Source organism: Schistocerca gregaria, chromosome X (assembly GCF_023897955.1).
Source record: "Schistocerca gregaria isolate iqSchGreg1 chromosome X, iqSchGreg1.2, whole genome shotgun sequence".
Classification (NCBI taxonomy): Eukaryota; Metazoa; Arthropoda; class Insecta; order Orthoptera; family Acrididae; genus Schistocerca; species Schistocerca gregaria.
In genome coordinates this window covers 40781459-41273937 of record NC_064931.1, presented here as the reverse complement: position 1 = coordinate 41273937, position 492479 = coordinate 40781459, and the positions used below count along the sequence as shown (strand labels likewise).

Sequence of the window (492479 nt, the reverse complement as noted above, 5' to 3'; positions counted from 1 at the left end):
CGACGAACTCTTGTCATGTTACAAAAAGTTCAACTTACACCACAGCTCCCTGGTGACATATTTCGAAACATGAGCACTCTTTCACAGATTCCCCGCGTTCCAAGACACAGTTGTCTCGAATGATCATCAGTTCGCCGAGCAGCGAAAGCTGATTGAGCTTCTCATGGAGAATACATAAACACCGACACACGTACCACACCCACAAGCGTCTGCCGCAAATACATTAGACATCCCCTCGCTATCACATCTGGTGGCTCAGGCACCGACATAGCCGGAGCCAAAGCTGACAGAAGACACAGTCAACACTGAAGACGGATCGTCGCAGCAGGTCGGTCCACGACACAAACCCCGTGAAAACACACTAACAAGTGAGCCCACAAACTCACGAGGCAACAGAAGAGTGCTGCTGCCAGCTCCGACAACGCAAAATAGCAACACCAGCAACACAGGGAACAACACAAAGAACCCCACGACTTCAGCACACTCAAGTATACAAGCAGCTACGCAGAAACCATCAAGTCCTCGGCTGGCTTTCCACAAGTCACCATACATGACTATGGAGACCTTAGTCTCAATGAAATTGTGTAATAACAAGCACAACCCCATGACATACTACTCTAACCTCACTGGGGACCATGCCGCACTGTACATGGTGAATAAGTCAGATTATATCAATCTGCTGAGCTTTCGAGAAGTAAGAAAGGTAGGAAACTTCACGTACAGTACAGTCTCGGAAAAGACCCAGCAGTACGCAATCAAGGGGATAGATTCTCTAACCCTGACAGAGACAGCACACAAGGAACTCACCGCCCTTGGGTGGGAATGCATTCCTGTAAACCGAATGCTTCAGTTTGGCTCACTGAGACCATCGCATAACTACTTGGTGGAGTTGGCCAACAAGGCAATATATGGGCTTACGACATACCGCACATCCCCAACAATGCCAGAACTGCTTTGCACATGTGGGTATCTGATGAGGTCTGCCGGCCGTTGTGGCCGAGCGCTTCTAGGCGCTTCAGTCCGTAACCACACTGCTGCTACGGTCACAGGTTCGAATCCTGCCTCGGGCATGGATGTGTGTGATGTCCTTAGGTTAGTTAGGTTTAAGTAGTTCTAAGTTCTAGGGTACTGATGACCTCTGATGTTAAGTCAGATAGTGCTTAGAGCCATTTGAAGAATTTTTTTCCAATGCGGTCTCACTCACTGCTGCCACAAATGCGCAATGCGCTGGTGATCACATGACCCAACAGTGTAAACTCCCCAATGCTGCCATCTACAGGGGGTGCATTGCATATATGAAGGCTCTGAGGCGCAAAAAGACCAAGCACGCAAATACCACCGCCATCACAGCTCCAAAACCGCCCCTGCGCCCAATAAGGAGTGGAATATCCTTTGCTGGAGTGGTAACTGGCGCACCCAGCAGCGCAGGGCGGTCAGAGGAACCTCAGAGCGGTGCACGCGCACAACAAGCATCCCCAGCAACATACATACAGCAAAGACATACAATACCCAACACAACACCTAACACCTGCATCGGCTACACCACAAAACACAAATAACAACACCGGACTACCCCTGAGACCAAGGACTGTAGCCCACCACAGACCACAAAAGACGCACCTATACATGGACAGCGACAACGCCGGAGAAGGAGAAGGAGAAACAACTGGAACAGAGGACTCGACCACACCACAGCAATGTCACAGACAACAAGACATCAATACACATGAACACAACTTGGACACTAACTCAACGACTCACACAACACACCCACTCACCACAGAGATCACACAGGCGCCCATAACTACGACTCAAACAGCTAAAACACAAGCAACCCACACCAGACGTCAACATAAGCACCAGCGACCGCCAACACAACCAATAACCCACAGGCCGAGACTCCCAACATTTACCCAACACACCGAAGAATAATGGAGACATTATTCTCCGGACTCACGACCACCAAAGTAGTCACGAAGATTATGGGGTGTATCTCACAACTCTTTACACAGTTCATGTCAGACTCGCTCAACTGGACTAGCGTACAAAGTATTATCATACTACTGTTCACACCAACACATGGACAACACGCCACACATCCCCAAAACGCAAACGCGAAAACAAATCCACAAATCCTGTTTTGCAATGGCAATGAGATCGCAAACAAAAGATCCGATATGGTTGCGATAATGGAGCGAAAGGATATCCGAATCTCACTGCTTACGCCTCAGAAACAGCTAAACATCCCAGGTTATTGAGTTTATCGTTCCTACCTAGCGGACGGCAGGAAGGGGAGCGGCACTACAACCACCGTACACAAAGACATAGAACACACGAACATCGACCTCCCTCCACTTGAGAGACTAGAGGCCACAGCTGTCAGGGTCACGTCCAACAGAACCAACACTGCACGGGTACAACCCTCCTAAAAACATAGTAACACGCGATATCAGCATAGTTCTCAACATAGCACTGCGGATAATCGCAACTGGAAATCTAAGTGCAAAACACCTTGATTGGCAATCACGAATACGTACCTCCAACGGCAAGGAACTATATGAACATGTACTAGGCAGAAACTACATTATTCTCGGACGTTCCCATGTAGTGCCTGCACAGGTCCGACACAGGCCATACGTGTTAGACATAGCCCTCATCGAGGGCGTCACGTGCACAATCAACCTTATGGTTGAAAACGACCTGGACTCTGACCACATGCCTGTAATACTACACACGGAAGAAACACCGCAGGACACAGAACCACGCAGAATACTGAACTACAAGCGAGCGAATTGGATCCTGTTTAAGGAAACGCTTGATAGTAGTATTCCGGACACCCACGAAATTAACAACATGCAGCAAATTGATGAGACGGTGGAGGCTCTTACTACTGCTGTCCAAGACGCGATGACTGACGCCATTTCTCGTTCAACACCAAAGTAACACTCGACGGTTCTGCCCCAGGAAATACTGGGCCATTTCTCAATGAGGAACCACAACAGGAGATACTGGCAGTGTAGCAGGCACCCATTCTATAAACTTCACGTCAACAAACTCCAGGGTTAATACTGGAAAAAATACAAATATTTCGAAACGAACAATGGAGGCAGAAACTCGCAGGGCTAGAGACTACATGTCCTGGCGTGTGGATGGTAGCCAGACACTTCACCAGGGAGAAACATTACATTCCCACTCTACCAGGACCAGACAGCCCAGCTTACTCCATGACAGAGAAGGCAGAGCTTTTCGCCATAACACTTGCAGCGTCTTTCATGGCGAATTTGGCTCCATCAGATCTAGTATTCACATTTGAAACAGACCAGATGCACTAGTACAAACGAAATTACTTGGGCTATCAAGCATACCAGTGATATGAAAGTTCCTGGACCCTATGGCATTCAAAACTGTGTCCTCCAGGAGTTCACAGATAGAGCCATAGAATACCTTGCACACATAGTGAATGCCATTTTAAAACACTAACACTTCCCTGACTTTTGGAAGGTGCCCAAGGTCCTGATGTTCAGGAAGCCAGGGAAATACCACTCAATCCCACAAAATTACTGACCCATCAGTCTACTGTGCTCGCTCAGCAAGATTGTTATGAAGGTAATAGTAAAACACATCACTAGGCACTGCACCACCAATGACACCCTAAGACTGGAGTAATTCGGCATTAGGAATCACCACTCAACAGCACAGCTCCTCCGTGTAGTCGAACATATAATACACTTCTAAAACGCGACTAAAGCCACAAGGGCCATGTTCCTGGACACCGAAAACGCTTTCGACCATCTCTGGCACAAAGGCCTTATATGCAAACTAAGCCATGCAGGTTTCCTAGACGGACTTGTACGTCTCATACACTCATTTCTCACAAATAGATGTTTTAACACTGATGTACACAACATGGTATCCAAATTGGGTACCCCAGGGAAGTATACTGGGGCCCATCTTGTTCAACCTGTACATTAATGACTGTACAGCAATGACTTTCCAGCAACACAAAACACGACGTTAGCCCTCCATACGGATGACACAGCCATCCTTGTGCAAGAATGGGAACCGTCGAACATAAATTCACGAATACAGACAGCACTCAGAAACTGCTAAGCCTTGGTTGGAACGATGGCGTATTAAAGTAAACGTCGAAAAGTGCGAAGCAGTTCTGTTCCAATGCATACCGAAACTACTGCGCAAACATCAACACTGTCAATACCACATACACACCCAATACGTTTCCGAGAGAAAGTCAGATATCTCGATGCTTCGTTGGAATGGAAACTTACATGGGGGACCACATTGAATTCGTTGCCAACAGAGAGCACGCGAGGCTGAAACAACTCTACCCAGTGCTCAACAGAGGAAGTACACTGAATAGGAGGGTGCTGAGGTCCATATACATGACTCTAATTAGATCTCTGATGACGTACGCAGGTCCCATCTTGGGATACATAGCTCCTGCATGCCTGCACAGCCTGCAGATCATATAGAACAAATTGCTATGCATCATTAGCAATGCTCCATGTTACACACACACGACGGAACTTCCCAATGAATACTGCCTTGTAACCCGCAAGGAAGTATTCAAAAAAAAAAAAAAAAAAAAAAGCCACATAACTATACAGGAACTCGATACACTCGAACAGTCCTTTCATCCTTACTCTGGGAAACTATGATCACAACCATAGGTGGAAGCATAAGCGGTCAAAGACTCTACTAACTAGGACATAACCACCTATGGCAAGCTAACACACACTTGCCGTGCTCTATGCCTAAGAACAAGTGCCCAAAAAGTGCCTCATCAGTAATGAGTCCATTGCACCTACACAAGGACTTCCCATGCAAATTTCGAAAACTGTAAATAAATATAAGTGGAGAAGTCCAAAACACAGTGAAAAGAAAATGAGGTGTCACAGGAATGAAGAACAAAAGAAAAGAAATTGAATTCCCCGTTACAGGCGTTTCCTTGCTCAAAACTGTAGAAGTGCCAAATAGCATAATAGACAGGGATCCCGACAAATCAGTGGAACAAACACTTCAATAACATAATAAGTTAACAGAATGGATTAGCAGACAACTAGCAAGAAATACAAAAGAGTCTTCAATCATATAGATACGATATCTCTTTGATGTAGTAGTGAAGTGGAAATTGTTAGTGAAATAAAAGGCTTAATTCGATCCACCAGTAGCTTCTACAAAGTATCTAGAATGAACTGTGATATAAACAAAAACTGTAGCTGTGCTAGGATTCACAATTTTTTGTGAAATGTTTGCTGACACGTGTAAAATTATAAAGGATAGGGATAGGCGTAATAACCAATCTTTAGAAACGGAAGTGGTAAGAACGAAACACTGCCTGAGAAAAACTGTGCTTCAATCTATAAATAAGAAAGAAACTCCATATATTTTGCACTTTCATATTAATAGTCTAAGTGCTGACCTTTCAGACAAAACTTATAAATAATGTCAGTGAACTACAGATTATTCTCTCTGAATCTAAAACTACTAAAAATATTTGCTTGAGTGAATACAGGCCTATGGGTCATAATATCAAAATTCTTAATAACATCCAGAATTTCGAAGTAGCCAAAGGCTTTTGTAGACAAGAGAAATCATGTGGAGGCCCATGTACACTTATTTATTCCAATATAAAATATGAAATAAGAAATTACCTCCATTATTTGAATGAAGAGTATATATTTGAGAGCCGCAGTGTCGATTTAATGAATCTAAATATCATAGTAGTTCATATTGAAAGAGTACCAGATTAAGTGAAAATTTCTGGTTCTATTTTCTGTGCCCTCGAACAGACGTGCCTATGATAATAAAGTGAGCCAAACACAAATAAAATTATTTTGTACGATTCCATTGTTCTTTCACAATGGAGAGCCCACACCTGTTGCTTTGTTATTGCTTCAGGTAACACAGTGATAAATTGAGGTCTCATATGTCAAAATGAGCAGCAGCAACATAAAATAAAAAGCGAGCTAAATCAGAAAAAATTACGATCTGTGCAGGGAAATGACTCATATTACGAGCTAGCAGTACAATCCCACAATGAAGCAGTTGCCTATGAAATAATGAGCAGTCGAATAAGCAGTTTGCTGAGATCTGGTGCAACTGCGATGTTTAATGCTTCGAGTGGGTCATAACTGTGGCAACAGAACGATATAATCAAAGTTAATTTCATTATTTTTAATTAAACATTGCTTTAGTGCATATTATGTAAATTTATTTTATTGTTCTTTAATTAAACTAAGATTAATCTATGATTTTGCTCTTACATGTTTATCTTGGTATTTTTTATGTGTGTACAAAGTGCGCCATGCACCCACTTGTGTTTCGGAAATCGGCGCGCCTGGCTGAGGGTTAATAAAGAAAAGGCGGAAAACACTGTAAGAACTGTTGACTTCAGTGTTAATATCAAAGTTGAAAGCAGTGGTAAGTCCAAATTCACTGACATAATAAAAAAAACTATGATTTCAATTTATGCTTTACTCAAACCATAAAAATGCACAATCAGCATCTTGTATCGATAATATTTTAATTAATTATGGGTTTGGAGATGTTAATAAATTTTTCATAGATTTAGGAACGTCTGACCCCCCTGCATTACTTAGTGAACTACTGAAAATTAACAGAAAAATTTACTGTAACAAAATCCATATGGAAAGACACTTCAATGAAAAAAATGACCATTCTCAGTATTAACTTAACTGTGTTTCATGTAGTAATAACTTTGAGAAATTTCATAGTAGGGCCCTGCTTTTATTGACATGGTCAATGTACCCTTCTCACTTAGTATTATGTGTAAGAAAATGAACAGCAGATTTTAATGGATAACTCAAGGTATAAAAATTCCTATTGTCAGAAATGGGCGATTCCACAATTACCTGAAACATAAAAAAGTAGTAATTGTACTAAGTATGTTAGAAGTAATAAAGCTTTATGTAAAAAGTTGAAAAGGCAGTCAAAAAATGGTAAAAAATTATTTAATATATAACAGAAAAGTAAGGCAAAGGCTGTCTGGTCATCTGTCAAATCAGAGTTACGTCAGAGGAAGATATGGGAAACTATCATTTTCTTTGTGTTCTCCCACTCCCGATCTTACTTCTATTCTCCTAGTCCCATAAGAAGGGCTTGAGAAAATAGCTGCAATCCAGATTTAAATTGTTTGGTAAAGAATGATATTACTCTAAGTATACAAACATTTTGGATGCAGTGAACAACTTTATTGAAAATACAATCAATGCGCTAGTTCAAAAGGGTAAAGTTACAGGTATCTTCTGTGAACTTACAAAAGCCTTAGACTCAGTAAAACTCATCTAAAAATTAGATAAATATGAGATCAAGGGATAATGCTCTACAACTGCTTACCTATTATCTTTAGAACAGAAAACAAAGGCTAACGTTTACTTCAAATGAGGTGCATTTTCATTCTAAATGAGTTATAGTATCACAAGGTGTTCTTCAGGATCTCATTCTAGGCCCAATGTTGTTACCATTCTATGTAATTGACACACCTGTAAATATAAATTCAATATCACTTCTTTTTACAGGTAAAGCTTCTGTTTTAATGCAAACTCATAAGTCAGAAAAAAAATTCTGAGCTCCAGTGTGGGCGCATTCAGTACCCTAGAAAACTGGATCCAATTAAATGGGCTGAAGGTTAACACTGTAAAAATCCAAATGACACATTTCAAAACCTGTACAGCTTAAAAGACAGCCTAACGACCAACTTATTAAAGAAGTCGATAAATCAAATGCCTTGGATTAAATGTGGAAATGAACTTACTTGAAATTTGCATGTTTACTTTCAATAAAATAAATTAAATAATTTTGCATTTTCTATCCAAATACTAGCAAATGAGTACACAAAAATAGCATATCCTAGTTATTTTGAATCTGTCATTAGTTATGGTATAGTTTTTTGGGCAAGTTTAAGTAACATATCTCAGATACTGAAGAGGAAAACCGTTAGATATAAGTCTACTGCACAGCACATACTATTTTGTCATTGATTATCGCAGCAACTAAAAATCGATATGTTCTCTCTGTATACATTGACGAAATTATAATCTTCTTGTACAGCAGAGAAAAATTATTTGACATGCAACATTGTAGCTACATTCATATCACATTATATATATATATATATATATATATATATATATATATATATATATATATATATATATATATTAATTTGGACAGCTATGGTGGACCGTATACAACTTAAGACTTATGGTGTTTCTTTTTCTTCCATTCTTCCCAGTACTTCTTCATTTTCTCGCCAACTGCTTGTCTCTGCTCATCTGTCCACACTCTCTTGAGTCAAGGTTTTGGCTCAACTTCTTCACAGTTTGCGTTTTCTACCAGTAGCCTGAAGTGATACTGTCACGTATTATTTCTTTAACACCTATTTTGTTGGCGTCTTTCTTTACTGCTTCTATCCAGCCAACAGTTTTTTTCAGCTTAGAAACGTTATTAAAAATTTTCTTTGTAATCTGTGTTTCTTACATTCATTTTCAATGTCCATAAAATCTTAGCCATCTCTTCCTCATTGTGTCTGTTATCTTTTCTGTATTTTTGTGTAAGCCTTCATTTCTCCTTTTAATCCACATATTTTCTTTGTATTTCTCAGGACCTAGACTTTTTCTTAGTATTTTTCTCCCTCTTTTTTTTCTAGTTCTCTTAATTCGCCTTTCTTGTTCAATGTTAGGCACTCTGATTCATACATTACTTGTGTCCTAATAACTGAATTATAATGTTTCATGTTCACTTGTATGGATATTGATTTCTTATTGTAGTAGTTTTGTGTTAATTTATATGCAAATTCTAACTTTTTATTCTTTCTTTATTTGTTGTGTTATCTAGTCCATTGGCTTGGAACCACTCCCCCTGGTATTTGAATCTAACAACTCTTTTAATTTTTCCATACTTCGTTTTTATAAACTTTTCTGTATTATGTTTGTGTTCTATATACTCAGTTTTTTTCATAGGATACTTTTAGCCTAGTCTTTTCAGCAGTCCCACGTACCATATCAATCACAACTGTTGCGTCTGTTCGGTTTTCAGTTATCAATGCTATATCATCCAAAATGGCTAAACATTTCACTTCAAATTTTTTCTTTCCTTGGCCCATGCTTATACCCTTTGTGCCTCTGTTTTTTAATGTGCTTTCCCATATTTTTACTATTTTATCTAAAACCAAGTTAAAGAGAATTGGGGACAGTCCGTCTCCTTGTCGAACTCCCATTTTGATTTTGAATGGTTTAGAAATTTTGTATTGAAACTTAATTCTTGATTTTGTATCTGTAAGTGTTTGTTCAACAAGTCTTCTGGTGTTTTCATGTGTCCCTGATTCATAAAGTATCTGGAATAATGTTTGTTTGTCAACTGAGTCGTAGGCCTTCTTGAAGTCTACGAAAGTAACTACTGTATTTTTATTTTGTATAGCTCTCACTCTCAAAAGTGTTTTTAAATTAAGAATCTGTTCTGCACATGATCTATATTTTCTAAATCCTGCTTGATAATCTCCTATATTAGGTCCTGCTTGTTCCTCTATTTTATTTAAAAGTGCTTTAGAAAGTATTTTTATGTCACTGGTAACAAGGATAGGCCCCTGTAGTTATTGGTATCTAATTTATCTCCTTTTTTATGGAGAGGATGGATCAATGCTTATTCCAGTCACTGGGTATGATTCCTTTTGTCGAAAAGTTTTAAATTACTTTGTGAATTTTCTGCTATACAGATAAGCCCTACAGTTTCCACATTTCTGCTACTATTCCATTATCATCTGGTGCTTTGTTATTCTTCAATACTTTGATAAACTTTTCTATTTCTTCTACTGTAGGTGGTTCCGATGGTGGATTTTCATGTTGTGGTTTTTGAAATTGTAATCTGTCAATAGGTTTTTCACAATTTAATAGATTTTCAAAGTATTCAGCTAAAATTTGGCAGTTCTCTTTATTGCTTGGAACCATTTTTCCATTTTTATCTTTAAAATGTAAACTTAGTGACTGGAATCCTGTTAATAATGCTCTGAAAGTCTTATAGAAGTCTCTAGTGTTGTTCCTTTTAAAGTCTGAATCCATTTCTTCTAATCTGTCTTTGTCATATATTCTTTTCACTGATTTGATGATTTTTGCTGTCTTTTTCCTTTGTTCTTTAAACTCTTCCCAGTATTCATGTTTCTTATTACTGTTCCATTTTCTCCATGCCCTTAGTCGATTGTCAGTTGCTTCATCACACAGCTCATTCCACCATCTGTATTTTGGTATTCTTCATGGTTGTCCCATTTCTTTAATTGAGTCTAGCATTGTTTCTTTAATTTCTTCCCAATCATCCATTTTTCTTGTGTTTAGTATATCACAGAATTTGTCTTGATTTTGCATGAGAAATTTAGTGTTTACTCTTGGAAATCTTCTTGGTTTTGGTTTATGTTTGTTCGGTTGGAACAGGGTCTTTATTTCAGTCAGATAATGGTCTGAGTCTATGTTTAGGACCTTCCTCACTCTGACATCCAAGATTTCCTTGTAGTTGCAAGTCGTTATTGCCACATGGCCCAACCTTGATTTGGATTAGATGATACCCACGTTTTTTCTTTCTTTGCAAGTTTCCTGAAACATGGCAACATTAGTTTCAGATTAAATTGTTTGCAAAAATCTATGAGTCTTTCCTCATTTCTGTTGGTTCTTGCATGTGCTGGATAATCTGCAACTAGTGATTTAAATTTTATTTCTTTGCCAACTTGTGCATTAAAGTCACCCATTAAAATTTTTATATGTTCTTTTGGTAATATGGATGTTTTGTGTTCTAGCAGTTCCCAAAAATCTTCCACTTTGTCAACATTTGTTCTGTTATGTTGGTTGATAGATGCATGCGCATTTATAATAGTGTAACATTTATTGCCTGACTTGAAAATCAGAAATGAAATTCGTTCTGATGGGGAGCTAAAATTAGTCATTGATTCCATATGTTGATGTTTGAACATAAATGCGGCCCCTAATATAGTTGTATTATTGGAACTTTTAATGGCTGGTATTCCTTTTTAGATCCTGTATCCACCTTACTCAAATGCAATTTCATCCAGATACCTTGTTTCTTGGAGTGCTAATGTAAGTATGTTGCATTGATTGAGAGTGTCTGTTAGTTGTTTTAGTTTTCCAACTTTCATAAGTGTGTTGATGTTCAGTCCCCAGTAGATGTTTTTCTTGGGTCTTATCTTTGAAGAAGTACTAGGAAGAACTGACTCTTCCTTACATGATGTTCTAGGCTCTCCAGAATTCAAAGGCCTAGTTGCACCACCATGAATAGCTGTTACTTCCTGGAGTAGTTTTCCTTTTGAAATTCACCGTAACGTCTTAGGTTAAAGTGTGGTTTGGGGAAAGGTAGTTGAACCTTTTGATGATAAAAATTCAAACATTTAATTTAGAATTATTAGTGAGGCCGCCACTAACATGTGGGACAGATGCCTTTTGTAGCCACCCACTGTGGGAACAGACTCTACAGTCTGGTGCTTTTATACAAAAACCTGCCTCTTCTGCCACTTACACTGTTCTGAAGATCTTCATCGCCGCCTTCACTGCTGTTGAGGTACTATCGCCTGGGCCAGGGAACCAAAGTTTTTTAACGATGTGCTACTCCTCCCCCTACTCCTTTTTCAACCGAGCTTGAGACCGGCTTTGGCTGAGTTATATATATATATATATATATATATATCACAGAGGAAAACATTCCACGTGGGAAAAATATATCTAAAAACAAAGATGATGTGACTTACCAACCGAAAGCGCTGGCAGATCGATAGACACACAAACAAACACAAACATACACACAAAATTCAAGCTTTCGCAACCAATGGTTGCTTCGTCAGGAAAGAGGGAAGGAGAGGCTAAGACGAAAGGATGTGGGTTTTAAGGGAGAGGGTAAGGAGTCATTCCAATCCCGGGAGCGGAAAGACTTACCTTAGGGGGGAAAAAAAGGATGGGTATACACTCGCACACACACACACACACACAAATCCATCCACATATATACAGACACAAGCAGACATATTTAAAGTGTCATTCGTGCAACCAGGTTCGTCGTTGAGTACACCATCGCAGGCGCTCCTGTCTGTGATGCAGCGTCAAGGGTTACCGCAGCGATGGTCTCCGAGCTGATAGTCCGTGCTGCCGCAAACGTCGTCGAACTGTTCGTGCAGATGGTTGTTCTCTTGCAAACGTCCCCATGTGTTGACTCAGGGATCGAGACATGGCTGCACGATCCGTTACAGCCATGCAGATAAGATGCCTGTCATCTCGACTGCTAGTGATATGAGGCCGTTGTGATCCAGCACGGCGTTCCGTATTACCCTCCTGAACCCACCGATTCCATATTCTGCTAACAGTCATTGGATCTCGACTAACGCGAACAGCAATGTCGCGATATGATAAACCGAAATCGCGATAGGTTACAATCGGACCTCTATCAAAGTCGGAAACGTGATGGTACGCATTTCTCCTCCTTACACGAGGCATCAGAACAACGTTTCACCAGGCAACGCCGGTCAACTGCTGTTTGTGTATGAGAAATCGGTTGGAAACGTTCCACATGTCAGCACGTTGTAAGTGTCGCCACCGGCGCCAACCTTGTGTGAATGCTGTGAAAATCTAAACATTTGCTTCCTGTCGGTTAAACTTCGCGTCTGTAGCACGTCATCTTTGTGGTGTAGCAATTTTAATGGCCAGTAGTGTGTATAGGATCGTTTAGCATTGTGTTGCTTGCTGTAGTTCACGCCAACTACAACTATTTATATGCTGACGTTTGCTGCCAAGGGAGGATTTCTGAAAGAGGTGTTTTCAAGAATGCCTTCATAAGTGAACTAATTCACAAAAACAAACTGAACTTTCCACGTCACGAATGTTTACCTGGGGGGACAAAGCCACTACCATAGGTATTCACGGCAGATGATGCTTTTCCATCACAGGAAAACATGAAGTCGTATGTAGGTAGGCACAACAGAGGCTCGAAAGAGAGAGTCTATAACTACAGATTGCCAAAGACAAGGATGAGTGTGGAAAACACATTTGGTATTTCCTGTCTTCGGCAAACTGATGCTGTTACAACCACAGGAGGTACAAACCATCACAATGACAACAGTGTGTCTGCACAATTTTTTAAGAAGAAATTCGGAGTCAAGAAGTTATTACAGCCCACCAGGAAGCTTCGATTCTTTTTGTCCACAAACAGGAGAAGTCATTCCAGGTGCATGGAGACAAAATGCTAATGCACCCTCTATTACTGCACTCCCAAATATACCGCGGAGAACTTCCCAAACATTCAAGGAAATTTGCGACGAATTTGCCAACTACTTTGTGAGCCCACATGGAACTGTTCCATGGCAAAATATTTACAGGTAAAACTGTTGTACAAGAGAATAAAATTAATCATACGCAAGTATACCCTTGTTTACCTCTTCAATTGTGTCCCGGGTCTCCTTTGGTTCCTGGATATCATCCAGGAAACGTAGATATTTAAATCCAAACCACTTCATTTCGTAGAGTATGCCAGTATCACATCCAGAGTTTTCACTTTCCTCTATTTTTCTTTTCTCTCGTCGGTACTGAGACAAGAGAGATTTAATTTTTTTGTCCACGTCACTGCTGCTGGTGCCAAGCACTGTAGCAACTTTTTTGTAATGAATCATGTTTGATTTTAGTATTTTTGTAACCTGCGCAACGTACATTCCACAGGCACTCCTCTGCTCCTAGAGCGATATCAATTGGAAAAAATTGTCTCGTGACTACTCCATTTCAAATAAAAATTGACATAAAATAAGCCGGCCGTTGTGGCCGAGCGGTTCTAGGCGCTACAGTCTGCAACCGCGCGACCGCTACGGTCGCAGGTTAGAATCCTGCCGTGGGCATGGATATGTATTATGTCCTTAGGTTAGTTAGGTTTAAGTAGCTCTAAGTTCTAGGGGACTGCTGAACTCAGAAGTTAAGTCCCATAGTGCTCAGAGCTATTTACACCATTTTTGCTCATAAAATAAACACACCACTACACTCCAGCAAAACAAACAACAAAACACTCACTCGTACTCACTGCGTAGCGGAATTTAGTGGTAGCAGGCCACGAACAATGTTTCTTTGATCTCTAGTGACGCAGCCGTGGAACATTGATTTTGTGTTGCGAACATCGGTAGTCCATTACTAGACACGAACAATGTTGCGAACTCAGTGTAAACGAGCCTTTAAGGGCTTCAAGTGCGCAGGAAAGACTACCATAAAAACAGTGATAGAATTTCTAACAGTGTGGGCAGTGGCTCCATCCTCGCAAAAGCACAGTAATCCCAAATCCGTACCGAGCGAGGTGGCGCAGTGGTTAAGCACTGGACTCGCATTCGGGAAGACGACGGTTCAATCCCACGTCCGGCTATCCTGATTTAGGTTTTCCGTGTTTTCCCTAAATCGCTCCAGGCAAATGTCGGGATGGTTCCTTTCAAAGGGCACGGCCGACTTCCTTCGCTAATCCGATGAGACCGATGACCTCGCTGTCTGGTCTCCTTCCCCAAAACAACCCAACCCAAATCACTTTTTTGAAGGTGTGGTTCAGAAATGGCCATTCTCCATAAAATAATTAGGGACCAATGATGCCTTCACTACTGACTGCACCCCGAACTGTCACTTCTTCACTGGGTAATGGCCTCTCGTGAATTACCCTTGGGTTCTCACCACTCCAATAACACCTAGTTTGTTTTTTAACATACCCAGACATGTGGAAGTGTGCCTTGTAACTAAACAAAACACGTGCAACTTGGCGTAATTTTTGAATCAACATTTCGCACTCATGTAGCCGATTCTGCAAGTCCAGTTCTGACAGTTCTTGAACGATGATTATCTTGTGTGGATGGAAGTGAAGGTCTTCATGGACAATTCGAGGCATTATGCAGTTCCACAGCGCTATGGTGGAAGCATGCTTGCAAACAGAATGATTAGTAGACTGCAAAATCCATCTTCCCAATCACTAGATGTTTTCTGGAATTCGACTCGTCCTCTGTACTTTAGCTGTCTTTCGCACAACACTACGATACCCACGAACGTTCTCCACTCATAACAAAATCGAACTCTAGTCAGGAAGAGCGGTTCGTGGAGGATCTTGTACTAGTACGCACCGCACACTACACGGCAACGACTGGCCGATTTTGGAAAAAAAACACGTTTCTAAAGCAAAAATACGTTGCTCGTTCGACCAAGACATGTTTACAGCTGACAGTGGCACTAATGGAAACATCCACTGGCACTAGAGCTCATCCTCAATCATCCAACACCTCACCTCCCCTCACAACGTTGTCTTCAAAGTAGGGGTACTTCCCTGCTCCACCCTGTATTAAACTCTCCGTAGACTAGGATACTATAAGATTTTATTTTTGACATTTTTTATTGGTGAGGCCAGATTCTTGTACAAAGTGCTCATGCTGCCTGATGGTGATCTATAAACTGATTTAAAAACACTGGAGTCCATGAGTACTTTATAGATAATTCTTCATCTTTTTCTTGGAAAGTGATGCATTAGTCTATACTGCAGCAACACAACACATTATATTTCAGAAGATCTCATGTAGTGTTCAGTAAGACATAACATTGTTCATGTAGCAATTCACTGTTACTGTTAATTAAGATCTCTGTTTCACTAAGTTTTTTCTTGAGCCCTTATAAATTATGAAAATAATTCTTTTGGTCACAGCTATTAGAAAGAAATGCAGATTGGTAATAGATTTTTGATACTGCCTTAGTTGCTCATATGCTTTTTCTAGGAATGCTGCAGTGGGTCTGTCCTCCTCCTTCGGCGTATTATGCCTTGGGCTTAATTGCAGTGGTGATTGCTGAAAGTAACTGCACCATATTTTTGACATTTCACAATTTAACCATGAAGAAAGGAACTAAGTCTGGGCAGTATTTAAGCATTTTTGGACGAACAGAATAGTAGGTCGAGTGATGAAAGGCGTTAAGTTAATCACTTGGTACCCTTCAGCACTAAGTGGGGGAATACTGTTGTGTACTCCGTTGCATAGGTTACACATGTTGTATTTTGTTTACGGCTTTCTATTTTGTTTTTGCCCCATGAAATGTGCAAAGTAAATGTGTGTATCATCCTTGAAGTGTTTTGAGATGCCGTGAAATCAAAATGACTAAAGAAGAAATGGTTGCAGTAAAAGGAAGAAAACGTAGAAGAATTAAAACTTTGTGCAAGAGAAATATTATTAAGACTTCAATTATTATAGGAGAGAGACACACTAATTCTGGTGGCAACTCCATAAAAGCAAAATCTGTCTGAGAAAACTTTGTGTAGGAAGTTTTGGACGACATTTACGATAAAAGTAAATTTGCTTTATTTAATAAGTAGTTATTGATTTTTGGTAGTTACTTAAATGTTAATGTCGAGTTGTTGAAGATAAAAAATTTCCGATTTTCCAAATATTCCATGATTTATCTAGCAAAAACGAGCAAGAACTTCATTGTGTAGTTGTGCGACCACACACTCGAGATCTCCGCAAAGAACAATTTATTAAGCCTCTTTTAGATACTTTGTGCGTAATGGAAGTACTCGAACCAACATCTATAGAAAGGTTTTTATGCAAATGCATGCTGTCACACAGGAACGTGGTTATAGACTCACCTCTTTGTTAACCAGAGGAGAAACGTCTGTGGATAAAACAGGCTTCCGTTCGAAAATACACGCTGTTATTGAGTGTATACAAAGTTTAAGCAATCAACACATAGATCAGCCCCTAATTAAAAATATTATAGAGGAAAACTCATAAAATGTTAAAATAATACAGAAAGTTTAAGCAATCAACACATAGATCAGCTCCTAATTAAAAATATTATAGAGTAAAACTCATAAAATGTTAAAATAATACACCTACTTTTTAATAAACACCACCATAAGAATAATGATAAATATGTGATGTTTAAAGCTTTCCCTGCCTACTGACTGTTCCATAAAAACACGAGAGAACTGCTGGATATCAGTAACTTCCTGCCACGAGTCTTCTGGCCATCTTCGGGTGAGTGCCACTGTAATAGTACTGGTGAGTACGCTTTTTCTTTATTGTATTTCAATTCCCCATCGGGGCGGGCTGGTAGCAGCATATGCGCTGCTCTTCAGCCGAAAGACATAGAACAAACAATAGAAGACATTTAAAAATAACAAAGGACAGAATATGGTGAACATAGATATAAAAAATGGGGAACATCATGGAAGGCAATAGACAAAAAACGGGGTGACTGTAAAATGGAGATAAAAAAACTGTTTAAAAGTAGCACACACAAAAAACCACACACTGCGATGATTAAAAGAACACAAGGCACCGTATGACTGGAGCATAAAAGTATCAACGGATGGTGTAGCACATAACGTAACACTGATGGCGAACCTCAAGGCAGTACACAATTAAAATCACACCACTTGACGCACAGGAGAAACAGTACTAAACACAACACTGATGTGGCACACTGACAACGATCAAAACAGAGGAGATGAGAGAGACCTGAAGAAGGGAGGGAGGGGAAGAGATAGGGGAGATGAGTGGGGGGCGCGCTGAAGAGGGCTAGGTAGGGAGGGATGTGGGAAGGAAAGAGGAAAGTATGGGGTGCAGGGTCTCAGGGGAGGGGGGAGGAAGGACGAAAATCCGCTCTGGGAGAAGAAGGGAAGAGGACAAAAGGGGGCCCTGGGGAGGGGGGGGGGGAACAAGGCTAGGTCATAGTTGGAAGGAAGGGTAGAAGTCACGGCGAAGCTCGTCATCCGGGAGGGGGAGGCATTGGAAATTGCCCTTATGAAGGAGATGGAGGGTGTGGGGGTGGAGAGAGGGAGGGACACTGTGATAGAGGCGCGGCAACGGGCGGGGGGTGGAGAGGAAGGAGGAAACCAGAATGTGGGGGATCAAGCCTGCGGACAATGTAAGGGATGCGGAGATGTTGGAGGAACAGGAGGAGCTGGGGGAAGGGGATAAGTTCATACAGGAGCCATGTGGGGGAAGGAAGGCGGATATGGAAGGCAAGGAGGAGCGCATGGCGTTCAAGGATTTGGAGGGCCTTGTAAAAGCGGGTGGGGGTGGAGATCCAGGCAATGCTGTCATAACAGAGGATAGGATGGATGAGGGATTTGTAGGTGTGAAGGATGGTAGAAGGATGCAATCCCCATGTCCGGCCAGACAGGCGTTTGAGAAGGCAGAGGCAGGAATGGGCTTTCTGCTGGACGGTCTGGAGATGAGGGGTCCAGGTGAGGTGTCAGTCGAGGATTAGGCCAAGGTATTTCAGGGTGGGGTGAGCTGGATGGGACGACCGTTAAGGGACGAGTATGCGCTGAGCTCCGCTACTTAAAGCCGTACTGAGGTGACTTTGCGCATGCGCTGCTCAGTGTTCGCATTCATAACGGCTCCGTGCGCTGCACCTAGCGCCCTCCATGGTGAAGGCCTGGTGTATCGTTATCAGGTCGATTTCCATCTTTATGCAGATAACTACGTCGACTAAGAAGTTTCTCTATAACAGGATTCCAAGCAGAGTTTAGCTGATAACCGTTATCTCGATTGATGAGAGTCTCATTGTCAGACAATCTTATTTCCACAGATTCAATGATAATCGAGCTCCAAAAGTTTGATGTATGAGTCAAAATTTTTGTGTCGTTGTTATTCATGGAATGGTCTGTGGAAATACAATGTTCGGCGATTGCGGACTTGGTGGGTTGGAGAAGGAGAGTATGCCGTTGGTGTTCCAAAATGCGCTCCTGCACATTTCGTGTTGTTTGCCCTGTATGTGATTTGCCGCATTCACACGGAATTTTGTAAACACCTGATTTACTCAGGCCCAGGTCGTCTTTAACAGATCCCACCAGTGATGAAATTTTGTAAGGAGGGCGAAAGATGAGTCTCACTTGATACTTTCTCAATATTCCGCCTATCTGTGAAGAAATATTCCCAATAAATGATAGATAAACAGTCGACCTGAAGGCCTCCTCCTCTTCCTTGTTCTGTCGTTTGTAGGTCTTCATCACTCTGTTCACTTGCCTGTGTGAAAAGCCATTCTTGAAAAATATTTTTTGCAGGTGTTCCAGTTCCGCTCCTATCAGCCTCCAGTCTCCAAAAAAACCCAAACGCGTGTCATTACCGATTCTGCTCCCGCCACTTCCCACAAAAAGTCAACACCACCCCCCTCCTCCTTCCGTCTCCATGGACAACACCCCTCCTCCTGCCCCCCATACCTCGGCCCCCACCCTCCACACCTTTGTCCTGTCAACTCCCGATCCTAAGTTCTTCGACGCTCGTACCCCCACCGTGGAGATACGAAAGTTCTTACCTTTAACTCCCATCTCCCAACTCATTCGCCCAGGGACTCAGTCCTTATCGAGTCCCCGTCCCCATCCTTTCACAAAGACCTCCTTCGAAAACTCCCACGAGTTATGTTTGGCCCCCACACCTCTCTGACACCCTTCCTTTCTGCTTCCACTCCTTGTCAGTCCTAGCCTCCCTGTCGCCCCCCCCCCCCACCTACACCGCTGTGATCACTGAGCTCAGCCCGGTGACCACGGAGGATCAAGTGTTGGCAGAACTGAACTCCCACCCGGAGTTGGAAATCCGCTCTGCCTGCCGTATCCACAATGCCTCTGGTCCCACCTACCTTGTTAAGGTATTCTCCGAGTCCGCCCCATCCGTTGACCATCTCCTCACCCAGGGTGCCCTGATACACCACCGTCGCCACCCTGTCGGATCCTCCAAATCCCCTCCCCAATCCTACCGTTGCCAGCAGTGCCTGATGTCCTATGACCACCTGACTCCCAACTGCAAAAACCCCCTCACCTGTCCCCATTGCAAGGCCTCCCACTCTCTTAAGAACTGCCCCAACCTCGCTGCTCCTCCTTCCTGTAATACCTGCAATGGCTCCCATCCCACCAACTCCCACAAGTGTAAAGCTAAACCCCCTCCAGCCACCCCTGAGCTTACAGTCCAAGTTCCTCCCGTTGATCCCCCTGTCCATCCAAAAAATTCTCTCCGTCCACCCCCCACAGCCGAGAGCATCATCTGGTACCTTACAGCTGTACTCCAAAACATTCACCCTTTTCAGCGCCACCACACCTTCCGACAATTCTCCCTTGCAGCTCGCTCCGTTTTCCACGTGAACACCTTCGCTACTTACTCCCACAACCAAGCCCACTTCACCTTCATCCGCCTCGACACCCTAGTTTAAGTCTCTTCCCTTCCCTCTCTTCCCCCCTCCTTCCCCTCCATGGCGCGGCACGAGTATCACATCCTCTTCCAGAACATTCGCTCCTTCTGCTCCAACAAATACCTCCTCATGCACACCCTCTGCCACCACCAGGTCGACACCTTCCTCTTGAACGAAACTTTTCTCCAGCCCCACCATTCTATCCGCACCTCTCCCTATATCCTCCACCGCATTGACGCTCCTGGTCCTCGTGCGCAGGGTGGAGTCTCGATTGGCCACCTTAAGCATATCCCCGTCCGCTCACAACCTCTCCTTGTTGACCCCACTGAACACCTTATCCTTAGCGTCTTCTTCCCCTCCCTCACCATTAACTGTGCCACCATCTATGTCCGCTCCACTGCTCCTCTTCCTTATGACTTCATCTCGCACATTGAACGCACCTTCTCCACCTATGTGATTGCCGCCGACCTCAACGTCCATAGCCGCACTCCTGCTGCCCTTCATCAGTTCCTCTCCACGATCCAAGGTGACCTTGTTCCCCTTCCCCAGCATGCCCGACCCGAAAGTGACACCATCCCCGATGTTGTCAGTGCCTCTGCCAACCTCCTTGGGCGTATCGCTGTCGCCGTCCTTGACCCCACAGGTAGCGATCACCTCCCTGTCCTTCTCACCATAAGGCCTGCTCACCGCCCCCTTCGGCTCCGCACCCTGCACCCCCTCCCAAGGTCGTCCATGACTATCACCGTGCCAACTGGGATGCCTACCGGCACTCCATCTCCACCCAGATCGAAAGCCACCCTCTCAACTATCGCCATTCTGACGACATCACCCACGCCTCGTCCTTCCTTCAGAAGGTAATTACTGACGCCATGGAGGCCCATGTTCCTACTAAAACCATCCACCCACACCGTCCCACTCTCCCTCCATGGGCTGTCCTCCTCCTCCATGAATCCCACCGCCTCTATCGCTCCTTCCTGTGCACTCATGATGGGGATACACTCCAACGCCACCGGCAAATACAGGGACATGTACGGAACCTTATTACAGCAACAAAACGCCGAGACTGGCGCCAGACCTGCACACGACTCAACGCCACCCTCCCTATCAACTCCTCCAAGTACTGGTCCGCCTTCCATCGCCTTACTGGTTCCCTTTCCGCTCCCCACTACCCCCTTCTGCATAACGATCGCCCCCTTCCTGACAACCTCAATAAGGCCAACTACTTCGCTTTCCACCTTTACGAGGTCTTCTCCATCCCCGATGACCACCACTTTGATTATTCTCTTTTCCCCACCGTCATGGAATGTGCCGATACCTCGATTGCTCCACTTGCTCCTAGTCTCCAGTACTATGGGCAGTTGCCCCCCTCTCACATAAACGCTCCCATTGCAGCACAAGACATTAAACTTATCCTCCGGTCCAAACGCAACACGGCCCCTGGTCACAACTGTGTCACCTACCGTCACCTTCGAGAAAACCCCTATTCCTTCCTGACTGTCCTCGCCCATCTCTATAATGTCATCCTCTCTACTGGCTTCTACCCTGACCTGTGGAAGACCTCCTGCTTCCTCTTATTCCTCAAACCCAACAAACCCCCTTCTGCCGCCTCTTCCTATCGTCCCATCTGCCTCACCTCCATCTTCAGTAAGGTCTTTGAATCCATCCTCTCCCACCGTAACCATCAGCACCTTGCTCAACACCACCTCCTCCCCCTTATCCAGTGTGGCTTCCGACCCTCCTTCTCTGCTGAAGACTAACTCCTCAACCTCGTTCACCTTCTGTCCCTCCAGCTCAACTCCCATCGCTCCGCCATTTTTGTTTCCCATGACCTCCAAAACGCCTATGACCATGTATGGCATCCCAGTCTCCTCTTTAAACTCCAAACCTACGCCCTGCCTATCAATTTTGTCTGTCTGGTCGCTTCCTTCCTCTCGCACCGTCCTTCCTATGTCACCCTCCACAACACCAACTACCGTATCATTTATGCCACGGCTGGCGTCCCTCAGGGTTCTGTCCTCTCCCTTCTCCTTTACATCTTGTATATGGCTGATATGCCCAAGCCACCCCCACCAGTCCACCTTCTCTAGTATGCTGATGACACCGCCTTCCTAGCTCTCTACCCTACCCTTCAACGGTCTCAACGTACCCTCCAAACCCACCTTAACCAGTTCACCACTTTGTGTAACCAGTGGTTCCTCCGTCTCAACCCCTCCAAAACCCAGGCAATTATCACAGGCCGCACCACTCACTCCTTTGGCCTCACCCTCGACCGACACCTCACCTGGACCCCTCATCTCCAGACCGTCCAGCAGAAAGCCCATTCCCGCCTCTGCCTTCTCAAACGCCTGTCTGGCCGGACATGGGGATTGCATCCTTCTACCATCCTCCACACCTACAAATCCCTCATCCATCCTATCCTCTGTTATGACAGCATTGCCTGGATCTCCACCTCCACCCGCTTTTACAAGGCCCTCCAAATCCTTGAACGCCATTCGCTCCTCCTTGCCTTCCATATCCGCCTTCCTTCCCCCACATGGCTCCTGTATGAACTTATCCCCTTCCCCCACCTCCTCCTGTTCCTCCAACATCTCCGCATCCCTTACATTGTCTGCAGGCTTGATTCCCCCACCTTCTGGTTTCCTCCTTCCTCTCCACCCCCCGCCCGTTGCCCCGCCTCTATCACAGTGTCCCTCTCTCTCTCCACCTCCACACCCTCCATCTCCTTCATAAGGGCAATTTCCAATGCCTCCCCCTCCCGGACGACGAACGTCGCCATGACATCTACCCTTCCTTCCAACTATGACCTAGCCTTGTTCCCACCCCCCTCCCCAGGGCCCCCATTTTCCTCTTCCCTTCTTCTCCCAGAGCGGATTTTCCTCCTTCCTCCCCCCTCCCCTGAGACCCTGCACCTCACACTTGCCTCTTTCCTTCCCACATCCTTCCCTACCTAGCCCTCTTCAGCGCGCCCCCCACTCATCTCGCCCATCTCTTCCCCTCCCTCCCGGCCTCCTTGCGCCTGGCAGATCCTGTGTTTCGATCATCGTCAGTGTGCCACATCAGTGTTGTGTTTAGCGCTGCTTCTCCTGTGCGTCAAGTGGTATGATTTTAATTGTGTACTGCCTTGAGGTTCGCCGTCAGTGTTTGTTATGTGCTACGCCATCCATCGATACTTTTTATGCTCCGGTCATACTGTGCCTTGTGTTCTTTTAATCATCGCAGTTTGTGGCTCTAAGTTCTAGGGGACTGATGACCACAGATGTTAAGTCCCATAGCGCTCAGAGCCATTTGAGCCAAACACACGTTAATCCACCATTCCACGGAAGACTGAAACCACACGACTCAGTGCTTAGCAGGCAACAGCTGTGATCCTCAGGTGACGGCCACAGGATCTGCATGATTTTGGCGAACATTTTCGGGAACAGGAATATCAGCACATACAGTTTATGTTCTTATTTATGCACATAGTAGATTTTTTCTTTATCCACGTATTGTGAAACGTAAATAATTTTTTGGCTTTCAGATATCTGGCCTCTATTGTGAGAGAACGCTCGTGGGAAAGATATCCAGGTCGTCATTGAACAATTTGCAATGTGTCACAAAAACAAAGCAAACAAGAAAAACACAAAATCGACGAATGTAACATGAGTGACTGCGGCGAGAGTATATGTAAATTCGGCAGCTAGAACCCCATTTCCATGACCGATATTGATGTCCTTACATAACCAACCAGAAGCAGTAATGGGAAATGGATTTAGAAAATCTGGTTTTGAGAGACCCACGAAAACATAGTGAGAGAATTGACTTTTCAATTTCTCTTGGCGTATTTTTTGATCTAATAGTCCACAGGTATACCGCCAGTTCACAGCGTCTAACGGGCACAATATTTCGGCGATGAGAAATGTCATCGTCAGATATGTTGACGAAGTCGACTTATGAGGCTTCTTTTTTATATACATTTTCATTCCCAACTCTGAGGGAGATGGGTGGGCCACTGAGAGTACCCCTCCACTGAGCAGTAGGTAAAGTATTCTGTTTTGTCACTATTTATTATTTGACTGGGTGGGGGATAGGGGGAGGGGACTTACATCTCGTAATTAGCAGTTTATTTGAAGAAACTTGTTGGGACAGTTCTGACATTAGCCTTACAGCTGAAGAGAAACGTCCAAAACCCCTGGATAAACACGTGTGATGAAACCTTAGGTTTTCTTGAATTCAACCCATACTGGCAAGTGTCCTCTCATTTCTCCATATCCTGTTTTCCCTGCTCTTTCGGCAGCTTCTCTCTTTCCGAGGTTAATTGGTTCCTGTTTCTCTTTTTCTTCACAAATCATCTGCAAGCATAGCCTCGGTGGTCTCCGTGTTGTTCGTCTCAGGCTGGGTCGATTGCCTCGGTTCCATTTTCCACTCCTTCTGTGTGGCCTTTAGTGGTATTTGCACCATCTGGGTGGCGCCATTGGGTCGGATCCTCGGCCTGCAAAATCTAATTGACTTTCTTTCTGTGTGGTCCACAGTTTGTGTGGACGCTGTTGCACCCTCATGTTCGCCAGTCTGCATTGCATCTCGGCGTGGAGCCCCATATGAAACCACGTTTTTTCTTGCTGCAAGGAATCGTCAAAGATGGTGCTCCAGACACCTTCAGCTGGTTGTTACATCGATTTCTGCTATAGCACCTCGGTCTTCACAGCTGGCCGGAGTCGACTGGTTCCATTCTGGTGCACGCTGTCGGCCACCCTCCCCACCACTCTCACTTGTGGGGTGGACGGCTGGCCATTTGGGAGGGGAAGACGCTACCATCTCGCCTCTCGTCTGCTCTGGTGGCGTCGCCGATGTTTTGCCGCATCGTCGTCATCTTCGGTGGCATCTCCTCATGGGAAGCTAACAAAAAATAGTTCAAATGGCTCTGAGCACTATGGGACTCAACTGCTGTGGTCATTAGTCCCCTAGAACTTAGAACTACTTAAACCTAACTAACCTAAGGACATCACACACATCCATGGCCGAGGCAGGATTCGAACCTGCGACTGTAGCAGTCGCACGGTTCCGGACTGCGCGCCTAGAACCGCGAGACCACCGCGGCCGGCGGGAAGCTAACATCTGATGAACTCGACAAGTTCGTGTCACTCTTCTTCTTGCTTATACTGCTGCAGCCAGCGGAGGCTTCGCAGCTGCGCCAGTTTGCTCTGTGTGGCATGCTGCAATGGGCACATGTCTGCTGGTCTCCCCTGGCTACTGTACACACGCGACTAGCACGTTTCCAGCACACTTGACACACTTCACCACGTTGTGGCAATATTTCACTACAAAGTCTTCTACTTTTCACTGAAAGCACTGTGGCTCGGTGTCTAGTCCCACTGGTAAAGACCCAACCTGCACAGTAAATCCCAGAAGCTTTTTCGCCTCGAATATTTTGTTGGCATTTATCTGCTGCCACTGGAACGTGGCTGTTCCCATATCCGGGATCAAAAGCAACAGCTTCTTCTTATTTGTCCTGTTGCGCAGTCTTGCAGCTATATCACAGAACTCAGCTGTGTGTAGTCCTTTGTGGACCATCTAGTTATTGCTCAACAAAGGCACTCTTCTCATAAGCGTTTTGGCTGTCGTCGCCTTCGTCTTCTTTAGCATTTTCTCCAGCGCTGGAACAATGTGCTTATCCAATAGAGGAGAGAGAGCCTCATAGCCGGACCAGCTGTCTACTTGAAGGTCCATGAGAGTGTCACTGTCGGCACCGCTAACGCTGATTTCGCCTTTTGCTGTGTCCTCGAACAGGCTGAGGAACTCCAACCATTCCCCGGCTCGCCTGGGGGTCGGCTGCTCGGTCTCAAGATCTTGGAGTCAGAAGAAATCTACAGTTCTTCTTCTTCTGGGTGGCATGAGGCATCGATCACGTCAGCGAATCCTCCCCGGCAGGGCTGCCCAGTTCGTCTTCCAAGTTTTTACACTCAGCTGACTTAGAAAGCACCCCCACCAATTCACGATCGATATTCTTCTGCTTCCAGATGTGTGTACCTTTGCCCGTGGTGCGTGCAAGCAAACTTGCCAATTTTACAGTAGCTGTTAGAGCAGTGACATGGCAATTCGCTACGATCGTGCCCTCATTGAACACTTGCTCTTCTCAACCTAGCAGTAGCAGAGCTCTCAGTGTCACCGATCTGCTCGTTATGGCTGCCCAAACGGAACTAGGAGAAAGGCAGAACACCTGACCGAGCCGATATGGCCGAGCAGTTCTAGGCGCTTCGGTCTGGAACCGCGCGACCGCTACGGTCGCAGGTTCGAATCCTGCCTCGAGCGTGGATGTGGAGAGAGAGAGGAGAGATTAGAGTTGAACGTCCAGTCGACAACGAGGTCATTAGAGATGGAGCGCAAACTTGGGTGAGGGAAGGATGGGGAAGGAAATCGGCCGTGCCGTTTCAAAGGAACCATCCCGGCATGTGCCTGGAGCGATTTAGGGAAATCACGGAAAACCTAAATCAGGATGGCCGGAGACGGGATTGAACCGTCGTCCTCCCGAATGCGAGTCCAGTGTGCTAACCACTGCGCCACCTCGCTGGGTATGTGTGTGATGTCCTTAGGTTAGATAGGTTTAAGTAGTTCTAAGTTCTAGGGGACTGATGACCTCAGATGTTAAGTCCTATAGTACTCATAGCCATTTGAACCATTTGCAGAGCACCTGCGGGCAAGCAGTCAACATATATCCCCTCTCACAACGAGCCATTCCCTCCACCGTCCATACCTCAGAGGAATAGTAGGGTACTGAGGGTGCTTGTGGAATTTTGGTATCAAAGTGATATCAAATTCATATACAAATTAATTAAATTGATCAATTAATTAGACCCCCAATCACACCCACCCCCACTCCCTGATGACATCACGTCTTTCTGTTAGCCCGCAACCTCAACCCTCCCCATCCATCCTACTCCCCCGCCCTATTGGCGGGAATTTCGAATTTCGACGGCAATTTCGAATTATGGCGACAATTTCGAATTTTTGTTGTACAATTCATTTGTTAATTAAAAGATGTAATATTAATGGAAATTGTTGATGGAAATTGTTTATAAAATGGGAATAGTTGGTTGAAATCGAAAAAAAAATTCAGAGGACGGGAAATGGGTGAATTATTCTCTGAGAATGACATAATTTGCATTTTGTAGGACAGGGGTAATCTTGCTTATCTTCCGATCGCTGTTCGCTTTGTATAGTGCGATTGCAAAGTCATTAAGACGTTCCGCAGTGTGGTGACAGGCGCGAGTGCAATACTGGTGTGCGTGGCTCCGTGGAGCCAACCTCCCTCCCCTCCTCACATCGAGTAGCAGACCCCTCGCATCACCTCGGAGGCTAGGCCCCTTCCCAGCCGGACCGCATTCGTGATGGCTGCCGAACCCACCGACCCCTGCGTCCTGGCCTGCTGCGGGGTTCTGAGGTCACAGTGTGCTACGCCACACGCGCTTGTAGCTCTCAGGTGGGCTTAGATGTCACAACTGTGCTACGTGCGCCGCTCGGCTAGGTGCCTGGCGGTCTACGGGTGACCACTCGTCTGCCTCCCTGACAGGTTCCCAGCCCTCGACTACCGTGGCACAGGGGGGTGGCAGTTGGAAATCGGCACGTGATTGTAATGTACGAGGCCACTCTCGAGGAGCGCTTTAGTGGGCATTTACCGCGATTGGTATATTTGTTTTCGAAGGTTAGCGTCTTCCCCCACAACTCTGTCCCTATGAAAACAGTAGCATATATTTCGAGGGTTGCAGCTGGCATTGAGGATGCCAGACTATCAATTGGTCTCAGAATGAACAAAGGGTGTTTTCCTAAAGATAGCAGATGTGTCCAGTGTTCCATCCACTTGCTGGCAAGCAAAGGATGTTTCCAGAAGGGGCCTCTACCTGTTTCACAGAATTTTTTGTCTAGCAACCACCTGCACCGAGCCTGCTCGAAGAAGGAAAAGAAGGCGAGGTTAGCGTCCTCACTCCACAGCTACACCCTGACTAACAACAACACGTATTTTGAAGGATGCAGCTGACTTCAGAAGTACCAATCTATCTGTTTGCTTTGCTCCCCCACAGACGCGTCATTTTCCTCAAACTCCTGCACCCAGCCTGCTCGAAGAAGAAAGAAGGCAGCTTATAACTTGCTGGTACGGCATTCTGAGTTCCTACTGATGCCCTGCAAAATAGAGGGTGGAGTCTGAAGGTATAGAAAGCCTAACCCCCATCACAATCGTCGTCAGTCTTTAACAGTGCCTGGTTGTCAGTGTGATCCCTGCAATATGAAGCGGTCAGCCAGTAGTGATGCCGGAGGTAGTGGTGGTAATAAACGGTCAGTCTCAGGGTAACTGCCACGTAAGTGTTAATAAAAAAAATTATGAGTTCAAATTGCGACGGTTATAAAATTTTGTAGCAAAGTATTCAAATTTTTCGAGATTGTCATACATTTTCGTAACAAGAGGTTGTAAAAGTTCTTTTTTCTTGCTATTAAAGCATTCATTCCCGGAATGTTGCCAGAACTAGAACGCCAGCTGGAAGCTGAGAGTCGCCAGCAAGAGGAAGAGCTCGTGCTGTCATCACGTCAGTACATCTGTGTGATACCGTACGTGTTCACAAAACATTTCTCGATGTACTAATATCGTAACATTTTTGATCTCGCTCTTGCAGCATTAGAGCAGCAGCTTATGGACATTGAGCTGCCGCTGGAGGCCGAAATGCAGCAAGAATATAAGTACAGTTGTAATATAGAGCCATTAGACTTTTTTCTATTTTTTCATTATATACAACCTATTGGTTGATAGGACATGTTCTGACGCATCAAGGGATAACCAATTTAGTATTAGAGGGAAGCATGGGGGGGGGGGGGGGAGGGGGGGAAATAGTAGAGGGACACACAGAGACGAATACACTAAGCAGATTCAGAAGGATGTAGGTTGCAGTAGGTACTCAGAGATAAAGAGGCTTTGCTGCACTAGTGTCAGTCCTAATCGAGGGAAAGGGAAATTTTATCAACATTCAACGAAGGTGCGGTTGGTCAGTGAAATCTGGGGCCGCTGGCAGAGTGCGGTAACAGTCGACAGCCAGCGGGCCAGGTCAGGTAAACGTGGCACTAGCGGGCGCAGAGCTGCGACGGCGGTATTGCACGCACAATTTGCTTCGAGTGGAGCAACAGTGAGGCAGGAAACTGCAGCGTTGCTTTAAGTTATTGCAATGTATGAGGCGGGGCACTAGGCCAGAGCCGAGAGTGGTTATTTGTAAGTGGCTGATATGTGGTAATTTATCCCTGCCATAGTTTCTGTCTCTCTCTGACACTACATCAGAAGCGAGGGAGAAGCCAATATAAATAGACGGGCAATTTTAGCTCGGGAAAGAGTTGGCCAGGTCAGTCGAACGTCGGGACGGACTTGTCCTGATCTTCGCTTATAGGGGCCAGTCTGTCAGCAATGTTATAAGTATTCTGTTTTCTACGTACTCGTTCGAACTATATTCCGCCTCCGGGGACACGACACTGGGGTGGGACGGAACGGCAGCCCGGAACTTTGAGATCGCACGGGCTGCCCGGAAGAGGGCAGTGACAGCGGTCTGCAGCTGGTCCAGGAGGGGCTCGGTTCCACTCGAGTCTACGGGGAAATAGGGGACACGATAACAGCACCTAAGCGGTGTAATTTTTGTAACCTGTCAGGCCACGGATTACTGTGTACAAAGTAGGCGCCAAAGAATTGTTTTTATTTGTAAGAGTTGGCGCGCAATTGTTCAGAATGTAGATGGGCGATGATTCGCCGCAAGAACTAAGTTTGAGGAGTAGCAGAGTGAAATGAATGGCAACAGTGGAGCTATAAGCAAGAATGGTGGAAACACGGCAAGCAGCGGAGGCTGCGGCAGTGACTACAGCGGAAGCTGTAGTCGCTCTACCAGAGCAAATTCGGGTATTGTCAGAGGCGAGGGTAAGTGACAAAGAAAAATATGTAGAATAAGCAGCGAAATTTGAGGCATTGCGAGTAGGGGAAGGAACGTCGGGTGGAAATAAATTACAGGTCGTGGAGTGTCATAGAGCGTTTGACCCGGCAATCGCGGCATTGATTAACATCTCTTTTCAGGTAAAGCGACGGAGGATGTGTCGATATTCCTTAACGACATTATCGCAATGGCTGAGGCCAATTGGTGGTCGGTTGTTGTAATGTCGAGAGTGGCGAAGTTACGCTTAATAGGGGAGGCCAAGTCGTACATCTTGTACCGTGAAACGTTGAACAACGGGGGTACGTTTTCAGAGCTTGAGGCTGGGTTACGCCAGAGTACCAAAAACAGAACAGTACCAGGTTTTTTCGGGAAAAATTAAGTGCGTTAGTTATGAGGAGAAATGAGACTGTGTAGGTTATCTCAGACAGGATTCGAAAACTGAATGTACAAACGTTCGAACATCACACAATGGGGAAACTAACAGAGTGCTGTTACAAGAGGCCTAGAACAGTGCGTTAGATGTGTCTTTGCAGGGAGTACCGCCGGAAATGTCGCGCCAGGTGAGAATGGAGAATCCCAGTGATCTAAGGATTGCCACGTACTTACAGGAGGTAGATCATGCAACGAAGCAAAGGGAGGAGCATAGAGTCCTGGCAGCGGAAATTAAGTGTTTTGGTTGTGGCCAGGTAGGACATATTAGGAGGCAGTGTCAGCGTCAGTGAACTGCAGCAGTAAAAGTAGGGGGGAACCTCGGCCGCAGCGGAAACAGGATTGCTTCAACTGTCGAAGAGCAGTCCCAGTGAAATTAGGTAATGCGCTTGTAGGTGCACAGATGGAATGCTGCTTATAAGGCTCGGTGAACGGAAGGGAACAGGGGTTTCTGGTTGACATGGGGGCACACGTGTCTGTCATTTGTCTGGACCTGGTTAGCAGGAGAAGGCTTGAGCCGGCACGTTATACGTTACGTGGGATGGGAGATAATAAAGTGGAGTCATTGAGTATGACGGTACTTCAATCGCGAGTAAGCAGGCAGAGGTGTTACCATGTGTGGGTGAGGGGTATTCGGTGATTCTCGGACTGGACTTCCTTGGACAACATCGTGTGAGGAAAGATCTTTGGCAACAAACAGTGGAACTCGGTGGAACAATGTTTCGCATGGGGGAAACGGTTGCAAATGGACGAATGTCGCAAGGCGCACTTAACATGAAGGTGACGCCAGCTAAACTGCGAACGGATTCATTAAAGGCCGATCAGCAGGATAACATACCGGCAGGTACAGGGAAGGTAGTGTGGGTTTCGATAAATACGTACTTACCAAAGGAGACGTTGTACGTGGTGGAGCCACTCTCGAGTAACGAGGGGTTGGATAATGCGCACTGTTTTGTGTGGAGGAGTTTAGCTCACGCAAGTTATGTGGAAGGAGATTATAAAGTTCCTGTAAGTATAGATAACTTAGGCAGAGTGGGTTTTAGCTTGTAGAAAGGGTTGTTATTGGCCACGTTGGGGTTTTTTGATGAAGATGACCTCGATAGAGAGGATTTAGAGGAGAGCCATAAGCAAAACGTCGATGCAGCGCAATTAAGGGAAAAATTATAGCATTTGCAGGGAGACGACAGGTTTGCGTTGGAGAAATTATTATTGACATTTAGCGATTTATTCGAACGGAGGGTAGGTTACCGGCAACACCGATTACGAAGCATCACATACCAACGGAGGACAATACACCAGTGTTTAGGAAACCACGTAGAATAGCACGTCCTATGCAAGCGCTATTAGATGAGTTTACAGAACAACTACGGGATGGAATCATAGAGCATAGCAATAGTCCGTATTCCAGCACTGTAGTTCTCGTACCTCAGAAATCGGTGGATGGTACAAGGAAATATAGGTTTTGTTGTGATTATAGGTTTCTGAATGCGAAAACCTTTTCGGACGCATATCCGATTCCGAATATCACGGACACACTGGACAATCTGGGACAATGTAAGCATTTTACGACGATGGATTTACAGACTGGATACCATCAGTTGGAAGTAGCGCCAGAGGATAGGGCAAAGACAGCTTTTACCGTTCCTGGGGGACAATATCAGTATGTACGGGTTGAAGAATGTACCGGCAAATTTTCAGCGATTATTAGATGGGATTTTAAGGGGTGTAAGTAGGCTGTTTAGGTTTTCTTATTGGTAACGCCACATAGCGCTCGGTATGAAAAATCACTGGCTGTGCTGTGCGCAGTCTGTGCTTAGTTTGCATTTTTGTCTGCCATTGTAGTGTTGGGCAGCGGCAGTTGGATGCTAACAGCGCGTAGCGTTGCGCAGTTGGAGGTGAACCGCCAGCAGTGGTGGACGTGGGTAGAGAGATGGCGGAGTTTTGAAATTTGTAAGAATTGGTGTCACGAACTGATTTATATACACTCCTGGAAAATGAAATAAGAACACCGTGAATTCATTGTCCCAGGAAGGGGAAACTTTATTGACACATTCCTGGGGTCAGATACATCACATGATCACACTGACAGAACCACAGGCACATAGACACAGGCAACAGAGCATGCACAATGTCGGCACTAGTACAGTGTATATCCACCTTTCGCAGCAATGCAGGCTGCTATTCTCCCATGGAGACGATCGTAGAGATGCTGCATGTAGTCCTGTGGAACGGCTTGCCATGCCATTTCCACCTGGCGCCTCAGTTGGACCAGCGTTCGTGCTGGACGTGCAGACCGCGTGAGACGACGCTTCATCCAGTCCCAAACATGCTCAATGGGGGACAGATCCGGAGATCTTGCTGGCCAGGGTAGTTGACTTACACCTTCTAGAGCACGTTGGGTGGCATGGGATACATGCGGACGAGCATTGTTCTGTTGGAACAGTAAGTTCCCTTGCCGGTCTAGGAATGGTAGAACGATGGGTTCGATGACGGTTTGGATGTACCGTGCACTATTCAGTGTCACCTCGACGATCACCAGAGGTGTACGGCCAGTGTAGGAGATCGCTCCCCACACCATGATGCCGGGTGTTGGCTCTGTGTGCCTCGGTCGTATGCAGTCCTGATTGTGGCGCTCACCTGCACGGTGCCAAACACGCATACGACCATCATTGGCACCAAGGCAGAAGCGACTCTCATCGCTGAAGACGACACGTCTCCATTCGTCCCTCCATTCACGCCTGTCGCGACACCACTGGAGGCGGGCTGCACGATGTTGGGGCGTGAGCGGAAGACGGCCTAACGGTGTGCGGGACCGTAGCCCAGCTTCATGGAGACGGTTGCGAATGGTCCTCGCCGATACCCCAGGAGCAACAGTGTCCCTAATTTGCTGGGAAGTGGCGGTGCGGTCCCCTACGGCACTGCGTAGGATCCTACGGTCTTGGCGTGCATCCGTGCGTCGCTGCGGTCCGGTCCCAGGTCGACGGGCACGTGCACCTTCCGCCGACCACTGGCGACAACATCGATGTACTGTGGAGACCTCACGCCCCACGTGTTGAGCAATTCGGCGGTACGTCCACCCGGCCTCCCGCATGCCCACTATACGCCCTCGCTCAAAGTCCGTCAACTGCACATACGGTTCACGTCCACGCTGTCGCGGCATGCTACCAGTGTTAAAGACTGCGATGGAGCTCCGTATGCCACGGCAAACTGTCTGACACTGACGGCGGCGGTGCACAAATCCGGTGCACAAATGCAGCTAGCGCCATTCGACGGCCAACGCCGCGGTTCCTGGTGTGTCCGCTGTGCCGTGCGTGTGATCATTGCTTGTACAGCCCTCTCGCAGTGTCCGGAGCAAGTATGGTGGGTCTGACACACCGGTGTCAATGTGTTCTTTTTTCCATTTCCAGGAGTGTATTATGACTATTAAGGTAAATACATTGTCTGTTCTGTATTAAAATCTTTCATTTGCTAACTATGCCTGTCAGTAGTTAGTGCCTTCAGTAGTTTGAATATTTTATTTAGCTGGCAGTAGTGGTGCTCGCTGTATTGCAGTAGCTTGAGTAGCGAAGATTTTTGTGAGGTAAGTGATTTGTGAAACGTATAGGTTAATGTTAGTCAGGGCCATTCTTTCGTAGGGATTTTTGAAAGTCAGATTGCGTTGCGCTAAAAATATTGTGTGTCAGTTTAAGCACAGTTATGTATAATTTTTCAAAGGGGACGTTTCAGGGGATTAAAACCAAAGACATGTATGGTTTACCCAGATGACATTATAGTTTCCAACAAGAAGTGTCTACTAACCACAGTTTAGTCAGCCAGTCGCCTTTAGTGAATTAGCAGTCTAGTTAAAAGTTGATTACTTAACTCTCTACAGAATATGTATCGCGTTTAAGAGAAGTCTTTAGAAGATTGCGGTCATCACAGTTAACATTAAGTTCAGAAGAATGTAATTTTGCGCAGACGCGGGTCAAATATTTAGGTCATGTAATCAGTGAACAAGGGGTTCAAACCGATTCTCGGTTAACAGAGGCAGTTCAAAATTTTCCGACACCACGTACAACGATGCAGTTACAGTCGTCTATTCAGTTATGTTCATATTATCGCAAATTTGTAAAAGATTTTGCAAAAATAGCCAAGCCATTAACAAAGCTTTTAAGGAAAGGGGTTAAATTTCAATGGACAGGAAAATATCAGGAAGCTTTCGATGAATTAAAGATGAGATTAGTTTCTGGGCCGGTGTTGGTGTTTCCGAATTTTGAAGAATACTTTATCTTATCATGTGACACTTCAAATGGCGCAGTAGGATATGTTTTGGGACAAATGGTGAATGGACAGGAGCATCCGGTGGCGTATGCTTCTAGACAGTTAAATAGGGCAGAGCGGAATTGTTCCACAACGGAAAAGGAGATGTAGGCTGTAATACACGTAGTAACGCATTTTTGTGCTTACCTTTATGGTAGGAAGTTTGAGGCCGTGACGGATCATGCAGCGTTGAGATGGTTACTGGGATTTAAGGATCCTTCTGGTCGGTTAACACGGTGGGATCTAAAATTAAGTGAATTTGACTTTGAAGCAATTCATAAGCCAGGGAAGAAACACGTGAATGCAGATGCATTAAGTCGCAAATTAGGTTCATTAGAAGTAACGGGTAAGAGTGTCGCGGGATGGCAAAGGGCACAAACAGCGGATGAGGAGTGCCAGAGTTTTAGAACTCAACCACATTTCATTGTGGAGAGAAATTTGTTGTGTAGAGTTACCAGGTGCCTACCACGGGTAAGAGTTTGAGAGAGAAAGTCTTAAAGTAGGCCCATGATCATGTGCTCTCGGGGCATGGTGGTCGTCGAGCAACGGGAAGACGAGTAGCAGAACGATTCTGGTGGCGCAATCGGAAAAGGGATGTGGAATAATACGCAGCAAATTGTGTGCCGTCATCGTCGTAACTGCCGTCTGCTTCACATCTCCTGTGCAGCAAACTACGTAAATTTAAGTATTAAATGTGTTTTTCTTACTGGTCGCTTCTTTCACCGTGTGTTTTTGTTTTTAGGAAGCTTTAATTCTCGAGTACTAGTAATAGTGTTCCATAGATTTCGTGTTTGTATTGAATATAGCCCAGAGACAGTTCGTGCTTATTTTCATTGTTTCCAACAAGAAGTGTCTAGTAGCCACAGTTTAGTCAGCCAGTCGCCTTTAGTGAATTAGCAGTCTAGTTAAAAGTTGATTACTTAACTCTCTACAGTAGATTGTTGATTTCTTAGGATGGATAGGATGTGTGACTGCTGCGTACGGACGCAGGAGGAGCTGGCCACTGTTCGCGAACAGCTGAACGTGCTGATGGCCGCGGTCAGCCGTCTTCAGGCTGCTGCCTCGGAGTGTAGCGGCAGTGGGGAGTCTGGTGCGTCGAAAGGTGTTAGATGCTTCACCCACTGTCCCTGCTGTCGAGACATCTTCGCGGGTACCGGGCGCGGTTGGGCCACCCTCTCCCCAAGGGGAGTGGCGGGTTCAGCGGCGTTCGCGTCGCACGAGGCGGAGGATCAATGTGGAGGCTGGCCGTGCGGCATCGCTCGCTTTGCCTGTGAGTGGACTTGTGGCTGCTACTTCAGCAAGGTCCGAGCAGGCACACGGGGGAAGGGGTTTATTAGTGATTGGGAGCTCCAATGTTACGCGGGTGATGGAGCCCCTTAGGGAAATAGCGGAAAGGGCGGGGAAGAAGGCCAGTGTTCACCGGCTTGCGGGGGGGGGGGGGGGGGGAGGTCTCATCCGAGATGTGGAGAAGGCCCTGCCGGCGGAGATAGAGAGCACTGGGTGCACCCGACTGCAAATTGTTGCTCATGTCGGCACCAATGACTTCTGCCGTCTGGGTTCAGAGGTCATCCTCTTGTTCGAACAGGCGGTTGGCGGAGTTGGTGAAAGCAGAAAGCCTCGCTCGCGGGGTGGAATCTGAGCTAACTATTTGTAGTATCGTTCCCAGAACCGATCGCGTTTCTCTGGTTTGGAGCCGAGTGGAAGGCTTAAACCAGAGGCTCAGACGATTCTGCGGAGATCTGGGGTGCAAATTTTTCGACCTCTGCTATCGGATGGAGAAATGTAAGGTCCCCCTGAATAAGTGAGGCGTGCACTACACGCAGGAAGCGGCTACAAGGGTAGCGGAGTACGTGTGGAGTGCACATGTGAGTTTTTTAGGTTAGAGAATTCTCTCCCTAGGCCAGACAAGATGGCTCCTGAGACGCAACAAAGTAGCAGTAGGCAAAACGCAACAGGGAATGACAATACTAACGTGGAAATAGTAAGCTGCAGGAGCGTCTATAGAAAGGTCCCAGAACTGCTCTCATTAATAAACGGTCACAATGCCCACATAGTACTAGGGACAGAAAGTTGGCTGACACCAGATGTAAACAGTAATGAAATTCTAAACTTAGATTGGAGTTTATACTGCAGAGACAGGCTGGACAGTGAAGGGGGAGGCGTGTTTATAGCGATAAAAAGTGCAATAGTATTGAAGGAAATTGACTGAGATACGAAATGTGAAATAGTTTGGGTGAAGGTCACGGTTTCCGGGTTCCCGGGTTCGATTCCCGTCAGGGATTTTCTCTACCTCGTGATGACTGGGTGTTGTGTGGTGTCCTTAGGTTAGTTAGGTTTAAGTAGTTCTAAGTTCTACGGGACTGATGACCATCGCTGTTAAGTCCCACAGTGCTCAGAGCCATTTGAACCATAAGGTCACGGTTCGTGCAGCTGGTCCCGACAGAGGTTCGAGTCCTCCCTCGGGCTCGGATGTGTGTGTTTGTCCTTAGGATAATTTAGGCTAAGTAGTGTGTAAGCTTAGGGACTCATGACTTTAGCAGTTAAGTCCCATAAGATTTCACACACATTTGAACATTTTTTGAAGGTAACGGTTAAAGCAGGCTCAAACATGGTAACTGGATGTCTCTATAGCCCCCCCCCGGCTCAACAGCTGTTGTGGCAGAACACCTGAAGGAAAATTTGGAAAATATTTCGAATAGGTTTGCCGACCATGTTATAGTTGTGGGTGGAGAGTTTAATTTACCAGATATAGACTGGGAGACTCAAACGTTTATAACGGGTGGCAAGTACTCGTTCGGACTATATTCCACAACCAGGGACGCAACATCGGGGCGGGACGTAACGGCAGCCCGGAACTTGGAGATCGCACGGTCTGCCTGAAAGAGGGCAGTGACAGCAGTCTGCAGCGGGTCCAGGAGGGGCTCGGTTCCACTCGGGTCTCCAGGCCACGTTTGCTTCCCACCTGGCATACCGGGGTCCGGGTGAGCCGTGCGCTGTGGGAGGCGCAGCAGCGCTGCGACAGCGCCAGAGACGGCGGCGGGTGTCGTCGTCCGGCAAGCACCACTAGCGGCAAGTTGCGGCACAGCATCCGAGAGGGTGCAGTTTCGAGTCAGGTCCTGTCGCGGGAGCAGCGGCGGCCCGAGGGCCACGGGTGACCAGTACACACACCGCGGGACAGAGCAGGCGAAACTGGGTGGAGGGTGACGAGGGCCGGGGACTGTAGCAGTCTCCGGAATTGCGGGCAGCAGTGTGGCGCAAGTCGCGACGCATCGGCGGGTGGCGACCGAGAAAGTGCGGCCGACTTCGAGCGGGGCGGCCTCGATGACGGCAGCAGCAGCATCGGCATCCCAGGAGTCTGCTGAGCTGGCTGCACTCGTGGGACAGCGTGCAGACAGCACATTCACACTACGCTTCACCCATCGAGTACTGTAATGCTTAATTTTTTCTGTTATTCGTATGTTACAGAGGTGCCACCAACACTACCGTGACAACAATTTGCTATGGCCCGTGCACCTAGAGTGGTGGTCGCGGGGGCAGGTACCAAACACGCACCCGAACAGCGTGCACCGGCATGCGAAGTGCCGCTCGTTGCCACACGAGAGGAGGCCGTGGCTGCTGCAGTGCTGGCCCCCGTACCACAGCGTACCCTCTGGAGTCTGTGGGTGTTCAGTCAGAGCAACGATCTAACCCCTCTAGACTACTTGGCACTTGCCTTTGAGAATCCGGCTGGGGGAGGGGGGGGGGGGGGGTACCGCGACCCAGTCAGGTTTCTAGAAGCTTGCATCTAGTGCTGGAGGCAGGGCTGCTCAAAGCTGTAGGTGATCCAAGATATGTATACTGCCATTAAATGTAACGGAGTACTCTGCAACGAGTTGCCTCGCCCTCCCAAGCAGCAGAGTGCCGCTGAGAAGAAAACACTACATCTGTGGTGGTAAAAGTCATCAAATAGTATCGTGAATCCACCTTGGGTGCTATACTGGCCCAGTTTTCCGAGATGGAAGTAAGAGGGTCAGCTGAAGCACTCAGCTAAATACCATGCCTCGACATCCTTATTCATGTTTATGATCTGTTAAATGGAGGGTTCAGTTTTATCAAGCTCCCTGAGGATATTAAGAACAAGCATGCCTGTATTAATGTTCAAAATGCTTTGCATGGTCAATCCAGCTTTGCAAAAGAAATTACACAAAAGATCCACAGCGCACTTCTCGATACGGAATAGATGTTATAATTTCTGAAGGTATCAAGTTCCCCATAAAGATTCAGGACATACAAGGGTCATTCAATAATTAAAGAGGCAAATTAGTCTCGGGAAAAACTGTTAGCAGTGCAAGTTTGGTACTTTTATGGCTTTAAGGTGGCATTACTGGGATGATCACTGATCAGCTGATGTATCAACACTGTATTGTTTATAACCTCAAAAATACATTTCAAGATGGCGAGTCCGCTTGAAACGTCCACATTAGTTGAACAACGTTCTGTTATTCGTTTTTTACTTCCTGACGGCGAGGAATCAGTGAATATATACTGTAGAATGTCTAAAGTTTATGGTGAAGGTTATATGAACCGTGCAAATTTTTACTAGTGGGTAGAGCAGTTCAAAAATGGATGCGACTCAGTGACTGACGAACACCGTTCTGGCCGACCAGTTGCAGTTTCAACTCCATCACTTGAAAGTCGAATTGATGACATTATTCGTGCCGACTGCTGTGTGACTGTGGAAATTATAATTGATAAGATTCAAGTCAGTACTGGTGCAGTTCATAGCATTATCTGTAACAAGCTGAAGTACCGCAAAACATGTGCAAGATGGGTATAAAAGGAGTTGACGCAGCTACACAAGGAAACAAGGTTGAGAGTGTGCACAGAGCTACAGGAACATTATGAAAGAGAAGGTGAGCACTTCCTCAACAAAACTTTAACTTGTGATGAAACTTGTGTTCACTATTATGAACCAGAATCAAAAAGACAAAGCATGGAGTGGAAGCACACCAACTCACCTGACAAAAAAAAAAAAAAAAAAAATCAATATCGAAGCATCAGCAGGAAAAGTCATGTTGACTGTGTTTTGGGATGCTGAAGGTCCAGTTTCTTTTTTATGATTATCTCGAAGCGCAGGGTACAACCAGTACTACTCGGATTTGCTTTTAAACAATGTGAAGCCAGCCGTGAGAGAGACACGTCGTGGATCTCAGAGGAGAGGTGTGATTCTCCAGCACCGCAAGGCACGTCCTCATCAACAAAATAGACTGGGAAATACTGCCTCGTCCCCCTTACGGTTCAGTCCCGCGTCCGGCAACCCTGATTTAGGTTTTCCGTGATTTCCCTAAATCACTGCAGGCAAATGCCGGGATGGCTCCTCTGAAAGGGCACGGCCGACTTCCTTCCCCATCCTACCGTACACCGATGAGACCGATGACCACGCTGTCTGGTCTCCTTCCCCAAACAACCAACCAACCGACCAACCTTACATTCCTGATTTAGCACCTAGTGATTTCCATTTGTCTTGTGCACTGAAGGAGGTATTACGTGGGAAGAGGTTCTCGGTCAACAAGGACGTGAAAATGTTTCCGGGAAATTGGTTCAAACATCAAGATACAGAGTTCTTTGCAGTCTGAATAAAACAGATGCAACAAGTGCATAAATGTTCAAGGGGATTATGTTGAAAATCAGAAAAAGTACTGTTTTGTAAAAATAAACGCTTTTCTCTCCAGACCAATTTCTCTCTTTAATTATTGAATGACCCTCGTACCAAAATTTGAGACAGATCATCCCGGAACATCGTTTCACGTTTATGGCCTGAGGAAGAAGCAGAAAATGAAGCCAGTGAGCAGCACAAGCACACTATAGTTGGAGCTCTCCTTTTTCAAAACTTGCAGGTGAGCGTGATCTTCATGCTGCTCTTCTCTGAAGGTTATATTCAGAATGACATATGGATCAAAGACATGTCCCACCTCCTTTACAGCCAGTTCTAAAGCATAAAGATAAGAAACACATTTGCTTCCGGTGTCTAAATACGTTTTCAGAAGAAAGTTATTTAAAAAGGCATTTCGAGGACTGTGAATCCAAAGAACCAGTACGTGTTGTTATGCCTACAGAAGAAAACAAGTTCATTAAATGCAAGAATGCTCACCACAGGAACGATGTACATTTGTTGTACACGCAGACTTTGAATGTCTCCTTACCCTATCACCCACTGTAAAGGTAACCCCTTAGCCTCACATACAACCTTCACCCAGTAACACATACCGTATGTGGCGGAGTATCAACTTGCATGTTCAAGTTTTAACCATTATGAATTTTATATTGGGGACAATCCTGTGGTTTGCCTGCTCACTGAGCTAGAAAACCTTTCATGGGAGGTTGATAAGCTTTACAGCTACATTACCAAATCGAAGGAGAATGAAGATTTGTAGACTAATGCAGTTTATTGTCATATTTGTGGGCTGCCGTTAGACAGAAAAACGGAAAATCCTCAAAGGGACCACAGTCATCTTACGGGGAAATTCCGTGGAGGAGCTCATAATTTGTGTAATTAGAAGTATCAGTTATCACGACACATGCCCGTTTTTTCCATGATTTGAATGGGTAAGATGCTCACTTCCTTTTTGAGCAACTGTTTAATTTCGATTGGGAGAAAAATCAGGTTAGCATCCTGCCTGAGAGTGTTGAGAAATATTATTTCATTCTCCAAACGGATGACACCAAAAATAAGCTCTGCTTCCTTGACACGCTACGTTTTACGCAGGCGCCACTCATTGAAACTCTACCTTGGGTGGATATGCATTTCACCCGATCTGCATACCCTGCTGAGGAAAAGTTTAAGCTTGTGACGAGGAAAGGAGTTTTCCCTTATGAGTATCTGGATAGTAAGGCGAAATTCGATGAAACTGGGCTGATTGATATATCTAGCTTTATGAGTACTCTCACAGGTGATGCCATAACTAGTGTAGATTACGAGCGTGCCTTGAATTCCTAGCGGGAATTCAACATTCCAAATTTGGGTGAATACCCAAGACTATACATGGACACTGAAGTGTGCTCGCCTGCGGATGTTTTTGAAAAGTTCTGGAGTGTATGCATAGCCATGTACTCTCTGGAATCGATGTTTTATTACATAGTACTAGGGACGCAGTGCTCAAGAAAACGAAGCGCAGCATCAAATTTTTCACTGATATTAAGATGCTTCTTTTCTTTGATCGTGATATCCGCGGATAACTTTGCCAGTGTGTCCATAGGCAAGCCAAGGCATGTACGAGTGCCGGGTCCAATGCATCCCTCGAGTCAAGTTATATACTATGTTTGGATGTGAATAACATACACAGGCACGACACGATGCAGACACTGCTGGATTTCAATTGGTGCCCGAAAACGAATTAGAGGGACTAGGTGGAAAAATATTGGGTCTAGTGGCTGATTCTGATGGAGGGTATGTGGTCGAGGCAGATCTCATATACCGTGTTAACTTGCATGAAATGACAAGCGACTTACCGTTATGTCCAGAGCAACAGGTTCCATGAGGAAGGACTACCCCTTACCTGATGACCACTGTTGGACACATCAGAGTTATGTAATTCATTATCATAATCTATAGCAGTGTCTCAGCTTAGGGATGGAGCTAGACAGTATCACCCAGGCTATCTCCTTCAATCAGTCCCCATGGCTGAAGGAGTATATTGAATTAAATACCGGTTAGACCGTCAGTGAGAGCGCAAAGTGAGTTCCTGCTACTAATAAGGTGAGTACACCTTTCGCTTGTTACATATTTTTACGAGATTCAAACAGGAGCGACTTATTTTCAGTTATCTGTGTAGTTACTAGTTTATTTTTGTAACTTCTTGCATGTTTGAGTGCTTACTAGGCACAACCTTTTATTTCAATCACAGTCTAGTGTACAGTACCGCCGGTGCTATCGACCCTCGTATCGTACAGGCTTTTGTTTGTTTGGTTAGAAGAGCTCATGTCGGTTAGACCGTCAGCGAGAGTGCACCGCGAGTTCCTGCTACTAATAAGGTGAGTACACCGTTCACTTGTTACATATTTTTACGAGCTTCAAACAGGAGCGATTGCAGTAGTGGATCAGAACTGTTATTGTCGTGTACAGATGCGAGCTGAGTTGGCGACCCTTCGCTCACAGATCCAGGCTGCATTGGCTTCCGTCACACAGCTTGAGGCTGCTGCCGCGGGGCGTCACTGTGGGGGATCGAACGCGGGGATGAGAGGGACGTCGAGCACGTCCCACGTGTCCTCCGATCGGTCCACTGCTGTGACGTGTCAGGGTACTGCCTGCACTGAGGTTGACCCCTCACCCGTGGTCGAGTGGGAGATCATTCCGAAGTCTGGCAGGCAGAGAAAAACTTCCCAAGGAGCCGATCGTACGCCCCCCCCTCCCAGTTCATTTGATGAACAGGTTTCGGTCATTATCTGTGGCTGACAATGTCTCTCAGCTGGATGCAGTCATCCATTCTGTTCCAGAGGAAGCTTCTCAACCCGCAAGGTCTGGGCATTCTCAGAGTGTAAGTTTGCTGGTAGTTGGGAGCTCCAATGTTAGTCACATAATGGGGCCCCTTAGGAACATGGCTGCCAAGGAGGGGAAGGAAGTCAAAGTGCACTCCGTGTGCACTCTGTATGCATTCCAGGGGGAGTCATTCCAAATGTGGAAAGGGATGCCATTAAGAGTACAGCGTGCAGCCTACTGCAAGTGGTGACTCATGTCCGTACCAATGACGTGTGTCACTTTGGATCGGAGCACATTCTGTCTGGTTTCGGGCGGCTAGTGGAAATGGTAAAGACTGCCAGTCTTGCTTCTGAGCTCGCCATCTGCAGCATCGTCGATAGAACCGATTGTGGTCCTTTGGTGCAGAGCCGGCAGACCTCATCAGATACCCACATGTGCAAAGCCCTGGCAGTTCTGGCATTGTTGGGGATGTGCGGTATGTCGTAAGCCCATATATTGCCTTGTTGACCAACTCCACCAAGTAGTTATGCGATGGTCTCAGTGAGCCAAACTCAATCATTCGGTTTACAGGAATGCATTCCCACCCAAGGGCGGTGAGTTCCTTGTGTGCTGTCTCTGTCAGGGTTAGAGAATCTATCCCCTTGATTGCGTACTGCTGGGTCTTTTCCGAGACTGTACTGTACGTGAAGTTTCCTACCTTTCTTACTTCTTGAAAGCTCAGCAGATTGATATAATCTGACTTATTCACCATGTACAGTGCGGCATGGTCCCCAGTGAGGTTAGAGTAGTATGTCGTGGGGTTGTGCTTGTTATTACACAATTTCATTGAGACTAAGGTCTCCATAGTCACGTATGGTGACTTTTGGAAAGCCAGCCGAGGACTTGATGGTTTCTGCGTAGCTGCTTGTATACTTGAGTGTGCTGAAGTCGTGGGGTTCTTTGTGTTGTTCCCTGTGCAGAGCCGAGTGGAGGGTCTGAATCAGAGGCTCAGGCAGTTCTGTGACCATATAGGCTGCAGATTCCTTGACTTGCGCCATCGGGTGGTGGGTTTCCGGGCTCTGCTTAATAGGTCAGGTGCTAGATTTGTTACCAATCTGCATGCAAGTATCACAGATATGCTTTGGGAACTCAAATGGGAATTCCTGGAGGGAAGGAGACGTTCTTTTCCAGGTCAATATTGAGAAAATTTAGAGAACTGGCATTTGAAGCTGGCTACTGAGCAATTCTGCTGTCACCAACTTACATTTTGCATAAGGACCACAATGATAAGACAAATTAGGGCTCATATGGAGGCATATAAACAGTTCTTTTTTGCTCGCTCTATTTGTGAGTAGAACAGGAAATGACTAGTAGTAGTATGAGGTACCCACTGCCACGCACTGTAAGGTGGTTTGCAGAGTATATATGTAGCTGTAGATGTAGAAGTTATGTTTACTGCAGTAGCATTCAATTACCATCTTACACAAGCTTAGATTGAGTGGGAAGCTACATCGGGCTGATGATACAACAGAGGGAGTACTGTATAAGGCACTTGTGACAGCTATTCATGAAGCTGCCTTTGAAAGTCTCAGAGTAGTCGAGAACACTTCTGGCAAATTTGAAAGTGATGGTGAAGGAGAAAATGGAGGCCTGTAACAGATGGCTTAAGAGCAATAAGATTGATGACAGAAGTAGGTATATAAGACTGAGTGGAGAGGCTAAGAAAACAGTAATTAGAGCAAATAGTACTATGTGGGACTTTAAATGTGAAGAAATTAATAATTGCTTGGCAAGTTCAAAGTTCAAAGAAGCATGGAAGGTGAGAAATCAGCTAAGAACAAATGACAGAAGTAGTACAAACTTGCAGCTGATAAGTCTAGATAGATGGTGGAAATACTATGAAGAACTGTTTAAAGAAGATAGATCCCAGTTTCAAGATATATTCTTCTTTGCAGGCAATGAACATAACACAGAAATCCAGGAGCTAACAATATTGGAAGTAAAGGATACAGTTAAACAATTCAAAAATGGTGAAGCATCAGGACCTGGAGCTGTATATATGGAGTTGTTGAAGGGTGGGCTAAATGTGTAATTTGAACATCTCGCAAAGCTATTTAATCTCTGTATGAGTGGAGAGGAAAGCCCTGTTAAGTTTAAAGAAGGGTGCACCACAAACATACTTAAATAGGGAATCAAGGATGACAGCACAAATTGTGGAGGTGTCACAGTTGTCAGTCTTATATTGAGATTACATGTCACGCCCATTCAAGGGACTGCTCTATGCGCAGCGTGAGTCCGCTCTTTGCTCTGGCTCCATAGGAGTTCTGCAAGTGGGAGTGCTTGCGTGCTCACTTAACAGTAACAGCCATGTGGCAATTTGCAAAGCTGGCTTATTCTTCTTTTGTGGAAGACTGTGGTGTCTAAACAGAAGACAACATTTGAAATTGTTGAGTCGCAAATAAATCAATACTCTAGTGAGTAATTGGGGTATGCAAACTACAGGAACCTTAAAAAGGAACTATGGTTCTAATTAAACAGTTGAACATTTAATGAGAGGCTTATTATGATAGTCTTATATCAAACAGATTTCTGAACTCAAGAAAACATCACCAGTAAATAAAGAAAGACAAAATGAATTTAAATATGTACTAAATATGAAAGCTAATGGATTACGGCAAACTGGAAGACAACACTAGGGCACCAAATAACAAAGAAAATTTACAAAATTAATCCACTGCATTTTTCTATTGCTGCTTTTTACATTTATTTACTTTTCTTTGCGTAAGAGCTTCAATGTTGGGAATAACTGATTCAGCACAGCTCAGTCTCAAAACACATTTCAGATGATAATCTAATATGCAACATCTCAGTCATGTTTTAGACAGATCACTAGTGAAAAAAACTGCTCACAATTTTACATTGATACGAACAGACTAAGCATCCATGCTGCATGTCTATGAAGCTTCAGGTAATGATTCTGTGACAAATGCTTGTAAAAGTCACTTGAAGTGTTTGTGCTCTGATATCTACCTGTCAGTTCTGAATCACACAGAAGATCTACGATTTCCATTTGGAGTGGGTGGTTTATGCAGTCGATGTCCACAGACTACGGAGTAACAAAAATTCCTAAATCTGTTTCCATGTACAAAATATCAATGAATCTTGTTTCAAATTCAGTACACAATTTCCTTAAAAGATCTGAATACTCTCCACAATCTGCAGCAATGGCAACGTTTGTTAATGCTGGCAGTTTCAGAAACTAAGAGATGTTTCTAGCCTCCAAGTGCCTTTCCCTGATCGACAGTTTCATCTTGAATGCCTTTATTTTGTCACAGAAATGGATAATGAGAATATCCCTCTGACAAAGTGACACACACAAGTCACGGAGATGCCCTTTCACATCAGCTTAAAAGGCTAAATCACAAATCCATCTATCATCCGACAGTTCAGGAACAGTTTCTCCCTTCATTTCCATGAACAATGATATTTCTTGATGCATTTTCATGAAACGCTCCAGAACTTTAGCATGACTGAGACAGTGAACCTCACAGTGGTAATGTAAATCTCCATATTCATAATGGACATCGTCCAGAAATGCTTTGAACAAGCAATGAGTAAATCCTTTTGCTCGAATAAAATAGAGTTAGTGATTTTCACAACTAAGCTCATTACATTATTCAGTTTTATGCTTTTGGAACACAAATGTTGTTGATGAATCAAGCAATGTATAGGGACAACCAGGAAATCATAATTCGTCATTTATCTCTGGACACACCCTACTGAGCCGCTGATTTCACCAGTCATAGTTGGAGCATCGTCTGTTCTTACAGAAGTTAGTAATTCCCAAGGAAGACCAAGTGTCTCCGTAACTGCTTCAAGCGCATCAAACATGTCTAGACCTGTTGTCGAGTCCTCCAACAGGATTTGTTTGCTGTCCTAATGAAAATTACCAGCTGTCCTGTGTCTGACAAGTTAAGAGAGTCATCTAAATTGGATTGATTTGGGTGGAAGAGACCAAACAGAGAGGTGCCCTGTCAAAGGAACCTGTGCCAGAAGCAATTTAGGGAAATCATGGAAAACCTAACTCAATATGGCCGGATGCGGGATTGAACCTTTGTTCTGAATGCGAGTCCAGTGCCACCTCACTTGGTAATCACCTACGGACAAATAAAATGTAACACTGTCTTTAATATTCATTGTCAGCTGAACCTCCAAAGCTTCTGACAATTCCTCAATTCGTTGCATTACAGTGGGTCCAGAAAGTGACATGGATTGCGTAACTGTGAAACGAGTTGTGGGCACAGCTCTTCCCCCACTATTACAAGGCATTCTTTAATAAATTCCCCGTTCAGCAAATGGCTTCAGGTGCAGAGGTATCTGATGAGAAATTCTATAGCTAATTATCACAGAAGAGTCTCTTCCAGGATGATCAATGCTCTGCAAATACGAGGTAAGTCAATTATTATCCACAATTTAGTTATATTTTTGTTTATTTTGGTAGTACTGTCATTTTATGTTGATGACGCATGCTTTGTTTATTTCTAGTTATTTCTTTGCAATTTTCAAGTTGCTAGGTTAGTTTCGTTTTCACTGCCGTGCTGTTAATCGTGGCTGCTCCGCTGTCTCTTTGAACAAAAGAAGAGAAACGTTCAGTGATCCATTTTTTTGTGGTCAGAAGGCGTATCAGAGGCCAAAATTCATCGAAGACTTTCAGTACAGTACGGAGTGTCTACGAATGGATTGAAAAATTCTGAAATCGTCCTACAAGCGTTATGCGCGATAAAGGAGCTGGACGACCATTTACACAAATGAGGAATCCATTGAGCGTTCACGTCAAATGAGTCTCTTGGACAGACAATTAACTACTGATGAAGTGGCAAATCGTCTGCAAATTATTCATGGTTCTGCCTATGAAATCATCCAAAACAGACTTGGGTTTCATGAAGTTTGTGCAAGATGGATCCCAAAACAACACACACAGTTGCGTAAACAAACACACTTTGACATCTGCAAAAAACATTTGGATCACTATGGTAATGAAGGAGACAACTTCTTAGACAGGATCATTACTGGTGATTAAAGATGTATCCATCATTAAGAGCCGGAGAGCAAATTGCAGAGCATTGGATGGAAACATCCAAATTCACCATGCAAGAAAAAGTTCAAGACCCGACTGTCCGCAGGAAAACTGATGCTTATGGTTTTTTGGGATGTACAAGGTCCAGTACTGGAACATTATGGGGAAAGGTGCAGAACAATAAAAAGTGTACATTACAGTGAGAGGCTAAAGCCTGAAATTTGAAGCAAATGCCAAGGATTGCTGTCAAAAAATGTTGTGTTGTTGCACGACAATGCCCGTCTGCATACTGCTACCCACACTGCTGAAACGCTACAGAAACTCAAATTTGAAGTACTGGATCATCCTCCATATAGTCCTGATCTTGATCCTTCTGACTATCACTGGTTTGGTCCACTCAAATAGGCATTAAGGTCTGTTGATTTGCCTTGGAAAGAGTGAAAGAAGCGGTGCATCCCTGGCTCACAGCTCATCCCAGAACCTTCTTTTATGAGGGCATCAAGAAGCTTGTACAATGATGGAACAAGTGCATTGAAATGCAAGGAGACTATGCCAAAAAATGATGTTCTTCTAAGTTTCCTATTTGATTACCATAAAATTTTATAACTACTTTGTGGATAATAACTGACTTACCCTTGTAATATGAAATATTTTTACCAAATAATATCAATAGCAAGAGCTCTCAGAACTGACATACTGAAAGCTTTGCATCAAGGCAACCAGGTAAATGCAGTATTTCTTGATTTCCGGAAACCACTTGACTCAGTACTGTACCTACATTTATTGTCAAAAGTGCAATCATTTTGTGACTGGATTGAGGACTTTTTGGTAGGGATGACACAGCATGTTATCTTGGATTGAGAGTCGTCATCAGATGGAGAAGCAACTTTGGGTGTGCCCCAGGGAAGTGTGTTGGGACCCTTGCTGCTCATATTTTAGATTAATGACAACATTAACAGTACAACCAGGGTTGTTTCAGTTATCCATAATTAGGTACTACCTGAAAGAAGCTGTAAAAATATTCGTCAGATCTTGATAAAATTTCAAAGTGGTGCAGAGGTTTGCAACTTGCTCTAAATGTTCAGAAATGTAAAATACTGCACTTCACAAGATGAAAAAGCATAGTATCCTATGACTACAGTATCAATGAGTCACTGTTGGAATCAGCCAACTCATACAAATACCTGGGTGTAACACTTTGTACAGATGTGAAATGGGATGATCACATAGGTTCAGTCATGGGTAAAGCACATGGTAGACTTCAGTATATTGGTAGAATACTGGGGAACTGGAATCAATCTACAAAGGAGATTGCTTACAAATTACTCATGCAGCTGGTTCTAGAATACTGCTCAAGTATGTGGGATCCATACCAAATAGAACTAGCAAGGGATACTGAATGTATACAGAGAATGGCAGCACAAATGTTCACAGGTTTGTTTATCCTGATGTACCTAGGAGACATGACCATTGTGATAAGAGGCATCAGTTCTTGCACAGTAAGGTTTAGTTGTTCATTATTTCTATGCGCTTTTTGAGAATGAAACAGCACAGAAATAACATATCTGTGGTTCGAAGAACCTTCTGCCAAGCACTTACTTGTGAATTGCAGAGTATTCATGTAGATGCGGTTGCAAATGTCAAGGGAGGGGCAGCAGGAAGGAGGGAGGGATCCAGAAATGGATTGGAGTGCAGAAGTACAAAATAAAAGAATGAAAAGCTTCTAAAGCACTCCTTACTTTGACATATGTCAGAGTTCATTTTATCTTAGGACAGAGATAAAAGGAAGGATTTGTTTCAGGATGAAAAATGGACTATAGATAAGAGGATATAAAAGAATATGGTTTCAATTAATCATGTGAACTGTGGGAAGTCTCCAGACTCAATGAAGCGAAATTAAAGGCAATGGAAATGGAGTTTTGGAGATGAAGTTGTGAAGTAAGAAGAAGAGAAAAAATAAGAAATGAAGCACTATGAGAATAGATGGGAGCTATAAACAAGATTTTAGACACTACTGAAAATAAATGGCTACCACGGTATGGACATCTTGGAAGAATGCCAGAGGAGAGAGGGCCTTCTAAAATATGGCACTGGAGACCTCCATGACACAGAAATTGAGGAAGACTCTGGCTACATTGGAATGCTGGGGCAAGGTGTGCGATGCAGCACAGAGCCATGCAAGAAGAAGAATGGCAAGATAGGAGGAGATGGTAACTTGGATGTGAGAGATGCAGCATGGGGTAGAAAACTCACAGAAAGAAGAGAGAAGAATTTAACACTGTCAACCTCTTCTATCTTTTTGTCATGGGCAAAAAATCTATTACAAATTCTGAACTGCAAACAGTGTGACTTTTTAAATTTCATTGAGAAAGTGTTGGCTAGAAATTATTTATTAACGACCATGACGGTCATTAATAAAGTTATAGTTTATTTTTTGACCATTGATCAGTTTTACAATGATTTTAGACATGTTACATTGCAAATTTACACAGAAATAAACAAATTTCTTGGAAATTTGACATTCGATACATGGAATAATTCTGTAGTCATGTTTACTAATAATATTTTTACTTGGTGAGATATGATAGCTTGCCCTGATTTATGCAACAGTAAAACTAATTTTTTTAGTTCATCTATGTTAAACCCACTGCATAGAAATATTAGGACATTTATATATTGTTGTAATGCTACATTTTTGCCTGATGTATGTTTTCTCCTGTAATTGCACCAGTACACTTTGTTTTCCTTTTCCTTCTTTCAGGGAAATTTGACATTCCAACTTACATTTGTCCTATGGATTTGCCAACAAGTACTGTTTCACCTTATACCAGCACCTAGAGATAAGGTGTTCCTCGAGTTTTCTTTTGAAGGTGGTCAAGTTCCTTTATATTCTTGATGCTAGATGGGAGTCTGTTATAATATAAGGGGTCCCTGTCTGTCATTTTCAATCTTCTGCCACTGATGTGGTAATTTTCTCTGGTTCTTGTGTTGTGGTCATGAAAGTCTCTGTTTAGAGGTGCTGTACAATTTACCATTGAAATGAAATGTCATGTGACGAGGGCCTCCCGTCGGGTAGACCGTTCGCCTGGTGCAAGTCTTTCGATTTGACGCCACTTCGGTGACTTACGCGTCGATGGGGATGAAATGATGATGATTAGGACAACACAACACCCAGTCCCTGAGCGGAGAAAATCTCCGACCCAACCGGGAATCGAACCCGAGCCCTTTGGATTGAGTCTGTCGCGCTGACCACTCAGCTACCGGGGGCGGACAATTTACCATTAGAAGTAGTATTTGTCAAATATGTGCAAACTTGGTATAGTTAATATTTTAAATTTCTTGAATTTGTTGTTGCAGGATTCCCAAAGCATTAGATTAATGGCTTTCTTTTGAAGTTTTAAGATTCTTTGTACATGTACATCTGCTGCACCACCACATACTGGGATACAGTACAATATATGAGGGAACGTATACAAACAAGAAGGAGCGAGGTCCTAAATAGTCCAGTCAGTGAAGAAAAATTAGGGGAAAGTTTGTGTAGTTGCAAATTTATCTACTGTGGCATGAGGGAGTGTCATGAACAACATACTAAATATCCCCACAGCTGTGTGTGTGTATGATTTTCTTGAAAAACTTGAAAATTGCTGCTTCTGGTCAAACTTTCCCAGTAAAAACCGACCTACATTACATCTCCAACAAAGAAGTCCTTTCCTTTTCCTTGTAGAACTAACTGCTTCCATGTTGCAAGGGGTGGAAAAACCACAAATTTAAAAAAAATTGTATTTCAGTGGTATAAAATTAATGTTTAATGTTAAATGAAGTATGTTGAGAACAAGTTTTAAAAGTGAGTACCACATCTAAGTGCAGTAGAGCTCTATTACGGGATAAATTGTGTTATGAGGTTGTAACATGATCGGTGAGGTGGTGGTGGCTGGTAGAAGTGCAAGGGAAGGTAGGGTACAGGATTGTGGTCAGGCAATTCCTCTTTCATAGAGCTGCTAACTGAAGAGTGAACAGACGATTTTCCACTCTGTCTACTCCACTACATCACAAGAAGTAAATACAGGTTGTTTCATAAAGTTATACTGACACTCCGCAATGCGCCTTACGAATTACTGGTATGCAGTGCACAGATGTGCCAGAGGTTTTTATTTTCCACAAAATGTGTTAATATTATATGGGGGTACAGATATCAGTTACTAATAATACTAATGTAAGAAATACACAGGCACAGAATTTATGTAAATATCTGTGCTCTCTTCTACACTGCTAGAGGAGAAGCTGATTCTTAGTCATCCTGTGTGGCAACTGTACTGTTCTTCCAAGAAAGGTAACTTCCCCCACCAAGAATGGTGCTCACTTTTCAGTTTACAGGCAGACTATACTATCCGAGCATTTACTGACAGTTGTCAGTGATCTGTGTAGTGTTGCTGGGAAAGGGACTGGATTGGTAAATGGGACACCTTGCTGCTGTCTAATGTTGGCAGTACTGTAGAACTACCTAACCTCATTGCAGTCACTTGCTAGTAAATTAATGAATGCCCAGGCAGTTACTGCACTTCTCTTGCCATTAATTGTGTTATTAGTAGACTGTATAAATGTTTTTCATCCAGAAATCGTTGGTGCTTATAGATTGTGCTGCACTGAAAGAAGCCATTTATCACACATCCACAGTATATCTATCGAGATGGGTGTGACTATGTCTGATGATACAGGACTGATTGTGTTCAAGCCTAGAGCAGTAATCTGTTGTACTGTATTTCTTGACTTTTGTCGAAATATCTGAAGTTTCATAGCACCTAGGTGACCTAATTCTATTGCATTTGGAGACAATTTAAGCTTCTGGTCTCTTTAGGTGTTGGGATAGCTGAGGCTCGATACCCCACATACTGTGTAAAATATTCCAGCCAGCAATATTGAAGCCAATGAAATTGACTTGGTCGAATACATTTTGACAGCTTGTTATACTTGGGACAGGCTCTTCAGTGAGGGAGACAGTTGACAGCTCCAGCTGTTAAGCTTTGTTACATAATAGCTCACTTAACAATTGCAAGTGAGTACGCATTTAATAAACTGAAAATAACTCCACTATATGAATTCAAACTCAGTTATGTTGTTTTGTCTACTTAACACAAGAGATTTGGACAGCCAGTGCTGAGGAGGTATAGTCTGTCTACAAAATGCAAAGCGAGCAGCACTCGTGGTGAGTGAAGTTACCTTTCCTGAAAGAATGCTCCAGTTGCCATATAGGATGACTAAGAATCAGTGTCCCGTTAAGCAATGTAGAATAATGATCATAGACTTATGTAGAGTCTGTTGATATGTGATTCTTGTGTTATTATTATTAGTCCTCATATCCGTATTTCAGGCAGTGTTGCACTTTGTAGAAAATAAAACACTCCCCTGGACACATCTATATACTGCATCGTTAGTGATTGGTAAGGCACACTGAGAAGGGGCAGTATAACTGTGTGAAATGACCTGTAGTTGCTTTCTCTGACATAGTGGGGTTGGTAGAGTGGGAAACCACCTGCTCACTCTTCACTCTGTGACCTATGCAGGAGGAAAGTGCATGACCTCAAGTGACCTACCTTACCTTGCATTTCAACCACCCACCTCACCCCCCCCCCCCCCCTCTCACCCTCCATCCCACCCCATCAGCCATGTTAGATGCCCCACAACACAATTTATACCACAATATGGCTCTGCTGCACTTAGATGTGGGACACAGAGTTGATATTTGTTCTTAACCCACTTCATTTAAGAGTAAAGAGTAATTTTACACCACTGAAACACTATTTTTAATGATTTGCAATTTTTCTATCCCCTGCAATGTGAAAACATTAGTCCTAGAGTAAAAAAGGAACAGGACCCTTTTTTTTGTAGGAAATTTAATTTAGTTTAGTTTCATTCAGGGATAACTTTTCACTAAAAGCCATGGATGTTGAGTTATTCAATAAAAACGTAAACAAGTGACCCCTGACACCTTCCCCCAAACCCAATTCTCACACCAGCAACAGTGTAGAATTTTAGTTTGTTATTCATGACACTCCCTGCTACCACTGTACAAAAACTTGTAACTACATGAATTTTTTCTCCTATTTGACCTTTCTTAGCCTTTGTTGACTGGGCTACATGATGAGACCTTGCGGAACACAGTATGTAATTAGTTACCATCTGTATGATAACTAACAAACGAGTCCTGCATTAACATGGTGAAGCTGCGAAAGTGGCACTCACTCCTGAAGATTTGTTTTATCAACCTCCTCCACCCAAGTGCACACAAACAAGTAAAGAGTACATCTCAGCCACTCATCTACAGTTCTCTAACAACAGACAGCTTGATACAGGGCTCTTTCCCACTTAACTCTTTGTTTCCTTTGACAGAGATACGATTTCAACCATTTTATGACATTTCCATAATATTTTAATTTACTTAAAAAGATATTCTAATCTACACAGCCAAACGCCTTTCTGAGATCACAAGATATGCCATAACATGTAAATTGACATCCAATGAATGGTATATTTAGTTAACGTATAGCAAGCTCCCTATTATACTGATTAATGTGTACACAGGAGTGCACAGATAACCAAAAAGACATGGACAATCCAAAATACACATTTTATCAGGATGGTTTGGCTGTCAGTTTCAGTTGCTAAATTTAACAGCTTCTCTTCATTTTTCTTGAGCCTCCCATTCTGTGCCTGTCCCCTAAACCCGAAAAAGTTTTTTCATATTCACCCTTTCCTAACTAATCTATCACTTGTATTTTGTTCTTTTTCAGTCATTAGAACATGCTTGTTGTTTATCTGTAATTTTCCTTCCACATGTACATCATCTGTAACTTCAGGAACAACAAGCAATGTGGTATTTTGGTTATTACACCATGCTAGAAACTGCTCCACTTTAAAAGTTTGCGTATTTTGAGGTTCTGTCAGCAGCTTGAAAAGCATGATCAAAAATGGATTAATACCAGCTCAGACCATGCGTTCTATAAATAACTATCCCAGAAGAAAACTAAATCACTTTCTTTTCCTATTGGCTTTAACGAGTGGAAAATCATAAAATTACAAACCTTTAACTCCGGGGCAAAAGGATAGCAAGCATATAGACATGAAGTCAGCTGCAGACATGTTACAAGGATGAAAATGAAACGACAAACAACAGAAAAATATTTCAGGGGTGTCCGATGGTGGATTTTGGGCCTCTATTGTCTTCTGGCAGTAAAACATGTATCACATGTTTATGAACTTCCAGCATGCTGGAGTAGCTTGGGTCAGCAACTTCAATTAATCAGTAGAACAAAAAACTAGCCCAAGTTGCAAATTTTTACTTTTTATTCATTCGATGACTAGTTTTGGGCTGAGACCCATTTTCAAATCATAACTAAGTCAAAAATGGCGTTTCTGAAGATGTCACAAATGTGCAGTAAACAATTTCAGTGCATACAACTGCCTGAAACTAGTCATTGAATGAATAAAAAATAAAATTGTGCAACTGGGAATGGTTTTTCGTTCTACTGATGTATCACATGCATAGTAGTGTATTCTAAGCAAAAATATTCATTCTGATTACAACAGAATATATCACAGTTCATTTTTTGTCAAATTTTTGATTAATTTAATTAAGAAAAACCACCCGAGCATGACCCATCCTCACTACTGTACTTCCACCAGTACCTCATCTTGGTGGAACACCTTGCCTGCGAAGGCAGAGGACCCACGCTCGAGGCCTGGTCAGGCATACAGTTTTAATATGTCAGGAAGTTTCACACTAGTACACACTCTGCTGCAGAGTGAAAATTCATTCTGGGAGCAATCCCTGAGGCTGTGGCTAAGCAATCTCTTCACAATATCATTTCTTGCAGAAGTCCTAGTCTCTCAAGTTATGCAGAAGTAGTTCTGTGAAGTTTGGAAGGTGGGAGATGAGATACTGATGGAAATAAAGCTGTGACTGGATTGTACGTCATGCTCGGGTATGTACATCATGCTCAGGTAGCTCCGTTGGTTAAATATATTGCACATAAAAAGTTGCATTGGTGTGATGTTTAACTGAAGTGCTAAAAAGATCATCTCTTCAAGGCTTACTGATTTTTTATTTTTTAAATGCCCTTGTTCCAATCAATTACTTAATTTAGGACCTACGAAGAACAGCAAATGCTTTAAAGGCAAATGAAGTGTCAAAGAATAATTCTTTTCAAGATCTAGCTATTTTGCACATAAAAAGTTACATTGTTATGATATTTAATTATATAAATATCTTCCCTTGAACTGAGTACTAAATTAAAAATAATTTGAAAACTGAATATGCTACTAAAGCAAATGAAGTGTCAAAAATAAAATATATTTCAAGCTTTCTGAACAAAAAATTGAGGACTCTTTTCACGTCTAATGTTTTGTGGCATGACTATTTTAAAAGTAAGAAATAAAACAGATTTGAGAAACATTTGAGAATGCTTAATATCACGTACAACAAATGAGCAAGAATTTAAAGATCAATGTTGAACTTAGAATTTCAAAAAGGGATAGAGGACAACCGCTATACATGATTTCAAGCAGCATTCAAAGGCACATAAACCATTTCTCTATTCTATTTTATTTCTTACTTTTAGACAAATTGTTTTAAAAAAATATTCTTTTTTTCAAAATCTTTTATGTTTTCAAAAATTGTCTAACTATGCACGGATAACCCACAAATTGAGTAATCTGCACCATGATAGTTTGGAATCTGCTGCAGTTTTCAATAATTCTATGAATGTGTGTAAATATACTTCCAATATATTCCAGAATTATTGAAATTCTGTAATAATGTTGACAAAATGCCATACTGATAATGGTTGCTCTTATTCATTTCCGGGCTGATGCAGTATTACAGATGCAATTTTCCTTATACATTTATCCATTGTAGATGGCAGAAGGGTACATTGTTCATTTAATACACTGCTTAAAAACTGTCCAACAATTATATTTATTGAGAATTTTGTAAGAGCTATGATGATTTACATTTTACTAAACCATACTACAAAATATCAACTGTGGACATATATTACCTGGAAATACATATATTTCATTGCCAAATGTGTTATAAAATTCACACCCCCAAATTATCGATGAGAAATGGCATGCAATATAAATAATGGGAGGGGGGCAGGGTCGAATTAAGGTAGTATTCTTTATATTAACAGATTTTTGCTTATTGACAGGAAAAAAAATCTTACGTCCTACTTTTTTATTTACACATGTGTGAGGTTTCTCAGTAATTAATTACTTTGTATTTTCAGGCAAACTGTAAATGATCATGTCAAATGCTACAGCAGTTTTGTATTCACAGTGTTCTGCAGATTGTATGAAGTTAATGAATGGCACTGTTTGTATATACATAGACAAGGATGCTTCTTTTATTGCTTATTTTTATTTTGTCTGGACCAGTATTTGGCTACATTCTCATCTTCAGCAACTGTATAATTTATGGTTGTATGCCACAGAAACGTCCTATGGAATCCTTCACATGGGGAATGCTGGTGGTCATGTATAGTATCATGAGATTTCCAGCTACACCAATACTCATTAATTAACTTTGTTACCTTGAGTACGGAGATCTAACAACCAAACAACCTTATTACAGAATTACATTAGAGCAGAATTTCATTAATGAGAAATGCTTCTGCAACATCTGAACAATTGCGTGTGCTGCTGCACAATGTCTGAAGTATTCTATTGTCACCCTGACAGTCTTAGAGCAGCAAGGAAAGGAGGGAGGTATTCAGCCATAAATGTCTTTGACTGTCTGCCCAGTTATGTAAAGATTTTAGTAGATAAACAAATTAACTTAAAACACAGACTGAAATCATATTTCCTTCACAATTCCTCCTATTGCCCAGAAACATTTTTGAAAATGTTGTACCTTAAAAAAGTGTCAAAAATGTTAGCTAAAATATATCCAAGGTGACATACTGTGGAAGGATAAAGATAAAGAAAGAAAGAAAGAAAGAAAGAAAGAAAGAAAGAAAAGGCACAGCAAATCAACTCAATAACTACAGTATTTCATTTATTTACTTAAACCATATTTATTTAAGGAAATATATTACAACTACAAAGCTACTCCTTGTATCATAACAATTAAGAAATTATTTACAAATAAAATGAGATTCTCAAACATGTAAAATACACTACAGAAAAAATGAGCTTCATTTATTTACTGATACTCCAGAAATATAAATATTTTAAATTCACATTAAAAATTTACACACCACAGGAAAAATAAAGCATCAGTCACGGAAAAATAAAGCATCAGTCACTGCTAAACACTGACAACGGTTTTCTGTGATATGTGTTATTTAGTTATAAGACTGTAATATATTATTTTGGAATGTCCAAAAAGACAACATGGAGAAGTGAAAAGTGGTTTCATGTGAACAAACAGCAACGGTTATGAAAGTATTCTTTGCAAAATTAAAATAGTACATAATTGAACCATCCACAAATGTCAAAAGGTACAACTGTGAACAATATATCTGTAGTGAAGCTGGTGTGTCATATTCTCTGCCTAAAAATGTACACAAAGATGATCAGGTACCTTACAGAATGCTCTGTCTTCCAATTTGTCTGAGATAAAATGTTTAGAAACTTTAGTGTATTGTATATCTGTTTGTTCCAGTAGAAAATGTTCATAAGGCACATTTCACAATAAACATTTCATATAAATCTGTAAACCTATGAGATGGACAGTGTACTGGAACCAAGCAGTTATTACGAAATATTTACATAATACATTCAAAACTAAAATCAATGAAGAAGTTACTGTGCAGAGAAAACCAAGTTGTTAAAAAATAATGATTGGAAGATAAAAAAAGCCTGTCACCATGAATCTGAAGAAGCAAAACAAACTACAGGTTTTGTTTAACTGTTCAACAGATTGAAAGATAAAAATTTACTTTGTGATCTTCAGAATTAAAATAAGAAAGGCACTGAAATCTGTCATGACTCGAACATGAATGACAATAATGCACCTTTCAAAATGAAATAAATCTGTCTGTTCTGCTAGCACTTTCTCGCAACACAATACTTCTCTGTAATGTGCTGTTCAAATTTTATTCCCTGAGATTTTAAATTGGTAGATATACTGTGTGCATTAAGAAAGAGTTCCTCATAAATACTGAACTGACATTTAAAGAAATGTTTGTCTAAAATACTGTACAGGGAGGAAACAACACCCAAAATTTTGTAGTTAAGATAGTCCATAAAATCCCTTTCCATACACTACAAAGTGGTATAGAGTAATACACTGATCACTAAGTCATTGTTCTGTTCAATATTTCACAAGGATAACAATACAATCAAAACTCCTCTCCACTCATCACAGCAGAGAAACGAGTAGTCAGCAATTGACAAGTAGCTACTGAAGTATTTAGCATGAGGAAAACGTTATCAAGTGCATGTTTCGAGAAATATTGACATAAATGGCCAAAATGCCCAAAGCAGACACTGTTGCTTCTCTACACATTAAAAAATTGTCATGAGTGATGGTGCAAATATGGACTTATTCTGTATAAGAATAGTAGTGAAATGTGTAAATGAATCGTTGCAATTGTTGTATCATCATTATTATTATACACTAATAAACTATCTAATGGCCTTGTAACAAATATACTAAAAATTAAAACACTGACAGTCTTCAGAAATTGTAAGTCAATTCAAAGAACAACTTTCAGGTGTCATGGAAATTTTACTGTCAAATCTAAAAAAAATCAAAAGATAGCAAAACTTTCTTATACGTTGGGAACTTCAATACGCAGGTCAACATACTTTACATATCTATCTTTCACAACCCTACAGGACCTGCATACACTTTAATATCATTAATTACAACAATGGAAATGAAAGAGTAATAGATCACTGAAGATCTTAGTTATGGGTACATGGTTACCAATAATTATTATTCTGATGTTTTAAATTGCTGTTGACAGTTATGTTCACATGGTCTCTCTCAAAATGACCTGCATTTTCTAAAAGCCATTTCTCCTGGTGTGTTGAACTCTGAATGTGAACACTAAGAATCAGGAAACCAATCCTAGGCTACGTGAAAGAACTGAGGGATATTAAGACACAACAGAATTAAATGCCACAGTGAAACAGAACATATTTTAAAAGCCAGTAAGCCTTTTAGGAAAAGTGATGATTAATTCAAAATGAACCTATGAAAGGAAATCATGTACCACATGCATCTGTAGCAATTTGTAAGGTGGTTTCATTCAATCTAAAACCTATTAGAAGTGGACCAAGGCATCATCGTAACAAATTATAACACAAGGAACTTGCACCATAAACTGGATGAGCACTTCCTTGCAATCAGTTCAGCATTCTGTTCCATATCGTAAACAACTCTCATCACATAATAAATTCTGCCACAAAAATTGTAGGGAAATGGAATGTTATGATTTCACAGAGTAATGACATTGTATACCAAATGGATACAGACATAAATTATTTAACATCCATCAAGAATAAATGTTTTTATTAACCAAATTACAATAGCAAATACCACTTCCTAAATTCATTTGCTACCACAGGGTCATGAAGCTAACGACAAAGGCAAAAAGAGCCACTTTTTAATGTATTTTAGTGAAAGTCTGTGGAATTCTGCATGTATACAGGATATCATCCAGTGATTCACAGCAAATACCATACTATGCACCCACTGATGGAATATGAATAGTTTAATGTTTCAAACTGTTGTATTTGAGGAAAAAACAACCTCCTCGTGTTATCTTCTAAAATTTTTAATATTAATGTGAAATGACATAATACTGTAGCGTTGAACACAATTTAAAATACTGGCAATTGCTTTCAAAACAAGTAACACCTTTGTCATATATTTCAGCATCCATTTAAGAGTGCTTTGGTCCCTGGTGTTTAGCATGTCACTTAAAAATTTAAAAATTTTAGAAAAAAGAGGAGAAACATCAGGTGTAGCATCAAATTATAATTATAATCTGCAGTGTGAAACAGCTGACTTCCTAAGATTCTAAACAGGAGCGCAGTAATTTCCATTCACAAGAGGAATGTTTTCAATATAAACATAGTTCACTCTGACCAACTCTCAGTTTTACTCTATCAGATGCTCTCAAATATGTTTACAAATGAAATTTGGAAATGGAATTACTGCATACTAAGGCACATTATTACACACCATTTCAAGAAATTGCAACATTGCAATACACTCCTTTTGTGTTCAAGGCACTTAGAATCTTTCAGCATAAAGTGTTGATCAATCATAGAAATCTAAGTCTTAGTCTACAACACTAATATCTGAACCACTCTCAGGCCATCTGTCTTAACATATAATACACATACCAACCCAGAATACAATTAAGTACTCAACTGCCTACTGTATTCTGGCAATTTGTTCACTAATTCTTTCATCAGTAGCTTTGTACATAACAAACACATTATTTACAACATACATTAAAAACAATTATAAAATTAAATATATTCAGCCTATTTTACATTACTATAAAACATGTCAGACAGTCACCAACTAAAATTTTCGCATCATTATAATCACAAACTCTCAACAATCAAGACATGCTTAGGAAACTATAAAAATATATCTTTATAAAAGACCAAGTACTTTATGTGCTACAAATTTTCATACACATATAAAGCTGTAGAAAAATAATGATGGAATGAAAGACATTTTACATCTGGATGCACCACTGCATGGCAAGGTAAAAGGCATTTGTCATCCTTTATGAGCAAGATTTTCTGTTAGCAAATGAGAGAAAAACAAGTACATATAAAAAAATGAGGAGGAATAGATACTGCTCCAATTGAACTGATTGAAGAACTTCCTCTTCTTAACCAGTGTAAAATATTAAATAGAGTACACTATGTCAATTTAATAAAATAAGCACAAAAAAGGGACATCATTTTTGTACAAAGTTGAGTCAATAAAATAAGCCCAAAATAGGGGAAATCACTTTTTGTACAACACTTAGTACGTCCTAATTGCCAGGTATTTTTTACCCTCATAACTGTTCTCTTTTCTGTTTCTTGAGAGAAAAAATATCAAAAAAATAATTGTCCCCAGCAACATCAGTCAGCAAGTCTTTTGGCATCAAACAATTTTCTCACAAGGGCATCAACAACACTTTTTCCATTTGAAACAGGTTCAGTGTTACCAGAAGTGTAATATCAAACACAGTTTCCTTTCTCCTTGTCTGTTTCAAATAGCTGGCTCCAACTGTCAATGTTTAGAAAGCTGAAATTCACAGTGGTACTTCCCACTTTCATAACAGAGCTCCTTCAGTCAAGAGCACTCTTACTGTGAGTGGGCAACAGTTCCATTGTTAAAATGTGGCCCATAGGTGGGTAAAAGTTGATGCTAATAGGCACATCCACAATAGCAATTACTGACTGTTAACTTCACACCGAGAGCTATTGCGCACACGTATTGTAAACCAAATGACGATCAAAAACAAACTCTCATTTACCTTCACGATAAACTTTTTGTGCTCGAGGCCGATACACATACTTTAACTTGCTCAGTCACGATGCACTAACTTCATTTCTTACAGGTAATATGTTACTGTTCAGCACAAGAAATGCAATGGACATTAAAAACCATGTTCCAATTTATTTTTCTGAAGACCACCTACACAACTTAGTTTTTCTCTGTTCACAAATCTTCAGATTTCTACACTCCAGTAACAGGAAGTGCATTTCATAGAACACTACACTTCATTCAATGGAGGTCTCTACCAACTATATGTAGATTGCCTCAGCCTGTTTCTGATGTTGCGCTCCTGTAGCATAGGCGGGACTCCTCGTGCCCTCCGACCAGTCAGACGCAGAGCGCGGTGACGAAGACGACCAGTGGCCCGGAGACTCTGGGGACGGAGTGGGGAAATTATCCGGGGCCTGAACATAATGCTGAGGTGTCGCCTCCGAGTGCTGTGATGGGGGCGTCAAGTAGTGGTAGTACTGCTGCTGGAGACCGAAAGCTGCACCCGGTCCAGCTCCTGCGGCACCCACAGCCGCACCTGCCAAATCGGGAAAGTCGAAGCCCACAGCCTGCGCCTGTTGCTGGCCAGTAAGTCCGTGTTTCTGTTGAGTCGCCGCACGCAGCGCAGCCATGTGTGTCGGCGAGGTAGGTAGCGACGGCCTCGATTTTGCCGGCGAAGGTGAACCGCCGTAGCTCGCCGCGGGTGAGCTCACACTGTGCGGTGGCGACTGCTGGTTGCTGTACGGTGGTGAAAGGGCCTGCGCTTGGGCGTGGACCTGCAGAGTCGCCAGCTGCAGCTGCTGCTGGCTGGCACCTGTGGGGTCGAATAGCCCTCCGTAGCACCCGTACTGCTCCAGCCCGAGAGCGCGCAGACTCTGTAGAGGTCCTCCGGCTGTGCCCTTCACGCAGTCCTCGTAGGCCGGAGGCTGCTTCGGTAACGAGAGACCGCCGTTGCTGTAGACCGAGCCGTCGTAGGGACTGGGAACACTACCGTCGGCGGCGCCTGCCGGTCCGCCCACCGTGCGAGGGGACTCCAGCGACGTGACTGGGGAAAGCGAAGATGCCGCACTTTCCACACTCTGAGGCTGAGTGCCTACTGGCGGTTTCTTTCCCCCAGATTTCTTGACACTCGGTTTTCGGCGTACTCCTGCCACTCCGTCTGTATCGGGGCTGGTCGGTGAACTGCCACCTGCCGCATTCTGGCCGTTTGCGTTGGCTCCTGGCTTGGGACGTTTCTTAGATTTGGACGGTTTCGTACCGGCCCCTATTACTGTAGGGTGAGTAATCAGATGATGATGGTGATTTGGTGAACCTAGAACACAAAATTGATATATTTAATAATTTTATAATACTGAACAAAATAAAAACTTTAAAGCTATAAAAACTATGAAAGGAAAGAGAGATGCAATGCTAGACTTCAGTTTCTTAGAGGTAGTGTGTTAGTTCAGTTGTAGAAAAAGGGGTAAGGAATTGGTTGTAGCTTTAATGAAGCAATCCTGTGGAATCTGACTTATTTGTGTTATAAAAACCTCAAAGAAAGGCAAAAGTGTCACAGCATAAAGACTTAAACAAAACAAAAAATTAATATGTGCAGAACACAGCAAAAGATTAACAGAACACTATAACCAACACAAATGGAGCAATCACATGCTTTGTATATTTTATTTAAAAAATATAGCAGAAACTAGAGCATTTATGTTTAGCATAATAATAATGAATAATAAAGCAGACCATCATCTACCTCAAACACCAGGTATGCACACTGTGTATCAGGAGTTTTTACAAAGTACGTAGTAGACTTTTTTCAATTTGATGCAATTTGCACTATCTTAACACAAAAGGAGAGTCAGCCCAAACTTATTGCCAACTCATTAAACAACACAACCCCAATTATTTCCTTCAATAACAGATATAAAACACCTACTATGATATAGTGAGACAGACAGACAGACAATTCTCCCAGATTAAAAGACTTGCAGAAAACAGCATTAGCCACAATGTGTACTGCAGAGGAGAATGTGTTTTACGTAACAACACTAAGAAAAACAACATTTTTGCCCCTTTCATAAATACTTTCAGATGGTTAAGAACTGTTGTATCACAGCATATCTGCAAGTAAAAGTTATGAAATAGAAAAAAGGGAGTATTACACTTTGCAGTTAAATGATGCTTACTTTGAAATAGAGGTTTTTTGCATATCTGTAATTTTGTTCATTCTCTTTACTCACTAGAAATTAAAACAACAACAGGCTCCAAACCATTTTCCTTCATACAGCAATAATAGTGATTTTGATGTCTCTCTATTTACTATAAATGATTAATTTTAATTGCATATTATTTTGGGTTCAAATTAAAATAATTTTATTGTAAATACATAGCTAACTCTGCTTTTTACCTATGATAGGCCCATTCGGTATGACAGTAACCATCTGTGGGCTGCGTGGAACGTGCTCATCAAGTAATCTCACAATATCATGGTGCAACCTCTCTCCTGCTACATCTCTTGGCAACCTGTCCATATGATCCGTGATTTCTCTGTTAGCAAAGTTGTCCAGTAGGGCTTTACAAGCTTCGTAACTTCCTTCACGAGCAGCAAGGAACAGTGGTGTCTCATCCTGAAAGAAATACAAGGCATCCATTTAGAATAGTAAGTTTCACTTGCATTTCTTGAGGAAAAGTTGTATCTCTGGGATTGTATTTTATTACATGTATGCACTCACATAAATAAACTGATAAACCAAATTAGAATAACAGCTAAGTGAATACTCAGTATGATCATGAATCTAATTATATATAGCACATTGCACAACTGTTAGGCCAATTTCAACTTGCCTTGTCATCTTGAGCATCCCTGTTAGCACCATGTGCTAACAGTATATTTACTGCTTCCGTATTGTTAACAGCAGCAGCCCAATGAAGGGCAGTTTTTCCAGAGTTATCTGCAGCATTTATATCAGCATCGGCATTTATGAGATCCTCCACCATGCCCTCAATCGCTAGACGAGCAGCCAGAATTAGTGGAGTAGTACCGTCATGCATTCGAGCATTTAGATTGGTTGCTCGATTACGTAGCAATATCTACAAATCAGAATTATCAAAAATTAAGACTTGCACTAATAATTTCCCTGCTGTATTACAGTTGTAGAACTGAATAATGACCTGTTTTAAAGTTACAATAGTTAAAATTACAAGCAAAACTGCATGTAACTCTGTACGTAACATTAACAAACTGAATTATTGTTAGCATGAAAATCAGATGGAAGAAATAGGCATTAGTACCATCCAATATCAAAACTATATCATCACCTTTCTACAACGACACACATCTTTAACAGATTAAATAGCAGCAGTGTGCACAAAATGAATCAAACTTCCTATATAACATGTAGTATTGTAAGTACCTGGAAAACTCCCATGGCATCTGCAGCAACAGCAGCATGTAGTGGGGTACGACCAGTATTATCTTGTAGGTTTGCATCTGCACCAGCATCCAAAAGACGTTTTGCAGCATCAGCTCTAGCATATCGGGCTGCTAAATGAAGAGAAGTCTCTCCTGTTTTGTCCATTGTGGCGTTAAGTTCAGCTCCTTGAGCCACGAGATCGGTAATGACAGCTGCTGCACTTCCATCATCGTCCTCATCCTCGCCAGTGTCTATGCCTCCACCACGAACTGCTGCTACCATTAATGGAGTCATTCCACACGGACCCCGTACATCCACATCTTGGCCACCCTCCTGTGGTGAAGAAGACAGATTTACTCTATCTGTGTTTTATGGCCATGAAAGAGCACTCAAGTGCCACAGAACTTCTATATTAAATAATCTTCATCTTAACAATTATTATCTGCAATGTAAATTACTTCCCAACTTCTAGTCAAATAATTTAAATAAAAGTTTTAAATCCCACTAACAATGACTTTCTCTGACAATACAATAGTTTATGCAACTATGAAAACCAGGTGCAAAACATATTTGAGCACGATTAAAAAAATTATGGCAACCAAATAATAACAAGCGCTCTTCATGCTGCGATACTTCATTTAATGAAGGATCCGAGATTAACTGAATTAAAGTCTTTAATCGTCACACAAGCTGAAAACTCGTACTTTAAGTTTTTAAATGTGAGGAAACTCCGAATACCTACGATGTAGCATAATATTCTTGTGTACATACACTATTTCATAGAAGAAGCAGTGACATTGTTCGAGTACAAATAATAATCATAAATAGTAACTGATCACCCACTCGACAAAGTTAACATATGTGATTATACAAAAGAGAATACTAGGTAACAAACTTGCTTCTTTTTGTTAGGAATTTAATGACACTCACCAAACTAGGAGGTGTCAGTATGGCTGGATCTGGCCTGTGTCTCATGTCTGCCACCTCAAGGTGTTGTTGTGTCCACGTCCGTGCTTCGCCCTCCTCATATTCTGTGACAGCAGTGTGATCTGATGCGTAACCGGCCTCACAGGTCCCAACACGTAATCTTTTGGGTGGGTGTAGGTCCACTTCATCGTCAGACCACTGTGTTGCCTGCCCAGGACCTGCTCCTACACCCACCGGTGCCCCAGGCACAGCTCCAGTGGTGACATCGACACAGCCTCCGGATGGTTGTTTGTGCAGATTTCTCATTTCCTGACCGTCGGGGCCCCTGCGGCGGGAACGCCGCCGCTGACCGCTGTCAAATGACATTTTACTGTGGATCGTGGTTTGACCATTACCGTTACTAATAACTAAAATACATATCTAATAAAAAGTACAATATCAATAAATGTGCATATATATCTGATTAAATTTTCATTATATCTGATTAAATAGTATTTCACAGTTTTATAGCTTTTATTTTCACTCAGTTGTAAATTCTGTCATTTTCTAAAGCTGATGTTGTAGCTATACACGGGTATGTATCACATAGAGTTTTGTAACTCTGTGCAAGTATTCATCACAAAAACGAGCTCGAAAAGAGCTAGGCTCTTCAAATTAATAACCTTTCCTGTGGAGAATGTAGTGATATTGTGTATTTTAGATATTGTATGCAATAGATACTAAATTTTATGTGAACTAATGAAAAGCTATAAATTCAAGTGTTATACCTGCTGCTTCGTAAGAATCCTTCTGGGAACCAAGTAATGCCTTGGGCACGTTTCCGTTGAGCAGTAACGAGAACCCCTATGAGCAACCCAGCGAGCAACACTATCACTACCCCGATGAACACGTACTTCACATTTGTGCTTGGTTCGTCACCAGGAATTGGACCCTCGACACCCCGAACTTGATAAATTGGAAATGTTTTAGAAATTGAGTGCCTAGCTGCAGTTCCAGCTAAGAAATGTGCAGCCTGAAATATGGACGGACAATTCATTAACATAATGCATCACTTACTGAAAAGAAATATATGTATGTAAAACTGAATTTGTAACTCTTACTCTAAAAATAAATGACAGATATGTACCTCATTTGCCGAGCGGAAGCATTCTGCACTCTCCAAAGCACATTTTCGATTGTCCATTTCCAAATATGCTATCACTCCAGAGCTTCCACGACCAAACATAATGCTCGAACCTGAATCACTTTCTAGTTTCCACGGATATATCATATCATTTCCTGCTTCATCCTTCTTCACCCTAAGAGTTGTGCGCAGCTGATTGCCAATCTACAGAAAAGACAATGGGTTTCCGCAGTTACAGTAAGTACATCATAAAGCAATTATTAATGTGTACACTAGGAGTTCTAGTTAACTTTTTGTAGCATCAAACAATCAAAACAACACAATACAAATGAATATGTTCATGGTTTAAGATTCTCCATTCCCATAACCAACAGTCAGCAAATATTAATAAGGAATCTTAGCTAATAATGCAGAAATAGAATAATATTTGTATTTACTTACCTCTCTCAAAAAAGCAACAATATTTGAGCGGAACACCTGCATATCCATGAGGACCACAATGGAAATAAGACCATCAGCCAATAATGGTTGCTCATTTTCACAATCTAGGCCATCCCAGTTGCACTCTTCATTGTTGCACCCATAATCGCAATGACCATTTGCATAGTGCTTCTGACAATAAGCATCATAAATGGGGCTGAAAATAAGAAATTGACATTAAACAACATCATAAAATCTGAGAACTTTACAAATGTAGTTCATTGACAAAATAACTTAAAAAAATAGTCTGACAATAATCTTTGTACTTGTATATTATACTGAAGTATCATGAACTCACTTGCAAGGATTAAGTGATTTCTGGCAGTCTCTTCCATCAAATAAGCACATTGGATTATTGCAAACGGCATCACAGACTCCATTCATAAAGACTCTGCGACAGTCGATAGGTGCTGTGCAATTCTTCCAAGGATCTATTCCAAGAGAGCAATCATTGCCATCATAGTTGCATGCAGCTACATTGCACTCTTCATCACAATGGTGGTTTCCAGCTTTTTCCCTGCAACCGTTCTCAAGGCATTTCTGCCTCTGCCTATCCATATCGAGATCCTGAACACTGTAAATGCCAATTGTGCTGACAGTGGGCTCTGCTGGAGGAGGGCGTCCAATGCCTCCAGGAAACGATGGATCATACAGTTCACAATTCTTCCCAGTCCACGTGCGCAGACAATAGCATGCATAGTCACCTATACGATTCTGACAAGTTCCACCGTGTTGGCAGGGGCTACTTGCACACTCGTCTCTCGTGTCAAGTTCACAGTGCGCACCAGCTGTTCCAGAAGGGCAGTCACAGTGATACCCTACACCATCAATCACTCTGCATGCACCACCATTCTGACAAGGGTCCGACTCACAACCATAGCCAGCAAAACGGCAGTCTGGACCGTAGTAGCCCTCGGGACAAATACACGTATGGCCTGCTTCCAGGGCTTCACAAATACCACCGTTGGCACATGGTGCACTGGCACAAAAATCAACACGCACTTCACAGTGCCGTCCCATGTAGCCCGGCTTGCAATTGCAATGGTAATTATTGACAAGCTGGACACAGTCTTGTGTTCCTGGTGAGGAGCATGGGTCTGACAGACATTCATTGATATCACCTTCGCAGCGTGGACCTACAAATCCTGGAGGGCAACGGCATTCGAAGCCACCGACACGATCCACACAAGTACCATTGTTGTGGCAAGCTCCTGGCACACAGTCTTCTACGTTAATCTCACATATGATGCCAAGTGTTCCTGGTGGACAAGAACAGCTGAACCTGGCAACCAGGTCATGGCAGGTTCCACCATTCTGGCAAGGATTAGGTCTACAATCATCCACATTGAGCTCACAGTTCTGTCCTTGGAATCCTTGTGCACACTGGCATGCATAGGAACCAACTAGATTTTTGCATGTAGCACCATTCTGGCAAGGAGCTGATTCACACTCATCAATTTCCTGTTGGCAATAACTGCCACTGTACCCTTCCATACAGTGGCACCGATGACTGTTTCCTATATCTTCACAGGTACCATTATTACACAAGTCCTCACGATTTACTCCTGTTGGAAAATATTAAACAAACATTATAACAACAGAAATTTGATGTAGTAATTACAAAAAAATCAAACACAGCTGCAATCCAAATGACATCAACCAATAATGCTGTTACTTACCCTTCCGTAATGCTGCATCGCTACACGATACCATTTCAACATCACAGACTTTGCCAGTCCACCCTGGAGCACAAATGCATTGATAAGTATTCTTTGTTTGTAAACATGTAGCTTCATTCATACACGGCTCAGTGCTACACCAATCTACATAGCTGTCACAGTATTTTCCGGTGTAACCGTATGGGCAGTGGCAGGTGAAGTACTTCACATGGTCTTGACAGGTTCCACCATTAGAGCATGGGTGACTGTCACATTCGTTGATGCGATATTGGCAGTTTGAACCAGTGTACCTGCAGCATCATTACCCATGAAGGTCATCATATAAGAGCTTGAGGTACAGCACAGTTGGTAAACAAAATTCAAAATAGTGCTTAACGTGGTTAAACTACAAGGCAAATATAATAAGGTACTGGCAAGTAACGAGCTGTTTATGTTTTAAAAGCAAACTATAACATATATGAAATGTTTAAAAAGCATCATAACAGAATCAATTATCTATATGACATCACTCGCGGAGGATGTCTCACAGTAAGTAAAGAAACAATCTCTCTGTCAAGCAATGAATTACTACACCTATACATGAAAGACTATGCGACTAGTACTTATTTACCATAATACAAATGAAACTTAGGAAAGCCATAATTTTTAAGGCAAGCAAAGCTATTACTGATTAAAATCCAAATTAAATGGATGCAACTATTAATGTTTAACTCACAGAGATTTCACTCACTTGCACTACACTATTAATGGAGGTAAGTTTTAGTGAAGACTTACCCTGGCTGACATATGCAAGTGTAATTATTAATGCCATCAACGCATTTCCCTCCATTCATGCAGCTACTGTCGGTACAGTCCTCGTCATTTGTTTGGCAGTTCATTCCAGAGAAACCAAGTGGGCAAGTGCAAGTATATGAATTAACGTACTGATTGCAAGTGGCACCATTGTGGCAAGGAGATGATTGACATTCATCAATATCTATTTCACAGTGCTTTCCACCAAATCCATCAACACACAAGCAGGTATAATCGCCAATTGCATCAAGGCAGGTACCACCATTCTGACAGGGGACTAAAATCAGAGAAAACAATCAGAAATACCAGTGATATTCAGAATGCAATTTAAGTTGTATATTCAGAATACAAACATTCCTAGCACAGTAGTGAACTGTTATTTTTTACTGATTAACTTACATGAAGCACAATCATCTGTGTTTGTGATGCAGTCACGTCCTTCATAACCTAGTGCACAAATGCAGTGGTAAGAGCCATTAGTGTTTCTGCAGGTTGCTCCATTGCGGCATGGTGAAGATAACACACACTCATCAACATCTTCATCACAAAGGCGACCAGTGTACCCCAGACCACATGAACAAGAGAAATCCATGAAGTTGCTAGATGGTGAACAACGTGCTCCATTCCGACACCTGCAAATATGGATGTATATGTCTAGTAAGGAATTGAATATTAATTAAACTTATTTTACACCACAGACAAAAATAGACACGCAAATTCTATATGACAGTAATATTTCACCTTGTCGCTAAAAAGCCTACTAAAAAATACCGTACCTGTTGGGTGAACAGGGATCAAGTTTGTCCTGGCAATCTCTACCAGTATACGGAAGCTCACAGACACAGCTGTAGTCATTGACAAGATCTATACATGAACCACCATTATTGCAAGGGTTTATTGCACAGTCATCGATATTAGTTTCACAGTTGATTCCTGTGAAACCAGGTACACACTTGCAGGAGTACGCATTGAGCTTATCTGAGCATGTTCCACCATGCTGACAAGGATTTGATCCACATTCATCCAGATCCAGCTCACAGCGTTTTCCTGTAACAAAAATAGTTTGATCCATGATATACCTTTCTAGTCAAGTGATATAATTTTTTTAAAAATATGAGTTCATACACAATAACTAAAGTATAATCTCAAGTACCTCCATAACCAGGTATGCAATGACATATGAACTGATTGACTCCATCTTCACACCTGCCTCCATTCATGCAGGGATTGCTAGCACATTCATCAACATCACTCAAACAACGTGCATCGTAATAGCCCCGAGGGCATTCGCAGCGGAATCCGTCAACTAAATCCATACAGCGACCCCCATTTGCACAAGGGTTGCTTGCACATTCATTTATATTGGTTTCACAATGCTGCCCAGCATAACCAGGAAGGCATTCACATGTGTATCTGCAAAAAATTACAGGTCATTTACTTTACAAACAATTCAATGACGATCACTAAAAGCTGAAAATTAAATGGTGTACCTCAGATAATCATATAAACATGAGTAAAATACATGCAAGAGATTGATAATTTCTTTAAATTTGGGTAATGATTTGAAAAACTTCCAAAAAACATACTACGGAACTGTCACTGGTTAATTTTTCCCCTTCAACACTTTTAAGCTTCTTTTTAATTGAACAAAGCAAATTTGAGGGAGAGCTCAAAATGTGCAGCTACTAAGGAATATAATTCCATCCTGCTGCTGAATGACTCATGTAAAATGTCACCTGCTTCAGGTGATCATATCAGTGAAATTTATTTTACTAAAAAAGCTGACAGGTAGTCATTTATTGCAACAAATTCTTCTGTGCTGTTTATGTTTATTTCCTAGAACAGTTATTTTTTGATTTCAAATGTAAACTTACTTGCTGATTCCATCAACACAATTTGCCCTGTTACGACAAGGATTGCTGAAGCACTCATTGACATTAATTTCACAGTTAGGACCAGACGTCCCAGGCTTGCAGCGACATTGGTAACCGGCAATTAGATCTTCACAGTGGCCTCCAAACTGACATGGATTGCTTTCACATTCATCTATTTGATTTTGGCACAAATAACCTGTATACCCTGGATGGCAGTTGCACGTAAAAGAGTTCTCACCGTCCACACATTCACCCCGGTGACAAGGAGAACTCTGGCAATCATTTATGTTTGTTTCACAGTTTATTCCTGTAAAAGAATCACAGCTAATAAATACATGGTACGTGTCTCTGCCTAAGCCTGATTGTCCAAATTTGAACAAATAAAATAAATAACAATTATGCAGAGACATTAGCACAGCTTTCCTCATCCATCTGATACTCATTATTTTAAGAGTAGGGACCAACATACCACAACTAAAACTTACCAGTGAATCCAGGTGGGCAATCACAAGTGTAGCCAGCTACAGAGTCTCTGCAGATTCCTCCATTGCGACAAGGATTACTGATACAGTCATCAATATTTGTCTGGCACCTATTTCCAGTGAATCCAAAAGCACAAGCACAGCTAAATGTATTTATCAAATCATTGCAGATTCCTCCATTCAGGCAAGGGCTGGATTGACATTCATCTATGTCCGTTTCACACTGTGTTCCAGTGAAACCTGCAAATACAAATTGTGTTATCAGAAACAGAATTATGTTTAGGGCAGTATCACACTAAAATCATGCCCTGCAAATTGAAATGAATCACAAAATATGGTTATAGACAAAGAACTGAATATATCTAAAAATGCCAGAACACTAAGGTTACCAACTGCAAACGAGACTGATGCATCTGAATACTGCCATCACAAAAAAGTTATAGTAATAAGAATTATTGCTTAAGTATTCAAAAAATGAGTATAAGACAATGCATAACAACAACCACCACCCTGAGTCCTATGTATTCTTTATTTCCTTGACGGATTATGTTTTTTACATACAGTATCATGAAAGGAACTTTGAGTATGTTTTTTTCCCCCAACTAAACATTATTCTAGTTGGTACCACCAACCAAAAAGCCATCATAGAACAAGTAATGTGCTCTCATATGAGGATATAAAGTTGCACTCTAATAACTACAATTAACAGACTTATCTGAATCTAAAGCACAACCAATCATATTTCTAATCACCAAATAACCCCACTTTAGACACAGTTGTGTTTCAAAAATATCACACATATTAACAGAAATAATACAGAGAGATGTTAAATTTAATTGTGAATATTCTTGGGAAATTACTGTGAAGCAACATGAAGTGAGCAATGTTTGCTCAGCTGCCACAACCACATAAATGCTGGTGCATGAACATGGAACCACATTTGGACAAATTGTAAATATTAAATTAATCTTGAGACACACACAATGCATTTCAGCACTGTGAATCAACTATGGGCAACTATGATTTCTATTCTCTTTAGTGACCATTTCAAGGGAAAAAAGAATTGTACAACCACACATATGTATGCAGAATTTGATGGTCTGGCAGTGATGTGAAACACAGACCTTAATTCCCCTATTAGAGTGTGTCATACTCCTCGAAGTACTGGTTGATGAGTTCTGTTGTTCTTGCCCAGGTGTGCAGAGCAAAAGAATTACGGAGATGAGACCTATTCCAGCAGAATGGAAGGTAATGTTCACACGATACAACCATTTTCATTTATAAACACAAAGTCAAATTATCTGGTCTTAATAAATTCACGAAAGAAGAGAAATCTGGCAAAGGTGTTCATACCACAGTTTGTGGAGGAGGGGCAACAAGACCAAATGATATGGAGTATTTTTAATACTGTGAAAGATGAATGATGACTTCTAAGTATCCATGACTCAAGATTTTGAATGTTTGTGGGGATGATGGGAGTACATGTCCATGTAGGCTTATGCACCTCCAAGCAATTTTGTTAGTGCCACAGTTTATACACGGACAAGGAGAAAAAAATTCCTGGATCTCCTGGTTAAAAATACATTTTCTTCTGGGTGAAAATACGCTTTTGCCATATTAAGTGACAGTATACTTTCCCTCGGAACGGTAAAACTTATCCTTTGATAGGATATGGTTTTATACAGCACTGTAAAATTTCCCCGCATGTTTTGGAAAGATCTTTGATGTGCAGCAACATGTACGCTACATATTTTCATATTATGAAAGTATAAATTCGAATTCCACCAACAGGATGCATATAATATTTGTCTCAAAGATTAAAAAGCTACAGGAAAAGCTAAACTTTCACTTATAATATTAATCTGTTTAGCGCATGTTACACTTTAAGATACATCACACAAATACGCTAGCAAAATTTTTAATACCAACATAAATATCTGATCTTCTGGGCTCGAAATTCTTCTAAATGGCTCATCAACAAAGAGTTGATTTTTAAAAGAGACCAAACACACTGTGATTTTTCAACTTGCGTAAAAGGAAATTTGATTTGAAAATAACACTTTCCGAACAACAATTCGCAATATTTTCCCGTGACCTGTTAGAAATAGATTCATTTCACCAGTTGACAGAAAGTGCCAGATAAGAGGAGTCACCGCGCTTGAGCAGTTATGTTGAAGCAGGAAGCCCATATGATTGTACGTGTAAAATATTAAAAGATCTTACATTATGTCATAAAAGAAACAACACATTAGAAGATACTCCAAGAGCGTCAGAATTTTGTGAACCATACTAAAATGCATAATTCACCTTACAGCGCACATTCGTATCTCCAGATTCTCAATGACGTAGGCCTTGACCAGATATGAAGCTTTTCAGTGTGGTTTTTGAGATGTAAATTTTCTTGGAGTACCAGTACTGCATTATCTCATGTTTGGTTCTTCATTATGGCATACTGTCATACGTGCTAGAAGATGAAAACGAGCATTTGAAATGCAGCGAACAGTTGAAACTAGCCAATGGTGTGGAATAATAAAAGCCAAATTTATTTATCAAACCAACAAAAATAACTTCATTGTTCTACTTGGCGATTAATCCTTGACTATCAGAAAGATGGAAATAAAACAAAAATAACATAGTTTAACCTTCGGCAATTATGTGAATGTATTTTAATTCACTTGATAGCTCCCAGCCACAGAAATCCATCTTGTTTCCATTTGACGTGAGAGCAGTAAATGTAAAAACGGGTCACGTGGAGACTAACCCCCCCCCCAACTATAACTGAGACTGCTCTGCGCATCAGAATGTCAATTAAAAAAAAAAAACACTTTTCAAAAATAAGTTTATTTTGTAGCGCACATCTTTCTGAAAAGTCCGATTCATAAAACATATATCTTCGAAGGAATGTAAGACATTATTTGGTCTTTAGTGTGCAGTGATGAGATGCCACCCATCTTCAAACAACATTGTTATACCGCACGTCATTGTATTTTGCTCTGTGGAACTCAAACGTGTATATTTTGTAAGGGACGCCATCGAACTATTTCAGGACAGTGGAAATTAAAATGTCCTGTGTAGCCCCTCTCCTGATCCCAGTCAGCTGGTTTGACATCCTGCTCTCTTTTTCTTTTCTTTTTTTTAACAAAAAAACACCTCTCAATTAATACTGGATAGCATTATTTGTAACCAGGAGAACAAGAACTCTTCAGAAAAACTGGACTCTTTATTGCCTATTAGCTAATAACTTGCTCTTCTGTGTGACATAAAACTAAATATAGGACACCTAAAACTAGTAAAGACAAGAGACAGGCAAGACAGTACAGATTTCTTCAATCCTTAGGTCCTAGCGATTTTTTTCTCTAATCTCGCTACAGCTTTACACAGCGTGCTTTCCTCTCTGCGAAAGGACTATTACCTTATCAAAGTTTGTCAAACGTTTTGCTACATGAAAAATAGAAATGTCGTCGTGTAATACTGAAAAAAGCTGTTAATACAAATAGTACCCAAGACTGGTGTGGTTTCTCGATCAGATTACGACTATTTTGTCACTGTGTGCTGGAGAAAACAAAATAGGCCTTTCTAATATTTCGGCAATTGTAACACACACCAAATAAGCCAGACTGTTTTGCCAAAAATGATCAGTTTTATAATATGTCAGAATATAATTCACAAAGTACCGATACAAAATACCTATTTGGCCTACTACAAGCAAAACGCTTTATGTTAGGAAACAGTTGCACATTTCATTCATACGCTCCAGTTTCTCATACACGAGACTGAAAAGTAGTAGAACGAAATTTTTGTACGAATTTGGAATCGTCATATTCTTCCATAATTTGTGTGATGTCCCCGTTTCTTCTCCTTCCTCGTTCTAACAAGCTGTCTTGTCATCACTAAGTCTGTAACTATTCCTACCACTGTCAAAACTCCTTCTCCGGTTAACTTCACTAACCCTGCTACAATCATCGGTTTAGCTATCCAGCGAGTATTCTCCGGTGAGGCGTTATTACGTGTTTGTCCAATGCGTTTTCCGCGAAACTCCCAGAATGGAACTTGAGCGGCTGCGAGCCGGGGACTACAACTGGCACTGCCTCATGTAGCGATCTTGCCAAAAGATTTGTCAGAATTTCACTTTCTTGGATACACCGAGAAGATAATACATAATCTTTCTTATCTGTTATTCCTGTTAGTCATTTATTTCCACTCTGGTAGTCTGAATCTATGGATTTTGCTAGTAATTATAACAACGCTAAACATTTGCAAACCGAATCAACCACAGAAACAAGCAGCACTTGGCATTCACTGGTTCGGCTTTTCGGCTTTATTCCACTCTACAGCCCCGTCCTGTTTTGTCTGCAGGAAAGTTTATTTCTAGATGTGATGAGGATTCGCCTGGCAGAGACATCACGTACACTATGCACGCATTCAAAAATCAACTTAGAATGTGTTCAAAACCAGCAAGGGGGTCATTTCAAAATCATATGAATAATCGATAGACCGACGTGCGCTGGATGCTAGGTGCTTTGTGAAAGAAGGCCCCCCCACCCCTCAAGAAAATGAATTTGCCCAATGCCCCGAAACTGGCGGCCAGTTCAAATACCCCAGTTTGCTGCACTCCCCACTACATCCAGGCCTGCTGCACACGCGTGAATCTGGCAGCTTGGGTGCACCATCAAAATTTTTCCAGGTACCCCATGTGGCTGGTTGCTGCTACTGCTGCTTACACAGCCAACAGCCACATTTCTGTAGCAAGAAGCGGGAAAAGCTACTATTCGTATGCGACTCAACTGCACGTGTGCACGAGCCCATTTGTAACTGATTAAATGAGTCTAATGTAAACAGTTGTGATGTCACGCTCATCGAAGGCAGTTTGTTGTTATGAAGCATTGCACAGTCTTCCAAAAGCCTTTGATACATTTTGCTGTTGGCAGACGCTTGTACGAGCACTGTGTTATTTTATATGGCTCATTTCCTTTGCAATTTAAGTTTTATTTTCGTTTTTTTTCTCTCATTCATGTTTTAATGCTGCAGTATTATTCAACAGTAGCAAGATACAGTAATATTCTCACCAGTCAAAATTACAAAAATTTAACTGGAAACCAAAACAATGAAAAATTCCTGGATTCTTCCCGGTTTTCTCCCGGATGAAAAGCAGATTTCAAGGGGTGAAGGTGGCTGCACAATTTGATGCAAGACATCTGAATGGAGCCAAAGATCTACAACTTTGAGTCACCGCCACCTTTCAGTCATCAAAGGATGATTTAATTGAAATTGAAATTTGCATGCCTGTATGTGAACAATTTCTTCTGGGTGGATTGCTCTGAAACACCCAATACAATAGCACGGTGAATGCAAAGGGGGAGGGGGGAAACAGTGTGTGCAAAGCTTACTGAAACAATCAGTTATTATAAACTTTAATGACCTCAATCACAATATAATGTAAAAAGAACTTAGTGATAACTGATTTTGATTGACTAGCAACCATAATCACATCTACAGTGGAAAAAAAAACAACAGAAAATTTGCCTAATTGAAGTTAATGTAAAAACCTTCAAATAAATTTTTAAAAAGTATCAGGACACTGAAAACATTAAAAGTTCTACAAGCTCACACTATAATCGATATCTATATATGGTATAATGTTAACCACCAAAACATAGTCACTAAGCATAACTTGTCAATATCCAAAGCAGGTGATAGCACAACTTGTTGGCATTAGCAGTTGCCAGCCTTTGGGTATTGACAAGTTACACTTAATAACGATGCTTTGGTGGTTAACACTGTATTCAGATACGAATTATAGTACAAGCATGGTAGGTTTGTTACCATTTTTAATGTTTTGATACTTTTATTAAAAAATAGGTTTTTATACATTTTAGGGATGTTTGCACATTAAATCTAAACACAATTTTGTTGTTTCTTTCCGAAACTGGTTACCATCTAAGCATTATTACATTACATTGCGACTGAGACCATTAAAATTTAAAATAAGTAATATATATCACTGTGTGTTCCCCACATGACGATTCCAGGCCATAGAAACAATTGGTGACAATGTAATTAATATGTATAGGCGATATAACCAATTGACTTAAGCCAAGGAATATGCCGAAAAGTGCTACAACAGACACTCGGGTACGCTTAGTCAGTTAGGAAAGAAATGGAAAAACGCACCACAGCAAATTGTTTTAGACATCTGTGAATTTGTAAGTGGTGAATAATCTTGAGGAGGGTGGTGAATAATCTCGAGAAGAAATGTAAGAATCCACTTTTGGGAAATACTGCTACATCACTGTGTAACCAGTCTGTATACAGAAATTTATATAAATATTCTAAAACAAAAAAGGTAATGTGACTGCCATCCAGGCTGGATTAAACTAAATGTGTCTACAGAAAGAAGTCAGAAAAAAGCTGCATTAAAATAAGGTGTATTAAGTGCAATTTCATTTTTGCAATAAGTACAGTGTGTAACAGTCTAGCACAAATTTATAATCACTTTCTTAATTTGAAAACTGCTAGATATTACAGTAATAAACAAGTAACTGTGAATGTATAGCATTGTTCGAATTACATTTTATCAATAATACAAAAACTATAAAAGTTCAAAACATTAACTCGCATCAACGAAACCTATACTTAGTATTGCTTTGTCTGTACACTGTAGTGAGGTTGACAACTCGGCTAACAACTGCACTCAATCTCTACTCATTTCAGTCGCTGGCACAGTGTTTATTGCAACACTGAAGCATAAAGAAAAGTCTGTATTGCTTAGAAAAGCCTCCTCCATTATAGTGAAGTTGAAATACTTTGCCGATGTCAGCTAAGCTGCATCAGCATTTCGAGTAATACTCTCAACTGTTTATATTTCATAGTTACGTCGTCATTCTCGTGTACGCGTATTCTGGAGAGCTGGGAATGCACGCGAGCACAGCTGTAGTACGCTTTGTTGGGCGTTTTAATTCAACCTAATGGTACATTTTAATGGCATAATGAAGCACGTTTTGGAATATTAGTTAATTGCGAGTAAATTTCCTTTAATCGACACGGATTTTAGAACTTTCCCACAACCGAGGAAAAGAAATCCTGAAAAATGACACAGTTCTGGACCCCAGCTATACGTTATCAAAAAGGCGGCGGAGGTAGATTGGCAACACTACACCTGCTCCCACCGCCTATCGACGAAACGAAAAACTGAGGCTGTTGCCGTGTGGGACGGTGCCTGCAGCTGCTTCATTCGGACGACAACATACAGAAACAACAGGATAAACAATTATATAACAACTTCTGGTATGTCTCTTCCCGCTATTCGAAATCATAAAAAATTCGTTACTTTTGGCGTTCCTGAGTAAGCAGAGAACGGGCGCTAGGACGAGAAGGCAACCGCGGTGAGAGCGGTGGGAACCTGCGCTGGGTGGAGTTGCCTGACCGCCGCGGCTCAGGTCACGGCAGCCCACGCGCCTCTCACCCGCGCAGACGCCGCCGCCCCGCCCGTACAACACACACCCAACACTTCACTCCCATTATCGTCTCTTCTGCATTTGATTTCAGCTCAGTCTAGTCCTAGCACGGAATCGACGCGTTAGGGACTCGGGGTTCTGTCTTTGAGGCGAGGGGGCTAGGGATAGAAACAACCGATCGGTTAAAACCGATACCATACCGGTATTTTTCAGTATTTGTTTTGTCTCAGTTATAACCGGTGTTTTTTAGTTCTTACTAATAACCAAGAAAAAACCTGAATATCAGTCAGTCATCACAGCAGTGCTAAAATTTTTTGTTTTTAAATTATGTCTCCTTTTTAAAGAAAGAGTAATTTTTATTCGTAAAATCTGCATTGGTTGAAATATTGGATTATCAATGAAAATGGGAGAAGCGAGTAAGAAACGCGTAGCAACAACGTCGCCTCTGCTTGCACCGCTTCAAGTGAAGTCCTCGTGGGCATTCTTTAAAGTTTGCAAAGAGATGGAGGACGATGGACCCAGGCTACTGCGGCACGGCCCATGTGGAGTCGGGCATTTGCCATGCTCCGTGTGTCGCCCACCTCGATTACAGCATGCCGATTCTCTCGCACCGACCGTCATGTTACACGTTACAGTTCGGGAGTCATCTAGCGGCCGAGGGAAGCAAACACGTACGCACGAAGAATAAGGACGTAGCATATTAATAATATTTTATTTAAAAAGCTTTAAAAGTTTTCGCATAAAAAATTCCGAGGTATTTCCGGTACTTTACGGTACGCCCTCGTAATATAGGTTATATTCTTCCTTCACCGCTGATTTTCACCATTTTCAGATGGGTTGATGTTTCATCTACGATGAACCCGAACGTTTATTCTCTGCGCTCACTCGCCGAATAGCGTTCTCCTCATTCTACATACGTTGTATTCACAGCATACTCTACTATCATGTCGGCCTTTATTAAGAGTTTTGATTTCTACGTGCACAACTTTAATTAGCTTCCCTCGTCTCCCCATACACGTGTATAAGCATCAACTAAACTAGCGTGCAGCGTTTGGGCGTCTGTACTCTTGACTGGGTACATTCCAACCCTCTAACAACCGCCGGCTCAATATTTCAGTTTACGCAAAAGACATTCTTTCTCGAACGCTGTGACCACTTCTAGCGCCAATACAATATTTATTATTCGGCAGGAGCACTAGCACAGATTCTGATGACGTTCTTTCGACGCACAATATTTCCGAAACTTGCTTCCGAGCTACATACAATCTACAGTTACTTCGGTTTGTCTAAATATAGCAAAGCCACGATGGGACTAGGTCACTGTCAAACTCCAGTTCGTGCGCCATTTACAATAATCTCATTGGCAACGGAATGTAAGACTCACACGAGCCGTAATTCGTCCACATCCAATGTACATGACGTTTCACTCCTCCTCTACGCGCAGAATGATCGATCACCCATTCAGTCAACTTCCATGCATCGTAATTGACAACACTTATACATTGCCCGATGCCCGATGCAAAAACTCGAGTGTTTTCCGTCGATGTAGCTCTACTCATTGGGTGAGGACTGGCTCCAGAATCCACATAGACAGAGTTACTATTTCTGTCTACATTTGGCGAAGTCTGTAAAAGCTCGGAACGCTTAATTTAAAGAGGAAGAAAAGAAATAACGAAAAAAGAGCAAGTGTGACAGCAGTATTCTGTGTATGGCACCTCACTTAAGCAAATACGAAGATGACGCTGTGAGGGGCTTCGGACAAAGAAGTGCTCCTTAGCTGCAGCCCACTAACCCATTTGGTGTCATTACACAGTCCGTCGCGTGACCTTCAAAACTGCGGTGGGAACCTCGTCACGGCGCTAACTCCGTTTCTCTTTCTTTTTAGTGAGTGTCGGGCGACCTGTCAACCGTAAGGTCACGACAGGCATAGGTTCGTGCCCAGTGCCGTCCGCATGACGAATCGCCGCGGCCAGAATCTGCCTGTTATTGTTTAAGGGCAACTTAAATCACAGTGACAATTGCAGCAACACAATCTTACGGTTCTGGTTCGTAATCGATCGCACACACCCACTCGGACGCGTAAAATAATGGCCATTCTCATTATAAAGGTACACAGCCTTTTTAGGAGCTGTACTCCATCAATCAGAGTGTGCTAATTAGCGCGTCACGAGCATTAACACACAATACGTATGTTGCGGCGCCGTGAGCCACTGATCACCGGCCAGACACTTCCGTAACACTCTGCACAGCCACGCGCCACAAGCTAGTCCGCGGTGTCAATGCGTTACTCGTCCTTCTGCACGGTTTGCACGCGAATACTGAATACTTATTCAATAATGGTGACGATACGCAATTCCTTCCCGCTTTATTTTAGTAGTTCTGGAAACGGCATAACAAAGAATTATCACGATACTGACGTGGAAGCTGTGTTCACACGGTTACATTTCGTGTCGATACACACCTTTTTTTAAGACCGTAAAGCGGAGTGGAGTGGCGTACAGAATTAACCTACCGCACCTTGTTTCTTCTGGACTGGGGCGATGGTACGAATACATTCGTACACAGTAAGCTATAATTTATCTATAGGATGTTCCGTTGGAGAGCTAACGCTTCGTGTTTCTTCGACACGACGTGGTGCCTACATATACCGCTCACTCATTGTTCATTTACTTCTAAACCACGTATTCCGAGACGAATGGCTCAGACAACACCTTCCAATTAGCTAGCTCGGATGCTTACTCGCTGTCTACACCATCTTATCTTGAGCACCTTTACATGAGTTTCTGTGGGAGATGTCATTTCTGGGCAGGAATCCCCCGAGCAGTACAAATCAACTAGAAGAACCCTTATCCGTGGAATTCAGAAAAGTTTCTATGGAAACGGGTTAATTTATTGCGCAGACAGTTAGTAACAGGAGTGGACAAATTTATAAAAAGAGTAGCAGTGATAGCACTACAATAATTTACGTTCCGTAGCAACGCCCAAACGCATCGAATTTCTTTAATAAATGCGTCATCGAAACATAATAACCGACACTAAGGATCAGCCTATGAATCTAAAAATTAATTTAATCGATAGTTCTGAAAGCCAGACAATTTCCAATGGTTTTATATGTTACCACTTCTGATGACAGACCTGCAGTGGTTCTTCAGAAATATAAAGAATCTGATCTTCACGGAAGTTATCGAGTGCTGGTTCATTATCGCAGTCACGCTGGTATCAGTGTGTCTTGTTTGTTAACTATACGTGAACACCGACTCATAGGGCTCACTCTTGACAATGAAGTACCGTGGCCGTTATTCATCTACGTTCTCGAGCCCGAGTATTGTGGAAGGCCTGTGACACATTCGGAATAGTCTTGCGTGGCACGATAAACACCCATATGCTTGTGGGTCGAAGCTAGCAACAGACTTTTCGAGTTTTTCACAAGTTTTCACATGATCCCTGAACAGAGATGTCTACAAAACATACTCTGAGTACGCCCTCCCAAGAAGTGCCGCTATACTTTCAAAACGACGGGGCAGCGTTCAACTAGCAGGCTACATCGACGACATACAGATTACACAAAGATGCAATCACGGCAGTGATCGTGACTGATGTATAACGAAGGCTTGAAGAAAATGAATCCCAGCGCGGAAGCAGAGCTCCGACGAGGTTTCCTGAGTCGTCCTCGGATAGCTCAGATGATAGAGAACTTGTCCGACAAGATCAAAGGTCCCACGTTCGAGATCCGGTCCACCACAGTTCTCATCTTCCAGCAAGTTTCAAATCAGCGCACACTACGCTGCAGAGTGAAAATTCATTCTGGGTGAAAATAAAGCCTCTGGACCGACGCCCGTGAAACATTTTCTTCTTCTGTGTGCGAAGAATCTGTTCTGGAAGTTTGACTTACCTTTTTGTTACACGTTGTACACCGTCTTACCTGGATGCAGGATCGCTGTGGCTGTTGCATTAGCTTGTAGAAAATGGTACGAGGTTATCTCAGGAGGAAATGAAGACAGTAATGTATTTCAAGAGAATGGACTTAGCAGAAAACATACACGACTTGCTCGTGGCCAAACATGGTTAATCCAATTCTAACCACTCCTATTCGCTATATGGTCATTCAGCTATATGGTAAAGTGTAAACAGATGAAGGGAAAAAAATTAATGCAACATTGTGGAGCTGCACTTCCGATGAGGGTGATCAACATAAGAATGGTTACATGCTCTTAAGTGCTCTAAGGATTACTCCAGCGCCGTTAAGATCATCAAGTCTTCAATAGAAATCTAACTGTAGCGTGTATAAGTGTTTCACAGGGCAGCTGCGACTGTTTCAGACTCTGATGAAATATGCTTCCGGCGATGGAACTATTTAAATGTGTAATACAAGACTAGTTATTACATGTATACACGATTATGCCGCCAACGATTACTCTGATAACACTACTACACTGTGACACATCGAATATGGGGAATGTTTACTGTACTTGGAGGCCACGAAAAATTGGTTATGCGAGTTACACTTGGCAATAAAAAAATTGTCAGTGGCGAGTATAATGGGAGAAATGAGAGTTAGGAATACGATACCTCACACACTCTTGTGAAGTAAACAGTTTGAGGAGTTCCAAATTGTTAGCAAGCGTTATGACAGCATATAATTATTTTTACTACGAAAATAGAACTATCGTCGACCCCGAGACTTAATATGCCGACACACCAGTACGAAATTGCTCGATAACATGCCCTTGGAGATGATGGGTTCTCTATACAAAAGTACCCGTCTATACCTTGCTGAACAACGTGTAAAAGTGTGTCGGTATGGTTTATATGAATCCTGTAGAAGGAAAGATTCCAGTTTGAGCATAAAATCTACATACTGTGAGAAGAAAGAAGATAAGTGGAGTGTGTTACCAGGCATGCAGACGCAGCGGAAGGTCCCCGGGTCGTCGAGGCAGGAGCCGTCGTTCTTGCAGGGATGAGACTCGCACTCGTTCACGTTAGTCTCGCAGCGCGGGCCCGTGAAGCCCTGCGTGCAGTTGCACGCGAACGAGCCCGGCGTGTTCACGCACAGCCCATCGTGCTCGCACGGTGATCCTGAACACCAGCAACAACACACAACTTCACTACTCAGTTATAATTCATGTCATACAGCAGCTCGCACGTACAAGACAGAGAACTGGGGTGCATTTTTGTGAAGGCCGTCTCCATTCCTCCATTGTTGACACACACACACACACACACACACACACACACACACACACACACACACACAGAGAGAGAGAGAGAGAGAGAGAGAGAGAGAGAGAGAGAGAGAGAGAGAGAGAGAGACAAAAAATGGTTCAAATGGCTCTGAGCACCATGAGACTGAACTGCTGTGGTCACCAGTCCCCTAGAACTTAGAACTAGTTAAACCTAACTAACCTAAGGACATCGCACACATCCATGTCCGAGGCAGGATTCGGAACCGCGACCGTAGCGGTCGCGCGGGTTCAGACTGTAGTGCCTAGAACCGCTCGGCCACTCAGGCCGGCCATACACAGACATTGCATAGCGACGTAGTAATAACTGTTCGTTCCGATTTCACTAGCTCCAATTATTTCAACGAGTACACGAGCAATAAAGTACGTCACCCAAATTAATAGTGAGAAACCGTGCTAAATAGCTACATTACACTTATGCGAAAAAAGAAACTTGCAGCGTAATTTAAAAGTTGAACTGTGGTGAGAATACAGCAACTCGACGTAAGACAAGCGGGCAGAGCGTCCGTAAGTAGCCACTGAAAACAACCTAAGAGCGAAGCAGACACGGAGCTTAAGATTTGTGTGCTCGGTTGGCAGCGGCTTGCCTTCGCCGCCCCCCCGCTATAGAACCGGCTCAACCGAGCCAGCCACTTATGAGAGGCGAAGCTTTAGTGTATAGTGGAATCCCAACTACTGTGCGACGGTCCGATGCTGAAGGTGAAGGTTAGGTCGAGAGCACAGAAAAATTCTTCGACCAACACAGTTCGAACTTCTCTGATTATTACCGCGTCGCTCGATCACTGGAGCTCCTAAAATCACAGGGCCTATAGAACTAACAGCTGGGAATCCCGCATAAAAGCCTTTCGACCGATTAAAAGGTTTGGACGCACACTTACATATCTGGCACATTCTTACGAGTGAGAAAAGGTAAGTGTTGCGAACTGTCGATTACAGGTTGCAGATGCGTGCGACGACGTGTAGTTTTCCTTATCAATGCTTGTGAAGAAACTGGAAGGAAAGGAAGCAGATGTTTTCTATTTTTTGCAAAGTGCAACAATGAGGGCTCGCTTACTGGAAGGATCATCAATTACAATATCCTTCGTCAAATATTAAGAAGACGTTTGACATTTAACCGACAATTCTTGCGCACTATCTGTCGATAGTCATCTACAAACGGTATGAAATTCTGGTCACTACCAAGCTAGCCGGCCGCGGTGGTCTCGCGGTTCTAGGCACGCAGTCCGCAACCGTGCGACTGCTACGGTCGCAGGTTCGAATTCTGCCTCGGGCATGGATGTGTGTGATGTTCTTCGGTTAGTTAGGTTTAAGTACTTCTAAGTTCTAGGGGACTAATGACCACAGCAGTTGAGTCCCATAGTGCTCAGAGCCATTTGAACCACTACCAAGCTACCGATAGGATAAAGGGTGAAACGCTTCTGCAGTCTAGAAATATCAGAAATGAAACACAAATTCAGAAATGACATGCGTCTTCCACACAAAAGCCGAGGTCCAAACGGTTTAGAGAGAGAAGTTGAGACTATCATTTCTGCTACAAACACTACACTTACAGCGCGTAGTCCTTCAGCGTGAACTGAAAAATACAATGCTAAACAAGAAATCTTTTTACTGAGCTATTCATTCTAAAATGAGAGATGAAATTAATATAAGTAAGTGCTCTTATTTTTCAGTCTTACTGTTAGTGAATAAATAGTCTCGTTTCTTCTGCAAACTCTTGGGCCTATGTTTATTCAGCAGCTTCATATGTTTGACGCTTTAAAACAATCGCCTATAGAAAGAGAGCGAAATGACAACATAAATCGTTCTTATATCTCATTTGAGAGCCAAAGATATTATTGGGAACTGCAAAGAATTACCCGAGAATAGGTAACTGCATCTATTCTCAAAGGCTTTGTGTAGACTCTTTCAGAGCGTGTGTAACAAATAAACATTACGAGCTCCTTCAGTTTTAAATTTCGCCTGGACGAAGTTTGGAACCACTTACAGAAAAAAAGAAGTTCGGTATGTACCTGCTCAAATTTTCAGTTTCTATACCCGGATTCAAGCCTCGTTATTTTTAGTAGCAGTACGTGGTCATATTCTCTAAATCAGTCTCCAGTCTCAAAGCGTAAATTTCACTAAAAATAATTAACGAAAGTGAAACTTTAATCCCCCATCCGTATGCAACGACACTGAAGGGTCAAGTTGCAATGTCGCGCTGTGGCTGCTTCTTGCAGTGTGCTGCCGGAGGCTGTTAACTGCTTCCCGAGATAACGACCTGACATTGATAGCACCCGCACAAGCTTCCGAGTCCGGTTGCGTGGGCTCCCACACCTCTCACCAACACTTCCCTCTGCAGCAATTATAGAGTTGCCAGCTTTGCTGTACGCGAAGGGAGTATAAAACACACATATTTTTAATTTATTTATCGTGTCGTTTTAAAAAGTACACAAAAGTGTCTACAGCCAAATGGAAATGTCCGAATGTGACAACCAGTCGAGAGCACTTTGAGTAACTTGATGTAAGGTCCCCAGATCAGCGTCAAATGCTCCAAGTGGGCACTCCTTAACAACGACCTATTGTTTGCTCCTCCGCTCAGCATTTGGCCAGTCCTAATGCAGCTCTGCCTCTACCAGATATGGCGTGGTACTTCGAATTCCTCGACCTTCTTTCTCGAATCTCGAATAATGTGTGCGTTGTTGGGTGGATGTTCGTTCCAGTGCTCTCACCATTTGGAGATCGCATCAAAAGAACCGATATTGTCTAAATCAACCTCGGATTGTTTGAGTGATTTCAGAAGGGTTAGTGGTGTATCTTGTAGGGCATCATACAAGCGAGAATTCTGACGAGAAGTAATCTGTTTTCCCCACACAGGAGCGCAATATCCTCCAGCAGAATATACAAGAGCGAGTGCAACACAGCGTAGAGCACTGGAGTCCACACACCAGCCGAAGTAAGACTATGGATAAACGGAGCGCTCTCTGCTCTCCAAACCAACGACCGGCTTGTCAGATAAATTTCGATCACTCGAACTGGGAAACAAATTCGTTTTCGAGAATGATTACAGGTAAAAAAAAAAAAAACAAGGATTTCCGTGGAACGACCTGTTTCGCCTGGGTCACGCAAACTACTCCGTCCACGTTGGAGAAGTTGGCAGATGTAAGCTCTGGCAAGCACATGGTACAACCGCTTAGCTGGCAAGGAGCACATAAAACAGAGGGAAAACATCAGTCTCCTAGCCCAACTCCAGAAACCCACGTCAAACAGCTTCCTTCCCGAAAATAAAATTAGTAAGTTAAAATCCACTGCCAAGCGCTCCGTCACTTATGTGGTTCAACGTCATCGCGACAATTTACTGAACCTAGTGGAGTGCCAGAGCATCAACTTTAACGCATCGGTTCCAGTGGTTATGTGCAGAAATGATAATGCGTTCACGGCATACATTTGAGACTCACCAGAATACATGATTTTATGTAACTCGGATATGTACCACACTTATAAGACAGCTCTCATACGCCGAAAATACATCTTTTACTTTATGGAAGAGAGAATAGGGTGGAAAGTATAAGATACAGCTCGTTGATTAAATTAACAATATAGTAAGCCTGATATCTTTTGAACTGCAGATTGCCAAAATAAAGAAAGGCTTGGATCCCGATAATATGTAGGAAATGAAGAATTCAACGATTTGACATAATCGAGGTTGTTACATACGGAACGTTCCAGGTGTTGTCTAGAACTAATTCCTCTTAACCAACACGCTACCTTTCTCAGTGATCAGTACATACGATCTGTGCACCGTGCTCACGGTGTACGCATGCCTTCACATAATTTGATTACGTACCATATTATTCGGACAGTAGGTACAGTTTCAGTAGTTAATGTTGGAGTTTTCTCTTATGTCGGAAAGGAACAAGTTTGTACTACCTTCTGCGTCAGTACCATGCTCCAGCCTTTTGCTCCACGAATTCTGTTGCCGTGCAACAGAACAGTGGCGAAAGCACCTAACGTGCATGAATCTTCTGGCGAGGTGACGCTACCTGCTGCAGAAGTTCGACACCAAAGAACTTGTCCCACTAGCCAGGAGGACGTCGATAGCGAGCTGGCTTTACAAACCTGCTTTTTATATGGCAAGACGTTCCGTAGTTCGCACAAACAAAAGGATGAGTAAACTCCGAAATGGACGGCTGGAAAGATAAGGAATTTTAAAATATTCTGTCCACTGATGATCAAGTGAAATGGATAGTAGCAACCACCAAATACTGTCCTTACAGCCGCCATTACACTTACTTCGGACAATAGCAGGGAACTGTATTTGTTCTTTGGGAAGGGAATGATGGCCGAACGTGGTTACGTGTATGAAAAGGGTCGACTCTACACTCATAACTAGGTCGTACCAGATATCGGTTCCTCCAGATTCAGAAAGCTAGCGCGAGATGGAGACACTGGAACACTGGACCTAAAATTTACGTGCGAGAGATTCAAAGCCCCGTCTAGCCATCCAGAATAACATTTTTCCGCATTTTCTCTCAATCAGTTAACACGTAAGGTTGGGTGGTTCTTCAAAAAGACACCTCCGACTGAGGTAGCGACCTCGATGGCGACGAGGCGTGCAAGCGATGAATAAATGTTTGCAGACAATGATGGACTCAGTTTTACAGAAGAAACTTCTTCACTTCATAAATGTGGAATTGATTCGTTGCAAGTCGCAGCTACAAGAGGAAACTGTGTACTTTGTTTAATCACTTCTCCCTGAGGTGGTATGTAGTCACAATTCTTCCACAAAAGTTCGGAAATAAACGAAATAATTTGGCGGCACGGAGATTGAAAGGATACACTTTCTACGGAATGTAATCAAACTGTATTAGAAACGGTGGTTATTCTTCGGGGAGTATCTGCGCTGTTACGATCAACTGAAGGACTAGCGAGTTGGTTACATGTTCCACACATCATTTAAACGATTCTTTTATCGAAATGATGTAGAACGAGTCAGTTTACAGGAGATTATATATATATGATTAGTGTTACATAAGATTAGTTTTAGTTCTACTCATGCTACTACACTCAAAACTACGTCCTTTTTTAGGGTACCAGTTTTTAAATAGAAATTCGCCCATGGAATAGGAGTTGTCCAGGAGAAATGATTTTAGGTTAGTTTTAAATCTTGCTTTGGTAACTGTCAGACATTTTATATTATTGGGCAAACGATCAAAAATTTTTGTTGCTGCACACTGAGCTCCTTTATGAGCGACTGAGTTTTAATAATGCGTAATGAAAGTCTTTTTTTTTCCTCTAGTGTCGTACGTGTTGGAATGGATTATGTAGGAAGAGCTGTCGCCCGAGTTTCGGATTTCTGAGCAGATTAATCTGGCACATAATGTTTAATGGGATTGTGGTCGGTACTTCGATCAGGTCCAATCCTGAAATCAACCTGAATTTCCTCGAACCACAGCAAGGTCTTTACTTTTTGGAAAAGATAGAGAGAGGTCCGATTCCAAACTGCTGACGTATCATAGGAATCACGATACTATCTAAAATGTTTCACTGACACCTGCATTTAGTCCACCGTCGATCAAAGTTAGTAGTCTGGTCTACACCAAGGAACAATGCTTTAGACCACCGTCACTGAATTTCATTATCGCCAGAATGCAATCGAGTCATTACCGTTCACCTGGCATTATCGTCAGAATTTAATTAGGTAAATATCGGTCTCTGGACTTTCGCTAGTTCTACATGCGCTGGAAGTACCATACGCGCAAACTGCGACCCATCGCTCCACAAAATATCTCAAGCAATGGCGTCGTTGTTTCCACCACTCTAAGCCACATCACTCACTCACTCCCGTCATCGATGGCTCCTGTGCAGCAGCGGTGGCGTAAGAAACGAGCCTTATCGCTTCTAGATGGACCGTTCAATTACTGGCCCTCTGAGAGACTCCAGGTGGTTTTTACTCTATAACAAGGAAGCACGATGGTTGGCTTTCGCAGTATGTTTTGGTGGATACAACACCGATGGTTGGGTTTAGTGCTTCCCTGAAGTCTCCACTACGAAAAAGCACTGTTACCAGCTTACCTGGGTACGTGCAGTTCCCGTGCAACTTAACTAAATAGTTGTTACCCTGTGCCTCAATCGAGCTCCATTGTCACCGTCGATTTTCTGATAGAAGACACGTCTTCGTTCCTGACTTACGCGAGGAGAAGGGAGGGGAGGGGAGGGGATGGGATGGGAGGGGAGGGGAGGTAGTGCCAATTCCTTTCCGCAGTGCTGGCACCATTTCCCGTGTTTTGTGCTTATACGAAAGCAGAGGTGGCACACTAGCTAACGCTGGCAGCGATCTGACAAGGAAACATCACCAACTGGTCCTCATGTTTTAGGGGGAAAAGAAGCAATATATCAGCCACAGCAATGGTATGAAAATTTGGACTATAATTCTGATAGTATGTAGTTATGACCTTCTGAAAGTACAGCTTTTAAACTTGCGCACACACCGTTTTGTCACTCGTTCCACCACAATGCAGCCGCTTAATGCCGAAGATCCGAGTATTGTACACTGGAGTGAGTAAGACGTTTGTGAGTATGCAGTAAATAAACAGCGATGCATTATTTAGCCATTAACATTTATATCGTACGTTATTTTGTATCAATTTTAAATTTGGTACTACTCAAGTGAAGTACAGGGTGAGCCAAAAATCCGTTAACATGTGAAAATTCAGTTCTTTCCGGAATGCTAAAGGTGAAGGTAAAAATTGACACACGTGCTTGAAACGACATCCGGTTTTATTGAAACCAAAAGAAGTGCACAAAATTATGCACAGATGGCGTTTCATATGACACAAAAGCAATAATTAGCATCACACCTGATTTTCAGCGAAGACGTATAATGAATGCTCAACGTGTCAGCAGTCGTTCAGCAGCAATACCTATAATCGAGTGCCATCATTGTGAACAGCACGGTACAGCATGTCAGTAGATATGATGAGAAATTGCCGTCGGATGTTGTCTTTCAGCTCCGTGAATGAGATCGGACAATCTCAGTAGACTTGCGACTTCAGGTAATCTCTCAATCAATAATGACACGCATTGAAGAGGCCAAGCATGATGGGCGTGGCGCGATCCTCAGCAAGCCATGTGCGCAACACGTGGTGGAGCGCCCTCCAGTAGCTAGCTATGAGCCACGCTCTCCTCCTCGCTACAGTTCATTTTATACGAGATTCTCGTGCGGCATCACTTACATGTTGCCGTCCAGCGTCATTCCTTGGCCAGTTTTTGCTCTCGTTCTTTGTTTCAATAAAATCCGCGCCATTCCAAGCAGGTGGGTCAATTTTTATCTCTCTGCCTATATTATTCTGTGAAACAGTGCATTTTCCAATGTTAACGGGACTTTTGGGTCACCCCGTACATTTGTACGATCACGTTCTTCGAAGTGACTGGCGTGGTGAAATTGCGAAACGAAAATCATTAGGTTCATTTCATAATAATTCTTCAGTTGCTTAGGTTTCTCTGTTTTGATTCTGTGGTGAGTGTATAACCTCAGCAGAATACCAATATGAGAATGTTTGTAAAATAATACTGAACACGGAAGGGTGACAATTATTGAACTATATGAAAAAAACGTAAACTAGTTACAAAGTACTCTGTGCACACACTTTATTCAGTAAGTAAACGTCACCGCAGATATCCGGATTTGGGTTACGAATGTTCGATACGCCTGCCACCATTGCCGACGGTGTGGCGCAGACGAACAGCAACATTGTGCACGACCCGCCGAAGTGTCAGAACATCGATGCTGTCGTTGACCTCCTGAATAGCTGTTTTCAGCTCAACAGTGACCCTGTCTTTAACACAGTTCCACAAAAAGGAGTCGCACGTGTTCTGATCCGGAGAATATGGCGGCCAATCGAGGACCATGCCAGTGTCCTCTGGGCACCCAGAATGCGTTGAGGGTGAAAAGACTTCTCGATCGGGAAACGCAGGTTCTCAGTCCCCCAAATGCGCCAATTCTGCTTACTGACGAACCCATCCAAATGAAAGTGGGCTTCGTCGCTAAACGAAACCGTACAAATTCCCATCGTGGCCCGCGGCCAACCGTGTCAAACAGTTTAGAAGTTATGACGATTTAATTTAATATAGTTCAATAACGATCACCCTGTATATGCGTATGAGGGTCACATATCACGTACTCATTTTCGCGTAGAGTAACGTATGCTCTCTAAAATCAGTCCAAAACGTGTTGCGCAGATGTGTCCAACTCCACTCTCGTCTTCCCTCGCCTTCAACATCCCGCTCTGTCTGTCACTCCCCTGTACAGTGGTTTGTGCTTGTGAAGTAGGCTGCTCCAATGGGGCGGAGCTAGTGACAATCGACTGGTTCACACCAAAGTTTAAAAGCAGTAACTTCACACTCAGAATCGTGGCCCAAATTTTCGCGCGGGGTCGATTGTTGGTGATGGTATCTTTTAAGTGTGCTTTTTTTCTTTACGCTGGTTATTCTTTGTTGGCTGACGAATATTTTACAGAGCTAGCACGAGTAAAAACGATCTTCCTACGGTGGACAAGCAGTAGCTCTACGTCACATTGTGCGTTGGCGTTTGGCCACATACTTCACAGTCGAGGACGGAGCAACGGGCAGGCTCACGGTGCGATGTAGCCCGCGTCACGCACAGAATCCTGCGGCGCGTGCAAAATGAACAAATTGTGCAGCGTTGGGAGTTGGAAGCCGTGTCGGCAGAATAGTGCCGCATCACTGGGTAATGAAATGCTTCATTAGCACGCGGCCAGACAGGCGTGTTTTGTCTGCGGCGTCAGCGGAGGGCGCTCCTGTACCACGCCAGCTTATCTACGCGGCCGGCCTGCCATCGGTAAATACTACATCGTCGCAGGTGTACTTCACAAGATAACTGAGCTCACCGGAAAAAATATTTGTCGCCTGGTGTGTCCGACCTAATAACAACTTAAGGTGTCAGCAGGTGGCTCGAACAGCTGAAGTGGAGGGGTACACTGTTTGAGATAGCCAGGCCAGCGTTCACAAGAGTCTAAAACAATGCAGTTGCTCATCTCCTTCTCTGTTAACATGAGACTGGCTTCAAGAAGGTGGTGGTTTACGGTTTAACTTCTCGGAGACGTCATCAGAGGCGGAGAAACGTAGCGGCAGGAACCGGCACCGTCCTTTCCAAAAGAATCATCCCTACATTCGCCTTATAGATTTAGGGAGATTACAGGAGACCTACATACGGATGGCCAGACGGCGATTTGAACCCCACTATTCCCTAATGCGAGTATAGTGTCTGAAATAATGTGTGATTATCTTTAGGCGAAACGAAAGTAATTGTGTGACAGACTGGAGATTTGAGAAACACGCGGTGGTCAGAAACAGTCTGGAAAGCTTGTGTGTGTGTGTGTGTGTGTGTGTGTGTGTGTGTGTGTGTGTGTGTGTGTGTTTTGTTCTTCTCGTAAGGTAGTTTAAGTAGTATGTAGGTCTAGGGACTGATTGCCTCAGCAGTTTGGTCCCTTAGGAATTCACACATATTTGAACTTTTTTCCGTCGCTTTCCGATTTAATTAACATTAAATTAGCCAATCAGGTCGCTGCGCGCGTAAAAGAAACCAGCCTCCCAGATACAGTTACTGTCAGTTGTAGATCGCACACGAGACTGCTCAGCCGTTGGTTCGGGTTCGATCCTTGCTACCGCCCCGAGTCCAATTTTTGTATCGCTCTCTTGTTTGGTTTTAGGAAACCAGATGAACAGTATGCCTCCGTAGCTGAGTGGTTTGCGCAAATGACTGCCATGCGCCGATCCTGGGGTCGATTCCCAGTACTGCAAAGGACTTTTCCTCAGTGCGAGGACTGGTACGGAGTTCACTGAGCCTCGTGACGAGCTACTTGGCAGAGTAGTCCACTATTTGGAAAGTCTGCAAAACGATCGAAAGTGGTGTGCTGACCACATACCCTTCCCTCCATACCGCATCCACACGACGCCGCAAGGCAGAAGATGTCTACTGGCCGGTAGACATCCCTTACGCCAAGGATTTCGTGTCAGAACTGCGTTACTGTACTCAACTCGCGCCGTGCGGTTAGAGGCGCCATGTCACGGATTGCGCGGTTCGAGCCCTCCCTCGTGCGCGTGCGTGTGTGTGTGTGTGTGTGTGTGTGTGTGTGTGTGTGTGTGTGTAAGTCTAGGGACCGATGACCTCAGCCGTTTGGTCCCTTATGAATTCATACACACATTAGGCTGCCCTCACATTACATAAAGCAAGTGCAGTGACAGTTCCCTGAACACCCATCTCTAGTGTCACGTTTCCTTTCTTCCTCTCTCCTGGTCACACTTGTTTCAGACCGATACGCACTTCCACTGTTCCTCACGGCATTTCGTTGCCAATTACGACGACTGTCGTAACCGGTGGTAGGTCACAACGAACACGTCACACTAGTGACAGGCAGAATCTAACACTTCAAGTAATCGAGGACTGTTCTGAAAGGCCAAAACGAATCGAATACACAGCTGAAAACTAAAAACGGAGAAAGGACACACTCTTCCAGCTGCACACACTGGTATCTCGGATGTGTATACAGGATGTTTATAAATTATACAAAAGTAACTCCTTAGTCTGAAACGTAACTTACAGAAATGTTTGATACAGTACTGAATGCAGTATATTTCATGTTTTATTCCATGCGCGAATAGGTTTTTCCAACAATCGTGGAGTCATATAACGGTGCTGAGCGTGCTCAGTGTTTATGATGTCACGAATCCAAATTGGGTATTACAGTTCAGAAGCAAATCAGGACTAAATTTCGCAAGCCAACACCTCAAAGACAAACCTTAATTAACTGGCACAATCGTTTCACCGCAGTAATTGAACGAGTTCGGCAGTCTTACATTCGTAGTCCGGGTAAATCAAAGAGACGCAACTGAGTATGCCTAGCGTTACAGTGTGGAAGGTATTGCGGAAACGCCTATCGTTCAAACTCTACAATCGCAAGCTTTAAGAGAAAGTGACATGGAAAATTGGGCTGAGTTTTGCGTAGAAATGTTTAACAGAATGCACAATAAAGATTATTTGCCTCATAAAATTGTGTTCAGTGACGAAGCCACCTTTCATACCTGCATAAAGTGAATCGGTATAATGTTCGGATATGGGCTGTGCAGGAACTACGTCACGTATTCGAACACTTACGGGGCTCGCCTGCGGTAAATGGTTCCTGCGCTTTAAACTCTAACGAGATTTACGGTCCATTCTTTTTTGCCAAGTCAACTGTAAGTGGCATATCGTACCTGATCATCATCTATTGCCTCAATTACAACAGGATATGGGCACAGAATTTATTTTACAGCAAGATGGCACGCCACCTCATTATGATCGTGAAGTTCTCGCGTTATCTCCATAGGAATGTGCCGATTTGGACTGGACATGGTGGAACAATATCTTGACCACTGAGATCACCTCACTTCTGTGTATGGAATTACATTAAAGACACAGTATTTGCTCCGACGCTTCCGGGAAACGTAGACGAGCTGCGACAACGGAAAACACAAGCATTTGTCACCATACACCGATACTTGCTTCATAGGATTTTACAGGAACTTGATTCCAGCTGGGACATTTGTTGTGTTACACAAGGTAGCTACAATACACATTTGAGAACAAAACTTGAAGATATACTGCATTCAGACAGTTCTGTAAGTTATTTACCTTTTCCACAATTAAAGGTTGCTTTGGTATGACTAATTTACAAACACCATTCATTTCTACCTGATGATCTGAAGATTGACGATTATAGCCGAAACCGCTCACTTCGTAAGAAATAAATCTGATAGTGCCGGATAATAAATTATTTTCAATACAATCACTGTGTTCTCCAGCTCGCAGAAATGTCTTTCTTTCCTAAACTCTCTCTGAAGTAGTGTATTTTCTTTGCAATGCCATCTCTACCACGCGTTTCTAAGGAAATTATTTGTTAAAAAAGTATTCTTTCGCACACCATAGCCTCCCAAATTCGCCTGATAAAAAACTGGCTATTCTCGCCAAAGTCTACGGATCTAGGTTAACGCAAGTATGCTACCCTCAGTCCAAAAAGCTTCGATACTGGCTTAGCAAAAAAACAGAGAGACGTTAAGATGCTGGCTTTATGGCTTCAGGTGTTTTACACAGTCTCACCCCACTTGAATACAACGAACAGAACGTTCACACAACCATTCGAAACTGTCAGAAAGGTCCTTATTTGGGATGTTGTTCAAACCTGGCGCCACGTTGCTTTGAACGTCAAAGCGTCGACTACTCTTGAGAATTTAGACACCTTTTCGTTCTGTGGTACCCGCGATTATTCTTTCCAGAAAAGAATTGCCCGCGTTTTGCATTTCAATCGAGTCGCGGCAGTCGTCCACGCGTCTTTTGTTCGGATGTCAATGGGTGTGGGACAAACTTCACATATTCTTCTCTTCTTCAAAAGATTCTGGAAACTGCCTGGAACCGTCGATTTAGAGCTGTTGCTCGAGTGCAATTTGTGACATAAAAACGCTGACAAGCTGCGACCGCGCGTCCACTACTTAACACTGCCTGCTCAAAACAAACTGGTGGAACGCACTTCTGTTGTCCGTTCAAGCTGCCACAATTGTTACTACGCTGGCGTCGGTTATGCGCCACGAATAAATTCTGTCTCCTAACTTTCTGAACGGGCAGGGTATATAACATGGAACTTTTCCGAGACCAATGAACAAATGTTCTCATTCTGTTCTCGAGTGCTGTCATCACGAGTCTATCCGCAATGCGAAGCGAGAGATCTGTGTCACATGTAGCATTCTAAAACACGCTGTCCGATCTCGAGTACACCTAAAACACGTCGAAGTCGACACCTTAGTCGAGAACATCACTCGCAGCGTCTAGTACAGACGACCGAGTCAAATCGTCGCAACTACGTGCACAAAACGAACTCGTCTTTTAGTTTGCAAACTTGTCAATATACCTTTTACGATCTTCGCCGTTCGTTCAGCTTTACACCGCTATGTTCATTTCACGGTTCAGGATGAGTGCGCAAGATAATCAACAGTGCCGCAGTTGTTGCACGATTATGTTCATTGTGTTGCGTTTATTGACAAAGTGACGGAAAAAATTGCAACACCAACGGGGAGTTGTGCGCCGTGAGCGAATGTCGGTCGGCGTGTTTCTGCATCTGAAAGATAACGTCCGTCCACATTTCCAGGGAGTCGCGTACGAGTGGCGCTAGTAGCATCTCTGTGAGAGTGCAAATCAGATCAGCTTTAACGGTCGTGAGTGTTTTGAGACTGGACACGGTGAGCTGAGACATCGAAGCAAACCAGAGGTGGGCTGCTAGGTTTCTATCAACACGTTAAGTGTTACGGGGATGCTTCGGGAATCCCTGCAAGAACGGCGATGTTCGTTTCGAGAAACCCTACTGAGAAAATTTAGAGAACAGGCATTTGAAGCTGGCTGCCGAACGATTCTGCTGCCGGCAACATACATTGAGCGTAGAGACCACGAAGATACGATACGAGAAATAAGGGCTCATAGGGAGCCATATATACAACAGTTTTTCCCCCGCTCTATTTGCGAGTGGAACAGGAAAGGAAATGACTGGTAGTGGTACAGGGTACCCTCCTTTACGTACCGTACGATGGTTTGCGGAGTATCTACGTAGATGTTAGTAAAGAATGCCATTAAGGCGACAAATCGCCATTATAGACACCTCACTGGGATTGAACGAGGTCGTATAAAAATGTTCCTTCCTCGATCTGCAGGAATGTAGCCACTACACACGATTACTGGCAGTGGTGGTCACGAGAATGTACGGTCGCGAGAAGACCGGGCTCCGGACGGCCACGTGGCACGGCTGAGAGGGAAGACCGTCGTGTTCAACATACGGCAGCAGAAAAAGCAGTTGCATACGACAAACAAGTAGGTTACTGTAAGGACATCTCAGAGCCCCACGCCGTGTAGCGTGCGTTTCACGGACCCCAAACCACCGCCATCTGCGACTTCAGTGGTGCTAAGCGAGAGCTCATTGGAGGCCAGGATTGAGTCTGTTGTGTTTCCTGATGAAAGCTGGTTCTGCCACGATGCCAGTGTTGCTTAGCTTGATGTCAGTTGAGGACCGGTGGCATTCCTGTCTGCGTACTAGAACAGTGGGCCTACAACAGGAACTACGGCGTGAGGTGCGATTTCGTACGACAGCAGAACAACTCTCGTGGTTATCCCACACACCCTGACTGCAAATTTGTACGTCAATCTGATCATTCGACCAGCTGTGCGGACACTCGTGAACATCATTCCGGGGAATGTTTTCCAACAGGATAAGGCTCGCCCACATACCGCTGTCGAAACCCAAGATGCTCTGCAGGGTGTCGACACGTTGCCTCGGTCTGTTTGATCAGCAGATTTGTCTCCAATCGAGCACACGGGGCATCACCGGACGAAATCTCCAGCGTCATCCACAACCCGCTTTAACCGCCCCTGTATCGAACGACCGACTGCGACAGGCTTTGAACTCCGCCCCACAAACTGATATCCGGCACCAATACAACACAGTGCACGCTTGCACCGACATCGTGGAGGTTACATCGGTTATTAACGTACCAGCATTTCACACTTGCAATGGCGAATCTCGTGCTTACAATAAACTGTGATCTTGCAATGTTGATCGGTTAAATACGTTACCTAGAGAAACGTATTCCCGAAATTTCATTACTCTAATTCAGTTATTTTTTGGTGTCGCTATTTTTTTCTTCGTCGGTGTATTAAAGGAGTGCTCCCACCAGTTACTTATGTCTTTGCCGCTCTTAAACAGATCATTTCTTTGCTTTGAGATGTTAGACAGGACGAGGCGGCATCGGAATGCAGCTGATAGGCGCGCCGCGAGGAACAAAGAAGGTCTGTGAGCGGCATATAGGAGTAGCAGGGACGAAGGCAGCGGAGGTGGCCACGTACATTTCACACCTCATTCAGCCGGCTGCCGGTTCTTACAGCGCGCGCATGCCGGCCCGGCAGAAACAAACAGCGAGGGGAATTTACAGGCCGCAGCTAACCGAAACGGTGGCTTTTTATTTGTGCAGGGGACCGGTCTTTGTACTCTGCGAAGCGCGCGCGGGGGCGAGCACAGCGCCCACAAAGGCTTCTTCTTACTTGTTTTCTCGCTGCAGTTATTTCGTCCGTTTTTGTTTCGCCACGTGAGCGACTGCAGGCAGTCGGAGACACTTTTCTGCGGCCTAACTAGTGTATCGCGGCAAAAATTGTGCACTGTCCAGCGGCAGATCCATTAAAGTGCTCTAGTGCACTTCCGTGTTCTTTTTGCGCTACCGGTTCGGAGAGCACAATGGCAAAAAGAGTCCTCCTCTGTGACGATCGAGCATCGCGACAGCAGTGTCATTATTTTAACGATCTCGATAACACATTACACCGAGTCGAAGCTTTGAAGAGACTAAACTAGAAGGTTATTTGGGGACGTGGGCTGAGCTCTAACCCGGAACTATACAGTGATGTGACCAAAGCGTGGGATACTTCCTAATATCGTGTCTGATCATCTCCTGTTCGCCATTGTGCAGCAACTCGACGTTAACCCTGCAAAAATATTGAGCCACGCTGCCTCTATAGGCAATATAGGTGTCCATATCATTCGCTCGAATTGTCTAAAATGTTCTTCAAACGAGTCGCGAATCGTGACACGGCACATTGTCATCCACAAAAATCCCATCGTTGTTTGGAAACACGAAGTCCATTAATGGCTGCAAATGGTCTCCGAGTAGTCTAATATAACCATTTCCAGTCAATTATTGGTTCAGTTGGACCAGCTGACCCAGTTCTGTCCATATAAAAGCAGTCCACACCGTTACGGAGCGACCACCAGCTTGCACAGCGCCTTGTTGACGCCTCGGGTCCCACGGCTTCGTGAGATCTGCGCCGCACCCGAACCCTACCGCCAACTCTTCCCAACTGAAAGCGGGACTCGTCTGATCAGGCCACGGTTTTCCAGTCGTCTAGGGTCCAACGAGCCCAGGAGAGGTGCAGCACGCGACGTCGCGCTGTTAGCAAAGGCACTCGTATCGGTCACCTGCTACCGTGGCCCACTAACGCCACATTTCGGCGCACTGTCCCAGCGGGTAGGTTCGTCGTACGCCTCACATTAATTTCTACGTTTAGTTCACGCATTGTTGCTCGTCTGTTAGCACTGACTCCTCTGAGCTAACGCCGCTGTTCCCGGTCGTTAAAGTGAAGGCCGTCGGCAGTTGCGTTGTCAGTGGTGAAAGGCAATGGTTTCCTCGGCACACTCTTGACACTGGATCTCGGAATATTGAATTCCCTAACGATTGCCGGAATGGAATGTCCCAGGCGTCTAGCTCAAACTACCATCCTGCTTTTAAAGTCTGTTAATTCCCGTGGTGCGACTATAATCACATCGGACAACTTTTCATATGAATCACCTGAGTACAAATGACGGCTCCACCAATGCACTGCCACCACGTGCACGCCATCTGTGTATGTGCAATATCATTAGCCCATCACTTTTGTCATCTCAGTCTACATTTTCATATTATCAAACCATTGTCAGAAGTGAAAGGCACGATAATAGACAGAAAGTAATCCCATTCCTAGTTTTGGACAGGGCCCCGAAACCTAGGATTTCTACTCTGGCACTTACCTACTGAGGCACCGAATCACATATTTTTCAGCTGTTATGCTTTTTATCAGTAAATTTAAACACTAAAGTGCAATAACAACCACCCCTTTGTATGACAGCGAACACTTAATCTGTAAAATCAGCATTCGGTTTGAAATACTGCTACTGCTGCCAGCTAAAAACCAGCACGTCCTCCCGTATCATAAATCACCTTCTGAAACGAATCTACCGTTAAGTCGTGGCTCAGGGAAAGTGGTACAAAGGATCGACAGGTTCATTGTACCTACTCATCACATCAGAGAATATTGTGAGTCCGTTATGACTGGAAGCACACGATCTTCACGGAGAGATTGCATCCCGTGGATATCGTCGCGTTACTGAAGAAAAGAACAGAAAGAAGATAAAGTAATGTCTTATCGACTTTCAGTTCATTAACAGAAGAAGAAGAAGACTGAAGAAAATTAACTTTTGCTGTATGGATTAGTAGTTGTCCTTGTGCATGTTCAAGTGGTAGAAGCAGAAGAAAAGCTGCTGTGTCATCTCAATAAAGTAGCAGCAGAATCACATGAGACTGTTGCCACTACATGATTAAACCACAGTTCCCTTTTCTGTGCTCCTTGGAGAGAGGGCAGACGAGTCTGATGTTTATCTGGCCATCAAGTAATGATGTTAAGCTTAGTGAGTCACTTTATGACTTATGAGAGTGGTGGGGAGTTTGACAGAAGTAAATTTCATTCGCCTATTATCTTTCTGTTCTTTGCTCTTCCAGAGAAAGAAAACCCAATAACGAATCATCTTACCAAAGTGTTCACGATTGCTATACCATTAAGCGACTTTCATACACCATATCGACAATCCTTAGTACTCTTTCCTCAGTTTCGGTATTGAAGGCTGTGACTAAATGATCCTTTGCAACTGGCATCACAGTTTTCTGTCCCATCCTCGCCCAACTGAGTTGTTGCTACGGCTTTAGCCATCTAGATGTCGACAGTACAATAGACTACAATCCATTTTTTTTCGTCGTACACATAGGTTAGACAGTGGCAATGAAAAATAACGTATACAGGAACTTATGTGAGCAGTGATGGGAAACGTGGATTGTCGCTAAGATCAGCCACTGATAATTTAGACATCGACTCTATCTTCTATAATGAAGGCGGAAATATATTAACACCCCATATTTCTTGATTTACCTATTTATGTGGTTGTTAAAAGGTGGAAAGGTTATGCTTTCGAGATATAAATATATTGTGTGTGTGTGTGTGTGTGTGTGTGTGTGTGTGTGTGTGAGAGAGAGAGAGAGAGAGAGAGAGAGAGAGAGAGAGAGAGAGAGAGAGAGAGAGATAAAAGACAAGAACGTGAGAGTCAGTCATGGAAATTTGGCGTCATGCATAGGAAGAGGAAGTTGCAGTTCCTCCAACGTCCACTATCGCGTGCAAAATAGGGATGTCGATAAATAGCGAGACATGAGCATGAGTACTGAAAATATGATTTATTAACTGCAAGTAAACTTCAAACGTGTACTACTTAAGAGATTAACACATTTACAGTGAAATTGGAATGCTTACGCGAATGAACGTTACAAAAACTATTTCGTGGAACTCAAATTCGCCTAAGTATGTGAAGAAAGCGCACTCGTATTTGAAAGGGAAGGAAGGATAGTTGCAGCTCTGATGTCCCGCCGATGACGAGGTCATTAGAGACGGAGCACAAATTCGGATTGGGGAAGGAAATCTCCTGTTTCCCGTTCATAGGAGCCATTCCAGTACTTGTCTTGCGTGATTTTGGGGAAACAATCGAGAACCTAAATACGGTTGGCGGCACTGGGATTCGAACAACCGTCCTCCCGAATGCGAGTCCAGTGTTAACCAGCGCGCCAGTTCGCTCGGTCCGTATCTGATGACTTACTGGACGGCGATAAATGTGCGACTGAAGAATGAAACGAAATGTCATTTCATGTAGGTCACGATATTAGTGTCTTTGATAGCGAGACAGCGATACTGTAGTTACATCTTCTGCGTTGTATTTATTTACTTATTTCTTTATTTATCACAGTCGATCCGGCAGAAAACTACGTTCTGTCGGACATGACAACATAAATCGTCCTGTAATTGACGTTACCGTATGCCTCGTAAATTCGTAGACGTGTCAAGGTGGCTCGCGTTGCACGGCGAGTTTTACGAGCGCGGCGCCTGCCTATTGGCAAGCTCTCGTTCCACGCCCCTCTCTAATCGACACTCCTTTGTCTGAAAGCCGGAATGCCCGCTGCGTGTACGCTCGAAACTGATACGGCAAACGGCCGGGTAACTGAAGAACCCGGATGCGGGGCTGTGCCGGCACGCCGGCCTCAACACTTCGTCCCCCTACCTCGCTCCATTACTGAGCCACACTACACACAGCTGCAAATTTCCAACCGGACTATGTCGAAAACGAAAACGCACGCTACATCTTCCTAGGCAACTTGCACAAGCGCTGCAAAAGTGCCGATCGTCTCTGAGAACATGTTACCCGGAAAGACATTTAATTGGCACGTTTAAAACATAAATATCTAAGTTTATTTTTATTTTTGTACGTTAATTTGTTGTTCGGTTACTGATACTACAATGGCAGGTTATCGAGATTTAAGTGAGTTTGAACGTGGTGTTATAGTCTGCGCACGAGCCATGAAACACAGCATCTCAGAGGAGGCAATTTTCCCGTACGACCATTTCACGAGTGTACCATGAATATCAGGAATCCGGTAATACATTAAATCTCTCACATCGCTGCGCCCGGAAAAAGATCCTGCACGGCAACGGCAACTCAAGCGAATCGTTCAACGTGACGTAAGTGCGATACTTCCGCAAATTGCTGCCGATTTCAGTGCTGGGCCATCAATAAGTGTCAGCGTGCGAATCATTGAACGAAACATCATCGATATGGGCTTTGGGAGCCGAAAGACCACTCGTGTACTCTCGATGATTGCACGACACAAAGCTTTACGCCTGGCCTGGGCCCGTCAAAACCGACATTGGACTGCTGATGACTGGAAACGTGTTGCGTGGTCGGACGAGTCTCGTTCCAAATTGCATCGAGCGGATGGACGTGTACGGGTATGGAGACAACCTCACGAATCCGTGGACCCTGCACGTCAGCAGGGGACTGTTCAAGCTTGTGGAGGCATGTGCATCCTTTCTGATCACCTGCTCCATTCGTGTCCACTGTGCATTCCGAAGGAGTTGTGCAATTCCAGCAGGACAGTGCGATACATCACCCGTCCAGAATCGCTACACAGAGGCTCCAGGAACACTCTCCGCTGGCCACTGGGGAGTTTGGTGGCCAGCGGAATTGTTTAAAGGGAGAAGAGTGAACATCATTGAGCATATATGGTATGCTTTGCATAAATCACTCCAAGACCGCTTTAAGACAACGACTGAACTGTTTTCCATGCCCCCCGAAACGCTTCATACATCCTTCTCTGCTTGTTCTGTCACCTGATGTACGCTGACGTTGACCACAGGCGTTGGTTACTGGACCGCGTATGCTCTTACTGCATACGACTGATCGCAAATCTTAGGATACGTTCATCATTTTTTACGGGTCAAGAATGCCTTTTCAAACAGATCGAGTGACGCCCGAGAAGTAGGTGACGGCCCTTTCAGATTATGCCATTGTGGGAAAACAACAAGCAAGTACGTGTAACAGGACATCCGCACTGGTCGTCATTGAATCCGAAAATGAGATAACGGAAATGATCACGGTTTAACTCAAGACATGCCTCGATACTACACTACTATCACGCTTTCGGCTTTCGCCCTTAAAGAGTGCTCTGTCCTTGCAAGATGCTTCCTGAAAAGCGGCCAACTGAAAAATCGGAACAAGCCGCCAGTAGCGCGCTGTAAAACACGGCCCACACCACCTCATTCCACGCTCACGACTTTACTCCGGTAAGCTGAATGTCAGAGCTCACACGCTATCTCACAGATGGCCGCGTCCGCATCTACAACGCTTGCCAATTGACGCTAGAATTAACGACGGCCATCAACATTCATAAACCGCTGTGGCAGAGCCAATAGCCGGGAATAGCAGCACACAATATGAGAGAAGAGAGAAGACGAGATCCCATAGTCACGAATTACGAATGACTGTGATACCTAACCTTTAGCGTCGGATTAAAGCAATGAGCCGGAGTTGAAACCGGATCTGTAAGCTACATTATTACGCGCTCTGTCACTGTCCAATTCTTCCCTAACGAAGTATTGCTGAACTCGCTAAGATTTTATCTAATAAGGGGAATGACACTACGGCTGCAGCCGGCCGGTGAGGCCGAGCAGGCGCTTCAGCCCGGAACCGCGCGACCGCTACGGTCGCAGGTTCGAATCCTACCTCGGGCATGGATGTGTATGATGACCTTAGGTTAGTTAGGTTTAAGTAGTTCTAAGTTCTAGGGGACTGATGACCTCATATGTTAAGTTCCATAGTGCTCAGAAACATTTGAACCAACCCTATTTATCTCTTAAGTCCTTCAGACTCTAGCAAAACCAAATGGAACACAGACATCTGAACGATGAGGAAATTAGGTGTCACGTGGATACAAGAGTCATTGGCCAACGTTTGACGTTATCACAATGACACTCGAGATGCGATGAGAATGTGTTATACATAACGCAACCCTATTCCTTAAAGTCAGGATATCAAATGACCCCTTAGTTCATTATAGTGTCCTAGCCCACTTTTATGTACAGAGTATTCCGAATGCGTCTGAATTGCAGCGAGATGAAGGATTACCAGAGAGAACCAGCGCTAGAAGAAAGTATCACATCGCTCTCAAACAGATGAAAAGACTCAATGCTGTTTGATTATCAATTGTTGGAAACAATCATTGTCAGAAGATATTTATAAATATGTGATCGAAGTGACGAACGGGACCGACTTAATAAAACGAGTTGCAGTAAAGGAAGATGCCAAAGAGGTTCATTGGAATAAGAAATGTGATTCACCGAACGAAGGTTTTAACTTACAAACCCTCGTTCGACCGATTCTTGAGTACTGCTTGTCAATCTGGGATCCTTGCTGAGTAGTATTAAGAGAAGAGATACGAGAGATCTAAAAAGAAACAGCGCCTATAGTCACAGAAATGTTCACCCAAGTCCAGTGCAGACGCTTCAGGTAGGGCGATACGCGCGTCAACAAGTAATTTACTCTTGAAATTCCGTGAACTTACGTTCAAAATCGAGCAATGTATTACCTCCCCTCACACACATAGCGCGAAATAATCATGACGGTAAAATCGAAGTAATTCGAGCTCATACGGAGGCTTCCGACATTTTTGTTCTTCCCTCGAGGCATCAGTGAAAACGGGAAAGGAGAAAGGAGAGTGAAATACGTAACGGGAGGAATACTGATGCAGATGTACAACTGCTCCCTATTGTCGTCAGAAAACGATTTAGTCGAGCTGTAACAACACTACGCGTGAACTCTCCAAACCAGCGTCCTATGTGTGGTTGAGGGTACACATTGTAAATTTCATTATAGCCCATTTCTCTTCCATTCGTGGTTATTGTGACCGAATTAAAATTATCGCTGTGCATCTTCGTATATCTGAATTTCTCTTAAATTTTACAGGTGTTGTAATTACGCTAAATGTATGAGGTGTGAAGTGGTGAGCTGTTTTCCCACCTTGGAACGAATGATCTCAAAATTTTAACAGCCAGTTTCCATCGGAATTTTAACACATAGCTTTTACGCAACATGTATTTTCTAGCGCTTTCTATCAAGCATTTCTGTGATGCCCTCGTGGTAACCAGACGAACTGATGAAAAATCTTATTGTTCTTTTCTGAAACTTCTCTGTCCCTCGTGTAATCTCACCTTTGGAAAGAACCTCGACCTCTCACTAATTAGTAGGACGAAGGTTTTTTAAGAGGGCGTTTGTGGAAGAATTGCTCTTCCTTACTTTCCTTGACGGTTGTGACTAATTTCAGTGATTCATCAAAAATGGTGCAATCAGTCAATATAGGGCTCGCCACCTACTTATGTGCGTAGAACTGCATTTATGTTACTGGTCAGCTGTCAATCTGTTCCGTTTATCACCGACTACTGTGGAAATTACAATGTATCATTTATTTAAAGAATAATGCGACTAAGCCAATTAGGCTGCATAAGGAATTCAGATACATAAAGTATCTGAAAAAAAAAACAGTCAAACTCCAGCGATAAATTCCAATATAACTACTTCAGCAATAAGGTGAAAACTAGGGTGGAAAGATAGTCTCAAAAAGAGAAATATAAGAACAGGAGAAAAGAGTGAAAATATACTCTCTCTGTTTCTACTGTAGCTGAAAAACGGGTATCAGTCAGTGCTTAGAACAGTCGCCCTACCGCTCGGGAAAGAGGCTCGCAGAATTATTGAAGTCTTTGCACCGGACACTGATTTGCAAATGTTCCTGTACTGCGCGGCAATTTTCTACCGATGCAACCTCCATTTGCACAACTGAGTGGGCATTCTTATCTACCCCTCTGCTGCGGATAGTGTGCTGTGTTCGGCGCATTTGGAAGTTATCTTCTCACTGTTTACTCGAGCGCCATGTAGGGCAACGTCCGACAGACTTGTCTAAGAAATCCTGTCACTCCAGTCGAGAGGACATACAGTAGATGTGCGAGGTTCAAAGGAACTTTGCCTTTTCCCAGGAGTTATACGACTCTATTCTCATCCAATGGCAAATCTCGTGCCCATATATTCAGTACCGTGAGCAACTACTGACGTATCACAGGGGTTTTTGCAGGCAGAGAACATAACGATTACAATTAGTATTCGTGTCTTCTGCGAAGGAACTGTAAGAACAGGAGTGAACGATGCCCAATGAAGAAAATGCCAAGTGGAAAAAGTAAACGACGGATTGGGTAAACGGTGACTCACCTTGCTCACACTCGTCGATGTCTTCGCTGCAGTCGACGCCCTTGTAGCCGCTGGCGCAGGAACACGTGTAGGAGCCATTGATGGGGCTCGTGTCGCAGATGGCGTCTGCGTGGCACGGGTTCGACGTGCACGCGTCGTCCAGGTGGCACAGCAGCCCTGCGCAAAACACACGCCTCGCCGATTATTTAACTAAAAACGTTGCACCGTTCCTTCATAGTACAGTACCCATTACAGTTGAGACAAGTCTGATTACTTCAAAATGGTTCAGATGGCTCGGAGCACTATGGGACTTAAATTCTGAGGTCATCAGCCCCCTAGGCTTTGAACTACTTAAACCTAACTAACCTAAGGACATCACACACATCCATACCCAAAGCAGGATTCGAAACTGCGATCGTAACAGTCGCGCGGTTCCGGACTGAAGCGCCTAGAACTACTCGGCCACATCGACCGGCTTTGATTACTCGCCTTCCCCTAATATGCCGATCGATAATATCTGAGGGGCTATTTACATATGCTACGTACAAGAACACGAATGTGAAAAACATGTATCGAGAGGTTCGGATATAAACATATGTTCACGCTTAATCACAACTTCATACATAGACATTATAATTGTAATGTTACGCTTCCTTTTGGCCTCCTAAGGCTCTTATATGGCTCCTTGCTGCCTGTACCTGTGAGTTTTTAGAATTTATTTTCGTAATATCGAACAATTTGGCCTTTGGCCCATCTTCGAGGAGGATTCGTTGGCTGTTTGCCCATACGAAAGTATACGATGACATAATATTGCCATACTAGTGTGATGTACGTGTTGTATTTGAAGCACGCCACAGCCCACCATTTATAAGTGCAGATGTCATCCCATCTAACACCACTGGCAGGGTACTTTGGTCTTACAGACGATCAGACTCGATGAACAGACTGAGAATTAAGAAATTCGTGGTAATCATTTGCGTTAGTTTCGATTACATCGTTCGCATCGAGTGATGATATGATCAAGCGTAAGTCGACGAAACTGTTCGTAACAGAGACGTTTACGAAAAATTGCATCTTCTAATGTTATCTCTTCACTTGCGTGCATATGTAACGTCTGTAGTTCGCGTCTTTGAGACATTTGGAGAATGCAAGCTAGCCAATTACATTATTAAATCAGCGCTGCAGCGTACAGGCATAGCACTACCCCGAATGTAAACATCTACTTTCTTTTCGTAAATGACTGGGATACACTCCAAAATTTCTAAACAATCTCGCGGAAATTTCAGTTTAGTTTAACAAATTTTAGACCCGCAGATCATCGCAAGCAAATTTCTTATTATTTGTCAAGGACTGAGTTACTTTTCAGAGCACACACTGAGAACGCCAGAATTCTAGGAATACTGCTACGTCGGTTGGTGGATTGGTTGATTTGAGGTAGGGGGCCAAACAGCGAGGTCATCGGTTCCATCTGATTTGGATGGAAGTTGGTCGTGCCCTTTCAGAGGAACCGTACCGGCATTTGTCTGAAGCGGTTTAGGGAAATCACGGAAAACCTAAATCAGGATGGTCGGACACGGGTTTGAACCGTCGTCCTCCCGAATGCGAGTCCAGTGTGCTAACCGCTACGTCCAGCAAACAGGGATGCGCGAAGAGCTCCTGGCAGTGTGGCGTCGTGCTCGACGCAGGGGCCAATTACCACATTACAGCGACTTAGCAAACAAGGATGACGGCTGCGACCCCACGATGATGATTTCCTCTGCCCGGCACCACTTGCCATGCGACTCGCCTGGCCTGATTCAGAGTGACCCCTTGACTCCAATTGACACATCGTTAGAAGCAATACTTTTATTAGCCGTTACAGGTTTATTGGCCAAGACAAGCACAAAGAGATTGCTAATTACCGCGCCAATTGCAGAAGGGTCAGCGCCGTAAGGACCTCGTCCGCTCTCGCTCCCTCCCTCACACACACACACACACACACACACACACACACACACACACACACACACAAACTCGAGAGCGACTACCGTGCCAACATCATCTTCTCCTTCCCCATTACTACCGCAGAAAAAAAAAATAATCCAAAGTTATATTCCTATGGGTGCAGTCTACATGTATGTAGCTTTACAAATCATTCAATAATACGCTTTCCGAGTCATTTGGATGTGGAAGAAGAGACTTAGGTAACGCCGCACAATCGGAAAAAGAAACAATGAGCAACCAAAAACATATCCAGCTGATCTGCGCTGTGTGGCTACGAGTTACAGAACTGTGATATGCTGCAGATTCAGCCTACTCTGACAGGACGATAAAATGTTGGGAACTTTGACCTGAACAACACACGCATGCGACCAGGACAATCCACAAGAGGGTGTGTACAATGTAGTGATATAGAGATTTTCAGATATATTTCCGAATCCTTTCAAATTAAAACAAGCGTTAGGCAAAAGATTGTTTCACTGTTTCTTTTTAATGTTACTATTAAAAAAGCGAGCAGAAACCACAACAAAGAGTGTTTGATGTGTCAAAAAATGATTCAGTCTTGTTTCTGCAGATGATTCGTCGATACCCGTGAACACTATTTAAAGACCAACTAAAGGAATTAAATACTCTAAGGCAGTGGCTATGAAGATTATTTTAAAGGTATTATCTGAAAAAATTAAACTTATGACGACCATCTCAGCCAGAATACCTTTAGGAAGAAAGTATACAACTGGAAGTTTCGAATATCTTTGAGACGGTCCAGCATAGGTTCTCCGAAAAGAAAACAAAGGAAGTGACAAATGGATTTAACAGAAAGCGTGTATAATGTGAACTAGCTGAAAGGTCAAAACGAAACTAAGGTACTGTCACAGGAAGTAACGTGGGGAGCACAGCATCCTGCCTCGGCCTAACAATGCTGCATTAAGAATGTTTAAAGTGTAAAGCAAGGTTTTCTGCTTTATTTATGTTCACTATAAATTGAGACATGCACGGAATTGCATACGAAAATCTAAAGTATTGTCATATCGATGAAGAATTTGTTTCATACTTCTACCTTCGGCAGAATATCTGAAAGTCTTTGTTATCAGGTGGGCCACGAAAGACTCTTACTAAAATGAAGATTATGAGAACGGTACACGTCAAAATACCTAATTTCAGTCTGACAATATCAGACAAAGATTGGTGATAGAACGTGCGCAGAGCTTTAAAAGACGTTCGCCAGGCCTTATACACCGGAATGATACAACTGTTAGTATAAACCAATACTAGCTAAGCTCTAAAGCGACCGCCAAACATACAGGTTCGCCAGCGAAATATGTGACTCGAGATGAACGCACAATTGTGTAGCTAAGAGAGGTAGCCAATCTGATTCTCAGTACAACTTGACAATGGAAGAGTCTGTATTATTCTCCTCTGCGAAGAAAGAAAATAAATGTATAAAAAGAAAAACTTCGTGGAATTATTGAAGACTGCGAAGAAAATAATCTCGGTATCTATAATAATGATAAAACTGTCAACCCGTCGTGTTTGTCTGTGTGAACGCGCTAATCTTAAAAACTACTACACGAATTTTCATGGTGTTTACAACTTGCGCGTAGCTTGGGACAACGTGTAAGCTTTATTTCATCAAAATCGGATCACGGAAAACAAAAGATATTGTGATTTAAAATTTTACCCATAATTATATCAAGGCGAAAGTAACTCTCTCATGTTTTCACAACTGAACCGCTGAACCGATTTCGACGTTTGATATAGAGAGCTTGAAATCTGAGAAGGAACACAGCCTACTAGGGAAAGTAAAAATCGATCAGTAAGAGGGTGAAGTAAGGAACGGACAAAAACTGTGTTAAGGAATTATTAAATTTGTAGCATAATGTGCACGCCATATGATGTATAGCTAGTTTAATAGCACGACACACAGATTTGCGCTTCTGTCGTTTCTGCGCAGGGTTTGGGGTAGTCGGAGGAGGGCGGCGTATCAAAGGCAATGCTACCCGAAAATGCAGACACGTGAGGGCAGCTGACGTTACTTACAAGGAGAGGACGCCTACTCGCCAAGTTGACGGTACACGTAGGGCGTGGCTAGACATCAAAGTACCTCCAGTGGGAACTTCAGATGGCCAAGCGTTTAGGAAATAAAAATAATTTTGATTCGAATCCATCGCCATGTGTATCTTATCAATTGTTTCTGTGACAATGTGTTTAGGAAGCAGCGTTTGTCTCAGCAGCGAAAGGACGGTTTCGTATTGAAAATGTTGCGGCAAGTACTTTTGTACTCCTCCTTCAAAGTCCGGTAAACCGACAACAGACTTGTACAAAAAATATTTAACTGATGTGATGAAACCATAAGTGCAAGAGAATAAATGTTTTCTGCTGACTGATGAGTGGGGAGGACAAACAAATCCACAAATACGACGAACTGTTTCAAGAAAAAAATGGTTCAAATGGCTCTGAGCACTATGGGACTCAACTGCTGTGGTCATCAGTCCCCTAGAACTTAGAACTACTTAAACCTAACTAACCTAAGGACATCACACACATCCATGCCCGAGGCAGGATTCGAACCTGCGACCGTAGCAGTCGCACGGTTCCGGACTGCGCGCCTAGAACCGCGAGACCACCGCAGCCGGCGAACTGTTTCAAGAGCACGACGGAATGCCAACGTGCAGTATCAAAAGTAATTCCCCCCAAATTTACGCCACTACAGCAACCCTGCGAAGTATATTTTTTATAGGGAGATAAAAATCTAATAAAAATGTCAAAATTGCACTTATCGATAAAGAAGACGAAATCACTCCCCGAGGAGCATGCAAAAACCTACATTCCATTATACATCACCAGCTATTCTCGCGGCCAGCTGATGTGGCCGAGAGGTTCTAGGCGCTTCAGTCTGGAACCGCGAAATCGCTACGGTCGCAGGTTCGAACCCTGCCTCGGGCATGGATGTGTATGATGTCCTTGGGTTAGTTAGGTTTAAGTAGTTCTAAGCTCTAGGGGACTGATGACCTCAGATGTTAAGTCCCATTGTGCTCACAGCCATTTGAACCATTTTACATACACGAAGTTGCCGTGTACGCGTTAACCCGCATTTCATCCTATGCCTATACTTTTTGTGCTTATATAAATTAATAAAATAACCTGTACGATGTCAGTAGTTTACGCATTGCCAAGGAACACACAAATATTTGCCAATTTGCGGAGTCTACTCTGCGACCCTTTCCAATGCGAATCCGATCTCTTACCGCTGAGCCAAACACCGCTTGCCAGACAAATTCTCACAGGGACAATTGATAAGGTGCACATGGTGATAGATCCGTATCAAAATTTCTTTTATTTCCTAAACTTTTGGCGATCGGCACTTTGTCTCACCATGCCCTACACGTACCATAAATTTGGACGAATTCGGCGATGACGAGTAGGCGTCCTCTCCGCGCTAGTCACCATCACTATGGATATGAGAGCGCAGCCACAGGTAACACCTAGTGGAAAGTAAAAGTAATACTAAAATGGACGACTTCGGTCTTATTACTTCACGCATTATTCTGTTGCATCCACAAGGGTTTTATCTGATCAGCACAACTTTGGTCCGGACGCCACTGTGTGTCTAGGCCCCACACCACGCTTGGTCGCATACTGAAGCTGTTACTTTGCAGTCCATAGTGAGCCAAATCGAACAGACCATAAAGAATGATACAGGATTACCTCACGGATGATGCAGAAGTAAATGGCTATATCACGCGAGAACACACTAATGAACACTCGCTGGAGCGTGGAGATAAAGAAGAACACTGGGGTTAAAATCATTACTTCTTTCTCCTCCTCCCCGCCCTGTTTCCCTATGTTCATTACAAACTGATCTGCAACGGCTGAATGTTGTTCTGGGTTTTCCGAAAAGCTGTAAATTAGCGATTTGTATCAACTGTGTTCGGCCTCGTTACAGTGCGCTTGTGATATGTCGAAGAAAGGTGAACGTTCGAAAGGACGTGGTTAGCTGGAGCTAATAACGGCGTGACTCGCACACAAGATAATAAGCAAAGCGGCGTAACGGCTCCGCCGATACGGACACGAGACAAGGGCCGCGCAGTCCGGGGTTTGTAATGGGGCCAGCCAGAGCCGTGTAGCCGGGACGTGCAACGACTCGCTCCTCACCTTTGGCCAGGAACCGCCACAGCATTCGCGTGGCTACATCAAAGCAGCCGTATCCTCGCACCATCCTCGTCTGCCCCCTCAACGCTATTTACTATCTACTCCGCACGGGTTTGTGTGTGGCAGTGCCCGCAACTCTCCAGTCCTCGTTGTGGTGACAGCGAACCCCGACATCTACGTTCGTCTTTGACAACTTCATACTTAACACACATTGTATCTTATGAACCATGCTGTGTAATTGGGCTAGCCAAATTTAACCTCTGTACGATTTGTCCTAGTCAACATTCCCTCCATGTTTACCGCACGTTTCTTCAAAAATAATCAAAATCGTGAGGTTAATTCAGGAATGCTGCACTGCATAAAACACAAATCACCGAAGAGTATTTTGATGCATGTTGATCGCGTGGTTTGGGGCGCCGTGTCACGCATTGCGCTGCCCCTCCCGCCGGAGGTTCGAGTCAACCCGTGTGTGTGTGTGTGTGTGTGTGTGTGTGTGTGTGGTGTTCTTAGCACAAGTTAGTTTAAGTAGTGTGTAAGCCTATGGACCGATGACTTCAGCAGTATGGTCCCATAGGAACTTACCATCACCATTGGTGCAACATCTATCGCAATGTTAACTTGTTTAGCACGCCTTCTTTCTTCCCAATACCTCTTCAGTCGGTCGCTTCTCCTTGTTCTCTCGGTGCCCGTGATCTCGATTTTGATTTTGGTATGAGCCTACATACGATCTTCCACCAATCCATCACTGTAGATTTCCTACCCTTTGTTCCAATTGCTTTCCAATTCTCCGTCACTTGTTTCATCCAGTTTTTTTGCGTCAGGCATGTTGTGTTCCATTTTTTCGAGGTCATCGTGTTTACGCCCGTTCTCGTCACGAGCCAGCAAATCTGTCTGCTCTTCTGTGTCATTGCTCCGTGCATCCAAAGTTCAGCTTGTTTTTTAACGCAACTGACCCTCGAACCGTTTGTTCCTCCTCCTCCAGTCGGATGTAAACTCTCTTGCCCAGGGTTTTCGTCTCAGTTGCATGTAATGGCATGTATCTCACTGTCGACGTATAATGTTCCTCGATAGGTTACACTTTCAATGGGTTGTCTTTGCAACACATCAATAATTTTTTCAGTAGCTCCGACTTGTCAATTATGCTATTACTCGTCTGTAGGTTCCTTGTTCTATTCTCCTCCAGATACCGTAGGCTGTGCACATGCTCCACACAGCTTGACCTTCAATTTTTCAGTCGGGTACTGCATTTAATACTTTACCTATCTTGAGGCCGTATTTCCCCAAATTTCAGCAAGATGTTTTTCATCTTCTTCATTCTCGTGTGACTTTCGCTGGCAACATCTTTATTGAGTGAGGCACCCCTCACGGCTTGACTTATAACTTGCAACTAACTCCTTCGTATTTCCCAAACTACGTGGAAAATCTCTAGCACTCTCGCGAGAAAGGATACGGTCGGAATGGCATCAGTTTTCTTTTGAATCCGTTCATCGGATGTGAACGTCAATTTCCGCCGGCTTCTTGCCGCTTTTCAAGCGGAGCGTAGTGCGTGCTGGCACCAGGCTTCACCAACAAGAAAAGAACTCGACACACTCATCTCAGATGCCCATGCTGGACGCATACAGATAAACTACAAAACCCACAGTTCGAGAAGTAAAGGTGACGTTCGCAACGAGGTACAGCCTCTGCAGTCAGGTGGTTCAACCATCATTCGAGCGTCCACCAACGAAGCCACGCCCCCCTCCCCCCTCCGCCATATGTTCGGGATTGTACTAGATACAATGGAAATTTTTTAGTACGAAAACGCTTTCTTAATATTATTCAAAGTCAAGTGAAGGGAGTTTCAGATACAAAGAAGTCGATAAAAAACAGCATAGAAAGATTTACGAAACTATATGAGGCGCCAGCTTAAAAGAAAGCAACACATCGATTCTTGTGCGCCTGTTTGATCCATTAAAAGGTCTGTATTTATAATGTAAAATGTCGCACTAGGTAAAATTAGCTTTCCGGTATGGCCTCTCCCTCCTAAAAATAATCCTGTCTGCGGCCATACCCCAACCCTTTTTTATTTTTTTAAATTTCTGTGGTATTTAACTCGTCCCAGTTTGGATAGGGGCGTGGATGCAGGGTCCTGGAGGCGACCACGTCGCCGCTCTTCAGCCCACGAATAACATAAGAAATACAGTGACACGATTAAACAGTATGCGTGGTGTGTGGGATGACGGTACCGTAGGCTCTCGGTAACACTTCTTAGGAGAGGGATTTGGAGGCATAGAAACTGGCGAAAAAGTGAAATGAGAAACGAATACCGGAAAGGGTGAAGAGACGAGATTAAGTGGTAGGAAGTTGGAACGGAAGAGGAGTTGTGCTGACCTGTCTTGCCCGGCGTGCACTGGCAGTAAAAGCTGCCGACGCGGTCGATGCAGGTGGCGCCGTTGAAGCAGGCGGCGCCGGCGCAGTCGTCGATGTTTAGGGAGCAGTCGGCGCCGGTCCAGCCGTTGACGCAGATGCAGGAGAAGCCGCCCACCGAGTTGGTGCAGGTGGCGCCGTTCTGACAGACGGACGGCCGCAGCGAGCACTCGTCCACGTCCCGCTGGCAGTGCTCGCCCGTGTAGCTGGCCGGGCACTGGCACGTGTACGAGTTCACGCCGTCCACGCACGTCGCGCCGTTCTGGCACAGGTTGCCCGGGCAGTCGTCGATGTTCTCCTCGCAGTTCTTGCCTCGGTATCCTGCACACAGGCAACAAAACGTACGTCAAACAGAGGCGACCGCGCAAACTCATCACTCCTAACCTAATGTTTGTAAATAGAGAGAAAGGAACTGTCGATGTCAGCTGCATCGGGATTTTATGCGGAATCGGCGTGAAGACTGAAAATGTGTGCTGGACCAGGATACCGACCCGGGATCTCCTGCAGTCGTTAATCGATGCGCCATCTGGACGCTTCCCGACCGACCCACACTCCCACATATCCAAAGTCCCAGTCAAGTGCTCCACTCTGGCTACTTTGAGATTCTCGCAGTAGGTCGAAAATAATTGTGCATCGCTACTAACTTTGCCCGTCGAGGCGAATCAATTATACGAATACGTGGTGTCACTTCTTTCGGACACGATCGAAAGAACAGACACCGGCGTTCGTCCTAACGCAATGACGACATACGTGCGCGAAACGACGCCCACGAGACAGACAGGCCGTGGTGCGTACATCACAGGTCTTACGAGCGGCGGGGAGCGAGTAACTATTTCAGACGAATTTAGTAATTTCGACTGTGTTTAAATGCTCGGAAGTTCTCGAAAGTACACAACTAAATTAAGACCTCGATTAGGCACCTTTTCAATGAAATACTGAATTACCGTGGGCCCTGCACGAGGCCGAGCGTTCACCGAGTGTGGCGGACGGGCCGACTAGTGTGACGTCACGTGTTCGTTGCATAAGTGCGCCAACAGTCTCTGCCGCCCCTCCACACCACTTCACTACAACGCACAGAACGCACGAAACTTTCAGGAAAACGTTTCTTTGGGATTTCAACCCGCGCGTCACATTAGCACCTTCTTCGGTCTTCGCAGACAACCAGAGAACCATTCTGCACTTTGTCGTTCTGTGATAGGTTCGTACTCGTAACACTAAGTCTCGTCAACCGTGTTAATTAGACAGAAATAATACCCGTGTTTTTCTTTTCAATCAACTTGAAGCAGGCGTCCACAAGTCGTCGTTTCTGTTCGTGTGTCTATGTGTACGGGACAATCTTTGCACGCACTTCTCTCGTGTTCAAAACGTTCTGTAGAATACCTCCAACACCTATTTTAGAGATGCTGCTCCACTGCGATTTGTGACAGTACAACAACGCACACACACTACGGCCGCACCTCAACTACTTAATACTGTCTGTTCACTGACTGGTAGAATGCACATGTTTTTTATAGTTTTTAGTACAAGCCTCCACCGTACTTACTACGCTGACATGGCTTATATATCGGGAATATAATTAGCCTCGGAACTTTCTGAGCGGACAGTGTATTTTTGAGGAAGTAGCTTATGATGCCAGGCTTATCTAAATTAGGCTGGAAGGTGACAGTGAGTCAGACCTGTCGACACCAATGAATTTGATAACGAGAGAATGGCCATAATTCGTGCCCGTATCGCGTATTTTATGGCAATCGGATTTCTGCAAGTGGTTTACGTCGTCAGGGGTCACAGCGGACGGATGGTATCGGTGGGTTCAATATTTCCAAAGATGCTATGGCAGTGTTTCCCAATCTGGGATAATTACCCCTGAGGAGTAAATTGAAACTTTTGAGGGGTAAAAACTGAACGATTCGGTTGTTTCAGTCACGAAACTAAATTATTTTCTAAAGATCATTAGCATTGCCCAAATTTTGTAAGACTATAATACTGATTGCATTTTTCTCAATTAGTAGCATTAATGCGGCGAATGTTACAGTTTCCTCACACAATCCACCCACTACACACGTATGTTGTGCTTTGTGCCGTACATCGCTGATGATGAAAGTGTGACATATACGTAATATTTCAAGAATATGTCTTTTCCAAATTCTTGCTAAATAGATAAATGAATTAATTAGCAGCACGAAACCGCAGTAACTCCATAAGGGCTACTATAGTGCTGTAGACAGTTTTATTATTATTACAATATCAGTGGCTATGAACAGACACAAAGTATTAACAGCCTGAAGTCTTCCGGTTTCTACCAATTCAGAAAGGACTGCAGCAATCAAGTGATTTATTAACAGGAAGTATAGCGCACATGATTTAACTTGGTCGATTTTAAATGGGGTTGCAGTATGGAGGTTAAGCAAGAGCTGGAGTGGACAGGAGTAATGAAAGGGAAGTAGGTTTTGTACCCTCACTGCCGACAGTTGGCTTTCTTGTCAGGTAGCACTTGTGATGCACCACGAATTCCTTCCTCATTCTTTCTAACACCCCACATACACACAAAGTAAACATCAGTCATCATTTTAAAAATAAAAGTATTCCAAGAAATGTCTCTCAATCTACAGTTTAGTAAGGTGTTGAAGTTCGTGATAATCTGTGTGTGTGTGGGGGGGGGGGGGGTTTACTACGTGATGTCTGATTGCAGTCAGGGTTGGGAACGATTGTACTATGGTGTTTGACTAGGCTCCAGCCGGACGCCGCTTGAGCAAAGCAGACTAGGCAGTTTGCTTACAATACTACTAGCGTTAAATTAGATTTATGTTCTGCATTACGAATACAATGGCATCGAGCCTACGTACCTGTCCAAGAAAGAGAAAGCGCAGAAGCCACATCGTTCATATTCGCATTGCCTTACTTTTCGTATGGTTTAAAAGTCATGCAAAATCCTTAATGTGCCAGCGCACTATTATGAACTGGAAAACCATTTACTGGAACATCATTACAACGTCAGTCACAAAGACGTTATGATGCACTGGTTTTCTGACGAACAACACTGAATGCTAGCTGAACTGAAGGCGATCGTTAGGATAAAAATTGAGTTAAGGGAAAGTAGAGTGGTGACAAAATCTTTTATGGTCGACATCACCCTTTATTTGAATTCGTGCAACGTGATGATCATTTGGTAACAAGATAGATGCTTTCAAACTAGAATTAATCCTATGGGAAAGTCTGCTTCTAGTTTATGATATGGAACATTTCCCAGACAGGTTACATCTCAGTGATTGAAACATTTCATCACGAGTTCCAAGACACTGCACGACTGAAGAGGGATTCCGGTTTATTTGTCACACCATTCTCACTTTTCGCTGTTAATGTACTTCATTATTTACAACTTGAGCTGACAGACGTACAATTTGGCACTCAGCTCTGCGACCTGCTTGTCCAATTCAGGAATTTACAGGACTCTTATTATAAAATGTTACCCCTAGAGCAATATCCACGACTGCACAGGCAAGCTGCTAACGTTATTTCAATGTTTGGTTTAAAACGTGTGCGAACTTTTTTTATGTTATAAAATTGACCAAGTCCCGCCCACGTTCAGACGTAACAGATTTTAATCTGCGTAACTCCATGCGTTTGTATCAGGAACCACAGTTCCCGGTTCAATACATATTTTAAAATCGAAATGTACGTAAATTTGTAAACGTCAGAAATTACAGGCCAGTAGTTCTCTTCGCCGAATTCGCACTATCCAAAGTACTTATTGAATCAAATAATAAATGTTATTGGTCTGGAAGAAAGTAAAGAGAGCTGAAAATAAACACTACTGATAAAATCGTGCTTATATCCGCGTCTTAGAAGTAGTTACACTGAGTTGCAAAAACGTGTTCCTACGTTTGAAGCGCGTGCAGAGCTGTCTCGCACCTGCTGGGAATAGCAGAGTACTGGGGAAGCCGGCGCGCTGGCCGGGCCTCGTCAAGGCAATCGCTGATCCCTCTCTGCTATCTGCCACAGCCGTATCAGCCCGGAGCGATGTACGGTGGAAAGACACCGCGGAGAAGGCAGATGCAATCCAGAGTCACTCACGAGCAAGGTTAACTCAAAAAACGTTCTATCGATCAGTTCTTTAATATTGTTACGCGGTCTGGGACAGTTACCAGACTGAGTTAACGGAGTAGACAGAAAATTCGAACTACAAACCCGCGATGATTAGTCACAGATTTATTGAATCGGCGAGGAAGCGCCACAGAATTACAACGGTGTGGGACGCTAAAAGTAAGGCACTGTGCATCGTAAAGACCTTTCTCTCAAAGTTCTGACAGCTCAGCTTCCGAAACGAGTCAAGAAACGTGTTATTCCTTGCAATATACATCTCGTATAATGACGACGAGGGAAAAATAAATAGATCTCAGCTTCCCGCATACCATCTGCGAATAGAACAGGTAAGGGAGAGGAGGGATTGTTCTGTAACATTACGTAATTTCTCCCAAATATTTTCAGTGGTGTGTAAATACGTGCAGAACTTAATCAGAATATAGAATTTCTTCAGGCGAGAGTGTGTTCTTACAACTACAAACACATTACAATTTTCAGTGGCTCTCAGGATGGTAAAAAGTCCAAGATCTGTGGAACGCGTAAAGAATTTACCTAATCTGTCTGCAGCCTAAAGCAAGTATATGAGTATGACTTATTGGAAATCAGCGCAAATCGTGATCCGCCATAAACGCGACGTCGATTAAGGAAGTTAGGTAACAGGAGAACGTGCCTGATATGTTACCTACATCAGTGGGGTACCCCTGGGATAGCTGCACTAAATTAAACCGAATGTTTTCTCCGCAGGCCTCATGGCTTGCAATACATATGGAACATGCAGCAGGACGTTTAGTTTTAGGGTGTAATAAGATCTAAAACGATTCACACGTGTTTATTTTTAAATGTCTACTCATTTCCAATTTTGTATTCGAATATGTCTTTCAGGATACTTAGAAACATCACTGAAAGCATCGTATTTTTTGGCCTGCTGGAACAGCTTAATTCGAAGCGTGCGGCTGGCAGGTGGGCCGGACGCTGATAGAATTTGCGCGACGGATTAACGACCGCTGGTCTAATATACGGGCCATCACCACTGTAGGTTTTAGGCGGTTTTCCACTCTCGTTTTAGCAAATACTGTAGTGTTCCCCAGTCAACAGGGTAAACAATCATTTGAAACACGATAAAGCAGAGAACAAAGTTAACACGATTCGCCTTAGGTTAACTGAAGACTGTGGTGACACGAAGGGCATCAGACCACAACATTACAATAAAATAAATTTGCCAAATTGTGAAAATCACGAATCCTGTTCAACGCGATAGGACAGAGAGACGGTTCAAATGGCTCTGAGCACTATGCGACCTAACTTCTGAGGTCATCAGTCGCCTAGAACTTAGAACTAATTAAACCTAACTAACCGAAGGACATCACACACATCCGTGCCCGAGGCAGGATTCGAACCTGCGACCGGAGCAGTCGCTCGGCTCCAGACTGTAGCGCCTAGAACCGCACGGCCACTCCGGCCGACAGGACAGAGAGAGGTTGAAAGTGTGGTCAAACGAACATTCTCATTAGTGACTGTATTTGTTATACGTGCTTTTCATATTGTCGATGTGGACGGTACGTTGGTCTCGCATATTTATAGGCCGCAGATGAATCTTAACTGTCCGGTAATGAGGCTGGTGACCTGCGGGGGCGGTGCTGACGTGCACAGCCGTGTCATCTCTCGTGTCCCGCTCAGCAGGAACTTCAGAGGCGCGCCGCGGTGGGAAACGTAGCCGGAACGAATGGAAGGAGGCGCAAAAAGAGTGGCAGGCGTCGGCCTTGCTGGGACATTCAACCGCGCCGCGCCGCGCAGCGCCACAGTCGCCCGCTGAATGAATAAGCGCGTAATGCAAGCTGGAAGCCCGCCAGACACAGACAGCGCAGATACGGCTTCCCAGCCCTCATGTGCCTCGTCGAGCCCCATATTGGTGCTGTTTAATGTCCCGTCAACACAGAAGCCTCTCAACGCTTGCTGCACAGCCGCTACTCGACCCCACGTCGACATACAGCACGGGCCACTCGCCGTACTTGCTGCGTACTTCCAGTGACAGGCTTTTTATTTCATCCGAAGCTTCTTCAGCTGAGGTGTGTAAAAGAAAGTTCTTATGGCATGATTGGCGGGAATGGATGTTTATTCGAGACTCCGCTTCGACCACTGGACCATCAAGCCCGACGTTGTTTGCGACGTTTCTGCGTGGTTATACAAACAATCCCGAAGGTTCGGTGAAGCTGTGATATCACAGGGTCTATCATACGGACCACCAACTACGCGGACGGAATCGTTTCCCGCACCGTGAGGAAGGAGGGGGGGGGGGGGGGGGGGCATGGGCTACAAAGCAGATGGATTGTAGAAAGTTGTGTAACTGGCCAAATACGTATCTCAGACATAGAGCATGATAAACCGGGACAATATTTCAGTGCTAACGAGTGAGAATCATTAGAAAACTAACAATATTTGATTGCATTCCCGAAATGTCTAGTACCGAGGTGAGATGTTCTTCCGTGAATTTGTATTCGGGAAGCGCAGTGTTCATGGGTCGTTAAACTCTTTAAGCAATTTTTGAGTCAATTTCCACCTTAGGCAAAACACAATTACTTTTTTTTTCCTACACATGTTTCAGTACTCATGTGCTCCCTTCAGTAATATTTTAAGTCATTATTGAAGAAAACCTTACAAGCCAGAATCACTAAAAAAGCATTTTATTGGATGAGCAGTTTTGACAGAGCTATGCCCTCATCATCGGTTAAAATTTTTACAACGGATTATCCATCAGTGTTACAAGTGGCTTCACACTGCATATGAACTTCCCACTCTGAAGCGACTTGCAACACTGATTGATGATGACACCATACCTCTGTCGAAACTGGTCGTCCAATAAAATGCTTTTTTCGCGATCCTGGCTTCTCAAGTTCTCTTCAGTTTCACCAGTTGCACATCGTCCCCAGACTGGTAATATGAGGAATATGAAACTTCTTTTTTAATTATTCAGACGTACATAACGCTATCAGTTTTTTAAACCGATAAGTATTAAAAAAACCAATGACAGCACAAAGTATTAAAACATGTATGTGTAAAACAATGGATTTTCTATTACATAAGGCGGAAATTCTCCATTTCTGTGTACACACTAAAATTAAAGGGGCTATAATATTCGAAACATAATAATCTTACGCTACCTACTTTCCTTCCTCCCAGACTTCTTAATGCTCCTAATAGCAAAAGGAAAAAGGGGGCGGGGGGTTGCTTTATGTCCACCTCTTCAAAATTTGTATTCTTGTCAATTATTTTATATTTTAAAATTCTGAAAAAATATTTATTGTTTTTAATGCACTCTTCTATCTGATTTCATAAATATTAAATTTTTCGGTTAAACTTAACCCAAAAATTTAAGTGTTAATGGTAGATGTCACTCTCCCCAGTAAATGTCATATTCTATATTTTCATGTTTAGGTCCTTCTTTACGTCTTTTTAAAGGGCGTTGTCAGCAAAAGTAAATAACAAAGATATTTGCATTTTTTAATTTTTTTTGGGTGGGCATACAGAGAAGAAATGACGCGTCCACGGAAAGCACTTTGGAAGTCTTCGGAAGCGTTGCAATGCGCGATGCGGTGACACCGCCTAACTGCAGAGACATCGCATGATACTTGTTCTGTATTCCATACACAGAGTGACCGAATAAAATTCACCCGAAAAATGTTTTAGGATTGTGGAGCCAATGGAATTTGTTCAATCAATTTCTTAATAAGCTGACAGAAGATGAAAGGTAGGTTGGGTGATTTGGGGGAGGAGACCAAACGAGGTCACCAGTCCCACCGGATTAGGGAAGGAAGTCGGCCGTGACCTTTCAAAGGAACCATTCTGGCATTTGCCTGAAGCGATTTACTGAAATCACGGAAAACTCAACTCAGGATGGCCGGACGCGGGTTTGAATCGTCGTCCTCCAGAATGCGAGTCTAGTGTGCTAATCACCGCGCCACCTCGCTCGGTGAAAGTTTGAATGGATTTTTAAGCGAGACAATACAACAGCGCATAAATGACACGCAAACTTGGCACGCGTTCACGATATATTCAGCGAAGGCAGCATAATCAGCAAGGCAATAAAATACCCTAGTCTCCGAGAGCTGAAGAGTCGTATGCGTTCAAAAAATCCCCACGCACTGGATGAGTTACAGGGAAGCAGGGAAAACGCTATTACTGCCATCTTTCAGGCAGAGCTATACACAGTATAGGGAAAAAAATTATCGTGCATTCCCGTTTGAGGAAGGAACATCTCGCCCTATAGTCTTACTTCAATTCATCCACGTGACCAATACCGCGCACTTTACTCTCTCGTGTAAATAAAGGCATTATCTGCGATAACTTCTGGCGTATATACATTTACCGACTCGAGCGTTTGTACTTGCTACATAGTTTAAAAAGTCCGCCAGCGAAGACACACGCATTCTGAGCAACATTTATGTATCTTCAAGTTATGGTGCTACGTTCATTCTCCACTATACACGACAAAGAGCGTACTGTATGTACTATTCCGGAAGGCGTCCTAATCGATATTTCTGTACTAGACTCACTATACGTTGCACTGCAAAATGAACTGCATTTCTCCACGTTGATTATCGCTCTTTGAGCTCCAGAACGCAGCCTGCTGAGAAATGTCAACGTTCCTTATTTGTCGCAGTTTCTCAGATGGTTCGAGGCATCGTGAAACTAATCATCTGTTTTATGGGCAGTCCAAGACAACATCTCGTGAATAGAGAACGAACCCGGACCAGAGATTCCATAAGAAACGAGTGGTGTATCACATAACAGTAGTTAGTAAATATCAAATAGTGTATCTTAAATGTATACTAAAAAAGTTGACTTTTCGTAGCAACACAACAATCATTCCACGTAAAAGGAGTGCTACAATCCAGATTTGCATCCACTCCCTGGACAGCTGTCAGATAAACTGCAGGTGTAGCCATTAAATCGAGAGTAACTTAACTGGCACACAAGCACGCATATAAAATTATATATTGTTGCGCAGCTTCGTAGCTTCTGCGAGGCGAATTTCGTAACCGGCGACAGAAAAACCAGTCACTGTTATGCTCGAATTGACAAACGAACTAGCTACAGCCACTTGTTCCTTTTACGAAAAACGCGACTACAGGTAGCTTGCTTGGAGAAAATTTCCCGCCGATCTTGGACATTTATTAAAACGAAGCATGGAAATCGTACGATATTCATCGTTATCTGTCAGAAGGCTGCGGACAGATAGTTTGTTGAAAGAAATTATTCCGAAGGGTGGATGAACAAATGGGTTCAATTTACAAGATTTATCGGCTACAGAATACGCGAGACTGGTCAAAAGCGACGAACGTGACTGCAGCCTGCGTCACAAACCAGTTTGAATCGTCAAGTGCCACAATTAGCCGACGGCGGGCGGTTCGTAGGCCTGACACTGCTGAAGCAACTCACCACTCCACGACATCATTTCATTTCAGGCCAAAAACTATGGAAATTAGACGTGCCATACTTCACGAGGAAACTGATTTTGTGAATTAATGAGAGAAAGGTAACGCGAAAGGGACTCCTACCTCAATACGCACATTCTCCTCTTTCAGCATACAGGGTGCGGTGCTTAAATCCGGACAAATGTATCATTTTTAAAAGCAAATCTATTAAACCAAAATACAAATGGAAGTTGTGGTATGTTTCAAGAGTAAAATTACCAGTTGTAACCCCCTTCAGCAGCAATGACCGCCTCCTATCTTGTCCTGAAGCAATCGCTCACACTCTAAAACGACGCTGTCCCTATTCGCGGAGCGTAGAAGCGTGACATTAGGGTGCCCCGTCTCACTGATAACTAATTCGACTACGCTCCAAATATGCTAGTCTAGGGGGTTCTAACCCGGGCTATTCGGGGCACAGAACTACTCTGACCAAAACATGTCAACGTTATCCTTATCCGAGAGCCAGTTTTGGACTAAATAACTCTTATGAGGTACTCATCTGCCATCCGACCCATTGTTCGCTCGCCGACATTAAAGACTGACTCCATTTCCTCAGCGACTGCCCAGAGTCCTCCGTAATCAGCGCCTGAGCATTTTCGATGGCTGCCACAGTTCGTGACACGTGTTTTCTCGAATGTGGTTTCCTCACCGGGTTAGCAGAACCTTCCCCAGACTTCTCCGAAGAATTTACTTGGCCACAATACCGTAAACAGTTGCTCTCGGGTACCCGAAAAATCTAACTATTTCAGTGGGCGAGCGATAATCGCGGCTCTTCGCTTGTACTCCGCACTTGTCCGTAACATCGCGGGAATTTTGATGTTCTGAGAGTTTACTCGATGCCTGTGGCTTTCAAGAACGCCAATCGTGACCTTCAGCGGAACTACGATATGGCGGAAAATTCAAACTGAAATTTGTCCAGATTAAACCCTGTACATATCTGTAACGCTAAATGTAGAGTCGTCAACCAGAAGACATGCTTGAATAGTGACTGTAGTGAGAATTGCCCAAAATGTGACATTTAAACAGGTTTAACCAGCCCGGCGTGCGATAGACAACAGTATTTCAACGCATACTAATCACGGCACAGAAATAATTCTTCCCATCTCGTCTGCACACGCACCCAAGAGACACTTGATACACTAAAAACATTTTCATGTGCACAAAATCTTTCTAGTAGTGAAAATCACCTACATACCGGAAAAAGATCTATAATCTACGTGGGATCGAACCACGGATTATTGGATTTTGCAGCAGCCACCAGCATAGTTCAAGATGAGCTTCACTCATCTGCATGTAGCACTGCTATTTGAACGTCGCCAGTCTCCAAATCATGTACATCTTTTAGCGATGAGAAAGGTCTTTGGCCACACAGAACTTAAGACGTTTCGTGACTTCCCACGTATCAGAGAGACGAAAGGAAAGGAGAACGTTATTTAAGAGCCAAGTCGGGCACTTGGATACGTACAGAGATCTAGTGCAGGCTGGAATTCGCTGAATCGGACGGTGAAAGTGTTCACTCAAGCGCGGGAGCTTATACTGCCTCTACAGTTTTTCCTTACCTAGTCTTTCACCTACCGCGCTGTTGGCTCGCGAGTAGACCACAAGACCGATATTTTTCTATTTAGTGATACATTTTACGATTTATCAATGAATTCTGTTGCTTCAGCACCCTACGAAATCCGAAATAAACCTCAGAAGATACGTACACAAATACTTGTACTTTGCACACAAAGGCTTCTTCTAGTCCTGAGCGACTTATTCGCGGTTTGCCTCCAGGATTAAAATGAATTTCCCTTGTCATCAAGCAAGCAGGAGTAAATATACAAGAAGTTTTATTTCGTCTATATCTTACTCAAGAAACTTCTATTCCATAATGAACGCAAAGCACTTGGACCGCACTGGGTCTTCGTTATTTGTAAACAGTATCATTCACTTACTTCACTTAAAGAAAACTTTTGACAGTCTTGCCTGGAATAGTTTCTTTGAAATTCTCAAGGCAGCAGGGGTGAAATTAATCACTTCTCCAGCAGAAGGAGGTTCTTACTTATTGGTCTGAAGATGACCGCAGTAGTGGTAGAAACCGGTCACCATAATAAATAAATTGTGATCAAGACTGTTTTTGATAGTAAAGATTTGCAACACACTGATCACTGTCACTCGCATAATGTATTCAAAAGTAAGAAACAGAATCGCTCAAGGGTTTCCAAGATTTGAAAAAGTGCTGGCACAAGTGTATTGTATGTGAGCAGGTGATAAATAAATAAGGATACTTTGCTTTTTGATCACACGTCACACGTACCTTGGGGGCAGACGCACTCGTAGCTGAGCTGGTCCACCTCGCGGCAGGTGCCGCCGTTGAGACAGGGTGAGGGGCTGCACGGGATGTACTCGCTCTCACAGTTCTGCCCCGTGTACCGAGAGTCGCACAGGCACCTGCAACACATGTCACTCTCAAGCTGCCGCTAGCAAACTAATGCACCATGCGATCACTAACTTAACAACTAAGTGTTTTTGTCCGCCAGTGTACAGTTTCACCATAAGGGCTGTAGTGACCTCCAACACGATCGATCGAGTGCCACTGTGAGGAGACATTGTGCACCGACAAAGTGCTACCACTACAGAGCCTTACAATCACATTAAACTGAATCATGTTCTCTGAAATACGAAAAATGAAACTTTTCATCGGAGTTTAATCCAAGCTGAAAAGTACTTACAGTAGAAACAATGTTCGCAAAAGAGGACTGCAAAACTACGGTGCACCACTATTACAATTCATGCTGTTCTGACAAATGAATGAGTTTTGTTTATAAATACTTTTTTTAAAAAAATTACGGGCATTTATTTTTTTATGAAAATAATATTTGGGAGTAACATATTGCGAAATATTGCAATAATGGTCTAGACTTTCCATGAATGAAGGTCAATATTCTGTATGCAAGCAGGTGGAAACTTCATCCGTATCATGCTAGGAATCTACAGGGTGGAACAAAATTGGGTGTTAGAAAGTTTTTGTCTACTACGACTTAATACGGGGTGATATATTCTTGTAAGCCGGCCGCTGTGGCCGAGTGGTAGATAACGTTTCCAACGTTGTTTCCTTCTGCAGCAATGAGTGTGTAGAACCTTTAACTGAATTCCGTGATGACTTTCTGAAGAATTATCATTTTCGGCTGCACAAGGCATTTGGCGGCGTCGTGCAATCGGAACAAATTCGTGTTCCCGGACTTGTCTGTATTGATCTTGTGTGACAGGTTCCTCGATGAAAATGGACTCAATAATGCATTGTGCATAGACTGTGCATCAAACAATGACTCTTTGTAGATGAAGTGTAGCAACAGCTCGAACTTGTGGGTCCACAGTACCGCTGTTCCAGTGTTAATTCTCCCTTTCTGAAATGTCAACTGAGACAAAAGTGTGCGAGCTATAGAAATTTCAGAGCAAAAATACAGCGGTATCACAAGGAGAATCATTTACAGCGTACGATTAAAGCACAGTATACAAACGCTTTCTAACACGCATTTTGCGCCACTCTGCATTCCTACTTCAGCTGGGGTAAGTGGCACAGTAGAGAGAGCCCTGTTCTACAGATGGGGTCCTCAGAAGATATGATCATACGTAAAGAAACAGTTTTGAGAACACACCATTGCCAATTACTTTCTCGACAAACAAAACAAGCACAACTCGTTTGAACTCTGTGATGAAACATATTCATCGAGCCGGAGACGAATTCAGGTTCCACCTAGACGTTATCTGCGCTGCCGAAGGGGGGCACACTGCAGATTTGTAAAACTTCGAATCTGAGCGAACTCTAAATAATTTGCATAATATTCGTCATTAGCTCCAGTTTTGAAATATCACCTTACAAAACTAAACCCACCACCTTGTATTTCAAACAAATTTTCTCGTTGCTTATTCAAATGTACAGATTATTGTTCACAGGCCTCATTACGGAAAATTTCACAGCACCCGCGAATAAATCTACATTTTATTTAATTTTCTCGTAATGATATGTACTTTTTAATCAATATCTCCGAAAGGAAATATTGGAAACAATAACTATTACTTCAAACGAAGGCGATCAGTCACGATTTACGTTTTATTACAAGAAATTAGCAAATTTATGTCCATAATACCTACTCCCCTCGTCATGGAAAATAAGATCTAAACAAAATCCTAGGTAAAACGGAAAATTTTATCAGTTCTCAGGAAAGTGATATCATCAATAATAGAAAAAAACTAGTGATTCCTTTAAGAATGATGAAAATCCCTTTACGAATGACGACAGATAAAAGAGAAATAATTAACTGAATGAGATTGCTAGAAATAACATAAGTAAGATTATTAAGCTAAATAATCTAGCAATACAATAGGGAAGATGTTTTGTAAGTCTGAATGAAAAGAAAAAAAAATTGTCGAACAGATTTGGCTCTGAGCACTATGGGACTTAACATGTGAGGTGATCAGTCCCCTAGAACTCAGAACTACTTAAACCTAACTAACCTAAGGACATCACACACATCCATGCCCGAGGCAGGATTCGAACCTGCGACCGTAGCGGTCGCGCGGTTCCAGACTGAAGCGCCTAGAACCGCTCGGCCACTCTGGCCGGCGTCAAACAGGTTTGATTTAGGGTACAGTTCTCATACTGACAATTCCGGCGCATAAGTTTGAAATTTGGCTCAAAGGTGTGTACAACCTTCCTCCGTAATGGTGCAAAAGTGTGGTGCCCTGGGTCGTCACCCTCGGGCTCAGCGACGCTTCAAACAGCCGACGCATGGAAAAAAAGGACCACAGGTGAGAAATTCATGTGAGCTGGAAGGTGGGTTAATGGTGTCACATTGGCACCACAGTTCTATCGAACACCAACCGTGCAGGCGTCATACGATGACAAGGCGTCACACCGTCTCTAACCCCTTTCTTTTGACGCCTTTGCGATGGAAGTCAGAAACACAGCATTAAAATCACGCGGTTTTCTTCCGGTGGGCCAGTGAAATATTTAATATACACCGCTGCTCAGAATCGACACAAAAACGCCTCAAGAGTGAACGAAATCACCCAGGCGTCGATTCTCACATATTCCGCGATCGGAAACTACAGTTCGCAGTGCGATAGGCGACAGGACGACTTTCTCGACAACGTTCGACAATGCCACTCGCACATACGTATATACCTAGCAGAATCTTTGAAAGATATTCTTCCTTGCGGCTGCCTTAGCGCCTGAACGCGAGAGAATACCACCCTGAAGAGAGGTGGGAGTCAAAGGTGCTGCCTAACCCTCCGGCGCTAGAGCTGCCGTGAGGACGAAGTTTCTGACTGGTACATTTGTAACATGCTCAACTACGGTACGTAGATGGCACCGAAGGTGTTGCCGAAATAGGGGCTCTCAGAAGAACTCTTTGCTATTTTATTCGCGCACTTCTTAATGTCGTCATATCACTGGCTATCCTGGATTACACAGTGGGAGATCGTCCAACTTGTACGTTTTGTGATGAGACGTGGTCGTCCAATACCATACGGCCTACTCGTTAATTCGCCATCCTTCGACCAATTTCCACAGGTGCTCACGACATTAGTACGCCAGCCACAGCGCCCTTCGTCAAAACCGCTTATATCAGTGTATTTCAGCATTTGCGACTATAATGACTGCCCTTTCGTCCCTCTTCCGCTTACATTCCTCCCCTGCCGCGTCACCTTCCCTACCACCGACAGGAGGCCTTCGACCTCACGGTGGGCAGTGGTCATAACGTTTTGGCTTATCAGTGTATATTGACAATAGTATTGAACGTGTGAGGACTCCTTTATATTTTTATCGATGTGAATGTGTTACGAATGACGTGCTGAGCTATATGTCCCACAAATTCTGTTCTGAATCCGGTCGCAAAATTCTGATCAGATAATTCCTTCGTATTCTGTGTTGTGAATGTCTTCCGGGAGTCGAGGAGCACTAAAGCTACCCCAACGTCGTTGCGTATAGCACTCTGAATCTTACGGACCGGCAGCGCGTACTGGCAACTGGTGCCGAAGTCATCGAGAAGAAGAAATGCTCGAATGCGAGAGGCAGTTGCAGCCGAGTAAGAGTGGGGCCGCGCCCGACCGGTTTGCTTCCTGGTCGCGATACGCATCTGCAGCGCTGCGCTGCGCTCATTTGGCGCTCGCGCACTGCTCCGCTCCGTTCAGAATGCCACCTTCTCCACTGAGACGCCCTGGCCCTTATGCCACCCGTCCGACCCTCCGGAAACAATACTGACCAGTCACACACGCTAGTCACCTGACCGATAGCTCGGCGACATCTAGCGCTCTTCGAGAATACGAGACGAGAATGACAATTACCGCGACACCTTTCTCGGAGAAACTGCTCCGACTCGTTTTGTCTCAGAACAATAGGAATGAAGACATTCCGTCGGTGGCTAGAAAATAAGTCACGAATTCCTTTGGGTTTTACGGCATTCTCTCCAGATTCCGCATAGTAGTTTTTCCTTCGTTCGAAGTTTTTGGACGATCGTTAGAAAATGCGACATTCTTCTTTGAGATAACTACCTCCCATTTAAATGCTCGTACAAAATATTATGCACATCGCAACCACATATTCTTAATTCTCGCTTATTCCTAAACGTGTTTTCACTCATTTACCAATATCTCACAGCGGCACAACGTTCACAAAAATCCTACATCGACACTAATATTTTTGCACGCTACATCACCGTGAAAGATACAAGTGACAAACGAATATTATTCAGAACGACTGCGGAGGATTACCGTACATATGAGAACGATGATTGAAGTAAGTACGATTTCTGACTCGCTGTGAAGCCTCCACAAGCTGCAGGCCGAGGCTCTTCTGAGACAACAGACTCGCATTAGGGAAGACGGCCATTTAAATCCCCCCTCTGGCCGTCCAGATTCCCCCAAACTGGCAAACACCGGAATGTTTCCTTTGAAAATAAGGCAAAGTTCCTTCCCCAGTCCGACCACACGGTCGTTCTCCGCTGACCTAGTCGTTAAACCCTAATCTTCTTTTTTCAAAAGCTCTAAACGCCATGGCAAGGCACAAAACTGTGTTTGGGTATGTTTATGGGAATTACCCTGTAAGCTGTTTGCACGGGAGACCACGATGTGTCAGCAGATGTTCAGAGCATTTGGAGTCACTATCAAATGTACACAACGCTTCCCCAATCTATCATTCCCCTACGAAACATGATAGTGAACTGCAATCTTACATGTATAAGTGTATCACTGAAGGAAAATTTGAGAACGAACTCTTTCGAAAACTTATTTTTCCATTAAGCACTCCAGCGGCGGCGTTCACGTGTTCAGTGCAGTGTGAAGCGTTCGTAGTCTACACCCATTTTGGAGTTCCAGTTTCGAATAGGTTAGTTATGCTGTCCGTTACGACCTTGCTGTTATCACCGAGTGCCAGTGACACTTTTCGACCAACATGTCCCGTACGAGTCGAAATGCCACGCCCTTTCACAGAGCCCGATCATTCTCACATACAAATACCGCACCGTTACGTACGGAAGTGACATACTGGCGCTTTCTTCACTAAGGCAAGGGTGACACTGACCTTTGCCCCCACAAAGGAAGGAGCGCTGCTTGGGGCTGAGTGAACGATATCCAATATGACTGAGGTGCAGTTTTGTTACATCCACACTGTATGTGTAACCGGCTGTCTATCAGAGATCATTTACGAGTGAATATACTTTAGGCGGCATTTACTCAGATAACATTCCACAACTGACTGAGTATGTTAAAAGATATACTTTTCTCGTGTCACAAAAAAAACTGTCACACGCAGCGTAATTCGCCTGCTGAAACACGTACTGGCTGGACTTAAAACTCCCCGTCTGCGCACTCACCGCCGCCACGAAAAAAATATCGTAAACTATTCCTCGTGAACGTCATTTAGTCTCGTGACTTCTGTTCGTCCACATTAGTAAAGCTTCATCTGTCATGGAACTGCTGACATTCTGAGCGTGTTACACTAACATGAATATAGATATATCATCTGTGGATTTTTGTGCACGGATGTTTCACTAATGGCTGTAAAATGCCACGCATTATCTCCCAAAACAATTTTAGCAGCAACTTGAAGCTTCACTTACTGGCATGCAAATGTGTAATTACATCTGTAAGAGATTTTTGTCATATGAAAATAGTGTACACTTTTATTTCCCTTAAAACTCTACAATGTCGTAGCAGAATTATTTTGATATCTAGTATACGTATTAAACAGCAGCACTTCCCCTCCCCCCTTTTTTAATTCCCTTACGTACGCCAGTTTTATCAGGAAACACTTATGCGTCTAGAAACAAATACTGTATCCTATACGATAAGAAATGGTTCAAATGGCTCTGAGCACTATAGGCCTTAACATCTGAGGTCATCAGTCCCCTAGAACTTAGAACTACTTAAACCTAACTAACCGAAGGACAAGACACATCGATGCCCGAAGCAGGATTCGAACCTGCGACCGTAGCAGTCGCACGAAATCGTTTATATAACAGTAGAATATAGGATAAATATCTTTCTGGTTGAGCTGCAGAGTGGAATCTTCATAAAGTGAACGTGACGTTTCTGTTCACTCGCTCGCATAGAAAGGACTGAACCACTTGTAAACGACTTCAGTCGGAGGCTCCTACACAGTTTATTGCTTCTGTAGTTTCGATGTCATAACAGAAGGTCTTATTTAATCAAAGAACGAGATTGATTTTGTTCCACACTGCACACGGTGACAGAAGTTGGCCGGAGTAGATGACCGCCACACGCAGACTTAAGTGACACGCCTGGTTTAAAATCAAGCACGTAACTGCAGGACACGTGAGATGCGAACAAAAAACCGATGACGACCCCACGAATTATCTTAGAAACCAGGTTAAAGAAAGTCAAACCTACGTTTACAGCACTTTTAGACTTGGAGAAAGCTTTTGACAATGTTGACTGGAATATAATCTTTCCAAGTCCACAGGTAGTAGTAGTAGTAGTAGTAGTAGTAGTAGTAGTAGTGGTAGTGGTAGTAGTAAAACACAGGGAGCGAAAGTTTATTTACGGTTTGTACAGAAACCGGACTGCAAGACTTTGTCCTGAAAGGACTCTCTCTCTCTCTCTCTATCTATCTTTCCCCTTGGCAAGTTATAGTACCTGGCTGTGAGCTCGCTACTAAAGCACGTCGTCGCAGAAAGAATTTTTCTAGACTGTACATACGAAAAGTACTGTATGAAGTAACGAGGTCAGTTCTATTAGCGTGTAAACGAGTTACCTGGAATCATTGCACGACCTTTGGACATCGTTTAAATACAACACCGCATATCCTGCCGTGCTGTAATACACAATGATTCCGACAGAATTACAAAATGCTTCGGTGGCCATTGCTTTGTTGCCGGCAGGCTGTGTTATTTAGCCCGTACTTGGGGACATCGAACCGGCACGTGAGTTGCGCTCAAGCAGCGCCGACACCTTTTTGCCGACACTTTCTCCCCGCTTTCATTTATTTAAGAGCAAAGTTTCTTATTGTTGTCTCTCATCTCAATAGGGCTTTTCTTACACTAGGACTCCAAATGGGAATTGGTCTTCCGGAGAAAATTTCACCTGCAGTTAATTTCCGGCGCAGCGCAGATTGAATCGCTCGTTTTCACCGTAATCCCTCCCTCACACACACACACACACACACACACACACACACTTTCTGGAAGGAACAAAACTATTAAGTGAAAAGAAACAGAATGGTTCTGGCACCGTTACAGATTTCAATAAAGATCTCCCAGATAGTAAGGCGCAAAGCGAAACTCGTTTTGTCTCGAGAATCGATCACGTAGTCGATTTGGCTCGCCCATTATAGTCTATATCGAAACGTGATGAGGAAAATAAAGGCCGACGGCAGCTAGTTAAGCGCATTTTAGAGTGTTATTTACGAACATTAATCGGACATTTAAAAGCACGATAGCTACAGGTAGAGCACGGTGCTCGGTGGCGGCTGCATCTGCCCTACTTTAAGGTACAGAACGCCTCTTTCGTGTTTTCCGACCACTTTCCTCCGATCTACCGTCCCAGCGTAATTCCATCTTCAATTTGCAATTCTTTTGCAGTAGATATTTTCGGCGACAACAGGAGCTACATTCGACATACCTATAGTCCTGTAGGAAATTCAGTTTCACATAATAACCGTCTTTTTCGCCAGTGCTCACAACCAAATCAGAAATATTTTCCTCTTTCGACGGTAGATTCCTCTGAAGAATAACAGTGTTTTCCAGGACTAGCATTTCCGCGCCAATGAAATTCCGTAACTTTAATTCTACATTCACGTACACACCCAGGTACCGGTAACGAATATTTCGTGGCACTGTTACGCTTATCCGACATGTTTCATGAATAGGCCGCGCGGGATTAGCCGAGCGGTCTCCGGCGCTGCAATCATGGGCCGCGCGGCTGGTCCCGGCGGAATACCGGTGATACCCTCCCTCGGGCATGGGGGTGTGTTTTTGTCCTTAGGATAATTTAGGTTAAGTAGTGTGTAAGCTTAGGGACTGATGATCTTAGCAGATAAGTCTCATAAGATTTCACACAATTTTTTTTTTTTTTTCATGAATGGAAGAAGGGGAAAACGATGTCGAATGTCTCGCATACGTACTGCAATCTTCCTCATCTTTTTGGTATTATTTCAGTGGTCCAGAAACGTGAACTGTTGTCTGTTGCTGCCTGCTCACGGTCGCCGCAGCACTGACGCAATCATCGACGTGGCGTGGAAACGAAGCCCATCGGGGCACTGCACTCGAAATATTCCGATATTTACCAAGTAGCTCCTCAAAAAAGGAAGACTGCACATTACCAGAGATGTACGTCGTACGTCTTCAGTTCGAACTACATCCAAGCGAGATGCCAGAAATTTGTTTACATACGATAGCTAGCGAATATAGCCTTCGTTTTTCTAAACCGGTCCGCTTTGGTAGCTGTGTGATCGACGTGGACAACAGGGATCCGGGTACTGCACGGTACTTTTCCTTGGTGGGTGGACTAGAAAGTGAACTCAGCTCTGAGCGCAGCAGACCTGCTAACCCGGGGATTCGCACACCTCGATACCACATTCACACGATGGATGACACGGAGGTCGGTCGGACTCGATTGCTTTTTCTATACAGAATAAACTCCTTTTAATGAAATTCAGTCCGCCTCCTTGGCTGAGTGGTCAGTGCTTCTGATTGCCATGCAGCGGGTCCAGGTTTGAATCCCGGCCGGGCGGAAAATATTCTTCGCTTGGGGACTGGGTGTTGTGTTGTCATCATCATCGTAATATCATTATCGTAGACACGCAAGTCGCCCAGTGTGGCGTCAACCGAAAAGACTCTGCAAGTCGGCAGCCGAACTTCCTTAGGTGGGGACTTCCATTTCCAGTAAAGTTCAGAGAAAACTGGGGAGTGCTTAGATTTAAAAACAGTGCACGAAAAGTAGAGTGCACAGTGAAAATTACCTACCAGCTGAACCCAAGAACAGGAAGGGAAAAAAAACAGCGAGGAATAAAAACGTAAGAAAGATAACTGGTTGAAGTTGGGTACCGAAGCTTCAGTTTTATGCATACCGTGGCAGTCTGAGTAACATCCGCTCACACAAATGGAGTCCGTGGTGCGTTGAATGAATAAGCTACAATGATCAGTTTCTGTATAGAAGAAGAAGCAGATGTGAGGCACCCCCCCCCCCCCCTCCAAAACATCTCCCTCCCTCCCTGGGGTCAATGACTAGCACTATGTTCGCAAAACAAACTTCCACACTCATCGCCAAGCCTGAAGAACGCAGTAATGTGCTACTGAGGCAGTCAAAAATCACACATTAAGTGAACGAAGCTGTGGCTGCCAGCCAAGAGCTACCATACCATCCTTGAATCAGCTAGGGACAGGAGGCAACGCCGTAAAACTGATCTACGAAGATAATTTACGCGAAAGTGGAGGAGGTCAAATGAAAGAAAACTTAAAGAATTTACTTATGAGAACGACTGTGTATCTCAAGTCGACGAACACTACATTAGTATTGTTTAGGATCACACACGAGCGATGCGACATCTGCAAAAATCCGACGCCTTGGGTTCACTGTCATTGATCATCCTCTATTCAGTCCGGACTTGGAGCCATCCGATTTTCATCTGTTTCCAAACTTTAAAGAACGCCTTCGAGGACTTCCCTTTGATAGTGATGAATCGGTGCAGGCAGAGATGAGGTTGTGGTTCCCTCAACAAAATCAAACATTCTACAATTACGGTATCAACAAACTGGTCTCTCGTTGGGATGACTATGTTGAGAAAGAAATATGTATACATGAAGAATAAAGATGTAGAATGTATGTTTTATTTAAAAAGCTTTACGAGGTTTCACATAAAAATCTAGCGACGTAAGTTTTCAGCAAGCCCTCGTAGAATAGTTTCCAGTAATTTTTGTGTATCGTTTCTACTTTAAATGCGAACATGTATCATTCCTTTACAATTACTTTTACCGTGACTATTCTTGATATGAAAATGAAACAACAAGTTTAAAGTCATTCTCAAAAATTCCAGGAAATTATTGGGAAAAAGATCGTAAATCCACTCTCTTCACACAAGAAAATAAGCCCTTCCACATAACAAAGACTTAATTAAATACAAATAATGCAAAAAATGTAAAAGCTGACATGAGCAATAGAATTCTAAATCATCGACAGAGTAACATACAGAAAAATGTTTTAATAGTTCTTCCAAGCCAACAATATAATACACAAACATAAATACCCAACAGCCAGAATCCAAAAGGTCAGTAAACACATTTCAAATAAAATAAACTTCCTGCTCACAATTCCAGACACGACACAGGAAACACTGTGGCAATGAGTGCCCAAGTAACCTCCCTCAGGTCACAACCAAAAACCCACAAAATCTGAAGTCTTATCAGGCCTGTAGTGAACTGTAAGAACCGTTCAATATTGACACTCAACAAAAGGCTCTTCAAAATCCTAAACAAAATAAAAGACACAGAAACACAACAGAAATTACATAAGATGTCAAAAACATAAAAATTTCAGATGGAGCCATACTTGCCTCATTTGACATATCGTACCTATTCCTCTGTATCAATAGAGCCTACACTACCGATAGAAAACGGCAAACTACAAAAAAGAGAAACAAACAAAGAAACACACACACACACACACACACACACAACGAAACTAATTGACCGTCTAGGACACACACACTCACAAAACTAATTCAAATTCGACAATAATCTCCACATGTGGACCGATGGCGTGGCAAAATGATCAAATCTGCCAGGAATACTACCTGTAATCTAAAAAAAAAAACAACAACAACAAAGAAGACAGTTCTCAATTCCGAGCAGCACACCCTCAAAAACATTACTACGCCGAGCGGAGTGGGCGAGCGGTTTGAGGCGCCATGTCACGGATTGAGCGGCCCCTCTCGCCGGAGGTTAGAGTCCTCCCTTGGGCATGGGTGTGTGTATTGTTCTCGTTACTTATGTGTATGTCTCGGTACCGATGACCTCAGCAGTTTGGTCCCTTTGGAATTCACACACATTTGAACATTTATTACTACAGATACGTAGACGATACAACCATTTGAATCAGTGGCACAAAAGATGACATCAGTGAAGTAAACCAATTGTTCAACAGCTTCCATGAAACTATATAATTCATAACTGAACACAAAGTAATTTTCTAGAAATGAGCATCATGGTAACAACTAATACACACTACTCAGTAATTTATCAGAAGCTTATTACAATACACACTACAATTCACACCACCACTTGTCATCCTACAGCCCACAGAATGACAGTATTGTGGTATATGCTCAATAGAGCAGCCCAGCTATCACTCTCAAACGTCAAGTACAGTCTGCCAGTGTCTTCAAATGCAAAGGCAAAACTAAACTATCTTTCACCATTGACAACATCATTTGGCAGAAAAACGTCGTAACAGAAACATAAGAAACCCTTACGCCACATTGCCATATACAAGTTTCATGTATGGGCTGTGACTGTTTCTGCGTAGGTCAGACAGACAGATCATTTGATATCAGATTCAAGGAACCGATGGCAGCAATTAAGAAACAAAATATACATCAGCAGCAGCCACCCACCTGCAGGAAAATAAGTAAAAAAGATCTAAACATATATGAAGATAGTAACTGTTCTCGAAAGACCAGATACCATTGGTGACTGTGCAGCTTCTCTAGAATAAATGATAATTAATTGAAACCCTCAGGTGCCGACAGCTGTTGTTAATATACCGCGATGGGGACAGTTGAAAATGTGTGTCTCGTCCGGGACTCGAACCCGGGATCTCCTGCTTACATGGCAGACGCTCTATCCATCTGAGCCAGAGAGGACACAGACGATTAGCGTGACTGCAGGGACTTGTCCCTTGGACGCTCCCCGTGAGACCCACACTCCCAACTGTCCACAATCTACATAAGTAATGTACCTAATAGATATTTGCCCATCCACTCATTACTCGCGCCCTCGAAGGTGACGATTCCTGTAGAAGTTCGGGCAACCCGTGCGCACTCGCACAAACGAAGGTCAATGGCCGGGTAGCGTTTAATGGTATCTGGTCTTTCGAGAACAGTTACTACAGGGTGTTTCAAAAATGACCGGTATATTTGAAACGGCAATACAAACTGAACGAGCAGCGATAGAAATACACCGTTTATTGCAATATGCTTGGGACAACAGTACATTTTCAGGCAGACAAACTTTCGAAATTACAGTAGTTACAATTGTCAACAACAGATGGCGCTGCGGTCTGGGAAACTCTATAGTACGATATTTTCCACATATCCACCATGCGTAGCAATAAAATGGCGTAGTCTCTGAATGAGATTACCCGCAACCTTTGACAACGTGTCTGGCGGAATGGCTTCACATGCAGATGAGGTGTACTGCTTCAGCTGTTCAATTGTTTCTGGATTCTGGCGGTACACCTGGTCTTTCAAGTGTCCCCACAGAAAGAAGTCACAGGGGTTCATGTCTGGCGAATAGGGAGGCCAATCCACGCTCCCTCCTGTATGTTTCGGATAGCCCAAAGCAATCACACGATCATCGAAACATTCATTCAGGAAATTAAAGACGTCGGCCGTGCGATGTGGCCGGGCACCATCTTGCATAAACCACGAGGTGTTCGCAGTGTCATCTAAGGCAGTTTGTACCGCCACAAATTCACGAAGAATGTCCAGATAGCGTGATGCAGTAAAAGTTTCGGATCTTAAAAATGGGCCAATGATTCCTTTGGAAGAAATGGCGGCCCAGACCAGTACTTTTTGAGGATGCAGGGACGATGGAACTGCAACATGGGGCTTTTCGGTTCCCCATATGCACCAGTTCTGTTTATTGACGAAGCCGTCCAGGTAAAAATAAGCTTCGTCAGTAAACCAAATGCTGCCCACATGCATATCGCCGTCATCAATCCTGTGCACTATATCGTTAGCGAATGTCTCTCGTGCAGCAATGGTAGTGGTGCTGAGGGGTTGCCGCGTTTGAATTTTTGATGGATAGAGGTGTAAACTCTGGCGCATGAGACGATATGTGCACGTTGGCGTCATTTGGACCGCAGCTGCAACACGGCGAACGGAAACCCGAGGCCACTGTCGGATCACCTGCTGCACTAGCTGCGCGTTGTCCTCTGTGGTTGCCGTACGCGGTCGCCCTACCTTTCCAGGACGTTCATCCGTCACATTCCCAGTCAGTTGAAAATTTTCAAACAGATCCTTTATTGTATCGCTTTTCGGTCCTTTGGTTACATTAAACCTCCGTTGAAAACTTCGTCTTGTTGCAACAACACTGTGTTTTAGGCGGTGGAATTCCAACACCAGAAAAATCCTCTGTTCTAAGGAATAAACCATGTTGTCCACAGCACACTTGCACGTTGTGAACAGCACACGCTTACAGCAGAAAGAAGACGTACAGAATGGCGCACCCACAGACTGCGTTGTCTTCTATATCTTTCACATCACTTGCAGCGCCATCTGTTGTTGAAAATTGTAACTACTGTAATTTCGAAAGTTTGCCCGCTTGAAAATGTACGGTTGTCCCAAGCATATTGCAATAAACGGTGTATTTCTATCGCTGCTCGTTTAGTTTTTATTGCCGTTTCAAATATACCGGTCATTTTTGAAACACCCTGCAAGTCTAACCGGCCACTGACCTTCGTCTGTGCGAATGCGCACGGGTTGCCCGAACTCTTGTGGGAATCGTCACCTTAGTGGGCGCGAGTAATGAGCGTATGGGCAAACATCTGTTAGCAACATTACGAATGTAGATTGTGGACAGTTGGGAATGTGGGTCTCATGGCTCTCACGGGGAGCGTGCAAGGGACAAGTCCCTGCAGTCACGCTATTCGTCTGTGTCCTCGGTGGCTCAGATCAATAGAGCGTCTGTCATGCAAGCAGGAGATCCCGGGTTCGAATCCCGGTCGGGACACACATTTTCAACTGTCCCCATCGAAGTATATCAACAACATCTGTCGGCACCTGAGGGTTTCAATTAATTATCATTTAAGATCTAAACATCCTCGAAGTGTTTCAAAACTCAGACATCAAAGAAAAATAACCCGAGTCATTCGGAAAAGGCAAAAATAATGTTTACACAAAAACACACTGGGTCTATTTCAAATGACAACATTTACAACAGTCTCATCTCTGCTTTTAATAGTAGCATCTATTATTATCAAATTTACTTACTTACGAGAGAGAGAGAGAGAGAGAGAGAGAGAGAGAGAGAGAGAGAGAGAGAGAGAAAGAGAGTGTCTCCACCTCCCACTTCATATTTACCATGAATTGTAACTATCATTTATTATTGTTAATTGTTTCCAAAGTCATTATGCTCTTTCCACAAGGCAAATTTAGGGAACCGGCATTTGAAGCCTACTGCAAAACTATTCTACTGCCACCAAACTACGTTTCGCGTAAGGGCCACGAAGATAAGGTGCAAGAAATTAGGGATCATACGGAGGCTTTCAGATAGTCGTTTTCCAACGCTCTCTTTGCGAGTGGAACAGGAAAGGAAAAAACTAGTAGTGGTACAAGGTACTCTCTATAATGCACCGTACGGTGGTTTTAGGGAGTATGTATGTAGATGTAGAATATACTTGTATTCACGAAGGACATCTAGTATATTTCTCGTTATTTTAATGTTACAGTAAGAATCTAAAATATATCTATCTTAACGGAGTGGTCATGGTGCAATGTTTCTTTAAAAAAAAACTGTTCACATTAGTCGGGAAGGTGAGAAATTGACCTCAATGCGCAAAACAAATCTGTGAGGTTATTATTACATTGTGAGAAGTAAAATATTGCATTAAATGAGCCACTTCAACAGAGAAGAGAATATCGTCGGTTACACCAACTGTTTTCGGAATAAGAGGTTAAACATGATGTGATACCAAGAATCGATAACAGATGTTACTGATAGGGCTTACAATGTTATAAACTTAGGAATAAGCTTTTTCAACGGGAATTATATTCGTAATCGCTAATTAATAACTAAAACGCAGTATTTTCTGTTTGCTTGCGTCTACAATGTGCCTTGTTGTAGAAATGGTAACATTTTTCTCCTGTACTGTCAATAGAAGTATTTATTCACAAAGGAATAAACACTTTATAACGGTCCAGGTGGAGAACTTAATATCTGAAATGCGCAGCACTTACACAGCGATGTAATTCAATCCCCTAAAACTGCGTTTCTGAAACGGTTCTAAATTCTTTCCGACGTTACCACACGACTTAGTGCCGCCGCATTCCGAATCTGCGAACTAGATTTAACCTAGAATTGTGTCCATGTCGCCCAGGACGATCTAGTGGGCGTTCGTTCGCTGCAGACCACCACTCCCTGATTCACCGCATCCCGTATCCGTGGATGTACTTCCGCTCACCCCGTTCCCAATATTTCTTGATGTTAGCTGCTGTGTCTTTCGTCTTCCGGCGTCAGTAATAACTAAAGAATCCAAAACGCTCAAATGGTTAGTGATAGATGTTTGACAGCTCGTACACCGTGGGTGTCACAACTATGGGGAAGAGACGCGACCGTGGCCTGTTTGGAACATCGTTCTGGTATTCGCCTTCACTGATTTCGGGACATCGCGGAATACCAAAATTAGGACGGCCGGACAAGGACTTGAGCCCTACTCCTGTAGTAGTCGCGGTTTCCAGTCGTACGGTGGCAGCGTGCAAGATTAGCATCCGCTATAGTTCTTACACTCCGATTAAAACAAGTTTTTGTTTTACGTTCGTCACGCGCCGCTACGGTGTTGCCAAATCGGCTGTTTGCGGCGCCTCGGGCAAACATGTTCCGACGCATTTTTGTTCGCTGCGACCGGCAGTAACTAAATGGGCCATCGGAAGTGCCCTATAGCAGAGTAGTCGTGTACACAGGCGTACCATCTTGCAAGTTAACTGACGGTTCCTTGTCGCCCAACGCTAAAGGCGGACAATAGGCCTGTATGATTTGAGGAACTAAGAAGGTGTAGGGAGTGAAGTGTCAACTATCGGACTAAACAGAATAGCAGCATTAAAGTTCCGCCAACGAGACCATTCCTGCGTTACTCGGACTATATATTTATTCGCAATTCTCATCGAACTATAAAAACACTAGCTTCTGAGATGCGCACTTATTGATGCTGCAAGTTCGACTCAATTTACACGTCTTCGGACCCTGACCGCTGTTGTGTGTCCTTTATGACATACTATAGTATGGACATCAGCTACGTCATTATTTTAACCCTTTTAGGAATCAACGGTCTTTTTTTTTTATCGCCGATCTCTGTTTCGCATATAACTGATTCAAATTTAAGATTTTATTAGTCAAATTTTGTAGAGACGAGAAAATAAAATTACCATTATCTGTGTGATGTTCAAACCGCACCGTTTCACGTCACTTCGGACGGACTGTCGATTAAAGCACGATTTTTATCCGGTTTACAATGAGGTGACAAAAAGCACACATACAGGTGGCAGTAGTATCACGTACACAAGCTACAAAAGGGCAGTGCATTGCGGAGCTACCATTTTTACTTAGGTGATTGATAGGAAAGGGGGTCCGGCGTGATTATGGCCGCGTGACGGGAACTAACAGATTTTCAACGCGGAATGGTAGTTGGAGCTAGACGCATCGGACATTCCATTTCGGACATCGTTACGGAATTCGGTATTCCGAGAACCACAGTGTCAAGGGTATGCCGAGAATGCCAAATTTCAGGTATTAACTCTCACCACGGACAACGTAGTGGCCGACGGCCTTCACTTAACGACCGAGAGCAGCGGCGTTTGCGTAGAGTTGTCAGTGCTAACAAACAAGCAGCACTGCGTGAAATAACCGCAGAAATCGATGTGGGACCTGTCAGTTACGGCAGTGCGGCGAAATTAGACCGACCGACGCGAGTGCTTTTGTTAACAGCACGACAGTGTCTTTCCTGGGCTCGTGACCGTATCGGTTAACACTAGACGTCTGGAAAACCGTGGCCTGATCAGATGAATCCCGATTTCAGCTGATAAGAGCTGATGGTAGGGACCGAGTGTGGTGCACGCCCGACGAAGCCACGGACCCAGGTTGTCCACAAGAGGGGGCCGTGTTTGCATGGAATGAACCCAGTCAAAGTGAACCAATCATTGACTGGAAATGACTATGTTCGGCTACTCTCAGACAATTTGCAGCCATTCGTGGACTTTATGTTCCCAAACAACGATGTCATGTCACCGGCGATTCATTTAAAGAACGTTCTGGACAGTTCGAGCGAATTATTTGGCCACCCAGATCGCCCGACACGAGTACCATCGAACATTCAGTTCGTGCACAAAATGCTCCACCGGCAACACTTTCGCAACTATGAGCGGCTACGAGGCAGCACGGCTCAGTATCTCTGCAGGGGACTTCCAACGACTTGTCTACTCCCCTGCACTACGCCAGGCAACCATATGAAGTACCCCGTCACTTTAATAAACAAACCACATTTTCAGTATACCTAGTTCCGAGCAGTATATCGAACTGATTATTTGCTAGTGGGCAGACCGCGGCAGGCGGAGGAGAGCGTGGCCGCCGATGCGGCACGGCGATGTAAATTGCACGGTGGACCCAGAGAGAACGACGTGGGCCGTACCGGCAATCTGCAGGCAGGGGCCTCTTCTGTGTATCATATCTCTCGTTCTAGCACATTATAAGAGGCCTGTCGTAAAGAAATGTGGACTTGTCCAAAGCTGGTATGCAGCCTCTGTGGCTTCTCAGCAAAAGTGTTTAGCTGCTATGAAGGTCTAAATTGTCTTATGACACTAGTTGGGCCCCCTAATTTGTTTCAAATTTTCCACGTCACGCTCAGTCACAAGTGTACAGACGAATTGTGAACTTTGGGGCAGTATGCACTACGTATTCAATCACTAGTTAAGACCACCAGAAAAGGACTGTTTACAGGTTTCGCGTGCAGTCCAGTTACACGGCGGTCACTCTTGGGTTATAAACAAAGGAACAGGTAGACCATTTGTATCTCTATATCTCTTTGTGGTTACGGTTCGAAATGGAAACAGATTTTCGCTACCTTGTTTAACGTAAAACGTTCAAAGTAAAACAAAATTAATTTTAAACTTTTTCTTGCAAAATCACCATTTGGTGTCATAGTAGGCAAACAATAAGAATACAAGAAGAAACTGGCAAAAGTAAACAATGAACTGTTCCAAGGTTATGGTTTCAATTTGGAACATACAGTTTTCAGTCACTAATTATTTCATGAGATCTATTTGAAATCACGAAACTTCCAGAACTCATAAAGCCTACTGCAAATTTTAGTCCTAAATAAGAAGCAAAATCGGGTTTAAAATTTAAATCAGAAGTACATTCTCGTTCTGTGGTTTTATTTCGAAGTCGCTCATAACTTCAGTAGTATTGATTCATTTACGTTGCAATAAGTTACGATAATTTTACTTTCACCCTCGATGACATCCTCAGTATGGTGACTATAAAACAAACAGGTGTCAATCTCCTACAATCAAGCCGTACGGAGTGGCCGCGCGGTAGGAGGCGGCATTTCACGGATTGCGCGGCCCCTCCCGTCGGAGGTTTGAAACTTCACAAGTTTGGTCACTCAGGGATACACACGCATTTTAACATTTTGCTACAATCAAATAGCACAATCTGTACAACGAGTTTTGCTTTGAAGGTGGCGGCCGGTGTGACCGAGCGGTTCTAGGCGCTTCAGTCTGGAACTGCGCGACCGCTACGGTCGCAGGTTCGAATCCTGCCTCGGGCATGGATGTGTGTGATGTCCTTAGGCTAGTTAGGTTTAAGTAGTTCTAAGTTCTAGGGGACTGTTGACGTCAGCTGTTAAGTCCCATAGTTCAGAGCCTTTTGAACCTTTGAAGACTGGAAGTCACTGCTGCAATGCATTAAAAGTAGCTCCGTGTAATACTAGACTTGGGTCTTTTGCAATAGAACCAGTGGTTTCACGCGAAAAGCACTGGCACTTAAAAAATCGTGGTTTAAGGCACAAACCACTCGTATTTAAAGGGTTAATGCTAAGCCTGACACAATTGTTATAGCTGATCGTGTATCGGATGTCCGAGCATCAGTTGTTTTACACAAATTGATCTCTCTAAGGCAAATTATTTCGATATCGCCAGCATGAGGAAGCGAGGCTATCAGTATCTCCGTAATATTTTTATTATAGATACAGCAGCATTTCCTTTTGGTATTCGGTGGACTCTAAATAAGAAAAGTGTTCGAGAAGAGTTGATTAAAAACCTTATCTACGATAAACAACGCATATGTTTTACTAGGTTCCCTAGACTGTGCAGAACCAGCGAATTTCTTGTCACTAATAACTGATTGTGAGTGATAGCCTTTACCGCAACAAAAGAGAGAGAGAGAGAGAGAGAGAGAGAGAGAGAGAGAGAGAGAGAGAGAGAGAGAGAGAGAGAGTACAGCAATTAGTAAATTAGTTAGCTGTAGAGAATGTGGGGCTTTTGCCAGTCTGTACGAATTTTCCAACTCAGCAAGTTTATCAGCTTTTGCACCTCTCTCTCCGTATAATAAAGACAAAATATAGTCGAATTAAATAAAGGGAACCTGATGTTAGTCAAATGTTCTTATTTTTTCTTCTGTCTACACCAAAGAAGTCTATCAACGTTGACCAGCGAACCAAAATGTAATAAGCAACCTGATAACGTACTGAAGGCAGGAAATCGGTGGCGTGTTTACGCGGGTCCGAGTACCGATTGTGGGAGATAAATCTGGCTGTGATAGCCACAATTTCCAAAGTACGTAATGGAATGAGCACGTGAGCAACCAGAAACGGTACTCAAAAATCGCTTTATTGAAAACTGGATTTGGGAGACCACAAACTAAGCCTGGGTGTGTTACAGCTTCAATTGACGTGTAGACAAGAGCACGTAAGACGATGAGAGGGCTGTTAGCGAAGTCACGGGTGGTACGGAAGAAGAAGAACCTGTAAATGTGTACCGAAACACAATGGTATCATCATCGATTGGCACCGTGCGAGGTGCCGCAGTGGTTAGCACACTGGAATCGCATACGGCAGGACGACGGTTCAAACGCACGTTCGACAATCCCGATTTGGGTTTTCCGTGATTTCCCTAAATTGTTCGAGGCTAATACCGGGACGGTTCCTTTAAAAGGGCACGGCCGACTTCCTTACCTAGTCCGATGACCTCGCTGTTTGGCCCCCCTCCCCCAAAACATCGATTGGGGGAACCCGGAGAGGTGACGAGCAGATAAACAAGAGAGCGAGACTGTAGATCCCGGACATTTGGTGTGCATATCGTTTCCTTCCGGCGGCCGGCTGTACGTGCTGTGTGAATGGCTGGCGGCGGGAGGCGTTGTCCTTGAACGGTGCCGGTGCCGGATCTGGCTGCGAGCGCGCCTTTCTCACAGCGGCGCGCACCACGTGGCCCAACTGTCCACACTCTGCCCCGTCACTTCGACTCGCCGCCTAATCACGAAATGGCTTTCGTAGAAAATCTAGTCGGCAAATCCACGAATGTGGAAAAATAAACACCTCGTGCAGTGACTGGCAATAAATGGGGATCTGTAGACGTAATGCTGTGATATCTTTAACATATAAACGCTAATAATGGGTCTTAGGAGCTATACGGGGTGATTTCGTGCTGACAAACTTTCAGTTTTGATGTATCAATTTGAGATACCCTAGCCCGGAAACGACGGAGTCGAAAATTAAGCCGAAAATTGTTCCGGTACCTCTGGAGTGAACATTTGCTACTGCAAGCACTTTGTTTTCCATATTACGGTAGGAGGTAATATGTACTAAAACCTGAACAAAATGTCTTCTGACCGTAGGCTCTAAAGTGCATACCTTAGGTGCTATGAGCACTTTTTCATCTGGGCTACTGCGAAACACCTCTCTTCCACGGAAGAAATGCACACAGCTCTTAAGGTATCCATTTTAGAGCCCATGATTATTTGAAAATTTTTTTCCTGTTTTGGTCCATAAGACATTTTCCGCCATAGCCGTGTATTATGAACAGGTGCTCGATCGTATTGAAAGAGGCAATCGCCATCCCCGGATTGCTCTTCAACAGTGGGTGCAAGAAGGTGCTTAAAACATCAAAGTAGGAATGTGCTGTGATACTGCCACGCGGAACAACAAGGGGTGCAAGCCCCCTCCACGAAAAACACGACTACACCGTAACACCAACGCCTCCGAATTTTACTGTTGGCACTACACACTCTGGTAGACGTCGTTCATCGGACATTCGCCGTACCCACACCCCGCCATCGGATCGCCACACTGTGTACAATGATTCGTCACTCCACACAACGTTTTTCCACTGTTCAGTCGTCCAATGTTTACGCTCCTTACACCAAGCGAGGCGTCGTTTGGCATTTACCGGCAGCCGCTCGACCATGAAATCCAACTTTTCTCACCTCCCGCCTAACTGTCACAGTACATGCAGTGGATCCTGATGCAGTTTGGAATTCCTGTGTGATGATCTGGATAGATGTCTGCCTATTACACATTACGACGCTCTTCAACTGTCGGCGGTCTGTGTCAGTCATCAGACGAGGTCGGCATGTACGCTTTTGTGCTGTACGTGTACCTTCACGTTTCCACTTCACTATCACATTGGAAACAGTGGACATAGGGATGTTTAGGAGTGTGGAAATTTCGCGTACAGTCGTATGACACGAGTGACGCCCAATCACCTGCCTGACAACGTTCGAATTCTGCGAGTTCCGCCGAGCGCCCTATTCTGCTCTCTCACGATGTCTAATGACTACTGAGGTCGCTGATACGGAGTACCTGGCAGTAGGTGGCAGAACAATGCATCTAATATGAAACACGTATGTTTTTGGGGGTGTCCGGATACTTTTGATCACACAGTTTAGATATATTTGTACGTGTAGTGAGTACGCCCACACACTCTACTTAAGTGTTAATACCTGTTACATCCAAATGACAAGAATACGCAAATCATATCCTTAAAGAAATATCCTTTACCGCAATGGACGCAATGCACGTGTTTTGCACCAGTTTTCCTTTGTTTTTAGTTTGTTTCTTTCTTCCGTTTACCTGTGTGTCTATGAACTACTGTTCATAAAACTTTGAAAACTGTAGCAGCTATGATTGTGAGTTGTCGCTGAATGTACGCCAGTATAACAGTTTTTCTTTAAGTATGTTGCATACAACAGATCAGAAAAATGGTACTAGATCACGCAAGAACGGATCCAAGTTCATCAGGTTCCCTCTTTTCATCACCGTACCGCACTGCTGTTATGCCAGCAAATCTTTGTGGCTGAGTTATCAATTTCTTTCCTCTTTTAGTAACACCACTACATTGCTAGACGTTCAGCATCTCTGTGAGATAAGCACCTCTTTCCTCACTTATATTGACTTCTTCATGCCCGAAAATCAACTCTTTACGCGAATCCCGCGCCAACGACAATTAGTGAAACCTATAGTACATACTCCTTGGCCACATTACGCATTTAATGCATCGTTATCGTATACTAGAGGGCATCGGAAAATTAATTCCAAATTACTGTTCGTTAAATGTGCTTCACTACACGATATTTTTTTCTCCGCATGGGTAAACAGCATCAAAATCACACAGATGAAAGGAAAAACTAAACGAGAAGCTTTTACCGCCTCGTTGGCAATGTAATCGCTAGAAACGATCTCAACTTACGCAAGTACGGGGGAATAATAAACGAAGTCTTACTGGAAGCACCATCCCGAAATCGTTTAGAGAAACCGTCGTATTCCGTAAGTGTGGCTGGCCAAATTCACGGTGGTGAGGAGGGGCTCGTGGACTCGACGCAAGCTGTGTGCGGGCTCCCATAAAACTGCGAGAAGAAAAAAATCGCGACTGCTGGACGCTTCAGCTTCTCTGCCAAACACGTTACTTGTATTCCTGCAACGAGCACAACAATATGGAACGCCTACGAGGAAATGATTTTGATGTCCAGCCGATGAATGGACATGAAAATAACCAGTAAAAGTTCCGCGGGGGGGGGGGGGGGGGCGGCATTTTCTGAGGTATCTGCTCTTCAGTCACCCATTCGGCCGCATTTAGAGCAGTGAGTCGACAATTTCTCTACCTTGCACGAATATTAAGAGTGGAGGAAGCGGCCGTGAAGTATCAGACTGAATGTCCATCGTGGACTGACTCGTTTTTACGTTCTCGAGTCATATCATTAAGGCTGCCTCCTACACATGACACCAGCAGAGCGTACGGCACATGTTGAAATGACATGACGAGCATAAATCGTGGGCAATATGCCGTCCACAAATATACGATTCGTTTGTGCCATGTGTAACAAACTACAATTTACTGAAGTGTAATTCTTACGACAACGGTATTTCGTGTCAGGGGCGATGGCATTTCCGTACTTGTGATGTTTGAGAAATGGGATGTAACGGTGAAAGTGGGCGAAAAACGTTTCTACTCAAATTAACTGGGAACTGAGATCGGCAACAAAGAATTACGACGGTCGATTCACTGGTTGCAACGGAATCAGTCTTTTCGGGCACAATGCATCAAATTTATGTTCGTAATCCTCTGCCATTCCTTGCATTTCGTTAGAGCCTCATACAACTTAATATATTATCAACAAAGCCATATATCGTGGTCAGTAGCGGCTCTGTCGCACTACTTCGAGTTACACTGGAGGCTCGCTAACGTAGCTCGTGATAGAGTCTCCGCGTTATGAACGACTCGGTTCTGCTTAGTAGGAAGTCTTCAGCGCGAGCATGCACTCAAAACACCTGAAGCACCCAAAGGGGGATGAGGAGACGAAATTAAACTTCACGGATTGCACGGGTATACGATCTTATTCAAGCGATTACAAAATAAGTGTCCAATTTGCACGAAACTTGGGCAGTACGAGCCCACTCATCGATGAGGCGTTGCGCCTCCTCTAGTCGCGATGCACGCGCTGATTCGGTTGGCAAAGGTGTCCGAGACACTGTGTCCTCGCTCGAGGCACGCTGACCGACAGCTGCTGCAACTGGTCCTTCGTATCCCGGATACTGCCACTAAGGAGGAGTTGACGTACCAACTGGTCCCCCTACATATAACCGCGAACAAGGCTGGCCACAGGAGTACCGCAGACACACGCCTCAAGTGTGGGCGAGGAGTATTCTCCTCCTAACACGACGCGCCTCTCCGACACGAGAAAAAGGGGAGCTGTCGCAAGTAATTGCCATACATCCGGAGTAGTGCTGATCCGGTATTTTTCGCTGAACACAACGCGGAGCCATCGATTAGCAGTCCACGCTTCCCCGTGCTGTTAACGGCAGCTCCTCAGTCTGGCTGCTGGCGGTGCGGAATGACGGAGACCATTACTTGTTCTCGGATGGTGTGCGCAATTGTGAAGCAGTTACTATCCGCTCGGTGCACATTACTCTCGCAGTGGTCAGCGGTGGTCGAGTATGCCTGCCCTCACGTTCTTAGGCAGTCCAACATCTGAATGCCCCACAAATCCGGTTATTGAGCGACTTGACGAGCCGGCCAAATGAAATCCGACAATGTGGCCCTTTTAAACTCTGCCAGTTGCTGATAAAACTGTCTGACACGTGTACGTGACATCTGTGGGATCTTCACGCTGTTCGCGACCCTAGTATATCCCACCGCGCTCGATAATAACACTGATGCACTCTGGTGGCCGTGATCTGTGACAGACAATTGCAGCTCTAATCATTACATACCCGGCGATGGCGTGTACGTACACGAAATTACATTGACGTCCGACTATGTATTCTGGGTGCTTAAACTTTTTTGTCAGGCAGTATGTTTAGTTTACTTGAACACGGTGCTAGACTGCATCGAATGTATTGTGGAAATCTAGAAACAAGTAATCCCTATCTGCCACCCTATGGAAGTAAGCTGACTTGCAGACGATTCCTCCACAGAAATTGTCTGGTCTCCACAAAATACGTCATACGCGAGCACAACGTAGTTCCACTGTCCTCCCTAAGCTTCCTGACTCGAATCAATCGAGGCGTCTCTGGGATGATGTCGCACCTCGAGAAGTCGCACCTGGCTTATGTTAGTTAAACCTTTTCTGATTCAATTCAATTTTCCCTATATTTCAAAACTAAAATGTCAAATACTGTCTTTCTTTTTGATAAATAATACACTTTCACAACCAGAAGGGATTTAGAGTGACCGATTTGGAAAATCTAGATCGCTGTTTTCATGTGAACTTTAGATTTTCGACTTAAATTTTTAACTGTAGAATGATTTTATCAGGATGGCAATTATGGAAAAAATTGTAACACATCAATACCACAACACATTTAACCTTTATGCGAGCATTTTAGGTCACACTTTACCGTGACTGTTATCGACATCAAACGAAACAACTAGTTTACTGATACCAATGACTGTTTATCTCCACGACGCGTTTCAAACGCTAAAAACTCCGTCATCGAGTGGTTTTCCATCTTTCATGTATGTATGCGTTGTGTTACGATTTTTGGAGGAACTTACGGCACTGTCTATTGAAGAAACAAAACACTATTTCAAAACATGGTTCACTGTTTTTTCACAAACTAAACGTATATCTAACGGTAAAAATAAAATAAGCACAAGAGTACCTACAGTAGTCACAGGTTCCTTTCATTGTCATAACACAACACATGTATACTGTCATATTTTGAAAACAAACATGGCGCCTGGAAACTATTCGGTACTAAGATCATACAGCAGAAAAGAAGCCTTAAAAGTACAAAGAATATACACCATAACAACATTATTACAGAATGAGTTTTAAAGGATTTTGGAGATCTTTTTTCTGAGGCGTTGAATACATGCATTGGAATAAATACTTCAGGTGCTGTATGAATTCGATTTTGTCGAGTTTATATACAATGAAGCGCCAAAGAAACTGGTATAGGTATGCGTATTCAAATACGGAGATTTGTAAACAGGCAGAATACGGCACTGCGTCTAGATAAGACAACAAGTGTCTGCCGCAGTTGTTAGATCGGTTATTGCTTCTACAATGGCAGCTTATCAAGATTTGAGAGAGTTTGCACGTGATGTTCTATTCGGCGCACGAGCGATGGAATATAACTTCTCAGAGGTAGCGATGAAGTGGGGATTTTCCCATACGACCATTTCGCGAGTGTACCGTGAATATCACGAATCAGGTAAATCATCAAGTCTCCGACATCGCTGCGACAGGAAAAAGATCCTCCAAGAAGGGCTCGAATGACGACTGAAGAGAATCGTTCAAAGTGCCAGAAGTGCAACCCTTCCGCACACTCCTGCAGATCTCAGTACTGGGTCATCAACAAGTGTCAGCGTGCAAACCATTCAACGAAACATCGCCGATATGGGCTTTCGGAGCCGAAGGCTCACTTATGTATTATTGATGCCTGCACGACAAAGCTTTACGCCTTGACTGGGTCCATCAACACCGACATTCGACTACTGATAACTGGAAACATGTTGACTGGTCGGACGAGTCTCGTTTCAAATTATATCGAGTATGGACACAGCCTCATGAATCTATGGACCCTGCATGTCAGCAGGGGGCTGTTCCAGTTGGTAGAGGCTCCGTAATGGCGTGGAGCGTGTGCACCTGGAATATATCGAACCCCTGATAGTCTAGATACGACTTTGACAGGTGACACGTATGTAAGCATTCTGTATGATCACCAGCATCCATCCACGTCCATTGTGCATTCCGACGGAGTTGGGCAATTCCAGCAGGACCATGCGACACTCCACAGGTACAGAATTGCTACAGAGTGGCTCCAGGAACACAGTTCTGAGTTTAAACACTTACGCTGGCCACCAAACTCCTCAAACACGGATATTATTGAGCATATCTGGGATGCCTTGCAACGTGCTGTTCAGAAGAGAACTCCACCCCCTCGTACTGTTACGGATTTATGGACAGCCCTGCAGGGTTCATGGTGTCAGTTCCCTCCAGCACTACTTCAGCCATTAGTCGAGTCCCTGCCACGTCGTGTTGCGGCATTTCAGCGTGCTCGCGGCGAGGGAAGGGGGGAGCTACACGATATTAGGCAGGTGTACCACTTTTTTGGCTCTTCATAATCAGTAACGTAAGGGTCAGTACATCTCTCTGCACGTTTAGGGAGGTCAGCCGGTCCAAGCTAGCAAGCTAGAGTACGTGTTCTCTCCCGGGCGGTCTGCAAGGATGGCGCGTGATAAGAGATAGAGGGGGTGGGGGGAAAGCACCGTGGGAACCTAGCTTATCTCCCGCGCAGCCGCTGCAGTCCCCACGCCGTGCAGCCAATAAATAACAAGCTGCACATGGATTTCCACACGCAGTCTGCCATTACAACACCTGACAATCAGCTGAGACAGATGCACAAATAAAAGTTTGTGAGCTAACGCCTGCTTCGAAAAACTGAATTTACCAACAAAGTTTAATTTCGACGTATCAAAATTCTGTCCTAGCCCGTTATTCCTATGCCCACTAAAATAAGCGCCACGTTCAGGAAACAATGCTTTTACAGGGTCTCAATAACGAATTCGTAAGTCTCGAAGCACTAGCTCATTTCAGGAAAGATGTAATGGTCAAGGCGTAGTTAATGGAATCGTCCCGATACTCACCTGAAGCAATGCAGGAAACCAAGGAAAAGCTTGTAGGAAGCCCAGACCTTTAGTTCGTTGTTTTTCTTTTCTGATATCATTATATCATATTGTGCGTTGAATTTCAACTATAACGCCGATAGGAGAATCGTAATAACAGGTACGATGATTGATTTTTATGAAGAGACAGAATGAGCTTACCTGTAATTTTAACTTCTTAGTGTAACAAGCCCGAAGCCTTGAACGGGCAGTGAAATGTTTGGTCACATAGCACGTTAAATGTTTGCAGATACCTTCTCGAGTTTAATGAAAAGGAAATACAGACATAACAGAAACATTCGAAAATTGTCAAATCTGCTTGGCTGTCATGGAATATGGGTTACAGACCCCTGGCGACGAAAGAACTTACGATCCGATGAAAATCTGAACAAAGTCCACTAAGGCATAGACATTTATTGGCGTGAGAAATACTAAGTGCTCGAAGCTTTGCTCCTTCCCGACACGAAGTGGACTGCTGTGTTACGTGAATTGTAAGCTCAGCGGAAATGACAGCGTTGCTGTTCGCTTTGAGAACAATGGACACGCATACAGCGACCCTAACGTTTTCTGCAAGGAAAGGGAAGACTCGTCAGCGTCTTCTGCAGTTTCTCAGAAACAGGTGCCTTGTCATCCAATATACTAACGTGGGGTCATGGGCACGCAAAAAACCAGTTATTGTGAAATGCAGCTATTTTTTTGGTTCCTGGAAACTGTGAACTTTAAGCACACAACTATTATCAAGGTTCTCGTGAGACCCTGTTTTCAAAATCTGGAAATGTACAATATGCATTCCTGCTTTAAATAAGATAACAACTAAGAAAGAAAGACCGGCGTCCACTGTCTCAAAAAAACATGCAATGACATAAATGCAGTGCGGCAAACGCTGCCTCACTCTTAGATACAATGCAACGGGATGACATACCTCCAAAGTTCTTGACAGCACTGTTGACTTAACGGAACTACGAAGTGTGTTATGAAGAACTGCGCTGTAATTGTCCTTAGATTATCTTAATGAACGCAATGAACTGAAAGTCGTCTGGCTTTGTCACAGAAAAGAAGTACTGATGGGTAGTGTGGTTTTCTTCTAGAACTTAGACTGATTCAACTACATCTTCAGAACAGGGAGGGTGCAGAAATTCTAGCCAGCATACAAGAATGTGGTCGAAGTTCATGAGGGCGAAGACAACACTTTTGCTGCAGACACTTAATAGTAGTGTAAACAACTGCTAATGAGACTCTTAGTTGCGCTATAACCCAACTGAAAACGGAGACGTTATATCTAGATAAGTGACAAAGGTATACCCGTTTTTCGCATTCGCATCCTCCATGGCATTTAGCTGTAGTGGAGACCGTCAGAAATGATCAGTCCTTAGAACAATTCCTACACCTACTGCTTGAATTTTGGAGTTCCCCATACCAAGCTACACCGAAATATATATGCAGTAGCTTTCCCGCTTTGGGACTCAATACATCAATACTAGTGACAATTTTTTTGAACAGTTTCTAATTATTTTCTTCTGTGTAACCTAGTCTCTGCTTGCTTACAGTAGGTAATACGAGGGACTTAAAGTTGCACATGTCGTCCCAAACGCATCGAGTGTGGCGCGTTGTCAGAAGGGAGTACACGCTCCGAGTTTTGTGCAGAGACAGTTCTGCTGCGGTACGGATACAAGTACATCAAAGTGTGGGAGTTACATGGCGTGACAAGTGGAAACGAACTCGAAAGTTGAAGTACGCCAGACAGCGCGATTCCTGTGAGCAAACTGTCTAAATTGTAGACAGATTTACCGTGAAATTCAGGCAGTGTGTGAACCAAATGAAAGGTCGCGTCCAGTCATAGTGTAATACTGCCAACAATTTGAACAACCCGGCACAGACGTGGGTTAAGCTGATCAAGAAGGAAGACTATCAACATCGATCCCATACGACGATGTCTAAGCAATCGAGGAACTGGTTAGCGAAAATAGCTGATTTTCCGATTGGTTGATTCGGAGGATGAAACAGCGAGGTCATCGGCCCCTTCGGTCGAGGGAAAGATGGAGAAGGAAATTGGCCGTGACCTTGCAAAGGAACCATCCCGGCATTTGCCTGAAGCGATTTTGGGAAACCGCGGAGAACCTAAATGTGGATGGCCGAAAGAGGGTATGAACCGTCGTCCTCCCAAATGCGAGTCCAGTGTGCTAACCACTGCGCCACCTCACTCGGTAGATTTTCGGATGACGAGGACGTTCACACAGTTTCTAGCACGGCTCCGTGACCGAGGGGCGGATTTCTGTCGTCGAGGAATTGAACGATTAGTAGAACGTCCCATCCCTTGTTTACAGATACTTTGTGACAGTGTGGGAGAAAACAGTGTCACTTTGAGGCATAGTGCAGCATTCAACAAGTTATTAACGACTTCTTGTAGGTAACTTTTTACGGCTATCAAGTATTTGAAGAAATGCGTTTTAAGCCCCCAGGTATACGTATACGCCTTTATTCTCAACCGGTTTCAGTTCTAGCACTCATCATTACGTGGGGAAAGCTGTACATCGACATACACTATGCGAACAAAAGTAGCGGGACACCTGGCTGAAAATATCTTAAAAGTTCGTGGTGCCGTCCATCGGTAACGCTGGAATTCCAATATGGTGTTGGCCCACCCTTAGCCTTGATGACAGCTTCCACTCTCGCAGGCATTCGTTTAGTCAGGTGCTGGAAGGTTTCTTGGGGAATGGCAGTGCTGCACTGAGGAGAGGTATCGATGTCAGTTGGTGAGGCCTGGCAAGAATTCGGCGCTTCAAAACATCCCAACGGTGTTCTATAGGATTCAGGTCAGGACTCTGTGCAGGCCAGTCCATTACAGGGATGTTACTGTCGTGTAATTATTCCGCCTTAGCCGTGCATTACGAACAGGTGCTCGATCGTGTTGAAAGAGGAAATCGCCATCCCCGAATTGCTCTTCAACAGTGGGAAGCAAGAAGGTGCTTAAAACAACAGTGTAGGAATGTGCTGTGATTGTACCACGCGAAACAACAAGGAGTGCATGCCCCCTCCGAATTTAATTGTTGGCACTACATACACTGGCAGATGACGTTTACTGGGCAGTCGCCATACCCACAGTCTGCCATCGGATCGTCACACTATGTCCAATGTTTACGCTCCTTACACCAAGCGAGGCGTCGTTTGGCATTTACCGCGATGATATGTGGTTTATGAGCAGCCGCTCGACAATGAAATCCACGTTTTCTCACCTCCCGCCTGTCATAATACTTGCAGTGGATCTTGATGTAGTGTGGAGTTCATGTGTGATGGTGTGGATAGATGTCTGCCTATTACACATTATGACGCTCTTCAACTGTCGGCGGTCTGTGTCAGTCAACAGACGAGGTCGGCCTCTACGCTTTCGTGCTGTAAGTGTCCCTTCACGTTTCAACTTCACAATCACATCGGAAACAGTGGACCTAGGGATGTTTAGGAGTGTGGAAACCTCGCGTACAGACGTATGAGACAAGTGGCACGCCATCACCTGACCAAGTTAGAAGTCCGTGAGTTCCGCGGTGCGCCCCATTCTGCTCTCTCGCGATGTCTAATGACTACTGAGGTCGCTGATATGGACTACCTGGCAGTAGGTGGCAGCACAATGCACGTTATATGAAAAAGTATGTTTTTGGGGGTGTCCGGATACTTTTGATCACACAGTGTGTGAGGGATACATGAAATTCAAACAGAACAAACAATACGAAATTGCTCTATAATAGTACACACATACTTGATAACTTTACAAACACTATGAACCGTAACAATACATTACTGTATACTATTCGATTCTTAGCTGTTAAAAACTAAGAATCATGGTATACACTATTCCACTTTTATGATTCATCGTGTTTTGAAGGTCATTATGGAGCAAGTCTGTACTGGGTATACCGCTATATCTTGTTTGAATTTAATGTATTTTGATCTATCGATGTAAAGGTGGCTGCTAAAACAGAAACTGGTTGAGAATACAGGTGTATACGTAAAGTTACTTAGCCGGTCATGATAATATATTACTGACTTTTTAAAATCTGCTCGTACATAATTACACGATAGTTTTTTTTTTTTTTTTTTATAGAGGCTACAGAGTACAGTAGTAATGATATGGTCGGCAAAAACATATCTGTAGAAAACGTACTATTATTCGTAGAAGTATCATCACCCAGAAGGAATCAACATATCTACTATCTATAGTTATGGATCTGATTAACTGCACAGGACAATATTACATGCCCAAGATAGGACAGCTTCCTTTAGAGCGTCTACATCTTATGGCATAGCGCCAAACAGCCTACGAATGTACTGATAGAGAAGAACAATCATTCGAGCTGTGTCAGCTGCGCGAGCAGCTTTGTGGCCGATGAAGTGCCGGACATGTTAAACTGATGCCATGTCAGCTGGAAGAGCAGTCAAGGAAGAACCTGAACCTGGCATCCAGAGAAGAGGACAAGAAAACGATGGAAGGATACCACTTCGGCGTCTACAACTTTCCCCGCCTACCGGTCGTTGTGGAGATTGCCCCACAATAAGAATAATCCAGAATCGACCATGGAGCCGAGTGGCGCCTCAGATCATCACGATATGATACTGTACAAACCGCTCTGCGATTCTGAATTCGCCACTACAGCGTCTCCCGCATACGCAGTCAACACTGTAGTCCAAATTTCGCGACGCCACTGTCTTTACTCCAAGCCCGTTGTAGCCAGAGATGGCTCTGGCTCGGCTTCGGGATAGGCAGTGCAAAGAAAATGCAGCAGCACACGTCGGCCAAATTTCGAAACTGTAGTAACGATATAACACTCTTTTGCTATACGACGAACCGCATTCTCGAAGATCGGACACTAGTCTGCAGCTCAAACTAAGTAAGTCTGTTGTATGATGTCCTCTTGCGTCAAAGGGGCACATACAGGGTGTTCGGACATGGCGGTTACAAAATTCTAGGTCTTGTAGAGGGCAGTGAGTGCATAATATTTTGAACTGGAACCCATACGCAGAAACGTACCATTTTCGTTGTACGACGGTTTCAGTTCACATGTTTAACTCATCTTTCTGCTTGAGGAGTTTAATTAAGGGTGACGCAGTACAGTTATTAGGTGACAACTGGAAAGGAAATGTGGCGAAACATCCAATTATCACTTAAACACATTTGTTTTTATTATCAAGTAAACATTACGTGTTTAGATTATTCACGAACAAGAGAGAACCCAGCATACTGTACGTACAGAACAGCAGTGATGCATTACAACAGCGGCTCGACGTGACGACCACCAACACTGTTACAGACATTGTACCCACGAAGCATTTTCTGGTACACGCTCTCCATCCCACCTAGTATCTCTTCAGTTCCTACTGCAAGGGTCAGAACTCGTGCCAGCAGATCTTCCTCTGTCTCTACGAGACTCTCGTAAATCAAACTTGGCAAACGACCCCACAAGTAGTAGTCCATAGATGTTAAATCCGGCGATCACGGCAGCCACGCGTTTGGACCACCTCGGCCTATCCATCTTCCACCATAACGTCTGTTGAGACGTCTCAGAATCGCACGTGAGAAGTGAGGTGGTTCACCATCGTGCTGAAACCACATCTAATGACGCATATTCAAAACACAGCCTCCAGGAATGGGTCCAGTATATTTTGAAGAAAGACCAAGCATGATGCACCAGTTAGCTCGAGCGAAAGGAGGCATGGCCCAATAACACGACCTTCCAGAATACCAGCCCGCACGTCGATACCAAACCGGTGCTGAAATTCCTGAACACGCCTACACATCGTCCTTCGTGCCAGGACAAGCACCTCTTCCCCTCAGCAAACGTGGACGTGTTAGAAATCTGAACGGAACCGGTGCGCGGATGATGCTGTAGTATACAGAGAAGTTGCAGCATTAGAACATTGTAGCGAAATGCAGGAAGATCTGCAGCGGATAGGCAATTGGTGCAGGGAGTGGAAACTGACCCTCAACATAGGCAAATGTAATGTATTGCGAATACATAGAAAGAAGGATCATTTATTGTATGATTATATGATAGCGGAACAAACACTGGTAGCAGTTACTTCTGTTAAATATCTGGGAGTATGCGTGCGGAACGATTTGAAGTGCAATGATCATATAAAATTAATTGTTGGTAAGGCGGGTACCAGGTTGAGATTCATTGGCAGAGTCCTTAGAAAATGTAGTCCATCAACAAAGGTGGCGGCTTACAAAACACTCGTTCGACCTATACTTGAGTATTGCTCAACAGTGTGGGATCCGTACCAGATCGGGTTGACGGAGGAGATAGAGAAGATCCAAAGAAGAGCGGCGCGTTTCGTCACAGTAACGGTGATAGCGTTACGGAGATGTTTAGCAAACTCGAGTGGCAGACTCTGCAAGAGAGGCGTTCTGCATCGCGGTGTAGCTTGCTCGCCAGGTTTCGAGAGGGTGCGTTTCTGGATGAGTTATCGAATATATTGCTTCCCCCTACTTATACCTCCCGGAGGATCACAAATGTAAAATTAGAGAGATTAGAGCGCGCACGGAGCCTTTCAGACAGTCGTTCTTCCCGCGAACCATACGCGACTGGAACAGAAGAGGGAGGTAATGACAGTGGCACGTAAAGTGTCCTCCGCCACACACCGTTGGGTGGCTTGCGGAGTGTAGATGTAGATGTTTCTCGACGTGGGTTCTCGATCAAAATATTATGTACTCACTCCCCTCTAGAAGTTTGTAACGGGGATTTCCGAACACCCGTATGAGGCCCTCTGGCGTCTAAGAGGCACGTATATAGCTGGAAAACAACGATCCAGGAATGGACACGACTGTGGGATAACGTTAAGGCCTCTGTAGTGGCGAAATTGTTCGGCGTATAACATCTCTGAAGGCACGATTTTGGAGGCCCCGTGAGTGGCGAACGCTGCGTCGCTCTATTGGGGCGACAGCGGAACGAGGAGCCGATAGGGCAACGAACGGTCAGTCGCTCGGTACGAACAAATAGTCCCGAAACGCGAAAAAATAATAGCTAGCGTGGGAGCGACGACACGTCAGCAGTTGTGCTCATTGTTCTCCGCGAGATGCTGACTGCGGGTCCGCGACGCCGACGCCGCCGCTGCGGCCGGAACAACGGCACACATTCCAGCTCTCCACTCACTGGCCGAGTGGAACACCACCACAAAGATGGACTGACACTAAAAGTTCATCTCGTTCCGCGAAATCGGACAATGTGACAATTTATGACCACTGCCGATTCTTCCCAGTCCGTTATTTACGAGAAACGACAAACGGTCTGGTACTTTCCACTGTGGTGCACATCTCTAATGGCTGAAGAAGAACACGAAGAATTGGTAACGCGTTATCGAGTAATGTGGCGCGATATCTGAGACTCGAGGCCAAATCGGAGGACATTTAAAGTGTTAAATGCCCAGTTTATAACGAAGACCACCTCTGCTGAATAAGGAAAGAAAGAAAGGAACCAGTCGTTCGGACGGCGATTAACGGTGAAACAACCGGTCATCGGTTATAACGGTTCTTTACGTCTCCAGTTTAACCCTACAGTTAAAACCACTCAAAATAAGTGGTTTATAAAATAACCGATTTCGGGTTTTTATTGCTATTACTTTGCGTAAAAACGCAGACTTAGGACAAATATTTAAAAAATTACGATTAAGGTGATGGACTGAACTATAAGATTACGATCGATATGGGGATGAGAGTGTGGCAGAAATGAGTGTTGGACAAGTCTGGCCAAAGTGAAGGAAAGGGGCGCGGCGGCGAGAGCGGAACGTCACAAGCTGGTTACGTTCCTGCATCGCCACAATTTAAGATTTCACTTGTTATCCCAAGTTTATAGCGCGCCAACAAAGTTATAGCTACATCAATCAAATTTACCTTCTCTCACAAGGGACACTGTGACCGTTTCCTCCATATATGACACGTCGCAAGTATTTTGTGGCTCGTCCCGCGTTTAATCTTGTAAACCAATGGAGGACTATGTTTAGTTGCTGGCGCACTTCCAAACTAGGGATGGCGCCATTCTATAATACGAGGACGACAGCTGAGGGCCACGCCACACGGCGTCTCTCTGCAATGCTGTCCAATTCTTACCTCTTGTGTTTCTTGCTGCTTTCTAACTGCAGGCGTTTTTGTTAAGTAGTGCTGGTCGTTTTTCCCAATTTCTATAATAACCCAATATTTCAAAGCAGTGGAAACATTGGTAATAAACATTACTCGTTTAAAAAAAGTTTCATTTAAAAAAAAATTATGCACTGCTCGTATGGCAAACTGAAACGTCTGTTTTTTACCCGATCATTGCTAAAAGAAATGAAAAAAAAAGTCTTATAATCGAGAGGAGTCCGCTTGCTTAGTCGAGTTGTAACGTGCTTGACCATCATTCAGCGGGTCCGAGATCGATTCTCGGCCGGACTGGCGATTTTCTCCTCCAGTGGACTGGGTGTTGTGTTGTCGTTATCATCATCTCCGACGCGCAGGTCGCCCAATGTCTCGTCACCTGAAATAAGACTTGCACCCGGCGGCCGAAGTTCCCCGGACGAGGCCTCCCGGCCACCAATGCCTAACGATCATGGCAGTTTTTCATCGAGAGGAAACAAATACCGAAAATAGCGATTATTAGGAACTAAAATATCGGTATCAGTTTTTGCCATCCCTAGCAGTCGTGGCATTGATGAAGTAACCAATCCGGTTTCATGCAGTGCAACCAGGGAACTGATTCAGCTGTACTCTCCACTACTGGTATATGATTTCTATTCTGCCAAACCAACAAATAATGCCCCTACTGAAGTTTTTTTTTCTTTTTGGAATATATTCTAAGATTTCAACACTTTGACACGATTAAAGGTTCCGGTCCCCTTTCACAAAATATTATTGTTGCCTTTAGTCACGAAGATCTTTAGTTTGCGTCCTTGAGCTCACAGATAAAGAATAACAGTCGTGAACCATTCAATACTTTCCTCCCCCATTGTATAAATGCATGCCACGCAGTATGCAAGCTGCAGTATCTTTCAGCTGTGTGGCAGGTTCGGGCGCATCCAATCTGCAAATTGATCTGTCCCCGGAATTGTCAGTCTGAGCTTCAGGTGTGACGGACAACATGTCTAGCAATAGCCAACGATTAAATTTGTTATTACCCATATGTGTTCCTCATCTAGCAGCACGTGCTTATTGGTGTGGAACCTCACAGCCCGCAATCCCTTGCTGGCGTTGAGCTAAACTGAGAGACGAACGAACTATCACTGATTAACATCAGTCCCTCGTTGCGGCATGGGTCTTCCATCCCAAACTCAAAAAACACATTAGTCTTGTGGCCGATGGGCAGATCCTCCCCTCCTCCCCCCCCCCCCCCTCCAGGAAAGTTTAAATTTGTTAGTGACCTTATTAGAAGAAAATTATCACCGCCGGAAACGTTCACATTCGATGGCACCTGATTATCTTATACTCAAAACACGCGGCGCTCTTCAAGGACACAAGCCACAAACACAGGCAGACTACTGTCCCCTAGCACACAGAAACTCCTACCTCTGTGCTGGTACCTTAATTGAAGTGCATCGGGCAAATTGATGTTCCACAAAGAAACGTACCACCCCTGATGACGTTTCAGCTTTCAAGCGTGATTATGCCGTACCGCACTAACAACTATGCTGTTACTGTTGCAGAACGATTTCTCATAAGGATATGCACTTCATTATAGGTCTACCTATTATCGTCAATCCTTAATTTATCTATCCCAGTTTTATGTAACTTACGAAGAAAAGCACATAATGGAGCAGCGCTTGTAAATTTTCTATTGGAACCTTTCTTACGCTAGTAAGCAGAAACTGTTATGGAAATTACAGCGTCGAACATACACGTCAAAGCTCGTACCGTCTCGCAACATTATGACACTGACTACCAATTTTACGTTGCCCGATCACATCAGTCTTTGAAAGTATCTAACTACGCATCCAGATTTGTAACAACAGGAACAGCACATAGAAACTGTAACTGTATTTTTACAGATTAAATTACGTAAGAATCAAACTGATGGATGGTGGTTAGTAACCTTTTTTCTTCAAATTAAAGGCGACTACAAGTTCATCGCTGGTTCAGAAACCGCAACAGAGAAAGCAGCAGAAATCCTGTCGGGCATCAAAACTGACACTGAATCAAATGCCCTTCTGGTCATTCGGACGAAGCTTTTCCACGTATTCACTAAACCGCTTAACCCCCAAGGGAAAAGCTGTGGCGGCTCCTTTAAAAATGACAAGACAGATTTCCTCCCCTATACTTTCCTGTCCCGTGTCCCTCGATGAGCACGTGGTAACGGTTGGCTAAACAATCTTCCTTTCTTCCTTCCGCCCTCCCTCAAAACTTGCATTTACTTTAAATGCAGTAACTGAGAAAATATGGCGAAGAAAACAACACGATTTTACCGACTGTAATGGAAGTCGCAAGCAAAGAAAGTTTCACGACTATTACGAATTACAGCAGCAGAAAGAAAAATAGAAAATATTTCTGGGAAAGAGAAAACGACGGGAGGAAGCTCTGAATAGCAGGGTGGTTTACATCTGTGGGTGACACAGGGATAGCAAGCTGGCGACCCACGGCTGTGAAACGTCACACCTTGCCCCTGAACAGCAGCCAGGCCTGCAACTCACAGGTAGCGAAATGACGCTTTTATAATTTACACGTTTTTGCAATACGATAAGTACTTCAATTTCTCCAAACTTTCGAACACGAAGGGTACAAGACGTACTAACATTACAATGCGGACTACACAAACAAGGAAACATAATGGGGGAAGACTGGCTAATTATAATCGCTTGTTCAATACGTTACCGCAAATAATGACAACAGAAACACACAGCTTACGTGATCAATTTTTTTGAGTCTTTCGTGGATACTTTTTGACGAAATTGGATTTTTCAGCAATATTCCTGACGTTTCGAGAGCACGAGTGGCTGGTACTGTCAAAGGTTCATCCTACAGTGCTGGTGGCGGACAGGACTGGAGCTCGCATCCAGAGAGACGCCTGAGCGCTTTTCCCTGGTCGTCGTTCTCCCCTTGCTGCTTGCGACAATGCTTCGATGTTGTTTCTTTGTTTCCCCAGGCGCCACTCAGTGACTCACTGGAGCATATCAGTTCCATTTTTCCGCAGTACATCACCGAGCTCTTGCATACATGTTCTCCACTAGCTATTTTATGTGGAACGGCGATTTTTAAGAAGAGCTACCACGTGCGCTTGTTCAAGGAAGCCACAGAAATCCACAAACATGACAATAGCTCCGACACGAAGGAGGAAAGCCTTAAGTGAACGGACCCTGAATTAACATGCTGGAGCAACCGTCACAAGTAGCAAGGGGGAGAACCTCGGCGATAATGACGAGGGAAATGCCCTCGGACATTTGCACGAAATGCAGATGTATACACGTATAATCTCCGGTCGCGAGCTCGATTCCAGGCCGCAATAAGCAATGGAGGGTGAACCTCTGGTAATTCCAGCTGCTCATGCTGGCGAAACGTCAGGACGACAGGAAATACTTCAGACTACGGAATATTTATAGGAGCTACTTCTTTTATTGTCTTGTCTGCAAATAACTTGAGCTGAAGTCAGTCAGAGGAACGCCTGTGCAGCTTGTGCGCGTCGGAGCTGGCGTAACAAGGAGCTGTCGTCTATCTCGGTTTGTATGGCCTAGACGAAAATCTGTCACATGCATAAGGAACAAGGAACGCCCAAACATGTGTTCGGGACACGAATGTTCTCTTCCTCGTCTGAAATGTACAACAAACTTTGCAAATCATGGTTCAGTAGGTAATAGAGTGCCTCAAAACAGTATTATTCTCTCCGTTTAGTGTAATTTTTTGCGAAAACGAGTACAATAAATTCCTGTTGCGCCTTGATTTCCGCGGCATTATGACCTTTTGCGCATAAGTTGGATGCGATAGAATTTTTTTAGAGTCTTTTGTAGCGTTAGCTCTAAATATTTGGGCAGTTGTTTTTGCACGCGCTAGATAAATTGGCCACACCCATCTAGCAGCGCAGCCGAGGGAGGTGGAGAAGTTATTATGCGGCTGAGCTAGAGTCCTGTTTTTAATGACCTCGAAACTGACGAAAGGGTAAATTGACCATCTCTCTTTGTTTTTTTCATTCATTCGTTTTAACTCTGCATATCCCTTTCGCAGTGAGTCCTAACAACTGAAAAGTTGCAAGGATAAATTGCGATTTTCCCCTTGCATGAATCAGCGGCTCACTTTCCGAAGAAACTGGTTCATAATTTGAATTGTTAGATCATGAACAAATGAATCAAGTTATTCAATAAGTAGAGATTACTGTTGCCTTATGCAAGACACTCTTTGTTTCATTCCTACCCAAGCATGTTTCTGAACGTCCTGTTTTATTTTCAAAAACATAACATGGTTACTCACTAAATTAAATTTTCCTACCTGTTATCCATACTACCCACTCTACCTGCATCCCTCCCTCCCTCCCCCCCTCTCTCTCTCACCCCTCTACCTCCCTCCCTCCTCCCCTCTCTCTCCTGCACCCCCCCTCTCTCACCCCCTCCATCCCCTCTCTCTCACCACCATCCCCTCCCTCCCCTCTCTCTCTCACCACCCTCCCCCTCCCTCTCTCACCACCCTTCCCCTCCCTCCTTCCACCCTCTCTCTCTCTCTCTCTCTCTCTCTCTCTCTCTCTCTCTCTCTCTCTCACACCCTCCCCCTCTCTCACGCCCTCCCCCTGTCTCTCACCACCCTCCCTCCCCCTCTCTCTCACTCCCCTCCCTCACTCCTTTCACCACTCTCTCTCACACCCTTCAAACCCGCTCTCTCTCTCTCTCTCTCTCTCTCTCAGTCCCTTCACCCCCCCCTCTCTCACTCCCTATCCCTGGCTCCCTCCTAACGAAACAAAGGAACAACACATAGCTAGAACAAGTGAAACGGCAGCAGAAACCTTGTGCTTTGCTGACTGACAACAGAAAAATAACCATTGCTACAACGCGCCACTAACAAGGAAAGCAATACCACAACATAATAAACCATAAGTACCACACTAGATAGCATGACACATAGCAATCCCCAGTCTGGAAGAAAAAGAGGAAACGTTTCACTGTTTGCAGAAGCTGTGGAATATGTGGTGGATACAAAACTAACAGCAGGCACAACTAATAACGTCACGTGAGATACGTGAACAAATATATATCTCTAATATTTCCAAATTCAGTATCCTAGTCCTAAATCTTGAAGCACTTTTAGTGAACAACAAATAAAGTCTCAACTCGTGTTAACTGTATGTAAACTAATATACAATATTCGGTAGCTAATATAGCTCCTTTGCAGTGGTAATTATTTTTGGGCCAAAAATTTGTATAACCTATAGAAGAGGATAATATGTAAGTCATTTTTTTATAACAGAAATTAAAGAAAAATCTTACTGAAGACAGCACACAACGTGCTGAAACATTTCAGGCAATAACAAAACTATAAAACGATGCCTTACATACGATCTAATTCGTTGCCATTTCTTCGTAACAATTACGTAAAATAAGAGTTACGACGTGCAAAGGATGATCGTGTTATGGAAGTTTGTTAGGTCGAAACAAAAAGAGAGCAGTACTTACTTGTAGGAGCCGTGGGTGTTGACACACTTGCCGTGCACGCAGGGGTCGTCGCGACACTCCTCCACGTCCTCGCTGCACGACGGCCCCACGAAGCCGGGCGCGCACCGGCACTTGTACGTGTCGCCCATCGACGTGCAGTCGGCGCCGTTGCGGCACGGCATCGACGCGCAGTGATCCTGCAGCTCGCAGTGCTGCCCTGAAACACCACCCACCACAGCGTCACAAGGCGTAAGTAGCACACGCGCTCTAAGGTTTCTGTGCAAAATCGTTTTTAATTACAAATACTCATATCGGCCAGAACATTATGACCACCGACCTACTATCGGTATAAATCGACCAGGCTTTAGCAGCGTAACCTGAGGAATGACTACTGGTAGTATCACTGAGCGTGCTCTCCGTGTGTCGAATGAGGAAGGTCCACGATCTGTTCGAGGTTGACCTACGGCAGATTGTGATTGCCCGGAGGCTCAGCACGAGCATTTCGGAAATTACGCGTCGTGTCGGCTGTTAGAGGAATGCTGTGGCGAGTGTCTTCGACACGAGGTGAAACCGCGTCCAGACATCGTGCGGTTGGGCGGCCCCGTCTCACTGCAGATGTCTGACATCGTAGGATGGCCAGACTGGTCAAACAGGACATACGAACAACTGTGGCGGAAGTAACATCACACTTTAATGCTGTGTCAGAACACTCAGTGCACCGAACACTCCTAACGATGGGCCTCCGCTGCCGACGGCCCGTGCGTGCGCCGATATTAACACCACGACATCGAAATGAGAACACCGGCCTACAATCTGATATAAGACATGTGTTGTCATGCTGACAAAAGGCTCCGAAAAGGCAGAGAGAAAAACGTTAGGCCGTTACAAACGAAAACCTCCGTGAAACACTTGCTCTCTTATATGCTGTGCATATAGGCAATGTTCTGTTAACGTAAAAAATTCCAAGTTGTACCGTGGTTCCGTGTACACGTCTATAGGTCCCTCTATAACTCGATGGGTCAGCCACTTCAAGGGCTTACCACCTCCAAAAGGATCATTCGCGGTAAAGCACGGTGGTGTTTCAATCAACCTTCGCGTTGACGTCAACTTTACATATCGCCACAATGTCACCACCGTTTTGTGACACAATTGTTGTAACTGTGACTCGAGAGCAGCTAAAGTAAGAAAAACTAAGATATTACAAACAGACATCGTCATTATGGTCGGTTCTTCAACGATAGCAAATACTAAGACCCAAAAAGAGGGAATTAGTAAGGCAAGTTGTGCTTTCTTTTACTGAACTTAGTGACACCGAGTCGGGTACGAATATCGGACGGTGGTAGCAAAAACACTTGGCTTGTGATAATTTAGAATCAAAATAGGGGAAATAAAAATAGAAACAGAGGTAGAACTTACGTGTGAGCCGGGAAAGTGCTTCAAAACTACGTAAGTTACATCAACGCCACAGTGCTTAAACCCGCTTTTATCAGTGGCCCTACGAGATACCATTTTGTAAAACTGATAATTGTTTTTCCCAAATAAACTTAAAACATAATAAATAACTCCCAGAGTCCATAAACACAACATTGCTAGCCTCGAATTAAGGGCGGAACTGCAGGGAGATTATTGTATTGTCTGGAATAAGGCGAACACAATTAATAATTGCGAGTCAGTATAGATCATACACAGCAGAAACGTTGTGTCAGTCGAGATCAGAACAGTGGTCTTTGTAGTTATGTCGACGCTAAGTGAATTCGAACGATGTGTTTGGTGTTTCATGAGTTACCGTATGGAACATTTCTATACGAAAAGCGGAAAAACGTCGCCTACCAAGCCACAGCGTGGACGACACTGTGTGTCGAGTGATCGTGACAGACGGCGAGTGAAGAGAATTGTGACGAAAATTGAGAGGACGATAGGTGGAAAAGTAACTATATGTCGCACGCAAAACCCTTCTCGGCCTCAAAACAACACTAATGGAGTCCCATAAGTTAGGAATTGCAGGGCAAACCGGAATTCAAAATTCACTCAACAGTGATGAGTCTTCTTCCACACTGTTTCCAACTTCTGGCCTAGTTTACGTCGCAAGAGTGAAACATGCCGAGTGTTTTGTTACGATTCGCGCAGCCATGTCGCGGTATTCCATGGGCCCCAGGGTCGCATCAAGTGACATCCCACGGTACAATATTTGTTCCCAAATGGCGACAGGGCCGCTGTTTACACAGCCTCTCTGCTGGCGACCACAGTCATCACACCTCAATATTATTGAGCCTTTGGAGATCGCTGTCCACCTCCGCCATCGTTATTTGAATTGGCCACTATTTTACAGGAAGAGTAGTACGAGCTTCGCTTTGAAACCACGCAGGACCCGTATTTAGCTATTCCGAGACGACTGGAAGCTGTTGTGATTGCCAGTTGTTTACTACAACGTATTAGGCGTGATAATGTGTTGTTTCACATTTTTGTATATAGGCGACATCAGTCCGATTTGGAAGTTACTGGTATCTTGTCGGATGTCATTCGTAGCGCAGTAGTGAATTTAGGCTTTGCTTTCAGTTCCTCCTACGTCGGTACCCCGAGGAACATCATGTACAACTACTTTCCTTGTGGAGTTAATTAAACGACGGTCTCATTTCTTTAGCTTTTCAGTTAGGACAGACGGTGTAACCTTTTTCCTCCACACGCGAAGCCGCGCAAGTAAACACACGCACACGGAGCGCAGCGCTTTTTCTCCGGCAGTGGCTGGCGTGCGTGTGTGTTGTGTAAGATCATTGTCTGTTTACACGCGGAGCCACCTGCTGCAGCCTGTTGAACAGCCAGCCACCTGGTTCTGGTGCTCCCGGACGTACAGCATAAATACGACTGTCACTTTACGTTGCTCCTTGCGATCTCTCGTGATTTCTAGTATTATATATTCCGTTTCTGGTTCACTATCTTGCTTTTGGAAACCATTATTCTTTCTCGGAGTTATTGTATTACTGCAAAAAGTGGTGAACATTTGTACACTCGTCGGATGGAGAGGAGAAATCGAAGCCATTGCCAGTTCGTGGCCTTCTAATATAAACCGTGGCGACGCGTTAACAAGTTGCTTTATTGGACTACGAGCAGTAAGAGCCTTTAAGTGTACTGTTAGATCAACTAATGGCGCACAGACCCGAGAACATCTCTCTGCGTATCGTGCACTTAACATTGATTCTGTCGTATCGAAGGTTATGTACCACCGAGCCAAACTTATTTAAATGACAAAATTACTTCAGAACAGATCTGACACGTCATGGTGACTCTGTACAGTATTAATCGTAACTTAGCCTCACTTCTTGACGAGACACGCGCAAGCATACAGAACTTTGTAGCAAACTGACGGAAGGACCTCCAGAGAATCAATGATTGGATCTGGGACCCAGAACGTAAATAAATGTAGCGCTTTGCACATTAAAAGGAGAAACTATACAATACTGCCCGATAACGCTGCCGGTGATCTATCACTGGAGACAGCAACAAACGTTAAATAACTACAACTAATCGTTCGGAAGGACGTGACATAGAATGGCCACAAAATTAATTTTAGGAGAAGCCAATGTGTGGTTAAGGTCCATAGGAAAATGCGTAAGTACATAGTGATTTCAGAAAGTTATATATGTCGTCCCATGCTAAGGCCATTGCCGAACTAGAGTGGCGGACTGTCAAGAGAGACTACACATTCCGGGTTTCCTGCAGAGACAGTTATGCTGCGATAGAGATAGCAGAGGCATTGCAGTGTGCGAGTGAAATGGAGCAGCAACTGCAAATGTACTTGACAGCCGAAGTGCGACGGACAGTACAGGATGTTTCAAAAAGGACTTTACAACTTTGAAAATTCATATAAATTAATTCATAGTACATACAGAGGTGACTGTAGTGTCAATTTGTAAGGAAATCAAGTTTTGTCTAGCGTAGTTCGGCAGTGCCGAATCGCACGGTAAGGAGCGCTAGCGGCAGTTGCGTTAACGATGGCTGTCGTCACTGGACCTGAGCGCAGTAGCTGGGTGTTTTGGTTTGAAGAATGGAGGTCGGCGACAACAGCTCAGCGTAATTTCCGCACCAGGTACGCTAAAGCTCATCATGAATGACATAAATATTTGGTAGAAAGAGAGTGCTCGATAAGGTATGGGAACTCATCAGGTCGTCCGAGCGGCGTCGTTGTCAACAGCCCAAGGAAGTCGACCCGGCGTGCATCTCGCGAACTGCAGATCCCACATACGACTGTTTTGCGTGTGTTGACAAACGGTTTGCATTTGAAACCGTACAGACTGTGACGATCATACAAGTAATAAAAGACACTGATAAAATTGCTCGCAAGATCGTCTGTGTGGATGTTAAATCGATTGCTCGAGGATGAACATTTCTTGGACAAAATCATCTTTTCTGACGAGTCGACTTTTCACTGAAGTGGAAAGGTTAACACACACAATTGTAGGGTGTGGAGCAGTGAAAATCCACATCAAACATTGCAACATGTTCGTGGTAGCCCTAAACTGAACGCTTTTTGTGCATTGAGCAAGAACATTGAGAGAACCATAAACGGGATAGAGTACCTGGAAATGTTACAACAATTGTTGATATTATAGATAGATGAGGATGACCAAGAACGAAATGTTTACTTCATGGAAGAAGGCGCACCACCCCAGTGCCTGGCTAGCGTCGGCGATTTTCTCAGTGACTGCTTTGAGGTCAATGGATTGGCCATGATGCGCCAATTGCATCCTCCTCCTCCCCCCCCCCCCCTCCACCCTCACGTTCCCGAGACCTGACACCACCCTTTATTGGGATTTATCTAGGATATCGTGTTTGCACCTTCTTCGCCGGCTTCTCTACCTGAACTTTGAGCCCGAATTTGCGCTGCTACTGAGCAAGTTACAACTGCAATGCTACAACAAGTTTGGGAAGAAATTGACTTCCAATGGGATGTGCGCAGGATAACGAACTGAAGCCGCATACAACATCTTTAGTTTAAGGTAAAATAATTTTTATGTGATCGCTACAAAATAACACTAAACCCAGCTCTATATCTTCTTGCAATATATTTATTTGAATTTTTAAAGTTGTTAAGTCCTTTTTAAAACACACTGTATGATTCTTGTGGGCACAACGTCTAAATTGCACACAGATTCGGAGTGAAATGTTGGCGGTATATAGGCCACACGCAATTTCGCCAACAGCCCTAATGAAATGTGCCATTAATTTGATCAAGGCTGCATAAGCCCGCATAACTCTGAACGGGAAGAATGTGGAACACAGACAGCAATGTGGAAGGAATCGAGGTTTAGATAACGCAACAGTAACACACTTCCCAACGATGAGGGCGTTCACACAGCGTTCCTTTCAATGGTTTTGTGGCCAACAGGGGGACTTCGATCGTCGAGGAATTCAATGATTCGTAGACCGATCCGACTCACATGACGAGAAATAGAATTGTGTATCTGTCTCGCTCTGAAGTGCATTTCAGCATTATTTGGCCTGCCACAGTAATGTGTAACTTACTTTTTGAAGTACCCTCGTAATTTACCCACGAAAGAAGTGTTTTTATAAAACACTTGTACAACCAATTCTTGAGTATCGCTCGGGAGTCTGCGATCGTTTCCGTATCTGATTTATAGAAGCGACAGAGAAAATCAAATGAGAAGCTGTTTTGTCTCGGGTTGTTGAGCTTCTCCGTTACGCACTCCTGCTTACTGAACAAGCTCCAGTGGCAAACACTAGGAGAGGCGTTGTGCATCACGGAGAAGCTGACTACTGGAATTGCGAGAGTGTACGTTCCAAGAAGAGACGGAAAATATATTACTTCCTCTCACATACGTCTGGCGAATGACCACAATGCGACAAATCAGAGAAATTACATCTCCATCAGAAGGTTTCTCGATATTCGTTCTTCCCACTCACCAGTCGCGAGTGGAACAGGGAAGGGGAGGAAATTATAATGCTACCTGCAGTATATCCTCCACCACATACCATAAGGGGCTTGCGGAGTAGATGTATAAGCACAATTCCTTTATCAGTCTTTCCTTACGCGTGAAAGGCGTCCGAGAGTTTATTACAGCACAATCAATGGGAGTTACGTTTACGTGAGCATTTTTCCTTCTCCTGGTCGTTGGGGCACCCACTCAGTATATTTTTCGTGACAGACGACGCTATGGTCCAGTTAAAATTACTTGATAGTTGACGTACAACTCTTGCCGCTACTATGTCGCCACATCCGCTACCGGCTACCGATCGGTTACAGGCTACATACAAACATGGAGGGTCACCTCACAAATGCTATTAATGTTTAACGCGGAGCAATGCCAAAAGCAGCCGCCGCAAGGTATGACGGAAATGGGAGATGCTCTTTCGATAACTGATTTTAAGCGACCAATGACTGAACTGTGGTAAACGATTGGGTTTGTAGCCCTGAATTAAATTTCATGTCCTAACCTAACCACTACCTCGTGATGTGCATGTACCTCATAAAAAGGCAATAAATCAACAATCTGCGACAGGACTACAATCACGATCACTTTGTTCACGGCGTTTACGACTAAGTTCTATGAATAAACTCGAGACAGAAAAATTTCGTAATATCTTTGTTTGCATAGCCATTTTCCGCAGAAGAATTTCAGTTTCAGTGGTAAGAGCAAACTGTAATTTCACGCTGTCACTGGTTACCTGAAAGTACCCTCACACCGACTACACGGGATTCCGCGTTATCAACCGATGAGCAATCCTGCTTGGCACTCGATTTCAAATTATGGACTACACAGGCAGATTCCTAATGAAAAACGAATGTAAGAAGAAAAACAATAGCAAATAAAAAACGCAATACGATGATGAAAATGACACGGCAAAGTATTAGTAATTAAAAATACATTTAAACCAATTAACTGGATAAAAATAAGTCTTTTGATTAGATTTAAAAAAATAAAAAATTTCGCTGCACTTGATGAGATTCGAACCTTTGATCTTCTACGCGTCTGGTTTATATACGCTAACCATTTCGTTACGCAATTACACTGCATAAAGCTATTGTACTAATGACTGGTGTCCCAGTCGCAACGATTAATTGACATTCTACAGAAATTCGGCCTCACGCAATGTCGCGCAGCTTGTGTGATGTAAGCCGAATTATGTGATTATAATAACTGTATAAATGACGCTAAATCGCGTCTTGTGCGTTAGGATCCAGCCGTGTAGTGGTTAGTGCTGCTAACGAAACCTATGTATTTCGTTAGTGTCGTCGTGTGTCGTTTTTGGTGTGGTTATCACGCATGATGAAATACGAAAAACTGGGGGCTGACACAGGATTGAAGATCCGAACACATCACGGAAGGAAGTCCCACAAGGAACTTGAAGTGAACTAATTGCTCTGACAGTACGGTAACAGTGACCGGTTCGGGCGTGACGTTCAGCGCTCTGATTGGAGGAAACTAGTTACAACGCATTAAGTGTCAACTATCCAATAATTGTAATCGGACTACAGATAGTCTCTGTCCATAATAAATGTCAGTTCTAGAGGGACATTTGTATCAGACTTTCGTGGCATCCGATCGTTATTATCAACGGCAACATCGTCGAGCACGTACAGCTGTAGCTGTTTTAAATACTCGAACGAATATCGGTTACGATAATAATCATTCTGCCCAGTCACTTAAGGTGTGACGATTCTACGTAAAAAGCACGCGTTCTCGGAGTCCTCCATTAGCGCCTGTGACTGGCGGTAACACCCTGTTTGTACGCCGAATACCAGTGACAACACAGCAAATAAGGACTCGTGTGACGAGCGTGTGTGCCCCCGTACGGTATCGCGTCCGCAAGAGCAAACAGGGAGGGAACGAGCGCCACAGGTAATGGAGCCGCAGTAATTGGTAATTGCAGCAGGTGGCGCGTGCCCAGGCAAGCGGACGCTATCTCAGGTAATTAACTGCATTATCGATCCCCCGCCCCCACCCAGAGCGCGGCTTTATCTGCTTTCGCTGAAGCGGGGCTGCGTCGACGGGGGCAATGGTCGGCGATGGGATCTTCAGGAAATCCCGTTGCGGGGCAACATGGAGCTACGCAACGAGCGCCCGCTGCTGATCCACACGTGCGCTGGACCGCTTCCTCATACGTACATCTGCACTCCCGACGTGGCTGCCAAACTAGCGCTAACCTAACTCACATCCCTGTCAAACTAAATTAATTAACCGGCGTTAAAAAGCACACATGTTTCACAATTAAATCGTAGTTACCGTTCCACAGACCAACTGACCGATCCTTCTACGTGAAATGACGTGAAGCGAGTTGGTTTACAAGGTATATGATTATTTTTAACATTAATGAAGTTTTTTCGCTCCTATTAACGCAAATATTCTTAAAAAACAATTTTTTTTTTGCAGGTACCAGTTTTTAAAAGTAAATTCGTCCGTGTAGTAGGTGTTGCCCAGAAGAAATGTGCACGTCAGAGTTAAAACTTATTTTGCTACCTGTCAGACATATTACTCAGCAAATTAACAAAATTTCTTTGTTGCTTTATATTGAACTCCTTTCCGAGCCACTGACAGTCTTAATAATGGGTAAAAAAGATATTTTTGGTTCCGCGACCAAGTCGGTTAAAACGGAACCCTTACAGGATCGCTCTGTCTGTGTGTCCGACTCTAAAGAACCTTTTCCTCAGGAACGGGTAGGCGTATGAAGTCGAAATTTACGTCACATACTAAGATCTATGGTCCCTTGGCGATGTAAAAAAATTGAAGCTTCTACGCCAATGCAATGAAAAGATACCTCCAAACTCACTCATCAAACCTATAGGGTACTTCCCGTTGACCTGGAACGATAAAATTTGGCAAAAAGGGAAGTATCACACTGCTACCAAAGGGAATTTTTTTTTTTTCATTTGTTACCAGACAGAATGAACGTCCGTCTGTTATGATCACTTTTTCTTAAGAATGGGAGGACATATGAAGTTGAAATGTATGTTACACACTAAGGACTATGGTCCCTTCGCGGTATAATAAACGTTAGCATCTAAGTCAATGTACTCAAAAGATACGATTTTTATATCACATGTTTTGATACTCTAAACTCACTAGTTAAAATCTACAAGATAGGCTTATTTCCCGTTGATCTACAACGACGATATTTAAGAAGCAACGTTTCACACTATAAGGGGGGAAAATCAGAAAACTTAATTTGCAATTATATCACATGAAAAAACATTGCTTTTGTCTTTTTTATCCTACGTCAAACTTGAAATTAAAACAATCGGAAGTTCTGCATCCAGGATGAGTGGGTGTGGAAATGTTTGTTTCACATGCAACTTGAAACGCCATATCTACGTGCAGTAATCGCTCCTGCATATCTGATGAATGATAAATTCCGAAACGCTTCATATTAGCAATTAAGACATTCCTTTCCTGCTGTTCGACTTTACCCAGTCAGCCTCGATGGAGAGCTACTGATTACTATAACTGTCGCCTGCATCCTGCACGCTAATACATTTATATTATTGAAATTAAAACATTCTCGATAATCTTGGACTACCTCGGACCGATGTGTTGCCAGTATCACTGTCGATAAAACGTAAAAATTGTCGGGATTTTCGATTCCCGGAATCGATGAACTGTCAACAAACGTAGTTCAGTTTGCAGGGAACCCTCGGTGCGCGAGCCCAACTAGCTCCTGACCAATTTCTTCCCTCTAGTGTCGTAGCTACCGGCATCACTACACTTCTCAAATTGTGATGCATTATTTACGACGAATTTCATTAGCATACATATGCAGGGGACTAGTTTAGGCAAAACTAGGATAAAATTTCCTATAATTATACACTATGTCATCAAAAGTATCCGGATACCCCCAAAAACATACTTTTTCATATTAGGTGCATTGTGCTGTCACCTACTGCCAGGTACTCCGTATCAGCGACCTCAGTAGTCATTAGACATCGTGAGAGAGCAAAATGGGGCGCTACGCGGAGCTCACGGACTTCGAACGTGGTCAGGTGACTTGGTGTCACTTTGTCATACGTCTGCACACGAGATTTCCACACTCCCAAACATCCCTAGGTCCACTGTTTCCGATGTGATAGTGAAGTGAAAACGTGAAGGGACACTTACAGCACAAAAGCGTACAGGCCGATCTCGTCTGTTGACTGACGAAGACCGCCGACAGTTGAAAAGGGTCGTAATGTGTAATAGGCAGATATCTATCGAGATCATCACACAGGAATTCCAAACTGCATCAGGATCCACTGCAAGTACTGTGACAGCCGGGAGGTGAGAGAACTTTGATGTCACGGTCGAGCGGCTGCTCATAAGCCACACATCACGCCGGTAAATGCCAAACAACGCCTCGCTTGTTGTAAGGAGCGTGAACACTGGACGATTGAGCAATGGAAAAACGTCGTGGGGAGCAGGCAATACGGCGATCCGATGGCACGGTGTGGGTATGTGGATTAAATTCGGAGGCGTTTTTCATGGAGGGGGCTTGCACCCCTTGTTGTTTTGCCGTGGCACTATCACAGCACATTCCTACACTGATGTTATAAGCACCTTCTTGTTCCCACTGTTGAAGAGCAATTCGGGGATGGCGATTTCCTCTTTCAACACGATCGAGCACCGTTCGTAATGCACGGCTAAGGCGGAATGATTACACGACCGTAACATCCCTGTAATGGACTGGCCTGCACAGAATCCTGACCTGAATCATATAGAACACCTTTGGGATGTTTTGAAACGCCGAATTCTTGCCAGGCCTCACCAACTGACATCAATACCTCTCCTCAGTGCAGCACTGCCATTCCCCAAGAAACCTTCCAGCACCTGACTGAACGTATGCCTGCGAGGGTGGCAGCTGTCATCAAGGCCAAGGGTGGACCAACACGAGACTGAATTCCAGTATTACCGATGGAGGGCGCCACTAAATTTAAAGTCATTTTCAGCCAGGTATTCGCATACTTTTGATCATATAGTGTATGTCCAGGAACCTATACTTGTTAAGATATTGGATAATCTGTCCTCTCATTCCCATCTGCCTGTTACGGTTATTACGCATCAGCCCTTCTTCGCAGGAAATCACTCTGTTTCAAATACACCTGTCTCCATCGATTGCGTCACGTGCACCGCTCACAAGCTCCTGTAATATCTGGACACTGTGGGTTGCGTGAACACCAATGGCTTTAGATGTCCTCACAGCTTGAAATTGTCGCCAACAATTCGCGCTCACACACAGATACTCGAGTGATCCTCATACCTCACCTCCATGACTACTCGATCATTTGCATCTGCCCACAAATGCGTATTCTGTTAATTTAGTACGCAATATCTCGTGAATCCTGCCCACCTGTAAATAAAACGAGGGCTGTAAACTGGATCTTCAACGGCCCTTATCGCAATAGTTATTAGTTTGCGGACATTCCATTACACGAACTATTCTTCGAGTCTAAGTCAACACTACCTCCTGCATGAATAGGAAACACTATTTTCTTTTATCACCTAGTATGTTATGATGGTGATGTTAAAATGCTTCTCTTTGAAAGAGGTACCTGAAAGTTCACTGAGGGTAAAAACATAAAATTCCTACTTCTCGTTTTCGTACTAAAAATGGCTCTGAGCACTATGGGACTTAACATCTGAGGTCATCAGTCCCCTAGAACTTAGAACTACTTAAACCTAACTAACCTAACGACATCACACACATCCATACCCGAGGCAGGATTCGAAACTGCGATCGTAGCGGTCGCGCGGTTCCAAACTGTAGCGCCTAGAACCGCTCGGCCATTCCGGCCGGAGGCACTCTATTGGCGGAGCTGTCATTTATATTCAGGTGATTCACGTGGAAAGGTTTCCGACGTGGTTATGATAGCGCGACTGGAATTAACTGACTTTGAGCGCAGAACGGTTGGAGCTAGACGTATGGGGCATTCGTTTGGGATTCCAATGTTTCGATATTAACAGTGTGAAGAGTGTTGCGAGAATATCAAATTTCAGGCATTCACTCTCATCACGGACAACGCAGCGGCCGACAGCCCTCACTTAAGGATCGACGGCAGCGGGCTTTTGCGTAGGATTGTCAGTGCTAATAAACAACCAACACCGCGTCAGATAACGGCAGAAATCATTATGTGACGAACGACAAACGTATCTGTTTGGACAGTGCGGCGAAATTCGGCGTTAATGTGCTACGGCAGCAAGCGACCAAAGAGATTGAGTTTGCTAACAGCACGAAATCGCCTGCAGCGTCTCTCCTGGGCTCGTGACCATATCTATTGGACTCTACATAACTGAAAAACCGTGGCCTGCTCAGACGAATCCGGTTTTGAGATGGTAAGAACTGATGGTAGGGTTCAGGTGTGGAGCAGACCCTACGAAGCTATGGACCCAAGTTGTGAACAAGGCACTGTGCAAGCTGGTGGTCGTTCCATGAAGGCGTGGGCTGTATTTACACGGAATGGACTAGGTCTTCTGGTCCAACTAAACCGATCATAGACTGGAAATAGTTACGATCGGTTACTTTGAGACCATATGCAGTAATTCAAGACGTTCAAAAAACAACGATGGAATTTTTATGGATGACAGTGCAACTCACCGGGTCACTATTGTCCGCAATTGGCTTTCAGAACATTCTTGACAATTCAAGCGAATGATTTGGCCACCCAAATTGCCCGATACTAATTCCACCGAACATTTATTGACCCGAATCGAGACGTTCCAGCACAAATTCCTGTACCGGTAGCAGTTTCACGCTGTAGAGGCAGCATGTCTGCAGGGGACTTCCAGCCACTTGTCGAGTCCATGCCAGGTCGGGTTACTGCACCATGCCGGGCAAAGGGTGGTCAGACACGATATTAGAAGACTGCTGTCACCTCAGTGCAGTTGCCTAGTTATTGCTTCTTTCATATGATAGATTCTATTGAGGTTTCTCTTTTCCTGGAATACTTAATGTAAATAAACGTGAGGTGTGAGGTCAAATATATCGGAAATGTAGCTGGTAGATATATATTCATATCCAACATAACACTGTAAAATTATGAAGTAAGACAAAAGTTAAAAACAGGCTGTAGTAATACCGTAACTGCCAGAACGTAATACCAAAATTAGTTATAAAATAAACAATTTTTCCCTTTCTTAGCCAATAGCGAGCGCTAGTCATGGTAAATAAATTAATGGGGCGTGGAACCGTTCGGCTTTGTGTAAGCTCGGCGGCCGTCGGGGGGAGCGGCCATCACACGTGTGCGCCCGCGTTTTTTACGTGACCGGAGTCATTCCTGAGGAAGCTCTCCAGGCGCCCTCCGCAGGCAAAAACTGCCGCCGCAGGCCGCGTTCGCGACGCTTCTTGCACTGCCGCCACGCATCTGGCCTCTCAATGCCGCGCCCGTCATACGCAATTCGCGCTTTCAACTGTAAGACGAGCCACGTTCATCTGCCATCCCGAGCGTGAAACTTATTTAGCATCAGATTTCGTGTGTGCGCCGACACTGTGGCGCTTGCAGGGAAAGTGATGTACCGCAGTTTAACTCCGTAGCAAAAGAAGTATGTACTACTGATATAAGCTAAAGCGGGTGGGAATCAGTAACATGCAGTATGTTATCAACTGCATCTGCAACAGCGCTACAACAAATTTAATTAGCGGCTATTGCAGGGCGCAGAAGGACCCAGAGAAGATACAACGGTGAAGGTGGCCCTAAATACACTGCCGGTAAAATACAGGAGATCCTTTTAGAGGGTTCCAATTCAATCGAGATCTATTGTTGCAAAAGTGCATACGGAGTACGTGAAATACTTTAACAGAGCAACACCACACGCGGTTCTCAGGTACCAGGCCGTGCTGAAACACCCGTATTAATACGTGGTGTAGCCTCCACGGACGGCAATGTAGGCGCCGACGCCGGCATCCAGTCAATCGTGAAGATGGCGAATATTGCCTGGGATGCGTTATGTCGCGCCTGTTTTAGTTTTGTAACATGCTGCCTGCAGAAGCGCACGAGTCACTTCTCGTCCCATCGTACCATAAATGCTCGATTGTAGACAAGTCTGGAGATCGTGCTGGGCAGGGAACTTGCTGCACGTCTGGCAGAGCACGTCGAGTTTTACGAGCAGTATGTGGGCGAGCATTATCTTGTCGGAACAACACATCACGGCAGAAGAAAGGGTGTGACAACATTTTGCACGCAGCGAGTTGAAAAACCGAAGGACTGTAAGGCCAATGTGTCATTGAATGCACTGCACGAGACATCGCTCACCAGGTCCACGTTGTACGCCCAAACGATCATCACTTGCGTACAGGCAGGCTCTGCTTTCATCGCCGAATGCCACGACGCACTATTCCTTTTTACAAGAAATCCTACGACGGCACCACTCGAGCCGTCGACGTCGATGATGTGGCGTGAGCGCGTGACGGGCAAGAGGTTTGCGTGCCTCAAGTCCCACAGGTAATAACCGGTACGCAATACTTCACTTTCACAGTTCTGGGTTCACAAACCCTCTTATCTGTGCTGTGGTACCTGTACGATCTGCCATTGCTGCCCTTACAATACGACGATCCTGGTGGGCGTCTGTGCTGCGTGGCCGTCCAGAATATTGTCTACGTGTGTGAGAATGTTTAAGTGATCACTGATATCAGCATATTTGCACAACTGACGCAGTACCTCCGACGTCAGTTGCATTTCTCCGAAAGAACCACCTCGGCACGCGTAAGGCCACAATTTGATCCCTTTGAAATTCTCTCATTTGACTGTAGGAAGCACGAGTGCGTCTCCGTGGAATAGTTGCCTGCTAGCTTCATACGTCTGCCCCACACTGATCCTTCTGGCTCTAAGCATTCCCCATTAAATGGTAGACACAGATGGTGCACTGGTAACTACACCACTACGCTATCTATTAGCGGAGGAAGATGGAACCATTGTCAGTACATCTACTATTACACAGGTGGCATATGCCGTCATCGGATCAAAATTTACGTCGTCTTTTCAGGTATAACAATTTTTTTCCGGCAGCGTATAAAGAGATCAATCTTTAAGAACTGAGGGAAATAAACTTCGATATTAACACCTCTTCAGAGGTTACGTGGAATCTGTCACGATGTTATCAAATAACAGTCGCGGCATTCGACTGACGTTGATAAGGGAAACCACCAAAAACCTAAATAAAGGCAGACAGGAGGGTATTTTGTCGTAACGTAATCGGTAATACTGAAATGAGTTCTCTTGCAACTACGTAACGACCCTTGGATCCAGTGAAAATTCAACACTGTGGGAAGATAACAGCACTGCTATGACTGCGTTGACTTTATTAGACATGTAGCGTACGTTTGACAGGACGCGCACGTGTCCAGAATGTTTCACAAATGCTCACCGTACCACACAGCTCCCGCCATCAACTCCTATCCCTCCAAAAATGGTTGAAGAGGTTTCATTTGTCAGTGATTGCCAGTTGACAGGACACCGTCCATCCATTCGATGACACAGGCCTCGTGGTAATCAGCAGCCATACAGTCATCTAAAAACAGACTGTGGCACAAGCCCGTGACCGGCCTATTGAGCTGACTGCAGGTAGAACAAGGAAAGGAGATTAGTGTGTAACGTCCTGTCGACAACGAAGTCATCAGCGACGGGACACTAGCTCGGTTTAGGGAAGGATGGGGAAGAAAATCGGCCGCCCCTTTTCAAAAGAACAATCCCGGCATTTGCCTTAATATATTTAGAGAAATCACGGGAAACCTAAATCTGAGTGACAGCGCGGGGATTTGAACCGTCGTCCTCCAGAACGCGATTCCAGTGTCAAAGTGAGGGCGGGGAGCCCATCGTCCCGTTCTCGTTTTGCCACCACAAAAGAACTCCAGTACTCATTGTATAGCAGGCTGAGTGGGTCGCCAATGAGGAAAAATGCCCGCTGCTACCGGAGATTGAACCTAGAACCTCCGTGGAAGGAGCCTAGCTCCCTAGCCGCTGGACAATCACTGCAACCACTGAACAAATTTAGATCTTGACCCAGCGAAACAGATTTTCTTAGTAATTCTGCGTTAAGCATTTCCACGGAGTCCCATACGCCACTGGACTCCCGAACTTCAGACTCGAGCAGAAATCTGGCAGCCACTTGGTTCAATTAGCAGATGAAATGATCCGCAATATCCCAGCTTTTGCAGCTCAGCTCACTAAGCCTTCCTAGCCAATATTCTCCTGACGTATCAGTAGCGCGTAAAACGGTAAGTTTAATATCGATTAATAGTGGCGATACATTTCCCCATTTTCGACACACCATCTCCGGGGAAACACATGTTACGCGTCGTTCGAAAGTTACCGAGTATCTTTTTTGCTAATCAGATAAATCCACGACGGTAACATATGACGCACGTACAGACAACCTATCGCAGACATTTTTCAACCAAACTACTCAAGCGAAGAATATCTATCGCTCGCTCACTGTATCAGAAGTTATCACTGTCGACTGAACTGTCTCATTATACTATCGAAAAATGACATAAAATTGTTTACATATTGAACACAATCAACTTACAGCTACACTGGAATCCACTGGTTTATTAACAGTAGTATGTTAGCCCTGTGCACTTACCTAACCAACATATGTGTTTAGCTTTTTTTTCTTCTTCTTTGCTGCCGGCCGTGGTGGCCAAGCGGTTAAGGGCGCTACAGTCTGGAACCGCGCGACCGCTACGGTCGCAGGTTCGAATCCTGCCTCGGGCATGGATGTGTATTATGTCCTTAGGTTAGTTAGGTTTAAGTAGTTCCAAGTTATAGGGGACTGATGACCTTAAAAGTTAAGTCCCATAGTACTCAGAGCCATTTGAACCATTTCTTCTTTGATGTCCTGTCTTGTGGCATGTTTCAACATGAGGTACTCCATCACTTCCTGTTCTGAACATCTTCCTTCATCTGCTTGTATGTTCGTCCTCCCAATCCAACTCTTCTCCTACCTCTTCTTCTCATTCCTCCTGCTTTGTCCTCTACATTTCTTTGTTGCAGACAGTTTCTACGCAATATATGTCAAAGCCAAGATTTTTTTCCTGTTTCTGATCACTTTCACCAATCTTCCGTCTTCCCCTACTTTCTTCATTACTCCTGTATTTTTAAGTCTGTCAGTCCACTTCAGCTCGCGCATCATCTCCACAGCCACATTTCAAAACTTTCTAAATTTCATTCTTTGTAACTGTCCATGATTCAATGCTATACAACACTGCACTCCACAACTAACGTTTAGTAAAGCTTTTCCTCAGCTCCATGGCATTCTGCTAAATATTAGTTATTGCTACACCTTTTCAAAGGCTCTCTTTACCATACATTACTTCCTCCTAATTTCTTCTGTACAGATTCCGTTCGAAGTCATTGGACTCCTCAGACACAAAACGGATTTTACTTTTTCTGTCTTTTTTCCGCCTAGGTATATGTTAGCTGGCGCTTCAGCTTCCTCCTTCCTTATTCTCACCACTTATGTCTTACATTTACTTTCATTCTGTACTCCTCGCCCCTTCTTGCAACACTCCTCAACATCATCTGTTCAACTGAAGAATAATTAATATTTTTTGTAAAACGGAAATTGAAACTACTGCTGCAAATTACTAGCACTCTATTACTAAGGTACAGATGCGAAACAAAATAATTAGAGTTATGTATTAGGCTACGGCATATGTACAAAGGCTGAGTCTACGAGTTTCGAGGCAGTAACGACGTACGACTGGTGTTCTGTAAGTAATGCAACACTTTTTTTTAGGCTGGAAAAATGCGGAATTTGTTGTGGGTCGTCGTGAGGAATATTCGCGCTTCAGCCTTTGTAGTTTCATGAAGTTCGCATGCGTGGCGGCACTTTAGGTAGCCTCCAATTGGCAACTGTAACAGAGAAGCGTATCAAGCAGAGAGCTGTCATTGATTTCTTTTGGCAGCAAATCAAAGCATCGCAGATATTCGTAGGTCCTTGCAGTGTGTCTATGGAGACCTGGCAGTGAACAAAAGCACGGTGAGTAACTGGGCGAGGCGTCTATCATCATCCCAGCAAGGTGGCGCAAACCACCTCATCTCCAGCGTGCCGGCGGACAGCATTCACCTGCGCTATCCTCAACAAATTGAAGAAACTACTTCAGCGTATTATTCGACACAAAAATGCAAACGAAATTCTCCTTATCCGTGACAATGCAACGCCTCAGACAAGACTGCGCACCCGAAAGGCGCTCAGAAAACTCAGTTGCACTATTCTTCCTCGTGCTCCCTACGGCCCAATGAAGGATGCACTCCGCGGGAAGCAGTAGGTGGGTGATGGGCAGGTTATTGATGCAGCAAGGCGTTCTGTCCGGCGTCGAGCAATAGAGTGGTACCGTGCAAACATCGTGTCCTCTCAGTAAGGTGGTGTAAGGTCGTCGCATTTAACGGCGACTATGTTGAAAAACAGTGTTTTGTAGCCAAAAGAGTAGAGAATAATATAGGTCATACGAATCCTGGATAAAGCCAAACTGCCTTCAGAAAAAAGTGTTGAATTGCTTATTGAACGCCCATTGTACAAAGAGATAGGAAGTCAGGTATTGATAACTTATTAATTCGTATTACTACAGAAGATAATATCACTAGTGGTGAGTGTTTCGCCATTTTGTTTATCGTTACGTTCTCTGTGCAGTAGTTACTGTTGTTCAGAGTGGTGATAGCACTCTACTACTTTAATCGAACTCGGTGAAGGTCTTCAGCTGATTGGCAGAGTACCCTTCCGAGAAGGACGCGCATAACGCCAGATATTGTGAACATCGCCGCGCACACAGCGCGCGGTCACTCTGGCCTCGTTTCCTCAACCGAAGTTCGGTTGTTGTCCCTAATTCCCTGGCGCCTGTGTCGCGTGGCTGCTCTCACAACTGCATCCACAACTACATTCTCGACGCACGAGAGCTGACACCCCCAAAATATTGCGCCATTTCAGCCACGAGACGGGGGTACGTCAGCTTTTCTTACTTGTCCATGTTCGCACGGCACACACAATCAAAACACACGGTTCCAGCACAAGCGGCGTGCCTCCGTGACTGTTTCCCGATTAATATAGAAAACGTCGCTGTTAAGATGTTGTTCAGGGATATTTTCTCAGTATTTTGGTGTAAAGCACCCATGATCTCCGGTGGCTTGTTACAGTGTAATCGCATTTCTCTTGATGTCTTCCGTGCCTCAAAACTTTCTTCTAGGGGACAGGTATACGCATCATGTTGAAAAATATGTCACACGCTAAGGAGAGTGGTCCCTTGGCGGTATAATAGACGTCAACTTCTAAGTCAACGCAGTATATGGTACGGCCATTTATGTCACATATTTTGATAAAAACTCACTCATCAAAACGTGCTGGGTACTTCCCGTTGGTCTTCAATGATGAAATTTGGCAAAAAGGAAGGTTTCACAGCACAACCACAGGAAAAACTTCGAAAATTGTTAATTTGTACTCACATGAAAAAAAAAGTTTCTTTTGTCCTCTGTTATTCGACGTCAAACTTGAAATTTAAACAATCAATAGTTCTGTATTCAGACTGACTGGATAAAAGTAAAACATCGAGTAAGGGATGACTTTATTGCCCATATGACACGTTTTGGAATTTATCCGTCATCATGTTGAAATTCAGGAGCCATTACTGTGCGTAGATATGGCGTTTTAAGCTGAATGCGAATGTTTGTTTCGCACACAACTTGAAACGCCGTATCTACGTTGACAGCCTCCTGCATGGTTTTCTGTCACATTTGTATTACTGAAATTACATCATTCTCGAAAATCTTGGAATCCCTGGACTGATATCTTGCCAGTATCAATGTCATTAACAGGCAAAAAGGGTCAAGATGGCCGATTCCCAGAATGGGGTGATCTGTATAAAGGTCTACACACAAGCTTGTACGACACCGACAGTGTGCAACTTCTACTCGTACCTGGACAATTTGTCTTTGTATCTGCATTGCACTGAAGTGCAAATGTCGACGGTATAAGTAGTGTATTTCGTTTGGAAACGAACGTGTTCTGCTCGTTCCCAGTGCTTGGTCCAGGCAACAGTACTGAACATCCCGTCGACAGGCTGGTCATTAGAGATGAAGCCGAAGCTCGGATTAGAAACGGATATGCAATGAAATCGGCCGTGCTCTTTTCAAAGGAACCACGCGTGCATTTGCATGGAGCGATTTAGGAAAATCGGATGTAGATGGCCGGACGAGGGTTTCAACCGTCGTCCTCCAAAATGCGAATCTAGTGTGCTATCCATTGCGCCACCTCGCTCGGTACCACATCACAGTACTTCAGGGTTACTGAATTGCAATATGTTGTGTGTTTTACGTTTTGTTTTTGCATTTTATAGGTGTTTTTGGTATTGTAAAGCTATTTTCACAGAAACGAAGGCCATCGGGACAATAAAACGAATAAATCGAAAACTATACCGGGTCGTTATAAACCGAAGTGTACCTACTCTCACAAAGTACCAGTGTGGGCTGTAATTATCGTACGTCAGAGAAACTTGTAGGACGCGCTAATGCAAAAGCAATTTATGCTGCAAAAATTTAGTTCCAATTTTGGCCACCTGGTGTAAATCTGATGCTGTACAGCATCTCGTCGACGTCTCCTGTGGTCGTATTGAACACACTGTTGAAGCGGCGGTTAATAATAAATTCGACATTATGCCTCTCTCACTTGTTTAAACTTTTATGCCGGCGCCCTGTTCCTAATCAGTTATATTATGTAAACATTTCTATACGTCTTTCTTGCATTCACTGTGCCAGATTTGCACCTTGGGGCCAAAGCTGGAACTAATTTTTTTTTCAGCGTAAATCGGTTTCGCATTAACGCATTAGAATGTCTACCAAATTTCATTGCCATTACAGCCACACTGGACATCCGTGAGCAGCTGCACTTTCATTAGAACCACCCACATTATTAGTCTGCAACAAGCCACCGCGGACCGTGGGTCCTTTGTACCACAATATCCACATAAGTTTCTCAAACATTTCCCTCAGTCTTCCATCGACTCGCTTACGTTTGTTAGCTAATACAGCAATCCTAGGGATGGGATCAGGAGCGGAAATAAAAATTTTATCTGTTGGTGAGTGTGGATCTTCTGTGACTGTCACTCATAAGGCCACGTTTCAAGCTAGTGAGAAGTGCCAGTAAGCTACCGTCCCGTCGTCAGCCAAGAACACAACAAACCCGTATTCTCTCGTTATCTTCCTTGGAAGGCGTTAAGAAAAGAGAGATGCCTATTCTGAGCGGCGCGTGCAGCAGTTCCAAGCAGGGTTCCCTACCTTGGCCCGCGGTCACAGCTTTCACGTGTGATTAGCGCCCCAGACCCAACGCGCCTTGCGCTCTCTCCAAGCTCTCGGCTCTTCTTGTTCAACATGAGAGCAACAACCCTTTTCCTACCCGTTTCACTCTATTAACATTAACAATACGTATCTTCCACAGTCTCTTCTCACTCACTCACTCACTCAAGCACTTACGATAGTAGTTTTAATTATAATCTCGTTATAACCTCGATAACATGTTACATGATTTTATTTTTGTCGTAATTACAATTTCATGACTACCACTGGTAATCCCGTTTTTGGGACTCGCGTCTTGGATTTGCGGTTATAAAATTTCTGCTGCCGTATGCTTTTTATGTAGCTGCGCCGTCATTTTATCAAAGATGAGAAGAGAATGTGTGTTCCCGTGTTTTACTTGTGTGTCTACTGTCTTGGTGAATGGAACCACTGAATCAGAACAGCGTTTGGTTACTCTTGTAACGGAAAGGGTCTCAAAACCGTGCGCATATTCACCGGCATGCCAAACTGGAGGTTGTGAAACGGGAACGACGATTCTTTCGCGGTGAGACGTATTTTCCTGGGCTAAAATCCAACCTACTACGCGTCTAGGCTACGGTAACGTTGCTGAATAAAAAATTGTGAGGTCCTCCACACGAGTACAAAAAAATCCATCAAATTTGGGTTACACGATAAATCACGAAAATTTTAAGGTTATCTATTCACCTAAATAGATGGGTATTGCACTAACGAAAAATTAAGATTGGAACCACCACACAGAAAGTGTTAGGGGGTGGAGGGGTGGGGGGGAAGACGAACAAAATGACTGCGCTTTACTGGCTGAACGCTTCGAATCTGCAACAAATCTACTAAACGAGAGTAGCTACACGCTCCTGGAGTGTTGCTGCGCGGTGTGGGATGTTTACCAGTTACGAGAGGAGAACATCGAAAAAAAAAAAATCGAAGGAGGCCAGCATGTATTTATTGTATCATCGCCGAAGAGCGGAGACAGTGTAAAAGATACGATACACTAATTGGTGTGTAAATTTCATTTGCTCATGTGCTATTGGAGAATGGAACTGTCGAAAAACAGTTGGACGTGGTCTTGCCAAGCACTTACGTGAGAATTGCCGAATACTAATGTATAATATGAATAATGTTGCTGCGCTCAACTCGGAGGTTGCCAGGTGAGGAGATTTCCCTGTGTATGGGACTACTTTGGAGGAGAGGTGACAGCGTAATATTTTCTTATCACCGGACTTTTTGCCACTGCCCTGCGTTAGATATTAAATGAGTCCACTTTGTCTTAAGGGATGTGGGGGCAAGACGACATCGTTGGCGCCTCGTCGATGGGTACTTCAGTTGCCTTCCGAAAGAAGACCACGCTTTCACTCCATGCCCATCCATACCGAAACAAGTATGCAATTGCCTACACGCGTACACACTTTGTCACAGCCGGTTTAAGTTCCAAGCGACACAAGCCGCAGCTTAGGGTGTCCCAAACCGGGAAGGGAGACAGAGGCAGAATGTATCACAATTAGTAGCGGCCGCTTCGAGTGTCACGCTGAGAGGGGTATCAAGGAGTCCAAGTGGAAGATTTGTACAGACTGCGTATCACAAATTGACACAGGTGAAAGTGTACGAGGAAAAATGGTTGGAGGGGATGGGTGCCGAACGATAACTCGCTTCTGTTGGAAAATGTTATAGAACCGGCCTCGCTTTCTGTTCGCCATTATTCCCACTGACAGGTTGGAGTACTACCACCACTTCGTTACTACGAAATTAATAAAATAAAAACAAATTTCTCAGTTGTGGATGTTCGCATCGTCAAATTCACTGACGAAAGAAACCCGCAGCACCAAAACCTAATTAATGTAAACGAAATTTCGGGAATACATTGGTGTAGCTAACACATTTAAGTGATTAACATTGCAAGAGGGCAGATACATGTAAGCGCGAGATAAGCCATTGCAAATGTGAAACGCCGGTACATTAATAACCGATGTAACCGCCAGAATATTGAACGTAAGAATACAAACGAGCATATATTGTGTCGTACTGGTGCCGGATGTCAGTTTGTGGGACGGAGATCCACGCCTGCTGCACTTGGTTGATCACAATATAGGAACTGTTAATGCTGGTTGTGGATGACGCTTGAGGAGTAGTTCGATGATGTCGCGTATGTGCTCGATTGGAGACAGATTTGGTGATCTAGCAAGCCAAGGTAGCACGTCGACAGTCTATAGAGCACGTTGGGTTACGTGGGCGAGCATTGTCCTGCTGGAAAACGCCCCTTGGGCACTGTTCAGGAATGTCCAGACCATAATTCCAGGTGTGGGTCCAGTGTGTGTAGCACGCACACAGGTTGGTTGCAGGCCGTCGGCTGGCCTATTCCTAATCAACACACGGTCATCACTGACACCGCGGCAGAACCAGAAAATACGACAGACCTCCAACTTACCCTCCAACGAGTTCACGCTCGAAATCAATGAAGCCGCAAAATACGATGGTTTTGGGTCAATGTAATGAACTCTACTCGGCGTCTGGCCCGGAGCTGTCAAAGTAACCGATCTGAAACAGTTGGTTGCGCGGCCGCGGTGGTCTCGCGGTTCTAGGCGCGCAGTCCGGAACCGTGCGACTGCTACGGTCGCAGGTTCGAATCCTGCCTCGGGCATGTATGTGTGTGATGTCCTTAGGTTAGTTAGGTTTAAGTAGTTCTAAGTTCTAGGGGACTAATGATCACAGTAGTTGAGTCCCATAGTGCTCAGAGCCATTCGAACAGTTGGTGGTGCCAACTGCTCGTCAGTTTGCTGATGCAGATGCAGTACGATGCACCACAGCCATACGCCGAACACTGTCTCTCCTCTGGGTGTTGCCACGTGGCCGTGATGAGTCTTACATTCTCGTGAGCACCGCTACCAGGTATCCTGTACAGTGGCTCATTCCTGCCAAGTGTTTGTGCAATGTCGCAGAAGGAACATCCGGCTCCTCGTAGCCATATTACATGACCTCGCTCAAACTCAGTGAGATGACGATAATAGTGTCTTTGTCGCCTTAAAGGCACTCTTGACTAACATCGACTGACCACGACCAATCTAAAAGGTAACTGAAGCTCGTGACCGTTACAGTGTCTATTTAAAAAAAAAAAAAAAAAAGCACACCTGATTTGCATCCTCACAGTGGTGCTACTAGCGCGAAATCTGACTAGGTATAATCTTTCCGATGTACAAACACGTCTACCAATTTCAACTTATGTCGCACCATTCCTTCTTGGTGCTGCAATTTTTTTTCCGTCAGTGTATTTCTTTACTAATAAAGTATAACACAACAACCGGAAAAACTGCTTTATGCGCTAGCTGGCGCAAGAGAACAATGACGGAGCTGCAGTGAGCCTTGGATAATCTGCGGCGGCGGCTTCCGCATAGCCAGCTTTGCAGCACGGGCCGACGGCTGCCGCCTCGGCCTCAATTTGTTGAAGGCACGCCACTCCCTGGCCACAAGTTCACAGGCGCTTAACCTCCGACCCGGTCACTTAACGGGTGCTGTTTAAGCCCATCGGTCATATCGGTAATGTGTGTGGGAAGCGCCAGCACTCCGCTATCCCTTCTTCCGAGCACACCTGCCACCGCTCCGTAATCGGAATTCCACAATCTTAGAAATCCAGTCTCGAGCATTACGTTCACTTCCAATACTTACGAAAACGATTAGCGGTGTAACTATTCTGTGTAGCGCACTACGGAGACTCGGGCAATGGATTTAAATAATGACGATTTTGCAGTTCACGGCATATCTTCGGATTTGAGAGCGTAGTTCATCGCGGCGACATTTTTCCATAAACGTTTCTCGGTTTCCTTGCAGCGTCAGAATCGTTTGTATACTCAAGCTTTCGACAACTTGTTCTACCGTTGTCGTCAGGAGTTGTCTGTTGTAATCAGAGGCAGTGCGGTACTTTCATTAGTGTATTTGGTCGAATTATATCTCGAGCACGTGACGAGGTCAAGGAACTTCCATCTGCTAGCAGAGATAACGTCGAGCCTGTGATGGAGGAACATCACTAGTGATGTTGATTACATTACGTGGTGCGTAACTCAGCTTATTTCTCTGTAGCCTTTCAGCTTCTAGTGAGCGTTACCACGCACCACTAATTGAGTAATTGCTGTACCGATTAAGCTCGCTGCACTTTCTGATCTCAACGAATTATCTGATGATAGAATTCCAATCGGATATGACTTTCGTTTCGTGTTCGTTTTTGAGGACATGTTCCGCAACTGAAGATTTGTCGGTACCGCTATCTTTTATGTGGCGTCGATGTTCTGTGCAGGGTTCTGAAATAGTAAGTATGGAATGACCGATCTAACAGCAACTGTATTCACTGGGCGCAGTATCTCTAATTTTCTCGGGCAATGTACAAAACTACGTGGTTTAACATCAGTACAGGCCGTCTTTCTGGTCGCACGATCGAATACAGCTTTTAATTTTGTGTGTCTCGTTAGAAAAACCCATGTGGGTGTGGAAGAACATTGGTTGGGCGCTAGTACTGCACGTCACTGGCATTACTTGTGGTGCCTCAATGAGACACTGCGCACAATCAAAATATGTTGGCCAGTACAGCGGCGCGCCCGGCTCTTACGCACATTCACAAAGCGCGGTGTACTGCGACTTGCGTCGAATCCTTATGCAGCTGCGGCCGAGCCCAACATACTGATTCACCGGGCAGACTTTTATAGTGTTGTCACTTACAGGCAGCTTTCTGCCTTGTCCCCTTTAAGGACTGATGCACAGGTTACGATTTGTGCAACCACCAATTGCGACACTTCCAACATACTTTGTGATTTCAGTTCCGAAACTGTCCCTTCGATTTTCTTTGCGTGGCTATTTGTATACGGTCCTATTTAGCTCCCGCCCGTGACCACGCCGTATTACACTGGCTGTAGAGTCGTCTACTATTGTGTCGACTTACGAACAGTGAAGTGTTACGGAAAATCGACTAGGAAGGATTTAGTCATAAAAGGCAACTTAACTTGAATGTCTTTTCGGGATTAAAACGTTATTATCGCTGTATACAACAGTACCCCACAGGTTTACCAATGATTTGTGCCTTCTTGCAGAGTGTGTGTGTGTGTGTGTGTGTGTGTGTGTGTGTGTGTGTGTGTGTGTGTGTGTGAATTCCTTTTGGTCAGTTTATAGCCGTTATCAGTGAATGTTCTTTGGCAGGCCTCAGTATACTCCAACACCGTGGCTAGAGTCAGTCGACATATATGTTTTCTGGGTATGGTACCGCGTCATATTGTATAAAACTACCGCTGCCGGAGAAAAACCAACGTTTAGGCCACGGTTGCAGAGGCTTTCTTCTGGGTATACTGGTAGACCCAGAAAACTTTTATGTCGATGTAGTACTTCGTTTCTTCACTTGACATCGTCTATTACTTCGATCACATCAATCCAATTCGTGGACCGCTGGCCAATTTCTCTTCAGTACTGTACGGTCAATATTACTAATCGGACTTTCTTCGGCAACTCTTGTATACGCTCCTTAGTGTATCTAGTGCAGTATTTCTCTAACATCACGTATGGAAGTTATTTTTTTCTTTCTTTCGAAGGACAGCCGTTAAAAGCAGAACTCGTTAGCAAACCTGCATCTCTAGTCGGCAATGGTAGCGCCTCACTGCTTGGCTTTGTCCGTCCGCGATGCGATTCACTTAATGCTACAGACTTGCTCATTGTTGAGGCGCTGCACAGTTTCGGGCGGCTTTATATTCAGCAGTGGTTTAACTAGGGTAAGTGGCATCCAAAACAAATTTCCGTTTTTGTACCCTCCCCGCTATGAAGACACCACCCAATTTAGTGTTTAATCCAAATCGCAGCTTAGCCTCTTCATTCATTTATAGGCTCAACATCAAGCGGGCAGTGAAATAAAACGTGCACATTTCGCCATTTGATGTTTTTTTTATGATACAATTCAATAAGGGAAAAAAATAGCACTATTTCTTTTCTGCTCTTTCATTGCCTATCAAATGGAAGGCCGTTACTAACGAAAAAACAAAAAAAAACTATATCCTTTACATTTTCATTCCGTTGCACGAGAGTGACTGAATGTAGTAGCTGAAAACAAGAAACGAGCAGACAGAGAGAGTTCTTAGGGACTCGTTGCTCAACCCAATCCACATCTCTTCATAATTTCCTTTAATACATACTGATCCCCTGATTCCATTCACGTCCATTGTGCATTCCGACAACTTGGGCAACTCCAGCAGGACAATGCGACACTCCACACGTCAAGAATTGCCTCCAGGAACACTCTTCTGAGTTTAAACACGTCCGCGGGCTACCAAACTCCGCAGACATGAACATTATTGAGCATATCTGGGGTGCCTTGCAACGTGCTGTTCAGAAGATATCTCCACCCCCTCAGGATTCATGGTGTCAATTCCCTCCAGCACTACTTCAGACATTAATCGAGTGTATGTTCTCGCGGGGGCCCTACACGATATTAGGCAGGTGTACCAGTCTGTTTGGCCCTTCAGAGTATTTGCTTGTCCCTGTGCCCCAGCGTACGCAGCCCCGGAGTCACCGCGGTGACGCCACGATCTGTCTACGCACACGAATTGTGATGGCGCGGACATGTGGCAGAGTCGCTATACTCACCCCCATGGCAATAAATTTAGCAACCAACACAGCGGCGACACGCCCTTTCGTCGCCCGTGCCAGCTGCGATTTGCAGTCACGAGTGGCGCTCCGGAGCGATTCCACTCTCGTGTCAAATGTCGTACCGTACGGTTTGACCGATAATGAAACTGAATGTAATGACAGCTATTACTTATGAGAGTTTTTAACTTCCAGACGTAGCTGAAAGCATTAAACAAGTTTATCTGATAAAGCCAGTTCTTATCCAAAACTTTACATTTCAGCTCTCGTCATAAGTAAAGCACCTAACCGTCATCTGGAACAACGTTGCAAAGTACAATTTTATACGTACGAATTTTTAGTGAATTCAGTTACTATTCTGAAAGAAGACGGAAGTGTGTTTCACGAATTAACTGGAAAGACGATTGTTAATAAACCTTGGAGATGATTGTTGTGATTGTAATCAACTGTTTGTTCTATTTCCTATTACTGTATTGGCGCATAAACGCCTGGAAAATGTTCCGTCACAAATCGGAATAAACTTATTATTAGTACCTAAATTTATATGTTAACACAGCAAATGCGCACTGTGCCGATTTTCGTCCCCTTAAAAACCTGCTGTAGAGTATTCTTCGCTCATTTGTAACCACAGCCCGTGACTCCGACTTAATTACATGTGTGTGTAAGCTGGACGGATCGTCTGTCACGAAACACAAAGGGTCGTTACACCCGGAAATGGAACAGATTAAGATGATGGCGTTCTTGTTGCAAAGCTCCTCCAGTGCTACGAAATGCTTGTCTACTGACGACGAGTCCATATTCACCCATCTCCACTAGTACAAATATTTTCATCTGCGAGTGTTAACATCTAAAATAAATACCATAAAATAAAAGGGCGTATTTTGCTAAGGCATCCTGAACCTACAAATGCCATTATTTTTTGTGTGTTTACCGTCCAATCAACCAATGTAGTTTTTTGGGTTACACAGTGCCTAGAGAAGTATTTGGTCTTATTATACAGTGTGTTCGTTTTTTTTTTTCTGAATGGATATCCTTCACTTCGCCAAACACAATATAAAAATATTTTTTTGACAGCCTGCAAATATTCTTGAAATGGTCGGAATACGTGATTAATATGTTATATTTCTTCTCCGTCTGCAATTACAATGAGACGTTCCAGTACCTCCTTCACTACTGAACATCTAAGAGTTAAAAAATATGAAGTGCATCGCAGTTTGAGCCTGCGCCTCCTGGCAACAGCACGCCATTTCGACATGCACTGCGCCTCAGAGCGACCCAAGTTGAGATGTAACAGGCGTAGCCAAGTCCATCAGGTAGCCGCCTCACTGAACTAGATGGACGGCCGTATACAGCAGCGCACGGTCCACTAATCTCCAACACATGTACAAGTATTTCCACGCGATCAAGTCGGTGCACGGTCGACTGACTGACGGATCCCAGTGAATGACACTGGTCAGACTTCATCGGTACGAACAAGCGCTTGTTGCTGCTTATGTTTTGTACTTAAGTACCAACTCCGACCGTAGAGAAGCTTAGAAGTGTTGTGAATGAGAACAGGCCACTACACTGACGCAAATGAAACGACCCCTATGCCGACGGCGGTCCTCTACCTGCCAAATTTCGCAGACAACAGTACAGATTCGTAAAAGAAATGCTTCATCTGTTCAGTTAACAACATATGCAAGTAATACAGCGAGCTCTCCTATATTACACACTTTTAGCAAACTCTTTTCTAATACAGCTCAGGAATATTATTGTTAAGAGCAACACTGTGTGGTTTTCTTCTTTCGAGACCGTGAAATGTGAGTGCAGCTTACATCAATGTTACAACCAGACGTTCTTCATGTTGTACAGTTTCCCTAAAATTCTGCCATTTTGTAATTGCGTGCTGCGTATCTGTTAGGGTATACGGAAACGTTTCCATGTTCATCCTGTAGTACTTGAAAAATTTTCCTGTGTATTTCTTCAGTTATTTGTTGTTGTTGTTTTGGTCTTCAGCCCTGAGACTGGTTTGATGCAGCTCTCCATGCTACTCTATCCTGTGTAAGCTTCTTCATCTCACAGTACCTACTGCAGCCTACATCCTTCTGAATCTGCTCAGTAAGTGATGAAATTCTCCTAGTTTGCTTCATTCGCTAACAATGGGAACTCTCCATCGTACCCACCGCCCCCTCCCCCCCCCCCCCCCCGTCAGATTTAATTAACGGTAAAATGGCCCAATGTATTTCCCGTCAAAAACTGAACACAGTTCTGGCATCAAAACAGAAAGAAAGCGTACCGAACTGTGAAAAAAGAAGCAAAATAGAAATTGTGAGCGGCCTAAGATAACACGGCGTCGTAGTTGTGTGGTCGTAGTGTTAGACTGCAAAGCAGGAGATCCGTGTTCAAATCTCCTTCGTGTCCCATTTGTTTCACAAATTATGAACTTTACGTTCGATCATTGACGTGTCTGTTATCCTTCTGTAGTCTTGCCAATCATTTGTAGAATATCAGTCATCTGGTAATAACATATTACCGTCGCGAGTAAATGTGATGAATAGCGAAAGCAGGAAAAAGCCGCATAGACCTCTCACACAAATGAAAACAACAAATAAATATTTGTGAACTACGTTACAACAAAGGAACTCATGAGGCAAAACTTCCAAAACGGAACGGAACGGTCATAACATGTGGTACTTGTGTGAACAAAGAGGAGGTACGTACGACTGGAGGTCCTTACACCTCGCTGTGGCAAACAACCGTTACACCACGATGTAGACACAAATTTTAATATAGCGAACAGACACGTCAATGACCGCACCGACAGTTCATAATTTTGTGGAAAAAATGGGGTACGATAATCGAACCCGGACCTTTCCATTCGCACGCCAACACCGTGACCACATAACTACAACCCTGTCGATGATCAAATCCGCTCGTGTTGTACGTCTCGGGCTCTGAGCGTTCGCTGTTTCGACTGTTTCTTTTTTCGCAGCTCATTACACCTTCTTCCTGCTTTCGTGATCGATCCACGTCCAATTTTTCACGCGCTATCCACTGAGTCATCTTACCACTAAATCTGAGAAGGGTGGGGGCGGTGGGGAGTTTCCTCGTTACAGGACTGATCCAGAACTCCCTTCGCCTTAGTCTGGTTCTTTGCCTGGTCAGGCACGCATTCGCTAGAAAGTACAAATTACTTGGTTCAAAAAAGCACTTCAGTTGCTTAACCATTGACTGACTGCGGACGACATTAGAGCTGTGGGTACTCACCAGTGTAGCCGGGCGCGCACGTGCAGGAGTAGGACTCGAGGCTCCGCAGGCTGCAGGTGCCGCCGTTGAGGCAGGGGTCGGAGTCGCACGAGTTGGCCACCGGGATCTCGCACAGCGACGCCGAGTAGCCGATGGGGCACGTGCACGTGAACGTGGGCGACGCGGACGGCGACGTGCGCACGTGGCACGAGCCGCCGTTCTGGCAGCGCGGCCCGGGGCCCGTGTGGCACGGGTTCGCGTGCTGGCAGTACTCGCCCACGTACATCGACGTGCAGCTGCGCACACAAAGTTCACCATCACACGCTGCAGGGGGCAAGGCGGGGCATAAAGAAGGAGGACAATGAGGCCTTACTAATGTTTTATGTTGGTTGTGTTCCACAGCTTTCACAAACTTTAGATATGACATCATGTAACACCGTAGACTACTGATAAAAGTCGTCTTTTAAACACCAGTTTCGAGCACAGTTTAGGTTAGCAGCAAGAGTTGCATTGGACTATAAATAATTTTGCGGCGCTTTTTTCAGGTCGTGTTATTAGAATCTAGCTCTTCCTCTTAATCCAAACTGAGCTGGAGAATTGTCGTTGGCCGAAATAGGTCCCTTATTAAAGAATACTTTTGACAGCAGTTTATGGTGTTACATAAAGACATTTCTTGAGGCCTTGATGGTTTAACAAGCCGACTCTGTTCGAAGTAAGAGTAACTGCTCACTTGGAGGACGGTATAGGACAAGACTCGGGCTTCTTCGAGGGTGTGGACATGAGGTGAAGCACAGCAGTAACACAATGCTGACAACGACAGACTAGGGTCGGCGCCGAACTTTTCACGCATACTCATTTATTTTACACTACCAAACACTAAGTCACCAGAATGACAACCAACACAAACATAAACGCGACTAAGAATCATCGCGTAACATAAAAATTATCAACAAAATAATTAAAGCTCTAAATATCTATACTACTTGGAACCAAAATAAGTCACAAGACTGATCGCGTGTTTTATATCGTGCACAACGATAAATGTATGAAAATAAAGATACATCAGCCCCGATGAAATGTTTAGGTGTCATTAGTTATCACTGAGGGCACTCACGTTTCTTCTTTCACAAACGAACTGCTCTGGATTCGACGGTACACAGCCCTACCCGGAAGAGAACATTTTCTCGACCACATTATTGATCGATCAGGGGCAAATGCGGAAATCTTTAAGATGAGTTGCGCCCTAACAACGCGTGCAAGGGTTCAATCGTGACTTAACTGTGCGTTGTTTGTGCCTTAACTCTTGCCTCAGCAGTCCACTGGTGGCAGTCTCACACGTGTGACAACGCTCCACACATTACGACGCAGCCTTAGGTAAGGGCTCATTCCACAGGGAACGACGATGACTCATTTGCATGGCCGACGAGCTTTATTTTTTTAAAAAGTGGGCTCGCTACCGCTCTTTCACGAACATGATAAACAACAGACACTGCTTCGTCAGTACACAAAACATATTTTCGTAAAAGAGTAGGAACGATGAGACATTTTTATTTACTATTTATTTTTTATCGTGCACTTGATTACCCAGAAGCAAAAGCAAACCGTAGAACTGCTGCTACAACCACATAAAATAAGAGCAGAAAAATTACGTAATTATTTAACAAAATCATTTACGACAAAAACTGATTTTACGAAAGTCTTAGATTAAATCTAATTCTAAATGAAAACTATCTGAATCCAGGTATCAGCTGGCAGTATAATAAATTTACCAATGCATAATAGTCTCATGTTCTGGTTATCCGTGATGCATGCTGCCGATTCCTAGACGCGCTGCTTGTCATTATGTACCACATAAATTTTTGTTTCTATTCTTGCTCTCTAATAGTGATAAATGTTTATAGCAAAGGCGGATGATTACGCCGTCTGTAAACTGCTTGTAAATGTGTTAAGACGCCGACAGAAGTGGCGGAATGGTACAGGGCGAAGCACGGGCAAGAGGACGTACGAGCAGATAGGGTTCAGTGGCTCGCTACAGAGGTCAGAAACAGCATAAGCCACAGAGCTGCGAGCCTACCATTACGGTGGGGGCCACCGCAAGATGGCGGCCATTACGCAGCTAATTGAGTTTAAGGCCTGGCCACCATCTTGTCATTATCCCGCGCTGTGCTGTAATTTCAAAACGAACCGCTAATGGAATCCTGAATACGGCGACTCTTCCTGACTTGCACAAATCGTCAAGGATCCCAAGGCAGCACTCCCCCGATTCCATTATTGCCTAATGGGTCGGGGCGGACCAAAGATACCATTCCACTCTCCCCGTTCCGCTCCACAGCGGCGCACTTTACCTTAACCTGCATCTGGATGCCAAACATGAAGCCAAATTTCTCAAAACCTGCACTAATCGTGGAATAATTACGCTCTTACTAAAATGAATCACCTTTGACCATTTCATATTTAATGCTCAAAGCCAAATAAATTATTTTCTTACGTATAACTTATACCTTTCTCGTAAATTACATATTAACGAAACTACGAATGGCTAAAAATGCGAACTACTGCTACTGTCGCTGCTACAAATAACTTTGTCCAGAAACAGAATAAAACATGTATCAAGCAAATGTTCTCTAGCTATCTCGTCCACAGACCGTCCGACTGCCTAAACAAAGCGCAGTTTCAGACACGCCGTGTCGTCCAAAGATAGCGCACAGAAACTTCATACGATGCGAATGAGGTGGGATGGAGCAGGCGAACCAATGACGAAGGGAAACATTACAGAACGACATAGGGAAACATAGACCGATACAGTCTTTTGATCCCGTCAACGCACTCGTATATGAAGAACATGGCGTAGAGATATTTTTAAGCAACCACTGAACGAATGGAACTAAATCGCGGTCGTTTTAAAACACATTTACATCGCCTGGGACTCACCGACAATTCTCTTTACACTTGTGGAGAAGAATATAATATTAGGATGTCCGGAAAGAGACATGATAGATCGTACACTACATCAACTGAGTGCGTTACCCCTCTTTTGGGAACAACAGGGTTAGGGTGTATATACTAATACACATAGGTCTCATGGAATTAGAGGTGTCCGTATAATCAGTAACAAAGAATCCCGCTACCTAGAGGACGAACCCCAACTGCCCAGCACATTAGATGACTTATCGAACACATGAAGTGTATTTAGACACATTTATTTAGTTACAAATAACACACCTTTTGCTGTAACTATAATTTAAATTTTGTATATAGACAAGGGTTTGCATACACGCCAATATAAAAATTATAGTTCTTTCTATATAAACGGATTCAAATTTCCACATACAGGGTGTTTCACAGACAATATGACACACTTCTAGAGGTTGTAGAGGGGACATAGTAGATAGGAACCCGTGTCCGTAAACGTCATCCAATGACGCGACATAGCGTCAAAGTTTTAGGCGCTGGAGCCTGTAAATGGTTGTGTAAACATGTTAATTCTGTGATGCTGTTAAAACTTTCTAGGATGATGGTGAAGGATAAATGTGTCAATTTGAGGTAAGAGCCCCTCTATCAGAAACGAACGCGTCGAAAGTTACAAGTGAAAATCATTCTGACACCTCTGACAGTGGAACACGTGCATCGGTACTGCTGTGCATATTGGCTACGTAATATTCAGAGGTGGTATTATGGACCAACACAAGAAAACATATCAGTAAACATAGGCACTAAACTGCATGCCTGAGGAGCTATGAGCACTTGTTGATCTGCGCTAGAGTGAAACACATCTCCTGTATTGAGCAAGTGTGGTCATAGCTCTTGAGGTGTTCTTAAGGTGTGCGTTTCAGAACCCATGCTTACTAGACATTTTTCCTTGTTTTGGTCCATACTACCATCCCTGAAAGTTGTATACTTTACAATTTTAGCAACAACAGTATTGGTACATGAATTCCACTGTCAGAGGTATCAGAACGGTTTACGATTATTAACTTTTGACTCGTTCGTTTCCGGTACTGGGATCCTTACCTCTTATCCTTCTCCATGATCCTAGAAAGATGGTAACATCATCACGGAATCAGCCTGTAAGTATGTACACACACACACACACACACACACACACACACACACACACACACACACACACACACACACACACAACCATGCGGCGGGGCCTGTAAATTTGATGCTTCATAGCGTCGTTGATTGAAGTTTCCGGACATGGGTTCCTATGTAAAACTTTATCTACTAAGTCCCCTCTACAACCTCTAGAAGTGTGTAACATGAATTGGGAAACGCCCTGTAGATAAGTCAAAACTGACAGTTGTTACTAATACATACAAACTATGGTTGGTTGCATGGTCATGAAACAAAAACCTAATAAATAAATAAAATAAAAGCAGGCGGATATTAACCGACACGATTGCCTTTCACGTAATTTTGTTCCTTACGAAAACATATACAGGAGTAGACTAAGTCTTTTTTTAAAGAACACCTTGTATTTTTTATTCGGTAATCCATTTCCTCTCCTCAAAACCTGGTCGAAAACGTATCACAGTGTACAGTTCACGTAATCACGAGGTTACTAAATCGTAATACAAAACTAGTTTTCAATCTCTGGGTACAGTGCAGATACTCTAGGTGCTACAGTTGTGCTGTACTACTCGCATTGTAAATAAGAAAAAAATATTTCAATTACTCTTCTGTTTTCCGTATATGAGTAGCATTTCTATTTTGTCTTAGTTCGTGTACACTGTACTCTCATAAAAAATCTTCATCTGAGGACGGCTGATTGAATGTCACATGCGCATTTTTCTTGCGTTTCCATTTGTTAACCGTCAACTACAGCAAGAGGACGAGTTTCGGTGTTCTAGTACAGGAGAGTCAAAATTAATTCGGACGGTCCAGGTAAATACGACACGTTGAATAATACACCCACTTCTGTGCAGTAAATGGACGAGGGTACCACTGTCTGCCTCCTTTATGCAGCACGGAACGACGGAAAAATTACCGACTGTGTGCCTCCATACGTGTATCTCTCATGGTCCCTACACGAGATACACGACGGAGAAGCAGAGCCATAAAAGTTTTGCCAGACGCCTCCCCACTTTTTCGCCAAGCATTTCCATGTAAGTCCCTCAGCTACGCTTCAGAGGCCGCAGCCTTCACTTAAAAACCGACGGCAGTTGCGTTTGCGTGAAATTCTCAGTGTTAAAGAGAGAATTAACACTGCGTGAAATAATCGCAAAAATCAACCTGGCATGTGCGACGAATGTATCCGTTAGGACAGTGTGGTGAAATTTGGCGTTAATGGGCTATGGCATCAGATGACCGACGCGAGTACCTTTACTAAGCACGACATCGCCTGGGCTGGTCACCGTATCGATTGGACCCAAGACGATTGGAAAGCCGTGGCCTGGTCAGACGAGACACGATTTCAGTTGGGAAGAGCTGATGGTATGGCTGAAGAGTGGCGCAGTCCCCACGAAGCCAGAGGAAGACCGCACTGCAGTTCCTTCTCTAAATCCTCGCACAAATGAAAAAATGGCTGACATCGAAATAAGTGTCCAAGGAATAGAAAAGTAACTGAAATCACTCAAAGAGGAAAGTCCACTGGTCCTGACGGAATACCAATTCGATTCTACACAGAGCACGCGAAAGAACTTGCCCCCCTTCTAACAGCCGTGCACCGCAAGTCTCTAGAGGAACGGAGGGTTCCAAATGATTGGAAAAGAGCACAGGTAGTCCCAGTCTTCAAAACGGGTCGTCGAGCAGATGCGCAAAACTATAGACCTATATCTCTAACGTCGATCTGTTTTAGAGTTTTAGGACATGTTTTTTGCTCGAGTATCATGTCGTTTTTGGAAACCCAGAATCTACTCTGTAGGAATTAACATGGATTCCGGAAACAGCGATCGTGTGAGACACAACTCGCTTTATTTGTTCATGAGTCCCAGAAATTATTAGATACAGGCTCCCAGGTAGATGCTATTTTCCTAGACTTCCGGAAGGCGTTCGATACTGTTCCACACTGTCGCCTGATAAACAAACTAAGAGCCTACGGAATATCAGACCAGCTGTGTGGCTGGATTGAAGAGTTTTTAGCAAACAGAACACAGCATGTTGTTATCAATGGAGAGACGTCTACAGACGTTAAAGTAACCTCTGGCGTGCCACAGGGGAGTGTTATGAGACCATTGCCTTTCACAATATATATAAATGACCTAGTAGATGGTGTCGGAAGATCCATGCGGCTTTTCGCGGATGATGCTGTGTATACAGAGAAGTTGCAGCATTAGAACATTGTAGCGAAATGCAGGAAGATCTGCAGCGGATAGGCACTTGGTGCAGGGAGTGGCAACTGACCCTCAACATAGGCAAATGTAATTTGTATTGCGAATACATAGAAAGAAGTATCGTTTATTGTATGATTATACGATAGCGGAACAAACACTGGTAGCAGTTACTTCTGTAAAATATCTGGGAGTATGCAATGCGGAACGATTTGAAGTGGAATGCTCATATAAAATTAATTGTTGGTAAGGCAGGTACCAGGTTGAGATACATTGGGGGAGTCCTTAGAAAATGTAGTCCATCAACAAAGGAGGTGGCTTACAGTGTGGGATCCGTACCAGATCGGGTTGACGGAGGAGATAGAGAAGATCCAAAGAAGAGCGGCGCGTTTCGTCACAGGGTTATTTGGTAACGGTGATAGCGTTACGGATATGTTTAGCAAACTCGAGTGGCAGAGTCTGCAAGAGAGACGCTCTGCATCGCGGTGTAGCTTGCTCGCCAGGTTTCGAGAGGGTGCGTTTCTGGATGAGTTATCGAATATATTGCTTCCCCCTACTTATACCTCCCGTGGAGATCACGAATGTAAAATTAGAGAGATTAGAGCGCGCACGGAGCCTTTCAGACAATCGTTCTTCCCGCGAACCATACGCGACTGGAACAGAAAAGGGAGGTAATGACAGTGGCACGTAAAGTGCCCTCCGCCACACACCGTTGGGTGGCTTGCGGAGTATGAATGTAGATGTAGAAGCCACGGACCCAAGTTGTCAACAAGGCACTGCGCAAGCTGGTGGTGGCTCCATAGTGGTGTGGGCTGTGTTTACATGAAATGGACTCCGCCTCTTGTCCAACTGAACCGATTACTGAGTGGAGGTTATTTTCAGCTACTTTTGAGACCGTTTGCAGTCATTCACGGATTTCATTTTCCCAAACAACGATGGATTTTTTACTGATGACATTGCGCAATGCTACAGGGTCACAATTGTATGCGACTCGTCTGAAGAACATTTTCGACAATTCGAGCGAATAGTTCGGTCAGCCACTGAACATTTATGGGACACAATCTGGAGGTGAGATGGTGCACAAAATCATACACCGGCATCACTTAAAAATACGGTTCAAATGGCTCTGAGCACTATGGGACTTCTGAGGTCATCAGTCCCCTAGAACTTAGAACTACTTAAACCTAACTAACCTAAGGACATCACTCACATCCATGCCCGAGGCAGGATTCGAACCTGCGACCGTAGCTGTTGCGCGGTTCCAGACTGTAGCGCCCGGAACCCCGGAAGGCGCATCACTTTCACAATTCTGGCTTAATATTTTCTGCAGGCGACTTCCAACGATTTGTGGAGTCCACGCCACGACAAGCTGCTGCACTACGGGAGGTTCGACACGATAACCAGGAGGTATCCCACGACTGTCATGTCAGTGTAGGATTCCTGAGGTTGGCGAGCATTGAAAACAAGTCAACGCACATTTTAATCTTTCTTTGTGCAATTCCAAAACTGATAGTCTCCCGAAAAGCTGAAAATGATTTGCAACAAACTGGATCGAAACATTTCTTTCGATCAAGGAAGAGATCAACTACCAATAATATCCTGGATCTTTCTGAACTTGCCGACTTTTCCCTGAGAATTCCCAATGTTCCGAGCTTTCCTGACAAGTGACCACCGGAGTGGTGTATCGAGACCAAAGTTTGCAGAGAGAGTGCGAGGACTCGGCGTTAGTTGTTGACGACGAGATTGTGCGAGGCTGCAGATTTGGGCGATTATCCAATAAGGGAGGCGCTGCGACTGAGCGGACGCCGGCGCAGCACGCCAAGGCCGTGCCCGCTGGCCGCCCAATTACGGGCAATTGAACGCGCAAATTCTGCTCCCGAACTCACGCTGCGTCGCTGTTGGAGCTCTCCTTAGCACGACGCCACAACATCCGCGGTACACACAGTCACATTTTCTTCGCTACTCAAAGGCCGCGGTAGTCTCGTACAGCGCACACTACTGGACAAAGTGAACTCTGGCCCAGCCGCAGCTGTCACTAATTTGGACACGTCACCAGCTGCTATCCAGTTAAAAGTAGTGACAAATGTGAGATGGAAAATGGGTTTTCTCTGTCGATTCAAAACGGGAACACACGAGTAAGTCGACGGTGTACGAAATTCAGAAGGAAGGAAAGAGTCTAGCCTCCCGTCGACATAGAGGTCGCGAACGGATCACACTGTCAAACTGGGAAAACACAGGGAAGGAAATGAACTGTGTACTCCTCGAAGAAACCATGCCTTGACCCATGTTTTAGAGTAACCACGAAGAAGCTTAAGTCAGCTGTCCAGAATGCTACTCGGTTTGGTGCTGAGGAGTGGAATACAAGTATCTAACCCAGAAAATACGCACAATAGTGCTACTACTTACGAATGTCAGCAAGTAATTGTACTTCAAACTTGGCGAAGAAACAGCCGGAAAAAATTATTCTATTTAGGGGATCCGTGTTTAGAAAGTCCCAGACTGAACGGTGATCATTTGTGAAAGACAAAATATAGGTGCTAAGAAGGCACCCGTCGTAATATATTTAGACAGTATGATAAATTATACGACCAGAGGTTTGTTTATACCAGATCCGTGCAATGACTACATTGCGTTATAAATGCCTGAAAACTGTCAGTTCACGAAAGTATCATCAAAAAATAGGATGATCAACGTATAATCGTTTTTAAACGTATAGCGCTCTGAAAGCTCTCCACTTTCTTCTTTTATTTACATTCCACCACACTTCCATACAGGGAACTTTTAAGTTTTTTTGTGTGTGTAAACAGAGATTATAGGAGAGTATATCGAAAAGTAATAATGCCTCGTAATTAATGAAAACTTTGAAAATGAACATATAACGGCGGATTTACTACCGTTTATAGCCTCAATTGTCCTCTGTACAACTTAACCGTTCGACGTGGTCACCAGCATTTGTGCACATTTGCCGTCGTTGAATCCAGGCATCAAAACAAGGTTGGAAAAATTCACGGTTTTGCTTCTTGACCGATTTTTATGAAAATGATTTTGAAGCTGCTATTTGTGGACTGCTAACGCGTCTGGCTCCTCGAATCAGTTCATCGGCACATTGTCCGCCCCCGGTAGCAGAATGGTCGCCGGCACGGTAGCTCAGCGTGTTCGGTCAGAGGGTTAGCAGCCCTCTGTATTAAAAAGACTCAGTTAATCGATCAACAACGAACTTAAACGGATGTCTTACGACGTCGGCCATGGCAAATGCGACGAACGAAAACTAACAAAATGCGATTGGAAAAAAAGAAAATGTCGGCGTGACGGATTGTCAATCCTCTGGGCCAGGGCTCGATTCCCGGCTGGGCCGGGGAATTTTTTTCCGCCCGGGGACTGGGTGTTGTGCTGTCATCATCATCATCATCATCATCATCCTATCATCATCGTCGACTGCAGGTCGCCGAAGGGGAGTCGAATTGAAAGACCGGCACCGGCGGACGGTCTGCTCGACGGGGGGCCGGCCCTAGCCATACGATTAAATAAATAAAATCAGAACGTTCTAGACCAGGGGTCTCCAACTATTTAGTCCGCGGGCCACTAGGTAGAGCCAAGATCTACCTAGTGGAATTAAAGCACCCTAGCACTCCATGATCACCGTAATGTAAGGCTACAGAAAAGATGAAATCGCAAAAATCTAATGTTGTGGGAATAGCTAGCACTGAAACGAACTACGATTTTTATTTAATTACATGATTTTTGTTGGTGGACGCACCTGATCGAAATTCTGGCGTATTTTATTCTGGCGAATTTCACCGACAAAAAAGTATGTCACTGCACATTCTTCACGAAAGCGTCCTGCAAAGTTAACGAAATCTCAAAATCATTTTTAGCAACACTATTACTGCAAGACGTATTTTACAACGTAATCAAAAGAAAGTGAAACCTCGCTTAAGAAGTATCTTCCGTAATGACTGATTACTAAGGCTAGTCCATTTGAAAGACTTGCACCAGACTGGTGAGTAGAATAAAATGCAAAGAATTTTTTTACTTTAAATGTTTACGCCAAACTAGTCTGTTAAGCGTTCTTTTTTTCACTATCGCACGTCTGTTCATTGTGGATAGCCACAAGTTTAACCATGACATTCCGATTTGTAAAGATAGAGCTCCGACAATGTAGCGTTGTATTGGTCGCGATAGGCCTCGAAACTCAATTGTTGGCAGTATAGGTACCACCTCAAATATTTGGCGGGTATGTCGGGGCAGCTAACGCGGGCCGGTTTGCCGGCCCTCGCGGGTCGGTTTCGGCCCGCGGGCCGTAGTTTGGAGACCCCTGCTCTAGGCTGCCACCTGTGGCACGTTGTCGGCGGATCGCTGAGCGGTTTCTTTGTTTCCAAACTATTTCACCAAACGCCGCACATAGATAATCTCGATTATAGCGCCCCTGCACACTTTCCTCATGGATGAGGTTAAAACAACTTGACAATCATGGGCCCAACAGCAAAACCTGAATTTTTCCAGACTGGTCTTGATGTCTGGGTTCAACAACGATGCAAATGTGTACAGATTCATGGTGGCTATGTTGAACGTTTGTGTCGTGTAAAGGACTGTTCAGGACTGTACTAGTTTCACACACTGAGGGAGGGAGGGAGGGAAGGTTTCGAACAAAATGTTATGCCCCAATACTATAAATGGCAATGGCAGATCTGTAATTGTTTGGGCTGCAGTGCAATGGAACCCCAATAGTACCGCTAGCCAGTAGGTGAATGTAACAGCTTTCTAACACGACTATGGACACACATGATCGTCTTCTGCCGTGAAGGCGACCGCTGAGCCTCAGAGCGAGACGAAAGTACGAATTGTGCATTGTGTGCACTAACCCCTTTATCCCTTTCTTTCACCCCGTATGTTAGTGGTGGGATATCTTGTCCAGTAGTTCAGGTGCCGTCCGTATCCACGCGATGGTACTTCGCTTCGCCGTAGTTCTACTACTACCTTTAATATATATATAGTAAGCGTATGGCATTGTCGGCCGGGAGGCCCAATTCGGCGAACTTCGGCCGCCATGTGCAAGTCTTATTTCAGTAGACGCCACATTGGGTGATTGCGTGCAGGTGATGAGGATGAAATGGAAATGATGATGACACCGCAACACCCAGGCCACGAACGGAGAAAATCTCCAACTCGAGCACTCTAGACACACTACAGTCATCTACCCTAACAGTTCAAGGATAATCTCACACACATCTCTCGAAGTAACGGAGTATAGCTGAACTAAATACTATCGATTTCGTCGGCTGCAGCATCACTACCGGATTTTCATATAAAGTTATCACAATATCATGAATCTTTCATTCAGCACCGAAGTGACTGTTTTTACACATACTGGCAGATTACAACTGTGTACCATACCGGGAACCAAACTATCTCGCCTGTTATGAGGACAGATCGTAAATCGGCCCTGTCTAGCTTCTACTGTCAGTAAAAAGCAAGGTTCCGGAGTAGGATCTCGGTCAGACAACAAAGTTTCATGCAGCATCACGTTTAGGGACAGCGTGATAGAATTATTTGTGGGCACGTCACGAAGGCCTTTAGCAGCCAGCATCGCGTTTAGGTTTAACAGGGGACCAGATGCTCCACGCCCTGTTTTGTATGTATTACGCAAATTGAACTCACAATTTTAGACTGAAGCAGTACAAAAGCTCAAAAAGAGTTCGCCCAGATAGCGTTGATGGCGATTACAGCTGGCTGCCACGCTTCGTTGCAAGCCCGACACGCGACGCCTCACAGATAAGCCAATTGATGGAACTCATTTTATTGCTACAAGTGCATCATAAAGTGGATCCCGGGAGGGAGGGAGGGAGGGAGGGAGGGAGGGAGGGAGGGAGGGAGGGAGGGAGGGAGGGAGGGAGGGAGGGAGAGAGAGAGAGAGAGAGAGAGAGAGAGAGACAGACATATTGTCGGCTCGTGATTTTGATAAGGTGCACTGATGGAGATATGCACAAACTTTGTCTCAATAGCTGTTACTCTTCAGAAAGGAGATGTAACTCAGCTATCATTTAGCAGCGTCACTAATTCGTAACTGACGAGGTAAAATTATAGATATATGATGCCTATTCTAGAATTCTGTTATCCACAAGCGCCAACTAAAAGCACAGCAAATACAAAGCACATACATTTGACGAAGCACCACGACATACAAACAGGTAACATGCACTGTCTCCCAGAACTGCCGTCGAGTGCATTATATTCAGTTCACGTGCAGCAACTGATTGCGAACCACCTCAGCAGTTTAACCCTATGACCCGGACTGCATTATTCTCACAACACTTTCCAGAGGGACACGTGTCACAGACGTTCGCAGAAGAGCCCTAGGGGCACAACAAGGAGATTCGTGGGTAGTATCCTTTCGAACGAAAAGTTTCTAGGTGGTTCGGACAACAAGGAAATTTGACAGTGCAGCGTTCAAGATCGTCAGACTGCGTTCAAATAACATTCGAAAACTTAAGTGTCCAGCGAGGTGAGGCTAATGGCAAACCTTCAGTAAGATAAAGTTAGTTTCGATTGTCCCCAGTCGCTCCTTATAGGAGAGTAAGACTTAGTACTGGTAGCCTGCTGTTTCCACCTCCTTCCTTTCAGTACCATATCTAACCCTACAAACTCAACCACGAGGCTCAGGTAGCACATCTACAGGTCTTCGAAGCGTCATATACGCGACAAGACTTAGGGACCCTGCAATGAGAGCAATACGGTCTGGTTTGGTATGTTATTTATCTCTGACACCAACAGAAAGGACGAACTTTCGTGTGTTTAGATTTACTTATCTACATTTTATAAGGAAACCACTGAAAGCATTCGTTCCGATTATTTCGGTGAAACCTGCGCCACGACTGCTTGACCTAAAAACCTTAACAAACCCGATTTCTTAATTATAGATACACTTCATTAACTCGACGGGTGTTTTTTTGGTGAGCGAAGGACTTTCTACTAATAACAATACGATAGTGGTGATAGTGATAATAATTTACTCAAACGTATTAGTCGTTATTGCGTGTTGTGACAAACCAACCGATATTGTTTACTTTGCAAACTCCTCGAGGAAATGCTTTGCTATTTCCTTTCTCTTATGATGGACGACCTTTCGGATCAGTCTGGATCGTATTGGTGAATGTGGTGATGTGGTTCTGCACTGTACTGTAACCGAAAGCGTGGGTTTAAAAAGTCATCAGCAGAGAGGTTAGCGAAGACTGACGAGATGGTTTGTCATTTCAACCAGTTCTTTGGACCGCAGTCTGGTGATCACGAACTGCACATAGCCTCTCTTCCTATTGCCTGCCAAATATAGCCAACAAAAATGTTTCCATCACCAGGAGTCCAAGCATCTTCCTCTGGTGAGCGACAAAGCGAGAGCGTGCGTCAGTTAGCCCCGGCTGTTGGTTTCAGTCTGAAGACTGGTTTGATGCATCTATCCTCGTTAGTATTATCCTGGGCATGTCTGCATTCTGCATAGTTTCTGTAACCCACATCCACTTGAACCTGTCGACTATATTAAAGCCTCGGTCTCACACTCCAATTTTTACCCTCTGCACTTCCATCCATTACGTAATTAACTATTACTCGATGCCTCAGAATGTGTACTGCCAGCATATACCATCGTTTCGTCGAGATGTGCTAAGAAGCTCTTTGCTGCACGGACCTATTCTGTGTACCTTTTCATCCATTATCCGATCTTCGACACTGTTGTGGGGCACCACCTTTTATTTCTTCGCCTAGACCATTAAACTATTTTTAAAATTTCTGATGTTACCTTTACTGATTCTCTATGCACAGAGAGAACAAAATGGGTGATAAGCTGCAACCCAATTTGAGTCTCTGTTCGACAACTGCCTCCTCTAGTGTTCTTTGATTCTAATTACAGCAGCCTCGTTTCTGTACAAATTGGACATAGCCTTTTGCTCCCTGTATTTTATCCCCGAAAACTTCGAGATTTCACGGAGTGTACAAGAGGTCATAAAAGTTTAAACTATCAGCACGAGAAATTTAAGTTACCTAATTATTTTTGTTTGTTTGTTTGTTTATTTATTTATTGGTACCGGTCTACAACCATCGTGAGCACTGAAATTCCCATGTCACTGCACCGTAGCATGATACTAGGGGAAGCCAAAACATCATAACGTAATTCGTTTCCGCTGTGTGAGGCCAACCTAGGAGACTTTCAGCCGTCTCCATTGCCCTGACCCAGCTATAATATATCCGCTATAGTTGAAAACGAACTGTCGCACGATGCTCATTTTTATCTATGGGCTTTGACACATTCTTTTGGCTCCCCTAACGGTGTGTTACGTTGCTGTGTCGCGGGGATTTGAATGTGTAACGGGTCTGCAGACACATACCCGCAAACAAATAAAATTTGAATTAATTTTATTTTTGAGGTGGTAATTAAAACGTTTTCGGAAAAGCATGTGAACAATAGACGGCATATTCTGTATCAAGATTATCAATGAAAAAATATAGGACTACAATAAGACCATCCATTACCTGTTCACAGACTTCCGAAAGACCTACGATTCGGTGCACACAGAAACGGTATGGGAAATCAAGGCAGAATACGGAATTCCTCCAAGAAACTTGTCAGTTAGGTCAAAGTACGTGCGGAGAAGCCAGTAAGTTAGGTGACGTACTGTGGCTCGGTATGACACTGTTTTGAGAACAAAACTGGATTGAAGCAAGGTGATGCGCTATCCTCACTTATCTTCAACATTGTCATGCAGAAAGTGGTAAGTGAAACCTAACGGGCAACAAATGGAAAGATCACAGATAAACAACCAATATACTGGCCTATGCAGATGACATAGGTTTAATAGGAAATAACAGTAGTTAAATTGAAATGCTGTTCAAGAAACTAAATGAAACCGCCATGAAATTAGGTTTACACATTAATCAAGAAAAAACATGGTTCATCATGAAACGCAGGGAAAATATGACTACAGTACAAAGTGATAACCTTCTCACAGAAAACTACAATTTCGAAAGACTCCGAACTTCAAGTACCTTGGTTTAAATATAAATGACTGCAATAGAAGACGAGTCGAATACCTAACTGACTACGGAAAGCAAACAGTTTTCCCTCCAAAAACTTCTATCCTGTAAACTCTTGACCACGAAAACCAAGCTGAAAGTCTACAACACAATCGTGAGGCCAGTACTGCTATACGGAGCCGAAGCATGGAGCATGAGCAAAAATGAAGAGCGTCAACTATTAGTCTTCGAAAATAAAGTTTGCTGAAACATCTTTAGGTCACAATTTGAGTAAGCAACACAGAAGTGGGTTTGGAGAGCCAACTAAGAACTAGTTAAGTTAGTCGACCATCGCCAAAGCGAGACGTTTGCAGGCCATGTTGACAGAATGGACCAGTTAGATGTATGACAAGAAGACGGAAGGCACAAGACCCCAGGGAGACAGAGACGCAGATGGTAAAACGAGGTGGCCTCAAACTGCAGAGTTCTCGGTATCACTGAATGGGAGGAAGAGGCACAAGACGAGAAGACCTGGAGGCAGGCCGAGCGAGATGGCGCAGAGGTTAGCACACTGGACTCGCACTCGCGAGGACGACGGTTCAATCGCGCATCCGGCCATACTCATTTAGGTTTTCCGTGATTTCACTAAATGCTCGGACGGTTCCTCGGAAAGAGCACGGCCGATTTCCTTCCTCATCTTTCCTTAAACCGTTGAAGCCCGTGACCTCGCTGTGTGGTCTCGCAAATCAGCAAACCAACTGGAGGTAGATTAGTGAAACGGCGTGGGATCGCCAACGGCGTGTGTGTAAGTATGACTTGCCTTCATATGGGCAGGTGGAATTTCCATGCGTAAGCAAGTGGCCCTCCGACTGTAGACCACGCTCGACAGTTTCTTTCTGGACCACGAATTGAGTGTTTGGCGGCAAGGCGAGCGAGGTGCTCTGGTAAGCAGGAGGCGGTGGCGGCGGCGGAGCCGTGATTGGACGGGCTGCCCGCCGCGGCTGGGATGACTTTGTGCTGCGCGAAGGGTGTAGGCGGGCGTGGGCGGAAGAGCGCCAAGACGGAGGGCGCGCGCGCGGGCCGCTAAGCGGGCACATCCTGCCCCCATCCATCACGCAATCACCACAAGTGGCTCTATCCGCAGCCGGCCGCCTCAAGGGCCCGAGCCAGCGCCCCGGCGGATCGCCTGCACTTCGCGCCTCTCCTTCAAGAACCTCGCACGCTAATAGCTATCAATTCGCCACTCTAGATCCTCGTCTAGCACAGCACTCTTCGTCAGGCGCGAGCATTGGTGATCAAATGGAACCGTGTCGCCTTAGCGCAGTTCCGCCCCTCCTCCGCCGTCACATCAACTTGCACACAGTGGAGCGGACGCCAAGCTCGCCCCAGCCCTCGACAACTTGTCGGTGTCATCTCGAATCTAGACCGCCGAGAGACTGCTCTGAAATGAGGAACAGCTCTATGCAGAGTACCCCAAAATCGACTGTGGACAATACCAGGAGTAGAAACGGCCCGATATACAGTTCTAGTCTGCTGACGGCTTTCGCTGAAGCACACAGTCATCTGCAGGATGAAAGATGCAGTCTGGAAACGGTCCTCTCGGCTAGGGCTAAAGTTCTCAGCGATATCAATTCTTCCAGGAGAGCTAGTCCATTAGGAGAGATGTACGTGGATGTTCAGACGGTAACACCAAGAGTACGCAAGGTAAGGTTTAGGATTCGAGTTCCGATCCGACACGTTGTTTTAACCATTACAGTACCACTGGGATGTATATGTCCCACGGTAGTATATCAGAGAACCAGAGGGAATTTGCTGCACGTAACTGATACGTACAATGTGTCAACCTGCTTCTTCAGAAACTGTTTCACGCGGTATCACAAGTATGATGAATGATGTGGCTGTTACATGGGGCATATGAATTTGCATGTAATGAAGAGCCAGTCATTTAGAATAATCTACCAAAATTTCTAATATTTGTAATTACAAATAACATCAAGAGATCTTTCTAAATACGCTCCAAGAAAAAAAAAGTCATTACGATTTCATAATATATGGGTGGTTTATTCAAGAGGAAAGTAGATACAGCGGTGAGATACTAGCTTGCCATACTGCCCGATAACCAGGGGTAATGGTCTGGGGTGCCGTTTGTTTTCACAGCGGGATCCCTTTGGTTGTCATCCGGGGCACCCTTACAGCACAGCGATAACTGACGTCCCGTTTTGCTGCTCTTCGTTGCAAGCCATCCTGAGCTTACAATTTCAACAGGAAAATGCCAGACCGCACACGAAGAAACTTCCTACTGCACGTCCTCGTGCTTGCCGAACTCGAACTTAGCTAGCAAGGTCGCCGGATCTCTCCCCAGTGGACAACGTTTGGGGCATTATGGGCAGCTAGCTCGCCATTTTGACGATCTAACGCGCCCTTTGGACAGAATTTGGCACGGTAGCCCTCAGGACGGCAGCCGACAACTATATCAGTCACTGTTTGCATAAGGATCAGAGGTGGACCAATGCATTACTAATTTGTTCAACTTGTGAAGCTCTTTCACTTTAAAGGATCATCCAAATTTTTTGAAATTATGATCATTTGTGTGGGTGTACATGTTTATCGCATTTACCGATTTTCGTCCTATTAGGGTAATTCCTTTTGGTGCGTCGTTGTTTTTTGTTTTGGAATGCACATGTATCATTAATGAAAACACAGGATTATGACTTATATCATCAGAACTTGGACATATAAGGTTCCAGGTTATAATACCAGTGGGACATACATGTTCCACCTCTCCTCGCATTGAAAATAGAAACTGTGAGAAATATTTTTGTCCTTTTATTATTTCTGACTGCGACATTGATTTAAAAAAAACCACACATGACTGTCTTCCACTCGGGGAAAAATGCGTGGTGATTTGAAATATGTATTCTGGATACCAGCAGTAGGTTCTCCAGCCCGGGATGTGTTAAATGTGTCCCATTGCACATAAAATGAATCACGTGTCCTCGAAAATCAGTAACTATAGCACCTGAAACGGTTACCAACCAAAAGGTGGTTCGAACACAACTGTGCTCCGTCCTAATGGGCGACGTTATTTCCACACCAGGCATCGGCTTACCTGATCAGATATAAGGGAAGCTACAGACTATAGTGGCATCTGAACCGAGGTGACACGACTGTCTTGTCACATGCACCAACGGTCTCTACACCTAAAATTCGCATTAACTGATGGAAAACTATCACATACAGAACTTTCATCGCGACAGAGATTACACACAGATACTCGCGAACGTATCGTCACGCGCTGAATTTTGAGATAGGTAGCGTATTTTGAATGAACTGAATTTGACAACTGCCGGTCCGCCGCAGTGGCTGCGAGTTCATCGAGTCTGGCAACTGCACAGAGGTTATTTGTGTGTTTCCTAGGACTGCTTATGAATTTGCCTTGGTGGGAAGACTCGAATGGAGTCCACTCAGCCTGGTACGAACGACTGAAGAGACACTTGCAGGACAACTAGCAGCTAGGGTTGAAAGAACAAAATTAAAAGCACACACAGACAGAAAGACAGAGACAGCGTGTTTCCCATAGATCACTGTCTGTTATGCAGTACATCACAAGTCCTCTACTGGAGCCTTCTACTGTTGCTTTAGTAGCTGTTTGCTTTACAGATCAATGTCCTATTTGACGATATGGTCACCATGTTTAGTTTGTGTACCCAATTCGCTACACGTATAATAATTAGAAGCAATACACGTTGGATTCGTCACCCTTATGCATAAAAATCTGATTCAATGATGAGACAACGGGATTGCTTCAATCCTTACGTCCGCTGCCAATCTATGAAATCCTGAGATTGTCACATACAAAACGTGTACAAGTTAACTCATGCATTAACAATGCGTATCGTCGGACACTTCGTCTGCCAGCAACGGTACATCTATCTGAGAAGTGGATACCTCAGTCGGTGCAGGATGTCGAAAGCACGAAGCTGTGTCCTATGAATTCATGATCGATGAAGCGACGCTACGCATTTCATAGGTATGATTATGTAAGTGGCGTGAGTTTGAGCAACTACTAGCTATTATGTGGGGGCAACCTAATCACTACCTCCAATGCATCATAACTATTCGTACGGGGCCTTTACCCCCTGTATTTACAAAAGGACATTAATTGTTTATTCTAAACATATGGATGCCTTTTTTCTCTCTTTATACTTAATTAAGAAGCAATCGTGTAAGGCAGCCCGTACAAAAAGCCTATAACAAGTGGTACGAATGTTCAGTTCTAATTTTCTTTGTTTCGTTTTGCAATGATAAATAGTGATATGTAAAGAAAAAATCGTTATCCTCGACATCAGCTGACCTTACGTTAATGAGCATCTGTATCTCTGCAATTACAGGCGTTTCCTTCTAATTTAAGATCACAAAATTATCAGCACTTGTCCACGACAGGTCTACCATCATTTGACGTCACAAAAATAGTGACACGCTGATCTCCCATCTCACGTTTAAAAAATCGAAGTGTTTGTTTTTACTATTTCCAGGAATAATTTAACTACTCTAAGAAAATACTTCACTGGCACTGGCAGCGCCCAAGGTGATCATTGTACTGAAGCTGGAACTCAGTAGCCTCGCAGTGACGCCGAAAGAGGTAACCGTCCCCGTAAAACATTGCATTCTCGTGAAACCTAGATAACTATACTTGCAACACAACGTTGCATCTCCCTTTAACTGGCCAAAGGAGTACTGTTACGGGATTCTTGGGCAAAAGAAACAGGGAAACAGAGGGGCACGAAGCCAGCTGGACACTTAGCTTTCAGCCGGATCTCTGAGCCAATACCGTCAAATCGGCCACTGCCTAACTGTACTGCACTTCGCCATCTCTGTCGTCTCCAGCTGTTCTGCAAATGCATATCGCCAAAGCGCCGTGAAACTTCTACTGACAAAAAATATCTGACTGGTGATAGAAATAACGCCTTACATGCAAAAAGGGGTGGATAATTTTTAGCTTTTTTTTCTTGGGGCACATTTTTGATAATCCTCTTTTTTTCCTCTATTACTTTCTCGTTTGCCTGTCAACAATTTTTTGATATCTGAATGCTGTGGTTATGCGCGATTTATGTTTTTGCCGATACCTTTGTACGGTGCAACAGCAACTATATCAAAATTTGAAACTTCCTGGCCGATAAAAACCGTGCCGGACCGAGACTCAAACTCGAGAAATCTTCCTTTCGCGGGCAAGTGCTCTACCGACTGAGCTACTGAAGTACGACTCACGACCCGTCCTCACAGCTCTGCTTTCGGCAGGACCTCGTCTCCTGCCTTCCAAACTTCATAGAAACGAGGGAGACGAGTTATTGGCGGAAGTAAAACTGTGAGGACGGTTCTCGAGTCGTGCTTGGTTAGCTCTCTCGGCAGAGCATTGCCGCGAAAGGCAAAAGCCTCGAGTTAGAGTCTCGGTCTGGCAAACGGTTTCAATACAATTTAATTGTTCCCATTTCTTCCGCCTCTTAAAAGGGTGGGACTCCGTAATTTCTAAAATTTACAGTAACTACTTGAGGAGAAAATGTGTCCGTGAGAAGTCATTACATTTCACTTACGCTCCAAAAGGCATTGCGTACTTGGATTAATGTTACAAAAATAATGATTACGTACTACTTCTGTGAATGGCCTACCAAAAACCTCGAGGAAATAAATTATCTCATTGAGTTTATTACCGTGTGCATTTCAATTAAGAATATGGTGTACTATGTAAATTAGTATGAAAAGCGAACTACTCCATATTTACGGATGAAACAGAGTGCATTTTAGGCGGGAAAAATATACTGTTGTTTTCTCAGACAGTAAGCCCAGCAGTGCAACAAATTTTGTGCCTTGAGTTATTTTATGCAAAAAATGTGGATTACATTAATGTACCTCTATAGTATGCTAGTTTTAAAAACCATATAAATTGTAGTTCTTACACAAAATAAGAGATATCTTTAAAAAAATACCCATGTTGTAGATATCTCGAAAGTACAGTTGGTGAACGTTCGTTTGTGTCACATTTAGTCCCTCATTTGCCACAAATCACCCGATATAGATTTCAAGAAGTGGCAGAGTCAGTAAAAAAAAGTCTTATCTAATTTGTCCGCTGACAAACTACGAGGGCTATTCAGAAAGTAAGCAACGACCGATCGCGAAATGGAAACCATAGTGAAAATCAAAACTGTTTTATTTGCAACAGTTAGCTACAGCTTCCAGCTACTTCCCTGAAAAGAGCGACGTGACGCTACCTACAGGCATGCTAGAGACACTGCCCAACATATCTGTGCAAAGTTTCAATGGATTTTCACTGTGGTTTCCAATCGGTGACCGATCGTTCCTTATTTTCCGAATAGTCCTGGTAAAATGTTCGCCACCCCGCAAAGGTTTACTTAGACACAGAATAGCTTCCTCATGACAACGCTTCACAACGAGTTTGACTACCGCATACACATTTCTATCATAAGAAGTTTCGTCTCACGCCACAAATCCCACACATACTGCTTTATATTTGAGTCGGCTGTATACTCCACAATATGTGTATAAGTTCCCAGGCTTTTCACCATCTTGATAAATGCGCCGCTGCAACGTTGGGTCTGAGACTGGGAAACGGCTGTCAACATGCATTGCTTCGTACCAGCTCTAACCTCTCCCTTACTTTTGCAGTCCTTGCCATCACTTGTCTGAGAATAGCTTCATAATCGATTTGCATGCTATATAGCTCTAGAAATCTGGCCAGAAGCTACACTGGAGGCGAATATTCCTTTCCTGCAACAAAATTTTGCCATTTAGAGTCACTAAACCGCTCAACATTAGCTGCCTTACTACGTGGAACAAATATAGCTGTCTCAGTTTCACGAATCACGTTATCAGCTCGTTTAAGCATCCAATTCATACGTAATCGTCATCTCTTTCGGTGCACGAAAACTGAGCGTTATATTACAGAGATTATCGGTAATTCGCTCCTGATGTATTTACTTCTATAGACAGATGAATTTTGTTTTGCCACAATTTAACATCAACGTAATACGGGTTTGAACCAGTACACAGTCTGATTGCAAATCCCGTGATGTAATTCTAGTTTTGTAGCTGTTCTTGTATTGCGTTTTTAAGGCGTGGATGGGGACATGGCGAACAAAAACAATTAGAGAGAAAAAGAACTTAGGGCTGACTGGTCAGACAGACCAACCGCACTCGAAAAGAGCGTGTAACACTGAACGACGGAGCAACACGAGACGCAAGGCACCAAATAGTCCAGTAGACCATAACTGGGAATACTTGGCGTACGACAATAAGCATAAACATAGTTCTAAAATGAAATCTGTGTGACTACTGAGGCGCTTACATGCCACGTATGCTCAGGTGCGCGTTAGGTAACGCTCCATTTCCATTCGTTCGTTCATCATTCACTACGGGCTGTGTGTGCATTCTTCCGTTGAAGTATGCTAACACATAACAAAACCAAAAACAGTCTGTGAGAGCATTAAGTTTTAATTCAACTCCCCTGCCTCCCGCATACACCCACTACACGCAGTCATTCATCGGCTCCTACCGCTGTCTTTTATGCAACCCATGCCAGATAGCATGGCTGCAGGACAGTTTCAAAATGCAGAGAAAGAAACTGTGGGGAATATTGACAAACGTTTGCGCAAAGTCTACGGAGCATCTGCTGTCGACAGAAGAAGTCAGTCAGTCGCTGGGCACGGAGGACTAGGTCATCAGAAGGCAGTTTGGCGGAGTTCCACGATTTGCAGCGGTCGGGGAAACCATCCACGTCTGTCACACCTGACAGCCCTCACCTGGGCCTCTCTGACGCCACTTGTCTGGGCCATTAAAGGATGCCATTCGTGGAAGACATGATGAGGATGTGATTTACACAGTGAAGCACTGGCTCCGCCACCAGGACAAGGATTCGTACTGACAGGGCATACACGCCATTGTTCCGCGCTGGAGGAAGGCCATAGACCGAGATGGAGATTACGTGGAAAAACAGGGTGTGTAGATAAAACACCAGTCTTTTGTGTGTGTAAATCTCATTATGTTCAATAATAAATTGCTGAAGAAAAAAATGCGGTGTATTACTTTGTGGGCAACCCTCGTACTAGAAATCCAGACTGGAGAGGGATGAGTGTGGCGGGCGGATGTGCGTTTGAAAGTAACTTTGCTACTTTTTCTTGAATAACTCTAAAACGGAGGCCCCCAGCGAAAACTTATCACAGTACAAAATTTAAGTACAATAAATTTTGTACAAAAAATATCACGTTCATCTTTTCTGTAGGACAATAGTTTGAGCGTAGCGAGCCCGAGAATATGAAAATCTCGCGCGTGGTTTTTGAAGGCCCGATAACGACAGCTGTAGGGGCAGCTGAATGAACCAAAGTGTGACAGTTGTTATACGTTAACATATTTTCATAATTGCTGTACTTCCAGTAGTGCCCTCGAGACGCATTCAAAGCGACTGCGTCCCGTTCAGTTGATCAGACCGCACAGTGGCAGCGCGGAATGCCAACCTGGCGAGCGATTAGCGGCCCTTGCGGATGCGAAGCTCCAGTTCCCAGGGCGCGTTCTCACCGGCTACCTGTGCGCGCAACGTTCCCGTGGTCAGCCGTCTTCCCCGAGAGTACACAGCTACAATTAAACACGTCCTGGCACGGCCTAACTCATCTACGATACTACTAAACCGGCGTAAAACCCTGTTGCAGGTTGTCTACCTAAAGGCCTCCGAGGGGTAACAACATCTCATACAATTATATACCAAATTTAAAATGCTGACCTAGTGTACTTGTGGTTTCGTCAGCAGAATGACGTCTCTTGCAAAAGTTGGTACCTCAATACGGCACCATGAATAAAGACAGTGGCTGTAGGACGTAGCAAAGAATCGGAGACGTCGGCATAGACACCTCCTAGTGTCCCCTTACGCCGCCGTAGCCGAAACGTTATTTATGACCGACCGCAGTGTCGCTCAGGTCACACTATATAATTGGCAACCAATTACAGCCATCGCTTAGAACAACAGTCCAGCCATGTGCGTTTCTCAACTTTATATCAGTTAAAGAATTGAACTCTGACATGGAACCATTATTCTACACAGAAGTCTTAAATGTTGCACTTCTCAGCTACAGTTACCAGTCATCTGTGTGGACGTTACTTGTTTCCAAAGCTCAGTATTTACCATGTTCAAATTTTAATAAATTACTATTTGTGTGTGTGCGTGTTTTATATAGTATCTGTTCGACGTCCTACTGAACTACACTTGCTACAATACGCCACACCGCTACTCATTAACAGGTATCTTCTTACGTTGAAGGTTTAGCACAGTAAGTCGTGTATTAAAGTTAGGAACTGTGTGTATATCTTACGGCTGCGTGACGCACTGCATGCATCGTAGTTAGGATATGTTCATCCAATACTGGGCAATGAGAACGCTTAGCGACTGCCACCAAATTTTCCACATATTTTCGAACCTTTTCGCGCCAAAAAACCCCCCTCCCACACAGAAAATAATAAACGGAAGGTAAGAAGATTAGGTTTTAACGTACCGTCGGCATCGAGGTCATTAGAGACGTAGCACAATATCGGAACCTGAAGGATGGGCAAGAAAATCGGCCATTCCCTTTCAAAGGAACCATCCAGATATTTGCCTGGAGAGATTTAGGGCAATCACCGAAAACCAAAATGACGTCGGGTGTCATCGTCCCGTATGCGAGTCCAGTGTGCTAACCACTGCGCCACCTCGCTCGGTACATAAGAAAGGGAAACATTTTTATTGCTTACTAAATTTTCTCTGTACACGTTGTCTGAACTGCAGCATCAGTCACTACATTTTACTTTACTACCAACTCTATTCGCAACACATTTCGCAGACTGCATCCAAATACACCACTGAAGGTACTTGCATAATTCATCATCGTACTACTCACGGTTCAGGAGATATGGGAGTTGTATTCTTTAAAGACACTCAAATGGGCTCCGGGCATGAAGTCAACAGCACCTACTTGCATCACGCCAAGATTTTTCCTCTTCCTTCAAAGCAGAGATCGCAAATAGACTTGTTTCACACAACGGTAGCAGTTCCACTTCGGTGTTCACTTAAAAGTCCGCTGCATCACACCGCACTGGTGTAAAACCCTGGATAGCTAAGAAATGGACATGACTGATTATCGTAACCCATATGGCACACAAAATGCAATCCAGTGATTGGGGAATGCATTATAGCTTTGCAGGGCTAATATGAAAAGACAGGGCTACGCAGAAGGAAAAGTATTGTGTGATTGCAGTTTCAAACTTATCAATTAATACTCGTAATGACGAGTCACTGATGTGTACTCGGGACAACATCTGTACAGTTTGCATTTCCTCTTCCGGGCAATGAAAACTCAAGAGTGATGGAGATTTATAGGGACAGCTGGGATTGTATCATCCGGAAATCTAGCCTTAGTCATCTCGAATTTGGTTTTTATACGGTTTAATTAATGGCTTATGGCAGATGTTGAAATGGTGCGTTCGAACACTTCACGGCTGTTTTTCATTCTTATCGCTATGCAGTTGTGTTCTGTGTTCTGCCAGGCTCGACGCCTACCAAACTAAGACCGTGTGATGTGGCTGGTATCCGATGCGACTGCGCTCTCTCTCTCTCTCTCTCTCTCTCTCTCTCTCTCTCTCTCTCTCTCTCTCTCTCTCTGTGTGTGTGTGTGTGTGTGTGTGTGTGTGTGTGTGTGTGTGTGTGTGTGTCGGGGGTCGGTGCCTAAGCCAGAGGGCGGCAGCTCACAGGCTTCCGCAAGGCCCCCGTCCACACGCGGCGCCCTGCGCGACTCACCCACGCGTCTTGACACACACACACACACACACACACACACACACACACACACACCTGTCATCTACTCCACGTTGAACGGCGACTGTCGTCGAGGGTACTTCACATTAAAACCACAGATTTAACGTCTTCCAAAACTGTCATAATGTTTGTTTGCAGCTGTAGAAATACTATTTTTTCCTTTTTCCTATGGGCTTTTAAGGTCTCTACACATCTAAATACAATTTTTAAATTTTAGTACTTTACTCTTACAATTTCGTAGCTTGTTTTAAATGGTTTAATTAGGTCGAATACAACATTTTTGCTCCATTACATGGAAAGCGGTAACTAGTTAGACACATACATTCAGAATTAAATAGTATGTCATATCGCTGTAGGTCAGTTAAAACGAAATTGAGAATAAAAACCGTTAAGGACGGTACACATTGGCCTACGAATTTCGTGTGTGAAAACTTTTTTAAAAATAAAACAACCGTTATTAACATTCTACATCTTCATTCTTCATGTCTGCATGTTTATTTCTCAACTTATTCACCCAAGCGACGAACACTTTTTCCCAACGAGAGAACAGTTTGCTGACATCGTTACTGAAGAATGTTTGACTCCGTTGACGGAGCCACAACCGCACCTCTGCTTGCACAGCTGCAGCAGTATCAAAGAGAAGACCTCGAAGGTGTTATTTAAGTTCCGGAAAGAGATAAAAATCCGATGGGCCCGCGTTGGGACTGACGGATGAGAGTGAACCCGAGGCGTCGATCGCTGCAGATGTCGCCTCGTGGGTGGTCTGCCGCTGTCGCGCTGAGCAACAGGCTGCTCCGTATGTGGACGAACTTTCCGAATGCGCAGCTCGATTAAAGCACGCTGTTTTTCACACGTCGACACAGTTGCACTACACGCCGCCATATTACACGTAGGGCTGCAGTCATGGTTCAAATAGCTCTGAGCACTATGGGACTCAACTGCTGTGGTCATCAGTCCCCTAGAACTAAGAACTACTTAAACCTAACTAACCTAAGGACATCACACATATCCATGCCCGAGGCAGGATTCGAACCTGCGACCGTAGCAGTCGCACGGTTCCGGACTGCACGCCTAGAACCGCGAGACCACGGCGGCCGGCGCTGCAGTCATGTTGACACGGAGAATAAACATGAAGAATGTTACTAACGTTTGTTTTATTTAAAAAGGTTTAAAAGTTTAAACATAAAAAATTCGGAGGCATTACTCTTCAACATGCCCTTGTAATTAATAGATTTGCATTACTTACGGAAGTACTACCGATATATTGTTACATACCTTTAGAAGAGTGAGTTTCAGTTAACTTCACTAACTCGTTTAAATTAACAGCCAAAATCAAATTTACATGTTTCTTCTACCTCAATTTAAGTGGTTCATATGGTAGCACATTAATTTTTCTGCACATAAGAACAAATAGAATCTTTTTCCAGGGACTTTACTTCCTATTCTACAATTGTTAGGCTCCAGTTACTGGCTTGTTAAACCTTCATCAGTCTCACTGTCGACGAATAAACAGCTAATTGTTATCTAGTAAGCACAGTATGGCAACACGTAGTGCAATGCCAATGTGAGAGCCTTCACAAGGTGCTAGATTAAGTTAAAGTTTGTAAGTTTTTCGTGGCACACGTTAGAAATACGAGGCGAATAACAGCGGAAATACTTCTCTCTTCCGCGATACGATATCCGTCAATTGCGTTCACCTGCAATATTTCTAATGTGTGCCACATATGGAATATGTATGCTATAAATGACGAATGCCAAAGTTACAAAAAATAAATGAATTGACAGTCATAAACGAAATTATTTATTTTATTCTTGTAAACACTCTCCTCATCAAACGTGCGGAATGGCTGTCGGAATACAGACCAGTGATGCATTTTCCACTATGCAGGCTAGCAAGCACCAACGCACAGCTCTCCGAGAAACCAGATCCGGCGCCCCCCATTACTCGCGCAATTACTAGTTGCAGGGAGAGAAGCAGCTGTCGTTGTTGCCGCACGGGGCTTGTGGAGTTCGTTACGGTGGAGATATTTCCTGCAGACCTGTGTCAACACGGAGAAGACGGTAATCTCCCTTATGCTACAGTCGCAGGCGGGATTGCTGCGATAACGAAGGCGCAGTGGCAGCAGAAACCCTAGCCGTCAGAGAGAGAGAGAGAGAGAGAGAGAGAGAGAGAGAGAGAGAGAGAGAGAGAGAGAGAGGGGGGGGAGGGAGGAGGGGGGGGGGCTGGCTTCAGCTTCCGAGAAGGCGCGCTGCTTCCCACGCTGGAGCGCTGCCTATCTGACGCTCGTCCGCCTTGCACATCAGTTGTAGCTGCATACTGTAAACAACTCTCTTTATGGCACTAAATATTTACGCACGGCGCTACCGAGAACAAAGATAACATGTACTGGTCATTTCTCTTTTCCCGCTTAAAAAGTCCCGCAACTTCAACTAGCTGTGGCAGAATGATTAAACATCTCGTCGGAAGCCTTTAATTTTAGTATTAAAATTACTGTGGTGATCGTAATTTCTTTTGTAAATTATTCTCTTCCGTCTTTTCTCCTCATTAAAAATGAGGAATGGTATTTCTTTTCTTCTTCTTCTTCTTCCTCTTCATCTATCTCCTCACCTTACAGCGTTGACAAAATGCCCACTCTGAATGCTGTCCATCCTGTCCCCAGGGACATTTCCAACCAGTTTTAGGTGACATGCCACACTAAGATTCGTCTTAAGAATCCTAGAAATGCAATTCACCCGCCATGCAATTCACCCCCCTTGAAGCTATACAAGTTTCGTTCTTTGTAGTTTCTTCGTTTGACGCTTATTTCGTGAGATATTTGGCCCGGTCACGATAAATGGATCACACTGTATACATTTGCGGCTCAACACACACAAACACACACACACACACACACACACACACACACACACACACACACACACACACACACACACAAAAAAAATATGTATATTGAATTGGCTACATAATTACATTTTATTCGCAATTTTCTTACATATCCTCGAAAGAAATTGTAGAAACTTTCCTAATATCATGTTTAAAATAAAATCATTGTAAATTTTCGTATCATTGTGGTAGTTACGATATTAACTAAACATTTTAATACCTATACGGAAGTACATCAGATTTCAATCATAACTCGTTTGTCGAAGTCTTGCTTATAACAGTACACGCAAATTAGGAAAGAACTTGATTTTTCTAATAGCAGCCATCGATTGGTATTTACTCTCATTCCCACAATTATCATAAGCGTCCGGACAGGAATTGTTGAACGGTCTATAAAAGCATCTAGCACTCATCCCACGCTACGCCCTGTCAGCATTCGGCTGCCGTAATTAAAAGGGAATCACAGAAAAGAATAACTGCCATACGTGGTCAGAAATATGATTTCACTGTCAACAAAGTAGTACGCTCGTTCAGTCAGTGTCAATGGAGAACCGCGCCAAGATACGCAGAAGTCTGTATCAGTGCCTGGACTATGGTCCCTTCTGGCTTCATCTGTCTACAGTGACCGAAAATCATACTAACAACGAATTAAGATCAGATAACAATACGGGAAAAATTGTTATAGTAACGTTCACAACAGTTTATTCGCTATTTACGTAAACCTTCGCAGAAATCCATGACGACAATGCATCGAAGCTTTCCCTGAAAGTTTCAAAGGATATTTATGAACGTTATCAAAACGCCTTTTTCATTATTTTTCGACCAATGGAGTTTACGCTGAAGATGAGTAAACGTATTTTGAGAGATCTTGTGTTTAGTTTTATAACATGAACCTCTGAGCTGTCCTCTTGTACGAGTATCGGCCGGTCTGGAAGCACTACGAGATGTCATCGGGAGCGACTCTACAGAATCAGTTATCACCAAGCAGCGGAACCATGTTCTCCAATCATAAACGCACACAACATGCGAGGTTCGCGACAACAGGGTTATGTTACGTACACTAGGAGCCAATTTTGACTGTTCCGCTTCCACGAAGAGCTCTCCACGGTACTCGTACTTTAGGCATGTTTTTCAATGATATTTGAACAACAAAAATGTAACTGTAGTATAGTTCTTAGAAATGTAGACAATATGAATTAGAATGGAGTAGCCGACGTCATACCCTTCATACAATCACACTAACCATGACTGCATTTGAAGTGAAATCTGGTATCGTGGAACAGCACTACCATGAACAATCTACCTCGAATAAAAGTGCATATTAAGGCAGCCCTTCAGTGCGCGAGGAAGAAAAGTCTGTACACCGTCATACAGAATCCACAAGTGTTGCTATGGAACGTCACTGATGAAACTTCCAAAAGTTGTGAGGGGGAATGTTCCATCGACTTTTTTTTCATTATATCCGAACATGCATTAATGTCCAAATAAAACAGTAAATTTACAGAGATCACAATTGTGTTAGTTTTGTGAGTAGTATTTTAAAATAAATCTCAGATAAAATTAACCTATCTCTAAAAGAGTGCTATAAGGAACCACGAAATTTATGTTCCCTCTGGGCTGTTCTTGGGAGCACCTGTTTAACCCAGTGCACTGGTTCTATGGGAGTGTCGATCCAAACAACATCGTCTCGGCTTTACAATCGCATAAGCCTCCAAGTAGCCCGAGCAGTTCCGAGAAGCAGAATCCGAAGAGGAAAGAAGATTAGGTAATTAGAGACTGAGAACGTTGTTCGTACTGGTAAAGCTGGGGAAGGTTATCGTAAGCGACCTTGACCTTTCCAGTATAACAGTTCCAGCATTCGCCTCAAAGTGATTCAGTGGAAAGCCTACAGATCAATGACCGGAATATGTTTTGAAACAAACTTCTTAGCGGTGTTGAGGGGCGGGGGTTCAGCACGTTAACTGGTGCGCTGTCTCGCTGGGCGGTTGCAAGCACACTAACTTCCCCCTTCCAGGCGATGCGGCGGTGTGTAACGCTCGTGCAACTATCTTCGGAGGTGGGTATCGATATTGAGACTGTTGGAGATGTACTGGTGCTCACGTGAAATGGTCAGACAGATACTTTCTGAAACGCCACGACATTGATTGAACTGTGTGCTAAAAAGATACGAATATTTTCCCGAATGCTCACTAAAGTCACAAAATACAGAAAGCGACGCATCACGTCTCGGGCAAAAAACGGACACGAAAGGAAGAACCGCATAGTCACTTAACCACCAGTTATCTTACAGGGTCAGTAAAGGACTTTTGCAGATGAAATGCTTTTATTGCTAAAATCTGAGTTACGACTGAGTAATACTACTGCAAGATCGTAAAAAGAGAATACCGCTGATGAAAAACTGTGTTTACAAACACTGTCCGGCATAAACACAAAGAACAGGTGGAGTTTCTCCAACATACATATTTTTTATCCGATGACCAAGAAATTACAAGAAGGAAGTTATGTGATGGTTTGCTACCCTTTCCGAATTTTCCTGGTATAATTGATCAATTGCCATCTTACCCAAATGTCACTGTACGGGTTTAGTCTGGATCTAGAAGGCCGTGAAACACATGTGAAACTTAATGCACAGCACATGCATCACAATAAGAAGGGCCTCGTATTGATGGAAGAGCTGGCGTTTTATACTTTTCTATGCTTCGACTGTGTACAAAGATCCTTAAAAACAAACTGTTGCCACTGTCTGGAAATAGCTTACGTCGTCAAACACTGTATATTGGGCATAAATCAATGAAAATGAAAATGAATGCATAGCGCAAAAAGCATAGTCGGCGGGCTAGGCGGGTACAACGTAGCTTGTTACGCCAGGTGGTGGTACTCGCATAATGAACACCGCCGCCAACACCTGGCACTCCGCAACCAGTTCCTTTGTCTCCGAGGGAGGGAGGGAGCGCGCAATACGTCTCGCAGAAGCAGTCACCTGGCAGGCACGAGAGCGCAATGTGTGCACGTGTTGATAAATCGGAGGTGCATCAGCACAAGCCAGAGATCGTTCAGCACAACTGCTGAAAAACCGCTCGTGAGTGACGACATCCGGAACTCCAGAATAGGCGAACCTATACACTTGGATTACAGTAACTTAGTGCCTGACGATATAAATAGAACTGCTCACGCCAACCATAAATTAAATACAAATACGTAAATAGCCACCATATGAATCATTTTATCATCCACATTCCAGATTTTATTATCCACATTCTATACACATCCAGTCATAACAAATATTGTTCTCTGTAATAGGTGGCTTGAGTAAAAGGGAAAAGTCCGAAACCAGTAAATAAACAGCAGCTTAATTAACGAAATACTGCTTCACAGAATATCGGACCACTTTTGAGACTGGTCTGAACACTTGTAAGCAAACAGAATCCAGAATGGCTTTCTCTGCGGGGAGAAATTGTCAGATGCAATAGTTTTATAGGTTTATTAATATCGAGATCTCCTTGACGATGTTGTCGAACTATGCTGTTTTTGATACCGAAGTCGCATAGCCAGATCTAAGAATGTGCTCAATACGTTGCGAGTGTCACTCGTGCTCACAATAGCGTTCTGTGTCAGACCTAGGAGACCACGAACGTGCGTAAGTTGCTGGTGCTCCGTAACCAGGGTAGCCACAAGTGTCGGCTGCTCCAATATGCACCATATCATATCAAACATTTATACCGCGTACAGGGAATGCGTAAAAACACCATCCGCTAAGACAACGTGGAGGAAAGTGATAGAGACAGTGACTGTGACAAAAGTAAGACGAGGACAGCCACAGAAGTCACTGGAGGACACCTGCACTATGGAGCATTGGAAGAAAGTCATTTGGCTGGATGAGTCTCGTTCCACTGTCTCCAACTTCTGGCCAATATTTACGTCCGAAGAGTAAAAAATGACGCCGGAACGGTGAAAGATTTGCGCAACCCTATCGTGGTACTCCTTGATCCCCATGGCTACTCAGCAAGATCGCATTAATGCCAACGATTATATGAGCATTTTGGCTAATCGAGTCCATACCACGGTAGGCTACAACGCGCATGCTGTGTTTCCAAGAGGACAGGGTGCTGTTCACAAAGTTCGCATCGTCTAGGACTGGTTTAGTGAACACGAGGAGGAATTGTCATCTCCCCTGGACACGACAATCACCGCATCTCAGTATTATTGAGCCTTTGTGGACTACTTTGGAGAGAATGTTTACATGAACTTACCACTATTTTGTAGGAAGGCTGGTATAAGATTCCACTGAAAACGATACAATACCATAATGTCCATTCCGAGATGAATGGAAGCTGTTTTGAATGCCGGTAGTTTTGCTACCGTATTAGAAATGGTAATGTATTGTGGTTTTCGTCCACCCCCTGTACTTAAGGTTGGGTGGACAGAGGGGCACTGACAGTTGGCCTCGAACATATAGAAATGGAACGTACTGGCTGTAAATAGATGGAATGACCAACTGTTTATTTGAACCGTTGGCGACCAATCCTCGGGGACATCCCAAGTGTAGAATATTTAGGAGCGTGTGTTCCAGCTATTTAGGGAGAAACGACACAATGCAATTTACCCACAAACGTGGTAGCTAACATAACACTCGAGCGTCAATTCTCCAAAACTGCTCGTCAGTGAGGCATCCTCACCTTCAGTGCTTTCACATAATTAATGAAGCAATCTGACAGAAGCATCTATATAATCGAAAGTTCGCAGCACAGTAACGCCAAACTGTATCTAATTTCTATCGACCTCGATGTCGACGGGGCATTAGCCTGTAAGCTGCTTCCCTTTTAGTATCACAGAAATTTGAGTATTAGTGCAATCACAGAGGAATGTAAGTGTTTCATCTGAGGGTAATCTCCATGATCTGAACACCACAGAACTTGACTGTATTGCAAAAAAGGCTCTGAGCACTATGGGACTTAACTTCTGAGGTGATCAGTCCCCTAGAACTTAGAAATACTTAAACCTAACTAACCTAAGGACATCACACACATCCATTTCCGTAGCGGTCGCGCGGTTCCAAACTGTAGCGCCTAGAACCGCTCGGCCACTCCGCACTGTGTTGCAAAACTGCTTCCAAGTATTAGTAAACTACCAAATGAATCTTCGAAAGGCTCATCTAAAACAGCTATTAAAACGGGATTTTTATGACTAAGATACACATTCCACGTTTTAATATCCATGCGAGAAGTTTTAATTAACACACACACACACACACACACACACACACACACACACACACACACACACACACACACCGCAGATTGGCACTAAATACAGGAACCACTACAGCTTCGAAGTGCTTGGACCTCGATGCTGGCGGTCGCGAGTTCGAGTGTAGCAAATGCCACAGCTGCGCTCCACTTCCCCTTCCGGAGCAGCAGTTACTCTTCCCGCAAACTAACGAAAAAGCATCACTGGTCGGTCCGCACAACTTCCTGACCGAGAGTAGATGGCTGGCCGTCGCACGCAAACCGATACCGTTCCACTCTGCGGTTAGAAAATTCAACCAATTTTGTTCCGACATGCAACCCCTACAGTAATGGCCAGCGACAACGCGACACCTCCTGTTGCCGCTGCACAGAATCTACAGTGCTAACGTAATATTAAGGCACCTGGCCATCAGATAACCACGTCCTTCTCACTCCCTTGTCTGACAAATATTCATCAACAATTAGTGCATATGTCCACATACAATGCAAGAACTCTCTTCCACCTTTTCCCTACGAATTTAACGACCTGTGGCTATAGGAGCGGTTAGACATCGATACTGCGTAGTAAGTTTAGTTGTAATAACCTTTTCATTTCATTTGACTGGAAGAATATTGAAGAATTCTAGCACTCGTGTGAAAAGTCATCGAAAAAAAAATAGATATGAGATCAACATGTAGAAGATATGTACGTCTATGTATGTAGCATTCGCTCAGACTTTGGCACGAATATCCACCAATCTGATGGCGACAATGTATTATGAATCAACCTAAATTTGCTAGTAGAGTCTTCAATAAAACCAAAGGATATGTTAAACAGGCCCGCTAATGCGTTGTTTTACCTACGGTTATTACAAAAACGAGTCCAGCAGCTTATCCAATAAATGATACGATTGTTTCCCACAAAATACGTGCTGACGCTTCTGAGTATCTAACGTGGGAGATTTTATACTCGAAACGCTACGAACACTGCATCATAAACATGGAATAAGACTTAACTCATTTTATCTGCAGTTCTTGCATGAAACTTATTTGCCGTTACACAGCTGAACGCTAAATTGAATCAAAATAGAATGTAAAGATAAACTAATAATTACGAAAACTTGTTATTTAGAAAAGAACTTAACAGAGACGCTGGCCAAGTACAAGAGACGCTACCTTCCGTTGCTAAGTATTCGGAGATGATATTCTCGTAAACGGAATCCTGAGAAACTTTATGTGTTCAAGCCATTTCCACACCACGATCAGCTTCTGACTATGCAAAAAAACCACCATCACTTCGAACACACAAATCTCACTCATCAAGGGAACGAAAACGCCAATGCCCAGAGACGACTACCCGACACAAGCTATATTTATCACCTTGGTAGCAGTTGCTTTAAATACTATATAATACTTTAAATACTACATACTACTTTAAATACTACATAAATTTACGTCAAATACTTGCCACAGGCGAATTCGCCTAGTCAATTTTATTTTATTGTAAAATATGAGAAAAGTCAAAAACTAGTCTCAATTCATCCCACCATTTCATGAATGCCAACTAGGCACGGATCCCAGCAAGATGAACGAAACATAAGATTAATCGGAAAACGAATTTTGCAAGAGATCTTCAGAACAGTGTGAGAACACCGCACTGCATTTGCTTTCCTTTACCACAATAATGGTAGTTCAGTTTTAAAAAGTTCGAATGATGACCCAATTTGAGGGGGGGGGCTGATGGATGTGGCACCTATTTACCACACTAATGTATTAATATAATATCAGTGCATTTTGCCTGGTCATAAACAGTAAGCAGAATGTTCTCTCCCGGTAATGGTTTCTCCCTGTAGATGACACTGAATTTGCGAAAAGTTCTCGAATTATAGCGTCTAAGTAAACAGGATTGCCCAAGGGGTCACATTGCAGAACCACAGGGCTGGTACTCGCTCACTGGCTGATTACAAAACGTTTTCTGGATTTTTCCACGACTTGCTGCTACGTTAATGCTCCGTATGTCGCAATGCAAGGACCACGGTGGGTGAGGTTCCACAAGTGCACGCCACGCGCGAGAGGGTTGAACCTTCCAATACCGGATCTCGGCTTTGACCCGTGACGTAATGATGTGGCTTGTGACGTCAGAGGACGCAAACATACAGCACTGGACACTGACAGTTTTCACTTTCCTCCTTCGTTGTTTTATAGAATGTAGATTGTGGTGACGGGCTGATCTGTATTGTGCCCTGAGGTCTAGATTAGCTAGTTAGGCAGTTTGGTAGTGAGTCGGGGCAGGGAAAGAACGTGAGCGTGAAATCTTAGGTGTGGTGAACATCGATTTTGATGAGTGACTTGTGTCCATCATTTTCATAACGTCATCGGGGAAAGTGGAAGGGTCGTGTAGGCAGATTTAATATTTTCCCTTGTCCCAGCAAGGGAATGTTGTACTGTAAAGAAGTCTACGTTGGCAGATAATTCAGTTCTGGTGTGACGGCTTGCGCTTCCCCTCCCGCGGCAGTGGGAGGTAAGACAGGCTGGACGCGGTGGCTGCGGCTAGGAGACAGTGTCAAGTGCGCAAGGCGAGCCACGTGGGAAGCACTCCTCCTCATTCCATGCCGCGTTCCATAGCCGAGTGCCTTTGACAGAAAACATTTTCGTCATCCGTATTCGGCTAACATGGTAGCTTATACACTGGTGTCCAAAATTAAAGCAACAAAGGGAAATTTTGCAAGGTTGCGTTGATTTTGCCACAAAGCATCGGGTGATGATAAAGTTAACCAATATAAAGAATACAGAAAGTAAGTGTCACCGTGTAGAACAGTAGTTGTCAACCTGATCCCTACCACCCTCAAGTTTGGCGTACAACCTTTCACGGTGGGCGTTAGGCAGCAAAGATTAAAAACAAATTCATTACGTCTTCTTCAAATTTTGACAAAGTATTTGTTAAGTAAGTATTATTACATTTGTACAGTATACTTCCCTCCTTTATAAACGACCACTGCTGTGGTAGCAGTGGGCGGTTAGACAATGTTGCTACTAAAATATATAAAAAGCGGACGGTAGGTAAAAAGGGTTGACTACCCCTGGCCTAGAATGATGCTTACTGGTTTCCTACCGCCGAAACCTTAATATCAACACGACAAGCACTGAAAGAAATAAAAACTTTAAAATTTGCGGTTGATTCTGTCAGATATAGCAAAGGACTTTAAGCAGCTAAACGGAATGAACGTTGTCTCGAAAAGAGGAAATACGATGAATGTCAACAAGAGCAAAACAGTGATGGTGGCGTATAGTCGAATTAAATTAGGCTACGCTGAGGGAACAAGATTTGGAAATGACACACTAGAAGTAGAATGTGTGTTTTGCTATTTGGGCAGCAAAATAACTGATGCTGGCCGAAACCCATACATGTTAAAAAATCTATGTATGTTTGAACCACATCTCTTAACCACCGGACCGATTTCGAGCAAACTTGTATACATATCTGGAAAGAATCGCTTTGGAGGTACGAAAGACCTACCTATCGAAGGGGTGGGGGTGAAAAAGTATTGCAGCCCACAAAGGGAGAATAAGCTATCTCTGTTCATCCAGTATTTGAGAATGAGAGCACTTAGTGATTCCTAACAAACGTTACATATCATTTCAAAAGTTTACAAAACTTTTTCTCGCCGACTACCCTTACAAAAATGACGAAAGGAAAAAAAAATTGCGTGTCCTATGTTTTCGCTGTTCGTGCACTAGAATTGCCGTATCAGGTATGATGTTTTAATTTATTACCTCTTCGCTACCAACTTTGTTCGCAACACGTTTCAGAGAGAGTATCCAATACGTTGTCGAATGTACGTATAATATCACTGCATTACACACAATTCAGGAGATAATGACGCCATAAACATTGAGCTGCGTGAAAATGAAACAGCTCCTGCAAGTAGCAGTTTAAAATGTGTCGATGTATGCCTGAAGATAGGCTATAGTACTGTCTACCGCCAGGTAGTATATTGCAGCAGCACTCGCTACGGTTGCGAGTAAACTGATGGACATCGACGAGACGACGCGGCTGCAGACAAGCACGGTTTCTCTGGAGGGAATAAGTAACTGCTTCACACATCCAGAAGAATTTAGTACCCGTATGTGGCGATGCAGCACTAAGCCTGCGATCCACGTTCGTTGAGTATCAGTTCACAGACAGAGGACTGTCCTGACGAACGCAAAAGCACTGGCCGTCCAGCAACTGCTCCCAAACCTAATCGATGCCTAGCGTGTCAATGACTCGATAATGGGGCGCGAGCCAATCACGTCTGATGAGGCAATAGGTCTATCGAAGAGAACCTTCCACGCCACGAGGATTTGAAAATGAAGAAGGTGTGTGTGCACAACGTGTGCCCCATTCCTTACAGAAACAGAAGCATGCGGAGAGATGCCAACAGTTGGTGCAATAGTACTGTGCAGATGCAGCGGAATTCTTCGGGTGTCTGTTTACCTTCGGCGAGTCACCGTTCTTCCACGAGACTCCGGAAAAGGAACGCCAGTTTATACAGTGGAAGCATACTGGCCATCGTCGCACGAAGTCACACCCGGGACTGTTGGTGCAGGAAGAGACGGCGACTGTGTTCTGGTGGACTGGCTCGGTACTGCACCGACATTCAATAGCGCTACCACGGGAGAAGGGCCCGTGGGGCCACGTGGCAGTCGCCAGACCACTGCCTCCGTAGGATCACACCCTCCATATTCGCTCGATCTGGTTGCTAGAACTACAACGAAAGAGGTCATGTGGAGTAAGAAATTCACCACCAATGAAGAACTTCGTGCAATTGTCCACCAGAGACGCCGGGATTACCCCAAATAATGATTCCCTATGCAAATAAGAACGCTGCCAGAATGTTGCATAGGTATTGGCGGGAAATGCCTGTAATATAATTTATATTCGCTCGTTCAGTAAATTAAACACAAAAAATAGTAATGCCTATCATACCTGAACCCCCAGATATATGTGACGTGCGTAAGCGGGCAAAGTCATGGGTGAAAAACTACTCCTAGACTCCTGTATCAATCTCAACCAATCTTGTAGACATACTAATTACTAGAATGAGATTTTCACTTTGCAGCGGAGTGTGCGCTGATATGAAACTTCCTGGCAGATTAAAACTGTGTGCCCGACCGAGACCCGAACTCGGGACCTTTGCCTTTAGCGGGCAAGTGCTTCGGTAGCTCAGTTGGTAGAGCACTTGCCCGCGAAAGGCAAAGGTCCCGAGTTCGAGTCTCGGTCGCGCACACAGTTTTAATCTGCCAGGAAGTTTCATACTAATTACTATCTGCAAAGAAATACTGTGGTGGTAAGAATCAGTAACCTCCTATTGTGGTAGGAGTGACAACGTGGAGAGAGAAAGAGGTAGGAGGAGATTGGCACAGGTAGGGGGAGGAGATTGACATAGGGGGGAGAGGGGGAAACGAACAGACAGGGAAGATGAACAGAGAGAGGGGTTAGAAGGAGATATTCAGAGAGAGGGCAGGAGACGGACAGAGGGGGAAGGTGCAGATGGATGGATGGGAGGAGGAGATGGAATAACCGACTGGAATAAATACACACCCAACCAATGCTGGATACTCAGCTAGTAGGACATACAATGCAGACTGGTTATAGCAAGGAATGCATTTCTGAAAAATAGGGATTTTTTTAACATCTAATATCATTTAAGTGTTAGAAAGTCTTTTCTAATGGCATTTGTCTCAAGCGCAGCCTTTTATGAAAGGGAAAGGTGGACGAGAAGCAGTTCACACAAGAAGAGAATAGAAGCTTTTGCAAAATGCTGAAGATTGGATGGGTAAACTGCGTAACTAACGAGGAAGTACTGAACAGAACTGGGGAGAAAAGAAATTTGTGGCAAGACACTTTCTAAAACGTAAAGGAATTGTCAATTTAGTACAGGATGGAAGTGTCGGGGTAAAAATTGTAGAGGAAGAGATTACTGTTTAACGTCCCGTCGACAACATGGTCTTTACACGCGGAGCACAAGCTCGGGTTAGGGAAGGAAATCGGCCGTGCCCTTTGTAAGGAACCATAGCGGCATTTGCTTGAAGCGATTTCGGGAAATCACGGAAAACCTAAACTGGATGGCCGGACATGGGTTTGAACCGTCGTGCTCCCGAATGCGAGTCCAGTGTACTAACCACTGCGCCACCTCGCTCGGTCTGTAGAGGAACACCACGAGATGAATACAGAAAGCAGGTTCAAATGAATGTAGGTGGTTGTTTTAATGCAGAGGTGAAGTGGCTTGCACAGTACAGAGAAGCGTGGAGAGCTGCATCATATCAGTCTTCTGATTGAAGACAACAACAACAACAACAACAACAACAACAACAACACGTATATAAGAGTACCTAAAACCCTGATAAAGTCGATGCATTACAGGAACTATCCTCTACGTCTACATCATTCTCCGCAAGCCACCTATCGGTGGGTAGCAGTGGCTACACCTGGTCCCCCCTTCCCTGTTCCAGTCCCTAATGTAGTGCGGGAAGAATGATGGTTGGTAAGCCACTGCATTAGCTCTAATTTCTACAAGGTGGCAAGTGCTAGGTGTAGATGGTCACTCCGAAACTTCTTACGTTGTTAACAACATGACGTTACTACCTGCTGGCTAATAAAAACGTTTTCGTTAGTTAGGAGGCTAACTCCCGCACGGACAGATTTCACACGCTGAAACACAACCAGTAACCTGAAGTAGTTGACAAATATTACCAGTTTTCCCATCCTTTCTGAGACTTTGGCTGCCGCACACAATTTTTTGCTTTCTCTATCTGTTAACCTCCGACAATTTACCTCCTATGTTAAGACTAGGCATACGACCGTGCTTCGCAACATAAGTTAAAGAAGGGCCTTTGCGTACCGTCTTTTTGCGGGTGGGGGTTCCATATATATCAATAGGTAAACTCTGAGCGCTTATAGGATAACTTCGTCAGTAAATTCGTTTTTCCTAGCCAAGAAGTCAAATATAAATGAAACCTATCAAAAGAAGCGAAGCAATTTCTTTAAGCTTTTAATACACAAGGCGAAATCAGTAAATCCGTATATCTTGGCCAAGTAGATTCAATGTTCGATTGTATTCGTCAAGATAAGATTGCAGCGCTTAATTCTGTCACTGACGTTAACTTCCGAAAATACTTCTGTCACTGAGGTAAAAAATAAATAAATACAACTGAAAAACTAATTTATGATTTACTCATTATGGTAAATGGACCATAACGACCTCTACCATCATAGAGATGCAACAAATAGATGAGACATCACAAATATGGGAAAATAAAAGAAAATGAGCTATCTCAAAACGCAAGTCTTACGCCGACATATCTGTCGAACGTTGAAGAACAGTAAGTTTTCTGACAGTGATATCACTTCGTTACAGAATCTGTAGCCGCCAACAATGCTGCCCAGGTACAGCGCGACTTCAAGACTCCGCACAAAAATAGACATGTGTCTTAATTTTAGAAATCGATGCTCTATAAAAGAATAGATGATTTGAGACACGTACGCAGACGCTCAGAAGAGAATGCGTACCTGCTGGTCGGTTTACATGCCATGTATAGTTATCTTGGTGTAACATTGAAGCACTGGAGGTACGTCGGCACGTTTGCTCAGCTTCTGAATTTCTGTTGCTCGTAGAATCTGAAAACTTCAGAGTGAGGAATTGTGAAACACGCCATCGTGCCAGCAGTTGTGATAAAGGCGCTGAGAAGTGCGACAGTTAATGATATCGCGCATCTCTCAGATAGTAGAGCAACACCTCCGCAGATAAGCGTCACGTTGCGAAAGCTAAATTAACGCAAATGCGTCGGACGCTTGGGCAAGGCGTCCATCGGCCACGGGAAGTCGCACACTCCACGTAACCCAGAGGCTTTTCCTAGCACGAGAACCACTGGCTCCACGGCCGTTCTCCACTAACTCGCTACAAGCGCTTCTGTAATCCAAATTCGCCCTCGATCTAACGAGATAAGTAAAGCTGTCATTACCTGAACAGCACTCTGCTGTACGTCCTCGTCTTCTTGCCGCCTTAGAACTGACGTAGCCAGCCAGTTCCACAGGAATCCACATGTTAACGTCGACTCTGAACCGTGGGGGAACCGGCATTTTTCACATTAACATATCATTACCAGACATGAGCGAAGCGATAAGTGACAGTAAAGACAGGAAATTCGACAAGAAGTCTACTTCGTATTACGACACTTCCACAGCGATCTAGCGATACCAGTGCAGTAATGGCAGTTTCGACGTTATACGCTGAAAGACTCTTAGAAGCCTTTTTCTCAAATCTGGCTCTTCCGTGGACCTTTTGCCTGCTAGCAGCAAGCTACAATTATTTAAGAAAGGGGTAACTGATGACTGAATAACAGGAGATTTGGTGAGGTACTAATACTTCAGTTCACTTCAGCTGCTCTGTACAGGGAGCTTATTTCACAATTACTCGTGTTTAGACTTTACATTAAGTCGGGACTGCACTGAGTAGTTTTAGAGTGCGAATACAGAACGTTTCATCTGTATGCTACCAGTTTCCGGCCTTTCCTTAGATGAAGAGTCGGTCGAGGCTTACGTACTACTACTACATCAACATCTTTCCATTCCGCAACGCAGCCACGATCACTGAATATTATTTCTACTCCGTCAGGTGCCACTAATCTTTACGAAAATTTGATGTTTCTGTTAGGAAAGAATACACATAGCAAGATTTCCACGCCAACGTCACGCATTGCCTAGTGAACTTAAGGTATCAAGCATCTTCACTTTTCTACGCTATTTCAGTTTCAGACAATTGTGGTGTAGCATGTATACAATAGAACAATTTGATTAAGAGTCAAAATTCACTATTTGTGGCAATTCTTCGATGTCTATGGCTAGATGAGCATATTTGTACCTTACACTATAGCAATAACCACATTGCTGATTCGTGATAATTTGAAACAGCACTTTTGAGATAGCGCAATCGTTACAGCTTTGGACTCGAATCTGGATGTAGACCAAGACATCAGTGGTCGAGGCGATTCACGTACCTGGAATCCAGTCATCCTGATTTAGGCCTTCAGTGTTGTCTCTAAATTACTTCGAGACAAATATCGAGTCGACGCTCTTGATAATGTCACTTTAGATTTCCTTCCTCCACTGCCCAAGTTAGGTACCGCTCCGTCTTTATAATGACTTCGACGTCGATAGGATATTGAAACGTAAGCTATCCTTTCTTCGTTCATTTACTGTGTCATCAGGCTCCACGTGCAACATTGCTGCTCTGTCTGCTTGTATCGTGTTGCGCTCATCTTAGGTTTAGATCAATCTGGTAGCGACGGGATCTCACGGCAGTCAACGAGTTCTCGCTCATGTGCTCCAACACTTGCGACCAATTTCCCCATAGGCTGGTGGCTTCCAAAATACACCGCGGTCATCATCGACAACTCTTCCATGTCCTCACAAGGTCTGCACAACACGCTAATGCCTCTACTGCATGTCAGCAGCTCGTGGTCTAGTGGCTAGCGTTGCTGTCTCTGGATCAGGTGTCCCGGGTTGGGGATTTGTCTCTGCCCGGAAACTGGGTGTTAGTGTTGTCTCACCATTTCATCATCATTCGTAGTAGTGGCTAGATTGGACTGTGTAAAAAAAACTGGACTGTGAAACAATTGGGACTTTGTAAGAGCGCTGATTACCGCGCAGTTGAGCGCCCCACAAACCAAACATCACCATCATCATTATATGTATATGAAAACCAAATTCAGTAAAAGGAAAAGCAAGGTTTTAAAAGCTGGTAAAACTGAGTAGTGAAACTGATAACCTTTTTCGACTGTATTCCCAGCTAACGAGAGGAAATCCTGTAATAATCACAACATATGACAAGAGCAATTAACTCTTTATGCAACGAGTACAAAACATCACAGACTTCAGAAAAAGTGTCTTAACTCTATACTAACTGACATGTAAAAACTTATTATGCATGCTTTATTACACTGAGCTGCACCCAGGAGGACACGATCGATCCACTGCAAACTGGGTGACTATGTTCCACACCGTCAGTATGTCGGTTGATGTAAGAGGGCCAATGCCGGCCAGTACGACAGTGGGTAGCGTCACCTCAACGTGCGCTATGCTCAGATGTTGGAACTGGAGGAGGCTGGGCTGTCCTACCGCACATCGGTCGTAGAGACACCACTACGGCCTGTTGTTGGTGGCAATGGATACAGGAAAGCACGTCCGACGTGCATCACAAGGAGAGTGGACAGATGGATTGTCGACCGAAACCTAACGACAGGGAGCTATAGCTGGCTGTCCTGCGTTCTCTGGAACATACAGGAAGTGCAAGTACCATTGGCAGGCGCTTGTATGAAGCGCGGTTCGCCGCACGATGATAAACCCCCCCCCCCCTAAACACACACACACACACACACACACACACACACACACACACACACACAGTCTCACGAGACTTACGAGATCTCGTCTGTCTACTATGGCAAACTCTAAAGTGGTCACCGGAACTCTTATTCCGGTATCTCCATGTCAGCCGCTAGCGCCTTTAATCACGGAGGCGATAGTTCATGCTAAGGAATAGCGAGACAACACACACAGATTAATTTAGTCCCGTTGCATTGAAAGTACCCACATCTCTCTTCATCCATTCAACTACGATATGTACTTCAAACTTGTCGCAGAGAGGACGCCATGCTCTTCTGCGACAGAGGTTGGGCGGCAATGTAAGACGCAGATGTTTAGCCACTGCGGGACGGATCCAGCCGCAATTCCCGCCTCGTGCAACGACGCACATGCTCGTGCTCCATTGCGACTAGGCAGACTTAAAAGGAAACCAGTCCAGACCTTCGCCGTTCACAAAGGCAGAGAGCCCGCACAGCGACCGGCTCTTGCAGCGTGTTCGTCAACCTCCGCGGCACAGCTCATGTACATAGCCCACAAAAAGGAACACCGCTTGCGCCTTAGATGGCGCTCACATATCTCAGTGTCACCTCGCACTCTACTGTAATATTAACTAAACGACTCGCTTTCTTTCTTCTCTAAGGAAGAACGAAAGTGAGCTAGATGGGCCGATTCTAAAGCAGCTTATGGCAACCACTGTGAAAGTACTTTGCAAGTAAAACAAAGCTGTCAGCCTCGAAGGCTGGTTTAGACGTGCTTCTTTCGATACTGTGTTTAGTAGTTTGTGACCTCTTCTAGCTTTCGAATACTTACTGTTACGGCATTGATAATGCGACAGCAACCGAAGATGGCAAAAAAGCTAATTAATAGCGAGGTAATTATTGTGTCTTTTCAGACACACAACACGATTCGTTTCCTGTCAAACGAGAAATGGCAACAGTAAAGTGAACACTCGCTCGATGACCAGGAATCCAACGGTGCCGAAACGACGGTTGCTTACTGGAGAAACGGGACTTCCTCGTACCCAAAGCTAATTACACCCAAGATATTTATCTGGTGACACAGAAAATCCCTCTGTGAGCGTAACTCGTTAAAGTTGTGTAATACGAACTTTCATTCCCTGTTCCCGTGGCAAAAAGCTCCGGGATCACGGAACATTAATATATACTAATTATTATCGCCATAAAAAGCTCCAAAATCACAGAACAGAAAAATATCTAAATTTAAAAGACAGCATCGGGAACCGCTTGCTTACCTCCACTTCACATTCACTATATTTCGTCCGTATCAACATCATCTTGCCCAAATGCGGAAAACAGGAATCTTCCAAGATAAATGTCTGCCTCAACAGGAGACATACTTCAGTGTTTATAGAAGGTCCTCAGGAACGAATAGAACTTCTTTTTAAAGACTTCTAAGAAAATGATATTTATGTCCGTCACACGCGTTAGTCCACAGACAATACGCCCCATCTATCTCCTGGTACTGCAAGTCTCGTCGAAAACGTGTATTTTTATTCAGAATAAGTTATTCTCGGCAGAACATCAGACATCAATGACTGAGTGTAACACGTAACTAGATTATCTCAGATTGCTTCCTGCAAGGCATAGCAACGTTCTCCTCTTTACTTCGTAAAAGAAATACGTTGATATAAATGCGATATGGAGCATTATTATACCCGCCACACAGTGGACTGCGAATGTAATAAAACACAGGCATTATTGGGAGAACTGATAGATTGTGAGTAGCTAAAAAGTAAAATTCGGTGTAAGGTATTAGTAGTATCTGGTTCCATGATGCAGTGCCGGAGGACGCTCAACGAAAGACCTTTCTGTGCAATGCAGCACCCAAGTGGCACACTTCTGTCTTACTGGAAAATCCTTAGTACGTGTAAATTTACAAGAATTGCGCGAGTAATCGAACTGTTCGGGAATCTGTTCTGCAAGGATGAATAATCACTCGCCTGTCAGTTAATGTGCAAACTGAAGCCTTTTCACGGACGACGCAGCTTAGTTACACTTGACGCAATGACGATATGAGTTGTATAAATCTTTGTAACCAACTTCCGCCTCTAAATCGATGACACGAATTAATCCATCGCTTCCACCGGCTCACGATGTCACTTTTTTTAAAACTTACGTTTAACTTTTCCAAGCTAGAAGAAAGGACATCCTGATAACCAAAGACGGAGGCTGGATGCATTAAATACCCATCACGCCATCTGGCCACATGTACTTTTTGGTCCACGTGCTGCTAACATCAAAACGAGATAGTCTTCATAATCCTGCGACTCCACTGCTAAACACGATAATGTCCGTTTTTCTGGGTCAGAAATCAACTAAATTGCAGCACCACTCCAACTTATCGGAGTTGGAAGCACATCATGTTCACGTGATAAACGCATTACCATATCTTTGTCTCCCATTTGTTTACGTCTGTGAATCAGTAGTAGCGCTCTAAACATTTGGCGTACTTTAACGATAGCAAACAACTTTTTTTTCTGCGGAACTCGCTGTGACTTCAAGTGGTGTGCAAGAGATCTCTTGGCGTTATCACCGTGTATTGACTGGGTACCCCATCTAATAGGCGTGTCCAAGTCAGCTAGTTCTGTCATGCCGGTCTCACTGAAATCAGGTTTTCCTAAGAGCAGGGATTTTGCGCAGTTTGCGTAGTGTGCCCGGTACTGTGTATGGCAAAAAACACGGGCTGCGAAATTCCTGCTCCTAGGAAATTTCGGCTTAAACGCGCTGCGAGGAGGTGAAAGCTCAATTGGTGCTTCGTAATTGACTCCGGGATATCAGTGAAAGGGAACTACCTACGATAACCTTTCCATCAATCATTTCACATATACTAGCCGCCACCTCCAAGTCCTTGCCCGCGCCGTATTGTAGCAACGAAAAGACAACGGCAGAGCTCACCATATTTTCTTGCACTGTGTGTGTGTTCACCGCGCAGGACAAATAAGGTGCACAGTGAGGCGACAGTGCACTGGGATAGAAAAAGTGCAGCGGGCGATCCGCGACTGCCGTATTTGGATGTGCAGCGCGCAGCTAGTCCAGCTGTCCACAGCTCGTACAGGTGGCGTGTGGCCACCGCGCCTTCTCGCCTTTGTCTTCAATCGGGACACCTGTCAGCTACGTGTTAGGTCTTCTCTACCGTACAAACATCGAACATATTTTCCAGCTACACAGATTAGAAGTAATTTTGGGAACGAGCGCCTCACACAACAAAAAAAGAAAACTGTACATAAAAAAGTATGTCGGAAAGTCCTTCGTTTTTCAGTTATTCATCGAAGTTTCCGTTCAGTAAACTGCGAACACAACTAAATCAACTGAAGTACGTAATCAATAAATAAAACTCATTTCATTAGATATCGATTATATCTACAAGTCAATTTTTGTTCTTTATGGCGACGTGTTGTTATGGGGAAATGTTACCATGCCCTTTAAAGTTTTACACATATATAGTTTATGGTTGCGGTGGTGAGTTTCCTTGTAAATGTTCCGTTAAACCAAAGCAGAATGGTAATGGGTAAGAAGGTGCACGACTGTATCAGATCGCGTTTCCAGACAAGGAACAGGCAAGTCACTGAAACTTGATACGCTTTGGTCTTTATTTTGCTGACGGGAGATCTGTAGCACTAGAACATGTTGATCGTGGATGAACAAGACTTGCTCGTACGCCAAACCGGGAAAAACTCATTTTGTGAGGTGTAGAACAGGATCAACTTTCATCACGCGACAGTTCTTCGTACGAAGTAATACGAGTACATCTCATTGTACCGCACGGAGGAGTATTTCGCCTACTGATCATCGACTGCAGAAAATTTTTCCAGAAAGTTTCTTCCATAAACTAACAATGCATTATTTGTATGTTCAGTCTTATTTACACATTTCTGGAAGAGCTGGAATAGCGAATTTTCAAAGGCAACACTTGCGGGCAGTAGAAAATCTTCAGCCTACACACCAGCATCGTGTCTGGATTTGTGTATGTCCGTAGTTGTTCCAACAGCTCTTATCGGTTCTGTCCACATGAACTTCCTGTAGAGCAGCCCACAGACACTCAAAACTGGTACATCGTGTATAAAATCCTAACAAGTTTTGGTCTTAAGTTAAATCAGCCTTCAGACCACACACTGTGACGATAATGTCATAGAAACGTAGGATGATACAAAAAAGGCCGAAATAGTAAACGTCTTTTTGCAAAAGTGTTTCAGAATGATAGCACAGCGGTTCTCCCTTTTTAAATCGTCGTCACACGCACATCTAAATGAAATATATCGAGAAGTGACCACCGGATAGAAAAGAAACTGAACTCCCTAAACAAAGGAAAGGCCTCTGGACTTGACCAATACGATTAAACACAGAGTATGCTACAGAACTTGTTCCTCTTCTAGCGGCAATATACCGTGAGTAGCTGTACGAGGGAAGCGTTCCTAACGATTGGAAAAAGAGTAGGTCATTCTCGTTTTCACAGAAAGTCGTAGAACGGACACAAAAAATTACAGGCTGATATCTTTGACGTCGGCCTGTTTGAGAACTTTGGAACATATACTTGCGTATTATGGCATTTCCAGAGTTCGAAGGTGTGATACCCAACGCGCACTGTTCATCCATGTTCATCCACGACGGAAAAAAATTTAAATGAAATACAAGCGTACGGAATCACACGCCAGCTGTGTGACTGGAGTGACGAGTTTCTACCAAACAGAACTCAGCCTGTCATTGTCAATGAAGGGAAGTTTTCAGACGTAAAACTAACTTCGGGCGTGCCCTTCAGGAATGTCATAGCCCCACCACTTTTCACAATGTACATAAATCACCTATTGGACAATGTCGGAGGCCTTTAGCGGGTGTTGTCGATATATACATGATCCTCAACATAAACAAATGCAACGTATTGCGTAGCAGAGATTCCTTATGCACAAAATGCTTCATCAATTCGTAACGATAGTCTGTGAAACCATTAGACACTTGTGACTGACAGAATCCGTCCCTAGTCGAGTAATTTTGCTATAAATCTGCGTTAGGATGCTGATTTTACGCAGATTGAGTATTGTTATACACACCCACAATAATCTCCGCTAGTCTTCCGATACCGCACTCGTATTGTGACGTCTGAGATTTGTAATTCCCAAGTGCACGTGTGTATCTGAATTGATTACGCCCCAAGATATTCCTGCTTGTACCGGCAGTGTTAAATTTTGTTTCCATAAGTGGATGGGTCAAAAGAATCGTTGCTTATATATCTCCATTACTTGGTAGAATGAAATTTGCCTGGAAATTTATAGGTAATCGCCGAATGTTGTTTGTTCTTCAATTCTGCACCTTTCGTGAAGTATTTTGTACGAACGTTACCCAAAGTACGATGGATTAGTATAAACACCTCAACTCTGTCGACTCCCCCCATCTGTTGAAAGATATATTTCACCCGCGTTGTCTAAGCGACCTCCATCGTAGACAAACTTCCGTTTTGTACCTATGTACCGAGACTCGTTACCTGTTTGTGTACTGCTGAGCGTACATAGACATTTTGCGTGCCCTATCATTCGGTGTTACAACTGATAAACCTTTTTGACTGGAGTACTTCCAGTTGTAACTTAGTATGTATGTAATCGCAGATTCCTTTTAAGTGCTCGGTTTAGGTGTAAACTCTAGGCGACTACTTTAACCACGCTCAGAGCCTCTGTTCGAGATAGTTTGCTGCTACACAATTCGTCGTGGATAACGAAGCTATCTCTAAATTATAGTTTACATATTTGTCCACAAGAGATCTGAAAGAAAATCGCTTCTACAACTCCGTCAAGGCGACGTTAAACAGATTTTATAAAACCACCTTCTTCTTGAGAAGTGCCAGCGGAAGCCCCGTGTGTTCCTGGAAAAATGCACTCAGCCCGTGTAGCAACAGAAACGTCTTTGCTGCACATGGTCACAGACGAGCGCTCACATGCGCCAGTCGTTCTTGCGGGAGTTTTTCGGAGCCGGTTCTGCTTATCCGTCACGAGGGACGCAGCCGCTGATGTCACGTCCCCTGCGTCATTGTCAGCGGCACATCTGTCGTTGCTGGCAAACGTCGTGTTACACCAGGGACGTACTTGTGAGCCGGCGATGTGTTTCTACTGCAGAACCCTCGGCCAACTACACGCAGATGTCGAGCTTCTAACGGAATGGTGGTTTCGGATTTGCACGTACACGACAGTGTATTGTACGTCATCGTTATACTCCGAGTGGTTTTGGTGCGTGCCGAAAGGAATTACGTACTAATGTAAGCTGCTTTCTTCCACATTCTATTCGCACATTGTGCGGGCGAAGACATGACTGTCTAAATCCTCCACAATCTGTCTTAACCTCCCTACGCGAGATATACGATGGGGATACCAGAATTGTCTTTCTACAGTACTCATTATCTGCATCTACCAACATGGTTTCACGAGAACAAAATCGTCTTCTTTCAAAACACCCCAATTTTAGTTCCCCGAGCATCTCTGTTACACATTCGCGTGGAGCACCCTGCTCTAGACGAGGCTCTGCTGACCTAATGACTCCCGCTAGGAGGAGTTCCCCGCTACCGAGCCAACGGCTATGCAGGGAGGTGGATGAGCTGGTGATGGTTAGGCTACACTCTTGCCCTTGGGGTGGGAAACTTCTCCAAAAGACGGATGAACCACTTGTAGTCAACTGGGTAGCAAGTGGCCAACGGCGAACCGCTCCTTAGGGCAGTACGTCCCATCCCGGCTGCAATGACAGATAGAGGCTGCAGTGACTAGGACTCCTTCAATCGTCTTGCATCAGCTTGCCACTGAACATAGTTCCTAGGTCATCAAGAATGCTGCGTTTGTTGAAATGCAGCAACACACTCACCCAAAAAAAAGTTACGCACAAGAGTCTTCCAAAAACGTACTGACTCTCTCCTAAAAGACCTGTGGTGATCAGGAAGTTGTGACGTGGACAGGATTGTGATGCCTGAAGATGCAACTGATAGCTTCGCGTAGGTGTGTGATCAGTGGTCTTGTTTAGGGTTGTGCTTGCAGAACGATTCGGCTGCTGCACCTACGAATGAGAAGTCCCATTTAGGGCCCAATCTGCTCACCTCATATGGGGGAGAAGCTAGAAGTAGCGCTCTAACATGGTCGGTCACTTTATATTACAGACTGGATAGCCGTCTTCAGTTATAGGAGCTCCTCAATAGTCGAATAAATTATATTTTGCAACGTTAGAACGTAAGAACATTTATTAATGACCCTGAAAATGAGAGACCCGAAAGGTGAACAGCTATTGTTCACAGAGCGTTAAGAATATATATAGCATTGACAGACATTGCAGCACTCCAGGGAACCCGTCTTGCTGATGAGGGTCAATTGAATGAAGCAGGTGCGGGATACAGCTTCCTCTGGAAGGGAGAAGCTACTAATGAGCATAGAATGCATGGAATGGGCTTTTATATCAAGAACAGGATTCTCAGGAACACGGCGGAGTTCCCAGCTGGACATAATGAACACGACACGACATAAAGGCTTCGACTGAATGGGAACTAGCACGCCACAGCGATCAAAGCATATGCCCAATTCTGATTCCGAAGAATACCTCGAAGGAACTTTGTATTTGGATCTGGATAATATCCATATAAATCGCAAGACAAAATAATTTTCCTTGGCGAGTTAAATGATATAGTGGGTAAGGATCACAAAATGTGGAGTGGTGTGATTGGTAAACAGGGAGTTGAAACTGAAAACTCCAACGGTATGAGGCTCCCCTCAAAATGGACTGAACATGAATTAACAAGTGCCAACGCCATCTTTCGTGAAAACGATCGCTTCAAAACAACATGGCAGCACTGGCACCTCATTGCCTTTGCAGTTATCCGCACGAAAGACCTACACGATGTTTTCATCACTAACGCGCTAACAGGAGCTGATGAATGTTGTACAAATTACTGATCTAATACATCCATCACGCATTTGTCACTATCCGCTCAGGCGAGGAAACAAAACAACTGTAATAACACATTTTATAGTGAGAAGTTTCGTAAGTCAGAATACGCCTTACAGTACAAGAAACAGCTTCAGCAGAAAACGTTCGAGGAGTGCTGTCATGGTGTAACACAACACAGGGAGGAGTTTAAGACCACTATTCTAAATGCCTACAAAGAAACATTACGATATGAGACAAGGAAGTATCTGGACCTGCTTTGATTAATACGATGAAGAAATTGAAACACTGATCTCAGAGAAGCGTGATGCCTTGTAAGTATGGCGAAAGAACGTGAACTCCATCATTAAGAAAGAAGCCTTTCGTCTTGCTATAGCAGAAGTACGCAGAACTAACCGTGCGCTAGAAGAATCCGTGGAGGCCAACGAGAGCTACAGAATTACAGTACCTTGCAGACAAAGATATGCGACTGTTCTTCCAAGGCACCAAAGACATTTATGTATGGTCCAGCCATCTTTGGCAAATACTCACTTTTGTCGAGTGACAGGAGTATACATCTAAAAATCAATGTTCCTTCATGAATAGGTGACAGGGACACTTTGAAGACCTTTTACATCAGAATGAACAAGTGTGTGACATGAAAGAACAAGCACGTTATCAAAGAAGAACTTGGCTCCCCACTAACATTGCTGTCAATCAAGCAAAGCAACAAAAGGCCACTGGCCCTGAAGGTGCACCAGCGAAAGGTCTCAAAAAAAGTGGCGATGACATTACACGACACACAGATAAACTGAGTGTTAAAAATCTGGAATCTTGATTTCAGAAATAGCCTGCTAGTTCCCATATCTAAGAAAGGAAATCGCACAGACTGCAGTCACTGCTGCGGAATATCGTTGCTGTAGAGTTTGGGAAAGCTGATTTCTCCCATTCTCACTAGCCATGTGATGCCCTTAATAGAGGAATTGTTACCATAGACACAGGCTTAAGGTCTTCTAGAGGAACCACAGATATGACATTCACAGCTCGTCAGCTTCATCTTTACAACGCCTTTTATTGTTCTCATTAAGGCATCTTACTCCGTAAATCGTGAAGCTTTATGGAAGGTTTTGGCCCTGTATGGTTTTCCACAGAAATTCATTATCATGCTTAAATTGTTCTACACAAATATGGTATAGCGGTAACGGTGTTTAAGAGTGTATGTTTCATTTTGATTGCCCCCACGGTATTTCCTAGTATGCTGCCGCTGTCATGCAGTTAATCAAAGATTATCTTCCTCCAGGGAAGCTGACTAAGCACGACTGAGCAACTGTTTCATCTGAGACATCTAAAATCAAGGACTCTTAACATTTTCTGAAGGATTAGCTGAGATCCAGTACGCAGATGATAATTCTGTTGTAGTCCAGTACGAAGAAGACCTAGCGTGAAGCCTGAGTACCCTCTTACCAGCATACAACAAGATTGGTCTCAAACTCAATACCAGTAAAACACAGATTCTTCACCAACCATCACCTCGGTAAGGACAAAGAATTGTCAAAGTCGCCATCGACTCTTCAAATAGTTAATATCTTTCCTAACCTTGGCAGCAAGTGAAAATATTGATTCGGAAATTTAATACAGAATTAACCATGCTGGAGCACCCTCTGCCACACAAAGGTCTCGTGTGTTTGACAATCACAATGTTATTGCTGCAACAAAGATCCTCGTATACAATTCAGTTATAATTCCCACCCTGCTTTATGATTCTGCATCCTGGACATGTTATAGAGGCACCTTAAAACGCCGGAACAGTATCAGCACCGATACGTGAGGAAGGTTCTGCATATAACATGGCAAGGAGGGTGAAAAAATGTCAGTGTCCTTGAAGATGATGATTGGTTTGTGGGGCGCTCAACTGCGCGGTCATGACCGCCCGTACAAACTCCCAACCTGTACAAAGTCCAATCTCAGCCACTTTCACAAATGATGATGGAATGATAAGGACAACACAAGCACTCAGTCCTCGGCAGAGAAAATCCCCAACCCGGCCGGGAATCGAACCCAGGATCCAGAGGTAGCAACGCTAGCTACGAGACCACGAGCTGCGGACTATCTTTGAAGAGGCGCAGACAACCAATATAGAAGCGATGGTTTTGAAGACGCCAGTTATAATGGGCAGGGCATGTAGTCCGCATGCCCAATGATCGAATTCACACACTAAGTGTCTTACTCTCAGTTTACTGTGGGCAAACGATGGGTGGCACGTCAGAGGAAACGATTTAAGGATGTAAACAACTTTAACGTGAAAATGTGTCACACTGTTACCAAATGGGAGATCTCAGCCCTCGACAGTTCATCCAGATGGACCTTAGTTAATCGCGGAACAGTTCTTTTGGAAGAAAACACCGAGAAAAGGTGATTGATAAGAGGCAGCGTAGAAAAGAAAATCCAGAGACGGAATTGTAGGATAGAAACTGCTCCGCTTGGGACCATCTATCATCACTGCAGCAAACTGTGTATCTCCCGCATCGGACCGTACAGTCACCTCCGGACTCAAGTGATTGGAAGACAAATCTACTCGGCTACGAGTGTTTGCTATGAACGAACGTACGCGTTCATATGAAATATACAGATTTGTGGCGATCCCAGTAGCGTCTCTGAATTCGCTGGCTTTCTGCTGCCACAAAGCTGCAGTAATACTCACTAATTTGTCACTAGCGTCTCGTACGCGACTTTCTTTGCAGAAGCACTGAACCTTCCCAAATTTTTCGCCTTTCTTACAACACCTGTTGCGTATTCGACCCATCTTCGTATTACCTCTGAAGATTTATTCGTTGTGACGTGTTACACATGACCACTCTTGATCTTGTAATCCGATACTATCTGATCCTTTACTTTGCATTTATCCACATTCAAAGAGAGGTGCAATTCATTACACCAGGCGGAAAGTTTTTCAAGAATTTCCCTACTTTCATCTAACGACGATCATTTCTCGTAAACAACGGCATTGGTGCTTGTGGCCGCAGCTGAATGATTCTGTGTGTGTGGTTTCATGGAACACGCTGTATTTTACCTTCTTATACGCACAACATTCGCCGTACACTGTAGTTTTCAATAAAGCGACTTCGAACAAAAAGAGACCCTACAACGAAGAAGACTATACACCTAATGAATTGAGTTATATTACTCAAAAATTTTGCGAGTCAATTACATATGCACGAAAACACCCTTCAGTTATTCGTCGACGATGTGCTACGAGTCTCGAAGGTGTCTGAAATCAAGGAAGACGAAATCTACTTGTTCACCTGGATCTACTGTTTCAGAGACATCGTGCACAGATACATCAAGCTGTCAGGTTTGATTCCAGGGAAGAGGTTGTGCTCAGCGATTGTATTTATTTCAAGTAATAAAAGATACAGTAATCAGCCGCAAGTAATGCTTCCTGCATGTACAGATTTTGGTCACTACGTGACCGCCTTCTGTGCAGTTCACACTCAACCTCTGCTGTACCCTATATTATTTGTTACATCAAGTTGTGCTCCAACGATTGTTTTTATCCCAGATTCCGTAATTATTGATTGAGAGAAACTTCTTTCCTCCAGGAACGTCCGAATGATCGCTCTTACGACATGTTCTCTCTACGATTTTTACTCTCGTGCATCCATAACTTTACTCTTTTCGTGATCAGCAGTGACCTGCAGTTTTTCCAGACAAGCGTGATTATTCTTCTCGATATATATGAGCCACGGAAGGACCAATTTCGCAGCGTACTCATTGTAGGATTTCACCAGAAATTATCGTCCGCCCCCTTAGCTGAGGGATGAGCGAGTCTGCCATGCAGAGCGTCCGAGTTCGTTTCTCGGCACGTTCTGGGACTGGGTGTTGTTTTTTCATCATCATCGACACAGCTGTACCTCACCGACCCAACTTCCCTGTGTACGGACTCCCAACCATCAATGCCATACGATAAATTAATTTCATCAGGAATTGGTGTCATTTTCGACTTGAGACGTCTTACTTTTTTTTCCAAAAGGAGAATGCTTATTTCAATAGCCCTCATTTGTGAATGTGTGTGCCGGTCGAAAACGTACGGTGCTGCCCTCTTGCGTACACACACTTTAAGATGCAAAATTATCAGATTTTTGTTAGATGTCTTCATTTTCAACATCAAATAAATCTACGAGAGACTGGATGGAAGGCTCTGGCCCGTTTATAGACTTCACGCATGACCACATGTGACTGAAAATGCACTGATCTGCGCATTGTTTAAGTCATTTTCTAACCCAAAACTACACAATTTCATAAACAGTGTAACTGTTAATCCAATTTTTGCGGATAATAGCTTCTAATTTGCACCCATGACCTCAGGTAACGTTGATACGACACACTTTATTTCTCCTTAACCGGCCTATCTACCGAATTCTTTGATGCACCACTCCTTTGTAGACTGCTTTGTTAAAATACCGTTTATTTCTTCTACATTGCGGCCTATCACGCTGGACTGGTATTTCCCATCGATTGGTTTGCTACATTCACGTATTACACAACGGAACTACGATAGCAATAAAGCAAATATTAAAATTACTGTAAGTGAACTAGTACTGTAGATATCCCATGTACCTCAACGACTGTTTTCAGCACAAGTGCAATAATCGCTGATTGCTATAGCCCATCCCTACCTTCCCAAGTAATCATTCTGGTTATCTAAAAATAGCCTAGTTCGATTATTTCATTAAAGTTTTATCTGGCTGATCAGATACGGATAATATCGAGAGTCGAGACAGTCAGTTTCAAGTGCTAAAAATATTCATTCAGTCGAGGAGCGTCTCACGGTTTCTGTAAGTTGCGCAAAATGAAAAGAAAAAAAAGTGAGAATACAGTTCTCGCAACGAAATTCTTGAAACTGAATGAGAACTTCGAGCAAACGGATGTCGGCAATTCGGATTCGCAAAATGCGAATCCATTTCGTAAAGACAAAAATACCGGCACGTGTGATGAACCAGTGATTAACACCCTGCATAAATTTTTCGTACGATAAATAACGCTGCTGTGACCGTCAACATATTTATTATTTGGACTCCAGTATCTGCAGTTTGTCATTTTCAAACATGTGGCCTAGATGTCATATTTTACGCTTCCATCTGATTTTCAAATGCTCTGTATATTTCAATGGTTTATTAGCCAATGTTGTCCTCAGTACCTTTCTATACATACACTATGTGGGCAGAAGTAGCAGATACTGATACGTGTTACCGTTCGCCTTTCTGAAGGCTTCACGTTTGCCGGTGACACTTTCAATGAGGTGGAAAATCGCAGTCCGCTTTCCTCAACAGCAAAACAGAAAAGTTAGTGATGTTGGATAATAGGGTCTAGAATGAAGTCGACTCATCCGTAAGGCGTTCCATTGGGTTAAGGTCGGGACCGTGGGCACCACACGCCGCTGCCTCACAGATGCATGGCGCATTGTCATGTTGGTACCGACAATCGTCGTCTCCGAATTATTCCTCCACTGCGCTGTAAAATGTGCCTTTAACGTTTACTTGAACGCAATAAGGGGGTCACACACTAACCATGAGACATCTCCATACCGAAACACCAGCTCCTCTGTACAGCATTATTGGCAATACACATGAAGACAGGTAATGTTCGCCAGGGATTTGCCAAACCCAAATCCAAATCCTTCCATTAGGTTGGTTGGTTCGTTGGTTTAAAGGCGGGATGTGTGTGCGTACTGTAAGACCTTCGGTACACACACCATCAGATTATTTGACTTGTCACTCTAACGAAGTAGGCGAGTGTCAGCAATATGTCTCGTGGTCTTATTGTGGCGTGTTTATCTTCCGCCGTTAGGTCAGACGATAGAAATGCCACTTGCACACTTAGAGTAGCAGATTGACGGTGACCAACTTTAAACAGAACTTGATTAATTTTCACACACATTTATTAAAATAATAAAAATCATAAACCTTACTTAACTTGACTCTGGATGCTACCTACAATAGACAATCTGAAGTTCCTTTGGTCTTAGTATGTTAATCTTATTCTCACATATCTCTGATACTTGACAAAGTGCCTATACATTTCTCTTCGTGGCTATGTACAGGAATATGATAATCTTCTTAGGTGCAGACTGAAACTTGACTAATGCAGACTGGTACGGACTGGTGCAGACTAATGCAGACTGACTAATCGGAGGTCTGTACGCTCGTTATAATACCTCGCGCGTCCAGGTATCACTGCGCGAGTGTGATACACGGGCAGAAAAGGTTATACGTTAGCAGCAATCTCATTGGCTGTGTTACATATTAATACGCGGATCGGCGGAAGCAGAATTTGGTCCGTCTCTAAGACAGCGCCATCTCGTAGTGCGGAGACGGACGAGCGCTGCGCCTCCGCTGTTGTGCTTAGCGGGGCGCGCTCTAGTGGGAAAGTTGTGTACGCGCTGACTACGCGGAAATATGTACACAACACGGGAGAAGGGACCAAACTACGAGGTCATCGGTCCCTTGTTCCTAATAAACCAATGCCACAAGTGTGAGAATAAAACGGACGAAACATATAACACAAAACTGAAAGAAAGGAAAAGCCAAAAGAACGAAGGGAAGGCAACGAACACTAAAAGGAACAAAAGAGGACAAGAAAACAACAGAGACGCTAGAAACAAAAGAGAGTAAAACACTTAAGCAGATTACAGTGGCTGGCCGACCACGAGAATAAAAAGGAAAAGCCACCAGTCTGCAACACATCAAAACCTCCACCCTAAAAGCACTAGGATGAAGGACACACAGGGACAAAAGACAGGCGCTAAAACCTACAAAGAACTATAAAACCCACTCTCAAGGATAAAACGCAAAACTAAAGCTGTTGTGGAGGCATTGTTGCCCAACAGGGCAGACTCATTGTCGGACTGCAAAAGAAGGTCTCTGTCTAATATGATACCCTGGATCATATTTAAGCCCTTATGGGTCGTGATGGTTACAGGAACATCCCCCAGCTTGTCACAGGCTTGTCCGTGACTGGGCAGAGGATGCCGATTTGATCTAGACTGACCCAGATCTCATTTTGGACAAGCCCTCCACCTCCCCGAACTTGTCCTGTAAATGCTCAACAAAAAAGAGGCTTCATCGTCATGAAAGATTCCCCATCAGTTCTCGAACAAACAAGTTGCCGGGGCGAATAAGATCTGCTGCCATCCTTAGCCTGACGTTCCTCCCATGGTGTGGCCAGGGAGTGGAAAAATTTGGGATCGTATTTCTGTGCGTTGAATTGAGCTCGTGATCGCTTAGAGACTGCTGGTGTTTCACCACCAGCAAAAGATGATGGACTACGCTTCATCGCGCGTCATCAGCCCTGACGCCACCCACTCCGACCAGGGGCCCTCCCCACAGGATGGGCATCTACTCCTTGGCATAAGTGAGGAGTAAACGGCGTAGGCATTAGCAGACCGATCCCTGTGTGGTCAACAGTGTACATGGCGCCCCAACACAACGGACTGGCTACGGTGCTGGATATCAGGTAGAAAGAAGTCCACGGCCATCGTCGACGCAGAAATCGACACTGCATAGTGCATGGTGGAAAACGCACCCAGGAAGGTGTCCTCGCTCAAGAGATGGAGAATGGGCAGGACTGCAATGCGACGACGAGAAAGTGGGCTGAAGATCTCAATGCACGATGGACACGATGCACCTTGTAAGGCGCCCTTCCCCAGTTGGCTCGCTCTTCGGGAAAATTTTGAAGAATGGAGGTCAAAGCCGACAGGGGACCATCACATAAAAGCCGAAACGTTTGAAACCCCTTTTAGTCGCCTCGTACGACAGGCAGGAATACCTGGGGCCTATTCTAACCCCCAGACCTGCAGGGGAGAGGGGGGCGCTTCCGTTAGCTTGCCACGGGACACAGTGTGATTTAACACACCAAATGCACTCCTTTCCAGTTATCCACTGTCCATTGCCACAGGGTATTCACACTCCGAACAACTGCTTTGCAGTTATCCACTGTCCGGTGGTGTCGCTCTTTACACCATTTCAAGCACTGCATACAAAAATGTCTGATTTACGACGAGCTGCTCGACCACTGTACGTCGGTTCTTCTTACTTCCCTACGCACTGTACCACTGATAGCACTTTGGAAAGCACGAGTGATTCCTTCTATTGATTTCGTGCAACTTTTTACCACTCACAATGTTCAACAGTCACTGTCCATCGCTACGTGAAATACCCTGAATTCGTTTACCTGTGGTTGTTCCTTCGGATTTCCACTTGACAGTCATATCACTAACAGTCATACCGCTGACAGTCAACTTCGGGAGCTTTAGGAGGATTCAAAATATTGTTAATGGATCTGTTACTCAAATGCCATTCAACGGCTGGTCCACATTCGAAGTCTGTGAGCTTTCCTGACCTACTCATTCTGCTATTACTGCTTCTCTACTAATAACGTAATACTCTCCACCTCATTCTATTCTGGTGGGTCCGCCTCTTGCGACATCTAGCGGCCAATGCCGCATTACATGGGGGTGTCCAGATAGTGAATAAAATTCTTATCTTCATTCTGTAACTGCAATACCAAATCAGATGTACCCAGCATCTTGGCTCTACCTTTGCCTAACTCTAAATTTTTCTCCTCTTCCATTTCATACGACTATGTAACAAATTAGTCTGCAACCTGCGTCTTGTTCGAAACCACTCCGCATCCTAGAGGATATTAAAGCCTCATTATATGTTGCCTTAAGATTCTGTTAGCTGTCATTACCCTCACTCGAGAAGGACATGACGAGAAAATTGCTTAATGCTATGTTAATAAGAGAAGACATTTCTTAAACTGATTTTAATATATAAACAGAAACGAAGGCCTTTTAAGTATCAGCACTGTGTAGTTTATGGTCTACTAACTCCGATAGGAGCGGTGATAGGCCCCCGGGCGTATAGGCTGGCCTGTATTACATGCATTTTACGTCGGACCTACTTTGCATGTCGGCCTGCGTATCAGGGGCAAATAAATGGTTTCCAAGCCCCTGATGTGTAGGAGAGTAATCCCAAAAGTAAGGTCTATTGTTTTATAAGTACACAGACCAGTTTATTTCTACAATGCTTTACACCAGTTTACAGCTTGAACATTTAGCTATTTTTCGACATAATCACCATTTCTGTCGATGCATTTTCGCAGACGCTGTAGCAGTTCATGTATGCTCATGCCATAGTAGCTCACCGCCGTGCTGTTCAGAAAGTTATGAACCTCTTCTTTCACCTCGTCGTCGGAGCTGAATCACTGGGACCACAATTAACGCTGGCAGGTACTGTGAAACTCGGAAAAAAACTCAAACGGGCAATTCAGAACCGGAGAAGAGGAATGTTGAGCAAGGGCGTACACATTCTCCATGACAACGGTCGCCCGCACATCGCTCGGCAAACCGTTGTTCTCCTACAACAGTTTCAGTCGAACATAATCACCCACCCACCCTATAGTCCTGAATCTGCACCCAGTGACTATCACCTGTTGCCTAGGTTACAAGAACATTTGGCCGGAAAGCGATTCAGCTCCGACGACGAAGTGAAAGAAGAGGTTCACAACTTTCTGAACAGCATGGCGGCGACCTGGTATGGCATCGGGATACAAAAACTGCCACAACGTCTGCGAAAATGCATCGACAGAAATGGTGATTATGTCGAAAAATAGCTAAATGTTCAAGCTGTAATCTGATGTAAACCATTGTAGAGATAAACAGGTCTATGTACTTATAAAAAAATAGGAGACCTTAGTTTTGGGGTTACCATCGTAGCTTGCCCTGTACGAAAGCCATGTTGTGGGAATAATACAGACCTGTTTTAGTGAAGTGTATTGCAGAGGCTACACATGCCAATGAGCATGCCTGGGGTGAGGTTGTGATGGATAGAGAAGGGGATACACAGAGCGAGAGGAAGGACGAAATATACCAAGAGTGTAGGAGGAGCAGGAGGAGGAGGAGATGCGTGAGGCAGGTGAAAGGTGTAAAGGGGTAGCAGGCAGGCATGAGAGGAGGAGGAGGAGATGAAAAGAGGGAGGGGGAGGGGTGGAGCTAACGGACAAAGAGAGGGGAAGGAAACGATGAAGGGAGGATGTGGACAGACAGGAGGAGGGAGATGTGGTCACAGAGAGGGAAGGAGGAGGCAGGCTAATGAAACTTCTCGATAGCGTGGCTGGTTCCTACGAAGTCTGGCTGATTTTTTCTAGGTGGTCATCAAAGTCAATTCACTCAGTGTTGATTGATTCAACTTTTCTCCCCATACTTATGCATAAATGAATACAATAAAAATGATAGATTGTCGAAATTGCAGTCTTAACTGAGAAACGTATTCACGGTCATAAGCAATGTTCATTATACCCAAATATTGGTGCCATTAAAAAACAAACGAGTCAGGGGTGGGGGGGGGGGGCGTAAAATGAAAATCGCTGAAGGGTTCGTAATGCAGGTGCCTACGGAAGAAGGTGTGGTTCCTGTAAGAGCGTGGAGGCAGGAAACTCGGAGACAGAGAAACATGGGCGCACACTCATGTGATGACACAGCGAGTACGCACAAACGTCGACCGTGTACTGCACCTTGTCGTGCCGAAAATTGAGAAATGGGGGCCTTCGAAAGAAGAGCAAATGAGTGTTGTGCGTTTCCTGGCAGCGGAAACACTGCGGGAATGAAAATTCGTGAAGGAACGGCATATGTGTAGAAAGCACTCCACATGTTCGACGTAAGAGTCGAGGCGTGACACAAGCGATTGAAGGAAGAGCGAATGTCGTTGGTCGATACCGTTGTCCAGCAGGTGGATGCCCTCGTTATTGAAGACCGTCGAGTTGGGGTAGCAGCCACTGTCCAGAGGGTGGGTTGAGCATCGGAATTGCAACGGACATTCAGTGTTCTCCGTACACTTGGGCCATTCATCGACGAATTTCCGTTTCCCGCACTCCTTCCGATGTATGGTAACGCGCTACATGCCTTTGTTGTTCTTTTGAAGCCTCCATTTATCTGATTTCAGCATTTGCCACGTGCTCACACTGTGCCTCCTGACCGAGCGAGGTGGCGCAGTGGACTCGCATTCGGGAGGACGACGGTTCAATCCCGCGTCCGGCCATCCTGATTTAAGTTTTCCGTGATTTCCCTAAATCGCTCCAGGTAAATGGTTCCTTTGAAAGGGCACGGCCGACTTCCTTCCCCATCCTTCCCTCATCCGATGAGCTCGCTGTTTGGTCTCTTCCCCCAAACAACCCAATATGCCTCTAGCGCTCTTAGACCGGACTTCATTGGACAGCCCCTGGCTCGTGTACACTTAGGTTACTTGTGCACCAGCTCCACGTGGCATAGACTCCACAATTCATTGGACGTCCCGTGCGGAAATACTGAGCTGGGCTGCCTCTGTAGCAGTCCGTAACTGCGGAAGTGTTGCCGGTGCACGATTTTGTGCACGAACTGACCTCTACATCATGGGCCATAAATGTTCGATGGACGTCCAAATCATATTCGCTAGTAATGTCCCGAATGTTCTTCAAACCAATCGCCAACACTGTGGTCTGCTAACAGGGCACTTTGTCATCCGTGAAATCCCATCGTTATTAGGAACACGAAATTCACGAATGGCTGCAGATGCTCTCGAAGTAGTGGAACACAAACATTTCAAGTCAACGAGCGGTTAAATCGGACCAGAGGACCCAGCACGTTCCATGTAAACAGCACAACATTGTGGATCCACCGCCAGCTTGCGTCCGTGGCTTCGTGGAGTACGCGCCCCACTCAAACCGTACCAACTAAAGCCGAGACTCACCTGAGCAGGCCGAGTCGAGTATAGGGCCCAGCTGATGTGGTCACGAGTAGGTGATTGCCACCCGCATTAGTCGTCTGCTTGCTACGGCCCATTAACGATAAAATTCGTTCGTCGTAGGTACTACGTTGATTTCTGCGTTATTTCACTCAGTACTGCTTGTCTTTTAGCGCTGACAGCTCTACGCAAACGCTGCAGCTGCCGGTCATTAAGTGAAAGCTGTCGGCCGCTGCGTTGTCCGTGGTGAGCGCTAATGCCTGAAATCTGGTAGTCTCGTCATAGTCTGTTAATTCCCACAATGCGACCATAATCACTTCGGGAACTGAATCAGCTGAGTACATATGACAGCTCGGCCGATGCACAGCCCTTTTGTACCTAGAGTACGCGATATTACCGCCACCTGTATATGTGCATATCGCTATCCCACGACTTTTGTCAACCTCACTGTGTTTTTGAATGACCCTAATGTGTGTGAAATGCTAAAAAGTTAGGAATCATATTAACGAGGCTGTCACTGCATATCTCGAGTCGGTTTGTTAACAAAGAGAACAAGAGAGCAGCCTCGTTCTGCTGCGTAGCGTTCCGCCACGACTGAGCGGGCGTTATCTGGCGGTAAGGAGATGTTGACAGGGAAGCGGCCGCATGTGCCGGAGCGTCCCGCTGCGGCGTGTATCGAATTTCGTGGCGGGGCACGGCTGAAAGGAGCCGTGGGCCGTGTTTTGTGACGGCAGCCGCCTGGAACAGATTACCTGGCCGGCCCGTGTATGAGGTCAACTGCTCGACCGGAATACGACCGCCCTGCCCATCTCTGGCCCGGGAACAGGTTATGTGGCAGCACCGGCTACCTTCTCCCGTCCCTGTTGCCAATACACGCACAATCTCTTCCAGCTTCCAGTGTGGAGAGAGGGAGGGGAGGGGGAGAGACGAGGGAGGGGGGGAGTACAGAGACAGTACCTCAGTTTGTAGTGTTAAAGTCCGTTTGTTACGTATTGCGTTGTTCAATGACTGATCGCAAGGAGGAGAAAGGAAGCTTATTGCCAATTCAGTCATTAGCTTAAGCACGAGATCTGTGACCCATCCTCAAGGGGATGTATTGAAGTACTGGGGTATACAACAGGAATGAAGGAAGTTTAAGAGATTAACGTCGTGTAAATATTCGATTTGTACTTTGACCGAGGAGAAATTTGGAAAGCGAATGAACCTTCACGGAGAAGAAATGAAACAACTTGGCCATTTGCCGAAGACTTGGCAGTTCTGTAATAGACGGCAAGGGAATTGGAACAGCAGTTGAACAGAATGTCTCGAAGAGACGTTGTAAGACGAATATCAGCCCAAGTAAAATAAGGGTAATGGGATACAGTCGAATTAGATCATGTGATGCTGAAGGAATTAGATTAGGAAAGAAGACACTAAAAGTAGCAGGCGAGTTCTGTTATTTGAGCAGTTAGAATAACAGGATGGTCGAAGTAGAAGGGTTCTAAAATTCTGACGCAGTAGCAAGCAAAGTGTTTTGAAAATGATGTTAGAAGAATGTTTAACGGAATAAAAGGGGTAATACGAAGATGACAGTCTCGGACAACGATACGCACGAATGATATAGAATGCTCATCGGACATGACACCGGATGGGAGGAAAATTTAAAGAACTACCGGAAAATGATGAACTACTGAAAGAAGTTGATAGCATTGATGGTGGAGACAAACAGTGTTGGAATAACTTATTTTAGCTGTTAAGGAGATGAACTATAGAGCTGTGGAGACAAAAGATAGCAAGCAAAATATGGTAGTATCGATTTCTTAAGAAACTACATAGACGGCTTCGAAAAAACAGAGAGAAGTGAAAAAATCCCAACTGGAACACTTCCATTACAACACCAATACGCAAGAATGGCGATAAAACACGTAACCATAGAGCGGTGGTACTGGTAGATGGCGATTACAAAGTAGTTGCTAGGATACTGGACAAGAAAATACGACCACATGCAGAATCCACGGTTGTGGAATACCAGTGCGGGTTCAGGAAGAGAGAAGCAACAACAGATAAGATGTTCACCCTTAAGATTAATCATGAAAAAGTGTTAGCAGTTCAATGTAACAATACATCAATCAACATTAAGTTCCGCGTTCTGCCCCTGACGTGTCATCCTCTGCAAACGCCGCCATGTGGTGAGCACACCGCTGTCGGGTTCCTTGACCTCGGAACCGCAACTAATCGGTGGAGTATTTGCTCAGGTAGCCTCGCGACGCTCAATGCACTCCGTACTAGTCGTATCGCCCACGGAAATCTCCCGCAAGCCAGTGTACCGCGCTAGCCACTCAGCTCCGATGGCGGACATTTAAGCAGATGACTGTGTCAATAGGGAAGCTCCTATCAAGATGTTATGGGAGCTGGAGACACAACCATAAGCTAGTAAGACTTGTCAGAATAACCCTAAACAACACCTACTGCAAAATAAAATCTAGTGGCAAACATTACAACAATTTTTTCAAGGACTTACGCTAGGAGATTTTGTATCACAAAAGTTATTTAACTTTGCTCTGGAGGTTGTTATGCGAAAACTGCCATGCAAAACGGTTGGTGATATTTTCAACAAGATGTCTCAGAATACAGCATAGCCATGCTTGCGAGAGTATCTGCTGGTAAACTATGTAGGTTTGGAACGCGATGCAGCTGCACTTGGTTTGGTCATAAGTAAGGGAAAAACGAAACGTATCATTAGAACCTGACACAAAACAAGCTGGTGAAGCTGTAATAAAACTGGTTATAGTGAGATAAATGTTCTCCCCGATCTTGGATCATATGAAGTGAACGACACCGCGGTGAAAACGTAAAAACCACCACTACAAAGCTATGTGAAAATGTTTAAATGCCAACGTTTATAAAAATACGTGAAGCAATTACAACGACGATTGTGGACTCCTCAAAAAATAGACAATTAATTGTATTTTATTTGCTAAATGTATGTCGCAAAGAGCATTTTGCATAAGTAGGTCGTTATATGATAGTAATTTCTTTCCTACATGTTGTTAGAGGTATATCTTTTGTGCAGTTGGTTGTACAAGTCTGAAGCGAGAGGATGGAGAACGAGTTATGTGTGTTTAATTTATTTGTATTGTGAATTGAAATGAGAAAGTATATGTACAGTTCTGCACAAAGTCCGCCACATTTCACATTGTTATAGAAGTAGTAATCCGATCATCCTACAGCCAATTATAGAAAGATGAACTACGGAAAGGAAGAGAACAATAAGTCATTGACATACAACCAAGAAGAGCAACAAAAAAATGAATATATTTATTATTAACATGACTGGTTAATTAAATTCGTCTGTCCCCGTCACTCGTAGCAGTGCGTCACTACCTCAGTGTGGCAAATGCTGTGAAAATGTGACTAGCCGTCCAAATTTCTAACTTACTCCAAACATCACTGAGTTCAACATTGGCCAACAAGAGAGTGGGAACGGTCACAAACCGTTGAGCAGTTTGAACTGTTTGAAAGAGTAAAATCACTGTAAGCATTTCGGAGGAACATCTACGGAAGTTCATGTGGTACTAACAGAGATAAAAGCAAGTAGCAGATGCTGTTACAACTTCCATAACCTGACGCAATCCTCCAAAACTTCAAGGCAGTTGAAGATGACCGTTTACAAAACGAACATAAAATCAGTTTTCACATATGGGTCTGAAACGTGGACAATAATGCGTGTTAGAAGAGTGTCAGGTGCACTGGAGCGCAAAGACATGAAGCAGTATGTGATAATGGTGCTGGGAGAATTGGGGCCAACGCAGAACTTTATGACCTGTATAAGAAGTCGTCAGTAAAGTGACGAAGGTTACAGTGCAGAGAATGGTAGAACAGCGAGTACCAAAGAAGGTGCTAACTGCAGACTGAGTGGGTGGCCACTCAGTGCGATGGCTGGATGACGTAGAGACGAGTTGGGGTGATTAGGAGTGCCGAAATGAAGGAGGCTGGCCAAGTCGAGAGATGAAGAGAGTACACAGGTGATCATGGGCTGTAGCGCCGGAAAGGAGGAGGAGGAGGAAATGGCAAGGAAGCATTTCTCGCAAAGAGAAATTTATCATCATCAAATACAAAGTTCTAGCTATTAGGAAATCTTTTCTGAAGGTATTTGTCTAGAGAGTAGTCGTGGACGGAAGCGAAATGTGGACGATAAGCAATTGAGACATTGGTGTTACAGAAGAATGTTCAGAATTATAGGACAAGACCGAACAACTAATGCGAACGTACTGAATCGAATCGAGTAAAAAGATATTTGTAGCACAACTTGACTAAAATAAACGACTGACTGACAGGACACAGTCTGAGGTATCAAGCAATCGTCACTTTGATAAATGAAGAAAGTCTGAAAGGTAAAAACTGTAGGAGACAGACAGACTTGGATACTGTAAGCACGTTCAAACAGATGAAGGTTTTACTAATTGTGCAGAGGCGTAAATACTTTCGCAGGACAGACTAGCGTGGAGAGGTGCATCAAACCAGTTTTCGGACAGAAGACAGCAGCAGCAATCGGAATCATTACAGGCTAACCCAGCAGGGAGGAAGATCAGAATTTACCATCATGTCGCTGACGAGGTTATCAGAGTACATGAATTCCCCCCTTAAAACTATTTAAGTGGCGACAACAACCGCTTCCGGCCACAAAGTCAAAATAAAATAAATTCGCCAAATCATGAAAACAGCTGGCTCAACACGATGAGACAAATGATAGAAAAGAGAGTATATTATCCCTTTATTAGTACTTATCCTGTGCGAATTCGATTCCCTTTTTTATTAATTACACTGTATAATGTCGAAATCTCAATTTCTGCATAACCAATAATACGAAATACATTAGATTCCAATATTTAAATAAATTTCATCACAGGATTAAAACCTGGTATTAGTTCAAAATTAGTAAAACGCTGTACAAAGAGACTATCACTGATCAGTTCTATGTCTGGCACTGTGGTTTACTAAATGAAACATTACACAGCTCACAGGTGTGTTCTATACATCTACATCTACATCCATACTCCGCAAGCTACCTGACGGTGTGTGGCGGAGGGTACCCTGAGTACCTCTATCGGTTCTCCCTTCTATTCCAGTCTCGTATTGTTCGTGGAAAGAAGGATTGTCGGTATGATTCTGTGTGGGCTCTTATCTCTCTGATTTTATCCTCATGGTCTCTTCGCGAGATATACGTAGGGGGGAGCAACATACTGCTTGACTCTTCGGTGAAGGTATGTTCTCGAAACTTCAACAAAAGCCCGTACCGAGCTACTGGGCGTCTCTCCTGCAGAGTCTTCCACTGGAGTTTATCTATCATCTCCGTAACGCTTTCGCGATTACTAAATGATCCTGTAACGAAGCGCACTGCTCTCCGTTGGATCTTCTCTATCTCTTCTATCAGCCCTATCTGGTACGGGTCCCACACTGCTGAGCAGTATTCAAGCAGTGGGCGAACAAGTGTACTGTAACCTACTTGCTTTGTTTTCGGATTGCATTTCCTTAGGATTCTTCCAATGAATCTCAGTCTGGCATCTGCTTTAGCGACGATCAACTTTATATGATCATTCCATTTTAAATCACTCCTAATGCGTACTCCCAGATAATTTATGGAATTAACTGATTCCAGTTGCTGACCTGCTATTTTGTAGCTAAATGATAAGGGATCTATCTTTCTATGTATTCGCAGCACATTACACTTGTCTACATTGAGATTCAATTGCCATTCCCTGCACCATGCGTCAATTCGCTGCAGATCCTCCTGCAATTCAGTACAATTTTCCATTGTTACAACCTCTCGATACACCACAGCATCATCTGCAAAAAGCCTCAGTGAACTTCCGATGTCATCCACCAGGTCATTAAACGACTGTGGGGAACTCCGAGTCCTGAACCATCTGAGAACAGCCCACTAGGGCACCTTGACCAGATTTCATTTCGCCTGGTTGATAGTTTCTCGAGACGACGGGCGTGCCAGTGGAAGATACGACAAGCCGGGCAGCTCGCTACAAGTCCCGCCCCCGTTTCGGCGACGACAGAGCACGGGCAACTTTCTCTTCCTGGAGAACGCCAAAAACTGGCGTTTATTCGCGCGCCGGGGTGCCCTGCATCCGGGCGGAGACCGTACGGACGACCTTGTCAGTCGCAAAACGATAGCCAGCCGTTTGCTGACCATTACGATCGCTGCAATTGAGAGTCGCGAGTCACGATGTGAGACAGCCCATACCGAACATATCGTGACAAGCACCGAGTAACTAAGCGTAGCGTGGATTTCGCCAGCACGCTACACTAGAGTAGCATCGATCTCTTCCACAACTGAGATTACATAAATATTGACCATTCAGGTAATACGACAAAGAAAAAGCTGAAAACAGTGCATCACTTCACCAAATAGGAGGGCTATACGGAAAGTAAGGAATGATCAGTCGCGAAATGGAAACCACACCGAAAATCGAAACGGTTTTATTTGCTACAGTTAGCTACACCTACCAGCTACTTCTCTACATAGTCACCGCTCCGACTTCGATATCAGTCGTAGCGTTGTAGTAACTTTCTAGTACCCTCGTCATACAAGGCAGCCTCCTGTGCTTTCTGATAATTTTCTACACTGGACTGCATCTGGTCGCCTGTGCCAAAAAGTTGTCTTCATAGCCTGAGGTTCAGTTGAGCGAGAATGAAAGTCGGAGGGAGAAAGTCCGGGCTATGTGGTGGGTGATCCAACACTTCCCATCGGAAATGCTGCAGGAGCGTTCTCATTGCCCTTCCAGTGTGTGGCCTAGAACTATCATCAGGAAGGAACAGCATGACAGTTACTTCAATAGGGTTACACGAAATCAGGCGAAATCTCTCCCCAGGCTGTTGACACTATTTTCTAGACACCTTTACGGGCTCACCGTGCGTTAAGAACTGAGGACAGCGACGTGGCGCTATCTGCGGATATACTAGAGACGCTGCCCAACGTCTATACAAGCTGAAGAAGTGAATTAAAATTTGTGCTGCTGCCGGGACTCGAACCAGGGTCTTCTTGCTTACAAGGCAGATACGATTTTTACAGTGGGTTGAAGTTCGCGAACGATCGTTCCTTACTTTACGTATAACCCCTTTAGTTTGGGTACTTCTAAGGTAGCAATCAATGTAGACTAAACTACTGTAATTTATACAAGCCCGAAAATATATCTACACAACGTATTTTAAACTAATACCTTGAGAAACGCACTGTGGTACACTAAAACAACGATTAAGGTATTTTATATGCTGACAACTTCTCCCCCTGTCTTTTTTCGTTTACGTCTGTGGTATTTGGATCTGACGACATTAACATTTTTATATAATTTACTGAAAAGCTAAAAGAGATGATACTGTAATTCATTTCTGAACCGGATTCTGAAGAAAGTCAAGCAATGCGAACAACATAGTATTTGATTACTAGGCAGCTCATAAATGCATAAATTGAAAAAAGTAATAATAATAATAATAATAAGCTGTGCTTAATTTCAACTACTGGACGATTCCCTCTTGCTTTTCAGATAAGCAAATACTTTTTGTTCTGCTTCCTCATACCATAATTAATAAAGATACATCAAGAGACTAAACGTCGTTCACTAAGGGTCTTATAATACATCTGGGTAAAAACGATAACGATATCTTAATCGTTGCAGTGAACAGATTAGCTCAATCAGATTGTATTTGCTTACAGAAAGTACTGGTGCATTTAAGCAACCTAACGTGTAATGTCCACCCGTGGCATCAATACACTTATGTATCGCTTTCACTAAAGAAACACCTATTAGGTTGGAGCATTTTTTGCGTTTTTGTTTTGCGTGTTATTCCGGTTGATATGCTATTGCTATCGATTGTCGATATTTTATTTATCGTTCACTGTAGCTACTTGAATTTACATATCGTTTGGAGATAGTGAGTGGAGCTGTGAACGCAGGAAAAGTAAGTGTCAAGCGGAGAAATCGGAATATTTTCGACACATTCTTCGGTTTGAGTTCAATAGAAGAGTGACAGCAGCGGAGGCAGTCTGGTATGGGGATAATTCTACTGAACAGAGCACCGCAAGAAAATAGTTTACTCGTTTTAAGGAGGATCGTTTTGCCATTAGTAACTCTCCACGTTCCTGAAGACCCTCGGAGTTTGATGATCATTTACATGCATTAATTCACAATGATCCACGTCAGTCTACTCGAGAACTGGAAAATGCTATCATTCCACCGTAGTGTGATATTTGCATGCGATGTCGAAGGTTCAAAATTCGGGTGTATAGTGGACAAAGTTCAAAACCATCGTACAATATGCGTTAGATGAGTATGTGCCAAGCAAGATCGTAAGAGATGGAAAAGAGCCGCCGTGGTACAACAACCGAGTTAGAAAACTGCTGCGGAAGCAAAGGGAACTTCACAGCAAACATAAACATAGGCAAAGCCTTGCAGACAAACAAAAATTACGAAATGTAGTTTGAGGAGGGCTATGCGAGAGGCGTTCAATGAATTCGAAAGTAAAGCTCTATGTACTGACTTGGCAGAAAATCCTAAGAAATTTTGGTCCTACGTCAAAGCGGTAGGTGGATCAAAACAAAATGTCCAGACACTCTGTGACCAAAATGGTACTGAAACAGAGGATGACAGACTAAAGGCCGAAATACTAAATGTCTTCTTCCAAAGCTGTTCCTTCTCTAGATTGTCGCACAGTTGACAAAATGGTAGATATCGAAACAGACGACAGAGGGATAGAGAAACAATTAAAATCGCTCAACAGAGGAAAGGCCGCTGAACCTGATGGGATACCAGTTCGATTTTACATAGGGTACGCGAAGGAACGTGCCCCCCTTCTTGCAGCGGTGTACCGTATGTCTCTAGAAGAGCGAAGCGTTCCAAAGTATTGGAAAAGGACAGATGTCATCCCCGTTTTCAAGAAGGGACGTCGAACAGATGTGCGGAACAATAGACCTACACCTCTAACGCCGATCAGTTGTAGAATTTTGGAACACGTATTATGTTCGAGTATAATGACTTTTCTGGAGACTAGAAATCTAGTCTGTAGGAATCAGCATGGGTTTCGAAAAAGACGGTCGTGTGAAACCCAGCTCGCGCTATTCGTCCACGAGACTCAGAGAGGGCCATGGACACGGGGTCACAGGTAGATGCCGTGTTTCTTGACTTCCGCAAGGCGATTGACACAGTTCCCCACAGTCGTTTAATGAACAAAGTAAGAGCATACGGACTATCAGACCAATTGTGTGATTGGATTGAGGAGTTCCTAGATAACAGAACGCAGCATGTCATTCTCAATGGAGAGAAGTCTTCCGAAGTAAGAGTGATTTCAGGTGTGCCGCAGGGGAGTGTCATAGGACCGTTGTTATTCACAATATACATAAATGACCTGGTGGATGACATCGGAAGGTCACTGAGGCTTTTTGCAGATGATGCTGTGGTGTATCGAGAGGTTGCAACAATGGAAAATTGTACTGAAATGCAGGAGGATCTGCAGCGAATCGACGCATGGTTCAGGGAATGGCAATTGAATCTCAATATAGACAAGTGTAATGTGCTGCGAATACACAGAAAGATAGATCCCTTATCATTTAGCTACAAAATAGCAGGTCAGCAACTGGAATCAGTTAATTCCATAAATTATCTGGGAGCACGCATCAGGAGTGATTTAAAATGGAATGATCATATAAAGTTGATCGTCGCTAAAGCAGATGCCAGACTGAGATTCATTGGAAGAATCCTAAGGAAATGCAATCCGAAAACAAAGCAAGTAGGTTACAGTACACTTGTTCGCCCAATGCTTGAATACTGCTCAGCAGTGTGGGATCCGTGCCAGATAGGGTTGATAGAAGAGATAGAGAAGATCCAACGGAGAGCAGCGCGCTTCGTTACAGAATCATTTAGTAATCGCGAAAGCTTTACGGAGATGATAAACTCCAGTGGAAGACTCTGCAGGAGAGACGCTCAGTAGCTCGGTACGGGCTTTTGTTAAAGTTTCGAGAACATACCTTCACCGAAGAGTCAAGCAGTATATTGCTCCCTCCTACGTAGGAGGGAAGAGACCATGAGGATAAAATCAGAGAGATTAGAGCCCACACAGAAGCATACCGACAATTCTTCTTCCCACGTACAATACGAGACTGGAATAGAAGGGAGAACCGATAGAGGTACTCGGGGTACCTTCCGCCACACACCGTCAGGTGGCTTGCGGAGTATGGATGTAGATATAGATGTACTACTTGCTTAAACCAAAATCACAAAAATCAGCGGGTGGTCATATGTGCATCTCTGCTTAATCGTCATCAATTGGCTCCTGGACAACACCGACCATTCCTATACTGTATCGTAACCAGCGACGAGAAATGGTGCCACTATGCTAAGACAAGGAAGTGAATGGAATGGTTGAACCCAAACAAAGCAGTAAAACCCTTTACAAAGACTTGGGCGCATCCACAAAAGATAAGGTTATGCATCTGGTGGAACAGCACCGGTGTGGCGTACTATGAATTGATTCCCCGGGTGTAAGCAGCACTGCTGACATTTGACAAGTCTGCTATTGGATACCAGCTGGCAGCTGCAGGAGCCACAGGCTGTTGGTTGTAGAGCTTCATGATCCTCGTAAGTCCCTGAAACTAATTTGGAGTAGCTCTCCCAGTCATCCAACCCCCTAAAGAAAAGAAAGGCAACATGAATTCTTCCAAGACTCCGATGGATGATGACATTGAAGACATCGAACACTTACTGGTAGATCTAGACCTATTTCTTTTGACTATTGGTGCCTCCATGCACTTCAGTGTGAAAGGTGGACCTTACTCTGCCTCTGATCCTTCTACTTGCCACACTGAACTTACCTCATTCATCCACTGGAGGATCAACGACGACCTGTGTGGTAGCGACATTATCATAATCTACCTGTCCTTCCGTCAGCATCACTCCACTCTGTGCCCTCCTAAATAGGCTCTCACAATACCTACTGAGATACTTTCACTTCCACTGTCGATCTGAGATCCCCAATAAATGGAGGTATTGCTGAGGCTGTAAAGAATGCAACAGCAGCCACTCTATCAGAAGCTGACTTAGCGACTCGTTTCTTTTTGGGATCCTCCAAAGGGGGATATCGCTCAGGCCATTCGATATCAGAGACATGCTCTACAACGCCATTATTGGCATCCATCGACGAAGCAGGCGGAATCCGAGAACGACGGCCAGGAAGACTACTCCACGATAACGCCCGACCGCATTCTGATAGGCACAAAAGACGCTATTCGCGAGTTGGCTTGGGAAGTCATTCCGCATCCACCTTGTTCATCTGGTCTTGAGCCCTCAGAATTCACCTTTTTCCGCTCTCTACCGAAAAATGTGCAAGGAACTTCGTTTTGGGATGAAAATGCCCACCGAACATGGCTCGACTAGTTCTTCGCCTCAGAACCGTGAGCTTTCTACAGTCGAGAGGTTACCCCATCGCTATCTGACTTGTAAACAGTGAAGGAGAATATATTATTGAGGACTGTTATATTTATTAAACTTATGGGAAAACACCACGAACTTATGCAGCAACCCAGTATATTCTAAACTGGTTTACATTCGGATTTGTAAAAGTAACGCGAATTCATAAATTTCCTTCAATCCGAAGTTAATAAATGAATCACATACCCTTAGTTTCACTGTAAAAACAGTATATTTCTACTCTTCTTCAGCGAAATTAACCATTCAGGTATGGAAATACTTTCAATATTTAAATCTGTTACTCCAGGAGGGAGGAAGAAAGAAAGGCAACGTATTTCAGTTTTCAGGTTTAACATAAAAAACTTTCGAATATTTCGAAGTAGCAACAGACGTTTAAGTCACTTTCTGTCTTAACCGTGAATTATTCTGTTACTACTGTCACGGGCGATGAACGCACTGTTGCTCGATTTACAGTCTTGGTGTTTTAACGAAAGTGAAATAAATTTTGCGTACGGTAGTTTCGGTCGGGTCCTTCCTACTGGATAGTACGGCCGGCTGGTGCAAATCTTTTTATTTGATGCCATTTCGCCGACTTGCGCTTCAATTATGATGAAAACAACAAGCACACGCAGTCCCGAGAGGAGAAAATCAGCGACCCAGAAGGGAATCGAACCCGAGACCCCGTTAACGAAAGTCAGCAACGCTACTGCAAGACCACCAGCTGCTGGCAGTTTAACAGAAAATGAGCTTCCTGAGCTACAACAACTAGTGAATTTGAAACCAGTGTATAACATTTCACCTGTAATTTACCTTCGGAAAAAAAATCCTAACAGACCCTCACTCTACAGACGTTGCCTTCGACTAGTTTCAGTGCCACAACTACTCAGAGAATGGAGGTATTACTATCCGTCACACTAAAATTTGACCCTGAAACTTTTGTTACAGTCTTTAAACATGAAATTAAACATAACCGCTTTGTCGTTATTTGTTCAAAGACAATTTTCTTCCATATTTAGAAATTCAAGACTCGTCAATATTGGCGTAAGAGGTGAAAAATACCACGACAAGGGCAAGGGTAAGGGTAAGGAATCAGCCATAGCCTTTCAGAAGGTGCCATCGTGTCATCCGCCATCACTGATTTCGAGAAAAAACGACACAATTTTAAGTAGAATGTTTCGGCTCGGATTTTAACCTGACGCCTTCCAAATATAGTTCAGGTACTTTGGCATGGTGGGTCATCTCATAAGCAAATTTTTAACAGAATATTTCTGAAGTACAACATTTAAGAATACACTGATCGTGACGAATGTGACTTTCGTGGCCGAATGTCATCGAATTCCGCAGCGGGAGCGCCGAAATTGAGGGGGTTTCTTTCTGGGTAAACTGTTTTTACTAAAGGGAGCAGATAACTAAAGGACATGTGCGGGGCCCAGCACACTGCAGCAGTCATTCATAAGCGTCCAATATTTATGAGAAGAACACATGTTTTGTAAGACGCATATCTTCTTCAAAACAACAGCAACAGAACCGTCGGGGCCATAACAGACGAAAATGGAAAGCAGTAATATAAATACTTTCCTGCCACCGGTTACTCTGCGAAGTCACCTACATTGTTACAACGCTAGTTACTGTACAGTCCATGCGGTAATTTCATAGTTATGCTAGTATTACCAACGCTCAGTTCTGCTCCGTTCGTGCCCGTTTTGAGGAAAAATTAATACTCTATATTCGACGTTACACGCTATAACCTCTGTTGTTCCCACGAGATACACGACGCGGGCATGCAGTAACAGTTTAGACAACAGAATTTCACAAGAACAATGTCGTCTATCTTCTGCAGGTATCAGTTACACATACGTACAGGCCGTTCTAATCTGTTACAAGGCTAGCAGTATCCCTCTGAATTTGTTCGACGTATGTTGGCACGACTGTTCGATTAAGGACTCTCACGGCGAAGCGTCAGAAAAATCACGAAACAAACTTAGGCCGAAGAATCCGAGACCAAAGCCAACACGCAGTATCCAATCTTAAGTTGGCTAATGATGCCCTACAAAGCTGAAAGGAGGGTCACAATGCAGTATAATATAAATCTTGTGAAGCATTAATACTTTTTATTTCAGTATTATTAGTTGGGACTTCTTTTAACGCTTCAAAATAATTTTTGTGTGGTATGTTGCAGCACATAAAATATTATCGTTATCATTATCAAAAAAGAACTTCAGTGATGCTGAAATCTGTTAATTTTGAAACGCAAATTAATATATATACAATAACTTCCCGGAGGACAAAGGTAACGTATAATAAATGCAATTTTAAAAAAAGAACTAGAAGAATTGTGCACATCGTAGACCCACAGGCAGCTGTGCAAAATTCGCCGCCGTATCAAAACAACGCCTGGTGGTGAGTGAATGCATCTTAAACTTGTAACTTTAAAGAAATGACTTAGAGCTGTGAGTAGTGCCAATAACACTTTTTGCCCTTTTACGATAAGATGAACAGTTTATCTTCCTGACGGAGAACTTTTTTTAAAACATTTTTCAACAAGCGGTTATTATTAAAATACTGCATGATACGTGCAACAATTGCAGATAATACAAGATTCCATTATACCTGCAGAGTAATATTTAGTTCACGATGCTCGACCTGTCGTCAATTCAGCACTGGGAAAAGAGAATAACTGCAGATTTAAATACTGCAATAAAATATGTGGCCTCTTCCGTGTTTATGAACTACGAAGATACTGCTTCTGATCTGTTCATACGTCCGTTGGCCAGAATATTGCTGTCGATCCCTCTTCACTTTATAACCGTCGCTGCTAACTCCGTGGACATGTTGAATGCCTACCGTAAAGCGCGGAACAGACTTGGACATGGATTCAACTTCATTTCATTTCACTGCTTCAAATGGCTAATTTGATGTACGGACAGAGACCTCTAAGGAATAAAAGTAATTCCTCTTATACAATACTCGAAATCACAGAATTTCTCAAAGAAACTACGTAACCATGAACGAAAAGAAGCGTAAGGAACATTGTCAGCTTACGGGCGGTTGATCGTGCTCGATTCAGCCAGTGACAGCAGGAGCAACAAGGCCGCCGCAACTGGCATTACACATGGACTCAGAACACCGGCGTGCCATGGTCTAGCTGGCCCTGCCCCCACCGCATTCTTCATTCTGATTCTCTAATGCGTTCTCTCTCTTATCAGCCTTCCAACAATTCGCTACACATTTACGCAACATTCATCACTTACAGTCTGACGTAGAATCCAGACGAAAGTGAAACCTGTTTAGTTAAAAAAAAGCCTCGATTGTTATTAAACCTCGTAAACTGGTAAAGATCTATGACAAATAGCGGATCGGAGCCCGGGCTTCTGAAGTTCTTTTCTTAATTTATCTGACATCGAACGATCGAGTTGTTGTTCAGACAGAGGAAATTATTGGTTCAAATGGCTCTGAGCACTATGGGACTTAACATCTATGGTCATCAGTCCCCTAGAACTTAGAACTACTTAAACCTAACTAACCTAAGGACATCACACAACACCCAGCCATCACGAGGCAGAGAAAATCCCTGGCCACGCCGGGAATCGAACCCGGGAACCCGGGTGTGGGAAGCGAGAACGCTACCGCACGACCACGAGGGAAATTATTTAACCTGTCAGTACCAGCAATCTGGTTTGACTGATGACGGCATCAAAACACACGAACCACTAATCGAAATCCAATAAGCGTAAAATGCGCGCCACAATAGGGATTAAGTGAGTCTCATGATTAATTCGCTGCCTTCGCCATTTCACCAATCTGTCACATTTCAACATAATCTAGACCCGTGGCTACACTGCGGATCAGATTAAGACGAAAATTAAATACATAAATAGAAGGAAACGAAATACTGGCAGTGTTCGGTTCTGTTTGCAAACGTATGGCGCCACAGAACACAACAGCATTACGTGACGTGTCAAAGCCAACGTCCTACATCGGTATGTTCAATTCACTCAGATTTTGAACAGAATATTGACGAGAATACTTATTAGTCTCTTAAGTTCGATTACATGGTAAAGCGTGTAGTTTTGGATGTAAGGATGAAGATTCTGTTAACAGTTCCTGGGTGGGGGATTTGGGTGCAGATTGTATTGGGGAGCAAGTGGTAACAGAGAGGATGTGGGATGGGTTTTGGTAGCGGTCAGCAGACTAATGTTGGTGCCACATGGCGGGAAGGATGGAAGGACTGTAGTTTTGTAAGGGAAGGCTGGAGCCTCCACTTGGAATGAAAGGGTACAGTAAGTTACAGTTGATAGACAACAGTTACCCTGCATATATTCGAAGGAAGATGGCAGTTCTTCTGTTGTATACACTTGCCCCATGCCCATCTAATACAGTGTGACTTCTTTCTGAAATAATTATCTGACCCTTCGATGTAGATTTACATCTGTGCCAGACACTCGTTTTCTCGCATCTGATGCGTGCCAAAGGTAGATTTTAAGACGTACACCTAATGAAAGTGCTGAGAATCAAACTGATTTCAATGAAAAACCCCCGTAACGAACTACTTGGCTCTCAGTCGCTATTCGACAACGTACCTTCATGAGAGACTACAGTCTAATGTAGATTTAAAGAACTTTTACAAATCTCTCACGTCATGTTGACATGTACTTTGATATCTCGATATCCTTGCTATCGGCGAATTCAAAACGAACCTCTGTGAAATATTGCCAGGGCCCGGATTTTGAAGACCTAAAAAACATCGAAATACATAGCCATTTATGACCCAAAACTTGACCTTAAAAGTAAAATATGATTTTATATAAGCTTATTTAAATACATTCTTGAGTACTATATTCACTTCTGTGAATATAGTAGTTAATTTTTCAGGAGCTCTGCACACAGCTGAGTACTTCCAGTTGTGCCACGGCTTTTGATGCCACTGAAGAGTTGCCGTTCATTTACGCAAAGTTTACAGCCAAAGTATTTGTAAAGATCTCTTTCACAGTCTGACAGCACTTGATTCATCGCAATCAAACTCACAAATGGTGACTTTATTTTAGTGTACTTTGCATAGAAATCTATTAAGCTAAGAACCCCACCTTGTGCCAACAGTCTGAGGGGAGAGGGACAGCGAAGGTACTTGTTCCTTAAATAATTTGTCAACATAGGTTAATTTGAACGCACCTCTGAAACACACATGGAAGGCCCCACACTGGTATAAAGAACCCGAGGCCCCTCGGCTGCTTTAGCCAGTACGACACCTGTTACTAGCAGCAAAATGTTGTCTCTCTTCACGCAATCCGTTCACAGAATTGGCAACCGAAATGGTAATTGTTGAATTGTTTACTTCACATGATAGGAGGAACATTTCTCCAGGCTCATCAACTTTTAGAACATCTGCAACATAACGCCCACCCACGGACACGCAGACCTTTTGGTCGGCAACACTAATTTGTATTCTGTTGCTCACCTCATCGTAGCACACGGATCACCAGTTGTTTCATCTGGAACTGGATGTGTTGCGTACTTCTCCAAGAACTGTTTGAAGCGTGGATTGTTCTACTTCTCCAATGGGATTTTGGAAGACACTACCATCTCACGCCATTCCTTGAAGAATGATTGCACAACTCAATATGTACCTGTCTGCGCAAATAACAGTGTTTGTCTGCTGTCATTTTCAGCATTTCTTTTCAAACAGCTGCTGCTTTTTTGCCGTAGCACAGCGTTGTTGCACATTAAAGCGCTTTTACGTACTAACTTTAACTTCGTGTAGTTTACGAAATGCTATTTCCCCGTTAATACAGAAAAATTTTTCTCCAGTAACACAAACAAAATTCGCTACGTCACGTTGTTGGAGCACTTAACTTTCGGTATGTTTAACCGGGCAGACTTTGTATTCAGACTCGATGGTGTGGCCAAGTGTGCATTATATATGAAGATGGTTCCTAGAGCGTTTTGTCGATCCTGTGCAAAACGTCTTACATTGGCGAAACGCCTAGCGTGTTACACCGCTTGTCCGCTATAGAGGTGATAAATAAAACTTCATAAAAATTATTCTTTTTATTTGTTACAGTATCACCTGAAACACTGTCAAGTAAGCACAGTTTCATGTTTTTATTCTTGTGCCTTTAAACATACTTTATAATACATATAGAAGATACATTATAATATACACAAATATATACATTTTTGGCAAAGGTGGCCCGATATATGATCTATGATGCCAAAAATTCGTCGAAATATGACGCATTACTGAAACACGCGTAAATTTGACTTTATATTAACAATAAAAATACTTTTTTTCTACACTACAGTACGATTCGTGCATAATGCGTTGTGAAATTCACCCAGAAGTTGAGGAAAAAAATATGACATGTCTTTAAAATCTAGGTCCTAAACATTACATTCCTTGGCGCCTCAATGTGACTGGAACCCAGATTTACCTCTTTCGCGCACAATTTTCTTACATTAGTTCAGCTATTTCCACACTATTCACAGTCAGTCGAAAGTAATTAAACCAAAGGACGAGATCTATAAATCTGTAAAACATGTGCTTAAATCTGATGGCAGCTCATGGCGTGTTATAGGCGCAATATTTCTGGAACGGTTCGTCACTGCATTATCACAGAAGTTTGCCGCAGTTCAGTTTTCACGGGTTTTCGCTATGCTTCCAAACAACTCAAAGAGAAGTAGCACATGGCACAGAGGAGGCCGCATTGCTGTTCCCATACGCCACACTAGTTTCAGGGCCGTTGCCGAGGTCGGCACATAGCGGAGAGGCAGTGGTGCTCGACCAAAACAGCGCTGGCTCGTGTGCAACTGATGGACAGAATTGTAATGCAGGAGGTACACACAAGCTCTGGCGCACATCCGTAAGTCTTGTGTGCCTAACGAAGTGGCTGGCAACGACTCTCTCTGTATATTCCGAAAGGAGCAGATTATACTCAGTATTCATATGCTTCATTTTCATTAATATCCGTGTGTGTGTGTGTGTGTGTGTGTGTGTGTGTGTGTGTAAAGTAACAGGATTAACTGCTCAAGTAGGTAACTGGAGCCACTGAGTCTGTTAGGAGAAAGTGCATCTCTACTTATCCAGTGCGTCCAGGTGTTATGGTCAATATTCAGGGATATGACAGGAACAATCATTCGACGCAGAAGCGTCTCTAAAATGCATACCTTAAGAGTCACGACCACTTCGTCTTCGCTATTATGACATGCATCTCTTACCGAAGAAGTGCTCATAGCTCTTAAGCTACGCGATTTAGAGAAAGTGTTTACTAGACTTTCTTGCTTCAAATGATCCTTCCTGTCGCACCCATAAATACTGACTCCTCATCCTGGGACATCCTGTGTGATTTCTTCGATTACGTGTGGTTTCAATTAAAACACCAGTTTCACGTATATTGATAAACGAGGGAATCAGGCCAAATCTTATAATAAAAATGGCGACATGCCTTCCCTTGCAAACACCATTGAAGATTACGATGGTCTCGCAGCAACATGAAGTATAACCATACTGTCTTATTTTGTTTTGTTTTAGGGCGCAAAAACAACGCCCACATGACATTACCTTAGATCGCTAACAACAAAAAGTTAAAAGCGATTACTCGTTCAGCCTAATCGCCGAAAGGATTGAATTGGATTGTTTGGGGGAAGAGACCAAACTGCGAGGTTATCGGTCTCATCGGATTAGGGAAGGACGGGGAAGGGAGTCGGCCGTACCCTTTCGAAGGAACCATCCCGGCATTTGCCTGGAGTGATTTAGGGAAATCACGGAAAACCTAAATCAGGATGGCCGGACGCTGGATTCAACCGTCGTCCTCCCGAATGCGAGTCCAGTGTGCTAACCACTGCGCTTCCTCGCTCCGTAATCGACGAAAGGAAAGACAGCTAAAAGCGAGAAAAAGGCCCACAAAACATACCGCAGACACAGCGGAAGTCCCGAACTAAAGGTTCAATGTCCTAAGTCATACTGCTACGACGGTCGACAGCCCGGGCGTCGTTCACTACAGCGGCCGGTAACTCAGACGGCAGACAGGCGCTAGAACCTAAGTGCATTCGGCCAGGAAATGGCGAACCGTGAATGAGTGCTAGGGGACCACCACCTAACAAATGACGATGGCTGGAATGACGGTGCCCAATAAAGAATCTGCTATACTAGGTCTGATGTCGACATATTACAACAGCGACTAGTTGCAGTGCTAAGATTGCGCTTCTTTGAAAATACAGGTTCTCTTTTAGTTTTGTGTAAGCTACGGGAGGCTTCTACATTCAGAATCGAGTCCAGCAACAGCAATTTTCTAAGCTGTTTACTTTTTCTATTTTGCATTACAACGAAGTACTCCAATGGTGTTTTACGCAACGTGTATTGAACCAAGTTTAGATGCAGACTCTGAGTTTCGAAACTAGTTTCTTAAGTGGCTGTGTACACGGCGACATCAGCGTACCCTTTAGTGTCGACATTTTGCGTCTATCGAAGCACCATTTTCATCTACGAAAAGAAAGTTGTGGCGGTTACAATGGCAGCGGCAGAGTTAGAGCTTGTCCACTTAGTGGAAAACAAAGAACAAACGTGTCTGGTTTCGTTTCGTACATGTTAAACTTTCTATTTCCGACGTTAGTTCGAAAATGTATGATTTGGGTATCGGAACGCAGCTTTCTTACGAGTCCTTTCTAACTTTGTAATAATCAAATTACCGTAGTCAGATCCACAGTAGATACGCTCTCGCCTCCCTGTAACATATGACGGCGGCACCCGTCAAGTTACGGGGGACAAACAGTTTTAAAAGTAATCAGAATCACGGTGGAACATGGCTTTTTTCAAAGACACGAATTAAAGTAATGTAATTATGAATACAAATATGCGTCGTGCACACAAAATTAGCAAACGAAAAGGTGAAGTATTTCTCAATTTTTGAAAATGCTAGCCGGACTTTCTCCATCACTCGTAATCGCCGATACTATCAACTGATACAAAGATCGCTTACTATAAATGTGGAATGCTGACATGTGTTTGCTAAAGTGATTGTAACTGGCTGCACATGAACATGTAAAGAGTTCAACCGACAGCTTGTCTGATGCTCAAGTGACCTGCCGTATCAGGAAGCTCTGGCAAACGAACAAGAACGAAGTGAAGTCCGTTACATAGCTGAGATCAGTAAATTTCCACAGAGATTAACAACGTTAAAACCGTGCACGGATTTGATAACGTACAGAAGTACTTAATACGTGATTTTAAAGAAAAAAAAAACCTTTCTTTTTCTTTTAAGATCCTTTCTGTTTTATAATAGTACTTGTACTTTTGCTGCTAAGCTACTGAACTGGCCGGATAACTCGCTTCTTTCACTATTCAGCCTGCGAGTGTTCTGTGGAACTTCACGAAAATCGATCGCCTGATCACCTCCAGTAGCTGACCACTCTTCGCTGCTAATGACGTGCAGAACATAGCTCTAGTCAAAAGTAGACAAAATAACATAGGCAGGTGTCTGCCGTATCTCGGCAAAAGGTGGCTGGTAGAAGAAAACAGAAATTGCTTTGAGGTGACACCTGTGTAGTGATAAGGGTGGCACAGAAGGTGTCTGAAGTGGGGCAGCGCTGCGAGTTCCGGGAGGTCTGGAGCGCTTCCAGCTGGACGCTACTCCCACGCTTTCTACACGCCTCCAGCGGCAGCCGCGCCCGCCACTCCCCGGCCGATTGCTGCTACTAAACGCCTAACGATCATCACCTACACTCTGTAGTGTGTCGCGAGGGGTACAACAATGTACCATTGCAACTTCTTCCATTCCGTTTACAAGTGGGACGTGGGAACAACGACCTGATGTAAGCCTCGGTGAGAGCTGTTAATACTCTGTCTTCAATTTCTACAGAATCTATAAGCTGAGGACGGTCAAGAGTTTCAGCATTTCTAATACACACAGATGAGACAGTTGCTTAGTAAGTTTAGTTTTTCCGTCTTTGGAACGAAATACATCAGTGATTGTGCGTATCTGGGATCCGACAATTTGGAAGGTTTCTGGAGGTACGTGGCAACAGAGGTGTATGCACAGGCCGTGTAGTTCGCGTAACTAACGGGCCACGGATTTGCCTACGCGGTAATAGTGCCCGACAGCGACCCACACAGGCTCCGTAGGATTTACATCGGGCGAAACATCAACTTGAGTTCACTATAATGCTCCTTAAACCACTGTGTCGTGGTTCTCGCTCCGAGACACGGACAGTTATCCTGCTGAAAGAGGACATCGCCGTCGACGAAGACATCGAGCGTGAATGGATGCAGGTGGTTCGCAGCTGTCAGCGTGTATTCGATTACTGCCAAAGGTCGCATGCAAGCGCATGACAATCTTTCCCGTAGCATAATTTGCTCCCAGAAGCCTGCGTCCGTAGCGCGCTTCACGTTTCGAGCTGCCGTTCACCTCGATGACGGCGCTTGTGGAGACGACCATCGACACAGTGTAGCGAAAATGTATTTCACCCGAAGAGCACACAAGTCTCCATTGGTTGGCGGTCGGATTCCGATAGTCCTGTGCCCACTTCAATCGTAATTGATGATGTCGTCGGATCAACGTGCTAAGGCGTAGAGTGGTCTGCTCCGGAGCTCCATATTCTACAATGTACGATGAACGGTATGCTCCGAAATACACCAGCCTTGTGCTCTTTCGGCTGCACCATCTGTCCTACCTTACAGAGCAGACAAACCTCCGAATCCCATGTTCTGTGAAGAGTCGTGGACATCCAACCATATAGCGTCTAGTAGTAGTTTCACTGTCGTCCTACCTCTTTCCGTAGATGCTCACGACAGTAGCACGTGAACATTCGACCACCTCGCAGGCTCTGCGCAACAATAATCCGCCCTCTGTCAATCCCCATTTGCAGTTCATACCTCCGCTACTTTTGTTACTGCGCCAGTGCTCGCAACTCCACCGGGCGGCATCCAAAGTCGCGGTGGCCGGCTTATCTGTGCACTATACGACCAGTTATCTAGTTTATCATGGCAATTCTGCTCCACCTATTATGTAAGCAACTACTAACCTCTTCTACGCCCAAACATGTTCTGTGCAATCATCAATTCGTATTTCGTTAGACTTTTATTCTCTAGATTGTTACGTGTTGTTTGACCATCTTTTAGTAATCTATAGCATTCTACAGTTATTTTTGTTGCACTCGGCCTTTTCTGCATGCTCATCTTTAGTCGAAACACATACAATAAGAAAACGGAAGACGCTTTTACTGAATCTCTCTTACAAGTTTAAACATCGAAACTTCACAATAAAAATATCCACTGATGATAGCACAGATGTGCTGTCTGGGTATAAAAAAGAATAACAGTTGTCTGAATAAAAGGTGGACACGAATTCCCATAATTTAATATGCAAACACGGCTATTACTAAAGCTTCGAGACAAAATGATGATGGAATTGGTGTTTATTCGCGTTGGCGCCCTTTCTCCTCGTAGTGCATATATTTATGCAGATTTCAGGCAAGTCCGTGTTAAGACCATGTAAGAGACTTCTGCCTAAACGCCGCGTGGGATTAGCCGAGCGGTCTCAGGCGTTGCAGTCATGGACTGTGCGGCTGGTCCCGGCGGAGGTTCGAGTCCTCCCTCGTGCATGGGTGTGTGTTTGTCCTTAGGATAATTTAGGTTAAGTAGTGTGTAAGCTTAGGGACTGACGACCTTAGCAGTTAAGTCCCATAAGATTTCACACACATTTGAACAGATTGAACTTCCGTGTACACACACTGCAGTTCTTCAGTGCCCAAGCGACGATTCGAATCTGTCATTTTCTTTACGTACAGCCAATTTATGGGATCATTCCACATTCCACTTTATAGGACGGCGAAAATAATGCCTCCGAATTTTTTATTACATTCTCAATATCGTTTGACGTATTAAATGTGACGCATATTACTCGGACGACTTTCGACACAAGTTGCAACCCTGCGCCTGTAACACGGCATCGTGTAACGAAACTGTGTCGGTACGTAATCCAGTTTCGAACTCCACGCATGGCGCTCCCTGTCCTTCAGCACGACAATGCCGGACCACATACGAGCGCTGCGACATCTGCAACAATCCGATGCCTTTGGTTCACTGTCATCGATCATCCTCCTTACAGACCCGACTTGGCCCCCTCTGGTTTTCATCTTTCCAGAACTTAAAGAACACTTTCGAGGGCTTCATTTTGATTGTGATGAAGCGGCACAAGCAGAGGTAAGGCTGTGGCTTCGTCAACGAAGTCAGACATTCTACAGTGACGTTACAATAAACTGGTCTCTCATCGGGAGAAATGTGTTCGTCACCAGGGTGCCTGTGTTGAGAAATAAATATGTAGACATGAAGACTAGAGCTGTATAATGTTAATAACGTTTGTTTAATTTAAAAAGCTTCAAGAGTTCTCACACAATAGATTTTCAGCACGCCCTCGTATATTAAATTCAGAAGGGAAAACTAAGTGCAACTTATTTAGAAATCCGTTTTCCTAGACATCCGTAAAGCGTTCGACCCGGTGCCCAATAGTCGCCTACTAACCCACATATGAACATAGGGAGCATCTTCGCAAAAATGTAATTGGCTCGAGGAATACAGAACGCACAACGTTACACAGGGCGCTGACTGTTTATCAGACACGAAAGTGAAGCAAGGAGGCGTAACAGGACCTCTAATGGTTTCAGTGTACATAAACTATTCTTCATATCAGATCAGTAGCACAGTCAGGTGAAACTAGTACTAAGAAAAACGAATGGAAAACTTAGGTTTGTTGAAAAGGGTTCCGGAAAAATGTGTTGCATCTGTAAAGGAAATCGTATACAAGATGACAATGCGACAAATTCTAAAAAAAAAAAAAAGAGGTTCAAATGGCTCTGAGCACTATGGGACTTAACAGCTATGGTTATCAGTCCCCTAGAACTTAGAACTACTTAAACCTAACTAACCTAAGGACATCACACAACACCCAGTAGTCACGAGGCAGAGAAAATCCCTGACCCCGCCGGGAATCGAAGCCGACAAGACAAATTGTAAAATTTTGTTCCAGTGTGCGGAGTCCTTATCACGTTGAAATGAGAACGGACATCGACGTAATTCTCGCGAAATCCTATTTGGTAAATTTGGAGAATCTGTATTCGAAGTTTACCTTGCCTTCAATAAGCTAACGGAACAGTAAAGAAAATGTCTCCTCCACCATGCATAGTACAGTGGTTCGCGGAGTATTTATGCAGATGTAGCTGAACTATATTTTTACGTTTCAGAAGGTTCACAGTTTCACACTTCTGTATACTAATTGCTAGTTGTCAATCATTTAACTACGAATTAATATATTAGCAGAGAACAGCATCATCCGCAGAGAGCCAGTGTCTGCAACTAATACTCCGTGACAAGTAATTAAAATGCATATTATGAAAAGTAATGATTCTATTGCATCTCACTCCGCCCATTATTTTAAATATCCAATACTAATGCTTTTTCTTTTGTGGACGTTGGTCAGGTCCACCTGCTCACCTGTATCCATTGCACTTGGGTTACGCGTGACTGGTGTCTCAGGATACATAAACATTGCAAAAACGGCCTAATAAGAATAGGCTCCACTTTTTTTTCTGCCACTTATCTTTCTTTTCACCCGTGGCGTTAACGTGAAAGATGTCAAGTTGCGCCGTGGTTCGTACCCCGCATTATAGTGGTCGCACCGTAACTTCAGAGAAAGACAAGGGCACGGAGCTCCCAATAGCACTACGGTGCTCAAACCAGTCTTAGAATGGAGAACAACTTTACATTTTAACCTTAGATATGCGAAGTATCGAGAAAATTTATTTATAAGATAGGATGACACAAGAATTACGAGGTATGTAAAATGAAATTAAAACTTACCGGTACCTGTCTTGTGAATGTATGCTAGAACCGTTCATTTTTCGTCAATAGGTTACAACAGACACGAATACTTCTCGAAATGCTTAACTCTTATTTCATTGTGGCATCACGAATAATCGGCAAATATCTGCCCTAATGTTTCAAGCCGAAGTCCTCCGTGAATCCTTTCTTTCCTTCTCCAGTGAACAAGGAAGTAACAGCAGCAATTCCTAAAATTTATCCTTTAGAGACATTCTCATCCTCAATCAACGTTATTGTTTTATTCTATACAATAATAATTGCACTCGTAGCCCATTTTTCTGAAGTATTGGCCAACCAAAGTTTAGCTCCAACAATTTCGGACTGTATTCTCAACATACACTACTCGATCAAAAGTATTCGGACACGCCTATGCACTACGGAATTTGGGACACGAAGAGCGTTGTGTAGGCAGTAGAGAAGCAGTAACTACAGGAGAGCTCAGTGACTTGGAACGTGGCCTAGTCACTGGATGTCACCTGAGTAACAGATCCATCAGCTGCCCTAGTACACAGTTTATGTGAATGCTAAGTGGAAACGCGAAGGAAGAACTATAGCTTAACTAAGACCAGTCAGACAGGAACCGCCGAGCAGATTCTTAAAGAAAGAAAAAATGGACAATTGATGACCGGAAACCTGTCATTTGGAGTGACTAATCACGCTATACACTGTAACAATCCGACGGAAGGGTTGGGGTTAGTCGAAAGCCCGGCGAACGTTAGCCGTCAGAATGCACAGTACCAACAGTGAAATACAGAGGAGGCAGTGTTATTATATGCGAGTTTTGTTGGTGGTTCGGGGTGGTCTCCTTACGCTTAATGAGCATTTTACACCATTGTATAATGGGTACTGTGTGTAATGATAATGAACTCTGTCATAAACTACTTCCTGAAATGGACTAGACTGCCTTGAGTCTCGACATGAGCCCACTGGAACACCTTTGGAATGAGTGAGACAACTTCGATGCAGACCTCGCTGTCCATCACCATTGTCTCCGCTTTCAGCTGTTGAGGAATAATGGGCTGTCATTCCTACACATACAGACAGATACTTCACTGGAAGTGATTTCAAGACGTCATTAAGGCGGAGGGTGGGGACGGAAATTTAGCGTTTATAGTCGGTCCCTTCGTTCATGTATCACTGATTCATGGTCACAGATAATCTTTGTGGAAACAAAACAGCGAAAGGTAAATTTAGACTAAAGGAAGGAAACAGATGCCCCTTCGGGGACGGGAGGGGGGGAGTAAGGGAGGGAGGGAGAGAGGCGAAAAAGTTCGTATTTACGAACCTGCGATTGTTCTAACACACTTTCTGTTTTGACGCCTAACTTTATATGCAACTCGTGGCGCGGTTCTCCATTACCCTGTAATTGTATTTCTTCTTGATAAAAATTACATAAACCAAAACAAGCTTGTCTGACCAAAAAATTATTCCTGTGTAGCCTAGTGATTTGTTTTGTCGTAGAACTGTGCCACGCTGATAGCGTACACTTTAACTCAACCTGTTGTAACGCATTATCATTTTCCTAAGGTGTAAGGTTATAATTATATATAACAATCACAGTGTCGGTAATGGCATATTACGTATTGTTTCTCGCAGTTACTGTTAAGGAAGACGCTAATTTGCACTTGGTTAAGATGGATTATTAGTTCAAGGTGAAAGACAGAAAATCTGTCCAAAGTTCAGATATTTTTTATAACAAAGTGTTGTAATGTAGCGTGGGAAGGTTAACTCGCCCCCCCTCTCCCCCCCCCCCCCAAAAAAATCCCATTCACCAATTTTTTCCGATGGAAATCCAAATACGAGTACCGGCGCACTACAACAATGATGCTTTCACTGATCGTTAACATAAATAAATATAATAAAACAGAATGTATTTAGAAAACTTTAATCGTCAGCAGCATTCCTTTGAGCATACAGAATCCGTCAACACAGCTAGTAAGTTTTGTCGACAAACTACAATGTTTTCTCGACAAGTAGCGGGTTTCAGTCACTCCGATTTGCTCGGAAGTGTTTGCGAGAAAAGACAAGCTGGAGGAGCAGCTGAAATTCCCCTCGGTCACGCCGTGCAATTTGTGTTTTAAGTGCCAGAGGCAAAATTGCACAAGCACCAGTAGATTCAGTGAAAACGATGACATGTGCATACATACGACAGCGTATCAACATATAAATTACTGTCTAGCAATATTTGGTGAAGAGCGCAGTTAAATTTTGTGCTGCAGTCGGTTTGAAATAATTATTATGGGCCGGACCGAGGTATTTCGCTGCCAGCTGCTCGAGACGTACGAAATCCAGTAGCAAAACGAAAGGAAGGCGTCAGGGTTGCGGTCTTCCGCAAAAATTAATCACCCTACGACGACATACGAGGCTAGAGTCTCGAATTTCCAGAAAGCCGCGGTGCGGACAGTACTGGAGAGGTTGCAGGTCACAAGATGGCGGTGCGCAGGTTGGCATTGGTCCGGCGGCGCGCGGCAGGCTTTCCCACGGTCCACACCACACCCAGCAGCAACAGCTGCGCGCGCCGCCAGCGTTGCCAACTCCCGCGCGCCAACTTTGAACGAGCACCCCAGCAGCCGGCCGGCGCTACGCACCGACGCGTCACGCGCTATACCCTCAGCACGTGCGTCCTCTCTGTCGGGACACCATGGCGTAGTAAGTGATAAGCTCCGCACGAAACTCCGGCAACAGGCGCTTGGTAACGACCGACCGCCTCGTCATCCTCTGCCAATGCCGGAGAAGCGTGGGTTCAACACACCGCTCTCCCGACTGATGTGTTTCCGTAACCTGGAGCCGCAACTTCTCGGTCAAGTAGCTCTCCAATTGGCATCACGAGGCTGAGTGCGCCTCCTCTACTCCTCCCAAGGAGGAACAATCCCTGGCAGTACTGGGCATTATCCTATCCCCGATGTACACTAAACAAGCAATAAAGGAAAGCAAAGAAAAAATTGAAGGAGGAATTAAAGTTCAGAGGGGAGAAATGAAAACTCCGAGGTTTGCCGATGCCATTGTAATTCTATCAGACACAGCAAATGACACGGGAGCAGCGGTTGAACAGAATGGACAGTGTCTCAAAACGAGGATATAAGATGAACGTCAGCATAAGCAAATAGGGATAATGGAATGTAGTCGAATTAAAATCAGGCGATGCCAAGGAAATTAGATTAGGAAACGAGACACTTAAGGTAATGGGTAAGTTTTGCTATTTTTGCAGAAAAATAACCGATAATGGTCGAAGTAGACAGGATACAAAATACAGACTGGCAATTACGAGAAAATCATTTCTGAAGGAGATAAATTTGTTAATATCTAGTATAGATTTAAGTATCAGGAAGTCTCTTCTGAAAGTATTAGTATGGGATTTATGTATGGAAGTGAAACACGGACGTAAATAGTTTAGACAAAAAGAGAATAGAAGCTTTCGAAATGTGGTGCAACAGAGGAATGTTGAAGATTTGATGGGTTGGTATCTAACTATTGAGGAGGTACTGAACAGAATTGAGACGACATGAAGTTTGTGGCACAACTTGACCAAAAGAAGGGATCGCTGATAGGACACATTCTGAGACGTCAGTCTCTTAAGAATAATTATTTCTCTTTTTGTGAGCGCCGAGATGAGAAACCAAGCGTGGTGTGCAATCCTGCCGAATCGCCCAATACCATGTGCCATGTTACGGACTATGTCCACTAACTTTGTCCATCCCGTTTTTGCATGTCTGACGAGTCTACTACGAAAATCACCGTATGGTTGTGGGAAGGCTGTGCACCATTTTCAACAGCTGACCTGCACGTTCGTTGCCTCCAACCCACGATGTCCCGGTACCCAGTGAAGATGAATCCGCTGACGCAGCTCCTTTGCTCGAAGTATATAGTATGCCAAAGGATTAAGTGTTTTTCCTTCGCTTGCGCTTGCCACACCGTGTCTGAACATCATAAAATGCGGCTTCGATACAAATATTTTGGAAATATCCGTGTACAATTTGTACCAGTCGTGTTTGTTACGATCATGTTTTGACAGTGTGGAAGCTCTCAGTTTACTCGGGGTTGCGGATGTTTTAGATATATGACCGTCTTACACAATACACAGTGAATTTCTAAAGACATATCGTTTGCGTGACACCACATGTCTCCTGTGTGAAGTTGATGTTAACGTTATGTTGTCGATGTCTCAGATTTCACCATACTACATACTGGAAGCAGGGGATTTGGGTTTCTTCGACCAGTAAGATTTGTATCACATGTACTAATCGAGGTAACTTCCAATGTAATGTCTGTCTGACAGCAGATTTGACCCTCAACATGTATCGACCACGTAAGAGCTTTCGTCCAGTAACAAGTGGGACAAAGTGAAGGCATGCACAGTGGGAACACGCGATATAACGAACACTGAACTCATTCTGTCAAACGTTACTCGTTAACGCTAATCGAATGGATCACTGCATTACACTGAAACTTTCAGGTTGATTTAAACTGTTTCGCGCCATGAATCAATGCCGGAAAGTTGCATTTCGTGGACGATTCCACTACCGTATGAGCTATAAATGCTACAGGACCTAATCCATATCCCACACACAGTTTTGATCTCGCAGTAACGTACACTCCGCTGTGGACCTTAGGATGCAAATGTAAATACACCAACTTACACAACGGCGTACGCTTTTGCGACTGGGCTCCATTTCAATAAATTTCTTCTGCGTGTGTGATGCGATGTCACTGTCAACGTTTCAGATATAATTGCACGCAGTCTTCATCAGGGATACTGATGATAACAGCCTGCACGAGCAACGTTGGTAGTTATGTAGCTTCACACACCGAGAATAGCGTTATTGAAATTCCAAGTCACGTCGAGGTAGTTGTGGAGCAATAACAATCACGAAGTTAGACCACAGACTTATAAAATGGAGCAAACGTGCCACTTTCATTGTACATCTCTCGTTGAAGAAAGGAAGATTAGAGTTTCGCGTCCCGTCGATGGCGTGGTAGAGATGGAGCACAAGCTCAGATTAGTGAAGGATACGAAATCGGGCGTGACCTTTTCACAGGAAACACACCGGCATTTGCCTTGAGCGATTTAGGGAAATCACTGAAATCCTAAGTCTGGGAGGCAAGGAGATTTGAAGCTCCATCCTCCCGGCCTGGCGCAACACTGTGTCTAACTGCTCCACACGACTGGAACCATTCTAGATTTGCTGTTATATATTTACCGCAATCGTTTAGAAGACTAGTCATTTTCCCATTAGCTATACTTGCACTGGCACTGTTCGACCCACAGTGGTCTGGTTCTCATGAGCACGGTGAAAGCTGCAGAGAACCGGCGCAGACAGATCAATCAGCGAAAGCTCCGCTACGGCCAAACACCTGTATGTGTTGCAGCACACAGCCACACCTGGCCCAGGGTGTGCAACAGCACTGCGAACTCTAACGGCCAAATTTACGCTAGATCGGAGCAAAAATTTTCTATGTTACACATTCGTTTTCAATTTCTGTGGAATAATCAATACAATACGAGCCTCCGTTGCAGAGATCGCTGTAGCAGCCTCACGGAACTAGCCGATTCCAATCTTCGACAGTGTGGAAGAAATGTGTACCTCTGGAATTAATTCGGAACTAGGAGGTGGCGTGACTGCGTTTTCCTACTTACAAGGCGACAGTACCAACTTCCCCTCGCCAATTTGGTTCATACTGACTGGGTGTGTAGAGGACGAGTAGCAACTTAACTTATGTAAAGAGTCAAACCCACTGCTCAAATTGAAGTACAGTAACTGTACATGAAAAAGGGGTGGACTCTTCTGTGCACTACATTTTAAATTCCGTAAGATGGTAAATGTATTCCGAGCAGCCAGTCTGTACGTAATTCTTCGGGTTCCATCTTTGCTGCTGGTACGACGTCTCAAATACTGACGCTGTTTATCACTTGCAATTGTTACTGCATTTTTTTTCAGTTAGAATATTGCTAATTATCTCCATTGAACAGCTTCACTCCACTTCGTTAATAACTGAATCAAAGCTCTGGGAAGATGTACCATGCTCTAAACCAATGGCAGGCAAGCCGTACAGTTATTTCTTATGTTTCAATCATTGATTAGATAATTTTGTATAACTTATAAATAAATAAACACACAAATTTCTTTCTAATTAATCTTGCACTACACTGTTCTGTACAACAACTTGGGGCGGTCTAATTCACGAAGGAAGCAATATTCGGAGTCAAAGCAATAATCTGTTGCTAATCCAGGGCGGTGGGCAACAGAGTGTCTCTAAGGAGGAGAAGGAGAAAGAAAACTGTATGTCACTGTCAGTCTGAACACCCTAGGGTGTCGTCCAGCTGCCTAATCGGAAAGGATTCTTTTCTGCAGACACATTATTTACTTCCCGTTGTATAGGTGTTGTCTCAGCTGAATCTGTTTAGGGAAGGTGACAGTGATAAGAGCGCGTTAAATGTCGTCGTCACGTCACATATGTTGAAAGGGCGTCAACAAGGAAAGACCTGATGCCAGTAAATACCCTCAATCTCTTCAAGACTAAAAAGGAAACAGGCAGTTACGCTTATTATCCCAATCCGTTTGACGGATCTGCATCAAAAGTGTCATACGCACATCATCTACGTGGCACTACAAAAAGGTTCTTGATCTAGCAGATCCTGGCGATCATAAACTGTTCGTCGCCTTCCATCTCTCCATCATCTGCCGGTCAGATTATTTAAACGAGTTTTAGAGCCGTGATCCGATTCGAACCCGCAACCTCCACATCGAGCGTCGTAGCACTACCTTACGTGAGTGACGTCGGCTACGGAATGTGGTAGAGGTGGAGAATATCCGGGTCACGATACAGGTTCGACAAAGCGTTTTGAGTTAGCGAAGTTAGTTCCACCTCAATGGCTAGCAAGACCCTATTGGCAGTCACAATAATATTTTCATTTTAAAAACAAGAGTACTTTTGACACAGAGCGACCAGAACGTCAAAACCTACGAATATCCAAACTTACAACGGAACATTCACATGTAACGAACAGGTGGCACTAATAAGGCCAATGTCACCTGTGTGCCGGGCTATTAGGTCTTCTGGCAGCTACCTTTCTGGAATGTTAGCAACTCCAGTGTCGCTAAAAGGTATATTGCTCGGAATGGACAGTGCTCCCTATACGGGCATGCGCACGTCACAAACTGAACAAGTTTGCCCTAAATTTTTCCATACGGTGTCATTGATATGAGAGTAAAACGCTATGTTCATGTACCATGTTATTTTGTGTTATGCGATGTCCGAACAGGGAACGTGTGTTCACGCGCAGCGCTCGTATAAGGAAACCAACTGCAAGTTAATGTTCGCCTTTTAATGTATGCTAATCACGTGGCAACTTTTAGTGCAGTCTGCGTATTTCCATGCTCAGTAACACTAATTCGAAAACCTAATGCACAGTTTTATTTACAAAAATCACCATGGAGATGACGGGCGGTACTTCGAAATTGGTTGTCGTCCGGGAATGACGTGGGAGACAATGGAAGAGGGGGAACTACGACACTTACATAACTCAGCGACTCCACTGTCGCGTTTCTCATGTGTGCTACTAGAAGAGGTGAATTTTGTTTGTTTTATTTTAAATTTATAGCGAGATTATAAATTAAGACGACGTTTAATATTTCTACAGCTACTGACTCCGATATACACACTGTTCCTACTATTACACAGCATGACGAAAAGCACTCCGTAACGTTATTCGTCTTATTCTTTCCTGCTGCATTTCAGAATGTAACGATGTCAGTTTTGCATACCTTCGTATGCGATATAATCTGCATATACTTGCTCTTATGCAAAACATACAAGAGTGACAGTGCGATAGCTTTGATATATATTTCTAATACTGGTTTTGAGAAATTACCTCCGCGACATTTTACGTGAAAATATGATCTTCGTTCGGTTACTTTCCACGCAACATCTGCGTAACATACTGCAACCACATAAAACTCAGGGTTTATATTCCTAACAGTATACTCCTGAATCTCTTTCTGTCTTCTTCCGATCACCATAGCTGGTATGCCAAACACACTGGGTGAGTCCATGCATATATCCAACGAGAGTCTTGTATGCAGTGCAGTGTCTATTCAACACACGTTTCGCTTCCGCAGAAATATCCCAATTCGTCTACGTTTAAAAATGTTCGTTCTTTTTGAGACCTGTACTTCAATTTGACAATAATAGAAATGATTCGCCGAAGCTACAAACGCATACTAATGGATTTTTCTCCTTTTTAAGAGCTCCGCCCCCTATTTAAGGGTAATTGCCATTCATTACAAGTGAAAATGGAATTTAAGACATTCTCAGTTTTTATTTGGGGAATAAGAACGGGTACTTCCGACATGAAGCTTTATCTCTGTGTAGGAATCACCGTAGAGGATAATTTCATCACATTCCATCTGTTAGGAATTAAAGCCGGTCAGATACCTTAGAAGCTACACTGTATGGTTACATTCACTTCTCAGTCGAATGTGCGGTTTGTCACATCCCGATTAGCAAAATATGAAAATGATCTGTTGGGATGAATGCGAAAGCCTAAACGAATATGTTTCGTCGCTGGCATGTAAAGCATACAGAGTAGTAGTACGTGTCGCAAGACCGGCAAATGAATAGCGGCAATAACCGCAGTAAGTATATTCTAGATAAAAGGCAGTTAGGAGTCCTATTTCTTCATAATTATTTCATGCGAAGTAAATGTTATTTATGATTACTATTAATACTAAATCTGAAGGAGAATATACTCTCTTGGTCTTATGACTTTACGGAATTCCATTACGAAAAATAGTTCTACCTAAAATTCAGACTAGCTCTTCTGCCGATTAACCTTCATCACAATATCCGACACACGTTATGCAAGGTAACTGCTCAAGGAACGAAGGATAAGAAATACTCCGTGTTCTTCAGCAGATTTCCAATGGAAAATGCTAAGGAAAAGCTCAGCGCAATGCTATCAGGTAGAACAAGACTTGAAATATAGTGTGACGGGTTAGAGGATATCCAGTTACCCGGAAAGTAATATCAATGAGACTTGAAGTTATTGCAAGCGGGAACGCATCTACCTGTCCGTATCATGAAGGATTTTAGTTTCTAATCCCGACAAGTAATCTCATTAGCATAACAGGACTTAAGCAGCAGCAACCAGAGCGGGCCGAGTTTTTCTGCTGACGACATGACTATGGGTGTTCAGTGCTGTCGACTTCTGCTATCAGTAAGGTAAGTTCATGACCGTTTAATAATAAACGGCAGTAACCGTCACATGTTTTCATTACATGCACTCTTCGAGTTCCCAGGGGCAAATTATTTATCCGCTGCTCAGAAGGCAATCAGCGCCAAAGCACTGCCAATAAAAAATATGCATTGCGCGCGCGCCTCACCTAACTCCCCGTGATTGGATGGCGGCCAAGCGTCACATCGGACCGAACTGGTCACCTCTTGTTACCCTTCGCTGGGAAAATCTGGTTCTTCGGCCGCACAAAATGAGCTAAACAGTGTAACAGTTAGCAGCGACAACCCACCTAAGACGCAAACAGCTCAACAGTACTCACGCAATATCTAATACAGTTATCTGAATACGGTGCTCCCCTTCTGTCACATTCAAGTCCACAAGATACTCCAGTATAATTCAAACGATACACTTTATCACTAAAAAGTCAAGTTTTCGTCATCATTTCGTTAGGATACTTTTATCGAGAGCTAAAACGTGGCAGACCGATCCACAAATCTCCAAACTAAGTAAAATCACGATGTATCAGAAAACCACTCGTGTACGGACAAGCTATTAGTTTTACGAGGTGCGAGATAAAAATAACGAGACTTTTTTTTTTTTTTAAACTACAATACTGTCCCCTTCGGCAGCTACACATCGAGGAAGTGGTCGTTTCAAGTCTTGGTGGCAGGGCTGAAAGGCTTCAGCAGGTAGGACCTTTTATATTTCGCACACAATTTTTGAATGACCTCCAAAGTCCCAAAATGACGTCCTTGTAGGACATTATTCAATTTCGGGCAACGAAAAATATCGAAATGACTCTGATCAGGTGAACAAGGAGCTGTGGAACAACAGGAATGTCTTTTGAGGTAAAAAATTCAGTGATGCAAGTGGCAATGTGACATGATGCAGCATCCACTTGTCTGCACGTGATAAAAAGCGTCGGTCAGAATTTGATGTATGGTGAAACTGTTTTAACAGGTCACTCATCATCTAAATGCTAAATGTTGGTCCGATCTCACAAGACTACGCGTACGTTCGACGTATTCTTCGGTCTCGCTGAGCGGGCTTCATCTTCAACGTGTTGTCGGCCTTCCAAAAATGATTTGTGCCAGCGAAAAACTTGTGCTCCTGATAAGGCGTCTTCCCCACAGGCCTGTTTCAACTTTTCAGAGCTCACACTCGCGGATTACCCAAGTTTAACAAAAAACTGGATGGCATAACGTTTCTCTCAATTCAGCTGTTCCATTTCCGTAACAAAAAAAACAAAAACACAACTGATGGCGCTTTCAAAAATAACTTGATGGCTACGGAGCTGAAACTACTCAGCCTGAATATCTGGAAGGGATGAACAAACCGGTCACCGAAAGTAGAACAGCAAGGCGAGGCCACATATCCCGCAATCTTTTCTGTCTCATTACTTTTCTCACAGTCCTCGTATTTAAGACAAATAAGGGTTTTTAAGACTCTCCTTCCTGAAAGACACAGTTTCTCTTTTTAATTCTTTACCCAACATGTTTAGACACTTATGTGTCACCTTCCGTGGGTCTGGTTTTCTTTTAGACTCATTGATGGTGACACATAGGTGCAGAATCATCTTCAACTTTTAAAGTCCTGTCGTCCTCAGTTGTGTGTAATATCACGGTAGGTTCATAATTTTTACTTTTGGACTGAATGAAACACAATTTTCGTGCCATACGCGTTTCGCCTTTATTCTTTGCAAGCGATCTTCAGTGTCAGGTTCCGTGAATGTTTTTCTACATGTTGTGTTTTTGTTACACTTTCACAGAATTAAAACAAATTTTCAGTTCCTAGTGCTGTGAAGTCTGAAGAACAAAATTTCAAATGGTAATTATAAGAACAAAGCAAGAAATGGAACAAGAACATGAACATGAAGAACATCATTCAGGGAACCTTCCTCTGAAGATACCTTGCAAAGAATAAAGGCGGAACGCCTATGATACGAAAATTGTGTTTCATTCAGTTATAATCAGACGCTCCAAAAGTTCAAATGGCTCTGAGCACTATGGGATTCAACTTCTGAGGACAGCAGTCCCCTAGAACTTAGAACTACTTAAACCCAAACCTAAGGACATCACACACACCCATGCCCGAGGCGGGATTTGAAACAGCGACCGTAGCGGTCGCGCGGTTCCGGACTGTAGCGCCTAGAACCGCTCGGCCACTCCGGCCGGCGTTCCAAAAGTCAAATTTATCAACATACCTTAGTAACTGCAGAATCATGTTTAGGTGAGGATTGAGAAAAAAAGGAAAAGTAGTGTTCTGAGGAAGACAGTGCATTAAAAGCCCAATTTTACATCGGAAACACGGAAAACGGCAACAGGTTCTTGGAGTCCCCAGCATGATCACTAATTATGAAATACTTATTTTCAAACATCATTAACAGTGCTAGGTAACAATAATTACTAGTGTCCAAACACCGCACACAACATTCTTCATGGATATTCAGTGTAAACCACCTTTTATTCCAGACCACATACTTATTTTAATATTTACACACACACACACACACACACACACACACACACACACACACAGAGAGAGAGAGAGAGAGAGAGAGAGAGAGAGAGAGAGAGAGAGAGAGACTGAAGTTTGTTTAACCCGAATAAAGCACGCACCTACTAAGTGTTGCAGTTCGCAACTCATGAACGTGTGGTGGATACTCGTGAAATAGCAGAAACTGACTACAGAAGTCTTATAACCATTTCAAGAACTCCCGTCCTTCTATAAGCCTAGTGCCGCCTCCCCTCAGGACGCAATATTTCTAACGCACCTGAGATGTAATGAATAGAAAATGCATAAAGATTATACGTAATTACATAAACGAAGCCTAAAAATGTACAGACTAAATTGTTATGCATTACGTTCCTCGCAACTAATCGTGCCCACAGACTTAGACTGACTACCGAATAAGATGAAAAAAGGAGGGAAGAAAAAGCCGTGTTATAATTTATTGGACGGCCAAATTACGGCCAATAAAGCGAAACGGTCGCACGACGTTAACTGCATCCTTGACCGCCAAACTAAGAAGAGTGGCAGCGCGCCTTCGGGCCCCATTATACTGTACGCCGCGGCCGGCGTGCAGGAATGCGTCAGCGCACGAGACTGTACCAGATGCTACCTGCGAGCACTCCCCTCCCAGGGCTGTACAAACTCAACCACGCCGCGCTCCGACATGTTAATTACTTTTTTAAAGATCCACTGTACTAAGGCCAAGCTTCCAGTAAAGGCAGCTGGAGAATTTTCCGTAGGTTTCCCTAGCTACCGCAGTCAGCACACAGCCACCGTTCGAGCAGAAACACGTTCCAAAAGCCACAGTGGAACAATGGAACCCATTTTCTCCGTAAGTAAGACTTTTTCTTCCAAAATGCTACACTAAAACATTTATGTGCAAGGAACCACGCAGAGCCATAATTTCTGTACGTCTTACTAGGGGGCGAGGAAGGAATGAGAGATACAAATGCGCTTCCCTTTCGTTTCCACTTTCTATCCTTGTTACAATTTGACGCAAAGAAAGAATGGACCAATACTTTTCTGGGTAGTGGAACAAGGTTGCCATAAAATACAAATTTGTACTATACGTGCTTCATAATTTCCAGCTATTCTGGTTTATAACCCACTAGCAAAGAACCCCGGATATTTATTTATTACAGTCTTCTATTACTCCATCTCCTCCTCCCCAAGTTCTTTGTCCATCACCCCGTTATCGTTCTCATTCCCAAACCAATGGAAAGTTGATGGTTTTTACAACAACAGAATTTCTATCTAGATAGTAAGAAACGTGTGTGCCTAGTTCGGATGAAAAGATGTTGAACATGTGAGTACGTAGTATGTATTGCAAACACACACACACACACACACACACACACACACACACACACACACACAAATATGATTCCTTGCCGTTTTACAAAATACGACTCCACAGATGGTGTTAAATTTATCTGTGGTATTCTGCCTATGGCCTGAGCTTAGGTCCCGAAAAATGTCGAAAAAATTATTTACTCGTTGCAGTGGACGTTCTCGCGACCTGTCTGACATAATGAAAAGGTCATTTTCGAACATACTTAAGTCATCCTTTCTCATCCACACCGCCACCCTTAGTGACAGTAGGAAAGCTTACTCCCACAATATTTTTGTACGAATAGTAAGTCACGTACATAACAAATTTAGTTGAAATTGCTCCAGGTGCTCCTGAGTTATGATTCAATATCACTCCCTTTTCATTCCCACCCGTATGGGATGAAGGTGCTTGTTAGCTGCACAATGGTTCTTCCAGATACAAAACAGCTCCAAAGTTAAGATTACTTTACAAATTAGTTAAAATGTTAAATATTTGACGTTAAGCACGTTAGGGAGAAAAAGTTTGAAATTGTGTTTAAAATTCGTTGGTAGTCGCTAACTGCTCTGATTATCAAGCACTAGATGGGTGATTTGCAGTCTGTTTGAGAACAATCTAGTTTTTCACGCATCTCAGTGTTTGTGACATATCTCTTGAATTATGTGCTGTACGATGATATGACATTGCACGTACATTCAGTGGTGTAATTAGATATTGTCAACAAAATTTGTTGCGAATGGAGTTAACAAGCACGAACAGCATAATTACGGTAAGCGATGAACTGTATTTATTCCCTTTCATCATTTTGTAAGAGGAATCAGCGAGAAAAAGCTTCGTAAAGGTGTGAAATTATGTGTAAAGTTTCTTGCAAGTGGCTACGTGCTCTATTCTCACACTCGATGTGGGTAGTTTAGCTGTTTGTGCGCGATGCGTTACACTCCTTTTTCGTCCCCATCATTTCTGAATGATAGGTGGTTCTTACCACCACAATATCAGCCGATAGGGGCACCACCGAACGTGAAACTTACTCCAGTACTTCGAACGATCTTACGAAATTCTCTCTCTCTCAGTGTGTGTGTGTGTGTGTGTGTGTGTGTGTGTGTGTGTGTGTGTGTGTGTGTGTGTGTACAGTGTGTACAGTGAAATTTCCGGTAGAGTTTAGCAGAGTTGAACTAAAGATTTGTAGACGCTGAACAGACTATTAACTTTCAGAAGTGAAACAGGATAACAGAACTGGGAAGAACACTAAGTTTAGTCTTGACCACGAATGTAAAGCAGCGTAAGGGAGAAGATTACTTACCGAGCCATTATCATGCACGGCCCATAAAATGTGTGGACATTACTTTTCTCAATGTCCAATGTCGGTACCGAATGTCAGTCTTGTCCAATCAACCTTGGGCACGAACAAATTTCTTTGACAACATAACAGCCATTACGAAAATGCGTCAAATCCAGTTGAAAGAAACTGTCCCGCACAACGAATACAGGAACAGACATTTTTCACGTGCCTGCCAGTTTTTGTTAGGTAATTCCCGTCCCGCAGGAGAGCGGCCGTTTTTTAGGCACGCTAGCGTGTTGCCTGTTTGCTTTCCTCGGTCCCTTTGTGAGTTCTGTATTCTCCGGCTGCCAATGGGAAGGTATCCCGGCTCTTTTTGTTGGTTTACATTCGGACGACTCCACCCTCGTCACTGCCCACGCACGCTCGCCGCGGGTTCCTCTCTGTACAGCCTAACCCCACCCTCCTGCCCCCCCACCCCATCCGTCTTCTGTTGGAGACGCGCAATTAGACTCAGCCCAATGCATATCTACCTTCTGAAAGCCTCTGTCTCCATTTATCAGATCGTAAAGCGTGAAGGCCAGCCATTGGCACCCTGTATTCGTAGACACAAAAGAAACGGCAAAGCATCGACGCAAGCGTTACTAACGCCTGCTTGTAATGAAAACGTAAAGAGTTCTAGCAAGTCTGTCCGTGTAAGAGAGCGAACTAATTATTGTCCTCTGGACATCTGTAGAGAACGGCGAAAAGCAAAGTGTTACAAAGCTCGGCTCCTCAGCAGTGAAGACGCTATTAGAGAGATGGAAGATATTCGGTACACCCAAGACTGAAAGAAATGTGTATCCTTCCTGACAAAAAAGTAAACGTGAAGAATAGTTTCTTAAAACAACATTTTACTGGGAACAAATAGATAACGTCGAATCGAAGGCGAAACAGCTGGGTTGCCATGCGCAACATCATTACTCAAAACATTGTGCACGAGCATTCCCTACGAATATTTATGCGCCATAATAGTACATGACCATACAACAACTAGTGATCCCCGTAACTATCAGCTATACAACTTAATTGGAACTACTCAGGTGCACTGACTAGAGTTCTCAAATGGTTCAAATGGCCCTGAGCACTATGGGACTTAACATCTGAGGTCATCAGTCCCCTAGAAATTAGAACTTTTTAAACCTAACTAACCTAAGGACATCACACACATCCATGCCCGAGGCAGAATTCGAACCTGCGACCGTAGCGGTCGCGCCTAGAACCGCTCAGCCACAGTTCACAACTGACCGTATTAAAGGTTTCGTTCCCAACCATTCATTGATGTCTCCGCATCTCATTACGACAGCGCACAGCAACAGCAGCTTCCCGGTGCCTCCGATGTTAGGAAATACAATCTCCCCCCACCCGTCTCTTGCCACTGGGTTATAGAAATAAAATATGTTGTGAAATTAAGCCTCAGATATCAATAATTGAAAATGGAAAATAATGTAAGCTCTGCTTCAACGAAAAATAATTTTGTTTCAGTTGTATCAAAGTTATCTTCTTTCATCAATGAAAATCCATGAACTTTGCACCACTCATTTTATTCTTGTTTCTCCCTTTTCCTTGCGTAATACTAATTTTAGCTGCGGCTGCGGGCGACGAACTTGGCGGACAAGAATTCCTGCGTCAGCCGCTAACGTGCAGCCTATGTGTTGTATATGGCCGTGAGCGATTGTGCCACACAGAAAATACTCTCGCTCACAGCCCTGGCCGACAGTGCAAATAAACTTCAATACTCTCGGCCGTCTACCTTACATTACATTTCAATATAATTGTCCGTCTTCGTCGTTATTTTTTTATTTTTGAAAGTTATACACCTGAACGCGTTTCGGCCACAGTCTTCATCAGAAATGTTTCACGGCGTACAACTTTTAAAAAATTAAAAATAATAGCGATATAGACGGACGATTATATTGACTAGTGACACGACCGCGGACTCGTATAATAATTTTATGTCATTCATAGACAACTTTACATTACATTTGCCTCTTACAAATCTTTTGCAAGCATTTTATGGTTAAATATCTTCACATTAAGTTACAAGGAGAAAAATTAATCAATATACTGGAGATACAGGTACTAACGCTAATATGAAAATGGAAGCACCGTAAGAAGACTGCGTAGCGTTGCTGCTTTCTAGCTCCATATCCAGCTAACAGTTTGTACGGTGGTTCACTCACCCGCAAGCTCTTTCTCCAACAGTCATTATGACAGCGTCAACAATCGCCTACCGCCGGCAATCCCTTTCCTATTATTGCCAAGAGATCTCTCTTGCTACTAGCATTTTCTCTACTTTTTGTTTTAGTCGCAGAGATACTGTAGTCTACTATTTGCATTTAAAATCGTTACTGTAATTTTTTTTATCAGCGACATGTTTCTACGACTGAAATGGGTAGTAAGCAATGTAGCAACACGCTAGAATCTCTCTGTTCCTGAAGGAGTAAATGAAATAATTGGCACCGAAACGCTTCATAACAGAGAACGTTACTTACTGCAAGGGAGGGACCGAGGATTCGTTCACATTTACCTGTCAGCCAGTTCCTACAACATTTAAACACCAAACTGAGTGGAGAGATTTAAATTCATTCGTTCAAGAAGAAAGGTTCCCATGAACTTATCCTGGACGAAGACGACATTCGAGACAAGAGATACACCCCAGCGGGCAAAAGCGGGGAAGTAAAGCGTTCGTGCCCTCGTTGATGGAACCATACCAGCATTCACACGATGTAATTTTTAGGACAGCCAGCTGAGATATCAATTCAGCTCCCGTCGATTACGAGTTCCCAGTTCTTACCAATGTGTCAGTTCCATCTGTGGATGAAACAACCTGTCAGCTATATCGTGTACTATGAATCATCATCATTTGTTCGACACTCAATTTGATTAAGCGTCCACAAGAATATCTACGACTAATCATTTTCACCGACAAAACTGTAATTTTCCAGTACTGCCACCAGATTTGTGAGGACGACACTTTCGCAGCTTGGTATTTTCAAACTTCTCTTGCTAGGAACTGACGTAAAGGATACTGTGAGAGCATACACGCGGATAAATCAGTGGTGACTAATGGCATTACGCGGCAAATGACACCAAGCTACGAATCTTTTAATGTCAGAGCAATTCACGGGGTAATAACTGAAGCAATGAAAAGGAACCTGTCCCGGATGTAGAATGTGCTCATTGTCCCCGAGGTACCTTACCGGTAGGGCAGGAGACTCTCGTATGGCCTTTAGTTTGGAACTAGTGTTTGGTTAGAGCGACCTGCAAGTCCATTCCAGTGGCGTAGCGTGCTCGTGGCCAGTCGCCATTGCAATGCCTTGCCGTCGAACACGGCCATCCTGTGTATTACTCGGGCTCAACTCTGGGAAGCGATACTGCGTATCACACCGGCAGATGATGTAGAATGGCAAGAACACAACTTAACTGGAGGCTGTGAGGGCAGTGGATACGCCGACACGGTCTGATGAGAAAGGCGTCGTGACGAGGGCAGTTTGCCCCTGCTCACCGGTCAGTTATTTACCCCCCCCCCCCACCCCCCCCCCCACCCCGAGACAGTCGCAACAACCCTACCATAAAACTGCTGCCTTCTGGCCACTTACTGTATATATCCACATCAACCGTCCCTCTCGCCTGTTTCCCGTCGCATTTGCGATTCCGTTGGTATGTACCTAGAGCATAGAATCGTTCCGTGTGTCACTCTTTTGTAAAATTGTCCCTCGTTGGTATACACTACTTACTAAAGCCTAATATTTTACCCCCTCCACAACGTACAGCTCCCGTTTTCAATTGATTTTTCGTATTTCTCCATTCGGAAAAAATCAACAGAAATACAGTTTGTGACGTGTTCCAGTCGTTCTACACAGCGGCTACGTGCATTGATATCTCACATCGCCTGGATAGCCTTATAGATGGCGCCGGTTATCTGAATTAAAAATAAAACTGCTTTTTGTAAATATTGAAAAAGAAATCCTTATGTTCCAAAATGCACTTCCAGCCAGTGCATCAGAAAAATAATACTACTTAACGGATAAACTTTCTTCGAAGCTGTTTCTAAAATGCCACCGATCAATCATTTACCACAAAGCAACTGGTCCACTTGCTGTGATTTACCGCCATTTAATACGATACGTGATCTTCAGTGCCCACATACACGCAAACCGGGACCGCACATGACCAGCAGTGTGTACTAGAATTTATCTGTTGTTATGAATGACTTTAGTACACATCTTCAAAAAACTCATCACTGCTACTTACTTTCAACATCGTGCATGTAGAGACTACAGGAAAGAGTTTAGTTGCTTCCGTATTAGAGGATTTTCCACAGGACGAAATCCCACCATAAACACAGAAAATCCATCACTATACGGAATCGATTTGGTGATAGTTGTTGCTGTTGCCCCTGTAGATAGGGTTTTTTTTTACGCTCGATGAGAGAAGACGTTCGAAGACTTTCGTTCGTTGGAATGTGATAAAGCAAGAAGACGACTTACGTGCCAGATTATGCGAAGAAATTCTCAGCTGTCTCATTTGAGGTAACATCATCGCTTCTTAAAAGCCGTGGCTTTCACATCTGCATTTCAAACTATCACCTACGACAAATATTTTAGGATGTCCAATGAGATGTGAAGCAGAATACGAAGAGACACATAGAAATTATTACACACAACAGCAACCGTGTGGGCGGATACAGAAAAATCGGTGTATTTTAACAATATCTAAGACTATCAGTGAAACACTACAGTATACAAGGTGTAACGGGTGTTTTATTTGTTGTACCTTGATATGTAAAGAAGTTAGGGTGTTGGTTGTTTCTTCTCTGCGTCGAACAGTCTCCCCACAAACACTTCACGACCTCTACGTTCTCATGTTTTCTGCACAACAGTACTGCGTCACTAAGTAGACTAACAGTTTTGCACAGGTTTTGAACCATGGCTGGCTGACCATGAGAATTAAAAAGGAGATGCCAGCCACTCTGCAACCTCCACCATAAAAGCACTAGGGTATAGAGGACTCAGAGGGACAAAGGACATGCGCTAAAACTTAGATGAAATGATAAAACCCAGCCTCACGAATAAAACGTAAAAGTAAAGCTGCTGTTGGCGAATTGTCGTCCAACATGTAAGGTATGGTGTTTGGAAAGTTAAGAGCCCACTGCAGAGCGGCTAACAGTGGGCAGTCCAACGAGAGGTGGACGACCGTCATTTGTGAGGAGGTAACCGTGCGTTAGCCGCGTATGGCCAACGCGAAAAATGGGACGTGAATAAGCGACTACGTTATGCTCCAAGACGTAGCGGAAACTGCTTTCTTTCGTGTTGCGTGGACGATAAGGGCAGAAGTACAGCCCAATAACAGGTGTTTGAAGTGGTACGATATTTCTCAACCTGGCAAGGGCAGTCGTTGGTATAAATCAAATCTCGGTTTTGCTGTGTTGGTATATGTTGCATAACAACGTTAAGTTCAGTATCATCTCCATCTTAGAAATACTTTTGCATGTAGAGCTTTAAAAAGTAGTTGTGTTTGTGTACGGCAATTAAACTCCGATGCTTTTTCTTTTTCTTTTTAATTCCGTGTACATTCACAGCACTGGAGGTCTATTAGGCGTCTTGTACTACATTTGCAACAGTTAAGAAATTGGTAACGATTCAAACGTGTCATACTTCTCTCGACGATGATCAACACAAAAAACATCAACATGAAAGACATCCTCAGAAAGAAGCGCACGATATGATATTGGAAAACTAAAGATAAGTCAGTACATTTTACATCACATTTGTGTGCTTAATTGTCGCAGTGTTTCCTTAATGATGACTACACACAAAACGAAATCGTATTGCTCAACCATGTTCCAGTTTTAAAAAACAATCATATTTTGTTTGCCTCTTTGTCAATGTGGATGTGACGTGCGCCCTGCATTTCGCTTTGAAACGAAATAGCAATTAAACATCGAGAGAGAGCCGATAACCCGCCAAAAAAGAAAGAATGCAGTTGGCCGGAAAGGCAGTTGTTTTCTCACATCAGGTGCAAACTGGTTCTACTAACTGATCATTTTGTAAAAGATCAATTGACTGACTAATGCTACCCAAGTTTTCTGGACAAACTAGAAGATAAATGTACGATTTTTGAAGCCTGTATGGCAAAAGGGAAACTTTCATTCGAGAAATGCAGTCGGTTGCAATTGTTCAACGGTATATAAAATACGACTTGCTGGGACACCCATTCTATTCACTATACCCCAACGAGTTTTACAAGTAGCGTGTTGCGGGAAGATATCTGGGCTCAGGTGTATTTTGCAGACTCTCCTGAACAACGCGGAGATGGACTCAACTCACCAGAGAAAACGTCGAATGAAGTGCACTGACCTATTCACCGCCAGCCAGAGAAATTTGCACCTCTCACACATACGTAGGGTGAACGTGCCGCGTTGTAGGTGGCTGTCTGTAGCCAACTCGGGGTACTTCACCGCCTGAAAGCCGCGCACTCTGAAAACGTGCACAGATAGTCGTATATAGTTTATATTCGTGACGCCGGTTGTCCCATTGCAGACAGAGCACCATTAGAAAGGGCAGCCTGCCCGTTTAGATCGGGGGGGGGGGGGGGGGGGGGGGTCGAGTGGCGGAGCCGCCACGACCCGCCCTGCGGCCATCACGACGGCCGCTCATTACAGTCTGAGCCGCGCCGCGCTGCAAATAAAAAAAGCGCGACCGGTCGCCGCATAATCTGGCTGCTCGCAATTACGGGCCCTAACCGTTCGTGTCACTCGGCCGCGGCCAGCATCCGCGTCACGACAAAGGCTCCCACACACCCCGTGCCCTCAGACACGGCCACTTCCAAGTTACGCAGCTCTTCTCCTCCCCGGGTACCTTCTAACGACTCGTACGTCTTAAACCTACTCCTTTCAACTGTTAATGAAGCCAGCCTTACAGTGACAGTTCAGTTAACGGCTAATTGTTATTTCACACGCGGTCAAAGTAACACAATGAACACGTACTCCGCACAGTGGTTAAGCGTTCCACTGCCAGATGAAAGTTCACCATTTACAAGGCGTCACGTATAGCTCAAAACGGCCCGTCATGTATGTTAAACTACTCCAGACATACTACTGTTTTTCGATTAACGTCACAGTACGGTCATTCCACCTCCTCCAGCTTTTATGTTTATTTCTCTGTTACGTAGCCCAACTCCGTCCGAACAGGCTTCGGTAGGTCCAACGCTACTGACCGATCACCGTGTTATCCTCAGCGGGCAGGCGTCGCTACATGCGGGTATAGAGGGGCCTGGGACAACACACTGCTCTCCCGGCCGTTGCCAGTTTTCGTGACCGGAGACGTTACTTCTCAAGTATCTCACAAGGATTGGGTGCACCCCGCTTGCCAACAGCGCTCTTGGACGGTCACCCATCCGGGTGCGGGCCGGGCCCGACAGCGCTTAACTTCAGTGATCTGACGGGAACCGGTGTTACCATGGCGGCAAGGTCGTTGGCCCGCTCTTTACATATCACAATTTTATTTGTCTGACAAAGTTTAAATGACTAATGATTTGACTGTACCATCACATGTAATGGCGTGATATGTGTAATGAAGCACGTTTCTCCGCAAGTATGGGCACGTTGTACAGTGTTTTATGCTTCGTTTTCGTGTGCTTACGAGTTTTTTTGTAAATTGGGCTACCTCTATGTGATTGCATTTTATAGGTCTGAAGATGGGCATTACCGACCGAAATTAATAACCTGATTACAAATAAATATTGTGATCCGTGACTGGAATTATAATAAAGCCTCTATTATTTTCTTCCTATTACTTAACTAACATTCATAGTGTTATAGTTTTGGTGGCCACCTTCATTTCGTAACCTGTACCACTTGAGATCAATACAGAAATAAATCAATACTTCGCAGTTTTGATAAAAGCATCGCACACATGACTTATTTCTACAAAATAAAATTAAACAATATTAGTACACTGCTATGGAAAATTGCTTTTACGTAAGACTCTACTGTATTAAAATTACGCAATAGTTCATCTATTCGCAACTATCGTGGAACGTTACTGACCTTAGAGGAACGGGATATTTGTTTATGATATGAAGGTTGGAGAAGTTTTGGGAACAGGTGCCGTATCACCCAGTTTAGTCTTGTGTTTTTGTTGATTCATATGACATCTTCCCTCACCTGTTTCTGTTAGATACGAATCCTCATTTCGTGTTAAATTACTTTCAGTATAAAACTGCAGCGCCTGTCCCCCATGTTTTCGTACTGCTGGCGTTTCGTTGGACAATATACCTGCAGTTTGAGAAATGGTCGCTTTAGTTTTATGTCATCCTTTCACTCAGACAAGTACCTGTTGCTGAACGAGGTTTGCATCGCTTGTACTATACGCGCAGACTAAGTTGGCACTCGGAAAATGAGTTACCCATTTTCTTGCTGTAAAAGGTACTGTACGTAAATGAATCAAAGTTACATCAACTCCTGGACTTAGTTTTTCGGCAGAGGTTCTCCTTTTCCTTTTAAAACAAATTGAAAACCACTTCTTTCGTGTGTAAGAGTTTTCTTCACTATACTTTTCATTCAATTTGGAGTACACCGATTTGCACAAAAGGAGGATTTTTCAGTACCTAATAGTTTCACAACTATGAAGTGGCTATTTCTTCGTTATTGACCATAGTTATTGTGATAATTGGATATTTAGTAAGGTATCGGATAAAATTTCGCGTTAATAATTTGGTCGTGGGTTACAATACGTCTGGATCACTTTGGGTGATACTTTGCTCCGTACGAAATATAGTCAACATATCAAAATCATTTTCTAATCTGGAATGAAGGCCATATCACAGAACAGTACGGAGGAACGAGGCGTTGAAGCTTTTGATTTGAAGGCGTTTGCGTCGACAGCGCTCCTGCTCGCGAACTGCAAGTAGCTTGCAGAACGGTGTTCTTGTTTGCTTCCTCAGTCGCGAGCAGTTCGACGCACGTTTCTCAAAATGAATAGTGGCAGTTTATTATTGTGCTTAGCGCTGGAAGAAAATAACTAATGAGAAGAAAGTCTACTTCAACATTTACAAAACTAGAAAGCTGAAACACATACCTTCACAACAGTGCTCGAGGAGGTTTCTTTATGGCATTTATCAATTGTCATTTATTGAACGACGAAACATGTCCCAGGTCTAGTCAAACATAATTTGTGAAAGGGTTCATCAAACAGGTATTTGTATCCAATGACTCCTGACGAAAAATTAACCTCAACACTAAGGTAAAAAAAAGCCAAAATACTTTGTGGACTACAGTGGCTTACTTAACATTTGTTTTGCTGTGAAACAATGAAAACTATTTACAACGAGCTAAAATTTGGTACCCCATCAGTTGGCTTGTCCCATCACCCCTGTCATCAGCTAATTTTGCAGTTGCTATCCTTACTCGCGGTACTGGAGTAGTACTTGTTACGTCATTGTGGTCTCGGAATCAATGATATAGTGAAGCTGAAGCCTACTTACGAAAGCAAAAATATTCGACATGCTGGAAAAGAATTGTTCTCCAAATGAAAGTAGGGGCAAAATTTAGATGGTGGAACTCTATTTTTCTTCAATTTCATTTTTCATTAACGATGTTTTTGGAAATCCTGCGACTAACGATTAAATACTTAAGTACTAAATGTGTTACTTTTTTTAACGACACGTTTCTGTAATTTATTCCCGTTTAAAAGTCCTGTAGGACTTTTCATTAGTATTGGATGTAATGACTGCGCGTATGCGTTGTTTTGCCTATATTTTCCTGCCGTTTTCACTTTATTGTATTAAGGTACTGAGCCTCCAACTCGCAGAAAATTATGCACACGCAAGACATCGTTTACCTGATACGCTTACGTTAAATAGCAACTGTGTATTACTCGCAAGCAACTAGATTTTTCAAAAATAAACAATACATAACTAGCCCAGTATCCAGATGTTCTACATATCTGAGGAGGCGAGAGCAGCGTAGCAGCAAACTCATCGACGCGAGTCGTAAGCATCGACTGCGCGAATTGCGGCCGTACAAGCAGACACATGCGCGCGCTAGTAGGGCCGGGAGCGGTGAGGGGAGGGGAGATGGAGCGATGGAGGGGGGTGGGGGGAAGGGGGAGAGAGGGGGAGAGAGAGAGAGAGAGAGAGAGAGAGAGAGAGAGAGAGAGAGAGAGAGAGAGCGCAGCCACGCCTCCGGCCGCGGGCAGGTCTCGGACACGAAGGCGCGTGGGCGTTGCTCCGTGAGAGCGGGAGAAGGGGCGAGATCGGCGCGGCAGCCACGAACGCCCCAAGGCGAGCCCAGCTCAGCTCCGAGAACAAAGCGCCGGCACAGCCAGCACGCCGCAGTTCGTAGGGCCTTCGTGCTCACAGCGCCAAAACACTCACGCCACTCGCACCGCTATAGTCAGCTTCGTCCACAAGCGCTCATCGTGCTCACTGACGTCGCCCAGTATCATTTAATACCTTACTGTGCTTTCGCGAATCCGATCCGTGCAAACAAATGCGGACCAAACGTAAACATCCCGTGTCACACTCGTGGGAATGAAAGACGGGTCACCTTTTTATGTGTCGAATATGTGTCTATTCCGATGTTGTTCCACCTGTATACTGAGCAAGTAGTAAAGAAAACAAAGGAAAAATTTGGAGTATGAATTAAAATCCAGAGAGAAGAAATAAAAATTTTAAGGTTTTCCGATGACATTGTAATTCTGTCAGAGGCAGCAAAGGACCTGGAAGAACAGTTGAACGGAATGAAGTGTCTTGAAAGGAGGATATAAGATGAACATTAACAACAGCAAAACTAAGATAACGGAAAGTAGTCTAATTAAATCAGGTGATACTGAGGGAATTAAATTAGGAAATGAGACATAGTAGTTGATGAGTTTTGCTATTTGGGAAGCAAAATAACTGCTGATGATGGTCGAAGTAGAGACGATATAAAATGTAGACTGGTTATGGCAAGGAAAGCGTTTCTGAAGAAGAGAAATTTGTTAACATCATGTATAGATTTAAGTGCCAGGAGGTCTTTTCTGAAATATTTGTATGGAGTGTATCCATGTATGGAAGTGAAACATGGACGATAAATAGTTTAGACAAGAGGAGAATAGAAGTTACAGAAGAATGCTTATAATTAGATGGGTGGATCGCATAACTAATGAGGAGGTACTGAATACAATTGGGGAGAAGAGGAATTTGTGGCACAACCTAAGAGAAGGGATTGATTGGTAGGACACGTTCTGAAGCATCAAGGGATCACCAATTTTGTTCTGGATGAGAAGAGTGGGGAGTAAAAATGGCCAGAAAACATGAAATACGAAGTAAGACTACTTTATGCAGAAGGCTAACTTAGTTAATCCTTTTATATGTACAGATTAGGACGGAAATCTCATACCGTTATTTTACCAAATAACATCTTTGGTTCTAATAACTCAAGTTATTCTATATGACCAGTAGTGGATGACTATTTTTTCCATGACTTTATATAAGAAACAAGACTTGAAACAGTGTTAACGTCTAACCGAGCAGTATCACGTGAAAAAAAAAATTGTAGCTACGTAACAGATGTCAGCTTGTGTTGCCATCGTCTGGCGGATCACACTAACAAGCTTCGCACGCTCCGTCTCCAATCGTTTGTCAGTGTAGCGTCATGCAGATGCGGTATGGTGTGGCATGTGCTGAGTACACCGCTCTTCCGGTCGTTTTGTACACTTTCCAGATCTTGCAGCCGCTGCTACTCGGTCAAGTAGGTCCTGAATTGGTATCACGAGGCAGAGTGCGTCCCGTAACAGTCCTCCCACCGAGGAAAAATCCGGGAATTGATCCCGGATCCTCTGCAAAACAGCCATCTACGCTCGCCACCTAGCTAAGGAGGCGGACGAAGGGCTGTTAGTATCTGCAGTCGTCTGCATGTATTATGTGCTTCCATCTTCACGGGTGTCGCTCAGTCGAACGAGAAACGAACAGCGATACCACAAATGATGGTTTTGATTGCATGTTCCTGACACTATCGACTTTCTTGTCTTAATTGGCTACTGAAAACAAGTGGGTGTACTGCAGCTCCCACGGCCGTTTATTCCCGTACTGAGTTTCGTCTGGTTCGAGTGGTCATTTTCGTTTCACGCCAGCGCCAAAACTGTGTCTCTAGTGAGTGCTGTCTACTGTTCAGTTTGGCACCTGAATGGTGAAAATGAGGTTATGAGTGACTGTCCTTTTTACGAATAAATCTAAATATAGTAACAAAATGTACGAAGAAGCAATGACAACAGAGTTTATTAATGATCAAAGTAAAATTCGTGGTGGGTATTCTTGACAAAGGCCCTGCGTTAAATTCTCTGCGCTCCTAAGAACTGAAAGAATAGAAAGAGTCGTCCAAACATTTCAGTACTTATATATTTATTTGCTCGAGGAAATATATACTTGCGAACACATCAAACAATATCTACAACACAGCAAACAGCGCAGCCCTACCTTGTCCTGTTTCTTTCTTTTCAGTAAGTGCCAAATACCGCCTAAAATTATTCTTCTGGTCTAATAATTCTGACTTTTCAGTTCTGAAATTTTTTCATTGTATCACTTATTTACGTTCTTTATTAATGAAAAGTGTAGGCTTTTTTTTACGTAAAACGAAAATACCATTTCGCTTTTAAATATTTCGTCTCTCCCGTAGGAGAAAACTCACAGAAAAATACCAGGATTCGTGCAACATTTTCACTGTGCCACAAAAAACAAACAATACAATAAAGAGAAAGAAGACACGGAAGCACAAAACGCATTGCTATTATAGGAATTAGCTCGGTCAGAATACGTTAACTCCCTATGTTAGCATACGCTGCCACAGTTCCCCGTTTCTGCGCATGCGCTGCGTTCTCGGAAATTTGGAACTGAACATTCGGCACAACATACTGATCACTGAAATACTCGCGACGTTGACGGCTGCTGATTTATCCGTAGGTTCGAACGGCACACGCACTTCGAGTAGTCTATTTTGATCGGAAAGTCGGCCGTGTATAACTGACTTAATTCCGGAACACTCCCACGTTGTCGTTAGGTGCTAGGCCAATGAGCGAAGTTACTCAGTCTACTGTTCGGTTTACACATTTTTTCGTCGTCTTTGTTTGCTTCAGTGCCGTGTACAGATACAAAGAAGCATAGACTAGCTGGAGAAAAATTAGTCACCCATACGGTCGCTCGGGAGCGCTGAAGATGGTGTAAGCTGGTATACGGTGGTCATAATGTAACTTTCGTTGTATGGAATGAGTACAGTAAACTGGGTCGCCCTGGAGATTTGACAGAATGGTGGAAAGGACGTGTGTTTTGACATGCCCTAGACTACATGTTGAATAAAGCTGCCCAGTTTGTTGGTGTATCAATGTGTCTACGAGGAAAGATATGCAGACATGCAATAAAACGTAAAGATAGTGACCTTAACTCGGAAAATTAATAATCAGTGAAAAGGTACCCACTAAACGTCTTAACTTAGTCGTGTGCTTGCATTCTTTTAAACGCGCAGTTACGATTTATCACATTCGTCTGAAATACTAACTCGTCCCCCGCTGCCCCTGTAAGTTCTGTGTGTCACGTGCTGTGACGAAGGCGCGGCGGCCTCTAGGCATACCTGAAGACACTAGCAGACAATTCCTCCCCGAAATGAGCCCACTAACGAGGCTAAAGGTGGTGTCGAGTCTCCGGGGGTGAACAACTTTTTGTGCCCCTTATTGTGATACAAATGCTGTAAAAGGAGGACGGGCGCGGCTTGTGTTGTGTGAAGCGTTACGTACTCATAGACCCTTTCCCCTTCGTCGACAATCGTGGAAGCAAGCGCGACAGGTCGAGAGTAAAAATGCACCGGACCGCTAGTCGTGACGTCCTTTCGCTCAGCCGTCAGGATAGTCCAATTAGCGAAGGCACAGAACTGAGCTGAAACCACGAATGTAGCCGAGTGACCCTTACTGGCGCTAACTCCTCCGGAAGGTGCTACACAGTTTACAGGCTTCACTCACACAGACCGCGTGCTCGAATGTACAAGCGATTTCAGTGGCATCTCCACAGCACAAGACGGATGAATGGTCAGTGTTGAGGGCTTAGAGACGGCAGAATATTTCCGACAGAGATGGATTGGTAGTTGTACTGATTAAGGTAACGCTCTGGCATGCCCCGAAGTGATTCTCAAAAAGAAAGGTAAGCCTAAATCAAGAGGACCGGATGGGGATTTCATCCCCATTCCCTCCTACATCCGAGTCTACTCAACTACTGCGACACACGGGAGTCGTGCAGTATAGACACTTCCCATCCTCGTCTTTGCTGAAAAATGTATGTCTTCCTTACACGCTATTAAAGCGAAATTTATGACTGTGTACGAACTCAACAATTTGGTTGATAACAACGATGGATCTCTAAAGGGTGCTTCACGCCTGACAGTTAATTTAGTGACTCAGTATTCCTACCAAAAGGCAAAACAGTCGGTAGGCGCGTGGCCAGATGTGATTCGGCTGGTCGTCAAGAGTCTAATGCTGCTGAGTGTGCATTCCGAAGTGATACGGAAACGAGAGTGGATCGATCAACATATTTTGCAGCAAAACGTGTCCTGAATTGAGAAAGGATTATAAACGACAGAAAAAAACATACTAGAGTTGGCTGGATTAAGAAATTTGCATGGAGCCTCCAGTGAGCGTACCGAAGAACTCGAAGTTGAGATCAACAAGAATCATTTTGCATAAGAAGAATGTTAGAATCCGATTCAGTATCTTACTACAAAAACTACTTGCTAAAACCCAGTGTACCGATACTCATCAAAAGAATAGCAAAAACGAATTTAGAAATAGAAACAGGGTGCAGTCTAAGGGCCCTAGCAACCTTTTGCACCAAGGTGTTAACTGTTACGCAAAATGCAAATCTTATTTCTTTTATTTTTTTTTCACACGTCAGGTACTGTCATTTTCTTTTCAAACTTATCGTTTGCGATTGCCCTGGCTGGTTTATTTTTGTACATGTGGCATTTCGCATTCCATTATTCCTGTTTTCAAGTAAGTTTTTAATAAGTTTCATCGTAATACCATCAACACAAGGAGTCATGAAGAAAATGAGGTGATCAACGAGCCGAGTAGACACCGCTGAACACACTTCTACGGTGACACTAAATAATTTTAGTCTACTACTCGGCAGGTTAATTCTGTACAACACGTTTATTTACTAAATCATTGTGCACTGGACTACATTATTATCCTAGTGAGACCCTGTCTTTAGAAACTCTATGAATGTAGATCTGCCATGCCGACCTTCATTTCTCTTCTCAATGGGAGACTGGACTGTTGGAACGTACGAAATTAAAACACGGTTTTATTGGGACCATAAAACCAACACGACTGCGTTAGTATCTCTCTGGAAAAAGCGAGATGTCGTTTATAACTTAAAAGAAAACGGTTGATCGAAAACATTAAGCGCGTCAAGGTTCATACCACAGCGAGCCGCTATCCCAGTTTCTGAAGAGGACTGGACTGCCTGTAGAATATCTGGAGAACGCATTCTTTCAGTAAAGAAAACTAGGAGCAAACTTGGAGAGGGTATTAATGTTCAGGGAGAAAAAAGAAAATCTTCGAGGTTTACCGACGACTGTGTAACTCTGTAACAGGGTGCAAATGCAATGGACGATGAGTTGGATGGAACAGTGTCTTCAAAAATAGGTTATAGGATGCACAGTGTCGGCAAAAATATAATAAGTGTAGTGGACTGGTGATAAAAATAACAAGTATTTTGCTTGCGCCTGGAGTGGCTGACAAACACAGCAGTCCAATGGTTCGCGGACACTGGAGTCCACCACACAAACGATGCCTAGGCGACTAAATCCGCCGCCGTGTTGGAAAGCCAGGATTTCCTACGATGCAAAGAAAGCAGTGAGCGCAAAACCTGCCATCCACTTTCTTATGAGCAGGGCGGGGCCAGTCCCTTCAACCGTTAACCAAGTTCCGCCATTTCCTCCAGGTGGAGGCACGAGTCCACCGCACGTTGTTTAGGAAGATTTCTAAACATACATTCTCGTGCCAGAAGTTAATGAACAAGTCTACTGCCGAAAAAAAGTAGTAGCACTGTATGTTACTCTGTAGCATGTTTCTCTGCGCACTGTGGTTTTCCATTCACTAAAACAAGTATTACCGTTTGATGGCGACTTCACCACCGACTTTGAATAAACGAAGCTCAAACTACAACTCACATTACTGCAGTACTTCGAAATTTATTCCCCGACCGAGAACTCCTTGAAATCAGCTGTATTAGATTTAGATCTACTATCCAACAGCGACCTAGAACAATTTGTGCCAAACCGCTTATGCTTATCGCGAGTGGGTCCCTTAACAGCTTCGGGCATCCGTGCACGGTCCCCGACCGCCCCAAACTTCCACATGCGACACGCTCTACATCCTTATATCTTAGTCCGCTAAATCCGCTCCCGATAAGAGCAAATCCGAGTTCAAGTACCGTGCCAGCACAAAATTTGGTATGTTACATCGGGTAGTACATCTGCCCTATATCCCAAATACAGCTGACGTCCAGGAAATCGGAAACAGCGAATAAATTTCGAAATATTTCGTGCAGCTACGATCCGTCAACAGTGTGTGTTCTTTCAGACATGCAAGTAAGTCGTCCAATGCCAATAAGTATTTCACGATGTGTAAGAAAACACATCGTGAAATACTTATTGACATTGGACGACTGAAGTGGTGATGATGTGTATCCAGGCAAGGACTTCTCACAGCTCTAGGACTTTAGCATTACAGTCCTCAGTATTCACAGCAAGAGACGGTTAGTTTCGGCTCTGCGACCAAAAGGCTCACACGCAATTCCTCAGCCAGCAGGACCGGCACTGCTACTGCTACAACAAAAGTCAAGTTTAGCACTGCACTGAAAACTACAGTACGGAACCCACCACATCTGCAAAGTGATCGTAAGCTTTGCCAGGAAAGTAAATCTCATATTCCGAATAAGCGCCGAGTGCTGTCAAAATTGCGCACGGCTGCGAATACACAGCCACGAGAGGACTGAGAACAGGAAACAATTACGCAACCTCAACAGCGCACGAATAAGCAGGTGGCGGCTTCAGCCATCATCTTCCTCTCAGGCTCTGCTCATCCTGATTTATTTAGAGTTTTACAAGGAAAGTTTCCAGCGATTTCTCAGAATAAGTGGATTCCCTACAATCTCATCATAACGAATTGAAAATGGGAGGCGAAACTATTAACAAGGATTTCCTGGTTGTCGTGGTCCACGGATAATTTGGGGTGAGTGTCAATTACAATGAGTCACAAGTAATGTAAAGCAGCAGAGAGTGAAACACTAAGACAGTAAAAAAAAAAAAAAGATCTACGACAGCCACGCCAAAGGAGACAAACAAAAGCTTACTACCACACGAGAAGAAAGCTTTCTACGAGACAGGCTGGAATTAAACTCTCCCTGCAACTAAGCAAGACGTTTCTGGAAACTTACATTACGACCATTGTGTTGTTAGAGTGAAACAAAGGTAAGCGGGAAATCCTCAAAAGATGAAAATTTTCCAAAATATGCAGCTAAGAAGCGTAGAGAATGTTGGTAATGCACAAACGCGAGACGAAAGGAGGTCGAGTAAAGCAATGGATTGGAAACTTCTGTGGCATACCATGAGCATAAAAAAGAAAATTTGTCTATAAGCTACAACATCCTAAACAAAAAACACGTGTGAACGGTAGGAACAAACTACAGTTACAAACATGTTTCGGGGTAACCACTGGACTGCACGCTACGCTTGCTATTCCCTACACAAACGAGCGCCTGTTCCCAGTGGCTACTCGCGTGCGTGTCACCGATCCAGTTGGGCTTCAAGCTTCGCCGATCACGGACACCGGCGCCATTTTCGGACGTACGAATAACACGTGTGTGCTTCATTCGTAACACAACCCGGGCCCTTATATCCGAAATTCTATTCAGATGCTACTATTTACCTCGTATCAGCTAAGTGAATAGGAAATCTGACGTTACTTCCGTAAAGGCTGTATAGTGATGTGTTAAAAATATTACGCGCGTACCCCTCGGATAGCATAAATTGGCTTCACTGTAAAAAAGATGATTGCTAGAAACTGTTGTGCCAACTTCTTTATCAAAAGATGAAAGTTGCGAAGACGGAAAAGAGAATCGAGATGACCCTCAGATGGTCGGTCACCACGTCACTAGTCACTGCTGGGGAACTGGCGAATTCAGAAAACTGCAGCTACAACAAGCTTCACATCAGAGAGGAATTAAAACTATTTATCAACACGAATGGTACTCTGCACCGTATTAATTTTAGGCGGCGAACGATTTGAACAATTATGAAACAAAAAACGGAATGGAGACTTTCTTCTTTACGCATTAAAACACCTGTCGTAAAATGAATCCAGTAATATCTTGAGCAAAGCCTCATCACACCGTACGACGACTCATTTGGAATATAAGATGGCAGGCTTAAAAGTAATGCCTTCTTATTTCTTACGTGGAAACAAAGTTTTATAAATAAAACACATTTTACTAGCATTCTCCGTCTTTATTCTTCATGTCTACATATTCATTATTTAACGCAGTCACCCTGTCGACGAACACGTCTCTCCACTCGAGAGACCAGTTTGTTAACTCCGCCACTGTATACTTACTTGGCTGACGGGGCCACAACCTCACCTCTGCATGCACTTCAAAGTGAAGTCCGCGATGGTGTTCTTTAGGTTCTGGAAACTGGTGAAAAACCATATAAGGGTGACGTCGGGACTGTACGGAGGATGATCAACGACAACAAACTCGAGGCGTCGGATTGTTGCAGATGTAGCAGCACTCGTGTGTGGGCTGGCAATGCCTGGTTGATTATATAGCGTAACGGGTTAAGTGCAGATATTTTTATATGTGGTACCCTAATATGTACACACATAAGCGTTTACGACCTGATGTTTCCTGCGTGGCTGTAACTGCACCACTACGTGGACTACACCCGTCAGTATAGACTAAACGTTCTGCGTCCACACTTCAATATCTGTCCTGGAGTCCCGGGGAGAATAGCATTGACGGGTTGTTCTTGGTGGTATTACCCACCCTAAAACAATATCGCTTGTTATAGCCATAATTATTGGTCTGCAAGTAACGTAAATACTGATTTAATTTTGTTCAGTACAGTGTCCTCAGTCAGCAACAGAAATTTCTGCACTTATACCCGTTACCTCTCTCTAAGTATCTAACTGCCCCCCTGTCTCCATCCCCAGAAACAGACCGTGGTGGGAATGGGAGCCAAACCAGTCAATTATTTAAAAACTGATAATTGGATAACACAAAAAATATAGGAATATTATGATTTAATGTCCCATCGGCAACGAGGTTATTTAGAGGCGGAGTGCAAGATCGGATAAGGCGGGACGGGGGAGGTTGACTAAATCGAAAGTGCTATTTCAAAAGAACTGTCCCGGCATTCGTCTAAAGCCATTTTGTGAAACAACGGAAATGAGAGAGGGTCTGGTGTTTTTTAATTCCCCATCTGCCCGAATGGACATGACGAAATAACTGCAAGGCGGAATGCTTTAGAGCATCTAGATTCGGGAATCAAACTGGCTATCGAATTTTATTGTCTTCTTGTTAGTGTTTAACGTCTTGTTAATGGCATGTTGCAGATGGAGGACATTATCTCGGTAATAAACTAAATTGCTAAAGAAATGGGGTGTGGCTTTTCTGAAGGAGCAGCCGCACCATATTCCTTGTGTAAAATCATAAAATCACAGAAAGTATAGTGCGGGCTTTGAACCTGCTTCCCCGGGACCCAGCTATTTGCTGCGTAATAATCACTCCTCAAAATACAAGGCAGAACACTGGCTGGTCTCATGTACACGCTGTACTGCATCGTGATCTGATCACCCGAGCAAAGCGTATACAAAAAAATTCTCCACTATATGAAAGTGCTGGAAAATGTGTAAATGTACTGCTGTATATTTTAATGGCAATATTTTTACAATTATACTGAAAAGCAACAGAAAAGTATGCAATGTAATTATATGTATTGGAACGTCAGGAGTGCATCATACATCTAGGGTAATCAGGGAATTCCATTTGCAAACACAAAGGAACATGAAAAGTGTGGGAACTTTAAGTCGGTGGCGATGATGGTGGCTGGTGTGAGTTCAACTTATCAGCCCATCCCGTTAATATGGGCAGATAGGAAAGGCACGGATCTTGAACGACGTTCGAAGAACACTAGCCGCCTCCAGTAAGACGGAAGCCTCGCTATGTGCACAGGACAACGTCCGCAATAGCCAGGCAGAGTACCTACTGAACTTGCGTGGCAATCGCGGATGGGACTGTGGGCAGTAAGTACTCGCTCTCGTCGTGAAACCAATACTTTTTTCGTATTATACCGGGCGTCCTATTTAATGTTATTACCAATCACGCCTTAACTGGTCTGAAGTATGCATTGCATTTTGAATGTGTGTGTAAACAAATGCGACAGCCTCGTTCTTCTACTGAGGCTGGCTGCAATGAACGTTTGACTTCTGTCACAACACACAGTAATCTAAAGAACTTAAAACTCGACTAATCGGGCAGGTCACGCTATTTGATTACCCTAGCCATCGCAAGACGCCAGTAGCCAGTCACAGAAGTTTGCTATTTACATAGGAGTGCAGATACGAGCGGACTCAGGAAACGGCGCACCGTGCAGTCATCGCCACTGACATCGAACACTCCGATGTCCACTGAAGACAATGGCTGTCGGTTTTAAAGCACTCTGCCGCCGTGTAGTTCCACGAACTCGCGACCCTGGAATCCTGTCAGTCATCTTCTGCGACGCAGTGCTGGTGAAATGTTCTCAGGCGTCTCTCGTGACCTCTACGCCGGAGGGACGTTGAACCCCGACTTCGCTTCCCTGATTTTTCAGAAGGCATTATTTGTGTGCCTTACGTAGTGGAAAGCACTCCCTGTGGCGTTATTCCTCACTTTGTCCCTTCGGCACGTAACAACTCGCATTCCTACCTTACTTCATTCCAGTTGCACTGTGGTGACGATGTATCGTTACTCGGAATGGGACAAGAAGACCTCCCCTTTTTCGGTTACAGGAAAATCCAACGGAGCTGCAGAATAAGAGTCCAGGAACATGGAAAGACGGCAGCAGAGGCCCCTCCACGGTGGCGGACCATTCCCACGCGATAAGCTCGCTTTCGGCCAGACATCTGGAACGCCACGCTGCGCTTCCTTCCCCGCCGGCGATTAAATGCCCTTCACTGGAAGCCAGCACCAGATTACACGGCACAAACAAAGGGGAAAACTCGCTGTACCAGGAAGCAGCGAGTTTGTGCGGCCTCTGCCGTTCCCAAACACACACACACACACACACACACACACACACACACACACACACACACACACACACACAATAGGCGAGCGTTGTTGATCAAACGAAGCAACTTATAACTTTAAACATGCTCAAATCTAGTATCACTTTACAACATAACAAGAAAGAAACGCGCAGCAATAATATACAGCATGCCGCGCGATCCGATTACTTACTTGCAGTAGGACTCCGCTCGAAGGGCAGTAATGCAGGTACCACCGTTCTTGCATGGGTTTGGTGAGCACGAAACGAATCCTGGAGCACAAAATAACTGATTCAGTAAACAATAAATAATTATTTTCGATGCTTACACATACAACCATCACAAAAATATCAGCACAGAATAATAATGTTAACAGTGCGTATGTGGAGAGTATAAATGCAATCTAGACTGTAAATGTAAGGCGCGAACCAATGTACGAGGAGCGTTGCCCACGAAAGGCACAACTACGGGCGCCAGTCAATTCAGGAAAATTTTGGAATTTGTGGTAAGTTCCTATGGGACCCAACTGCCGAGGTCATCGGTCCCTAAGTAACACACTACTTAAACTAACTAACGCCAAGGACAACACAACACCCATTCTCGAGGGAGGACTCGAACCTCCGACGGGTGGGCAAACCGTGGCAAAGCGCCCCAGACCGCAAGGCTACTCTGCGCGGCGCATAGTCCGGCAGCTGATAACGTGGATCTACATCGTGAAACACTGTCCGAGTCAGATACTTCACCAAATTTTTTGTTCTTGTGACATTACACGTTTTCGGCCGTTCTAGCTTACACAGAATGGAAAAGGCAATTCAAGTATAAATAACAGTCTGCGCGTGTTTCTTTGAAGAAAGCTCACTTTCTACATCCGTGTTTACTTACCGATATTTTTTGAGTGCACTCGCCCCCAGGAACGTCTCACACCGGACGAGTGTAACCCCAAACGTTTGCGTGGTAGAGTGATTATGGTGTACGCGTACGTGGAGACTGTTTGCGCGGCAATCGCCGACATAGTGTAACTGAGGCGGAATAAGGGGAACCAGACCGCAATCGCCGAGGCAGATGGGAAACCACCTTAAAAAACCGTCCACAGACTGGCCGACAAACCGGACCTCGACACTAATCCACCGGCCGATTTCTTGCCGGGCACCGGCACGCCTTTCCGCCCGCAAGGTGCGTTTGACCGCACGGCTAAGCGGGCGGGCTTGTAATATGCGCAATGACAGCATGAATCGTTATTGCAACGGGGAAATGGTATCCCATAGAAATTAATAAAGCCCCATATGCTATAAAGAGAGTTCAGGATGAAAATGTATCTACCTGCTAAATAAAATACTAATTTCACTCTTCCGATGTAAATCGGTAATGTTAACATCAACAACAATAATGGACAAACGCACGCGGTTAGGAAGGGGCAACCACAGCTCCAAGAAGCCTCAGCTGGGATTTATTAACCAAGGCTCAAAGAAAGGTGAAATCATTACACTAAAAGGTTGTCTCACGAAAGATTTTTTATTTATTTTTTTATTAAATGATATTCAAGTTATGAAAACGTCAGATATGTTCAAAATGGTGTTCCACGATATAGCAGCTGCAACACTGAAATACGCCCAGTTCAATCTGATCTCATATTATTAATATAATTGCAGGAAACGTAAGTACTGCACTACGTGATAATCCTTGAAAGGAGAAGCTTTCATCTTGTGCAGGCATCCAAGGACAAGAAACACAATACGCTTCTCAAGATAAGCTGTTCACAAGCTCCATCTGCGAATTGGGATGCGGACGCGATAATTTCGACCCACATTTTGTGCGGAGTGTTTCTGAAAAGTTAAGTATTCCACGTTTTATTTACTAAAGCGGGATGTAAAGGACCCTAGGAGGTAGCTGATTATTGCGTAACCACTGAGCATCACCAAATCTTGTTTGGCAGCTTTCTACAACTGTAGAAGAGGGAGTCTTATCGGGCAATGCTTAACTATTAAGTACCACACGTTCAGTTAAATGAACGTATCGCTAGACGTTGACTCAGCAGCAGGAAGGGCATGTACTTCTTTGGATAGCCGCGGCTAAGAATCTGCCTTCAGGCTGCTTGCTAGGGCTTCGGGGACACACGATCGAGGAATGCTGTTTTTGTGAGACTAGATCTTTTCATTTCTTCGGCCGCCTCTGACGTCATGAAGTTATAAGAATATCGCCTCATTTTTTCTGACCCTCGGATACATAATACGCGTTTTATATCTCCATTGCGTACACGTGGTCCGGAACCTTGTGTTTAATGATCTGGTAAGGAAACAGTATACAGTAAAATCACGAATCTTCATAACGAGCAGAAAACTGTGGATATAAGTAAATAGTTCCTGAATGTTATCCAGACGGGCATGAAAGCGTACAGGTTGGTTGGGGTTGAAGGGACCAAACAGCAAGGTCATCAGTCCCTTGTTTCAAATGTGGTACATTCCTATAGTGTGACATCTGAGAAAAGTCAGAACGATAAAAGGGAAAAGGCTAAAAATGTAAAAGGGCAGACATGTTGTCAATGGTAAAAACAAAATGAGGTAAGTCAGCAAGAGAGCGAACCCAGCGCTATGCTGGAGGCAGGAAATATCCCACCTCTGAAGCAGTAGAGGCAAGGCCACCTGCGACTTAAGAGGTGCAACCGCTAGAATGTAGAAGTGCGTATGGGAAAAGGAGACTAACCAACTTTAAAAAAATGATAAAAACGGAGTGAAAGGGGAAGAAAAGAGGATCTCGGCCAGGCAGGGAGTCGGGAATCTCCAAACACAGCCGTACAGGTTGGTATCACGTGCGATCATATTCGCTGCAACTAAATATTAAGAGCCAATAAAATACGCGGTTGTTACAGTTGAGATGTAATTTGCGACACGCACTCAACATGAGATACCACGATAGTACAATAACGTTCATGAGGAATTCCCGCAGCACCAACGTTGTATGGTCCCGTGTGTTGTACTGTTGGAATATGCCTTCTGGAGGTAATGCATAAAAAACAGCCCAGGTGGATGCAAGCTGTGTCTTTGTTCCTCATGATCCAACTACTCGTATAAGCGAGCGAGTGTCGTAATTGATGGTGGCTACACGGAACATTGCATCGTTAGTGTGTGTGGTGTTTTATGCCCACCGAGAACACAAGGTTGTGATGTTAATGTCTCCAGAAGTGTTCAATTAAGGCGTCAGTGTCCCCAAAGAATTGGATTCCCAGATGAATACAAGTTGCAGGTCGTTGCAGTCCGGAAGTCCCTTTGACGCCACTGTTGGTGAGATGATGCTGACTGCACATCAAGAACGTGATACCTAATGGACACTGATGGCGCCGATAACCATTCGCCAAAAGCCTAACAATGGTGCGGACAGGCACCAGGTCGTGTACCTGCGTTGCCACATATGGACCGATGGTGGCTGATAGAGAAGTTAGATCTCCATAAATTTGTCGGCAGATAAGATAATCCACGATATGGTGGGTCTTTAGCCGAGTCGTCGATCACCACAGAACCCGATCTTAGCAGGTACGAACAGTTTGGTCGGCGATGCGCCGGTAACAAAAAAACCACTCGCTGCTCTCTTCAACGCAGTTAACTAGGTCGGTTGAAGGCTAGAGACATTAAGTATGGTCGCCCTTGTAACTTGGAAGTGACACGTGTTGCGGAAGTTACTTTCGTCCTTAAGTTCTACATCTACACAGATACTCCGGAGCTCCACTACACTCGATTCGCAGTTGCAAGGCTTCTATCTGCCATAATCTGTCTGTGAATTGGATAAACATCGTCTCGCGGGATTTTAGGTATAGCGTATCGTAAGTCGCAATGGGAAAACAGCCACGTAACGGATGCTGAAAATCCACAGTGCACAACATAGCTTTCCAACAGAATCTTCTACACTTGCAAGCAAGCGTGTTATGCTAACAAATGACGTCTGAACTACTCTACATATTGAACATAATATTAAGCGCACAACATAATCTACGTAACATGTAACTATCAAAATAGCAATGGCCATATGGCGAGTGAAATATGCCACTTGCCATCTATAATCACAGTACTTACATAACTTGTTACGTATCATTCTACGTATTTTCTGACGCTGCAGGCTTGCTACCGCGCACGCGAAATCGCGTGATCAAACACTTCCACGATATTTCGTCTCTTTCTCTCCCTCACTGCGATCTACTTGAAGCTGCTGTACGTATAAGTCATCCATTAAAATCAGCTTCACTGCAAATGTTCAAAACTCCCAGTGATTCGTTCAGTTTTGGGAAGAAGGGTATGTGTATCAGTCTTTCCTAGTACAGAAGACATAACAGTCGCAATTGTCAGTTTCAAACACTGAGCCTTTACAGTTGTTACTAACTTCCGATAGCATTTAGAAAAGTAGCTTCTGTAGGCGCATTGTGAGAAGCAAACCATATGCACGAAGATCTCGAGTATCTTCCTGTTTGGGAACAAAACTGGTTACGCATACGCTACACAGAAATACAAGCTCCAGTCCTCGTGCCTAATATATGCAACTGTATCGAAGCGGAAGGAATGTTAGAATAGCGACTTGTACTAACCTATAACTTTTCGGGCATTTAACTGTTCTGGTCACTTTATATGAGTTGCAGTGAGCGGTATCCCGCATTTGCTGAAACCAGCTGCAAAAATAAAACAAGAGGTAGCATCTTTTTCAAATACGATTACTCGGTGGTGCTTTTAACCTAATTGTTGTTATGACTGGTTGTAGATAACAACTCTGGTGTGCAAAACTTAAAGACGAAAGCAACTTTCGCTTTGTGTGTGGCTGTGAAGTACCACAGTTCGATGAAACTCGAATTATACATAAAAACAACTGCTGCAGAATACTACACAAGGTACCTCAAATACATGCGCAGTGAGACGAACATAAATGATACTTTTATTCGAAGACAATAACTTCACTGAAGTCACCGTCATTTATGGACATTACAAAAGGCTGGTCAGGATTGTTAGTAGTGTGTGTTGTCAACGCCTACTCAGAGTTGTTGCGGTAGACAACCGTTGGATGATGTTTGAACGTGGTGCAGTAGGCCTCCCCACTCGTGCTCAATGATGCGATTTACGTTGACCGGAGAGTGTACAGTGTTGAACGATTCGGAGGTCCTACGTCCGCGTTCGACAGTGATGGAGGCGACAGGTGGGAACACGTATATTAATGAATACCGTTAACTTCAAAGTAATCCTTTTCTTTGAAAAAGGTCACTTCTGTTCGTGTCATCGTGTATTTCTCTTGTTACCCTGTGTGTTGTACTACACTACAGCAGTTCTTTTTATGTATGGCCACCCTTGTAACTTGGCAATGACACGTCATGCGGAAGTTACTTTCGTCCTTAAGTTCTACATCTACACAGATACTCCTCACGCCACCGTACGATGCCACCTTTCCTGTTCCACTCGCAAAAAGAGCGAGGGAAAAATGACTTGTCTATATGCATCCGTATGGGCTCTGATTTCTCGAATCTTATCTTTGTGGTCCTTAAGCGCAATGTATGTTGGCAGCAGTAGAAGCTTCCGGCAGTCAACTTCAAATGCCGATTCTCTGAATTTTCTCAACAGTCTTTCTCGAAAAGAACGTCTTCTTTCCTCCATAGATTCTCATCTGAGTACCCGAAACATCTCTGTAACACTTATGTGTTGTTCGAACCTACCGGTAACAAATCTAGCAGCTCGCCTCTGAATTGTTTCGACGTCTTCTCTCAATCCGACCTGGCATGGATCCCAAACACTCGTGCGATAATCAAGAATAAGTCGCACCAGCGTCATATATGCGGTCTCCTTTACAGAGACCATTCGCCTTACCTGCCGCAGTTCTCACAAGAAACAAACCAGTGTTACAAATAGACCCACTTTTCATTTCACAACTTAATTCAGCAATGTGCTATATCCAGCTCAACGTATCACTGCGGCGATGAGTCGTGGGGTCAAATTCTCATTCTGTTCTTGCTTTGGTTATTTGTATTTGTGTGTTACAGATGAAACAGTCGTAAAAGCTCACTAGACTCGCCGTCTTGCTCGCCTGAGCACATTAGATGCTGCAGAGCCACGCAAATGAAGATACGTGGAGCGGTTGTGAGGTGCACAACTTTTCCGCTGAACGGTACAACCTGAGGAGACGGCTCAAGTAGCACCTCAGCATCGGCGGTTGCTTACTGTGCGACATTTCATCTTAGCACATAAATATGACTGCAGAATTGGCGCTTTCGTGTCTGCACATTAGCAAAGCTAGGCCACGACATCCGGCCACAGATTCCAGAACCGGATCCACGAACTCGTCAGCTACGTACACTGCAACGACTGACAATGCCAGAGAAACAAATGAGGGAAACGCAACACATACTTACGTAATTAAAACTGTGTAACCCAATGGAATTCCTAGAAATAAAATTTGTCTCCGTTGTTTAATAGCCGGAGGTCGGTCCGAATACCTCGTACTCGTCGAAAAATCGTTATTAAATTTACTGTCCTCTTGCATCGATTTTTCTCATAAATTAGTGACAAATTTACAGTTTCCCACCAATCTTTTATGAGCAGTTATGCGTCGTGTCAATCACACAGTCCTTTTGCGGTTTTAAAAACTGCGAAAGAGGACATACTAGATCACTTCGTACGAATGCCGCTTTGGTTCCTCCAACATGGCCACGGTATCTAGTGACCTAGACGTCAGTGGGTATTTTACTTTAACCTTCGTTGGTTTGTAAGAAGTATTCAGGTAACCCCGGAGTCATTCCACTACTTCCAGCAGACAAAATTGCTACTTTGTCAACTCTTTTTGCTTTCGAAGTAAAAACTCTGTCAACAATTGGCATATCCTACATTTGCGAGGGGCAAGTGGCTCAGATGAGCGAGTTAAACTACTTGCCAAATGAAGAAATGAAAAATGTTCTACCAGAAACTGATTGATCTTGAACATTTGTCGAAGGTGAGCAGATAGGAGGTACTTTTTTCTCACGAAGTGTTGATAATATCGAAAGCTGAAAGCACGTTATTTCTCCTTCTGAATTTGCAAAACCACGGAACTGTCAGTAGCGGACTAATATTCTGCAACTTCCGCAATTTGCGACAAGGACGGCAACCGATACATTTCCAAATTAGGGGTAATTTCTAAATTATCCCTCCCCCATATTAATTACGCGACATATATGAGTAAAGACGTAACACGTAAGTCGACTGGTACTGGACGGTTCGCATTTGGAAATTTAAAAGTAATGCTATTCGGGTTCCACAACAGCGCTTTGCTAAACATTTCTGCGACGCTATCGTATTGGCTAATCAGACCCGTGACGATTCGCGCAGCTTTCCTTCCCTCCGCTAACCCTTACTATTGCAAGGCCCAGACTGAATAGCAACCCCAACATTCAGTCCGGCGAGGGTTTTGCAAGGGGCCTAGTTGAGGGATGAATCACATCTCCTTACAATTCATTTAGTGAATCCGACAAAGGCACCACGTGCATTCGTCGTCATCGATTTCGTTCAGATTTATAGTATACGTAGGGTTTGACCAGAAATGAAAGTGACGGAAGCGGGAGCTCCAGATGGCCAAGTGTTTAGAAAAAATAACTTTTATGGATCGGGTCGGGCGAGGCATGCGCCATTTATGTTTACGTAGTCTCAAGGCAGCGCTTGGCGCAGCGGGAGTACAGAACGGTAATCAAACGGTCGTGGGGTCGAATTTATGCGGGAACCTTTCTGTTTTTTTCATTTTTGTTTTACTTACACTGCAAATTAACTGAAATCATGCTCAATAAAATGTACTCATTAATACTTTCATAATGGGCATGACAAGGAAACGCGAAGGATGATATGGGAATGAAAATAATTTTCCAGGAGAGGATTGTAAGGCGCACTCGAGAACTTCGAAAATAAAGTAGTAACATATCGTAAAAAGATGGAGCTCTAATTTTCTCGGCATCTTGCACGCGTTATAAATGCCGCATTTTTAAATTACGTGGTTGTTTTAAAGCTGTAATACAAAAACAGCCTAGTTTTCCGTTCATAAAAGGGTGTTTCTCATCGCACGCAGTTTTGCAACAAACCAGCGTATCATTTCGCCACATACTGACGAAGATAACTGCTGATGTACAATGGAATGTATTTTTATGTAGTCTTCTCGGAATGTGATTTCTTTTTCTCTCTCAGTGATACAACAGTAGCTCTGAACCATTTTGATCAGATTCATTGCCTGACGCTAAGAGCAAACGTCGCAGCACTGCACTTTAATAATGCACGACAACAATCCATCTTGGAAAATCTTGTCGTCTAACTGTGGATTGGTTTGCGCTCCTCGCGAGCCAGTTAACAGAAGAAACTTTCTCCAGGACGTAGGGCTTCATCACGTCAGTCAAAAAGTTTTTGTATAAGAGTGTTGTACTTGTCCCAGATTTTGAGAAAGTAATAACATTCCCATACTTTATAACGTACTCATTGACTGTTTTTTTTAAAAAAAAAATCGGTTCAACGGAGCCAGTACTGTCTCTTGTACGCATAGATAGACTTTTGGAATAATTTTCCAGAATGGGTTGCAGTATATTGGGCTGTATACGAGTCGGTCACTATGGTCACGAGAATATTTTTGCCCTTCGATAGTAGAGTGTTCGGAGTGTAAGTCGACTGATACTGGCAAACTGCAAAGAGGATATACGAACTTACATCTTTTATTACACACGGCGTTAGGAAGAGAATTTCGAGTGACGCCGACGAATGAGAATTTCGGCTTTCCGGACACAAATTACAGTTCCTTCTTGGAAAGTAATTTCCGGACTCCTCGTGGGCGCTTTAAGTACAGTCCTCCCTTGCAAATTTATTTGTGACTCCAAATTTTACTTTCTTTCCTTTTAAAGCCTTTCGTGAAAATATATCACAAGCGTTATAGCGGTTCATTTACAGTGCAACTAACGTGAAAATAGAAGAAAGCTTCCACGTCGAGACTATCCCACGACCCTCTGATTGCCGTTCCGTACTCTTTCAATGCGCCAACCGCTATCTGGAAACTACGCCAACATAAATGGTTCGTGTCTCGCCGAAACGCATTAAAAAGACTGCTTTCTATAAGCGCTCGGCCATGTAGGAGCTCAAACTTTTGTCACTTCCATTTCTCGCCCTAGGCAAAAACCCACGCGACTGAAAAAAAAAAAAAACCGCAGGTGACTCCTTTATAAAAGAAGGGCAAAAGAACACATCCACAAAAATAAGGGCCAAAATCACTAACGAGGATTTGTTGTAGAATCCTTGAACACATTCTCAGTTCGAATATAATAAGTTTTCTTGGGACCGAAAAGCTTATATCCACGAATCAGCATAGTTTTTGAAAGTATCGATTGTGCGAAGCTCAGGTTCTCCTTTTCTCATATGATGTACTGCGAATTATCGATGAAGGTGAACAAGCAGAGTCCATACTTCCAGATTTCACAGAGTGCCCCACTGCAGGCTGTTAAAGAAGGCGAGCATACTAAATATGTTGAGAGACGTATTAGTGGCTCGAAGGCTTCTTAAGTAATAGAAGCCAGTATGTTGACGATGGCTGTTCAAAGACAAGGATATCGTGAGGAGCGCCGCAGGGAAATGTGGTAGGACCACTATTATTCTCAGCAGAAAAGATTTGCCGGGCAGGATGGCAGCAAGCTGCTGCTGTGGACGGGAACATGTCAAGGATGAGTAGGAAGAACAATCCCGTAATGTGCCGGTATAGCAGCAGTGGTGTCTGAGCGTAATGTGGCAAAGCGATACGAAATGGAACGAGCATCTAAGTATTGTGGTAGGAAAGACGAATGGCCGACTTCTGTTTATTGGGAGAATTCTACGGAAGTGCGGTTCATCTGTAAAGGAAACTGAATGCAGGGCGCTAGTGTGACCTATTCTCGAGTACTGCTCGTGTTTGGGATCCGTACCAGGTCGGATTAAAGGAAGACACCGAAGCATTTCATAGACGGGCTGTTAGGTTTGTTACCGTCGGGTTGGAACAACACTCAAGTGTTACGGAGACGTTTTGGGAACTCAAATGGGAACCTGCAGAGAGATCATACGGAGGCATATAGATCGTCGTTTTTCCCTCGTTCTGTTTGCGAGTGGAAAAGGAAAGGGAATTACTAGTAGTGGTACGGGGTGCCGCCCGCCACGCGCTGTACAGCGATAGCGGAGCACGGATGTAGCTGTAGATTAGCCGAGCCCTTAATATATCAAATTTGGAAGACATCGGCGACAAGGAGTAAGCGCCGTCTCCGCGCAAGTCCAACATTAACTGTCTTGTGGCAACACGAGTGATGGAACCGTTCCCGTTTAATCGGTCCGGATAGGGAACCCACGATGTTCGACAGTTGCGACTGACTCCTCGGCGATGGTGTAATACAACAACATCCCTTCTTTTCGCTGCACACACCAAAAAGAATAATTTTTTAGCATTAAATACAAATTTTAAGTGTGTATGTGCTCGCTCTTGGAGGTATAATAATAATAATAATAACCACCATTTGTGACTAGTACGTAACATAAATTAGGGCTTCTTTTACAATAATATTTTGAGAGAAAAATTGTCATTGTAGGATATGCAACAGGGCATTTTGTATGTATTCTGAATATGACACACCATTGGAGTTCTAATAAGTGTAATTAACTACTGCGTAACTTATATATCGACGCTTCCTTTGATGGTTGAATTCCGTTGGCTACGCAGAGCCCCTCAGAAGAGAGTATTTCATTTATTGGATAAACCGCAGCTCGTGCTCTGGAGGCAACTCCCCACTGTGAGAGCGACCCCAGACTGGCGGGAACGCAGAGGCGGTCGCCACAAAGGCGTTTCACGGAACTGGCGGTGCACGTCGGGGAGCGCGGTGGACGGTCGCGGCCGCGGTTGGCTTATCGCTGGCCGAGCCTCAAGTGTCCCTACACACGCCGCTTCCCCTTCCGACAGGGTCACGCTTCGTTCAGCTCCCTCCAGTGTCCAGGCTATACCCGCACCTCACTGCTTCTGGTTACGCCGACTTCTTTTCAGACGCACGTCGAAACCTCGACTCGCTGTTTCCGACGAACACGCCGTGTCTGCATCTGGAAGACGCGACCTCCCACTCCCACAACACTACAGGTCGCTTGTAAACGATTCGTCCGATTTCACAGGCCTATATATTTTACCCGAATGAAGACACAAAATTGGTGTGAATTTTAACTTGCACGTCGGAACTGGTTCGTGTGGTTATCGGCAGGTTCTCCCTGCGCTGCTAACTCGTTCGTTCATTAGCCAGTGCGCGACGAGTCGAGGTGGCAGTAACTCGACAACAAAAGTTGTTTTCCATTCTCGGTTTCAATAACGGGTGCAATTCAGTAACAGCTGTGCGGCCCGATTTTGGTCGGAATACGGTACTGCACCTGGAGTGGCGTCTAATACTGCACGATGCAAATTTTCTGTCACGTTTGTGTATCACTCTGTCGGCGTGCCTCCACATACGATAACCTCTAACATATTCGCCAAGAGTCTGCAACGACTTCGATTATCGCCTGGATGTCGATCGCTCGTCCGTTGGGGGGCAGATAGAACATTTGTGAAAGGTCAATGAAAAGTTGAATCCTGAGGTGACAAAAGTCACGGGATAACGAAACCCACATATAGACGGCGGTAGTATTGCGTACACGAGGTATAAAATGGCAGCGCATTGGCGGAGCTGGAGCTGTCATATGTACTCAGGTGATTCGTACGAAAAAGTTTCCGACGTGATTATGGCCGCACGGCGGGAATGAACAGCCTTTGAACGCAGAACGGTACTTGAAGCTAGATGCACGGGACATTCCATTTGGGAAATCGTTCGGGAATTCAATATTCCAAGATTCACAGTGTCAATAGCGCGCCGCGAGAACCTAATTCCGGGCATTACCTCTCACCACGGACAATGCAGTGGACGACGGCCTTCGCGTAGCGACCGAGAGAAGCGGCGTTTGCATGCAGTTGTCGGTGCTAACAGACAAGCAACACTGCCTGAAATCAATGTGGGACGTACGACAAACGTATCCGTTAGGACACTGCGGCGAAATCTGACGTTAATGGGCGATGGCAGAAGACGACCGAAGCGAGTACCTTTGCTAGCAGCACGGCTACTCTCCTGGGCTCGTTACCAAGTCGACTGGAAGACCGTCGCCTGGTCAGGCGAGTCCCGGTTTCAGATGGTGAGAGCTGACGATAGTGCAGCAAACACCAGGGCACTATGTACGCCGGTGGTGGTGTGGGTCGTGTTCAAATGGAATGGAGTGGGTCCTCTAGTTCAAAAGAAGCAACTGAGACCATCTGCAGCCATACTTGGACTTCATGTTCCCGAACACAAATGGAATGTTTATGGATGACAATGCGGCATGCCACAATTGTTCGCGACTGGTTTGAAGTAGTCTGGGTAATTCGAGCGATTGCTTCGGCAACCCAGATCGCCCGACATGAATCCCACTGAACATTTATGGGAGATAATCGACAGGTCAGTTCGAGTACAAAACCCTCCATCGGCAACACTTTCGCAATTATGTACGGCTCAATATTTCAGCAAGGGACTTCCAACTACTTGAGTCCAGGCCACGCCCGGCTGCTGCTCTACACCGGGCAAAAGCAGGTATAACACCATGTTAGGAGGTTTGTCACCTCACTGTATAAAGTATCCCAATGTTATACGTGCATGCACGTACAAGATCGTAAGAGCGGATAGTTCTGTTACTGTTCAAAAATGTACTATTGTTCAAAAATGAACTGCATGTTCGTATCTTTATTCATTTAAAAGCGACAGTCCTGTAAAATCACAGGAGACTATTAAAAACACTTACATTTATACCATCACCCTTACTTCGTATACTTTTTTTCCTGGCTTTAAATATTTTCGAAAAAGATTAGAAGAACTGATTTCAAACTTACTGAGCGAGGTGGCAAAATGTTTAAGGACTCGTATTCGAGAGAACCACATTTAGAATCGTCGTCCAGCAGGGTTGACTTCGGTTTCCAGTGGTTCATCTAAATCTTTTAAGGTCAGTGGTGGGATGATTCCGTCAAAAAGTGTATGGCCGAATTCCTTTTCTGACCTTGTCGTCTGATCTGTCTATAGCGACCTCTACGTCACATGCAACCAATTTCTTCCTTCCTTACTTCCTTCTTTATTGACCTTTTTAAATTGCAATAAAATATTCTCCAATCATAAACCTCTCTACATGTGTAAATAGACTGAAGTCAGTGGGTGATAGGGGTAGTAAATAGGATGAATATTCCTAGAACTGTACTTCACATTCGTTTTTCCATTGCCAAAGTGCAAGAGATATTGTTCAGAGCACTGTCGTTTTTTTGTTGTTTTTCTCCTTTGCAGAAGCCATTAATCATCTATGTTTGCATCCAGTTCGTTCAAAAGACTTACCACGTATATATCAGTTATTATTTTGGCACTGAAAAGGAATTAACGAGAAGAATTCAGTTTGTATACCAGAAAACACTTCCGGCAGATAAAACAGGCTTATTTTCTACAGGCACTCCGCCAGCACTTTATTGCTTCCCTTTCCTGGCGATAAGTGGTGGATCCGCGTCTCATCAACATGTGTTACTTCTGCAAATAAGATATGCTACCATATTTTTAACACAGCGCAAAAATTGCTGAGAAATTCCTTTCCGCATTTGCTTTTGGTCAACAGTCATCAAATTTGGTACCCTTATAATGTGCCTGTTGCTTCAGCTATTTCACACGCATTTATTCGACCCTCGCTCAAAACCATATCGCACACAGTTTCCATATTTTCATCTGCAGCTGCAGTCTATGGACGCTCTTCACGTGAATCATCCTGAAGGGCATTGCCGCTGGGTACGTTTCGTTCCCCACTGTTGTAACTGTTGAACATAATAATGAAGTGCACCCGTCAATTCAACAATAATTTGATTAACTTCTCATGGTTGGGATTCATAGTCATATAATATTTCTTAAAATACAATCATAGTCCCCGTTGACTGTTTAAAATATTTATTGTTACAACTGCAATTTCGGCCTTATGGTCATTTTCAAGTAACACTTGAATGTGACTTTGCAGTGTTAGTTGAAAATGGCCGTAAGGCCGAAATTGCAATAGTAACAATAAATATTTTAAACAGTCAACGGCAACTATGATGTCTTTTAATCAAAAACAATTGTTAATTTGGCCTTATAAATGGATGTCCTACACTGAAGGGTACGAACCAGCTGAAGATCCCAATATACCATACTAGATAAAAAAAATTGTATGCACAGCTACATCGGACAGTGGACCAAGACGCCACAGGACGCCAAGTACCAATGTGAGGAGATTTCAGTGGTAGAACGGGTCGGGACAAAAGAATAGCACACGGAAGGATAGGTAGTCATGAGGGGGAGAGAACCCCAAATGACAACGGCAGGCATCTAACAAAATTCGGAGTGGAACATTAATTAGTACTTCCCCCTCACAAAAATGCGCACAAAATTACATGTGAAAGAGAAGGTACAACTACCACAAGCATTGCCCATTACTTTATACACTGAGGTGACGAAAGTCACGAGTAACGTTCCTAATACTGTACCGACGTAGCCTGCACTCAACAAGTCGTCCGCACAAAATTTCCGCCATGCTGCCTCTATAGCCGTCCATAATGGTGAAAGTGCTGCCGTTGCAAGATTTTGTGCACTAACTGACCTTTTGATTATGTCCCTTTAATGTTCGATGGGATACATGTCGGACGATCTGGGTGGCCAAACCATTCGCTCGACATGCCCAGATTGTTCTTCAAACCAATCGCGAGTAATTGCGGCCCAGTGACATGGCGCATTGTCATCTATAAAAATTCCGCCATTGTTTGGGAAGATGAAGTCCACGAACGGCTGCAAATGTCTCCAAGTAGTTGAACATAACCGTTTCCAGTCAATTATCGCTGCAGTTGCACCAGTGGACCCACTCCATCCCACGTAAACACGGCCCACACCATTATGGAGCCAGCAACAGCTGGTGAAGTGCCTCGTTCACAACTTGGGTCGCGTTGATTCGTGGGGTCTGCGCCACACTCTAACCTTAGCATCACCTCTTACCAACTGAAATCGGGACTCATTGACAAGGCCACGGTTTTTCACTCGTCACGAGTCCGGGAGAGGCGCCGTAGGCGATGCTGTGCTGTGAGCAAAGGCACTCGGGTCGGTCGTCTACTACCACAGCCCATAAACGCCAAATTTCACCGCACTGTCCTGTTGTTGGATTGGATTGGATTGTTGGAGGGAAGAAACCAAACATCGAGGTCATCGGTCTCATCGGATTAGGGAAGGACGCGGAAGGAAGTCGGCCGTGCCCTTTCAAAGGAACCATCCCGGCATTTGCCTGGAGCGACTTAGGGAAATCACGGAAAATCTAAATCAGGATGGCCGGACGCGGGACGCACTGTCCTATCGTATACTTTAGTAATAGGTCCCACATTGATTACTGCCGTTGTTTCACGCAGTGTTGCTCGTCTGTTAGCTCAGACTAAGCTATGCAAGCGCCGCTGCTCTCGGTTGTTAAGTGAAGGGCGGCGGGCATTGCGCTGTCCGTAGTGCGAGGTAATACCTGAAATTTGGTATTCTCTGCACACTCTTGACACTATGGATCTCGGAATATTGAATTCCTTGACAATTTCCGAAATGGTTTGTCCCGTGAGTATAGCTCTAACTACCATTCGAAGTCCGTTAATTCGCGTCGTGTTGCCATAATCACTTCGGAAACGTATCACACGAATCACCCGAGTACAAATGACAGCTCCTGCAGTGCACATGTACATGTCGCAATCCCACGACTTTTGTCACCTCAGTGTACATCCGTCGGGTATACGGTGAGCTTTGACTCCACGTTCAATCACATCCCAGATGTGTTCAATCAGGTTCAGAACTGACGAGTTGGGGGGCCAGCACATCAATTGGAACTCGCCACTGTGTTCCTCGAACCACTCCAACACACTTCTGGCCTTGTGACACGGCGCATTATCTTGCTGAAAAATATCACTACCGTCGGGAAACATGATCGTCATGAAAGGGTGTACGTGGTCTGCAACCAGTGTACGATACTTCCTGGCCGTCATGGTGTCTTGTACGAACTCCACTGGACCCACGGATCCCCAGAGGGGCCGACAGATTGTCTACTACCCATAGTACAGGTGTCAAGGAGCTGTTCCCCAGGAAAACGTCGGATTTGCGCCTTCCCATCGGCATGGTGAAGGTATCGTGATTCACCGAACAATGGAAGGCTGTGCCACTGCATTAACGTCTAGCGCCGACGGTCACGTGCCCATTTCAGTCACAGCTGCCAATATCGTGGTGTTAACATTGGCACATGCACGGGTTGTCGGCTGCGGAGGCCCATCGTTGGTAGTGTTCGGTGCACTGTTACTCTGCCCAGCATTAATGTCTGATGTTAATTCCGCCACAGTTCGCGCCTGCCTACGACGTCCGACATTTGTAATGAGTGGCCTCCTAACCGGACGACGTCTGGACGTGGTTTCGCCGCCACGTGTTGAAGTCACTCCTCGAACAACCGACAAGTCGCACAGTTTCCGAAATGCTCGTGCCGAGCCTCCGGACCATCATAATCTGACTTTGTTCGAACTCGAGATAGATCGCACCGCACGCCTTCCTCATTCTGCACACGCGCAGCACGCTTGCTGATACTACGTGCGTATCATTGCTCGTCAGGTAACGCTGCTATCGCCTGGACGGGTTTTTGGGATAGTATTTCGGTGGCCATAATGTTGTGGCTTATCAGTGTACGTCGACGCGCAAAAGAATGACACGTGCGCTTAGTATCTGACTGACTAAAACCAACGCCATTCAACAAATTTACCTCACTGTTGGCATAGCTCCACCCAGAATTCCAAAAACAAGTTTCAGTTCGAAAGGAGGAAACTGTCTGACGATGACACAGGCGCCCGTTATGCGGACGCCAAATACAGCCAAGCGTACTGAAGTCCCGGTGAAGTTTCATGCGAATGATAACCCCTTTACCCGAAGCGCCTGAGTATTAATCAGTCGCTAATAAAACCTGAATAACATCTGGTTGTTGGGAAACGTCTACCGTTTCCGACAAGAGGTCGCTTAACTGTTAAAAACTGGCGTCACACGGTGCAATACCAGCCTGAGAAAACGAGGATACAGTGTGGTGCAGTATAAGATCATCAACGTCTAATGACAAGCCCAAAAATAGGCAAAACTTGCACAATGGTAGATCTTATCATAGCAAATGACAGAGCAATCGATGTGAATGATTACTGGAAATATGCAACACATTTATGACCCTGACAAGGAAAGTTCGTAATTCACTTACACTGGACTTTCGGTTCTGTCATTTTGGATGCATACGCATATTATGGCCCATAATTTAAAACGAATGTCAAGAATATAGAGACAAACGAGGTGTGGGAGCTGTGGCACCTGGGCTTCACGGAATGACACAACTACCATGTTCAAAGACATAAGTTCACTAAACATACAGGAAGAAGGGGGAAGATACCGCGTGCCGCGGTGATCTGCCCAAAGCAGCTGTAAAAGAGAGAGTATTAGTCACCGGAGACCGGCTCGTGCTTGCCTATCAGGTTCACCGGAGACAAAGAGCTCTGTGTGCCGTAACAGCGGTTGTGTTTGTCCGGCGGCGATAGCAGCGCCCGCAAAGGCCAACAACACAGTCACACGATCAGTTGTGACATTGGGAGCTACTGTCCCTAGCTAGCAAAGCGTAGAAACTCTGAAAGACGTGATTTCTATTGCGCTAACATTATACTGTCCAACGTCATACGAGTGCTCAATCTGTAGGATCGTGGAGCGTTCAACGTGGGGTATCAGTACGTACACGTAAGAAATGGCGTGGAGTCGTAGCGTAAATTGTCAGCAAACTTTCTTTTGAGAATGGCTCGAATGGAGACGAACGTTTCCACTTAATGGTCGTTCTCAGGCAACTACTGTATATTATACACGAAGTGACAGGATATTCCCCTTATTTACGTCGGTGACGTATAGTTGGAGTGAGTAAATAATGTGTAGAACAACCCACGCACCCCGCTATATGCAACAGCAAATCATACTGCGGACTTTAAGACTTTAACTATGAAGCTAAAAAACGTTAAAAAAACTTTGCCAATACCTGTATTTTGTTTGAAGAAAGCCCAATGTCACTGTCGCGGAACCATCGAGTATCAAATTCCTGCTAATACCTTGATTTACCTAAACTATAATTTCCCTACATCATATTGTTTATCATATAGGTAAGAATATCTTAGGGGAAAATTCGAGATAGTTTCTTCAAAAAGGAAACAGCTGATTTCCTCGAACATCATTTCTATTTTAACTGTTAATGAAGGAACGTCCCACCTTATTTTGTCTCATTGCTTGATTGTCCTGCAGGAAATATTGCACGGGTTACTGGCATACGCACTGCCGGGCATTCAGCGTCAGGTGTGATATCAAGAAGACGGTACAATATCAGTGCGACAGTATATCAATGATCCGACGAAGCAATGATTGGTCCAGGTGGCCCACACTTCTCCTTCACGACCGCTGTAATCTGCACCGATTTCTCTCTGCGGGGGCCAATTAACAGATAACTTTCAAGTCAGCTTGAATGGACTGTGGCGTTGATAGAGGCGATTCGACCTATGTCAGGTGTCTATTCACGTACCAGGGAAAGCGGGAGGTGTATGATATAGGACTGTTGCGTTGTGATCGGCCCGAGTGGGCTACGAAGCTGTAACTTCTCCACGGAATACTTAGAGGCTTTTTTCTACGGGAACTTGTAAGTACCAATTTAAGAAGTAAAAGATTCGAACAACTGAGTTAATTTTTATTTTGCTAGACTTGTGGAACTGAGAAGGTGTGTGTGTATCTGAACATACCTTTACCAATCATCGCCAAGGGAAGTCCTCGAAACTTTTAACAGGGATTTAGAATCACTCTCACAGTGAGTGGCGCAGTGGGTAAAACACTGCATTCGATTTCGGGAGGAGGGTGGTTCAACTCCCCGTCCGGAAACCGAGACCTAGGTTCCCAGGTTTTCTGCGGTTTCCCTAGATACTGTACGGCAAACACAATGGCGATTCTAATGATGATTTCCTTCCTCATCCCTCCATTAATCCCGGTTTGTGCTCAGTCTCACGTCCATGTCGACATGACTCGCAATCATCGAGACGAGAAAATCAAAGAAATTAAGAGCTCATGGGAGAATTAACCGAAAGTAGTTTTTCTCACGTTCCAGTGGCGAATGGAATAGAAAAAGAAAGGGGCGCCGGGAGTTTAACCGTACATGAGCCACACAGTGCAAGGTGGCTTACAGAGTGTTGATGTAGATGTGGATAAAGGGTTACACCCTAATCTCCCTCCCTTTCCTTACCTTTCGAATCACCCACATTTCATAATAGCATTCGTATCGTGAGAGGTGATGTTTAAAAATACTTTGGGTGCAGGGTGAAACAAATTTCTGTATACTGCTCAGTACTAGGGCTGTTGCGCAGTCAGTCTGCAGATTGTAGGTAGTTTTTCCCAGAAATCTACAGACCTTTATCTCGTATCTTCACGGGATCGGATTTGTGCCATGTTAGTTCTAGAGGGTGGCCCCTGCTCTTCCTGACGCCGACACACAGACCCTCGTCGTTAATCGACGGGGCGGATCCGATCTAGGGCCGGCTCCCCTCCCCGAATCCCAGAAGAGGCGTTCTAACGCGCACAGCTATCCGAGCGGGTCAACTCTTTAAACACATTATTTATCAAAAGTACAGTGCAGGTACAGCGCCTAGCTTTGGGAGTTTTACACAGACAGCGGCGGCTGAGGTCCCCACGAGGTTCTTATGGCTGCGTGTCCTCGTAAACTTCCGGCCGAGATGGAGGACGAACCTTCCGTCCAAGGAGCAACAAGCAGTAACGGCGCGTCCAACACATTCCTCCCACCATATGAAGTACTGACATGGCCGAACGCTGTACTATATAATTTACTACCTGAAACCGATAAGTGTTAGGTCCAAACGACGGGTCTTCGTTGCTTTTCTTAGTACGACTGCAGAACTGATCAGTATTTCTGAGTGATGCTTGTCGCGCACGCATAGGCAGTTAGGCCCGTTTCACACGAGCGACTTTCTGCTCGAAATCGGCTACTCGAAGTGGGCGCGATTTTCGTTCCTGCGTGTAAATTAGCTAGCAACTATGACACTACTGTGTCTATATGTCTTCAATGATGTACAGATTGCGCCGCGTGGAGTTCTAAATGCTTATTCTGGTCGAGCTCACTCGTATTAGAAAAATGGAATGTGTGCTTTTGTGCCTTCTTCATCATTAATATGCTGTTTACTTTGCTTTCGTGGCACACTGAAAATTTACCCAAGCTGCCCGTATTTTTTCCTACTAGTGTTGTCCTGCAAGAGAGACGAAATATATGAAAACAAAAAGTACTTAGGTTTCACAGAGATAAGGTCTACACTATGCATAAACACGAACGTGAATACATAAACGTGTTAATGAAAATTATTTCAACAGAAAAAGAAGTCAACATTATTGAGGGGGGGGGGGATAATTTTCGATGTTATTTGGCACTTAGCAAGGAAACAAGATACAGAAGATAAAGCAAAAGGGCTATATTTACTGCGTTCTGCATATTGTCTGATGTGTTTGCAAATATATATTTCCTTGGACAAATAGGTGTATACATTCTGAAACGTTTTGATGACAAACTATTCTTTCAGTTCTCAATAGTTTGAAAAATTTACTGCACGACCTTTGACAAGAACTTCCACTATCGGTATGAATTCTACTTTCGTCATTAATAAACTCTACTGTCACTGCTTTTTCCCAAATTTTGTTACTATATTTCGATTTTTTTATGAAAAAAGATAATCCCCCATAACCTCACCTTCACCATTCAGAGGCCAAATTGCACAGCAGACAGCTCTCTCTCAACACAGGCAGTTTTGATGCTCACGTGAAAACGAAAGTGGCCACTCAAAGTAAACGAGACTCAGTACGGGAATAAAACGCTAGGGGCGCCGCAGTAAACTCTTTTGTCTCTAGTAGTAATTTAGATACGCAAGTCGAAAGGGACTTTAGGTGTTGCAGAGTACTCTGAAGCAAGTGCCCAGTTTCGTCGAAACGCCTTGTTGTGTTCTTCCTTATACGTCGCACGGAAGTGGAGGCGTCAAACACATCCAACGAAATATTGCAGCTATCCACGTTAGCAACCTTTTCTCTGTTCTGTGGACTTGGCATTGCTAGAAAAAGTTCTCTCCGTTCTCCGCGACGTAATTATTACCCTGTAGCCTTCTCAGTTCAACTACGAGAGAAATTGAAGAATGGTGGCCAAAGAGGGGAGGCAACAGTGAAATGTCGCATCATGGAGAGATGGGCAGCCGAAGTCGGAACGAATGGTCATCTTCAAGCGGCATATACTGTGTGACAACTATTGAAATATGTGAAAACCCTGCAAATTCTTTACAAACTATGGCGCGCACACACTTTATTCAACATGTTAACGTCACTACAGATATTCAGATTTAGGTTATGACACGTTCGATATGCCTACCATCATTGGCGATGGTGTGGCGCAGACGAACAGCGAAATTCCTCACGATCCGCTGAAGTGTCAACATCGATGCTGTCCGTGACTCCCTGGATGGCTGTTTTCAGCTCACCAATGGTTTTGTACACCTTGTCTTTAATAAAGCCCCACAAAAAGAAGTCCCGTGTGTTCAGATCCGGAGAATATGGCGGCCACTCGACGCCCATGGCAATGGCATTTGGGTACTCCATAGCCATAAAAAGCGGTCCCTAAAGTGCTCCTCCACGACATCAAACACTCTCCTGCTTCGATGGGACGAACTCCGTCTTCCATGGATCACATCTTGTCAAAATTAGGGTCATTTTGGATAATGGGTATGAAATCATTTTCCAAAACCTTGACGTACCGTTCGGTAGTCACCGTGTCATCGAGGAATATCGCACCGACTATTTCGTGACTGGACTTGCACACCACACAGTCACCCGTTGAGGGTGAAAAGACTTCTCGATCGCGAAATGCGTATTCTTAGCCCCCTAAATGCGACAAGTTTGCTTACTGACGAACCCATCCAAATGAAAGTGGGTTTCGACGGAAAACCAAACCGTAATGCGCACACTAATTCCAATCATGCCCCGCGGCCAACCGTGCAGTTTGAAAGTTCTAACGCAAACCGAAGTTACGACGACTTTATCTCATATATTTCAATAACTGTCACACTGTAAGAAACTTTGAGAAGATACGAAGTTGCGGGTGTAACATCAGTGTGGGTCCAACCACCTGAGCAATACCGCAACCGACGTGTGAGAGAACAGTTATTCTACGGTTTTCGTTATTGTCGTGGACATAATAAAAGCCTGCCATGTTAAGGGAAAGACGCAAGCAATTTGTCCGTGCGGTAAAGACAAAGGACAACGAATGGATCGTTCACGGAGTTCTACTGAGACATAAAATGCACGCAACGTTAAAGTCTTTGAGTGGTGGTATGACGCCTGTCAATGTCAGTGCCATTTGTCACGTTGAACGTCTCGGTTCGTAACTATCAGAGTCCTGGAGTGATTCTTTCGAGGATGCACGAAATCTAATCCGGGACAGTCGCAGCAATATATCTACATCTCCTTCCTGGCGAACAAGAGTGGGACTTCTGTACGCTGTATCATCTAGTTCGGGTGCACACGCAACGTTCATAAATACAAATACGATTACGTGCTGTCCAGTTGAGTCTGCGTGTGGCGGGACATCACGAATTTTGATGGAAAGAGCGTAACGCACTTATTCGGGTTTCTATGGGTGAGACAAGAACCACCACAGTCAGAGGTATACGAATTTATATTTTTAACAACGAAATACATTAATTCAAAACGAGGGACTTCACTTAAATGAAAATTAGTTTTACTAATGAGCTGTCTACAAGCGAAACCGAGATTTGGCTTGGTGAAGTTACATAACAAACGCAATGGAAGAGTCCTCTTCCATCAAATTTCTGTGACGTAAGGCGTGTAGCCTGCTGTGTCAAAGTTTTTGTCCGTTCACACAAGGACATATCACAAAAGGTTCCTTAAGGAGTTCCAAGAGACTGTCAATCACTACAAAAACAATTAATACAGTTTTACAAGTAGAGTAGATAGTAACGACTAATGAATCTGATAATACATACACTTCCATAAAAAATGGGGCAGCTAGAACTGAAGTATTTCTGTTTCTCGCACATCTTTCAGTTTCCCGAAAGCTAGGCGAAGAAATCTGCCATAAAGAGTCCACGACAATGCATCACAAAGCGTACTAAGCTTCATAAGACGCGCTCTGAAACACGAGCCAAACATGTATACCATGTGCGTTTTTCTTCTATTTGTGCCACCTCAGCCAGCCTTCGATACATACTGAATCTCTCAGACACACATTCGCCCATGACTGGCATATAGTATTTACATTGGTTTTACACATATTAAAAATTAGATTAGATTAAAACTTTAAGTTTCACATCACAGGCTGATGATGATATCTTTTCGTTATTGGCCACATTTAATATGATACTTCTAAGCTGAGTAGCTCACTCCCACTGTTCGAAGAATTTGCAGTGAACTGTCAGTTCGAACTGCGACTGCTAATCTGAGGGAAGCAGAAATTGGCAGTCTGAAATAGTCATCATATTTCGAAATGTGTTTCCTCACATCACTGAGAAGTGAATGTTAGGTTAAAAGCCAGATTAAAAAAAAGTGACCCAGCCAGGATTCCAGCCGAAAATTTTGGGGTTTCCTGTCTCGCGCTCTACCGCTAGACCACCACGCCAGATACAAATTAGATTCCACTTGCTGTGTTCTCGAGACATTGCAGCTTTTCAGGCGGCTGTTCGCTAGGTGGCCGTGGCATCGTATTCTTAACTTTAATTCATCGTAATTCAGAGAATTTGTACAAAATGTTCATAAAATAATACACACAAACCTTCCTCTATTGATGATAATGTTTGATTTGTGAGGCTATCAACTGCGCAGTCATCAGCGCCTATACGAAGTCCCAATTCTTACGCAGTCCAATTTTTTTACACAGTCCAATCGAGCCACTGTCACGAATGATGACTACGCAATGATGAAGACAACATACCCAGTCCCCGGGCAGAGAAAATCTCCAACACGACCGGAAATCGAACCCGGGACTCCGTGGTCCTGAGGCAGCAACGCTAGCCACTAGACCACGAGCTGCGGACATTCCTCTATTGGTTTCCTTAAGATTCTTCCGATGAACCTGAGCCTTGTGTCTGTTTTTCCCACTATCTGTTTTATATGGTCATTCCACTTAAAGTCGCTCTGGATAGTTACGCCTAGATATTTTACAGCAGACGGTGTCTCCAGCTGTTTGTCATCAATAGTGTAGCTGTACAGTAGTGAATTTATTTTCCTATGTATGCGCGACATGTTACATTTGGGTCAACTGCCAGAGCCTGCACCATTCATAATTCTCTGCAGGTCGTTCTGCAAATTCTTACTATCTTCTGGCGTTGCTACTTTGGTATAAACAACTGCATCATCTCCGAATAGCCTTAAAGAGCATCCGACGTTTCCTACTAGATCATTTATATATAATGTGAACAGCAACGGTCCTATCACACTACCCTGTGGTACTCCCGATATTGCCTTTACATCTGTCGATTTTGTTCCGTTAAGAGCGCCGTGTTGAGTTCTATCTGCAAAGAAGTCTCGAATCCAATCGCAGAGCTGTTCCGATACTCCGTAAGCACGTATTTTTTTCAGTAAGCGGGTATGCGAGACGGTGTCAAACGCTTTACTGAAATCAACGAACACGGCATCAGCCTGAGCGCCGTTGTCCACTGCGTCGTGGATCTCGTGGAGGAACAAAGCGAGCTGATTTTCGCAGGATCTCTATTTGCGGAATCCGTGTTGATTTTTATAGAGGAGCTGTTCATTTTCCAAGAACATCATAATTCTCGAGCATAAAACATGTTCTTTTATTTCGTCTATCGCTGCAAATCATCTTTCTATGGGGTTTTCAGCTTAAGAAATAAAAAAGTCCGCAGGGACTAGGTCTGGAGAGTACGGTGGATTGGTCAATACAGTGATTTCGTTATTTGTGCAGTAGTCACGCACCGACAGGGACGAATATCCGGGTGTGTTATTGTGATGCGAGAGCCACGAATTGTCTCGCCACATTACAGGCCGTTTCCTTCTCACATGTTGTATTCTTACATTGGTGCGAAGTTGCGAATGTTCCGGATTTTTTTGAATATACCAGGTACGGTTTACACGACCAGTCAACCAGTCAATAACGATGAAGTTAGATCCCGTTGGTACATACCGTGCACATCTGAGTGATTAGTAGCGGAAACAGCACAGACTGCGACGGAGGATGACAAAGCGCGAGTGGGGCGCTAAATCTGCGACAGGAGAGGGGAGAGGAGAGAGGAGAGGAGAGGAGAGGAGAGGAGGGCCTAAACGTCTTCATCCGGGACTGGCGCCCACGCCGCCGCAGCCCGTGTGGCCACTTCTCAGCGATGCACCACGCATCAAGGCGGAAACTTTACTTGTCAAGCTTCTACGACTCGCTACTGCTTCTTACTACCCAGCACCTTACAACCAACTAAACTACACATAAAAACATTTAAGCTTGAGCTGCCTTCTGCACAAACAAAAAATTAAATACAATAAATAAAAATCTTTCCACTAAAATCACGAAAAGAAAAACATATCATAAACTGAATGATGGTTCCCGTCACCTACACTTTGTTTGCCCCTTCAAAATAATTTTAAGATGTCTAATAACTCTTATTTGTTGCGGCTGGTGTACGTGACTTACATGCATTAATTCTACTATAGAAACTCCATCCGTTTCACGGCTGATCGAGAATTCATGAAGCATATAAGTAATGCCTTCGAATTTTTTATCCCAAAACTCTTACCCTTTTTCTTGACATAAAACATCTTTATTCTTCATGTCTACGTATTTATTCCTCAACATAGTCAGCCTAGCGACAAACAAAGAGAGACCACTTTGTTCAAATGGTTGGAATGGCTCTGAGCGCTATGGGACTTAACATCTGAGGTCATCAATCCCCTAGAACTTAGAATTACTTAAACCTAACTAACCTACGGACATCACACACATCCATGCCCGAGGCAGGATTCGAACCTGCGACGTAGCGGTCGCGCGGTTCCACACTGTAGCGCCTAGAACCGCTCGGCCACCCCACTTTGTCGATAGCGTCGATGGAGAATGTTTGACTTCGTTGACGGAGCCACAACCTCACCTCTACTTGCACCACTTCATCACCATCTTTCAATTTGAAACTCGATTACAGCACGCTGTTTCTCACGCTCCAACTTAGTAACGTTACACACTGATAAGTTACACGCTACAATATGGAGCCCTCGAGCGTTAGAGGGCTGCAATTATGTAGACGTGAAGAATAAATATGTAGTATGTTAATAACACATGTTTTACTTAAAAAGCTTTAAGAGTTTGCACATAAAAATACGGAGGCATTACTTTTGAGCACGCTCTCCTAAATGAAGGTGGTTTATCGTAGTCTCCCTCTATCCAGCTGATAACTGCGACGAGTTCTTTGGCGACGTAGTGTTGTGGCACGAATGCAGAAACCTCGAATGGCACCCGATTTTAGACTCCCACTTGGCTGGGTGATCACTTCATACCGATGTTCAGATTACTGCTCAGGACATATTATGTATGCTGCCAGTATGTTCCCTAGGTCGCAGAAATTCTGATAATGTATGTCTCTACTACCAAAGGGTTTCGAACAGCCTACATCAAGTTAGGGTATAACTACGTTAGTCGCCATTTTACGAAGTGTGTCGTCGCGCATAATAAATACGTGTGGAGTTTTGATGAGAAAACATCAAGATGGATGTATATACTGCAAAACAAAACACGGAGAACATAGAAATGCTGATGATAAGAAAATGTCATGGACGCTAAGTCTGCGGACGCTATGGTGTACCACGTAATCTACCAATGACAATACATCCCTCCATGATGACTAGGGTATTGTGTGTTCTATATGTTTCATATCCGCCCGGAACTGTCGGAGGCACAGGACTTCATGATGCTGGAGTCTCTCTGGAAGTATATTTTATGTGCTCGACTCTGTTAACAGGCTGTCTTCAGTTATGGCTACAAGTCCATCAGCTCTGCAACAACAAATCGTCCCAGCAACCCTATCATGTAATCTCGGTTGCAATATATTTAGATACAGCAGGTGTTTCGCAATTACATCCTAAATCATTTTGATACGAGAAGACAGTGACTCTGCACCGACTCCAATTATTGTGTATGAGCTTAGCCGCTGTTCTTAAACAGTGCCAAGGCAAAACAGTCAACATCGTCAATTGTTAGCCTAATTGATCTGATACGTTCAACCTGCCAATAAAACTCATCCGTAAGTTTCACGGAACATCCGATGTCGCGACTAAGTGAGGTACAATGAGTAACGCTATGCCCGTCAGTGCTGCGGAATGAAATCCTTACGAAACAGGAATTGGACGTGCGACAAAGCAGTTGTCACGGTCAGGGCCATTTCTGTGACAGAACTGCTGCGGACAGCCTTCGCATCTTAAGAAAGATTGACGACCTATTGACTAGTACTTCAGTCACAGTACTTGCGATTTTTAGGCAGTTATTCCTAGCCGTTACAGGTCTCGTCCTTAATTTACATTTCAGATTGGCCCGTACATTTTGTACACAGTGGAAATGCAATATCGGACAGACATACGAAACAGGTTAGTCTTCTCCGTATTGATATTATTATTTTTGTTGTTTTATTTTAATACAGGGTGTTGCATTACAAAATCAATCAGGAAATACTAGAAAAACCTTTAGCTAAATATATAAACTACGCAAACCAAGAGGATCAGACTCACAGCAGACACCGAAAGTCTTCGGTGTCAATCACTTTTTAATTATCCTGGAGCGCGTAGTGTTAGCTAGGTTTCCCTCCTGACGTATTGTGCGCCTTGCTAAACCTCTGCTTTTTCTTAAACCGGAATACTTCGTCCCCACTCTCTTCAGTTCAAGATTCCTCCGTTGTATCCTGAGACTGTCCTCCAGGTACCTACGTCGCCAGAGCTAGATTTCTTCATCAAAGGAGAAGATTGGAGATCGGTAGCAGGCGCTCCCTGTACCGTGGCAGTCGACTCCTCCTGTTTCGCTTCATGAATGACCATCGAATCCACAAAATACGTATAATTTGTACATATACGTAGATACTCCGGAAGCCACTGTGCAGCGCGTGGCGGAGGGTACCCTGTTCCACTGCTAGTCATTTCCTTTCCTGTTCCATTAGCAAAGAGAGCGACAGGAAAACGACTATCTATATGCCTCCGTACGAGCCCTAATTTCTATGATTTTATCTTCGTGGCCCTTACGCGGCAGAAAAGTTCTCTAAATTTTCTGAAGAGTGCTCCTCCAAAAGAAAGTCGCCTTCCCTCCAGGGATTCTGATCTGAGTTCCCGAAGCACCTCTGTAGCACTTGCTTGATGTCCGAACGTACCAGTAACAAACCTAGCAGCCTGCGTCTGAATTGCTTCCATGTCTTCCCTTAATCCGACCTGGTGAGGATCCCAAACACTAACACTATTGAAAAGTGGGTCGCACTAGCGTCCTATATGCGGTCTCCTTTACAAATGAACCACACTTTCCTAAAATTCTCCCAATGAACCGAAATCGACTATTCACCTTCCCTGCTACAATCCTTACATGCTCATTCCATTTCATCTTACACTGGATGCATTTCGATAGTACACCTGCAGGTATTGCTGCCCACAGTCGGCTTTAAGCGGGTTTAAGAACCATATAAATAATGTCTAGTGGGTTTCTTCTTCTTCTCCTCTGTAAAGTGGACGGGGTGGTGGCGAGCGACACTCACACACAGGGCAGTGATGGAAGCTAGTTACTCAGAGCAGTGCCAGGCTACGTGGCACGAGTAAAGTTCTTTCTTGCGGGTGCTGCGTATTCCGTTGCCGAGAAACACAGAGCAAGAGCTGACGCACAAAGGAAATTGTAGAGTGCCACTAGACTCGGTGTGGCGATGCAGTATAAAAGCTGATGGTAAATTCTCTAATAAACTAACTGTGCAAAACAACATCGAAGTGGGAGGAGCGATGGGGAGCGTTGCTATAATGCATTATCAGGAATATTCTTACTCCTAAGAGAAGCTGGTCTGAGATTATCAGAAAAATCGTGTATGGTTCAAGGGAGACGTAAATGTCATTTTCTGTCAGTTTGGCTCAGTAGTTAAGTGCCAGACTACCAACTAAAGTTCTGGGGTTCGATCGCTGCCCATTCATAGAATTTTTATCCGCTTCTTATCACTTTTTTAGCTTGTTACAACGTATGCTGTGAAAAATTCCGAGTTGCACCGTCGTTCGGGGTGCACGTTAAACTGTAGGTTCCGCTACAACTGGCTGAGTAAGTCTAGGCTCATTCTTCACGTCAGCAAACACAGTGACGAACAGAAAGATAATTTTTCTAGAAACACGTACCAGATGCGACGTTTACGGATTAACGAACAGATTTTGTGAAATAAATCACGTGTAGTGCTCGGCTAGCACAAAGACGAAAAGAGCGCGAAGCGGCAAGCAGCGCGGCACGGGCGTGGGCAGACATTCCTGGGCAGATGTGACCTTGAGGGTCGCAGCGCGCCACCACCTGCGCTGCAGCTGCCGCATCTTATCACACGCTACACGTGTTTCTTTCACAAACTCCTTCTTCATCGTGTCACACTCGGGGATTCGCTCTTCTCTCAAACGTACACCACAGTCTCCTTTCTTTCTTCAGTACATTTCTAGCCGGTTTTCAACTTTGGCTTTTCTTCGGAACGCTGGTGTGTTTTTCATCTCACCGAATCGAGGCCCATTATTGTGCCCAGGAAATAGGTAAGAATCCGTTCGGACAGTCGGTTTTGAGCTCATTCGAAGAGATCGTTTCGTGCATATCAGAACCGCGACAGGCACGTGAAACAGAAGAAAATGAACTTACGAACTCTGAAATTTTTATGTCCATGTTGGGACAAACCTATAAAACGAAATAAAATGATAAAAGAAAGAACGAAGCAATGGAAGTAAAGTTGTTGTACATTGGAAGCTTTTTGGAAGAAGAAAATAGAAACGAGGAATACAAGAAACCTCTAACTAGAGAAAGCGGACTGATGATTTTGCGTGGCGAACGCAGTCAACATCGAAAGGTTTGAATCATTTACTTAATAGTAATGTAATTATCCGAGACCGATAAAGGTCAGGGGCACAGAGTACTCCTATAACAAAATACTTATTGCACATTGCACATACAGCTCTGTCATCTGCATCTAGTAATTCCACACGGCAAGGCTGGATGGTCGCATAGCTTACAAATGGATGACTTCGTCAGCCAAATGGAAAATTATCTGCCATCTGCATTTTATCCGGGAATCAACATTACAGTAGATTTATTTGTAATGTTTTGTCTTAGGTCCACGAAGCTCTAGCAGGATTACACTTAGTCAAGAGTATATGAATAATGTCCTGGCACGTAGCTCTCCTACTGTCCATGTCACATAAATGAATTACGTTGAGGTCAAGTGATTAAAATACTGTAGACATTGAGGACTATATCTGTTAAAAGAACCATTCCAGTACACGCTTTATTGCGATTCCTGGAGAGAGGGGAATACTGTAACCAGGACGGCCGGGTAGATTATTCCGAGTACACGTTTTGATTCAGCATCTTTACAAATGTCACTTCCAACATGTATTTGCACAATAGCTCTCTTTCAGCGTATCCGTCCTCTTCTGCTCGTCATCCACACGAGTGTAGATAAGATGGATACCAGATCAACTTTACAGTCTACTGTCCTATTTTTCTGCACTTTTTGTATCGTATGGCATTGATGTCTGGGAGTGCCCACCTGGGGAAGTTCGGCCACCGAGTATCAAGTCTTTCCCCGAGTGGAGAAAATGTCCGACCTGTAAGGAATGAAACCCTGGACCCGCTACATGGCAGTCAGGGCCGATGACCACCTCAGCTAAGGGGGGCGGACTACACTTTCTGTTCCATGAGACGACGGACATCTAAAGTTACTAAAGTAGTCTATCGTCCTCTACCTGGGACAAATGCCTGTTGACAAACCCCTCATCCTTGTAACTCTCAAAACATTTGCTCAGAATATGAGCTGTGTTTTCATCGTTCTATGACGTGATTGCAAGACAGTACAGCTAAGTATGTATTGCTAGGCTATGGCTTTCGACGTGCATTCGAATGGAGCGCTTCGATTTTCACCCAGCCATTTCTTCTCGCACACCCATTCACTCCTTTATTGGTTTCGTGGGTTTGCCTGTAGCGAAACCATTTGACACAGTCTAAGGAAGATTAAGCTAACAAACTATGTGAAGAGACTCATTACGGAGATGAAATATTACGACGACCGAATGCATCTTTGCACTACGGGCCCAGAACCGTTGCTAACTGTTTTTCTTCTGCGCATACTGTTTGTAAAAAAAAGAATAAGTTAAAGCTGTAAGAAGATATTGAGGCACCCCAATATATACGCATGTTATGCTCTCACAAGCACCGTACCTGACACGTCAGCGTTCCTAATTCTTTGGAGATATGTGAAAAAACTCATCTCTTAGTCAAGTGCGAGAAACCGCATAACAAATGAACCACACATTCGTTGACGATAGCAGCAAGATGGCTCAGCGCTTAGGATCCCCACAAGGTGGGCAGCTGACCATACACGTGGGTCTGTAAGACACTGCGGACACGTTCGGGAATTAACCCGAATTCGCACGAAGTCCAATAATCTTGTATGCCATCAACCGGTGATCAAACTCTGGCAATTCAAGCTTTTTTCAACAACCACTATTCAATTCCGCTTCTCAGAAGTCGAATGTCATACCAACCATGTTGTTAGAGACATCTGATACTGATTCTCTCCTTCCGCCCCCCCCCCTCCCAAATTTCAAAAACGCCAAGTATGGAATGTACATGAGTTGAGGCGTTTCGCGCAGAGGTGACGATATAAATTTTTGTTTTTGTTCGCTAGCTACATGTTGCACAATTTTTGTAAATTTCTACTGCGCCTTTTTGAAGTAACAATATTGTAAGTGTTTCGTTGAAATTAATACATTGGAATCTGTGCCGTTATGAAAATTATGTTATAATTTGGGCGGATTATCTCCGGTGTAAATTCATCTACAGCTGGATACGGTTTACAAAGATTCTGTTCGTAACAATGTATAGACGGACTTTCCGTAACTACAGATGAAAGCAGGGTGTGAAAAAAACGGTTTTGGACGATTAAAGACATATGAGACAGATAATGTTATAAGCATAACGGTAAAAGAGTACAATACTTTTCACAAGAAGGAAAACTAAGACAATTCTTAGCACAAGATGGATACAGCATTTGATTAATGCTGATCACAAACTGGCGCGAACAGATATCTTCAGGTTGTTTTTATGATTGTGCAGAAATTGAAACTTCCTGGCAGATTAAAACTGTGTGCCGGACCGAGACACGAACTCGGGACCTTGCCTTTTGCGGGCAAGTGCTCTACTAATTGAGCTACCCAAGCACGACTCACGCCCCGCCCTCACAGCTTCACTTCTGCCAGTACCTCGTCTCCTACCTTCCAAACTTTACAGAAACTCTCCTGCGAAACTTGCAGAAGTAGTACTCCTGAAAGAAAGGATATTGCGGAGACATGGCTTAGCCACAGCCTGGGGGATGTTTCCAGAATGAAATTTTCACTGTGCAGCTGAGCGTGCGCTGATATGAAACTTCCGGGCAGATTAAAACTGTGTGCCGGACCGAGACTCGAACTCGGTCCGGCACACAGTTTTAATCTACCAGGAAGTTTCATATCAGCGCACACTCCGCTGTAGAGTGAAAATTTCATTCTGTGCAGAAATTGTTTATCCCGGACAAGACATTTATCGAGAATCTCTTACCAGAATCGGAATAGCAATCGAAGCAGTCGTTGGAGACCTTACCCTTTTCACAAACTCTTAGACTTCAACTGATGGTAAGATTACGCCCAATTAGTTTTCCTAGGATGCAGAAGGGGTTCTTCATACTGTTTACATTGAAAAAGAAAATAATACTGCTAAACACACAGGAAATTTGGGCAAGCTTCATGAAAAATACCTGAGAAAATGGTTCAAATAGCTTTGAGCACTATGGGACCTACCATCTGAGGTCATCAGTCCCCTAGAACTTAGAACTACTGAAACCTAGCCAACCTAAGAACATCACACACATCCGTGCCCGAGGCAGAATTCGAACATGCGACCATAGCGGTCGCGCGGTTCCAGACTGAAGCACCTAGAAGCGCTTGGCCACCCGGCTGGCTAATACCTGACACTTGTATGGAATATGGGGAAATGATATTTCATGATGACAAAGCACCCGCCCACGAAAGTACAACAACACTGGGGAGTAGAGGTATTTAAGTAATAATTACTGAGCAACGACTTCGTGCGTCAGGTTACACATACTGACTTCTACCTATTCTCATACTTAAAAAGAATTTTTTAGGTATAAAGCATTTGTATTCTAATGTCGGAGATATGGCAACCATAGATGGGTTCTTTAGTAGCCCATCCGGAATTTACTTCCGGGACACAACCTAATTACCGAAAAATAGGTAAAGCAAATATCGGATTGCGCCAAAAAATATGTCCAGATAGGAGGAGGAGGATCTTAGTGTTTAACGTCCCGTCGACAACGAGGTCATTAGAGACGGAGCACAAGCTCGGGTGAGGGAAGGATGGAGAGGAAATCGGCCGTGCCCTTACAAAGGAACCATCCCGGCATTTCCCTGAAGCGATTTAGGGAAATCACGGAAAACCTAAATCAGGATGGCCGGAGACGGGATTGAACCGTCGTCCTCCCGAATGCGAGTCCAGTGTGCTAACCACAGCGCCACCTCGCTCGGTTGTCCAGATAGATTTGTTCTCGTAACAAATAACTTCTCGGTGCAGTATGCTTATAAGAAACTTTGCGCTTCCACTAACGGGCCAAATACTTAAACATTTTTTTGTCATCAAATTCCGGCTTTACACTAGAGTGGAATTGTGTGTGACTTTTACATCAGACACACAGAGATACCAAATGTTGTATTAATGGTAATTTTAATAAAGAGAAAAAGTTGAATGGTAAGACGGGGGCGGCGGAGGCGTGCGTTACGAGCGGCGTAACAGATGCGGAGCGGCGGCAGGTGGCCGCATGCAGCGATTTCTCTGACGCACAGCGCGGGGTCACACAAAGCCGTGGGAGCAGCCCAGCACCTGGCCGCCGCGTGCGTAAATATCACTGCCTTCCTCTCTTCTGTTCCCCACACACCTGTTGTTGTGTCAAACCCCTCCACACCGAACCAGTTGTCATTTGGAACACACACTCAATGAGTAGCCAAGTTTACATTGCGACTGTGCACAATACCGAGGCACGCGATTCCAAATTCCCGTCCTTCACTGCATTACGCGGTGATTCATTGTTCGTCGCGGTGATTATTCGACTAAATACGAAATCCAGAAGCAACCATCGCTCCGTACTTCTGAACGACACGGGAACTGCCGACGCAGGTCGAGCGACTTTAAATTAAAATGTCCCCCCTGTACAGGAATATACTTAATGAATGAATGAGTGCCGTTTGTAGGCACACGTGAGTCGCGCGCGGTCAGCCTAATGGTAAGGCGACCGCTTCCAATATGCGGGAAATCCGGGTTCGGGTCCTGGCCAGGCACACATTTTCGTAGCCGTCATTCCACTATACAGCTGACGGCTGTCCATACTCGCAACTGCGAATACATTTCATAGAAGACGAAACATGTCGCCTTAGAAACGTGGAACTCACTCACATCCTGTCTCTTAGGAGTGCTACACTGTGACGTTTGGAAGATACGGAGTAAGGGCAAACTGATGCTTTGAATCGGGCGCAACGCAGTGTCCGACTTCAGAACCAAACTGTCGTAAGTGATCGTACACTAACTATTGTACAGTGATAAAGTTCGTCACATAACCACCGCCGGCCTGTGTGACCGAGCGGTTCTAGGCGCTTCAGTCTGGAACCGCGCGGCCGCTACTGTCGCAGGTTCGAATCCTGCCTCGGGCATGGATGTGTGTGCTGTCCTTTGGTTAGTTAGGTTTAATTAGTTCTAAGTTCTAGGGGCCTGATGACCTCAGAAGTTAAGTCCCATAGTGCTCAGAGCCATTTGAACCACATAACCACCGACGGCGAAGAATTGCGACTAGTAGAGTTTCCTCTACTGGAACGGAAAGGCAACTAGCAATAGTAATTATTTTATTTTATTCCTGGCGTTACCCTGATAATTAGAGGGTCGGCACCTCGAAAAGTAAAGCAAAAGTCATTGATTCTTTTCTCCAAATTAATTTCTAAAAGCGAAGTTGGAATTGTTTAAATTCCTGTGCCTTCTTTGCACGTAAGTTTGTGGAGAAATATGAACGCAAACAATCTAAAATTAAATTCCAAGAACAAAGCTTTAATAATTTAAGAAGAATGAACGAAACAGGCAGTGGCGTCGTTAATGGGAATTCATCTTAAGTGATTAGGAAAATGTACGGAAAACCGGAGTCATGTTTTCCAGAGAGTGTTGAGCCTCCGAATACAACGTACTCCAGCGCCTGAATCATTGTGACAACCGTTTCCGTAGGAAATTCTGAATCAAGGTGCAAATCTAAAACCTTAGCTGTGAACGCATGATCTCTTGAAAGCGACAGGGCAGATTCATAATAATGTTACCATTATTTTGGCATTGTCATGTTAGCACGACTGAAAATTGATTAAAAGAAAATGGTACGTTGGTAGAAGTCATCCTGGGGCATTCGGAAACAGTTAATTACGTAGTGACAAGGAGTGTGTGTGTGTGTGTGTGTGTGTGTGTGTGTGTGTGTGTGTGTGTGTGTGTGTGCACGCGCGCTCTCTCTCGTTCATCATTCCGATAAGAGAGTCGTTCAAATGACCTATGGAACATGTCTCACTAACTGGTGAGTTAATTCAAACTAGGCGTTGCCTTTCATAAGAAATTAGGTTATTCAACGTTACTCGAGTTTACAATTACTTTAACCAATAGACCGTCTCTCTCTTTGCTGGGTGATTAAACTACCTCACATCGTAGGATCATGGCGGATGAACTAGTTTCCAGTAAAACATACCAGCATGAGCTCCCTGTCTCCTGAAATCCGCGTCGCTGACTTTGGGAAGGGCAGTGTGATGACGAGATGGGTCGCTCATATACAGAAAGTGCTTCTGAAGGCCAGACTAATCAAAGCTCGTCCACCAGCTTCTCCACAGCTGTAGCAGCACTCACAGAATGCTTCTTTGCAAGGGCTACTCACGCCATTTTCTTCACTGCTAGAACATCGGTCACGCCCACGTGAGTTCAAACGTCTTTTACTCAACACGGTTCCATCCTCTAGCACTTAATTTCGGAAATGAACCCACACTGAACGTTAACGGGCGACACCAAACAGTGTTCGGCATACTTACGCTTGTGAGAACAGACCACATGTTGCTTTTAACTTGAGACTACTGAGAATTTCGAAAACGATGCATCGTATGAAAAAAGTGTTCTAGATGAAAAGTTAAAGGGGACATTGTTGTGCTTCAACTAACCACCTCCCGTGAGTGAGCGGGGCCAACTTTCTTATTTTCAAATGGGAACCCTAATTTTTATTGCATATTCGGATTCTACGCCAAAAAATATGTACGGTGTACCCAAACCATTGTTTTCCATTCGTGGGAGATGGCGCTGTAATCGGAAAATATAAAATGTGCCTGTTTTTGTAGTTGAGGCCCAACGTATTTGATTTCACAGTTCATTTACGAAGTAAATGTAAATCTTTGAATCTGACGGTTGATTCCCATGTGCAGACGTTACTTCAGCGTTGCAAATGTGACTGTACAGTACAAATAATATGACTAGACATTGACATTTCTTGCAAATAAGGTATTTGTACGGTAACGTAGTTTTCTGTTCCCTACGAGGTTGACTGTGTCGAGTCTTCAAACAATCGGAGTGCTCGATTTCCGTGGACGCCCACGAAGCCCGCCATCAGAGAGAATGAATTCTGCGTGTGTTTCCATCCGACCACCATATCTCTCGCGCTGGCTGCTAAGCGTCTATGGCGGAATACAAACCACAACCATTGTAATAAGGTGAAACGTCCGTGAACTGATAGTGACAGGTGCAGCTGCCACTGATACTCACCGAAACCGAGCAGCCCGATGGGAACAGGAAAGTATTAAACCCACGCCGTTGTTCGTGGATCGCTCTAAACGTAGTTTCTAACCAGACATTGAAACGGCTAACCGTACTGTACCGTACAGTAAAAGAAAACTTGCAACGCTAAAGTAAATTTTTAACATAAATATCAGCCGTTAGAACACATAAAGGTTTACATTTACATCGTAATGAAATGTAGACTCGAATGTGTCGGTTCTTAGTTACGAAAACAGGCATACTTGATACTTGTCGATTACAACGCCATCTACCACGAATGGAAAATAATGGTTTGAGTAAATCATTAATATTATTTTGGCGTAGAATACGAATATGTAATAAAAATGACAAGTTCTCATGTGAAGATACAAAGCAGGAGCGGTGGTCAATAGGTGGCCAGCTGTAGCACAGACAGATGTCCCCTTTGCCAATACGAATTTCCAAAAAATTACGACGTTCTTTTCAAGAAATGGTTATTTTATTTGGCTCATGGCATCAAGCAAAGGCCATCACGAAAATTTGGGTGTCAGACGACTTCAGTGGGAGTGTGTGCATTGTCAAGTTTCTGGTGTTTATGACGACGAAACACAGCACACCACAGTCGGCACTTCGCATACTCCCCCGAAGAGCACCGAGGTGGGCATCCGAGCTTAATGCGATGACGATGATTTAGTTGAGGGTGCACACAACATGGTCATTAACGCCCTGACGAAAAGTTTACAGGAAATCACAAGGGTGAGGACGAAATCTGTCCCCACATGCGGAGCAGTTTTAACGAACTAAAGTCTGCCGGCCTTCCCTACCAGTGTAGGGATGAGGCCTGACAGTTCACAAAATTTCACCACTCTGGTAACACTGGTATCGGTATCTGCGAGGATGGTGGGCAGATCTCCAGCGAGACAGAGGGCTGCTTTAATATCAGTATACAGGACACACGTAGCCACAATATGTTGAATTGAAAGCGGCACGCCAAAAACTTCACAGAATTGTGGATCCTCTCGCCCGTGTCTGAAAGGGCTGTGCCCGATGCGCAGTCTGGTAAGCAAAACCTCCTTCCAGCGGCGAGGCTGACACGAAGTCTGCCAACCTTTTTCGGTCGATTTGAGGGACGGAAGTTTGTTGTCAGACCTGCAACCATTCAGTCTCCCACTGACGCATGATGCATCTGTCAGAAAATTAGATAATGGGGTGCAACGGGATGGGAATTGATGAACAGCACCATCCCAACAAACTTCCTTGGCAGCTTTGTCAGCCATGTGGTTACCCTGTATCCCAACGTGGCCAGGTACCCAGGAAAAGATCACCTCCTTGCCACGGCGTTGGAGCCGCTGTAAGGAGTCATGGATGAGCTGAATCAGCGGGTTTGGTTGGTTACTTAGTTTAAAGGCGGGAGAACGGACCAAAATACGAGGTAACGGTCCCTTGTTCCTAATAAAACAATGCCACAAGTGTGAGAATAAAACGGACATAATATATAACGCAAAACTGAAAGAAAGGAAAAGCCACAAGAATGAAAGGAAGGCAACAAACACTAAAAGGAACAACAGTGGACAAGAAAACAACAGAGAGACACTAGAAACAGAAGAGAATAAAAGACTTAAGCAGATTACAGTGGCTGGTCGACCAAGATAATAAAAAGGAAAACCCAGCCAGTCTGCAACACATTAAAACCTCTACCCTAAAAGCACTAGGGTGGAGGACACAGAGGGACAAAGGACATGCGTTAAAACCTACGTAGAAGTATAAAACCCACTCTCACGGATAAAACGCAAAACTAAAGCTGCTGTGGAGGCATTGTTGCCCAACACCGAAGGCAGGGTGCTGGGAAAGTTAAAAGTCTGCCGCAGAGTGGCTGAAAGTGGGCAGTCCAGCAAGGGGTGGACGACTGTCATTTGGGAGATACAGCGACACTGAGGTGGGTCCTCGGGACGGAGTAGGTAACCACGCGTTAGCCACGTATGGCCAATGCGGAGCCGGCAGAGGACAACTGACTCCTTGCGAGAGGCCTGCATGGAAGACTTCCACACATTCATAGTCTCCTTAATGATACGCAGTTTGTTGTGCGTGCTGTTATGCCATTCCGTCTCTCAAAGCGGTTTCCACGTCGCCTGTTTCGCCAGATTGCCGGGGATTCCGACGTGTCCTGGAGTCCACACAAACACCACGGAACGGAGGGACTGTTCCAAGGCATAGATGGACTCCTGAATGGACGCTTCCAGAGGGTGGCGAGGCACTGGACGATAGCTTGTAGGCTGCTCAGTGAGTCAGTACACAGGAGAAATAACTCGCCAGGGCACGAGCAGATGTACTCAAGAGCACGAGATTGGCCGCCAGCTCTGCAGTGAAAAGACTGCAGCCAACTGGCAAGGAGTGCTCCTCAATATGTCCTCCATGAACATATGCGAAGCCTACGTGACAATCAGCCATTGAGCCGTCGGTGTAAACCACTTCAGAGCTCCGGAACACGTCAAGAATCGAGAGGAAGTGACAGCGGAGAGCGGCGGGGTTAACGGAATCCTTAGGGTCATGCAAAACACGTCAAGACGAAGCTGCGGCCGAGGCGTACACCGTGGCTGGGTACGTGAACGGACCGCAAGTAGAGGTGATAAAGAGAAGGACTCCACTTCGGAGAGAAGGGACCGCACGCGAGCAGCAATCGTCAGCCCCAATCTGGGCAGGTGGGAAAAGGAGAAGGTAATTTTGATGCTCAGGGGAACTATGAATGTGTGCTGCGAGCAGTTGCGCACGTCTGATCTGCAGTGGAGGGGCACCAACCTCCACCAGTACGCTGGTCACCGGACTCGTCCTAAAATCACCTGTCGCTAGTCGAACCCCGCAGTGGTACACAGGGTAGAATAAATGCAATGCTGAAGGCGCTGCCGAACCATAAACCACACTCCCGTAGTCAATTCGGGATTGGACAATGGCTCTGTAGACCTGCAGCAGCGTACAGCTATCTGCACCCCAACTGGTCTTGCTCAGGCAACGGAGGGCATTGAGGTGCTGCCAGCACTTTTGATTAAGCTGACGAAGATGAGGGAGCCGCGTCAATCGAGCGTCGAAAACCAGTTCTAGGAATTGATATTCCTCCACTGCAGTGAGTGGATCGTCATTAAGGTAAAGTGCGGGTTCCGGTTGAACGGTACGACGCCGACAGAAATGCACGACACACGACTTTGCGACTGAGAACTGGAAGCCGTGGGCTAGAGCCCATGACTGCGCCTTGTGGATGGCTCCCTGGAGGCGCCGCTCAGCAACAACAGTACTGGAGCAGCAGTACGAAATGCAGAAGTCGTTTGCATACAGAGAAGGTGAGACGGAGGCCCTGATAGCTGCTGCTAGATCGTTAATGGCCACTAAAAATACAGACATTCAATACAGAGCTCTGCGGGATTCCATTCTCCTGGATATGGTTCAAATGGCCCCAAGCACTATAGGACTTAAAATCTGAGGTCATCAGTCCGTAGGACTTAGAACTACTTAAACCTAAGGACATAACACAAATCCATGCCCGAGACAGGATTCGAACCTGCAAACCGTAGCAGCCGCGTGTTTCCGGACTGAAGCGCCTAGAACCTCTCGTCCACCGCGGCCGGCTCTCCTGGATATGGATGGAGCTACGGCAGCCACCAACTTGGACACGGAAAGTACTTAGCGACAGGAAGTTTTGGATAAAAATCGGGAGTGGTCCCCGGAGATCCCACTCATACAATGTGTCAAGGACATGATGTCGCCTATGCGTGTCGTATGCTTTACGTAAGTAAAAAAAGACGGCAATCGGGTGCTGCCACCTGGAAAAGGCTGTTCGGATGGCAGACTCGATGGAAACCACCTGACTCCAGGACCCAACCCAACCTCCGACATACCATACCTTCCAGCAGCTTACAGAGAACGTTGGTGAGGCTGATGGGCCGATAGCTATCCACATCAAGCGGGTTTTAGCACCGCAATGATGGTGCTCTCCCGCCATTGTGATGGAAGGACGTCGTCGCACCAGAGCCGGTTGAACATGACGAGATGATGTCGCTTGTAATCAGATGAGAGGTGTTTAATCATGTGGCTGTGGGTGCAATCAGGTCCAGGAGCTGTGTCGGGGCAATGTGCAAGGGCACTGAGATGCTCCCACTCTGTAAATGGGGCGTTATAGGATTCACTGTTGCGTGTAGTGAATGAGAGGACGTTCCCTTCCAGCCGCCGTTTGAGTGTGCGAAAGGCTGGTGGGTAATTTTCCGACGCAGAGGCTCTAGCATAGTGCTCAGCGAAGTGCTCGGCAATCGCGTTTGCATTGGTAGATAACACGCCATTTATGGTAACACCGGGGACAGCTGTTGGGGCCTGGCACCAGAAAAGACGTTTGATCTTTGCCCAGACTTGTGAATGTGACGTGTGGCACCTGATGGTGGACACTTATCTCTCCAAACACTCCTTCTTCCGTTGTTTGATAAGGTACCGAACACGGGCACGGAGCCGTTTAAAGGCTATGAGGTGCTCCAGGGAAGGGTGCCGCTTATGTCGTTGTAGAGCTCGCCGACGCTCCTTAATTGCTTCAGCGACTTCCGGCGACCACTGAGGAACTGCCTTGCGCCTCTGGCACCCTAAAGAGCGAGGAATCGCGTTTTCTGCCGCAGAAAAAATTGTGCTAGTCACCTGCTCTTAACCATCACATCGATGTTACCGTGTGGGAGAGATTCAGCGGTGACAGCAGAGGTGAAAGTTCCCCGGTCTGCCTTGATCAAAGCTCACCTGGGTAAGTATCCGTGTGCCTGAGCTGGGGCAGTAACAGGAAGATGGGGAAGTGGTCACTGCTAAAGAGGTCGTCATGTGCTCTCCAGTGGATAGATGGGAGAAGTCCTCGGCTGAAAATTGATAAATCAATGGCAGAGTAATTATCATGAGCCACACTGAAATGTATGGTGGCCCCAGTATTTAAGAGGCAGAGATCGAATTGCGACAATAAAGTTTCGACATCTCTGCCTCGACCAGTAAGCATGGTACCATCCCATAAGGTGTCATGGGCATTAAAATCTCCCAAATGTAGGTAAGGTTTAGAGAGTTGATCAATCAGTGCAGCTAACACATTCAGGGTACTGCACCATCTGAAGGAAGATGTACATTGCAGACAGTTATTTCCTGCGTCGTCCTTATTCTGACAGCCACAGCTTCAAGAGGGGTTTGAAGGGCCACGTGTTCACTACAGACCGAGTTTAGGAAAAACTCAATCTCCACCTGACACTCTATTATAGTCGCTATGGTTCCTGAAATATCCATTAGGCTTAACAGTTTCCATAGCTCAGCCAGGTGGTGGAAAAAACCGCCGCAATTCCACTGGAGAATGACGTCGTGAGACTGGGAAGACATGGAACATTCAATGAGGCAGTTTACGCTTTAAGAGTCACCTGCTGCCACCCATTTATTGCCTGAGCAGTCTATGCCCATTGTCTCTGATGGTCTGGCGAGACCTAGGTCCTCAGCGTACGCCAAAATCTCCACCCCCATCCTCAAACGCAGAGCTTGTAGGTAGCGGTGGTGTGGGTACCACCGCAATTTCCTTGGTCTTAGGGGGTTTTCCCTCGCTGCTCCTTGGTTTTCCCTGGCTGGGAGGACTTCACTGGCTCAGTCTCCGTGACTGAGGATGAGCGTCAAGCCCTACGACCAGCTACTTTTGGGCTCTTCAGCCACTGGCGGGTGTCGTCTTTCCCACTAGAAGAAACCTGGGAAGGGAGTGACCCAAAAGACCCCTTCTTAGCGAGAGAAGCCGAAGAAGACTTACGTTTCGCCGGCTTAGAAGTGGGGACGGACGTCCCCGATCGTTGGGGGAGTGTTGCTCCTGAAGTAGGTGGTGCAGGACCAACAGGGAGGGAAATGTCCCCAGTCATGAAGGGGGCAGGTGTAGCCTTCCCGGCTCTGAGAGGTGAACTGGGTTGGCGGAGCTGATGGTGCGAGAACTGTTGGGGCGACGGCGTAAGACGATGTCATACGCACAGGATGTAGGCGTTCAAATTTTCTCTTAGCCTCAGTGTAGATCAGTCTGTCCATGGTCTTGCACTCCATGATTTTCCTTTCTTTCTGGATAATCCTGCTGTCAGGCGAGCAAGGCGAATGGTGCTCTCCGCAGTTGACACAGATAGGAGGCGGAGCACATGGAGTATTGGGATGTATGGGCGTCCGCAATCTCTGCATGTGACGCTGGAAGTACAGCAGGAAGACATATGGCCGAACTTCCAGCACTTAAAGCACCGCAACGGGGGAGGGATATTGGGCTTAACATCACACCGGCAGACCATCACCTTGACCATCTCGGGCAATGTATCACCATCAAAGGCCAATACGAAGGCACCTGTGGCAACCTGATTATCCTTCTGACCCCGGTGGACATGCCGGACGAAATGTACAACTCGCCGCTCTAAATTGGCGCGATGCTCATCTTCGGACTGCAAAAGAACGTCTCTGTGTAATATGATACACTGGACCATATTTAAGCTCTTATGGGGCGTGATGGTTACAGAAACATCCTCCAGTTTGTCACAAGCGAGTAACTCCCGTGAACCGGCAGAGGATGATGATTTGATCAAGCGGGTCTACCGAATACATTTGGTGAAGTGCTTGCAGTGCACTAAGGGAGTTGGAACAGACAAGAAAACTCGTACGGTGATGTCTGTGAAACCTTTCCAGTGCCATCATAATTTGTAAATTGTTCTGAAAGACGCACTTCAAAAACCCCATCAGGGAAAACCACAGAACAATCGAGAGCATTCTCCTGCTGGGATCCATCTGTATAAATAACGATAAAACTATGGTACATGCTTAAAATAGACGAAAACTAAGTTGTGAAAACCACACCTGGAGAACAACTTTGCGTGTACTGTGTCAAGCTTAAAATCACTTTGGGCCTCCGAAGACACCAAGGCGGCAGTGCGTTCCATCCCTGGGTGTGTATTTTCATGCTCGAGAGATCCAGATCATTGAGACAGTCCGTAGCACACATGCCAAATGGCTGGGTAGCTTGGGGCCGATTCCTGAACAGTCTTCGAAGGCGGGTTGTAACACTGAGCTAAATGACAATGACTGAGGAGACGCTGAGATTTTCAGCGCCTGTCGAGCCAAAAGGCTACATCGCCGAATCCAGGGTGGTGGTTCACCAGCCTCTGCACACAGACTCTGAACTGGGCTGTTCCGAAAGGCCCCAGTCGATACCCGAATGTCCTCACGGTGGACAGCTTCTAACATCCGGAGGTAGGAAGGACGGGCCGATCCGTACACCACGCTGCCATAGTCTAGGCGTGATCGAACAAATGCCCTATAAAACAGCGGGAGCCGGGACCTATCAGTTCCCCATACTTTTCCGCCAAGGCATTTCAAAGTGTTCGACAACCGGAAGCCGTTTGTTCGTAGGTCTTTCACATGTGGGAGCCATGTTAATTTCGAGTCAAATAATAAACGCAAAAAGCGCAGTGTCTTGAAAACTTAAAATACGGTCCCACGTTGTGAGCTCTGGTTGGTTAAAACTCCGACGAGCACGATTAAAATTGACACCATAGTCTTTTCAGGTGAACTTAATGCCCTGGACCGACTGTATCATACTCCCTCATTTCATAACAAACTGCGAAGAGGTTTGCATTTTAACTCATAAATCTGGCGCACAATGTGGTGACGAAGTCATTTGGAGCATAATGCAGTTTCGTCTGAATAGGGCCGTTGCAAATCAGCCGAATTGTCGGAATCTGATTTGTCGTTGCTATTTTGCTTTACAGAATGATGTGGTCTCCTGTACAAAAGAACTTAATTCCGCCGACATAAGCGGTAGAGGCTTTAGTGTTTCTGTCAGTGTGATTGCCAGGAACGTAATTTCACTGAGGTTTCTTCCACTATCATTATTCGAGCCGCCTACTTCCAAGTGGAGTGCCACCGCACAACTCCATACATATCTGCCAATCTTCAGTTGTTAATATTAAATGTCCAGTCCTGTTTTAGCCGTTCGGGATTTACACAACAACTGCAGTAAAATGCACGATAAATACAACGTTTAACACTTCGGAAACTAATGGACAGTATAAATAAATAAACACACACACATACATACATACACACACACACACACACACACACACACACACACACACACACACACACACACACACACACACCAGACAAAACATTTGCCAAGCATTTTCCTTAGACCTTTATGTAATTTTCCACAGAAGTCTCCTCTTTCTGTTGAATGCCCCCTTCGCTATGGTGACATCTCAAGTCTTCAGTTATTGTGCTTCCAAGATATTTAAATGCACTTACTTGGCTAATCGTAGATTGTCCTATTTTAATACTGGACAGTCTGCGTCTTGTACTGATGACCATACTCTTTGTTTTTTCTGTGTTTATTTGCATCCCATATTCCACACAAGCTTCATTCAGATAATTCAGCATGTTATTCACTGTCGGGTCACTTCCTACCACTAATATCATGTCATCAGCAAATCTTATACATTCTATTTTCTTTCCACCAATATATATTCATCTTTTCCCATCTAAGCCTTTCGCAATAATCTCTTCGGGGTATGCTTTATCAACAGTAGGGAAAGGGAAAAGGTAACAACCTTGTCTAACACCTACTGCAATGCTGCTTCCTTCTGACATTTCATTGCCAATCCTTATCCTTACTTTCTGGTGTAAATATAGATTCTGTATCAGTTGTCTCTCTTTCAAATCTACTCCTTTCCTCTTCAAAATATCCATCAGCTTGTTCTACTGAACTCTGTCAAAAGCCTTTTCTAAATCTATAAAAACAGCAGTGATTTCGCTACCCTTTTCCATATATCTTTCCCCTATAGTTCTTAACAGGCCATTGGAATCTCTTGTCCCTTTTCGTCTTCTAAATCGTAACTGCTCCTCTGCAATCCCTCGATCTAGCTTGTCATATAGCCTTCCAGTCAACACTCTCAGCAACACTTTAGCTGCATGAGAAATAAGACTGGAGGTCCTAGACTGAGAGCCTTGAAGCCAAATTAATATATCTGCATAAACTAATGTCGTTAACACGATAGTTGGTGAAAATCCTGGTGCCTGTACAAATCCAGTGTATCTCAGGTACAAGTGGCGCCTGAAATCCTAAAGATTGGGAATAATTTCAATAAAGACAGAACGATGACTGGAGACGTGAAACAGATGCAGAGTGCTGTTAACGGGGAAAGTTAGGTTTCAATGGTAGCGCAAATGGCGGTCCCCTCCCGCTCACCTCCCAATGATTCTGGCAGTGTGGGGAGGATGTGGAGACAGGGCGTATTCAATCACTATCACGTCCTATATTTTGCACGTCGGAATGCCATTCTCCTGTGACTGCTGACGTTACCTAGCACGCGTAGAGTCCATTTATTAGCCACAACGCAAGGGAAAGCTAAGTGTACTGAGTATTAATTCAAGGATAACGTGGACGTGGCTAAACATCGAGAGCGTCTTACACCTGTAGTACATACATCCAATTCCGTTTTCACTGGTGCTCAACACACGGCAGACATCCCGATTCCCTATAACTTCGCTTTCAGGCACAAATTCTAACTAAACGAGGCAGGAAAATCCGTTAAATGTCCTAGGATTTTTCCTGTGACTTAAAAGTTGTCACCACAGCGAACGATTTACGTATGTGAACAAGGCAACGTTGCAACGTAGTTCTGAGTCCACGTTAACCTGGAGGTTCCATTATAACTGGCTGGTAAGGTTTGTTGAAATCTCGAAGGAAGAGCATACATTTTGCAACAGGGTCACGCATAATTAAGTACAGCGAAGATCAGACAAACCTAGTTGAGGACAACACTTTAAACTCAACACTTCGCTGCATGCTCACAGAAATGTTAAGAATTTATTAATTATTTACATAAAATCGTATGACTATCTCCGAATATCAGATTCAAAATTGACGCATTTAGACGTGAGAAATAAGGACTTGAAACATGCTTGTGCGCGTAGGATCCATAGCCGTCTTAAAGAGTTCGTGGTAGTAAGCCGTATTATAACAAAGACCAGTTGGCAACTTGAGAGAAAAGCAAACGCGACGGATACATATGGTGGTTGTCACCTAGCAGCAGTGCCAAGTGATGAATCGCCGATACTGTGAAAGCGTCCGGACATACTATTAGCGACACACACACACACACACACACACACACACACACACACACACACACAGGCTGCTGGCTCCGGACGAAAAGCGGCGTACACATCGGTGTGTCTTAATGTGCGAGCCCGCACAATAAAGACGTACGCGCTGTGGTTACCAGCAGTTACACGCGTAATTAGCCGGGGACGAGTGTGCGTGGAAACGTGCGCCGCTCATTATCACCGGGAAAGCACAGGCTAACCAGCCACACTGCTCTCTCAGACTCCACCAAATAGCAAACGCTCTCTCTCTCACCCTTCCACGTAGTACACTCAAGCAATCATGAGAACCATGCTACTCAGCAAAACTCATTTATCGGAACACTTACGGAGATATGAATAATCCACTTATACGTAAACAAACAATCAGACATTGTTCGTGACTGTTTTGTCATATGTTCATTTGCCAACGTATTTTGTTTCTAAACAGCAATTATGCTTTTTTCTTGTGATAAATGCGATATTACTAGACGTCCTAGCAAAAGTATGAATCTTACGGATGTCACAGCCGCAACGTATTTAAAGAAGCAAAGTGAGCGAGTGTGTGTGTGTGTGTCAGAGAGAGAGAGAGAGAGAGAGAGAGAGAGAGAGAGAGAGAGAGAGAGAGAGAGAGAGAGAGAGAGAGAGAGAGGCGGAAGGGAGGGTGAGCAGGAAGATTCTCCTGAAACGAGTATTCGAAATACGCTGGCCGTCTCTGGACGCTTTGCAGTTGATAGTGACGGCACAGTGTTTCATGCGTCTTTAAGATGTAAGATGATATCAAACAATTACAACACTTTATCGATATTTAACTACGCCTGCCACGTCTGGTTTCGTAGTTGAACGCGCCCGAAACTCTGCCTGCTAGTTCAAGTTGGAAATAATCAGAAAACAAACAATACCGTTCACTATCGTTTGACTTTTATAGATTCAACTGTTTCCATCATCAGGTACCACGCCAAGAATCTTCTTACAATGTGTGAGTTGTACAGGTGTTCCAAAATGATCCTTACAACTTTCATCACGCATATTTCTGAATCGGAGATAGGAAGAAACTAGAAAGGTGCGGTTTGCGGCACAATGTTCTCTCACACCTGAAGTTTTTCCATTGTTTTTGCAGGTTAGTTATTGAACCCCCCCCTCTCCAGCAGATGGCACAGCATGTGAAATGTTTGACAATCGGGTACAGCGGAAGCCCATTACGTTTTTACGCTGCCTGCCCGTTCCCGGTGCGGAACCTTACGGAACTTCGAGCTCGCAATAACACACGTTAATGAGGACATGGTAGGATGGAAGCCTCAAACAGCACCTTTCCACCTACCCCATTTCTGGAACTAAACATAAGCGTTAAAAGTTATAAAGATAATTTTGGAACATACTGTATGTACTATAGGGGTCAGTACGGCACACCATAGTTGCTGTTTATGAATAATTGTTATTTACTGCAGAATTTTCGACAGTGTTTGGTTATCAAACCAACCTTACGACTGAGAACAGCTATATTTTCAGAATTAAGGACAAAAACACCGGACTGTGACATACAAATAGACAATACCCACGCAAAAATTTGAGCAAGATTCAACGTTTCAAAACCGATTTACATACAGTTCCTCCCTCCACAATGTTAGTGACATTCATCAACAAGCTTCGATGGTAAGGCACAGCATCTGTCAGACGAGTTGTAACTCTAGTCACACGAAGAGAAAGATAGTGAGTGGCTAAGCTATTCGTCGACGAAACGGGAGTTGTGTGTTCTGTTTATAGCCTCGAAAGAAGGCGGGAGGAGAGGAGTTTAGTGGTCTACGGAGAAAGTTTATAGCCCTGTATACGTGGAGCACGCCAACGGCCTAGCCGCAGTGGTAACACCGGTCCCCGTCAGATCACCGAAGTTAAGCGCTGTCGGCCGGGGCTAGCACTTGCACGGTCTGCCGAGCGCTGTTGGCAAGCGGGGTGCACTCAGCCCCGGTGAGGCAAACTGGGGATCTACTCGACCGAGAAGGAGCGGCTCGGTCTCGTAAACTGACATACGGCCGGGACGCCGGCGTACCGACCACATGCCCCTCCATATCAGCCTGTGTGGTGAGCGTGATATGGCACCCGGTCGGTACCGTTGGGCCTTCCAAGGCCTGTTCAGGCGGGGTTTAGGAGATATATCGAGCGCGCTAAGCGTACAGAACTAGCACAGCTGTACAACAAGCAATGGGGAAGCAACTCTGTCGTGCTCTTGTCCATGAACAAAGCGTTGCAGGGCAATCATGGAAATCGCAGATGGTCACACGGGGACTTCAATCACAACAGCTCAGAATGAGAGACCACCTCAGTCCATGGAAGCAAACCGTACCAGGCAAATTATGATAAAAATCCTCGACTAGATCCCTGGCAGTGAAAGGATTCTCACTACTGAAGGCTCTGTTTTTCCACGTTTCATTACTATAGCTTTCCACTTTTGAAGCATTAGTTATACGGTAGACAGTTTGCAGTTTACTTAGATAACATCATATTCTAGAACACTGTGAAGATGTATGCACATTATCGACGAACTGAGGACGCTGTATACGAATGCATCGAGGTAGATCGGGCTACTCTTTGTTACTGCTGTTTCGTCTTTATCCTGAAACAAGTATAACCAACATCGATGAACTCAGCGATAGTGGGCGAGCGTTCTACTACTAGTCTGTTCTAGGCTCCGCAGGCAAATAGCTACATGTCACAAGAAATGAAACATGCTACAAATTTGTACATATCACAAATTAGTTAACATCGGATAGGAATTAAGTTGGAATGTATTATCTGAAGGTATTTATCACGGAGCGTAGCCTTCTACAGAAGTAAAATATGGACAATAAACAGTTCAGACAAGGAGAGAACAGAAACTCTGAAATGTGGTGCTACAGGAAAATGTGGAAGATTAGACTGGTAGCTCAGATAATTAATGAGAAGATACTGAATGAAACTGGGGAAAAATAAAATTTATGGTAGAACTAATAGAAGGGATTGCTTGATGGGGAACATTCTGAGGGATCGAAGAATTGTCACTCTGGTAATGGAAGAAAGTGTAGTGGGTAAAATTTTAGAGGGAGATGAAGACTTGGGTGTAGTAAGCAGGTTGAAACGGGTGTGGATTGCAGTAGTGCACGTGACACACAAGCGTGGAGAGCTGTATGAAACGATTATCTGTACCGAAGAGCAAAGACGGGACCATTTCATACAGGTCTGTATTTGTCGCTCAAAACACTTACGCATATCATTTTCTGCCTTTCCGCAGAACGTAGGAACATGTCGCTAGTAAACTATTCAACCACTTGATACTGACCACTAGTTCAGTTTTGATGAAACTTCTCACAGTGTAATGGCACAGTTCTAGGTCGGGAAACAGTCGCGCAGTAATACGCCACCAGAAATAAGCAATGCGGATAATGTCCGTTTTTGCAACACAGTAGTAGACGGGGAAGAATGAAGAAACGGTCCCGGGAGCTTATCTACGCATGAGATCCACAGAAAAATCCGCAATATCCACAGCCGCTCATTCAAATGAACTGCACTTATGAAGTGAATGGGAACAGCAACTTTTTCTTGGCTTTCTTCCTCGATAAATGAAGTTTCAGCACCTTTTGCACTCCACAAAAACTAATCTACGCATCCGATTTTCAAGTACCAGTGTAGATCATTAGAAAAACGGCGATATGTTCAGTCAGCTCACTGCTGCTGTTAGTGGCGGATACACCGATTTGTTTTCTTCCTTATATTGATTTACGAGAATACGCTGAATTTTTATCGTCTCATAGATAACAAAATACAGAAATTATACTTACAAGCGCATGTGGAAACAGTCCATCGCGCCGTTTATAAGGAATACCTACTGGGAATGAGGAACAGCAATGGAATTTGGCAATTTCAGTAAGTTCATCTTGAGAAAACGCAAATGTTCAAATGTGTGTGAAATCTTATGGGACTTAACTGTCAAGGTCATCAGTCCCTAAGCTTACACACTACTTAACCTAAATTATCCTAAGGACACACACACACACACACACACACACACACACACACACATGCCCGAGGGAGGACTCGAACCTCTGCCGGGAGCAGCCACACAATCCATGACTGCAGCGCCCCAGACCGCTCGGCTAATCCCGCGAGGTTGAGAAAATGCAGTAAGAGCATTTTAAATACGTTAAAAGCGTTTGTCAACTGTACTGTTGAAGTATGGATCGAACTAATATCCAGAAGAATAGTGACAATGTTTATATACTTACCTACACGCGGATGAAGCCTTCTTCAAGAACGATAGGTATCTAACTTGTTTTGGTTTGTTTGTGCTTGTAACGTACAAAAATGTCAGTTTCCAGCTGACCACTCCACAGGAGTTTACACATTTATCAATATGGCAACCGGTCTCACCAAAGTCAAGAAATTTTTGATAGGTTTTGTATTAGCTCCAACCATAACTGATAATATGTGGAACAATAACCTCACAAAGCAAATTATAGGGGTTAAGCAAATGAAAATGAGACAGACTGAATAACAATCGTAAACTTTGTATTGTTTCAAAAGTAATAGGCGTAACGATTAATATATTTATCCCACTATGAGATAAGACTGTCGATGCGTCGGCATCTGTGGCCGAGCGGTTCTAGGCGCTTCGGTCCGGAACCGCGCGACTGCCACGATCGCAGGTTCGAATCCTGCCTCAGGCAAGCATGTGTGTCATGTCGTTAGGTTAGTTAGGTTTAAGTAGGTCTCAGTTCTAGGGGACTGATGACCTCAGATGTTAAGTGCCACAGTGCTCAGAGCCATTTGAACCATTTGAAGACTGTCGATGCCTCCAGCTGCCTACGGAAATACGATTGTATACAGGCGTGTACCTCCTCGCCCAACGACAACGAATGTGTTTCTTCACGGCTCCAAAACTATGCAGATCGGTACTGTATGGAGGATGTGTAAGGACTTCCCAGCGAAACAACCTTGACATCATATGGGCAGACAACACGGTTCCATACGCACCGCAAACATTTTTCCATGAAGGCATTGACCGTATTGTCTCACACTCAGATAAATGTTTAACAGTTACGGCGATAACTTTTGAAATAATAAACAATTTACTTACTACTTTTTTCCATCTGCCTCTTTTTTCATTTATTGCCCCTGCTCACAAGCCATCCATGCGGTTGCCTCTTTGTGGCAGGTCTTCTGGGTAGGTGGCTGGATGAAGGAGAGGGTCAGATGGGGAGGGAGGCGGGGAGAGGGAGATCACACATCAAACACTCGAAACGAAGACGCAACAGGTCTATAGAGAAATTTTTGATCATTAATGAAATTGCGTAAGGGTCCGAAAGTTTTCGCGCGAATCCGGACCATGGCGCACATTCTGATATTTCATAAGCATCCCCTGTCCGCTCTCTACTTATACTGCCGTCCCAGCTCTCAAACACAAAATGTCACGGCAGTCAATGCCACAGAAACATTCACGTTTCCTGTGTTCATTTCTTTAATAGCAAAAATTATAAAGGGTTTGACGGGTATAAGTACAGCTATTTTTATGAGTGAAGGTTGTTTTTTCTCTGCGTCGAAGTCTTCTAAACACTCCAAGAACTTTAAGCCATATGTTTTCTGCACCACTCGTACTGCACCACTAAGTACGCTACGCTTGTCAGTATAGACTCACGGTTTTGTTTCCACGCTTCAACACTTGCCCCGTTGCCCAGAGAAAAATAAGCATTAATAGCTTGCTCTTGCCCCATGTACTAAAACGTATGACTTGTCTAAAAACGTATGACTTGTAATGGCATAATTATTAGTCTGCAAATGACTTAAATACTGATTTAATGTTGTTCAGTATACCTTCCTCTGTCACCAACAGGAATATCTGCACTTACTCCCTGTACACACTGCTAGTTAACCATTTAAGCATTAGTCACTGAAATTTATATTAATCACGCTGCGTTTCGGATGGTACTCCGATCTTCATGAGACAATCTGGATTTTAGCTCTCCAGCACAGCCCTTAGCAACACAGTGCAGTTAGATATACTAAAATTATTTGCCGTTAGCAAACATCGAATAAAGTTAATTTGTGACAAAAGTGCCGCTTCTGTACAAGCATAAATACTGTGCGTCTCAAATTATTTTGGGGCATCTGACGTCCTTACTTTCCCGATGGATGTTCAGACGAAATCCAATGCTGTGGCCTGAAGATGTAGGTTAGGATTCGATTTCCGTCGTGACAAACAAATATTATAAATGGTTCAAATGGCTCTGAGCACTATGGGACTTAACATCTGAGGTCATCAGTCCCCTAGAACTTAGAACTACTTAAACCTAACTAACCTAAGGACATCACACATCCATGCCAGAGGCAGGATTCGAACCTGCGACCGTATCGGTCGCGCGGTTCCACACAGAAGCGCCCACAACCGCTCGGCCACACCGGCCGGCACAAATATTACAATTCAGTAGCTGTTTACTGAATGTTTATGTTGAATTAACTAGTTAAGATGTAATCCCAGACAAGGCTTTCACAAACATTTTTGTGTGTATAATCCAGTTGAACAGATGCGAATTGTTTCCAATCGTTTCATTGCCCCAAACACATCATGTTTCTTGCCAACAATGCTTTGCAGTTCGTCAGTGTTTGATAACACTACTGAGTCGGTGCACTACACTAAGAAAACATTTCCAGGCATACAGAAGGTACGAGGGTCGTTCAATAAGTAAAGCCCCATTTTTTATGCCACTATTATAAACAGACACACGAACTTGTTGGTGTTTCACATTTGATGTTTGTTCCGTGCGCCGGTGAAGTTTCGAATCGTTGTAGCAGATGGCAGAGCCACAGTGCAACGTCAAAATGGCGTCTACATACGACTCACGGTACAAGCAGCGTGCTGTCATGGAAACCGTAGTGAAGATCCATAAAAGTTTGTGTGTAGTATATGGCGATGCTGCAGTTGATAGTACAGTTGGGCGATGGGTGAAGAAAGTTACAGCATCAGGAAACGGAGAAACAGAGCTCCACGATCAGCCACGCACGGAACGTGCTGTCACAGCCACTGGGCACCATTGCCTCATCCACCCTACAGTCCAGACTTCCATCTCTCTGAGCTGCATAAAGATTCTCTACGGGGAAAATACTTTGAAGATGACGAGAGTGTCAGTCATACTGTGAAAACATGGCTACGCCTACAAGACAAAAGCACTTACCAGCAGGGAATACATACTCTTCCACAACATTGGCGTACGGTCGTAGAACGTGATAGAGACTACGAAGAAAAATAAAATGTGGAGAAGAAATGTTGGTGTATATTGTCACCAAATTCTGACTCTTAACCATAAATACGTTCTGAGAAAAAAATTGGGACATTACTTATTGCGTGAACCCCGTACTTTGAAAGCTCTGTTCAACTACAGAAATTCTGGGAACGTTTCCCCATTTGAAAATGTTGAGGTCATGTGGTTTCCTCTACTTTCCAATGAAATCCACACAATGTGAGGTTCACCAGTCACTTCGTCCTTTGAAGTAGGCCCGAAAGACTCGGGTATAGCGTTGTTCAGAAAGACGGGTAGTGATGGCGAGACAGAACTGGGATTCCCGGTGGACAGAGGGACGGGAGTGCCAACACGTCGGAGGCAAGTCACAACGGCGGTAACCAGGGAGAGAATATGTACACTTCCAAAATCTGTTATAGACTTTTTCAACATGCTTGAGGGCCAATTTTAGTAAAACAAACAAACGGTGACGCAGAGGGAATAAAATGTTTTTATGTTCTATTTTTAGTCCTCAAACGCGAAACGAAGAACGAGTGGCAGTAAGGGGTCGGATATGGCGTGGGTTTCGGTTGGCCGTAAGGCCGAGATCGTGCGGCGTGACACGCAACAGTTGGCGGGCCTGGGGACACGGCCGCAGAATAGCCTCCCCCGGCTGGGGAGGAAAACCGTTGGACGTCGCAGCTGCAGCTGCCGCTCCACGCAGCGCAGCTTCCACTCATCACTCACCACCGCCCTGCCAGCCAACTGGCTACGTTGGAAATTTTTATTGCAGCGTGCTCGGGACAATATAATTTGACCAACTTACGGCAACTTCTAAGCTATAACCCGTAACACAACATTTGTAAAAAAAATTAAAAAATACTTTATCGTTACTGAGACCTTTTCAAGGTTCAAACAGTAAGGTGACTATATTTTTATGAAAAAATATTTATTTATTCACCAATATTCATGTTGTCCCCTTGAAAGCAATCCGCCTCAGATATAATAGACTTGTGCCAACGCTTCTTCCAATCCTCGAAGCACTTCTCGTAAGCCGTTTTTGGTACAGCCTCGAGTACTTGCAGCGATGCAGTTTTTGTTTCCTCAGTCGTTGAAAATCTTCGTCCTTTTACAGGTCTCTTCGGTTTTGGGAACAGGGAAGACACGCAGGGAGCCAAATCCGGTGAATATGGTGGTTGAGGTATGATTGTCGTGTTGTTTTTGGGCAAAAAATCTTTCACAAGCAACGATGAATGAGCAGGTGCATTGTCGTGATGCAAAAGCCGTGAATTGGTTTTCCACAGTTCCGGGCGTTTCTTGCGTTTTGCTTTTCGCAAACGGTGCATAAAGTCAAGGTTATACTCCTTATTGACCGCACGACCTCGAGGCAAAAAATCATGATGCGCTACGCCACGGTGATTGAAAAAAACAGTGAGCAAAACTTTGACATTTGATCGAATTTGTCGTACTTTTTTCGGTCTTGCACTGGGACTATAGGGGTTTGGCTTCGACGTCATAACAGTAAACCCATGTTTCGTCAACAGTTATGACCCTTTTGAGCGAATCAGGATCATCATTGACATCATTCATTCAAGAGCTCCTGAGCGATGCTCATGCGAGGTAATCATCTGTTGTTGCTGTGCTGGGAAGTTCGTCATTGGCATCTTCTCGGCCATCTTGGGACATGTAGGCTTGTCTCACTTGTTACCTTTTTTTAACTTAGCGCACACTCGCCGTATGCCGCTGTCAACATTTCAAGAGCTTTGGAGCACTTATCACACAAAATTTGATGCAAACTCTTTGCTCTATTTTTTAGAATAATCGAAAATCGCCGAGCACACTAAAACACTTCTAGCCATTCTATCTGTCAAAAACAAACGAAGTATGCTGTACACTTGAAACTGTGAACATATTTTCGGGACATGTGTACCAACCTAACAAAAAAGAAGATCGCTAATCGAATGTACGTTGCCCGCGCAATTTGAAAACTCGCCTTACTTTCTGAACAACCCCCGTATACATGCAGACTGAAGCGACAAATGAAAATTTGTACCAAGGCTGGAATTTGATCCCGTGTCTCCTGCTCAACAATACTACGTGGGCTGAGGCGCGAACCGGAATTTGAGGAGGGGGTAGTATTAGGGTAGGCAAAGCCACTGTGCCAGGGTGGCGTCGTGGTTGGCGCATCTGGGAACTGAGCAGGAATCCTGGCCTCTACACAAATTTCCATACGCTGTTTCAGTCTGCGCGTGCAATTATTAGATGAGGAAGAAACGATCACCATAATAAAATAAGGGAAGTCAGAGATCACACGGAAAAGCATAGGGGTTCGTTTTTTTCGCGCGCTATACGATATTGGAATAATAGGGCACTGTGAAGGTGGTTCGACGAACTTTCTGCCAGGTACTTATAATGTGATTTGCTGAGTATACATGTAGACGTAGAAAATGGTAAAAGTAGAATGCTGCAGTTCGTAAGCGTTTTGTCGCGAAATTCTCGCGCATAGGAAATAAAACCTTTGCGCTCAGTTTTTAGCACACAGTTTTCATCCCTGCTTGCTTAACAATGAAATACTCTGAGGTCACCATCTATACAAAACAGCATTCAGCCTGTACGGTTAAAGTAAAACAAGTTAACAATGTTCTGCTCCACGTAGTGATCCCAAAGCACTTCAAATTTTGTAGCTGCAACAGGTCTGGAGGGCAAAATTACAGACTAGTTGGGGACAGGAGGCTAATGCGGGGAAGGAGAAGTGAAGCCCACAGCCGTAAGCACAAGCAGGAGATGAACCTCCGGACAAAAGGAAGGGACAAACCCGAGAAAGGGCGCGGAAGGCCGTGCTCGCTACACAAAGCCCCCTCCCCGAGCCGGTCGCTTCCAAAGGCCCCCTCGCGCTCTGGTTGCCATATCGTCTCCTCTGACCTCTGCACTCGCTTGCTCCATTCTACAGCCTTTATTCACCGCAAGGTGAACCAAATTGATCAAATTAACCACTTTACGTTTTTCTTGAAACTGATCTGCTGTCACTGGTGAAACTGAGTCAGAAACGGTACTTTGCAACCGACGAAGAATAAATTATCAAGTCGCGGACCGAGATAAGAAGCTCAGTTCACGTCATCTTTAGTTACATTGAATATGAAATCCCTTCGAAACAAGTACTTGTCCTCTAAGATGTGCGAAACTAGTTCATTAATCGGCATTAGAAACACCGTCGTTGTGTCCAAATGATCTGATGAAACAAATCAGACTTTCATCTCCATCTACACAGACACTCCGCAAGCGTAGCGGAGAGTACCCTGTACCACTACTTGTCACTTCCTTTTCTGTTCCACTCGCAAATAAACTACATGCCTCCATCTGTGCCCTAATTTCTCGTACCTGATCTCCGTCATCCTTACGCGCAATGTATGTTGGCGGCAATAGAATCGTTCGGTAGTTGGCTTCAGATGTCAGTTCTCTAAATTTTCTCAGCAGTGTTTCTCGAAAAGAACGTCGCCATTCCCCAAGGATCCCCATTTCAGTTCCCGAAGAATCTCCGTAACACGTGTTGTTCGAACTTACCGGTAACAAATCCAGCAGCCCGCCTCTGAATTGCTCGATGTCTTCCTTCAATCCGACTGGTGCGGATTCCAAACACTGGAGCAGTACTCGAGAACAGATCGCACCAGCGTCCTATATGCGGTCTCATTTAAAGATGAACCACTCTTTCCTGAAGTTTTCCCAATAAACCGAAGTCGAGCGTTCGCCTTCCCTACTACAGTTCTCACATGCTCGTTCCACTTCATATCGCTTTGTAATGTTACTCTCAGACACTCAAACGACTTGACTGTGTCAAACGGGACACTAGTAATACTGTATCCGAACTTAACAGGTTTGATCTTCCTACTCATTCGCATTAACTTACATTTTTCCACACTCAGGGCTAGCTGCCATCCATTGCACCAACTGGAAATTTTATCTGAGTCGTCTTATTTCCTACAGTCACTCAACTTCGACACCTTACCGTATTGTATTGGAGCGGAGACCTAGAAACGCCGTAGCCTTCAGTGGTTCACAGCCCCACAGCAGTCCACCCACCCCACTGCCCCCCCCACACCGGACGCACGGTTATTGTGCTGTTCGGCCCCCAGTGCGCAGCAATCACCGACATAGTGTAACTGAGGCAGAATACGGGGAAACAGCCTGCATTCGCCGAGGCAGATGGAAAACCGTCTTACAAACCATCCACAGGCTCGCCGGTACACCGGACCTCGACCCTAATCCGCCGGGCGGATTCGTGACGGGGACCGGCACGCCTTCCCGCTCGGGAAGCAGCGCGTTAGATCGAGCGGCTCTCTGGGCGGAAACCTTACAGGACACCAAGGCATCAACAAACGAAGATTGCTGTCCGCCGTGTCTGCCGAATTATTTATGTAATTAGAGAACAACAGCGGTCCTGGGGCACTCCTGAAGATACCCTTGTATGTCTCTCCTATTCGTTTGAAGGATATAAGGCATTCACTGTATAGTCTCCAAGGAGAAGAAGAAGAGTGAGGCATTGCAGGCCTGGAAAGATTCAAATCCGCTGGTGGCAAGTTCGTATGTTCGCAATGAGTCTGCTAAGCCGGTACAGGGAACACTGACGTAAAGCAAATATGACTAGTTTTTCTTCCGCTTTCACCGCTAACGCACTCCTGTGCAGTAGACTCTCGAGATGAGCCAGTTCTAATCCTGGCAGTGTTTGGGCGGCAAGGAGACGAGAGGTGGTGGCGGCTCTCTGGGCGGAAACCTTACAGGACACCAAGGCATCAACAACCGAAGATTGCTGTCCGCCGTGTCTGCCGAATTATTTATGTAATTAGAGAACAACAGCGGTCCTGGGGCACTCCTGAAGATACCCTTGTATGTCTCTCCTATTCGTTTGAAGGATAGAAGGCATTCGCTGTATAGTCTCCAAGGAGAAGAAGAAGAGTGAGGCATTGCAGGCCTGGAAAGATTCAAATCCGCTGGTGGCAAGTTCGTATGTTCGCAATGAGTCTGCTAAGCCGGTACAGGGAACACTGACGTAAAGCAAATATGACTAGTTTTTCTTCCGCTTTCACCGCTAACGCACTCCTGTGCAGTAGACTCTCGAGATGAGCCAGTTCTAATCCTGGCAGTGTTTGGGCGGCAAGGAGACGAGAGGTGGTGGCGTCAAGTCGCTGATCAACCTTTGCGCCAAAGTCCTGGCTTAAATTCCAAACCTGTCCACAGTGAGGGCATAGGACACTGTCGATGGTGATCTGTCGGCAGGATGGGGACGTTATACTCTTCGGCCCCCTTGGCTATGTGCCAGACCGGGTTTCTCCTTTCTCTCACAACACCACCACCCAACTCAAACATACACTATACTGCACACCCGTCCATTACATTTAACCACACACTCTAGTCTACAAATACACATACGACACAACTGTCTCCTATTCTCAATGAAATTGACCTCTGTGCGTAAAGGAAAAACTACCTTTCAGAGAGGCGGCTGAACCCACACCGAGGGGTATCCCAGCCAACAAGGTCATACAACCTTTACATTTTTACTAGTTTTTCTGTAAGAATTGAGCACAACGCATAGGAGTCAACTAAGAAGTACATAGCATTCCAACCTGATTGAGTAACTAAACGAAGTGTACTGCGACTTCTTAGGGAGGAGGCGCTATTATATTTTAAACTGAACAAAGAGATCTCTTGGCAGTCATCCCACACCGATGAAGGCCAGCCATCCCATAGCGAAGAGAGCCACAATCGGTTATCCTTTAATTCGTGACGGTTTTAGCAGTGGGAATGGAATGAAGCGACCACTAAACCGATGGTTGGCTCGAAATACATCGTCCCCAATTGTGCATGCTCCTTTAGTAGGTGAAACACAGTTACATTCAGCCGTACTGGGGCGCCAGTTAAGAAGGATTCATCTGCATACAGCACGCTCATCACGTACCTCGCCAAATGAGTATCATTTTTAAAATACTTGAAAAAATGTGTATCAAATTGATGAAATTACTATTCTTTGGTAAGGCAAACGGTTCACCGAGGATGCAAACTGTCAGAACGTCTGTTAACATTCCACTACCGTATCAGACATTTCTCGTATGATGCATATTGTGGGCACCAATTACACTGTGGAAGGGGAACCGGCAGCGATTAGACAGCCTATGTAGAACGCTTTTTAACATCACCAGCGATGGAAGCGCTGCGGACATTAATACTGAGATAATTCAGCGGAGCCTATCTCGAGATAGCGTTATCAAGGTCACCGTGATTATCCGCCTAAATACAGATAAAACGGTCAGAAACATAGTAGCGATCATACAGGAGTACACCTAAAATACACTTGCTTCCACTAACAGCGAGATAAAATATAGGTAAATAATATGAACAGGGAGAAAGTGCGAGTCTAAACTATCATGTATGTAACTGACGTGGAACTAATTGGATGCGAGCACAGCTTGACAAGTGAACCGTAAACACATTACTACAGAATCTCGAGGTCACACCCTTACTTCAGAAATTATTTCGCGAGTAAAATAATGCATTTATCGTTACGGATAAGTTCCAGACATGTGTACTAGTTCCTACGTTTCAAATTGCTTGCTTTACACAACTTTCTAACAACTACAGGGGATCTAATGTCATGGCTGGAAGTTCTAACGAGCAAGAATGGCTCTCAGGACTGAAAAAAGACCATCTTACAATGTTCACTAAGGCATGTTTCAGCACCGTCACTGCGGTGCCCAGTTAGTGCAGTGGACAGACTTTTGTGTTGAAATACTCGAGATACTAAGTTATATTCTTGGTCTAGATGTAATCTTACTTTCTAATTCTCATCTGCCCAATAACGCTATGGTGTACACTGTTTCTTAAACGTATTATCCAGCGACAGTTTAAAACGTTGGACATAATTGGTCATACGTGTCAGAAATGTTCATAAATCGCAATAATCAGTTTAAAATACATGATTCGTCACAAAGGTAAAGTCTGAGGTGCAAGCCCCTTGACAGGGCTACTGCCCTTTTCTCCGCCACGGCACCTGAGGGGGGAGGGTGACGTGCCTTTTACTCCGGGATACATCCCCGTTACTCATTTGATAGTAGAGTGAGTGGACCTGGGACCATTCAGTAGGGACAGGACGGAGCAGAACTCTGTGCTATTATCCGCGACTAAACCCGGGAACTCCAAGGCCGGAGTCTAAAGCGCCACCTGCTAGACCATCACGCCCATCAAACGACCTGCCATAGCACAGAAACATATCTACGTGGAGATTTTAAACGTACGTATTACATTCAGTAATAGCGGCCGGTTTTCACTCTAAGGGAAAAAGAAAGAAAGAAACCGACGCACCATGAAGGAGTTACCTGAATGAGACGCAAATCGGTAGACTTGATGTACATGTCCAGACAAACAAATATTACCATTTCAGAAAAATTGGACGACTTATTCGAGATGATTTGGTTTGTGAGGCGAGCAACTGCGTGGTCATCAGCGCCAGTACGAAGTCCCAATTTTTTCACAGTCCAACCTAGTCACTTTCACAAATGATGAGGACAACAAACAGCCAGTCCCCGGGCAGAGAGAATCCCCAACACGGCCGGGACGCCGTGATCCAGAGGCAGCAACGCTAGCCACTAGACCACAAGCTGCGAGAGAAAGAGCTTCCACGCGTTCACCGAGTCAATAAAAAGATCGTCCACTTACGGCCCTTACGAAGCATTTACTCGGCTTGACACTGACTGATAGAGTTGTCGGATGTCCTCCAGAGCGATACGTGTCAATTTCTGTCCAATTGGCGCGTCATATCGGAAAAATCCCCATACGATTTGAGAGCACTGCCCATAATGCTCCAAACGTTCTCAGACTGGGCGGGGGGGAGGAGATCCAGCAGCCTCGCTGGCGAAGCACGATGACATGCAGTGCCGTGTAAGCCCAGGGTGACTTACCATGCAGGGCGACAAAACGGCACAACATCATTTCCGGTTGTCGGCCAACAGCCCGGTTGGTAACCCACGGAGGTCATTTGGGCTCAGTCCGATGCGGGACTCATCGCTCGAGACAATTCTAATGCAGTCAATGAGAGTCAAGGCTGTGGCGTTTTTATATACGGAGGAATGGAGATCAACTTTGAGATTTGTAAAGCGAACTTCACGTAGCAGTAAATTCCCTTACAAAGTAAACGGTGTGAAGAGTTTAAGAACACGCAGAGTGCTTTTGGAGAAACGGAATGGTGATAAATCGTTCGCAAAAGGGATTACATAGCATATGATGTTCTCAACCACGATGCCCTGTGTGTGATTCACGACTTTTAGAAAGCGCGCTTTTGGTCTACATTACACTGCTGCTCGTGAAAGGCGTAACATTCCTATTACGCCGTGTCCTTAACGATAACAGACGAGATTTTTACTGGTATCCACCAATGTAGCCAACAACAATAATCATAGCCTAACAGCTAAAAGATAAAACTAATCGTTATATGATGATGATAAAAGGAGTAACAGTGTTTGGTAATTACCTACTAAGAGGATTGTATGACCTACTAGTGCTCTAATATCCTAAAGAAACCTAACGTAAATTTGGAGTCACGATGCATGGGATAAAACGAATGTGCTCCCGTTGTCATACGAAATCACGTACCACACCTTAAACCCAGCTGCAGGTCCTGTGTGTCAAGCGCACAGACTGGTTGTTTGGAGGCCCCCAATACGTGGTCTCCTAAGCAACACAGGACCATCACTGACACTGAGACAAAAAGAGCTTTCATCGGAAGACATAACGTATCTCCCACCCCGCCCTCCAATCAACTCGCTTGACTCCACTGAAGTTGCAAACGACGGTGTTTGGGGTCAGTGGAATGCACGGTATAGAGCATCTGGCTCGGGGCTGTCCTCGAAGTAACCGATTTGTGACAGTTCGTTGTGTCACTGTGGTGCCAACTGCAGCAGATGCGCCAGAGCCGTGCGCCGAACACGACGGTCTTCCCTCTCGGTAGTGCCACGTGGCTGTCCGGAGCCCGGTCTTCTTGCGACCATCGCTGCCAGTAATCACTTAAAGTGGCTCCATTCCTTCTAAGTGTTTCTGCAATATCACAGAAGGAACATCCAGCGTTTCGTAGTCCTATTACACGACCTCGCCCAAACTCACAAAGAGTTGTCACCTTCGAGGCATTCTTGACTCACCGCGTCCAGTCTCAAAGGTAAGAAACGCTCACCGCCGTTGCGGCGTGCATTTCAAACAAAACTTACGCATCCTAATAGTGACGTAGCTAGCTCTACTCTTATGCGCGTGGCGCGAAAATTGAACGGACGTAATCTTCCAGATGTAGGAACACTCCTACCAACCTTCGTGTCACACAATTCCTTCTCGGTTTTGCTATTTCTTTCCACCGCTGTACTTTTTGGCACCTGAACGCATCGTGACTTAACTGTTACGCAAATATTAGACGCGAGTCTTTGGCTAGAGATGTGTGGCTGGATGCACCTTTTAAACTGTGTCAAATCACGTATTGGAGGAGGTCAGAGTGGATAATTCCGAACACCACATTAAAAATTAAAAATAAATACATAAATTCACCGCGAATACGGTTTACAGTACCAGCACTGACATATGTTTCCTACGTCTTGGTTCAAATGGCTCTGAGCACTATGGGACTTAACAGCTGAAGTCATCAGTCCCCTAGAAATCAGAACTTCTTAAACCTAACTAACCTAAGGGCATCACACACATCCATGCCCGAGGCAGGATTCGAACCTGCGACCGTAGCGGTCGCGCGGTTCCACACAGAAGCGCCCACAACCGCTCGGCCACATCGGCCGGCTACTACGTTTTGTATCCATAAACAAAAACAGACGAATGTGACCCCATATATTTGCTGCATTCTGTAGGTCGTTCGTGAGCGTGCAGTGCACCCAGTAGCGAAGATGAACGAGTGCTCATAGCTCTTAAGGCACGGATTTTGAGAGACTACGTTTACCGGACATTTTGTCTCGTTCTCGTCCGCACCGTCACCTCTCAGAAATGTCGAGTACATTCTTTTAACCCTGTGCGAACAAGGTGTTGCCATTCAAACTGCCGTGTAGATATTTAACACGGTCACGATCCGAATTCCTCGTGGGCTCGTCGACTAGGAAGCGACTGGTGTCAGAAAAAGAGTAGCGACGGCTAGTGGCCGGTAAGGAGGGCAACAGCTGATGGAAGCGCGGGCCGGGTGGGAATACACTGCAAGTGGCTGCGGCCGCACCGGAAACCCGGCAGGGCAGCAGCAGCGCCGAGGTGTCCGCGAGCCAGCAGGCTGCGCTGTTGCCAGCCGGCCGCAGGGGCACGCCGAGCGCCGTTCCAGTCGCCGGCGCCGCCGCCGCAGCTGGCTCCGGCCATTCTAGCAGCTCACAGCTCCACACGGGTGGGGTACTCAAATATTTTGGGCGGTGCGTAAGTTTCATAAACACAACGCTTATATAACAGGGACTTTATAGTCATCAATAATATATTCTCCTTAGCTATTTACGAGTCTGCTAACCGACTCCGAGGCTGTAGAAATCGCGTGGCTCTGAGGCGAAAAACTCGTCGACCCGTGTGCGGAGGGAATTTTCATCCGGAAAGGAAGTTCCTCGAAGGTCGCTCGATAGAGAGCGGACGAGGTGAAAATCTGAGGGTGAACGAGGTGTGTGCGGAATGACATTCCGAGCCCACTCCCGTACGGCGTCTTTTGTCGGTCTAGCAGAATGCGGGCGGGCGTTATCGTGGAAAAGCATCGCATCGCGCAATCTTCCTGGCCGTTGTCCTTCGGTTGCCCCTACGAGATGTCTCACTTGGCAATAAATGTCAAGCAGTGAAGCTTACACCTCGGGGAAGCAGTTCGTAGCACGCCACACCGTCGCTGTTCCACCACACGCATAACATCTTTTGTGGATACGCGCAGAGTTTTATACGGGGTTTTGCCCTTTCGTTTGCGCTCGACACTTCCATTCTTCCGTATGTTAGCGTAAAGGCACCATTTATCGTCACCAGGAACGAAATAGGATAGGAGCGATCGGTGTCTGATTTTTGTGATTTTGGTTTAGAGCACTCGATCTTTGAATCTTCTTCGTTGCGTACAAATGTCGCACGATGGTGGAATGAGCACGGTTCGGCACATTTTCCAGTGCTCGAGTACAATTACGTGGATCATTGTGGGTTGATGCGTTTAACGTTCACCAAACCTCGAATGTCTTCCTGAACGTGAAGAGTCACGACAAAACAATCTTCCTTAAAACGAGAGAACCGTGCTCTGTTCAATGGCATTGCAAACAAATGCTTCTGGCTGTTTCCACTCTAATGAACTCAAACAGAAGAACATGTCGGTACTCCATTTTCTAGCTCCCACAGATCCACTCACTATCTCTAAACATAAAACGACAATGTTGAAGCCCAAATAGCAATAGTGAGCTACAAATAAAAAATCACAATCGATACATAAGCCCGTAGCAACCGCAAAACCAACACAAAAGAGCTACTAACTTATGCACCAACCTAACAATTATTAATAGTGATTGCGTATTGCCTCGCAGTCCTCGTTGAAACCGATTAACAATATAGCCGTACAAGATTTGAGAGCGACGAAATTACCTAGAAAATAAACCGGTATTCTTTTTTTCATTTTTCCGGTAACGTAAAGCATATACCATACATGAGCGCACACAATTCCAGAGTGTACAGTTATGTTCAATTTCGGATCAGGAGGAAAAACATATGCAGATTTCCTAATTCCTTCATCGCTACAATCCCGCAAAACGTTTATCAGTCCACCACCAGCAAAGTACGGTGAAACTTACGCCAGCCACTCCTGCTGGCGAATCATCAAAGGAACGTCGGCCGAAGAATTCGAGATAGAAGCCAACAGACAATCTGTCAACAAGTGGCCACGAAAGCCTAAGCAATTCTTAAACTTTTTAACATTTTTATTTCTGAAGTTATGGTCCGTCTGACACTGCGTCACGAAAGGTAAGCTATGGCTTACTTGAACAAGCCTTATGACAGAAAGAATCGCCGTTGTCTTTTCGAATCATCCCCTAACTAGTCTTAAGTGTCTGAAATGAACTACACGTTTAAACCACTGCGGCTAGGCGGGGAGATTGGTACAAGACTCCTCCGTTATTTCTGTTCGGCTATCCTGAACACTCGCTATCTCTCTCGTTCTAACTGTAGTACGACAAAATAATATTCCATCCGTGTCGTTCGTATCACTCGTATTTTCTCGGTTTCATGATGGCAACAGATAACATTCAGATGAGGAAATATGACACAGAATAGATCCAGTGGCCGCGATCGTGGGCATAGGCGACATTATCACAAAACGATAATTCACGAGATTTTTCATCGTTTGGTCTGAAGGATTACAATAACGGCAGCGAACAGTTGTATTACACACAAAGCACAAGTACCCTGACGTTTCCTCAAACCAAAAGTGTGCAATATATGTAACAAACTGTTTCGGGACCAGTATCTTTTACTAAATTTCCTCGGCGACAAATCAAGCACTCGACTGAATGAAATATTATGGACACACATTTGCAGGCTCTATTATAAGCGAATTTTACCACTCTGATTTGTATTAATCTGAATACTCAGCTAAATTATATTGTGCGAAAAGTAGTTGTGAAAGATCGAACTAGTAACAAATGATTGTCCAACCGTCCTGATTTAGGTTTACTGGTTTCTCCAAATGAGCAAGTGGTTCCTACCACAGACCGATTCGTTATCCCGTTTTTCTAAAAGCAAGTGAGGCATCATCTTTGTTGTAAGGTTCACACGAGAGGGAAGTGACCTCTGACAAATTGGCGAACCTCTACCTTATTCCATAAGGGCAATTCACAGGACTCTGAAATATACGGAAAAAAACCCTGCGAACCAACGTCGCGTACTATTCTTTTCTGCACTGAAAAGAGCCTTTCACCGCATAGTAAGCCCCACAAAAATGGCGATGTTTTATACTGCTTACGAAATGTGACAGTTATATTAAATAGTAACGTGGTGACAACAAAGAAAAGCTAAAAGGTAGCTTAGATCATTCGGACAGAAATACGGTTAATTTCACAACCAGTAAGCCGTAAGTGGCCGATTCAACAAGTTTAAGTAAGTGTTGAGGCATGTAGAATTCCTCAATTGCGAGGCTAGGTGGTTCAGTTGCATACGTCACAGGTAAAACAAACGAAATAACTGGGATTACACCCGATGCAGATCACACGATTACTATAGCGATTAAAATGACTATTCCTTGGCAATGCAGTTCCAGTCTCTTCCCCCCCCCCCCCTTTCCTTCATCCCTCTGGAACGCGTAACCAGTTAACCACGTAAATGGCAAACCACCTTCGACCGGGCCTTGTTGTTAATGGACGGAGCTAAATTTACAGGACATTCTCTATTTTTTATGAATATTAATTAATTAGCTGGTCATCATCATCATCTTATTGCGGGCAAAACTCTGTTAGTCACTGCCCAGACACGAAAATGGTTGGGCACGTGGGAACAAAAACAGACAAGGCATCACAAAAAATGTGGTACCTCTCTGCAGGAAATAGTGGGGCCATCTCTTCCATTCAAGGTCTACGAGCAAATCTTTTTCAGTGATACATGCTGATTCGGCTTTCTTCGAGGGTCTGGCAATGAAAGAATCTCCGAAATGTAGGCATCTGAGAGGGAATGCCAGAGGTACCGCAGAGATTGCGTCTGCGACAGGTAGCGCGTGTGTAGGGTACTGCAGTTGACTACGAATGAGGCGGAAATACTCGTGGCTGAAAACCACACCTGGGCCCGACACCAGTTGCTCCCACAATCGCCGAAGCTTGCCCGTCGTTCACGGTATCGCAAAATAAACGTACCACAATTCCACGAAGTCTGACTGCCAATAACATTAATGCCGTATGCGATAACGAAATTTCCAACAGCAACTCGATCAAAACGAACCTTCATTAATTGCGATAGCCAAATTTCTTTAATCCATATTCATTCCTACCTTTCCCCTCTAAAGCAGTTGAATCAGGTTTCGTTGAATTTCGGTGTTTAACAACCCAGAAATGTTTCCAAGACTTTGGGGAAAACTGCGTCCTTTGAGAATGCTTTATCCAACAATAACCGGTTAATATTCTTTCAAAAAACTTTCGCACAGATGAAGAGCGATCTATCAGTGTGCCCACCAAGGCGCCCATCCTGTGCCGAATCACAAAGCAAGTTTACTGTCGACCCTACTTGTTTCTATTCGCTTTTGATATGTGGTGCAACCCTCAGTACTGAGTGGTTCGCCAGTGTGCGAATGAGTTTCCAATAGCGTAAGAACAACGTTACCTACTACTATTTATTTTCTCCTTCGAACGTGTGGTCGAGCCCGACGATGTTTTGATGCCTTTGTACAATTGTCGATCAATGTCCACGTTTCGTCTCTTGTCAGTACTGTGAAACATCTAAAATTTATTGCGTAATGTAAAGAGTTGCGTTTCGTTGTTGTGTGAATGATGCCACATTCCCAGAAGAACACTGGAAAACGTCCAAGAAAATTTAATTATCACGACTGGGTCAGGTTCGTAAATGCACATTTTCGTTCGGTGTCGCGGTGTAAGAAAGTTTCCGGTCGAATTAGCGGAACAGCACATCGAGGACGTCCCTCTGGTGCTTGGAGGAGACAAGATGGTTGAAGCGGGCAGGCTCCAGCGTCGATGACGCTACACACACACACACTCTCTCCGGACAGAGTGCTGCCTCGGTACGGAAATACCGTCGAGTCACAAGGAAGAAAGCTTAGGATTTAACCTCGTGTCGACAACTAAGTGCAAGCTCTGATTGGAGGCAATCGACCGTAATCTCATGATAGGAAACAACCCGGCATTTGCCTCAGTCAATTTCGGAAAACCACGAGAAACCTTAACGCTGATTGCCGGATGGGAATTTTAACTACCCTCCGGACCGTATTACACGACGGGCAGCTGCCATAAACTCTCCGTTTGTCTCTCTTCAGCTTTTTCACACCTAAGCAACAAACACGAACCAACACCGTATTAAGTAAATGACAGGACTGTTCATAGACCGGCGCAACAGCTGGAGCATGGAGCAGGCAGAGGTGAGCAGTTGATACAGCCGGAGTTGTCCTCCCGTTACGCTGGCGCGGGCAAGCCGCGGAGCGTTGACATCGGGTGCAGGGAAGCGCGACGGTGTCGGCTCTGTCGCCTTCGCACCAGCCACAACACCGTAGCCGCCTCAGCTCTCACATCTAATCACCCAGCCTCAATATTCTGGACTCAGTCGTAGGCGGAGGAAACGATTAAGGCCAAACATCCTGTCGATACGGTGTCATAAGTCCGACATAATCAGACTCCGCCACCGAACTGCCCAGCAAAACTGACAGATTCTAGTATCCACTTAGTTATAACCCATCCTCGAACACCTTAAAGTTCTGTAGATGGGGAAAAAGCAAAGAAGATTAATGTTCATAATGTCCCATCGACGACGAGATAATTACAGGTGGAACAAGAATTCAGAGAGCAAAAGAATGGAAAAGCGAATCGGCCGTATCTCTCCGCTTCATTCGCTGAATTGTCAGCGTTCCTGAATACCATGCAACAGACCCGGCTTCGAGTCCCGGCCAGCTCGGATATTTTCTCCGATCAGTGACTGGGTGTTGTGTTGTTCTCATTATCACTTCATCATCATCATCATTATCATCATCGACGCCCAAGTCGTCCAATGTGGCCTTAACTGTAAGGTCTTGTAACTTTGCAGCCGAACTTCCCCAGGTGGGGACTCCTAGCCAAACGATCATTCCATTCCCTCTTTATCCCTTCTTACAAAGAAGCCACTCTGTAATTCACCTTAATCGATTTGTGGAAACTACAGAAACCCAAATCGAGATATCCGATCGAATAATAGAATCTTGCTTGTTGTGAATGTAAGTCCAGTGTTTTAACCACTGCGACACTTCCCTCAGTTCGCTATTTGGGCTATGTTGTGTCAGTAAGACGAAAAAGCATATAAAGAACTTTTCCCCATTTAGTACCAAGAAACCATTAACCATAAAACAGATCGTGGCCACGGTAGATGGCGGTGACAAATGATAGTGCGCCTGACCACGTGCCTCCTTTTACTTGTGTGTTGCAGGGTGTGCGATTGACGCAGCATACTGTAAGCAGCAAAATAGTTCCGCATTAACATCGAGAACGAGCCAAGATGGCGTTTGTGTACGACCAAGCAGGTCGAAACAGTCGAGAGGCAGCACAGCTATACCAAAACAAGTACCCTCACGACACTAACCGTAACACACAACATTTCAAGCCCTTCTTGGGCGTCTGTGTGATCGTCAGTCCTTTCAGGCAAACGAAAATGCACGGAGGCGGCGGACTGTGCATACACCAGATTTGGAGGAACGGGGTCTTCAGGTTCAAATGGTTCTGAGCGCTATGGGACTTAACATCTGATATCAGTCCCCTAGAGCTTAGAACTACTTAAACCTAAGGACATCACACACATCCATGCTCGAGGTCACGCGGTTCCAGACTGATGCTCCTAGAACCGCTCGGCCACACCGGCCGGCCGGTTCTTCAGGAGGCTGACATGAACCTCAGTACAAGCTCCAGGCCAGTGGCCCTCCAACATTGTGTAAACGAAAGTACGATTACGCGTATCCTGCAGGACCACTGCTACTATCCGTATCACCTGCAATTCTATGGTGGTCAAAATTTTGGAAATTGGAAAATTGTGGTAAGTTCCTATGGGACCAGACTGCAGAGGTCATCGGTCCCTAGGCTTACATACTACTTAATTTAACTTAAACTATCTTATGCTAAGAACAACACACACAGCCATGCCCGAGAGAAGACTCGAACCTCCGATGGCGGGAGACGCGCGAACCGTGGCAAGGCGCCCTATACCGCCCGGCTATGAAGGTCACTTGAACGTCTGTTGGGATATGGATGCTGTACTGTGTTCTGCGAAGATTCGTCGTCGTTGCGTGCACACCGTAAATTTCCAGACACATGTTCGTAGGACCTTTTTTGTTCTGTTTTTTGTTTACACGATTTCCAGTCAGGAATCCGTCCCTGGAGTTTGTCGGTTTTATTAATGTTCCTACGGGAATCAATAATTTGCGAGTAGGGGGTTGATGGACGAGGGACGCTGCTTACAGCACGCGATTAAGTTGGAAATTTAAATCGGTCAGGTACCGTGTCCGCATGGCCGAAGCTCCAACAATGACTAAGAGAATTACTGAGCTGCAACATGTACGACCGGTTAAGAACTTATCTTCACAAGCAGTAGAGCTAAATGGTTTCTCTATTGCGATGTGAATAACTCCGTGATGAGCCAAATTAGTCGACTAGGCCAATAAAGACACCTTAAGGTAAGGGAATAAGTGTGTACTGCGACGTTTAATTGCGCCACTGCAAGTCCGCCGTTGGAAATGAAGACCAATAAAACACACCAGTAACAGTAAGAGATCTAGTTCTTTTAACAGTCAAGTATGCAGACTTCGGGGCGTCTGTGTTGAGTCCCTTAAATGTCGTCGGGGGTTACTACTCGAAATGACAAACGCGGAGTCACCGAATTAATGACAAAACTTAAATTCACAGCACTCAACGGAGACACGCTTGGAGAAGCGACTTTGCCGCTAAATAATCGCTCTGTAGAAGGTGTTGATCAACTGACGCGTCTTGATAAATAAGGGGTGTCCCACGAGGAGATACGGCAGGAACGATCACTCTAAGCAGAGAAGTCAAGTACCTTACGAGTTGCGAGTGAAACAAGTCTGTTTTACTGCAAGCTCTTTGCTTTCCATATTTTCATAAATGGTAGTATGGACCAAACCGAGGCAAAAATTCCTGAAAATATGGGCTCTAAAGAGCGTACAGGCACCTTAAGAGCTAAGAGCAATTGTTCATCTTCACTGCTGTGGAACACATCTCTTCCACTGAACAAGTACTCACAGAGCTTAAGGTCTGCATTTTAGAGCCCATGTTGCCAGACTTTTTTGCTTCAAATGATCGTTCATCATATCCCTGAATACTGACCATTTCTCCTGGGAGACACTGTACAACCGCAAAAAACTTACAGGTTGGAAAAAATACATTTTCTTTCAATAACTAAAAAAGTAAATTCTTTGTCACGTTTCTTACGGGTTTTGTGCGATGCCTTTCGAGTCACAGTGGGTATTCGTCACAACCCGCAGTTTGTTCTGTAATCACTGTCTTGGATCTTGTACATTTTGACAGCACAATGTTTTACATTATACACCTGTTCACCCTGTACTGATACCAAAACAGCGGATAGAAACTAAACTTAGCTCGCTATCACTACAAATATTGACGACACACAATACTGTGCAAGGTCTTCTGCACAGCCGTTCCATGTATCTTTGATCTCATCATGGAAAACAGGAAGACAAAAACCAAAGATAACATCCAGTAAAGGATGGAAGATAAATGCTACTAAGAAGCAGAAAAACTTGTGTGAAGGTAGCACAAACTCGTACAAAAGCTGATCAGTGGTCAAATTTGTTGCACGATTCTCGGATGTGGACTCTGAACGCTCCCTCCTCAAAGAAACGCGAAGCATTTGAAATGTACCCATACAGGAGAATCACTGAAACTTGTGGAAAAAAGCCAGCAAAAATTGTTCAAACATATTGAGACCTAATAAGCAATTCTGAAGCCAGAAAACAGCATACCTGTGTGATGTGCTAAGGACAAGTACACTTGGTCTCCAGAAGACGAACGAGTAATTGGTAGGCCATGCATGCTAACGCTTCAAAAATAAAGGGGGAGGGGGGAGCTAATACCCGGAACATTAACCGGCCCATTAGGGTGGCGGAAGATAACATCTGCAGGGTGTTAGAAACTAGGAGACGTAAAGAACGAGAAATGAATACGTAGGTAGGTTGCACATTGCTTACAGCATAGGATTCGGATTCGAAAGGACAAGGGTTCAAAATCCCGACCAGTCATCCACATTTAGGTTTCAGGAATGAGTTATGCAGGTGCATAGGGATAGCTGTACAGTGATAACTAAACACCAATAAAAACGTATAACAAAACAGAGGAAATAAATGACGAGTGCTAGCGAGCGGTTACAAAGGATATAGGAGTTCGGTGAATTTACACCTATATAGTTTACAGCAGAGGGCGCGTTAGCAGGCAGCAGACGGCGAAACTTGCAGACAGGCGTGCCCACTCCGTGATTTGTGGACGAGCGGCTCTCAGAGCCTGTAAGGACTCCAGCACGCAATCAAACACTTCACTCCGGGTGACGCCAGCCGGCAGATCCCACTAACATCACGGGCTCTTCGAGGTCTAGCTCCGAGCACGTGCGTCCGCGTGTTACTCGCATCGCGTCGCAACATAACGAAATAGAAACCGCGTTCATCATTAAACTCCAATCATCTGTCACGTCGCTTTTATATGTGAAAATGTCCTAGTTGCGACCGTGATAATATGACACAATACGGCGTGAACATATTACACATTATACAAACAGATTTTCGTTCCTTTCCTGCAGACTTAGTTACGTTTCCAGCTGTAGTGAAATTCCAGCCATATCGATCGACACTGCAGCAATTTACCGCCCAGAACACCACATCACACCGCGGGCGACAACATAGCACGATAAATAATTCTGGTACCCGAACAGAATACGTACCGCTTCGTTTGAAATAGCATCACGCTGTTCGATTTGTAACTACAGATAACTCACATTACGATTATTGTGTTTTTAGGTTTTCCCGAAGGTATTCGTCTAGAGTGTAGCTTGTATGAAAATGAAACATGGGCAATGAACACATCAGACAAGACAAGAACAGAAGATTTTGAAATGTTGTGCTACATAAATATGTTGAAGACTGGGTAGGTATAGCGAACAACAAATGAGGTGGTACTGAGACTGAGGAAAAAGAAATTTACGCTAGAACTCGAATAAAAGAAGGGATCGGTTTGTACGACGCATCCTTAGGTATCTAAGCATTGTCAATTTGGTAATGGAAGTAAGTGTGGAGTAATAAAAATTATAGAGTCAGAACAGGGCCCGAATACGGTAAGCAGAATGACACGGATGTACGTTGTAAGAGTTATGCAAAGATGTAGAGGCTTGCACAGGATAAACTAGCACGGAGAGCTGCATGAACCCAGTCTTCAGAATAAAGGCCATGACAACAACATGCTCCCTGTTAGGCTTACAGCAACCACATTACTGGGAAACGACGTACTGTATATACAGTTTTGGGATATCGCTTTGCAGAGCGTGTCACGCAAATTTCCCCTGGTGTTTCAGCAGATAATTCCAATTTCGTTTTTGCTTTGTGTATGTGTAGTCGGCCTAAACGACTACTGCTCATCACGTCTTTCATGCGACGCCCAGTGTCGACGGAAGGCGTTCCGCTTGTTTCCCGTGACAAAATTTTACGTGCCCGTTCGGTAGTGTATCCCCATATTAGTCTAGTGTGATATTTGTTTTATCGATGTGTACGAAAAGGGTATTCCTGGTAACGCAGTCCCATATCGCAAATGTCATAAGACTGTTACGGCAATTCAAGTGCGAGTCAACGGGTGGACGATTGCTGTCGGACGAGGATGTGCAGTAGGCAGTTACAGACTTCGTGCGGCAGGACACGGTACTGTGCCAAACGGGTACCTTCAACCTTGTGCGTCGGTGGGATTATTGCCTCAATGCTCACTGGGATTTCGCCAGTTTGGCATACCGATTGTGGACTGTAAGGCCTTCGAAGGGAAAATTTTTGATCGTAACATATTATATCGATTCCTGTATCGAAGCGATGTTTAATCCCGGCTGACTTCTGATGAGATCGTATGTGGGATAGGTTGGTTTGTTCCTGCAAAGTTTTAACTGGCACAAAAGTCGACGCAACGAATAATCGGCCACGGCTTAATGATTTCGCCCCAAAAAGGCAAATTACCAGTGTTAGCTGTCGTCGGTGTGGAGCTTATGAGCTAGAGTAGCTGAACACACGAAGTTTTCATTTCACTATTATTAGTGTCCAAAAAATCGCAGACCGAACTAAATGAACAGTCGTATTTCTGTGCAACATTTTCCTACCGAAGTGCAGCAAACGGAACCACCTTCTGAAGTATCGACATCAAACTCGAAAATTATGCAATGCTTCCGTTACCAGGCATCTCTTTGAGATCTTCTCGCACCAATAGTTTACCTACTTTACCGAGACGTTAGATCGTTCCTCTAAAGCTTTCGTAGGGGCATCCCAGCCGCAAACGCTCGCTCTTCACGTGGCCATCTTACCAGTAGTGCGTGGTTACTCTATAAAGTTGTGGAGTCGGCGTTTGCAAAATGCTGGCAGTAACTGGAAAGTGGAAAGCTGGCCGCCAGGCTCGTTACATATAACGTGCGAAGGCGTTGCGACCACGTTCCCAGACGCCTGAGAAACGCCAACGAGGACTCTTCTCAAGCGACCACAGACACACTGTCTCTCTCAGGACTGTACCCAGCGTCCAGTGTCCAACTATTTTCTTTATAGGATCACACAGATACCAACTTTCCGAACTTGTCGTTCCATCGGCAGCGAGATCGACAGAGGTGGAAGGAAGATTCACCTCGGTATTCAGTTATAAGCGACCAGCTCTACGAAATTTGAATAATAATGAGTAACAGTGAAAAAATTAAATTGTGAAAGCTGCACATGAATTACAGAGTGGCGCCACCAAGTCCTGGGAAAGGCCCAGAATAATAGTGTGTAGTGTGCATAAATTCAGGGTCCTCTAAAATCGCTATTAGTTTTCGTTAGTGGAAGCGCACAATCTAAAAAAAAAAAAAAAAAAAAAATATATATATATATATATAATCACGACGATAATTAGCGTGAAGTAATAATCGCACTATAACGTGTTCTGTGCTGGAGGGGGAGGGGGTAGCTGAGGTGGAACTTTTGTAACGGCTCAAAATTCATCTGCAGGCGATCTACTTTACGACGCAGGAAAGAAGAGAAAAGAACTGCTGTCAACATCCCTGACATTAGTGGCGGAGTACCACGCTGGACGAAACAGCAGTACAGACACAACTGATCGTAGCGTAAATTACGAACTGTCCGCGAGACGACTGTTTTAAATCAGAATTTGCACCCCATTCCTACCAAATGTGACTGCAGTGTCAACAAACTGATTGATTCGTATCCGAGACAACCGAGATACGAATTCCAGTTGGGTAAAAGTGCTTTCTTACAGCACAAATTTCCAAGTGAAGTGCTTTCGTCATCTTGATTCGGACTGGTACAACTGAGCGAGGATCAAGATGTAAATTCCCTTCCTACCACCCTGATTTAGGATTTCTGTGCTTTCCCCTACATCGATTATAATGAATGCTGGGATGGTTCGTTTAAGTCACCGCACATATGCAATGTCCTCGCCCTCAACAGGACGTTAAATCCTAATCTTTACCAATCCCAGATGAACACTGTCTCTAATGACCCCAAAGTTTACCAAACGTTAATTACAAGTGACACATGCTGTTTGTCAAAAGATATATATATATTTAAACACAGTTACCTAGTTGGACACAGTTTTACACACTGGTCGCTCATGGTTGATTTGGATTAACACAGACAAAATAAATTACATCCGTGTTAAACTATAGTTTCACTAAGAACTTCCTGTCTATGTGAAGGGAACTATACTACAAAACACTGTTGAAGGGAAGGGGTTAATAGTTCTAAATGGCCATTTATCAATAACCGTTTAAGTCACCACTAAAAGTTCTGTTTATTATCAGTTTGCCACACCAAAAATGATAAAAATATGAATTTTATAATTACAACTCAAAGTTTGTGAACCTCAGATTATTTCAGCCTCAAATTGCTTCACTAAGCACGTTACCCATTGATGTGATATTTGGCTACCTGTCTCCTACATCATTATCGAGCTATTTTAAGCTAACTTGCGACCCAAAATTTCATATCAATGATCATCATTCAAAATGTAGCAGCACCTAACCCATATGTTGTTAACCCTGTCATACATGTCTCATACGGTCTTCAAAAACATGTGCTAACAATGTGTAGTACTGTGCAAATAGTCCCCAAGGTCAAATATCTTGAACAAATCGTGCCCTACATTATGACTGGCTACATTTTCGAGCAATAAGGTGGAGAAAAACGGCGTATTTCGTCGTCGACATTGAAACAACTCTGAGTGCGAAACTATTCAGATAATTATGATACAGCACTGATCTGTGTCTTTTTAGCTATGTTACTGAGGCAATGAATCAAATCTGAAACCCCAGAACAGAATGAGATGTTCACGCTGCAGCAGAACAGAATGAGATGTTCACGTTGCAGCGGAGTGTGCGCCGATATGAAACTTCCTGGCAGATTAAAACTGTGTGCCGGACCGAGACTCGAACTCGGGACGAGGTAATGGCGGAAGTAAAGCTGTGAGGACGAGGTGTGAGTCGTGCTTGGGTAGCGCAGATGGTAGAGCACTTGCCCACGAAAGGGAAAGGTCCCGAGTTCGAATCTCGGTCCGGCACACAGTTTTAATCTGCCCGGAAGTTTCACCCCAGAACAGTTATGTAATGAACAAATCGAAAATATCTTTTGTTGGGTGAGTAGAAATTGGCAGAGAGATGCTGCTATGAATCCATTTAGTCTTATTATTATTATTATTAAGCAATACATGCCTTTGTGAAGAAATCTGAGCATTTTTTATTCAAATTTGAGCTGCAGTATCATTTCACAGCATTCGTCCATGGATAGCCTTAAACGTTGATAACACGGCAGCTGTGGCAGAATGGGGTATTTTGAGTGATGCAGGAGAAGATTCAGTGTTGGCAGACAACTTATTTTCTCCTTCAACAGTATCTAAGACGCCTGAGGGATGTTTCCTTAAAATCTTGACATTCGAAAAAGCTCCCATACTCAGGAGATGGTGTGAGACGCAGCAATAGTCGTTAAACGAAAACTGTGAAAGGAATGGTACACGGTGTTGATGAAGGGGCATCCCTACTTAGCATTCACCTCAGGCTAATGAAGAAACTAAAAACTTAAGGCCGCGTGTCAGGCCAGGGACTTGAATCACGGCCAATATACAGGATACCAGTGCCTTAATTACTGCACTGCCTTACGGTGAAGAAAAGAAGTCTCCTTGTGATCCTGATGCCGGAAATGAAACACAAAATTCTATATCGGTCAGTAGATATCAACATGGATGTAGTTGGTAGAATGGAAACCAATCTAAATGCGTGGGATGCTTTTGGGTTTTTTTGCCTTCAAGAAAGTACTTACATATATCGTTTATATTCTCTACGGCCACTATCGATTTCATCATCTCGATTTTTCCTCCCTCTCGTGGAAAGGGTTTCTCTCTAACACTACATGACTGCAGTGATTACGCTATACAAACTCAATTTCTGAACTATAATTACACATGCAACCTGGCCGTTCCCCTATTTCTTTGGACTACCCTTCCAATAAACGAAATGGCCTCTGTAAATACTTTTAGAGATTAATGACATGGACATCTGACATCTCTCCTACAAGCTCGATTTTCGTTTCTCCAGAGAACTGTAGCAGAATATAAGAATTGCTCCATCGGCAGGATTTCGTTCCCATCTTTTTACAACTGAGCTTGCGCTCAGTGTCTTATAACATTACAGTTGACATATTAAAACTCTAACATTCCCGCCAAAGGTATTATGAAGTCGGTGCCCCTCCGGAGGCAATAAATACATCACAAAAAAATCGCAAATAAAATTTGTTGTTAATGTACATTTGATTCGTGTAAAGTGTAAAACGTTTGTTAATGTTGATGGTCTAGACTGAGACTCTAAGACGAAAACTTCTGAAACAAAATGCACTTATGAAGACTCCACGATGTGACACATCGAAGAAGATAATGTCCAATAAGTCAGCGAAAGCACAGATAATTTCCAATGATGAAGCTTCGACATCTTACATAATGAAAACACTCGAGATGGCAAATTTAAATCAAAAGACAAGTACTCAGCTACATATCAATCCAATGCAAGAAGAAATAAATAAAATCTAAATCAACTGTGACCGGCCATTTAGGTTGAATAATTGATTTGTACTCAAGAACATGGTCGATAACCAATGTTTCTCAAGAAAAAGCAAAATAAGCCAGAAACTGCGGCAAAATTAGTTACTAAATTTACTTCGTAAATCCAATGACGAACGTCCATATTAAGCAAGTTCCCTGCTACCTTAACAATTAAAATGGTTACGTATCGGATAATCCTGAATTGGTAAGCCTTGAGGTTTGTCGCAAATTAATCTCAAAATTATAGATTTTATGAATCCAATGGACAGCTCGGCAACACTTCTCAAGTATCAACATTACTACATAAATCATTATAAGGAGAAAACACGGTTTAAATTCCCGCCCACCCTTTTCCACTTTCCATGTCTTCTGTAAATCTCTGCAGGGTGGGGTATCACTCGGATGTTTGATCCAATAACGGTAAATAACCCCAAGCCTCAGTTTAATTTGTGCCGTATCTCTACCGGTCCTTGAGTTAGCAGGACGATACAACTTAAGAATGTACGAAAATAAAATAAGAGGCTCATTTAGTGACGCTACTTCACTTCTTCACTTCCTGTTCCCTAGCAGACACTGACATCAAACACCATTTAAATAAATTTGTGTAGAGCGTCAAACTAAAACTCAAGAAAACAACTGCTCTATCCAGGAGCATCTCATTTACCATACACTCTTATGTTTATCTGACAAATAATATGCAAATCTGATGTAACAATTTTCTTTCGGGCAATTAGCTTTGCGTCATTCAGATTGTCAGCAAACAGAGACATCCTAAAACGAAGACTGGCACATAACTGGGAGATTTTGCCCAGCTGGACACCAACGGATGGTTCTGATAATTGGCCCTTATTTAAATCCATGCCGACATTGCAGCGTCAAACAAACAAAACAATCGGAGAATTCACAACTTAACAACATTTAGAGCCCAAAATTAAATGTTTGGGTGAATGTCCTTAAATCTGTCATTCCGAACCAGGATATTCAAAAGGCATAACGGCGCACAACGGTTTACAGGATAACATTCCACCATCGGATGTTGACAGTCATCAGGCAGTTACAGTCTGCACCCAGTACAACAAATACAATGAGACATCAAAACTGATGAGGATAAATGCCCAAAATACGTAAATAGACATTAACGGAATAATATTTCTGCGTATGGCTCCATAACAAAGTACTGCGGCCCGATCAAGAGCGCTTGTGTTGCCGCCATCTTGCACACATTTTGAGGCTGATGTCGCGATAGATATGGGTAGCTTACAGAAGAAACGTCTTTGCTGCAAGGCTCTCAGATGTAACACATCTCATAACAACACAAAATACATTATATTTCACAAAAATAAGGAACATGAGGCAGCTACAGACCCGAGGATATGTAACATCCTAGCTATAACTCAGTAACGTGTTTTAGTATGAATTAGACGCTTTAATATCACAAGAAAGCCTGTTGAAATTTATAACCACGATATTATGTCAACAATAATTCATCTATACAAGTAGACGAAGCAGTAAAAAATATTAATTTTTTTGTCGAATTATTTTGAAAGTACAGTGTTTTATTTGAAAATCAAGAAAAATACAAGTTAATCTGTTTAACAGAAACCAACAACGTTCATGCACAGAGAAGGAACACGTGCAGGATCCGTAAATCCAATCCCAAACTTATCAGTCTCCTCTCAGAGCAACAAGTTGTAAACGACAACCTGTTGATCACTCAGACACACCGCGTCAACGTTGTCGCTCACCGTTGATACTCAATGACCATAATCTACTACTGTACACCGGATTGACATTCTATACGACAAATCTAACTCCTTATATTCAGAAGAATAGAAGTCTAAATGTTTGACAGAAACATTTTGCACAATTCCTTGAATTACGTATACTTTCTATTTCAGTATGCTACTGTATGCACAGGCATACAATGAAAATCATAAAGAAGGAATAACACTCCTACCAACAGTAAGTATCAAGTAATAACAAGCCTACAAATGTCATTGTTATTTCGGCAAGACGCCTGGATTTGTTGCCTGTTTGGCAATTTCTCTACCACTTTACACTACAATTTGCCAATTATATATTCCTCCTACGGAGAGAATAGATAATTGATTAACATTGATTAGAAACAACATAAAAATATAAGCGAGTAAAATCCATGCGTTTCTATATTGACCGATACAAACACTGTGATGTTGTTTAACACACCAACTTTGACGTGCAGTGTTATAACATAGTAGATTTTGTTACAACATAGCCACAGTCCAGGTCAAGTATTAGAATTATCTAAAATTGCCAAACCACTACTAAAATAAATTCTCCTATGTTTTTTAAAAGTAGTAATGTCACACAGTAACACCTCTCAAGTATTGTAATTTTTTATCGGTCATTAAGTATAAAATATCCATAAAAATCAATAAGAAGTGTGTTGTTTACCATTTACGGATGAAATCTGCAATCCAGCGAAGAACAGAAGCGTCCAATAAAAACAATAATCCGTCTTCCGCAACATGTTGAAGCCGCGGTTACTGCGGAATATCCTCAGAGATCACTCATCAGCCAACACACAACACACTTCTGTCAAAACTGCACAAAATCCTTCACACACATTATACATGTGTTTCTACCGATGCCTAAACAACTCGGGGTACGCTCCCCACACACAACTTCTCACCGCCGCAGCGCGCTCCACTGTGAGAGCTATTGTTCGTACTAGCCTCCAAGAAAGTAGTTCCAACGTTGCCGCTGTCGGTATCCCTCCGCGCGCCGAACTGTGGGAAAATTTGCTCTTGTGTGAATCCAAGTATTTTACCTTTAGTCTCTTATCAAAAGAGTGTATCTCGTAACTTTAAGTTTGTTAAATGATACACGCGTAATATTTTAGGCGTACCAATGGTACTGACGTTTTGAAGATGAAATATATACGCGCCTATTTCTTTGAGTGGACGCTGTGGAATGCATCGCTGGTAACAAGTCTCTAGCCAATGGGAGAAGTTCATTCACATTCTCACTGTTGCTAAAAAGACATTCTGTTGTGTTTGTTGCATATTATCCGGACACTACTCAGTTATACGCGTCATGTTATGAAATTGGGATAGAATATGTAAAATGAAAGGCTTCGAAAGCAACAGTGAACAAATTTTATCCATGTGGTTTTCGATTTCTTCTATCGAATATTAGTTCCTTAACGATCAATTCGGGTCATATCAACCTTACCACTAATTTCAATACCATGAGATAAGTTTTATATAAATAACAATGTCGACAGAAGAAGCAGGTAATATATGACGTTAAATATCGCCTTCATCTGCTCATAGAGAGAACTGGATGCAACAAGATATTCCAAGAACATGGTCGCAGAGGAAGCGAAGAAGACACGAAGTTGTTTAGGGAATGACAAAATCAGTGATGGTGAAAAAAGTAAAGCTGATGAAACGTCATTTCCCAATACTGAAACTGAAAATAATCAGTTTAATTACGATGTTAAATTACCGACTCAGAAGTCATTTTTTTAATGACGTCATCCTGATTTCAAATTTTAGTGTTTAAAAATAAAACACTGACAGCTCAACGAAAGATGACGCAATTTAATATATTTGTCGGAGCTGTGGACCAATATTACAAGAAAGTAATAGTAGTCATTTTCATCCATCTAATTAAATACCGATGGTTTAATAGCAAGAAGCCGAATCAGTATTACTTTCAAATTTTTAAAGTATAAAGTACGCAACTGGGTTATAGAACAGCACGACACCACCCCCCCCCCCCCCCCCCTCCCTCTGCCGGTGGTACTAATGAGATAACCCACGTCAGGTTGCGTATTTAACCAGCATGAATCGCCACAGTATGTTAATGTGACACACACGCTTTTAATATGTAATATATTGTCTTCAGAGTTATAAAATCATTTACAGTCTCCAGCTTATACGACTAACATTACCTTATAACAGCGAACAATTTTCCCGCACTTGTAGGCCTGTATAAGCTTAAAAACAGAACCTAAGGATTTAAGTGCTATAACAGTGAAACCGCTCCACTTTATCTGTATATGAAGAACACAATTTTGAAGGGAGGAAAGAAAAAGGGAGTTAATTGTTACGGCGTAAAGTCAAGCGCCGGCACGGTAGTCGGAAACGATAGAGCACAGATAGCTGTGATAAGAGGTTAGCCAATGGCACACTGACCGCCTCTCCAGGACGACAACGCGGCATCAGCGGCCCTTAGGTGAAGAGGACTTAAGAATAGCTTCAATACTAGTCATTTCGCTTGTGCTATGTAGCATTATCTATACTGAAGAAATTTGCTTATTTTGTATGCGACACTTCTGTGTAATAGTCAAAGGTAAGTATTGTAGTTTTTCCTTTTATAATAAAAGTCATTAAGCCGCCCGGAGTGGCCGTGCGGTTCTAGGCGCTACAGTTTGGAACCGGGCGACCGCTACGGTCGCAGGTTCGAATCTTGCCTCGGGCATGGATGTGTGTGATATCCTTAGGTTAGTTAGGTTTAAGTAGTTCTAAGTTCTAGGGGACTGATGACCTCAGAAGTTAAGTCGCATAGTGCTCAGAGCCATTTTGAGCCAAAACTCCAAAACTCATTAATACGATGTGTTTGAATGTTGTCTAGGAGTCCGAGAAAGCAGGTTTAGTCGACGGCTTGTTATGGATAGCCGAGAAAAAGCTAAGTATTCAGGAGAACCTATGTAGCGAATAGAAAATAGGTTTGATCCAACATTTTCTGATGAAACGAAAGTTCTTAGCAGCTCTCATACATTCTCTGTTTGGTTAATTGCTGAGTTTAGTTTTGCTGAGGTGTTTTGCATCGAGGCGCTCTATAAATTCCGCATTTTTCTACAGACACAAACCACTCAGGATAAGAGCAACAAATTGTGCAATCATTTTCTTTGATTTCTTATTCATTAAATTAATTAAACAGACTAATAGACCTATGCCTTGTGCAATTTATATCTGTCGACTATGTTTCATGAACATATAACGCAAAGTGTTAGCTTGATTGTAAGATATCTTCCACAAGTGTCTCAGCTTTAACTTTTGGTGTTGGATAATAACCATTTAGCCTAGATGTATATGTTTCTTATTTATAAAACATAGGGTAAGTCAGCAAGGGCGTACCTAGGATTTGAACTTGGGGGGGGGGGGGGGGGGGGGGAGAGGTCATGCTAGTCTCAGGAAACAAGGACTCGAGACAACATACAGCACTTCTTATTAAATAAAACAGTAAACCAGTGAAAAACAGCTTTTAATAAACATGTTAAATACAAGAATGCACTTGTACAATCCGAGAAAACATGAAGCATTTATTATTAAATAAAAGAGTAAACTAGTGAAAAACTGCGAATATCTTCTAGGGGGGTGGGCAGCTGCCCCCCCCCCCCCCCCCTCCTCCTGCTCCTCGCTGGGTACGCCCATGTAAGTCAGGGTGATATGGTGAATCGGGTGAAATGGTGAATTGCTTTAATTCTTTACTGGTTAAACATATGTCTCTGTATGTCTGCATGTCAACAGTCTCTGATCATCTGTGCAGTGTGCACGTGTTGAAAACCAACTCCGTTTTAAAAACCGTAAGTACTTTGTACAAAACTGTTTTCGATGCTAAATAATTTTTATATGCTGCATGCATTTGTAGATGTTACTTCAGGTAGCGTAGTCCGCGGGGTATTTTTTGATATATTCTGCCTTCTTATACTGCTTATGTATTACATCGTTGCGTCTAGTGTTTTGAACTTCTTGCCGTGCTATTCACCGTTTCACACATAGCAAATGGGAGAAATGGTGAACTCGGGCAGGGGTGATACGCTGAAGGACTTTTCTTATGTGTAAAGTGTAAAGCGTTTATTTAGGTACATCCCAACCAGGGTTTTGGACAAGTCATGAAATGTTAGCGTTTCCTATCCCATACGACAGTTATACTCTGTTTTATCCGACATCTCAATACAATCGTTAATTTAAAAATTATTTTCTATATATATATATATATTTTGCGAGTTCAGTTTGGCTTGCCAGTGATTAAAAAAGTAAATGTTCAAACTACCGCCATTGTTCCAGGCAAAGATGCCTACATTTTACAAAAGACAAAAAGGATCCAGCCGTGCTGATTGGACAGATTAGCAACTTGTCGATGCCGTAAAAGCGGTGCGAAATGGAAGGAGCCTGAGTAAAGCCTCAGAGGCGTTTCACGTTCCATGGTCAACGCTGAAGAGACGATTGGCAAACGGGTGCTTTACGAAAAAACTTTCGGGTGGGCCGCCTGCACTAACACAAGAATGTGAGAAAAAGTTGGTAAAACGTATCATAAAACTACAAAACTTCCGATTTGCACCGACAAGGACAGAAGTACGTACCATAGCATATAAACTAGCTGAGAAATATAACCAACATCAGAAATTTAGCCGAGAAATGGAAATTGCTGGAATGGACTGGCTATATTTATTCTTAAAAATAAATCCGGAACTCTCAATCCGCAAATCAGAAGGAGTTTCACAAGCACGGTCAAGGGGTTTAAATACTAATAACGTTTCAGAGTATTTTTCATTGCTGCAGGACATCTTGGTAGAGCATAACCTCCTTGATAAGCCTGGAAATATATTCAACGTAGTCCGGACTTGAGCTGAATAATAGACCAGGTTACGTGCTGGCAGCAAAGGGGTCTAAGAGCGTTCCAGCGATAACATCCGGTGAAAAGGGTGAAACCATATCTGTAACCGCTTGCTGCAATGGAGAGGGCATGTTTTTAGCCCCACCTTGTGTTTTGAAGGTAAAAAATGAAAAGGCCGAGTACAAGGGCGGTATGCCGCCGGATTCCACGATTTTCATGTCACAAAAGTCGGCGTACATAACAGCTGATATTTTTCTTCTGTGGCTAAGGAACCATTTCGCACCGAGCAATCCTGAGGGAACAGTCGTGCTTATTTTGGATGGACATAGCTCTCATTGCAGCAGCGTGGACACATTAGAGTTTGCAGAAGAAAAAAATATGATTTTGCTCTGTCTACCCAGCCACACCACACTCTATCTGCAGCCGCTAGACAGAGTATTTTTTAAAGCTCTGAAATCCTATTATTACAATTCTTTCAATGGATCCAAATAGAAACATTTCCCGACTAATATTCGGAGGACTGCTTACAAAGGCATGGGTACAAGCAGCTACAACAGAGAAGTACAGGAATCATCCCGTTTAATCCTGATGTCATCCCCAAATACGCGTTTTTAACACTAGCTTCAGATCAACACCAGGAAAACAACGAACGACATGAAAACAGACCTACTTCACCTCGACCAAGTTGTTCGCACTGGCAGGAGATACCTAATATCTCGGAAGAAGCAACTGCAGACGTAGATAACGATCAGGGACTTGAACACATACAAGCTTCACCACAACTGGGCTGTACGCAGCGGGTGGAAAATCCACAGGAAAACATGCAGTCTTCATCAGAAGCAACAGATATGACCTTGACAGTGGCAACAGAAGAATCTCAAATAACCCCTGGCAAACTCTTGGACCATATTTCGCCAATACCTATCCTAGATAAAGAAGCATCTGCAAGGAAGAAGTCCAGAGCTTTAGCTGAGGTTTTGACGTCTCCAGAAAACATCGACAACCTGCGAAACAGAAAACGACAAAATGAGTCAGTGAAGAGTAGAGCAAATGCAAAAAGGAGGACCAAAGGAGCAACCATAACCAAAGGAAAAACCGTAACCAAAGAGAGCACCAAAGGAATTATCAAAAAGAAGCAGCCTAAGAAACGAAAAGCGTCACCACTGACACCGAATCCGACTCGTCGCTGGCTATCCAATTGCAAGAGTGTTGTTGTGTAGGGTGCGCCCAACTGTACAGTTGCACTATAAAAGGATGTGCATTGGATCAACTGTATTAGCTGCCAACGTTGGCTGCATGAAGACTTTTCAAAATATGAATCCATGTGTGACGTATGTGGCAAAAAGCAGGGGAAATAAGTCCACCATTTCATCCAAAGGGCATTGATAAAAATAAGTATTTTTTTAAACTTTTGTAGTGCCTTAAAGAGGACGTGGTACTGTTAATGTGATACTTACGTATTTTTTATTTATTTATTGTTCCGTGGGACCACATTAAGGAGAAGTCTCCATGGTCATGCAACGAGTCAATAAGTGAAATTATAACACGATTGTAGAAACAGATAAAATGAAATATAAGAAACATATTCAGTTGTAGATTGTAGAAACAGATAAAATGAAATATAAGAAACATATTCAGGCAACAAGTCGTTAGTTTAAATAAAGAAACCAAGAATGTAACACTGGAATTTGCTTCATTTTTTAGCTCTTCCAGGAGCTCCTCGACAGAATAGAAGGAGTCAGCCACGAGGAAACTCTTCAGTTTAGACTTAAAAGTGTTTGGGCTACTGCTAAGATTTTTGAATTCTTGTAGTAGCTTATTAAAAATGGATGCAGCAGAATACTGCACTTCTTTCTGCACAAGAGTCAACGAAGTGCATTCCACATGCAGATTTGATTTCTGTCTAGTATTAACTGAGTGAAAGCTGCTAACTCTTGGGAAGAAGCTAATATTGCTAACAACAAAAGACATTAAAGAAAATATATACTGCGAGAACAATGTCAGAATTCACAGACTGTTGAATAGGAGTCGACAAGAGGTTCTCGAACTTACACCACAAATAGCTCGAACAGCCCGTTTTTGAACCAAAAATACCCTTTTTGAATCAGAAGAATTACCCCAAAAATAATACCATATGACATAAGCGTATGAAAATATGCGAAGTAGACTACTTTTCGTGTTGAAGTGTCACTTATTTCAGATACTGTTCTCATGGTAAATAAAGCGGCATTTAGTTTCTGAACAATATCCTGAACATGGGCTTTTTACAACAGCTTAATATCTATCCGAACGCCTAGGAACTTGAACTGTTCCGCCTCGCTTATAATATGCCCATTCTGTCTGATTAAAATATCAGTTCTTGTTGAATTGTGAGTTAGAAACTGTAAAAACTGAGTCTTACTGTGATTTAGCATCAAATTATTTTCCACAAACCACGAACTTATTTCATGAACTACATTATTTGATAATCTTTCAGTATTACACACAAGATCCTTCACTACCAAGCTGGTGTCATCAGCAAACAGAAATATTTTTGAATCACCTGTAATACTAGAAGGCATATCATTTATATAAATAAGAAACAGCAGCGGCCCTAGCACCGACCCTTGGGGGACGCCCCATTTAACAGTGCCCCATTGGGACTGAACATCACTATCACTCTCAATATTGCGGAGAATTACCTTCTGCTTTCTGTTCTTAATGTAAGGGGCGAACCAATTGTAAGCTACTCTCCTTACTCCATAATGGTGCAACTTGTGCAGTGATATTTTGTGGTCAGCACAGTCAAAAGCCTTCGTTAAATCAAAGAAAACACCTAACGTTCGCAACCTTTTATTTAATCCGTCCAAAACCTCAGAGAGAAAAGAGACTATAGCATTTTCAGTTGTTAAGCCATTTCTAAAACCAAACTGTACATTTGACAGCAAATTACGTGAATTTAAATGCTCCATTAACCTTGTATATACAACCTTCTCGATAAAGAACCATCTCGATTGTGAAAGGAGAGTGTTTTTATTTTGTTTAAATAAACAATTTCTTGTCTTCTACGAGGCCCAAATTTTTTTTCACCATATCACCCTGTTTCACTCTAATTCTTATTTGAATCCCCGAGAATATTCACAGTATATGATTTGTGAACTTTATGTCTTTTATACACTTCTGTAGTCGTATCTCTTGTATTACTTTCTTCTTCTTAGCTTCTTTCTTAATAGATTTCACGTCTCATTGTGTAGTTTATTGTGTGTATTTTCATGCGTATCTTTTGCTTAGTCTTGGGCCTTTTTTGGTATGCGCTTGAGATTTGTATAATTTCGCAGTTTCTGTAAATGTAGTTTTCAAGAACAAAGAATTAAGAATTTGGTATAGGAAAAGAAAGAGAGGAAGATGGATCCTCTACCTTTATCGCTAGTGACAGTTATCATACGGAGACAGACCCCATCTCAACCAGTTTTACTTCTACATCCGCGTTTGTATAGATACTTTACAAGTAATTGTGCATTGCAGTTGTAGCGAAGCTTATTCCCACCCGTTCTTCATATAAAGACAGCCAGCAGTATTTGTTGAAAATGCTCTGGAATTTATGAAAAGAAACGTCGTTTGAAACAGATTGCGCAATATTTCAGAGAGGATAGCACCTTTCGCACAGAGGCAAACAGGAATTTGATATTATATCGTGGAATGCGTGCCCAAGTGCAGACGTTGACTCAGATCCACATTAGCGACGAACAGTAGTAGGATGAAGTTAAACGAAGTAAGTAACAGATGCACTGTAAAGACGTGATAGAACTAGGCATGACATGATAGCACTAGGCGTCATTGTGTATATCTGAAGTTATCAGAGGCTGTGCGAAAAGGCGTTGAAAGAAAGTCTAACAGTAAAGTAATGGAATAAACTATGACGTTGAAGGATTAGAATTGTATGAGTAAGCGAGTAGAAATGTAAAGCAGCTACTACAGAAAAATTTAGCTTTTGGATGGAAGGAGATGCAAGTAGCAAAGATTAGGGAAATGTACCAGTTATGCTGGCAACTTAGAATTGAAACTGTAGATAACTGCAAAAAAGCGAACTATGAAGTCTAAGAGGAACAACGAGAAGAATGTTACAAATTAAATTCTACAAGGTTTTCTATCACATCACGGAAGATTCGATGTGGATTAGCAGCGATAAACAGTAAAGGCATTAAGATATGGTGAATGAGAATTAAAAATTGATATAAAATATGGATAAAAGAAGGTGTGGAGGGAATGCATACTTTGAAACTCTGTAGGAGAAGGATGAGGTGCGCAGTCTGACATTTCAGGTCACTAGGTTCCTGACTGAAATATTTCGCTGACGGGTCACACAAAAACTAAAGAGTCCAGAAAGAGAAAAAAAGTGTTGATCATGAACTAAATGATTATAAATGTTAACAAAACCAGCATACAGTAATAAAAATAGCAAAATAATAATGACAAACAGGTGTTACCAGAAACTGGGTGCGACAGAATGCAAATTATAAACTTTACTGTTACCTTGAGTAAAAGGGAAACTGAGATTGGGAGTGAAAGTGCACAGTAAAAGAATTTCAATGCTGGGATTCGTTACTTTTGAAAGTAATGTAGAGCTCTAAAATATAGTGTAAATGGAGTTTATATGCTTCCGAGAGGAGGATCTGGCGTTCAGAGAAGAAACAAGAAGACAGTATTAATATTTATACCTTTAGAGGATACAGATACATTGTTATTATTACTATTATTATTACTATTATTAATAGTATGGCAGTTACCCATCACTTTAAGAATACATATAAAATATGTACATAATTTGCTAATTTACGGATATATTATTTATATGATTAATCACATCTGTTGTAGCGCCCAAGAAATCCGAGGGGTTTCCAGGGAACGAATTTTGAGGACATCCTTCAACAATATATTTGACTGTCTGTCCTATCACTGTAAAGTGACGGGTGCATTCTGCAGCGGTGGTCTACTAACTCATCGATCTCCCATGGTTAGTCAGGATCCTGTTGAGTGCAATCCGTGTTCTCTGGGGCAGATCAGGGCTCCACGATTTGTTAGTGGCGCTGAGAAAGCTATGGAGCTCTGGCAGAGTGCATCAAAGCTTCGTTAAGAAATAAGTTATGCTCCACCAGGTTCCTAGATATTATGAGTGGGGATGTCCGCGGCGCAGTCTGGTGATTCGGATAACAGATTTGTACGTCCTCATGAACTGGTAGTTACTGGTTGATGCCGATTTCCTTACATGCTCTCAGAATATTCTTTAGGTGGTGGGAAGCGGCTTAGGACAGGTAGCCAGAATACTGGAGTGGACTTGACTGTAGCAGTAACAGCCGCTATGGCTTCGTGTAGTTATGCATCTACCAGTTACGTGTGGCTGCTGTTTATCCAGACAGGGTTGCAATATTCTGTCGCTGACTAGACAAGGCTAAAGGCAGATGATCGTAAGGTCGAAGCTACAGACCCCATGTTGTATCACATAATTTTTTGCGGAATATTATTTCTTGACCTCAATTTAGCTGCAGTCTTTGTTAGATGCTGTTTAAATGACTGCATTGTGTCACGCATAACTCCAAGGTACTGTGCATGTTATCGACCAGGCAATTAACCTCAAAAATATGTCCAGTTCACTGATGGCTAGGACATTACTCAGACGAAAACAAGTGAATTCAGTTATGTCAGGATTTGGTTCAAGTCCCCATTTAAGAAAATATTGCCCTGTTGTACTTGGTTTTTTGTTAACGTATCTTCAGTGGCCTCGATCTGTTTGTGCTGTGTTACTATCACCCAGTCATCAGCATAACCAAACTTCCTGGATTGAGTGGCTGGCATATCTGCAGTATACAAGCTAAACAGAAGTGGGTCTAGGAATGAGCCTTCAGGTAGGCCATTGTTGAGGGTCTTCTGGTTACTAATGGAATTACCAATAATTACTTGAAATGGCCTGTCAGTCAGCGTATTGTTAAAAAGTTGTGCTATTCTTCCGCAGGGCATTACTCAGAGCAGCTGATAGACAGCACCCTGTCTCCACACGGTATCATAAGCTGCATACAAGTTAAGAAATACAGCAGAAGTCTTTAGTGTTTCCGGAAGCCAGCTTCTATGTTAATAAAACTACTTGATCCACATGGCTACGGTTTGGTCGGAATCCTGCCAACTCAACAGAAATCTTTCCAAGTATCTCGATACGTATTCTGTTATACAGCAGCCGTCAAATAATTTGAACTCAGAAGGGCAACTGGATGATAACTCTGAGGTTCGTTGTTGGGTTTACCTGGTTTTGAGGTGCCAATGATATCGTCTGTTTTGCAAGTCGTGAAATGGACCTTCTTTGCAGAATGTTGGAGAAACATTGGGATATGCATATTTTGGTATATTTATCACAGTACCGACGAATCACCGGACGAGTGGCACAGAAATGCTGAGGGAAAATCATTTAGCAAGACGACAACAGCCTTCCACAAAGAACCTGGGGTCGTTGTAGTTTTCACAAATAATGAAGATTTTCGTCCACAGCTTCTTTTTTTAAGTAATTAAACTATGGATGTTATCAAAACTTTTTCAGAATCGTCATGTGCATCCACTACTATTCTTTGTTCGCGAGTTAATGTGCCATATGCAAATGAATGACGAAATCGAACGAGGTGTTGCAGTTTCATAACAAAGCTACGCTTGCTCGGTCACTTTGCTCTAACTAAACGTTTTACGTTAACTCTGATCAGTAATATTGCCGGCTCGATGGTCAGTGTTGCCTACAGCCAAAATAATTCAATTAATAAAGAAAATACACTGGAGTTGAATATGGAATGACGGCGCTTCAGTCCTCTATCCGAGAGTTATTTTTTCTGTGATTTTCCTAGGTCGCTTAAGGTGAATGCCAGGATGTCTCTTTGGAGAGGCCACGGTCGACTGCGTTCGTCATCCCTCCTCAGTGCGATCTTGTACGGCGCCTGCAGCAACCACGTCGTCGACGGAACGTTCAACTCTTAACCTTCTCTCATTTCTTACAAATGATGAACTCTGTGTGTGTTTTTACTGTGATAGAATGAAACTTTTCAATCATGCTCTGAACAAATTCGCTCTAAATTATGCTGATGCTTTTGGAGTAAGACCATTACCTACACCCCTGGAAATTGAAATAAGAACACCGTGAATTCATTGTCCCAGGAAGGGGAAACTTTATTGACACATTCCTGGGGTCAGATACATCACATGATCACACTGACAGAACCACAGGCACATAGACACAGGCAACAGAGCATGCACAATGTCGGCACTAGTACAGTGTATATCCACCTTTCGCAGCAATGCAGGCTGCTATTCTCCCATGGAGACGATCGTAGAGATGCTGGATGTAGTCCTGTGGAACGGCTTGCCATGCCATTTCCACCTGGCGCCTCAGTTGGACCAGCGTTCGTGCTGGACGTGCAGACCTCGTGAGACGACGCTTCATCCAGTCCCAAACATGCTCAACGGGGGACAGATCCGGAGATCTTGCTGGCCAGGGTAGTTGACTTACACCTTCTAGAGCACGTTGGGTGGCACGGGATACATGCGGACGTGCATTGTCCTGTTGGAACAGTAAGTTCCCTTGCCGGTCTAGGAATGGTAGAACGATGGGTTCGATGACGGTTTGGATGTACTGTGCACTATTCAGTGTCCCCTCGACGATCACCAGAGGTGTACGGCCAGTGTAGGAGATCGCTCCCCACACCATGATGCCGGGTGTTGGCCCTGTGTGCCTCGGTCGTATGCAGTCCTGATTGTGGCGCTCACCTGCACGGCGCCAAACACGCATACGACCATCATTGGTACCAAGGCAGAAGCGACTCTCATCGCTGAAGACGACACGTCTCCATTCGTCCCTCCATTCACGCCTGTCGCGACACCACTGGAGGCGGGCTGCACGATGTTGTGGCGTGAGCGGAAGACGGCCTAACGGTGTGCGGGACCGTAGCCCAGCTTCATGGAGACGGTTGCGAATGGTCGTCGCCGATACCCCAGGAGCAACAGTGTCCCTAATTTGCTGGGAAGCGGCGGTGCGGTCCCCTACGGCACTGCGTAGGATCCTACGGTCTTGGCGTGCATCCGTGCGTCGCTGCGGTCCGGTCCCAGTTCGACGGGCACGTGCACCTTCCGCCGACCACTGGCGACAACATCGATTTACTGTGGAGACCTCACGCCCCACGTGTTGAGCAATTCGGTGGTACGTCCACCCGGCCTCCCGCATGCCCACTATACGCCCTCGCTCAAAGTCCGTCAACTGCACATACGGTTCACGTCCACGCTGTCGCGGCATGCTACCAGTGTTAAAGACTGCGATGGAGCTCCGTATGCCACGGCAAACTGGCTGACACTGACGGCGGCGGTGCACAAATGCTGCGCAGCTAGCGCCATTCGACGGCCAACACCGCGGTTCCTGGTGTGTCCGCTGTGCCGTGCGTGTGATCATTGCTTGTACAGCCCTCTCGCAGTGTCCGGAGCAAGTATGGTGGGTCTGACACACCGGTGTCAATGTGTTCTTTTTTCCATTTCCAGGAGTGTATTTTTGGTAAAACACTATTTTTTGTCTACGACGAAATGCAGAACTCCGCTTTGATCTATGGTCAACACCGTGAAAATGTAACAGGCTAGTCGAGACCAAATGCCTTTCGGCACGTACGGAGGAGGTTTAATTCCCGACACGTTATTAGACGTTCACGTAAGTGCGTTCTCTTTTACAATGCGAGTGATACAACGAAAACTGTCAACAAACTCGTGTAGAACAAACTTTCACTGAAAGCAAATTCTGTTCACGATGTAAATGAGCTGGTGGATAACATCGAAATCTCCTTCGCGTATCATGTTGTGGTATATTTGCATGTACTTGAAAGTTGGAAAACACACAGTGACTGATTTTCACGTTTCTTGCACTGGTACAGGTACGAAAATACTGATCACACATTCATGCACTTTAAAAATGAATGTGAACAGTCACAATCGCAGTAAAGTTCTTTTTCTATATAAGGTTACCAGTTTCGGTCTGTTTTCAGACCCACACCATGATGGTAGATGGCGGCTGTGAAAGGGGCAGGCGCTACACCTTCACGAACGCTAATTGCTCCGTTCAAGGCCACCATCTACCGTCATGGTATGGATCTGAAAACAGACCAAAACCGGTATCTTTATATAAAAAAGTTTATTGTGGTTGTGATTGTTCACATTTGTTTTTAAATAATTAATAAATCGCTGTGCCCTAGAGAGACATATTCTCAAAAATTACTGATTCATCCACTTGTACGTACCATAGCTATGGGACCTCCAGCACATTTTGTGTACATTTGTGATGGTCGTTAACTTGGCCAGTGACTTGATCCAGATTCTAGCCTAGTTTGCTTACACTGTATGTTCTGACCCACTTTTTTACATTAGGTGACCTGGATTATTTACCGGGTAATTCCATATAATTTATTATCTATTTCCGAATACTTCCGAGTAGTTCCCAGTCGTCTTTCTGAATCCCTTTTCTTTATGTCGTCATCAAAATGTGAATGTAGAAAATTTGAGAAATTGGAGCGAAATTTAACAAAAAGAAGTAAGAGATCGCAATCGGTGGTAAATCTAAACGCGTTGACACTGCGCAGTGTAGCACCTGCTTCTCCTCTCCCCCTATAAGAGGCTAGTATTTTAGCCACTATTAAAATGAAAGAGCCAATTACAGTGTAAACCCATCTGGACTTTTCTCAAAAGTATCCGATCTAAATTATTCATCAAAAATATGTGACACATTTAAAAAGTGCCTGAATTGCGTAAAATGACGAAAATGTTGTCAACCATGGTTCCTTACTGACTTCAAAAAATCGTTATTGCCTGGCTGACCTGTCGCACTGGTGAATTTCGTCGAAAGTTATGTATCATTAGCTACGAAATATCAGAACAAGTGTATAACATTCCCTCCACAAACAATTAAAAACCAACATTTGCTTATCCAGTGTTATTAACAATTCAGTAGAACACAGTTGTCAAACTAGATCTTAAAAAAAATGCGAATTGAAATGAGCTGTTGCACTTGTTCTCCTGTTGCTTGTTTTCATTTGCACTTAGCATACCAATATGAGCAGAACGCCTACTACCAGCACAGCACAAAACGTTATCATCCTATGCTTTCAGACAACGGAAAAATATATATTGTAATGCTGTTGCTTTATTTATGTAAGGATTACAAAGAGAGGAAATATTGTATAAGCTATTAAAATGAGCGTGTACCTGCAGTAGGTGAGTGCTCCTGCGTGTGTCAGTTCCTGGAAGAGGTGTTAGCCGCTGGGGGTGTTGGCTACTCGGGTGTCAGCTTCTGGGGATGCGACGCTGTTCAAGACCTAGTAGCTGGGAAGCAACACTATCATTGCCGTCCCTTCCCTGTTCAAGACCTAGTAGCTGGGAAGCAACACTATCATTGCCGTCCCTTCCCTGTTCAAGACCCAGTAGCTGGGAAGCAACACTATCATTGCCGTCCCTTCCCTGTTCAAGACCTAGTAGCTGGGAAGCAACACTATCATTGCCGTCCCTTCCCTGTTCAAGACCTAGTAGCTGGGAAGCAACACTATCATTGCCGTACCTTCCCTGTTCAAGACCTAGTAGCTGGGAAGCAACACTATCATTGTCGTCCCTTCCCTGTTCAAGACCTAGTAGCTGGGAAGCAACACTATCATTGCCGTCCCTTCCCTGTTCAAGACCTAGTAGCTGGGAAGCAACACTATCATTGCCGTCCCTTCCCTGTTCAAGACCTAGTAGCTGGGAAGCAACACTATCATTGCCGTCCCTTCCCTGTTCAAGACCTAGTAGCTGGGAAGCAACACTATCATTGCCGTCCCTTCCCTGTTCAAGACCTAGTAGCTGGGAAGCAACACTATCATTGCCGTCCCTTCCCTGTTCAAGACCTAGTAGCTGGGAAGCAACACTATCATTGTCGTCCCTTCCCTGTTCAAGACCTAGTAGCTGGGAAGCAACACTATCATTGCTGTCCCTTCCCTGTTCAAGACCTAGTAGCTGGGAAGCAACACTATCATTGCCGTCCCTTCCCTGTTCAAGACCTAGTAGCTGGGAAGCAACACTATCATTGCCGTCCCTTCCCTGTTCAAGACCTAGTAGCTGGGAAGCAACACTATCATTGCCGTCCCTTCCCTGTTCAAGACCTAGTAGCTGGGAAGCAACACTATCATTGCCGTCCCTTCCCTGTTCCACTCGCGAATCGTGCGTGGGAAGAACGAATGTCGGTAGGCTTCTCTGAGCGCGTGTGAGGAAGTTACACATTGCCCGAGTCTTCCCGGAACGTAGCTTCTAGGAATTTCCAAAGCAAACCTCTCCGTGATCCTCAGGGCGCCCCTGTTAGTGTCTGCTAGTCAACTTTTCTGGACATATTCCTAGCGCTTTCGCGTTTACTGAACGCTCTGCTCTTCGTTGGATGTCCTCTCTCCCCCCTCCCCTCTCTCTCTCTCTCTCGCTCTCTTTCTTCTCTCTCTCTGTCTCTCTCCCCCTCTCTTGTATTAGAAACCTGTTAAGAATCCTACATTAAGAAGACGTACTCCACAATCGGTCGAGCGAGTGTTTAGTAAACTACTTCTTTCACGTATGAACGATATTTTGTAAACGTTTCTTCCAGTGAATCTCACCACGGGTTCTTACACAAGTTAACGATCTTCACTAATACAACTGGATAACAGAATCCTGCCTGTAGGTAAAATCAGTCTCACTCAGCCCGTACACCCGTTATAGTTAGATATAAGACACACCGAGATAAAAAATGTAGCACAGTTTCGTGCTTTTCATTGCACAATTGTCTTGTACTTGAATCGTGTATAGTGTCCTCTTATTCCTCAAACACGAGTGTTGGCGCACTGCGAGGCCATCCATACGGACGGAAACTGTTTCGCACAAGCGACGATACAGTGCTACAAATATCCCACGAGAAAAATGCTCCCATTTCATGCTCACTGCCTTACATGATCGTCACGTCTTACAGCACCGTTCACTACTCCCTTCCGTACAGCACAGCAGCGGACATTGTCGTATCAAATGCTCCCATTTCATGCCAACTACCTTACATGATCGTCACGTCTTTCAGCAATGTTCACTACTCCCTTCCGTGCAGCACAGCAGCGGACATTGTCGTATCAAATACCGAGACACATTTATTACGTACGACATATGGGCTGCAATATTGATCTCCACAAGAAATGTTCCGCAGTAGTACGTTGCAGAAGGGATATATAGCGCCGAATTTATAGCAGTACTCCTATCTCGCAAGCCAAGTACTGTAGGACGTTCATAGAAACAGGTTACCCTCTTTACCTCATCCTCTTGGTGCAAATGTCGGTGACCGTAGTAATTCAAATGATTTATAAGGGGCAGTCAAATGAAAATTAGATACGTGGAAAAAAGTAAGTAATCTTATAGATATGGGTGTCGCCTTTTTGCAAACACACAGTTTTTTCGTCTTATCCAAACATGTTTCATCACCTCTGTGCCACCATCGGTGGATTTTTGTTTATTGAAAACTTTAAAAAGTGACCATATTTTAGGTTGTAACTGATCTAACAAAGTGAGGCCTAAACAAACTTTTTGTTCGATTTTCTTCTTACCGAGATTTTGTATCATATGGTTTAGCAGGACCAACTTTATGGTATGTTGCACTGATAACCTGTCATCTGCAAACCAAACGGGGTAAATGTGAATTTCATCGGCGAGTTAAAACATACCTTCGATTTTTTTTAAAAAAAAGCGTGATTTTGGCATATCAAAATGTTCCGCGCATTCCCTATTTGATCAAAAGTATCCGGAAACTTGGCTGAAAATGACTTACAAGTTCATGGCGCCCTCCATCGGTAATGCTGGAATTCAATATGGTGTTGGCCCACCCTGAGCCTTGATGACGCATTCCACTCTCGCAGGCATACGTTCAATCAGGTTCTGGAAGGTTTCTTGGGAAATGGCAGCTCATTCTTCACGGAGTGCTACACTGAGGAGAGGTATCGATGTCGATCCGTGAGGCCTGGCACGAAGTCGGCGTTCCAAAACATCCCAAAGGTGCTCTATAGGATTCTGTGCAGACCAGTCCATTACAGGGATGTTACTTTCGTGTAACGAAACCGTCAAAAGCCGTGCATTATGAACAAGTGCTCGATCGTATTGAAAGATGCAATCGCCATCCCCGAATTGCTCTTCAACAGTGGGAAGCAAGAAGGTGCTTAAAACATCAATGTAGGGCTGTGCTGTGATAGTGCCATGCAAAACGACAAGGGGTGCAAGCCCCGTCCAAGAAAAACACGACCACACGCTAACACCACCGCCTCCGAAATTTACTGTTGGCACTACACACGCTGGCAGATTACGTTCACCGGGCATTCGCCATACCCACATCCTGCCATTCATTGAACCGCCACACTGTGTACCGTGATACGTCACTCCACACAACGATTTCCACTGTTCAATCGCCCAATTTTTACGCTCCTTACACCGACGTGATATGTGGCTTACGAGCATGTGCTCGACCTTTGAAATCCAATTTTTCTCACCTGCCGCCTAACTGTCATAGTACTTGCAGTGGATTCTGTTGCAGTTTGGAATTCCTGTGTGATTATCTGGATAGATGTCTGCCTATTACGCATTACGACCTTCTTCAACTGCCGACGGTCTCTTGTCTGTCAACAGACGACGTCGGCCTGTACGCTTTTGTGCTGTACGTGTCCCTTCACGTTTCCACTTCATTATCACATCGGAAACAGTGGACCTAGGGATTTTTAGGAGTGTGGAAGTCTCGCTTAAAGACGTATGACACAAGTGACACCCAATCACCTGACCACGATTGAATCCGTGAGTTCCGCGGTGCGCCCCATTCTGTTTTCTCACGATGTCTAATGACTACTGAGGTCGCTGATACGGAGTACCTGGCAACAGGTGGCAGCACAATGCACATAATATGAAAAACGTACGTCTTTGGGGGTGTGCGGATACTTTTGATCACATAGTGTATATTTGTTACTACTCACGTTTTGTTGCGACTCATTCTTCTTTTGCGTTCTGAGGCCACTGTTTGCAAAAAAAACAGAACCCATATCCTATAATTTAACTGCAAACGCGGAAAGAAAGGACAAGAGCTGCAGACCCAAAAGATGAATAGTAAATAAACTGTTTACTATTTCAAAAGGAAGCGTCTCAGCTGTTAATACATTTATCCCACTGTGAGACATGACGGTCAATGCTTCACGGAAAAATATTTGCGGTTGCCTACAGAACCATGATTGTACCCAGACGTACACCTCTTTGTCAGAAAGAAATCGGCAGCCACGAATGTCTTTTTCGGACTCCAAAAATGTGGAAATCGAATGGGGAGAGATCGAGACTGGAGGATGTGTAAGGGCTTCACAGTGGAGCTTGTGCAGTGTTGTCGGAGCAACCTTGGCAACATGTGAGAGGCCGTTTTTTTTGGTAGCTTTTTTCGACTATGCTGCAGAAGTTTTGCTCGGAAGCCTTTACACGTTCTCCATACAGTCCCGACCTCTCGCCACGCATTTTCCATATTTTTTACGCTGCATTAGCGATGTTCGTTGTTTGTGGCGAAAGAGCCTTTGGGTGGTAACGCCAACGAAAATTGTGCGCATGTTTATTGCGCTGCTTACTGTTCTCTTGTTTCGTCTAATGCCAGGCAAGATTTAACACTTTCAAATAATCTGAAAACACAAATCGTGTATACCACACACACACACACACACACACACACACACACACACACACTCTGTAACGTGGCTATAATTTTGCAACTTACTAGCACTCATCTACATTCTTTGCCATGGTTTACAACCGGAATTAGGGATCATTTGATAGGTTGTATATCGTATATATGAATATTTAAAGAAGATTGACATTGTCACATACACCTTGTAAGTGTTGTTAACACTTATTGTATGAAAGGTGATAGAATGTCTTCATTATCAAAACGGCGCAATGAACGATTGCCTATACTAGTAGAGGTTGGAACGCCAGTGGAAATGAAACGGCAGTCATAACTTAAGCCCTGAGTGGAAAAGCCTGCATAGGTGTGTTGGTCCTGCTTCACACAGGAAGTGCCAAAACGGACGGTCTGGGCACCTGAGTACGGAAGCACAATACAGCGGCGGCCGGACGGTTATGCAGTGGGGCTGGAAGGATAGCTGGATAATACTTCGGGAACTCCGAAAATCTTGGACGGAGCAGAGAGGAACGAGGAAGCGCTACCTCGGAAATCGAAAGCTGGGCTACTTCCGAGGATTTTTACTCTGAGGAGCATACCATTGTATGAGTAGAGGTATTTCCTCGCAAACTTTTTCGCGCTGGACGACAAAAGACTACAATGTGGTTGGTCGGCGTTCGGAAGAATCTGTAGAGAGGGAGAATATTCAGTGGTTTCGAGAATATGATTCCCCTTCTGAGTTACGAGGGAGGGGAGCCGAGCTTTGCTAGGAAGGCAGTGGTGGAGAGAGGAAGTGTTCTATTCTGAGCGCCTGAGTTTGACGGTTGTTCAGTCTCAGCTTTTGTTGGTACAGACGGACTTGCTGTGTTGCTCTCAGGAGAATTTATAGTTAGAACGGTTAGGCACTGTACTGTTGCGAACTTATACGATTCTGGACTTCACCCTCGGGTAGAGAGTCGTTGTTGAGCACGCAGCGTTCAGTGATTGAGAGCACTTCTTCTGTCTATACTCACGTTGAGACGTAATCTGAATTTCGTCCTTGGGACTAAGGATTCGCGTTTCTCGTCTGTAGAACACAGAGAGGAGAAGAAAGTATTAGATTATGATAGGGAACCGTCTTCTTCCGTCCTAGTGTTTGAAAGAGTTTCATTTTGTGCCGGAGTCCCTTCCATCGTCGCAGACGTGTACGAGAACCATCAGTCTGACGCACCGGATGCAGTACATGTTGTGATATTGCTAATTGCTTCATCTTATTAGAGCTATAAAGATAAACAGCTGTGATCACGCAAATTTTATTTCCACTGAGGTTGCACACCACTGTAGATGATCTTTGAAAGTAGTTCTAGTATTTGGTATGTAGATGATGTCAGTCGTCTCGCCCTATTTATGTTAGATCGCGCAGCCATAAAAAAGGGGCAGATTTGGGCAACTGATCAATCATATTAGGTAGGAAATTCATTTGTGTCTCTTTACGTCCATTGGACATTGATATATGAACATTTGTAATACAAAGGTTTTAATTTACAGTAAATGTATAAGTGGAAACAGCATTTATCATTTGGTAGTTTCTCGTTCCCTTAATCATTAACTTATGTTTATGTTGTAATTTATATGTTAAAGAGCAAGAAGGAGATAATCGTCATTAACAGATCCTAGAACTTGCTTCAGGGGTAGTCAAACAGGGCCTAATCTTCATTTTCGCGTTCAATATTTCCGTTGGGCACATTCATTTTACACCCGCCTGGAGTAGCATCTTTGAAAACACACACACACACACACACACACACACACACACACACACACACACACCTAAGTACATGGTGTTATCGTAACACTGTAACTTACGGAGGTAGAACAATATAGAAAATAAGTCAACAAACCAACGATGACATGTATCTCTGGGCTTCGCGAAACGTGGTAGAGACGCTCGTGGCGGAAGCTGTAGCTTGTTTACGTGAGTATATACAGTGATGCTCCATTCTAAGTGGTGCCCATTGTTTCCTAGCAGTGCAAGCGTGAAAAATGATGGCTGGTGGCCGCGATGGACTTATGTTAACAGCATTACCTTTACTGACTATGAGCAGACAGTAGTCTAGGGAGGGACACGGTGCTACACAGAGTGGGATTCAAATGCCTGCGTAAAAGAAGCAGGAGCAACGTGCGAACGTTAAAGATCCCAGTGACGACGTGGATAAATGTTTTATTAGGCATCAGTTTCCACGATGTTATGAACTATATCCACATAAAAGAAATTATTGCTCGACTTACGGAAGGCTTTCGATACTGTTCCGCTCTGCCGCCTAATGAAGAAAATACAATCGTACGGAATATAGTATGAGTACGTACCCAAAAGAAGCCGAACTAATTTTTTAGTGGGCAGAGCTATTGTAGTAGCGTGTTCTGCCGCTAGGAGCTCAAAGTGCGAACATTTCCCAGTCAATAAGGCGACTGCCGTCGCTGTAGAAGGTCGGCGGAGTTTGTAGTGACAATAGTTTTGTGATATTGTTGTTTTTGCAATAGCTGATTTTTATGATCAGTTAAAAAAATGGTGAAATGTCAACTGATGACAAACTTCGTTCTAGACGGCCTTCCACGGCCCGAACACATGAAAATGTTGAAAATATTCGTGCAGTCATCAACGAAGAGCGACGACGGACCGTTGAAGAAATTGTGGAGCTGTCGGGAATGACTTGGAATTATAACAGAAGATTTGGGAATTACAAGGGTGGCTGCCACATTCGTGCTACGACTGCTGATTGTTGAACAATAACAAGGTCCCGTGGGCATGCCGTGTTTTGAAGAGAGTCTCGAAACGATACAAACGTTTTTTCGAAACTTGTCACTGGTGATGAAAGTTGGTGCTATGCTTATGATCGGCAGGCAAAGCAACAATCGAGCCGGCGGAAGAGTTCAAGTTCTCCTCTCTCCAAGATCGCTAATCAGATGAAACCAAACATTAAAACAATGCTAATTTTTTTTCTCGGGAGAGGTCAGGCAGTTAACCAGACTTTCTAGTTGGAAGGTTTGAAACGGTTCCGCAAAAGTGTGTGGCGGAAGCCGCCTGATTTGTGGTAGTCAGGTGATTAGTTTCTCCATCCTGACAATGCCCCTGCTCACACAGCCCTGTCTGTACGGCAGTTCTTGACCAAAAATGCTGTGACCCCTGTTCATAACCCCCCATACTCACCCGACATTTCCCCGTGCGACTTTTCCTATTTTTCCCTTTTTATTTCCTAGATTGAAAAGGGACAGGAAAGGAAAGCATTTTGGTGACGTTGCTGAGGTGAAGACAGAAATGACGGAGGCGCTGTCGAGCACCACAAAAGGTGAATTTAAACAATGTTTTGAGAAATGGAAAAAAAGATTAGACAAGTGTATTAGTGCAAGTGGAGACTACTCTGAAGGGGAGTGAAGATTTGTGCTTAAAATCTGAATAAATAAGTAACTAAAGTTCGGTTCCTTTTGCGTACCCACTCGTACTAGCTGTGTCATTGGACTGAAGAGTTTAAGCAAACAGAACACAGTGTGTCATTCTCAATGGAAAGAAATCTGCACATGTAAAAGTAACTTCCGGTGTACCCCAAAAGGAGTGTTATTGGAACATCACTTTTCACAGTATATGTATATGCCCTAGTTGATAATATCAGAAGTTTCGAGACGCTTTTCGAGGTTCATGCTGTTGTGTACACAATTCGTAGTACTTGAAAATCGTAGCGAAGTGCAGGAAGGCATGCAAACGGTACACACTTTGTGCACGAATTGGCACTTTACCCTAACCATAAATAAATGTAACGTACTGCCCATAAATAGGCAGAACGGCACGTTATTGCACGATTACTCGATTGTTGAACGATGACTGCAAGCATTCACACCCATTAAATCTCTGTGAATATGCGTACGGGGCGATTTAAAGTGCCGTCCGCGGTGGTCTAGCGATTCTAGGCGCTCAGTCCGGAACCGCGCGACTGCTACGGTCGCAGGTTCGAATCCTGCCTCGGGCATGGATGTGTGTGATGTCCTTAGGTTGGTTAGGTTGAAGTAGTTCTAGGCTCTAGGGGACTGATTACCACAGATGTTAAGTCCCATAGTGCTCAGAGCCGTTTGAACTATTTTTTCGATTTAAAGTGGAACTGTCACATAAGACTAATCAAGGGAAAGGCAGATGCCAGACGGAGGTTCATTGGAAGAATACTCAGAAAATGTAGCACATCCGTAAATGAGGTGGCTTACCAAACCCTTGTTCAACCAATATTTGAACATCCCTCGTAAGTCTGGGATCCTCACCAGATAGGACTGACAGGGGAAACAGAAAATCCAAAGAAGAGAGGTGCACTTTGTTACAGGTTCATTTAGTAAGCGCGGCGTCAATGAGGTACTGAGGCAACTGCTGTGGTAGACGCTACAAGAGAGTCTGTGCACCGCAGTGTGGTTTACCGTTACACTTTCGAGAGCGTACATTTCTAGAAATGTCAACCAATATATTGCCTCCTACTACGCATATCTCGAGAAAAGACAGTGAAGATAAAATGAGAGAGATTCGAGTTCACTCGCCGGCTTACCAGCAGTCGTTCTTCCAGCTACCGTAACAGGAAAACGGAGAAATGACAGCCATATACAAAGTACCCTCCACCAGACACCGTAAGACGACTTCCGCAGTATACACTACGCGCCATTAAAATTGCTACACCACGAAGATGGTGCGCTACAGACGCGAAATTTAACCGACAGGAAGAAGATGCTGTGATATGCAAATGGTTAGCTTTTCAGAACATTCACACAAGGTTGGCGCCGGTGGCGACACCTACAGCGTGCTGACATGAGGAAAGTTTCCAACCGATTTCTCATACACAAACATCAGTTGACTGGCGTTGCCTGGTGACTCATAGTTGCGATGCCTCGTGTAAGGAGGAGAAATGGGTACCATCACGTTTCCGACTTTGATAAAGGTCGGATTGTAGCCTATCGCAATTGAGGTTTATCGTATCGCGACATTGCTGCTCGCAATGGTCGAGATCCAATGACTGCTAGCAGAATATGGAGCCGGTGGGTTCAGCAGGGCAATACGGAACGCCGTGCTGGATCCCAACGGCCTCGTATCACTGGCACTCGAGATGACAGGCATCTTATCCGCATGGCTGTAACGGATCGTGCAACCACGTCTCGATCCCTGAGTCAACAAATGGGGACGTTTGCAAGACAACAGCCATTTGCACGAACAGTTCGACGACGTTTGCAGCAGCATGGACTATCAGCTCGGAGACCACGGCTGCGGTTACCCTTGACGCTGCATCACAGACAGGAGCGCCTGCGATGGTATACTCAACGACGAACCTGGCTGCACGAATGGCGAAACGTCATTTTTTCGGATGAATCCAGGTTCTGTTTACAGCATCGCGATGGTCACATCCGTGTTTGGCGACATCGCGGTGAAAGCACATTTGAAGCGTGTATTTGGCATCGCCATACTGGCATATCCCCCGGGTGATAGTATGGGGTACCATTGGTTACACGTCTCGGTCACCTCTTGTTCGCATTGACGGCACTTTGCACAGTGGACGTTACATTTCAGATGCCTTACGACCCGTGGCTCTACCCATCATTCGATCCCTGCGAAACGCAACATTTCAGCAGGATAATGCACGACCGCATGTTGCAGGTCCTGTACCGGCCTTTCAGGATACAGAAAATATTCGACTGCTGTCCTGGCCAGCACATTCTCCAGATCTCTTACCAATTGAAAACGTCTGGTCAATGGTGGCCGAGCAACTGGCTCGTCACAGTACGCCAGTCACTACTCTTGATGAACTGTGGTATCGTGCTGAAGCTGCATGGGCAGCTGTACCTGTACACGCCATCTAAGCTCTGTCTGACACAATGCCCAGGCGTATCAAAGCCGTTATTACGGCCAGAGGTGGTTGTTCTGGGTACTGATGTCACAGGATCTATGCACCCAAATTGCGTGAAAATGTAATCACATGTAAGTTATAGTATAATATATTTGTCCAATGAATACCCGTTTATCATCTGCATTTCTTCTTTGTGTAAAAATTTTAGTGGCGAGTAGTGTAGAACAGTTTTCATCCAATAAGTCCTGTCACAGAAACGGCTTCACGAGAACGGAAGTCCCTTCTTCGCCCTTTTCTCACATGGTATTCTGTGAACTGTGGATGAAGGGCAACATGCAGATTCCATATTCCTAGAGACTCGGTGCCCCGCTGCAGACTGTTGACGAATACAAAAACATACGGAATAGGTTCCCAGATATGTGAGGCGGCTCGAAGACTTCTTAAGTAACATAACCTTGCATGTTGTCCTCGACGGCGAGCGCTCATTAGAGACAGGAGTGCTCCGGGGAAGTGTGATAAGACCGCTGATATTTCCTGTATACCATACATAATAGGGTGGGCAACAGTCTGCTGATGATGCTGTGGTGTGAGGGATGATTTGCACAAAATTTCTAGTTGGCAGCAAGCTCTAAATGTAGATAAATGTAAGTTAATGAAGATGAGTAGGAAAAGTGTTCGAATACAGCATTATCTGTGCGCTGCTTGAGAGTCACGTCGGTTAAATATCTAGTAGTAACTCTGCGAAGCGATATGAAGTGGATCGCGCAGATAAGCTTTTTAGTAGGGAAGGCGAATGGTCGACTTTGGCTTATTGGAAGAATGTTAGGAAAGTGTGGTTCATCAGTAAAGGGGACCGCATGTAGGACACCAGTACTACCCATTCTTGAGTACTGCTCGAGTTTTTGGGATCCAAATCAGGTCAGCGTAAAGGAAGACGTCGAAGTAATTCAGAGGTGGGCTGCCAGAAATATTACCAGTAGGCTCCAACAACACGCAAGTAATACGGAGATGCTTCAGGAACTCAAATCGGAATCCTTGGACGGACGGCGACGTTCTTTTCGAGGAATGCTACTGAGATATAGTACGGAAAAACCAGCGGATGTATTTGAATCTAAGTTCGTTCATCCTTTTTAAAACATGGTACCAGTTTCGCCAGCACATGGTTGTTGTTGTCACGGAAGGTACGGAATCCAGCTCATTTTGTCCCACTGCATACTATTCTGTTCATTGCACATGAAAAGGGTTGTGGATGGCAGTTTACGTTCGGGCCCTGAAAATGACACCATGTGGTGTCGATATTGCTAGCATGTTTTTATAAAGAATAAACGACGCTAGATTCAAATACAGCCGCTGGTTTTGTCATTATTATTCAGGTAATACGTGTTGTGCTGCAGTCCCACTTGATGGATTACCAGAGACTATTGAGATATCACCATTTTTTCCCGTTTTATTGAGATAATTTAAAGAAGTGGCATTAGAAGCTGACTGCAGGTCGATTCTACTGCCGCCAAGGTTTATTTCGCGTAAGGACAACGAAGATAGGAGAAATTAGGTCTCTTACGGAGGCATATAGACACAAGTTGTTTCCTCGCTCAATTTGCGAATTGAAATGATTAGTAGTGGTACAGGGTACGCTCCGCCACGCACCACACGGCGGCACGCGGAGTATGTATGGAGATGTAGATGTAGACGTGATCCCAGGCGTGCTTTTCAGTGGAAAGATGCTGCGCGGATTCTGTCCAGGTCTAGCTCGGCGCTCTGTCTCGCAAGCTTATGCCGTACTCTTTATGTTATGCGAACAGGTCGCTTACTCGCAGTTCACGGAGGGAGCTTTATCCCACAGCGTGAGTACCGTGGGCGACAATGAGTTGATTGGTCGCCAAGAATATGCAACTCAGCTGCCGCGCTGCGATTGGCTGGAGGCCCGCGCTGGCCCCTCCCCCTCCCCGCGCACGCGCGCCAGGCGCCAGGCGCCACGCTGCCGTATTGCACAGGCGCCATGCCGCCTCCGCAGATATCACCTCGAAAGGAGACGGCGTACGGTCTGCGGAGACTGCTCACGTTGTACACTCACCGCAACAAGTAAACACTGACCGTCGCTTTAGTTCGACAATAGCCCTCTTACACAGTTTCTTTTCTCTCTTTCATCCACACTTCAAAGCGTATGGCTCTACGTCTCTAACTAAAACACTGACATGCGTTGATGTTTTGAGGTACAAATAACTGCTAGTTATGCAGACTGAAAATTCGGATGTCGTTCAGTGATACGATCTGGTTGTTACAGAGTAACTGCATTTCATTTGATTTTATTCCCTCATTTATCTTTGCATTGCACTGAAAACTTGTGTAGTACGTAGCCTCCTCAGCGGTTTTCGAAATGCTACAGTTCATTTAACTCGACAGCAGTCGGATCTTTTGATGGGCGATAACATACATGCAGATTCCGCCCGGAAAAATGAAGAAACCGTGTGCTTACTGTCCGTGACGTGCTTGCAATTAACTGCCACACAAAATTAATAACCAATAATGACAAAAATCCTCTACAATAAAAGACGATGTCCACTGACTCGGTTTACTAATCTTCGAACAATAAAACGTTTTCAACCATGTCCTTCTCATTCACACTTACGTAATTAACAAATCAAAGACCATTATTTCCAGAGAAGACTCAGTGTGTTCGTGTTGTTTCAGCTCGCATCTTAATGTAAGTACGGTAAGGTCGGTTTTAAGTTATTCCGCGTTCCGGTATCCACACTAGCAGTTGGCTTTCACACGAAATGCTTAACATCTGGTCCTGTAAAACAGTTTCTGCTCAATATGCAAGACTATACTGTTTACATGTTCTAATTAACCTTTAAATTATAGATCAAACGGTAGGCACCTCGATATAACTGCTAGAACAATTTCCAGTGAGCGAGGTATGCAGTAGTCAGAACACTGGACTCGCATTTGCGAAGACGAAGGTTCAAATCCGCGTCCGGCTATCCTGATTTGGGTTTTCTGTGATTTCCCTTAATCGCTCCAGGCAAATGCAGGAATGGTTCTTTTGAAAAGGCACGGCCGATTTCCTTCCCCATACTTGAAACTATCTGAGCCTGTGCTCCGTCTGTAGCTACGGTCGCAGGCTCGAATCCTGCCTCGGGCATGGATGTGTGTGACGTCCTTAGGTTAGTTAGGTTTAAGTAGTTCTAAGTCTAGGGGACTGATGGCCTCAGACGTTAAGTCCCATAGTGCTTAGAGCTATTTGAACCATTTACTCCGCCTGTTATGACCTCAATGTCAACAGGTCGTTAAACCCGAATCTTCATTTCTTCTTTTCTTAAACACGGTCCACCTTACCGTTCGTGTGACCATTTCCCGCGAACTATGACCTGATATTACTGCTACGGATCTCAGCTTCTAACTTATACCACTGTGATCTGTCTTCGTTCTGACTTGATTAGGATCGCTGTTTCAGTTTTCCTGCAGTATTCGCACACACCTGCATGTACATCATACTGAGCAAGTCACCTAACGGTATGTGTGCTTCTGGTACCACTAACTAATCACATCCTCTCTGTTCCATTTGTGAGTGGTGCGTGGGAGGAATAATTGTCGCTAAGCCTTTGTGTTAGCTCTAATTTCTCGATCTTTCTCGTCGTGGTCATTTCACGAGATGTATGTGGTAGGAAGTAATGTATTATCCGACTCTGCCCCTAAAGAGTTCCTTCGAAATGTCAGTAGCAAACCTCTCCCTCAGCGTCTGACAGTGAGGTTAACTGTTACGCTACCGGGCGAATTAAACAATCTTGCGATGGAACACGCTGCTTTTCGTTGGATGTTCTCTATCTTTTCGGTCAATCCTACGTCGTAAGGATCAGAGATTGACGAACAATACTCGAGAATCGGTGGAACAAGCGCCTCGTGTTATGACGCCAGTCTGGGACGGTAGAGCAGAGGGGCTGCGGGCAGACGTCAGCCCATAGCACGCTGAACGATCTCTCTCCGGGACGACAACGCGGCAGCAGCGGCCCCTATGTGAAGAGCCGCGGCCGGCTGGCCACCGTCAGTTCTACAGCAGCGTCAAGCCTGCTGACTTTGATAGCACCGACTTGGGAACTGTTATACTCCAGAGATTTGTTATTTGCCTGTAGCGCTTGGTTTGCGACACGTGTGTGTATTTCTCGAAGTTAAGTACTGGCCTTTACGTTTCGTAATAAAACTCATTAGTACCATTTGCTTGAATTTTTGTCTAGCGATCGGAGAAAGCACGTTTCGTAATCAACCCATCTTTGACGATTAATCAGGATTTAACACCTTGTAAGCCACTTCCTTCGCGGGTGAGTTACATTTCCTTAAGGGGGGGGGGGGGGGGGTAGGACGTCAAACGGGCCGGCTTAGAGCAGGAGAGGCACCACAGGACATTTTATTTTCTACTGTCTACACTTTTACAAATAAATTCACAAAACTTTGTCAGCATGACCAGGAAGGGTCCAGGATTCACACTCGTAGCAGTGAAAGTGCAAAAACATAGCAAAATATTTTTTTTAGATATGAAGTTTCATCATTTTTTCACTTACTGTTGGCTGCATTTGTTGCCATAGGTACATTTTTCTTCACAAGTAAGAGAGATTCTTTGATGAATTTTGCACAGCGTACAAACAAAACTTACAGCCGTACGAAGCTCTAGAATTTTCTAAATCTATTAAAAACTATGGTAAAAATTGAGATAATTAACTACAAAATTTAATTTTTTTTCTAAACATAAAGTTTAAAACGTAACAGCTCATTCATTTTTTCATAAATTAAATAGATTCTAGAGTTTCAGACGCCTGTAAGTATGGTTTGTATGCTGTGTAAAATTCATCGAACAGTCTCTCTTACTTATGAAGAGAAGTGTACCTATAGCAACTAATGCAGCCAATAGTAAGTGATAAAATGATAAAATTTCACATGTAAAAAAATTATTTTGTTATGTTTTTGAACTTCCGCTGCTACGAGTGTGAATCCTGAATCATTCCTAGTCATGTTGACAAAGGTTTATGAATTTACTTGTAAGAGTATAGGCAGTGGAAATTAAAATGTCCTGTGGTGCCTCTCCTGCTCCAAGTCGGCTCGTTTGACGTCCTACCCCTCTTAAGATCCTTGCTGCGACTCTGCTTTTCCTTCCTTTTTGTTTAATTTGGTATTCCACTTAAGATTACTCTCGATAGTTGCTCCTAAATACACTCCTGGAAATGGAAAAAAGAACACATTCACGCCGGTGTGTCAGACCCACCATACTTGCTCCGGACACTGCGAGAGGGCTGTACAAGCAATGATCACACGCACGGCACAGCGGACACACCAGGAACCGCGGTGCTGGCCGTCGAATGGCGCTAGCTGAGCAGCATTTGTGCACCGCCGCCGTCAGCGTCAGCCAGTTTGCCGTGGCATACGGAGCTCCATCGCAGTCTTTAACACTGGTAGCATGCCGCGACAGCGTGGACGTGAACCCTATGTGCAGTTGACGGACTTTGAGCGAGGGCGTATAGTGGGCATGCGGGAGGCCGGGTGGACGTACCGCCGAATTGCTCAACACGTGGGGCGTGAGGTCTCCACAGTACATCGATGTTGTCGCCAGTGGTCGGCGGAAGGTACACGTGCCCGTCGACCTGGGACCGGACCGCAGCGACGCACGGATGCACGCCAAGACCGTAGGATCCTACGCAGTGCCGTAGGGGACCGCACCGCCACTTCCCAGCAAATTAGGGACACTGTTGCTCCTGGGGTATCGGCGACGACCATTCGCAACCGTCTCCATGAAGCTAGGCTACGGCCCCGCACACCGTTAGGCCGTCTTCCGCTCACGCCACAACATCGTGCAGCCCGCCTCCAGTGGTGTCGCGACAGGCGTGAATGGAGGGACGAATGGAATCGTGTCGTCTTCAGCGATGAGAGTCGCTTCTGCCTTGGTGCCAATGATGGTCGTATGCGTGTTTTGCGCCGTGCAGGTGAGCGCCACAATCAGGACTGCATACGGCCGAGGCACACAGGGCCAACACCCGGCATCATGGTGTGGGGAGCGATCTCCTACACTGGCCGTACACCTCTGGTGATCGTCGAGGGGACACTGAATAGTGCACCGTACATCCAAACCGTCATCGAACCCATCGTTCTACCATTCCTAGACCGGCAAGGGAACTTGCTGTTCCAACAGGACAATGCACGTCCGCATGTATCCCGTGCCACCCAACGTGCTCTAGAAGGTGTTAGTCAACTACCCTGGCCAGCAAGATCTCCGGATCTGTCCCCCATTGAGCATGTTTGGGACTGGATGAAACGTCGTCTCACGCGGTCTGCACGTCCAGCACGAACCCTGGTCCAACTGAGGCGCCAGGTGGAAATGGCATGGCAAGCCGTTCCACAGGACTACATCCAGCATCTCTACGATCGTCTCCATGGGAGAATAGCAGCCTGCATTGCTGCGAAAAGTGGATATACACTGTACTAGTTCCGACATTGTGCATGCTCTGTTGCCTGTGTCTATGTGCCTGTGGTTCTGTCAGTGTGATCATGTGATGTATCTGACCCCAGGAATGTGTCAATAAAGTTTTTCCCTTCCTGGGACAATGAATTCACGGTGTTCTTATTTCAATTTCCAGGAGTGTATTTTGTTACCAGAAATTTGTCATCGATAGTACACCTGAACAGTACTGGATTTCTTTTCCTATATATGCGCAGTATGTGACATTCATTTACCTTCACTGTCAACTACCAGAGGCAGCATCGTTCATTAGTCCTCTGCAGGTCATTTTGCAGTTTTCTGATGGAGCTAACTTCTTACGGATAACCACTTCATCTGCCAAGAGTCTTGAAGAGCATCCGACGCAGTCTACTAGATCATTTATATACACTGTAAACAGTAACGGTTTTGTCACACTACCCTGGGGTAGTCCGGAAATTACATTTACATCTGTCGATTTTGTTCCGTTAAGAGCGAAGTGTTGAGTTGTATATGTAAAGAAGGCTTGAATCCAGTCGCAAATTTGGTCGTATACTCGATAAGTTCGTATGTTTTTCACTAAACCTCAGTGCGGGACAGTGTTAAATGCCTTCCTGAAGTCAAGGAACACGGCATCAACCTGAGCTCCGTTGTTTACTGCTCTATTGATCTCATGGATGAAGAGACCGAGCTGAGTTTCGCAAGACCTCTGTTTGCGGAATCCGTGATGATTTCTATAGAGAAGATACTCGTTCTGAAAAAATTTCATAATACGTGAGCCCAAAACAATTTCAACAATTCTACGATAGACTGACGTCAGCAATATAGGCCTGTAATTATGTGCAAGTTTACTACGACTCTTCGTGAAACTGGGGATGTTCTGCGCTTTTCTCCAGTTGCAAGGTACCCTTCAATGCTCCAGCGATCTACGATAAACAGCTGCTAGAAGGGGAGCAAGCTTTTCTTCGCACAATCTTTGTAAAATATTACAGGTATCTCAACTAATTGAAGATATGTATGATGAGATAAAAGAAATTATTCAGATAGTGAAGGGAGACGAAAACTTAATACTCATGGGGGACTAGAATTTGATAGTTGGAAAAGGAAGAGAAGGAAAAGTAATAGGTCAATATGGAATGTGGGTAAGGAATGAAAGAGGAAGGCGCCTGGTAGAATTTTGCACAGACCATAACTTAATCATAGCTAGCACGTCGTTTAAGAATCATGAAAGAAGGTTGTATACGTGGAAGAAGCCTGGAGACACTGAAAGATTTCAGATAGATTATATAATGCTAAGACAGAGATTTAGGAACCAGGTTTTAAATTATAATACATTTCCAGGGGCAAATGTGGGCTCCGACCACAATCTATTGGTTATGAACTGTAGATTAAAACTGAAGAAACTGCAAAAGGTGGGAATTTAAGGAGATGGGGCCTGGATAAACTGAAAGAACCAGAGGTTGTACAGAGTTTCAGAGCGAACATTATGGAACGATTGACAGCATCAAGAGAAACAAATACAGAAGAAGAAAACTGGGTAGCTTTGAGAGATGAAATCGTGAAAGCAGCAGAGGATCACGTAGGTAAAAAGGCGAAAGATAGCAAAAATACTTGGGTAACAGAAGACATATTGAATGTAATTGATGAAAGGAGAAATATAAAAATGCAGTAAATGAAGCAGGCAAAAAGGAATACAAACGTCTCAACAATGAGATCGACAGGAAGTGCAAAACGGCTACGTAGGGATGGACAGAGGACAAATTTAAGGACGTAGAGGCATATATCACTAGGGGTAAGATGGATACTGCCTACAGGAAAATTAAAGAGACCTTTAGAGAAAAGAAAACCACTTGTGTGAATATCAAGATCTCAGATGGAAAACCAGTTCCAAGGAAAGAACGGAGAGCAGGAAGATGGAAGGCTTATACAGAGGGTCTATACAAGGGAGATGTGCTTCAGGGCAATATTATGGAAATGGAAGAGGACGTAGATGAAGATGAAATGGGAGATATAATACTGCGTGAAGAATTTGACAAAGCACTGAAAGACCTAAGTCGATACAAGGCCCGGGAATAGACAACATTCCATTAAAATTACTAATAGCCTTAGGGAAGCAATCTTTAACAAAACTCTATCATCTGGTGAGCAAGATGTATGTGACAGGCGAAATACCCTGAAACTTCAAGAATAAATAATAATTCGAATCTCAAAGAAAGCAGGCGATGATAGGTGTGAAAATTACCAAACTACCCGCTTAATAAGTCAAGGCAGCAAATTAATGACACAAATTCTTTACAAACAAATGGAAAAACTGATAGAAGCCGACCTCGTGGAAGATCAGTTTGGATTCCGTAGAAATGCTGGAACACGTGAGGCAATACTGACCCTACGACTTATCTTACAAGAAAGATTAAGGAAAGGCATATCTACGTTTCTAGCATTTGAAGACTTAGAGAAAGCTTTTGACAATGTTGACTGGAATACTCTCTTTCAAATTCTGAAGGTGGCAGGGGTGAAATACAGGGAGCGAAAGGCTATTTACAATTTGTACAGAAACCAGGTGGCAGTTGTAACAGTCGAGGGGCATGAAAGGGAAGCAGTGGTTGGGAAGGGGGTGAGACAGGGTTGTAGCCTATCCCCGATGTTATTCAATCTGTATATTGAGCAAGCAGTAAAGGAAACAAAAGAATAATTTGGAGTAGGAATTAATTCTTTCAGAGACAGCAAAGGAGCTGGAAGAGCAGTTGAACGGAATGGACAGTGTCTTGAAACGAGGATATAAGATGCACGTCAACAAAAGCAAAACGAGAATAATGGAATGTAGTGTAATTAAATCAGGTAATGCTGAGGGCATTAGATTAGGAAATGAGATAGTTAAAGTAGTAGATGAGTTTTGCTATTTGGGGAGAAAAATAATTGATGTTGGTCGAAGTAGAGAGGATATAAAACGTAGACTGGTAATGGCAAGGAAATCGTTTCTGAAGAAGAGAAATTTGTTAACATCGAGTAGAGATTTAAGCGTCAGGAAGTCTTTACTAAAAGTATTTGTATGGAGTGTAGCCATGTATGGATGTGAAACATGGACGATAAATACTTTAGACAAGAAAAGAATAGAAGCTTTCGAAATGTGGTACTATGGAAGAATGCTGAAGATTAGATGGGTGGATCACGTAACTAATGAGGAGATACTGAATAGAATCGGGGAGAAGAAGAGTTTGTGGCACTACCTGATTTGAAGAAGGGACCGGTCGGTAGGACGTGTTCTGAGGCATCAAGGGATCACCGATGTAGTATTGGAGGGCAGCGCGCAGAGTAAAAATAGTAGAGGGAGAGTCCAAGAGATGAAAACATGAAGCAGATTGAGAAGGATGTAGGGCAGTGCCGGATACATATGAGGGACCCCTCCCCATCCCTAGCGGAGGCCGCCCTCATTGCCACCCGGGCCGCACGCTGTTCGCTTGTTTCTTTCGTCAGTCGACTCGACTGAACCGAGTTATTGAGTAGTTGTACTTTCCTATGTAGCACACGCGTCCGCGTCATCATAATTTATAGGTTTATGTCTGGCACATAGATAGCTAACACATAGTTACGAGAAAAGTCGCGGGCATTCTAGTGATCTCGCTACGTTTCTATGACATATTGGAAAAGAGCTGTTTTTATGGACCATGTTACGACTGGCATGAGAGACTGTTCTGCTGAAGATAATGTTTATCATTTAAAATTCAACGTACTTTTACCCTCACAACTACTGAAACATGACGGTAATGAGCTCGCACGTAAATTGAATCAGTGCTTAACTTATCTACCGTTCTTTGAAGAAGAATCACCCTTTGTGATTAAAGAGAGGATACTGGGAGAGATTCTTCAGTACAAGCAAACGAACACAAACGGCAGTAACGATCGTGATTCTGTTATGCAAGATCTGACTAACCTGCTATGCACACACTGTACAAAATATTTACTTGCCTACCTGCATATACTGCTACAGTAGAAAGAAGTTTTTCAACATTGCGTCGTACAAAGACGTGGCTGTGGTCGATAGTGAAGGAGGATCGACTTAATGGCTTAGCTCTGTTGAACACTCACCGTGACATTGGTTGTCCTATTGACGATGTGATAACCAGTTTGCCAGGAAGAATATGCGCATAGAATTCATCATTTAAGGAAGAGAACGACAATTATAACTTTTTATATCATAAGGTGACATTGTCTTGTGTATGTGTATAATCAGTTTAAATAAAACTTTCTTAAACTTTGCATGTGAATTCATTATTTTTTATTATGGTAAAACTAAAGATACCTCAAGATATCTTTAGCGCCCTCTCGTTTAGCTTTTTCTCTATCCGTCACTGACGTAGGGTGAAGTAGTTACTTGGAGATGAAGAAGCTTGCACAGGATAGAGTAGCATGGAGAGCTGCATCAAACCTATCTCTGGGCTGAAGAACACAGCAAGAACAACTAATTTGATCCTGATGTCTTTCCACTACTAAACGATCGTAACTGCTCTTCTATCCAGCGATCGGGTATCTCAATTTCTAGGAAAATGGTAATTCACACTATTGTTACATAAAAAATTTATCTAGACTTGTATCAAGTCAAATTACCAAACATACTGAAGTAAAATTTATTTGTGATTTACGTTTACTACAATTCAATTGTAAAGAAAAATAAGATAATCATACAACAAACTGTTTAACTAAAAAACAAAAGTTGGAATTGCCAAGTGAAGGAACATCTATATATTTTAAAAATTATCAATTTACGCAAAAGGTTCCATTTGTAACTACTGAAACATGATGGTTATGAGCTGGCACGTAAAATGAATCTGTGCTTAACTGATCTACCGTTCTTTGAGGAAGAATCGCCCTTTGTGATTAAAAAGAGGCTTCTGGGAGAGATTCTTCAGTACAAGCAAACGAACATAAAAGCCAATAATAATTTTTAAAGTTTAATTTTAAAGATGGACAATTGACAACCATATACAATGAAATATAAAAAAACATGAACCAAGTGGATTTTGCTACTACATCAAATACGTGAATGGACAGTACAAAGATCCTGATGTTTATAGAGGACCAAAATACCATAAAAAATTTATTGGTTATATAAAACAGGAAGTTGAAGAAATTGGAAGAATTTATTCTGAAATTTAAGAAATTAAACCAATTAAATTTGAAGAAAGCAAAATACATATTAATTTTAAAGTTTGTACATTGTGTAAACATCATTATACAAAAAGTAATAAAAAGATTCGTCATCATGATCATCTAACTGGTAAATACATTGCTCCATTGCGCAATAATTGAAATTTAAAACTTCAACAATGTAATTTTGTACCTATTTAAATGCATAATTTATCTTGCTATGATTCACATATTTTTGTAAAAGAACTTGGTTATGCTAAAGAAGAAATAGAACTAATACCATATAATGAAAATAATTACCTTTGTTTTAGTAAATATTCGAAAAAATTAAAAGTAAGATTTGTTGATACATTTAAATTTATGGCTTCTTCACTTGACAAACTTTCATCAAATTTGAAGAAAGATCAATTAAATAATATTAAGAAGTTTTCAAAACAGAACTATTCCATCTAGGAATTAGAAAAAGTGTATATCCGTATGATTACATGTATTCTTGGAAGAAACTTGAAGAAACACAATTACCACCAAAAGAAGAATGTTATAATAAATTGAATGCTTGTGACATAAGTGATGTGAAATTAGTTTGGGAAAAATTCAATATGAAAAATCTTTGTGAATATCATGATTTGTATCTTAAAACTGATGTACGAGCGTTACCTGGCGTCTTTTAAAATTTTAGAAAAAACTTTTATAACAGCATACGATCTAGATCCTTCTTGGTATTTTACAGCACTAGGGTTAACTTGAGATTCAATGTTGAAAATGACTGAACAACAACTTGAATTATTATATGATTATGATATGCTTCTAATAGTTGAAAAAGGAATAAGATGAGGTGTATAACAATGTTGTAAAAGATATGTAAAAGCAAATAATAAATATTTAACAGATTATGAAGTTATACAGATATCTAATTATCTAGCATATTTAGATGTAAACAACTTGTATGTCTACATCTACATTCATCTACATTTATACTCGGCAAGCCAGCCAACGGTGTGTGGCGGAGGGCACTTTATGTGCCACTGTCATTACCTCCCTTTTTTGTTCCAGTTGCGTATGGTTCGCGGGAAGAACGACTGTCTGAAAGCCTCCATGCGCGCTCGAATCTCTCTAATTTTACATTCGTGATCTCCTCGGGAGGTATAAGTAGACGGAAGCAATGTATTCGATACCTCATCCAGAAACGCACCCTCTCGAAACCTGGACAGCAAGCTACACCGCGATGCAGAGCGCCTCTCTTGCAGAGTCTGCCACTTGAGTTTGCTAAACATCTCCATAACGCTATCACCGTTACCAAATAACCCTGTGACTAAACGCGCCGCTCTTCTTTGGATCTTCTCTATCTCCTCTGTCAACCCGATCTGGTACGGATCCCACACTGATGAGCAATACTGAAGTGTAGGTCGAACGAGTGTTTTGTAAGCCACCTCCTTTGTTGATGGACTACATTTTCTAAGGACTCTCCCAATGAATGTCAACCTGGCAGCCGCCTTACCAACAATTAATTTTATATGGTCATTCCACTTCAAATCGTTCCGCACGCATACTCTCAGATATTTTACAGAAGTAACTGGTACCAGTGTTTGTTCCACTATCATATAATCATACAACAAAGGATCCTTCTTTCTATGTATTCACAATACATTACATTTGTCTATGTTAAGGGTCAGTTGCCACTCCCTGCATCAATTGCCTATCCGCTGCAGAACTTCCTGCATTTCACTGCAATTTTCTAATGCTGCGACTTCTCTGTATACTACAGCATCATCCGCAAAAAGCCGCATGGAACTTCTGACACTATCTACTAGATCATTTATATATATTGTGAATAGCAATGGTCCCATAACACCCCCCTGTGGCACGCCAGAGGTTACTTTAACGTCTGTAGACGTCTCTCCATTGAGAACAACATGCTGTGTTTTGTTTGCTAAAAACTCTTCAATCCAGCCACACAGCTGGTCTGATATTCCGTAGGTTGTTACTTTGTTTATTAGGCGACAGTGAGAAACTGTATCGAACGCCTTCCGGAAGTCAAGGAAAATAGCATCTACCTGGGAGCCTGTATCTAATATTTTCTGGGTCTCATGAACAAACAAAGCAAGTTGGGTCTCACACGATCGCTGTTTCAGGAATCCATGTTGATTCCTACAGAGTAGATTCTGGGTTTCCAAAAACGACATGATACGCGAGCAAAAAACATGTTCTAAAATTCTACAACAGTTCGACGTCAGAGATATAGGTCTACAGTTTCGCGCATCTGCTCGAAGACCCTTCTTGAAGACTGGGTCTACCTGTGCTCTTTTCCAATCATTTGGAACCTTCCGTTCCTCTAGAGACTTCTGGTACACAGCTGTTAGAAGGGGGGCAAGTTCTTTCGTGTACTCTGTGTAGAATCGAATTGGTATCAAGTCAGGTCCAGTGGACTTTCCTCTGTTAAGTGATTCCAGTTGCTTTTCTATTCCTTGGACACTTATTTCGATGTCAGCCATTTTTTCGTTTGTGCGAGGATTTAGAGAAGGAACTGCAGTACGGTCTTCCTCTTTGAAACAACTTTGGAAAAAGGTGTTTAGTATTTCAGTTTTACGCCTGTCATTTTCTTTTTCAATGCCATCATCATCCCGGAGTGTCTGGATATGCTGTTTCGAGCCACTTACTGATTTAACGTAAGACCAGAACTTCCTAGGATTTTCTGTCAAGTCGGTAGATAGAATTTTACTTTCGAATTCACTGAACGCTTCACGCATAGCGTTCCTTACGCTAACTTTGACATCGTTTAGGTTTTGTTTGTCTGAGAGGTTTTGGTTGCGTTTAAACTTGCAGTGAAGCTCTCTTTGCTTTCGCAGTAGTTTTCTAACTTTGTTGTTGAACCACGGTGGGTTTTTCCCGTCCCTATCCACTGTTTTACTCGGTACGTACCTGTCTAAAACGCATTTTACGATTGCCTTGAACTTTTTCCGTAAACATTCAACATTGTCAGTGTCGGAACAGAAATTTTCGTTTTGATTTGTTAGGTGGTCAGAAATCTGCTGTCTGCTATCTGGTTATGCTATGAGCGAAAACTTACCATATGACGCATTTGAAATGGATGAACCTAATAATTTTCATTGTACAAAAATAAGTGAAATGTCAAACAATAGTCAAAATGGATATGTATTCGAAGTAGATCTAGAATGAAACTTCCTGGCAGATTAAAACTGTGTGCCGACCGAGACTCGAACTCGGGACCTTTGCCTTTCGCGGGCAAGTGCTCTACCAACTGAGCTACCGAAGCACGACTCACGTCCGGTACTCACAGCTTTACTTCTGCCAGTTTCCGTCTCCTACCTTCCAAACTTTACAGAAGCTCTTCTGCGAAACTTGCAGAACTAGCACTCCTGAAAGAAAGGGTACTGCGGAGACATGGCTTAGCCACAGCCTGGGGGATGTTTCCAGAATGAGATTTTCACTCTGCAGCGGAGTGTGCGCTGATATGAAACTTCCTGGCAGATTAAAACTGTGTGCTCGACCGAGACTCGAACTCGGGACCATTGCCTTTCGCGGGCAAGTGCTCTACCAACTGAGCTACCGAATGGAGGTACGTGTAGAAAAGCGATCATGCAAGCAGGTCTGGACCAGAAACAGTAACGCGTTTGTGCCGACGGGAAACGAGTCCAAATTTGTAGAACAGTTCTGAGAGTGACTTCAGTCCGCTGAGAGCGCTCTGGCCACCGATTATTTTGTATGGTGCAGGATATGAAATTTGTGTTTACTACATCGAGAAGGTTGTATACGTGGAAGAACCCTGGAGATACTAAAAGGTATCAGATAGATTATATAATGGTAAGACAGAGATTTAGGAACCAGGTTTTAAGTTGTAAGACATTTCCAGGGGCAGATGTGGACTCTGACCACAATCTATTGGTTATGACCTGTAGATTAAAACTGAAGAAACTGCAAAAATGTGGGAAATTAAGGAGATGGGACCTGGATAAACTGAAAGAACCAGAGGTTGTACAGAGTTTCAGAGAGAGCATAAGGGAACAATTGACAGGAATAGGGGAAAGAAATACAGTAGAAGAAGAATGGGTAGCTCTGAGGGATGTAGTAGTGAATGCAGTAGAGGATAAAGTAGGTACAAAGACGAGGGCTGCTAGAAATCCTTGGGTAACAGAAGAAATATTGAATTTAATTGATGAAAGGAGAAAATATAAAAATGCAGTAAATGAAGCAGGCAAAAAGGAATACAAATGTCTCAAAAATGAGATCGACAGGAAGTGCAAAATGGCTAAACAGGGATGGCTAGAGGACAAATGTAAGGATGTAGAAGCTTATCTCACTAGGGGTAAGATAGATACTGCCTACAGGAAAATTAAAGAGACCTTTCGAGAGAAGAGAACCACGTGTATGAATATCAAGAGCTCAGATGGCAACCCAGTTCTAAGCAAAGAAGGGAAGGCAGAAAGGTGGAAGGAGTATATAGAAGGTTTATACAAGGGCGATGTACTTGAGGACAATATTATAGAAATAGAAGAGGATGTAGATGAAGACGAAATGGGAGATACGATACTGCGTGAAGAGTTTGACAGAGCACTGAAAGACCTGAGTCGAAACAAGGCCCCCGGAGTAGACAACATTCCATTAGAACTACTGACGGCCTTGGGAGAGCCAGTCATGACAAAACTCTACCAGCTGGTGAGCAAGATGTATGAGACAGGCGAAATACCCTCAGACTTCAAGAAGAATATAATAATTCCAATCCCAAAGAAAGCAGGTGCTGACAGATGTGAAAATTACCGAACTATCAGTTTAATAAGCCACGGCTGCAAAATACTAACGCGAATTCTTTACAGACGAATGGAAAAACTGGTAGATGCAGACCTCGGGGAAGATCAGTTTGGATTCCGTCGAAATGTTGGAACACGTGAGGCAATACTGACCTTACGACTTATCTTAGAAGAAATATTAAGGAAAGGCAACCCTACATTTCTAGCATTTGTAGACTTGGAGAAAGCTTTTGACAATGTTGACTGGAATACTCTTTTTCAAATTCTAAAGGTGGCAGGGGTAAAATACAGGGAGCGAAAGGCTATTTATAATTTGTACAGAAACCAGATGGCAGTAATAAGAGTCGAGGGGCATGAAAGGGAAGCAGTGGTTGGGAAAGGAGTGAGACAGGGTTGTAGCCTTTCCCCGATGTTATTCAATCTGTATATTGAGCAAGCAGTAAAGGAAACAAAAGAAAAATTTGGAGTAGGTATTAAAATTCATGGAGATGAAGTAAAAAATTTGAGGTTCGCCGATGACATTGTAATTCTGTCAGAGATGGCAAAGGACTTGGAAGAGCAGTTGAACGGAATGGACAGTGTCTTGAAAGGAGGATATAAGATGAACATCAACAAAAGCAAAACGAGGATAATGGAATGTAGTCGAATTAAGTCGGGTGATGGTGAGTGAATTAGATTAGGAAATGAGACACTTAAAGTAGTAAAGGAGTTTTGCTATTTAGGAAGTAAAATAACTGATGATGGTCGAAGTAGAGAGGATATGAAATGTAGACTGGCAATGGCAAGGAAAGCGTTTCTGAAGAAGAGAAATATAGATTTATGTATCAGGAAGTCGTTTCTGAAAGTATTTGTTTGGAGTGTAGCCATGTATGGAAGTGAAACATAGACGATAACTAGTTTGGACAAGAAGAGAATAGAAGATTTCGAAATGTGGTGCTACAGAAGCATGCTGAAGATAAGGTGGATAGATCACGTAACTAATGAGGAGGTATTGAATAGGATTGGGGAGAAGAGAAGTTTGTGGCACAACATGACTAGAAGAAGGGATCGGTTGGTAGGACATGTTTTGAGGCATCAAGGGATCACAAATTTAGCATTGGAGGGCAGCGTGGAGGGTAAAAATCGTAGAGGGAGACCGAGAGATGAGTACACTAAGCAGATTCAGAAGGATGTAGGTTGCAGTAGGTACTGGGAGATGAAGCAGCTTGCACAGGATAGAGTAGCATGGAGAGCTGCATCAAACCAGTCTCAGGACTGAAGACAACAACAACAACACATCGAGATGGTAGGTAGTGATATATTGACGGGTTGGAGATCTGTTTTGCGCTCTAATATTGAAGCTCCTGTCCTCAGTGGGAGAGCAGTGTAGTTGAGGAAGAGTCTTTCCGTATTTTACGATACGTAGGGCAAATTGGAGGTTTTAATTGTCGATGCAATATGGTGATCTGTACAAAATGCAACCATAATGCTCTATTCATTCGCAAGACATCCATTGTGCTAGGATGTAGGAGCGTCTACAAACTGATTTGGGCAAGATGGAGGCAAGTTATGTACGGAAAGTTCTGAAAAAAAACAAGTGTTCAAGAACAAGTTGAAGCAGACCATCGATCTCTGGCGGGGATGCCGTCCCTCATCCGCCACTGTGGCCAATTTTTTCTCTTCTGTAAGACAGTGCTTCGAATTCTGCTTGCGAAACTGTTCTGATTTTCCCGTCTGTGCTTAGAGAGTGCTCTCTTTCAAAACAAAAAGAATGATTTTATGATTAACGGTGTTTTCGCGAGCGTGCACAGGCTTTCAGAGGTGAAAACGTTTGTGTTTGTTGAAAGCAGGAAGGGTAAGACGTGATGAACGGGCTGTCACGTTATACTGCACTATTTTCGTAAACAGGTTCTGTTAGGGCAAGAATTTTCGTGCATACAAGCCGAGACATCACGAAAACTCCTACAAAAGCGCACCTTAAGTATTTCTGGGACACTATGCAGTTTGCGAGAGTTCGCTATAGATACTGAGATTCATTCCAGAACCACAGTCGTCAAGAGGAGACATTACCTGTACATCGATCGGTGTCAGACTGTAGAAGCAATCGTAATATTTAATTTTAGTTACACTGGTAAATATGTTCCTGGCTTTCAATATTCTTGTGAATTTTGTATGTATTTGATGATCTATAGATAACTTTTGTGGTGTTTAACTGCCAGTGCAGTTTAGCGATATGTGCAAAATAATTTTACCTCTGAAAGTCTCGTCTGCAGAAAACAATGGCGAAAGAATCGCTAGGGACAATGCACCCTGTGCTATCCTGGGAAGTATTGGAACATATCTCTCGGTGCTGGACCATAACACAGCTATGCGTCATTGCGTATGGGGCCAGCGTGAGCGCGCCTTGGAGTTCTATGACGTCACTATAACACTCGAAGAATTTTATACACGAAAACAGACTGCAACGGTGTGTGAGAGCGATGGCTCGAGCTGCCTTGCCTCCTTCAGTGGCTCGCAGCGGCGGCTTTGTTGGTGGTGTCGTCGGCGTCGGGCGTCGAGTGGCAGGATGCGTTTTTATTAGAATCTTTTGTTTACACTATATTCCATCGATTTCACCAACCCATAGGATATTGCGAATTAAAAATACTACCCCATACATGTGAAGAATATGGATTTAATTAATATGCATAATTTTTTTTATATCAACACAGTGTTAGCGGTACAGTAGTTAATGGGAGGGAGTGCATGTGTGGGTGACATGGAGCAGAGCAGCAGGTTAAGGGCACAACACTAAGTTAATTTGAATAATTTTTATGTAAAGAGTAGAACAATAGTTTAGGGTTGTGGGTGACACAAGAGGATGCGCCTGAATTGGCTTTGAAAAGCGTGTGAAATTCGAAACGTGTACCAGAAAATGGTGAGAGGACATAAATGATTACTTAATTTCATATTAAAGGTGGTACAATAGTTGGAGTGCAGTGACATGGAAAACCACTCAACAGACCAATAGGTTAAGTGCCGATAAAGGGCCAAACATTAGGTTAAGACACCCAGAGTACAGAGCCAACCATTAGGTTATGCAACATGTCTGCTGCATGTAATTGCTTCTTGCAAGACCTAGTTGTTGCCAGTAGAGATGGGGGATCCGCTCCTGAACTGATTCATAGAGTTGAACCTTTCAAAGGAGTGAACAATCAGTGATTCAGAAGAAAAAGAACGGTAGCTTCAAACGTTTCCCACTGCAGAGAGAGAGAGAGAGAGAGAGAGAGAGAGAGAGAGAGTAGGAGCGGATCAGTGGGTCCTCTGCCGGTCAGAGCACAACACAGCCCCAGCGCCGGCCTCTGCCTTGCTTCTGCCTTGGCTCCCAGCATTGTGCAGTGCCCCATTGGATTTTGTGTTTCACATATGCCTTGCCATCTCTTTGTTTCCTCTGACACGTGCAGTGTCTGGCGCACCTTAACTTCCGTCGGCGATCGTTTCGGTCACACGTATTGCCCTCTGGGCAGTTGATGCGAGCAACAGGACAGAGAGCCTCCTAGCAGAGAACATAAGAACTACTTGCAACAACTTGCTCGCACGAGAACGGACGATTTGTCTCGGAGCGGGTGATTGGTGGCCGTTCACTGCTCCCCCCACCCTCGGAACTCGCCCGCTCATCGCTCGCCCCATCGTTCTCGACTCTAGCCAGAGCGTTGAGCAAAGCAACTCAGGTGTCACTCTGGTCTCTGCGGTCTTAGCTCATGCAGTAATACAGCTCGCGACTCGACCTGCTTGACTCAGCACTTCTGCATCGGAGTTCGTCTCTACTGGTATGTATATTACATAATTGTGTTATGTATACATCATTTGTTTTTATTTTATTTTTATTTGTTTAAACTGATCAGATTAGGTTCCTGATGACTCCTCTTAATATAGGATTTTTTATTATGGGCACTCGAATTTAGGCTTTAATTACAAGTGTGTGTCGACTGTGCATACTAAAATATGTTACAGTTGTTGTATGTTACTTTTTATGCAATTAAAGTTTGTTTACATAATATGAATCAGTCTTATTTTCAAAATTTCTCTACCTGATAAAAATACTTAGAATTTTATTGTAATATTTTTATTTTTTCCACCAGATGAAATGTATAACTTTTATATCTCAAAGTGACTCAGGATGTAATATAAACCTATCAGTGATATTTCCTTCATTGCGGACTGCAGTCATACTGTACTTTATCAATGAAAAAGCAACCATTTGATTAAGTTTCTATAACTTCATTTCACACTATCACTATTTAGCTGTGGAGGTTTGTTTTGTGGGGCACTCAAAAGTGTCGTTATCAGCATGCTATTTTAGCTTTGAAGCCATTATCACGTGCAAAGGTGAAATATTAATTACATATATGACTTGTCTGAATGATTGTTGTCACAATATTACAATCATTCAGACATGTCAGATATTTTATGACTATTTCACCTTTGACCATGATAATGGCTATAAAGCCAAAACCACAATAGTGCAAAATGAATCAATAATAAAAAACTATGTCATATCGTGGAAATTTCAATAAACATTTTTTGTAAATGAACAATATACCCTTTCCATACATTCCACACAATGCCTAAATTGTTTAAACAATATTCCATACACTACAATAGAATACTTTCCAAATGATCGATCAACTGAGTCTTTTTCCTGCCAATTCCTAGGAAGAGGTGGCGGTCGGATGACTTAGGTTAGTGGAGGTGATCTTTTTTCCCTTCATTTTCATAGGTTAGTAGATGTTACATTGTCCTGATGGAATTTGAATTTCCTGCCAAGAGGGCATGGCAGGGGGGGGGGGCGTGGCACTTTCCCAACAGAGAAGTTAGTTAATTGATCAATTTAATTAAGTAGTCAATGTGACCTATCCTCCCGCCATTTTCTTTGGTTAGTAGAGGTTGTATTGTCCTGTTAGAATTCCTGCCATTTTTCTATGGGAGGGGGCGGGGGGTGAGGCACTTAAGTTAAGTGCAGCGACATGCAAAACCAGGTAACAGTAAAATAGGCTAAAGACCTCTCAATCAAAGGAGAACAATATGTTAAGTACCTGTCAATCGAATGAGAGCTAAAAGTTATGTACCTGTTCAAAATGGTTCAAATGGCTCTGAGCACTATGGGAGTTAACATCTATGGTCATCAGTCACCTAGAACTTAGAACTAATTAAACGTAACTAACCTAAGAACAACACACAACACCCAGCCATCATGAGGCAGAGAAAATCCCTGACCCCACCGGGAATCGAACTCGGGAACCCGGGCGCTTATGTACCTGTCAATCAAAGGAGAACAATAGGTTTGCCCCTGAGTGCATACCTGCCCCTGATGTAGGGAACCCACACTAACAAAATGCGCCAGCGCTCCCTTCCTGAGGGGGTGGAGTGGGGGAGGGGGCGGACAATAGTTTGATATGGAGAAGCACTCAACAGAACAATAGGTTAACATGTAAAAGCACTTAAAAGAACAATATGTTTGGACCTGAGTGCATACCTGCCCCTGATGCATGCAACTCACACTAAAAATATGTGCTCATACAAACATAGTCCTACCACTGGCATTCAGGTATTTACATATCGTTCAGCCATTACGGCGCCTTCCTTGACCACCAGGCTGGCCGGCCAGTGTGACCGAGTGGTTCTAGGCCCTTCAATTTGGAACCACTCGACCGCTACGGTCGCAGGTTCGAATCTTGCCTTAGGAATGGATGTGTGTGATGTTAAGTCCCATAGTGCTCATAGTCATCTGAACCATTTTCGATCAGGCTGACCAGATTACCTCCAAACACGTCTTCAACGATTATCTGCTTGAAGGCATGTGCGACACTCATTGGTGAAGAGAACGTGATGCCAATCCTGAGTGGTCTATTCGGCATGCTGTTGGGCTCATTTGTACCATACGGTATGGTGTCATAGTTGCAAAGATGGACCACGCCATGGACATTTGGAGTTAAGTTGCCCATCATGAAGCCTATTGCACACAGTTTGAGTTGTGACACGATGTCCTGTGGCTGCACAAAATGCATTATTCAACATGGTGGCTCTGCCTTCAGGGTTCCTACGAGCTACAATCCGCAGGTGATGGTCATGCACTGCATGAGTAGTCCTTGGCCAGCCTGTGCGAGGCATGTCATTGATTTGGCACAAAGTAATAATGTGGACACGATCGAATCGCGATATTGACCGTCTAGGCATGGTTGAACTACAGACAACACGACCCGTGTACCTCCTTCCTGGTGGAATGACTGGAACTTATAGGCTGTCGGATCCCCTCCGTCTAATAGTTACTGCTGATGCATGGTTGTTTATATCTTTGGATGGGTTTAGTGACATCTCTGAACAGTGAAAAGGACTGTGTCTGTGATACAATATCCACAGTCAACGTCTATCTTCAGGAGTTCTAGGAACCAGAGTGATGCAAAACTTGTTTTTGATGTGTGTATATCTTCGAATACACTGAGTAAGGTAGCACAATTGTTAGCGCAGTGAACTCGCATTCGGGAGAAGCACAGTTCAAATCCACATCTGGCCATCCAGGTTTAGGTTTCTCTTGAATTCCCTAACTGGTTTCAGGTAAATACCGGCATGATTCCTTTGAAATGGCTCAACTGACTTCGTTCTCCGATCCTTGTAGCAATCAGAGTGTAAGGTGCAACATTTTTGGTTTACTTATTCTAGGATTGAAGACAACTATGTAAGTTGAAATGACATGTTAAATGTCGCAAAAATACACGCTTTTACTCAGTTTTCAATGAGACAACAAAAAACAGTTGTCAGGATAACGCATCTCGTCAACATCAAAAAGTGAAATAATCCTAAACACAATAGTATTAAATATTAACTCTCAGAAGGTTAAATTATCCTAAACACGACAGTATTAAAGTTTAACTACAAGTTTCTTTACAAAATAGTTCCTTCAATTGCGTTATGATGTTGGTCAGTACTACGAAAATCGTCCGATGCCGGTTCAAATTTAGGTACCATTTTTAGGATGACAATCAAGTCTATGGTAGATGGTTAGTTATGTGACAAATTGAGCAAAAAGTTACCCAAGATCGCTCGAGTTTACAGTGGACGCAAGCTGGTGAACCAACAATTTACACCTCTGCATGCGGTATTTACCTTATGCTGCGATGAGCTGTCGTCTGCTAGGCCACTTTCTTCCACTGAAATTCCTATAAAACTAATTACACCTTTGCTGAATTTTCCAGCAGAAACTTTCCCTATGTTTCTCATTATGCGAGAGAACATGTACTCATCCCTAGTCTTAGAATGTGGTGATATACACGGGCATGGTTGGAGCAGCGTGCATACTATAATGCCCTATCAGTTCTGGCAGGGACGATTAACTAATTGGCTGGTTCGTTTCTCCACAGTTTGAGCTAAACGATGCTACAGCTAATTTCTTGCTGGATATCAGCCACTGTGAACAGTGTTCACGCAAATGTCTCCTCTGCGTCATACTTTCATTCACTGCTTTCGTATGGCATCATATTTTGGGGTAATTCATCGTTGAGTAGAAAAGTATTCATTACTCAAAAACGTGTAATCAGAATAATTGCTGGAGGCCACCCACGGTCATCCTGCAGACATCTATTTAAGGATCTAGGAATCCTCACAGTATATATATTCACTTATGAAATTTGTTGTTAATGATCCTACCCATTTCAAAAGTAATAGCAGAGTGCATAGCTATAACACCAGGAGAAAGGATGATCTTCAATAGGCAGAGTTAAATCTGACTTTGGCACAGAAAGGGGTAAATTATGCTGCCACAAAAGTCTTTGGTCACCTACCAAACAGCATCAAAAGCCTGACAGATAGTCAACCAACATTTAAAAATAAATTAAAAGAATTTCTAGAGGACAACTCCTTCTACTCACTGGCTGAATTTTTAGATATAAATTAAGGGAGGAGAAGGAAAAAAAACTAGCTTAAACATTAGTGTCATGCAATATTTTGTGTGATGTAATATCTTGTACAGACATCTTTTATTAACCTGACACGTCCCACATCATTACGAAGTGTCGTATTCATGATCTATGGAACAAGTATTAATCTAATCTAATCTAATCTAACAGAGCGTTATGCGGTCCATTCTTCACTTGACGCCATTTCAGAGATGAATCCTCGAAAATTTTGGTCTTGTCTTACTCATAGCCGAACTGTCTCCCCATCTGGGTTCTTTTGTTCTTCACGTCATGTTTTTTCGACCAATAGGAGCATTCCTCTTGTTTTGTGGAAAGTGTCTCTACCAATCACAAGGTCCCTATAATTAAACTGTGTCGAAACTTTGGCTCTTTTCTCCTTCCAAGCGCGTTTCCGCCAACCGAACGGTTTGTGTCCATTCCAGATGCCTAAATGCTTACATTGACTCTCTCACGTGTGTACTATTCGCTGGACATGTGATCGAAAATGCGTCACTGGTCTTGTTTGGTATCCATTTGGAACTCCGAAATGCAGTTTTCTAAAAGCTTTCTTTCCTGTCCTCCCTCTGATGGACCATTATACCCGCTCTCCCTCTATGATTCATCTAGTCGGTGGTTGACTCGCTGCTTGTTTCACCTTCCGCTCAAACATGCAATATAGGAAACGTGTGTTAATTACTATCGATTGGCATCCCTTTTTGCATTACATACAGATAGGCAAATTTGCTCATTAACGCCGAATTAGGTTAGGTGTCATATTCACCTTCCTCCTTGCGATGCATAAAGCTCTCATGTAAGGTACGAATTTGACCTTCGTTTATTCTGCCACCTTCCAAGAGTTAGTACATCATGTCTAATGACCTTTGTGTCAAGGGAATATAAACTGTAATCTACCTTCCTTCTTTCAAAACATCAATGGAATTGTTGTTATCGATGCCCGCATTTTTCCTATTACTTTGTCTACGCAACATCATTGACCTAGCAGTTGTCCCCCCGTCGGAGGTTCATGTCCTCCCTCGGGCATCGGTGTGTCTTGTCCTTAGCGTAAGTTAGTTTAACTTAGATTAAGTAATGTGTAAGCCTTGGGACTGATGAACTAAGCAGTTTGGTCGCATAGGAACTTACCATAAATTTCCAAATTTTTTCCTAGCAGTTGTATGGTAGCTGCCCAGTATGTGTGTGTTACAGCTAATGAAAAATGTAAACATGAACGTCGCTACAACGCGATTTGTCGAAACATTGTTACCTTCGTGTGTCATTTCCACTATATCACCTGATCGGTATGCAGGGCAGAATTTGGTAGCACTTCAATTTTCGATGTTTACATATAGGAGATTTTAATGCGAGATAGAGAAGGCATCATCAGAATTATGAATATAAAACTATGTACTTCTTTTTACCACTCTTAATGGCTACATACACAAATGATTTTTACTTTGTGTATGTTTATGGAAAAGTACCTTTCGAATATATGAGTTTCACTGTTCTCATTGTATAATTAATATTAAAAATCGGTGCTACAGTTTTTGTGTTCACGTATTAATATTATGACATGAAAGTCGATCATCCTTGACCTCACCAGGTTTAGTACTTAAAATAACACCTCAGAGGACTTCACTTTGAACTAGAGGTGCACTTGTGGCTCCATCAACAACGTCAAATTTTCTACACTAATGATATAAACAAACTGGGCTCTCGTTGGGAAAAATGTGTTCGTCGCTAGGGTGACTATGTTGAGAAATAAATATGTTGACTTGAAGAATAGCAATGTAGAATGTTAATAAAGTTTGTTTTATTGAAAAATCTTTGCGAGTTTGCACATATAAAATTAGGAGGCATTACTTTTCAGCACTTCCTCGTAATAATAACTTGCTTACATCAATGCTTAGTACATTACTTTTACATAGCTCCCAAGAATAATGACGATATAAAATCGATAATCCATAAAAATTATAATAATGGCTGTACGTATCACTTACTATCAGTAAAGAATCGCCATGTGGGTAAGAACAAGCCACCTATCAAAGGGGTGGAAGTGGCGGTGAGCAAGGGGTGTAGCCCATGACGTAATGGTTTCCACACTTTAGTCCTGTGGTATTTGGGAATGATAGCATTTAGAAAGTCATAACCACCAGGGTAGCCAAGGGCGCTAATGCGCTGCTGCCTGGACTCGCTGGCCCCAGATCGATTCCGACTGGCGGATTAACAATGAGGGCCGGTATGCCGGCCAGCCTGGATGTGATTTTTAGGCTATTTTCCACATCCCGCTAGGTGAATTCTGGGCTGGTCCCCACGATCCGCCTCAGACTCACAGACATTTGAACACGTTCGCTCTATTTCATGGCTTACACTATACGCACACAGCTGGGGGTACACTACTTACGTCCCACAGGCGCAGGGTTCGGGATGGCAGCAGGAAGGGTATCCGGCCACCCTAAGCAACTGTTGTTGTTGTTGTTGTTGTAGTGGTCTTCAGTCCTGAGACTGGTTTGATGCAGCTCCCCGTGCTACTCTATCCTGTACAAGCCTCTTCATCTCCCAGTACCTACCGCAACCTACATCCTTCTGAATCTGCTTTGTGTATTCAACTCTTAGTCTCCCGCTACGATTTTTACCCTCCACACTGCCCTCCAATACTAAATTGGTGATCCCTTGATGCCTCAGAACATGTCCTGCCAACCGATCCCTTTTTCTAGTCAAGTTGTGCCACAAACTTCTCTTCTCCCCAATCCTGTTCAATACTTCCTCATTAGTTATGTGATTCACCCATCTAATCTTCAGCATTCTTCTGTAGCACCACAGTTCAAAAGCTTCTATTCTCTTCTTGTCCAAACTATTTATCGTCCATGTTTCACTTCCATACATGGCTACACTCCATACAAATACTTTCAGAAATCACTTCCTGACACTTAAATCTATACTCGATGTTAACAAATTTCTCTTCTTCATAAACGCTTTCCTTGCCATTGCCAGTCTACATTTGATATCCTCTCTACTTCGACCATCATCAGTTATTTTGCTCCCCAAATAGCAAAACTCCTTTACTATTTTACGTGTTTCAATTCCTAATCTAATACTCTCACGATCACCCGATTTAATTCGACTACATTCCATTATCCTCGTTTTGCTTTTGTTGATTTTCATCTTATATCTTCCTAGAGGACAAATGTAAGGATGTAGAAGCTTATCTCCTGCCTACAGGAAAATTAAAGAGACCTTTGGAGAGAAGAGAACCACTAGTATGAATATCAAGAGCTCAGATGGCAACCCAGTTCTAAGCAAAGAAGGGAAGGCAGAAAGGTGAAAGGAGTATATAGAGGGTTTATACAAGGGCGATGTACTTGAGGACAATATTATGGAACTGGAAGAGGATGTAGATGAAGATGAAATGGGAGATAAGATACTGCGTGAAGAGTTTGACAGAGCACGGAAAGACCTGAGTCGAAACAAGGCCCCGGGAGTAGACAACATTCCATTAGAACTACTGACGGCCTTGGGAGAGCCAGTCCTGACAAAACTCTACCAGCTGGTGAGCAAGATGTATGAGACAGGCGAAATACCCTCAAACTTCAAGAAGAATATAATAATTCCAATCCCAAAGAAAGCAGGTGCTAACAGATGTGAAAATTACCGAACTATCAGTTTAATAAGTCACAGCTGTAAAATACTAATGCGAATTCTTTACAGACGAATGGAAAAAACTGGTAGATGCGGACCTCGGGGAGGATCAGTTTGCATTCTGTAGAAATGTTGGAAAACGTGAGGCAATACTGACCTTACGACTTATCTTAGAAGAAATATTAAGGAAAGGCAAACCTACATTTCTAGCATTTGTAGACTTGGAGAAAGCTTTTGACAATGTTGACTGGAATACTCTCTTTCAAATTCTGAAGGTGGCAGTGGTAAAATACAGGGAGGAAAAGGCTATTTACAATCTGTACAGAAACCAGATGGCAGTCATAAGAGTCGAGGGACATGAAAGGGAAGCAGTGGTTGGGAAAGGAGTGAGACAGGGTTGTAGCCTCTCCCCGATGTTATTCAATCTGTATATTGAGCAAGCAGTAAAGGAAACAAAAGAAAAATTCGGAGTAGGTATTAAAATTCATGGAGACGAAGTAAAAACTTTGAGGTTCGCCGATGACATTGTAATTCTGTCAGAGACGGCAAAGGACTTGGAAGAGCAGTTGAACGGAATGGACAGTGTCTTGAAAGGAGGATATAAGATGAACATCAACAAAAGCAAAACGAGGATAATGGAATGTAGTCGAATTAAGTCGGGTGATGGTGAGTGAATTAGATTAGGAAATGAGACACTTAAAGTAGTAAAGGAGTTTTGCTATTTAGGAAGTATAATAAGTGATGATGGTCGAAGTAGAGAGGATATGAAATGTAGACTGGCAATGGCAAGGAAAGCGTTTCTGAAGAAGAGAAATTTGTTAACATCGAGCATAGATTTATGTATCAGGAAGTCGTTTCTGAAAGTATTTGTATGGAGTGTAGCCATGTATGGAAGTGAAACATGGACGATAACTAGTTTGGAGAAGAAGAGAGTAGATGATTTCGAAATGTGGTGCTACAGAAGAATGCTGAAGATAAGGTGGATATATCACGTAACTAATGAGGAGGTATTGAATAGAATTGGGGAGAAGAGAAGTTTATGGCACAACTTGACTAGAAGAAGGGATCGGTTGGTAGGACATGTTTTGAGGCATCAAGGGATCACAAATTTAGCATTGGAGGGCACAGTGGAGGTTAAAAATCGTAGAGGGAGGCCAAGAGATGAATACACTAAGCAGATTCAGAAGGATGTAGGTTGCAGTAGGTACTGGGAGATGAAGAAGCTTGCACATGATAGAGTAGCATGGAGAGCTGCATCAAACCAGTCTCAGGACTGAGGACCGCAACAACAACAACAACATCTTCCTTTCAAGACATTGTCCATTCCGTTCAGCTGCTCTTCCAGGTCCTTTGCCGTCTATGACAGAATTACAATGTCATCGGCGAACCTCAAAGTTTTTATTTCTTCTCCATGGATTTTAATACCTACTCCGAATTTTTCTTTTGTTTCCTTCACTGCTTGCTCAATGTACAGATTGAATAACATCGGGGATAGGCTACAGCCCTGTCTCACTCCCTTCCCATCCACTGCTTCCCTTTCATGCCCCTCGATTCTTATAACTGCCATATGGTTTCTGTGCAAATTTTAAATAGCCTTCGCTCCCTGTATTTTACCCCTGCCACCTTCAGAATTTGTAAGAGGGTATTCCAGTCAACATTGTCAAAGCTTTCTCTAAGTCTACAAATGCTAGAAACGTAGGTTTGCCCTTCCTTAATCTAGCTTCTAAAATAAGTCGTAGGGTCAGTATTGCCTCACGTGTTCCAACATTTCTACGGAATCCAAACTGATCTTCCCCGAGGTCGGCTTCTACTAGTTTTTCTATTCTTCTGTAAAGAATTAGCGTTAGTATTTCGCAGCTGTGACTTATTAAACTGATAGTTTGGTAATTTTCACATCTGTCAACACCTGCTTTCTTTGGGATTGGAATTATTATATTCTTCTTGAAGTCTGAGGGTATTTCACCTGTCTCATACATCTTGGTTACCAGATGGTAGAGTTTTGTCAGGACTGGCTCTCCAAAGGCTGTCAGTAGTTCTAATGGAATGTTGTCTACTCCCGGGGCCTTGTTTCGACTCAGGTCTTTCCGTGCGCTGTCAAACTCTTCACGCAGTATCTACATCCTCTTCCATTTCCATAATATTGTCGTCAAGAACATCGCCCTTGTATAGACCCTCTATATACTCCTTTCACCTTTCTGCTTTCCCTTCTTTGCTTAGAACTGGGTTTCCATCTGAGCTCTTGATGTTCATACAAGTGGTTCTCTTATCAGCAAAGGTATCTTTAATTTTACTGTAGGCAGTATCTATCTTACCCCTAGTGAGATAAGCCTCTACATCATTACATTTGTCCTCTAGCCATCCTTGCTTAGCCATTTTGCACTTCCTGTCGATCTCATTTTTAGGACGTCTGTATTCCTTTTTGTCTGCTTTATTTATTGCATTTTTATATTTTCTTCTTTCATCAATTTTATTCAATATTTTTTCTGTTACCCAAGGATTTCTACTAGCCCTCGTCTTTTTACCTACTTGATCCTCTGCTGCCTTCACTACTTCATCCCTCAAAGCTATCCATTCTTCTTCTACTGTATTTCTTTCCGCCATTGCTGTCAATAGCTCCCTTATGCTCTCCCTGAAACTATGTACAACCTCCGGTTCTTTTAGTTTATCCATGTCCCATCTCCTTAAATTCCCCTGAGGTCCATGGGAAACTGACCGATCATGCATGACGTTTTAACTTAGTGCTTCTTTACTATGAACTCTATCCACAACATATTTCGCAGGCAAAAGATTATATCATTGTACAGCACGTACACACCTATGTCAAAGAATTTACTACAATGACTTCTTATAGTACATCCATTGAGGTTTGTACAGTACCTTATCAACAAAATAGACAAAATTCCATCTGAAAACAAGAACGATTTTGGTTAGTTACAAAAAACCATTACAAAACAATACAAACTCTAACCTAACTGCATATCTTGATCATAAATCTCATTATGATGATTATCAGTCTTTAGTAGTAAATGTTTCCTCCTCGCACACGCACACGGGTGAGTTCTTCCACTACGCGAGGAATGCTTTGGTTGAGACCTTCGGGCCTGTCTTGGAGTATGAGGTCCCACTTCGCAATGACAGCTTCAGTGAGGTACTGAAGATTGTCAGGTGGATTCGGACGCTGTGCAATGGCCACCTTCATCAGGTCCCATGCATGCTCAGTTGCATTCCTGTGTGGGGACTGTGTTGGTCAATGCATTTGGCTGATGTTGCAATTTTGAAGATACCGAGACATTGCTAGGGTACGGTGCGGTCTTGCATTGTCATCTACTAGGAAGAATTTATCACCGACTTCACTTCCGTAGGGTCTGACAATCGTTTGTAGGACCTCTTGGAGGTATCGGGAACCAGTCAAATTGCTGTGCATAGGAATTAGAGGTGTATTCCGTACTATCGTTATTGCCGCCCAGGACATTACTCTTCCACCTGCAAGCGGATGGACTTCCTGAACGTATCATTGTTACTGGTGTTGTCTAGCGCTTCTCTAAACGCTAACACATCTATTGTCTGGTCACAAACCAATTCTGGTCTCGTCATCAAACATGACTTACTCCATTCTGAAATGGTCCAATGTTGGTGTGAAAAAGCCCAGGTCATTCGATTGCATCGGTTCCGTTGGTTCAGCGCTGAACTTCTCATTCTCTTTTGAAATGAAAACCTTCCTGATGCAATCTTCTTTGCACTGTTTGGTCTGAGATACGAATCCCTGTTGCCCAGAGGAAGTCATTTCTAATATTTCTGGTAGGTGATGTTGGACGCTTAAGAGGCGAAAGTTGGAGGAAACGATCCTACATTGGTATTGTCATACGAGGACTACCTCTGCGACGTCTATCGTTCACATTTCCCGTCTCTCTGTACTTTCTCCACATCTTATACACACGACTTTGAGTGACATGCAACCGATCGGCAACACCTTGCTATGTATTACCTACTGAAAGTGAAGCCACTATCCTGACTATATAAAAGTACTGTATGCCTCTAGGTGGCATGTTACTGTAATGCTGAAGACAAACTGAATGAAGCTGTTGTTGATACTGGACTGTTCGCGGGGTGCTGCTGAGGCAGCGGTATGTTAACATGACTGGGAAACGGCACAAAGCACGCCAGTAGTAAACACGGTCCATTATATGGGCTCTAACTGCCTAGGTCAAATGGCTCCAAGCACTATGGGACTTAACATCTGAGGTCATCAGTCCCCTAGACTTAGAACTACTTAAACCTAACTAACCTAAGGACATCACACATATCCATGCCCGATGGAGGATTCGAACCTGCGGCCGTAGCAGCAGCACTGTTTCGGACTGAAGCGCCTAGAACCGCTCGGCCACAACGGACGGCGTTGCCTAGGTCAATGAGAACTCTAGTGTCATAGGCTACATTTTATGATAGTATTCCAAAGTTTTGTTCAACAGTATAGTTCCAAAGATTCGACATTGTAAACATTGAGCTGCGTGAAAATGAAACTGCAGCGCGAAATTCTGTAGACAAACAGGTGACATGTGTGTGAAGATGCGTGTGAAATACGTTAAATGTTTGAAATGTATTTGACGTATGCGTATGCAGGCAAAGCGACGGGTAAAAAGATCATCCTAAACCCCTGGAACGATTTCAATCAAATTTTGTGCACATATTAGTGTGAGTTTGGAAAGAAATACTGTAGAGGTAAAAACCACCATCCTCTTACTGAGATGAGCGTGATAACGAGGAGAGAGAAGGGGGAAAAAGGAGATGGACAGACAGTGAGGGGGAAGAAGAATGGCACAGATAGGACGAGGAGGAGAAGACTGACCAAGAGAGTGAGAGGAGGAGATGGAACTAGAAGGGGAGGACGAGATGGACATAGAGAAGGCGGAGGAGGAGATGGACTAATAGAACGAGTAAATACATAGTTACCCGGGCAACGCCGAGTGCCCAGCTAGTAACGATACAAATTCCAACTCACCGTTGTCAGTATTTCAGTCAGGGCTATGACTGCAAATAAAGTTAGGCAGACTATGTCTATGTAGCCATGTCACTCAGAGGAAAACTGGTTCTTTCAGTCGTTTTTGCCAGGAAAGTGAGTGTTTGTCATTATTTTCCTTCCTGGGGTCGCTTATATTTCTGTCTTGCCCTGCAAAAGTTCCGATGGTTTGCCGGTTCCATCCGTGAGTTTCTTGTTGTCAGCAGGCAGGCAGGCCGCTAGCTGGAATGCTCTCTGCAGCCTGTCAGCTCTACGTCGGCTAGCCCTCAAGCGAGCAACAGCTAATATTCATAGGTTTTTAAAACAGTTTTCGTGGTACTTCATTTTCCGGTATTTATCTAAAAACGTTGGAAATTGATTTTCGTTGGGGGAGGTCATAACGTCGCTGAAGTGCCCCCGCCCCTCGCATATGCGATATGAGTACTCGGTCCGTCCAAAAAGTTGCGAGACTAATTTATTACCGTCGTACCAGCGGCATCAACACATTAAGTACGGTTGCAACTTGAACTACGAGGGGCGTCCGGTAAGTAACGCAATACTTTTTTTCTCGGCCAGTTTCGGTTAAAATAATGCGGTAATTGTTGTGGGACATCGTCACCCAAGTCCCTACAGTTTGAAACGTCCCCTTAAAAAAAATTATACATGACTGTGCTTAAACTGACACACACTATTTTTAGCGCAACGCAATCTCACTTTCAATAATCCCTACAAAAGAATGGCCCTGACTAACATTAACCTATACTTTTCACAAATCACTTACCTCACAAAAATCTTGGTTACTCGAACTACTGCAATACAGCGAGCGCCACTACTGCCAGCTAAAAAAAAGATTCAAACTATGGACGTCACTAACTACTGATAGGCACAGTTAGCAAATGAAAGATTTTAATAGAGAACAAACAATGTATTTACCTTAATAGTCATAATATATATTTCAGTTCATGACATCAATTCTTACAAATTTCAAAACTCCGCCATCTCTCTCCCCACGTCCACCACTGCTGGCGGCTCACCTCCAACTGCGCAACGCTACGCGCTGTTAGCATCCAGCCGCCCAACACTACAATGGCAGACAACAATGCAAACCAGCCACAGACTGCACACGGCACAGCCAGTGATTTTTATACAGAACGCTACGTGGCGGCGGCGTTACCAATAAAAAAAACTTAAACAGCCTACTTACAAGTTTCCTGAAGTTTCGGTAGGCGGCGGTGCTATACGTAGTCTTCAAAATAGAACCTGTAGCGAAGGTGCGTTCCAAGCAAACAGCTGTCATCGAGTTTCTTTTGGTGGACAACCAGAGCGTCGCAGATATTCGTAGACGCTTTCAGAACGTCTACGGAGACCTGACAGTGAACAAGAGCACGTTCAGTCATTACCGTTAACCTGTCCAATTTACCGCGTGCCGGCCTCACCAACTGTAATTCCAGCAATGTCGAAACGTGGGGACACTCTCGTTCGATACGATATTGCAGTGCAACATCATATTTATCCGCCGATACCCTGTACGGGAATTTCATAACGTGTGGACTAATACAGACGCAGGACCGACGGCATATGGAAGTTTGGCTCTGGCTGCGAGTCACGCACAGATAACCAATGCAGTTAAGGCAACCGCAGGAAACCCGGGTTCGAGTCCCGATCCGGCACAGAATTTAATTGTCGCCGTTCCCTTTCTGAGCTGATAGTTGTTCGTATTCGCAACTGCGAATACATTTCGTGGGACTCTTGTTCGAGAAGATCGACGGATCGTAATCAAACGCTACGCTGTTCAACTGCACGTCCCTGTTGGCGCTGTAAACACACACCCACCAGTTGGGGTACTCAAAGGGGTGTGCCCGTTGTGTTCCAAGTCGCCTAATATTAGACCATAAAGAGCACCGAAGGACCGTTTGTACAGAATTGCTCGCTCTTTATGCTTCTGACCGTGACAATTTTTCGTCAAACGTCGTCACTGGTGATGAAAGATTGGTTCATCGCTTCGAACCGAAAACAAAACGGCAGTACACAGAGTGGTGCCACAACACATATCCTTCGAAGAAAAAGTTCAAAGCCGCCCCCTCAGGTGGTAAAATCGTGGCGACGGTCTTCTGGGACTCTGAAAGTGTCATTCTGTTTGATATCCTCCATCACGATGCAGCGGTCAACTCTGAAGGGTACTGTGCTATCCTCAGGAAACTGGAGAGACGACTTCAGCGTGTTCTCTTTCTCCGTGACAACAGAAGGCCTGACACAAGTCTGCTCACAAAACTTCATTGGCGTGCTCTTCCTCATCTACCCTAAAGCCCGGATCTCGCACCTTCTGACTTCGATCTGCTCGGTCCGATGAACGATTCACTCCGCGGGAAGCAGTACGTGAACGAGGGGGAGGTTGTGCAGCAAGACGGTGGCTCCGATATCGCCCAGTAGAGTGGCACTTCCCCCTAAGATGGCGTAAGGCCGTTGCATTGAACGGCGATTGTGTTGAAAAATAGCCTTTTGTAGTCAAAAGAGTGGGGAGTAATATGATGTATAGGAAATATAAATAAAAGCAATCTACTTTCAGAAAAAAATATGTAGCGTTACTTATTGAACGCTTCTCGTTTATTAATCCAGTTTCAAAACGTTTTTGGTCCGCAACTCGTGGTCGTGCGGTAGCGTTCTCGCTTCACGTGCTCGGGTTCGCGGGTTCGATTCCTGGCGGGGTCAGGGATTTTCTCTCCCTCGTGATGGCTGGGTGTTGTGTGCTGTCCTTAGGTTAGTTAGGATTAAGTAGTTCTAAGTTCTAGGGGACTGATGACCATAGATGTTAAGTCCCATAGTGCTCAGAGCCATTTGCACAATTCTTTTTTTTTTTTTTTTCAAAACGTTTTGGACTGACGTGGTAAGTTGATGAAGAGTTGGGCACTGGCACAGCCGCAGAACGACGCTATGTCGAACAGTTCCCGCAGAGATAACAACCCTATCACAAAACTTCTGCATCCTATATAAGGATTGTTGCATTATTCTATACGCATTTTGGAAATTAACTAGTAAAGAAATTCTCTCTGTCGTGACGGTATTATCACAGAAACTAAGGCAAACGGGACAACACACCGAATAAATCATAATTAATCATAATTAAATTATCACTCTGTAAGGAATCACCAGAGACCAATGGTCCTTATACGCCAAAATACTTAGAACCAACCCAGAACAAACGCCGAAATTTATTTTGTGGAGTCCAGAGGCACACTGTAAATCGCCGCACGCTGGGCTCGTATTCGGAAGAAAAGCTTGAACAAGAAGGAAAATTTAGTTTGTGTTGAGGAAGACGACTGTACGAGTATCCGTCCGGCCATCCAAATTTAGGCCTCGGAGGTTTCCATAAAACACTTACGGCAAATGACGGGATGGTTCCTTTGGAAAGGACACGGTCTATTTTCTTGTCCTATCCTAGCTTCCTACTTCTGTGCGACAAGAGATGAATACCTTAAAGAGTTAGGCATGCTATTTCCTGATATTTTTAATAAAATCGCAAGAATTGTTGCCTTTTAGCGTACTTATGATTGTCGCCAACGGAGAAGTTATTGGCTTCACTTTCCTCATCCTTTTTAAGTATATACACTCGAATTCCTCTCGACATCTATACAGGGAGTATCATCGTCAACAGCGGAAACTGTCACGGATAAAAGTATACGATAATACAGTGATGTGTAAAAATTGAGAACGAAAGTAACTTTCGCATGATGTTTCACTGCTAAGTAACATAGCTTGATGAAACTTGGACCGTGCGTACAAAGAACTGAAAGAATATGCAATGTGACGAACAGAAATCACAGTTTTATTCAAAAACAGTAACTACACTGAAGTCACCGTGATGCTTGCGGATCCCTCGGACATTATAAATGGCGGGTGGCTCTTAGTGGGGGTGCTTGATAACATGTACATTCTACAACGTGCTCCTATCCTGGCCGCACAATTGCTAACAAGCTCCAGTCAACCACTAGCGTGGTTCACAACTACTGGACGTATGCCGCACGTCTTCCAATCGCAACCCACACGTCATTCTATGGGATTCAAGTAGGGGAAAGGGCAGCAAATCCATACGCCCAATACACTCTCGTTCCGAGAGCTGCTCCGTGTGCGCTGTTCACTGTTCACTGTTCACTGTTCGACGCAGTCGTGAACTTTCATCTATAAAAATGAAGTCAGGCTGAAATGCACACTGAAAAGACACAAATGAGGTAGGAGTTCAGTGCCACAATAACCGTTTTTGGTGTGTGTTCCGTGCTCAAAAATTTGCAACAATATGCCTCCCCACCTCCCCCCATGAACCATGGACCTTGCCGTTGATGGGGAGGCTTGCGTGCCTCAGCGATACAGATAGCCGTACCGTAGGTGCAACCACAACGGAGGGGTATCTGTTGAGAGGCCAGACAAACGTGTGGTTCCTGAAGAGGGGCAGCAGCCTTTTCAGTAGTTGCAAGGGCAACAGTCTGGATGATTGACTGATCTGGCCTTGTAACAATAACCAAAACGGCTTTGCTGTGCTGGTACTGCGAACGGCTGAAAGCAAGGGAAAGCTACGGCCGTAATTTTTTCCGAGGGCATGCAGCTTTACTGTATGATTAAATGATGATGGCGTCCTCTTGGGTAAAATATTCCGGAGGTAAAATAGTCCCCCATTCGGATCTCCGGGCGGGGACTACTCAAGAGGATGTCGTTATCAGGAGAAAGAAAACTGGCGTTCTACGGATCGGAGCGTGGAATGTCAGATCCCTTAATCGGGCAGGTAGGTTAGAAAATTTAAAAAGGGAAATGGATAGGTTAAAGTTAGATATAGTGGGAATTAGTGAAGTTCGGTGGCAGGAGGAACAAGACTTCTGGTCAGGTGACTACAGAATTATAAACACAAAATCAAATAGGGGTAATGCAGGAGTAGGTTTAATAATGAATAGGAAAATAGGAATGCGGGTAAGCTACTACAAACAGCATAGTGAACGCATTATTGTGGCCAAGTTAGATACGAAGCCCACACCTACTACAGTAGTACAAGTTTATATGACAACTAGCTCTGCAGATGACGAAGAAATTGAAGAAATGTATGATGAAATAAAAGAAATTATTGAGATAGTGAAGGGAGACGAAAATTTAATAGTCATGGGTGACTGGAATTCGGTAGTATGAAAAGGGAGAGAAGGAAACATAGAAGGTGAATATGGATTGGGGCTAAGAAATGAAAGAGGAAGCCGCCTGGTAGAATTTTGCACAGAGCACAACTTAATCATAGCTAACACTTGGTTTAAGAATCATGAAGAAGTTTGTATACATGGAAGAACCCTGGAGATATTACAAGGTATCAGATAGATTATATAATGGTAAGACAGAGATTTAGGAACCAGGTTTTAAATTTTAAGACATTTCCATGGGCAGATGTGGACTCTGACCACAATCTATTGGTTATGACCTGTAGATTAAAACTGAAGAAATTGCAAAAAGGTGGGAAATTAAGGAGATGGGACCTGGATAAACTGAAAGAACCAGAGGTTGTACAGAGTTTCAGGGAGAGCATAAGGGAACAATTGACAGGAATGGGGGAAAGAAATACAGTAGAAGAAGAATGGGTAGCTTTGAGGGATGAAGTAGTGAAGGCAGCAGAGGATCAAGTAGGTAAAAAGACGAGGGCTAGTAGAAATCCTTGGGTAACAGAAGAAATATTGAATTTAATTGATGAAAGGAGAAAATATAAAAATGCAGTAAATGAAGCAGGCAAAAAGGAATACAAACGTCTCAAAAATGAGATTGACGGGAAGTGCAAAATGGCTAAGCAGGGATGGCTAGAGGACAAATGTAAGGATGTAGAGGCTTATCTCACTAGGGGTAAGATAGATACCGCCTACAGGAAAATTAGAGAGACCTTTGGAGATAAGAGAACCACTAGCATGAATATCAAGAGCTCAGATGGAAACCCAGTTCTAAGCAAAAAAGGGAGAGCAGAAAGGTGGAAGGAGTATATAGAGGGTCTATACAAGGGCGATGCACTTGAGGACAATATTATGGAAATGGAAGAGGATGTAGATGAAGATGAAATGTGAGATATGGTATTGCGTGAAGACTTTGACAGAGCACTGAAATACCTGAGTCGAAACAAGGCCCCCGGAGTACACAACATTCCATTGGAACTACTGACGGCCGTGGGAGAGCCAGTCCTGACAAAACTCTGCCAGCTGGTGAGCAAGATGTTTGAAACAGGCGAAATACCCTCAGACTTCAAGAAGAATATAATAATTCCAATCCCAAAGAAAGCAGGTGTTGACAGATGTGAAAATTACCGAACAGTCAGTTGAATAAGCCACAGCTGCAAAATACTAACACGAATTCTTTACAGACGAATGGAAAAACTAGTAGAAGCCGACCTCGGGGAAGATCAGTTTGGATTCTGTAGAAACACTGGAACACGTGAGGCAATACTGACCTTACGACTTATCTTAGAAGAAATATTAAGGAAAGGCAAACCTACATTTCTAGCATTTGTAGACTTGGAGAAAGCTTTTGACAATGTTGACGGGAATACTCTCTTTCAAATTCTAAAGGTGGCAGGGGTAAAATACAGGGAGCGAAAGGCTATTTACAATTTGTACAGAAACCAGATGGTAGTTATAGGAGTCCAGGGACATGAAAGGGAGGCAGTGGTCGGGAAGGGAGTAAGACAGGGTTGTAGCCTCTCCCCGATGTTATTCAATCTGTATATTGAGCAAGCAGTAAAGGAAACAAAAGAAAAATTCGGAGTAGGTATTAAAATCCATGGAGAAGAAATAAAAACTTTGAGGTTTGCCGATGACATAGTAATTCTGTCAGCGACAGCAAAGGACTTGTAAGAGCAGTTGAACGGAATGGACAGTGTCTTGAAAGGAGGATATAAGATGAACATCAACAAAAGCAAAACGAGGATAATGGAATGTAGTCGAATTAAGTCGGGTGATGCTGAGGGAATTAGATTAGGAAATGAGACACTTAAAGTAGTAAAGGAGTTTTGCTATTTGGGGAGCAAAATTACTGATGATGGTCGAAGTAGAGAGGATATAAAATGTAGACTGGCAATGCCAAGGAAAGCGTTTCTGAAGAAGAGAAATTTGTTAACATCGAGTATAGATTTAACTGTCAGGAAGTCATTTCTGAAAGTATTTGTATGGAGTTTAGCCATGTATGGAAGTGAAACATGGACGATAAATAGTTTGGACAAGAAGAGAAGAGAAGCTTTCGAAATGTGGTGCTACAGAAGAATGCTGAAGATTAGATGGGTAGATCAAATAACTAATGAGGAAGTATTGAATAGGATTGGGGAGAAGAGGTGTTTGTGGCACAACTTGACCAGAAGAAGGGATCGGTTGATAGGACATGTTCTGAGGCATCAAGGGATCACCAATTTGGTATTGGAGGCCAGCGTGGAGGGTAAAAATCGTAGAGGGAGACCAAGAGATGAATACACTAAGCAGATTCAGAAGGATGTAGGTTGCAGTAGGTACTGGGAGATGAAGAAGCTTGCACAGGATGGAGTAGCATGGAGAGCTGCATCAAACCAGTCTCAGGACTGAAGACCGCAACAACAACAACAACATGCCTCCCCACACCGCAGCACGTGCATCACCAAAACGTTCGTGTTCAACAATGTTCCTGAGTGCACTTCTCGCTATTTGGGGTACGTGCAGAATGACTGCCCTGACTTAATGTGCTTACATCCGAGAAGAGCATGCTACCCCACTCCATATGATCTGGACATCATCCTTTATTGTGCTACCGCTATGCGGATGTCGAAAGAAAACAACGGACTGGTCTTCGGGCAAAGTAGTTGCAGTGCCAATGTGGAGCGCGACATTGCATACCTTGCAGCCCTGTTAAATGTGACTGCAATTGCACCCTCTAACTGGACATCCTCCTGTACCATTACTTTTTCCTCAACAGTAGTTGTCGATACCAGTTTTATTTTTAGAATTTTGGTAAGGCCAGTATTATTTCAGCTGCTTTCCTGAAATCATTCATATAATTTTATACCCAGTATGTTATATTTCAAGCTAAAATTTAGTAAAAGGAATTACTTTATTTTGGATGCTATAATCGATAAGTACGAGTTCTGGATGTACAGTTAAAAATATTTTTTAGAAGCATTTGAAAATTAGGAATTACTTGACTCACTTAAAATTTCTATTATTGATTACGCAATCTAGTATTGTTTACTATGTTTATATCTGGATTCATTTATGAAATAATAATCGAAACGAGTAGAAATTCTTTTGTTAATAATAATTTTAAACCCTCTGGAATATTGTTATTCCCGCTGAGTGAGACAGTAGTATGCAAGTCTCTGATATGACTGGACGTATTTTTGTATTTTGTGCGCACAACGTAATTTCGGCTTTGTTCATGTGAAAAATCAAAAGACTGTATGGTGTACTAAAATGTGACAAAATATATTAACGTAACAACAAAAATTCTGCAACAACTATCTTCAAATTTATTTAGATCATTTCAACCATGAGGACCTAAAATGTCAGAATTTCGGCTTCAAGAATAAGACCCCTAGACAAGAAAAACTGGAGCCATTTCTACGTGAAAAGATATATAAACTAGAAAGTTTATTGTAATCTTGGCTCGTCTCAAATCTTGAGAAAAGACTAATGTGGACAATAGCTGCAACTAGCTAGGAGGAGGTAGATTACAAGCCGGTGTTTGACGTGCGCCCGCAGCGGTGATCTGCTGCTGTTTTGAACGTGGTCGGCCTCCTTCTCTTCTTCTGGCAGCAGAGCCAGCAGTTCAGAACGCTCCCCACGCACGTCAAACAGTGCTGTGAACATTACCAAAGTATGCTGAATTTACATCCGTGTAGAACAGGACACACACATTACCTTTGAAAGCCAAAAGATTAACGCAAGAAATTAGTATCATCAACACAGTTGGAGTAGATAATGCGTATTCAGAATAAATCAATTGACGAAATAGCCAACAAAACACAGACCAACATCAGTAACAGAAGCACTACAAGAATAACAACTTTTAATCCCCCCCCCCCTCCTTCCTACTTGCAGCTGTTGTCCACAATAAGCAAAGTCTTTTATGTAAAATTTGAGAGAAGCGAAGATTACAATAAACTTTCTAGTTTACTTAGCTTTTCGTGTACAGCTGGCTCCAGTTATTCTTGTTTAGGGATCTCATTCTTGAAGCTGAAAATGTCACATTTTTAGGTCCTCACAGTTGGATTGATCTAAATAAATTTGAAGATTGTTGTTGCATAATTTTTGTTATTAAGTTAACATGTTTTGTCACATTTTAATATATCATACAGTCTTTTGATTTTTCACATTAACAAAGCCAAAATTGCACTGTTCGTACAAAATACAGAAATACGTCCGATCACATCAGAGGTATGGTTACTACTCTCTCTATGAGAAAATAACCATATTCCAAAGGGTCTACATTTTTTCTTGACAAACGAATTTCTATTAGCTTCTGTTACATTATTACTTTAGATTATTATTTCATAAATGAATCCAGAAATAAACATAGCAACCAGTACAGTATCGCGTAATTAGTAATATAAATTGTAAGTGTGCCAACAGTTCCTAATTTCAAATGTTTCTTAAAAAATAATTTTAACTGTACATTCAGAACTAGTACTTATCGAGACTAAAACATTTTATAAAGTAATCCATTTTCATAAATTTTAGCGTGAAATATAACATACTGTGCGTGAAATTAGATGAAATATTTCATAAAAGCATCTGAGATAATGTTGCCCTGTCCAAAATTCGAAAAATAATACTGGTATTGACAACCATTGTTGAGGAAAAGTAATGCTAGAAGAGGATGTCCAGTTACAAACTGACACAACACATTTCTTCACCAGTATTCCCTATTTAGGCACAGAATCAAAAAAATGCTAACTTATTTAGAAACAACAATATTAAAATATCAATCTCCACAAACCTCAAACTTGGACAACACTTCCTTCATGCAAAAACACAAACACCCCAATAATAGAATGTAGTGGAATATATAAATCACAATGTAACAGCTGCCCTGCCTTTTAACAGGCAAAAAAGAAAGATCTTTCCACACACAATACAAAGAACACACTGATACTTTCCGACTTAATCACTTTGACAAATCCACAACAGCCAAGCACGTGTACCTTAACAGACAAGGACTAAGTGACACAAGAGTCTAACTGTACTGCACGGAGAACAGTGGTGAACTTTATCTACTATAACAGCTAGAAATTAAGTTATGGAAAGTAATATCCCATTACAAATAACGTTTCACAAAGTAAAATCTTCTGATAACATGTTGAATGAAGAAACAGAGTTTAAAGGCCACAGTTTTTTCAGTAATCTTTTAGTTGATTTTTTCCCAAAGAAACAAATACTTACTAGTACAATCATACGATAACATAATGCACGTTTGACATGTTCACAAATATTTGTTTCATTGTTTAGTTGGATCTATCTTATTTCCAAAAGTGTTCCTTTATTAAATCTAAAATATAATTAAAATTATAATTGGCAAATCACATTTGAAAATAAACAGACACAAATGGCCACATATTGCTTCATCAAAATATTGTATAGTCTCAGTATTACAGTATAGCTCATTTTTTCCCAAATAGTCAACTAGTCATTTTGGTATGTTACCACCAAAAGACTCGAAAACAAATTTTAAATTTTTTGCTTTATAATAAAAAATCCAGTAAGCGCCAGGATGATCAGATGGTTCTAAATTAACTATTCCACATTCATATTCTCTTGGATGATACAGTCATTCATCAGTCATGTATACACCATGAAAGTGTTTAATTTTCAGTTGTTTAGCAAGTTTTTCTATGTCGAAATTAGATAAAGGACTGTTAAATTTTTCGATCAGCTCTTCGAAATTTTTTTTGCTTTTATGAGTCCGACACCAACGACAGTTGAAGCTGTCTCCGGACTGTGTCTAAATTTCTTCTCCGTTGCTTGATTATGACTTCCCTTTTCTTCTAATTCTGCATCGGCTTTCTTCTTCTTTATGTCTACATTTGATATAGCTGCAGATCCTCCAGTGAGTGAACCAGTAGTTGCTAGAAATGGTAATGCAGCCAAAAGTAACGGTAGAAATCCACCTTCCTGTTGTGTTAGTCCTTTTCCTTCCTTCTTTTTTGTTAGATATTCAACAATCTTTTTCACAACAGGAATAGCTAATGCAACAAGTAAATTTCCACCAACTTTCTTTTTTTCTTTTTCTTCTGAACATCAGTCAAAAATGGTTTAATCGCATTTAATTGTTCATTATTCAACTTTAATTTAATTGATTTTCGTTTAGTCTTGCAACTAGGTAGCAAAGTTTCATTTATATAGATGAAAAGTTAATAAAGATTAATATTTTTTAGGTAGCACCAAAATAGGACTACCAAAATTTTATAAACCTCAACCATTTTCATCCACATCTAAACCCATTCCTAATTTTCGTTTCCCATACATTATTCCTCTAACTGCTGCTGCTCCCACTTTTTCTCCTAGTGAAGCATCACTTGCATGCATTTTTTCTTTTGCAGCTAACTGAAGTTCTTTATAAGCTAGGTGTCTAGATTCTAAATCTTTATGATCACGATAAGCAATATCATGTTTTTTAATAGCCTCATTTAGTAGATTAATTCCTGGATCACCACATGCTCGTCGCTCATGCCATTTAGTTCCCAGACCACAGTATGAGTAGCCTGGAAGATGCAATTCGAATGGTAATTCGCTGATCAGAGTGTTTACTAGGCCTTTTCCATGTTTTTCGCTTCTCCAGAATGTGTGTAGTAAATTATTCAAAAATCTAATCAGATACGGATTGCCTTTTGGATTGTCGATTATGAAATCACTACATTTATTTGTTAGCATTTGTGCTATGCTAACTTTTTCATTGTGAAAATTTTTATTCCCCGATAGTTCTTCACCATGGATTACTGCTAATCTATCGATTAATTGCCGAACATCATTCATCCAAACATATTCAACTGGTTTTTCTGTATACTTTTTAATTAAACCTTTACCTTTTTTTCTCTGCATCAGATCTACGATCAGGTGAGCTAAAATATGAAGAATCTATAGTTGGTCTTCTTATGTTTGGGAAATAGTCATCAACAATTGGCTTTACCAGTTATTTATATTTATTACCACTACTTTATTTCATTTTATTCGGATTGTTGTCAGAATATAATGCTCCTGAATTGTATAATGTATCTGCTTAATTTGATAAATCTACACCATCGAACTTTTCATTCATATCATCCATAGTAATTTGTTTTTCAGTTAAAAGAAGCATTAATTCATCTGTTCCTTCATATGTCTTTCCAAAAATTGTTAATTTACCCCCACTGAATTCATCTGGGAAACATATTTACACATGCCAACAGGTTTCAATCCAAAAACTTTATTCTCACTATTATTAATATACTTTAATATTCTTTCACTAACATTTATCTTTTTAGCTTAATCCTGGTGACTGCCAGACTGTGTCTCCTTAGATTGTTCCTCTTCTTGGTATTTATTCAATACATCCTGAATTTCTGATTTACTTAAGGTGTAGCCATACTTGCCAGAAACATGATCAGACTAATCATGTATTTGTCTAATTGGAGATAAATCTCCAAAATCTTCTATATGATGACAATATGGAATCATCTGTTTTTCAACTTCTCTGTTTTCTTCTATCGCCTTCAGAACGTTATTTCCTAATCTTTAGATTCATCGTTTTACTTTTTTGATAGCATCAATTGCAGGTTGATCTTCTTTTTTATAGTTTTCATACTCTGTTCTTGGTTGTTTTTATCCAAAACTTGAATTGCTCTTCCAATTCATCAGCTTTCTTTCTATTTTGCTTAGCTTTTTTTTAAACAATTTCTTCATTGTACTTCACAAACATTTATTAGGGAAGAAAACCATTAATTAAACATTTCTAACATTTGTGCTGAATGCTTATGTTTGATGTTTATGTTTATGTTTGATGTTTATGTTTATGTTCAACCTTTATGTTGTTAAGAAATGTATTTTATTTTTGAGCTTACCTTCATTTGTTTTTCTACTCATGAGTATTGTGAAAAATCCAAACTGGTCATTCCAACATTTGCTACACGTTTCTTTAAAAATATCAAACTTTAAATCTTCTCCAACAAACTCATGGTAAATATTATCCTGTCCAAAGGTATTTAAAATAATTAGATTGGCTCTGACTAACTGTTTCGGTATTTTTGAATACGTTTGAGCTAAGTAAAAACAATCTATTCCTTTGTGTCTACCTCTAGTAAAATATTCTCTAACGATATCTTGATTTTCGAGAGTGAAGTCATCAAATTAAACAACTGAATTTTTTTCACGTTCATCTATGGAATGATTCGTTTGTTACTTTCAATAGAACTAACAATTTTTTAAATTAATTTTATCTTCAGTATTATCACAACTTTTTTATAAATTCTTGATATTTTGGTTGATCTACACTTTTTGAATAAACATACAGATGATTAATTTTATTCCAGTTCAACCAACCAGGAGCTAGAATATAATTGTCAACCATTAATGTTGTCTTTCCACATCCACTCGGGCCAATTATTGCACATTGAATAGAATTTGGCAAAAGCTTACCATGTTTGATTTTCGACTTCTTCTCTGGAAGTCTTATTTTTGGCTCCCAATCAGTTTTGCTCATTTATTAATAATTCTGTTCAGTAGTAAATGGGCAATTGTTTCAATTAAGTGGTAAGTCAACAGTTCTATTAAAAACAAAATAAAAACAAAAAACGCAGGCGATATCCGTTTGACCCAAGGCAGCGCCATCTAGCAATCCAACTATAGCGCCATCTGGTTTCCCCCTTCAAGCTAGACAAGTTTCGTTCTTTGTAGTTTTTTCGTTTGGTGCTTATTTCGTGAGATATTTGGCCCAGTCACTATCAATGGATCACCCTGTATATATATATATATATATATATATATATATATATATATATATATATATATATATATATGGTATCTGTTCTTTCGGACATGTCCGGAAGAGCAGATACCATGGGTGACCATGCTGCTAGTTAGAATGAAATTACAATGACACGAATACCCCTAGCTGCATACAGGTGTTGATATAAGTCAATGGGGACAGTTGAAAATGTGTGCCCCGAACGTGATTTCGGGGAAAATGGATACAGCAAAAGAGACACCGCAAACGCTTTCGAGGGCCGCTTACGAAAGACACCTGGTGAATCAGTAGAAGAGGCCAAACGGACTGCATTCCTGCCATACTGTGGAGCAACTAGGAGCAAGTTAGGACGTCTGCTGCAGAAATATGGGCTAAGACCAGTGTTCCGGCCCGCCCCCAAGATACGAGATATGTTGCACCCTGCTAAAGACGATATTGCTCTTCGAGTGTCCGGCGTGTAGGTTGTACCCTGTGAATGTGGCAGCATGTATATCGGACAAACAATTCGCACAGTTGCGGAGCGTTGTGGTTGCGCAGCGTTGTGATGGCAGTGTGTATGACAGCCCAGTATTGCCCGGGTTCGGCACAAGCGCCATATAAAACAAAGGGAGCTCGACAAGTCGGCCATAGCAGAGCATTTCCTAGAAAACGGACATAAAATACAGTTCGAAAATACAAAAGTGTTGGCTCATGCATCTACATATTGGGACTCCGTTATAAAGGAAGCGTCCGAGATTCGTTTAAACAACAACAATTGCAACAGAGACCAGGGGTACACACTCAGCAGGACAGGGGGGGGGGGGGGGGGGGGGGCGTTGGACATCGAAAGAAAACAGATAGATGCGCGACGCGGGAGCGGCAGTTTGAAACGTGGCGCCAGCCCCCCTCCCACCGATGTCGGACGCTGCTAGCACTTCCCCTACAATAAGACTGCACACGAGGCCCGAGGATCGGCTGCACCCGCCCAAACTCGCGCCCCACGCGCTACCTAAGGCAAGGGAGCGGCTGGCGACGCTCCACAGCTTGGCGCGAAAGCGCAAAAGCAGCTCGAGACGCGCCGGTTAAGCACCGAACTTTTCGAGGCGGACGTCTCACCCACCAAAACAGCTACACTTAACACAACCTTACACTCACCTGTCACTGGACAGTCGTGTACCATTGTCCCACCGACGCCGCAGCCTCGAGAGATCGAGGCAGCGGCGGCGGATGTGGACACAGAAAACCACTACCCAGAGCCCTGGCAGGTGGAGGGCCAAAACGCACACCCAGAAAAACACTAACACAAACAAGCGAGCAACCAAACTCGCTAGGCAACCGAAAGGCGCTGTTGCCTACACCTACTAGCACATCTCAGGCTAGCAACATTAACACAAAACAAAACGCAAACACAGCTGTGGCGAACAACAACTAAGCACACAAAGCCACAGCGGTGCCCACACAGCACGAGACTGGTTTCCCCCCAGTCGTTATACAGAACTATGGGAACCTTAGTACCCTTAACACTGCATTCGCGGAAAGGCACATAAACAGTACATTACATGCAAAGTACTCGCGGATAGGGCCTCACTGTACGTTGCCACAGACAACGAATAAAGATCTTCTGACCTTCCTCAAAGATCGGAAGATCGAACATTACACGTACAGAACGCAGGACGACAGAACCCAACAGTACGTGATCGAGGGAGTGGCTCCCAGTACCCCCAACGAGACAGTACAGGCGGCGCTCTGTTATCTGGGATAAAGAGCTTTCTGCGGATGGACGTACGTGTAGAGCTTTACGAACCACCCAACGTCTCCCAACAATGTAACAACTGCCAGCGGTTCGGCCACTCGGCCCTCCGCTGCTGCCTGGCAACTCGTTGCCGCGGATGCGCTGGCAACCACAGATCCAACAGCTACACAACAGCCACAGACAACACCTGAAACCCAACAAGCATCGGTACCGACACCTATGCCCCCAAACAACACGACCCCACTCCCGGACCCCACTGCGAAGAAACGCACCATATACAGGAAAACACATCCACACAAGAACCCCCCGAACCCCAAGCCCAGAGGAGGAATAGACGCACACGTAAACACAGGGCGGGGAACACGAAATCACCAAAACAGGCCACGTAGCAACAGCAGATCAGCAACACACAGGAAAACAGTCAACAAGACACCGAGACTGTAACTCACACTACCATCCCCCTCACCACAGAATTAACACAGGCGCCACAACATCTGTCACAAAACACAAATGCCACTCCTAACAACACACCAATACCCGCACAAGCGGCCGCTAACTCCACAGCAGCACCTCAGGCTGCCACACCCAACACCAACACATCACCTGGGGGAATACTGGAAACACTATTCCCTCGACACACGACCGTTCAAATCCTTACCAAGGTGCTGACGGCCGTCACTACACTCATCACCCAGCTCATGAGCGCCGAACCCGGGCAATACTGGGCTGTCATACACACTGCCATCACAACGCACTTTCACACTCTTACATGAAAAATATACCACACCCGGCCCATAACGCAAACCGGCACACACTATCACAGATCCTGTTCTGGAATGCAGACTCGATCCACAACAAAAGGGCAGAATTTGCAGCGTTCATGGAACGCAAGGGAAACCTTGTCGCGCTACTTAGCGAGACTAAGCTTAAACCGCACAAACAATTAAACTTTCCTGGCTACTGTGTCTATCGTACCGACCGACTGGGCGATGCCGTGGCAGGTGGAACTGCAACCGGCATACACAAAGACTTTGAGCACACAAACATAGAGCTCCCTGAACTGGAAAAAATCGAGGCTACGGCCGTCAGAGTCAAATTCAACGGAGCCTACACCAGACTGATATCTGTATACAACAGCCCTGTAGGCATTTCAACACGCGATAACAGCACATTACTCAACATTTCACCGCGAGTAATAGTCGCTGGAGATCTGAACGCAAAACACTCAGAATGGAATTCACACATTCGAAACCCCAACGGCAAAAAACTGTACGAACATTCACTAGGCAGAAACTACATTATACTAGCGCCGACTGAACCGACGCACATTCCCTATCAGAGGGGACACAGGCCAGACGTGTTAGACATGGCCCACATCAAGGGCATTACATCGACACTCGACGTTGCCGTTGAAAACTATTTGCCCTCAAACCACCAACCTATAATCGAGGAACCACTGCAGCACATGGAACAACGCAAGAGGTTGGACTACGGGCGTGCCAACTGCACACTGTTCAAGCAAACGCTCGATAGCCACATTCCACCTATACACGAAATTAATGAAACAGCACAAATCGACGAGGCAGTAGAAACCCTCACTAACGCCGTCCAGGACGCAATAGTAGGCACCATACCTGATCGCACCTCACAACAACGCAGTGCGGCCCTGCCCCAGGGAATCCTGGGCCTAATCTCAATGAGGAATCGCCTCAGGAGACAATGGCAGCGCAAAAGGTGTCCGTACTTCAAACGGCGCATTAACAGGCTACAGGGCATCATACATGATGAAATACTAACACATAGAACACAACAGTGGAACCAAAACCTCGAAGGGCTGGACACCGCACGACCTGGCGTGTGGCAACTAGCCCGACACTTCACCAGGGAGAAAATATACACCCCAACGCTTCAAGGGCCCGACGGACCTGCATACTCAGCGGAAGAGAAAGCAGAACTAATGGCCCGAACACTCGCAGCGTCATTCACACCGTACCTGGTACCATCAGATCCAGTGTTGACACTTGCTACTGACTCTAGCTCAACCATCGCGAGACGACATTCGACATGCTAGCACAGTCGAAGTCTCCTGGGCTATAATGCATTCCGCTGCTAGGAAGGATAAAGCAACTGAGGACTTAACACACATAACGAATGCTGTACTAAAACACCAACACTTCCCCGCCTTTTGGAAGAGGGCCAAGGTCCTGATGTTCAGGAAGCCGGGGAAAGACCACAGCCTCCCACAAAATTACCGACCCATCAGCCTTCTGAGCTCGCTCAGTAAGATTGTTGAGAAGGTGATTCTCAAATGCATCACTAGGCACTGCATAACAAATGACAAACTGAGACCGGAGGAATTCGGCTTCAGGAACCACCACTCCACAACACAACAACTCCTACGGGTCGTTGAACACATAACATATGGCTTCAACATAAACAAAGCTACAGGGGCGGTGTTCCTGGACATCGAAAAGGCTTTCGAACGTCTGTGGCACAACGGCCTCATTCGCAAACTCAGCGACGCGGGATTCCCCGATGGGCAGCTGCGTCTAATACACTCATACCTCACAGACAGGAGTTTCAACACTGACGTGCAGGGAAAACAATCAACACGACACGGTATACTCGCGGGAGTACCCCAGCGAAGCATCCTAGGCCCACTACTGTTTAACCTCTACATAAACGAGCTCCCAACCACACACAACACAACGATGGCAACATACGCGGATGACACAGCCATCCTTGCGCAAGATTGGAAAGCATCAAACATTACGTCACGCCTACAGACTGCACTCAGAGTGGCTGAGCCTTGGTTGGAGAAATGGCGTGTTAGAGTAAACGTCAACAAGTGCGAAGCCGTTCTGTTCACTAGAAGACCGAAGGAACTGCGCAAACACCGCCATTGCAGACCAATAACTCTACATGCACGCTCAATACGTTTCCGCGAGAAAGTCAAATACCTCGGTGTATGGCTGGACCGGAAATTACTCTGGGGGGACCACATACAGCACATGACCAACCGAGCTAGCGCCAGGCTCAAACAGCTCTATCCTATGCTCAACAGGCGTAGCACATTGAACAGAAGGGTGTCGAGGTCCATGTACAAGACAGTTATTCGACCCCTGATGACGTACGCAGCTTCTGTCTGGGATACGCTGCGCCTACACGCCTGCGCCGTCTGCAGCTCATACGAAACAAAGTACTCAAAATCGTAAGCAATGCTCCACGATACACACGCGTCACGGACCTTCACCGGGAATGCCGACTTGAGACTCTCAAGGAGATAATCCACAAACTCACCACAAGACTATCCAGAAACTCCAGACATTCGCAGAACCCGTTTATTCTGAATCTGGGGAACCACGACCACAACCATAGATGGAAACATAAAAGACTGAAAGACGTACTTGTAAGAACATAACATCTATGGCCAAGCATACGTAAACATAACGGTACAGGCGAGCCCCTGTTAATCAGACGCCGGATATCCGGCTGAAATACACTGCTGAATAACTGGCACCACACAGGGAAGCCGTACCGTACACTGAATACAGACAAGCTCCACACATCCCCCACACAGTGAGATGCTCTTTGGCCGATCTCCCACTACTGTATAACGATCTTGATTGTTCCAGGAATGTAGCAGCTGCAGCAACCGGGACACATCGCCATCGCTTGTCACGGTAATGATGCATGATACCTATACTAACAAATCCAACCTTGCATGAACTATCGCAGCTACACTCCTGGAAATTGAAATAAGAACACCGTGAATTCATTGTCCCAGGAAGCGGAAACTTTATTGACACATTCCTGGGGTTAGATACATCACATGATCACACTGACAGAACCACAGGCACATAGACACAGGCAACAGAGCATGCACAATGTCGGCACTAGTACAGTGTATATCCACCTTTCGCAGCAATGCAGGCTGCTATTCTCCCATGGAGACGATCGTAGAGATGCTGGATGTAGTCCTGTGGAACGGCTTGCAATGCCATTTCCACCTGGCGCCTCAGTTGGACCAGCGTCCGTGCTGGACGTGCAGACCGCGTGAGACGACGCTTCATACAGTCGCAAACATGCTCAATGGGGGACAGATCCGGAGATCTTGCTGGCCAGGGTAGTTGACTTACACCTTCTAGAGCACGTTGGGTGGCACGGGATACATGCGGACGTGCATTGTCCTGTTGGAACAGCAAGTTCCCTTGCCGCTCTAGGAATGGTAGAACGATGGGTTCGATGACGGTTTCGATGTACCGTGCACTATTCAGTGTCCCCTCGACGATCACCAGAGGTGTACGGCCAGTGTAGGAGATCGCTCCCCACACCATGATGTCGGGTGTTGGCCCTGTGTGCCTCGGTAGTATGCAGTCCTGATTGTGGCGCTCACCTGCACGGCGCCAAACACGCATACGACCATCGTTGGCACCAAGGCAGAAGCGACTCTCATCGCTGAAGACAACACGTCTCCATTCGTCCCTCCATTCACGCCTGTCGCGACACCACTGGAGGTGGGCTGCACGATGTTGTGGCGTGAGCGGAAGACGGCCTAACGGTGTGCGGGACCGTAGCCCAGCTTCATGGAGACGGTTGCGAATGGTCCTCGCCGATACCCTAGGAGTAACAGTGTCCCTAATTTGCTGGGAAGTGGCGGTGCGGTCCCCTACGGCAGTGCGTAGGATCCTACGGTCTTGGCGTGCATCCGTGCGTCGCTGTGGTCCGGTCCCAGGTCGACGGGCACGTGCACCTTCCGCCGACCACTGGCGACAACATCGTTGTACTGTGGAGACCTCACGCCCCACGTGTTGAGTAATTCGGCGGTACGTCCACCCGGCCTCCCGCATGCCCACTATACGCCCTCGCTCAAAGTCTGTCAACTGCACATACGGTTCACGTCCACGCTTTCGCGGCATGCTACCAGTGTTAAAGACTGCGATGGAGCTCCGTATGCCACGGCAAACTGGCTGACACTGACGGCGGCGGTGCACAAATGCTGCGCAGCTAGCGCCATTCGACGGCCAACACCGCGGTTCCTGGTGTGTCCGCTGTGCCGTGCGTGTGATCATTGCTTGTACAGCCCTCTCGCAGTGTCCGGAGCAAGTATGGTGGGTCTGACACACCGATGTCAATGTGTTCTTTTTTCCATTTCCAGGAGTGTAGTAAGCCACTACTGCTTTTACTACCCATCCCACTGTCGCAGAGGTTTTTTTCCCACGGCACGAGACATGGCACTTTTTTCCCTCTGCTCTTCAAATCGCTACCCTCACTCGCGTTTCGTCCATTATCTATCACCTGATGGACCGTGTTAATGCGTAGTCTTACCCAGACGCACGGAAAACATCAGAGCCCAGCATCCTGTGATCCACTTACTAGATAACTAACATGTTTACGGAGGTGACATCTCTTTTTTTACCGGAGCTGCCACGGGCAATAGCTCTGCTAGCTGCCCAGGTCGACTTACGCGCGCGCGTCACATTGGGTCTATCTGATTGGCTGCTGATGATGTCATCATGCCTATATAAGCGAGAAACCGTAGCAGCCCCGGCAGTCCGTGAGCTCCTGACGACGATGGGGGAGATTGTCATCGAAAGCTCCAGGATTTTTTCGAATTGACGCTGCTTGAAAACCGTGAACGTTTTATTTATGTATGCTACCGCGGAAGACTGCGAGGACACGTTGAGGAATGGAGTATTGCATTGATTGGTCTGGAGACGTACAACAGCATCCCAAATATCACTGAGACTATCAGCAAACTGCATCTGGATGTTAATGGTTAAAAAGATATTGTGGTAATAGAACCGGGTGCATACGATATCGACGATTTAAACGAAGTCTTAAATCAGTCTGGAAAAGGAATTGAACTACGTACAAACATCAATACACTTAAATCTGAAATAAGGACTGTAAATACAAAGATCAACTTCAACCAGAAGGGTTCAATAGAGCTCCTGTTGGGTTTCACAAAAGGGCAGGTTTTGAAGAAGGATCCAAGTAAATTTTACATGTTAGATCAGACTCTGGACATACTTCCCGTCAGAAAAATCCGAGTCGAGTGTAACATTGCAACGAACTCGTATCTCAAAGATAGTCTGAACCATACTATTTACGAATTCTTCCCCTCAGTTGCAAAGGGATATAAAATTGTTGAGATCCCTGCCAATGCAATATACCTTCCAGTGACAGTGCGCTTCGTATTGTGGACCAGAATAACCAATTTGTTGACTTTCGTGCTGAGGAGATCATTGTATGATTACATCTAAGGCGGGATGGGAGTACGGTATAAAACAAGTGCACGCAAACCTCAGCATGTCACTTCACTACCGAACACCTTGAAACCGAGCAGAGACGTCCTCACTCAATATAACCGGTCTGGTAGAGTATGATGAGGGAATTATACGTCAGGAATACTTCTCTCATAAGCCTTATGCTTCAACCCCATTTAACAAGAACGATGAAATTAGGATTGTCATTCAGCACCAAGACGCACTCACGCTTCCATGCAAGGGTTTCATATATCTAGAAAGGTCATTCAAGAAAACTGACAGCAGCGATACAGTGGGATCCAAGCTTACATGTATCGCTTTAGCATTCCTGTTCCAATAGATACACTATGAACTCAATGGGTCTGAGTTCGACCGTACACACAATGTCGACATAAAATCGACCCTTAAAACATACATTCTGCATCACACGCAGATTTGCATAGTTTGTAAAATGCGGGGTGGTTCATAGACGATCCAAAGGATAGAACAGTTGCGGAGTACAAGAGATTTACTGCAGGCGTACCTCTAAAAATGATTATGGGCTACTTTCCGGACATGAGACAGATTATTATGAACGCTAAACAGGAGCTCATTCTGGTGCGGAGTGCGACAGACAATAACTCATATTTTAAAGGAGCTCAAGAGGAGAGTATGATCACAATCAACAAGATAATATGGAACATACCTCACATAGTGTTTCTGACGAGGAGCATTTGAAGCTTTTAAAAGTCCTGAATTCCGGTACATTTCTGTCACTGGCATTTCACTTGTGGGAGGTTTTTGAGTACCCAGTGTTACCGACTGCGAGCAGGCAAACGTGGGCTATTAAAACCTCCTCGCGGCTAGAGACACCTAGATTCATCATACTTACGTGTCAGAGTGATCGAAGAGGCAATATAGCAAATGATTCCACCATGTTCGACAACTGCAAGTTAACTAATGCCAAAGTCTATCTCAATTCAGAATTCTAACCATATGAAAATTTACATCTGCAGTGGAATCAAAATGTATACAGTCTAGCTTATGACATGTATGCAATGTTTTGTGCTTCTTACTATGAAATTGTCAAAGGAGAGGGAGGAGGGTATCTACTCAGTCCACATAAATTCAAAGAGCTTTCACTGATCATCATAATAGACTGCTCAAGACAGAATGAGGTAATAGGTGTGCGAATTGAATTTGAATCTTCGACAAATTTCCCAGAACACACTGCTGCGTATGCTCTTGTTCTACATGACCATGTGATCAACTACTGCACGCTCACTGGTGTTGTGCAACGAACTGAACAAATGAAAAGTACTTTACCATACCTAGAGCATTTCACAATGGCGTTTCAAAGTGTGAACATCATTGTGGACGCTCAGGGTTTCTATGATGGTGAGCGTAGACAATTCGTATTTAAAAATGTTGCATTGTAGCGCACACACAAGATGTTGGAATAATATAGACATACTCAGCAAACATTGCATCACCAAGGTCTTTCAAGTACATGAAGTGTGCTAAGACGCGGAAGAGTGCAAAGTATTTAACGCTTTTCTATCATGGAATTCACTAGGATGATCCTGGCATACCCTATAAAGATATGATGACGCACTTAAATTATTTGATCACATGAATACCATCGTCTACGTGAAGGGGAAGGAGAAGATCTCATGGATGCTCCGAATTTTTAAGTATGTTGCTATTCAAGACCTGGAATTCTACAGGTGTCCGTCCCTCTATCGACTCAAGAACATTATGAAAAAAGTGTTGCTGTGTCTGCTTATGAAAATGTAAAATTACTTTTAAGTTGGACCAGAAATAAATGATTTTTTACCTCACAACCTCTGTGTTATTTTTTCTCAATCCTGCTCCCGCCGTGACAGTGTACAGTTAAAAAAATGCTATGTCTGTGGTTTTCTTCAAGTACAGGAGATACAACTTTAGATATGTCCGCTATATATTTTTGGAAGTAGACACAGGTCACCTGGCTCCTGCTCCCATAGCCCAATTCGTTTCTGCATGATAGGCGTAATTCCATGCAATCATTATATTTTTTTTGTTATCTTCCATCTTAAACTACACCTCCTTAATAGCACTCATCTTCAGCAAAAAGTAATGTCATTTGAGATGGTGCTCCCACACCCATAGTAGCTGCATTTTGATGGGTAAATTCAGTGTTAATTGCTAGGAAGAATGCACCATGTGCTATTCTGGGAAGCATTGCAACCTCTCTTGGCAATGGACCTACTTCGCAGCTATGCATCATCGCACCAGCAGTGGTGCTTAGGTGAACATGTATTTCGAAACGAATTGCTCAGGAGTCAAGTATGAAAGAGATGTCACCACCTCATGCTTGCGGGACCCAAATGCTCGTGCTTAGCTTCGCGGGGACTGTCAGTGCACCCCGATTCCAGTGTCGGGTGCTGGGATGTGTCTTTGATTAGCGATCTTTTGTATTCCATCGATTTCACCGACCAACAGGATGCTGTGAATTGAAAAAAAACTGCCCCATACATGTGAAGAATATCGATTTAATTAATTTTAATAAATATTTTATATCAACGTCGTGTTAGCGGTCCAATAGTTAAGGGGTGGTTGTGTGTGAATGGGTGACATGGAGCAGAACAGCAGTTTAAGTGCATAACACTAAGTTAATTTGAATAAATTTTGTCTAAAATGCAGTACAGTAGTTTAAAGGGGTGGGTGACAAAGAAGAATGAGCCAGAAATGGCGTTCAGAAGCATGTAAAA

The 492479-nt window shown here is 43.9% G+C and overlaps 1 protein-coding gene and 1 non-coding gene across 3 annotated transcripts; both read right to left on the bottom strand.

Moving 5' to 3' along the window:
- Positions 1-60881: 60881 nt before the first annotated feature.
- Positions 60882-410402, bottom strand: LOC126297713 (neurogenic locus Notch protein). 2 transcript variants are annotated; one of them, XM_049988844.1, is made up of 24 exons: positions 410143-410402; positions 328241-328319; positions 202710-202984; positions 171599-171794; positions 130205-130338; positions 118319-118675; positions 109841-109996; positions 85993-86175; positions 73649-73885; positions 73164-73470; positions 72443-72702; positions 72066-72336; positions 71689-71921; positions 71272-71566; positions 70498-70787; positions 69117-70383; positions 68780-68975; positions 68342-68542; positions 67983-68227; positions 67219-67585; positions 66289-66621; positions 65720-65965; positions 65283-65502; positions 60882-64199 (listed from the first exon to the last, which is right to left on the bottom strand). In XM_049988844.1, exons 1-24 carry the CDS (start codon positions 410216-410218, stop codon positions 63148-63150), a joined length of 7476 nt encoding a protein of 2491 aa, XP_049844801.1. In that variant the 5' UTR covers positions 410219-410402; the 3' UTR covers positions 60882-63147. The 2 variants fall into 2 exon arrangements, with proteins under 2 accessions (XP_049844801.1, XP_049844802.1); XM_049988845.1 differs by having other exon boundaries at positions 67219-67567.
- A 39274-nt stretch (positions 410403-449676) lies between these two features.
- On the bottom strand, positions 449677-449752 carry Trnas-cga (transfer RNA serine (anticodon CGA)). Its single transcript has one exon. It is a non-coding gene; the product is annotated as a tRNA-Ser (tRNA).
- Between the last annotated feature and the right edge of the window lie 42727 nt (positions 449753-492479).

Bases quoted from the DNA above. Each gene is read 5' to 3' on its own strand.
- LOC126297713 (XM_049988844.1), bottom strand. From the start codon at position 410,218: ATGTTGCGGAAGACGGATTATTGTTTTTATTGGACGCTTCTGTTCTTC. The intron at 70,384-70,497 runs GTAAGTAACAGC...ATTTTCCAACAG, and splicing joins CGATGCAGCATTACGGAAGG to GAGTAAATCGTGAGGACTTG. The intron at 68,543-68,779 runs GTAAGTAAATAC...TCTTTTCTGTAG, and splicing joins TTGTTGCTTTTTTGAGAGAG to ATTGGCAATCAGCTGCGCAC.